At 35.9% G+C, this 430,296-nt stretch overlaps 1 protein-coding gene and 1 long non-coding RNA gene across 9 annotated transcripts; one reads left to right on the top strand and one right to left on the bottom strand.

Annotated features, from left to right (window-relative positions):
* Positions 1-28,596: 28,596 nt before the first annotated feature.
* On the bottom strand, positions 28,597-396,734 carry GPM6A (glycoprotein M6A). 8 transcript variants are annotated; one of them, XM_057302219.2, is made up of 7 exons: positions 396,716-396,734; positions 95,588-95,780; positions 67,716-67,872; positions 45,837-45,990; positions 36,257-36,333; positions 35,633-35,698; positions 28,597-30,717 (listed from the first exon to the last, which is right to left on the bottom strand). In XM_057302219.2, exons 2-7 carry the CDS (start codon positions 95,626-95,628, stop codon positions 30,565-30,567), a joined length of 648 nt encoding a protein of 215 aa, XP_057158202.1. In that variant the 5' UTR covers positions 95,629-95,780; positions 396,716-396,734; the 3' UTR covers positions 28,597-30,564. The 8 variants fall into 8 exon arrangements, with proteins under 8 accessions (XP_057158202.1, XP_008975326.1, XP_034815342.2 ...); XM_008977078.6 differs by lacking the exon at positions 396,716-396,734 and adding an exon at positions 396,041-396,195; XM_034959451.4 differs by lacking the exon at positions 396,716-396,734 and adding an exon at positions 394,261-394,281.
* Positions 195,257-230,280, top strand: LOC129397648 (uncharacterized). Its single transcript, XR_008625273.2, has 4 exons — positions 195,257-200,849; positions 227,524-227,847; positions 229,588-229,624; positions 229,760-230,280. It is a non-coding gene; the product is annotated as an uncharacterized LOC129397648 (long non-coding RNA).
* Positions 396,735-430,296: the final 33,562 nt, after the last annotated feature.

Genomic DNA, 430,296 nt, shown 5'->3' on the forward strand with positions numbered 1-430,296 from the left:
AGGTTTTGGTATCAGGATGATGTTGGCCTCATAAAATGAGTTAGGAAGGATTCCCTCTTTTTCTATTGATTGGAATAGTTTCAGAAGGAATGGTACCAGCTCCTCTTTGTACCTCTGGTAGAATTCGACTGTGAATCCATCTGGTCCTGGACGTTTTTTGGTTGGTAGGCTCTTAATTATTGCCTCAATTTCAGAGCCTGTTATTGATCTATTTAGGGATTCAACTTCTTCCTGGTTTAGTCTTGGGAGGGTGTATGTGTCAAGGAATTTATCAATTTCTTCTAGATTTTCTAGTTTATTTGCATAGAGGTGTTTATAGTATTCTCTGATGGTAGTTTGTATTACTGTGGGATAGATGGTGATATGTCCTTTATCATTTTTTATTGCATCTATTTGATTCTTCTCTCTTTTATTCTTTATTAGTCTTGTTAGTGGTCTATCAATTTTGTTGATCTTTTCAAAAAACCAGCTCCTGGATTCATTGATTTTTTGAAGGGTTTTTTTGCGTCTCTATTTCCTTCAGTTCTGCTCTGATCTTAGTTATTTCTTGCCTTCTCCTAGCTTTTGAATGTGTTTGCTCTTGCTTCTCTAGTTCTTTTAATTGTGATGTTAGCATGTCAATTTTAGATCTTTTCTGCTTTCTCTTGTGGGCATTTAGTGCTATAAATTTCCCTCTACACACTGCTTTGAATGTGTCCCAGAGATTCTGGTATTTTGTGTCTTTGTTCTCATTGTTTTCAAAGAACATCTTTATTTCTGACTTCGTTTCGTTATGCACCCAATAGTCATTCAGGAGTGGGTTGTTCAGTTTCCATGTAGTTGTGTGGTTTTGAGTGAGTTTCTTAATCCTGAGTTCTAATTTGATGGCACTGTGGTCTGAGAGACAGTTTGTTGTGATTTCTGTTCTTTTACATTTGCTGAGGAGTGCTTTACTTCCAACTATGTGGTCAGTTTTGGAATAAGAGCGATGTGCTGCTAAGAAGAATGTATATTCTGTTGATTTGAGGTGGAGGGTTCTGTAGATGTCTATTAGGTCTGCTTGGTGCAGAGCTGAGTTCAAGTCCTGGATATCCTTGTTAACTTTCTGTCTCGTTGATCTGTCTAATGTTGACAGTGGGGTGTTAAAATCTCCCATTATTATTGTGTGGGAGTCTAAGTCTCTTTGCAGGTCTCTAAGGACTTGCTTTATGAATCTGGGTGCTCCTGTATTGGGTGCATATATATTTAGGATAGTTAGCTCTTCTTGTTGAATTGATCCCTTTACCATTATGTAATGGCCTTCTTTGTCTCTTTTGATCTTTGTTGGTTTAAAGTGTGTTTTATCAGAGACTAGGATTGCAACCCCTACATTTTTTTGCTTTCCATTTGCTTGGTAGATCTTCCTCCATCCTTTTATTTTGAGCCTATGTGTGTCACTGCACATGAGATGGGTTTCCTGAATATAGCACACTGATGGGTCTTGACTCTTTATCCAATTTGCCAGTCTGTGTCTTTTAATTGGAGCATTTAGTCCATTTACATTTAAAGTTAATATTGTTATGTGTGAATTTGATCATGTCATTATGATGTTAGCTGGTTATTTTGCTCGTTAGTTGATGCAGTTTCTTCTTAGCCTCGATGGTCTTTACATTTTGGCATGATTTTGCAGTGGCTGGTACCGGTTGTTCCTTTCCATGTTTAGTGCTTCCTTCAGGAGCTCTTTTAGGGCAGGCCTGGTGGTGACAAAATCTCTCAGCATTTGCTTGTCTGTAAAGTATTTTATTTCTCCTTCACTTATGAAGCTTAGTTTGGCTGGATACGAAATTCTGGGTTGAAAATTCTCTTCTTTAAGAATGTTGAACATTGGCCTCAACTCTCTTCTGGCTTGCAGAGTTTCTGCCGAGAGACCAACTGTTAGTCTGATGGGCTTCCCTTTGTGGGTAACCCGACCTTTCTCTCTGGCTGCCCTTAACATTTTTTCCTTCATTTCAACTTTGGTGAATCTGACAATTATGTGTCTTGGAGTTGCTCTTCTCGAGGAGTAACTTTGTGGCGTTCTCTGTAATTCCTGAATCTGAATGTTGGCCTGCCTTGCTAGATTGGGGAAGTTCTCCTGGATAATATCCTGCAGAGTGTTTTCCAACTTGGTTCCATTCTCCCCATCACTTTCAGGTACACCAGTCAGACGTAGATTTGGTCTTTTCACATAGTATCATATTTCTTGGAGGCTTTATTCATTTCTTTTTATTCTTTTTTCTCTAAACTTCCCTTCTCTCTTCATTTCATTCATTTCATCTTCCATCACTGATACCCTGTCTTCCAGTTGATCGCATCGGCTCCTGAGGCTTCTGCATTCTTCATGTAGTTCTTGAGCCTTGGCTTTCAGCTCCATCAGCTCCTTTAAGCACTTCTCTGTATTGGTTATTCTAGTTTTACATTCGTCTAAATTTTTTTCAAAGTTTTCAACTTCTTTGCCTTTGGTTTGAATTTCCTCCTGTAGCTCGGAGTTGTTTGATCGTCTGAAGACTTCTTCTCTCAACTCGTCAAAGTCATTCTCCGTCCAGCTTTGTTCCGTTGCTGGTGAGGAACTGCATTCCTTTGGAGGAGGAGAGGCGCTCTGCTTTTTAGAGTTTCGAGTTTTTCTGCTCTGTTTTTTCCCCATCTTTGTGGTTTTATCTACTTTTGGTCTTTGATGATGGTGATGTACAGATGGGTTTTTGGTGTGGATGTCCTTTCTGTTTGTTAGTTTTCCTTCTAACAGACAGGACCCTCAGCTGCAGGTCTGTTGGAGTTTACTAGAGGTCCACTCCAGACCCTGTTTGCCTGGGTATCAGCAGCGGTGTCTCAGATGGAAATGCAGAAATCATCCGTCTTCTGTTTCACTCACACTGGGAGCTGTAGACCGGAGCTGTTCCTATACGGCCATCTTGGCTCCTCCCTAAATTTCTTTAAAAACTTTTTTTTTTTTTTGGTCTATATACACATTCTACAGTTAGGTTGATTTTAATTAAAAAACAAGCATCAAATATTAGACTATTAAAAAGATGATCCCTAGAAATAGGAACATATGCATAAAAATGTTACAAACTACTTACAATCTTTTTAAAAATAAGCACTTTGAAAATTAGTGATTTTAATAATAAATTAAATTTTTAATGGCATTTATAGTTTACCACCAACTATAAGTTTTATGTCCTTGTTTAGAATTTCATATCAGACACTCTCACCTGCTTGTTCCAGAATTACCTTAATTTGACCATCAGTAAATTTAAAATTATATCTATGGGTGTTCTGGAACCAATCCCCACCTGGTAGAAATAGAGAGACAAGTATAACTAAGTTTATTATCAGCATCTATGATACTTCTACTGTTTTCTTGACTTTATTATATCTTGAATTTATCTAAAAATTTATCCAAGGGATTATAGTTCTTCCTTTGTCACGCTAATGCTGAGACGTATTCTTTTGCCTTCCAGGCATTTTGCTTTCTGAGAATCAAAGGAAAGAAGAAGAAAAAAAGTATGAGAAAATGAACTGGGGAATCTAGATAAATGAATTAAGTAGAGGGAAAAGCAATTCAAAACAGTTTATTAAAGGCATGAAAGCTCAGAGAAGACATTAAGCACTATCCCACCAGCCTCTTGTATTCTTCTAACTCCGTGTTTTGGAGTTCAGTGGCTACTGATTCTGTTTGAAGTAATGATGCCTAAAGCTGTAGAAGTTAGATTTTGGATGACTCTCACCTTTAGCACATGGAATTGCATAAATTACATTTTACTTTATTCTCTTTCTCCACCTCTTGAACTTCAGGCTTATTTCTTAATTTCTTTTTTAATAATAACTTTGCAATTTCTATTTTCAGAGAGAGCTATGTGCATACATATTCAAGGTCAGTCTAGTTACCCTGATGTTATAAAACAGCTGATATTTTAGGTTCTAGTAGAAAATAAAATCTTTTGAATTTGATTAGCAGTTGATTAGCATCTTACTCCGGTTTGGATCTTTGAACATATACAGAAAGCCTTTGGGAATTACGGTAACTGAATTTATTAGGAAAGGTCATGGTAAGAAAGAGTATTCTTGTAAAATCTGGCTTGTTATGAGGCATATATATATAATTTAATCATGGAATATATTGTTATCTGGATGGAAACTATTTCCGAGAAGTTCATCATAAAAAAGATTAACCTGGAATTTATAGAGTGATGTTTTATTGAGAAAATGATCATTCAATTTTATACACATTCTCTGAAGACAAATATTGTTTTAAGCCTCTATATTCTACACAAAAATTAATATTTTCATGGTATGTTTGTGCTACCATAACAATATACCACATACTAGGTGATTTACAATTAATAGAAATTTATTTTTCACAGTTCTGGGGGCTGAAAAGTCCAAGATCAGGGCACCAGCATTGGTGCTGAGCAGCAAGAGGGCAGAAAGTTTTTAAAAAATGCAATAGCGGCTCAGGCCATCCTCTTAAGACAACAGTTCTAGTACTCTGAACAAATAATGCCTTTGTCACTGCTGTTACTACCTCCGTCATTGAAACAGTATTGCTAGGAAGCTGGAAATGAGATCACAGAGAAAATAAAATAAACAGGATATATCCCCCACTGTGAGTGTTAGAAGATCTATTTAATTCTTCTAAAGCAAGAATGAAAGCGTTTCTCCAGGAGCATTATATCTTTCTACTCTGATGCCACTCCCAAATTTTGGGCTGCATTGAGTTGAGGCCAGAGATAATGGATGAAAAAAAATGGTAAACTCATCACTAACTCAGGGATATTTCAAATTCTCTTCTCCCTCCATAGTCAGCCTTTTAGTATTTAATTTTCAGTGTCCTCAAATCACCATTCCTTGCATTCTTTTCAGGTTTTATAGCTGCATTCATCAGGTGAGACTTGGTAGAGTGTGTTTACTCCACTTTACTCAACACTAAAGCTTTACCCTGTCTATTTAATGTTGGAGTGTCCAGGATATCAATGTTTGATCTACTTCTCTCTTTACCCTCATTCCTCTAGGGAAGCCATTCAGTCTCATTGTTTTAAATAGTACTTTTTAAATATCAATAACACCATTTTTTTTACCTTCAGTTCAGACCTGCCACATTTTATGTGCAACTGCCTATTCAAAAACTTCCATTAGATATCTAATAGGCATCTTCAATATATGTCCAGTACTGAAATCTTGATCTTCCTTCCCATAGCTATGTCTTTTGCAGCCTTTAGTACCTCATTTGATAATAACCTCATCCTTTACATTTCTCAATCCGAAGAATATGAAATCAACTTTGCCTCCTCTCTTTCTTTCTGACCTTTCTCAATTTTTCAGGAAATCCTCCTGGCTCTACCTTGACTATATATCCAAAATCTGGCCCTTTCATGTTACCCCTTATTGTTATCACAGTGGTCAGGAATATCAGCTCTTGCCTAAATTAAGGCAATAATCTGTATCCACTGCTAGAATTCAATCTACAAAAGGGCTATAATCTTAGTCTCTTTCTATAGTGATTTGAAACCACTGAAAACAGTACTTGGTACATATAAAATATTCAATAAATATTTGTGAATAAATGACTGCATAACTAACACTTTTTTGTTGTTTTCTGTTGTTTGTGAGACAAGATCTTGCTCTGCTGTCCATACTGGAGTGTAGTGGTGTGATCATGACTCACTGCAGCCTTGGCTTCCTGGGCTCAGGTGATCCTCTCACCTCAGCCTTGTGAGTAGCTGGGACTACAGGCACACACCACTGTGCCCAGGTAACTTTTGTAAAGATGGGTTTCACCATGTTGCCCAGGCTGGTATCAAACTCCTGGGCTCAAGCAATCTGCCCGCCTTAGACTTGCAAGGTGCTGGTGCTACAGGTGTGAGCCACTGTGCCCAGCCTTTAACATGTATGTATAATAGATATATAAATTTACTCCTTACTAAAACTCTGAGGTTGATACTGTCATCATTCTTATAGATGAGCAACATGGTAAACAATTTCACAATTTGTTTGCCGTATTCATCCTAGCTCATTGCTTATTCAATCAAACAAGATTGGTTAGCTGATCTCTTATAATCAGTCTCTTCATACTGACTCAATACAAACCTTAACATTATTGGTAGTCTATTCAGGGTCTCTCAGAGACTCCTGTGATTCAAGAGTTTAATTTACCTTCTATCTAGGACTGCTGTGCCCATTGGTATCATCACAGTAGAGAATAAATGCAATTATTGGGGGAAAATTTACAGAATTTTTACAGGATTATTTTACACTGCTACATGGGCAATTTCAAGATAAGATATATTGGCCCACAGTAGGAGATGCTCTCCTGTTCATAAAAATTTTCATTAACATAAAACATTAATATAGTTGAAAGTTGTAATCAAATTCATCTAATTAGAGATGTTTCCTTAAAGTAATAAAACAAAATCAAGATGTACACAACACTCAACAATATTTTGGATAGATCCCACCTCTTATCAAGCAAGCAAACTATGAACATTTAAAAGTAAAATAGGTAAGACAACATATATTCAGAAAGCTAGTAGACAAATACGCCCTCACAGCTATCATCATTGGCCAAAAGCTTTACCAAAAGGCAGACAATTCCAAATATTTCTGCTGTTATGAACCACAGACCTACTCTGTGGTTTCATGGGCAGCTTACTCTCTGCCACTTTCTTGGGCAGCTTATTTACCAATCCTGAGATAAATAAAAATGTACATCAGACCATGAATTTACCCTGGCGGCTTGACATTCTGGTTGGTTGTCATTCCTCAAGTAACTGCTGCAAAGTACACCAAAGCAAACTAAGATGCCACAGCAAGGACTCTCTCAATCACAATTTTAATTAAAAATAATGAGACAAAAGTCACACTAAAACGAAATAGCCTATTAACCTGGTACATCAGACTGGCATTTGCCAATCAGTTACAAAACTACCCTATGGCAGGTCATTTAAAGACACCGATCTCAGGTTCCTCAAAGTTATACAAAATAATAACTATGCAGAAAAGTGATGAAAATTATCTAAATACTTTAAAACTGAAAGGAGTTATAAAAGTATCAGACATGATGACAATGTAGAAACACACATATGTTATTGCACAGAGAGGTTGAACCATTGTAGTGAAATGACCAAAAGAGATCATGAGCTTTTTTCAAATAATAGAGTAGGTTTCACAAACCTACTCTGTCACTGGGTTCTAGTAGGGATTCTTTAGTGGCATCTTAAAGTATGAAGAATAGATAAGATCAAAAAAATGAACTTCCATTTAAAATTAGCTTATATTCACAATGGCAGATCACATGTTAAGTCATTTATATTTTAATTCACTCATTGCTGGAAATCTTTGTTTTAAAGTTTAAACTATACGTTTATTCTGAAAAATCTCAGATTACAAGGACATTAAGTACACAAAGGTTTTCAATCCAAGACATAAGACTTTTCCAAAGCTTTTGTGATTCTAGGAATTAAAACACAAGATGCTGTGTGGAGACCAGCTTGGTTGGGGAGACCCTAACCCAGTGGTGCTAGAGGAATTAAAGACACACACACAGAAATATAGAGGTTTGAAGTGGGAAATCAGGGGTCTCACAGCCTTCAGAGCTGAGAGCCCCAAACAGAGATTTACCCACGTATTTATTAACAGCAAGCCAGTCATTAGCATTGTTTCTATAGATATTAAATTAACTAAAAGTATCCCTTATGGGAAACAAAGGAATGGACCAAATTAAAGGAATAGGTTGGGCTAGTTATCTGCAGCAGGAGCATGTCCTTAAGGCACAGATCGCTCATGCTATTGTTTGTGGCTTAAGAATGCCTTTAAGCGGTTTTCTGCCCTGGGCGGCCAGGTGTTCCATGTCCTCATTCCGGTAAACCCACAACCTTCCAGCATGGGCTTTATGGCCATCATGAACATGTCACAGTGCTGCAGAGATTTTGTTTATGGCCAGTTTTGGGGCCACTTTATGGCCAGATTTTGGGGGGCTTGTTCCCAACAATACTATTTATAAAAAAATTAAAATATACTCTTTGGCATACAATCACTTATAAATTAATCAGCCACAATTGGTAGTTATCAGTTGTGATTATAAACTTACAGAATATTATTGTTGAAAGTACCAAATAACAAAAAAACTTTCCTTCAGTACTGAATAGTTCTATTTTTTATGTAAAAAACTCTGTCATTTTAAACATGACATTTTAAAATCACTGATTCATCGCTCCACTGCACTCCAGCCTGGGCAACAGAGCCAGACTCTGTCTCAAAAAATAAACTAAAAAGTAAAATAAAATCACTGATTTTACAAAGATTGCAATAGAAGGCCAATTATTGTGATTTTTAACATAAAAAATAGATTCCTTTTTCAGGAAAAAGATGGGAAAATAGTAAATTGCTAAAATTATCAACTGAGCAGATGATTGTGAAAATTATTAATATATGAAAAAAGCTATCATCCTTTAATATATTTATTTCTATTATGCCTTTAATTTTTTATGCCTCATGTTTTCTATGAAATATTCAGCTTACAGTCCCTATGGAAATCCCAGAAGCAAAGAAAATATAGTATGAGGTCATCCACTCCAGGGACCCGCCCAAATCATTTGAATCATAGTTTTAAAAAACTTGGCATTTGAGCTTGAGAAATAAATTAGTATAGTCTCAGATAATTGTCATGTTTCTGAATTTATTTATTCATAAATAAAAAATGAGAACATTATCTCTAAAGTTCTTTTTAATCCCCAAATCTAATAATTTTGCTGACATAATTAACTATTTCAGACATACAGTAATATAATGGTCTCACCATCTGTCAGTTACTTAAAATGGATTATCTTGCAAAACTTTTTGAAGTAGAAACTATTTTATCCCAATTTCAGTTTTACAGATATGGAAACTGACACAAACGTGATTTAAAATGCATCCAAGATTACAATGGCAGGACTAGGATATGAACCCAGAGAAACGATCTCAAAAATATGCATTTTCCTTCTATCTTTGATTTTGTTTAATCTGACTTTTAAAATTGACATATTATTATATAGAATGTACATAAAATTAAGTTTATAGACTAATGTACAGGTTCATGAGTTTTGACAACTGTATGAACTCATATAACCACTACACCAATAAAGATACAGAGTATCAGGAAGTTTTGTTAACAGTTTATGAAGAAAGGGGATGTCAATGCTCAGCCCACAGGTAACTGAATCCTGCCAACGACTGTATAAGTGCGCTACCAAGCAGATCCTTCCAATGTTACAGATATGGAGCCAGATGATCTAGATAATCTAGACTAGCTGTACTCAGATTGCTGACCAACTGAGGCTGAGATTACAAAGTAGTTTTAAGCCACTATATGTTTGGGTAATTTGGCAGGCAGCAATTGATAACGAATACCATGATAACAGGCTCGTCATAAGATTTGCAATTGATCTGGAATATTTGGGGCAAGGCCCAAAGATGCTTTTCTCTGGATTGAATGCTATCCAAAAGTGAGGGAAACTCTATGACTGGATATCTTAAAGGTGTTTATCTGAAAGGCAGAAAGGACAAGGTGGTGTTAAAAGTCAAGTGGCAAAAAATCAGTGGTCACTTAAGTTAGCAATGAGAGGGACAAAATAGACTATGGTTTGGGTGATTTTCTTGTTTCAGTTTCTGCCCATACATAATGCTGGAATGGAGTTGCTTTGGCCTTGTTCTATTAGGGTCATGTTTCTGATGTGGTGTATTTTGAAATTGTTTATATTCTGCAAGAGACAATCTCACACCACCAACCAGCTAGCTCCAAGCTGCAACAGTCAGGGGTTGCTTTCCTCTTTGCTGATACTAAATATGCTCTGGACAGTCTTGTACAGTCTTTCTTTGGACCTGCGAGCTCGTTTGTCTTGAGTAATATCTAGGAGTTAAATTGTTCTAATCTAGGATTTATGGAGCATTACCGAATTGTATTTATATTAGTAATGTATGAGAATTCCAGCTGCACCACTTCTTGGACATATCCTGCTGTCACTTTTTTAAAGTTTTAGGTATTCTAATGGTGTCAAGTAGCATCTATCATGGATTTATGTTCAATTTATCTTATAATTAATGATTTTAAGTAACTTTTCAGGTGCCTATTAGCCATTTGCACATCTTATTGGTTAAGTTTCTTTTCAACTGTATTGGATTTTCTTTTCCTTATTGATTAAAATAAATTATACATTCTGGATATATTTCCTTTGTCGTTTGTCAAATACATGTATCACAAATACTTTCTTCTAGTCTGTGTCTTTTGTTTTCATTTATTTACATTTCGATAAGCTGATAAAATCAAAATTTTAATTTTGATAAAATCCAATTCATCAGTGGCTCATTTTAGAGTTTGGGCTTTTACAACATGTCTAAAGATTTTTGCCTCTACTAAAGTATTCCACCAAGGTATTTCCTTCTAGAAGCTTAATAATTTTAGCATTGATAATTAGTTCTATGATCCATTTTACATTAATTTTTGAGCATGATGTGAGGTAGTAGAGTCAATGTTTATCCCCCTCACTCTTCCCTCAAACCCCTACAGTGGATATCTGGTTGTTTCTTAACTATTTGCTAAAAATATTTTCCATTGGGTTGCTTTGGAACCTTTGTCAATTGTCCCTTGACTGTGCATGTCTAAGTCTATTATCATATCTTTTATCCTGTTGAATTGCCATATTTGTCTGTAGCTAATCCAAAATTACGTTGCTTCCATTACTAGAGCTTTCCAATAAGTCTTAAAATAAAGTGCTGTAAATGTTCCAACTTTACTTTTTGTTTCAAGAGTGTAATGACAATTATAAGCCCAGTGCATTTCTATATATATTTTAGAACTAGTTTCAAATTTTCTGCTCAAAAATCTGCTGGAAATTTGAATGAGTTGTTTTTCAATCTATAGATCAATTTTGGGAAAATTGACTTATTAAAAACATTGACCCATCTTGTTCTTGAACATGGTATATGCCTTCATTTGTGTAGGCCTTTTTAACTTTCTCCCTACAATGTTCTGAGGTTTTACTAAAGAAATAACACATTTTATTAAATGTATTCTTAAGTATTTTATATTTTGTGATGCTAAGATATAATTATTTAAATTTTATTTCCAACATCTCTAGTAGGTATATAGAAATGCAGTAGACATTTTAACATTAACTTATGACATTGCTAAACTTGCTTATTAGTTATAGTAGGGCATTTTCATATATTTATAAGGATTTCCTATGTTAGTATGTCATATATAAATAGAACCATTTTATTCATTTTTGTGCTGATCCATGTGTGTTGTATTTCTTTTTCTTGCCATATTGCAATAAGTAAGAACCCCTAAGAGGTATGATATTTAACAGAATTCATGGGAGAATACTTTCTTAACTCATTTCCAGAATTTGATCTATCAAGGAAAATGTTCGACATGCACTTGAAATGAGTATAGTGTTGTTCAATGTGTAGTTATTATGTTTTATAAATGTCAGTTAAGTCCACTTAATTGATAGCATTGTAACCTTCCATTAGGCTCAGTGATTTATTTTCCGCTTTTTCTATTCACTACTCAGAACTGTGTGCTGTAATATTTGTCTGTGTTTGTGAATTTTTCTATTTTTCTCTTTAGTTTTATAAATATAGTTTCATCTATCTGAAGACCTGTTATTAGATGCACATACATTTACACATTGAAAATGTTCTTTTAAAAATGACATATCATTAGAAAATATTTCTCTGTGTCTCTGGTAATATTTATTGGTTTGAAGTCTACCGTTCTGATATCAATATAGTAGCATCAGCCTTCTTATGTGTGTTTTCATTTTGCATCTCTTGTAAGCAGGATAAAACTGAGTTTTGCTCTTCATTAGTGTAACAACTTCTGTTTTTAAATTGGAATTGAGAATTCCTTTCCTACTTTTTATCTTTTTTTTTTTTTTTTTTTTTTGAGACAGGGTCTTGCTCTGTCACCTAGGCTGGAGTTCAGCGGCCCAATCTCTGCTTACTGCAACCTCTGCCTCCCGGGTTCAAGCCATCCTCCCACCTCAGCTTCCTGAGTAGTTGTAACTACAGGCGCATACCACCATGTCCAGCTAATTTTTATATTTTTTGTAGAGATGGGGTTTCCACTGTGTTGCCCAGGCTGGCCTCCAAACTTCTGAGCTCCAGCAATCCGCTGCTTCAGCCTCTTAAAGTGCTGGGACTACAGGCATGAGCCACTGCACCCGGCAGGCAGAGAGTCACTTTATTTTAATGTAAATATTGATCAGCTTGGACTTAAATCTACCATCTTATTGAAGCGGCTACCTTGTCTGGGGTAAATACCTGAGGTTTGTCGTCTCATTTCAAGAAAATTTAAGACATGGACACACATAAGGAGTGTAGGAGTAGAGGCTTAATAGGCAAAGAGAGAGAAAGAAAGAAAAAGGAAGACAGCTCTCTCTTTAGTGAGAGAGAGGAAGAAAAGCCTCCCCCCGCATTGGGGGGATGTGCCAGATTTCATGGTCAGGCATAAGGAGGTGGTGTCTGATTTACACAGAGCTCAAAGATTGGTTCGATCAGGTATGACCTTTACATAGTGCCAGGAAGGCTGGCCTCCCCACGCCAATCTTATTATGCAAATGAACTTTCCCCTTGGCCGGCTGCCATCTTGTCTGTTCCTTACTGTACCCGTGGCTGACAAAGAGAAGGGAAGATGGAGCCTCATGCAACTGCCAGCATCTATGTCTGCAGTTCGATTTTACAGGCTGCTCTTTGTTAGAAAGAAAAATAATTTGGGGCTGCTTTTCAATAAAAGGAAAACCTTACTGAGGACTTCCTTACCCTAACTATCTGCCTAAGTAATTTCTTCTTAACTCCTGTATCATTATCATGTATCTATCTTCCTTTTGTCTGCTAGCTTCTTTAGACTATGCCTCTTCTTTCTATTTGAGCTTAGTATTTTTAGTAATTTCTTGTAAATTTACCTTGTTTTTTTCAGGTATTCTTTGTATTTACTTACTCTGTCAGTTAAAATACATACACTCAATGTATTACAGTCTATCTTGAGTTCACACAATACCACCTCTATGTATATTGTAAGAACCTTACAAACCTTACAAAAATATTATGTAGTTTACATTTCTTCTTGTTATATATAACAACCTACTGTTGATATACATATCTGTGTACATACACACATATATTCAGTAAACTATATTGCTATTATTTTTGCACGAACAATTTAATTTCAAATAATTTAAGAACAAAAAAGTAAATCTTTTTTTTTTGTTCACCCACATATGGACACTTTCCAGAAGAATTTAACTACAAGAGAAGATGAAATCTTTTATAGCAGATCAATGTTCTTGCTGAGAACAGACATGATAACTGCGTGAATAGCATAATCATGTTTAAAGTGACATTGGAGATCTGTGAAAGCAGTGAGGATTAGGAGAATTACAATTCTAGAGAAGGCAGAACATTCTAAATTTGACCTGAAAATCTGTAAGTGTGTTTTCACTGAAGAAATTTGCTAACTCTAAACACAGTTAAAAGGCTGAAGGCATGGCTTGGTCTAAGCAGAGGCCCATTGCTGTATAATAAATACATGTGCAAATTTTGGTTTGTTATGCAAAACTGGAGAGACAAAATTGGAGAATTGAATTCCTCATGTACAAAGCTAGATCTCCCCTCTTTTTTTAAAAAAAGTATTTCCATAGGTTTTTGGGGAGCAGGTGGTATTCGGTTACATGAGTAAGTTCTTTGGTGGTGATTTGTGAGATTTTGATGCACCCATCACCTGAGCAGTACGCACTGAAGCCAATTTGTAGTCTTTTATCCTTCACCCCGCTCTCATCCTTTCCCCTGAGTCTTCAAAGTCCATTGTATCATTCTTATGCTTTTGCATCCTCATAGCTTAGGTACCACTTATGAGTGAGAACATATGACGTTTGGTTACTAAATTCTAATGCTGAGCTCTATAGGAGACTAAAGAAACAAGTGAAAATTTTTTGAAAAAAAGAGGCTTGGTTTCTTAAAGTTGATGAACTGAAACCATCACCTGTTCAGTTGAAATCTTTACAGGCCACATTTTAGTAACATGAATCGAAAATATAAACAGATAAGAGCCTTCGAGATACATGGGACACAGTGGAAAAGTTTAATGTATAAAATTGAAGTTCTGGAAAGAGAAAAGAGGAAATAGGACTAAGAAAAATTCAAAAAGATAACTGAATTTTCCAAACTTAAGCCAGTATATGAATTTACTAATTCAGGAATCTTTGCAAACACTGATCAGACTTAAATATAATTTGGCCGGGTGCAGTGGCTGACACCTGTAATCTCAGCACTTTGGGAGGCCGAGGTGGGAGGATCACGAGGTCAGGAGTTCGAGACCAGCCTGGACAACATAGTGAAACCCCGTTTCTACTAAAAATACAAAAAAATTACCTTGGCGTGGTGGCAGGCATCTGTAATCCCAGATATTTGGGAGGCTGAGGCAGGAGTATCAATCGCTTGAACCCGGGAGGCAGAGGTTGCAGTGAGCCGAGACAGTGCCATTGCACCCCAGCCCAGGTGACAGTGTGAGACTACTTCTCAAAAAAAAAAAAAAAAAGAAAACAACAACAACAAAATATATATATAATTTAAGAACATACATAGTTATATCATAGTCAATATGCTGAAAATAAATGAGAAAAAATCTTGAACCAAACCAGCAAGAATAAACACATTTATTTCAAAGAAATGACAATGAAGACCACAAGAAAACAATGAAAGCCAGAAGAAAATGGAATAACATTTTAAAAATGACAATGTAAAATAGAGTAAGTCAATGAAAATATCCTGTAAAAAATAAAGATGTTTACAGTAAAACAATAACTGAGAGAACATTTCCTAAGCAGGTCAAAGGAAAATAAATACTCGATGTAGTTCTGTAGGAAGAAGTGAATTACATACTTGGAGATGCGGACTTATGAAGAGGAATGAAGAGCACGATTAAGACTAAAAGGTGGGAAAGCAGTAAAGGAAGCTAAAGTGTCCTTAATTTCTACTATGATTGTGAAAGGAATAAGAGTAATTTTCTTATTCGACTGTGATAATCTAGGATGCAAATTATAGTTACTAAAATAACAACGAAAAACTAGTAAAAATATGTACTTAAGAAGTTAATACCAGAAAATTTTTTAAAAAATGAATTAATCCAAGGGAAAATGACAGGGAAGTAGACAAAAAACAAAGAGCTAATAGAAAACAGTCAGTAGATTATAGATATACACCCAACTATATCACATGAAATTAAATTGATTACACATTTTTTGTAAAAGACTAAGATTGTCAGACTGGAAAAAATGTTGATTACTTTAGACACTCATCAAAACTCAAACAGAAATTTAATGGTAGGAATAGAGTATAAATAGTGCTATACTAACTTTAACCAAAAGAAAAGTGGCATAGCTGCCACAACAAAATAATTTACAATCTTTTCAAGTTCACTTGAAACGTTTACCAATATTGATTATATGTTGGGCCAAAAGAACATCTCAACATATTTCCAAAGATGAAAATCATGCAGAGTATTTTCACTGACCATGGTTAAATTAAGCTAAAAATTAATAAAATAAGTAATTATAAATGTCCCCCACTGCTTAGAAATCAAATACTGCATTTTAAAACCATTATTCAAATAAAAAATCACAATGAGTATTAAGCAACATTTTAAATGGAAAGATACAAAGATACACTACATTAAAACCGGTAGAGTGCTGCAGAAATAGTGTTCAAAGGAAAATTCATAGAAAAGAAAAGAATTGAATGTCAAAGATTTGGGTCAAAGAAACCATTTGAAGAACAGCAAATTAAACGCAAAGTGGAAGGGAGGAATGAATAAAAATAAGAGCATAAATAAATGAAATAGAAAGCAACGTGCAATAAAGGAAATCAACAAAGTCAAATACTGGATCTTTAAAAATAACTAGCATAAATGATAGATCACCAGCAAAATTAAACAAGAAAGTAAAAGAAAAGACATAACACAAATAACCAAACCAGAATGTAAAGGATTCATGTTTGTAGAACCTACAAGCAAAAAAAAAAAAAAAAAAAAAAAAAAAACCACAGGAGATATTACAAAAACATTACACAAAAATATTTGCTAATGTATATAAACTCCTCCAAAAACATACATACTAAAATGACAGAAGAAGGGATAGCAAAACATGAATTTTGGCAGTATGGAGATGTACTGCTTTGATTTCACATTAAGAAAACCCTTGCCATTTGGCAGCAAGTAATGTAGTAAGCAATCTAGCTGATAGCAACTTAAGTATCCATTTCACCTTGGAGAATGAGACCATACTCTTCTCAGGCAGCCCCAGTCAATAAGTGAGCACAACAGGGGTAGAGCCTAGACTCTTCTTCCAAATGTGGAACTCTTCTAAGAGGCAATTTTTCATTGGAGTAGCCATTAGGTTGGCTGAGACTGTCATATTTGCATCAAGACCTCAAGGCTCTCCCTCATCAATCTTGTTTCTTCTCCATTTTATGTTTCACAGGCATTAATTCCTGAATGGATTAACTCTCACATTCCTAAGTCTACATCAGAAATATCTTCTGTAGAACACAACTAACACGTAAATATATGGTTACCTTTTAAAGAAATCCCATCCATTTTTTACAACTTTTCCAGAAGACAATCCCAGGACCAGAGAGATTTATTAATGAATTATTTTGAACTTTTAAGTAAAAAATAACACAGTCCTGTACAAACTCTTCCAGAGAGTAGAAGGGGAGGCAAGGGTGTGTTTCTCAGCCCATTCATAAGGCTATCATAGCCCAACAAGAATGTCACAAGAAAAAAGAGATGGCAGGCCAATCACCACTCATCAACATGATGGAAAAATTCTAATAAACTTCTTGTAAATTAAATCTAGTTGTATATAAGGAAAGATTATATATAATACATAATCATTATTTATGTATAATGAAGTTGGGCTCATCCAAGTAGACAAAGTGGTTTAACCTTCAAAAACTCAATAAATGAAGTTCTGTTTGTGAACAAAGAAGAAAAATGCCACATGGTCATCTCCGTAGACTCTGAAAAAGCATTTGATAAACATTAACACACATTTGTGAAGAACTCTGTATGAATAGAATGGATTTCCTTAATCTGCTAAAATATGTTTACCAAAAACTACACAAAAATATGTTTATTGGTGAAATTTTGCATCTTTGTTTCTAGAAACAAAAAAGGATGGCTTCCAACCTCAATGCAATTTAGTGTTGAACTAGAGATCTTAGTAAGTGCAGTGAAGCAAAAATAAATAAGTAAATAAATAAAACTAAGGACACATGGATTATAAAGAAAGAAATAAAACTCCCAGCATTCTCAGATGATATGACTATGTACATAGAAAATCTGAGCAAGTCAACAGAATGTGAGAATCAATAAGCATATTTTTGCAAATCACTTGTCCAAGGACAATATTCAAACATCAATCATGTTTCTATAAAACATAATGCAAAATAAAATTTAAAAATATTGAGAAAAGCATTTAATATATATTAAATACCTAGGAAACATGTAATGGAACATGTTCAAGATTTTTTCAGTGAAGAATATAAAATATTGCAAATGAAAATTAAAGAAGTCCTAAATTAAGACAAGACTATACCATATTCAAGATTTAAAAACTCACTGTTTCAAACATGTCAATTCTTTCTAAAATTATCAATATATTTGACATACCTCCCCTTGAAATCCAGTGGATTTTTTCTGGTAGAAAGCAACAAGCTAATTATAAAATGTTAGTGGACATACAAAAGACCAAGAATAGTCCTGAATTCTTGAAAAGTAGAAAAAAAGATGCATTCATATTGGCATATATTAAAATTTTTATAGAGCTATAAAAAATGTGGTTTCAGAAATGTTTCTGGAACAATTGGTTGTCCTTATTTAAAAAAAGAAATTTCAAAGATTTCCAATGTGTTAATCATACATTTTCTTAAAAAGGATAATGTGTTGAGATTGATTCTAAGGACATCTGTCTATCAAAACATACCGTTAGGAAAAGTGAGGAGGCAATCCACAGAATGGGAGAAGATATTTGCAATGTATATATTCCATAAAAAACTTGTATCCACAGTGCTTAAAAATTGATTTTAAACAAGCAGAAAATCTAACGGAAAAATGTGAGTGAAAGACTAAATAGTTACTTCATAAAAGGATATTCAAACACCCAGCAAACATGTGAAGTGACCTCCATTTCATTAGTTATAATGGAGATGAAAATTAAAATTCCTTTGTGATAGCATAGCAGTACACATCCACTAGAATGGTCAAAATGACAGACAGACAACACTAAATATTGGTAAATATGTAGAATAACTAGACTATCATGAAAGTCTTGGTGCAAATGTAAATTGGTACAACCATTTTAAACAACTAGTGGGCAGTACTGCTAAAATTCAACATATCCATCATATATGACCCAACAATTTAATTCTAGATATACACTCAATAGAAATGAATATACATATATACATATATATTCATATTCTATATATTCTTATATATTCATTTCTATTGAGAGATACACATATATGTTTATCAAAAGACAACAAAAATGTTCAAAGCAGCACTATTTAGAATAGTTAAAAACTAGAAGCAACTCAAATGGAATGAATTAAATCCAAAGCAAACCAAAACAAAAAAAACTTGTAATATAAACAACAGTGGACATCTACACCTCAATGAGCAAAAAATCTACTACGAATATTTGCAACAGTATGAATGAGTCTCATAAAAATAAAGCCAGACACAAAGTGTATGTACAATTCCATTTATAGAGTCTGTGATGTAAATTTCAGGATAGTGGCTACCTTTAAGTTAATAAATGAATGGGCAAAAGAGGGGCTTCTGAGGTCCTGGGAATGTTTTGGTTCTTCATATATTAAGTTTGTGAAAAATCATGAAGTATATACTTATGACCCATGTACTTCTTTGTATATATGTTATCCTTTAATTAAAAAGTTTAAACGTATGCAAACTAGACCCCTAAAAATTATTACAGAAACTTCTTTCAATTAAGCTAGATTTTGGATTTTTTTTCCTTCCCAAAAGTTACCAGTGTGCTGAGAATTACATTAAATACAATTATTTTCATCCAAACTGCCTCTGTATAAGAGCTACAATACCAAATACAGACCACCTCCTTTACACAAGCCAATTTCATCAATTAAAGTATAATTATTTAATAAGTAGAAACTAATAAAAACGAACACATCTTTCTGTGTTTCATGAGATTTGTGATGTTACTTTAATCTGTAGATTGAACTTATCCTAAGAAAATATATTTATTTTATCTTAAACATCACAGCTCAAATTCAGTTTAATAAAACCAATATTGCTTTACCATACCACAAACTGCTCTGCATTGTTATTTATACAATTCTTCTTTCCCCAACAAATTAATCTATTCTGCAAATATTTACTGAAAAACCTGCTGTCTGACACTACAATGTGCTGGGAATAAAAGGCAGAGGATAAGATAGTGGTCTCTTCAGGCTTGCACTTTCCTGGATGGAAACAGACACAACACAATTTCCCCAAAATCACTTAATTATAATGACAATTGCTCTAAAGATGGATTACAGCATCCTGAGCACAGATGTAAGAGAATAACTGAACTGTTTCTCTGAGACCAAACAGTTCGAACTGCTATCTATAAGATCCATAGAAATGAATTGAACAAGAAGAGGAGAGGAGTATTCTAAGCAGGGACTAAGAATATCTTAAAGTCGAGTGGTTAAAAAAAGAAGGATGAATGTGAAGATCAAAAGATCCCAGTGTCTGGAGTTCTAACAGTCAGTAGATAATCAGCTGGAGCCTCAGTAGGGACAAGATCCTGCAGAGCTTTATAAAGTATGTTATTAAAATTTATTTTCCTCCTAAAAACAAGGAAAGGCACTGAATAGTTTTAAGCAGAGGAGGGACAGGATCAATTACATGTTGTTCATGTTGTAATCTCTCTGGCTGCAATGCAGACAATGGTTTGTGAGGCAAGTCACACAGCTGCATGTAGACCAAAGAAGAAGCTATTATAGAAATTCAGGAAGGGAAAATTGGTGTCTTGAAATTGATTGATTGTGTGGAGATGGCATGTAATAGATGATTTTGGGAGATATTTAGAAAATAACGTTGAATAGATACGTTTGTGTTGTAGAGAAACTGTTGAGTAAAACCCTTCCAGCTGGTACTGTGGGTATGTATTGATGCTGCTTATTAAGATAGGGAATATGGAGAAAACAGAGATGAGATTCCACATTTAGTTGCCTCAGTAACTGTGAAGCTTCCAGTGGGATGTTGAGAAGAGAGATTGAGGCCCACACTGGCTGGTTAACTGACAAATCACTGTCCCCCCCTTTTTTTTTTCTGGGAACAGAGCTACCCCCATTTCTTGGGGTTTTCTGAAGTTAGGTACAGCTATGCGGCTGAATTGTAGAATCTGGGCGGAAGCCTGGTTCATAACTGCTGCACAGTCCTGTCCCCTCTGTTTCTGGTCACTGACTGAGGAAGATGAGTGGAGGCTTGAGTGTGATGGGATAGCAGCCTGCCCTCAGTGACTGCAAGGGGCAGAGCTCCCTCTAATGATTCCTAGTGTGCTGCAAAGTAAATGAGAAACAAAAATGCACGGTAGAAGCCTAAGCCACTGAGACTTCAGGATTGTTTTCACAGCTATTAGTTTACCTTACCTAATGGAGAAATTGATACTGAAAGTGTGGTGCTTCTGAAAAAAAAGCAAAACAAAATACAAATGAACTCACATAATACTCATAAATGCATATATGTGTGTGTGTGTGTGTGTGTGTGTGTGAGAGAGAGAGAGAGAGTGTGTGTATTTGCATGTTCTTTTGCTTTTTTATAGAAGCACCACACTTTCAGTCAAAAAATAAGAAGTCACAATCTTGAGAGGTCAAAAATAAGAAAACTGTTGTAGACTTTTTAAAAATGGTGGCCTTTTGGGTACATGATTAAAATATTTGGTAAAATTATTATCTTTTGTAACCTACTAAACCTATAGCCCTAGGGAAAGAAGTTGAAAAAAACGTTAATAGTGTGTTTTGGCTCCTGTTGGCCAGGTTTGGGTAGGTATTACAAGAAATAATTGAGATTAGTAAAGATGAGTTAGTTTTCAAAGAACTAAAAAGAGAGTCTAGAAATGTGGGGTCTCACTAAGTTCAAAAAGCTGACTGTTGCCATATAGATTCCAAACAGAAAAAGTGGAGGAAGGGTTGTGCCTGATAAAATCCCTTCGATATTCAGTCTGGTGATAAAGATCCAACTATAGTTTATCTTCCACACAGTTGTTTCAGATCTTCTTAAGGTGGCTGCTGTTAGGAGTGAAAGCCGTGGAAGTGAGGAAGCATTAGAACAATATGTTAGAAGAACTTTCGATATTGTTACTAGGACACAGAGTGGAAGCCTATTGAACTCTTGTATTTGTATTGCCAAAAAAAAAAATGTGAGCTGGATTACATTTAAACAAATAATCCAAAACAAAATGTAACAACAGTACGATGAAAACCAAATAGCGTCTATTGGATGTGACAACATAGGTGCCAGTGGTGAATTATTAGTGATAGTTATTTTGGTGAATTATTAGTGATAGTTATTTTGGTCAAATGAGAGATAATGGAAGTCAGAATTTAGCTTTGATTTAGCAATTTAAGATTGGTGAAGTAAAGAACTACAGAGGGAGAACAGACAAGTCCTTTGATAATTTTGACTGTGAAAGAAAAGTGGATATATGTTGAAATGAGGTAAGGGAGAGTTTTATTTTTGCTCATGTTTTTGTTACATAAGATCAGGCAACTTGAGCAGAATCAAAAGCTGAATGGTATATTCCTATAGAGAAGCAGTTTGAAGTTATAGACTATTAAAAAGTATAAATTACTAACAAAGGCAAGAGAGCAGCTATGCAAATAGAGAAGTTCTGGTCTCAGACATAAGGAGGAACACATCCACTGCAATAACCCAGAGAAGGACATTGCAAACCATTTAGTCCTGAAGTATCTAAGTGCAGTGAATACCATATTCCCTCCTATGGGAAACGTAAGTGCTCTATATTTTAATCTTTCAGACACAGGCACTCCCCACCATTCCCAAAGAAATATGATTGAGACAATAGAGAAGCACCACATAATCTCAATTTGGTTATCAAATCATAGTATTAATACTTTGGCAGATGTATTATTTTATTAAAAATAAATACTCACCCACCATTGATTAGCATTGCTGCTATTTACAGCACCATCAATTTATATGCAATAACAATATCTCATTTAATCCTCATGCAATACAATACCTCATTTAATCCTCCTAAAAAACTCACAAGACAAACATATTTCTCACACACACTCCAAAATCTGAATTTTAAAGAACTGCCCCATTTTCTCCCAGTACACTAGTTTGATTTTTTTAATAATGGAGATTTTATGTTAAATTGAATAGATGAAATCTCACTTTCTGGATGCCTCTCTTATCTATTCACAGAGGCTATTCTGATTTCCTTATTGGTGGTGATGAAACTTTTCAGTGCCTGAAATTCAATATTTAGTGATGTTCTTTTATTATCAACCCAGAAATCTGATTCCTCTCCACTGCCCTTCTGCTGCTGCTCCTGTAATCCCTGTGCCAATAGCGTTGTGAAAAGTCTTCTGACCAGTTTAAGTTTCACCAAACTGTGGTATTGATTTTTTTCCAGAAACCTCATCTCTCACCTTAAAATAGCATTCAACAAAACAGTGTTTTGGAAAACGTAAGAAAATGTAGAAGAAAAATGTGTTCTTAATGTTTTAGTTCTAGCCAAGCCAATACCAGACAAATTCTTTGTGCCATAATTACTTCTCCTAGGACCACAGAAGGAAGAATGAATGGAAATATATTGGAGAAAAAAATGAAATTGGAAAGAAGGCTGTCTTATTATACATATCACAGATACTTCAGGTTTCAGTGCTTCAAATTTAGAAAAAGATAAATATCACTTGTTCTCTCTAAAACATGTAGAACAAAAATAATGAGTTCATGTCTGTAAGAGTGCCATAGAATAGAAAAAAATATTAGAACTCTTTTTATAATTGGTCTTTAATAAATTATCACTGCATTTTAGAAGCAAACTTACTTCAATGCTGTGGTCATGTAACTCTTTTAATTGATAACTAGTTTAGTAAACATTTATTGCTTGGTATGTGCCATGTAATAAGGAATAAATCTAAATCTCCATGGACTTACATTTTAGTGAAGGAAACTAGACAATAAAGATAAATTTGTAAATGCAGATAGTAGGTCAAATGGTAGAAAGTTCTCTATGAAAAATAGTTCACTCCTGTAATCCCAGCATTTTGGGAGGCCGAGGCGAGCGAATTGCCTGAGGTCAGGAGTTCCAGACCAGCCTGGTCAACATGGTAAAACCTCGTCTCTACTAAAAATACAAAAAAATCAGCTGAGTGCGGTGGCACACCCCTGTAGTCCCAGCTGCTCCGGGAGGTGGAGGTTGCAGTGAGCAGAGACCACCCCACTGCACTCCAGCCTGCGACAGAGCAAGACTCTGCCTAGAAAAACAGACGAAAGAAAGAGAGAGAGAAAGAGAGAGAGAGAAAGAAAGAAAGAGAAAGAAAGAAGGAAAGAAAGAAAGAAAGAAAGAAAGAAAGAAAGAAAGAAAGAAAGAAAGAAAGAAAGAAAGAAAGAAAAGAGCAGATATAAGGTATAAGCCATTCTATAGATAGGTTGTACAGGAAAACTAACTGAGACATTTCGAGCAAACAAGAAAAAGGATGAGGCTCACAGGTATTTTGAGGAAAAGCATTCCAGGAAGAGTGAATGGCAAGTGCAAAGGCCCAGAAAGGGCAGAGTTGCTGACATACACAAACAACAATGGCTGGGGCAAATTTAGAAAGGGTGAGAGGAAATGGGTTAGAAGAAGTATACGGTATTGAGTGGCAAGATAAAATTGTGTTTTGTAAGCCATAGTATAGACTTTGCATTAACTCCTGAATGTGACAGGGAGTTTTAGGAGGTTGCATACAAAACTGTGATCTGATTTCCCTTACTTTCTAAGAGGATTATTTTGGCTGTTGAGTTGAGAAAAGATGGTTGAAACAGGAGGTTTAAGAATGGAAGCAGGGGGCTGGGAGTGGTGGCTCATGCCTGTAATCCCAGCACTTTCGGCGGCCGAGGTTGGTGGATCACAAGGTCAAGAGATCGAGACCATCCTGGCCAACATGGTGAAACCCTGTCTCTACTAAAAATACAAAAATTAGCCAGTTGTGGTGGCATGTGCCTGTAGTCCCAGCTACTTGGGAGGCTGAGGCAGGAGAATCACTTTAGCCCAGGAGGCGGAGGTTGCAGTGAGCCGAGATCATGCCACTGCACTCCAGCCTGGTGACAGAGCAAGATTCCATCTCAAAAAGAAAAAAAAGAATGGAAGCAGGAACACCAGTTAGTACAGGCCTCCAGCAATCAGGATAGAAGATAATTGTGTCTCAAGGAGAGGAAATCATGAAGGACTTATTCTGGGAATATTTTTGAATATTCAAATAGCTAATAGGGGATGTGAGAAACAAAGACAATCAAGAATGATTCACATATCTGGGTCTGCGGAAGTTAAAGTATGGATTTGTTTTTTATGGAGGTGGAGAAGACTTGAAAAGAAAAAGAAAAAACTCACATTTTTGCTGTTTGGTCATTTACAGAAAAAAGATTGCCAACCCTGTTCTAGAAAAATGGAGTAGGTTTATTGGGGGTTCTGAGTGCTCACCTCAACTTAGGTGAGTCTCAGCATGCGTTTTATTCCAGCCACATTATGCTATGCAGGCTCAAGTGTGGAGGAATAGGCAGACAGCTGAATTAAATCAAGGTTGGCATCTCACCATGCTTGTTTAAGGAAAATAGAGGGTCAAAGGAGCTGAGTATTTGACAAGGAAGATTTTACAATGATGAACTTGCAGTATAAGCTAGTTACTGGGGAAATTAAGGACATAAGGGGACTGAAGGACTGTAGGAGATCAATAGATAGGTCCTCATGGAGTAAGAAAGCTGGAAACAGCAGATGGAAGATGGAAATTAGATACCTAAAAATTAGATTATGCATGGTTTGCAATTATTAGAAATTGTGAGTTTTTAGGATTTCAGTGGCTAGGGTGGGATGGGGTCAAAACCATTGGAGGAGAAGAAACAAATACCAGCCTTTGCAACTGACTTGTCAAGATATTTATATTAATAACTGAAGTCTCCTTTGGCTTACCAGAAACCTCTCTTGTTACTTCAAGCATTAATTTTACACTTATATAAATCAATAGGTATTCTATTCAGAGAAATGTGAATGGTACCTGATGATGCTTGGGTGTTAGTTAGTAGATGTTAAGAAACCAAGGGAAAAAATCTTAAGTTATTTGTGTCAACTTGTATAAACAGGATAACTTCGATGTTAAAAATGTATTTTTTTTTTTTTTTGAGCCTGTTGCCCAGGCTGGAGTGCAGTGGCACCATCTTGGCTCACTGCAACCTCCGCCTCCTGGGTTCAAACGATTCTCCTGCCTCCGGCTCCTGAGTAGCTGGGACTACAGGCGCCCGCCACCACACCTGGCTAATTTTTGTATTTTTAGTACAGACGGGATTTCACCAAGTTGGCCAGGATGGTCTCGATTTCTTGACCTCGTGATCCGCCCACCTCGGCCTCCCAAAGTGTTGGGATTACAGGCATAAGCCACCGTGCCTGGCCAAAAATGTGATTTTTCTACCATTTGCATTTATCACATTGTTAGCTCTAACCTACTTTGTGTACTACTTACAAGTTATGATCTAGCTGGCTTAGAAAACATAATTACTTTTAAGTCACGGAGGTGTCATTTGGTAAAATTATTGTCCTGTTAAGTTTCATTCTTGTGTTAAAGTAATTGGCTGAGTTATTCACACATTCCTTGAAGTGTTGTTAGTATTTCTTAAAACTCACTCCTTGTTTCTGGGAATCTTCTTTATATATCAAAAGGCTAGAATGACATCATCTTTTCTTTTGCAAAAGGTGATTAATAGATTAGTTAATAGGTGAACAGGTTTCTATAAAAAAAAAATAGACGTCAGAGTTAAATAATTTTAAAAGACCAGAAAAAAAATTTGCTAATTCTCAATGCTCATTTACTAGAAAACACAAAAGAACTTCATAGTGGATTTTTAGTGGATCATATGGGTAAGCCTTTACCGGCATGTCAACTAATATATCGGCCAAAATGGTAATGTTAATTTATTTATGACAAGTTGTATAAATATTTCAGAGAAAAGACATACCAGTATCTTTGAGACACACCAAAAAATGTGGAGAGAGAGAAAAAACAATAAATCTGGTGCTTAAAATCTGGTGCTTACACACACATAGTTAGTATCCTAAGTGATACCAAAAAAGCACCTCTGCTCCATCTTTTGGTGCAATATTTTTTGATTATTGTTCTTTCCAATATACATGAAATGGTTTGGAGAATTTGACTCACACAGTTAGATTTATCTTCGAATATTATATTTCTATTCGGATGGCTCTCAAGAGACAAAAATAATTGTTGAAAAAAGTAAAAAAGCCAACATTGCAACACTTCTCTAAAGACAAAAATAGTTCCCATGTTTAAAATCAGAGCAGCGGTGTTGGGTAGCTGGATGGGATCAGCTCCTCTGTCAGTGGGTTCCAGGTTCTCGGAGACTAAAGAGTGTTCTCTTTAGTGTTCCAACACCTGAGCAATGAATACTTGCTCAAGAACCTAGAGTGGAGGGCAAAGAACCCTGAAGAAAACAGCATATGCAGTCTCTATTTTTTGCATATTTTTTACTTAATAGGCTATTATTTCTTGGTCTAATTTGGGGTTTTTGTAGTTTTGACTTTTTAAAATTGTTCCTACATGAAATACATTGCTTCCAATAACATTGCTCTTTTCTTTCTCTCTCTTACTCAAAGAATAACAGAATTAGTTGGATTTACACTTACCGGCTCTTCTCCTTTCTATTTTTTAATTTTCCAATTGCTTGTTTATTTTTGTAAATTTTGTTTGGTATTTCCAACTATGTATAAAAGATTCCACAGATTAGCAATACAGTGGTCAAAATGATATTATTTCATTTAATATTTTATTTCATTATTCATTTAATAATGAGTTAAAGAATTGATTTCTCTCATTTTTAAGTTGTTTTCAATTTTATATTGCTAACCTGTGATGGGTTTTTGTGGTAAAGAGCCAAATAACCTAAAATGATCAGAAAGGTAAAATGTTTTTTGTAAGAAGAAACTCAAGGTCCTGGGCTTATTTAAGAAAATAAAAACACTCACATTTGAGCTAGAAGCATTTTATACAGATTTGACTCCATTGACTTAAAACAATCTTTTATCTGAAAACCTCACAGGAAACCAAAGAGAATTTCTTCAAGATATTATAGTATAATTTAAATTTCATGGTGATCATTATATTTCTGCTACCAGGTTGCCTAAATGAAATATATTTTAAAATCACCTGTTTCTATTTTGTCTAAGGCAAATAAATAAATAAAACAAAGATCTACTTGTTCTTTGAAGAAATCTGATATTTTTGTTTTAACATAAAGAATGAAACTATTTACATGCAAGTTAGAGCTGATCTACACACATCTTATTCTCAAAGTAAGTAATTTCCTTAGGCTTAATATTAACCTTAAAATTCTCAAAAGGAAATTACTTGCTTTAAGGATAAAATGCACATTTTTACAAAGAGAAATTGACTTTTCAGTTTTCAAAAATTATAATAATCTTATAATAATCCACTTTTTGTAAAGCATATATTATAAAATTGTTGTCATATTCATATTGTGTAGTATACAATTATTATGTTGCAGCTATTATAAGAATTTAATAAACACTGGAAGTAAGAATTATCATTTAATAAGATATAGGTAGAAAATAATTTTATTTTCTTAAAAATAACTTTTAAAAACATAATTAAAATCCTTTGTCTACATCTACTTATAATTATTGTAGACATTTCTAACATAAGTTCATGAGGTTTTCATGTTCCCATTCAAAGTAATATGTAAGTAGAGACTAATATAATTCCTTAAGCCTTATGAAAGTTAGTATTTTTATTGATAACTATCTTATTATTTTTAACTTGCCATAACTTCTAGTTTGGCCAGAAGAAATCAGATCTAAAACATACAAAGCCTAGAAAAAATGTAAATACATTTAAATTTCATTGCTCTCACCTTTGTATTTTGAAGCAAACCAAGAAAGCATTTTTCTTTCTGAATTGCATTAGGCTTTTTTTTCTCTGTTTGTTTGTGAAGTACTAAAGGAAACACAAAACAGTAGAGATCAGACAAGAAAATGGCAGCACTCTGAAAAAGTTATCATTTTCTAAATAAAATAACCTCCAAAGTCTTTACTCCCTCTGTCCAGCATTCTGATATTGAATATTTACACACAGAATTGTCATTGAATTTTGACGTGTTAGTTCAGCTCAGCTGAAGTAGAATCATAAGGGGATGGCACCTATTGTACTTGAAAAGAATTCACACACACAGGAAAGAGGAATAAACAAAACAACAAAGAAAAAAAACAGATACACTGCAGAAGCTAATAATAAGTACACAAAGTACACAAGTGTATTTATTACATTTTGCAAGCACTTTGTTCTACATTTCAAAAACGCCACCATCAAGCTGTTGGCACATTTATGTACAAAACAGATTAATTGTAATGCCTGCTACAAAGCACTCTGTGAAAATACAAACTCTAATACCAGAAATAAAAGCCAAAAGTGTCAACATCATTACATAAGTTGAAAAGACAGTTTTAGAAATTATCACAAACTGTTAAGACACGGAACTGAAATACTATAATATAGAATTTAAAGAAGCCCATTAATACTTTTGCTGAATATCTGTAATACTGCATATATCAGAAAAATGTTGAACCAGTAAGATAATCTAAGCATAAAGAAAAGGAAGCAAAATGAACCCCAAATTAATTAAATAATACTACGGAATGCATAATCATGCCACAGATATCCCTAGTAGTACCCCCTACCTACTACAAGAACTTGTAAAATTACTGATGATGCATGACTAGTCATTGTACAAAGATTGTTTCACTCAATAAATTTTTATTAGAAATGCAGTTACACTGAGAAAGGATTTCACAATGGTCAAATCAGTGCACAATACTACCTAGTTTTATACACTGAAAAAAATGTCTTGTCAGGCTACATCATTTTAGAAGACACTTTACAGCATTCTTGTAGCATTAGAAATAATGAAAAGAAGAGAGTCAAGGTGAAAACAAACACCAAATTTGGTCCAATAATACTGATTGCTCTTTGTTAAAATTCCTTTGATACAGGTACTTTTTATAAATGAATATGAATGAACATTCGGTTAAAATGACTTACTTGAAATAAAAACACAAATATATCACTACACTTTCAAACAATACATTCTATAGGGGCCTCTGACCACACTTTGAAAACACTACAGGTAAACCAACATAGATTGGAAGGCTGCAAGCAAAGCTATTATATTAATGGAAGCCTTTTCAAATATATCATACACATTTTAGGAATAGTTTACAGAGGTGCAATCCATTAAAACTTTTAAGGTAGGTAAAACAACTTCCGAGGGGTTAGTGTGCTTATTTGTAATAAACCACCTTCATAAAGGTAATTAATTTTCCACATTAGCATATTCAAAGTTCCAATCCAGCCACTTCTTAAATCACAAAGAGATCATTCTTCAATAGTCTACAGTAGTTATTTCCATTAAAATTGTCTCTATATACTAAACTTTAAAAGGTAAGCCTGGTGTCACAATCTTAAAAAGGCAACTAGCCATGCATTAGCATTACTGTTTCTACATGCTCACAACATAAACATGAGTAATCTGAGGGAAATACCTTTTAAGAACATCAAGGAAAAGTACAATGTTAACAAAGATAAGAAGCACTTTTTTTTTTTAAACCTACTCTTACAAATTTAGAAATTGCACCTTAGATTGATGAAAACATGAACCAGGGCCTACAGTAATATGGCCACTGATCTTCAGACAAAATTTCCATATTTCAAGAGTCATCATGATGTCATCTCTATCTATTGTTCATAATGTACAATGGTCCCTTTGAAGGTTACCTGTAGTTAAACTAGTTACCGAAATCAAAACTAAAAAGTATAAAAAGCTATTTTCTTTTCAAAACATAAGAAATAATGCAAAAGGTGTTATGTATAACACATGGGAAGTGGTTAAAAATCAAACAAATCTTTGCATTTGACAATGTTAGTATCTTTGATTTTACAGAACTAGTAAATGAGTTTGAGAAATTTCAAAAAAAAGGCTGGATAGGAGCTTGTAGAAAAGATCTGATTTACATCAATTTAATAAATTGGGAAATTTAAGTGCTAAACAACAAAGAATTGTACTCAGGTGATTCATAAGTCACCTTACATATCATTGATGAGAAGCACTTTAGTTTTGTTTTTTAAAGGTTGGATGGTTGGATGGCCCTTAGTTAAACACCAATGCATTCAAATGGTAGAAAGAACAGGAAGATGCATTTATGTGTATGCATTGAGCCGCTCTTTGGAGCGAGTAGAGTGGATGTCATGAAGCTCTTGCTCTTCCTTCGACTTGATGTCTTCATACTTCTGCATCCGGCAGGCGTCTTTCACATAGGCCCAGTTGGCAGACAGAACCATAAGGTAGTGAACCTAATCAAAGAGAAAAATAATTTATATTGGAAGTTTGTTCAGTGTCTTCATTACACCTTGCTATCTCGAAAGAAGTCTTCGAATTATGGCTCTTTATAGGAAATGTTCACATATAAAATGGAAACAAAATTTCTTTGGTAACAGAAACATAAAATATATTTTCATTCCTCCAACTATATCCCACCATATTCTTGGCACCGTTTCTTTCAGTATCTCTTTCTCCTTTTCAATTCTTGGAAGTAATCCAAAACTAATTCTTAATCTTTATAGGATGTTTCCTGCCCAATATGTCCTCATTTGCCCAAACAATAGATGATTCATGTTCATGTATCTATGTTTTATAATCCATAATCAGAAATATTTTCACATACCGTTTGTGTCTAACTGACTTGAATTAATTGGAGGTTCTATTACCCCAATTAAAGAGAGATCATGGAAACCCCCAAATATACCTGTGGATTTGATTATCAGGTTAATTTTGCATATGATGAATTTTGTAGTTTCTTTTCTGTTATAAACTACAGGAGATAAAATATTGTGTTACATGGATTTTTTATATGTATATACATTCACAAAAACTAGAATAGTGCCATGTTCAAAAAGGAAGCTCCTGGTTTGTCTTGAGTAATGAAGTTGCTGGAGAAATAAAGCTCCTTTATTTGACTTGAGTTTACCCAGCAATGAGACCGCTTATTTGTTTTTCTTTTCTTTCTTCCCTCTTGGTCCACAGGGGAGATAAAGCAGCTTTCCACATGATGAATTTTGATGAATAGGGAAGAGAAACTAAGTTGACAGTTATTTACATTCTCTGAGTTTTAAAGGGTGGGCAATATTTTAATCCAACATTCAGAAAAATTGAAAACTAAGATTTTGATAATTAGTAAACAGTACATTGAAAGAGGAGGTGGGCTGGTCCTAGAAAAGTACAGATGGATATAAAGAATGCAATGTCAATTCTAAATAATGAATATTGTGGTGTGTTCAGGTAGTCAACAAACAGCAAAAAACAAAATAATTTTGACACGGGATGTAGGGGAAAAGATGCATACTACTATAAATAACCTATTTTTAGAATTTTCTGTTTCCTCTGAAGTTTAGCATTTTGTTTAAGGAACATTGTAAGCCACCTGAAAGCAGGGGCTGTGAGTTATATTCTTGTACATTATGGCATTTACATAGTGAAAGCATAATCACTGTGTATATATATATATATATATATGGATTAAATAAGGCTTATACATGTAATGAAGTTTATGCAGTATTTTGTTGCTGTAAAATATCAAGTGCTGTGGAGAGTGCTTAGTACATAGCAGATACACAAAATATTTGCCAAATAAATGAATGTATTTTTCAATCTTCAAAAACTTTTCATAATATCTGAGAAAATGTGGCCCCCAAATTATTATTAAATATGTATAAATGAGGCCATGTGCGGTGGCTCACGCCTGTAATCCCAGCACTTTGGGAGGCCAAGGCGGGTTGATCACTTGAGGTCAGGAGTCCAAGACCAGTCTGGCCAACATAGTGAAACCCCATCTCTACTAAAAGTACAAAACATGGCTGGGTGTGGTGGCACGTGCCTGTAATCCCAGCTACTCGGGAGGATGAGGCAGGAGAATGGATTGAACCTGGGAGGCAGAGGTTGCAGTGAGCTGAGATCATGATACTCTCCTCTAGCCTGGGCAACAGAGTAGACTCTGTCTCAAAAAAATACATATATATATTTACATAATATATATTATATATAAAATATATATTTTTATATTATATATATTTTACATACATGAGGAAGCACCTGTTTCTGAATTGGAGTGATCTTGAATTTCTTTTCAGTATTTCACTCATGCATATATATATATATATATGTATTTATATATAATATATTTATATATGTAAATATATATAAGATAAAAATATATTTATATATAAAATATATATAATACAAAAATATATAATATATTTATATATAAAATATTTGTAATGTAAAAATATATAACATATAATATAATATATAATATATGTGACATATAATATATCATATATAATATATGATATATTATATGTCACATATCATATATAATATATCATATATAATATATTATATATAATATAAAATATATATAATATATTATATAATATATAATAATATAATATAGTATATATATAAAAATGTATAATTATATATATAAAAATATATAGAGAGCCCTAGAAGGACTCCCAGTAACCTCATATATATATGACCTTTATATATATATAAGACCTTTATATATATATAAAACCTTTATATATATATTTTTATATATATAAAAAAATACAATATATTATATATTATATAAAAATATATTATATATTATATAAAAATATATTATATATTATATAAAAATATATTATATATTATATAAAAATACATTATATATTATATAAAAATATATTATATATTATCTATTATATAAAAGATATAATATATAATATGAAAATATATAATCTATATATAATATATAATATAAAAATATATAATCTATTTATATATTAAAATATATAATATATAATATAAAATATATAATCTATTTATATATAATATAAAATATATAATCTATTTATATATAATATATAATATAAAAATATATAATATATTTATATATTTATATTTATATATTGTATATCTATAATATTTATATATTATAGATATATATATACATATATGCATGAATGAAATACTGAAATTCAAGGTCACTCCAATTCAGAAACAGGTGCTTCCTCATGGTTCTTACAGGCATTTCCTCTGGCCTTAAGGGGAACCCAAGCTGCAGGGCTTATTACTGTCCCTCGGTAGGTGAACAGTGATTACTGAAATCTGGTCCAATGCTAAGTTGATTTACTTTGTCAGCATGTAGGACTTCCTAACTTCTCTACAAATAATGGAGTAGAGTAGAACAGAGTAAGTTCTTAAGAAATATTATTAATAACATTACAATTTCTATTCTCAATTTTTAATATTAAGTTTTTAAGAAATATTATTAATAATAAAGTCCCTGCTTTATTATTCCTGGTACTAGCAGCATTAGTACCAGGAACAGTAGCAGTAGTTATATTTTACCTGTCTCCCAAGACCTACATCATTATCAGAGCTAATAAATTAGAAATACTTAGGTCAATCATTTAAGCTAGTATGGGGTTTTGTGATGACTCTAGACAGAGAAAATAACCCCCAAATAATGCTTAGTACTTGAAAAAATAATCTTCTAAGCTTTCTGTTTTAAATAAAATGTATGTATAGCTTTAAGTATATGCAAAGCATAGATTGCTTAAGAAATACATAATATATAAATTTCTATCATCTCAAAATCTGTTGATTTGTTTTGAGAGTAAGCATTTTCAGGGACATTTAAATAACATTTGTCTAAATAGGTGTTTTTCACTAGTGTATACCTGTATTTTTAGACAGGATTTTATATGCACATATATGTAGCAAATGCAAACAAATATTTATTATAGTCCACTTTTTAAAAGATACCTTCACAGACTTCTTGTACCTGGGTATATATTGCTTGTACATCGTGTCATTAAAGTTTTTGACAGCATAGGAATGGGTGTATGAACACAAGGGTACATATGTTTCCTCTGATATCACAACCAGCATGTTTTCTCCTAAGGACAATAATGTTTGGTATATCATTGGCCAGAACTTGCTGATTCTTCCCCAGGGCATAGTTTAGCATTAATTTTAGGTTGAGAATATAAGGCCTTTGCTTTTGTTCTATTTTGATCCCCCCAATTAAACAACCAACATGATCCTTATCAAGTGTCTCACATTCTGAAACAAAATTTCTATATAGAGGTTTATTGTCACTGTATCAAAAATGTTGAGCAACGCTAAAGTAACAAAACATCGAAAATTCATGTTAGTACTGACATAGTCAGTTTTATTGAATATATATGTAAGTCATTTTTAATAAAACAAATTAAATACAAAATATTTATGAAATCAGTAAAATAACCACTCTGACATGGCTAATTAGCACATTAGTATTTTCTCATCATTCTTATTTGTAGTCTCTGACAAGAGAAAAACTTTTTTTTATGAAAGTGTTCCTTTCACCAATACATTAGATAGATATTGGCACCATGAGGAAAATAATTAAATAAATTCCAATTCATTCACCATCTTTACATATTGACTCGGCTGTCACAGTTGTGAGGTTACTGGGAGTCCTTCTAGGGCTCTAGACTACTCATCCTCAAGGATACAAACAAAGACTGAAGATATTGGCTGCAAAAGCTATTACTGACACTCAGAGCACTTGCTCAGGGTTGATATTTGGCATTCCAGTGGGCATACTGGAACTCATGCCAAGTTAGAAAGGGGGAGACTGGCCCTGGCACGTGGTAGATCCTCCTCATTGTGTAAAAGCTTGATGTCTTAAAAGAAGATCTAAAGACTGGCTCTTAATATTTCTGAAGCAAATTAGATATAGAAGACATGACTTGAAACTACTGACATTTGTTTTTTTTAATAACCTAATTTGTTTTTCATAAATGACTCTATATGGCTTTTTAATGTTCTTAGCTAAGGAAAACAAAAGTAAATCAAGGAATTGATTAGATTACTCACAATGTCACATTGGTATGTACATATATGCTACAGAAATAATTTTTATATTTATAGTAATCTAATATCTAAAATCCTAATGAATTACTATTTTTGTTAATGTTCTCAATATGGTAATAATAATATTTCTTGGGGTTTAGCCTTGTTGTTGACTTACTTACCCATTGTTTTCCCTACTTTTTTTAATCTGATGAAATAAATGTGTTTTACATGGACTTCAAACTTTAGAGATAGTTTATCATCTCTACAAGCAAATAGCTTTGGAATTCACATTGAAAACCAAGCACCAGCGCTTTGAGGTCTTACCATAGCAATGACTGCTGCCCCAGCTCCAGCAAGTGCCACAATAAACAAGTGGAAGGTCATGTTCAGCTGCAATGGAAACCACAGAGAATCAAAAGGTGTCAGAGTTATAGGTAGAAGAGAAGTCAAGATTGCTACTGTCTTATAAACAAGACTTTGTACATCTTAAATAAAAGCGAGCCTGTGATAAATCACCCACCTGATTAAAACAGATTATTACAATATATTTTCCCCTGCAAATCATTTAAATCCTTTCAACTTCATCATTATAACATAATTTCATTATAAAGATGAGACAATGATTAATAATGATGGTTTTCATCAGTAACATTATAACAATATAAGGAGGGCTATGCTCTCTTTAAAAATAACTTCATCATGTTTTCAGCCTTCATTAAAATGAGTTTCCAGAAAATTAGAAATAGTTATTATAATTTTTATAGAAATATGCAGAGCATCTAATTCCTATTTATCCTCTACTCCTCCTGAATAACACTACTTCATATAAAATTGCCTCTGATAGAATAAAGGGAAAAGTCAATATAGATTTAGTTTTAATACATTATCCAAATAATAAAAAATGAATGCTAAAATTCTGACAAAATTAAAGGCTGTAAAAACACTCACCTCAGTAGATTCGCACATCCTCAAGAAATTCTCAGAGACAGTACAAATTTTCTTTTCCTCTCCAATTGTCACAATTCCTACAATGTGTGGAAAATGACAGTTTAGCAGTATAAATGTTTTGAAGAGCCAAGAGAGAAAAAAATGAGTTTTTGCTAATCAAATCTAAGCAAATTCCATTTTATATTATGTTATGTTACAGTGGAAAGATAATCTAGCTTTCATTGTGGATAATAACTATGCATAGAATTATGAATATAATATGCAAGACTATTTAGCCCTCAAGCAATTTAAATAATTTCAATCTGAATTCAATTGAATCTCACCACCAGAATTTCCAGACTCAATTATAGCCAGTTTATTGGTTTGGCCCATTAATGTGATAGCATAGGCATCACAATTATTTTGTTAACTATGCCCCAGACTGTGCTGAAGTCAGGATCTAAATTTGTTCAGCTGGTGCAGTGCTTCTGTTAATCTCTAAAAGCATACTGCCCAAAGGAGTACTTTTTTTTCTGCCAATATTGCAAACAATGCTATTAGTAACAGGAAATGAAAAGTTGCCATTTCACTTCTATTTACCCTTGTTCCAGTTGGTTCATAGACCAACAGCATTAGAATCACCTAGGAAATTGTCAAAAATATGTATTTTTAGACTCTAACACAAAACTGATAGATGGGAATCTATGAATATTAGGCCTAGAACACTGCATTTTTAAAACGAGCACAGAGGCAATTCACTGGCACGTCTCTTTGTCTCATCTTAGAGAGCAAAAGTAACCAAGTTCATCTGAGCATGGCTCTTTAATTTTATTTTCTGAACTCTTGAAGTGCTAAACACATACAGGCATGATAAAACATATTCAGGACATTCTAATACCTAAGATTTTAGCATTTGCTGCTCTTTAGTTGTTTTTGTTATGGTTGTTTTATTTTCATGGTTTGTTTTGTTCTGTTTGAGACGGAGTCTCACTCTGTCACCCAGGCTGGAGTATAGTGGTGCAATCTCAGCTAATTGCAACCTACGCCTCCTGGGTTCAAGTAATTCTCATGCCTCAGCCTCCAGAGTAGCTGGGATTACAGGTGCCCGCCACCACACCCAGCTAATTTTTCTGTTTTTAGTAGAGATGAGTTTCACCATGTTCACCAAACTGGTATCAGACTTCTGACCCCAAGTGATCTGCCCGCCTCAGCCTCCCAAAGTGCCAGAATTACAGGTATGAGCCACGGTGCCAGGCCTTCTTTATTTAGTTTTAATATGTATATGTATTTACATATTCTTAGCTTTATGGGGTGTCATCAACTCTCCCTCTCTTACAGAGCTGCTGCTATTAGTTTCTCCTTTGCCAATAGTTTGTGAAATCTATTTCAGTGTGAAAAATCTATTTGCAGTAAACAAACACAGAGATCCCTCTCTACAGCCTTTCCTTTCTGCCAAGATGGTTCTAAGAGTGGGTAAAAATTTAAAAGGGTTCTCTCGTGAGATTTCCTCCCTAAAAAATCACCATTGTTGAAAAAGCTTCCGGTCAAGGCTCTCTCTCTTCATAGTAATCCACTACAGACTTTATTTTGTGGAATATTTACGTTGTGCTTACATTTCCTTATTCATTTCTCAATTCACGTTTTCAGCAAAACACCTAGAAAGTGTTGCCTAAGCTCACTGCAATTCCTTTCCTTTCATTTCTACTTAAATCCTCTCAAGTCAGATTTTGCCCCAACCCCCCTCCATGGAAACTTTTCTTATAAAGATCATAATGACCTCCAAGGATTAATTCTCAGTTTTCATCTTCTTGCAAGTTGACAGTATTAAACACAGTTGATGCCCACCTTTTCCTTCATGCTCTCTTCATTTGGCTTCTAAAATCTGCAGTTTTCAGTTTCTGCCTTTCTGATCTCATTGGCTCCTTCTTCTCATATTTTTGTCTGTTGCCTCCTCTTCTCTCTGACCTCTTAAGTTGCAGCTTCCCACCCTTCACTCCTCAGCCTTTTTTCTCCCATGCATATCTCATCCAGTCCCAGATATTTAAATATTGTCAACAACTCCTAAATCTATGTGGCCATCCCATATCTCTCTTCTGAAATCAGGATTCATATATCCAATTTGTCATCTGACCATTCTATTTGGATTTCTAATAAGCATTTTAAAAAAACTTCTGCTCTTCTCCTTTGCTGGCTCCACTCCCAAGCAAACACTTCTCATAGCCTTTCCTATCTTTCTTGATAGCAAATCTTACCATTTGCTCAGTCAAAGGAAATTCCTCCTTGAATTCTCTTTTTTCCCCCCGCCAAACCCTACATGCAATCTATCAGGAAATTCTGCTGCCTCTATGTTCATAATACATCCATAATCAGACCGATTCTTCCCACCTCCCTTGCCATCTCCTCATCCAAGCCACCAAAATCTCCCACTTGGATTAATACAATCATTTGCTAACTGGCTTCCTTGCTTCTACCCTTCCTACAAACCATTCTTCAAGTAGCAGCTAGAGTAATCCTTCTATTATTAGTCAGACCATCTCCTTCCTCTGCCAAAATCTGTAATGACTCTCTACTCCCCTCAGAATAAAACCCCACACCTATAATGTTCTGTAATGCATTCATCAAGATGGTACATCATGGGAACTCATAGACTTCATCTCAGTCTTTTGTCCTACTGTCTTGTTCTACTTCAGACACATTGACTTCCCTGTTGTTTCCTGAGAAACCAGGTATCATATTGGCTTGGTAACTTAGCACCGGCTCTTCTCTCTGACAAGAATATTCCCAGAGCTGAGCTCCTCCTGTCCTTCAAATGACAACTACTCAGTGCAATTTTTCTACATCATTAAAAAAAAATACTATTGTTACAGTAGGTAGTCAGACATGAGCAGAGCAAGAGAGTCCCCCAACTCACCGCCCACCAAGGATGTCAGGCCACCATCAGGTGACAGTCAGGTAGTTGTTAACTGTCTTTCTAAAATAATAATTGGTCACAGCTGGCTCCTAATAAAGAAACACCTGTAGCTGGTGATCGGCAGCTTCTTGATCTGAACTCAGGAGTTGGAGAAGCGGGCTCAAGCCTGCATACTAAGAGGCAAAATGGCAGAGTATAACTGATATATAACCTTCCTCTAGGAACACTCAAATGCGCATGTGTGCAACTCCAGAAAACACAGTGCACATACGGTCCCTCCCAAGTGCTGGCCACCCACTGCACATGCGGACAGCCCACCTCAAGGGAAGAACCAGGTGAGAAGTATGCAAGACCCTAGAAGAAGGCCAATGTATAAAACCTCAAGTCAAAAGATCAAACAGGGTACTTGATCTCTCAAGTCTCCCGCTTGGCCCTTTTCCAACTCTACTTTCTTTCATTTCTGCTCTAAAACTTTTCCATTTGTTTGTTTGTTTGTTTGTTTGTTTTTGAGATGGAGTCTCGCTCTTTTGCCCAGGCCAGACTGCAGTGGCGCTATCTCGGCTCACTGCAAGCTCCGCTTCCCGGGTTCACGCCATTCTCCTGCCTCAGCCTGCTCTAAAACTTTTTAATAGACTTTCACTCCTGCTCTGAAACTTGCCCCGGTATCTTACTCTGCCTTATGCCCCTCAGTTGAATTCTTCCTTCTGAGGAGGCAAGAAGTGAGGTTGCTGCAGGCCCATATGGATGTACCACTGCTAACATCATTACTGAACCTCCAGTACTCCTGATGCTACATGTATATGTGTATATATACACACACACGCACACATAAAATAAAGTTTTTGTGATAAGTATACCATATATAACAAATAGATATAATATATATTAAAAATTAACTGTAGTTTAAAAATCAACATGTGAATAATATGAAGCTGTAGAAGTGAGCATGTGGAGGATGAGCTGCAGTGTAAATTTGAAAACCTGATTATTTTGATTCTTATATATCTGTCTATGAATGGCCAAATTGTTCTCACCAAAAATTAAGAACATTATTCAAATTTATATCAATTTTTCTAAATATTGAATATATATATTTATTACCTATGGAAAAGTTTTTAGCTGAAAGGTGCAGACTGATATTTTCAGTTTCTTCAAAGCAATTAGGAGAAAAGGCAAGTTATAAGCAAGAGTGGCCAGGCGCAGTGGCTCATGCCTGTAATCCCAGCACTTTAGGAGGCTGAGGCAGGCGAATCAGCTGAGGTCAGGAGTTCAAGACCAGCCTGGCCAACATGGTGAAACCCCATCTCTACTAAAAAAATACAAAAATTAGCCAGGCGTGGTGGTGGGCACCAGCTACTTGGGAGGCTAAGGCAGGAGAATCGCTTGAACCCGGGAGGTGGATGTTGCAGTGAGATGAGATCACGCCACTGCACTCCAGCCTGGGCGACAGAGTGAGATTGTCTCAAAAATAATAAAAATAATAAGCTAAAACTAGGCAAGAGAAGCATTAAGAACTGGGTGCAAAGAGAATTGGGGAGAACAGGGAGGACTTGATGCATGAAAGTTGCAGTAACGGGCTTCTTTAGTACCTTATATTTTTCATGCTAGCTAAACACAAGTAATATATTTCTGGCATTGTGAGAATTATTTGTACCTGAAATATGAACAACTTCAGAGAAAATGATGCGTAATGTGTGTACACAGTTCCTATGACTTTCATCACTAAGGCAATAAAAACCTTTGGTGCTTACTGGACAGTTGAAGTGCGACTCCTAGGGTTGTAAATTCCTCTTAAGAAAATTGTAGGCCGGGTGCGGTGGCTCACGCCTGTAATCCCAGCACTTCGAGAGGCCAAGGCAGGTGGATCATTTGAGGTCAGGAGTTCGAGACCAGCCTGGCTAACATGGTAAAACCCCGTCTCTACTAAAAAAACAAAAATTAGCCAGGCATGGTGGCACACGCCTGTAATCCCAGCTCCTCAGGAGGCTGAGGCAGGAGAATGGCTTGAACCTGGGAGGCAGAGGTTTCAGTGAACCGAGATCGCACCACTGCACTCCAGCCTGGGCGACAGAGCAAGACTCCATCTCAAAAAACAAACAAACAAACAAACAAAAATTGTAAGTGACAGTTGGAGTTAAGCAGAATGAGCAGATACTTATGACACTCTGAGGTCTGATAGCATGATAGGAATTAACTCCCTACTATGAAATATAAATGCTTAAATTTAAAAATAATTTATCATTTACGTTGCTAATTTTAAAGATGATAAAATACCAGCATGTCCTTTTGCAGATTCTAGAGACCACCCACTTCCCCTGGCTCTAGGGGGGTTTTCTTTATTTTCAAAGTCAGCAACAATGGATCTTTTCATACCCTTCCTCTATAGTCCATCTGCCTCTGAATGACTCCTCTCCTTTGGCCCTATTTTTCATTTTTAAGGATGCTTCTGATTACATTGATGCCACCTGGATAATTCAGGCTCGTTACTTTCTTAAAATCAGTTGATTAGCAACCTTAATTCCATCTGTGACTTCAATTCCCCCTTGACATGTCACCTAACATGGGAATACCAAACAGAGGCTTAGCCTACACAAGAAAAATATAACCAATATTTTACCAAATGAATTATTAAATTATTTAGCAGAAATGAATATAGTTCAGTAATTAGCAATGACACATAGCTAGACATACAAAAGAATTCCTATTAGGAGTATATGTATCTAATTTTTATGCAAACATAAAGTGTCCTTTTGAATAGCACACACTTAGGTTAAAAGCGCTATTTATTTCTAGTTTCAACTCTATCTTCTGTTACATCTTGGACAAATTATGGAATATTCCTAGGTCTCGGCTGACTTCTCTAGAGAAAGTATGATGAGCCAGGTTCATGATGTAAGTGTCAAACTTCATTTTATATTTTTGTCATGAAGATATTTTTCTTTCAAAATTGAGCAGTACTAGCACATGACACAATTTTTCCTTAAATATTTGTTGAAAATGAAACCAACCCAATTGTCCCATGGAAATGATATTTGTGGGTTTTTGAGCAAACATAGAAATTAACCCTGCTGGTCTTAAAACTTGAAATTTACATTTGTCTCATCTGAGTTCCTCCCTCAGGAAACTCACCATCAGGCAAGGGACTGAAGCTCATCAGATCACCACATCTAGACAATGAGATGCCAGACTCTCATTCATGGTTACCTCCTTATCCCCTAATTCCTGTTTTACATTCCTTATTCACTATATGACCCCACCACCAATTTTAGTGGTAGGGAGACAGATTTGAGACTGATCTCCCATCCACCTCGGCTGCAGTGCCTGAAAAAGCCTTCCTTCCTGGCAATACTTTCTGTCTCAGTGACTGGCTTTCTGTGTGGCGAGCACTGCGACCTAGATCGAATCCCTGCTTTCAGCAACAAAAATAGTGTGAGCAAATAAATGAAATGAAATCCTACTGAGAAGTGCTTTATGGAAATAAGATAAAAACAAGCTGCTCTCGCTAACATGTGTGGGTGTGCTGAATAAGAGGTAGGATTGGCTAAAAGTCTAAAAGAAGCCCCACCTACTTTCTCTCTGTGTTGGCTCTTAAGTTTTATCAAGTCTTCAGGTTGTAATGGAGGAAAGTTTTAAACCTTACATCTAGATGATGTAATCAGGATCAGTTTCAACATTTCCTCACATAAAGTTATGGGGATAAACATCTAATACATCCAATGTAATTGAATCACAGAATATAAAATTGGAGGATAACAGAAATCATAATAAAAGCATCAAAAATACAAATAAAATTATTTCATGATGCAGTTTGAAATACAGCAAATCCTAATATGATATGCTATCTATAAATCCTCCAACTATATCAAGTAATGTCTCCGTGTGCCATTAGAACTGTTCGAAATGCATAAATTTATTACATGCATGGGAATGAAGAGTGAGATGCATACCTCCACTAAGTAGGTATAATGGCCATTATAGGCTGAGAGTTCCTATTACATATTAAATACCTAGTCTCCTGTAAAATAAAAGATAGCGTCTATATACTAAGGAGACAACTCTGCAACAAGGGAAATTAAAGTATATTCTTATCTATGCAATTGTCTTTTTGATGAATATTAGTAAATTCTGAATTGATCTTAATACAATGTTTGAGGAATGGTTCTCTTCTGATGCTTCTTGATAATAATGTGGTTATATACATACATTCAGGAGTCTTATCAGGACATATAATCTGGAGGGCAAATAAATACTATGCAGCAATAGATTTTATATTAAGAGCTAAACAGAACGTCTTAATAGCTCATGTAAAGGCTGCATGACATCTAAAAAGTGCCTTCTCTTTCTTTCAAATCCATAAAAGAAAAGGTACATTTGGATAAATATTGATAAATATGTTGTAAACATTGGTAAGCTTCAAAGAATAATTTTAACCACATATTTATGCTTTACATAATATGGAAAGAAATAATATAGCACATTCTTTTTTTTTTTTTAAAGACAATCAGAGGTATGAACTAATGAGATTGAAATAAGGTTTTTGACTTTGAGTTGATGCCATAATGGGATGAAACCTTTGGAACTTGGGGTAGGTTGAATGTATCTCACACAAAGAAATGGATGGGTATCTTTGGTGGCCAGAGATAGTTAAACCTGAATTTCAGATAAAGAACAAATCATTTTAGTATAACTATATCCCATACAATATTTGGTACCATACTTGTAATAAAAAATATAGCTTGTTTATCTGAAACTCAAATTTAACTGGGTGCCCTGTATTTTAACCTGGCAACCCTATTTGAGAGGCTAATCACATATTTTCCAAATTTAACTTTTAGGATCAGCAGAATAAAAGGAAGACATTTAGGACAAGGGGCAGAGAGCAGAGCCACGGCTTTCTAAGCAGCTGTTCTGCAGTGACCTCCAGTAGCATTTGCTGTGGGCTCCTTTTCCAATATTTACAGGGGATTTGATTTTGAGAGTAAATCCTGCCCAATGTCCATATTCCCTCTTGCCAAGAACGTCACCCATAGAGCATATTATTCTGCTTTCCCCCCATACGCATGTACATATGAGTACTATTATTACGTGAGATTTTCGCCCTAACTAAAATAAAACAAAGAGGACTGCTCACTTATTTGGCACTCTTTGATTTCATTATTTTATTTATTTATTTATTTATTTTGAGATGGAGTCTCACTCTGTTGCCCAGTCTGGAATGCAGTGGCACCATCTCAGCTCACTACAACCTCTGCCTCCTGGGTTCAAGAAATTCTCCTGCCTCAGCCTCCCGCATAGCTGGGACTACAGGCATGTGCCACCATGCCTGCCTAATTTTTTAATTTTTAGTACAGACAGGATTTCACTATGTTGGCCATGCTGGTCTCGAACTCCTGACCTTAGGTGATGTGCCTGCCTTAGTCTCCCAAAGTGCTGGGATTACAGGCATGAGTCACCATGTCCCGTCTGATTTCATTATTATTAAATGCGAACTAGTGTACTGTAGTGGATCACACTACACGGGGACTGAAGGCTTCATCTTGTAGGATGGTGGGTGAGCCACTGTTCTGAACACACAGCTAGTTGGCTACCCTATAATCTACTTACAGCATAACCGTAAAGCCACAAGCCCTTCATACCCCATCTAAGTGAAATGTCTCCTACTTTTCTGAAGTATGAGGAAACCTCATTAGAGAAAAATGCTCAGTGTCCCCAGGTGTTAGTAGGTTGGCTTTTAATGTCTGTTCAGAGAAAAAATAATCCATTTGCAAATATGGATTTGCATGTCTTTTATAAATTCTGTAGCTCCCATAATGTTACACATGATAACATAGAATCTCAAATAGGCTGAGATTATACTCTACCCTTCCACTTCCAGCTCAGTACTAAGTTTTAATATGAAAGGCAGTTGACTTATGAGCAAGAACACAGCCTCTGATTCAACCTGCATTGCCCGTGTTTGAATCCTATCTCTGTCAGTTGCTAGCTGTATAAACTTGGATAAGTCACTGAACAACCCCACTGTGCCTCAGTTTTGTCATCTACAAAAGAAGAAAACAGTATGGCCTACTATATAGAGTCATGAGAAGTAAACAATGTGACACATGTGAAATACTTAAAATAGGGTCTATACATGGTAAACCCATATACATATGAGTATTATTACTACATGAGATTTTAGCCCTAAATGAAAATAACCAAAGCAGACTGCTAATTTAGTTAGCGGTTTTTTTGTTTTTATTATTATTAAATGCTAATTAAGATGCTGCCCTCCCATTTCAGAAGACAATGAACTGTGTCCTTCTTAGGTGATCTTTATTGTAGACTTGACATTTTGTGCAGTTTATCATGGGAGGATAAAAGTAGAATGCAGACATCACGTTGAGTTTGGAAAAGAGCAAAGGAATCAAGAAAAGGAAACCACACTTCTAAGCTGTCAATATCAGGTAATGTGATCTGACATCCTGGTCAATATACATGTGTATATGTTGTGATATTAACATCCATTCACCCTTGACTTTCTACTTTAAATTTAAAGAGAATAGCCTTAGCAGTAATACTCTGATAAATTTATCTCTGTGGTAGAAAAGGTACTGATAATTCCAAAGTGATCTATAATATTTTAGAGGCAGCTATGTAGGTAACACAATATGGGATGGTGTTTTACAGTTAAGAGATCCAATATCCACTTACCAAACTGACGAAGGTCCAAGCAGAGATTTGCTCCCTCCACTAATGTGGTGTTCCGGCAGATGGTCCACAGATTGAAGTACATGTAAACTGGCAGTGAGGTGAAAGCCGTGACTCCCAGCCAGGCCAACATGAAAAGATATGTCAGCATAATGAACTGCAAAAGAGAAAGAAATGGAGAAACACAAAAAAGAAGAATTTTGTGTTTAATCTGCAAAGCTCCATTATAGGAAGTTTATGGGATACAGTACATAAGTCAGTATCATAACACTGTTGATTTGCAGCACAGAAGGTTGAGAAATAGTGTGCATAATGGGTTAAGTGAATAAACCTGCTGGAAAATCATATCTTGGCAGAAGTTCTGATGTACAAAGAAAAAAATAATCCATCTGCATTATCATGCCTTTTCATCCATGTATTTAACCTTCAAATCTCACCACAGATTTTTTTTTAAACTTTAGAAAATATTCCTGGGTATTTAGAAAGTATTCACTTTGCAAAAGGAATTCAGGAGAATTAAAAGTCTGTCAATAAATTTCTGTAGGACTAAACTGTCATCATGTCATGTCACAAATATTTAAGCTATTTAATCATGTTTACCATTAACAAATATGGCAATTCTCAAATCACATTAGTATATAATATTAGTGTGTACTCTTCTTTTATAACATTTTTATAAACTTAAGTCTGTTTTGTTTTATGCATGTTAATATACATATTTTATATATAGTATATATACTTATATATATATATGGTAAAATATTATTTTAATTTTGAAAATACCCAAGCTTTAAAAATACATTTCAGAAACAATTTTTAATATTTATAAAGTGTATACAAGGTGTTCATGTATCCTAGATAGAATTGAATAAAATACTTGGTTTAAGCATGGATTTACATGAAGCTTTAGTTCACACATGGTAAATGCTGGATAAAAGGACATGTAGATGTATGAATTAGTGGATGGATGATAGACATTAGACAGAAAACTGTCTGAAATATAGCCCCTGGATGCCAAAATCTACATTTCTGTAGATATTTGGTTCTTCTGAATTTCAGAAGTACACTTTGATCAAAGACTGGAATAGATTCACTAGTGCATTCTGGCTAAACTTTTAACACCTCAAGTATTCACATTTTCAAAATAGCAGTACAGCATATAATAAATATACTGAATGAAACTAGACCTCTTATTCAACCCTATTCATCCCTTTTGTGATGAGTTATTAGCTAGATTTTACCCCACGATTTAGGTGAAATCTCAAACAAGTCAAACTTATTCAATAACCCTCATAATATATACTAAAATTAGCACTTTTGCAAAATAGTAAAATGGGAATCAATCCCATGATAGAACTTATGCACGTATATTAAAGTGATATTGCGATTAACATAGAGTTTACTGGGATTAAGGATAGCAAGGAATTTATATGACAAATATAAAGAGAGGCAGGAGATCAAACCTTTTTATTAAATAGCAGTTACTAAATGCCCCAGTACTTCAAAAACCCAGAGCATTCTCAAACACATGTTTTCTAATAATATTGTTTTATCTCATCTCAACTCTTACTTCCTTTTTGTCTCTACTATGACATGCTAATAGTTGGGGTCAACATCTGTCTCAACAATGTCCTTAAACTAAGATTTGGCGGACATATTTATACTTTATACATCTAAGATGAAACAAACCCTGCCTTAAGAATATTAGCAAATAAAATTTGCTGAATATTAATTTATTTAAGTCACCGAAGGAAGGAGAGTAACTATCATAAAAAAGGTATTCTTTTTTAAAATAATATCAAAGTTTACATTCCTTTTAGAATTATTTTAGTCTTGCTGAACAAACACTTATGAGGCAAAATATGCATAAAGATTAATGGCAGGATTTCAGTCACGTAAGGCAATAACACTTCCCCCTTATTTTACTGATTAAAAGAATAAAATAGCCCAGGTGGAAATTTAGAGAATATTTGGTCTTTAGACACACTTGACTGTATATGGTAAACATTTTACTCATCTTCCCCAGAGTGAAAGGATAATATTAATATTTTTAAGTGGTCTTTATCCTTTCTTTCTGGAACGTGGAATGAAGCATATCAATAGATGAAGCTCACAGAACAGTGGAGGGGTCAGCTCAGAATTTCTCCCCTCTCAAAGCCTTCCCTACCCTATCACATCATTGCTTAGGCACCCAGGCTAAGTGACAATGGTCAGCTAAGCCTCTGAACATGGATAAGCATACTCCAAGTGGCAATACCCATTCACCTCTAACACTAATAAACTCTATGATATAATGCAGGTCATCTTCCATCTTTTGCCATTGGATTCTAATATGCAAGAGGTAGAAACCTATCTCTCCGTTTATTTAACAATCACTGGCATACCACTTACTGTGATCCTAAACTAAATATCACGTGCATTTAGCAATAAAAGGGGGTCTTCAGGCACACTGATGAAAGGCACAGGCTTTTCAGCTGGCTTGAGTGTAGTCTGCTCTTTATACTTCTGTTTCTGCTTCTGTAAAATGGAAATAACTCTAAATTGGCTTCACATGCTTAAGTGAGCCTGAGATGAGATAATGCATGAAAAGCATTTAGCGTTGAAACTTGTTACATAAGAAGCTCTGACAAAAATATTAGCTATTTTTATCATTGAAAATATCAATGTGATTACTACTGTTGCTACATATATTTTGTATATACTATGTAATTATGTAATTCTATATAGTCTTATAGAATAAAGGAATTAGATTTCATTTCATGTTTGGATAAATTAAAAGAATGATGAGTTCTTGAGTCAGGGAAAGTTATTCAAAATGAGCTCTCTCTCTAGAAAAAAGCCTCCAGAAATTCTTGGAAACCACCCTGAAAGTGAAGAAATCTTCTTAAAAGAACACCTTTGGGGGAAAAAATCTTTTTTATTAACATTTTAATTATTTGCAATTGTAGATCTCAAGGCTAATGTATAGTCTCTAGAACAATAAACATGATATGGCAGCCTGAAGCACATTGCTTTGGAGGACTGAAAGCAACTCTGAAATCCATGGAAGAGTAATCAGCATCCTTGTGGTTGCATCCTTTCTATCTTATTTTTCATTTGTTCTACCCTTAGGGATCTTTCTAAAGCTTCTTTTGAAGATGCTGTTCACTGTAGAATGGGACTTATAATTCAATAGGTTTAGATTCAAAGTAGCTTGGAACACTTTGAAGTGTGTTGTTACTGCTACTTTACAAGGCAATAAAAGGTCTAACTTCTGAAACCACAGGACTGACTTACATCTTCTTTCTACTCTGAGCTATGTTACAGCAAATTAACAAAGCTGGATGATATAGAGTAAATCAGTGCGGTGAGAAAATATTTTCATTACTATTAATGCATAAGTTTTGTTCTAGAAAAATGCAAAAGTCTTTATTTTCTAATTTTGAATGTAAACTAGTGGCATTTCAGGGTGTAGCCGTTCACTAAAGTATTCACTGAAGTATTTAAAGAAGCTAAAATATAATTTGATCTTTCCATTTTGTGTTCTATTTCAGAATCTGATGATTACTAAAATTGAAGAATTATTCAAATTGATTATGCGTAATCCTACATAGAAAATCTTTTTATGTAATAAATAAAATATTCCATAATTATAAATTTATTTCTAACTTCACATTTTGAGGCATATCATGGATATATATATTTTGTCATCTGAATGTTAAATAAATTAATAAGCTGCTCTTACTTTTGTTAGAATAAACTCTGAGAATGTGAAAAATTTTTCTGATTTTAAAAACCATTTTTGTATATGTGTGCCTTTATTAATTTCTGTTTTTTGATTAAACACTTTCTGAAATCATCTTCATAATATCTGTTTGGGAAACATGGTGGAAAAATGAAAAAAAATGATAAAAGTACTACTGAACTTGAAATCAGATGATCTAGTCACTAGTTTGACATATCACTTAATCCCTCATAGTCACTTTCGTAATTTGCGAGCTGGAAATTATGATAATTTTCTCATAGGGCTATGATGTAAACAAGGGGAAGGTTCTATATAAAGTCACTTAGCAGGAAATGTAAGCAGTAACTCAAAGAGAGGAGATAGTCTGATTTAATAAAAATGTATTACTTTGTACTTTCAAAGGGTAGGAATGGACATAAGGAAACTATTTCTGTCCCATTTGGTGTTTATTGCTTTGAACAGACACTGAATTTTAATTTATAGTAATTCTAGGAAGGGAAGATAAGTTCTGTAGAAATTACATAAATAAAGTGGCCTCATTGGCCTTTCTCATTTTGGTCATTATTTAGGATCACTCACATATAGTAAAATGCTGACTAAATCCTCTTGACCCACAAAAAAAAATTCAGTAAAACTTCCTTAATTTGAATTAGTTAATTCATTGATCTTTGATAGTAAAATTGGTATAAAATGATAAAGATTGTGTGCTATATATTTAATTAATATCTGACATATTCCATTATCCCATAATCATTTTAGTAGCATTTCATCAGAACATGCAAATGTCTGGCAAAACAAGCATCCTCCTACTATATTTCCTGCTTGATTTTTGTTTTTACTCAATATAAATTTCTTGAGATCCTACCACATGTTAGCATTTGATTCAACAAAATTGTTATGAATTATTTCTTTATCGCTTGAAATTAAATAAAACCACATGTAATTATTGTTTTGATGTCAATCTGGATATTCTAATCACTTTTAGAAATCTGGTAGAGAAATTGAAACAGAACTACAAGAGGCAAGGTTTCATGTTCTATAGAAAAAGGCGACATATTATTGCTTCCTGATTATGTAGCCATTGAGATTGCAGTGTATTTAACTTGAAAATAACTTGTAAAATGTAATTGGTTTTTCATCTGAACTCCTATGAACTTAGACTTAATGTCTAAGAAAATCACACCCTGTTGAGGTCTAGACTTTCTGTGGCAACTTCAGCAGATGTGCACCAGTAGAGGTAAAAATAACACCTTGGAAGTCAGCAGCATTGATGAAAAGAAGCCAGCTGACTCTGATTGCACAAGTCTCTGAGTCTCTGAACTAAGTGATGAAAACATATGCCACATATTGAATGGAATGTTATGATATAATGAAGAGTTTCAGATATGAGGCACATTTAAACTTTAGTGAAATGAATAAAATGGATGTTCTGATGTATCCAAAGTCTCTTTATAACCAAAAATATTCTATCAGATTGAACTCAGGTCATTGTTTCTCACTGTTTCAAGGCACAGGATATAAAAATAGTTTGCTAAGTCTTAGCTCAGAACCTTATATTTCACAGTGATATATTCTGGTAGTATTTTCTCATCTTGGAATGAATTTAAAGAGTAGCAATCCAATCATGTTTCCCACTTTAACAACAAAGGAAGTATCTTTAAATTTTATCAAAGGCAGAAATAGTTCAGAGTTTAATAATCCCGTGATTTTAAACAAAGATTCAATAGATAGACAATAGCTGAGGGAATGCAACTTCTAATAATGGTTTTCACCATGGCCAGACGTTAGGATCATCTGGTTAACGTGAGAGAGAAAAAGAAGCTCAGGCCTCTGTCATGCTAATTGTATCTACACTTTTAAAATAACTGCAGGTGATTCTGATAGATATCCAGTGTTAAGAACTCCTTCTATATTGGAATCAAAGGAGATCTCAGGAGTACATGTGTTGTGAAGACTTATTTGATCTTCAACTTTAGACTCTGACAGGGTACTATTCCTAATGTTTAAAAAAACAATGAGATGATAAGCCAGACACACCTACTAATGTCAATAAAATAGCCAAAGGCATGAATGAGTGGGGTACCGGACATGAGCCAGATATCTAAATCTGAGTGTCTCGAATTTGTCACTACTGAACTTGAGGCCAGATCATTCTTTGTTAAGGGGACTGTCCTGTATAATATAGGACATTTAACAATATCCCTGGCCTCTAACCACTAGATGTCAGATGTCGGTTGTGCAATCAAAATGTCTCAATTTTCCTGAGGGGAAAATAGCTCTTGGCTATAAACCACAGCACTAAGGCAGGAGAACACCAAGACAAAGGGAAGAAAATGAACACCTGAACATAATATCACCACAACTGCAAAGGGAAAAAACATTACAATCAAGTAGGCTCTGGAAATTACACAGTGTATAGCTTAATGCAGAGAAAATTACTAAATCATTATGTAAATTACTCAAAAATATGCAGTCATCATCGTCATCATCGTTGTCAGCATTATAGCCCAAAACTACCTATGCTCAAGTTGTGATCGGAAAATTATTTTTAAGTGATTTGTTACACTTATAACAACTTTATTCAAAATTGCCCAAACTTGGAAGAAGCCAAAATGTCCTTCAGTAGATAAACAGATATATAAACCCCAGCACATCTAGATAAACGATGGTATATTAATCAGCACTAAAAAGAAATGAGCTATCAAGCTATGAAAAGACATGGAGAAATTTTAAATGCATAAGACTAAGTGAAAAAAAAAAACAATCTGAAAAGGTCATTCACTTACTGTGTAGTTTCAGCTCTATGACATTCTGGAAAAAGAAAAAGTATGGAGACAGTAAAAAGATCAGTGGTTGCCAAGCGTAGAGGGGGGTGAGAGGGCTGAATAGGTGGAGCACAGAGGATTTGTAGAACCGTGAAACTATTCTGTATGAAAGTATAATGGTGGATACGTGTCATTATACATTTGGCAAAACCCAAAGAATGTGCAACACCCAGAGAAAATCCTGATCTAAATTGTAGACTTTGGGCAATTGTGATGTGTCAATGTAGATAACATCAATTGCAAATGTGCCATTCTGGTGGTGGTGGGGTGTTGATAACGGGAGTCTATCCACTTGTTGGGGAGGGGGCTATGTAAGAAATCCCTGTACTTTCTCCTCAATTTTGCTGTGAAACCTAAAACGGTTCTAAAAAATAAAATCTATTTATATAACAAAAAATGATTTGAGGAATTTATTCATGAGCATATGTGAAATGCTAATATGATCTAAGTGTTCACTGTGTGGTTTGGTTCATAAAAATCACCAGTGTCACTGTGAAATGATTAAATACTTCAATCTCAATTGGCAAAGATGATTTCATCAGAATAAAATGATCCGTGAAACAGTCTGGTTTCCTACACTGAACTACAGAGATAAAGCTACAGAGAATCTTCAGGCAGTGAGTGTAAGGGCTGAAAATATGTTACCTTAGATACAGAGGAAGAAAATCTTAAATCCTGTCATATGAGATACATTGTTTTTGTTTTTGTTTTCCTTTTTTTTTTTTTTTTTTTTTTTTTTTGAGACAAAGTCTCACTCTGTGGCCCAGGCTGGAGTGCAGTTGGCATGATCTCGGCTCACTGCAACCTCCTCCTCCCGGGTTCAAGCGACTCTCTTGCCTCAGCCTCTAGAGTAGCTGGGACTACAGGTGCACGCCGCCGCACGTGGCTAATTTTTTGTGTAGTAGAGACGCGGTTTCACCATGTTGCCCAGGCTGGTCACAAACTCCTGAGCTCAGGCAATCCGCCCACCTTGGCCTCCAAAAGTTCTGGGATTACAGGAGTAAGCCACTGCACTCGGCGGAGATACCTTTTTTTAAACAGTAAAATAAAAATAGCCCATTGAAATAACAAATACAGTATTACTATGTATTGTTACTTTGCAGAAGGTAAAAGAGTATTGAAAGTATTCAATGTCCTTTTTAAAAAATAGTTAAGAGAAAAATAACATAACCAAAACTGATTATTATGTTCCATAAATTTATTTTTTAAATGGAACAGGTTTACATAATGTCTAAAGCCACAAAATGATAGTCATGAAAATTGCACTAGAAAGGCAAGCACACTCTTGATAAGTTTATCATGTCATATTATCCAGAGTTATTTTATTACCAGTTAAAATTAATAGAAATCAGAGCATGAGCTCTTGTGCTTAGATGGGGAAACATATTCAACTTTCTGTCTGTTTTACTTACTGCTTATCTCTAACGCTCAAAATAGTGCCTGGGACACAGTAGACACTCAACAAACATCTGTTGAATGAACAATGGTGTGAATGTAAGGTTTGTCTTGTGAGGAAATATATCTTACCATGTGTTTATCATTATGATTTATTGGGTTTTGATACATTAACCTGATAACTAAAAATAAAAATATGACAAATAAAAGGCAACTGTTCACAATAATACAGTATTGACAGTTAAATGTCATTTTTAAACTGACAAATCTCAAGATTTTACAAGATGATGATTCCTCATTTGTTGGAAAAGATGAGGACAAGTGAAAGATTTTGGGGGAGAGCAAAATTTAAAAAAAGTATATAGGCCGGGTGCAGTGGTTCACACCTGTAATCCCAGCAATTTGGGAGGCCGAGGCAGGTGGATCACGAGGTCAGGAGTTCAAGACCAACCTGACCAACATGTTGAAACCCCGTCTCTACTAAAAATACAAAAATTAGCCGGGCATGTAATCCCAGCTACTCAGGAGGCTGAGGCAGGAGAATCACTTGAATCTGGGAGGCAGAGGTTTCAGTGAGCAGAGATCGTGCCATTGCACTCCAGCCTGGGTGAGAGAGCAAGACTCCATCTCAAAAAAAAAAAAAAAGAAGTATATGGACATAAAAGTTGTCTACAACCAAGTGTGGCACTAATGATAAATATATGAATTCATGTGTTGAAAATTTTAATATATTATGTGAAAAAATAGAAACACTAGACATACTCTTGGCTTGTAAATATTTTCTTAGAAATATAATGCTGAATAAAGGAAATATGTTGCTAAAAAATAACAAAAATATTGCTGGAAAAAGTGTACACTAATATAATCACAATTTTTAAAAAAACACAAAAAGAAAGTGTTGCTATTACTTAATAAAACAGGGTAACCACGGGTGAGCTAAAACTACTCAAATTCCCCTGTTAACAAGGGTCTTGCTTCTTCTTCCTCAAATTAAAATTAACAAAAATTAGAATGAAGAAGCAAAAAAAATCAAGTAAACTGTCATTGAATGCATATGCTGGTCTGATTTATGTGGAAGAAAAATTCTAGCTATGGCTATATTTTCTCACTTAGGTTAACAGTGTGACACTTTTTACTACCACCCCTGCAAGTAAGTTAATTCTGCCACTGATGAACGATTATTATGGACTTTTCTACCTTGGTTATTCTAACTTTCATTTTAAAATATTTGGCTAAGTAACCAAAAAAATTAAGATATCAGATTTACAGGCAAACCCTGAATACATTTAATTGTGCAATCAGTATATACTTAGTATATACATAATAAATTTATATATAACGCTGACAAAAACACTAGAATGTTATCTTTCTAAGTCAGATGGAGAATTTAAACAACGTTGACACATTGAATATATCTCAATATCAAAGAAAAATATAATTTCATTAGAAGTGAGTGATAACCAGTATGCATTCCTTAACGGACATTTAATTTCAGATGAAATGGCGAAACCCTGTCTCTACTAAAAACATAAAAATTAGCCGGGTGTGGTAGCAGGGCTCCTGTAATTCCAGCTACTTGGGAGGCTGAGCCAAGAGAATCACTTGAACCCAGGAGGTGGAGGTTTCAGTGAGCTGAGATCACACCATTGCACTCCAGCCTGGATGACAGAGTGAGACTCTGTCTCGAAAAAAAAAAAAAAAAGTCACTGAAAGTCACTGAGGATGTTAGTTTTCATTTTTAAACTTGAAAAGGAGCAATGAAGAAGGCCATGCTAAAATGTAATTGTTGTTTTAAAGGTGTTTCCATTGTTTGAAAGCATATGATCCCTAAACCAGCATGTGAGTTTTTGCTCTTTAAATCAGCCCCTCCATTGTGACCTTCCTTCAGAAAGTTGTGCAAGACAAGAAAAAGTCTTGGAAATAAATATTGGTACATCTCTTCATATCATTGTCCTGGGATGAAGTGAGATATGTTTCAGACCATTGAGAATATGTCTGTTTTTCTACCAAATGACAACATACAGGGTATAATTTATATGTGAAATTATAACACAAAAATAGCTCTTAAAATTGATCATGTAAATGAAATTATAAGCTTTATCAAAATCCAGGAGAACACCACAGGTATCATATACGTGTGTCAATCTGCTGAGAGATTATCATTGAGTCAGAACTTCAAATATTTAAAAATGTTAAAAAAATGCTACTTGAATACTTTTTGGCGCATTCAATAGAAATAAAACAGAACTATATAGACTGAAATGATAAATTATTTTTAAAAAATTACATCCAGATTTGTGATAGGAAAAATTTTAAAGAACCACAGAAAGCAATTAAACAAAACAATGACAGGTATATTTAATATTATTATGATTCTCAGTGGAATGAGGCATACCAAAGAAAATATCTAAATATATGCCACAGTGTGATTCTACCTCCCTGTATAATATACTGGGGGTTTTGAGGGAAGGGAGTGATTACAGGAGCACACCCTCTTGCCTGCATACCAGCTCGCACACATTTTCAACTAGTGCTTTGCTTTCTTTCTCACTTAAAACCATATTTAGCTAGGCCAGGCTCGGTGGCTCACACCTGTACTCCCGGCACTTTCGGAGGCTGAGGTGGGTGGATCACCTGATGTCAGGAGTTCAAGACCAGCCTGGCCAACATGGTGAAACCCCATCTCTACTTAAAATACAAAATTAGCCAGGCATGGTGGTTTGTGTCTGTAATCCCAGCTACTAGGGAGGCTGAGGCAGGAGAATCACTTGAACCTGGGAGGCGGAGATTGCAGTGAGCCGAGATTGCACCACTGCACTCCAGCCTGGGCAACAGAAGGAGACTGTCTCAAAAAAACCCAAAAACAAAACCAAACAAAAAAAACACATTTAGCAGGCATTTAGATATTTAGGTTATTAGGTAAATATTTACACATTTACCTATCTAACAAACAGGTAGGAAGAGCAATAAACAGATATATATCTATAGATATAGATATAGATATATGGATAGATAGATAGATATGAAAAACCCAAGACGATTCTATCAGGATGATTTCTAAATGGGGCACCCAAAATAGCAGCTAGAAAACAAATCATATTAATTTAGAAATGACATGGCCAAATTAAAATGTAGAAAGTTTGAAAAAAAATCACTGCTCATACAATTGGAAGCAAACATGGCAGTGAAATAACTATATATAAAATCATTAAGTAATAAGAACATAAGTGACAGAGTAAAAAATATAAATTTTCCCTACCTCAAACATTTTTCCTCTTCAATCCAGCCTTTACTTTTAATCAGAAGAATTTTTCTAAAGCACAAAACTAATTGCAATGCAGGATCTCTCACATATTTTTGATGGGAATGCAAAATGGTACAGCAGCTTTGGCAATGCATTACAAAACTAACCATACTGTTGCCATATAACCCTGCCATCAACTCTCTGATATTTACTTGAATGAGTTGAAAACTGATGTCCACAGAAAAACCTGCACACAGACGTTTAAAGCATTTTGCTAACTGCCAAAACTTGGAAGTAACCAAGGTGTTTCTCAGTAGGTGAATGGTTACATAAACCTTGGTATATCTAGACAATGGAATGTTAGTCCATGCTAAAAAGAAATGAGCTGGAGGTGATGAGGTTTGGGGAGAGATACTGGTCAACGCACACAAGGTTTCAGTTAGAAGGAATAAGTTAAGAGGTCTATTGTACAACATGGTCACTATAGTTAATAACAGTGTGTTGTATTCTTGAAAATGGTTAAGAGAGTAGGTTTTAAGTGTTCTCAATACAAAAAACCATGTGAGGTAATGCGTTTATCAATTAGCTTGATTTAGCCTTTCCACAATGTATACATATTTCAAACCAATATGTGGTACAAAATAAATATATACAACTTTTACTTGTCAATTTAAATCAATCAATCAATCAATCGGTGAAATGTAAATTTTTTTTTTTTTTTTGAGATGGAGTCTCGCTTTGTCGCCCAGGCTGGAGTGCAGTGGCGCAGTCTCGGCTCACTGCAAGCTCCACATCCTGGGTTCACGCCATTCTCCTGCCTCAGCCACCACGCCTGGCTAATTTTTGTATTCTTAGTAGAGATGGGGTTTCACTGTGTTAGCCAGGATGGTCTCGATCTCCTGACCTTGTGATCCACCCACCTCAGCCTCCCAAAGTGCTGGGAGTACAGGCATGAGCCACCGCGCCCAGCCAAAATATAAATATTTTTAAAAAGAACAAATTGTGCCATAAAGCCATGAAATGACGTGGAAGAACCTTAAATGCATACTGCTAAGTGAAAGAAGCCAATCTGAAAAAGCTATATTCTACATGATTCCAACTATGACTTTCTGGGAAAGACAAAACTGTGGAGACAGTAAAAGAATCAGCTGTCTATAGCGGTTGGGGGTGAGGGAGGGATGAATGGGTGGAACACAGAGGATTTTCAGGGCAGTGAAACACTCTGTGTGATACTATAATGGTTGATACACAACACTATACGTTTGTCCAAACCCATAGAATGTACAACACCAAGAATAAACCCTGATTTAAACTGTGGACTTTGGGTGATGATGTGTCAATGTAGGTTTGTTGATTGTAACAAATGTACCACTCTGGTGAGGGATTTTAATAGGAGGGGAGGCTGCACATATGTAAGAAAAAGGAGTATATGTGAGCCTATGTACCTTCTGTTCAATATTGCTGCCAATCTAAAATTGCTCTAAAAAATAAAGTCAACTTTTAAAAACTAACTGCAATACTTTCCTCTTTATTATCTTGCATTGGTCTCATCCACTCAACAAATCATGTTCATATACTTCAAGATTTACATGACGCATCAGAGTTTTGCATCTACTTAACCTCTCCATCCTGATCTAGCACACGGATGACTGCAGTCCTCTATGTATTTCATTCTACTTCACACCTTCTGGGTTACTTGTAGAAGTTCGTTTTATCCTCCCAACCCAAGATCAAGAGCCCCTTTTACTCACTAATTTGTTAATAGAGTTATACATCCTTTAAAGAAGGGAATTCATTTTGAGAAATTCATCATTAGGCAATTTAGTCTTTGTATAAACATCCTAATATATACTTACACAAACCTAGATGTGTAGCCTACTGCAAACCTATGCTACATGGTATAGCCTATTGTTCTCAGGCCATAAATCTACACAGCATGTTACTATACCAAATGCTGGAGGCAACTGTAACATGATGGTAAGTATTTGTGTCTCTAAACATATCTAACCATAGAAAAAGTACAGTAAAAATATGGTATTGAAAGCCTACAGGACCACCCTCCGACACGTGGTTCAGCACTGATGAACACATTAGGGGGTGCATCACTGTAATTAAAATGTCCTGTGTGCCCACAATGTGTACTGTACTAGGCCTTAGGTGTCTACTCGTCAACACTTCTTTATCACAGACTTTAATCCCTTCTCTCCGTGCAAACACTGTAAGCTATTTGCATGTTCATCAATATGTTTAGCATGCATGTCTTCATGTACAAGTCTCCCATGTATTCTGACTATACTAGGGACTCCCCAGGAACAGGGATTCTGTTTTGTTTCTTGATGAATCCTCAGAACTCAGGATGACACATCAATCCTTGTAACAGATCCTTAAAAAAAATAAAATCGAGCCAGAGATTTTATTTTTTCAATTGAAAACAAAATTCAAATAAAGTCAAATTATATAAAAATAAAAGCATTGGACGGCCGTGGTGGTGGCTCAAGCCTGTAATCCCAGCACTTTGGGAGACTGAGGCGGGCAGATCACCTGAGGGCAGGAGGTGTTTGAGACCAGCCTGACCAACATGATGAAACCCTATGTCTACCAAAAACACAAAGGTTAGCCTGGTGTGGTGGTGCGCCTATGATCCCAGCTACTCAGGAGGCTGAAGCAGGAGAATCGTTTGAACCCAGGAGGTGGAGGTGACAGTGAGCAGAGATCATGCCACTGCACTCCAGCCTGGGCAACAAGAGCAAAACTCCATTTAAAAAAAAAAAAAGGCATCGTCTTAGTAGAATATACATTTTTTCAGCAAATATTACTGCAAAGGAAATTTCTATTTGGTGAGTACTAACAATATAATATAATTTTAATATCAGTGATACTGTAAATGTCTGAGAAATGTACTTTTTTTTTTTTTTTGAGACAGAGTCTCACTCAGTCACCCAGGCTGGAGTGCAATGGCATGATCTCGGTTCACTGCAACCTCCACCTCCCAGGTTCAAGCAAGTCTCCTGCCTTAGCTTCCCGAGTAGCTGGGATTACAGGTGCCCGCCACCACGCCTGGCTAATTTTCGTATTTTTTAGTAGAGACGGGGTTTCACCATGTTGGCCAGGCTGGTCTCGAACTCCAGCCCTTAGGTGATCCACCTGCCTCGGTCTCCCAGAATGCTGGGATTACATGCGTGAGCCACTGTGCCCGGATTGAGAAATGTACTTTTGACCCGTGTTCCCAATACAATAATGCTAGTCTTACTAATTCTTCAGTGAACATTTAACTTTAATACCCTCCAAATACTTAGTTTCCCCATAAAGCAACCTTAAAATATAAACTATAGTAGTGGTTAATCTCAAAATGAGAAACAGAGATAAAGAAATGGAGTCTCAATATGTTGTGAAGCAATATCTTTTGTAAAATGTTATTGATTGAAAGGCAGAGTCAAAAAAAAATGTAGCTCTTGAGTTTTTTCTGAAAATAATTTTTAAATATCTTTGCATAAAGATTTTTCCCAGTACAGTAGGCCTACAATTTCTGGTTGAAAAATAGAGGCACTCATCAACCTATCAATTCTTTAAAAGACCATTAATAGTCTGTGGTTATTATTTCATCCTTACTCTAGTGGTCTATTTTAATAATAACTATTACATGTTTGAAACTATTTGGCATACTGAAAGGGTATTTGAGCTGGAATTAGCCAATTTTACAACCATGTTTTCCTTGTCAAGTGTCACCTGAATGTGTAATATTGAGCTAATCACATTGACGACAACAGTTAATGTGAATGAATGTATCCAGATTGTTGCCTTGGGAGCCATCAAGTCTAAAAAGTTGAGGATGAGTATTTGCTATCCTTGAGATTAATTCCTGGCTTTATTGCAAAATTTGATTGAAAAACCTAAACCTGCAGATGCCTTCATTTAAACTATAGTATATTTGTAAGTAGAAATTAGAAATTCATACGTTATGGAGGTATTTCCCTAAACTTTTTAGAGGGCATCACATTCTACAATTTAATTTTATATTAACAAAGTTAGAAACTTCAAGGTTTTAAGTATTCTGTAAAAAGAAAATAGAGAGCCATAGAGTATTAACCTTCTATATACAGGATGTTTGTCATAAAATAAATTCTTTATGTAATTATTTTTAATAGAACTACTTTGTTTAGGAAAGCATGGGTCAGATAATGTGTCATTTCATGTGTTTAGTTTTTCTTTTTCAGTAAAAGTATTTTAGACACCCTTGATATGATGTGATGAGAAAGATACTTTATCTCTGTAACCTTCCTCCTCATAACTCAAAACCCCAATCTAATCATGAGAAAAACATCAAATTACAGCCAAAGTGCATTTACAAAATGTGTTACTCAGCTAATACTCCTTAAAACTGCCAAGGCCTTTGAAAACAATGAAAGTCTTAGAAAATGTTGTAGTTCTCAGTAGTCTAAGGAGAGACAATTAAATGTAATATGGTATCCCAAAAGGGATACTGAAACAGGAAAAGAACATTTTACAAAAACTAAGGAAATCAGAAAGAAGCATGGACTTTTAGTTAACAATAGTGTATCACTATTGGTTCATTAATTGTAGCAAATATACCATATTAAAGTAGAGTGTCAGTCACAGGGCAGACTAGGTTTGGTATATATGGAAACTGTACCGTCTTTACCTTTCTGTAAATCTAAAATTATTCCAAAATAAAATGTTTATTTAAAAATTACTTTAGGATTATAAAAATGTAGGCAATCACAAATTATATAGCATTATATCCTAGAACAATCTGATAGGAGAATATACAATTTTTTTTTAAGTTTTGGCCAAAGAGTATATATCATGACTTGAATAATCTAAAAAATCAAAAACAAACAGATATAAACAAAATAAAATGTTGAACATTTTGAGAAGTTATTTTTATTTTAATTGAATTTCAGTCACAACTTATGGTGATCTGAGAAGCATCCACATGTTGCAAACTTTTTATCAATTTTCCATTTCTGGCTGTTGTAAGTCTCTTGTATTTTAAAATCTAAACTAGATGCTTTACACGGTTTTCTATTTTATCAATGCCACCTTATGAGACTAGCAGAAAATTTCTTTCAACTTTTACATTAGACATCAGAAAAAATAAGGACTTTATTTTTTCTTATTTATTTCTTCCTACAATTTATGTACTAGCATAGTTAATATCTCAACAGTTACTCTGAGATTGGTCCACTGTCCTAGTATTTAGAGTTCAGTTCTGAAGCGATATACGAGATCTACTTCAGATACTTGCAGCAAATAAAATCCTGGCCCTTCTTCCTCAATGCCACGGTTTTTCAAACATTATTTTAAAATATCACCCCTATGTTCGAAGGAGTCTACACCTCCTACACCCCACCCCCCAAATCTTCCTTGCTGAGAAACCAGTTAAAATCTGGAAAAAAAAAATGATGTTGTCTTAAGTTTGTAGAAAGAGGCAAGGCTTTGTTCTAGGAATTCTATTTCCACAGTTTAGGATTCAAACGTTTATGTGTGTGTGTGTGTGTGTGTGTGTGTGTGTGTGTGTGTGTGTTTTATTTTAAAAGGCACTAAAGTTTAGGGATAGTCTAGAATGCAGAGTTTCTTTACAATACTTAGAAACTCATCTTAGGCCTCCTTATAGCTAGTCATCAAAAAGTATGTTAGTCACAGAAAAGCATCTTAGACTACCAAGTTCTCTCACATCCTGCAGAGCATTCTTGTATTTGTGAAAAGAGACAATTCGTGATTGTTGATAAAAGCAAAGATTAAAATGAGGACATCTCTGTAATGAAGGAGCTTTCCAATGACCAATGAATGATCTTACTAAGATGCAAAACAGAAAATGACTGCTGAGTTATAAAAGACCCTCGTAAACAGATAACCATCCTGTTAAATTAACTCAAATAAACCATAAAATGCTAGGGAAGCCCTAATCATGAGGTTAGCGGCATGGACTCTGTGCCAGATGCTTGAATTCAAATCTGGCTTCATCACCCACCATGTACCCCAGGCAAGTCAGTCATCCTCTCCAGGAGGCAGCTTCTTCATCTCTGAAATGAGGATAATTCTAGTATCTACATGACATAGTTTATCAGAGGATTCAGTGTCCTACAATTAAGTATAGTAGGTATAGTATGGACATATATAAGTGCCTAACAAATATTTCCCATTATTATTACTAAACTTAATATTAGTACTAAAATTTGATTTTAAGCTATGAAACAGAGCTGTGAGTTATACAGAATAGATTTTAAGATAATTATACAGAGTATGTCTTAAAAATACTAATCTAATATGCTGTGGCCAAATCTACAAACACCTGAGGCTAATAAGACAGATGTTTTAAACTAAACAAATAGAATAAGGGTTGAATATCCTTTGTCTGAAATGCTTAGGGCCAGAAGTGTTTTGAATTTCAAATTTTTTTTAGGTTTTGTAATATTTGCATTAACTTACCAGTGGAACATCCCAAATCCAAATACCCCAAATCTGCAATGCTCCAGTGAACATTTCCTTTGAGCATCACGTTGACGCTCAAAAAGTTTCACATTTTGGAGCATTTCAGATTTGGGATTTTCAGATTAGGATACTCAACCTTTTATGTTTCTTTATCTCTGAAAGAGGGTAACAATAGCAATTAGTTAATTTTGTTTCTTTAAAACTTATATATGGAAGAACATTACTGTTATCATAAGACTGTTATGAGTTGAATTGTGTCCTCACAAAATTCATATGATGAAATTCTACCACCAGTATCTTAGAGATTGACCTTATTGCTCTTTACTGAGTTGAAAAAGTAAAAAATTAGGTCACTAGGGTGGGCTGTATTCCCATATGACTGCTGTCCTTATAAAAAAAGGGGAAATTTGGACACAGCTTTTCAGGCAGGAAGAACATCATATGAGTGTGAAGGCAGTGATGGGTGAAACTTCTATAAACCACTGGATGCCAAAAATTACCAGCAGCCAACCAGAAGGTAGGGGAGAAACATGGAACTGGGTGTTCTTTACAGCCCTCAGGAAAAAAAAAAAAAAATCAACCCGGTGACACTTTGGTCTCAAACTTCTAGCTTCCTGAACTGTGAGACAATGAATTTCTGTTGTTTAAGCCATCCACTTCATAGTACTTTGTTGTGGTAGCCCTAGCAAACTAGTAAACACACTTCCAAAAGTTATTATTGTTTTATTTAACTCTTAGAGCAGGTAGATTTATGGAAAATACATTTATTGAAAATTCCATAGAGTTGAGTACATTTGGGAAATCTATTACTTCGAAAGTGTTGCATTTAAAAATCTAAATTTCAGAAGAAGTATAGATAAATTCTGAGATCCATAATGATGTCACAGTAGCAATTGGAAATTTGTAGAAATAAGAAAATTGGGGATGGGTGCAAAAAATATCTCAAGATTTGAAAATGTGACACACCGAAGGTCTCCTAATTTATAGCGGAATAAATATGTTTTGGCTTAAACTTTAATAAGAAAATATGGTTAAAGAAAATAAATACTTCTACATTAAACTTAATAAGGTCATGTTCACTGTAGTCAATAACATGTATTTGTACTCAATTTGGTGCCATTTAATATTTAAGGTAAATAAATTTTGTTACTTAAAATACTTTAATAACTTTTCGTACAATGTTTTAATAAAGTCGTTAATAATGATTTTCACCCCCAAAATTTAATATTGTGGTTTTACATGCCTCAAATTCTGGATTTTGAATGATAGATAGCATTAAAATATTGTAATGAACTTGAATTGGCCCTGATACTGCACGAGAGGAAACACAGAATGCAGATCAAGTTATGCTTTCAAAGGCATTCATTAAGTAAAGGGAATATTGATTATCACTCTCCATTCAGTGATACAATGCTGCTTCAATTTTTTTTTTTTTTTTTTTTGAGACGAAGTCTTGCTCCGTCACCCAGGCTGGAGTGCAGTGGTGCGATCTGGGCTCACTGCAACCTCTGCCTCCTGGGTTCAAGCGATTCTCCTGCCTCAGCCTCCCAAGTAGCTGGAATTACAGGCGCCCGCCACCACGCCCGGCTAATTTTTTTATTTTTAGTAGAGACAGGGTTGCACTATGTTGACCATGCTGGTCTACAAACTCCTAACCTCATGATCCTCCCGCCTCGGCCTCCCAAAGTGCTAGGATTACAGGTGTGAGCCACCACGCCCGGCCTGCTGCTTCAAAATTAATTGCATTTGTGCTGATGTAATTTCAATTAGTAACCATTTACTTTTTATGCAGCAGAGAGAAACAGGGATAGAATAACAAATTTCTGTTTGTTAGTATTAACTAAGGAAGATTTTTATATACTTGTTGCAAAAAAAAAAAATCCACTTTTTAGTATTATTCAGTGTTCCAACTACAGCTGCATTGATATAGTACCTTCAAAAGCACAGACTCATTCACAGCTACGGAACACAGGCCAAACAGGTTAACAGGTTCACTTTGAACATAATAAGGTAGACCGTAAGATACAATCTGCCTACCAATGAAAAAAAAAAAAAAAAAAAAAAAGCAGCATCAGTAGAGTGGAAATAAGTAGCAGGAGAGGGTGAACGATAAATCTTTCTTTTCCCCTCGATTTCATGGAGCTACAAGTCCTGCGTGATATGCAAGCTGAGGTGGGGGTGTGGAGGAATGGTTGGCAGAGGGGAAGGGAGGCAGGGTTCTGCAGCGCTGGCTGCAGCCGCCACTGTTTACTTCTCAGTCGTGGAGCTAGCCCCCTTCGTGAAGGCAGTGTTGGGACAGCCAGGGTATGGCTCAGAGCCTCACCCGCTGCTCTGCTGTCTCTGCAGAACGCAGGAGAATGCAGCCCCTACTCCTGTCTCTGCTATGCTCATTCCGGGGTGGCAGGGAGGTGTTACAGGAGTGGGCGGGGCATCTTGCTGAGCTGACACCCTGCTGCATTGCCTCTGGAGGAGCCCACGCAGCTGCTGCCACCCTTCTGGTCTGTTGGGTGGGACTGGTGACACAATTGTTACCATTATAGAAAAAGAAAGAAAAGAAAGAAAAGAAAACGTGGCTCATGTTTTGCTTCGAAAATTCCTATTTGAAATACCTTTAAGATGCTTGAATGGCAGGCAGATAACCAAGTGCATCTCTCTCTGTATATAGATATGCAATTCTTCTTTGATTGCTTTTTCTTTTTATTATGAAGTTATTTTCAAATTCTGAATGAAATAGCACAATTGACTGCACTCTTCCTGGCAGAAGATTATTACCTTATGGTAAAGACGTGCTTTCAGACCCCCTTATCTCTTTATTTTTTCGCTAGGGTTTTAGAATCACAGACTCGTTGAGCTGGAATAAGCTTTAGAAATGATCCTCATTTTGTAAATGAGGAAATTGTGATCCATAAAAGGTAAATAACTTTCCAAGGCACACCAGTGGCATTACAATGTTACTGTTCCAATTGTAATAAAAAGCCAATGACTATATAACTCAATTCACTATATTCTATTGACAGAAGGGAAATGAATCTTAAAATCGGAAGTTGCCTTTTTACTAGAGAAATTGCTTCGGCATCACTGAAAATTGGACCACGAATTAGTCATATTTTATTTTTTCATCAATCCAATATCTCTCTGTAACTAAGTTTCCCTGGATCTATAATTTGCTATTACTGATTTAAATAATTTCAATAATAAGGCACAATTTAAAGCCCCTTAGTCACATTATTGGGATTCCAGTTTTACTCCTATTCATATATTTTATCTCTTTGGGTGTTACAATAAGTTTTGTCCCAAACTAAAAACAGGTGATTCTTATAAGAAATAATTCTAGAGACCACTACAAATACCCACAACTCAGGCAAACTATCTTATCAGATTATTGTTGCTGTTGACACGAAGAAGCATAATAAATTGTGTTAGAAACAGCTTAAAATAAAAAAGGCTTGCTGGTAAACAGGTATTTTTGAACATTTCTGTGAGATTGAAGTAATTTACATCAGTCCTTATTAGAGACAGCTTACTTAACATGAATTATATGCTATAATCAGACACATGTTGTTACATAACATTAGAAAAAAGGAAAATATGTCTGTCAAGAATGGAAGCTTCAACATTGCATTCTAGAAAAATTATTCTGTATAAAAGTGCAAAAGTACTTTCAACCTTATTATTTTTCATTTTCACCACTCTTATGCATTAATAGATAGATACGCATTGTCTGTATTACAAAATTCTAGAGTAAGACTATAAGTTTGATTTGCCATTAAATATTATATAAATTAAAATTTAATGCTGAAATTAATAGAATTCTTAAGTTAATAGAAAACAGAAATCACATGATATAGCTGTCCTCAAATTTACAGTAAAATACAGAGACATATGTTTAACAGGAGACAGGCACATGTATTGCTTATAAATTGGAGATGAATTTTTGTGTGATTCTCAAGAGAATCACAGAGCCCTTTGGAAAAAAAAAAAACATACATCAATCAACAGTGTTGCTACCTCTAGAAACAAAACTAGTTGTGCTACATAGAATCTGAGTATTTGAAACTGAATTTTCACAAGGAATAATCTTAATTTCAAAAATAATGTTATCAAGATTTAAGATAGCATCACAGAAGGAAACGTTACTGTGTGAAAAAAAAAATACTTTAATTCTTGGGAGATGAATGCAAGCACCTGTGTGCTATTGAAATCAATCCACATTAAATACTGAATGTAGAGAACTAACATACCCAAGCGCTCACACATCTGCCACAAGTGGTGATTTTGAAATCCCCATAGAGATCTTTGATGGCCCCAGTTGTGAAGAAACCTTCCACCATCAGCAAAATGCCATACACAAAGAACGCAGCTGCGATGCCGTAGATCACATACTTAAAGATGTCAATCCTGAGAGAAAAGACAAAGTGATTTATTTCAATAACTTTTCATTGCTGCTGTGCAGAAATTGACTCTCACATGCTCATGATTCTTTTGGAATGAAAGTTATAGAATATTTATATTCATAATGAAGGTTGGATTTAAAAACATGTTTGCTTCATATATCTAATGTTTATATACAATTTTTTTGCTGCCACTTCCAATATTTGTTGACAAGAGATTTAGGGTTTTCATGTTTGTCAGTTTCTTCTTCTTTTCTAACTTCTCCTCTTCCCTGGTTCACATCAAAGTAAGCTGGAATAAGCAAAAAATTATACTTCTAAAGGAATTTGCTCCTTATTTTTATTTATTTATTTACTTATTTTGAGACAGAGCCTGCTCTGTTGCCCAGTCTGGAGTACAGTGGTGCGATCTTGGTTCTCTGCAACTTCTGCCTCCCGTGTTCAAGTGATTCTCCTGCCTCAGCCTCCCAAGTAGCTGGGATTACAGGCATGTGCCACCATGCCCAGATAATTTTGTCTTTTTAGAAGAGACAGGGTTTCACCATGTTGGCCAGGCTGGTTCAAACTCCTGAGCTCAGGCAATCCACCACCTTGGCTTCCAAAGTGCTAGGATTTCAGGCTGAGCCACTACTCCTGGCCTATTCATTTGTTAAGTAGGGTAATTATCATATGATTTCTCTAATTAGGACAAAATACCAAATGCAAAGATTTGTGTATGTAACACTGGTTTTTAAAACTTACGTTAAAAGGGAAGGAAGCTTTATACTTAATGATGCAGTAGTTTTACATAAAATGATACAAATTCCATATTTTTGCGTTACAGATAGTCAATTATAGTTGTATTCTATTTCGTACTCATCATACAATTTGTTAATGATAATGCGAATAATGAAAAAGATATGGTTTTACAGATAAACATTGACAATGAAGCCATTTAGGTATACTCACTAATGAATATTCAGCAGAATTTGATCTGAGCCAAGATATGGCATACTTTTATAGTGGCATGGGAAGGTCCTTTTCATTTTCTCACAATTGATTACCCAGTTTTGCTTTTTTTTTAAAAAAAGAAAAAAACACCATGTGGCTAAAATAAAACATTTATCTAGAAAATATAAAAATGTGCACAGCCAGAACTGATACATAATAACAGATGGATATATGGATAGATAGATTTAATTCTTTTCCCCAGCTCTGTAACTAGGAAATGATATTCAATAACATTAAGAAGAACAATTAGTTCATTTATGAATTAAGATCATTTGCATTCCCATGTTTTGAAAACATTCATTCCATACATATGCTCCAAATAATATCTTTTAAATCTGTAGGAATATTCATAGTCCTAGGTGTAGCTAGAGTTAAATACTCCATTAGGATTTATTTATTTTATATGTATATATGTATATATATTATATATATATATCTGCATGATCAGTGAGCTTTTATATTCAACGTAGTAAGAGTTGTAGAAACAGCCAGTTAAATGCAGATGTGGCAATAACACCAACTGAATGCTATGCAATAGTTGCTTAACCTAAAACACAGGTTATATTTAACACTGGGAATGTATTAACTATATACATTTCTTTGGATAGAGACCATGACTTTCTAATTAAAAGTTAATACAGCACCAATATATAAGTACTTGTTGATGTTAAATATTTCCTTGAGACTGCTGGGTGAATTCAGTGAGTATGAAATAAATTTACACTTTCAATAAACCCACTAATCTTCCTTTGAACTTCTAATTTCCTTCATAATTAAGATTTTTAATGATTTTTCTTAGTATGATTTCCATTTATTTATTTATTTTTCAAGACATGGTCTCCCTCTCTCACCCTGACTGGAGTGCAGTGACACGAGCATGGCTCACTGCAGCCTCAACCTCCTGGACTCAAGTGATCCTCTCGCCTCAGCCTCCCAAGTAGTAGAGACTAGAGGTGTGCACCACCATGCCCTGCAAATTTCTTTGTTTTTTTTTTTTGTAGAGACGGGGTTTTGCCATGCTGCTCAGACTGGTTTGAAGGGATCTGAACTCCTGGGCTCAAAGGGATCTGATATGGTTTGGCTGTGTCCCCACCCAAATCTCATCTTGAATTGTAGTTCCCATAATCCCCATGTGTCATGGGAGAGACCCAGCGGGAGGTAGGTGAATCATGGGGGCGGTTACCTCCATGTTGCTCTTGTGATAGTGAGTGAGTTCTCATGAGATCTGATGGTTTTCTAAGATGCTTTCCTGCTGCTTCTCACTGCACTTCTCTCTCTTGCTGCTATGTGAAAAACATGTTTGCTTCCCCTTCCACCATGGTTGTAAGTTTCCTGAGGCCTCTCCAATTGGCTGAACTGTGAGTCAATTAAACCTCTTTCTTTTATAAATTACCCAGTCTCAGGTATGTCTTTTATAGCAGCCTGAGAATGGACTAATACAGGATCTGCCAGCCTTGGCCTCCCAAAGTGCTAGGATTACATGTGTGAGCCACTACACCCAGCCTCCCTTTAATTTTTGACATCTCTACTAGAATATAAGTTTCATAAAGACAGAAGTTTTGATCATTTATATCAACTACTGTATCTTCCACTAGAATGATATCTGACAATGCTGGATAAAAGACTGAATTGGGTGGGGGCAGTGGCTCAGGCCTGCAATCCCACCACTTCGAGAGGCTGAGGTGAGAGGATCACTTGAACCATAGTTCGAAACCAGCCTGGTCAACATAGAGACACCCCATCTCTACAAAAATTTAAAAACTAGACAGTCTTGCTGGCAGAAGGCTGTAGTCCTAGCTACGTGGGAGGCTAAAGCTGGAGTATTGTTTGTGTTGAGGAGGTCAATGCTGCAATGCGCTACGATCACACCACTGCACTCCAGCCTGAGAAACAAAGTGAGAACCTATCTAAATGTAAAAAATGTGAAAGGAAAAAAAAGGAAGTAATTTAATTCTTAAATTAATGTATGTTTAATGAGTATCACAAAAGAGCTAATGAATGAGAGAAGTGTCTATCAAAAGCCTCTTAATTCTTAGCTATCATTTTCTTAGAAAATAAATTTGATTGGAATCCTCCAGATCTATTTAAATATCTATCCCATGATTTTTTTCCCAATTAAAACTGGTCACATATATATCCTTTGTGGTTCAAACTTAACTTGTCAAATTATTTAAGTAAATTTCAGTATACCAGTACCCTATTTATTTTCAACAGTAATTTTGTAGATCAACTTCAAGATTCATCGATGTAATTTTAATCGTTTCTAATTTGCTTAAATTTCATAGCTCAAAAAACTGCATTTGTTGTTGTTTTTAATAACATAGGAATATGTTATTAAATATGTACATAAGGAATGAATATTCTATAATGTGTGAAGAATGAACACATTTTTGCTATGATAAGGAATACATTTTCATTGTGTAACTAATGTTTAGGCTATAAATTTGGCCTGAAATGTTATGTTTTGGTACCATTTTGGGGAAGTGAGGGGTTTAACATCTTCCTCCCTCTTGGCAAATAGGTTTTCTCTACTTTTCTATGTGCTAACACATAAACAAAAAAGGCTAAGAGAATTTGTTGGCATAAGACAAAAACCTCTAAAGTAGGGAATGATTTTCTTTTAGAGGATTTGTTTGGTAGACAAAAGTACAAATGAATGGGGGGGGGAAGAAAAAAAGAAATTTAAGGCATAGAACTGAAAAAATTGCAAACATGCTAAATGGGAAGAATTTGGCCAAAAAAAGTGCTTTCAATAATTTTCCTAGTTTTTATATGAAATGAATTATTGAGGGAAATCCATTTTAATCTCTAAAAACTAATTATTGCTCAGAAAATCTTTTTCCGATCATTCTGATTCTAAAAATTTTCTGATGTAATTAAACAAAAGCATTACACTCTGAAAGAACTAGATAATATCTGCTGAATAAATTTTTTAGCAAAGAACTTATAAATAAAAAGCAAGAACCTATAGTAAAGAAATCCGGCTATAAGCATATCACCATATCCAAAGGTACTAGTCATGAAAAACGTGGTCACAGATTGCTAGTCCATTGAATAATTCTTTCAACACAGGAAACAATCGAGCAAAAAAGTTTTCGCCTAAGTCAGTCACATGATGGTTAGGATATAGCTATCTCTATTAAATTATTGGACCTCAACAATATTGCTTCCTTTAGCACATGTATTTTATATATATGGAAAAAACAGAGTATGCATCTTGAGTTCATCATGTGGAAGCAGTCAATTAATATTTCAAATTCCCCACTCCAGGCCATACACACGCAGAGACACACTCACACATATGACTTCACACTGATAAGGCAAAGAACATATGGAACATCTGGAGGAGAACTGTCAATGGTATTGGAGAAAAGAGAAAGAATCTTCTGGGAGTAGGAGTTTTACTGAAGGGAAGAAGGGGTCATGGTGTGTGGAGAAGTACATATATTAGCTAAAGGTCTATTTCTGCAGCCTTGATACTGTTTTATTAACAAATTGTTGTTTATTTCACATTCTCAAGCTTGAATTTATTTTCTTAATTAGAGTATGACTAGAATGGATAGGGGTGGCATTAAGTGATGGAGACATCCTGTGATTATATACAAGAGCAAAACGAGGGGATAGAAAGCTTGATTATGCTGATAGAAATCTAGAGATGCTGTGACAATATTTTTGAAAGAATGCATGAAATAGGATTTGCTGCATATAAGATGAGAGAGAGAGAGAAGAACTTGGTAATGGTAATGTCCCAGAGCAATTGTTTAGTGGCTGACTTTCACTGCCTGAAAGTCTAACTATTGCACAAATCTATTTGTCAAAGGCAATGAGGCAGATGATGTGAACTGTGTAAACCTGTCGTGCATTTGAAAGAATCTGAGGATGTCAACTTACAGATCAAATTTGACATCAAGAACACTTTAAAGAGTGTTTCATGGGCAATTCTATACAATTCTTTTGGTGAAAATGGCATGTTTTCCAAACATATTTTAATTTTTTATTTGGAAATAATTTCAAATTTACAGAAAAAGTTGAATAAAACAAGTAGTATGTGGAGCAACTTTACATCCTTTCTCTGTAACATTTTATCTCATTTACTTGATTGTTTTCTCTGGATGATATATCTGAACATAGAGAACATCTTCACAGTATATAGTTATTGACCTCAGGAAATATATCATTGACATACTTATGTCAAATCTTTATTTGTATTTCAATTTCATCAACCAACTCAATGATGAACTTTGTGGGATTTCTTTCTTGCCTGATACCGGATCCAATCTAGGGGCTACTATGGTACCCATTTGCTGTGTCTCTGGTGTTCTTTAATCTGGAACACTTCCACTGTCTTTCTGTGTCTTAATGACATTTATGTTGTTGAAGAATATACCTCTATTCTGCCCTTTTTGAACTAATGTTCCTTTTGAGTTTGTCTGATGTTTCCTCATGGTTAGATACGGGTTACTCATTCTTGGCTAGAATACTATACAAGCGATATTGTGCTCCTGTCAGGTTATCACTTCCTCACTCACACGAAGTCCTGCCCCTCAGTACTAATTTTAATTTTCATCATCTAGTTAAGATAATGTCTGATTTCTGTACTGTGAGGAGATACTTTAAGACTAAGCAAACATCTTGCTCCTGGTCAAAACTTCTCCCCAGTGTTAGCACCCCATCCAGTGATGAGTATTGCCAGACCCAATCTTCCTATCATGTTTGCAAAATGATGATTTCCTAACTCCATTACCAGCTCCACATTTGCAAATAGCACTAGGTATTCTGATTCAAGAAGCGCCCACCCTTTTCCCCCATTTATTGATTTGTCTATTTATTAATGACATGGACTAATGGTATCTGATATTTTTCTCAAGGTTTAAATGTCATTACAATAGCTCATTATTTTGGTGCTCAAGTTTTTCTAGACTTGAGCAATAGGAATCCCTTCAAGCTGGTTCTTGTATCTTTGTGACATGTGCCTAGCAATTTGTAAGAATACTCCTTGCTTTCTAACATAACAAGATGCTCCAGGCTCACCTTGCACACACCTCTTTCAACCTCAGAAACAGGCATCTCTTTGAGAAATTCTTGTCCTATTAAAGAGCAATGGTAATCGGGACCAAGATGTGGTGCTGTGTGTGCTCACTGCAAATGTTGTGTCTTTACCTTTAGGTCTTTTTATTGTATCAAGGTAAGAAACACATGTATGTATACACACACATATCTATATATGTGTACATGTATATGTGTTCATATATACATATATACATGTGCACATGTAACTGCATAACAAATATACACATATTTTAGAAATATTGTGTACACAGTGATACCTCCAAATCTAGTCTATTGCTACAGGGATTTTTATTGCTTTCCTCTGATATTTGTATGTCTTTCTTCCATAATGAAAATACTGACTCCCAAGAATATTAACACATTTATTCTTTTGTTGAATTCCATAATAAATATAAAATTATTTCAGAATTACTTATTCACCTCATTACAAAAATCATGTCTATCTAGAAAGAGTTCTTGTGGTTTGCAATCCTTCCCACACCTTGCCCAAGACTGAGACTATATAGTCAATATACTGTGTTTCTAAGTTACATGGATTAGTGTATTTTTTCTTCCCTTCATTGTGGCCATGTTAATGCAACTGTTTGTTTCAGTTTCACGTTGTCCATCTCATCCATATTGACTTAGTTTCATTTTTGGATATACAGGACATTAACATGCTTCTTAAAGTCATATCTATACAAAAGACATATCCAGAAAAGTGGCAAGACTTTTCTATCCTGTCCATCCTGTTCCTTGTAGGTAACCCATTTCATTGGATCCTTGATTATCTTTACTGTGTTTTTATGTAAAGGCAAGCGTGTGCATGTTTGTGTATGTGTCTATTTTCCCTTCTTTTTACATGAAATGTGCATACTCCATATATTCTTCATATATACTCCATATATTCATACATTTATACTTTGATCAATGAACAATAGTCTCTGAAAATTTCTCTATACAAATTCATAGAGATTGTTCTCATTCTTTTTAATTTGCATACTACTCCATGTGTATTTACACACTATCATTTATTCACAAAATCTCCAATGCTTACTTATATGGTTATTGATATCTTACAGTTAGAATATTGCAGCAATGAATAACTTTGTTCATATGTATTTTCAAATAATTGAAGATGTATCTTTAGAATTAGGATGGGAGGATTGTTGAGTTGGAAATTGAAGACATATGTAGTTTTGTTACATATTGCTGATTCCTCTCTATAGGTCTTGTACCATTTTGTGTTCCAACCAGCAGTATATTAGAATGTCTGTTTCTTCCCATCCTCTACAGAAGAAAGCATTGTTAAGCTTTTAAATTGTTGCTAATCTGATGGGTGATGAGTGGTATCCTGGTATTGCTTTATTTATCTTAGGTATTCATGAAATTCAACATCTTTTAATATGATTATGGGCACTATATATCTTTTTGTGAATTGTCTATTCATGTGTTTGCCATTTTACCATAAGATTTGTGGTCCTGTCTACACCCCATAATTTTTAAAAGATCTCTATAAATAAGGGATATTATACTTTTGTCTGTTGATAGTTTAGATATTTGTCCTTGCCTAAACTTCATGTTGATTGTAATCCACAATGCTGGAGGTGGGGCCCAGTGGAAGGTGTTTGGGTCATGAGAACATATCCCTCCTGGCTTGGTGCTGACTTAAGAGGGTGTAGCACCTCCCCTCCAACTCTCTCTTGCTCCCACTCTGGCCATGTGATGTGCCTGCTCCCCCTTCACCTTCTGCTATGATGGCAAGATTCCTGAGGCCTCCTTAGAAACCAAGCAGATGCCAGCACCATGCTTCCTGTAAAGCCTGCAGAACCATGAGCCAATTAAATCTCTTTACTAATTACCCAGTTTCAGGTATTTCTTTATAGTAATGCAAGAATGGTCTAACAGAGAAGATTGGTACTGAAGAGTGGGACATTGCTATAAAGATACATGAAAATGTGAAAGCAGGTTTGGATTGGGTAGCAGGCAGAGTTTGAGAGAGTTTGGAGTGCTCAGAAGAAAAGAGGAATATGAGGGAAACTTTGGAACTTCTTAGACACTGATTAAATGATTGTGACCAACATGCTGATAGTGACATCGACAGTGAAGTCAAGGCTGACAAGGTCTCAGATGAAAATGAGAAACTTATAGGGCACTGGAGCAAAGGTCACACATGTTATGCCTTATTGAAGAACTTGGCTGCATTTTGTCCATGTCCTAGGCCTCTGTGGAAGTTTGAACTTCAAAGTGATGATTTAGGGTATCTGGCAGAAGAAATTTCTAAGCAGCTAAGCATTTGCATGGCTGCTTCTAACAGCCAATGCTCAGATGTGGGAAGAAATAAATAACTTTAAATTTGAAATAATATTTAAACAGGAAGCATAGCATAAAAGTTTGGGGAATTTACAGCCTGGCCATGTGGCAGAGAGGAAAAAAAAAGTTTTCTGGAGAGGAATTCAAGAATTCAAGCAGGACGTGGAGCAATCTCTTGCTAGAGAAATATGCATAACTGAAAAAGAGCAAAGTACTAATATCCAAGACAATGGAGAACAGGCCTTGAAGGCCTTTCAGAGACCTTTGTGGTAGCCTCTCCCATCACAGGCCCAGAGGCCTAGAAGGAAAGAATGGTTTCAGGGGACAAGTCCAGGGCCCCACTATCCTATGCAGCCTTGGGACACTGTTCTTCACATCCCAACTGCTCATGCTCCAACCATGGCTCAAAAGGCACCAGATACAGCTTGGGCTGCTGCTTCAGAGGGTGCAAGCCATAAGCCCTGTCAGCTTCCATGGTGTGCTAAGCCAGTAGATACACAGAATGCAAGAGTGAAGAACACTTGGCAGCCCCTGCCTAGATTTCAGAGGATGTATGAAAAAGCCTGGGTGCCCGGGAGGAAGTCTGCTGCAAGAGTGGAGGCCTCACAAGAACCTCTGCTAGATGCAATTCCAAGCAGAAAAAGAGTTTGGAGCTCCTACACAGAATCCCCACCAGGGCACTGCCTAGTGGAACTGTGAGAAGTGGGTCACTGATCTCCAGACCCCAGAATAGTGGATCCACTGGTAGCTTGCACTCTGTGCCTCAAAAAGATGCAGGCACTTAAATCCTGTGAGAGCAGCCACAGGAGTTAAACCCTGCAAAGTCACAAGGGTAGAGATGCTGAAGGCCTTGAGGGCCCATCCCTTCCATCAGTGTGGCCTGGATAGTGGGACACAGAGTAAAGATTATTTTGGAGCTTTAATATTTAATGACTGCCCTGCTGTATTTTGAACTTGCATGGGGCTTATAATATCCTTTATGTCAGTCAATTTCTCCCTTTTGGAATGGGAATATTTACCTACTGTCTGTGTCTCCATTGTATCTTGGAAGGAATTAACTTGTTTTTGATTTTTCAGGCTCACAAGTAGAAGGGGTTTGGCTTGTCTAAGATGAGACTTCGGACTTTTGAGTTAATGCTGGAAAGAGTTAAGACTTTGGGTGACTGTTGGGAAGGCAGAATTATATTTTGCAACATGAGAAGGACATGAGATTTGGGAGAGTCCAGGAGTGGAGTGATATAGTTAGGATATTTGTCCCTGCTTACATCTCATGTTGAATTATAATCCCCAGTAATGAAGGTAGGGCCTGATGGGAGGCATTTGGGTCTTGGGGGTGGATCTCTCATGGCTTGGTGCTATCTTAAAAGTGTGTAAGTGTGTGGCACCTCCCCTTTAACTCTCTCCCTCTCTTGCTCCTGCTCTGGCCATGTGAGGTGCCTGCTCCCTCTTTGCCTCCCACTATGATAGGAAGATTCCTGAGGCCTGCCCAGTAACAGATGCCACTATACTTCTTCTATAGTGTGCAGAAACATAAGCCAATTAAACATATATACATATACTTTTTTTTTTTTGAGACGGAGTTTTGCTCTTGTCTTCCAGGTTGGAGTGCAGTGATGTGATCTCGGCTCACTGCAACCTCCACCTCCTGGGTTCAAGCAATTCTCCTGTCTCAGCCTCACGAGTAGCTGGGATTACAGCCGTGCACCACCACACCAGCTAATTTTTGTATTTTTAGTAAAGATGGAGTTTCACCATTTTGGCCAGGCTGGTCTCAAACTCCTGACCTCGTGTGATCCACCTGCCTCGGCCTCCCAAAATGCTGGTATTACAGGCATGAGCCACTGCACCCGGCCTTACAATTTTTAATACATATACATTATTCAGTCTTAGTTATTTCTTTATAGCAATGTAAGAGAGGGCTAAGACACAAGTGACAGATGTTACAAATATTTTCTTCTAGTTTGCCATTTGTCTTTTGGCTTTGCTTATGGCATTTTACTACGCAACTTTAAAAAAAGAAATTATATGCTGTCAATGTTATTAGTGTTTATTTTTATTACATCTCATCTGGGATTTTATCACAGTAAGAAGCCTTTACCTACGCCCAGAGGAATTCACCCATGCCTTCTTCTAGCATGTGTCCAGTTTCATTTTATTATATTTAGACATTGGATCAATTTACCATTTTTTCTTTGGGTGGCACAAGAATTGATAAAATCTAATTTTATCAAATTAGATACAATCAGATAAATTAGATAAAATTAGATAAAATCTAACGTTATCTTTTTTTCAAAATGGCTGTCCAGTTGTTCCAACATCATTTATTCAAAAGATCATCTTTGCTGCAATGATTTTTAGGTCTTCTTCTGTCATACAATGAATTTCTATACCTAGATTTATCTGTTCAGTCCTTTCCATTCTGTTCCATAAATCTGTTCATTTGTGTGCCAGTAACACATTGTTTTAATCAGAGGGGCTTTACGTATGTCTTAATATCTTGTAAGATTAGATCTCTCATAGCTCTCCCTTCTTTGTATTTTCTTAACTATTTGTGTGTGTGTGTGTTTTGTTTTGTTTTGTTTTGTTTTGTTTTATTATTATTATTTTTTGAGACGGAGTCTCGCTCTGTCGCCCAGGCTGGAGTACAGTGGTGCGATCTTGGCTCACTACAAGCTCTGCCTCCAGGTTCACGCCATTCTCCTGTCTCAGCCTCCCGAGTAGCTGGGACTACAGGGGCCCGCCACCACGCCCGGCTAATTTTTTGTATTTTTTAGTAGAGACGGGGTTTCACCACATAAGCCAGGATGGTCTCGATCTCCTGACCTCATGATCCACCTGCCTCGGCCTCCCAAAGTGCCGGGATTACAGACGTGAGCCACCGCGCCTGGCCTATGTGTGTTTATTTTTACACATGAACTTTAGGATGTTCCTCTGTAGCACTATTAAAATGTCCATTGAAGTTTTATTAGGGTATACTGAATCTATTCATTAATTTTGAGAGAATTAACATTTTGATAATCCTCAACGAGAATGAAGAATACCTTTTCATTTGTTCAAATCTACTTTTACATCTTTGAGGAGTGTTTCACAGCCAACTTCATGTAAGTTTTGAACATTTCTTGTTAAGGTCCTTAATTTACTTTTTTGGCTACTATAAATCAAGTTTACCTTTACCTTTAAAAATTCTTCTGTAGCTATACAAATGTTCCTGATTTTTACATGTAAATTTTATATCCTACTATGTTGCTGAATTCTATTATTATTGGAATTGGCTTAATCATTGGTCCTAACATTTTTCAAGTATCTCACCCTGTTACCTGGAAATAGAGGGAGTTTTATTTCTTGTTTGCCAATTATCATGTTTTCTGTTTAGAACAATGGTTTAAGCAGAGATTCAGAGAAGAGGAGGAGAATGAAAGGCAGAGATTCTAGCCTTCTTTGTTCTTGACTTTAGTGGGAGTGTCTCATTGTGTAATATTCTGGGTTTAGAGTTGTGACATTTTTATACACCCCCCCCCCACACACATATCATACATCTCTTCCTATCTTCCCAAAAGCTTATTGGCAAGCAGCATTTTTACAAACATAACTTCTAGATTGAAGTAAAAATGATCATTAAAAGTGTGTGTGTGTGTGTGTGCACGCACACACATTTGTTTTTGTTTCAGGAATGAGCTTAGAAATATGCTTTCTTTTTGTCTCGTCCACATATTCCAATGTTCCAAGATGCTGCTTATGCTCACGTGGATTCTTCCCATGGCAAAAAGCAGGAAATCAGATGTGCCTCCAGTAAAACTACACAGGCAGGCTTACTTTGTTTGTGCATTTCCAAAAGTTTCTAACATTTCAATTCTTACAAAAAGTTGTCACAGGCAGCAATTATTGCAAGAGCGAAAATGAACCTTGATTACTGTGGTCAGCTATAAAAAACCCCACTTCATACATTTATTTAGATTGGTGCAAAAGTAATTGCAGTTTTAACCATTACTTTCAATGGCAAAACCGCAATAACTTTGCACCAAATACTTCCTAATCCCTGACACCTATGAATATTACTTAACATGGCAAAGGAGTGAATATTAACTTTCATGGCATAAATTGTGATTGAAAATCTTGACAGGAGAAGCTTATTCTGCATTATTCAGGTGGGGCCTCAATGCAAGCTCATGTTTCCTTATGAGATACAGGGAGGGGGTTCAGAGAGACACACGGAAGAAAAGAAGGTAATGTGAAGACGGAGGCAGAGATTAGAGTGCTGTGGCCTCAAGCCAAGGAAGGCCCGCAACCACCAGAGTCAGGAACAAGCAAGGAGTAGAATTTCCCCTACCAATCTCCAGGAAGAGGCCACCCTTGCTGACGCTTTGACTTCAGGTGTCTGGCCTCTCCAACTATGAGAGAATACATTTCTGCTGTTTTAAGCCAACAGTTTGTGGCTATATGTTATGGCAGTCACAGTGAACTAATATGGTTGACTAATTAATTATTACATCTTTTTGTTCTGTATGTAAAGATTGCTTGAAACAAATTCTGACATTGTCTAATGCACTTGTATGTTACAAGTCATTTATTAGAACACAGTGGTTTGATACACAAGTTGCTAGAGTATGCAATATTTCTTTAGAGCTGGAAAATGGCAATTTTAAAAAGTAAGAAATGCCTGCTTCTTCCTAAGCACTGAAAACCAAACATTCCTGAGTAAAAATGAGTAGCTTTTCTAGTCTAGTGTATAGATATATTGAAGTTGATGTTTCCAGTTGCTTCTCTACCAGGCTTCAGAACAGAGTATCCGCAATTTTGCAGGCTATATTGAAGCTACTTTAGAATGTTTAGGGTTGTGATAAAGGAAAGTCATGTTTCATTATTTTTTATTGCAGTAAATAACACATAATATGGGATTTACTCTCTTAACATATTTTTAAGTGTACAATACAGCATTGTCAAGTATAAGCACAACGTTGTATAGCAGATCATTCAAACGTTTTCATCCTACAAAACTGAAACTCCACACTCATTGAACAGCCACTCCCCATATTCCCCAGGCCACAGCCCTGACAACCACCATTCTATCTTCTGCTTCTATAATTTTGACCATTTTAGATAGTTCATATAAATAAAATCGTGCAGCACTATCCTTCTGTGACTGGCTTATTTTACTTAGTGTAATGTCCTTGAACTTCTTCCATCTAGTATCATAATGACAGGATTTCCTCCTTTTTTGTGGCCAAATAAGATTACACTGTATGTGTATACTGTATTTTCTTTATGCATTCATCTATCCATGTACATTTTGTCTGTTTCCACATCTTGAATACTGTGAATTATGTTGCAGTAAACTTGAGAGTATATGTATCTCTTCAAGATCCTGATATGAACTCTTTTGTATTAATACCCGGAAATGGGATTGCTGGATCACATAGCATTGCTAATTTTAATTTTCCAAGGACCTGCCAAACTGTTTTCCATAGCGGCTGCACAATTTTACATTCTTAGCATCAGTGCACACTAGGGTTCCAATTTATTCCCATACTCACCCACACTTGTTATTTTCTGTCTTATTTTGTTGTTTGTAATGGGCATCCTAATAAGTGTGAGGTGACAGCTCATTATGGTTTTGATTTGCATTTCCCAGATGGTTAGTGATTTGGAACATCTTTTCATATACCTGTCAGCCAATTGTAAGTCTTCTTTGGAGAAATACCTATTCAAGTCCTCATTTGCCTATTTTTTAATTGAGTATTTTTGTTTTTGCTTTTTTGCTATTGAGTTGTAGGAGTTACTTATATTTTTTGGATATTAATTCCTTACCAGATAAACAGTTTGTAAATATTTTATCTCATTCTGTAGGCTGCCCTTTCACTCTGTTGACTGTTTCCTTTTCTGCACAGAAGCTTTTTAGCTCCATCTAGTCACACTTGTCTATTATTTTTGCTTTTGTGACCTATGACTTTTGTGTCATATCCAAGAAATCATCACCAAGATCAAAGGTATGAACTTTTCTCCTATGTTTTCTTCTAGCAGTTTTATAATTTTAGGTCTTACATTTAAAGTTTAATTCATTTTGAGTTTATTTTTGTGTGTGGTGTAATATAAGCATTCAATTTCATCATATTGCATATGGAGATCCAGTTTTTCCAGCATCCTTTATTGAAGAGACTACCTATTTGTCATTGTGTCTTCTTGGTGAAAATTCGGTGATGGTCTATGCTTGAGTTTATTTCTGGGTTGTCTACTGTGCTATGGTGGTTTATATGTCTGTCTTTATGTCAATACCAGACTCTAGGGTTCAAGACAGTAGAGTGACTGTAGTTCAAAATAATTTAAGTATATTTCAAGATAGCTAGAAAAGAATATTTGAAACATCTCCAGAACAAAGAAATGATAAAAATTTGAGACAATGGGTATCCTAATTACCTTGATTAGATCATTACACATTGTAAGCCTATATCAAAATACCACATGCACCCCACAAATATGTGTAATTATGTACCAATAAATACATACATACATATATACATACATATCAGACTGTTGGTTTTTGTTGTTTTCTGTTTTTTGTTTGTTGGTTTGTTTTTTAGAGACAGGGTCTCACTCTGTCACGTAGGCTGAAGTGTAGGGGTGCAATCATAGCTCACCACAGCCTCAAACCTCTGGGCTCAAGAGATCCTCCTGTCTCAGCCTCCTGAGCAGCTTGGACTACAGGCAGGCACCACCATGTCTGGCTAATTATTCTACTTTTTTTGTAGAGATAGGGTCTCACTATGTTGCCCAGGCTGGTTTCAAATTCCTGATCTCAAGTGATCTCTTCAGCCTTGGCCTCCGAACGCACTGGGATTACAGTCATGAGCCACAATGCCTGGCCAAGATTGTTTTGATTACTGTCAATTTATATTGTTTTGCAGTGAAGAAGTGTGAAGTTTCACTTTTATTCTTCTTTCTCAAGATTGTTTTGACTATTTGGAGCCCTTTGTGATTCCATATGAATTTTAGGATTTACTCTATTTCTGCAAAATATACCATTGTGATTTTGATAAATATAGCATTAATCCACAAATTGCCTTGGTTCATAAGAACATTTTAACAATATTAAGTTTTTCAGTGCATTATATGGGAAGTCTTTCCATCTATTTGTGTCTTTAATTTCTTTCAAGAATGTTTTACAATTTCCAGTGTACAAGCCTTTTACCTCCTTGGTTAAGTTTATTTCTAGGGTTTTTATTTTTATTTTTGAAGCTATTGTAAATGGAGTTGTAGAAATATAAGTTCAACCCTCTTAAATTTTTTAAGCCTTGTTTTATGAGCTGACGTGATATTTCCTGGTGAATGTTCCAGCTGCACTTGGAAAGAATATGTACTCTACTCCACTGGGTGGCATGTTCTGTACATGCTGTTATGCCATTGTTCTATGGTGTAATTCAAGTCTCTGTTACCTGTCTGGATATTCTATCCATTCTTGAAAGTGAGGTATTGAAATCTCCTACTATGATTGTGTCGTTATTAATTTCTCCCTTCGGGTCTGTCAGTGTTTGCAGAACAATGTTTGTGAGCCTTCTCCCAATTTCACTGAGATGTTCTCAGAAGCCACCAGGTGTCTACACTAGGCTAGTTCTGTCACTGCTTAGAATGAGGTGAGACAGAAACCAGTCCCTCAACCAACCCTCCAAAAAGCCAGAGCACTGGGTGTGTGTCCTACCCTTCTGGTCTCTTTTTCTCCCAGTGCTGAGGTGAGCTAGCTTGGAAGAGGGGCTGATGTGGGATAAATAAGATTGCTCTTGTCCCCTGTTTCAACATGGCTGTTACGGGCTTTGTGCTCACCTGGAGTACTGCAAACTCTTAAGGGGATTCTGGAAATCTCATAAAGGTATTGGTCTGTAAATTATTGTTGAATTAATGTTTTATGGGGGACAAGGGCTGGGACATACAAGTCCACCAACTTGCTGACATCATTTATCTCAAATTCATATTTTGTTCAATTGAAACATATGAGACTGCAAGGTGTGGCATCTATGCTAGAAGTATAATTGTAAATTATTGGTGGCAATTATAGCAAATATAAACCTTTTGATTTTATCTTTTCAAACTTTAACTCAAACACTCTGTAAAAATACCTAGCAGGAAATGCTGCAATAAATTAGCCTAAGTTATGTGTTAATTTCCTATGACTGTATTATCAAATTACCACAAACTTGGTGGCTTTTTAAAAAAGACACATTCTTATGTTCTGGAGGTCAGAAGTTTGAAATCAGTTTCACTGGGCTGACATCAAGGTATTGGCAGAGCCCTACTCCCTCTAAAGACTCGGAGAAACTTCCCTTGCACTTTCCAACTTTCAGAGTACTCCATTCTGGACTTTCCTTGGCTAGTGGCCCCTTCTCCTTCTTCAAAGCCAGCAGGTAGCATCTTGTTTTAGAAGTAACCCTGCCTTCTTCTCTGGTCAAGTGGCTCTCTGTTCCCCTCTCATAAGGACACTTGTGTTGGGATTTGGGGCCCATCCAGACAATCCAGGAGGATCTGCTCACCTCAGGATCCTGAATGTAATCACAACTTCAAAGTCTGTTTTGCCATAAAAGGTAACATATGATGTTACAAGGATTATAATATTGGGGGCCATTATCAGCCTGTCACAAGCTATAGACTTCATTGAAGTTGAATGCTAATTCCTTGACATTCAAATATTCTTAGGTAAAGTTTTTCTTCAAACAATGTGGTGATGGACATGTGCTAATGTTACATTCCAAAATCCATTTCAAAATTTTAAATCATCAAACATTTAAATTATAATAAACCTGAGGTATCTTACTGACTTAATTCTCTTCTTTGTCACAAAAGTGTCCTTTTATCAACATGCAATATATAAAGTTAATAGAATACATAACTTCAAATATTAAATTAGGAAAATTAAACTCTTACTTATCTACACGAGGATGAATTTTTGTCAGTGATATATCACAAGATGCATAAATAACCCTCTGACGAAGAAGTCACTGATTATGAAGTCACAGAAGGATGAAATAGAGAAATAGTGAAGAAGTTTTATATTCACTACTTTTGCCTTCCAAAACAACCATCCATATTATCCTACTTCTTAAGGGATTAATTCACATACTTTACCTCCTTCCTAAATGTAGACTTTCAGACTTTGTTACACAACTGTTTTACTAATTGTAAAAGCAATATATAAGCATTGTAAATTTTTTTAAAAAGCATATCAGAAAAATGCAGATTATTCACTGTTTATACTACCAGTTTTTAATTTATTTTAATTAATTCCACAAAGCTATGCTTACTATATACCACTTTGAAAACTTCCTTTTAAATCAATATATTATGAATATTTTAAACTATTATATACCTTTTTAAACAATGTTTAGAATATGACACATTCTGTCACTTGAAGATATCATGATCGATTTTACCAATTGTCTACTTTTGTTCAGTGGTAGGAAGACTGAAGGGCCCCAGTGATGCTCACATCATTATCTCCATAACCTGTAAATATGTCATCTCATATGCCAAAAAGGATTTGGAGATGTGATTAAATTAATGACATTGAGGTGAGGAGATTACCCTGGATTATCTGGGTAGCCCCGTTGTAATCACAAGAATCCTTAAAAGTAAAAGAGAGAGGCGAGAGAGACAGGGTCAAGTTCAGAGTGAGATTTGAAGATGCCACACTGCTGGCTTTGAAGATGGACAGGGACCATGAGCCAAGGGATGCAGGTGGCCTCTGGAAGCCAGGACAAGCAAGAGTACGGCTTCTCCCTGAGAGCCTCCAGATGGAGCACAGTTCTGCCAACACCTTGATTTTAGCTCATTTCAGTTAGCCCAGTAAGACCCATTTCATACTTGTGACCTCCGGGACTCTAAGACAATACATTTTGTTTTAAGTAAGCATATTTGTGGTAATTCTTTTTTGCAGCAGCAACGGTAAGTTAGAACTTGTTATTAAAAACAGCATGGCAATAATGATAATATTATGTAATATTTGTTCTCAGTCTAGATTTCTTCCCTGGGATAAATTCCTAGAAAAAAATCAATGTACATGTGGTCAAAATGGTGTCCAGAAAGTTTGTGCCAAAATGAAGACGCATTAATAAAAAGCAAAGGTCTTACTCTCTCTTTGTTCCCTAGTGCTAGGTATTATAATTTATTTTTTATGATAAATTGATAGGTTATAAATAATGGTATCATTTAAAATTACTTTTCTGAGTTTACTAGTGAGGATTAACATATGCTTATAAGCTATTAAGCTTTTGTAGTTTTTAGTATACCTGTTTTTATATTTTCCCTGTTTTTAGTGACATATTTTGCTGTAGATGTAGCAATTTTTCTTTTATAAAATTAGGAGCTCTTTTCATGTAAGCTGCAAATATTTTTCTCAGTTTTTTAAAATACATTTTAATGTTTTTATAACACTTCAATGAATACAATTTTAATTTATAGTATGTCAAATACATAAATATTTTCTTTTGTGATTTACTATATTGCTTGTATCCTTCTTACCCCATGATAAAGAAAACCCTAATTTATGTATTTGCCTAGCTTTTACAAATTAGCTTACCTTTAAATTCTAATTTTTAATGCACCTGAAAAATTTTGGTAAAATATAAAGTAGGAACATAGTTTCATGTGTATTTATGAGTACTTACATGGACTTGGGTCTCTTTTTACCTTTATATTCTGCTCCATTTTATATATTTTTCTATGTCTGTGCAAAATACCATATAGTATAATATTAATTACTGCAGCTTCTCAATTCCCTGTATTTGTTTAGCTTGATGAAACCTATAACTCAGTTAAAGTACTAGCTCTACCATTCTTTATTTGTATCTGATTAGCTGATGTGGATGGCGCTTTGCTCACATACCTTTCATATTTCAGTGCTCGAAGACAAGGAATTTGTCTTGCTCTGCTATGCATTTCTAAAGATGAGCACAGTGAGTGGCACGTAGTATCACCTAAGTTTTTTTCTGAATGAGTACATTCATTAAAAGATTAATCAGACATAAGATTAGCCTAAATATATACATATACACATATGCATACATATATACATATATATAATATACATATATATAAGTATATATATAAAATATACATATATAAGCATATATATATTTGGAAACAGGAGTATTATGGAAGTATAATAAATACAAATATTTTAAAATATATTTTCATACTTGAAATTCATGATTGCTCAATTTGTGAAATATGAACTATTACTAAGATAGCTATTCTTGAGTTAACAAGACTAAGTGACTTACAGACTGTAAGCATTTCAGAACTACAAGTTCATTACCATCCTTGCCTAAACACTTTAATTGATAAGCAAATCACCTCATTTCAAGGTAGTCTATGTATTCTTTTTTGAAAAGATTTTTGGAAAGTTCTTTATATGATGCCAAAGAAAGTATTTCTCTATAAATTGAAATACTTTGGCTTAAGTCTCTTTCTCTCTGAACCATAAAGAACAAAGCAAGTTTTCTTCTATCTGATAACTGTTCAAATATTATTTGAATGAAACTATCGTGTTCTTATTTATAGATATGTTTCCCTAAAGTTGCTATGATATGGTTTATATCTGTGTCCCCACCCAAATCTAATGTTTAATTGTAATCCCGAATGTCAGAGGTGGAGCCTGGTGGGAGGTGGTTGGATCATAGGGGCAGTTTCTCATGAATGGTTTAGCACTGTCCCCTCAGTGCTATTCTTGTGAAAGTGAGTGAGTGAGTTACGGTGAGATGTGGTTGTTGAAAGTGTGCAGCACCTCCCCCTACTCTCTCTTGCTCCTGCTCTGGCCATGTAAGATATGCCTGTTTCCCTTTTGCCTTCCACCATAATTGTGAGTTTCCTGAGGCCTCCCTAGAAGCCAAGCAGATGCCAGCATCATGCTTTATGTACAGCCTGCAGAACTGTGAGTCAATTAATCTCTTCTTTCTAAATTACCCAGTTTCAACTATTTCTTTATAGCAGTGTGAGAATGGACTAATACAGAAAACTGGTACCAAGGAGTGGGGCATTGCTATAAAGATACCTGAAAATGTGGAAACTTCTTTGGAACTGGGTAGTAGGCAGAGCCTGGAACAGTTTGCAGGGCTCAGAAGAAGGCAGGAAGATGAGGGAAAGTTTGGAACTTTCTAGACACCTGTTAAATTGTTGTGACCAAAATGCTGATAGTGATTATGTACAGTGAAGTCTAGGCTGAGGAGTTCTTAGATGGAAATAAGGAACTTACTGGGAACTGGAGCAAAGGTCACTTTTGTTATGCATTAGCAAAGAGGTTGGCCACATTATATCCCTGCTCTAGAGATCTAGATGATTTAAGGTATCTAGTGGAAGAAATTTCTAAGCATCAAAGCATTCAAGATGTGACCTGGCTGTTTCTAACAAGCTTGTGTTCATATTCACAACCAAAGAAAGGACATAAAAATGGAACTTATATTTAAAGGGGAAGCAGAGCGTACAAGTGAAACCTTCTCAGCCTAGCCATGTGGTAGAAAAGAAAAGCCCATTTTCAGTGGTGGAATTCAAGCAGGCTGCAGAAATTTACATAAGTAAAAAGAAGCCAAGTGCTAATATCCAAGACAATGGGGAATAGGCCTCAAAGGCATTTCAGAGACCTTTGCGGCAGCCCCTCCCATCACAGGCCCAGAGGTGTAGGAGGAAAGAATGGTTTCAAGGGTCTGGCCTGAGGTCCATGCTACTCTGCACAGCCTCAGGACACTGCTTCCTGCATCCCAGCTACTCCCACTCCAGCCATGGCTAAAAGACCCCCAAGTATACAACTCGGGCCACTGCTTCAGAGGGTGCAAACCATAAGCCTTGGCAGCTTTCCTTGTAGTGTTAAGCCTGCAGGGGAGCAGAGGGCAAGAGTTGAGGTTTGGAAGCCTCTGCCTAGATTTCAGAAGATGTACAGAAAAGCCTAGATGTCCAGGCATAAGCCTGCTTCAGAGTTGGAGCTCTCACAGAGAACCTCTACTAGAGCACTATGGAGGGGAAATGTGAGGTTGGAGCTCCCACACAGAGTCCCCATTGGGGTACTAGCTAGTAGAGCTGTGAAAGAGGGCTACCATCCTCCAGACCCCAGAATGGTAGATCCACCAGCAGCTTGTCTTTTGTGCCTGGAAAAGCCATAGGCATTCAACAGCAGCCCATGAGAACAGCCACAAGGACTGAACCCTGAAAAGTCACAGGGGCAAAGCTTCCCAAAGCCTTGGGAGCCCAACCTTTGCACCAGTGTGCCCAAGATGTGAGACACGAAGTCAAAGGAAATTATTATGGAGCTTTAATATTTAATGACTACCCTGCTAGATTTTGGACTTGCATGGGGGCTTATAGCCCCTTTCTTTCAGCTTTTCTCCCTTTTGAAATTGGAGTATTTACCCAATGCCTGTAACTCAATTGTATCTTGGGAGTAACTGACTTGTTTTTTATTTTATAGGCTCATAGGTGAAAGGAACTTGCCTCATCTCAGATGAGACTTTGGACTTTGGATTTTTGAATTAATACTGGAATGAATTAAGAATTTGGGGGAACTTAGGGGAAACATAATTGTATTTGGCAACTTGAGAAGGACATGAGATTTGGGAGAGGCCTAGGGCAGAATGATATGGTTTGGATCTGGTCCCCACTCAAATCTCATGTTCAATTATAATCCCTATTGTGGGGACTGGTGGGAAGTGATTGGATCATAGGGGTGGTTTCTCATGAATGGTTTAGCACCATCTCCTCAGTGCTGCTCTGGAAATTGAGTGAGTTATTGTGAGATAATTCACAATAACTGGTTGTTTAGGGTATGTTCAGGGACAAACAGACTTAAGGAAGCATGAAAGTAGGTATCAAAACTGTGAGTCAGTTTCAGAGTAGATGTCATTATTATCATAACCACTATCACCCCCACTATCACATCATAATAATAAACACTTGTATAGTGCTTACTCTGTGCCAGCCATGTTATTATTGTTTTGAAATATTGACTAATTATCAACTAATTTTATTGTCATACAACTAGAATGTAAGCAGCATTAATACATCCCTTTTACGGATGAGTTACTAAGGCAAAGAGGTTAAGTAACTTTTCCAAGGTAAGAAAGCTGGAAAGAAGCAGAGACAATATGGAACAAGCTCGGGGGAGTTTGACTCCAAAATCTTATCCACCACACTATCTTGTCTATCTAAATTCCTCATGGTTCAAGTATTTGGTTTTGTTCTTGTTGTTATTTCATATTGGTGTTTTGAGGTTTTTAAAAACACCCATTTGAGGAGTATTAACCTGGCTGAAATATTGCCTAATGAAATGCACACTATTTATTATTTCAAAAGTTAGGAATTCAGTATGGTTTTCTAACATGAGTTCTAGTTATGACTTACATTATGTTTGACTCCCCAAGACTAATCAATAATCATACATCAATACAAATTTGGCAGATCTTCAACCATTGTTGTGAGTAGAATTCTTCAGCAATTTGGTTTAATTGTCAACAACCTAGTTCAGTACAGGCAGTTTGCACAGTACTGTGATTCATGTTAGCCTCTGAAACTTTGTTTTTTCTTGCTATTAATTCACAGTTTTCCCTTCTTACACTCATCCATTAAGCTGCTAACAACTGTTTCCTACTTCATTAACTTCCAAGGAGTAAACGTAAACTACAAGCAAACTTAGAGATATAAACCCACCCAAAGTTAGTTGAGAACAAAATCTATATATCTATTTTGTCTGAGCTTACTGATTTATTTTGTTTTAGGTAAATAGGAACTATTTTATATGTGCATGCAATATTAAAGAATTCACTAGGTAGTGAACTCAGTTTTTGATGTGTTAACTTGAAATTACAGTCAATTAAAAAATTAATAAAATTTTGAAAATAAAATATTCACTCTGGAAGACCACCCAAATACAGTCTTTATCTTATAAGCTACAGGAGGGCATGCTTATGAGTAAGACTGTTCCTTGCCCAGTCCTTAGGAGAGCTATTCAAAAAGCCAAGTCACTTAGCAAAATTAGTGGTTTGGATTTCTGTATGATATCTAATTTTCTAACAGTCTCCATATTTTATTGTCCCAAAGGAATCTGCTTCACAGAAGCAAAATACCTACCCTACTTCTTACTTAGTTTGTCAAATGACTTATGAAGCACAGTAATAACACCTTTCCAAATGTCTCTCAGAAGAGAAAGTCTGAATCACAAGTATCAGAAAAAAATGTCCTCCTCATCACATAGCAGAAAGCGGCAGAGCTGTTCTGAGTGCTGAGTGGGCCTAAATGGCAATGCTAAACCAACAGAAGTTGTGATTAGAGTGTAGAAATAACTCCTAATGGATAAGAAGTTGCACACTTCTTATCAAAACAGTTTGGAACTAACAAATGACTTGGCTTTGAGAAACTAAGCTGAAAATTAAGGGATTAAAAGCTTCTGGGGAACAAAATAGACAAGAGACAGAGAGGTACTAAAAGTTATACAAATGACTATAAATGAGTTATATAAATGAGTAACAAAATCTTTGAGAAATTCTTTGAGAAATACATTCTTCTCTCTCTCTGGAGGTTGCCACACTTCAAATGTAATGGGACAAAACAGTATAATGGGTGATATCAGCTGAGAGTTTAGGAGCTCGACTTCAGGCCAGCTCCCACTGGCAGGGGCTGATAGTATTTAGGATTATATGTCTAAAATATAGATTACATAAGAATGAGGATTATTTGCAAGCTCATTTATGGTCAGTATGGTTTGCATTCTGGACAAGTGATTAGTGAAACAGAATAGTCACACGTCATTGCGTTTGCTGTTGCCTTTCATGTCTCCCTCTGGACTTGGAAATATTGATCATGTTGAGATAAGTGTATGTATTTAAGAGAAGGGAGATAGTGGAGAGAGGAAAAGAGGTGGAGAGAGGAAAAGAGAGGGAAAGAGAAATTTTGTGGTGCCTGAGATAAAGAAGTAGGTAACTCCTCAAATCCTGAGGACCACAGATGGAAGATTCAGGGCTTGGGCAACTGGAACTGGTTTTATCTTTTAGTTCACACATCCAGTAAACAAGCTTCTTTTCCAAGTATATAATGTAGGAGTGATGAATTTGGTTGAACTAAGTATGAGAACTATGGAGAAAAGAAATAGACTCTGTAAATTACTAAAATTAGGTAAGTCTTTTCTCCACAATTATGCTCTTACACATTCTTTTCCAAACCTACCTTAGTTGATTTCCAAGGAGATGTATGGCCTGCAAACGAATCATTCAGCCTCCTCTGCCTTCTGTTTGCTTATTTTACATCTTCTGTTTCCCCAGCACTTTTTCCATTCCTCTGATACCCTATAAGGCAGCCCTGCATAGAGTAATATCTACCTCCTCGAAACCTTTATGTAATCTTTAAATTTATCACTTGGCACTAATCGTATTAAGAGGTTTACAGTATATATTTTCCCTCTGTGTTTTCATGAACTATTTGTTGGTAGGGAGAGAGTCTCAAATACTTTGTTAGTTCTGCAGGGCCTGTATAAGGAATTTTAGTAATGTGAAATATGAAAACAGAGATAATTTTGACATTTACTTTTATTCCAATCAAAATGGTATTCTTCCCATTCCAAACATGCATTATTGGTTTCACATTTAATACATAATATAACAGAGCAAAGGTAAAACTACCAAATTAAGCATATAATCTCCAATCTTTCTTCTAAACTCCCCTCACCCCTACATACACTGCCTTTACAGCTTTAGTAGATCTCTACAATATATGAAAGTTTGTTGTTTAAATATCAAATGTCTTAACAAATAATTGCTGATAGATGTACATAAGCATCTATTGCCATTCATTAGGCTTATGATTTCTTACAAACTTGTAATTCTATAAGTAAATTTAGCAATTTGGATGTAGTTTACATAGAGAGAATCTGTAGATGTTAAGGACATCTGTGATGGTTTAAAATAATGCACAGTGAGAACATATTTTGTCCAGGGTAGGCTGAGATAAATCTAGAAAATGTCAGTTTTATCACATTAAAATATATCCATGCAATCATTTTCTTAAGACTCTCTAAAAGCTAACCTGCAATAATCTAGAGCATTTTAATTATATTCCAAATGATGAATATGACTTATAATCTTTAAAGGGTTGATTCATGCTATTTGAATCTAAGGCATTGATAGCTATTGAATTTTGGTTTTATACATAGGTTTGTATTTAGTTTGATGAAAATTGATAAACTGTCTACTAATGCTTAAAGGATTCAATTTAATGGATAACGTCAATTTTTCAGAACTAATTAGTAAAATAAATTTACATTGGGAAATATACTATGCAACTTTCAACTTGCTATTAATTCTTCATTCCCATTTGTCATGACCTTGGCGAAGCTCTCACTTGATACTACAGAGTTATGGACTATATTTTTATAATAATTTCACTTCTTAATTTAGTAGCTAATCAATTCCATTCTTCTAATCCTCATGTATGTGTGGGGGGTGGGGGGGGACGGGGTTTTCTCAATCTCATTTTCCTCATTTTATTTCTTATTTTCTTATCAGTCTTTCTCTAGGTTTTAAGTATCAACAGGTTTTAAATAAACAAATATTTCAGCTTTGCTTTTACTGAAAATTTTGCTATGTACTCTGTCCAGGGGTATATGTTGTCCACCCACCCCCCAAAACAGAGCATTCTTGCTCTGTTACCTGATAGAAATGTATAACTCTATTCTTATTTTTTTAAATTTTTATTTTTTGAGAGAGAGTTTCACTCTGTTGCGAAGGCTGGAGCTGCCTTCTGGGCTCAAGCGATTCTCATACCTCAGTCTCCCTAGTAGCTGGGATTACAGGCTTGTGCCACCATGCCCAGGTAATTTTTGCATTTTTAGTAGAGACGGGATTTCACCATGTTGCTCAGGCTGGTCTCGAACTCCTGGCCTCAAGTGATCTGCCTACCTCAGCCTCCCAAAGTGCTGGGATTACAGGCATGAGCCACCACACCCGGCCCACAACTCTATTCTCTTTTCATTTTCAGGGGAAATTAGTAACTTTAATAAATAAAAAAAATTTATGATATTTATAAAAAACACTTTGAAATATACTTTTATGAAAAACAATTTACGAAGATTACTTTGAAAAATACCTTGTTCAAGATAATCTGCCTAAATCTGATGGAGTATGAGAAATTTAGCAATATGATATATTCCTGATATTGTAGTTGGAGAAAAGTTGTCTTCTACCTAAAAAGTTGTCTGGGTTGACCAAGTGTTTTTTCAGAGTAGGATCTTAGGTTAAAATTATACCAGTTCAACAGGAATTGCCCTGCATAAATGAGAATTGTGATCAACCTCTCTTAGATGGAATGATAAGATTAAAAAGCAAAGCTACACTAACCATCCAGATACTCACTCAGGTTTGTAAATCTAAAAGCATCATATTAGTTAAAAATGTATATACATTAAGAATGTTTGAGTTTATTTAGAATGACAAAATAAAGGAACGTGAAGAAGATTACAAACACAGGTATCAAACAGCATGAAATAAACACAAGAAGTTATAAATATAACAAAAGCTATAAGGGCTCAGGAGACAAGTTTATTATCAGCTGGGATTACACACAAACTAATAAATTATTTTCTTTTCATGGGCATAAAAATCACTGAATAAATTATCTGAATTAGTAACTTATTTAGCAATAAACGTTTCTAGAATTCAATCCCAAACCTTTGTTCTCTATATTATGCAATAAGGAGCTGAAATTTCAACAGCAAACTTTAATTTTCAGACTGTTTAAGTTACTTTTCTAAAAAAGTTATTTGAACATAATCATAGTGATCTTAGGAGTTTTACATTTTATGAGAGAAAAGTATAATTGGTGTTTGAAAAAAAGGTTGCTTGATTTCTTATGATTTACTCTTTTACAGAAGACAATAAGAACTTTGCACAATATTTACATCATTTCTGTGAGGCAGCAACAGTAAGATACCATACCCAGGGCTGAGTTTATTTCTTTTAAAGGTGGGAGCACCCATGGAGCTTTGCTGATTTTCCTAAAATTAGTAGCAAGGGCCAGATTTGTACCTGGCACTATTCTAATAGAACAGCCTCTGTTCAAATGAGAAGAGCAAGGGAAGTCCCAGAATTCCACTTAATGGTAACCAAATTTCGAATACAACTTTACATTTAAAGCATTGGTTAAGTCCTGATTAAGTTGGCCTCTGATCCTGTGCTACGTGCCTTCTATTGACTTTAAAGGCAATCATGAATCATGATTACCCTTTTGAATCAGGTATACCCTAAAAGTGCTGTTTCGTATATATTATCACCTCATCTAACTGTAGGCCCCTAATCATTTAACACATAGAAGTGTAAATATATATATGGAAAATAACAAGAAATACTAGAGTGACTTACATGGTAAAAACATCCAGTGTGTCTCCAGCAGTTCTTGCCATCTCAAAGTAGGTTTGCAGAATGTTGACAGTTCCAGAAAGCGCTTCATGACCGCAGCCACAGAACAGGGCAACACCCGCATAGAGCAGGATGGTGGCAATCAGAGAGGCATAGGGAATGCCCCCCAGGCATTTGATACAGCATTCAAAACACCCTGTAGAAGATCACAAAGGGAGAAATTCATATTTTTGTTAACCTAATTTAATTTTTTTTTCAAACTTCAGCACTATGGGAAAGTATATTTGCACTGATAATACCAGGTCAACCATACAAATGAAGTCCTAGAGTGCATTGAAGGATACTAAGATTAAATTCCTTAATTATAAACCCATCCTCCAAAAATAAGAGAATGTTTGCTATGACTGATGTCTTCCTCATCTACCGCAAAACCTAGAGAAGCCCTTCCTTCCCAACCCAGACTTTCTATAATAATTAATCTTCACCATACATGCATGCATATCATTCCATCTTGAATTTATTGCTCTCAAATGTCACATGCTTATGGTTTTATTTCAATGGTATTTATTCTTTTGCACTCTGTATATCTGCATTTTTCTTTTTTTGTAACAGATTTTTTTATTGATGTGTCATAGTTGTACAAGTTTTGGGGATCCAGGAGATATTTTGATACATGTTTATAATGTATGAGGATAAAATCGGGGTAATTGGGATATCCACCACCTAAAATATTTATGTTTTCTTTGTGTCGGAACATTAAGATTCTTCTCTTCTAGCTATTTTGAAATATACAATAGATTATTTTAAACTATAATTTCCCTAATATGCTATCGAATACTAGAACTTATTCTTTTTACGTAAGTGTGTTTTTGTACCCATTAACCAATTTTTCAGACAGTAAGTTGAAGCCTGTTAGTACGTTGTGAAGTTAACCTAGTGAACTGTTTTTTTTCTTTATTGAGACAGAGTCTGGCTCTGTTGCCCAGGTTGGAGTGCAGTGGAACAATCTCGGCTCACTGCAATCTCTGCCTCCCAAGTTCAAGAGATTCTCCTGCCTTAGCCTCCCAAGTAGCTAGAGCTACAGGCACACACCTCCATGCCCCACTAATTTTTTTGTATTTTTAGTAGAGACAGGGTTTCACCATGTTGGTCAGGCTGGTCTCGAACTCTTGACCTCAAAACTCAGTGAACTTTGACCAGCAAATATTAAAAGTGGCAGAGACTGGAGGAGACAATATCTGAATTCATGTTATGTTGTAAGGGAAATTATTTTTGACTCTTTTGACTTCAGTACTCCTATATGATATTTGAGTGGTGACTCGTAATGAAAATCTACTTCTTGCTATCATTCATGGTTTGAAAAAATGAGAAAGACACTGGCACAGCAAATGAGAGCACATTGGACACACCAATCCCTGTGTGGTTTTTGCCAAATTTATTCTTTTGAGCTTATTATCTTTAAAAATGTGACAATAAGATAATTTCTCTCATATGGTTCTCATGAGCATTAAATGAGTTAATATAAAAAAATAGTGTTTGACATAGAGTAACTACTCACTACATGTTGTCTGTCATTATTAGATGTAACTTAACTATTATTACTTTTTTGGGGGGTGGAGGATGGAGTCTCACTCTGTCACCCAGGCTGGACTGCAGTAGTGCGATCTCGGCTCACTGCAACCTCTGCCTCCTGGGTTTAAGTGATTCTCCTGCCTCAGCCTCCCGAGTAGCTGGGACTACTGGCGCGCGTCACCACACCTGGCTAATTTTTTATTTTTAGTAGAGACAGGGTTTCGCCATGTTGGCCAGGCTGATCTCAAACCTTGACCTCAAGTGATCCATCCACCCCAGCCTCCCAAAGTGCTGGGATTACAAGCATGAGCCACCACACCCGGCCTAATTTAACTATTATTCATATGAACTATTACTGTGCTGTCATGTGGTTGTCAAAAATTCTTTGGCCATCATGGTCACTTTTGCTTTTTGAAGTCTCATCACTTTTACTTATTTAAAACACAGCTTTAAGCATTTAAACTGAGACATCAGAAAATGATGGTAAATATTCAAAATAAAGATCACAATTTCCTAGGCTGTTGCTAGATATCTTCTAAGAAATTAACTAGAAATGCTTAAGTATATCTGTTTTGCAAGAGGAAATACTGGTGAGGCACTATGTGCCAGCCACAGCTGATAAAGGAGAGTTTAGATAAGAGAGCTGACAGGCTAAGGGTACTTGCAAGGATGACCTAGGTTCCATATGTACCCACCTCTAGCCACCCCACCCCTCAGATACACACACATATCCTCATTCCAAAGATTTCCTCCTTATGAAAATCCTTGATCAAATCTGTCTTTGTAATGCTGAAGCCCCTCAGATAATGACTTCTCCTTTTTCTTCAGAAACAAATGACAAGATTTTAAAATGGATTATTATTGTGCTTAAGTCATAGGAAGATCTGTGTGCACTTTACCTAGAAGGCATAGATGCATATAGCAACATATGAAGCATGTGATAATTGCAAAGTTCCTGTGAGAACTAAGTTTATATTGAGAGATTGAGCTAGTCTGCTATTTTTAATGCTGCTCACTGAACTGGCCTTCTTGACAATTCTAGTCCATCCCATCTGCCCCAGAGGAGGTTAAAAAAAGGAGTCTGAACACCTTCCCACTTCAGTAGCTGTTGTTTGTGCAGGCAAAATTGTTTCTTGAACATTCCTCCCCCAACACACATCTCTCTCTTTCTCTCACACACACACACACGTGCACGTGTGCGCGCCCCCCCACCCCACACACACACAATGTGGGGAAGTAGAAAAGGTTAGAACAGCTTGAAATTTCATGTAATAGGAAGAGATTTCACCAGCAGATGGCTAAAAACAATGTGTGTAGTGTCTGAATGTCACTGAACACAGTTTTGGGTGGAGATTAACAGGGCAGCAGAAAAATCTTTCAACTATTCTGTCTCTTGATGTTCTACAATTTCCACCTCACTGATTATTTAAAAATAATAATCATAAAAAAATTAGTGCCAGCCCAATGTAGAGCTATCCCTATTTTTGGCAAGTATACCACATAGCCTCATGATTTTAAATCCTATTCATCTGTGATTTCTGTCTTTCACTGTTCTCGAAGGATTTGATGTGGTTGTGGGAGATTTCTACTGCAGACAATCAGAAGTATGAAAACCAGATAGATGAACATGTTTCACAAAACTGTTCAAGGTAGAATAAGTTCATATATGAAGAGTTCAAACACTGAATGCATAGGTGGGAATTGCCTTTGCTGGATCCTAGAGCCTAGAGTTAATAACTGAGCAAAGACAAAATCAGAATCAGGAGAGCTCAGGAGCAGATGAAGTGGTAAGCTCATGACTGATCACCAAAACCACTTCTGGGGACTTCTGATTAATTTAAGTATTAATTCAGGGTCGGTTTCACTTATTTCTCATTTTCTCCACTCTACTTTAAATGGACCAGTTCTAGCCTCCACACTATGCTCTACAGCTGCAAGGGGGATACTGGAGTTGCTGCATGAGATCATCAAGTATAAATTCAACTGAGTAGTGGCTTTCAAATTTAGAAAGAAAAGCCCGAGATAAATTCCAAAATTGGGTCAACCCAAATTGACAACTCTGAGATAACGTGCATTTCCAAATGAGTGTGAGGTCTTTTTACTCTATGTAAACAGTATTATTTAAATCTCTCAGAAGCATATTACCTTTATGGCAAATACAAATTCCTCTAAACTTGCACTACTGTGAAGTTAAGCTAAAATCTTTTGATTTAAGACCCGATCATCCGCGAAACTTCTATTCAAAGGAAGAAACCTTGAGTATTTCATCATACACATTTCGCACTTGTAATGGGCTAGATCCTAACTATCCCCACTCTTCCACAGAGCCTGAGTTGCCTATTCGTTTTAAAAGAAGACTCTCAGAACTCCCATCTGGGGAAGCAGCGCATTATTTCAGTATTCTCTCCAGCTGCCAGGATCCCACGTAGTTGCTGGCAGGGGAGCTTCTTTCCACCCACAGAGAGGAACAGCCTTGGCAGAGCAGCAGAGTTGTCATAGCAACCCTGCCCCTGGGCCCCGGATAGGTTCCCAACAATCACCCTTTAAGGCTGCGGATCTTGCTGCCCCCAGTACCACGTTTTCACTGAACTGCAAATGAAAAGCCACTGTATTAAATGAATATTAGTGAAGGCATACGAAGTGGAGTGCTGGTGCTGGAGAAGATATTTTTTTCTTGAGAAACTCTCTAGTAAAATGATAAAGATTACTTTGAACAGGAAACATTTTCAATACTAGATATTATAATAAAAATAGGCCCATTAATTCTCAAATAGAACAGATGGCTCAAATAGGGAATACTGAATTTACATGTTCTAGTCACTACCTATATACACAAAGAGGAATTTCTCACATCCATTTTCTGGTTATACTTTGCAAAATGAAATAATACTGTGCCTTCAGCTTTAACATGAAAACAAATATTAAAAGAATTATGAGATGTTCAACACACCCTCTGAAACATTAGCATTTGCCCAAAGATTAGTGAAGTTATAGATTGACTTGTACTAATACAAGAAATAACTTCAAAATTTCAAAGAAAATAGAAGAAATAGAAAAAGAAAATAGAAGAAATAGAAAAAGAAAATAGATGCTGTGAAGATATGTTATCTTTAAAAAAAGATACTGACATTTTTAAAAAGACATTGATTAATTTATTTCCATTTAAACATTGTGAAGTCAAATACATGCCTTTGCTTTTGCTTACTCCACAAACTGCATCAAAACAAATAAAGGGAAAAGAACCTAAACCAATAAGAAAAAGACCAGGAGAGACAGACAACAAAGAAGAGAGGCCAACAGAATTGTGGATTCTGGAAAAGTGATTGACAGGAGAGGTTGAGAAGTGAGATTTACAATAGACTGACAATTGACTCATTGATAAATTTTTCCTAATATTATTTACCAGGCAGCTGATTGCTCTTCTCCTGACCTACGTCATTTTTGTCATTATCAAGTGTCCAGAGAGGTATAGGTCTGTTTGAGGGCTGTCTATTCTGTCCCATTAGTCTATTTGTCTATCCCTGTGTCAGAGGTGTTTAAACCAAAGCAACTCCATCTTGAATAGGGGCTGGGTGAAATAAGGCTGAGACCTGCTGGGCTGCATATGCAGTGGGTTAGGTATTCTAAGTCACAGGATGAGAGAGTAGGTCAGCATAAGATACAGGTCATGAAGACCTTGCTGATAAAACAGGGTGTAGTAAAGAAGCCAGCTAAAACCCAAAAACCAAGATCGCAACAAGAGTGACCTCTGGTCATCCTCGTGGGTCATTATATGCTAATTATAATGCATTAGCATGCTATAAGGCACTCCCACCAGTGCTATGACAGTTTACAAATGCCATGGCAAAGTCATGAGGTTACCCTACATGGTCTAAAAAGGGGAGGAACCATCAGTTCCAAAAATTGCTCACCCCTTTCCCCAAAAACTCGTGAATTATCCACTCCTTGTTTAGCATATAATCAAGAAGTAACAGTAAGAATCCTTGGTAAAGCAGCTCAAGCTGCTGCTCTGTCTATGGGATAGCCATTCTTTATCCCTTTACTTTCTTAATAAACTTCCTTTCACCTTACTCTATGGGCTTGCCCTGAACTTTTTCTTGCTCAAGTTCCAAGAACCCTCTCTTGGGGTCTGGATGGGGACCCCTTTCCAGTAACAGCTGGGCCAATACCACACTGCCTTATAGTATGTTTTGATTTGTGGAGGAAATTGCCTCAACCAATGCATTTTCTTCATGAATGTCATGGCTATTCATTGCCCTTTTACTTTACCAATCAATTTTAAAAACAGTTTGTCTGATTACACAAATTAACTCATTGGGATTCTGATTGGTCTTTTTGCATTTGTATAAATTATTTATGTAATTTAGATATTAATTTTTTATCCACAAACTTTAAAATTCTTTCATTGATTCTGTGAATTATTTTGAGTTTGTGGATTATTTTAAATTTAAGTTGATAATCATACCATCTGTGAAAATTTTGGGCTTCATTTCTTTTTTTTCAATATATGTGCCTTTTAATTTATCTTCTTATTGTCTTACGCTATTGGATAAAATACAGAGAGGAAATTAAAAGTAGTGTGAAAAGGTATCTTTTGTGACCCTGATATTATCGATACTTATGCTTTTACCTGATACTTATGCTTTTACCATTAAGTTTGATGCTTGCTATTGTTTTATTGGTTAAAGATGGTCTCTTGTTTTAAATTCTATCATATGCTTCCCATCTGGTAAAATAATTTTTTTTCTTCTTTTTATCTACCATTTCAATAAATTTTTCTAATGTAAGTGAAACTTGCATTCATGAGAAAAAAAATGGTGTCACTGGGTTTTTAAAAATACATCACTAAATTTGTCATGCTAACTTTGTTCAATACTTTTGCATTTATCAATGTATCCAACAGTTATTGAGCCCTTACCAGGTGTCAGACACTATGCTAATTGCTGAGACCTTAGAAGTAAACAAAATCAATGAAAATCTCTGCTTTCATTGTAGAGGTGCAAGCAAGATTATAAACAAGATACTGAAGAAATATAGGTGAGATTGTGAAAAGTTCAAGGAAGGAAATCTAAACAAAGAGGTGGGGTAGGGAGTACTGGAATATCAGTTTCAATTTCTGATAAAGAGACCAGGGAAGGAATAACTGTGATGACATTTGTGAAATGGTCTGGAGGAGGTAAAGGGATCATCCAAGAGGCTATCTGGGAGAAGGTTTATTTTATTTATTTATTTATTTATTTGAGATGGAGTTTCACTCTTGTTGCCCAGGCTGGAGTGCAATGACGCAATCTTGGCTCACTGCAACCTCCGCCTCCTGGGTTCAAGTGATTCTCCTGCCTCAGCCTCCCTAGTAGCTGGTATTACAGCTGCCCGCCACCACACCCAGCTAATTTTTTGTACTTTTAGTAGAGATGGGGTTTCACTATGCTGTCCTGGCTAGTCTCGAACTCCTGGGAGAAGGTTTCAAACAGAGGGAAACTAAATGTCAATGCCTTGAGGCAGGTGTGTGTCTAGAGTATCTAAGGAAAATTTAAGAGACCAGTGGTGGCAAAATAGATTGAGATAGAGACAAAGGAACACAGGAGAGGTTAAAATATAATAGGTGAAGGTATAGGGACATCAATTTGTTAATGAATGTCTTTGACAACAAATTTTTGCTTTCTTGTTTTCTAGTGAAGTTTATACCAGCCTTGTAAAGTGATCCCCTTTTTCAATGCCCTGGGAGAGTCTGCATGAAGTTGTAATTACCTGCACAGTAAATATTTGGTAGAACAACCAGTAAAACTATCCAGTCCACTTGTGTACTTTATGGGAAGAATTTAAACTACTGATCTAATATGCTGATGTTTATAGAGTGATTCAAGTATTCTATTTCTTCTTAAATCTGTTTGCTAAATTCAATTTCTGTAAGCATACATAAACTTAATAAAAGATATTCATTTTCTCATTAAGTTGTATATAACATTTTAAATAATATTTTTAATGCATTCGTCATCTGAACGTATTTCCTTTGGTCTTCTCCAATGATTTTAATTCTTCCTTTTTTATCTGATTCCTTCTTTCCTTCCTCCCTCTTCTCCTCCTCTCTCCTCCTTTTTTCTTTCCCTTTTCCTCCCTCTGCCCCCTTTCTCTCTCTGTCTCTCTCTCTCTCTCTATGTGGGCCTCTCTCTCTCTCTTTCCCTCTCTCTCTCTGTCTTTCTTTTCTTCCTTTCTCTCTTCTTAAAGAGCATTGGCCAGGACAACCTATGTTTTACACTTTATGTTTGCTATTAAAATAAACAGGCTGGTCACGGTGGCTCAAGCATGTAATCCCAGAACTTTAGGAGGCCGAGGTGAGTGGATCATGAGGTCAGGCGTTCCAGACCAGCCTGGCCAACATGGTGAAACCCCATCTCTGCTAAAAATACAAAAATTAGCCGAGCGTGGTGGCGCTCACTTGTAATCCCAGCTACTCAGGAGGCTGAGGCAGGAGAATCGCTTGAACCCGGGAGGTGGAAGTTTCAGTGAGCCGAGATCGTGCCATTGCACTCCAGCCTGGGTGACAGAGCAAGACTCCATCTCAAAAAAAAAAAAAAAAAAAAAAAAATTTCAATGACTTAAAACATCACATTTTATTTTTCAATAAGTCTAGAATATTTCCTTCCCAGCTTCATATTGGGGATCTCTTCCCATTATAGCCATTCAGAAGCTCAGGTTGATAAAGGAAAACCATCTTGAACACTGCTAGTCATGATATCAGAATAAAAAACACCAGGGAAATCTCACTTTGGCAATCTAGTATTCTAGACTCTAGGTAGTACATGCCATTTCTACACCAGCCTAATGGGTAGAAAGAGTCACTTGCCTCTCCTTCAAACACAAAGACCAAAAAGTGCAACTCTGCTATGTTTCCAGAAGACAGGGAGCCACAAAACTTAGCAAACAGCACTAATGACTATCATAATAAGTAAAGCTGAAGGTTTTCCAACATTATTATTCTTTTCAAATAAACTTTTTTTGGTATGATTATTTTGTTTCATTAATTTCTATTTTTAGATTAATTTTTTTCTTTATTTTTATTTTCTTTGGGTAAATTTTCCTATATATGTTCCAATGTTTTAATGTGGAAAGATGGATGCTGAGCTCATTGCTCTTTGGACTTTTCTCCGATAAAAGCATTTAACCCTATAAAGTTACCTTCTAATTCTGATTTGAGTGAATTCCACAAGTTCTGATATGCAAACTTTTCATTGTTGTTCAGTTTTAAGTATTCTCTAAAGTTTATTGAGATCTCTTTTTGACATATAAGTCATTTTTTTCTTGGATTATTTATTTTCGTTTTCAAATATGAAAGCTTTTTAAATTTTCTGTATGTTATCTGTTTGTATATTTATTGCATTATTGTTAGGGAATATGGTCTATAGGATGCCAATCCTCTGAAATTTATAGTGACTTCCTTTAAATAAAATCCAAGACTTGAGTTTTTTGGTTTCTGAAAGTAGCAGAAATTTTCATCACCAACTCACAGGAGAGCTGGCTTGTGGTACCAAATTCTCAGGAGACATATTTTCCCCCTCAACTCACTCAAGGTATAAAAGATGTAAATTTTCCTTTCTGCCTTACACACAACTTTTGTTACTATTATTGTTCTGTAATTTTTTGCTTTGTTTAATTTTGTTTTCCTGTCTCAGCCTTTCACGGAGTCCTTTAGAGTCCTGACCCTTATGCTGTGTGTTCCAACTTGACCTCCAGTCTCAGGCTGAACTCAGCTCTGTTTCCTAACCTGTATTACCAGGACACCCAATGTGAAGCCCAAAGAGACCAGGAATATGAAAACGACCCAGGACCTGCTGCTGTCTGCAGTCCTTTCTTGCTTAGCTCCCTGAACTTCTCCTTTAACTTTATTGTTGGCCTCTGAGGGTTCTGCGTACTCTCTTGACAGTACATCAATGTGTACATACATGTGTACATATATAAGTAATTATATTTTAATTGTACCTATATTTTAAATGAGCATATTTTAAATACACAAGCATATTTGTTTCAAAACTTCAATTGTTTGGGAACAAAAAAGGTTTTCTTGCTATTTAATCTACCATACTACTGGTAATCACTCTTAATTAGAAAGAGACAACCACTAGGTATTTGAGGAATGCCTCCAACTTGGAAGACGGAAACAGAAATAAATAAGCAAAAAAGAAATTCCAAGAAATAAAAGATAAAGCAGGCAGCTGAAGAGAGTTTAAAAAGGGCACACTGGCACACCAAATATATATATATAGACACACAGACACACACACTTATATACATACATGTATATATAAATATAATATATTTATATACTTGTATATATAAATACATATATGTATGCATATATTTATATATTTATTTAGAATATTACAAAATATATTGCATTCTAAACAAAATGGATGTATTTCTTTTTACCTAAAATAGGAATTTGAGACAGCCAAGTTAAAAGGGCTCCCCAGAGAATCCCCAGCTGTCTTGTGCATTCGGAGGATGGAGTTGGGCCTGGAGAAGTTCTCGCTAGTTTGGGTGGGTGGTGGGGAGGCTGGCCTCTTCTGTCCCTGTGTAGTAACCTGGGATTCAGTTGGTGAAGTAGAGAGCCTGTTAGCAGGACTCCATCTCACTTTGCTGAGTTGTATTTCCTTTTTCCTTTTCGCTCAATGAATTCCACTCATCACCCTTATATGTGTCTGCGAGCCTAATCTTTCCTGGTCATGTGACAAGAACAGTTTTTTCCTACAATAAATAGATGCTCTAAATAGGCAACTGCAATAAAATTAAAAGCTATTATTAAATGGAAATATAGCAGAAGTTTACATTTTCACAGTTTAAAGACACACACACACACAAAGAAATCTATGACAAAGTAGAACAAAAAGATGGAAATTGGAGAGAAAAGATAAACAACTTAGAAGATCAGACAAGGAGATCAGACAAGGAAGAACAACCACCACAATTGAATATAATGAGATTCATCAATAAAGCAGTGAAAATGAAGATTAGCAAATTACCAAATAATTAATATAAAACGGTTTCCTAGAGTTAAGGGCATGAGTCTGTAGATTGGTAGGACTCACTGAGTTTGCTTCCGGGGCTGAATTCCTCCCTTCCTGTAGCTCTTACAGCCCCCACTACCTCCTGCTGCCCTGCGGCCACATTATGGCAGAACCAGGAGGCCTGATGCTGGCTCGTGGTGCCCCCAGAGGGCTCCAAATTAATAAAGAAGAGCTAGAGCAATTGGAGTCATGGACAATAAATGTCTTAGAAAAAGTCATCATCAGAGAAGGGGAACAAGAAGTACTTTCAACTAAATTTAAAGCAAATGCTTTTATTTAGAGGACTATTTCTGAAAACTTGTAACAATTCTAAGTTAGCTTTAAGACCTTTTTGTGTCTATGGAAATATTAGTGGAGTGAGGCCAACCTGACTTTCTCTTATCCTAACGTTGAGGGAAACATGTCCCTTGGGTAGAAATAAGAGAACAATTAAATCAAGACCTGACTGTAATAAGTTTATTTCACATGCTCACTCCTTTTTTCTATGCCTATGCTAGCAGCATGGGCACGGAATCACTACGTTAATCTTCAGAGAATGTTTCTTGAGCACCTGTTTCTTCTACACACTGTGTATACAGAAGTGATCAAAAAATATGGTCTCTACTCTGTTTGAGCCTATATACCAGTGAGAAATAAAATTAGAAAGTTCTGGCACCTTTTAGAAAAATTCCCAAAAACATCCTATGAAAACATCCAGTATTGTGATATCTTTAGTGTCCAGTTGGTGTAGCCAGGATTGCAGTGTTCATCAGCACATCAGCATTAGTGACCCTGGGCTTGGAGTTCAAAATTATCCAAAGAATAGTAGACTAAAAAGCTCCCTGGCATAAAGTCTAACATGCCATAAAGATGAGTAAAGATATTTCAAAATTGGGCTTCTGAGGAAGGCTTTATACTGTAAAATGTTTAGCAAACACACTCTTTAATAGTTAACCCTTTAATGAATGACATGATAATCTATTTTTATTTGTATTTTTTAAGAGGGAGTCTCACTCTGTCGCCCAGGCCAGAATGCGATGGCAGGATCTTGGCTCACTGCAACCTCTGCCTCCCGATTTCAAGCCATTCTCCTGCCTCAGCCTCCAGATTAGCTGGGACTACAGGTGCACATCACAACACCTGGCTAATTTAGTAGAGACAGGGTTTCATCATATTGGTCAGGCTGGTCTTGAACTCCTGACCTTGTGATCCGCCTGTCTCAGCCTCCCAAAGTGCTGGGATTACAGGCGTGAGCCACAGAGCCCTGCCTGATAGTCTCTATTTTTAAAGCCTTTTAGAATATAGCTCAAATAATCCTTAAATATTGTTAAATTTTTATTAACATCTTATTTAAATATGTCCTGGCCTAAAAAGAGCACAGAGTCAAAGTAAATATTTGAATCATTAAGAACACAGAGGCACTACCAAAAATAAACTCAAATGACAGGTTTTTATCTTAAACATTGTAGTCATGGCTATAATACTCTGCTTAAACAAATCAGTTACTAATTTTAAAAGAAACATCTTTAAACAGGAAAAAATTCGCAGCGTTCAAAGGCATTTTTGTATCCTCTAGTACAAAATGGAGGAGCATTTTCACTGCATTTTTTGCTGAATCTCATTATATTTGATAGCGGTTGTTGGTTTTCCTTGTCTGATCTTCTAAGTTGCTTATCTTTTCTCTCCAATTTCCATCTTTTGTCTGTTTGTTCTACTTTGTCATAGATTTTTTTTTGTCTTTTAGTCCTTCTGTGAAAATTTAAACTTCTGCTATCATATTTCTATTTAATAATATCTTTTAATTTTTTTGGTAGTTACCTATTTGTGGATGGGTATCAAAATCACCAGGGGTGCTGTCAAAAATAGATTTTTGGATGTCCTCTGTTGAGAATCTTGTGGGTTTTTATCAAGTTCTTCAGTTCATTCTGATACTACAAGATATGCAAGCCACGCAGTATTCTATAAAATCACATTAGATGCCCTGAATCCTTTAAAAGTATTTGATAAACCAGGATATGCATGTTAATACAAAGATAAGGAATTACTCTAAGAAATTTGAACGAATGATTAAACAACATATACAGTTTATAACTATATCAACAAGAATTTTTTTAACAGTTCCAAGGCATCAGAAACAATATCAAGACTTTTTTATTTTTTTGTTTTTATTTTTATATTTTAGAGGCAGGGTTTCAGTCTGTGCCCAGGCTGGAGTGCAGTGGTGTGATCGTAGCTCACTGAAGGCTTGACCTCCAGGACTCAAGGGATACTCCTGCCTCAGCCTCCCAAAGTGTTGGGATTATAGGGGAGAGCCACCATACCTGGTCACCAAGACTTTCAATGCATTGCCTGGTGTGGTTTCCACAGCTCATATGAAAGAGCTATAATTATAGTCAGGCAATTTCTCAAGTGGTTATTGACAGTAGATACTGCCAGAGTACATGAAAGCCTATTTATTATGAATTTTTCAGAAGAATGGTGACATTTTAATGTTTAAAATGCTATCATGAAAGTGTTTATTAAGATTAATATTTAATATTCAGACCGTTTTTTTAAGAAATATATTACTAATTACAGAACATTCTGTACTGGTCAACATGACTTAGCAAAACTGTTTTGATTAATTAAACTTGTTCCCTAAGGCAGAGAAGTTAATTGCTTCTATTATGAGTAGAACCATACTCTTCTGACTGTGATACATAAGCCCCTAGGGTAAGGGAACAGTCAGGTGGAGACACGTTTCTGATGTAGAAAAACAATCCCTGGAAGAAAAAAAAAAAAAAACTAGCTTGAATTCCATACACCTGTGGGGTTTTGATATCCCGTACCCTGCTTGTTCAGATAATGTCTGGAAATCCAGTTAAAACCCTCATTTTCTCTGTAATAAATGGACTAATTAACATAAATGTTCCTCCCCTAAATGTCCACATGATTTGCTCTCTCACAATCTTCAAAACTTTGCTCAAAATACTCATTCATTCATTTCTTTCATGTGTGTGTTTGCCATTTATTGCTGCCTCACAAGCCATTCCCAAGATGTACTAGCTTAAAGCAGCAATTTATTATAATTTCCCACATCTCCATGGGTTTATTGGTCTCAGCTGGGCAGCTTTCACTCGGGATTGTTCAGGCAGATGCAGCCAGAAAGTGAATAGGTCTGCGGTCATCTGAATGCTTGACTGGGCTGGATGTCCAGGATGGTTTCTTCCTTGCACGTACGGCACCTCAGCTAGCATGCCTCGAACTGCTGAGAACTTGCATAATTTTGCCACATTTTTTTATCAAAGTAATCACAGGCAGCTCAGATTCAGCTGGGAGAGGGGATGGGAGGAAGAGTTGAAGACTAAATGGGAGTGGGGTAGAATCTGCAGCCATGTTTAGTCTGACACAAGCTGATCTATTTTAAAATTGAAATTTCCACCCAAATGACTGCTTTCTTTTTTTCCATAACACTTATCACCATGCAATGTACTGTTTATCTTACTATTGACTTTTTTTTTTTTTTGAATCTCTTCACTAAACTATGAAAGCTACGAGGTCAAGAATTTGTATTTTCTGTCCGGGCATGGTGGCTCATACTGTAATCCCAGCACTTTGGGAGGCCAAGGCGGGCAGATAACCTGAGGTCAGGAGTTTGAGACCAGCCTGACCAACATGGAGAAACCCCATCTCTACTAAATATACAAAATTAGCTGGGTGTGGTGGCACATGCCTGTAATCACAGCTGCGTGGGAGGCTGAGGCAGGAGAATAGCTTGAACCTGGGAGGAGGAGGTTGCAGTGAGCTGAGATCACACCACTGCACTCCAGACTGGGCAATAAGAGCAAAACTCCATTAAAACAAAAAAGAATTTGTATTTTGTTCATTTCTATATGCCCATGCCCTAGCACAATATCTGACACGTAGTAGGTGCTCAGTTAATATTTGTTGAATAAATAATCCAGTTGAAAAATATGTCTCAACAACCAGCTAAGACAGATCCAAAAGTGGTCATTAGCTTCAAACCCTCCACCATGTCCAGCTTGCAGAGAAATATCAGAATCATGATAATTTTCTACTTTGGGATTAAGAATGAGAAATATGGGCAATGAATGGTTAGCTACCACACAATTTTGTGTTTTCCTCTTATAACTCTTTAAAAAAGTGAGCCTGTTTTTCTTTCTGAGTAACTGGTAAAGAGTGTTTATGTAGGTTTGCTGGAGAGGTAATTCAAAAGTCTTCCTGTATTATACTATAATCTTAAATTTGTAGAAGAAGAAACTGTTGTTGTGCATATCATACAATAGAATACAACAAAGTACCTGGCAAACTTGGACTTGTATTGAATGTATTCATCTCTAAACTTCTGTTTTGTTAATGACACAATGTTGAAGACTATCAGTATGACTCTCCACCAAACTCAAAATAAAAACACAAACACACAAAACAACAACAGAGAGTTACAGAAGACCTTGAGACCTTCAGAACTATTAAATTCCAAACAGGGCAAGCTGAAGACATTGCCAATAAATGTAAAAATAATCAGCCTCTTAAGCAAACTAATTCAGGAAAAGAAGATAGAGTTTTTCTTAAAGGAATTTATGATCACAAGTTATTTACTAGTATTTAATAAAATTTTCCATGATTTTGAAAATAATTTGTTAAGTATTGCTCCAAAATAATGCAATTCCTGGGATATGTGTCTTGTGGAAAGAGATTTGTCTATATTTTATCTTATCTCCCACAACATCAATTCAGCAACTGAAGGAATTATTTCAAAGTATGACCTGGAGTATGTCAGCCTCCTGCTTAAGATCTTTCCTCAACTTTCCTTTACATTAACTTACCATTATTCTTTCCACACACTCCTTCTACTCTAGGATGCTGTGTGTGATCTCGCCAGCATCATTTCCCACTGCGGCCCACTTGGCTCACTGCACACCAGCTACATTGGCCACCTTTCAATTCGTTGCAAACCAGCCTTTACGCTCTTCCTGTTTCCTCTGCCTTGATGACCTGATGCTCTTCCCATGCTAGGCTCCTTCCTGCTTACAGCTTAAATATCTCTTCCTTAGAGAGAATCCCTTTACTGTCCATGAAAGAGAATACTACTTATTTTCAATATTTAACAATGACTAGTGAAAATCTGGTATTCATTGGTGGTCATGTAGAATTCTCTTGATCATAATATCCATTCAATTCCATAATTTAATCATAGAAGCTTATTTTTTAATTATGCATTTTTCTGCCTAATCTCATCACTCACAGTGATGAGACTTCACAGATTGCCAAAATTTTTGCTGCAGTTGGAATTTTATAACATTGTATGGTAGCACTGGTATAAAATGCTATTTCCACATATAGACATAGACATGAGTAATAAAAGATAAACAGTCATTACTTAAGATTGATTCTTCTTAGATAGACAACTTTTTAAAGACAATTAAAGAAGAGAGGACCAGTTGATAAGATTGGTCCTCTAGGAAAAAGTTGGAATATGCTGCATTAGACAAAAATATCTCAAACTTATGAGAATTACACAATTTAGTCTTCATGTTTTGTTCTTGGTTAATATGATAAAGAATGTATTATAATTTTTCTAATGTCTTGTGGATATCATGGAAAAGCTGTTATAATTGCCAAGAGTTTTCAGCATAAATAAGGCATTTTGTGTTGCTAAATAAGTATTATGTGTTATTTAGTGAAGCAACATGGCATATGAAGTCACTTTTTAACTTTAAACAGTATATAAAATTTTGTAAAATTGCACCAATTCAGTATAGCATAAATGTGCCCTCATGACCAGAGCAATTTTAAGATGCTTTCATTATTATGGTTATTGAGAAATTTTCTTAAAACAAAAATAACAGCTGCAAAAATGGCAATAGCTTATGTTACGCCAGATATTCTGTAGATTTGTTTTTATAAAATTAGTGTTTATATGTATCTTTGCTTTTTATAATGAAATGAATTCATCTGGCTTTTAAAGAGAACAGAATCCCCTACACAAGAATTAACTAATCAAAAATATTTTCATTTATATCTTACTATATTGTCACTTTAAAAACAATAAAAGAACAAATAAAACTTTATAAACTAATCTAGAAAAAGAAATATTTACATTAGGCTGGGTGTGGTGGCTCACACCTGTAATCCCAGCACTTTGGGAGGCTGAGGTGGGAGGATCAGTTGAGGTCAGGAGTTGGAAACAAGCCTGGCCAACATGGTGAAACCCCGTCTCTACTAAAAATACAAAAAATAGCTGGGTGTCATGGTGGGCACCTGTAGTCTCAGCTACTTGGGAGGCTGAGGTAGGAGAATCGCTTGAGCCCGGGAGACGGCGGTTGCAGTGAGCCGAGATTGCGCCACTGCACTCCAGCTTGGGTGACAGACTAAGACTCTGTCGAAAAAAAAATATAATGAAATATTTACATTACTACAATTAAATTGGTGAATGCTTAAACCATATGACACACACACATAAACCAGGAATGTATGAAACAGGTTTGTTCAAAGCACCAGTGTAAAAAGGCAAAGATGGGATCATCTACCAGCACACTCCACTACATGATTAAATACAAATCATTTTAACAGAATTGGAGCATACTTAAAATACAGTTGAGACATTTGAAGCCATTCTTAAAAATAAAAATATAACTTTAAAACCAAGTGACTAAAATAACTATAAAATAAATACTGATTATGAATTCAAGTTGTGAAAGAAAAATTAGAAATTAAAAAAATTCAAATTCTCTTTAAAAAAGAGAACATGAATTACTTATAGACAGTTTCTTTAATTTAGTTCATAGAAACTCACTAAGACATTTGCAGATACAACCATCTTACTAAAAACATAATGATAGATTTTTAATGCAATCTGGCTTTTTAGAATTTATATATTTATTCCAAATTTAAAAAAACATTTTTTAAGAAGTACATATTTTTAAAATTCTATCTCATAGTTACTACAACATACCAAAATTGGGTATAACACAACTTTTTTTTTTTTTTTAGAAGGAGTCTCGCTCTGTCACCAGGCTGGAGTGCAGTGGCGCAATCTCGGTTCACTGCAACCTCTGCCTCCTGGGTTCAAGTGATTCTCCTGCCTCAGCCTCCCAAGTAGCTGGGACTACAGGTGCCTGCCACCATGCCTGGCTAATTTTTTGTATTTTTAGTAGAGACGGGGTTTCACCATGTTGGCCAGGATGGTCTTGATCCCTTGACCACGTATAACACAAAATTTTAAGCCATATTCTCAAATATTTCCTACATCAAAATGTTATTTCAAAATATGTATGGACTAGAGAACAAAACAAATTCTCTCCTGATAATCACAGTATGCCGTTTTGTATCATAAACATTAGCAGAATGTTCAAAATGGGTATGTAACAATTAATTTGTTACAATGTCAGAAACAAATTGCCACCGTTTGTTAAAAGGAAAACTCTTCTGGAGTCCTGAAGTGCTGTCTAGAGAGCTTGAATTGTCTAAGGTACATTTGGAAATAGAGAGACAAATGGCCGTACTTCAAAGTAGATATGTCACTTCTGCAAGCAGTATCTTTTCTCAGGCATCAGAGACTTTAAAAAGCTAAAACGTATTTTTTAAATCAAAAGAATAATATTTTCCTTCTCTCTCCCTCCCTCTCTTTCATTAAAGCAGCTACTGGCATATGCTTTGCTCCCTAAGGCCAGGGAAATATTAGTTCAAAGTCCCTCATAAATCTTTTTAAATGTTATAGAAGAAACGTCGATTTTATTTGAACCAAGCATGAGCCTGTCATTTTGTTGCTTCTATTACAATCTGCCTGAGCACCCTAATAACAAAATACGGATGCACTGTTTTTTCTTACAGCAAATTCAGTCTTGACTAATTTATCCCATCACCTAAATACTTAATGTCCTTTGCGTCTTTTGATTATATCTCATATGACTTTTAGACGGTAGAGGCTGAAAATAAAGGTTTCCAGAGAGGTTAAAAGGACTATGAACATATGATAACAGAATATGCCTTTTAGCTGTTTTTGTATTCTGCTCACCACAAGACACATCCTTAAGAGGGCTCAGCCTACATATGAAAACCTGCACTTCACATAAATCTTTTTATTTCATGTTACTAATCCCCAGAATTTTATGAATACACACAAAGCTCATTTTCAATTCCTATCAGTCACCTCTGGTGACTGTGAAGTGAAAATAAGAATACTGCAAAATAGAAGAATGTCCATGGAATATCTGAAAAGGCAGAAATGCTAAATAAAACATTAGATCTTTATTATTTCTAGAATATGCTCTACACTGAAGTACAGCACTCCTGTACTGTGGGCCACATGAGATTAATAACTAGTTCTCAAGACTAAGGAATACGTTTCATGTAGCTTTATACATCCTGCATTTCATACAGAGTTTGGCTCATGGACACAGCACTGAAGAACCCCAATGACTGATCTTCTACTTCTATTTTCTGATGTGTTTTTATTCCTTTGGTTATCTTTTGTACAAGAAGGATAAGTCAAGTTCACCCACTAAAATGTCTACCCTTCAGTTTCAATATGATGTCCAGTCAAATTATATTGGAAAAATATATACTGAATTCACAGCAAGAGAACCAAAAGATGGATCTTGAACTGAAGAAACCTTAGAAATGTATTTCACAATGTAAAGAAAGATAGTCATTTCTGCATTTGGTTGTAACTGGTCGCTGCTGAGGTGTGATGAAAAGACTATAGAGAAAGTAATATCAGAACTATGCTGTTTCTGTTTCATGGGTATTTTTCCAACAACTAGTAGTTACTTTAGCTTTTCTAGTATATATACTAGTATATATATATATTACTTTAGCTTTTCTAGTATATGTTTCTAGTATATATATATTTTCTATTTTTAAAAAGAATATATATATTCTAATATATATATATTATAATATATATATATATATTTTTCTATTTTTTAAAAGGCAAGATCTAGGCCAGGCACAGTGGCTCATGCCTGTAATCCCAGCACTCTGGGAGGCCAAAGTGGGCGGATCATCTGAGGTCAGGAGATCGAGACCAGCCTGGCCAACATGGTGAAACCCCGTCTTTACTAAAAATACAAAAATTAGCCGAGTGTGGTGGTGCGTGCCTGTAGTCCCAGCTATTCGGGAGGCTGAGGCAGGAGAATCGCTTGAACCCAGGAGGCAGAGGTTGCAGTGAGTCGAGATCACACCACTGCACTCTAGTCTGGGTGACAGAGTGAGACTCCGTCTCAAGGAAAAAAAAAAAAAGCAAGATCTAATTTAACAACTTCATTAAGAGGTGGTAAGGGGCGAAGGACTGGTTTTATTATCTGTACAGCTGCTGTACAAACTTAATAGTTTAATGTTTTCCTCAAACCACTGGAAAGCCATGGGAGCTAATTCTTAAAGACACTTCTTACTACATAAATAACATTATTTGGAATTAAAATATAGAAGACAATAAATATTCTGTATTCTCGATGAAAAACTGTTGACACTTCATGTGGCTTCAATAGGTAGATAATAGGTATTCACAAGGTATATACATTTGATGGTGAGCAAATTTAGATAATTGAAAAGATTATTTTTACCCAACATCTGATAATATTCATATTAAGACTGAACTTGGAATTGAAAGTAATTGGAGTGAAAGACATTCACAGTGGTTTTAACTAATGACAGAGAAAAATGTATTCCAGTGATCTGTAGTAACTTTCACTATTTTCCTTTTGTTCTCAAGTGTGGCCAAGTTACATGCAATAATTTATAAAATTATATTATGCGCCAGGTGCAATGTCCCACGCCCAAAATTCCAGAACTTTGAGAGGCTGAGGCAGGAGAATTGCTTGAGTCCAGGAGTTTGAGACCAGCCCGGGCAACAAAATAAGACCCCAATTTTATAAAAAGTACAAAAATTAGCCTGGTGCAGGGGTGTGCACTTGTAGTCCCAGCTACTTAGGAAGTTGAGGCAGGAGGATCCCTTGAGCCCAGGTATATTTTAAAGACTGCATGAGCTGTGATCTCACCACTGCACTCCAGCTGGGTGATGAGAGAGTGGAAGTCGTCTAGTGACCCTCAAACAGACCACCGAAGAGAAAAACTCCTTATCTGAGGAATTTAGAAGGGAATAAAGACCCCCTGGTCACATCTGGTTCCAGCCTCTTTCAACTTTTATAAGTAACTAAAGTTTTTATGCATCTCCAGAATGCCATGCTGAAACTCATTTTGCAACCTTAAGCTCCCGCAGTAAGATCCATAAATACCCCTGAGGAAAATCCACCACGGATCGCGGCTGCACCCTTTTGCAGCTTTCTTCCTTTCTAATAAGCTTTCCTTTTTCACACCTATACTGGTGTCCATAATTTACTTTTACCAACCTGTGAGTGGACCTTTTTCTGGTGTGGGGTCTCTGACACCTCACCCGGCAGGTAACAGAGTGAGACCCTGCCTCAAAAAACATTATGTTGTGCATGATGTACAATATGTATAATTTTCTTTTTACTATTAAAACCAGCAATATGTTTAAAAATTCTTTATTTGACCAGTCGTGGTGGCTCATACCTGTAATCCCAGCCCTTTGGGAGGCTAAGGCGGGTGAATCGCTTGAGCCCAGGAGTTCGAGGTCAGTCTGGCCAACATGGCAAAACTGTCTTTACAAAGAAATTAAAAAAAAAAAAAAAATGAGCTGGGCGTGGTGGTGCACACCTGTAATCCCAGCAGCTCAGAAAGCTCAAGTGGGAGGATTACTTGAGCCTGGGAGGTGGAGGCTGCAGTGAGCCATGATTGTGTCACTGCACTCCAGCCTGGGTGACAGAGACCCCGTCTAAAATATTGAGACAAAAGGTTTGTGGTAGCTCCAATGGTTTGCTCTCATAATGAGATTCTAAATACGGCCTACACTTACTGCTTTTTAGTTACAAAAGCTATATATTTTTCTAGTATTATTTTTCTTTCACTTGACAAGTCACAAGACCTGGAGTAATTTGTAATTATGACTGAATGAGCAAAATCCAGAACACAAATGTGACAGAAACAAGCTTGACCATCTCAGGACTAGGAAGCAAATGTCCCTGAGGGACTTGGATTCCATTTATCTTTGGTCCCAGAAAAAAGTTAAATAAAAGTGACCACCATTGTGTGTTAGGGTTTTCTCCCTATTTTCTCAGCATTATCTTGACTCCCATTTCAACCATTTATTTTATTTTTATTTTTATTTTTTTATTTGATTTTTAAACTCCTTAGATGTAGCTGACTAATCAAGAGGATGCCAGTTTGAAAATTCAACAGATGCTGTAATACTAAAAGGCAGGCAAAAGGGTATTTCTGGGGGAGTTTGGCTAGAATACTATATTTTCACCAAAAAGTTCCAGAAATTGAACTCATAAACTTACTGTGTTTCAATTCTTTATTACCTAAATTAAGAAACAATATGGAACGGAATGTTCATCTTATAGCCTTGTTGCATTTGAAAATTAAGAGTAATAAGGGAAGGAGCTGGTCTTATCATTTATAAAGACATATTAAGTTATACTAAATATTGAATCTTTTACCGGGCAAATAATAGATAAACTAATGGAACATTATCATCAGTTGATACATTAACCTCATAACTTTTAGGACTCTCATATTTTAAAAATTTTATTAAAAATGTATAATATATTATACATGTCATTTGTTAATGTTATTTGTTGTTTATTACAATTAAAAATAGACCTATCATATGATCCAGCAATCCCACTACTGGGTATATACTCAAAGGAAAGGAAATCAGTATACCTATGAGATTCCTTCAGTTCCATGTTCATTATAGCATTATTCACAACAACCAAGATATGGGATTAATCATCAAAGGATGAACAGATAAAAAGGATATGGTGTACATACACAATGGAATAGCATTCAGCCTTAAAAAAGAAGGAAATTCTGTCATTTGCAACGACATGGGTGAACCTCAAGGCCACTATGTTAAGGGAAATAAGCCAGGTGCAGAAAGACAAATATCTTGTGATCTTACTCATATGTGGAATGTAAAAAAGTTGAACTCAGCCAGGTGTGGTGGCTCACGCCTATAATCCCAGCACTTTGGGAGGCCAAGGCGGGCAGATCACCTGACGTCAGGAGTTCAAGACCAGCCTGGCCAACATGGTGAAACCCCATCTCGACAAAAACACAAAAATTAGCCGGGCATGATGGTGGATGCCTGTAATCCCAGCTACTCGGGAGGCTAAGGTGGGGGGAATCGCTTGAACCCAGAAGGCGGAGGTTGCAGTGAGCCGAGACTGTGCCACTGCAGTCCAGCCTGGAGGACAGAGTGAGATTCCATCTCAAAAAAAAATTTTTTTTTAACTTATAGAATCAGAGAGTAGAATGGCACTTACAGACGCTGGGGGTGGGCAGAGTAGGGAGACGCTGGTAGAAAAAATGAACTGTGCATTATATATGTTATTTGTTAATGAATAATAAATATGCATGGCAATAAAACTGAGATAGCTTGAGAGTCAGATGAGAATAGAATCAGGCCTTGAGAGAAGAGTGCTTTTCTCTAAAACCTGCAGTAGCTTCTCATTTCCTTTGGAGTAAACACAGAATCCCTACAACAGATTGCCAAGACCGTGCATGATGTTGTCCCTCGTAACTGCTCCGACCTCACCTTCTACTTCACTCTCTCTCCCTCACTCTGCCACACTCTCCTCCTTGCTGTGTCACTAACACCCAGCACACACTGGCCCTTGGGCATTCTCCCTGGCGAGGCCCTCTACTGCAAACATTCTTCCCTTACATATCTCCTGAACTAACCTCTTCATTTGCCTTCAAGATTTTGCTCAAATTGTATCCTGACTGCTCTACAAATTGCATCTTGCTCTACTCAGGTCCATAATGTAAACTCCGGATACTCATTTACCTGCTCATACATAGTTGTTGCTCAATTAATATTTTATTTTAGTGATAAAATACATGTATAGTAATTAGAAGAGGATCTTGCACATAATAAGAGCTAAACAAATATAAGCTCTTATTATTAGCCCCAAAAGGATAGAGCTATATTGTCTTTTAATGCGTTATGTTTTTTTTTGTTTGTTTGTTTGTTTGTTTGTTTTGCAACAGAGTCTTGCTCTGTCACCCAGGCTGGAGTGCAGTGGTGCCATCATGGCTCACTGCAGCCTCCACCTCTTGGGCTCAAGTGATCTTACCACTTCAGCCTCCCAAGTAGCTGGGAGTAGCAGGCATGCACCACCACACCTGGCTAAATTTTTAATTTTTTGTAGAGATGAGGTCTCACTATATTGCCCAGCCTGGTCTAGAACTCCTGCCTCAAGAGATCCTCCCATCTCAGCCACCCAAAGTGCTGAGATTACAGATGTGAGCCACCACACCTAACCCCATTTTCTTATGCCAAATGAGGAGTGTTATATTAGTGTATATTTTTGTTTCCCATCACATTTTCATTCAAACGTAAATGATCAGCCTGTATTTCAAAAACAATAAAAACAGTATCAATGAGTACAGTATAAATAAAAGGTAAATCTGTCTTCTGTCTATCATACAGGATAGTCCAATGTCTTGAATCAATATAGAAAAAATTTGTATGCTATTTTGCATTTTAATAATTTACATGAAATGAATGCTTTGCAGTTCATTGGAGTAGATGCAAACCATAAATCATAATTCAATTTGACAACATGAAAGATAAAAATAATTAACTTCTATAGCAAGATACTTCACAGACATATCAAATTTATTTTCATGTATCATACAATGTTTTCCAAATACCCTGTTTCTTTTTTTTTTTTAAGACGGAGTCTCACTGCTGCCCAGGCTGGAGTGCAGTGGCGCGATCTCGGCTCACTGCAAGCTTCGCCTCCCAGGTTCCTGCCATTCTCCTGCCTCAGCCTCCCAAGTAGCTGGGACTACAGGTGCCCACCACCACGACCAGCTAATTTTTTTTTTGTATTTTTAGTAGAGACAGGGTTTCACCGTGTTAGCCAGAATGGTCTCGATCTCCTGACCTTGTGATCCGCCTGCCTTGGCCTCCCAAAGTGCTGGGATTACCGGCGTGAGCCACCGCACCCAGCCTACCTTGTTTCTTTACTAATGCAACTAGAGTTCATTTGAATCATTTATTTATCTGAATCTATAAAAAATTCTTCTGAAAGTCTCTTAGAAAAACTCCTAAGAATTGTGTTTCCTTTACCAAAAACTGTTGTCTCCATATTGTAGAAAATACATTCTGAATAAATTCTAATGAATATTTTTGTGTTTATGTTTTTGACATTATTTCAAAAGCACATTATACATCTAAATAGCTAATCTTTCCTTAATGGAAACTATGCTGAAGCTTTATATTTTATAATCTTCACTCTATGTTCATTATCTGTATTCCAGGATTGATTAGAATTTTGTTCCCATTATGAAATTCCAAAGCATTATTATAATTATAATGCAGAGAAGCTAAAAGACACAAAAACTAAAATGCAAAAATGTTACTTTAACTTTTTATAAAAGGTTCACATCTTTAATCCCAGCATGTGGGGAGGCCGAGGCAGGAGGATCACTAGAGGTCAGGAGTTTGAGAATAGCCCAGCCAACATGGTGAAACCCCGTCTCTACTAAAAATACAAAAATTAGCCGGGTGTGTTGATGTGCACCTGTAATTCCAGCGATTCGGGAGGCTGAGGCAGTGGAATCACTTGAACCCAGGAGATGGAGGTTACGGTAAGCCAAGATCATGCCACTGCACTCCAGCCTGGGTGACAGAGTGAGACTCTGTCTCAATACATAAATAAATAAAACTTAAAATTTTCTAGAAGAGAAAGATCTCCCATGACCTTCTAAATTTTAATACCCCAAAGGAAAAAATAGTCAAATTGAAAATGGTCAAATTGCAGAAATTCTATACTACATTTCACCGAAGGAAAGGAAAATAGCACTAATTGACATTATGTCATCGGTATTACCAAAAGACAACATGTTTGAAATCTTTGAAACACACTTTCAAATAATTATGTATTTACAAAAATAGAAGCAGTACTAGGCTTCACAAAAGCAACCTAGTAGACTTGAAAACAAAGTTCTACCACGGCGGTTAGTTCACTCATATCAGAACGTGTACAGTGTAAAAGTTGAAGAATAGCAAATACTCATCTAAAGTTGCAAATGGAAAAAAATTACTAAATTTAATGGAGAATGCAACATGGGAAAAACAAATTCATCTTGTCTGTATTCATTCAATATCCTTAACTTTTAGTCACAAATCTGTTAGTGAGATAAGAAATTGGACAATTTCTGGTCTTTTTAATTAAATACTTAATTTGCCAGAGTATTGAGTAGATCCATGGGGAAAATGCTATACTAATGTGGTCTGATTTGCCATTGATTTGTGTCTCGTAGTTAACTGATTAGAAAACTCATCACCTAAATACACTGCCTGAATGTTACCAATTATCCATTCATTTATTCCACTAATGTAATTATACAATTATAAAAACTTACGGTGTGGGCTGGGCATGGTGGCTCACACCTGTAATCCCAGCACTTTGGGAGGCCTAGGTGGGTGGATCACCTGAGGTCAGGAGTTTGCGACCAGCCTGACCAACATGGTGAAACCCCATCTCTACTAAAAATACAAAAATCAGTTGGGCATGGTGGCGCATGCCTGTAGTCCCAGATACTTGGGAGGCTGAGGCAGGAGAATTGCTGGAACCTGGGAGACCAATGTTACAGTGAGCCAAGATTGTGCCACTGCACTTCAGCCTGGGTGACAGAGCGAGACTCCGTTTCAAAAAAAAAAAAAAAAAAAAACTTACCGGTGTTTCTAGAAAATATCCTTAACAATTTCAGATCATCTCACTTCTTACATACTTCTGGTAACAATGGAGCAACTGTACACTCATTTGATTAGTATTAATCATCATAAGGTTATAATATTAAATTTTAAGGAGGAACTTAGAAATATTAGAGAGAATGAAACATAAATATTTTGAACACATGCAAATGGTTTGTAGCCATTTTCCTGAAAGAATCTAAGAGAAACAATGAAGTCTTTTCCCTTAAAAACACAAACTAAAAATGATCCATCACCAAATAAAATTTAAAAATTAAAAAAACTAAATTCAAAACAAAACAAAAAGACTTCATCGAACACATCTTTGTCAGATGTTATTTTGAAAAGAACATAGAGCATCTGAAGCCGGAGTACATGATTTTGTTTTCCAACCTTTGTGTTTATTGTTTTTGTGACCTTGTATATTTACTTTCCCATCATGCCAGTTCCTTTTCTGTAGATAAAGATACAAATAATTATTTCAAGGACTATTAGAATATTCCTAGCTGTGGTGCAGAGGTCTCAGTACTGCTAAGTAATCATGTTTTCTCATATAATTGTTTCTATTTCTTCCATGCTCATAAAATTTCCTTTCAACTTCCCACCTATCCCTTGACTCTCAGATCACCTTCAGTTGCACTGTAACTTACTCTGAAACTTAGGCTGAAAGCTGTTGGTGCCCTCTCCCTGTTGCATTTCCCCTAGCCCTTCCCTAGTTATCTGATAGTTTCCTTTCAATCTGCAGCCTTTGCATTTCTTTGTCTGAAGGTGTCTTCAGCCTCACAAATACTTTTTCTGCTACTGAGGCAAGTGCAGGGAAATTAATGCCCATCTAAGAGCACCCCTCATCCAGTGACTCACAGGAGCTGAGTATAAATATCTGAGCTTCTCTCTTGGGGTGACAGAACTCTTAAGGTGTATGATCTACACTGGCTCTAAGTGGTTCCCCAGGTGGATGTGGTTCCAACTGCTCAAAGTGATACATGGCTTGTAATGTGTGCTTTACTGGTTTCCTTATTTCCCCAAATTGTATTAGCCATATTAATTTCCTACTCCCCTACTGATGTTTTCCTCATCTATCAGATCTAATACCAAAACTCAAATCTCTGTACCAGAACAGTTTCTGGGGGAATTCAACTTAAGATAGTGACCACAAGTTCCAGTTTGCTAAAACAATCCTAGCTTCATTATTAATAGTGCCTATTTTCATTCTCCAAAGTGTTCCCGTTTCAGTGACAAATTACATGGTCATCCTACTCTAGGGATTATAGAAACCATCAGATTAGAATGCCCCTCTCTCCCTGGTGGCAAGTACGCAGATCTGCCAGGAAATGCACCTTGACCCATTCAGAGTCTCCTCTATGTTCCAAGTGAAAATCCCTTCACTATTGACAAGTGGGAAGATCTCCCTGTCTATTTAAAGTCAGTTTCTCGTGGATACAAAAAAATAGTTGGAAAAAATAAATAAGAACTAGTATTTGCTAGCACAAAAGGATGACTACAGTAAAAAATAATTTCATTGTTCATTTAAAAATAACTGAAAGAGTATAAGTGGATTGTTTGGAACAAAAAGGATAAATACTTGAGGTGATGGTTACCCTACTTACCCTGATGTGATGGTTATCCATTGCATGCCTGCATCAAAATAGCTCATGTAAATAAATGTATACACTCACTATGTATCCAAACAAAATTAAAAATTAATATATAGTATATATTATCTATTATATTATTTATAATATCTTATTATATATTATATTATATATTAATATATAATAAAAATTTATGTGTATATATATATATAAAGTCAACTTCTCTCCTGATATCTAAAGATCCTTGTACAGTCAGTCATGCTGCCTTTCATGCATACCCAACTTTCTCAACTGGATTTTCACATTGGCTTCCAACTATTATTGAACCTTTTTTAAAAATTTTACAAATAAATATAAAACTCTCCTTTACTCTGCATGCCCTTCTGGCAGCTTAAGTATAAGCTGCTGTCCTGGTTTATTTCTCTTCGTAGCCAAACTGCTTCTAATTGCTGCTTGTATTTTTACATCTTTTTGTCATTTTCTTTTATTTATTTATTTATTTTTTGAGACAAAGTCCTGCTCTCTCCCCCAGGCTGGAGTGCAGTGGCGAGATCTCAGCTCCCTGCAACCTCTGCCTCCCGGGTTCAAGCGATTCGCCTGCCTCAGCCTCCCGAGTAGCTGGGACTACAGGCATGTGTCACCACGCCCAGCTAATTTTTGTATTTTTAGTATAGACGAGGTTTCACGATGTTGGCCAGGATGGTCTCGATCTCTTCTTTTTTTTTTTTCTTTTTGAGAAGGAGTCTCGCTCTGTCGCCCAGGCTGGGGTGCAGTAGCGCGATCTCGGCTCACTGCAAGCTCCGCCTCCCGGGTTCGCGCCATTCTCCTGCCCCAGCCTCCTGAGTAGGTGGGACTACAGGCGCCCGCTACCACGCGCAGCTAATTTTTTAAATATTTTTAGTAGAGACGGGGTTTCACCGTGTTAGCCAGGATGGTCTCGATCTCCTGACCTCAAGTGATTCACCCGCCTCGGCCTCCCAAAGTGCTGAGATTCCAGGTGTGAGCCACCGCGGCTGGCCGGTCTCGATCTCTTACCACACACAAACCATTCTCATGGTTTCCCATGTTCACCAAAGTACATGATTCAATTCTCATCTAAACTGCCCACTAATGACCCCTCCATTTTTCTTGACACTGCTTTTACTTGGGTCAAAAGATCCATCAGTTTTCTGGTCTCTTGGCATCTCTTCCTCTACTCCTTTGCCTCTATCTTTTTCCACCAACCTCCTGGCAGTCTGTCGGACCATCCTTTTTTTGTCGACCATTCAAAGGGAACTTAGTGGGTCTGATTGCATCTCCACTGGCCCATTTCTATCAGAAGACGTTGAATATCAATTTGTTATTTCTCCAATTTATGCTTACTTGCTAATTATAAAAAGATACCATGGCACATCTTAGATTAGTTAGAATAAAGACAAACTCTCAGCCTGGGTTTCAAAACTCTTTGTTCTGTGGCCCCTGCTTAGCTGGAGTTTCATCTCTCGCTGCAGCCGATAGACTGGAATCCTTGAGGTCCTCCCTGACGCACAGCCGGTCCGTGTACTGCAGCACCCCAGTGCCTGCAATGCGCTCCCAAACCACACCTGCGCCACACCTTCATTTTGACTTACTGAACTTCTACACTTCTGCAACAATTACTTCCTGAGACAACTTCCCCTGATCTTCCTGACAATGTCATTCCACGGAGAATCTGACCTCAATCATGTCTGATTCTTTAAGGAATGTCGCTCTCCACAAGGGTAAGGCGCAGCAGGTTTTTGCTCAGTGTCCTCTACACGGTGCCCAGCACAATATCTGGCACAGGCCAGGCTCTATAAATATTTGTGGCATGAACAGTTAAAGCATCTGAAAAGCACTCTGTAGAAAATAAATTGTTCATTATTACAACTTAGTTTTATTCTCTAGGAAGCAGCCTGAATAACTTTTTTTAAAAGTTAGATGACATCACTCCCTTTCTTAAAACACTTTGATAGACCCTAAGTATACTCAGGGCGATACCCTAGTCCTAGCTATATAAAGGCTTCACAGTTTCACCACTTGCTACCTCTCTGACCTTATCTTTGCTGAGTTCCAGCCCCGCTAGCCTTGCCGCTCCTCATGCATGACAGGGATGCTCTTGCCTCAAGATTTTTGCACTGGCTGTTCCTTGTACCTGTAATGTTCTTCCCTCAGGTAGGGAACACGACTTCTTCTTTCACTTCCTCACTTCATTTTTTTTTTTTTTTTTCGTGACAGAGTGTTGCTCTGTCACCCAGGCTGGAGTGCAGTGGCTCAATCTCAGCTTACTGCAAACTCTGCCTCCTGGGTTCAAGCGATTTGCCTGCCTCAGCCTCCCTAATAGCTGGGACTACAAGTGTGTGCCACCATGCCCAGCTAATTTTTGTATTTTTAGTAGAGACAGGATTTCACCTTGTTGGCCAGGATGGTCTCGATCTCCTGACCTCGTGATCCGCCCGCCTCGGCCTCCCACAGTGCTGAGATTACAGGCGTGAGCCATTGCACCCAGCCCACTTCCTCACTTCTTTGTTCAAGCGTTATTGCTACAGTAGCACACATTTCTCTGACCTTGTCCAAAACCCTCTGGTGTTCCCTATTCCTTGGTCTCTTTTTCTTCTATATTAATTATTGCCTTCTAGTATGCTAGTTAAATTCCAGATCTGTATAACTTTTAAAAGATGAAAGACTTTTTTCTATGAGTATGTGTGTATATGGATGTATATATACATCATGTTTTTCATTAAACTTATCTATATAATCTGGAAAAGCATGGGATTTTGGAAGACTAATATTTATTTCTGTAAGTGATACAATTATATTAAACCAGGTAACAAAGATTTCATCTTATGTCTTTAAAAATGTACAAATAATGAGAATTCTTTGAGATGAAAATATCACCTTTCTATAACTAACTCAAATACTTAATACCATAACTTAAGGCTACCTTGTAGTACGCGATACTAGAAAAGCTTATTGTAGCTTCTTATGATACTTCTTCATACATTGAAGGTTATCATCAAATTTTCATTTACCTCAGAGAAATATTATGATATAATGCTAAGATTTACATTTATATGGGGGTTTAAATTTTGAGGAGATTTAACACCTATTAAGCCAATTATTAGGTAAGAATTTCTGTGTTATTAACTGTATTTCATAATCTGAGGAAACTGAGACATAGAATATTAATTTATTTGCCTAAGTCCACACAAATTACAGTAGCAGAGTTAAGCTATAAGCCACAACCATCGAGTGTGGGGCCCAAGTTAGGGACAGACAATATAATAACGAGTGAAATGGACATGTTACTTTCCTCATGAAGTTTTTAGCCCAGTAGTGAAATGTCTTTTTACTGTACAAAATCACTTTTTTTTTAAAGACAGTCCTTCTGAAGATGCAAGACAAATAAATAAATAAACTCTGAGAAATAAGCCTAAGCAGTTCAAACTATGGTTAAAAAATAAACTCGGCAGTGTGCAGTGGCTCACGCCTGTAATCCCAGCACTTCAGGAGGCTGAGGCAGGTGGATCATGAGGTCAAGAGATGGAGACCATCCTGGCTAACACAGTGAAATCCTGTCACTACTAAAAATACAAAAAGATTATCCAGGCATGGTGGCACCGCCTATAGTCCAAGCTACTCGGGAGGCTGAGGCAGGAGAATCACTTGAACCTGGGAGACGGAAGTTGCAGTGAGCCAAGATTGCGCCACTGCACTACAGCCTAGGTGACAGAGCAAGACTCTGTCTCAAAATAAATAAATGAATAAACAAGCAAACTAAACTCAATTGCGCTTTGTTGTTGCTGTTATTTTACCTATGTGAGGAGAAATGTGTCCTTATTGGAGGTTTGACTAACTTCATAACATTCTTCCACTTAAAAAAAAAGTGTTTTTTTCCAAGTCAACATGTGCTCTTTATTTTATGTACCTGAGATCTAACTCATTCATTCTATCTCTGAGAGACCATGAAAAGAATAAAACACAAAGATAGAGGAAAACAATCCTGTTTTCAAGCTTGATTGTATGCCTGCGAGTAGTGGGCCCACAGCATAGGCGCTTAGCCCTGCTTTAAAAGCTAGCATAATCATCTCTAAAATGGTCTTTTAACGATAATTTAACAATAGCTTATTTAGAAAATTAAAATGCCATTATGAATTATCATCATATTTCTGGCATTCCTATTTAAACTTTTGTCCCAAACATGGTAACTCCTACAGAGCATGCCCAATTTAATGCTTTGTTCTACTCAAAACTTCCAAACCTGAACTTTCATCTCTTTCAATTTGACTTCCATGATCAAAGCTTGAAAAATTAAAGTGCATTTTAATTAAATCTATCTCTCTTACTGCCTATATTCAATCTGAAACCAGGTTGTTTTAATTTTTGCCATATATATATATATATATATATATATATTTTAATTTCAACATCTGATTGCCAGTGCTGCTCTTCTTACTTGCAACTCTTCAATTTGTACTTGTATTAAAGGTTCAGAACCAGATTCTGCTCCCTTGTCTTTAGCTGTTCTCTTTTCTAATTTGCACCCAAAAGGCCCTCAATTAAATTGGCTCACTACTGTCACTTGATCATTTCCCTGTAAAAAACATTCAGTAGATCTCTGTGCAATAATTATTAAGACATACTGACATTTTCTGAAGAGTTCTGCGTGATTGGCCACAATGAGTAGTGAACAAAGTAGCTTTATTTTGATGTTAGGTGGCTGACATGGTTTGAACGTTTGGTCTCAGTCTTCTTTGCTAGTTTCAAGGTTTCTCAGTTTATGTTAATTTATTTCAAATGTAATCAGTCCTTTACTTTTTTTAAAAAAATGCTATATAATAGGCTGGGTGTGGTGGCTCATGCCTGTAATCACAGCACTTTGGGAGGCTGAGGCGGGCAGATCATGAGGTCAGGAGATTAAGACCATCCTGGCTAACACTGTGAAACCCTGTCTCTACTAAAAATACAAAAAGTTAGCTGGGTGTGGTGGCAGATGCCTGTAATCCCAGCTACTCGGGAGGCGGAGGCAAGAGAATCGCTTGAACCTGGGAAGTGAAGGTTGCAGTGAGCCGAGATTGAGCCATCGCACTCCAGCCTGGGAGACAAGAAAAATAAATGCTATAATATTTACTTTACGTAACTTATTCCTTATTTGAGCCCTTTTATACCCTTGAGAATGACTTATTTATAAGAACCCTCCACACTACAAGTGTTTTCCAATAAGACAATGAACAATTATTGAATGCTTACTTTATAAATGTCATGAAACCATATTTGTCTTTGTTCAGAACAGTGCTTTATATTGTATATTTTATATGTGGCATTTGGTGCAACTTATAATAGTTTTCAAAGTACATCCTTCTTGAGTTTTCCTTACTTAGGCCTAAATTAGATCTGTGAAATACAGAGTTAATACTTTTTTCTTCTGGCAAAAAATCTCTCTCAAGCTCTAACAGGGTGAAGAATTAGTGTGGAAATTTTATAGGAAAGCTAGAAACAAATGGCCCTAGATTTTAGGAGTTTAAAATCCTGGGGTCATATAAAGAGAAAACTGATTATAGTTATATTAAGATTTGATCCTAAATTCTGCCTAATTTGGGAAGCAAGAAGGAATTGCTATTCCCAATTATTGTTATTAAGTGGTCCATTCTTAGTCTCTGAGAAGGACAAATACATTAATCAGGCTGTGAAATGTAATGAATGCATAGATGATATCACTGTAAAATTTTTTTCACAAACAAAATCATTAATCAAAAGTAGAATACAAATTATGCACCTCTATTGCAAACAACCATTAGAACTATTTATGAATCTTTTTTTTTTTTTTTTTTTTTTTGAGGCAGAGTCTTGCTCTGTCACCCAGGCTGGAGTGCAGTGGTGTGATCTCAGCTCATTGCAACCTCCAACTCCAGGGTTCAAGTGATTCTCCGGCCTCAGCCTCCTGAGTAGCTGGGATTACAGGCATGTGCCACCACGCCCGGCTAACTTTTTTGTATTTTTAGTGGAGACTGGGTTTCACCATGTTGGTCAGGCTGATCTCAAACTCCTGACCTCATGATCTGCCCTCCTCAGCCTCCCAAAGTGCTGGGCCTCCCAAAGGGCTGGAACCACTGCCCCCGGTCTATTTATGAATCTTAAAACACAAATAGATTTGGAAGATAAACGTCATATGTCTAGAGTTATTTAGAAATAGACCTACATAAAAATATAAAGGCAGTCACAAACCTTTCTAAATTCGGTTTCATCCACAAGGTCTGTGAGACTAAAACAATGCTTTCTTTTATTTTTATTTGTTTACATTTTTTAGAAACAGGATCTCACTCTATTGCCCAGGCTGGAATGCAGTGGTGCAATCATAGCTTACTGCAGTCTTGAACTTCTGGGCTCAAGGGATCCTCCAACCTCAGCCTTCCAATTAGTCACAGGCATGCACCACCATGCCTAATTTTTTCTTTATGTGTAGAGATGGCATCTTGCTATGTTTCTCAGGCTGGTCTGCAACTCCTGGCCTCGAGCAATTCTCCTACCTCATCCTTCCAAAGCACTGGGATTATAGCGCGACCCACAGCACATGGCATAAAAAAAAGTTTTCTTGTAGAAAGGATTCTTAGAAGGAGGCATGTATGAAAATGTGAATAAACTAACATAGAGTCTTGACCTCCGAGGATCCATGCCACCTGTTTTAAAGAATGACCATCTCATTACCAAGTTATTTTATCTTTGTGCACAAAATATTAACGATATCAAGGTTTTCTTTAAAAAAATTTGAAAATAATTGCAATTCTCTATAAAGAAGATAATCATTTTTGTTCTCAATAATATTGGCTTTACGTTGCTGAAACAGAAATAAATAATATCTCAAAATAGCTAAATTTACTGAGTAAAAACTTCTAGTGAAATATAGCCTTCAGATTTATTTTAACAAGGATGCTTACTGGCATATTTGTATAAAAGCTCTCTTTAAAAGATAGTTATTAATTAGTAGTAATAAAATAAAAACAAGTCTTAATATAAATGCAAATTATATTACATTGATGCAGAGCATCACCATGTTTTGGTCACCAAGAGACAGCATATATGACTGTAGATCAGTAAGATTATAATGTAGCTGAAAAAATTCTATCACGTAATGACATCATAGGCATTATAATGTCATAGCACAATGCATTAGTCACATATCTGTGCTGATGCTGGTGTAAACAAGCCTATTGGACCACCAGTAGTGTAAAAGTATATTATAAACAATTATGTACAGTGCATAACACTTGGCAATGATAATAAATGACTATGTTACTGGTTTATGTATTTACTATATTCCTGACTTTTAAAGAACTCTAGGTTAGTCATGTCAATAGTAGAATTCACTTGGGCACCCACCATTTACAGAGCACGGTGTGAAGTAAAAGATGATCTCTGCTTTTGAACACTCAAAACCCAAAGCACCTCTTGGTCACTGTATTAGTCTGTTTAGCATTGCTATAAAGGAATTCCTGAGACTGGGCAATCTATAAAGAAAAGAGGTTTATGTGGCTCATGATTCTTCAGGTCATACAACCCTGTACGCCTGTAATCCTGCACGCCTGTAATCCTGCACGCCTGTAATCCTGCATGCCTGTAATCCCAGCTACTCAGGAGGCCGAGGCAGGAGAATCGCTTGAACCTGGGAAGTGAAGGTTCCAGTGAGCCGAGATTGTGCCATTGCACTCCAGTCTGGGTGACAAGAAAAAAAATGCTGTAATATTTACTTCAGATAATTTATTCCTTATTCTGAGCTCTTTTATGCCTTTGAAAATGACTTATTTATAAGAACTTTCCACATTACATGTGTTTTCCAATAAGACAATGAACAATTATTGAATACTTACTTTGTAAATGTCATGAAACCATATTTATCTTTGTTCAGAACAAAGCATGGTACAAGCATGGTACCAGAATCTTCTTCAAGTGAGGCCTTAGGAATATCTGAGTCATGATGGAGGGCGAAGGGGAGCAGATGTATCATAAGGTAAGAGAAGGAACAAGAGAGGTACCAGGTTCTTTTTAAACAACCAGCTCTTGTATGAACTAATAGAGCAAGAATTCACCAATTACCTTGGAGAGGGCACCAAGCCATTCATGAGGGATTCACTTCCATGAGATGAGGGCATCTAAACATCTCCCACTAGGTCCCATTTTTTTTTTTTTTTTGAAGCGGAATTTCGTTCTTGTTGCCCAGGCTGGAGTGCAATGGCGCAATCTCAGCTCACTGCAACCTCCACCTCCTGGATTCAAGCGATTCTCCTGCCTCAGCCTCCCGAATAGCTGGGACCACAGGCACGTGCCACCACGCCTGGCTAAATTTTGTATTTTTAGTAGAGGTGGGGTTTTCACCCTGTTGGCCAGGCTGGTCTCGAACTCCTGCCCTTAGGTGATTTGCCTGCCTCGGCCTCCCAATGTGCTGGGATCACAGACATGAGCTACCGCGTCTGGCTGGTCCCACTTCTAACACTGGGGATTACTTTTCAACATGGAATTTGGAGGGACCAAACGTTCAAACCATGTCAGCCACCCAACATCAAAATAAAGCTACTTTGTTCACTGCTCATTGTGGCCAATCACGCAGAACTCTTCAGAAAATGTCAGTATGCCTTATGGTCAGTACTACCATTTTGCTTCTCTTGGTGGCACTGATTTGAGAAAATATTCTTAATATGTTTTCTTAAAACCATCCCAAGCAAGCTAAATACAAACACTAAATTGGCAAGCAAAGGACTCAACTCATCCACATACTTCACAGTATCTCTGGGTGAGTTAGGTAGGGAGACAGAGAAAAGGGCAGAATGGGGTCAAAATGAATGGGAAAAATAGAGGGCTCAGAAGTGAAATGTTCAGTGATTTAAGGATGAAAAAAATTTTTATAGAAATTTGAAAAATCTCTAAGCTTTGATAAACAAAATGCAAAGATAATTTTTAAAAATATAATTCTCAATTTCTAAAGGAACAATGTGTTCATACTGTAAACAATTTAATGTGCAGATAATTTGATTAAGTCCAACAAATTCCATGAGTTTTCATTTTAGCTGCATGCTGCTCTCCACCCTCCCTACACACCATCTGCTATTTGCTTGAGATATACAAAGTTATAGGTGGCGTGGATATCAGGCAGAATTTTAAAACCTCAGTTTTTAAAACTCACAGCTTAGTTTTGAAGGCTAGTAGTCTTTGCTTTCATGAAAAAAACATTTAAGTACAAAACTGACATAATTTGTGGAGGTGGTCATATCATGTTCTAAGAAACTAGCAAGCATTTGGTATAAGTCTAAAGCAAGCATTAAAGAAAACTACAGCTGTGGCTGACAAGGTGTTGAATAGAAGATACTTTATTTTAGTTTTCATCTGACAGAGTAAGTTCCTAATTGTTCTCATTAAGTTCTTTGCCTGAATTTTAAAAATTGGTATGTTTGTTATTCTATTTACCCGATTCTTCTCCCAAAATCTCATGTTAGGACATTTAGTCATCTGGCATGTGTATTTTTGCCAAAGAAATATAAATTCAATCGTCAATAATAATAAATTAGATGCATTTTGTCAAATACCTATAGATGGAAGTTGTTTCTAACAGGTTTCAGACGTGAGATCTGCCATATTTTCCACCAAAAACAAAAGTCTCTATTGCTAGAAACAAATGTTCTTTCTAAGCCTACAAATGACTAATGCCTGTAGCTTAATACTGGTAATTCCCAATTTGAGAGTTAATAATGAGCAAAAATTAAGTGTTGTTGAAAGTTACTAACTACATGCATTAGGGAAATTACCTACATATAAAATGCAAAGATTGGTAGAATGGCTAAGCTGTTTTGTAAACATAGAGACATTTTTCTTCATAAATTCCATTCATGAGTCACATTTTTATAACTAAATTATTCTATAATAGCAAACCTCAAATTCTTAAGGTTCAGGGGCAAAAGTGACGTTTTGAAAATATTTTGGTGAACCATTAGAATCCTGAGTCACTTGGCTTCTCTTAATGTGCTGAGCCACCATAATCTCTTAAGATTTTCTTCTGAAAAATGCTAATTCAGCTTTATCTATTAAGAAGTTAACGTTTAGAAATTACTAAATTATTTATGCCTTACTTTCATAAAAAATAAGAGTTTTGTCGATGATCATTTTATTCCACAAAAGTGAAAATTACATAAAAATATTCTGGAAAATAGAAAATATAAAAAACCTTCAAAAATGACTTTAAAAAAGTAAATAGTATTTGACCAATACTTTGCTAAGACAAGCGTGTAGACAATATTGTCTCTAAAACTATTTTTTAAAGCTAGCTTAGTTAAATGTTAAGGAATTATGAAGAAACATATACTAAATTTAGGCTAGCATACTATATATATTTGTCTCACTTGATTTAATTACATACTCAAAAATCATAAGCACTGAAATCATATTCTATCTGAAAATATATGTAGTCCAATATAGAAATTGTATTAAAATTACTAGCTATATGATAAAAATGAAAATGCATAGAAAGTTGACTCAAAATGTTTTCTGCCACGATATAGCAGATAACTGGATGATATTTTGGATGATAACTTGTATTTATTTAAATTTAGGAAGAATCAGCATTACATGCAAATTATGAATAAAATTTAAATAACCTAACATTATTATTTAAAACCATTAAAAGTAATTCATTTGTGGAAGCTAATGTTAAAGACCAGCAAATGTCATTGTGGACTTTTTCAGTGGAGAAAAACCTCTCATTTTCTATTTTCTTACAGTATCTTCCCACGAGTGCCTCCCAACAGAAAGAAAAATTAATTGAATATATCTTAATAGTGATACATTTTGAGCTCTGAAAATAGATTGGAGGTAGGTAAAATTTGCTTCATGTATATACATTCATCAAGTAGCGAGATGAATAGTTATTAGATTAGAAAATATTTTTGTTTCATTTTATCATAATTGAGTTTACCTCTTTTAGTTTTTAGAAGAGATTATTTCATGCTTGTGCTTCTCACAAAAAGTTGCAAAATGTAAAGAGCATCTAAGATAAACTAAAAGGGTAGCATTTTAAGTAACACTAAAGAAAATGGATGAAAGGCATTTTTCAAGCAGGGCTCTGAATGTCACCAGTAAATATATTCCATGAAGGTTTGGGTAGATCAGTGCACAAAGATCCGGCTGCTAACTTTATCCTAGTTCTGGTGTTCAGAAATGCATGTTGCATCCCTTTTCTCTGTAATCATACCCATTATCATGATTTTGAAAATTACAGGCTTATATTTTTCAAATTCCTCTGTAGTGTAGATTGTCTCCTAAGAATCGGAACTGTCTAATTGGTTCTCCAATGTATTCACAGGCACCTCAAATTCAGCATAATAAAAAATGACTTATTTTTGCATTACCTTGTAAAAGCTGATAGGGCTCAACAACCACTAAGTTTAGAAACACAATACCACACATAAGAAATATGAAATGTTTCCCTTTTCTCTCTGTATCTTTCCCATCCCTAGTTACTAGGCTCTGTTTATTTGAATTTCATGAATTACTTTTAAAACCACTGTCTATTCTGCCTCTTCATCCCTACCATCTTAATTCAGAGCATTAAGAATCTTCTGCATTTATTATAACCACAAAACTGATTGATCTCTTCCAGTCTATTTTTTTCACATTGCCACCATTCTTAGTTTTAACGTATGTATCTGAGGATATAATTGCTAATGGAAGACATCCCAAAATATCTTCATATGGAATGCACGACCCTTCATCATCAGACTGTATCTAACACCTCATCTTCTGTCAGGATCTTGTGGAATATCAAAACATAGCAAGCTCCTTAAAATTTACCAAATAAATCAGTTCTACACACTACTTTACATTTCTATCAACAAACATCACACTTACACTTGTGGGTTTGCATTGTTAATGACTAACCTAGATTCTAGACTCTTGCAACCCAGGATATATGTCTCATTTATCTACTTGTCTTCACTGCTTAGCATGGTAATTAGCATTTAGTTGGCACTATTATATTCCATAATTTCTCAATTTCATAATGCGTTTTTTCACAACTTAATGTTTCTGGGATGTCTTATAACTATTGTATAATTTAGAGCAAAATGTCTTCTTTTTTCCTTGAAAATGTTTTGGTAAATTAATGACAGATCTTGCAATTAAGGGTAACCTAGAGTCAAAGCTATGCATTTATGGAAGGAAGAGAAAAAATGAGAGTTAAAGGTAAGAATTAAATTATTCTAACTAAAATTAAATGTGTTTATGGAACCAACTGATAAAAATATTTTATATCCATTATTTTACAGAAAATAATTTAGAAAGTTTTTGAAAATAAAATATTTGGGAAAAAAATTATTAAACTTTTCCTCTTAAGTGGATGAAATTGAAAGGGTAATTATTTCCCTAAGTTAGTACCCAAATACTCATATTGCAATGTGGGACAGGAAGTCTATTCTGATTCCTAAGCTATATCATCCAAAATGTAAAATAATGCCTTCTCCTTTATGGTGGGTTGTTCTAGAGAATTCTAGAGTAGCTGTGAATTCTCTATTACATCATGGATTAGATCAGTTTGCAAAATGGCTCGCCTGCTTAAAATGTAAACTAATTACCCAGCAGCATTTATAAGACTGAGATGCCACATACAGAATAGAGCAATAATACATGGGCTTATCAGTGACTTTTCAAAATGTGCATTACCAAAACCGAATTATACTGTTTACTTTTTATTACTTTATTTCATCCTCTTTCTATTGAATTTCACTGTATTAACAAACTCTATTATTCAGAAAAGAATACAGAAGTACACATTAGAAAATGGACATTTAGAGTCATGTACATTTAAGGCTCAGTTACTGGGTTTTTCACATTCAGTACAAAAACTGTTTCTTAGAATAAATTTCCTGCAGAAAACAATTTCAGGAATTTCAAAGCTAGCTATATACTAGAACATACACAAGAGCAGAAGTGATTTCGAAGAGGAATCAACGCACACTTGACATGAGGGGCCAAGCTCCTGAAAAGAGAATCAAGGAGAGCCCTAAATATGTTGAGAATACAAACAATGAAAGTCAAAGACATGATCTCCTTAAATAATTAATTATTTAGCCAGGCATGGCGGCGCATGCCTGTAATCCCAGCACTTAGGTAGGCAGATGTGGGAGGATAACTTGAGACCAGGAATTTGAGACTTGCCTGGGCAACATTGTAAGACCCCATTCACCACAAAAAGAAAAAATTAATTAATAATAATTATTTCAAGTGTTAAAATATTTTGCAAGAACAAGAGCAGAAATAAAGACAACAAAATATTCTTTTTTTCTTTAGAAAGAAAAACATAAATAGAAAATAATGCCAGAAAGAAGGACAAGGAAGGGAAAATGAAAATCCTCAAAAGGGCTAAATCTGTGAGCAGATCTAGATTAACACTGATTAAAAAAAATAACGTACGTGGTTCAAAATATAAGTACAATTAAAATAAATGTCCATAATAGTTCATGATGAGGTAGGTAGACAGAGTTAAAGTAGTGTAGATTCCAGTATAAAGTCTGGAAATTAGCACATTTTATTTAAAGTCAACACAAATAATTTAAAAATTCATTTGTGATCTCTTGGGGAACCACTAAGAACATTTTATAAAGGAATTAATACTAACAAACTAATAAAGAGGAAATACAAAAGATACAATTAATCCAAAATAAGCTACAAGAAGAAAAAAATGAATGAAAACCATACAAGAAAAATACAAGTACAAACTAAAAAGGTAGGCATGGACCTCGATTATTATTAATTAAACTAAATATAAATGCACTAAATACTTCAATTAAAAGACAAATGTGTCTGAAATAAAAACAATTTAAAAATAACTTTTACAATTTAAAAAATGCATTAAATATAAGGACACAAAAAGATGAAAAAATAAAGCAGAAAAATGGCTTAGCATGCAAATACTAAACACTAGAAAATTCTGTAAGTATTCTGATATCAAAGTAAACATTAAGACAAAAATAATTGCCAAAAATAAAGAAGGACATTTCATTGACAGGCTTAATTCAAGAGAAAGAACACTTTTAAATTTGTAGGCACCTAATTAAACAACATCAAGTATATAATGTAATAACTATCAGAATTGAAAGGAAAATGAACAAATGTAAAGTCATAGTTGAAGAGTTTAGCAGTTGTACATCAATATCTAATAGGACAAAAAAAACAAAACAAAAGTTCAAGAAGGCTATAGAAGAGATGAACAAAAAGATTAACAAACTGACCAAATTGACATTCATTTAAAACTGCAACCACGAGTTGCAGAATATACATTCTTATCAAATGCACACAGAATATTTACCAAAATAGGCCATAGAGTAAGTAATAAACAAATGTCAAAATGTTTGAAATATACAATGTTTCCTCACCAAAGTGGAATTAAGTTACAAATAAAATTTTTAAAAGGAGGGGGAATATCCAAATACGTTCAATTTAAGCAATGTATTTACAAATCACTTATGGGTCAAAAAGAAATAAAAAAGAAAATTAGAATGTACTTTGAATTAAATAATAATAAAAAGAGGGTATAGCTCCAAACTTCTGATATGTACTAAATCTGTGTTCCAGGGAAATTCATAGTCATAAATACATAAATTTTAAAATAAGAAAGACTACAAGTTAATGATCTAAGCATCCACTTCAAGAAATTAGAAGAAAGAGAATAATAAAAATAAGATGGACAATCAATATAATATAAAAATTTAAAACTCAAAATTTAAAAATATGTAATGCTATTTTTAAAACAATTAATATTGGATTAGCTCCTTTAGATTTTTCTTTTTTAAAAAATAGCCCAATATCAATTGACTTTCTGGAGTTTGGGAAGAAAAAATAATAATACATGTAAAAGGCTTCAACAGTCCCTGGCACATACCGTGTACTCAAAAGATTTTAGTTTGTCTCCCATTCACTTTTCCCCAGCAGATAAACATTGAAACCTTCAACGTTAGCTGTCCATCAATACAAAACACTCTAGTAGAAAGAAACCTTCTTTTTCTCTGAAATTAAAATACATCTCCCACTTCTGGGTCCAATGTTCTGATATTACTTTTTAATTTGTACTGGAAGTATCAGGGAGGCTGAGAAGGAATGGATAGGAATTATGTGTATTTATTGCAGGAAATATAAATTGTTAAAAATAATAAAAAGAAAAAGGACAGGAAAGTAAGCAATTTGCCAGGTGCTCAATTCATCTTTTCAATATTCCTTTTCTCTGAAAGGAAAGGGCAAATCGTTTTCCTTTTTGTGACACTGTCTTATCTACCGCAGGAGTCATAAAGATGAAGATAAGAAAGAAATACTCTGAGAGTATCATGATAAAAAATCAGAAAAAAAAACATGAAATACCAGATTTTTTTACAGCACACACAAAATATTCATGCGCTAAATGTAAATCTGTTATCCTGACATACATTAAGTGTCTGCTTTTTAAACATGGCCTGAGACTACAGGTATTGGGTTCATTTTGGAGACCTGAGAATATTATTCAGCAGTAGCTTAACAAATTTCAGTGAAAAATTAAGCAGATGAAAGTGTTTTCTTGGGCCAGTTCCTCCATATGTGAGTTGGCTGCAGCTGCCATTGTACTTACTTTGCATGTTTAATTTGCAAATTAGCAATTGAGAAAGATAAAAAACATGAGCTTTGTTCTGTTCAGTTAAACAAACATTTGTTGCCCACCATGTGCCAAGCATTGGGCTGGATGCTAGAAGAACCCAGATGAATGAGAGCAAGTCCCTGCCTCAAAAGACCTAGTGTACTTGGCAGGGAGGCTGCCAAGTCTTCCAACCAGGATGACACAAATGTGTGGTTCACAGAAATCCTCATAACGAGAACATTATAATTATTCCTAGGATGCATAAGAATCACTCAACTATGGAAAGATAAGATTGGCAGAAAGTGCAAAATAACCAAATACACAAAATATTCAACATGCTGTGGGGAGAGAAATAACATCACCACTGATATTACCAAGGTGTACGTTGCAAAGTAAGAAAAAATGTTATCTGAGGCTGGAGAAGGAGATGGGGGTCAAGTTGGGAGGAATTCTTCATGTGAACAAGTTTGAGTTTTATTTATTCAGAGTGGCATAGTCAGATTTATATTTTAGAGAGATCACGCTGTTTATAGTGTGAATGTGGATTTAAGCTGGGACAAGGCTTGAGGCAAAGAAATAAGGTGTCACCTTTAATAGCCCAAACCAGAGATGACCAGGGTTCTCATTAGGACCTTAGAATGAGTGGCAAGAATAAATAAAAGAAAATCAATTCATCATCTGCTAAACTGAAAGTGGACATTTTGAGCACTTCCAGACAAAAAGGCTAAAATTTCTATGTAATTCATATGAACAACAGCTTTCCCCAAAAACCATACATTCCGATTCAGAAAGTATGCATTCTAGATTGCTAAAAGGGAGAGAATTAGTATGTGATGGGGGAAACATTATGAAAAACAAGAAACATGATCTAAACAGGGGCATTGTGGAATCACTTTCTGCAGCTCCTCTTGACTAGGAGTTTTGTTAATTCTGTAGTAAAAAAGTATTAAAAGTTATGATGTTAACTTCATTTTGCACATCTTGGGTTGCCAATACATTAACCTGTATATAAATGTACAAAATTATGTTCAATTACTCTGCACCAATGCTTTGTGTGTTCTTTTAAAAGACCAGATTTAAAATCTAATTTTTTTAAATTTAAAGATCAAAATCTGCAGCAAAAAATGGCATTTGGAATTCTTATAGGTAAGTTTCTGAAGTGTGTAACCCATCATAATTAGAATCAAGCTCCTCGTACCCAAAATGAGTAGATTCAAATATCTCTACCCTTTAGAGAATGGATCATTTTTGTCCAAGGACTTTGATTTTGTATTTCTAAACCTATGCCAAATCTGATTTGGTCTTAAAAAAACAAAGAGTTTCTTAGATCAACTAGATGATAAGGCTATCTTCTGAAAACCTTAAATATTAGACATAAGGAGAGTTCAGGCTTCACAAACTGATGTGTGTTTATCTCTGTGGATTATCAATATAATAACTGAACTAAAAATCGGGAAGTGAACCTTGTTGCTTTGTGTGATGATTAGCAAGTACTATAATTTGGAAAATTGTAACCCATTAAGAAGATAGTCTAAATCTCTTGTCATGCACACACTGCAATACTCAAATACATTTTTAAAGAAAGAAACCTAGGTTGGCATGGTGGCTCACGCCTGTAATCCCAGCACTTTAGGAGGCTGAGGTGGGTGGATCACAAGGTCAGGAGGTCGAGACCATCCTGGCCAACATGGTGTAACCCCGTCTCTACTAAAAATGCAAAAATTAGCTGGGCGTGGTGACATGTGCCTGTAATCCCAGCTACTTGGGAGGCTGACGCAGGAGAATCGCTTGAACCGAGGAGGCAGAAGTTGCAGTTAGCCGAGATTGTGTCACTGCACTCCAGCTTGGTGACAGAGCAAGGCTCCACCTCCAAAAAAAAAAAAAAAAAAGGAAGGAACCCTAAGACATAGTATTTTTCATTGCTGTCATAATAAGACTGAATTAAATATCACATCATTATGAGGGAGTATGAAATACAGGAATACTGCTATACATACAGTAGTATGCACTATGCTTTAAATAGCTCTAAATATCTTTCAAACATATTCCAAGATATTGTGGGTTCCATTCCAGCCCATTACAATAATGTGAATATTGTAATAAAGTGAGTCACACACATATTTTTTGAGTTCTCAGTGAATATGTTATGTTTACACTATCCTGTAGTCTATAAAATATGCAATAGCATTATGTCTAAAAAACAATGTATATACTTTAATTTAAAAATCCTTCCTAAAAACTGCTAGCGATCATCTGAGCCTTCAGCAAGTCTTAATCTTTTTGCTGGTGGAGGGGCTTGCTTAGATGTTCACGGCTGCTAACAGATCAGGGTGGTTGTTGCTGAAGGTTAGGGTGGCTGTGTCAATTTCTTAAAATAAGACAACAGTGAAGTTTGCCACATTGATTAACTATTCCTTTCACAAAAGATTTCTCTGTAGCACATGATACTGTTTGATAGCATTTTACCCATCAAACTTCTTTCAAAATTGGAGTCAATCCTCTCAAACCCTGCTGCTACTTTATCAACTAAATTTAAATAATATTCTAAATTTTTACAATATCTTTGCCAAGAATAGATTCTATCTCAAGAAAACTTTTTTCATTCATAAGAAGCAACTCTTCATCCACTCAAATTTTATCATGAGATTGTAGCAATTCAATCACATCTTCAGGCTCCATTTCTGATTCTAGTTATCTTGTTCTTTCCTCTATATCAGCAGTTACTTCTGCACTGAAGTCTTGAACCCCTCAAAGTCATCCACGAGGGTTGGAATCAACTTCTTCCAAAGTCCTGTTAATGTCGATGTTTTGATCTCCTCCCGTGAATAATGAAAATGTTCTTAATGGCACCTAGATTGGCGAATACTCTCCTGAAACTTTTTAATTGATGTTGCCCAGATATATGAGAGAAATCTCTATCTACAGCAACTACAGTCTTACAGAATGTATTTCTTAAATAATAAGGTTTGAAAGTTGAAATTACTCCTTGATCCACGGGTTTCAAAGCAGATGTTGTATTAGCAGGCATGAAAACATTAATTGCCTTGTACTTCTACCTCAGAGCACTTGGGTGACAAAGTACATTGTCAGTGAGTAGTAATATTTTAAAATACATCATTTTTTTCTGAGCAGTAGGTGTCAACAGTGGGCTTAAAATATCCAGTAAACCATGCCATAAACAGATGTGCTGTCACCCAGGCTTTGTTATTCTGTTTATAGAGCACAGACAGAGTAGATTCAGCATAGTTCTTCAGGGCCCCAAGATTTTTGGAGTGATAAATAAACATTAAAGTTACCAGCTGCATTAGTCCCTAACAAGAGAGTCAGCCTGTCCTTTGAAACTTTGAAGCCAGGCATTGACTTCTCCTCTACAGCTATGAAAGTCCTACAGGACATCTTCCAATATAAGGCAATATAAGGATGTTTTGTCTATTGAAAATCTGTTGTTTAGTGTAGCCACCTTCATCAATGTTCTTAGCTATATCTTCTGGATAACCCACTGCAGCTTCTACATTAGTACTTGTTGCTTCACCTTACAATTTTTATGGAAATGGCTTCTTTTCTTAAACCTCATAAACGAAGATCTGCTATTTCCATCTTCTCTTCTTTAACTTCCCCCCACCTCAATCAGCCTTCACAGAATTAAAGAAAGTTAGAGCCTCTCTTTGGGAGTTGGATAGGAAAATGGCTGAAGCAGTGAGAACACATACAACTTTTATTAACTATGCTGTCTTATATGAGTATAGTTTATGGCACCTTAAAATAATATAGTATTAGATTGGTGCAAAAGTAATTGCAGTTTTTGCCAAAAAAAAGTAATGGCAAAAACTGCAATAACTTTTGCATTAACCTAATAACTGCGATAATCACTGATTGCAGATCACCATAACAAATACAATAATAATGAAAAAGTGTGAAATATTGTGAGAAATACCAAATGTAATACCAAGACATGAAGTGAGCACATGTCAACAGTGAGCTGTTGGAAAAATGGTGTTAACAGACTTGCTGGACACGGTTGCCACAAACCTTCAATTTATAAAAAATGCACTATCTGCAAAGGCTATTAAGTTAAGCATAATAAAATAAGATGAAGTCTGCATGTGTAAATAAATGTAATACTTTAAAGCATACAGAAGATAGCTTTAAAATGTATAGTAATGTGTTCTTTGGTATTGTTTATATAACTTACATTTTGACATGTTTCATTTCTCTGCTCAAATATCGAACGCAGGGTATAACATTATATCTTGACCCCTATAACCACACATTTCTGTAGGACACCACTTACGAAGAATGCATATGTAAAAAGCGATGGATGTCATCAAATCACCCTTACTTTTTTATATTTACATAAAATGTCATGATAATCAGGGTGTGAGTTCCTCTTTAGACATCCTTCTGAGAACTATTTTATGACAACTTCCCCACAACTGATAGGCCAGCATGAGTTGTCAAGAGAATGGAAAAGCTGCCCCCACATCATCTATGCCTTCTGTGTCCTTTATGGTCTAACTACGTCCTCCAGGTCCTGCCATTTCACACTTGGCCTATGTGCAATGTTCCCAAAGCTTTAACCATTTCATTTTGTACATAAAGATCAGATTCCACAACTGCATTCTGTTAAAAATATCCTCTAATCTTTATTCGAAGAGAACCTATTGCTTTTTTTTTTTTGAGATGGAGTCTCACTTTGTTGCCTAGGCTGGAGGGCAGTGTAGCAATCTCGGCTCACTGCAACCTCTGCCTCCCAGGTTCAACCGATTCTCCTGCCTCAGTACTCCCAGTAGCTGGGATTACAGGCGCATGCCACCACACCCTGCTAATTTTGTATTTTTATTAGAGATGGGGTTTCACCATGCTGGCCAGGCTAGTCTGGAACTCTTGACCTCAGGTGATCCACCCGCCTTGGCCTCTTAAAGAGTTGGGATTACAGGTGTGAGCCACCGCACCTGGCCCAAAGTGAGCCTATTTCTAAACCAAAGCATGGACCTTGAGACTAATGATGGTAATGATGTCTAGGGGCCCAGACTTTAATGTGTACCAGAGCACTCTTAGATTGAAAAGTAGAGGATTTCCTGAGAAATTCTAGAGACAAAGTTAACATGGTAACATGGAGGAGGTTATAAAAGAAAGTGTATGTATATTAAGAGTTAAGAGTTGGGTTTTTCTATTTTATCTTCTTCTTTTTTGACAGGGGTCTGGCTCTGTCGCCAAGGCTAGAGTGTGGTGGACCAATCTTGGCTCACTGCAACCTCCACCTCCCGGGTTCAAGAGATTCTCCAGCCTCAGCCTCCTGAGTAGCTAGGATTATAGGCATGTGCTACCATGCCCAGCTAATTTCCTGTATTTTTAGTAGAGATATAGTTTCTCCATGTTGGCCGGGCTGGTCTCAACTCCTGACCTCAAATGATCTGCCCACCTCGGCCTCCCAAAGTATTGGGATTACAGGCATGAGTCACCACGCTGAGGCTATTTTACTACAGCCTCTTAACTAAAGCTTTTAAAATAGTTCCAGATGAAATCCAAAGCAAAGTATCATTATAATTATAATCTTCAGGGAAATTCGTTTATTCGCAGATAAAGTATATGTATTGCCTCCTCAGTAATAAACATCATAGCTTAAATTGTAATACATTGCAAATGTGAGACTTGAGATGATATGATCAGCAGAAGTGGGAAAAAAGATGTGCATAATCTTGTATACAATTTATATTCTAAATGTCTGAATACACTAACAAAAATTCAAATACAGCAAAATAAAATGCTTTAAAGAGTCATAAAAATGAATATGAGGATATGATAGCATTTAGTATCATAGAGAATGTAGAAGACATGAAATATCATAAAATATAAAATATAGACAGAAAACTGATTGCATAAAATAATTACATTTAGGACATATGAAATGAAAATCATGGAAATTACAGTCAATCAGTAAAATTATTTTCTTAAATTTCTCCTTAATACCTAGAATGGCAACTTATTTTCCCAAGGATACTGTAGAAAAAATATTCTTTTGTTTATTTTTTGTCACTAATCTTATGATAATTTAACTGTATAAACTAACCATATATTACTGTAATATTGAACATGTTTATATTCAGCAAATTTCTTAGACTCCACAGGGTTAAATGATGCTATCTATAATAAGAACACCTGTATTAACTTGGGATTTCTGGAGAGAGAGAGGAGCTTTTTCCAGCCGACTTGCCAAAAAGCCGAATCTATTCTGTGCAAACTATATGACAGATCATTCTGGAAAACTGAGAGCTAATGTAGTATTACATGTGGTTATACCATGGACAGTTGATAGAGAATGACCCGGAGTCACACGATGCACCTGTTTTTTTGTTGTTGTTGTTGTTGTTTGTTTTTTGGTTTGTTTGTTTGTTTTACAGTTCAAGGAAAATGAAATTGTATTTCATCATGGAGGGGAAAAAAGGAAAATTTTTAAACATTGGAGAAAATATAATTGAGGGAGCAAGTTAAAGTAAATGTTATCCTTACAAATAATGGCGACAGAATTTGCTCTATTTTTGAGAGCATTGTTAAAACAAAACAAACAAACAAAACAGGAGTCAATTGATGTTAGCTCGTTCTTCCCTGGCATTTTTTATCCTGGGTTCCAGTCTTGTCTAATGGTACCAGGAAGTACCTAATTGCTGAAAACTACGGAGCCTTCCTGTTTTTCTCTTTTTTCAACATTTCCACATACTAATTCAGTCTGGTCTACCTAGTAATTTTATATAATTGTGGATCATTTCTTACTTAGGAAGATCATTCCTTCTATCATCATTTCTTGCATAGAGTGTTGCCTTCTAACTAGTCCAAGATGATGGTTTGAAAGTGAAATATTTTCAAATCTCTGTCTTTGTGGAGCTCTTTAGTGTCCTTTTGGCCTTCCTGTGACTCTGATGTTATAATCTAAGCCTGTTGGTGGACAGCACACTAAACAGTTCCCTGATTTAGGAAGTGTATCTGCAAGCCCGAGCCTTTTTCCACGCTGTCCTTTCTACTTGGAACTCTCCCATGTTTGCCTAATTATTGTCTCCTGGTCTTTCAAACCAGTCACACTTGGTCCCTTCATCTTCCTCAAGCAAAATGTGGTGATCCCCCCTCTATGCTCTAAAAAAGTCAGCTCCAAGAAGGAAGAATTATGCCAAAGAAAAAGCCTACAAGAAGACATTTTCCAGAGTTTGAAGGTTGGTTTCAAGTCCTTGACTGCGAAGAATATCCACTTTTGACACATAATAAAGCAAACCAGCCTTTATTTCTATCTTCTTCTATTTGCTTATATATCTCTTACATGAAATTAAAGGACAAAGACCTCTTCCTGCCTTTTAAACTATGTTCTGGAGCATCTCCAAGTTGGTTATGCCATCTTCCTCTCTTAAAAGGGATTTGGGGCATAATCTGAATAGTGAGACAAGGCAACAGCTTACTTCATGAAGCTGTGTTAAGGCTCCATCTGCAGAGAGTGAGCCGACTCTGTCCAATGGTTCGAAAGGAAAGCGTCATGCTTGACAACGTGCGAACAACTAAAGACAGAATGTTCTCTAGTTTCAGAAAGAATCATTTAATCAATTCCATTAGTATTCCCATGCGCTAAAACATAGTGTCTACATTTCCCATATGGGACACAGAGTTAAAACCCACAGGGATGAATTCATTTCCAGAGATCTGCAACTTTATCGTTTTGTCTGTTACAATACATGAAACAATCCCAGAGATTTTCAACATCATTAATATTTGATGTTCCATGTTCTTTATACTTTAGTTATTCTTAACCAGAAAAAGAGTTTAATTTTACCATGAAACATATATCTACATAAGCTAAAAATAATACTTAGTGATGTTTCATATTTATTATGAGAAAGCTGTTCAAAATGATGAGAAAGCTGTTCAAAATGATCAGAAAGAAATTATAAAGATACTAACACAGTCAGGTTAATAAAAGTCACATATGTATAGAGAAAGCATAGGCATATTATTAACTTAGATTGCAAATAAAAATATCAAAGCAAAATGGACTGCAGATAATGACGTTTTATGGATGAAAATAGGAATGTAATTTTAAAAGGAATCCAACAAGTAAACAGTTGTAGCTGAATTGATAAACTCTGAAACAATGTGTTTTTACCTTCATAAAGTTCCCTAGTTGAGGTCCCAGTTATCACCCTCCCTTCACTACATGGGAAATTGTATTCTTTGGCATTTATATTCTAATTCTTCTTTATATTCCAGCAAATTATTTGCCCCCTTATATTTTAAACTAACAGCCTCCTTAATGGTCTTCCAAATTCTGCTTTCTTTACTTTCCAACCCAGCATGCACACAATTTTGACATATTTTTCTAGAAATCCTATTTCCATTTTTAGTGTATGAATCAACTAAAATACAAGTTACTTTGTAAGGACCTATGTTAATGTCCAACAATTTGATCATGGTGTGCCTTCTGCATCAAGCATCAGCCTTTAGGTACTCCATCATCTACTGTTCCCTTAGCAATGGTACCCCAACACATACCAACGCACCAGGTAGGTCCAATCTTCATAAAGGGAGAGAGCATTTTCTCCTCAGAGTTTTACTTATGTCAATTACTCCAACTAGAAAAATCTATGCTCCAGTCTATCAATTCACTTGTTCCTAATTCACCTATTAAAAGTATTACCAAATCACTATTTTTCAACATATCTTAATAAGTAAATATTTCAATGACTTCTTACTCCTAATCCCTTCCCACTCACTGCCAATTCCCACTAAAACACTGAGTGAACTGTGGTTGAAAATAATGACTATTGGCTAGATGCATGGGTATGTGCCTGGCTGGCTGAATCAACAGTGTCCTTGATATGCTCAAGTTAATTGGCTTAAGTGACAATAACAACAACAACAATAACAAGATCCTTGGTTTAAGGGAGAGGGATTAAGGTATTGAAAGATAGATGTTAAACACATGAAAAGTAGATCCTTTTGATCCCAAAAGTAACTTCTCAGCAAAAAAAGATAAAAGAACATCTAAGGATAAAAATATCCCAAACTTCTAACTCTCTATATACAAATGGGTTCATGTTAAATTTGTATTTCTATTTACATAATTTAAACACATTGTGTTCAATTGCAAAGGTCTAACCTAAGTAGGAATAATAATTCCAAAATGTTCAATGTTAAACTTTAGGACTACATTGTTTGTAGGTACTTTCTTTCAAAGTTCATGGTTATTTACTTCTAAGCACAATAACACTCAAACTAAAGGAGGAATGATAAGCAAGGCCAGTATCTAGAAGTACATTCACATTTGTTTTACCGACAAATAGAATGCATAATCCAGGGACACAGACAAGGCTAGTGTAGAGCTGTAAATTATTTATCTAATTAAAATAGAGATAATTCTTCTGCCTTCATCTTCTCAGCTATTTATTCCAGATGTCAGTAACCAACCATTCTATTCCAACAACAAAGTGAAATATTCATTGATTTGATATTCCTGTTGCTCTAAAGCAAATACATCTCAATTTCTGCGTCCCTTCCTTCCTTCCTCTCTCCGTCTGTCTACTCCCCCCACAACACACATGCACTCAATTACACATTTTGTAGGCACTTTTCAACTATGTCTCAAGAATTAAAGAAAAAAATCTTCAAAAAAATTTTTTGTGTAATTTGAACATTATAATATCATAAGGGAAAAATAAAACATTTAACCTTTCTTAATTCAAACACTTTCACACTTGTATCATAACAACATAAAGACCCAAGGAAATATAACTGGTTGTTGTTACAGAAGAAAAAAGAGAATAATAATAATGTAGAAACAATGTGGCATTTCTGGTTGACAATGTGATAACTGTACTAAAAGATGTCTTAAATGAAAAAAATAAACAAATATGGTATCCTTAGCTATACCTAAAATAACTTCTATTTTCTTCTCTGTAATTACATGAATGCTACAGAATTAACATTTTAAGGTTTCAAATGCAGTCAGAAAGACTAAACATAAAATTTACCTTATAGCTTTCAAGAAGCAAAAGAGATTTTTCAATTCTAAAATGAATCTTTGTAATCATGCAATCAATAATAATATTTTCAAGAATTAAGGTTCAGGGTAGCTGAAATGTTTATTTATGTTCTAACACATTAAATAGGAAATAAGAAAAACTAACTCATTTTCCTTAATGTAAAACTTCAATCTAGTGGTAAAGAAAGTATAAATTTGCTTCTATTTCAAAATTGCATAAAAAAGTTTTCTCCAATTACGTTAGTAGTACTTACTTCTCTGCAAGCCCAACAGACAATTGCCTGGGAATAGCATTCACACACAACCTGTGTTGTAGGTAATTATGTAGTGTTCCTGGATGAGTCAAATATTCATGTAATCCACCTACCTAGGTCAAATGAATGAATTTCTATTTCCATTCATCAGCATTTTACTTGATGGCTTCTGTGTGTCAGTGACTACAATGATCTCAGGAGATTTGGAAAGAGTAAGTCATAGTCATTGACATCACAAGACCTGCAGACTATGAGGAGAGAAAACTGAAGACAGAAAGGCAAACCAAAAAAGGCAAGCTTTGTATTGAGCCTTGAAAAATTAGTTGCTGTTCAGTAGGTAAGAAAGAAGAGGAGGAGAGAAGATTTCAAGGCTGATCATATCACTATAGGAGCTAAGGTCTGATGTGTTAGGAATTTCAAGTTATTTAGGTGATTAAGATCTAGCATGTTCTGGAAGGTGTTAGATGTGGTGGTGGAGGGAGTGGTAAGACTTAAGGAAAGAAGAGAGAGTAGGGTTATGTTGCAAGGTAGTAAGGAGCCACTGAAGGATCCTAAGCATAGGAGGCATATGCTCACACTTGCATTTTGGGAAGAATGCTCTGGAAGCTCTCTGAAGGATGGGTTTCTGATGGAGTGATGGAAAGAATGGTGAAAACATAGAGATTAGCAACACAGTTCCGTAAAGGAATGACAAGAGTTGAGTTACGGCTGTAGCAATGGCGAGGCAGAATATATGGCAATCTTGAAAGGTTTTAAAAGTTAGACTCCATGAAACAGTCTGGCTGGTTTCATGTTGTGTGTGAGGGAAGAAAAGAACTCCAAATTACTGACAGTACTTGGTTTATGAGACTAAGATATGGTGGAACCATTCATTGAGTTTGACAGGATAGGACATGGAGCCAGTAGAAGGAAAAGCACAGACAGACATAAATTTGAGCTGTCACTGGGACATAAAAGCAGACATATCTAATGGGCAGAATGATGTGTAATCTAGAAGAAAATCTCAGAACTAGGTATATGAACTTATAAAACACCTGTACACGGTGGAATAAACACACTAAATAATATATGCAATCATTAATAGTCATGCACTTCGAATTAGTATTAAAAATACTCTAGGTGATAAGCAATAGAAGGACAAGTAAAATCAATTGCCCCTTTGATAAAATACTGACATCTCAAAGTAAATTGAGATTGTAAGCAGACAAGGAAACTCTGGGGATAAAGAGAATATTAGTTATCTTATGGAGAAAGAGTAGCTAGGTAATGAAGGCAAATATGGGGCAATGGGTGGGTTTAAGAAGGCGAACTGGAGGCTACCTCTGGGAATGTGTAGCAGCCAGTCTCCACGATGACTCCCAGGGATGCTTGGGGTATTCATGCCCTTAGATAGTCTCCTCCAGCATTGCATTAGGTGTTATCTGTGTGACCAATTGGATGTGACAGAGGTGACAGTGTGCCCCTCCTGAGGCCAGGTTATACAGGGGAGTGCTGCTTCAGTCACCCTAGGAGAAGTCAGAGCGAAGCTATGAGGAGGCACAGGCATTCCTGTCTAAACACACACATGGAGAGAAACTGAGGACTCCCCCTGACAGCCAGCACCAGCCATGAGCAGGTGAATGAATCACCTTGGAAGTGGATGCTCCAACCCTGCCAGAACTGCCCATGACTACAGCCACCATTCACATTTTATTTCAGTCTCATTAAGGACCCCAATTCAGAACCGTCTAGCCAAGCCACTCCCAAATTCCCGGCCCACAGTAATCGTGGGATATAAAAATGTTCGTTGTTGCTTTATGTCACTAAAATATATTACGCCTGGATAAGTAACTAACAAGCACAATCATGATCAGTTACTCAAATGGGGAATATACATAGTTCCACTAGTGCTTTTAGCAAAGACTAGGTTCAAAATGAATGTTCTCAACATAAAGTGTATTTCTTAGCAAGGAATGTAACAACCCATCATTTACACAATCAGAGATTGGGTAAATTGGTTTTTAAGACAATTTTAAAGTTCAAGGAAAAAGACATGTAATGAGAAGATTATCTGAGAGAATCATATGCTCATTAGAAAGCATTACCACAAGACCAAAGAGAGGGAGCAGCCCTGTATCCAAGAAGGAAGAAGGGTAACACTTGGTTGACTGAACAAAGAACCATTCATAGAACCCAAATAAGTATAAAAATGTACAGATAATAACATGTTTGAACAGATTAGCCAAGAAATGGAATTAAAAGTAGGTTAAAAGCCTAATATCATGATAAAATAAAACTGCAGTGACATAATTGTAAATATGTTATGTAATCTAACATTTACAACCAAAGCAGAAGAATGGAGAAGTAAGTGCCATCACACAATGGAAGAAGTTCAGCTCCTGGAGTAGGAAAGGCCTCTGCCAGTTGTGGCCCTTCACTTCCCCAGGGAGTGATCCAAAGTAACCCATTGAACCTCTCCAAATCTCTGTTTCCTAAATTAACCAGAGTCATCTGTAAGAGTTACTGTAAGAATTAACATTTGTATTACTTATTTTAAAACATACAACACAGGGCTGGGACAAAAAAAATGCTTAGTAAGCAATATATTCTCTTGTTTATTCCATTTCTTTTTTAAAAATTGGAAAAAATATAAAGTGCCATAAGAAAATCAAGGTATTTTGCTTTCTCATCAGTAGCATTTTTAAGAAAATGGATAACAACTTTTAAGACGTCAATAAGGAATAGCAAGTGATATGATGAAAGTCGTAAGTTTAGCCAGATTCAATGAAATCTGTTGGCTTCACCAATTCCAAGCATATGATTATGTATGTAAAATAGCTTTCTAACTGTAATGCACTGCCTAAATGTGGAGTGTTATTTAGGAGACACTGGCAGAGAGTATCAATTGATCCACCAGTGAGTAAATAGCAAATTAAATCTAAAAATGACTGTTTTTTATAGATGCTAAAAGGAACATTGAGAAAATTTATTTAGATTTACAGAAACAAAGAATGTTTTTCCAAGATTGTTCCTGGGGTTGTAACAGTAGGAAAGTCCTAGTACATAAAAATAAATACAAGATGCTGACTACATCCCGCTGTCCTCTACTGAGGCACAGCAGGGGATACAAAATCACACACTGAACATGCAGTTTACCTCCAATGCCCAGGAGGCGGTCAGCTTTCAATTTTGTTTTTAAAAGGGATTGCAATATCAAGTTTTATTTCCAAATTCATGCTAATTTATGCAAGGCAGACAGCCTCTTCCATTTTGTGGCAAAATGAAGTCACAAAAATTGCTAGAATCTACTCTCCTTGAGATCTGAGCTGTTTGCAGTGTCTAGCATGCAGCACACAGTTATACTATTCTAAAAAACAATATTGTGCAAAATTAAATCTTTAGTTCATGCAATCAGCCATTCAAAAACTATTAAGTGTCCATTGAGTGCCAGCAAGTCAGGGTACAGATGCTCCCGAAGGCATTTCTGAGCCCGCAAATCTCACTGTTAGTGTCTGAATACAGTGTCCAGTTATTTGCTGTGTGTAGCTGTATGGGTTTTTCATAAGTGGTTATCTGCCTCATGATGATGGTTTTGTGATTTTGATAAAGGGAAACTAAACTAAACAGGGGTTTAAGGAATACAGGGGGGCAAGAGAAAATAGTGATTTCAATTATACGTAGATAATTCTTCAAGACAACTTAGCATTAAAAATCAAATATCAAGACAATAAGAGGTTAAACTGTAAAAGGCATAAAATTTTCTTTACCCTTTTTCTCCCTTTTGTACATAGCTTGCTAAGTAATTTTTGTTATGAATTTCAAGGGTCTTTTCCTTTTCCTTAAAAAAGACTTCCAAACCTATGCTGGCAATCAACCTATGCAACTCCAACAAGCAATTCAGTTTATTTAATGATAGATTATGAGTTTAAACTCATATCATGTATTTGAATTGAAAATGTAGAGGAAGATACAAATCTATGAATGATGGTTATCCCAGAAATGAACACTGGGGTTTGTGAAGGGCTAAATTGGGACTGTTAATTTGTTTTTATACCATCCCATAGCTTTTGAAATTTTACCATGATTATGTATCACTTTATAGTAAAAATTTAATCTCTAAAATATGAGGAATTATGTATTAATGAGGGGATATAGCAATTTTCTCCTTCATAAGAAAGAGATTATCTTTTATAGACTATTACCAGAAAGAATACAAGAATGTTATGTTTTAATCTAAATCTGGCTGGGTGCCGTGGCTCACACATGTAATCCTAGCACTTTGGGAAGCCGAGACAGGCAGATCACCTGAGGTCAGGATTTAGAGACCAGCCTGGCCAACATGGTGAAATCCAGTCTCTACTAAAAATACAAAAATTAGCCGGGTGTGATGGTGCATGCCTGTAATCACGGCTACTCTGGAGGCTGAGGCAAGAGAATCGCTACTGGGAGGTGGAGGTTGCAGTGAGCGGAGATCACTCCGCTATACTCCAGCCTGGGTAGCAGAGTGAGACTCTGTCTCAACAAAAATAATAATAAAATAATAAAATAAAATAAATCTAAATAAATACATCTAAAACACTTTCTCCTCCAATCGAATTGATCCATGTGTGTACTTCTAAATTTTTGACAGTTCCCAAGTGATTCCCAAGAATAGGTAGGTGTTTATGGAAATAAATATTTGTGAAATTCAAAATGAAGAAGCAGGTGTATAAGATGTATAAGAAGCAGGTGTATAAGATGTATAAGAAGGCATCTGAGAAAAGATGAGGAGACAAGCAACACAACAACCTTGGGGGACTATTTTTATCTCTTATATCTCTTCACATTATAAAACTCTAGGACATTTTATGAATATATGCTCAAAAGACTCTCATGTTGAGGAAATATGTTTTAGAGGTTTAAGATATATTCAAATGCAGATTATAAAGATTAAATCAAGATTCCAATGACGATTATAAATTACATGAAAATCATGGGAAAAGAATAAATACTCTTCATATAAACTGAAAACCATAGGGAATATTTATAAAACTAGAGCTCCATGAGTAGTGAATTATTCAGTCATTAAATGGATGCAGGTAGAGAGAGAGAGAGAGAGAGAGAAATAGATACAGAGATATACACCGAGATGTTCCTGCTTAAGGATAAAACAACAGAAAATAGGACTCTTAGAATGAGAAATGTTTGTCTGGGTACATCTGAAATATAAACAGTAATAATAGACAATCAAAAAACATCTTGATGACCACAGAATGACTGTGACATTAGAATAACAGCTAACAATTATTGAAATTGTATTTTATACTAAGCCTGCTATTAAGGCCTTTTATTTACTGTTTTATGTAATTCTCATAAAAACTTCTAAGGGAAGTGCTGTTCTTATCCCAGAGTTACTGAGGGAGAGTTATGTGTCACTTTGAGAAGCAATGACACAGTCTCAGAGTCACTAGTCAAGATCTCTACACTGAGCTAGAAGTGAGTACTTGCTTTAGCGCAAAAATTTTTGTTTTCAAGATGGATCTTGCTCTGTCTCCCAGGCTGGAGTTCACTGCAACCTCTGCCTCCTGGGTTCAAGCGATTCTCCTACCTCACACCACCATGTCTACCTGTTTTTGTATTTTTAGTAGAGACAGGGTTTCACCATGTTGGCCAGGCTGGTCTCAAACTCCTTACCTCATGATCCACCCGCCTCAGCCTCCCAAAGTGCTGGGATTACAGGCATGAGCCACCGGGCCCAGCCTAGTGCAAAAATTCTAATCGCTACACTGCTGCATACAATATGATCTCCATAAATATGTGTTGAATGATGTCACAATGTTACTATAACGTAATGCTATAAAATACAGCAGGTGTCCTTCTACCAATATTTCAAATAGACATTGACCCACAATTGTTTTTAATCTATTTTGCTGCAATTAAATAGTTAAGTAACAGATTTAAAATGTAGGATATAATTATTTGGACATCTATAATTTAATAATTAATAATATACTAAAAGGTTTTTTAAAGTAATAAAACTCACCTGAGTAATATCTCTCCATTGACAAAAAAAAAATAAAAATCATAAAATCTAAATTAATTGACCATTTCTAGTCTAGGAACATGATAAATAACACCAACAGTTTCTTACCAGCCAAATAATAAACTTTTTTTTTTTTGCGATTGAGTTTCACTCTTGTTGCCCAGGCTGGAATGCAATGGCATGATCACGGCTCACTCCAACCTTTGCCTCCCAGGTTCAAGCAATTCTCCTGCCTCAGCCTTCCAAGTAGTTACAATTACAGGCATGCACCACCAAACCTGCCTAATTTTGTATTTTTAGTAGAAATGAGGTTTCACTATATGGGTCAGGCTGGTCTCGAACTCTTGACCTCAGGTAATCCAGCCACCTCGGCTTCCCAAAGTGCTGGGATTATAGGCGAGAGCCACTGCGCTGGGCCATAATAAGCTTTCAATGTCTGAAAAGATTAGGAGTTCTTCAGATGCAAGTGTCCTCGTCTAATGTGCTTTGAATTCCCTTGGTCATTCTACGCTCACTTGACACTTAGTATGCATTTTATGACAGTTTGCTAAGTTTTTAATATAGTGCAGGGATGCCACTTAATATTATCAACAAACACAAAAGAAATTCAGCCAAGAACATCTATAATTGGTATTAATAATATATTGCTCTATTGCTCATAAAACATGTTTGCCACATTTTTATTCACTCATTTATTTATTCTTTCATTCATTCACTAAACAACATTTAGACTAGCACTAACATTCACAATACGTCAAATATTGAAGCCATGGGGGTAAATTCACTATATTTAGCATCAGCTTGCTAGTCTTTTATCGAGTATTGCTATGCTTAGTATGAAATGTATTTAAACTCTGACTGAAATCAATAAAAGACAGCAGACAAAGGATTTAAATGTCCGAATCTATGTGTTCACTTCTAGACAGACAAAATATTATTCATGAATATTATAAAAAGGCATTCGATTAAAAAAAATTATGGGAAAGTGATTCCCAGTGGGTAAACAAAACAAAACAAGAACATATGCGCATCTGTGCAATTGGCCACACGTGAAAATGCATGTCTCAAGGGCCAGTGCAGATGATTGCTTTTTCTTTCCCCACAACCCCCAGGGTGAGTCTCTAATTCAAACACTAAGAAAAACAGAAATAAGAAACAAAATGGATTAAAGTAGATGCAGCCAATCTATAGAGACAGAAAGTAGATTGACTCGTGGTTGCGCGGGACTGGGAGAGAGGGAAGGGAAATGAGGAATGACTGCTAATAGGTAGGAGGTTTTTCTCTGGAGTAATAAAAATGTTCTAAAATTAGATTGTGGTAATGGTTTCACAATGCTGCCTGTGTTCTAAAAACCACTGAATTGTAAACATTAATTGGGTGAATGTTATATGTAAAATATATATCTATAAAGTTGTTAAAAAATAGATGCTGCTAGTTTTTTCATTAACAATAACTACTTTTCAATACATTTTCAATTATTTTTATTTTTGAAAAGTATTTCAGAGCTATCTCCATTTCCAGAAATGCTTTTTTTTTTTTTTTGAAACGGAGCCTCACTCTGCTGTCGCCCAGGCTGGAGTGCAGTGGCGTGATCTCTGTTCACTGCAACCTCCGCCTGCCGGGTTCAAGTGATTCTCCTGCCTCAGCCTCCCAAGTAGCTGGGACTACAGGCGCCTGCCACCACGCCCGGCTAATTTTTATATTTTTAGTAAAGATGTAGTTTCACCATATTGGCCAGGCTGGTCTCGAACTCCTGACCTTATCATCCACCTGCCTAGGCCTCCCAAAGTGCTGGGATTACAGGCATGAGCCACTGTGCCTGGCCCAGAAATGCATCTTTAAAAGCCAATCTTTCCCTTCTGGATGAACATCAATGAACTCATAAAATTAGTTTCCATCCTGTGATTGCCATCAAGTATTTTGTCTTTTAATGGTAATATTATTTTTATGAATCAGATTCCTTTGACTAATTTACTAAAATTTTGAGGTTTTAAATAAGCATAAACCCACTTAAGGACCAATGAAAATTAATTTTATTTTCCACTTATTGATAGGTCAAATTCTTTTATGTAATAGGTCCTCATTAAATGCAGTTTATCTAGGGCAAAATGCAATGATAAAGAATAACCCCAGATTATTTAATAGTAGGCTGTTTATTTAACAATGTGGAATAGAACATTGTACGTGTCCCAGTAATAAACTGAGTAATAACAGTGATTTCTTATGGAATTAGACCTACTATCAGAAAACAGGCTTTTTTTAAAAAACAGTCTTCTATATATCCAAAGAACATAATTTAATTTAAATTTGCTTTTATTCTCCAGCGAAAAATTTTCAATGTTTTAAATCCTAAACTACTGCTGATATTAATAGAGCATAACAACATCTTTGTGAAGTTCTGCAGTTACTGTTATCAGACTTATTTTCTGAGTACTTTTTATGCAGTTATCAGAAACATGATTTTGGAAATGTTGTTTTAGTCAATAAGTAACAAGATCAAATAAAATATTTTTTGGTCCCTTTTGTACTGAGGTAAAATACACAGACATAAAGTTCACCATTTTGAAGTGTACAATTCAATATAATTGGTGCATTCATGATGTTGTATAACCGTCACCACTATCTAATTCCAGAACGTTTTCATCATCCCAAAAGAAAATTTTGTATCCATTAAGCAGTCCTGCCTCAGTTCCTGCCTCCCTAGAGCACCTACCAGTGACTCATCTGCTTTATCGCTAAGGATTTGCCTATCCCGAGTATTTTATATAAAGGGAATCATGCTACACACATGCTTTTATGCCTGACTTCTTTAATTTAGCAAAACGTTTTCAAGATTTATCCATGTTGTAGCATGTATCAGTACTTCATTCTTTCTTATGCTTGAATGTTATTCCATTGTATGGATATACCACATTTTGTTTATTCATTCATCAGGTGATGGACATTTGGTTTGTTTCTACTTTGTGGCTATGATTTTAGCAGTACATTTGGCTTGCTTTTCTAGATAACGTATGTCATGTGATAGGCTTCCTTTCCAAATAAAAATTAAGAAAATAAGAATACAAGATTTGGGGAAAACTGTCTTCATTCTAAACAGGACCAATACCTTTCCAGTATAGAACTCATCCTTCATATCCAAAGATAAAATGTATATCCTCAATGAACTATGAAACTCACTGTTTCAAAAACATAATAAAAACATCAGAATTGATAGCCAACTACCTCCTTGACATATTGATTTGGATATCTGGTATACATCTCAAAGTTAATATGTCCCAGACTGAATTATTTTATTTGCACATCCATATGAAATTTTTCTTTAACCTTCTCCAATAGCTCCATTCTAGTGACTCAACCCAAAGGCAATATTATTATTATTATTATTATTATTATTATTATTATTTTGATACAGAGTTTCACTCTTGTTGCCCAGGTTGGAGTGCAATGGTGCCATCTCAGCTCACTGCAAACTCTGCCTCCCGGGTTCAAGTGATTCTCCTGCCTCAGCCTCCTGAATAGCTGGGATTACAGGCGCACATCACCATGCCCAGCTAATTTTTGTATTTTTAGCAGAGATGTGTTTTTTCTATGTTGGCCAGGCTGGTCTCGAACTCCTGACCTCAGGTGATCCACCCACCTCGGTCCCCACAAAGTGTTGGGATTACAGACTTGAGCCACTGCACCTGGCTGCCTGGTAGCCATTCTTAGCACACTCCTTTCCTCCCTACCAATGTAAAGTCCATCTTCAAATCGTATGCAAACAGCTTGACCTCTCCCACTTTTCTTTATTATCACTGGCATTGCACTAAACCAAACCACCATTTTACTTGGACTCTTCCTTCTTGCCTTGACCATCTTAAGTTTATTCTCCACCAAAAACAGTGGAGGGAATCTCTTAAGAATTTATTTTTATTGATATATTGTAGTTGTATGTATTTTGTGGGTACGTGTGATATTTTGATATGTGGATATGACCCGTAAAGATCAAATCAAGATAATTAGGATATCCATCGCCTCAAACATTTCTCTTTTCTTTGTTTTGACAACATTACAAGTCTTCTCTTCTAAACGTTGTGAAATATGTAATAAATAATTGTTAACTATAATTTCCCTACTGTCCTATTAAATATTAGAATTTATTTCTTCAATCTAGCAGTATTTTTATACCCATATGTCACCTCTGTTTCAAATCTTTTAGAGACTTCCTGCTACTATTAAAATAAAAACCCAATCCTCACTATGACCTATTAGTCTCTGTATGATCTGATCTCAGACTTGCTCCCCAAATTCATTTCCTGGCTCTCTTTTCATATTGCCCCAGTGAAATCAACCTTTTTCACATCTTATCTGCACCACACTGTTCTAGAACCTTCTCAAATGCTGTCTTAATGTGTGTGTGTCCCCCACACACACCTAACCATTCTCCATTTAACAACGTCCTGCTCATTGTTCAGGCCTCTATTCATATGTCATATTCTCCAAATCACCTTCCAATACAAATCAGTGTGCCCCAACATTAGGGTGTCCTTTGAAATGAACTGAAATAATTTGATTCTTTATGATTCATTATTCTGCATTGTTTGGGGCTGCTTATTAGTATAACTACTCAGTCCTACATGAGACTGTAAGCCCATTGGGGGTTTTCACAGTAAGAGATAAATATTCTTCGTTTAAGTAGAAAGTTCATATGGCACTTAAGTCAATGTTATTCTTTGATCTCTAGAATAGTTCATGTAATTAAAATTTTCATAAAATACTAGAAATTAGGACTAGTAATTAAATCAACTTTATCCCTTAAGTTTTATAGATGAAGAACACAAAAGGGTTAGAAAGGTAAATGATTCTGAAATGCAGCAGCTCTAATCATGTTAGGAAAACATTCACTCAGTAAAATAAGCCTTTATCTGGAGGAAAAAACCTGAGGAAATGTCAATCCAGATTAAATGAGTGATTCCAATTAAAGCAATTTCAATTTACACTAGTCAGTTAAGTTTTGATCACTAGCTTCATTTTGCTTTTGTTTTTGTGCCTGATTGCCTTTGATATATTAACTTATAAATAAAATGGATTTAGATTGATCTAATATACCTATCATTGATGCAGTGCTCTCTGCAGAGCACATTGTCTAATGATGTGTTAGAAGATCAGTGCCTCCACTTACTCTTTTTTTTTTTTTTTTTTTGAGACAGAGTCTCACTCTGTCACCCAGGCTGGAGTGCAGTAGCATGATCTCTGCTCACTGCAACCTCCACCTCCCAGGTTCAAGCAATTCTCCTGCCTCATTCTCCCGAGTAGCTGGAATTACAGGCGACTGCCACCATGCCCGGCTAATTTTTGCATTTTTAGTAGGAACAGGGTTTCACCATTTTGGCCAGGCTGGTCTTGAACTCCTGACCTCAGATGATCTGCCTGCCTCGGCCTCCTAAAGTGCTGGGTTTGCAGGTGTAAGCCACCACGCCTGGCCTCCACTTACTCTTTACCTCTGAGTTTCCCCTCTAATCATAAACTTTTCGGCAGTTAATGAGCCAATCCTTTGTTTCAGCCATTGCCTTTCAGGACATGAAAGGGTATGCAGTAAAACGTAAGGACTACTGCTCTTTCACTTCTTCCATTTTATTATTAATGAGTCTAGCGCATTTTCCTGAAATAAAAGCTATCAGTCCTGTTTAAATATTCAGTGGGCACATCAGTTCTCCTGAAGATACATACTATTCTTTTCAAAGAAGTTAGAGAGTTTATAGAAAAGATCATGAGCCACAGATGGAATAGCTCTTGAAAGCCAAGATTCCAAATCTGCCCCATTTTTGGCAGAGTAGAGCTACATATGTTGTGAGAAGGTGACACTCCTGTGGGGGACAGGAAGATGATTTCTCTATACATGAAAACTGCTTGTAACCTGGCCAAAGAAAATGTGATTGCACTACGTACAGCAAATCTTTGCCAAATTCAGAAACCCCTGACTGGGCAGCTTTACCATTAAAACGTGGAGAAATCCTTGATGAATTCTTTGTCCATTGTTTTAACCAGAAATCCAGCATGTTTTAGAAAACAGATTTTTTTAGAGGAAAGTTTTTTCACATTTCACTTTTTTTAGGAGACTTTTAATAAAAGTAACTACACACCAATTGTGCACCATCTAATAAAATATGTGGCTGTAGTTATGGCTTCAGCCATTGGGCAGTAATGCATTTTAGGAGTTTTATAAACATTTTTTCTCCTGTCTGCATTCCATTACTAGCTAGAGAGTTTGAATTTCCTTAAATATATTCAGCAGACACAGGATTGTCACCTATGAAGTCAGAGTTATAATGCGGATGTTGAGTGGGTGGTTTCATTCTAGAACATCCCAAGGCCTCCAGGTTTCTGGCACTGGGAGAAACTATAAATTCTTTATATAGAAGATGTCTTAGATGCCACATATTACAGATACCTACACTGAAAAATCAGGTTGCCTGCTTGGGAGATTCAAGCAGATAACATATTCTTCAGAGATTTAGAGGCTGCTGCATTTAGTTTAGCATTTATCAAAACAGATAGTAGTTCACCCCTAAAACTGAGGAGAAAAGACAACGAAATTGGAACTTCTATTAAGAACAATATGGTTCATGTTTATCTAGAAAGGGGAAGAATTTGTTTTAATTACCTCTGATTTTGAATTACTACTTAATTACAACATGATGATGCTCAATTTGACAACTAAAATTCTAAGAAAAAGCTTTCACCTGATTAAGATAGGGAAATTATATGAAATGTTCCAAGGGATTTTTTTAAAACTCTAGTTTTAGACTGTCAATATTGTATAAGAGAGTGCAAAGCATTCTAAGAAGGAAATGTATCAGTTTTGTGTCACTGATTAGACAGATTATGCCATCTACATTTCTTTCACTGAAAGAATAGATTCTTTCCATAGAAGATGTCTTGGATGCCATTTATTACAAATACGGGAAAATGACGTAGCTTGTTGGAGAGATTCAAGGTGTTTCTTGGGAGCTTAGGGATTGTTAGAGCAAACAGAAAAGAGAATAAAAACTAAAAAAATAATAATAATTCAGTATAGTGACTAACTCAAGCAAGATGAGGAGAAATAGTGAAGGTTAAGTTAAAAAAAGGAAAAAATGATGCATTGCCTAGAAAGTTCATTTGCTCCTTATAAGAGTAGTTTATACATTTTTAGTTTTTATTATATAATAGGCTATACTTCACATGTATCACCAAAGTTGAATTGAAATATCTGGCACTATGTATCATTCTGAACATAAATATTTAAAGATAAATATAGACATCAATGTGTAGTGCAAGATTAGAAAATAAGGTACTATCCTGGCCGGGTACGGTGGCTCACATCTGTAATCTCAGCAGTTTGGGAGGTCGAGGTGGGTGGATCACTGGAGGTCAGAAGTTCAAGACCAGCCTGGCCAACAAGGTGAAACTCCATCTCTACAAAAATACCAAAATTAGCTGGGCGTGGTGGTGGGCGCCTGTAATCCCAGCTATTCAGGAGGCTGAGGCAGGAGAATCGCTTGAACCCGGGAGGCGGAGGTTGCAGAGAGCCGAGATTCCACCACTGCACTCCAGCCTGGGCAACAGAGTGAGACTCTGTCTCAAAATAAATAAATAAATAAATAGGTACTATCTGAAACTTAGTTTTTAGGAATATCTATTTTCACCCTCAATAATAAAATGTCAATTGAAAGGTAGTTTATTAACCACAGTTGCATATTAGTTCAAACAACCTTGGGTTTAAATCTTGACTTTTCAATGAAAGATTTCAAATGAGTAGCAATGTGAATATGGATAAACCACATAATCTTTCTAAGCCCCATTGAGAAAACAGGCCTAATTTACCTTACTCTATACTATTAAATGAAAAAAAATGCCCAGAAACAATTCTAGGATGTATAATTGATTTAAACACAAAGGCCTATCTGGGTTTGAAGTTGGGAGAAAATGAGCAATCAGATTAGCAAATACTTTGTGCAAAATATCCAGGTGAGTTCAGGGAAACAAATCAATGGACCCTTTTGCCCAGGGCCTCCCTGTGACTCCTCATGTCAGGGATACAAATCAATGGACCCTTCTGCCCAGGGCCCCCCTGTGACTCATATGCGCTCCATGGTCAATGATCCAAACACCCCCGAATGAGGTCTCTGCCAGGCCTAGGAACCCAGGGTTGTATGCCAGCCAACTTTTACACCATTAGATTGCGAGAGGAGCCAGGATGATACTCAAGAGTCTACCATCTACCAAATAAATGATATATTCCCACATCTTATTTCTTTCTGTCTATGTCTTACTACCCTTACAGTAAATGCTAAACTTGCCTGCTAACTGCTTTCATTCCATTATATATTTCTTAGCTTTTGTTCCATTGGAAAAGTTAATGTCCAGAAAATATTAAAACATGGAATAAAGTTAAGACTAATCATAGATAGTCTCAATTGATTAGCAGTCTCATCAAATGGCTAAATTCTATTCCTATGTGACATTCCACTAAAATATTCAGGAAGAAGAATAGCAAGGTGAATAATATCATTATTTTTGCATGTTTGACCTATTATAATGACTTTCAGTTACAGTATTGTAAAAGAGATACCTAGTTTTTTGTTTTGTTTTGTTTTTTGAGATGAAGTTTTCCCTCTTGTTGCCCAGGCTGGAGTGCAATCTCAGCTCACTGCAACCTCTGCCTCCCAGGTTCAAGCAATTCTCCTGCCTCAGCCTCCCAAGTAGCTGGTATTACAGGCATGTGCCACCACGCCCAGCTAGTTTTTTGTACTTAGTAGAGACAGGGTTTCACCATGTTGGCCAGGCTGGTCTCGAACTCCTGACCTCAGATGATCCACCCACCTTGGCCTCCCAAAGTGCTGGGGTTACACGCGTGAGCCACTGCACCTGGCCGATACCCAGATTCTTTTAACAGCTCTGTGGCTGCCAGTCTGGCTCACCTTTAATCTCTTAGCTCTTAATTACATCTCTTGTCAGCCAGAATGACATTTCCAAAATGCTAACTTTACCATATAATTCGTGTTAGTAATACATTTTCAGAGAGGCTTTTTATGCCTCAGAATGAATTTCAGGCTTATAACTTCCAGTTCGATCTGCCCGTTGCTTGACTGTCCAGCCTTCTTTCTCACACTTTCTTCTGTTTGTTCTACTTCAAGTTATCTTCCTTCAGCATTGCACATGTGCTATATTTGTGCAACTTTCCTTTTCAAAATTTTCCCATGTGGGTCCAGTCTCTGAAGACTGAATTCCAACGTCTGTGCCAGCCCTGATCTTGCCGCCTCATGGATGACCTCACTGTGCAATTTCCTCAGCAGCATCTCTAACATCTTTCTACTGGTTAATCGGCCATAATATCCAGATATACTTCGATGGTACCTGTGTGGACTGTTTTTACTATCTCTACACAGGCTTCCCAGAAGAGATCACTCACAACAACCTAGCCGATTTCTGCCAACGTGATTACTTCATCCTTGGTGCATCCCTTATTCACTAGTATTAATCTGAGAGTGGCTTCCTGCACCTTCTGAGAATAAAACAGATAACAAGAAAAGTACTTATTGAAAATATCAAGGTTTTTGAAGTTACCTGTCACAAATATGTAATGCCTCTTCGTTCCTCTGTATGTCTGTAGCGGGGAGAATGGGGTATTTTAGGAAATATTTTCTCTATCCTAACCTATCTCACCTTCATTATGGCCACAGTGTCCTAGCTCCTGCTTCCTTGACTTTTGCCCATTACCAACCCTGTAATATGAACATATAATCTTTGACACATTCTAATTGGATTTTGTCACTCCCACTGCTTCAGCTGTTTTAGTGCGTTCCATGCTTTCACTTTCAGTTTTAAGAATTTTCATGGCCAGGCGCGGTGGCTCTTGCCTGTAATCCCAGCACTTTGGGAGGCCGAGACAGGGGGATCATGAGGTCAAGAGATTGAGACCTTCCTGGCCAACATGGTGAAACCCCGTCTCTACTAAAAATACAAAAATTAGCCAGGCATGGTGGCACTCGCCTGTGTCCCAGCTACTGAGGAGGCTGAGGCGGGAGAATCACTTGAACCCGGGAGGCAGAGGCTGCATTGCACTCCAGCCTGGGCGACAGAGTGAGACTCTGTCTCAAAAAAGAAAAAAAAATAATAATAATTTTCATAAACGTTATATTTGATGTTTAGAAGACGTAAAACAGAATAAAAGCATAAAAAATCCAGTTAAGATCCAAATAAAATTCAGACAAAAGTAAAATGCCAATGATTACCTCACAACTAGCCAGATAGATGGCTCATTTTATTTATTCATTAATTCAGAAATGTTTATTACTGCATCAGGCATGGAGCGAGCAAATGATGTGCAATGGGTGGTGAACAAAGCAGGCAGGATCCCTGCTTTTATTCTTCTCAATCAATGGGCTGCTTTGCCTTGCCATAGTCTGATCAAATCCACTGACTAAATCTCTGTGAAAACCATACCTTCCTTGCTTTAGTATAGAATTTTATTTTGCTTGTCAGTAATCTGAATTAATTTTTCTTGATACGAGAGGCCAACAGACTTATTTCTGACCCTCGGTCCTGTCAGTTTCTCCTGTGCATTTCTAGGAATTGCCCCTTCCATCATTCTCCTGCTCAGTGCGCATTTGCTGATCCTCCCAGGTCAGTCACGAGGGGAAGGACGAGGGTATCTTAGGAATGTTTCCTACACACCTTCTTATTGTAAATAGATTTATTCTGTCCCACAAACACCTTAATATGAGGCCAGTGTATCTGTCAATCACAATTTATTATCAGTAATTTCAAATAGGATACTGCTCCTATTTTTATCCTCCAGTAAATAGCATTTTGAAATTGGAAAGAGAAGGAATCCCGAGAACATGCCACTTTGAAAGAGGCTTTGGTTAGAGTAAAAGCCTCAGGAAAGGCTGAAGTCCTAGGGGGTTAGGAGGATGAAGAGCAATGTGAGAGAAGAATGTTGCATGCTTGCAAGAGTGTATCACTGACAAAGAGCTCTGTCGCATCCAATGTTACCAGTGTTTCATCCAGAAATGTCACAAATCGATCACAGAAGAAGGAGCTTGAGACTACCCCAATTTTCACATTATCCCTTTTTAGACTGGGAAACCTTCCTTCCTGTCATTCTGCTGAGTTTTGAGCCTCAGGTCTTCCTAACTGGCTTCTATCCACTCCCTCTGGAGGAAAGAGGAAAAAAAAATTAAAAGGAAAGGCAGAGACATCACACTGAACACTCTAGTCTCACTTTCCACATTCTCTTGGGTTCAGCATCCATCTTCCTTGTCTTTATTTATTACAATCATCCATGGGCTTCCATACTTTTTCTACCTACATTTTTTACACCAAAATACAAAGAGAGACAGAGAGAGAAAGATACTCATTACAGAGTAAAAACCTTAATCATCTAGTATTTAGAAATCAAATGGAAGCAGGGCAAGTCCAATCAATATAAAGTAACATGCTTAAAACCCAAAGCATTTAAAATTTCCTCTGGACCCCCTTGGTCAATAATTCACCTTAGGTCTTGGCCAGGGCCATTGGAATAAATCAGCATACTAAAAGCCTTTTATGATTATTTAATTAACCAATCCCTTTCAATTTGTGTAATCTTCGTTTTGAAAAACCTCATCCAATGATGTTTTGGTGGTGATTCCTTCTACCCTTATAAATATCCAACATCAGTTTACATAAGTTTCCCAGCCTAATGTTTACAGGCTGCAGTGCGTATTAAAAAACAGTTGAATGGTTTTTCAGAGGAACAACTTTCTATATGTGAGGCTTCTTAATTACCAAAATCACTTTGACCTGTCATGGAGTAAGATCGGCATATTCCATTCAGGATTCAGTGGAGAAAAATCTCTATTCTTATATACTCAAAGCCTTAAACAGGTCACATGCTTAGCTCTGAAATTATTTCCAGAATTCACTGTTGCATCTTTACAGTAAAAACAGAAAATAAGAAAACCTAATTGGCATAGATTGGTTGAAATTGAAAAAGAAATAAAATCTCAACATTCAAACTTAAAGAAATATCTCAATCAGAGCTAAAAAAGGATGATTCTTAAGATAAATATTGATTTTCTATCAAACTCTTTAAAAATAATAAGAATAATGCTAAATAATACTACTTTGATACAAAATGACATGTATATATTAGCACACTTGTGAGAGAAAGTAATGAAATTTTATTTGTATTCTTTAGTAAATAACAGAAGCACAATGATATGTTAACAATTTGAATGGGGAGAGAAAAGGATTGGCTATCACTGTACATAAAACCTGTATACCTCAGAGTCCTGCACAGTTTCTATAGAAACACAGCATTAGCTAGTGAAGAAGCTATAGGCATCTCCAGACAAAAGGCTTGCCCGAGCTCTCATTTCAGTATATGCAAAGTCTTAAGAACAAAGACTGTTTTTAAAAATAGAAAGGAAAATTTTCAATACACAAACTGTCAAACCAAAATGATATACCATTTCATAAATATTAAAAAAATACATCCTTCCAAATAAATTAAATGGAAGAGTAAATAAAATTCTATTTCATTAATCAACATATCAAATTCATAAAACCCAGTTCTATCAAGTTTTTTACCCAAGACAGCTTGAGATTCATCAGGAAAATTCAAAATCCCAGTTCTCTAGTGTCCATTAAGGACAATCAAGTTTCATAGACCACTGTTCTGTTAATATCGCTGCTTTTACCTTAGATGTTTGTTCAGTAAAAGTATGAAGTGTCTATCAAGTCCAGTGAGACTTTAATGTGTATCAAGTCCAGTGAGAAGCAAATTTGTATTTGAATTTATTTTTTGTTTCTGTCTTCCGAACCTAAGGTCTCTAAAATGCTCAGTAATTAACTCTTAGATTAATAACATCATATCTAATGTAACTCATCCTGCTAATTATTTAAAAATATTAATAAGCATATTAATCTTATTTGTATAAAATCTAAACCCTTCAAATACTGTAAGTCATTAGATTCCTCTCCCCTCTAACCTTTAATACTAACGTTGAAGTATGAGGATATTAATTTAACTCAGTAAAATAATAAAACAATCAAACTCACCTCTGTTTTACGAAAAACTTCCAATATTTTATTTTGGCATAGAATCCAACAATACATACATTCTTAAGAGAAACTAAAAACAATCAGCCACTGAGTTTATTAGATAAAATAAGTCATAAGTGAATTTCACAAATATTTTATTCAATGAAGAGTCTTGTATATAATGGTAAGATCCTTGTCACAATTGAACAACAGAGCAAAGAATACATGTTAATGTCAACATTACATCATTAAACTACAATTAATCAGTTAAAAACTCAGTCATGGCTGTCTAATGAAGGACATTTTTCCTGGGAAACTTAACAAATCACTATAAAAACTTATGCAAAACAGTTATTTTCTATCTCTCAGTTCATAATACTGATGCTATATAAAAAAAATTCTTGAACATTTTGTGTGTCCATTCATTGTTTTTAAAGAATTTCCATAAAATACTTTTTGTTTCTAAATAAACCAGATGATCCCAAAATTTTGACTAAAATATTAGTCAATATGGATGTACAATAATATCAGGATATAAGGTGAACAGATGTATGTAGTGCTAACATTTTTATTTTTAGTGTGTAAAATCTACCATGGCTTAGAAGGTTCACAACCATATCAGTGTAAATTTAGGCAGAAATCTTTGGAAGTATTTATAATTGCTCTAGAATACTGCAAGGCTATATAGAAGAAGCATCTCCAAAATGTTTGCAGTTGAGAGCAATATCTCCGTATCAAATAAACAATTTTAACCTAATAAAATTTCAGAAAATTAAAAAATCTAGACTCAGTCTGGTATAAAACACAGATCTGATGAAGATCCCAGATATTTTGTAGTGCTGAAAGACACAAATGGGAAAGGACAAAGTGTTTTCTCTGTTTTGAAGATATAAAAAGAACGTTTCTATAGTGGTGTTTCTCCAAAGTCATGCCCAACAAAATGGATGTGAGGAATGTTGTTTAGCATATATATTCAGAATTTCACTAAAAACCCTAGATTTTTCCATTAACTCAAATGTTGTTTCATTCTGCTAATAATTTTTAATCCTTACCTATCCACTATTAGTTATTTTGCATTTCAAAATCAAGTAAAAAAAATGGCAAATTTGATAGAGCAGAAGGGAAAAATGGCAGCTTCCTTCCAAATGCCTTGCTTTCATATTCCCTTAAAGGACTACCTACTAATTGTCAAAACCATTAAAAGGAAGAAATCAGGAAAATTTCTGGTGGTATAAACAAGTCCACAAATTAATATAAAGCAAGTCATATAAATATACTCCAAAAATAGTCTACTCTTTTCAGATAAGCCAATTAAATGTTTATTACAGCAGAGCCATTTTTCTCTACCACCTTGAATCAACATGCTGCGGAAATCCAAGTTATAATCTATAAATCAGCCCAATGGAATGAAAGCACAAAAGGGGAGGTTGTATTTTATTCTGTGTTGACTAGAGTATGAAACAGGAAACCTTGAGAAAAAAATAAAAATTTCAAAAGACACTAAATTCTGGAAAACCTTCGATTATAAAAAGCCAAGGACACAATATACCTGACATCACTATTAATTTGTGGTGTGAGAATTTCCATAAAAATTGCAAGAACTTGAAACCAGATTTTTTTAAAGGGACAATAAAAGAGATAACACATCGATGAGCAAAGACTTTTTCAAAAAGAGATCTATGGCAAGACCCTTAATAAAACTTTCTTAGAGAAAAATTTCAATTCAATATTATACTGAGTCTATCCTAAATGTCTCCCATTTTTAACTGACTTACCCCCTGTGTTAAGTCAATTTATATGTAAATTCTATGGAAAATTAGGTTAATGTGCCTTTTTCATGTAACTGACAGTAAGAGCAAATGCATCTTGCCACTTGGCTTCCAAACAAAGGCCTAGCCACAACCTTGACATGAGGAAGGGAATCAGGAAGGAGGAACAGAAGCTCAGACTGAAAGAGCAAACTGTGCTGATTCATGATGTCAAAACTTGAGCTGCTGCCAAAAAAGTCAGGTGTGCAAGGGATCTCTGAGCATATTTTAACTTGTTCAGTCTCTAATATATTCAACCATTGATCTTGGAAGCATGACAAGGGTTAGCAACAACGAAGAAGCTGCCCCGGGAAATCAGTTTCATGAACAGGCAAAGTAAGAATCCCTACTTAAATAATATTTAGTTTCATACGTTTTTCCTAGCGAAGTTTTAATGTCCCTACTAAATGTTATTATTCAATTTCACACTTACACATTATTTATCGAACCCCCACCATGATTTTTGAAATACCCTGTTACATTTTAATATATACAAAGGAAGAGGTGTATAAAATAAGTGGAGCTCCTGAGAACAAAGGGAAAATAAATTCATATACATTGAAATGACGAAACCAATAGTGAGGTAAGTCTCCAAATCTCATAGTGTCAAGGCCTACGTATGCAAATCAAAGTCCAACAGCAAGCCCTGTATAAAGAAAATACAATCTTTGCAAAAAGCAAAGAAACAAACATTTTATACACACATGGGTGTGTGCACGTATTTTAATAACAGACATTTATAAATTCCAAATTTAATTTTAGACCACTGAAATAATTATTAAGAATGCATGTGTAAAGGAAGATTGTAGTAGGGAAGATAGTAAGTAAATGCAAGATAGTGAGGTATACTGTTGTTACGCAAACGTACATAGGCTTTGGAGGAGAATAATTTGGTGTTTGAATCCCAGTTCTGGCAATAACTAGCTATGGGACCATTGTGAGTAAGGTCCTGACATATTAACTAGAGATAATAAAGATCATAGGTTTTATTTACTGTCTTCATGAAAAATAGCACTCAGCCTTTCAGAACCTTGGCACACCTGTGTATTATTATCTATTTATTATTATTATAATACAGAGTAGACAGTAAAAAAATTACATATCTTAGTCCTTATCCTATTGTAAGGTACTCAACAAATGGTAGAATATTTTTAATATTAATTTATACTAAACATGCAGTTATCTCTTCATATAACATGTAATTGTGAGATAGAGAACATTCTCTTCTTTATTAACTTAGTAAAAAAAAGATAAAAATATTCTCTACAAGAGTCCACAAATGAATGTGTTATATCTACTTAGAAGATATGGGATTAGCCTTTATATTTTATAATTAGTAATGCAGTCGATTTTTAACTAGAAAATATCAAAACACACCAAATCTTAAACATAATTAATTTACTAACAGGATATTAAATTAGCATAAATGAATTTGAGAAACTATAATTTTCAAACTTCTCTTCAATGTTATTAGAAATCAACAATGTGCCCAATATGTTATCTATAGGTTATGAAGACCATAGTAATTTATTCAATTGTAAAAAATAACTAATAAAAATTTTTTTTACTCCCTCAGATTATATGATAGGAATTATTTTTCCTTGATAACATTTACATATCAAACCATAAAGAACAGTTTGACATTTAAAGTAATATTTTTAATTAGTCCACTTGCTATTCATAGAGCGGAAACTCTGCAAACTACTTTTTTTAGAATTTATCACTCATTTATTTCACAGCATAATGGAGCACAGATTTGCATGTAATCTGCTTACCTTTCACCATTTCCCAACTCCGACTCTCTACAATGCTTATTAAAAAATATCAGAGTAGAACTTGAAGACTACTAGGTTGGGCCCACCAGAATTCTGTTTTCTTATGGGATTAATGTTTTCTGTGGGAAAAATTATCCTAAGGAAGGCTGAAGCATTTAGATCTAGGCTACAAATATTAGACTGATATTAATAGAGTTGGGTACTACTATTTAAAATTCAAGTTTGGTTTCTGTCACTGGCATTCATCTAATAGCCCAGGTCCATGATGACAAAGAAAACTCTGTAGGGGACCTGGGTGCGGTGGCTCATGCCTCCCACTTTGGGAGGCTGAGGCAGGCAGATCACAAGGTCAAGAGATTGAAACCATCCTGGCCAACAAGGTGAAGCCCCGTCTCTACTAAAAATACAAAAATTAGCTGGGCGTGGTGGCGTGCACCTGTAGTCCCAGCTACTTGGGAGGCTGAGGCAGGAGAATCGCTTGAACCTGGGAGGTGGAGGTTGCAGTGAGGGGAGATCGCAGCACTGCACTCCAGCCTGGCAACAGAGCAAGACTCTGTATCCAACAAAAAGAAAAAGAAAAAGAAAACTCTGTAGGATAGAAGAAAACTCAAACAACATAGTTTTTTCCTTATTAAAGATACCTCAAATTTTTCTACTGCCTATGACATAGATGACTATAATTACCTAATGACTTTATCTCCTTAATAACATGTATATCTACTAAATATATAAAATAACATAATTACTATATACAATAAAACATTACATATTATGTAATTGTAATATATGGATATATCAATAATATAATCACATATTGATAGCTTGTGAATTACTATATAATTATACATATAAGTATAATACATAAGCATATATATCAATTATACAGTTGGAATAAAATTTACTAATTTTTTACAAATTTATTGTATAACATTTGTTGGTAATTGAGGTAAAATATATATTACAAAATGATATTCCGGAAAAAAAAGAATAATTGCTAGTAAGCTATCCAGTTCCCAGAAATGCTTATGGAAATGATGAGAGAGTGGCTCCATGCTTTCTTTATTCTGCCTCACCCACTCTTGTTCTTTATCTATCCTGTGAGCACTGCAGTTTCTCACCATAGTGCCTGTTTAAATCTCACCCTGCTTGATGCAATCATCGTTACCCATTTGATGTGGAAGTCTTTATGAATATCATCTGACCAATAAAAATATTTTAAAACTCTCATGCATGTCTAGAGCAATTTCCATTTTGTTTCAGCTTTATAATGTATACTAGACATCCTCCTCAATCAACGCAGATTTACGTCATTCTTTTCCAAAGCACGTTATATTTCACAGAAGAACTTAGGCTATACTGTCAATATTGAATAGTGAGTGTAATGAATAGCATTCACGTGGTTTCCAGTTCAGTCAGCGGGTTTCGTATGGGGCAACATGAACATGTGTTTGCCTTCTTGGTACTGTTCTACCACAGCTTTTCAGGTTTCATGGCTCTGAAGAATATGCTCTACTATCACCAAGCAAAATTAGGGACAGTCTGCTCCACGCATCTCTAGAGGCAAACACTGAAGGTCAGTTAACAAATTAAAAATAATAATAACAAAAAGCTTTTCTATGAAGCACAATAAAAATTAACATATCTGCACTTAGTTTTTCCCTTTGGCAACAGATACGCCCACCTGTTGGTAGCGTGATTGTTACCTAAAAGGTTAGCACTACGTATATCCTGAGTAAGGAAATATGAGGGTAAAATATTAAAAGGAGATAAGAGAATAATAACTATAAGTTCAAAATTAATGTGCTTTATGAAAAGAATGACTTTGTCCAGAGAAGATAATACACATGTATTCATTTTGAAAAGGGTAATATAACTATAATAATTTACAGTAACTCGGAGGTAGCAGTATGCTCAGTGAAAAAAAAATAGTTTAAAGTCAGAAAAAATTAGTATTTTAATTCATGTGTTAACTTTTTTTTTTTTGAAATGGAGTCTTGCTCTGTTGCCCAGGCTGGACTGAAGTGGCATGGCGTGATCTCGGCTCACTGCAACCTCCACCTCCCAGGTTCAAGGGATTCTCTTGCCTCAGCCTCCCAAGTAGCTGGGATTACAGGTGCCTGCCCCCACGCCCAGCTGATTTTTGTATTTTTAGTTCAGATGGGGTTTTTCCATATTGGCCAGGCTGGTCTGGAACTCCTGACCTCAGGTGATCCACCTGCCTCAGCCTCTCAAAGTGCTGGGATTGGAGGCATGAGCCACTATGCCGGGCCCAGGCATTAACTTTTAATAAATCACTTGCATGAGTTTCTGATTTCTTGCTCCGCAAAAGGAAGTGCATATGTACAAGAGCACAGTTTTCTGTCTCTTTTGTTCATCCCAAGTGCTTGGCACAGAGTAGACACTCAACAAATATCTGTGGAATTCATGAACGGCTATCATGCAGTTATGGAGACACTTAAATAGCATAACACAGTGCGTCACGTTTAACACATGCATATTCAAACCTATATTTACCTATTTTATAGTTTTCGCTTAATGATTTCATGTGTCTCAATAACCATGTAACTTATTTTAAAATGTATCTTAATGTTTATGACAATTTGAATTTCCACTACACAAATTAGCCAGTGTTTTCTGAATAATACCTAAAATATCTGGACACTACAGTGCTTTAGAGAAGCAAGAAAACTAATTTAACAATCAGTCCCCAGTGTGTTCTCTATCTCCAAAATAAGTGAATTTGTGATCACCCATCTATAATAATATTATATTTTATTGGATGAATATAGAAACTTCCTAATGGTAGGATTAAGCCAAATCCTGAATTCTGTCTACTCAGATTATTCAGGTTAAATGATAAAAGGTGTAGAAAAGATAAACTTGTGGTGGAGGAATTTAGGAGCCTTAGAAAGTATATGATCCATCAATTAGAAGGGCAAGGTATCAGGAGAGGCAGGAAATGAAATACATAGTTCATCACCAACAAGACCAAATAACTCAGAGATGAATAAAAGCAGCCTATAAATGAAGCAAAGGGCCTCAGGCACAGTAATAAAAAAAAAATAGAACAAAAAAGATAACGTTCACATTAATTTCTTTGGTTTTAATAACACGACTCAAACAACACCCACCATGCGAAAATAAGATCATACAAGCACACAAATGCTTCTATCAGAGGCCCAGGCGGACTGAGGAATCCCAAGTGGTCTGTTTGGATGCCCTGAAGAAATGAAGGGAAGGGGGTGTCAGGGAGGGGTGCCCAGAGCTCTTCTGTTGTAGCATTGACCAAAAAAGATGCAGCCAGAGAAGGAAACAGATTTCATATATCATTAATGACATCCCTACTTCTGGATCTGAAATTACTTCCCTCTCAACTTCAACCATGTCAAGCTTCCTAAAACCCCTTCCTTTTTGAACTTCTACTTCACAGCACCAAGTGACCTTCCATACAGTTCTCTGATACTTTTGATCTTTTCCTTCCTTTGCCTTCTAACTATGGGCATTCACTTCATTCGGTCATTACCTCAATGATTTCTTTTTGCCTCTGATTTCCTGCACTTGAAAGCTTTAACTAGTGTCTCTATGCAGATTATTCACATTTTAAAAGTTCACAATCTTGATCATTCATTTGAGATTTATTTCACATTTCTAAAGGCTGTGGAACTTTGGGCATGCTATATAACATGGCCATTGGGATGACTCTCCTGTGCCAAAGTCCTCTGCAAATGTCCTGTCTAAAAGTTTACCTTTGAATGTATACTCATGAGACCTTCATTATAATATTCAATTACCACAAATATTTCCTCCAGTATACATTTCTGGATCCCTTTTTAAAGCGCGGTTTTATAATATAACACATTTTCATAAAGATTCAAAGGTCGTCTAGCACAGTGATCATGAGCAGAAAGGGTGAGTCCTAAAATATCTTGAAACCTCAGGTTTCTCAACCATAAAATGTAAAAATAATAATGGTGTCTATCTCATTGGATTCTTGCAAGACTGAATCATGGTAAGGCTCTATAAGTGTTGGCTATAATAATCACAGCATTGTTATTATTATCAATTTTCTGCTAAACTCTAAAAAGTTTAGGCTAAAATTTTCCCATTATCTAACCCCAATTTTATTTCACAGACCATTCTTCCATATACTCTAGGATAAACAAGGAGAATATCTCTGTGTTTCTCAACGATTTTTTTCCCTCACCCACCTAGGCTTTTGCTGGGGCTATTTTTCATTATGGAATATCACATCATCTACTTTCACCCTTCAAAATCTTAATCATCCTTGAAGGTTCCTACAAAAAAGTCACCTTTATGCAGAATCTCTCTAAAATCTCAACTGAAAGAATACAAAGGAAATTATACTCAGCCCTGTAAAGTAAAGGTGCTACGTCATGTCTTCCTCCCCTTACATATCTCTAATATGTTTTTCAAAGATGGAAATAATGCTTTGTTCATCATTGTTTTCTTGATGGTCCTTTTTAATACAATGCAGCAAATTAATAAAACTCAAATGCAGCTATACTCTCCAGTTTATGTCAGTTTATTACATCCGATTAACTAGTAGAAAGACAAGTCATGGAAATTATAGATAAGTTGTTACTACCTTATACATTTAAACTACTTACATTCCATAAGTAGTATAAATTACATTATTTATTGGACATAGCTTAATAAATAGATCTTATTAATAAATAAATGTCAAAATTAAGTAGTGAAAATAATTATTCTCATTTCTTTCTTTAATATACGATGTTACCGTTTGAACTACTAAAATACTCTTTATATACCATCATTTTAAAATAAATATTTAAGATTATTTTGTTGTCAATACACTGAGTAAAATTAACACAGACATGGTAATATCTATATCTGTACTAGAAATCTGAAAAAAATTTATTGTCATAAGTTATTAGCAACGATGGAGCAAAACTCATAAAGTAATGCTATTAAATTATTTTCAAAATGTTCCAGTTTAATGATAGTTTATTTAATTTGCTTCTGACCTTGTTTTGTTTATCAAAATGAGAAATGTTTTGAATTAACTTTTTTAAAAAAGTAATTTAAAAAATTTTTTGCCTTTGTCATAATAGTAAGGATTCTAAACATAAACATAAATTATTAAATAATCGGGCACTGCCTTGTCACCCTATTTTCATCTACATAAGAAACTTAACTCTAATAGAATTTGTTTCCTATTAAGTCACATTAATTTTGCCAATAATTTTTTAAAAAGTAATGGATAAAGGAATAGAACAATTGTGAATTATTCATGATGTTATATTTTTCTCCATTTTCATCAGAAATTCTTTTAATCCTTTTGACTTCAATATTTCATAAATTAAATTAGTGAGGAAATTCAGTATTTGTGGAATACCAAGTTAAATAGTATGAAAGGAGCTTAACATACAACTTAAAACGATGCAAAATTTTCAAAGCATAATATTAAAGCCTATTATTTATTTGTGCCAAATTATATGCTTTGATATAATTAAATAAAATGAATGCATACTTTGATTCAATTCCTTAAGGCAGAGCTAGTAAATGGAATAAATGAATTGTCTCATTTAAATGTTTTATACTTTAATTGGGAAACGGATTGTATTTGAATTTATATAGATTGATAAGAATTATTGGCAATATTTTATGGATTTCCATTTTGTCACATTATATCACAATATTTACAGACAAAAAAAGAAAAATAAATTTTGTAACAAAAACTTCAAATCAGAGGAGAAAAATAAAGACTCAAATTCATTTTATGAGAATCATTCTATTTGCATAGCCTCAGAGTATCTCTCTGAAATATCTACCAATTACAATGGTAGTATTAACATATGTCCACAAATTTTTTGATATCCCTTCTTCTAGGAAGTGGAGCTTATCACCTCCTTTAAAAGTGTAGTATAGACAGAATGTTTCACTTTTTTAACATACATAGTTTGAAACGGGAAAAATAGTAACTTCATAGTGAAGTAACCTAGTAGACAACACCTTAGCCAAGTGATCAATATTAATATTCCCAGTAATAAATAAGGTGGATAATATGTGCTTCTGGATATGAAGTGATGAGAGAGGCACATCACTTTTGTCCTAGTCTTCCCCCAAATCTATAATCCCATTCTAATCATGAGAGAATATCAGACAAACACAAACTGAGGGCAATTCTACAAAATACATGACTAGTATTCTTCAAAAGTGTCAGATCATGTAAAACAAAGAAATATGGAAACACTGTCACAGCTTGTAGGAAACTAATGCAACAGTAGTTTCTTGGATTGTATCCTAGAACATTAAGTGACATTAGCAGATAATTAGTAGGTAACATTAGCAAATCCAAGTAAAGTCTGTAGTTAATTGGAGATTATTATATCTATGTTAATGTATTAATTTTGATTAATGTATGATGGTTATGTAAACATTAGAGGAAGCTGGTTTAAGTGTACAATCCAAGTTTCTGTACTATCTTTGCAATGCTTTTGTAAATGTAAAATTATTTCAAAATTAAACAATTGAAGGAGAAATTCATCTCATGAGTAAATAAAATAATGAATGTGAATTCTAATGAACTCGTCAAAAACAAATTATGATGATTATAGTCAATATCATCATTAGCATCATGACCTCTAAATATGCTAAGTGTGTGTGTATGTGTGTGTGTGTGTTTGTGTAATCATATATGAGAATGAACAGTATTGCTAGAGGCTGAGGCAATACTTGGTTGTGATTAAAGACACAAACTCTTGGGAGCAAATTCTCTAAGTACTAATACTGGCCATTGCACTTATCCACTATCAAATTAAGTTACTAGCCTCTCTGTAAATCAATTGCCTCAATCCTAGTAAGAAAAGTAATAGTACCTACATTTGGTAATAGTCAAAGATCTCAATTCATCCCCTTTCTGTATATGCATGCTGCCTATTACATGGAAACATAGAATCTAATTCCCCCTCCTTGAAGCTGGGCTAGCTTGAGTGACTTGGCTTTGCAAGTACAATGTAACAGAAGTGAATTTCTCCCATTTCCGAAGCTAGATCATAAGAAACTTTGTGACTGTTGCCTTAATCTCTAAGATCACTTGCTCTGGGGATGTCCCCTGACCAAGTCCAATCGCCATGCTATGAAAAGTTCAAATTCCATGCAGAGGCCACACCTGGGAATTCTGGCGCGGAGTCTCAGCTAAGCTCACAGCCATCACCCAGCATCAACTGAGCCCTCTTAGACATTCCAGCCCAATCAAGCTCTGAGGAGACTGCAGATGGCCCAGCATCTTGCAGCCAGCATCACATAGAACAGAAGAATGAATCAGACAACCCACATAACTGTGAAAAATAATAAATGACTGTCTTAAGCTACTAACTTTGCGGTATTTGGTTACGCATCATGCCTCCTACAGCTGTTGGGAGAATAGAATTAGTAACCACATTATATTAACATTAACTATTGTTATAGTTATTATTCTCATCTCCTCTAAATCACCCTTAACAGTTACCCAAACTGATTATTCTTTTAAACCCTTTCCCCTCTTAGGCAGAACTAAAGAAGAAACCCCCTTTTAGCATTTGCATTCATACTACTCATATGTTGTCAACACATTTCACATAGATCATTAGAATAATTCTACTAAAAGAAATATGCCAGAAAATAATTTAGGATTTGAAAAATAGATGCAGATAAATCAGCACTGTATATAAAGACAAATAAGATTACTCCCCTCATAACTGGAATTAATTCAACAGCTAGTTACAGAACACATGCCACAAGCCAATCGCCATGGCTGGGCAAGGCAGATTCAATGAGGAACAAGATGGAAATGGTTCTTTCCTTGTGTAGTTTGCAGACTCAGTCCAATCAGAAAGACAGATAATTACAGAAGCAATTATAATAGAGTGCCATAAACACTTCAATAGAGAAAAAAGAAAAAAAAATATGAGAGAGCATCGCATAAACCTATAGTTTCCAAGCTGTGACCCAAGGCATCTCACAGAGCGGCAGCAAACTCACAGGATATTGCTGGATATTTTAAACTTTCAACAGAAAACACAGTGACATCCATTAACTTAAAAGTGCTAGGTGTTTCTTTTGACTTGGAGACACCACGAGGAGAAATTACTGGGACACTACAAACACCACGAATTGAGAATGTTTAAAATCTCAGGTAGAGACACTTACAAATAACACCATCTTTTTTGAAGGTCAGGAAAGGTTTTTTTTTTTTTTGAAAAATGAATAGCAGGTATTCAGTTAGCAGGTAGCATTTGATCCAAATTACCCTTCTTCTCTCCCTTTTTCTGACTCTCCTCCCTCCAATTACATCAATTTGGGCATCTACAAAGCTCCCGTGCTGAACCTTTGCCCTCTCTACTTATTTCAGTCCCTCACTTCTGATTGTCTATTTTCATCCCCATATGGTGTCTTAGTGTCACTTCAAACTCAAAATGTCTAAAATAAGACATTTTTTCCTTTACCCAGCACCTTCTCCTGCCGTTCCTGTTTCTCTATTCTCTTTATCACTCAAGCACATGAAAGCACCTTGAGTCTAGACGTTCCCTTCTCCCTCAGAACTAATATGATATGTGTGCCTTATCAGTTCTTCTTGTCCATGTTCCCTTGAGTCAGTTGCACCCTTTCATTCTGTGGCTTTTCCCTTGGTCTGGCCTCTATCATCATCCACCTCCAGTCTCACTCTCTAATCCATTCTGCACAAAACCTCCAGACTAATTTCACCACAATTCTTTCTCCAACAGAAGTGTAAAACCGAGCACATACAAAATGAGACTTACCCAAACTTTCTTTCTTTGAGTTCGAGGAACAAGGCTAAACTCTATTCTTTAAAGAGAAAGAAAAATATCTGTGGTCTTCTTTGAAAGTGTTTATTAACCTTTCCAGCCACTTGCTGGACGGCATTCCCTCCCCCAATTGACCTCCCTCTGTGAGTTTTCCTTTAGCCTATAATCTCGGTGTTTGTTTGTTTGTTTTCCTTTGTTTTTCTATTTCTCCCTCTGTTCTTTTTGTTGTTGTTGTTTTTGTTTTTTACTCTTGATACATATGACTGTTCAAATCCTTATGAAAGATCAAACAACACAAAAAACTAGCATCCTTTTCATTGGATGTGACATGCCAATTAATAAAATTCATCTTAAAGCTTTAATAATGTATTTAATGAGGCATGCACTACAGAGAATAAAGCAGAAATGATTTTCTCAATAGTTTCACTGATAATACTGCCACCAAAGTCACCCTTGACGTTACCTTCCAGGTCTGTCATAAAAGTGTGACACTGCCGGCCACTGGCTCCTGTGAACTCTATTTTCCCTTGATTCAAGGGCATAAGCTCTCTCCTGTGACAATTTAACATTCTGTTTCGTGTTCTGAGATTTTTTCTAAATTGTTTTTTTAAGTCACTATTTTTGGTCCTTTTTGTTCCACCTTTAGGTTGATTTCATCAGTATCAACATCACCAATGATTGCATACTTGTTGATGATTTACAAGTACAGATTTCTAATTCAGCTTTTTTCCCCAAATCACAACCCCTGTATCTAATTGCTTTACTGACATAACTCTTCCTAGTCAGACAAATTTAATATATGCAAGACATAATTTTCTTTGAAAAATCTGTTCCTTTTGCTCTCACTTCTGAAACAAGAATATTCACAAGCAATATAAAGCACCATTTTAAAATGACAGCTTTACCTACCAGAATATAGGCTCCATGAAGGCTGGTTTTGACTTGTTAGCTTGTTTTTAATTGCTATCTTCCCAGCAATTTGATTACAGCTGGCCCACACTGGGTGCTTGTTATATATTTATTAAATGTTGAATGAATGAACAAATCAATCTCATGAAGATGAAAAAAGTCATACATATATACTCTGAAGTTTTAAGTTATGAAAATTACACTTTTCCATTGTTTCATCTTTTCTTCCCCATTTTTTCCATTTTTTCCATCTACACTCTTCTCATCCTTTATTTCAGATTTGATTTTGCTAGCACCTCGCTTCTCCATCTCACCCTGCTCCTCCAGCCTCTTTTTGTCCCTTTGTGGATATTCATTAATATGTGTTAGTCTAGTCAAAGCAAATGGAAAGGGGAGAGAGAGGATGTGTCTGAATAGGGAAGAGCAAGACAGAGAAGAGACCAAACAACAGAAAGGAAAAGGAGAAACGTCTGAAAATAGATTTAAAGAATAAACAAAGGAGGATGAAAGCAAAGATTTTTAACTGATATGTCAAGAAAAACAAAAGGAACAGTAAGAGATACATGTATTTTCAATCCTGAAATCAAGGAAAACAGTCAGTTGTTTCTCAAAGAAATTTCTTTAAATTGGCAAGGTATATTCAGTCTGTTTTATTAATAGAAATAAAAGTAGAAATATACAGACTACTGATTTTTTTAAATAACAGTTTTGAATCCCAATACTTGAAAAGCTTTAATCAAAGCAATCAAAGCATCATACAGGTGCAAATACAACACAGACAAAACCCTTATCCCCAAACCTAGAAAATTTAATGTAAGAGACAGTTATAAACTAAACTGAAACTAGATTTTATTACTGTTAATTATTTGCATAGCAGAAAATCAAAATTTTACAGAATCATGCATCTATAATGTTACAGGGGAATTTCAGAAGTGGATTTTGTTTCAGAAGTAAATTTTAAAATACCAGCCAATGATGGGCAAATACTTAAACCTATCCACCCCTTAATAGTTCTTAATGAACAAATCAGACATATAAATAGAATGAAGACATTAATAAGGCTATCTAAAAATTTAAGCAAACAAAAACTGGTTCATAATGTAATAAATTAGAGCCATAGCTCCATACAAGGAACTATGATAAAGAAAGAAAATGAGGAATATGAAAATGAAACACTGTTGGTTTCATTTACACTAAATGAACATCTCCTGGAAGGAGGAAGTTAACGTGTTTTGACCACAGTGTGCTTGGTAGTGGGATTAGAAGGCACCACGGTGCTGTAACAAGAGTCTGCATTTGAATGAGGCCAGCAGGGTTTTAGGCCCAGTTCTATCACTAATTAGTTCCTAATCTTACACAGTTAATTTACTTTTGCAGAACAAAGATGATCTTTAATACGTCTTCTTTTTAAAAGTGCTATAATGAATAATGATTTTTAAAATTTATTTCAACAATAGACTTTTGGAATAAATGTGTTCTATTTAAAATATTTATTTTTATAGTTGATATCCATATTCAGCTTCTTGATTAATCAAAACATCCATATTTGAATTTTAATACCAGCATACTAATAAGAAATAATAAAATTAAAACATGTCCCCTTCATTGATCTCACATACTGATTGTCTTGGCAACTAAACTCATTGCAGAAGCTGTAAATCCATTATGTTCAATTTATCTTGTTTTTATTATTTTATTATCCTGATAAAAGCAGGCTGACTTTAAAAAATAATACTTCCTAGAAAGTCAATTCCTTCTCCTAGGCTAAATGTCTTCTGAGGTATGAGAAATCAGGGAACATGAATAACAAAAAAAACATGAATTGTGTCCTAGGACATGATAACTTGCTTTAATTTTCTATCTCCAAATTTTGTCTTTATGTTAACAGTTATCTACCAGCCAAAGGAAGGGAGTTAAAATATAGAAGAAAAAAGATATTAGTAAGTCATACCATCAAACCAACTCTCTATTTCTCTCCTTAATGATTTGTCATTTTACCATCTTCCTGCTCCCTAAATTTGGCTATGGCAGAACTGGCCAGCAAAGGCTGTTCCTGTGTGCCAATGTGCCTTTGTATGCCATCTGTGGATATCATCTGCCAGGCACCTCACAAAATCATTTACAAGGAGAAAGAGCTAAATAGAAATTGCCATTGATAGCAAATATATTTGTTCTGAGTAATATCAGAATTATCTCCAATAACATCCTTAATACTGTAAGGCTGTTTCAACCTTTTCTTATTAAAATACACATCAAATCAAAACTGTATTTTGTAAACATCTAAGTGAATTTTTAAATATCTAGCTTTTTACACATATATTTATCTTGTTAGCACTACATAAATAAATGTGTAATAGCACATTCAAGGCAATTCTTAGAAATTTCTGCCCAATTTGCCATTATCTACACAGTTTTTTATTCCCCATCTAGTTAACAGCTTCTGAGAAGCCCAGGTTCCCAATTTCTGAGCATGTTTAATCGACCACTATGGTTGTCATGCCAACCAACACAGAGAATTCTGAGCTTACATGGGGCATTTCAATACAGTGACCCAATTACTTTCTGTCAACAAATTCACCAGCAAAATAAAGGGGCTAACACATTAATGAGATTTCCTGAGACTGCCATGTAGAGATGCTTGCAGTAAGATCACCATCAGTTTTTAAAATAACTGAAATGCTATTAAGTATCACAAGTATGATTCTTTTTATCCTCTGCCTTAGTTACTGTTATCTTTATGAGTGTATTTTCTATCAAAAATGCCTGAAGTCAATATATTTTAGCTTCTCTTTCACTACAAAAGCAAATGACACTGTGGTGTACATGATATAAGGATACCATATTCTCCAAAATGGAAGTCACTCTATCTCAACACGATTTTAATTTTATATTGTACAATGGAAATTTATGAAGGCATAGGGAAAGTTGTATATCCTTTTGGTTATTGTTTTAAAAAGTCTTCATTTGAAAACCAAGAACCACAAATGCCATGAATTAAAGGACTTTGCAACATGATGAAATTATATATTCATTGCCTAAAAAATATTTTGTTCATTCTTTTAGGGAGGAAAAAAAGAGAGCATAAATGTTAGCACTAGGTTGAAACAAATATTTAAACTAATCCTTTAGATATATAACATACAAAATGTTTTAGCTTCACTTGGGTATTTACTATATTTACAATTAAAGTTTGCTTTAATGGGGAGTCGTTGTGTGTATGAGAGAGAGAGAATAAAGAAAAAAAGAAATAATAAATACAATATGAATGTACCTATTTTCTGGCCAATCCTTTTCCTATGTCTTTTGGACTAGAGTTCCATTTTTTTCACAATTTATAATCATGTTATGCATAGGCTCTATCTATTAGGTAAAATAAAATTGATTCTCAGATGAGTTTATTTAATAAATAAATCAGATGGCAGATGGGCTTTATTAAAACAAGTAGAGATAAATAAAATGTATAGATAGAAAAGATATTCTTGTTCTAGCAAGATGACAAGAATTTAATAATGTTTTTACATTACTCTTGAAAATATCAGTTTTAAGAAATGCATCTAAAATTAGTAGAAGCATAGACATGGAACTCTAGCACCACTCCTTAGCATTGCAAATAGGAAAATTAAGGTCTCAGAGGTTAAGTGACTTGCCATATGCCACCCAGTCAACTGGTGGCAGTCACACAATTTGGAGCTTGCTTCATTATTTGACATTAATTTGTAGACTGTTGGATGTATTGTTATAAATGTCCCTATATGTAAAGTAAGAGCAATTTATAAAAGGTTAAATTTGCATATTTAAAATTAAACTCAGAAATTGATTGCAGTCACCATCTTCATCCACATAACAGAGAAGAGATTCAATTTTCTCTTACTTAATAGATGGAGACTACTAACAAAATGATTGTATCAGAATGAAAGCACTCATCTAAAACATACAGAAGCAATATTTATTACAAAATAGAGACATTCATATTTTACCCGTTTATTCACACACACACACACACACACACAGTCACACACTTTCCTGTAACAAGAGCAAACTAGTTTCCAAATATTTTGTGGCTTTTATGCCTTCTGAAAATTGACATATTGTCCTTCTACACTCCCAGAAATACTTCCATATATTAAAATATTTATGGGGAGCCTATTTTTTAAATCAAATTGGTGCTTTGATACCATAACCTGTGGTCATATTTAGTTATTAATCATATAACCTGAGGAGTCCTCATAAGCCCTAAACAGTCATAAGTAAAATTAGCATTGACATAAAATAATTTATAAAGCTACAAATAAGTGATTGTATTTGTTTATAGTATAACAGTTATTGACTCTGGTTTAAGTAATTTGATCTTATTATAAAAATACATTTCAGTCTCTTTAATTTCCAACTCATATGTGCTAAAAAATTTTAAGCTCATATGTTTAATCCCTCTGTTTACTGCTAGTAACATATTGTGTTTATTTCTTCTGGTTATGCATTGGATTGAAATTGCCATGCCAATAAAAAGTTAAGTCAAATGTGTAGAAAGTAATAAGCTCACAGTGTGGGTTATACCATTTTTATTTTATTCTAAAGTTTTACACTGGATATTTGGTGTCTACTCTTTCAAGTACTTTCAAAAGTAAAAAATAAAACTAGAAAATAATTAAATGAAGAAAATAGCCAAAAAGAAGAGGCAATCCTATATTTTTTTTACTGCCCTGGGAATACATTTATTTTTAATGGACTTGGGAAATGCATGCTTTCTTGTAAAGATACTCTATAAAATTGAGAATGGCATTATTTTTCAAAATAACAACTAAGTTTACTTAGAATACATCCACTGATAATTATAATTGATGAATTTTAGTAAAATTTGAGATGTTAAATTCCATTTTGACTAATAAGTTTATATTTTAAAATACAATGTAAAACTCTTTATTTTGGAATTTAACTTATAATTCTTTGACATCTGATCAGAAAGTTTATTTGCCAATTTCCAAGGAAATATTGAAATTAAAGACAGAAATACATATGGGATTCTCATGTTATTGTATTCATAATGCCTTTACTTTTAAATATTTATATTAAGAAATCTTTCAAACATAAAACAAATAATATAACAAGCAATGATAAAGTTGACAATGTGGCCGACCATGGTGACGCATGCCTGTAATCCCAGCACTTTAGGAGGCTGAGGCGGGCAGATCACTTAAGGCCAGGAGTTTCAGACCACCCTGGCCAACATGGTGAAACCCCATTTCTATAAAAAATACAAAAATCAGCCAGGCATGGTGGTCTGTGCTTGTGGTCCCAGGTTTTTCATTTACCATTATATCTTAAAAAGTTATCCATGCTAATACATTCTTTAGCTAGTACAGATGAGCCTACTATTATGGACTATATTATGTATTTTTGATAGAACTCCTCCAAAAAATTAATAATAACTGCCCTTCTGAAAGATGTTCTATGGCTTCATACAATATGAATGCTCTTCCTCTGAGCTATCCAGGACCCTGTTGGTGGAGGTTGCCTGGATACCCACCATCCCTATCTCACAGCAATTAAGAACATTCTGGAATAGTCTGTAAGAGATCCATGTATTCTATTCTATCCTATTCTATTCTATTCTATTCTATTCTATTCTATTCTATTCTATTATTCTATTATTTATTTAGAGATGGTGTTTCGCTCTGTCCCTCAGGCTGGAGTGCAGTGGCGCCATCTCGGCTCACTGCAACCTCTGCCTCCCAGGTTCAAGTGATTCTCCTGCCTTGGCCTCCTGAGTAGCTGGGAATATAGGCATGCACCACCACATCCAGCTAATTTTGTATTTCTATTAGAGAAAGGGTTTCGCTATGTTGGCCAGGCTGGTCTCAAACTCCTGACCTCAGTTGATTCGCCTGCCTTGGCCTCCCAAATTGCTGGGATTACAAGTGTGAACCACTGTACCCGGCCAAGATCCATGAATTATTCTGCACATCAGACACTACTTATACTTTTTACTTGGATCATCTGATGTCTTGACTTCCAGAAATGCATTTCCCATTGTTTATGATAATAGGAGTTCTTTTCCTCTTTAAACTCTGGTAAGCTGCCAAAATTCTTCCTGGTATTTAGAGGGAAAATATTTTAAAATACTTTTTTATGATATTGTAAATTCTGATCCTCTTGGTTCACAAATATAATTTCATCCATTTATCCTAATTAGTCTTTTGACTTTTAGTCTTTGCTCATTTTACTTTTTAACCTTTGTCAATTTATGTCATCTTGATTTGGATTCATTTTACTTTTTAACCTTTGTCAATTTATGACATCTTGATTTGGATGCATCTTTGGAAACCATTTTCCTTCTAGAGTAATACAGAGTATCTGGATCTACATTGACAGGCCTAAGAAGCAACTTCACCACTTACTATACTGAGTGACCTTGGAAAAATTATCAAAAATCTCTGGGTCTTAGCATCTTCATCCATAAAATAAGAGTAATAAAAGTATCTTATTTGTATAGTTATTGTGAGGATTATGTAAATTAATAAATATAATGCACTTGAAACAGTGCTTAGCAAATGATGTTATCTCAACAAGTGTTAAATATTCATATAATTTCTTTAGATTTACATATGTGAGTCCTTAATAGAAACCATAATCAAATGTTTACTTGTTCATAGCCCTTCTTTGGATCTTCTGTAGTTTAAATATTTCCTTTCAAAGATACAGTGCAATTACACACAATAACTTAAACAAGGAATTGTTTATTCACTCAGTATTTATTGTCAATCACTATACTATTCTGTTCACAACTTTGAATTCAAGATTAATATTGCTCGGAAGTTATTCTAAAAGCATAGCATAGAAATAGAAAAAATGAAGCTGATAATTCAAGGAGCTGCATGACATTATAGAAATGTACTGGAACCTGGGGAATTGAATGACTTATGATGAATATGGAAGCCTGGAAAAAGCTTCCTAATGAAGCACTGATTGAGGCATGGTTGGTAAGAAAGAAGATGGAAAATAAATCAGGATGGGCCTGTACACATCACGTGAGGGCATGCCGAGAGACTATTTCAATGCTGAATGATAAGATTGGGTAGTAGGCCTAGAAACTGTGCTTTGGGCCATATTATAAAGGGCTTGATATGCCAAAATAAAGCTAATGGATTTAATTTTATAGGCAGTAGAAACAATGGAAGCCTTTACGCAACAGAATCCATGAATATATTTTGTTTGAGAGAAATTATTCTAATTAAAGTGAATAGAAATTGGATGAAGAGAAGCATAATAAAGACAACCTCAGCTTAAGGAAATAGTCGATTACATTACTGAGTACCTGAAGATGAGAATCTGGAATTAGGAGACATTTCTGAAGTGAAAGCATTTGATAACCCATTAAATATAGAGGAAAGTGTGAAAGGCATTAGTAATGACCTGTAAACTTCTAGCTTGGGACACAGTGTACATAAATGATGACAGATGTGATGGAAGTCAAGAACCAAGGATGTAGAATTGATTCAACAGTCAGTTGATAAATTCCATTTTGGACATATTGCATTTGAGGTACCTATGGCTATCTGAGGCAGGCAGCCTCTTTGAGGGCACTCAATAATCCCTTTCTAGTAGTATTCATGTCTTTCTGAAATCTGCTCCACCTGAGTAAGGGCTGCACTTTTTGACTTGCTTCTAATGAATAGAATATGGCAGAAGCAAGGAAATGTTCCTTCCAAGATTACATTATAAAAGCACTGTGGGCTGGGCATGGTGGTTCATGCCTATAATCTCAACATTTTAGGTGGCCAAGGAGGGAGGATTGCTTGAGACCAGGAGTTTGAGAACAGTCTGCACAACATACTGAGACCCTATCTCTACAAAAACTTTTTAAAAGTTAGCTGGGCATGGTGGGAGACACCTGTGGTCCCAGCTGGGAGGAGGCAGAGGTGGGAGGATCACTTGAGCCCAGGAGTTTGAGGCTGCAGTGAGTCATAATCGTTACTTTACTCCAGCTTGAGAGACAGAGCAAGACCCTGTCTCAAAATAAAATGAAATATGATAAAATAAAATAAGTAAAAGTACCGTGGCTTCCAACTTACATGGAATCTCTCTCCCCATCTACCTTAGATCCTTTGCTCTGGAGAAGCCAGGCACCATGGCATGAGGCAGCCCTGTGGAGAGGTTCATGTGGTACAGGACCAGGCCTGCAGCATCACTTGAGTGAGCCACTAAGCAGATTACTCCCCCCACCCCAACTGAACCTTCATATGAGACTGCAGCTGTAACTAACAGCTTAATTGCAATCTTGTCACTTTCTAACAGGCCACCCTGTTTTTCTCAAACTGTATCACTGATATTTTCTCAAATATCTATTTATCTATGTTTGGATGCTGTTTTAGTTGCTCTCTGTCTCCACCACTTCTACATCAAAAGCTTTATAATGTAGTCTGCCTTGCACAGTGACACTTAGAAGAATGGCTAGCAACTAGTCACTCTAAACTTATTATCTACTTATCTTTTATCAATAAGAGTTATATTTGTGTTACATATAATCACAAACATTGGAAGTAAATGGCTTTTAGCATGGACAAGGAGGCGATATAACATGATGAATGAAGATAATAATATAATCTCAAAGATGAATAAAAATCTGTTTTTATCATCTCTAATTTACCAATCAGTGCATTCAATGATTTCTAAATATCTCAACAATTCCAACATATAGATACTTTTCTTCCTACTTCATGGATGAGAAAATTAAGTCTCTTGATCAGAAGTTAAGTCACCTGCCTAAAAACACAACCAGTATATAGCAGAGTTAGAATATACAGTTATGTTTGAATGCTTCTGTTTATTTACACTACCTTCCCTCTGGTACTTTAGTGTTTTTCATTATAAGTATGTAAAAGCTAAAATACAAACCACTCACCCTATTTGATTGCATTCACAATACTTTTATGTTGTTTTACCAAATTTGGATTATAATTTAGGAGTGATATTTACATCTGGGAATTCTGGAAGAAGTTGTGAAGTTTAATTCCTATGGGAACTCATTATATATTCATTAGTTCAAAAACAAAGAAGCAAACAGCATGCACCAATGAAGGAGCTTGAAGACTACCTTCCTCTCAGTGCTACCCCCAGGAATTAAACCTCACAATTTCTTTCCTGCATGTCTGAACATGCTTTTAAAATTGTTCTGACCCAAAACAGTATTTTCAGACGTTTCTGATAAGTCCTGAATTGTTTTTTTTTTCTGTGTGTTAATCCTATGCCATTCTTTGTTGTTTTTAGTAAGTACTCAATTGTCTCAGATTACTAAGGATTCTCTTCTCTAAAAAAATACTGGCAAATTTAATATCATATTCCATACCAATGTATGAAAAGCTGCTAGTCATTTTAGTTCTCCTAGATAACTAACACATGTAAAATTGAACCAAATAATGCCGGAAACCAAATACATAATTCAACAGCACATGGTAATAGCTGGGATACCGATAGTTACACTTTTTACTTTCATTTTATTCATTTTATTTGTGGATGAAAGATGTTCTATGATCTTAGTCACAATATTGATAACCAACTATTTTAACTATTAATATTAAGAGTTAGTGTTCATTGGGCCTTTCGTAATCTTGTTCATAAAATTTATTTATTAATGATGTTTGGGTAGGTAGCTGTTGAGATTGACAATAGTATTAATACCAGCAATGATGTGTGATGTGATATCAATGTTTGTATCCCCGCCCTCAAATAATTGAGCTCCCATGTATATGGAATACATGGTAACTGTTCTATTGTTACATGCATTAGCATTTTCAATAACCGTAGGCTATCTCAATCAATTTCCCCCATCATCCCATGATTGCAATTTTCTTCTATGCCTATTGAATAATCCAGATTAAAGACTATATATCATTTAACTCCCGACCTCAAGTGATCTGCCCACCACATCCTCCCAATCATTTTGCAATACTTTTTGAAGTAGTCAAGGGCTTATGTACATGATTGTAGGCTTCGAAGTTCTTTTTATTTTCAAAGGCAAAATTATACAGGTGTTGTCCAGAACACCCTTAAAGTTCTCATTTTAAATGATCGCAATCTCTGAATGTTATTTCCTCTCAAATTTTGGGATTTCAAATCCATAATATCTTTATCTTGATATATAAATTATGAACCACAATTCGGAAAGCTACCAGGGTTTTTAACCAATAATCTACAAGACTCTAAGTGTGGTTCCAGGATCCACAAAAATAGAATTACCTGAGAAAGTACTAGAAATGCAGATTCCTGGGCCCCACTCCTTACTCACCGAATCAGAAACTTGAGTTGGGGAAATGAAGTGCTGTAATCATCAAAAATAGGTGATGCTTGCTAAAGCAAACTAATGTTGAAGAGCTACTCAGAATATGGTACCGTTACACTTGTGTAACTTACAAAGACAAATAAACCTCAAATCACAAACATAACATGTTCATTGCAAAGTCAAGTTAATAGTCACTCTTCTAAGTTATTCATTTATAACGATCTAACGCATAATCACTCCACCTTTCACAAAGGTTGCTGTTACATCATTTAATAACTTTTAATGAAGCTGAGTTATTTAAACTTGACGTTAAGATTACCATGTACCCAGATTATCCTAAAAGCACTCAATTCACCTATTTAAGGCTAAGAAAACTCTGTTTATGACACTTACAATCCAGTTATTCAAGACAAATAAATATTTCCTTTACATAATTGCCTCATTTAAAGAGCAAAACTGAAAAGCTAGGTTACGGAATGAGGAAAATTTGAGACACTTAACTTAGATTTAACAATGAGCAATGTGGTAAATTTATGTTGCATGTCTTGCATATTTACCAGAATCACATTATCAAAAATACACATACAAACTTTGTACTAACTTTCTAATTATTATATTTCTTGGTGGCGGAAGGAGAGGCAACATAACTCTTTTACTGACTATCACAGATAGGTAAGTTTTGAATGTTACCACTGTTCTCAAATATGTCTTTTCTGTTAGTCTCTTAATCCTGAGTCGATTCTTTTTCAGAACAAATGTAACCCACAATTGAAATGTAAAGATATTTATTTCTTAGTGTCCCATTTTCTCCGTAGAATACGGTGGATTTCCTCAGGAAAGCAATTTTACCAAGGGAAATGTAAAATGCATTTTTTATATTGCACCAAAAGAGGTATTCAGTTTTTGTCTGGCATGTCCTCTGCTGTATTGCACATGAAAGCAAAAGGAAGGCAATTGGAAATCCTTGCCAGAGGCTAGTTATGAGCAATGAGTTCAAAGATTTCAGTGGCTTGATACGTAGTGCTTAAAATATACGAGTCTACCCTCTCCTTTCCTTTTTTCCTTTTTTCATTTTGCAAAATGGGAAACAACATTGTTCTTTCCCAACGTGGCTTTAAATAGCTCTTCCAATCTTGTTTTCCTGCCCCAGGATGTCTTAGGCAGCACTCACAGTCTCCCTTTGCTCATCTGTCTTAGGGAGCTCCAGTCAGCTGCCTTTCCTAGAGTATCACAGGCATCAACCCTTTCTATAATATACATCATTTCCTTTTTGGCCAAAAAATACATGCAGTTCTTTAATTTTTGACTCTGGACCACTCATTTTGACTCACTGTGGGGCAGTAGCATTCAATGACCTCTTCCAAAACAAGAGGCACTGAGCTCATAGTCTTTAATGTTCCCCTCTCACACTAAGAACTGCTTGAATCTAAGTATCTAGGAATCTAAGAGTCAATTGAAGAACAGTTTTGCTAACTTAACTTATAAGAATAGAGATTGATATTAGTGCAAGAAAGTAAAAGCATATGAGGCACAGAAGTAGTATTGCTATTTTTATGTACAAAAGTAAAAATGGAAATATTGGAGTCAAGGAGAAGACTGAGGTATAACAGACAACTCCAAATGACTACATTTGTCACCCTAAAAGTAGCAAGTGTTTTCAAAAACAAACAGAATATCCTTGAGCAAGAGGCTTAATATAAAACACTATTGATAAGGATACAATTCAGATATTTTTTGAAGTTTATCTCTTTTTTTCATTCAACTTCTTGTGGACCCTTAAATGGGATTTTTAATACTGAATTATAAAGATGCTTCAAAATTGTAACTTCAAATAGAATGATCCTGAGAGTACAATATTTTTAAAAAGTATATGGATTCCAAAGTGGTTAGGAAGTCAATAAATAATTCCAATAACTGTATAATTTGTGGTTGAGGGCTTTATGTTGTGGTTGAGGGCTAAACTGAAGAGCAATCTTATTTAAGAATGTGCAAAGTAAAAATAAATAGCTTAAAAGAATATACAAAATATAAAAAAACCAAAATTATGTAGCATATACCCAATTCTAGGTAGAGGTATAGATTGTTTTACTTAATCAATGTATGCTAACTCTGTGTATATAAGTCCATTTTAGATAATATCATTTTAATTTCACTGAATGCAAATTATCCAAGCCAAAGAAAAGACCCTGCAACCTCTAGGCCAAATCATGTCTAAAACAATTTAATCTGTCCTATAGTAAGATCGGGCGCATCAAATTCTTTCCCAGCCATCCCCACTTGTTTCCCATACCAACACTTAATAAATAATAGCTAAAATTATATACCTACATAATACTGCATTATTGTCCACTCTGAGGCCTAAATCATGGCTTCATCATATTTCTAAAACACAGATCATAAAACCCATTCAATGAAGGCTTCTGTTTCTTGCAAAATAAAACTTCAAAATTACCAGAGAGGTAATAATGGTCAGGTTAATGCCTGGGTTACATTCAATACTGAAATAGTATATAACTCATTTTCCCTTAAGGACCACAAAACAGCCTTGTAAACTCATCCTAGAGGATCTAAAAGAGAACCCCCTCATAACAGAATGGCATTCCCAGCTTGCGGGCTCTGAGACTCCATTGAGTCATGCCACATGTATGGAAAATGATTTTTGGAGTGTTATTCTATCTAAGGAAAAACAAAGCAAATTTTCCACTTTCAAGATTAAAGGACATTCTGTCTACATTAAGACAAGCAGGGTAAGTCTTAAACACTTGTTAATCTTAGCACTATGTTTAACAAGCCTCCCAAGTATTGAACTCAAGAAACCTAAGAAATGAGATCAATGTTAGCTTTTTCATGAAATTTAAATGTGTCAAACAATAAAGTCTTCAAATAGTTTGCCATTTTTTGCTAACAGGGAAAATTAAGCAGTGAGTTAATGACCTCACAAGGATTTTGGAGAATGCTGGGTAAGTTTACTACACTCCACATAAGTATAATATGCAGATCCTAATCATTTCACATCATATATTTCTATTTTGTACATTGAAATCAGGATCACATTAAAAACTTTTATAAATGTAGCACATTAATATTATAGGTATATTAATATTATAGGTATTAATTAATAGGTATTAATATTATAGGTATATTGAATAGCCATTTTGTAGATAAAAAGTGTTTAATATTGGTAATTTGATGTGGTTCAAACTAATACATCTATAATATAGACAAATAAGTAATAGACCACTCAGTAGACTTTAAGAAATAAATCTATTAATACCCAAAGGCTGAAGCAAAATACATTTGTCAGTTAATAGGAGAGAATTTTCCAGGAATTTGATAGAGATGGAATGAAATGACCAGTGGATATGATACATTTTTAAAAAATTGAGCGTGTCAGATAAATAAATACACTAAGTTTTTTAATACTTTAAAGACTATGGAATGCCTGGGGGGACACAGGCATGGGTAATACAGTTGCCTGAAAAGACCTCATCATCATTAGGTTACAGTGGTGTTGCTTTTGCATTACTGCAGAATTTAAAAGAAGATAGAGTAGCAGAGTTAAGGCCAAATATTGCAATGATTATATAACTGTAAGTATGACACAAAGTTTCCTTCCAATTTAGCAGAAACAATGGGCAAAAATATTTTTGATATTTATGTAAAATAGTGGTCGCTCTTGATACACAGATGATATGAAAGAACCACATGTATCATAAATCAGTAGCTCCTTTTAGACCTTTGGTAAGCATACTACACTCCGCATAAGTATAATAAGCAGATCCCAATCATTTGGGAGGGGGCTCAAAGTTGCTAAACAGTGTTGTAGAGATCAATCATGGAAATACGTGCTTGCTGTCTCTTTGTGAATTAAATTTTCGTGCAGTGTTGCAAAAAAAAGTTACTATGTAAAAGTAACACATAAATAAATAAGCTTATCTTCAAGATTATACTTTTCAGCCTGGCTATACAACTGGCCTATAAAACATGAAGTTATTTCAGTTGTTTAACAAGAATTCATTCTCAATTCCACCAAATAATGGTATCACAAGTTCATCTCAAAACACAAATTAGTGATTAATACATCAAAAAACTTAGTACACCAAAATTGTGGAGAGAATATGATGAGCATTGAAAGGTTAGATGGGAATACTCTTCCGATACCATTGACCAGAGCTCAAATGCCCTGTTTTCAGACACTGTCTTGATCCCATCTAAAATATAAGCCAATTGTGTGAGACTATATACCAATTAAAATACAAAAACTAAAATAAAGCGTAAAAGAAGGCAAAAGAAAATTGATTACTCATTGCATGCTATTTTTTAAATTCATTACCTTGAACATTACTAAACATATCCTAGAAAAGGTCTTATCTTATCAAACTGTCCTCAATGATTTCAAACTGTTATTTCTTATGTAATTTTGTTTTCTTTGATCAATACTTACGAATGAACACAGTAAGCCTAGTGTCAGCAAATTTGTAAACTACTTTGTTAAATTTTAACAGCGTATTATAAAATATTATAAGACATAATTTTCCAAGTTTCAGTAACCATTTGCTGAATCTGACAGTTTAATGTATTTGACTTCATTGCCAGAATCACAATGCTAAAAATATGTGTGGGCTCTTTAATAATAAAAAAAGAAAATCTATTCATTTTCAAGAAAGCTGCTACCAAACTACTGAATATATTTCAGGTCAAAGAATAAAAGAATTATTTTTAATTCAAATGTAATGACATAAAATGGAGTCCTTGCTGCATTCTCCCAAGCCAGGTTTAGCTGCTCTGTTAGATCTGTCTCTATTTAGGGGAAAAATTGTGTTTTATTCTTTCTTTAGTCTGCACAAAAATTGTGTTTTATTCTTTCTTCTTCCTTTTTATCCTCTTCTTTTTCTTCCCCTCCCCTCTTCCTTCTCTTTCTCCTCCTGTTCTCGTTTCATCATCATTATCATCATCATCATCATCATCATTATCATCATCATCATCAGCTATGAATGGGTTTGTATTCGGAGCACTTTGCAGGTTGGGTTCATGAACAAACGATAAAATCTTTACCCTTCAGGAATTTGTACTTTGAGAAGGGAGCTACAGCATAACACACACATAAGAAAAAACAGTAAGATATGCCATATAGTAAGTGACAAACATTTAAGAAATAACTGTTACAACAATTCGAAAAAGTTATTAGTCCTTTAATTCTGACTCTCTGACCCAAGGAAAATTGCTTGGTCACCTTTTTAAATGGGCACAGTGTGTTAAGATGAGAGGAAAGGAAACATGGAGAAGGAATCTGCATTTACTCAACTCCTACTATGTTCCAGGAATTGTAATAGGCGCTTTTACCTAGTCATTATTACATCTAACTCACATTAAACAGACCTAAACCCAAAGATAATGGTAGATAAAATTAATTCTCAAAATGGAGATTTTGAAAAAAATACGGTTGAATAACACAGATTAAGTTACAGAGAAAATGAAGGTGGAGAAAAGGAGCCAGGGCTTTAACACAAGTCATCTGATTGGGAAACCAAAAGTCAATTGGCCACTCATTATGATGGTCAATTGAAAAACTCCTGGCCCTTATACATATTTAAAATTCATGGAGACAATCTGAGTGGGTGGTTTCTGAATTCTAGATCTTATGACTCAATTACAACTTTCTACTGTGAATGGTTGAGCAGAGATTTAAAATGCTTTAAGTTCAATTATTCTGACTAACATTCAAAGCATTCTTTTCACTGTAAAATGGTTTTTTTTTTAACTTGATGAAAAACGAAAATAACGTCTCTGAGACAATAAACCACTAAATGAATCTGGCTTTGGTAATACATTGGTACTATTTAAAACAGAGATTCTCAAAGCCTATGGTTGGTTTTAAATTGACAAACCACATTCAGTGTCATATCTAAGAGTTCCATTGTTCAAACATTGCTCAATCCTTATTTTAATAATGAATTCTATTATTGAATATTGAAATATTGAAAGGTGTTTGAAGAAAAATAAATATAATTCCTTACTGCCACTCAAATGTACAGTCTGTGGTTCCAAAAATTTGAATTTAAATGCCCTTATTATGGGAAAAATAAATTTTTAACTAGAAAAATGGAGATATCATTTGGCTCATTCTCCCTTCTGCCCACCTCATAATCTTTCTTGGAACTGAAATGGAAGACTACCTCATTTTGTTACATGACAATTCTTTTTTTCTCTGGATGTTTGTGTGAGGTTTTCTCTTAGTTTCCTGTAGAGTTTGAACCCAATGGCCCTTGACTAAATAGTGTGACCGTAAAGTCAAAGAACATTTGATATTTATTAAAAAACTGTAATCAATATTTATTAACTAGTGTTAAGATATATTGACATTAGACACTGCATATGAAATGCTTAGAACAGTGCCTGGATTATTAAATATTAGCTATTATTATTAATATTTTCCTTGACAAATCATGCTAGTAAAAGTACTTAATTATGTTTCTGATGTTCAATAACGAAACTGAACAGAAAAACTGATATGGTATAGGCTGTTAAAAATGAAAGTGGGCCGGGCTCGGTGGCTCACGCCTGTAATCCCAGCACTTTGGGAGGCAGAGGCGGGCGGATCACGAGGTCAGGAGATCGAGACCATCCTGGCTAACACAGTGAAACGCTGTCTCTACTAAAAATACAAAAAATTAGCTGGGTGTGGTGACGGGCGCCTGTAGTCCCAGCTATTCGGGAGGCTGAGGCAGGAGAATAGCGTGAACCCGGGAGGCGGAGCTTGCAGTGAGCCGAGATAGCCCACTGCACTCCAGCCTGGGCGATGAGCGAGACTCCGTCTCAAAAAAACAAAAACAAAACAAAACAAAAACAAAATGAAAGTTGGTATCCACCAACACAGGAAATGTGTAGAAGAATCTCAAAAAAATTTTTTTTCAAAAAAAAAAAGCTGTCAAGTTTTGGGGGGAAGGTAATTTGGCCGTGTACTAGTTCTTTATTTGAATTATTTACTAAACTTTGTTGCATAAAACAACAATCGGAATAAATACAGGTGTAAAGTTTTTCTCCCGTATTTTATTTTTGTTAAGAAAGAATAGGTAATTCACCATTCAAATAACCATTCTAATGGGGAATATTAATTGCAACCATAAAAATGTAGAAAATAGTTTCCCAGACATTGAAAGTTCTATTATAAATCAATGAAGAATGCTAATTAGCAAAATACTTTAATTGCCTCACTTTTACTTGATAACCAAGAAAAAGCATGACCATCCCCCTTTAGGAGACAATATGAACAATCTCTTTTATGTTTCTAGCATCATTCTCAGGGATAGATTTCACCCAATTCCTCTCTTTGATGGAGGTAAGTAAAGTAAAACTCATCATTTCTCATATGATAAAAATTTAAGTCCAAAAACATTAAACAATTTAAACAATGTGAGAAAGTGTCTTTCTTTCTTTGGGAAATCAATCTGGATATATACAGCAGTTAATGTTCTAACATGTTGACATCTCTTAATACACATCATTTAAAAGCCAACAGTCATTCTTCCTTTTTTCTCTGACCTCAGATTTCCTCATATTATAACTTAATTCCCTAGTAAACTCTATAAACAGACTCCAATAAGAACTGACTCTCATCTTTGACCAAAGTTATATTTCCCACTCACAATTTGAAAAAAAAATCAGTTATCTTCTGTTTTTCTTTCTTTATGTTGTTCACAGTACAAAGAAGTAAGTTACTGTTGGATTAAGAATATCCAAGACAATGGTCACAACTTGAAAGCACATGGAAAAACATGAATTATTTTTATAATGTCAGCTAATCCACAGCTGTGCCACCTGTTAGTATGGATGCTATCCAAAAGGATTTTTGAAAGTAAGCCAGGCAGTCTGCCTTCTATGTATGAAAAAGAAAACTGTCAAACATTTTGAATGGTGGGGAGGGGTTTTTGCTTGGGGGAAAATGGAGTTCGCAATGGACAAACTAGAAGTTATCTCCTGTATCCTATGAATCTCTCATGAGCCATTGTCTTCTGATGAATTAAGGAATAATTAATTTCTAAAAATCATGTCTTAGAAGTCATCACTCCAAGGATACTATCAATATCTATCTATCTGTCACGCTGTACTTCTCATTTAGTCTCTTTAAATATTTAAACTTTAATTCAAGGAATTAATGAAGTAACTATATCAAGCACTTTCATTTGAAAAGGTGAATTCACTCATTTTAATGACATTGTGAAAAATCTATTCATCTCCTTCATCCGAACAAGATGTTAGAAATGTGTTATTGATATTTTGGACCTCTGAGATAAACAGTACCACAGACACTAAAAGAAACCATAATTAGCAACTGATCCAAGGAAAATATAAAATGACAAAATTCTAAAATGTTATATCTAAACCACAGCAGACATAATAACCACAACAATGCAGAAGTTCTATGAATATCTATTGAACTTTATTAAAAATATAACTAATTTTCCCTACTGACAGATGTTGTAGAACTATATTTGAAAATACCAAGGGGTAAAAGTAATTTCTTATGCCCAGGAGGACACTTCAGGTTAAGCACAATGCTAGTAAAAGCACAGCTGTGAAATCTTAGGACAGATTTTTCCTATATGCTTTATAAAATCTGATTCTCTATGTTTCTTTTAGCCTTGTTATCCAAATGCAGAAATGGCAGCTGAAGAGATGATTTGTGACAGTATTTGCTGAGACGAAGTCTGTCCACTAGATGGATAAAACCAGTTCCCTTTTCATAGGTCTGTAAGTAGCCAACAGCTAAGAAGCAAATTATTAATTCTTACACTTAAATGACTGCTTAAAGATTTTTGATGTTGTTTTTATTATTTTCTTAGCCACTAGTCTACAGACTTCAATGACATATTAAGGATTATAAATCTATTAATAAACCAGACACATTCTGTCTCTTTAATTTCTTTGCAATAGTTCTCCAAATATTATACTACCAATACTTACTGGTAGGCAATGATTTAGGGACGAATTTATTTAAATTGTAAAAAATCAAAGATCAGTGAGGGAAAAAAATCAAAATCATCAAGAATACACTAAAGAGTGGTGTCAAAGTTGAAATTTAATACATTAAATATACAGTTGATTCAGCTTCGACTCACCAGGTTAAACTCAGGGAAAATTTCTTAGCACTAAGCCTCTTTATGTAAGACTCCTAAAAGGATCTGAAGATTTGTTTTATTTAGAGGTCTTTCGATTGCAAAGAATAGAGATTCACCCAGAGTAGCTGAAAGATGGGGCAGCATAGTTATTATTAAAATTTGCCATGGGATAAAGAGATCCTCAGAGCATACTGAGAGTCATCTTTTCCCCGTTCTCAAGAAAGAAGGCCAATTGAACCAATTCATCTTTTTGGATTCAATTCACGACTTACAAGTCGTAGATTGCTAGTGCACTTACAGATTGGCTGCCTTTGAAAAAGTTTTCATATCTGGCAAAGAAAAGAAGCCAGAGTTGGTGGTAAGGAACACAACCATAAATTCCAGATCATAGCTGATGACTGCAATGGAAGCATGTGGGGGAGGCAGTCCTTCGAAGGAGTGTGGCTGCCAGGCAGGCAGCTGTGGACATCTAGTGTAGAGAGTGGGGTCGAAAGTTCAGAACCTGGACTCATTCTGATTGCATTGAGCCCAGCTCTACTATTTACTATGATGTGACTTTGGTCTAGTCAATTAATCTATTTGATATTTATTTTCCTCAACATTAGTACCACTTAAGGTTATTGTGAAGAGCCAATGAGTTCATTTAGGTAAAGTCCTTAGGCCAGTGTCTGGCACTGAAATCACCGGGCAGTATAGGTTGGCCAATATTTCCTAGTCTCCTACAGCCAAAGCTGCCTCTTTTTTTCGTTGATTATAGTGGTGCCTCTTCTTCAGGGATGATGTCTGCTTAAGGAAAGGTGAGGTTCTAGAGTCATCTTTCAAGATAAAAATAATCTTACACACACACAAAATGTCTGAAGAGACTTTTAGTCAGCCTATAAGCTGTACTGTATATTAAATATACTTTATATTAAGTACAATATACAGTTTATCCTTGTGTGCATAGATTCCTTTATAGTAATATGTGTGTATAAATGTATAAAGTATATGATGAAGGGGTCTCTTGTCAACAATAATTGTACAGTATTTTAAATAATGAGATAGATCAACATTAACATTGATATGAAAAACAAAGAAAATAAACCTGTACCCTCTCCTTTCATTTATGTATTCTTGTTGGTTTTAATAAATTAAAGATATGCTGAAATGACAAATAGGTTAGTGCTATTGAGCTAAGGATGAACAATGACCATTGAACTTTGGCTGTATATTGCTGTTTGAAATGATGGAACTGGTCATTGGATCACATTCAGCTTGATCATCTACATCTGCTAGTGACCCAGTCCCTGAGAGTCACCAAGAATTGATTCCACTGAGGCGATGGCAGGTGGGGCTTTGGTGTTGGAAAAGTCAGTGGTTGATATTGACAGCACAGACTCACATAAGCTGCTGGTTTATTACACTAGAAAAATATGGTGAGTGACACTGTGGCTGTTATCTTTTGTGCTGATCAAAACTTTCTGGTATACTCCATGTAATTTTGAGACCTGTTTCATAAAATGTTCATGTTCAGAAATTAAAGCCATCAGGGTTTTGGCTGTTTGGAACAGTTCAGCCAATTTATGAAGACTCCAACCTGCTGGCTCTTTCTGTCCATTGCTGTTTTCTTTTTATCTCTATACAGTTTTGTTGCTCCCTTTACTTATTGATTCATCAGCCTTCCTCTGTAAACCCCTCCTAATTCAGCAAGGCCTGGCTGTCCATGAAGAGATGGTCACCCACTTGTCTGGCCACCCGAATGTGTATTCATCAATTCACTCCTAATTAGAAACCCAAAAATCATTTACGTATTTTCTCGTAAGATTTGGCAAAATGTTCTAGAAACAGTTGCATGGCTACAAGTCATAAATGCGTACCTGTTAAATCTTCATCAAAATATCTTTATTCACTTTGCTCAACCCCTCTGTAGTAATTGGGGTCCTTGTTGCCATGATTTTGTGACAATGGCTCTTGATTTTGGTGACAGATGATGCTAGGTTTATTATGGCCATAGTAAAGACCAAATTCAAAACACTCTTTTCTTTTTTTCCTTTTTTTTTTTTTCTATACTAGAATATCATTGTTTTGGCTGCACACAAGATGAAGTAAGTGGCTTTCATTTAGAGGCCATGTTTTACCAAAAAAATATGTTTCTTAAAATACTAGACTCCCCTCAGCATAATGAGATACTCACCTTTGGGGAGGGTGTCAGAAATTGCTGGAGCAACAGATTAATGATCCCCATTTCAGTTTCACATCAGGCATGGGCTCATTGAACACAATGGCTGGTGGGTGAAGTCCCCCATACTGTTAAATTATCCTCTCTCTCTGACTGAACGCATATGCTTAAATTAGGATAAAAGTTAGGACTATTCTCAATTGTCTTTTAAAGCTTGAGAGGGGAGTGGGCTCTCACTATGAAGAAAAATATATTTCTAACGGATGATCTTTTTAAGTGCTTAAACACCAAGTATATATATTTTCGAACATATCAAATTGCAATTAATGAATGAATCCACTGAATTTTACATTCTAGTTGAATTTGCAAGGTCATATGAGTAAACACTGATGTGAATTTTAAGTCTTGGTGACATGTAACAGGAAAGACAAGCTCTAAATTTTAAGAAAAGACTGAAAAGCCACTTACTTCTTGCAAATGGAAGAAAACTCTGTGCTGTCTGAATTATTGTTTAAGAAAATCCTATGCAGTTTATGAAAAACAGGATAAGAACTATCACAAAATGCTGCTTTTCTTTAGACAGATCATTAAGTCACTCCACCTAAACTCTTGAAAAATCTGTAACGATTTTGTCTGCTTGTCAAATTGCTCCTCCAGTAATTTCACAGTTACAACCCACGCACATATCGACAGAGCATTTCGATTCAAATGTAACTTTCTAACAACAAACTTACATAGAAAAGGTGTCATAGGCGTAATTGAGAGGAACAGAAGATCAAGAGTGAAGAAAATTAAATCTTCTTTTCTCAATTAAGAAAAAAACCTAAATCATAAATATTGTATTCATATACATTTACAAACTGATAGACCACTAAACATTTTTTCTGATTTAAAACTGCTTTCCACCACTGCTGCTGGTGCATATATTAATGAGGAAAAACCCACTGTGACAGAAATCTTCCCCTCACGGCATAGCCACCTCCACCCCCATAAAAGAAAGCTTTTCAGTGTTACCTGAGAAAAAAACATCACAACTAATTACATCATTTTTCTTGGTTCCTGCATCTACCAAGGCTTGCTCAGACACATTCAACCTGTTACCACAATCCATGATTTAACTCAAGGTTTTATTTAGTGTAATGAATATCATTCCTCTATTTAAAATGCTGTTTATCTTTCCTTAAGCAAATTGATCGGCCAATAAATATCATTATTAGGTATTACAAAAAAGATGTTGTCAAAAGGTATTTTATTCTAAGTTAAAATAGTCCACTGAGATGCCTTGTAAGAACAGAAATTACCATTAAAATGTCCCATTTACAATCACTGATGAAAACTTGGGCTATTTGTGCATATAATAAAGGGAGCTGAGGTTTTTTAATTTAAAAATAGATCACATGCTATTAATGTAGATTTTTGTGTTTCTATTACAGATTATCATTAATAAGGGTACTAAGGACTAAAATTGGGAAATCAACTTATCTATTATCTCTTGCTTATATAAAACCTTCGTATATTTAATACCGATGGTCCTTTATTACGTGTGTGTGTGTGTGTGTGTGTGTATGCACCATATATGCCTCAAAGTATGTGTGTGTACATTAAGAGAAGAAACCCAGCATAGCTAAATGGCTAAAAATATGGTAACTATACTGTGCTTCCACCCTATATATTTTATCACATAAAATACAGTTTTTTATGATAAGTGCCTTTATATACATTTGAAATTAACTTTGACAGCTGAATCTTTTTCAACACTACTCTTGAATATTACCTTTATGTAGTATTACCTGTGTTACTGCTTCAGTACTAAGAAAATGAGACCATTTTCTCTGACATTACATAAGCCCGACAGCAGACGAAAGAAACGCTGCCTATCTGGGGTGAAAGCTAGCTCCCTCTGAAGCTACCATTTGACACATTAAAACAATTCTCGAGTTGATTGAATCATTCCAAATTACCAATATTTGACCATTTCAACCTTCAAAAATGGCAATTTCACTTTAACTCATACAGCCAGATATACCTAGACAAGCTTTAAAAACACATAAAAAAATTTCCTTTAGCGTTATTACTCAGAAGTTGATTACAGTCAACTATATAGAAAGGAAAATCTTAACGCTTCCATACACCCTGAAAATTTATGAACTTTTGCTCCATCTGCTTAAACCTATATTGCATCCTCGTTTTTAGTTTTTATTTTTTAAAGATTGTTTTAAAAAGGTGCACCAATCAAAAGATAATTAATGGTCTTGGTCTTTGTTCTATCAGATGTCCATGCAAAGATATGGATAATGGTTCCATCACCAAATTTTTAACTAACTCCAAATATTGTATTTGTGGCTCACACTAGGCATCCCTTGACCCAGCTCGGCAAGTGTGAAATCACGAAATAAATGAAGGTTAACAAAGACTGGTCTAAGGAATAGTTCACTACAATACCGCAATGCTCTTCTCACTAATACTCGACTCTGCATTTCGGTACTTATATCTGAAAGATTTGCAAATAATGACAACATTCGTGCCAGACATTACTGCAAGTGAGGAACAGACTAAAGGAGAGGAAGGAACAAAATGCCTTCCAAGAGAGAAACATTCATTAGCCTTACTGGCAAGTGTCTAAAGCAAACAAGGAAACTGCAAAATAATTACTTAGTTACAAATAAACGCTTTTAGTACAGTACCTTTTTGTGTCTGTCCCTCTTCCATATTCTCTTCCATGGCTACCTTTCTTCAGTAGAATCTGGTACACGGAATTAATCAAAAGCTCAATTAGATGTTGGAAAAACTGGTGTGTTTTTTTTTTTTTTTTTTCCTGGGAAGCTCCAACAGCAGTGGCTTGGGCAAGTCCTCAGAGCTTAGCTCAGGCTCCCTCGTTCCTCTTGTTTGCTTGGAGACGGGCTGTCAAGTGTAATTTCATTCAAATTACTCTTCCGTGAAGATTATCAATTTTTCTTCTCAAAGCTGCCCATTGTGTACCACTGTAAGCAGGTATTCAAACAAATAGCCTGAGAATTTTGGGGGGAAATTTGGTCTGAATCCCAGGAGCAGAGACACTATGATTCACAAGTCTTGCTTTGCATTTAAAATGGGGAAAAGAAATTGAGGTTTGTATTGAAATCTGGGCTTTAAATTGGAAACAGGCTGAGCTGTGAACAGAGGGAGGGGTGTCCTCCTAACATGAAGCCGACCACCAACCCATAATTCCCCCCTTCGCTTCCAGAGTGGGAAAGCCCAGATTCCCGTCGGTTCTTTATGCTGCAGCAGTGGCTTCTCACCCAGTCAGATACGTTGAAAAAAACTGTGTTTTCCTTTTCTCTCCTCACTAAGTATTTAGTTAATTTGATTTAAGGTGCCAAGAAAGGATGCAGTTATACTATCTCAGGGCTTATCTGCAAAAGTTTATTACTAAGACAGGACTTGTAATCCCACACCTTTGAGATTTAAAAAGAAATAGAAGCGTGGCTGTCAAAGGAGTGAGTATAAAGCTCTAAGCCTGAGAGATACATGTTTTAAGTAATTATTTTACTTAGTGCCATATGACTCTTAAGTAAAAGGGAGAAAACCACTGGAAGGAAAAACCCTATTGATGTCTTTGTTATTTATTGTTATGATTATAGCCCACGAAAGCTGCTGATTTCCAATGAGAATCTCTGGAAAGGGAATTTCTTTAAAGGTCAGTGTTAGGGAATGAGAAGAGTGATGTAAGGGAGGAACAAATTTTAGATAAGAAACAAGAGGATAGCAATTTATAATGGGAATCTGCAAGCTGATTTGGAATGCAAATCACAATGCTGCAGTCTGGCGATAATTAGCATTTGTACTTCAGCCTACTGAGTGACAGGGCACAGTCCAAGAGTCTCAATACTTCACAAAAGGTATAGCAAGAAAATAAACAGTATCTCTTTCAAGGAGCATAAACCTTTCCTAGAGTAGAAAGAAAGGATCCTTGCCTCTGTCTTCATCTCCAAATCAGCCAGCACACACACACACAGGGACAGAAACACACACAGAGGGACAGAAAGACACACACAAGCACACACACAGAGAGGCACACACACACACAAGGACACACACACAGACATAACTGTAACTCTCTGCCTTTAATGAAAAATAGCTCACATCCTCATTATCCATAGCATACGTTTCTTGCATTATAGCTTGTATTTCACATGCATTCTTTAAAGCAGGCCAGTAGCATGCTGCACATCACCCTCTAAATATTACAAAAGCAGCTATTTAGAGGAAACACAATTACTGCATTCCAGTTTATTTCTCATAAATGAATGTTTAGTCCTCTTACTTGTATAATCATTTGTTATTATTTTCTCTTTTCAAATGAATTTTGTCCAAAAATAACTGGAGTTCAAATAACTCAAAACCTATCTCTTTGGAATATATATCAATGTGTATTCAAGGGTTTTTGAGAGAGCTGCTTGCTCAGTGCACAGATTGAGAGAGAGAAACCATAAGGGAAATCAAAAAGCCAAATTGTAGCAGCCTCTCTGCTTCAACTCATCCCTAGGCTGACATAACCTGGCATATAATCAACACAGAACGGAGCAACGCTCCTCATTTAGATCCTTCATTCGTTTTATACCATGGAAATCATTAGTGAAAGCAATTGTTTATTGTAGTGCCAGTAGATACAATAATGCCACCTTAAATTTTTAGAACACTTTACAATCTATAAAACATGATTACATACATTAACCCATTGTAAGTCAAATGGGAAAAGCATAATTTTCCCCACTTTATGATGAAAAAAAAAAAACAAAAAACACGGATGCTCAGGGACACCTAGAGACTGGGCTAATAAATGACCAAGTAAGTCTTAGAACCCATGTCTGTTGATTTCTTGCCTAATGTTCTGATCTTAGAAGCTAATTTTCCTTCCTACTCTGTTCCTTTATGAGTATCTTCAGCATCTTCAGAAATCAGCCTCAGTTCATAGCTTTCTTTTTCACCACACATATAAAGCAAAAGAGGGAAATGAGAGGGAAAGGAAATTTTTAAAATATTCATGATTTCTTTTTCTTCTGGAAATTTTGCAGCAGAATACACTCATATAACCGTTCACTTTTTGTCTAAAACAGGCTTTTTCATGTGACAATTGTTACCAACATAAGTCAATATCAACTTGTACCAATTTTTAAAATATACAAAAAAGTCCTCAGAGCCAGTCCAAATGGACTCGTCAAATGAATTAAGAGAGATGCATACACATACATAGCCCCCTCACAGCAATCACCTGTCAGTAGGCTTTCAGTATTTATTGGGGTAAAATATACAAGAAAAATTTGCCATTTTGATCATTTTTAAATCTGTAGTTCAGTGGCATTAGGTACATTCACATCATTCTGTAACCATGGCCACCAGCTATCTCCAGGACTTTTTCATCTCCACAAACTGAAACTCTGTGCCCACTAAAAACACACTGCTCCTTTCCCCTTCCTCCTGTTTGATGGCAGTTGAGTTGTTGATGATTTTCTCTTTTTTTTTGAGATGGAGTCTCGTTCTTTTGCTCAGGCCAGAGTGCAGTGGCATGATCTCAGCTCACTGCAACTTCTGCCTCCAGGGTTTGAGCAATTCTCCTGCCTCAGCCTCCCGAGTAGCTGGGATTTCAGGCATGCACCACCACACCCAGTTAGTTTTTGTATTTTTAGTGGAGACCGGGTTGGTTTCACCATGTTGGCCAGGCTGGTGTCGAATTCCTGACCTCAGGTGATCCACCCACCTCGGCCTCCCAGAGTGCTGGGATTACAGGCGTGAGCCACCAAGCCCAGCCAAGTTGTTGTTACTAATGGTGGTTTTAAGATTATTTTTTTAAATTTGGATCTCATTGGAAGTAAAAATATTTTTAACCTCCAGTATCTTAAACTAGTTAGAAAAGAAAATCGTTTCACATTATAGTAGATTTGCTTCATTAATTATAAAATATACTATATAAAGTTTAATAACTAGCAATGATGTGTCCTTATGGGGACTGAAATGCCTCATCTAATACTCTTTCCATTGTATCGTATTGTATTTGCCCCACTCTACTCTTAGTCATTTATTTAAAATATATGGGCTGTAGGCAGTGGCTCATGCCTGTAATCCAAACACATTTTGAGGCCAGGAGTTTGAGACCAGCCTAGGCAACATAGACAGTCCTCATCACTACAAATATTTTCTACTCTTTTTCTTTCTTTCTTTTTTTTGAGATGGAGTTTTGCTCTTGTTGACCAGGCTGGAGTGCAATGGCATGATCTCAGCTCACTAGAACCTCTGCCTCCCGGATTCAAGCGATTCTCCTGCCTCAGCCTCCCAAGTATCGAGGATTACAGGCATGTGTCACCATGCCCAGTTAATTTTGTATTTTTAGCAGAGACGGGGTTTCTCCATGTTGGTCAGGCTGGTCTCGAACTCCCAACCTCAGGTGATCCGCCCACCTCGGCCTCCCAAAGTGCTGGGATTACAGGCGTGAGCCACCACACCTGGCCATTACGGACACTTTAAAAAAACAAATTATCCAGCCATGGTGGTGCACACCTATAGTCCCAGCTACTGGGGAGGCTGAGGCAGGGGAATCACGGGAGCCCGGGAGGTTGAGGCTGCAGTGAGCTATGCTCACATCACCGCACTGCAGCCTGGGCCACAGGGTAGGACCCTGCCTCTAAAAAATCAAATAAAACAAACATAACGTAACTAGGTGGTTAAAAATATGATTATATTTTTATCAAGTCAGATTTCCCTTTCAAATACTGTCTAAGAAATGTTTATAATGTATATTACTTTTTTCTTATGTGGGCTCACTCAATCCAAAACCATTATAATTCTCTTTCATTTTTCTTAATCTTAATTTGGAGCTTCCTTTAACACTTCATCTTGTCTTTATGGATAAACACATTATTATATACAATAAGTAAATATCGACATATTCCTCTATTATGTAATGCAGTCATCTTTGTGATACAATGTTCATAATATAGACAAGTAAGGAGAGTTAACAGATTAAAGAAGTTGTGGTTCCAAATATCGCATTAACTATAAAAAGTGAGGGGGGGAAATGTTCGCAGTACCTGGGTCAGAGAACAGAGAGGAGATGTGGAAAAGCAGATCATGAAAACCTAGCCCAGTGCATAGGACTAACAGGCAGGAACACGGTTTAGAAACTGCCTTTTATTCTACGTCAAATGTTTCAGACACAGAATTAACATTATCTCTAGAATGAAATGTCTTAGTTGGGATCTTCTTATATTTTGACAGAGAAAAAGGACCCCTTTGTCTGCTGCTTTAAGCTGCAGGTCAGAAACTGACTTTCATAACATTTTCTTTTCTTTTTTTTTTTGAGACGGAGTCTCGCTCTAAGCCCAGGCTGGAGTGCAGTGGCGCGGTCTCGGCTCACTGCAAGCTCCGCCTCCTGGGTTCACGCCATTCTCCTGCCTCAGCCTCCCGAGTAGCTGGGACTACACCCCGCCACCACGCCCGGCTATTTTTTTTTTTTTTTGTATTTGTAGTAGAGATGCGGTTTCACCGTGTTAGCCAGGATGGTCTCGATCTCCTGACTTCGTGATCCGCCCGCCTCGGCCTCCCAAAGTGCTGGGATTACAGGCGTGAGCCACCGCTCCGCGGCCAACATTTTCTTAAAGAAAGTCAAAACCACCACAAACACTGCAATGTTTTCAGTCCATTATAAAATGACCATAACATTCTTCAGAGTTATATAATCATAGAAAGCAGTCAATTCACAGAATGATCATGGTGTTCACAGTAGTATCATTACCCCATTTCCTTTTATTCTGAATTGTAAAAGTGTTTACTAAGCATTCTTACAGGAAATTGATGTAGGCAAAAGGGATAGATACTAAGGAGACAAATTCCTGCCCTAATTAGGCCTATAGCCTAGTAGCGTAGGACAGACCAAATATCACAACGCTGAATGACAAGTGCTACCAAATAAAAATAAAGATGCATTAGATGGCACATGGCCTACCTCAAGGATATCTAACCTATATTTAGTTTTGATAGTTGGAAAAGTTTTCCTGGTTTCCTAGAAGGTACAGTTTGATCTGACCTGATCAAAGCAGGTGACCTTTCACCCAAAGGAGATGAAATTAGATGGGAAAAAAGGGGGAGGCAGATTGTTGGGGAGAAAGAAAAGATATTCTGAACAGTTGAAAGAGAATACATGAAGGCCTATGGAGGGGGAGACATACTCTGCTGAGAACACGTAATAGACTAACATCTGGCTGCATGGGCAGAAACTCTCTTTTACTATTTATTAGACATTGTACCCCCAAGGTATTCAGTAGTCCCGTGCTGGAATATCCAATTCTGAGACTTGCTCCTTAGTTTTTTTAGAGTACTGAAGAAGAAGACGCTCCTAAGACCTAGCTTGTACTCCATAAGTTTGGAGCCTAAAGGTAGACAATGGCAAACCCGTTAATATTTACCCCTAAGAAATTACCTTTCGGGTATCTTAGGCTCTTTCTTAACCAAGACCTTTCCTCTCCAATCTATTAATATTGTATTTTCACATAATTACCAGGACTCTAGTCATGAGTATGTCATAGGCCTGTTTACAACTGGTGAATGCTTTTCCAGTGTTCTTAGGATAGAACTGGCTGGAAAGATTGGACATGACCTGGCAGGAGCTCACCTCTTCGGCATAACGTCCCCCTGCTGTTCATTCATTCATCTCCTAATTTCTTAAAATTGTCCATTTGTGAACGTTGTTTCTTCTTCCTAAAACACTTTTCCTTCCACCCTCAGATAGCTAGATCTACTCAGATCTCAGCTGGAAAGTGTTATCCTCAGGCAAAACTTTTTCAAGAGCATAGGCCTCTTTTAGTATTCATATCACATGCCATTACAGAGCTATTCCTCAAAGTCTGCAATATACATATAGATATAGTCTGCAATATATATATAGAGAGAGAGAGTCAGTTCTATATATATGTATCTTCCCCACTGGCCTGCGGCCTATAAGCTCCATGAGATAATGGCCTCTATCTTTCCCCCTCACACAAGACAAGCACATGGTAAGCTTTCAATAGATACTTGTTGAATGCATGCATGCACGCATGAATGAATGAATAAATGAATAATGATGTACAAATAAGTGAACGAACAAACTCAGTGGCTTACACATACCTTATCTTATGTTTATCTGCTTCCACAAAATATTTTAGAGGGTGAACATAATTTACAATAACTTGGGGAGATACATATCATGTTCATATGTAACAAATGTCATTCCCCAGCAGTTGAAGGCAAAATGATAATGAGATATTTCAAAGAGCAACCAGCAAAACAAAAAGGGAGCTGGGAAATATTAATTGTGTTTCATCTTTCCTCTGGGAAGGGAAAGGTGTATTGTCATAAATGCTGATTACAGTAAGGGGAGACAGAAAAATTCAAGGGTGACACTATTTGGGCCAAACTTACCCTTTTATAGAAAGATCCGTTCTAAGTACTTATGCATTCCTATAACCATAAAGGTGATCCAAATTTTAAAACTTCTAAACAGTTTTGTTTTCTCCAAAATGCCAGAAAGCAAGAGTAATCCAAATCTCTTTTTGGTAATTATGTTTCCCATAAAACATGGCAGAAAGCATGAGGGGTTAAAAACTATGCAATGGGTAAGCAGCAGTGGCCTCTGTTTACTCAAAATCCAAACACTACTACTAATTGAGAAAGAGATCACAAAAATTGGCCCAAGCTGATTCTCTGTGGTCACAAAAATTCTACTTTAAATTGAGCTCACCAAAGAATAAACTTCATAGCTCACTCTGTCACTCAAGTTGCATTTATTCAATGACTACTAGGTATCTGAAGCTGAGCCAGGTGAACAGGACAGATGTAGTTTCCTGCTCTAACAGAGCTAATAGCAAAGATGGAAGAGAGAGACAAACAATTGGAACAAAGTATGATAGGTGCAATTATATTAATATTAATGACAATTATACTCAGCATGTCACATGTGTGAGGCATTGTTCTAAGTTTCTAAAAAGTGTGTATCCCATTTAACCTTCACCACAACAGCCCTGTCAGGTAATTACTATTGTCCCCATTTTGATAGAGGAGGAAATCGAAACAAAAAGATTAAATTCTTTGTAGCAAGTAACAGGGTGGGGAAGATGGGATTTAAACATAGGCATTCTGACCCCAAAGCCCATTCTTGGAACCACCTGGATATCCGCCTACACTTATGTAAGTAGTAGACCCAAAGACATTTAATGTAGGAAAAGGCCCTGATTGTAAAGTCTTATTACAACATGAATATTTGTATTCATCCAAAAACAAAAACATTTAACTGCTTCCCATATGCCCCACATGTTGCCAGATGCTGTGAGAGACACATAAAAAAGTTGAAGAAATGATTCTCATACTCAAAGAACTTACGATTGAAGTTAAAAATATTAATACTCAGTTTAAACAGCAATAAATCAACAAAAGTGTGATTTCAGAGTAAAACTACTATAGGGAGTTGAAATAGAGAACGTTCTTTAAGATTTCTAATATGCTTGATAGCTTTCGTCAACAAATGCAATTATCATCTAAGCGGTTTAGCAGAAATATGGAGACTTTTACTCAGTGGACGTATCTCTGATCTTCAAACTCTATTCAATGCCATAATTTAGCCATTAGGACTTTATGCACAGTTATTATTCCTTCTTATTTTCTTTTTTTAAATTAGCTCTTCAGACCAAAATGATAGACACTTGTACTACCACCCAACATAGAAAATAAAGTATAAAGCCGATTATACGTGTTCTCTAACTGCATTCCTTTCCTTATATCTTCTTCAGCCCTACCTCCTGTTAATAATCACTCAGGACTGGAGAGTTTTTATTCCTGTATGTTGTCCTTATTTAATATGTGTGTGCGTGCATGTGTGTGTGTGTGTGTGTGTGTGTGTATACAGCTATATATACACACCATAGTTAGTATTGTTTTGTAGGTTTTCTTTTTTCTTTTTCGTTTTTTTTTTTTTTTTTTGAGATGGAGTCTTGCTCTGTTGCCCAGGCTGGAGTGCAGTGGTGCAATCTCTGCTCACTGCAACCTCCCCTTCCTGGGTTCAAGTGATTCTCCTGCCTCAGCCTCCCAAGTAGCTGGGATTACAGGCATGCGCCACCACACCCAGCTAATTTTTATATTTTCAGTAGTGACAGGGTTTCACCATGTTGGCCGTCTGGTCTCAAACTTCTGACCTCAAGTGATCCACCTACCTCAGCCTCCCAAAGTGCTGGGATTACAGGCATGAGCCACCACACCCGGCCTGTTTTGTAGGTTTTGAGTAGATATCAAGAATATCTTCTTATATGTCTCTTTTCACAACTTCTTCCTCAATCTTTTAATGATATATGCGGATCTGTTGATAAACATTTAATATTGTTTCTAATTTCTAAACAACTGTAAAAAATTACAAGAATATTTTTATATATGTTTAGTGCATACATTTAAAATTTTCCCTAGAAATCTGAGGTGTGTGTATGTGTGGAATCATTGGGTAGGAGAGTATGTGTGTCTTCAATAATACATGTGTTAAAAAGCCCTTCAAAGTGCTTGTGCCAATTTAAAAACAGACACTTCTCAAAAGAAGACATTTATGCAGCCAAAAAACACATGAAAAAATGCTCATCATCACTGGCCATCAGAGAAATGCAAATCAAAACCACTATGAGATATCATCTCACACCAGTTAGAATGGCAATCATTAAAAAGTCAGGAAACAACAGGTGCTTGAGAGGATGTGGAGAAATAGGAACACTTTTACACTGTTGGTGGGACTGTAAACTAGTTCAACCATTGTGGAAGTCAGTGTGGCGATTCCTCAGGGATCTAGAACTAGAAATACCATTTGACCCAGCCATCCCATTACTGGGTATATACCCAAATGACTATAAATCATGCTGCTATAAAGACACATGCACATGTATGTTTATTGCGGCATTATTCACAATAGCAAAGACTTGGAACCAACCCAAATGCCCAACAATGATAGACTGGATTAAGAAAATGTGGCACATATACACCATGGAATACTATGCAGCCATAAAAAATGATGAGTTCATGTCCTTTGTAGGGACATGGATGAAACTGGAAACCATCATTCTCAGTAAACTATCGCAAGAACAAAAAACCAAACACCGCATATTCTCACTCATAGGTGGGAATTGAACAATGATATCACATGGACACAGGAAGGGGAATATCACACTCTGGGGACTGTGGTGGGGAGGGGGGAGGGGGGAGGGATAGCATTGGGAGATATACCTAATGCTAGATGACGAGTTAGTGGGTGCAGCGCACCAGCATGGCACATGTATACATATGTAACTAACCTGCACAATGTGCACATGTACCCTAAAACTTAAAGTATAATAAAAAATAAAAAATAAAAATAAATAAATAAATAAATAAATAAATAAATAAATTTCCCTAAGAACTATCTGAGAATCCTACTGTCCTACGTCTTCTATACTTAGTAATTTTTAAATGTTAACAAAGATAAATCTTTTAATTTACATGAGTATTAATTATATATCTTAAAATGATTTCCTTCAGTATCTCATAAAGTAGAGAACATTTTCATGCAATTAGCCAGTGATTTTCCTGTTTTGAGAAATGTATATTCATGCCCTTCACTCATTTTCCCACAGTATCATTTGCTTTTTGGTATTATTCTATAGATGTTATTTGTAAGTTCTGAATACTAATTCCATAGCAATTAAATGTCTAACATATATATTTTTACAGTGCCTTAGTTAATCTTGATTTTTGGTCATCTATATACATTTTAGAATCAGCTTTCAAATATAATGAGGGGGAGGTGAACTTATATTTATTGAACTTAAATTAACATCATAGATTAATGAGACATAATTAACATTTTTACAAAATTGAATCTCTTTCCATGAACATGAGATCTCTTTCCATATGTTGAGAACTTTTTTTCATATATTTTAAGAATGTTTTAAAATGTTCTCCCTAGGAGGTTTGCATATTTTTTTTTGTTTTTATTCCTAAGTATTTTGATTTCTTTTAGAGGTATTTTATACTAAATCTCTCAAGCCTTTTTTTGACTGAAGCAAAGGAACACATTATTGGATTTTAAAAATTAGTCCTATAAGAAGCAAATTTGCTAAACTCTCCTATAGTTCTAATAATGCATAGGTCTTGAAATTTCTATGTAGAAATTCACATATTTGAATTAAAACAAATATGAGTCTAACTGTCCAATCTATATATTTTTATTTATTTCCTCTGTTTTACTGTGCATTCTAGGGTCCCCAACGCAGTGTTGAATTGAGCAGTGATTTTAAAAGAAATGATTCTATGGTTTCACTATTATGTGTTATTTGTAGTAGGTTTGCGTAGACATTTTTTATCTGTTTAAATAAGTTCCCTTCTAGTACACATTTCTGAGGTTCATTTATTATACAGTATTGAATCAGAAAAAATGTTTTATTCTCCATCAAGTAAGATGATTATACAAATTGCATCCATTAATATATTAAAGTAAGAATTGCATTTGTAGATTTTCTGATGTTAAACTCTGTTTGCATTCCCAAACAGAGAATTGGTCATGATATGTAATTGCTTTAATTTCAATTTAATATTTTGAAAACTTCTTTTAATTGGAAATCTTATCCTTTTCTATCTATTTTTCTCTAAACATACATAATGCTTTTTTAAAAAGCTGTCCACTTTAGGAGAATCGTTTATTAAAATTTTTGGTACATCCAAAAATGGGAATACTGTATAGCAGTTAATGATTACATAAGTTGTCTGTATTAACAATGAAAAGCTGTTCACAATAAAGTGATAGAAGTACATAACAACAGTATAAATAGTATCCTTTTGTATTTTAAAATGTTCATAAACATATGCATTGAAACAAACCTATACAGATCTATTGGAAAATGTTAAGAGTGCTTATTTCTAGAAAGTGGTATTTGAGATAATTTATTTAATTCTTTTCATGCTTTTTTTTTTTGTTTTTTTTTGAAGACATTGTACTTTAAGTTCTGGGATACATGTGCAGAACTGCAGGTTTGTTACATAGGTATACATGTGCCATGGTGATATGCTGCATCTATCAACTCATCATCTAGGCTTTAAGACCTGCATGCATTAGGTATTTGTCCTAGTGTTCTCCCTCCCCTTGCCCCCAGCCTCTGGCAGGCCCCGGTGTGTGATGTTCCCCTCCCTGTGTCCATGTGCTCTCATCTCTTTACATGCTTTTTGATACTTTTTATATAGGTACAATATTATTTTAATTATCAGAAAACTTAATAATTTTACAAAACTGACAATAATAAGTTGGTTACCACTAACTGCAGCTAAAATGTTATAGACATTGGGCTGGCGATTTTTATAATTTTTTTTCTAACATTCGTAACACCTCTGCAAGATAGCTTTCTTTCATGTGAGAAAATTGAGGCTTTCAAAGGTTAAGCAAATTTCTCAAGGCTACGCAGCTGGTGAATGAGGAACTGAGATTTGAATTTTGGTTTCCCTAATACTAAACTTATATCACTCAAAAGATAAGTCATTCAGTACTTGATTAACACAGTTGTTAGCCAACACATGTTAGCTTTTCTTCAGTTTTGAGTAAAGGCTTAGTGCTATATTAACGACAATGAACATAGGTTATAACTTATCTGAAAAGTGGATGATTTTTTTTTGCTCCATTCACTTGAACCAATATTTAACAATTAAGATACGTCAGTTAAGCCTAAACTTACATATCATATTGGATATTGCAAATGACAGTCTTGCAAAAATAAATAGATAAGTGCAAGAGAGAAAGAAAAAGACAGACAAGGGGGAGGGGTGTAAATACAACTTTATGCAAAACGAGTGGCTTGTCATAAGTCCTGAATTTTGAAACAGTGATTTTAAATTGTTGCTTTGAATCTCACTGCAGATGCAGATGGTAGGAGATATCCTCTGAAAAAGCTGATTACACTATATGGTGCATAGAGAACTGATGAGGAAAAACAAGACTCAAGTTTTCTCAGCTTTATCATAAGCGTTTTGGTATTTTTGCTTATACGTTAGATTGCAAGTCCTCTGTGGATGAAAAAAATACATTAAAGTGTACTCTTACATTTCCAGAGATCACTTTAGGTAACCTAAAAATTCTTATCTCAAAAAAGAAAACTCAGACTGACAACTTTTCTCATTCTTTAAAGTGCCTTGCCCAACACATCTGAACTAATGACTAAAAAGGCCGGGAGCCTGGGCTTCTCCCAATGGGCAATCAAGGTGAAAGGCCCTTCCTTTCTTACTTCTGAGAGAAAGGTATGATTTTACACATTGTTCCTTTTTTTGTGAGTTAGGTATCTGAAATCTTTAGAGAGTTTGTCAGTTCTGAGCAAGAGGCCTTAGATTGTGATCTACTCTCCATTAAGGAGAAAACAAATAGGCTCACATCCTGGGTGTTCCAGAAACACCCAGAAAACATTTTCTCAAGGATGTTTTATTGGCCCTGACATATGGTCTCTTTGGATAGATATTTGGCCAGACCATGGCTCCAGGAAGACTGATACACTCAAGTAATTTACATTCTAGAAGTTCCTCTGCTGCAATGTGCACACTGTTATTTTCGAATGAACCTGCAGACACCACTTGACTCCACTCTGCTTGTGCGGCAGACACACACTCCGTCCACTTACAAGTGTTCTTCACGGTTTTCAGCGATGTGCTCAAGTAAGCAGTAAGCAACCCGCTGCCATTGTCCTGGACAAAATGCAAAGCTGTTTTCGGCATTTACTATTGCAAATATTAAGGTAGATGTGATTTATTTCCTCTCTCTGACTTCCTGAATTTCAATATCATTTGTCTGTAGCTCGTATTTGCCAGATATCATACATTTTTTATTTTTAATATTTCAATATGTCTGATATCCATTTTCCCCGCCTGTCATTGTGGTCAGAAACCACAAGCTACACTTGTTTCTCCCTTACCATTCATAAAGTGAGACTGACGTTGAACCTATTGCGAGGTGCCCAGCTTTCCAGGGACTAGGTTCAGCTCTTCTTATTCAGTAATATTTAACAAATATTTGTGTGGTATCCACTGTATGCTAGGCACATATTTTTTTCTTATTATTTACAACCCTGAGAGTAAGTGGTATTTCTATTTTACAAGGTATGAGTCTGAAATTTAGACAAGCAAATGATTTTCACAAGTTCTACAACTACGAGGAAGCAAAATTTGAATACAAAAGTCTCTCAAAAGTTCACTGTTTCCAATACATTAAATGACTCAGTAAACAAAAAGTAAACAGATGTTGACTAATCAATTCCTGCAAAAGTGATGTAAATATATCTTCAAAAGATGTCTTTATTTAAGTCTTAACGCTTGTAGCTAAATGGGTAGGATGCCAGTATAAATTTCTAGATACTTTTTGAGGCATCTCTTCTTGTATATCTCTTGTAGCCCATAAAGAATCTTGAATATAAATTGAATTGTAAATTTAAAATCAATTTAAAATTTAAAAACCATTATCCTTAAAAAACAGAGTGAATGTTAAAGTCACACAAGCCAAGGTTTTACAGATAATTTTACTAGGTTACCTTGGGGTGCAGTAATCTTAACAGCAAAAGTATATTTCATGGGAGTAGTATCAGACAGAACCTATAATAATTGATTTAAGAGGAAATGCAATATGCTCAAAGAAATCCTGCCCAAGGCTAGTCTTTCAGTCATTAATTCATTGATTATATATTGAGTGTTTACCATTGCCCAGAGGTAAATCTAATTTGTAGGGCAAGTCCATGAACACATATACTGGGTCCTTGCTCCCATGGTCTTTAGATTTCAGAAGAGGAAGGTAAGAGGCCAAATAAACAAATACGTTAAGGAGCTAATGTCAGGTTCTTACATGGGCAATGATGAAAATATATCAGAATGAGGCAGTGAAGAGTGTTTTAGAGGCTCTGTTAGCTTGTGTTGTCAACCTAAAGATGATGGCAATCTTTAACATCATCCATAGCCAAAATAATAAAAATATGTCAAAATCTCTACTATGAAATGGTCATTAATAGAATTTTATTGTTCGTTAGAAAGGAAAGAAGACAATGAGCTTGAGCAATCAGCAGTGGTCATGAATGTGCTTTTTGTCCAGATGGGATCTTTTGTAATTATTTTTATGTGGTACAACACAACATTTTCAAGTTGAACATTTTCAAGTCAAGTTGAAGAGATTCGCAAACTTTTAGTTAAAAAAAAAAAAAAGTCTTGGCTGGGTGCGGTGGCTCACAAGTGTAATCTCAGAATTTTGGGAGTCCGAGGAGGGCAGATTGCTTGAGCCCAGGAGTTCAAGACCAGCCTGGACAACATAGCAAAACCCCATCTCAAAAAATTAGAGGGCATGGTGGAGTGAACCTCTGGTCCCAGTTACTTGGGGGACTGAGGCAGGAGGATGAGTTGAGTTCCAGGCTGTAGTGAGCCATGTTCATGTCAATATATTCCAGCCTGGGTACCAAAGGGAGACACCGTCTCAAAACAAACAAACAAACAAAAAACTGCCTCTTATCATTCAGTCTCAAAAACCATTGGCCACTGATCTGTACCATAAGGCTTGGAAGACCTTAACATATTACCTAATGCAGAAATTAATCTCTCTTTCTCTCTCTCTCTCTCTCTCTCCCCCCTCCTCCCCTGCTCAGTGGCGCACACGTGTGTGTGTGTGTGTATGTGTGTGTGTGTGTGTGAGTATCGTGAATTAGGGACAAGATTGAGACGCAAGTGTGTGTGACTCCAAAGCTATCACACTTTCCATTATAAAACACTGCTTTTTAAATGTAATACTATTATGTGGTCATTGCACATTTCCGAGTTGTTAATATAGTAGTTTCAACATTAGGTTGACTTTTGATTACGTTCACTAAAGGAGGTAAATATTGCTATGCATAAAATGAAAGATGGAACGGAAAACTGGGGTGGTAGAAGAGGGTGCTAATAATCAGCCTTCTCTGAGTGGTTCACAAAGAAGTGAATACAGAAACATGCAATTTGTGCAGTGAAATTTAAAACACCTTTTGTAAGTCAACAAAAACAAGTTTCTCATGGCTCAGAAAAGAGAGCTTCCTGAGTTTTTTATTAATAAACTCATGTTACAACCAGCATGCCCATGTATACCAAGTCAGGCAGCAAAAGAAAATGGAGAGATCACTAGCGTTTTAGGAAAAAAAAAAGAGTTCTAATGTTGATTTATTTCTTTATTAACAAGTAATCTGTCGGTTTACTCCACTGTGTGTGAAGATGTACCACTAACTCATTACACGACTTTAGGCGAAGATGTTTTTTATCTACTTCCTCAAATACAGAATGAATTTAACACTTGTCTCACTGACTTCACAAGGTGAAGTCACTGCACTAAATGTTTTAGATACAAGATCTCATTTTATCCCTCCAAGATGCCCATGAAGTAAGTATCATTAATTAAAGCTATTTTACAGACGAGGAAAATGGGGTTTCAGAAAAGTAGATTCTCTAATGACAGAAGATGAAAAATTTCTTTGAATAATATAAAATGCTATACAAAAATGATGTAATTATAGCCATTTTAAACAGGAAACAGTGAAGCATGTATGCTGTAGAAAAAAATGTCAACTATACTTAGTAGCTCAGTAAGACCACCCGATATAACTCATGTAATAATACAAAACGTTTAGTTAGAGCTTATATATGCCAACCACAGGTCTTAGCATTTATGTCCTCACTTTAATTCATTAATCTTCAAAATAACCCTGTGAAGTACATAGTATTATTATCCCCACTTCACAGCTAAAGAAACACAGAAACAGAACAAGTGACTTGTTCCAGGTAACAGCTAGTAAACGGCAGAGCTGGGACTAGAACCCAGAAGGTCTGGTTCTTAAACCTGCGCTCTTCATCATAACACTGCTTCTATGAAGCAGGCTGGAAAGGGTGCAAACCAATTAGCTATTTATTCAACAGGCTTAGAGAACAAATAGCTGGATTATTTCTCATTGCGCACAAGCCTTCGGGCCATTCTCTAGGCTCTGTTGGTTTGGTCCGCATGATGTTCTGTAAGGAGCAATCAGAGTTTCAAATGGCAGCTCAGCCAGCCCTGTTCATCCTCCATGACCTCTTTAAGGTTCTGTTTCCCATTCGTAAATGAGGAAAAGAATACCTATTCATCAGGGATTTAGTGAGGATCAAATGCATTCCGCACAAATTTTGGCACAGACATGGTTGGCACTCAGTAAACATTAGTCTGCTTCTTCCTCTGGCCTCAAACGTGGTGTCAGTTCAAATAATTTATTCTCCCATAAACTAGGAAAAGATAAGAGAAAGGCCTCAGGTCATGAAATACCAGGTTTTAAATCAACTGTATATTGTTCTGAGTGATGAAGTAATGTGCTTTTGTGAAAATAATGTTATCCTGAGTATTTATAAATAGGTCTTTTTCCCTGAAACATTGTATATTCATATACTGATTTCTCAGAGGTCAGTATACGCAATTTGAAAAACTAGTGGACTGATCTGGCTTGGCAATTCCTGGGTCAGTTCTATACTTGCTTATGCCACAGTTCTGCCAAAACAAATTTTATCACCAAGTAGAATTGTCTTGTAACAGTTATTAGTCAGGGTAGAAGGCAAGATACAGCCTGCTAAGAAACCACATGGAAATATTTGAAAGCATGTGAGTTTTTCAAATTGTTAATTGTTTCAAAAATTTAGCAGGGGGCATATTTTGAATTTGTTATGTGTTTGAACTTTAGATGGTTCCATGGCCTGATTTTTAAATGGTATTTTAATTGTTCCTGAAATAGAAAAAAACTAAGAAGATGACAATCTTGCTGTGTTGTTTGAAGACAATTGTTATTCTTTACAGAGTGATTCTGCTGTTTACAAACAAAATATTTATGTTTGTAAGAGTATTCATATTACAAATGCTCTTTAATCCCCTAATGCAAAGAGTTTTTAATTACGTTAATAAAATTAGCTTAATTGCTTAAAATCTTTTTACTTTTGTGGCCCTAACAGATTTCTAAATTCGAATCTGTGGATGAACATTTGAAATACAATGAGCAAAATAATAATAACAAAGGCGGTAATTATAAGTAGACTTATAGAACCCATAGATCTTATGAATTATCAAAATGATTTAGAAATTCACATTTGCAAAGTAAATTTTAATTACAATAAACTTTATCTTTTAATGATATAAAATATATTTATATAAATAGAAACACTGTAAATTTATATTGGCATTAAAAACATTTCAAATTTTAAAATTATAAATAGTGTTAATCTTTTTTTTTTTTTTTTTTTTTTTTTTTGAGACAGCGTTTGATTTCAGTTGTCCAGGCTGGAGTGCAGTGGCACCGTCTTGGCTCACTGCAACCTCCACCTCCCCAGCTAAATCAATCTTCCCACCTCAGCCTCCCAAGTAGCTGGAACTACAAGCATGTGCCAGCGTGCAGCATGTCTGGCTAATTTTTTGTATTTTTTGTAGACTGGATTTTGCCATGTTGCCCAGGCTGGTCTCGAAATCCTGAGCTCAAGCAACCCACCTGCCTTGGCCTTCCAAAGTGCTGGGAGCCACCAGGCATGAGCCACTGGGCCTGGCCAAGAATGTTAAACTTTTTATATATCTAAAATAAATAGAAAATGGACTCGATATAAGTTTAGTTATAACCATAATCATATCAAGACAGGGGGAAAGTTTCAAGTCGAAAGATTATTTAGTAATATCCGTTTAGATTAAATTATATGATTAAAAAATACAACTCTCTATTTTAATACCAACAATAATTTGTTAAAGACACTGTGTTGGGGAAATTGTAACCTATTAAGTTAAATAAAATATTAAAGTCAGTTAAACAGTGAAGTCAGTGGTATAGTTGGATGCCAAGTGAAAACGTGTTTTTCTCACTATTTTACTTGGAGAGCTGTCCGCTGGGGGTTTTTAGCAGTTTCCAGGTTTTGCATGTGGACACTTCAATAACCTTATTTCAGAAAAACTACCAAAATAAGTCATTTATGTAATATATATATATATATACATATAAAACATATATATTACATATATGTATATATATTACATATATATGTATATATAGGAAATATATAAGATATATATATAGATATATATATCTGACTCATTTTTCTTGGAGAATCTGGGAAGTTACTATAAAACTAAATGGAGGACATGACATTTTGTGACCATAAAACTAAATGCAGGTTACTAGAAAACCTAATGCAAAATCTGCCACAAATAGTTTTATGTAATACATATTAATCTCAGATTTGGATACTATAAGATCAACTTCTTATAATTGCTGTAATCTGGGCAAAAGAGGTCAAACTAAGCCCAGTGTCTAGGCATAGTAGTTGGCTCTGCATGAAGTGGACATCCATCCTCTGAGTTTAATAGATCCACTGCCACTGATTTGAGGCAGGGAACAGAGGACCAGAGAAAGGAGAGAAAGAGAATGAGACAGAAGGGAGGAAAATGCACATGAATATGGAGAGGTGGGGGCATGGGAATCAACAAAGATCTATCGTTGGGTGGTGATGTTTGAGCTGGTCATGTGAGTTTGGGGCCCATGAGCTAGCAGTGATGAAAATCACTTCGTTTTTTATTTTTATTGAGCATCATTCAGTGAGGTTGTGTTAAATGCCACAGTCTGATTGCATTAAACTTGGGCACGTTTGCTACATCACATTTTTTAGACACATAAATGCACGAATGATATTCACAGCTTTATATAATTATGTAGGCCAAAGTGTATATAAAATAATGATGATGTAATAATAGCTAATGCTTATATAAGCCATTTTTATGCACCGGACACTGCTCTTCACACATATATCATCCCATTTAATCTTCACCATACCTCTATTAGGTGGTCACTAATATTACGCCCATTGTTTTCATATAAAAACTAAGGCATAAAGGATTTAAGTGATTTTACCAAGATCATATCACTCATAAGTGGCAATAAATGGCAGAGTTGAGATTCAAAGCAAGTAGGTTTCTTCAGCGTCCATATCTTTCATCCATTTTGAATAAAGAGTGTATAAATAAAATAGAAGTTTCTTACTATATATGTCATGTATGCATGCCGCCATTCTGTACTTACTGATTTCACTCAATGTGTTTGTTCAGGTTCATTGGTAGAATCTCCATTATTTCTGTTCTTTTTCATATTGATTTGTTCGTTTATATATCCTGACTCACTTTTGCCTGTATCTCCATATATACCCCTATACTAACTGGGTTGGGGGAAAAAAAAGTAAGTGGAACAACTTTGATTTAATTGGACAATTTTTATTTATCTCCTAAACTGGAAAAGAAATCTAAATTGCTGAGTTTATTTGACTCCTTTATCTCATTTATTTGTCTATTTTTAAAAAATACAATTCCTTTTCATTGGGAGTAATATCTATTATTAGCATCTATTTCTACTTGTCTTTTATTGTCAACTAGAAATTAAAGCCAGAGTTTTATCAAAACACATGGAGTGGTAGAAATGCCCTTTATTTAATTACTGCAAATCCCTGCAGAGCTACACTCTGGATAAATTAAACTCACTGGATAAAAAAAAAAGAATTTGAATCTAATAGATTACATACTTTAGCCTGAAGACACCAAGAAAGGGCAAGGTAGAATTATTAGTCAAAATTGAGAGTACCTTTGAATGGCTGTGCTCTGCTTATTGTAACATTGACTTCTTCGGTACATTTTCTTAAATAAAAGCTCAAAACACTAAGCTTACATTTTCGAAGTCTAAATTACTTTATGCCTGACTATAGACAGTAATTTATTTTGAACAGACCAATCTCCCAATGCTTTAAACACAAATTTCCTAGCATGAAATTTAAAATACTCCATTGATGGGCCCCATGTCAAGAAAGTAACATCTTTTTCTGTTTTGCAAAACAAATCCGTGCTTAATTAGATTCATTGACAGGCTACTCCCACCCTTCTCCACCTCCTAGGAAGTCCCCTGCAATTTGATTTCCCTTCAGTTCATTTCCCCAATATTGTTTTCTCAAAGGTCACAAATAGAACTTTTTAAGGCCCATTTAGCCATCTTTTTTTTTTTTTTTTTTTTTTTGTTTTTTTTTTTTTTTTGACGGAGTTTCACTCTTGTCGCCCAGGCTGGAGTGCGCTATCTGAGCTCTTGGCTCTGCAAGCTCCTCCTCCTGGGTTCAAGTGATTCTCCTGCCTCAGCCTCCCGAGTAGCTGGGACTGCAGACATGTGCCACCACACCCGGCTAATTTTTGTATTTTTAGTAGAGACGGGATTTCACCATGTTGACCAGGTTGGTCTTGAACTCCTGACCTCAGGTGATCCACCCTCCTCGGCTTGCCAAAGTGCTGGGCTGACAGGCGTGAGCCACCATGCCTGGCCTAACCATCTTAATTCTACTTGACTTCTTAATGCTGGAAGTACCTTCCCTGATACTCCCTTATCTAGATCAGAGCCCCCTTGATCTTTCCTCGGATTGCCAACTCCCTGGCTCTTTGTTTGATTCTTAAAATTCTGGCTCTCTAACTTTCCTATTTCCTTTCTCAAAGAATTCAGGAACTCATTTAGTAACAAACAAACAAACAAATAACAAACTATTATTCTTCAGCCAGGTGACTCCAAAATTATTTTCTAATCTTGATTTTTCAAAAGTGTTTGAGATTTAAACCTCAACCTCAACTAAACAAGAAAGTAGTATTTTTTTCTTTATAAAGACAAGGAGGATAAAGCAAAATAATGTAGAATATAATGTTATGTGAAATACTTGCTATTTTAAGGATTTTTCTTTTAAGACAATATGTTATATTTATTTATATTCAAAGTTCCTGATATAGTTTTTATTATGCATCATAAATTGTGGTAGGTACTAAAATCATAGAAATGAAGTAAACGTATCTACCCACAGGAGCTTAAAGTCTGTTTAGAATCTGGCAGAAGGAATTAGTGATAGCTGGACCAACAGGAAGGAAGCATTAACTTGGGTATTATTTTATTGTCCTAGAAAATTTTCACATACTTGACAAATAGTAGAATGTTTTATGTCTTGATCTCTATTTTCTAATTCCCCCAAACCATGCAAGATTTCTATTCTATTCACATACAAGTATTATATTGATCTGTTATATTATTGAAGGCTCTTTTAATGCAAGAGAAAGAAAACCAGCTACAACCAGCTAAAATCAAATGGGGAGTTTCATGGTGCACATCCACAAAGTGGACATGTCAGGACAGGGGAACATCTGGATCACAAGAATGCCGGTTCCCAAAGACAATAAGGATGGTTTCCAGCCTCTACTATTTCTGCACTGTGAAGCCATCATCTCCATTTCAGACTTTCCCACTAAGCAGGAAATACAATTGCCAACAGCAGCTAGCTTCATACCTCAAAGCAACACCAGAAAGAAGAAGCATTTCCATCGAGGGAAGGATTGATTGTAAGGAGTATTTCCCCCAAAAGGTAAGATTGCTTTCTCAGAATATGGGAGGAGCTGAGTAGGGCATGATAAATGTCTTCTCTGGAGAGGCTCTTAACAAAAAGCAAAAATATCATCAGTAAGAAATTCTGGTGAAAATTATTAGTATGGATAAAGACTCCTGGGGGTGGGTGGGCTAAAGAAAGAAGACAGAATGATGAAAAACAGAAATCAGTGACAAAGGCAGATTTCCATAGCAAAAATTATAGAACGTGAAACAAGGTGGACCCTTTCTCCCAGCTCCTCCTCCTTACCACCTGTAGGACTCTGTAGAAGCATGCAGAGACGCAGCTGAATGCTAGTCCGTTTGTTTTGTTATGTTTTGTTTTTAAATCCCTTTACCACATCCGTAATCCAGTTCATAGAGCAATCTTCAATCCTTCATGCTTTTATATCTTCCTAGATAACAGGTAACTTTTTTGGAATAAGGCAAGGTATAAACATGAAAACAAATAAATATTTTTGGTGAAGTCTAATTCAGCTTCGTGTTGTTCCCAGTAGAGTCATTAAGATATATTATTTTCCTATTTAACTAATATGGAAATTAAAGGACAAAATGTTTAAACAGTATGCCCTGACAGTAGATGAGTCATAGCAGAAACTGTGATTCCTTGCAGTCATCTGAACTTTTCTGCCTAACCACCAGTCACAAATTATTTTGGGTCCCTGGTGGGAACCTCAAATCAGCTATACCCAGGGCATCAAACCAAGCAGCAGTTACTAGGTCTGAGAGAGAAGAGAGCAGAGAGAAAATCAGTCTGATAAGCCCTTACATGAGTCAGTAAGATTGAGACCACGATTTCTTGAATTGTAAGTGAAGAAACTGGGCTAAAAAATTCCCAAGTCCTTCCAGAGAAGTGCTGTAACGCCGTCTCTGAGCTAGTGCGTTTCAGAAAAAGTTGGTCCTATTAGGTTTTGTGTAGCTACCCTACTAGATATCAGAGAGACTGACACCTGCAGTGACTTCAGAGGAAAGGAGAGGCAGCACTGCCAAAGAGGCCGTGACTACCCAACCGAGAGAGATGTGTTACGATTTACTCAACTGTTTATTTGCCAGGCCTTTAATCTGAAAATGATGGCCTGGCTTTCATAAAACCATGCAAAAATCTGCTATAGAATGTCCCTACGCCTCAATTCTGGCTTCGAGCCTGGCAGTGGGGGAGGGCAAGTATATGCTTCCACAAAAGGACAAAAGACTCCACCATCCCTTAGAATTGTTCGGCTGCTTTTTTTAGTTTGTTTTATTCTTGGCTTGCTTGTTTGCATGGGTGGTTACAAAATCTTTAAAAAGTGAAAAAGAGTGCAGAATTTTCAGTACCCTGACTCAAGGATGCAGTCCACTAGCCTACTCACAGTTTGCATCTCTGACCTTCACAGACTGATTTTCTCTTCTTTACTCCTTTTGTATTGAATGTGTGCTGTAAACTCACATTGCTTGAGTATGTACACAATGTCTCCACTATATTTCTAATCCTGCATGGAACGGATTAAACTATCAGCATTCTCTCACCTGTGCACTTTTCCCTTACCAAGAATTTAAAAAAAAAAAACTGTTTATAAGTTTAGACTAACAAGAGCTGAGAGAGCCTGAGTCATAAAAATGATAATTATAACCAATCTTCCAAGTATTATTACCATCACTACTATTAGAAAACAAAAATACATCTCTTCTTAATTTTATTAAAGCTTTCCTTAATCTTTTGCATCTGATATCTCTCCCAAAGGAAGAGAAGAACAAAGAAGCATAAAGATTGATTACTGGTAAGTGTATTTCTTTTCATCCCTGGTATTTACATTGAGTCAAGAGCTCCCTTACCAGCCACATGGCACCTACTCTTTCTGTCCTAGAACTAACTACGCTGCCTTTATTCTTCCCTTTCTTTATCTTTTCTCCAGCTTCTCCTGCTGAGCTCACCATGAGATCTCATTGTGCATTCATGCCTTGAGAAGACAGTGCTGCCGCACTTTACCAGATTATCTTGGGCGCTTGTTAAAAATTGCCAATTATTGGGAGTTCAGAAATCCCCAATAAGACAGCATAGCCCAGGTCTTTTTACTATACCATGTTTCTCCTTTGGACCCTATCGATATATAAACAGCACATGAGAATATCATACACTAAGACTAATCTAAATGATTAGGAAACATACATTTTATCTCATAGTGGAAATTGACTTGCTTACTTTTGTTAACTTTAGTATACCATCTTTCTCAAAAAGCTTACCTCTTCAAGAATATGGCTGTCTTGGGGAACCAGACAGAGATCATCTTCTAAACCTGACTGTATATTTTGATCATCTGAGAAGATTTTAAGAAAACATAGATCCCAAAACTTACTCTATATCTAGTGAACCAGAAAATCTGGAGGATGAAATACAAAAATATATTTAAAATTAAAAACCTTCTCTGTCCTTCTCCATTTCTAACCACCACTATACTGCCAAGAGGCGCCAATATTGACTCCTGGTGTGTGTACTTCAACCCCTTTTAGCATACCCAAGTATATGTGTGTGTGAGTGTGTGTGTGTGTGTATATATATATATATATATATATATGCTTGTATATTTGTGTACAATATATAATATATACTTTATAAATATATAATATATACTTTACAGTACATATTAACTATATATAATATATACTTTACAGTACATATTAACTATATATATTATTTTTTCAAATAATTATATTTACTAACATTATATAATAAAGCATATATAATATATACTTTATAAACCTGTTATATATATTATAATACATAATTTATATATTATAAATATTTTTATATGCATGTGCTTGAAAAATAGGGGCTTGCAGAACATTTACCCAAAAGCCAGAAAGAGAAGAGCATAAAGGTGTAGAACGTGGAAAGTTTTTTGTAGGTCTGGCCTGGAAGAGATGCCCATGGTTCCACTGACATTCCATTGGCTAGATCTCCATCATGTGACTATGTCTAATTATAGGGGGCTGAGAAATGTGGTCCTCAGCCTGGCAGCCACTTCCCAGGAACAGCTCCACATTATAAAGACAGAGTAGGAATCTTTGGCGAATATCTGGCTTTCTCTACCTCTCTACCCAATTATGCTCTGTTACTGATATTCCCTGAACACTTGATTCCCTCTGTGTTTCTAATCACCATCCTCTCTCAACCTGGAGTGCACTTCTATACATACAGCAAGCCTAATTTTTCTTCTGTCTCGGTTCCATTTTCTTCTGCTCCTCAGATCCTATTCCTTTCGTAGATTCTTTCACTCAACTAATGTCTTTTGAGGTGTACCACATGTCAGAAATTTTTTTTAGGTGATGGAGAGCAAAGAGTAAACTAAAGGGACAAAATATCTGCCCTCTTGGAGATTACATTCTTGGACAAATAAACAAAATGTTTAATAAGTAAACCACATTGTATGATACATAGTGGTATGTTCTGAAGAGATAAATAAAAAACCACAGAGGAAAAGTATAAAATTTCCAGAAGTAGGGTAAAGGTTTTAGACAGGTTGGTCAAGGAAGACAACAATGAGAACATGAATTTAAGTAAAAACTTTGAAAAAGTGCAGAATAAAAAGAACCAATGCAAATTTCCTAAGGCAGGAATATGTTAGAAAATGCCCCCCAAACAGCATGAACATCAGCACAGCTTGAGCAAAAAAAAAAAAAAATAGAAGGGAAAGTAGAATATGATGTTACAATGACAATGGGGTATATTATGTCCAGCTTTGTAGATCACAGAATTTTGGCTTTTATGGAACATGAGATTAGAACTATTAGATGACTTGACACCAAGGAGTGACATGATGTTATCTGTTTTAAAATGGCTTCACCAGGCATAGCAGGGAGAATAACAACTCCCCCAGGATGTCCATGTTCTAATCCTCAGAACATGTAAATATATTACTTCACATAGCAAGAGGGATTTTGTAGATGTGATTAAGTTGAGGATCCTGATATGGGAGGATTATCTTGGGTTATCTACATGAACCCAATGTAATCATAAAGGACATCAAAAGAGAGAGGTGGATCAGAGTCAGAGAAGAACCATGTGACAAACAGAGTAAGAACAAGAGCAAGAGAGAGAGAGAGAGAGAGTGAAAGATGCTATGCTTCTGGCTTTGAAGATGAAGGAAAGGGCCAGGAGCCAAGGAATACAGGGAACCTCTAGAAAGTGGAGAAGGCAAGAGAACAGATTCTCTCCTAGAGCCTCCAGAAAGAACCAACCTGCCTACACCCTAATTTTAGCCCAGCGAGACTCCTTTCAGACCTCTGACCACTGGAACTGTAAGGCAATGCATGTGATGTTTTAAGCTAAATTGATGGTAATTTGTTACAGCAGCAATAGGAAACTAATACAGCAGGCTGCGCTGTTGAGAATAGCCGGGAGCAAGAACGGAAGCAGGGAGACCTGCTAGAGAGCTACTACAGTAACCCAGAAGGGAGAGAATGATGGATCCAACCAAAAGAGGGGCTGTGGGGTTATGAGAAATGGACAAATTTTGGCAATATTTTGAAGACCATACTGATAGAATTTCCTAAAAGCCCGCCTGTGAGGTAGGTGAGAAAGAGTTAAGGCTGGCACCAGGGTTCTAAGCCTGAGCACTGACAGAGAGTTGCTATCAGATGGGACAGGGACAACGGCAAGAGGACCTCATTTATGGAAAAAGAACCAATGATCCCTCTTCTCTGTGACATTTATAGGATTTGATTATTTTATTTGACATTTATTAGATAGTCATCCATGTCCTCATCTGCCTTTGTGGCTAGATTATAAGTTTGGAGATCTCTATTTTTTTCTGTGTTTTTCTACATTTTTAGCTTAAGAACTTTGTTAAGTACAAAATTATGCAAGAATAAAAGGGTGGCTATCCAACCTATGACCAAAACACAATAATGGTACAACTTTTGAATAAAATCTGCTTTTAACAAAAGGAATATCTGCAGTCAGAGAAAACACCAAATTTCTATGTTCTTTAGTTCTCCAAAGCACCTACCACAGCTCCTAATAAAGAATAGCCGTTCAGTAGGCCTTGGTTAAAACACACACACACACACACACACACACACACACACACACACACACACGCACCCCTGTAATAATGACTTACATCATCAGTTCTGCTTGAGTTTTCCAAGAAAAGGGATTGAGAGAAAGAAAGTAAAGCACTTCTTGATCTATTCATGAGAATTTTACCATTTAATTTGAGATTTTCTCTTACCCTCATGGAAAAATAGAAATAAACATCACCCTATCATCCAAGTGTCAGACAGTAAAACTGTTTGAACTTGAAACTCATGATGCATTTCAAGTTCAAACAGTTTTACTGTCTGAAGCTTGGATGATAGGGTGATGTATATATCTATTTCTACCCTAAATAAGGAAAGCTGCAACTTTTTTTCTGTCTACTGCACTAAATGCTAGTTCCCTGCAACAAAGTCAGTAGTCTACTCCAATAAAGCAGTACTGAATATAAACAAATATAAGTGTTGTTACTACATCCCCATTCACATTTAATCTGTTACCCCTTCCTGGCCATTAGGAAAACTTTATGTGAACAAAGGATATGGTGGTTTCTAGCAGTGAATTTTTTTTTTTTTTTTTTTTTTTTTGAGACAGGGTCTTGTTCTATCACCCAGGCTAGAGTGCTGTGGTGCAATTTCGGCTCACCAGAACCTTTACCTCCTGATTCAGGCGATTCTCGTGCCTCAGCCTCCCGAGTACCTGGGACTGCAGGCCCACAACACCACACCCGGCTAATTTTTTATATTTTCAGTAAAGATGGGGTTTCACCATGCTGGCCAGGCTGGTTTCGAATTCCTGACCTCAGGTGATCCTGACCTCAGGCCCACCTCAGCCTCCCAAAGTGCTGGGATTACTGGTGTGAGCCACCGTGCCCAACTGAAAATTTTAATCTATATATGATAATGGATCTGACTTCAGGAATAATCAAAATAAACACCTATTTGAGGAGATATTCTCTGCTATTACTTTGGTCTTAATATTGCTAGTGTCTTTTCATTTAAGATTATCCAATATAAAGTAAGCATTAATAGCCTATTTAAAAAGCCAGACTTAAATAAATGGTATTGGTTCAAGACAGCCATTTTGAAAAAGAAGAATTTGACTCAACACTTCAAATTATACACTAGAATAAACTCCTGATGAACCAGAAGAAAACAAATAAATAGAATCAAACAAGTGCTAAAGAAAACATGAACGAATTCCTTTGTCAACTGGATAAAGGGAAAAACATTTCTAACTAAGACTAACATTCCACAGGCAATAACGAAGAGGATTAAAATATTCTACTACATTAAAATTTTTAAAAACCCTTTGCATAAAAATTAAGCAAAACGAAATACAAATGGAAACCTGGAAGAAATAGTTTGGACTTCACCAAAAGTAAAATATTCTCTTTTTGAAAGAAATAGTTTGGACTTCACCAAAAGTAAAACATTCTCTTTTTGAAAGACACTTCAAGAAAATCTAAAGTCAAGCCATGACAGACTGAGAGCAGTACTTATATTATTTGATAATGAACTTGCATGTTGAATATATAATAAACCCAATTCAAAAATAAAAAACACTTTTTTTTTAAAATGAGAAAATATAATTTGAACAGAAACAGACATTTTACCAACGTAGTAGGTACCACCTAAACATTTTCACTGTGGGAATAGACTAGTCTTGAACACTAGATTTCAAGAAAAATACTTTATAATTGAAGTTATTAATCATTGTTAATTCCCATTTAGCTTGTTCATATATTATAATTCCAAAGAGTTTCTTGATGTCTTTATTGCCATCAAAAGATACACAAACTTATCAAAAGAATTTATAGGAGATCCTAGCTAATAATATTACTCTACCATGACATCTTTAGAGATTAATGTATAATTAAAATTAGGAATTTAAAATTGAAAATTATAATTCCTGAAGTGAGAGAGACCAATGTAACTTACGTCTAAAGTAGAGCCATCCCAATTAAATTCTTCAGTAATGAGATTGTTAAAACCAATTAATCAAGAACAAACAGCTATTTCCAATATGACTGGGAGAAAAATAATTTCGTTAGTTTTATTGATAGACATTAGAAGACAGCTATGGCTACAACTGACCATAGAATAGAAAAGAGTTTCTCATAATTAGTGTAAAACCTAACCCATCATAATTTTTTCAGGACATAGGAAAGTGCCTCATTTGAAAATCTGGGGGTGATTTCAATCTTTAAAGTATTTACTTAGTGAGTTAGAAAAAAGGGGAAATGTCTATGCCAATTTAAAGAAATTTTCTCCATTATTCATTACATTAATAAGTGCATATTGAATCTCTTTGCATGTGGAAGAATAGAGAGTAAACGAGTAATAAAATCAATGCAGTCCGGGTGCGGTGGCTCACGCCTGTAATCCCAGCACTTTGGGAGACCGAGGCGGACGGATCACCTGAGGTCAGGAGTTTGAGACCAGCCTGGCTAACATGGCGAAACATCTTTTCTACTAAAAATACAAAAAAGTAGCCTTGTGGCGCACGCCTGTAATCCCAGCTACTCGGGAGGCTGAGGCAGGAGAATCGCTTGAACCCAGGAGGCGGAGGTTTCAGTGAGCCAAGATCGTGCCATTGCACTCCAGCTGGAGGCAACAAGAGCGAAACTCCATCTCAAAAATAAATAAATAAATACAGAATTTCCAAGTGTTATAGAGGCAAGGAAGTGAAGAATCCAGCATGAAAGAGCAAAATGTTAATGATAATTCAATGATATATCCAAAGGGCTAAGTCATAAGGCAGCAAAAGTTTTAATGCACTTGAAGAATGAACAGGAGAACGGTAGAAAATAGTGAAAGACAATAATAGCAAAACATTGGCAAATATAACATTAATTGAGTTCCCGTTGGGCTCAAATTACTTTTTTAAGTCCTTAACATATAGTAACACATGTAATTGTCACAATAACTCTGCTTATTACTTACTTATTATCCCCATTTTACAGAGAAGGATATTGAAAAAGATATAGTTGAACTAATTTGTCAAAGTCACACAACTAATTAGTAGCAAACAGATCCTAACCTAATCTGTCTCTCTATAAAAATGAATTCTAAAGATAAGTGGCTGCTAAATTATGAAGGAATATGTAGGCCAAGGTTGCATTTAGATAAGCAACATGAGTAAGTTACATGATTCTGTTCATGTTACAAAATATTTGCATATATAAATTGTATTTATATAATTAACAGTAATTTGAGAGTAACATACATTTTATAAGCTTAAAATTGGAAATGGATTCTGGAATTCTTTGTCATCATAACAATTTTTTTTTAAATCTTTGTTTTTAGAACCAGGAGCTGAACATTCATATTTAATGTACGCGCCTGGAAATTCGAACGTCCCCCACCCTCCAGGATCTTGAGAAATCCTACTGGGAAAAATATTAAGAAATATGGTAAAATAAAGATTAGTGTTTTTATTTGAAGGATAAGGATGCTTGTCTAAAACCAACTTAAAATGATAGGAAGTCTATAAAAAGCAAAGCCCAGCAGATAAACCTACTTGAAAATCTTATTTCCATGACAACAGAAACAGAGCATTAAAGGGCCAGCACACTTCTGCAATGTGTTGTTGTTGAAACATTCAGTCAAATAAAACATTTTCAATAAAAGGAATAACCTTTCATATCCATGCTAAATTATAACTACATATTAACATAGGAAAAAATGTTAGCCTGTTATATAACATAACATTTTTATAAATGGAGGGATTATAAGGCTGATTTTTAAAATTATCATGAAGAGATTTAACATCTTTTCTACTGATTCTGAAAAATGGAGAAGTAAAATATAAGATATGATCTGTCATTGCTTACAGAAAATGAGTTTTCTAGTTTCCATAGCTGTCATTCCATTTATTGTTTTAGAAACATCCAGTTCATCATATTATTTTAAGATAATATAGGGTGCTCCTTCATGAATATACATGTAGCCAAAATAATTTTTTCATTTAAAAGAATCACTATTATTTAATGATGTGAGATAGATTTACATTCATAATTCTGGGTATTAAAATTTAGTTCTTTTTGGTGTTGCATAGATAAAACATTTAAAAATATTTTGAAAAAGATAGCTTTTTTAATTTCCCTATGGTAACAGCAATTTTTTTGTACAGAATTCCTTCTTCCTATTATGTTTTTAAGGCTTCCTAAATTTAAATGATTCTCCAAAAGCAAATTTAGCATTAACGTATGTAAAATAATTTTGACTCTGCTATTTTAAACAATATATATATTACAGATTTTAAAGGTGTTACTATGTAAATGACTTTGGCCCTCATAACAATCCTGTGTAGTGAGGAAAGGGCAGATACTGTTATCAGTTTTTTTTAACAAGTGAGGTATTTGATGCTCACACACATTACATGGTAAGTGGCCATAGGAAAAATAAACAGGCTGGCCATGTTGGTTCACACTTGTGATCCCAACACTGAGGCGGGAGACCTGCTTGAGTCCAGGAGTTTGAGACCAGCCTGGGCAACATAGGGATATCTTGTCTCTACAAAAAATAAAAATCAGCTGAACATGGTGACACACACCTCCAGCCACCCTGAAGGCTGAGCCTAGGAGTTCAATGCTTCAGTGAGCCTTGACCTTCATGCTACTGTGCTCCAGCGTGAGTGATTGAGTGAGATCCTGTGTCTAAAAAAATTTTAAAAACAGAGAGAATAAACATAGTTCTTTACATTTCCATGGCCATCTTTTTTCTGCTCTATGATGCTATATACCACAGTTAATTTAGAAGATTAAATATTGACCTTATAGGTCAATTTAGTTATACTTTAATATGAATTGGATTAATGGCTCTATGGAGAAAAGAAAAAAGAAAGCATTATTAATCCCAATCCTTGCTTACCTAATTACAAAAATGATAATTCCTTATTAATAATTGATGCACAATTTTTCTTTAATTTTATATATGTAAAATATATAAATTACATATATATTTTCTGTATAAACACATTACATATTTTATATGTATATATATGTATGTAGGTAGTTAGGTAGATATATCAAACTTCAAGCAGGAAATCTTTCAGGGATATACCCAATCTCTGAATTTCTAAACTAAAGAGGTCTATTGATCTATACCCATGAGCACAAGGAAAATATTTGCTTGCCAAAAAGAAGAAGCAGGATTTCCTAGATGAAGAGCATGTAAGAAAATACAGAATATAAAGACTAATTTCACCTAAAATAGGGAGGAATTTACAAACAATATCATTAACTTTGGTTTCTCCAATATAAATGTCTTTCCTTTTACATTCATTTTTTTCTTGACAGGAACATGCTTAAGCTAAATGTAAATCTACTGAACAGAGGCCCCTGCCTTCAGAGCACAAAACAATGAGGAGACAAGTTCACTGCCTCTGACCATCTCATTTGTAATCCTAGTTCCATGACTGAAATGCCGAGTGACCCTCACGAAGTTATTTAAACCTACTGGGTTTCTGTTTCAACACATTTATTCAGGTCTTTGGCAGATATGTGAGCCATAAATCCTACTCTGAAGGAGTTTGGGACCCAGGCCAGCTTCATAGTCAGGCAACTTGTGGAGCTGAACTAGGTGCTATGCTTGGAAGAAACCACCACTTGATTTGATGTTCTGCTGTCCTCGTCTTGAAAATCTTAATTTTTGTACAAGGGTTCCACATTTTCATTTTATACTGAGGCCAAAATTATGTAGCCACTTCTTGAGATAATCGCTTAGAAGCAATTTCCCTTGTAAAATAAGGTGACTGGATACAGTCATGACTAATGACGACTCCCTTCTTGATAAAAATTTAGACAGGCTTCTCTGGGCCCTCCTTTTGAGGATGCCTCATCCTTGTGCTCCGTTCTCAATCTGGTTAGCCTAGTTTTAGCAGGCATCTTGATAAATCAGTCCGGAGAGAATCCACCCCACCTTTGCTATCTGCAAGTTCCTCATCCCCCACCTTTGATACATAAGTCCTTAGCTACAATTAGCAGCTACCCTTAATGTCTCTTCTTGGTAATTTCTCATCCACTGACCACATCACTCTGCTCCTTGGCTGTAAATCCCAAGTTCTCTTTGTTGTATCCAGAGTTGAGCCTAATCTCTCTTCACTATGGCAATAGTCTTGATCCTCATTGCAAAAGCTTTTAATAAAACCTTCAATGCCATTTTAACAAATGTCAAAATAATTTGTCTTTAACATGAGAAATATAAAATTGTGAGTTTATGTTCTTTTTTCTGAACAAAACCCTCACCTCAAACACAGATGTCATGAGATCTCCAATGTTAGTTGAGAAGACAAGGCAGTCTTTCCAATTCCTTCTGCCACAAGACTGAATTATCTCAAACCTGCTTTACTCTCTGTCAACAATACATTTATTCCAACGGTGACATGGTTCCTTGTCACTGTATGAAACCAAGGATATGAAATATCCTCCTAGGTCTTCTTTTGATATTGGTTTTCTGTTGATTTGTTCATTTTGGGTTTCAATAATAGAACAGTGTTGTTCTCTCTATGCAGATTATAGATGCCTATTCTCACACATAAAACTATTGCATGTTTGCTTTTCTTTCATTCTTTAAAATCCAATATTATTAGAGCTCAGGAAGACCTTAGTGATCACTGTCCAACTTTCTGACTCTACAAATGATGAAAAGAAGGTTAAAGAAGTCTTGTAGCTCAAACAAAAACCAAGTTTTCTAAAATTAATTAAGAATTCCTCCAGTGCCTCTTAGCTTTCTTTTAAATAATTATGTCAGATTTCCTTATCACTGTCAAGATTTTATAAGTATCTCTTGGGTTCCAGGTATTGAATTTATTTTCTTTAAAACTCTGTTTAGACAATTGCTACTTCCTAAGGAGAGGGATGAAGAGGGGCGTAGGTGATAAATATGTTAAGCACTTTTTTCAGCTATAATGGCTAGAGAAAGGAGCTGTATTATATTTTGCATAATATTTGCATTTGTTTTTGATCTATACCAGCTTAATTCAGCCCTCTTCTTTTTCTAAAGTCAGCTAACACCTTTAATAATTCCATTGTCTTGACTTACTGCTTTAAAATTGACTACAAAAAAAAGAGAAACATATTTTTATTTTGTGACAGTAGTCAATTAAAAATATTTTATTAGTTAATTACAAAAACTGTGTGATTTCCTAAAATTTTCTTTCCTAGTGGTGGATCTATGTAAATGAGATATAGGATTTTGTTTCCAACAGCTTCTCAGCATAGAGTTTATAATTACGATAAATACACACAAGTTGCCATAGTAGACAATGGTGTGACCCACGTTATTAACTTGGAATGTAAATTTTTTACTTACAGGGATAACATGAGGTTCCTAGCATTGATTTCGACGTTTCCCTAACAGACATGGAACCCACCATTATATTATTTCACATTCTTGAGTAAAGGATACGTTGGATTAGTAACTTCTCATTCTTCCTAAATGTTCACCTAACAATGTAGGCATCTATGCATATATAGAGTTACCATTGTGCTTATGAGCTCATTTATTCCCTTAGTGAGTATAACTACATTTAAATCTTCTTGAAACAAGGAACAGAACTAAATATGCAGGTTCCAGTTCAGATTTATCTTTCCCCTTTCCTCATCAAGAAAATTTCTCATCTTGAAATTTCTGCAATAATTTGTATCTTTCTATTTTCACAATTTCTACTTTTAGTAATCCTTATCTGGATCATTACAATCAGATACCAATTAATTTTGATAATTCAAGAGCTCTCCTTTTTAGTATTGTCAAGACAATCACCATAAGCAGGTATTTTTTAATCACGTTGTTCCCATGCTAAAAAACGTTGACTGTCTCTCCATTATTTGAATGATAGAATATATGAATCTGCCTCCAAGCTGCCTTCAAATGTAAGTTGTACTACACCTTTTGTCATACTTAAAAGTAGATTAAAAAATGCTGTCCCCAAAGTACTGACCATGTGTTTTCACTCACTGCCATTTCCTCTATTTCACTTTTCCAAATATTAGTCACCCTCAAGTTCATAACACCCTCCACCCCTATAAGAATTGTTCTTTTCAAGCCCTAATGTGTCATAACATCGTGTCTCTACTCTCAATTTTGCCCTTAGTTCATTATTCCAGTTTGCCTTATATTGAAAACAAGAGAAAGAAACTATTATTTCAATAATGCTCATTTTTTGTACATATAGGCTTATTTGATAATCTGATAAAAGCTTTACACCTTCTATTCTATCACCCGACAAATGAATATTTGAAAACTTACCAAATTTTGTACACGTTTTTGCTGTTTTATGAGGCTCAACATGAAATCCTATTTTAAGATCCTAAAACTTCAGTTTATAAACCTCTTGAATATTGAAAAGAAACTTCAAATATTGATTCTTCCCTGAAGAAGTTTATAGAGAGAAGTCCCCAGAGTCACTGGCTCATTTATCTTTGTAGCCCCAGGCCAATATTCCCTTTGCCCAGGTTGTAAAGCCTTTAACGTGAGAGGCACTCTGGATTAATTAGATACCAAGTGAGTGATTATAATTTCACTTTCAAAAGAATATTATATGGTGCAAATTTGGTTACATCTGTATAACTTTTAATATGTGGAAAAATATGATTTTTTCTTAGCAATTAAAGAAATGTCTATACCGAAGAATAAGGTCTCCTACGCTATTTCACTGATTCTGCCAATTTTCATAAACGTGCAAAAGCTCTTATAATAGGATTTTACTCCAAATATCAAGAAATTGAGATATAGAATGTAGCAATTATATTAAGTACTTTAATAAAAATATACAGATCTTGTTCCTGCTTATTCAATCTTCGTTAACTGTGAGATGTGTATCTCAATGTGACTTAGTCAGAATGAAATAATGAAGATGAGCTGTTTAATGCATTTGTCTTACATGGCCTCATTTTGAGGTCAAAAACAAATAAGAATTTTAGAATATTTTTGTTGTCAACATGTGCTGTATAAGTAAGAGCCAAGAATCAATGAATCTCCCTTTTTAGCTCAAACAATACTAAAACATATAGAAAAAGAAGTAATGCAGAAAGTTACCAAGCCAAAAAAGTAACTCAGGCTAGAAGTAGAAAGCAGTTTGGTGTAATAAAGGAAAACATAGAATATGCCATTCAACACATCTTTGAAACTACCCACTGGATGGTCCTCCTTTCTTTCAGTCTAGAAACAAAGTTTCTACTTGTTCACATGCCCATTGAAGCAAATTCCTTTCCTTAAGATGCTCAGAGTACAGTAATTTCACTTATATGCATTATTGCTTTCTGCTCTTTCTGTGACCCAGGGTCAACCGCAGTCCAAAAATATTAAATGGAAAATTCCAGAAACACACAATTCATAAGTTTTAAATCGTGCTGTGTTCTGAGTAGTGTAATGAAATCTTGCACCTTCTTATTCCATTCTGCCTAGGACGTGCCTCCCCCTTTGATCAGCCTCTCCATGCTGTGGATGCTACCCACCACTCAGTCACTTAGTAGCCTTCCTGGTTATCAGATCTATTGTCACAGTATCAGTGCTTGTGTTCAAGTCACCCTTATTTTACTTAATAATGGCCCAAAGCACAATAGTAGTGATGCTGGCAATTTGGATATGCCAAAGAGAAGCCATAAAATACTTCCTTTAAGTGAAAAGATGGAAGTTCTTTATTTAATTTAAAAAAGACAAAAATTATAGTTGAGGTTAAGATCTATGATAAGGAGACATCTTCTATCCATGAAATTGTGAAGAAGGAAAAAAAAATTTATGCTAGTTTTGCTTATCTCACTTCAAACTGCAAAAGTTACAGCTGTAGCACGTGATAAATGCTTTAAGATGTAAAAGCCATTAAATTTGTGGATGGAAGATGTGAACAGAAACGTGCTCTGATCAACGTCAACCAGGTATGGCACTATCATCCACTGGAGGGTCTTGGAATGTATCCCCACGAATCAGGGGGAACTGCTATAGTTTCCTAACAAAGGACAATGTTCTGCAAAAGATATCAAATTCTTTAATTCTCTCCCAAGTTCATATCTTCATTTCTCTTTGCCTACCCTTAGCCCCTAGCTCTTTTCCATTGTTAATTGGCAAAAAGCTCAGAGTTCCCTTTCTTGACTAGTTGTCAAAACACCAAGGCTATAATCTAGTGACTCTCCGCATTCTAGCGCTCAAGCTTTTTTCTTGAACATTTGCAATAATGTATAATTTTAAATGACAGCATATTTTGTAGCTGTCTTGTCTTCCTAGTTTTGAGAATAGCAGCCCCTAATGAAAAGCCTTTTCCAACATAACTATCTTTCCATTTACCTCTGAAAGTCAATGAAATAAAACTATTTCATTCCTTCTGGGACTCATCAGATGACAGAGTTCTTAAATGGGAGGCCCTAGAGTTTCCTTTTTATTTTATACCTACATTTGAAAAATATCCAACTGTCTTACAGTGTTTAAAATCAATACATTACCGAAAATTCTGGAGGTAAAGAGCCAAACTTAGTTGTAATAGATGCCTTTAGTAATTTACCTGAAAACAGATTATAATTTAGAGACTAGAGTTACACATAATGAAGATCAAATTCTGGCTTTACCTTGCACTAACTGGTAATTTTGGAAAATTATAATTCCATTTTGGTTTCAATCCTGTACACGTAAAATGAGAATATTAACAATTTGCCTACAACCGAGCAATGATGTTCTGAAATTTCAAGAGATAATGTATACATCATTCTTGACACGTTTTTAGTACACAATAATAAATACTGTTATTTTTAACTAACAAACATAAATGTCTAATAAATACTATTATTGATGCCATAAAGCAAATGAGCTATTACAATTTTGGAATTTTTAAAAATCTCTGTGTGCAAATAAAAGGAAGAGTAAGAAAACAGATATATACAATTTAGATTCATATGAGGAAAAGTGATAAATTTTAATTTTAGATTTTGTTGTTGACTGATTCTTTAACAAGGAAATGGTATTGAACTGCCTGAAATTTCATTGCTTGATATTTATTTCTGCATGTGAAATGTATTAATTTCAAAATATGTAATTCATTTTATAAATTTGTATAGATTTAAGAGTGTAAAAATGTTTCTTATCCAGACATATAAGGTATGTTTCCTCTCCAAAGGTAAGTACAGTACTAATTAATCTGGTAGAGAAGTGTAATAAAGACATTGTACCAAATATTCAATTATTCAATATCCATGTACTTCCCAATTCTCCCAGCCCCCTTTTAGTTGGATGGGGCCTTGTGACTAATTCTGGCCAATGGATTAACAACAGAGTACATGTGTGTCACTTCTAAGCAAAAGCCTGGATGATAGATATGAGAACGTGGATGCTCATCTACCTTTGGCAAATGCAGTATCGTAGAGGTTTAGCCAACGTAGCCAACGTAGAGGTTGACCCAGTGCCTTGAATAGCAATGGAGGGCAGAGTTCATTTGATGATCCACACTGGACATGTAGCACCACCAAAAATAATCCATGGACATGTTAAGTCACAAAGATATGGGAGTTAATTTGTTACTGCAGCATAATCTAGACTGCCCAGATTAACATGGAAACGGTTTCATTGACAAAAAGATGAAAAGAGTTGTACTATACTAATAATCATTTCTTTATAATTGCCTTTATTTTTAATATTTGCCAATCTTATAACTTTTATTTGATAAATATATATTGGAACTTATTGTGTTGAAGCACTTTCCTCCCCAAAGTAAGTCATTGTCTGATATGAAAGAGAAGACAGAAATATTTATAGTAAAACATAGAGTGTTAAATTAATTCTGAGGAAAGGAATATTGGTCCTACTAGATTTCTGGGAAGAGATATTATCTCATTTGAGTCTGGAAGAATTGGATGTATTAGACATGTGAGGATGAGCAAGACATGGTAATGAAATAATGGGGAGTATTCTGGGAGAGAGACTAGCATGAGCAAAATCATAAATAGAGAATAGTGACTTGTTGAGTATGGACGGAGTAAAGGCTGTAACTAAACAACACAGAGTTGACATCCACCCTCATGTGCTTCTATAAAAAATAAGAGTACCTTCAAGAAAGTTATTAAAGGAAAGATCTGAAGAGACATGGAAGCTTTACTCAGCACGAAAGAAGACAACCTTCTTTCATTCTTTCCAAATTCCTTAGAGATATCAGGAGAAAAACATGATTCTAAACTCTACTTTAGAACCCTAAGCTATAAAGAGAGGGAACAGAGACATGCCTATTAGAAGTTTATTACAATCACCACCATGGGATTTAATAAGAAAAGAAATTAGTGTGACAAGGGAGTAACAATGGAAATGCAAGACAGAGGAAAAAATGGAACATTTTGTGAGTGCAGACACAAGAAGTTTAGGAAAACAAAATCGTGGATGTGAGGGCAACGGGAAGAGAGGAGATAGAAACCAGGATGATTAAAGGATGACGTTAGGAAAAACAAAAATAAGACCACAAACAGGGGTGGGGTGAGGCAATTTGATTTTGGACTTGTTGGCTTTGACATACTGATACACCATGTGGGAAGAAGATAAAAGTAGGTTTGGAATTCAGGAAACAGTCTGGGTGACACATGCCTGACAGCAAAAATAGTCTGAACTATTTCACCATAAATAATCTCAGGTGGAATTTTCTTAGACCCCAATACCTGTTTATCTGATGCATTGCAAGAAATATATATATTTGTAAAATAAATAAGTATGTAAATATATATGAAACATATATGTAGGAAGGGCACCTACAGAATGGGGATATTCATTTTACATATATATTGCATATATAAAATTGTATGTATTTACATTTTTCATATGTATTATATAAATACAATATTATATATGTTTATATATAATTTCACATATGATACTATATATTTATTTGTAACATAAAATATGCATATCTATATTATATATGTTAAAAACTGATTTCCCTATCATGCATGTGTTCTTCCTACTTTCAACAATTTTTCTTACTAGAAATATTCTTCCTAGGATACAGCATATCACTGCAGCCCATTCTCTCCTTTTGCCTGACACTTTGTTTTCTGAAGACTGTAGCCTCCAGCTGGGCATGGTGGCTCATGCCTGTAATCCCAGCACTTTGGGGGACCGAGGTGGGCAGATCACAAGGTCAGGAGTTTGAGACCAGCCTGGCCAACATGGTGAAACCCCGTCTCTACTAAAAATACAAAAATTAGCTGAGCATGGTGGTGGGCGCCAGTAATCCCAGCTACTCTGGAGGCTGAGGGAGGAGAATCATTTGAACTCAGGAGGCAGAGGTTGCAGTGGGCCGAGATCGTGCCATTGCACTCCAGCCCGGGTGACAGGGTGAGACTCCGTCTCAAAAAAAAAAAAAAAAGACTGTAGTCTCCAAATGAGTGTCCAAACACTCTTAATGTTCAATGAGAGGGAATAATATTCAGGTTACATTGAAGAGGGAAGAGTACCTAGTTCTCTAGTGTAAAATGGGGATCGTGGAAACAGCAACTTTGGAGTAAGGAGGAGAAAGCCTGTCAATCTATTTCCCTTCAGACCCACACAGTTTGCTGCACCAACAGGTGGCACAATATGCAAATCAGTTGTGATTGGCAAGTCCAGTTCACGCATTATGAAAATATAATTTGCATTCCGTGTTTTGTTTGGTTTGCAGTTTAATAATGAATTTAAATAATTTTCTATTCTGTATTGCACTATTATCATCCTACATTATCACTTAGTTTGCAGTAAAACCTGTTTTATGCAACAGACACATGTCGGTGGTGCCTTAAGAAACAAAAAAAAGAGGACAGTGGCCACACACTGGGTGAAGCAATATGGAAAGAAGATGTTAGCCCCAGGAAGTGACTGGATATTAAAAGATCAGTCAGAGCAGGAATTCAGAGTCAGAGACAAACACAAGAAAATAAGCTCCCAGGGGAGGGTATTGAACTCCCCATAATACTTGGAATTGGGGCTTTGGCCATCTTACTAGCTGTGAAATAAAAGGATGAGACCAGAAAGTGAAATCTTTTCATTTTTAGCATTTGGCATTATTCCTAGGATGTAACAGATACTCCATCAGTTTGGAATGAATAAATAAATAAGTGGAAATGTGTGAGAACCTGGGGGAGAAAATATTGAGAGTAAAGAGAATAAGAAAAAAAAGGAAATTTTGGAAGGCTTACATTTTTAAAAAGGAGTAATGAGAAAATGAACTGATAAGAACCAATGGATACTTATGGAGATAAATGAATCGCCAGAGACCAAATAAAGATTGGCTTTAAAAATTTAAGTCTTCTTTCAGAGCAAAGACCTATCTTCATTCTTGTTTCATTCTTCATTCTAGTGAAAATTCTAATACATTTCCACTTTATTGGAGAGGGCAAAGAAAAAGTGAACTAGCCCTTTATTGTGTCATGTTTGATCTGCATTCCAAGCCTTTTCAGTCTGGAGGCTCTTAGAGCTTATATTAGTAATAAGTATTTACACTCCCAAATTTGAAAATGTATTTGGCCTTATTTTTAAAAACAAAAGGAATGGGGTTTGGAAAATAATTTCAGGGTACCAATAGATAGCACTTAATTTCCCTCCTTTGTTTAATACTCTGCTGCCTTTAAAATATAAAGAGGAAAGTCCTTTTCCATCTGCTGTCAGGGAAACAGGAAGGAAAAAAAAATCTTGAAACTTCAATGAAAATGTCAAAATGCTAATAAAATAAAACATTTCACACATCCTTACAGCAATATGTAAATCAGAAAATATATATCACCTTGTTCAAAGCAACGAATAGATTATGTAATGTCCAGCAAAATGTCTCAATCGATGCGCAATAAATATATTTTTTTCATTAATATTGTACCCCAAATGGGTCATCCAGTTATTGCCAATATCATGCTTCTTCTTAGATCTAACGTCCTCTCCTTTAGGGAACTTGAATCCCACAAAAACCTGATTATATAGAACTACAGAACACTATTGAATGTTACAATTGATTGCCTCATTTTTTCTCCTATTATTTATAATTTAAAGAAAAAATTTCAAACCATTTTGGTTCAAAGAGATTAAAATACTTTATGAATAATTTGCTGCTTCTATCCTTAATAACTAATACATATTTAGAGTGATTATTTCAATTCAACTCAAAAATATTATTGAAATAAGGCTTTTTGGCATGATATCAAAAAAGATTATTTAATAAAATACTCTAGAGCTAAGTTTACAGGAAAGTACTAACAAAACACGCTTTAGGTTTTCTTTTATTCCTTTTTACCTTAACTAAAATCTTGGCTAAAATCTTGAGTTGAAGCTTATCACAATATTAAGGAAGTATTAAATATTAGTGCAACACAAATCAGACAATAATTGGGAATTCAAACAAGTTCTTTTTTTTTTTTTAGCTTTGCAAAGCCACAGAAACAATGAGATCAAGAAGTAAGAAAATCAGGAAATCTTCATTACTCTTTACAAAGAATTAATAAGATTACCAGTGGAGTCGTTCTATGCTTTTATGTAAGGGGTTATGTTCCAAGGAATTCAAAACAAAAAAGGAAAGGAAAATACCCAACAAATAAGAGTTGTGGCAACTTGAGAACTCACATGACTCTGAGGTTTTATTTCTAAGTAGTACTTTTGTGTGAAGATATTATGATATTAATATCACTCAGTTACCAAAAATAAAACCTTTAAGCCTTCTTAGCAAGTTCAAACAATTGTTGTAAGCCTAAACACTCTTAACTATTTCACTATCAAAGAGTATTTATACAATATGTTTTATAATTGTTCCACATTAATTTGAACTATAGATACCCACTTTACCTTGAAACTAAATGCAGGCTGCCAGTTGACTTAAATATCTCACAAGGTTAAAACAAAGGGACTCCTATAAAAGGAGAAATAGGAAAAAGCACAAGGAAAGCACATTTCTGACTTGGGCAGGTAAACTGAAATTTTTGAAAATTCTGAGGATATAGTTTTGATTTTAGCAGAGGCACTTTGGAAATAAATACGTGTCAGCACAAGATAGCAGAAGATAAGCATATCTAGAATAAAGATACTGACACCATCAATTTCTTAGGAAAAGAATAAAAGGCAAACAATAAGAAGAAACAGTAAGAAAGTAAGGATATAAGGACAGAGTAGAGGTGTCTCATCCAGAAATTACATGAAGGCTTGAACTAAAAGAGGAATAAAGTCAGAGTCTGTTTCATCAAGAACTGTTTTTATCTGATAGCAATGAAAGCTTAGAAAGGTGAAAATCCTAGGACTCAAGAGAAAAAAATAATCTAATGAATGACTGGTGGATGGACTATTACTTCAGGCCAAGATTGAATAACTAGGACTGGATTTACCTTTACACCTGAAACAACAAAAGATTGAACAAAATGTATGAAACAATTGTTTCCAAGACAAAGGGCAGTATGTAATAAAATACAAAGATCTCTGAAAGAGGGAATACAAATGAAATGAGCCCTATAATTGCCTTGTTACTGCCCTGAAGGAATTTCCAGGCAGTGGTGCAAAAAAGAAAAACCCAGGCAGAGTGCTGAACTCCGTGAGTTGAAAGATTGAACGGAGAATACGGAGAGACCTAGACGGCAGCAGTTAAAAGAACAGAGTAGCCGAGGGAATAGAGCTGCACAAAGAGAGAAGTGTGGAGATCCACAGAGGGTTTGCCTTCAGTATTTAGCAGAGGACTGATTCACAAATGCACATAAAGAAACCTCAAGAAAGAACCACCTGAAAGGATGAAAAGGAATAGCACCAGTTGCTCACACAGAGCTAGAAATAGTAGTGTTTGTTTCTACCAGTAAGGGTAGAACATCTCATAATTCTCAAGTCACAGGGTAGACATTGAGAAGAGTTTTGCCTCAGTAGTTAAAATAATTTGACAAAACACTGCTCTGGTCCCAACCAACAAACTTAAAAGGAATCTTTGAAAAGATTACATTATATCCAAGTAATTAACTGCATCCTGGAACATAGTTCCACAGTATTTTTTCTAAAAAAGAAAAATTTCAAAATTTCTAGCAGGCAATCAAAAATTACTATGCATACAATGAAGTAGGAAAATATACTCTCAAAAAGAAAGAAAATAATCTCTCTAAACAGAACCAGATCTCAACTAAATATGATAGTTAGCAGGCAATAATATTAAAAGAGTTATTACAACTATAGTCCAAATGTTCAAAAGTTCAGTTTGCATTTGCAAAACTTATAAAACTTGATGACACAAACAGTACAACAAATGTATGCAAATAATATATTAGGACAGAGGATCCCAGGAAAGAATGCAGACTGTTACAAGAGCATCTAACTGTATTACAAATGTATGAAAAAAACTTAAGAGGTTGAGAGTAAGGTGCTGAACGAAATAACTGTGGAAATGAATGGTGTCTATGAGACATAAGGCAAAAGGAACTGAACATAAGCACTCTATTCTAGTCAACAAAATTGTTTTCTACTGGGGTAGAGGATAACAATTCTAATAGTACTAGATTAATGTACTGGAATTGAACAATTAAGTAAATAGATGACAGATGATGCAATTGAGGCTTCTCACTATTGGAGTGGAAATTTATAAATCAGCAAGGGAAGGAGGCTAGAATGATCCATTTGGTAATGGATTAGAGTTGAAGATTTAAGAACTTATGTTAATATAATACTGATGATTACACATGGAAATATTTGTAAATATGTACATATTATAGGTTAATATACACATATATATTTCTTTTCTCTCTCAACTGAGAGGAAGCAATGACACTCCGGCAACAATGAAAACACCTAACTAGCAAACAGGAGCACGTAAGAGCCTAGCGCTCACTCTTGCTTTTTAATACCACTCACCAACAGAAGGAAACAGAGATCATTGGACAAATGACTGATTCTAGGACTGGGATGAGATATAAACAAGATAAATCTGGAACATCTTTTAGTTCAAGAAAAAAAGGAATTATTCAAAAAAGGAAAAATATATTGATAAATTAATGTTTATGTGGTTTTCCTGGGTAAAAGGGATTTTTTAAGGTAAAAAACTAAGAAAAATCACTGGGTAAAAAACTAAGACAGTCAGAGTAAAATATGCAGTTTGATTAAAAACAAAGTATTACTTCATTAATTATAACAAATATACCATACTGAGATGGGAGAGTTCCCTTGATTCCTTTGTGGGACTTGCAACAGGGTGTGACTCCTTTACTCAGCCCCTGGCTCATTTGCTCAAACTGCTTGTGGGAGGGGGAGCATATAGGTGAGTGGGTGCAGGAGCCAGGGCAAGTGCTTTTGGGCACCAGCAGGAAAGAACCCCATACCAGTGCGCAGCAGCATCTAGGGGTTGCCCACGACCTCTGGAGCCCCAGAGGGCATGTGTTACAAACAGTTTTTGCTTTGCTGTCTGCTGATGGCTTAAGTGTCAAACAGCTCAGTGAAGAGTCAGTATGATAGCCTTTTTGGGTTCCTGCACACAGTGCATCCCAAATTCTTGTCCAGCATCCAGGAAGAATCAGGTTACATGAACAGATTGAAGGGTGGTGTATGCAGAGGATTTTTATTGAGCGATGGAAGCAGGATGGGGACTTGGAAAGGGGATGGAGTGGGAAGATAATCTTCGCCTGGAGTTCGGCCATTCCCAGTTGAACTCCTCTCAACATTCAGATGCTTCTTCTCTTCTCTCCTCTGCTGTACCGCTCTGCTCCTCTGCCAGTGGAACTTGGGGTTTTTATGGGTACAGAGTTGGGGGCATGGGAGGTCAGAGTGGTTTTGGAGGAGGCATGGCAGGCCAGGGTTGTTTTGTAGAAGGTAGCATTCGGGCAGGAAAACAGGAATGCATATTCTTATTTAGGGCCTGAGGTCCAGGCTTGTGGGTGGAGCCCTCACCCAGGACCCTGCCCTCTTCTACCCAGTATTTCCCTGCTTCCTGTCTGTATCAATACTTATGTAAGATGCTAATAATAGGGGAAACTATGTGCAAATAGTATGGCAATTCTCTGTACTATCTTCTCAATTTTTCTATAAACTTAAAGCTGTTGTAAAGATTAACATAAATATTTTAAAATGTAATTGATTCAATAAACAAATATAAGCACAAGCAATTATATCACAAGCAATATATAGCATGTGATATACAAATATGCGAAAAGTAAAATGTATGAGTACAGAATATTTCAGTACAATACATTTCAGTACTGACTGAGAGGAGAGAAATGAAGCAAAGAATTACAAGATTCTTACAATATATGTGAAGAAGTACAAAACCACTTGAAGGTAGATTCTGATAAGTTAAAATATATAAACATTAAAATATCCACGACAATAACAAAGTAGTTATAGCTAACAAGCATAGAAAAGATATAAAATGCAAGCATAAAAATCAATTAAAAACAGGAAGTGAAAATGGAACAAAGAAGAAATAAACACAAAATTAAAATAGCAAAATGACAGATGTAAACCTAACCATATCAGTAATAACATTAGATGCACGTGGTCTGAATTCCGTAATACTTTCAGGGAAAGCCATTTGAGGGAATGCAATATCCATTGTTGTTTTTAGAAACTCTCTGCAAATTAGGAATAAAAAGAAACTCTCTCAAGCTGATAAAGATTTTCTGAAAAAAAAAAGAAAAAAAGCTAAATCGAACACCATACTTAATGATAAAACACTGATTGTTTTCCACCTAAGATCAGAAACAAAACAAGGATGTTTGCCTTTACCACGTATATTCATGAATATACTAGAGGTTCTAAATAGTGGAAGAAAGATTAAAAAAATAGCAACCTATGTTTTTGCAGATGCCAATTAGAAATAATTAGAAATTGAAATTTTAAAAATACCATTTATAATAGCATCAAAAAACTTAAAATATGTAGGGATAAATCTGAAAAAAATGGTCTAGAACCACACACTTGAAAACTACAAACTATTGCCGAGAGAAATTAAAGACTTAGATCACTGGAGAGGTAGGCTATGTAAATAGGTCGGTCAAAGATTTAAGCAAACATTTCACCAAATAAATATATGGATGGTAAATGAGCATATAAATAGAGCTCAACATTATAAGTTATTAAGGAAATGAATATTAAAATCACAATGTGACATCGCTACACACTTATTAGAAAAGCTAAAAAGGGTTGGATGCTGCAGCTCTTGCCTGTAATCCCAGCACTTTGAGAGGCCGAGGTGAGCAGATCGCCTGAGGTCAGGAGTTTGACACCAGCTTGGCCAACACAAAGAAACCCCGTCTCTACTAAAAATACAAAAATTAGCTGGGTGTGGTGGTGGGTGCCTATAATCTCAGCTACTCGGGAGGCTGAGGCAGGATAATCGCTTGAACCCAGGAGGAGGAGGTTGCAGTGATCTGAGACCATGCTGTTGCACTCCAGCCTGGGCGACTGAGAGAGAAACTCTGTTTCAAAAAAAAAAAAAAAAAAGAAAAGCTAAAGAAAGGTGAACATAACCAAGTGCTGGTGAGGATATGAAGGAAGTGGAACTTTCAAACACTGCTGGTGGAAATGCAAAATGGTAAAAGAAACTTTGGAAAACATTTAGGAAATTTATTGAAACTTAAAAATATATCAACCATGTGATCGATCCACTCCACATCTAGGTGTATACCCAAGAGAAACGAAGGTGTGTGTCCATATTATGACTCTTATAAGAATGTTTATAACAGCTTTATTTGTAAGAGTTAAAGACTAAAAGAAACTCAAATGTCTATGAACGAGTGAACAAATAAACAAATCTAATATATGCATGAAAGGGAATTCTATTTGATAGTAAAATGGAAGAAATTCTTGAAACACACTACAATATGATGACTCTTAAAATAATTATGCTGCATGAAAGAAGCAAAAAAGGGTACATACTGTATGATTTCATTTATCTGAGATTCTAGAAAATGCAAACTAATCTATGGTGATAGAAGGAAGATTAGTGATTGCCTGGGGATGGAAGGAGGAGATGGGGTTGTTCAGGTAGAAAGAATTCCCAAGAGGCATGAAGAAAGCTGAGGAAGGATGTATACATGTTAAATGTCTTAACTGTGGTTATGGTTTCATGGATGTATAAATATGTTGAAATGTCAAATTATACATGTTTAATATGTGTAGTTGTTGTATGTCAATCATCTTTCAATAAAGCTGTTAAAAATATGACTAGTCACAAAGAAATATACTAAAAAAGAAATCCAAAGAAATTTAACTTAAACCTGCAAAAACTTCAGAGGCTGGAGCCTTAAAGTCTGGGAATCAATGGTGTGTCTGTCCATTTAAGCGACAAAGAACAAAAGGTAGAGGCAATGTAATCTTCCAAATTAGTGCCAAACTAGTTAAGCAACACGAAACTCAGTTTGTGTCGTTCACTTTTAATTCAGTATAATTTGTTCCATGAAATTCCTGTCCTGGAGAAAATATATCCATACGCTTCTATGAAGTCTATGTTTACTGTGTAGCAGAAGTACAGAAAGGTGAATGTCCTTCCGTGCTATAGAAGAAAGAGCCAAATGAACCCAGAGAAATAATATCTAGACAAGATTCTCTCCCCACTCCCCACTCACTTGATTCCTACTTTTGTTAGATTCCTGACACCAAGACAGATGTGACAAGAATACAGATGAAGTGCCCTGGGGTTTTCCTAAATAATATCCTATATCATGAAACTTCAAACAGCTAGGAACTAGATGCCCCCAAAACAAAACCATCCATGCTGTGTCTCCAGGAATTTAAAATAACCATGAGTAATATGTCAAGGGCTCTAATGTAAAAAGTAGACAACACAAAATAGCTGCTAAATACCAAATATTTAAAAAATAATCTATACATTTCTAAAGGACACATGGGTCAAAAATGACATTTTGAGACCATTTTAAACTATTTTGACATAAATAAAAGTGAATATACAACTTATTGAAATTTATGGAATGCAGGGATAGGAGTGCTTAGAGGGAAATTTCTAACTTTAAATTCATATATTAAAAAATAAGAAAGATCTAAAATAAATAAACTAAGCTGCTGTCTTGAGACACCAGAAAAAGAAGAGCCAATTAAGCCCAACACAAGCAGAAGCAAGAAGATAACAATACAAGTAAAAGTAAATGAAATTGAAAAGAGTGAAACAATAGAGAAAAATCAATGAAACTGAAAGCTGAGTCTTTGAAAAAAAAATCGATAAAATTAACAAACTTTAGGCAGTCTGATTAAGAATAAAAGAAGGAAAATACACAAATTACCAATATTAGAAATTAAGGAGGGATCATCACTACTTAGGCTATGAACATTAAAAGAATATACTAGATTCTATGAACAATTCTATGCCCGCAAAGTTGATAACTTAGATAAAATGGACCAATTCCATGAAAGACACAAATTACCAAAATTCACTCAAGGAGACATAGGCAATCTGAATAGCACTATATTTGTTAGAGAAATTGAATCCATAATTTAAAATATTCCAAAAGCAAAGATGAGAGGGAAGCGTAGCACAGAATGATAATATCTCTAGAAGCCAAATATTATGGTCTATGCTGTCAATTTATACTGACCATTTTCCTATTAGTTACTTCGGTGAGAAGCAAGCAGAATCCCCAGCTTAAACACCAACAGTAAAGATCACTCATCACTTCATGGCCTCTTCCTCCCATGCAGTGCCTCTAGGAGTAGAACCAGGAAAATCTTTCCTTAATGGTCAGCTACTATGTTTAAGCAGATGGCTATTTTTTGGCCATGAGTATTTCAATCCTTTTGAGAGGAAAGTTAAGTGAATGTTAAGGCTACTCTTTATGTGTAAAGCATATGGTGAATTCTAGGAAAAATACCTCATTTCCTAGAAATTTCCTCACATAAATATCTCATCCATGTGAAAAGGCCTGTAACAAAAAAAAAAAACACTAGGCCAGAGAACAGCACCAACTTTCTTCATCAATCTGTATCATCCTAAATGAATTTAGATCCATGAAAATAAGCATTTCCAAAAGTTGCTAATAACATGCATATATAAAACAGGAATATAATGGAATCCTCTAGCGTGGTCAAAGGATATTTCAAGTTTACTCTTTATAAAGAAATTAAAGGCACAAATACAATATTGGAGCTTGTATAAGGTGAGTGAAAGAGAGAAAAGACAAATACATATGAATTATAAATATATATTTAGATAAAGGATAAAAATACAAAAATGAGGATAAAAAGGGCAAATAAAGGATAAATTAAAAGGATAAAAATATAAAAATAACTTTATATATAAATTATATAGCTAAGCATCTATAACTCTAGTCCTCTCTCATTTACATGACTCAGAGAAACAAGTTCAATAATTTTAATTCAAACTAAAAAAAAAAAAAACTTTGAATCAGATATATACTGGCCAGGCACAGTGGTTCACGCCTGTAATCCAAGCAATTTCAGAAGCCGAGGCAGGCAAATCACTTGAGGTCAAGAGTTTGAGACCAGCCTGGGCAACATGGCAAAACTCCATCTCCACTAAAAATACAAAAATTAACTGTACGTGGTGGCCCACGCTGTAATCCCAGTTACTGGGGAGGCTGAGGCATGAGAATCACTTGAATCTGGAAGGCAGAGAATACAGTGAGCCAAGATGGTACCATGCACTCCAGGCTGGGTGAGAGAGAGAAAGAGACTCTGAAAAAAAAAAAAAAAAAAAAAAAGAACATGTATACATAAATCTGATTGCTAGAGGTGAGTTTAAAGACATTTTATTTTTCACTATCCCTAATATAAATTTAAGGTTGTTTTCCAAATTTATAATGTATTATATCTTCTATAAAATAGAAATAAAATAAATAACTAGATGGGGGAATAAATAAGATGAAAGTAGCATATTTTCTATAAAAAAGTATTAAATATTCACATGTTTACTCTGTTAATCTAAAATTACCATTTGTAACTGACATAGCGTGTACATTAATTCAAGGCAGAATTCACAGTTTTACATTTTTAAGTCTTCCTATCCAAAGCATAGTTTTGTATTTATGTCTAATTTATAACTTCCATAGATTAACCTTTTGGCTGAGGCTATAAGTTCCCTTAAAAACTTTTTCATAAGTATCTCATACGTAGAGAAAAGTGTGCACTTTGCAAGAGTAAAGCCCAGTGAATTTTCACAAGCTGCATATATCCATGTAAACAAAACCCAGAAGATTATTTCAGTGCCAGATGACTCTGCCAGACCCCTTGAGGTCACCCCTTTCCATCAAGGGTAACCGTCCCTGTCTTCTAACAGTATAGTAGTAGACTCCCTGTTTCTGGATTTTATAGAAACTGAATCATACACTATTAATACATTCTTTTTAATTTATTTTTGCTCAACATTATGTTTGTGAGATCTGTCCCTGTAGTTATAGGTCATTTATTCTTGCTGCTGAGCAGTGTTCTCATTGTGTTAATTTAGAACAATTTATTAATCCAATCTATTGCTGTGAACATCTATATACTTTCTGGTATTGACTATTAAAGACAGTGCTGTTTGAACTTTCTTGTACAAGTACTTTCGTAAACAATACACACATTGCTTTGGAGCACGTGGCAATGTTCAGCTTTAGTAACCAATCTAAATCCCCATCAGTATTACATTAGCATTCCATTTACTCAAAGCACAAGGTTTTATGTTTTTGTCTTTTTTTTTCTTTTCTATGAGTCTCCATTTTCATTCGAGCAATTCTGGCAGGTATATCCAGTGAATATTCCATGCAAATTTTGCACTTAAAAAATAAATTTTATGTCTCGTGTTGAAAGCTTTGGTTGCTGTTGCGAATAGGGTCATCTCAGCTTTGTGTTTTTCCAAAGTCACTGGACCAATTATACCCGCACCATGAATATCAGCATGTGAGTTTTTGCAAATACGATTTTCTGTTTGTCGTCTTTCTCTCTACACCTCATCTCCTCTCTCTCTCTTCCTTCCTTTTCTCCATTTCACTGATTCTGGTGATTGTATTGAGTAGACATTTTTGAGAGCTGTATTAAAGGTTAATTGAAATACAATAATCTGCATAAATTCAAAGTATAAAATTTCATGAGACTTCAAATATGTATGCATACATTAAAAAATCACCACACTATAGATAACATTTCCATCACACTCTTCCAAGTTTCCTCATGCCTCTTTGTGATCCATAGTTTCCTCCATATCATCCCCCGGCAGCACGAGATCTCTTCTTTGACATTATTGTTTAGTTTGCATTGTCTAGAATTTTATATAAATAAAATCCTATACTATGCATAGTTTTTGTGGATTTTTTTCACTCAGTATAATTATTTTAAAATTTATCAATGACACTGTACATATCAATAATCCATTACTTTTTATTGGTGAATAGCATTCCATTGAACTAATACGCCACAATATGTTTATCAATTCATTTATTAATGGACTTTGTTTTTTTTTAGTTTTGGGATGATACAAATAAAGAGGCTGTAAACACTTGTTTATGAGTCTTGGCGTGAGCATATGCCTTCACATTTTTCTTGAATCAATATCCAGGAGTGACATTACTGGTTTATGAAAGCACATGTTTAATTTCATAAGAAACTTCAAAATTATTTTCCAAAATTGAACAAATTTATGTTGCCACCAGCAATGTATAAAAGTTCCATTTTCTTGGCCAGGCACAGTGGCTCACATCTGTAATCCCAATACTTTGGGATGCCGAGGGGGGAGGACTCTTCGAGCCCAAGAGTTCAAGACCAGCCTGGCCAACAAAGTGAAACCCTGTCTCTAGAGAAAATAAAAAATTAGTCAGCTGTGGTGGCAGATGCCTGTAATCCCACCTACTGGGGAGGCTGAGGCGGGAGGATCCCTTGAGTCCAGGAATTCTAGGCTGCAGTGAGCTGTGGTTGCACCACTGCACTCCAGCCTGGACAACAGAGAGAGACCTTGTCTCCGAAAAAAAAGAAAAAAAAAAAATTCCATTTTATCAATACCATTGCCAACATGCTGTGCTGAGACTTTTTAAATGTTGACCTTCTAGTGGGTTTACAGAGATACTCATTGTGGTTTACATTTGCATTTCCCTAATAAAATAAAGTTGAGCAAGTTTTCATGTGCCATTTGTTTTTGTTTTTGTTGTTTGAGAAAGGGCCTGACTGTGGCCCAGGTTGTAATGAAGTGGCACGGTAATGGCTCACTGCAGCCTTGACCTTCTGGGCTTAGATGATCCTCCTATGTCAGCCTCCCAAGTAGCTGAGACTACAGGTGCATGTCACCATGCTCAGTTAATTTTTTGTATTTTTTGTAGAGACAGGGTTTCACCAGTTTGCCCAAGCTAGCCTCAAACTCCCGGACTCAAGCAATCTGCCCACATTTGCCTCCAACTTCCAAAGTGCTGGGATTACAGGCATGGGCTACCATGCCCAGCTTTTTGCTAATTTTTGAGTAGGGTTGTTTTTCTTCTCATTGATGGGTTGTAAGGGTTATTCTACTATCCTGGATACAATATTTTTTATAAATATTTACAAATATGTTTTCTATGGCTAAACTTTTCACTACTTCAAGTGTCCTTTGAACAGCAAACATTTTTAAATTTGATTAATTCCAATTCATTATATTTTGTTTTATAGTTTGTGTCTTTGTGGGTGCATACTATTCATGTAATCTTTGCCTAATTCAAGATCACTGAGATTTTCTTCTGCGTTTTCTTCTAGAAGTTTCTATTTGGTGTTCTTACTTTATAATTTTCATTTTTTTATTTCATTTTTTTCTTTTTTCTTCTTTTCTTTTTTTTCTTTCACCCAGACTGGAGTGCAGTGGTGTGATCTCAGCTCACTGCAACCTCTGCGCCTAGGCTCAAGCAATTCTCCTGCCTCAGCCTCCCCAGCAGCTGGGATTACAGGCACACCACTACCACCGGGCTAATTTTTGTATTCTTAGTAGAGGCAGGGTTTCACCATGTTGGCCAGAATGGCCTTGAACTCATGACCTCAAATGAGCCACCTGCCTCGGCCTCCCAAAGTGCTGGGATTACAGGCGTGAGTCACTGTGCCAGGTCTCATTTTTTTAATATAGTATGAGGTAATAATGAAAGAGTACTTTTTTGCATGTGGATATCGTTTTAGCACAATTGTTAAAAAGATGATCATTTCACTATTGAATTACCTTGGAAACACTGTTGAAAATCAACTGGCTGTATAGATGTGGCTCCATCCCTGGGCTCTCTAGTGTTCTCCACTGTTCTGTATTCTAACATTATGGCAATACCAAATGCCTTGATTAATGATAAGTATTGTTGTCAGATAGTGTAAATTACCTAATTATGCTCTTCTTTTTCACAATTGTTTTAGCTATTCTAGGTCATTTGGATTTTTGTGTAAATTTAAGAATTAGTTAGAATATTTCTACAAAAAATCTGAGTGGGTTCTTGATTGGTATTTCATTGAATCTATAGATCAATTTGAAGAGAATGAACATCTTAACAATATTGAGTTTTCCAATCCATGAACATGATATATTTCTTCATTTACTTAGTTCTTCTTTACTTGCTTTCATAAATCTTTTATCTTTCTACATGCACATCTTAAATATTTTTGTCAAATTTATCCATTAACATTTCATATTTTGTGATGCTATTACAATTGGTAGTTTTTGAGATTTTTTTCTTACTTTTAATTTCTGATTGTATTTGCTGGCATATAGAATATTTTTGTCTATTCTGCTGAGGAATATTTGTCTGTAGTTTTATTTCTTTGGATTTTCTTTGATTTTGTTATCAGTAGAAGAGTGATTTGATAGGAAACCACTATTAAAAGAAACAGTTTGTGTGGAACTGGCGTTACATCCTCCTTAAATATTTGGCAGAATTCACCATTGAAACCATTTGAAACTAGAATTTTCACTATGGAAAAATTTTTAATTGAAAACTCAATTTCTTTAATAGCTATAGTGCTATTACAATTTATATGTTTTCTTCAGTGAACTTTAGTAGTTTAAGTCTTTCACAGAATTTAAAATGTTATCCAAGTTATTTAATCTATTGCCATAATGTTTGCAATATTCATTTTTAACAACTATATTTTACAGTGGTTTTAAATTCCCAGGCAAATTAAAAGGAAGGTACAGAGATTTCCCCTTATGCCGACACATGCATAGCCTCCCCCACTACCAACATTTCCCACCAGAATGGCATGCTCATTACAACTGATGAGCCCACATTAACACATCATAATCATCCAAAGTCCATAGTTTGCCTTAGGGTTTGCTCTTGGTGTGGCACATGTTAAGATTTGGACAAATGTATAAAGACACATACCTATCATTAGAGTATCATACAGAGCATTTTCACTTGCCTCGGAAATCCTCTGGCTCCACCTCTCCATCCCTCAACCCCTGACAACAAAGATCTTTTTACTATCACCATTCTGCCTTTTCCAGAATGTCATATAGTTAGAATCATGGAGTATGTAGCCTTTACAAATTGGCTTCTAATACATAATTATATACATTTAAGGATTCCCCGTGTTTTTGCATGGCTTGATGGTTTATTTCTTTTTAGTAATGAATAATGTTTAATTGTCTGGATGTACCAGGTTTGTTAATCCATTCACCTACTAAGGAACATCTTGGCTGCTTTCAAATTTTGGAAATTAAGGATAAAGCTGCTATAAAGATCCATGTGCATGATTTTGTGTAGACATGTTCCCAACTTCTTTGGGAAAATATCAAGGAGTGTGACTGCTGAATCATAAGACAGAAGCATGTTTACTTTTGTAAGAAACCACCAAACTGTCTTCCAAAGAGGTTATACCATTTTGCATTCCCACCAGCAATGAATGAGTGTTTTGGATGCTCCATATCTTCATCTGCATTTGGTGTTGTCAGTATTCCAGATTTTGGACATTCTACCAGGTATGCATTGTTGTTTTAATACTCATTTCCCTGATGACATGAAGTGTAGAGCATATTTTCATATGCTTCTTTTCCATCTGCATATCTTATTTGATAAGGGGTCTGTTAAGGTCTTTGGCCTACTTTTTAACAGGGATTTTTAAATTTCTTCCTGTCGAGTTTTAAGAGTCCTTGGTGTATTTCAGGTAACAGTCATTGGATATATCATTTGCAAATATTTTCTCTCAATCTGTGTCTTGTCTTCTCTTTCTCTTGACGTTGTCTTTCACAGGGCAGAAGTTTTTAATTTTAATAAACCCCAGTTTATCATTTGTTTCTTTCATAAATTTCCAGGATTATTATAGCTTTGCATTTAACATTTAGGTCTGTGATCCAGTTTGAGTTCGTTTTTGTGAATAATGTAAGATCTGTGCCTAGACTGTTTTACCTGGGGATGTACAGTTGTTCCAGCACATTTGTTGAAAAAAAAAAATCTTTGCTCCATTATATTGCCTTTGCTCCTTTATTCAAATATAGTTGACAATATTTATGTGGGGCTATTTCTGGGCTCTCTATTCTGTTCCATTAAACTATTTGTTGCCATTGATCTATTTCTATTTCCATAGATCTACTGATCTATTCTTTAGCCAATATTGCATTGTCTTGATTAGTGTTGCATTGTAGTAAGTGTTGAAGTCAGGGGTCAGTCCTGCAGTTTTATTCTTTTCCTTCAAAGTGATGTATTGGCTATTGTGGTTGGTATTTTCCTTATCCCACATGAAAGGCTACAGCCGATTGAAGTGGGGTATTTCCCTTCCCCCAGATCAGTTAGGTTCTGATCATATCCCAGCACATTTGGTTCTGGTTAAATAGTTTCTCCTTAGGAAATATCTTGTTAAGAACAAAGTGCTCTCATGTATTTCAAAATGGTTCATTTTCCCCTCTCCCTGCCAGAAGAGCAATGGAATTTTTCTCTGATATTTACTGTGGGAACCAGGTCCATCTGGTTGAACTTGTGAAGGTGAATATTGTGCCTTGTCCCCGTGACTCAGTTTCTCTCGAGCTTTTGGTCCCCAGAGTTGTCCACATCAAGCCTCCAGCAATTTGTTCAGGTTTTCTTATCCTCATGAGTCTTTGATCTGGCAAGGCTAACTCCCTGCTTTCACCTGTCTGTCTCTCCAGTGTTGGAGGCAGCAGTTTGCCCTGTGTCATCTAGATCCAGAGTGTTGATTTTTCAATCTGTTCAGCTTGTTATTTGTTGTTAGGAAGTAATGGTGATTTCCAAACTCCTTACATGTGGAACTGGAACCCAGTCCTTTATTGTTATTTTAATGTCTGTAGTATCTGTAGTGAAACACCCTTTGTCAGTCCTGTTTTCTATGTCATTAACTTGTTTTGGACAATTCTTCCTTCACTAATTCATTATTCTCAATTTATGCACTTAATGCTATAAAGTTCCCTCTAAGTAGAGCTTTACCTGCATCTGACACATTTTGACAAATGTTTTTCTTTTCATTCAATTTCAAACTGTTTCAATTTTTTCTTGTATTTTCCTTAATTTGTTATTCAAAAATATGTTGAGATCAGTTTCCAAATGTTTGAGGATTTTCCAGTTATCTTTCTGTTACAGATTGCTAATTTAATTTTGTTTCATGCAGGAACATGTTATGTATCATTTCAATCATTTCAAATATACTGTGACTTATTTTATGGTCCAGAATATGACCTGCCTGTTATATCTCATTATTACTCAGTAACAATTTTTGTAAACGTTGAATCCTTACTTGATGAAACAATGAATGAATGATCCACTTCTCTGGAAGTTTCATTCATCCTTTTCTGTTCTCATTTGTTGCATGACTTCAGGAAAGTGTCAGTTCAGCTTGATCTTGTGCTATTGATGACTTACTATTGTACAATTGCTTGTATTATTGATGACTTGAGTTGGTCTACACTAATTCCTAGGTACCTTTCAGTTTCACATGCTGTGATTACAATTCAATAAATGCATAGTATTCTAAATGCTGATTCCAGGCATTTGACTTGACTTAGTCACTAATGGCTTACTTCGAAACACTATCATGCCTAACAAAATCACAAACAATTACATTTCACAGATTTCCAAAGCTACTCTCAATTTGTCAAAAATCTCGCTATTCAAACCCATAAATGCCAATGGCTTATTGTATTTTCATCTTACCTTTTATCTATGCATTTTTTCACAGTTGTAATCATACTTTATACAGATTATATGAAATAAAGTATATCTTGTTTATTTTCCTAATATTATGTTGATCTGCTAGCTAAATGTAAATGACTTCAAAAGTCTTTTCTTTATAATAATATGTGATTCTGTGTATAGGACACACAAAATAAAAAGGGAGCACATATACCCAGGAAGTAAGTTAATCACTTACAGATATATCACATTTATTTATTTAAAAAAAAAAAAAACTACATCTGGGCATGGTGGCTCATGTCTGTAATCCCAGCACTTTGGGAGGCCGAGGAGGGCAGATCACAAGGTCAGGAGTTCGAGACCAGCCTGACCAACATGGTTAAACCTTGTCTCTACCAACAATACAAAAATTATCTGGGCATGGTGGTGCGCGCCTGTAGTCTCAACTATTCAGGAGGCTGAGGTAGGAGAATCGCTTGAACCCAGGAGGTATAGGTTGCAGTGAGCCGAGATCATGCCACTGCACTCCAGCCTGGGTGACAGAACAAGACTCTGTCTCAAAAAAAACAGAAACAAAAACAAAAACAAAAAAAAACACTAACACAGCACTTATTTGTGCCAAGTATTTTTCTAAACAATTCACAAGTTCTAGATCTTTTACTTTTAATCTTCCTACCAAGTCTATGATGCAAGTGCAATCATTACCTCCATTTACAAGTGAGGAAATAGCATAGGCTTTAAAAAATTTCCACAAGGTCACATAGCTAATAATTTGCAGCACTGGGATTTGAACCCAAGCTATCTGGTTCCAGATTCTGTGCTCTGACTTATTCATCTCCATGATTAGGCATGTTATTTACTTTCCTTTATTCACCAATTAATTAACAAACTGAATTGCCATAGTAGTATAGTGTGATTAGTGCTATTATTCCAAATAATATACAACACTTTGATGTGTCTTGTCATTGACCTTAATTATTAGTTTCCTTGAGCCAGAGTACAGCATCTAAACTTCACTTTAAAATACAAGATCTGCTTTTTTCTTGAACCAAGTCAATTTTTTTTCAATTTTTTCAGGGCAGTAATTCAATTCCTCAAATATCAAACAACAATGTATTATTAAAAAGTCCCTGTGTAAGTAAGCTATCCTAAGCCTTTTAATTCAGCATCTTAGGCTACCTTGTTGACACTGAACATTCAACCATCAGGTTTCCTTTATTCACTCAAAATGTTATTACGTACCTACTATGTGACAGGCACTATGCCAAATACAGAGGATACAACAATAAAAATAATGTATATAAAATATTTATTTTTGCAATTAAAAGCTTCTTAAGTTTTTACTTTACATTCTAAATCTCATGGCTCTCCTTATGGACTGCTATCTAGAACCCTGAGAATTTCCTCTTTTAAATATATTCTCTTACACTACATCGCTTCTCTCCTTTAACTTCTCCTTGTTCCCACACCCTATGTCATGGTGAAAATTTGCTCATTGGGAAAACTATCTCTCTTTTCTTCTGTGTATAACTCTGTTTCCTAGGGTTCTCCTATGGTTAGACAGCTAAATTGGGAGCCTGTTTCCCTTATTAACTAGCTTTAATCCTGAACAACTACTTTGGTCTTTCAAAGCCTCTCTATAAAACAGGGATTAGAAAAAGTATCTTTTTAAAGAGATGTTGTAAGAATGAAATAAAAGCACCCATCACACAAAACATTTATGACAAACAAATAGGAAAGATTCAATAAATGTGAGTACCTATTATTATTATCTTAATCATGTTAATATCATATTTCTAGGGCATCTTTAGAACCATTCATCTTCTTAATCCCATGCCTCCTGCTTGGTTTATTTGTATGCTAGAGTATTCTGGTGCTTCTCCAGTCTTTCCTTATTTATCTTTCTCACTTTACCTTGAGCAAACAGTTCGAACCAAAATTTTGGAATTTTTGTCTTCAAAAGAATTCAGTCTGCCAGGCGCAGTGGCTCAGGCCTGTAATCCCAGCACTCTGGGTTGCTGAGGCAGACGAATCACCTGAGGTCAGGAGCTTGAGACCAGCCTGGCCCAACATGGCGAAACCCCATCGCTACTAAAAATACAAAAATTAGCCAGATGTGGTAGTGGATGCCTGTAATTCAAGCTACTTGGAAAGCTGAGGCAGGAGAATCACTTGAACCCAGGAAGCGGAGGTTGCAGTAATCCGAGATTGTACCACTGCACTCCAGCCTGGGCGACAGAGTAAGACTCCATCTCAAAAAAAATAAAAATAAAGAAAGAATTCAATCTTACTAACAAGTAGCTGCCTTTCCTCCTGATTTCTGAATATTTTTCAGCCTTCCCTTTAACCCTGGTCACAATAGCTTTCTCTCTTTTCTACTCATTACCTTGATTAGCAAGTAATGACACTATCCCCTATATTCATTCACCAACACAACATTTTTGGCTTATTCTGACTTCTTCTATCCCAGGGTTATCTATGCTGTTACTTCTCCCGTATAGGAATATTGCCTATTTCATAGTCTTTGTGCAAAATTAATAGCATTATGACTCTTTAACCTTGGACTAATACAATCTCTAGTGACCATTTTGTATGAGAATAGCTGTGATCTGCTCGCAATTTTTGCTGCAGAAATAAAAAATTTTATTTCTTTTTTTCCTTCCAGATATTCCCAAGGAGATCATAGATCATTTTATTACTAAAGCTCAACTAACACATTATTTTTATCTCTGACATATACATTCCAGAGAAAATGTCTGACTCATTCCACTGGGAATTTACAATTATGGCTTATAAAACACAATTTCTCTATGGTTTTTTTCTTTTCTTCACCTCAGAGATTACACATATTTATTATTTTACTTCTATTGGCCTTTCCTTCTCCTCCTGGCTAATTAGCCAAGCCAGCATTTTAAATCAATACTAGAAGTAACATGTTTTTATCTCTCTCATTTTTGCACAGTTTATAGAGGTCTATATTTACCAGGGTGTGGCTCATGCCTTTCAGTTCTACACACCTCTGCAAGCTCTCTGGAACCAAATCTGCACCGTGGTGTCACCCTGAACACTTGTCTCCACCTCCTCCTTCACTACTCTACTCCAGACTTACACCCTTCTCCTCTATTTCCAGGAACTTCCTAAAATTGCTTCCAGGGCTTCTTTGATGTGTGTCTTTCTGTCTGAGGCATCAGCCATCTTGGCTTCAACCCAGGACACACTAAAATATTCCTATAATGTGGGTATGATGAGTTGCCATGCAAATTGAAGTATGCATAACTAAGGCAAAGAAAGAAATTAAGATATTTCAAAAGGTTGTATAATAAACTCTCTTTACTTGGCTTTCTTTGAGAATTAGAAGAAACATTATAAATTCCTTTGATCATAGTGAATATAATATTAATAAATAGTCCCATCTTTAAAGTTGAGTTATTATTTTGAGTACTTACAGTAAAGTTTCTCCAATGCTAGCCTAGGAACCCAAGGATTAACATGTAAACGATGCCGAAATTTATGTGACAAATAAAAGGTGCAAAGAAGTTAATGCATTTGAAGCAATAAATTAACATGTAGACAGATGGTATAACCCTCCTGTGAAAATAAAATTCTAAAATTTACACTTCTGTGAAACCAAAATGTGATCATCAGAGTTCTTTCTAACAGGTCTTATTAGGATGAATTAAACTATACCCTCTGGGTTTACAGATAAATACTAATTAACCTTCATAAAGGGATCAAAAGAAATGGAATTGTTCACTGAGCAAGTAGATACCTGCTGATTTTATTTAAGGTATTTGGGGGAAGAAGAATAAGATATTAAATAAAATAATACAATTTTATTTTTATTTATCTGGGTCTGTGTGTGTTTTAACTATGTTCAATTGATTAGATAGATAGATATGTTAATTTTCAGATGTAATGAAGGACAATGTGTGTTCTTTTCTCAGTTTAATGAAGTAACATAAGTAGGTCCTAAAAAAATCATTTACCTGGTGCTCAGATTTAAATGTCACACACAGGCATTCCTTTATTACATTAAGTACTTTGTCATTTCTAATTTTAGGTCTAGAAAATTTATCAGCAAGACTGAAAGACAAGTGCCTTGTGAAAAAAAAACACTGTAAACATTTTGTATTAAATATTATTTAAATTATAATTACAGAAAACAATCACATTTTCTTCTATGTGTGAATGTTCCAAGTGCAGATGTTCACACTTTAAAAATATGTAATCATTTATTTGCTATTCAGCTATGTTATTATATTTTCCACAAATCAATGGGAAATATATTTTGATAAAAAATATAGCCAAACTATAAATAGAGTAATTATGACAAATCAAAGATTTAAAAGACTGGCCCTGTTTTTTTCTCATAGACGACTAACAATTATTAATGAATTAATTTTACTTTTTCCAAAAAAGGCACTTAATTTCTGTTACAAAAAACTTTGTTCTCCCATTATTTTCAGGATGCGTAATTTTAAAATGAATCCCCAATATTTAAAAGAGATAACAATATGTAAAATTATCTCTTGGTCTCCTCACTATTACAGACTCTCAATATGGAAACAAATCCAAATATTTGTATTCAGGAAGCTCAGTAAATAATTGTGGTTACAGTCATAAAACTTTAGTGTGTCATAAAGTTATGCTTAATTATCTTTGTTTATATTATAGTCCATCTTTCTACAGACTTTTATTAGGGTGTCTATTTTCCCCTGTAGTAACTTATTAATTTAACAATTATTGACTGAGCACCTGTCATATATTAAACAAAGTAATAAAAGAGTCCCATAAACTCCAGAAAATTGCAACCCATAGAAAACTAGAGAAAAATACATGACTAGCTAGTGTAAAAAGAAAATGGTAACTTTCATAAAAGAGACGTGAGGCAGCACCAGGGAAACACGGAGCACCATATTCCTTACGGCAGGTGGAATCTCAGCCGCACATCTTCATGTTCCGCAGGTCAATAAAGATTGTGGAATAAAGAAATAGAAGTAATGACAAATCTAAGGATGCTATCATTGATGAGCACCCACACGTAATTTGTTAGAGAAAGAAAAAGTTCCAGGAGAAATACAGAAAACAAGAAGTCAGAGACATTTTAAAAATTGAATGTAATGCTGCAAAAGCTGAAAAAGGAACTATTTTTCAAGAAAAGACCTACAGCCAACGGGGTTCTGGACGCTCAGTGAGGCTGCGGATGGGCAGAGGACTGTTGATATTGGGAGAGTTCCCTGGGGACTTGAGAGAGCAGGTTCAGTACTGTGGTGTGGAGGGGAGGGAGGAGTAAACACTGAGGGAGCAGAGCCAAAGGGTGTGGCATATGCTTTTGAAACTTTCACAGAGAAATTGGAGACATTTAATGGTACCTTAAGGTGAGAAAAAGGTCAATGGAAGGTTTTTAATATTTGGAAATGAGAAGGCGAATAGCTTAAAGTCATGAGAAAAGAGAGGCTGTAATAATGAGACTGAAGACGAGAAAGAAAGTGTATGAGATATAGAATTTCCAGAAAGGTAGATGGCACCGAGAATGAGGGATCCTTGATGTGAAATAGATGGAAAATGGGAGAAGAGGAAAATTTATACAGTTCATTTCAATTGGCATACATCTTTTTAATTAAGCCAAGGCCGTGGCCATCTGCAGAGAAGGAAAATATAAAAGATAACTGAACAATTGTTTTCTACACTGTACCCTTTCTTACTGCTTAACACACCTCAGTTTCGTTTTGTGAAGTTACCTTAGCCCCAAGGTGTGTGTGTGTATACTGCAACAAGAAATCTATGTGCCTGCCTCCAATTACAAAAGCTGTAGAGGATAATTCGTGCTTCTCACCTCCCAGTACATCCAAGAGGCAGAAATGTGTCCTAAGCTTAGACAGAAAATTTACTCCTGGGACTTTGAACCTTGATGCAAGAATACGATAAGGATGGGAGTCTACACTGCCTAGCAGCTGTGCCCTGACAGGTTTCTGCCGAAGAATGATTCCCACAGCTCCCAGTTTCTGGCTTCTGGAGCTGGCTTTGTCTTGTCCTCTTCATGTCTGTTCTTCTATTCTTTTTGCAATGCCATGAGCTTTTAATATCAAGCCACTAAATTTTCTTTTGCTTAAATTAGTCACGAGTGATTTTATTTCTTTCACCACTCTCCCCAATTTACACACAAGCGTAACAGACAGAGTTGGAAGACTGATGGGAGAGGAAGCATTTGTAATAGTGATCATGGGATAATTAGAGTCAATTTGAGGTGATAAAGAATCACTAGTAGCACTGAGAACCCATTTAAACTTAAATGACACAAACAGTTTTATAATGGCCAAGTGTAATGAACTACATGATGACTATTTTCCACATTTTACTTTTTTATAACAAACTATGATACTTTCCAAAAGTTGGACAGTCGAGATGCTGGTTACTGGTAAAACCACTGAGCATCTCATCCCTACAAATACCATCTCATATGCCAACTAAACATGCAGACTAAATTTTCATGTTGCTTATAACATGACGTTTTTCCCGACTCAGCAACCTATAAAATACAGAAGATCATTCTGAATCCTTCCTTGGTCCCTTAAATTCTTTTAAGAACAGAAGCCTTGGAAACAAAAATATTACTTTTGTTATTAAGTGCAAACGGTATGGTGGATCACCTATCTTTGAGAGCTACGATTTCCCTTTGGTAGACTAACCCTTGATGTAAATCTTGTCTTGGTAATTAAAAAGCAAGCAAGAAGAAATCCAGAAACTGTAAAAAATAAAATAAAATAAGAAAAGTAAAAGCAAGCACTGGTTTTATTTCTAACCACTTGCTTGACTGGATAAGTCAGATAACCTTTTTTGTCACTTACTTTCTTCATCTGTAAATTGAGAATGTTAGACAAAATTTTAATGCAGCTCAAACCTTCTAGAATCTGCACTGTGATTCCTCTATGTAGTTTGATTCCCATATGGTACTCAGATCTAAAAATAGTATTACTGTGGGTAGAAACCTAAGAGGAGTGTGGTGACAATCCCATGAGTTTCAGATGAGCAGTTTCATGAAGTAGCTCATATTAGATTTCCAGAATACTGACCCCCTACCAGACTGTGCTAGAGGAGTAATAATATGACTCATGCAATGGCCATAGTCATAATTAAAATTCATTAAATGCATTAGATTTAAAGTAATAAGGAAGTTTTAAAAACCAAAATTAGACTTTGCATTTTACTAACATATACTGTACTTTTTGTCCTCAATTTCTGGAGAGAAAATATGCCACTCTATCTATTTTCAGTTTTTACTTCTGTTTGTGGAGGAGATACATTTCTTTCTGGAAGCTGTCTTTTGAGTACCATGGTAACCACATCCTTCCAGTCAAATCTGTCCTGTGGGATGCGCAATTTAAGACATTTGAAAATGCCACCTAAGAAGATCACACTAAAGAGACCTGAAAGGGTATGCTTTAACATGAAAGTGGGAAAATTTCTCAGTGTTAGTCCAAACGAAATGCCAAGAATGAGGAGGAGAAACAGGATTCAACCAATCCAGCAATTTTTGCCATTGCTCCGAACAACCCGAGTCTTTTAAAAAATTTTTTCCTGGCTACTTTCTCACCATTAAGTCACAGTCTAGTATTTGTCCCTCATCTGGTTCTCTGTATTGAGGCTAGAAAACACAAAGGCCAGAAACAACAAGATTATAGCTAAGAGATAAGAAGGGTCAAGAGACTGGTGACACTGTCGTAACAGACAGGATTCTGCATAAACAGAGTGTGCCTCAAAGTCCATGCGGTCACTTATCCCTCCTCTGGCAGAAACCAGCTCCCCAGCTTTGGAGGCTCTGGAAACATAATTGGAAGAAATATGCCTGATGATTCCCTGCCATCAGGGAAATGAAAGTCAGAGGATGTCCAGTGGTGAGGTTCAATAGGGAAGTGACATTTGTCCTGAGGTGAATGCAGACAGCAGATTCATGTGTGGGCACAGTGTGGCACAATCCTCTGCACCTGATTCCAGGGATGAAGTTTTGTCCCTGCCTCAGTGGTAGGTAAGAAGCAAGGGACAGCAAATCTGAGTCATTTTTATATGACTATCTAAATAAAAGTAATTCTAGATGTACAAGGACAGCAAGTCTGTTACAGTGTTCTAGACTCAAAGCAAGCAAAGGCAGTTAAGCATAGTATTAGTCCATTCTCACCCTGCTATGAAGAAATACCCAAGACTAGGTAATTTATAAATGAAAGAGGTTTAATTGACTCACAGTTCTTCATGGCTGGCGAGGCCTCAAGAAACTTATAATCATGGTGGAAGGCACCTCTTCACAGGGCAGCAGGAGAGAGAATTAGTCTTGAGTGAAAGGGGAAGACCCTTATAAAACCATCAAATCTTGTGAGAACTCATTCACACATCAGAACAGCACGGGGGAAACCATCTCCATGATTCAGTTATCTCCACCTGGTCCCACCCTTGACACATGGAGATTATTACAATTCAAGGTGAGATTTGGGTGGGGACACAGAGCCAAACCATATCATTCTGCCCCGGCCCCTCCCAAATCTTATGTCCTCACATTTCAAAACACAACCATGCCCTTCCAATAATCCCCTAAATTGTTAACTCATTCCAGAATTAACTCAAAAGTCAAAATTCAAAGTCTCCTCTACGACAAGGCAAGTCCCTTCCACCTATGAGCCTGTAAAATCAAAGCAAGTTAGTTACTTCCTATATACAATGGGGTAAAGGCACTGGTAAAAACACTCACTCGAAATGGGAGAAATTGGCCAAAAAAGGGGGCTACAGGCCCCAGCAAGTCCAAAATCCAACAGAGCAGTCAAATATTAAAGCTCTGAAATGATCTCCTTTGACTCCATGTCTCCCATCCACATCACACTGGTGCAAGAGGTGGGCTCCCACAACCTTGGCAGCTCTGCCCCTGTAGTTTTGCAGGGTACAGCCTCCCTCCTGGCTGTTTTCATGGCCTGGTATTGAATGTCTACAGCTTTTCCAGGTACATGGTACAAGCCGTCAGTGGATCTACCATTCTGGGGTCTGGAGGATAGTGGCCCTCTTCTCACAGATCCACTAGTCAGTGCCCCAGTGGAGACTCCATGTTGGGGCTCTGATCCCACATTTCCTTTCCAAATTGCCCTAGCAGAGGTTCTCTGTGAGTACCCCACCCCTGTAGCAGACATCTGCTTAGATATCCAGACATTTCCATACATTCTCTGAAATCAAGGTGGAGGTTCCCAAACCTCAATTCTTGACTTCTATGCAACCACAGGCCCAACACCACATGTAAGCTGCCAAGGCTTGGGGCTTTCAACTTCTGAAGCAATGACCTGAGTTGTATCTTGGCCTCTTTTAGCCACAGCTGGGACAGGGCACCAAGTCCCAAGACTGCACAAAGCAACAAGGTCCTGGGCCTGGCTCAAAAATTCATTTTTTCCTCATAGGCCTCTGGGCCAATGACGGGATGGGCTGCCTTGAAGGTTTCTGACATGCCCTGGGAGCATTTTCCCCATGGTCTGGGTGGTTAACATTTGTCTCCTCATTACTTGTGCAAATTTCTGCAGCCACCTTGAATTTCTCCTCAGAAAATGGGTTTTTCTTTTCTATCATATCACCAGGCAGAAAATTTTCCAAACTTTTATGCTTTGCTTTCCTTTTAAACATAAGTTTCAATTCCAAACCATATCTTTGTGATTACAAAAAGCTGAATGCTTTTAACAGCACCCAAGTCACCCCTTAAATGCTTTGCTGCTTAGAAATTTCTTCTGCCAGATACTCTAAATCATCTCTCTCAAGTTCAAATTGCCATAGATCTATAGGACAGGGGCAAAATGCTGACAGTCTTTTGCTAAAGCATAGCAAGAGACACCTTTATTCCAGTTCCCAACAAATTTCTCATCTCCATCTGAGACCCCCTCAGTCTGAATTTCATTGCCCATATCATTATTAGCATTTTGGTCAAAGCCATTCACCAAGTCTCTAGGAAGTAGCAAACTTTCCCATGTCTTCCTGTTTTCTTCTGACCACTTCAAACTGTTCCAACCTCTGCCTGTTGCCCAGTTCCAAAGTTGCTTCCACATTTTCAGGTAACTTCACAGCAGCACCCCACTCCTGGTGCCAATTTACTGTATTAGTCCCTTCTCATACTGCTATGAACAAATGCCCAAGACTGTGTAATTTATAAATAACAGACATGTAATTGACTCACAGTTCCTCATGGAGGGGGAGGCCTCAGGAAACTTACAATCATGGTGGTAGCTAACTCTTCACAGGGCGGCAGGAGAGAGAATGAGTGTCAAGTGAAAGGGGAAGCACCTCATAAAAGTATCAGATCTCATGAGAACTCATTCACTATCATGAGAACAGTATGGGGGAAACTGTCCCCATAATTCAATTGTCTCCACCTGTTCCCACCCTTGACACATGAGGATTATTACAATTCAAGGTGAGATTTAATTGAGGACACAGAACCAAACCATATCAAGCACCTTTATATAGCAACATCAAAATAGTAGGCAAAATGGCCTTCTTCCCTCCACTAATTATTATGTAGTAGACATGGATATTTTTTCTAAATATTTTAGTATATTATTTGGTTAGAAAAGAATGTTATGCTATTATTGAATGTTTGAGAAAACAATAATAATAAAATAATATTGAAGAAGCCCAATTAAACACCCACCATGTTAAGCAAGAATCAACACATAATTTGCAGTCAAAAGCATTTTAAAAAACAGGGGACATGAAGTCCTTGCCCATGCCTATGTCCTGAGTGGTATTGCCTAGGTTTTCTTCTAGGGATTTTATGGTTTTAGGTCTAATATTTAAGTCTTTAATCCATCTTGAATTAATTTTTGTATAAGGTATAAGGAAGGGATCCAGTTTCAGCTTTCTACATATGGCTAGCCAGTTTTCCCAGCACAATTTGTTAAATAGGGAATCCTTTCCTCATTTCTTATTTTTGTCAGGTTTGTCAAAGATCAGGTAGTTGTAGATGTGTGGTATTATTTCTGAGGGCTCTGTTCTGTTCCATTGGTCTATATCTCTGTTTTGGTATCAGTACTATGCTGTTTTGGTTACTGTAGCCTTGTAGTATAGTTTGAAGTCAGGTAGTGTGATGCCTCCAGCTTTGTTCTTTTGGCTTAGGATTGACTTGGCAATGTGGGCTATTTTTTGGTTCCATATGAACTTTAAAGTAGTTTTTTCCAATTCTGTGAAGAAAGTCATTGTTAGCTTGATGGGGATGGCATTGAATCTATAAATTACCTTGGGCAGTATGGCCATTTTCATGATATTGATTCTTCCTATCCATGAGCATAGAATGTTCTTCCATTTGTTTGTGTCCTCTTTTATTTTGTTGAGTAGTGGTTTGCAGTTCTCCTGGAAGAGGGCCTTCACATCCCTTGCAAGTTGGATTCCTAAGTATTTTATTGTCTTTGAAGCAATTGTGAATGGGAGTTCACTCATGATTTGGCTCTCTGTTTGTCTGTTATTGGTGTATAAGACTGCTTGTGATTTTTGCACATTGATTTTGTATCCTGAGACTGCTGAAGTTGCTTATCAGCTTAAGGAGATTTTGGGCTGAGACGATGGGGTTTTCTAGATATACAATCATGTCTTCTGCAAACAGGGACAATTTGACTTCCTCTTTTCCTAATTGAATACCCTTTATTTCTTTCTCTTGTCTGATTGCCCTGGCCAGAACGTCCAACACTATGTTGAATAGGAGTGGTGACAGAGGGCATCCCTGTCTTGTGCCAGTGGCAACAAAAGCCAAAACTGACAAATGGGATCTAATTAAACTAAAGAGCTCCTGCACAGCAAAAGAAACTACCATCAGAGTGAACAGGCAACCTACAGAATGGGAGAAAATTTTTGCAATCTACTCATCTGACAAAGAGCTAATATCCAGAATCTACAAATAACTTAAACAAATTTACAAGAAAAAAACAAACAACCCCACCAAAAAGTGGATGAAGGATATGAAAAGACATTTCTCAAAAGAAGACATTAATGCAGCCAACAGACACATGAAAAAATGCTCATCATCACTGGCCATCAGAGAAATGCAAATCAAAACCACAGTGAGATATCATCTCACACCAGTTAGAATGGCAATCATTAAAAAGTCAGGAAACAACAGGTGCTGGAGAGGATGTGGAGAAATAGGAACACTTTTACACTGTTGGTGGGACTGTAAACTAGTTCAACCATTGTGGAAGACAGTGTAGCAATTCCTCAGGGATCTAGAACTAGAAATACCATTTGACCCAGCCATCCCATTACTGGGTATATACCCAAAGGAATATAAATCATGCTGCTATAAAGACACATGCACACATATATTTATTGCGGCACTACTCACAATAGCAAAGACTTGGAACCAACCCAAATGTCCAACAATGATAGACGGGATTAAGAAAATGTGGCACATATACACCATGGAATACTCTGCAGCCATAAAAAACGATGAGTTCATGTCCTTTTTAGGGACATGGATGAAGCTGGACACCATCATTCTCAGCAAGCTATCACAAGGACAAAAAACCAAACGCATGTTCTCACTCATAGGTGGGAATTGAACAATGAGAACACTTGGACACAGGAAGGGGAACATCACACACTGGGGCCTGTTGCAGGGTGGGAGGAGGGGGGAGGGATAGCATTAAGAGATATATCTAATGTAAATGACAAGATAATGGGTGCAGCACATCAACATGGCACATGTATACATATGTAATAAACTTGCAGGTTGTGCACATGTACCCTAGAAGTTAAAATATAATAAAAAATATAATAAATAAAAATAAATTTTAAAAAAGGGGAGAAATTGATTAGAATGATTTTCATATAATTGTTTAGATTAATTATTTGTTATGCATTTGTTTGTCCATAGTTTATTATCATTGTAATCAATTAATCAATTTTAGCTATTTCCACTGTTTCCATTTAATATAAGTCAAGAAAGACATAATTGTTTTCCATTGTGCCTGAGGTAGCGTGCCTCTAAAAATATCAATTACTATTTTTAGTCGCATAAATTTTCTTTAATATTTTCTGTAAGCTCTAATATGTACTTATTAAAATATTTAATGGTAGCTGACAGAGCTAGTAATTTAATGCACAAGTGAGCAATAAAATTATTTTATGCTGTTGGATGATTAAGAAAACTGTCAGTAAGGAATAAGTCTTCAATAATAATATATTAAATTAAAATACCTTATTTCCTACTAAATAAAAATGAAAATCATCTTTTTTGTACTATTTCAGATTTTTCACAAATAATTTATTCTTCCATTACAGCTAAGAAAATTTCTATATGGACCTGGACTACCATTTTTAAGAAATGTTTAAATGTTTAACTTTCCCTTTATTTATTTTATCCTATTTTTCAAGTCAGATGTTTTACCTTACTTTAGTTTTCGTCTTTCATACATTTAAAAAATATTCATATATATATAGTATAAACCAGGTGCTATGCCAGACATGTAAAAAACTGTAGGGAACAAGACCAAAAAGAATTTACAGGTGGTAAGAAAATAAATCTTTCAAACAAAAATATTTTGATAAAAGGTGATAAGGGGTGTGTGGAAAACACAGTGGTAATACAGATGAGGTAAGCAGTGATTAATCTTCCAGTGAGAAAACTCAAGAAAATTATTGAACAGGAACAAATAAGAATAAGGTCTTGGAAAAATTGATAGAAATTCACCAAGCAGTCAAGATGATAAAGGCATTCTAAGTAGCAGGAATAATTGATGTAAATTTTTAAAACTCATGAAATTGAATGGCATCATCAAAAATAGAAAAAAGAATTCATTTCTTTAGACACACTAAAGTACAATGGAGAGAAGAGTAGCTCACATGGCTGAAATAAGAGCCAAATATTTGACCACAGAGTCTGCAGTACCCTAAGGAATTTATCTTACTTCTTGATGGAAGTAAGCTAATGGGAAACTACTAGATTTAAACACAGGTAATTAACCCAATTTGCTTTGTAACATACTGGTTTGAGATTGCTTCTTCTGAAAATATGCACATGTAAGCTACTGCTCTAGACTATCACTGTACAATAGAAATATAATGTGAGCCATATATGTAATCTTAAATTTTCTAGTAACCACATTACAAAAACAGAAGAAATTTATTTTAATAATATACTTTAACCAAATATTCAAAACCAAATATTATCTTGCAATATCCAATCAATATAAAAAATTAAGAAGATAGTAGTTCACATAACTTTTTCCCTGAGTCTTCAAAATCCAGTAAGCATTTTATACTTATAGCACATCTCCTTTTGGATGCTAAATTTTAATCAGAAGTACTTGATCTGTATTTATACTACATATAATTTACAGTAAGAAAATAGATGCATCTTCCCAAGTTATTACAGACTTACTTGAAAGTTTCCTAATAACTGAATTGAATATCAAAAATCATCTTCCTTTAATATCCGCAATATTGACAACTCTGTTCATCTTTTTTTTAGAACAATAGATTTGGTTTTTAAGCAAGAACGTGTCAGTTTCAAAACTGTGTCTCAAAAGTACATCTGTCTCAGATAAGCAAATTCACTTTTGTGTTAACTCAATATTGACATTAAATTCACTAAGGTATTACACAAACTGAAAACAATTCTAAATTTACCAATGCAGAAATGTTATTGAAAATTTTCTTCTAGTTTTTACAACCAATTTGCATAATACAGTTGATTACAATTATAATGTCCTATACATTGATTAATATTTGAAAATGTATAAAATTGATGTTACTGATTTGTATTATGAAAAGTTTCAATTTCAAAGCCAAATCTCATATCTGCCTGGCTACCTCAAAAATAAGCTTTTCCTTTTCCTTGGAGCTTTAAATTCATGTGTAGAGCAGCGTGACTTTGCTGATAAAACATACGTCACAGGGCTATTTTTGTCCCTGGTTATTGAATATTTGTCAAGCATTACTTTTGTTTTAAAATTCTTCAATTTGGGTTAATAGAACTATAAATCTTCGTAAAACTCTTCTATGACTCAACCAACAAGCATTGACAAAGAACGCAAGATCATTAGATTCATTGTCTTCTTTTTCTTTCAACATTTTCACATACTAGTGATGATTCACATCATTTACACATATATTCTGAACAGTTTTAGCAACTATATTCATGGTTCTTTCATACAATTTCCTTTAGGAAACTAAGTACAAATAGTGTCAGACTGTTTCATACAATAGAACAAAGCAATAAGGCAAAGACCACTCTTATTTTAAAATTCCAATAAATCCAACATTTGAACTCATATTTGTAAAGCATCATTTACTGTGACCAAAATTATAATTATAATTATTATTGATATGGAGTCTCACTCTGTTGCCCAGGTTGGAGTGCATTGGTGCAATCTCAGCTCACTGCAAGCTCCACCTCCTGGGTTCAAGCAATTCTCGTGCCTCAGCCTCTCGAGTAGCTGGGACTACCAGTGCCCACCAAGAGCCTGGCTAATTTTTTTTTGTATTTTTAGTAGAGACAGGGTTTCACCATGTTGGTCAGGTTGGTCTCGAACTCCTGACCTCAGGTGATCTGCCTGCCTAGGCTTCCCAAAGTGCTGGGATTACAGGGGTTAGCCACCGTGCCAGGCCAATTATTTTTATCTCTAAATGAAATATTTCTTTGACATATTAAAAATGTTTTTAAAAATCTACTGTTTTCAAATTTCTTTGCAAATTTGGAAGTTCTTTGAGACAAAATGGTAACATGGCAGAGATAGCCAATACTAAGTGCTGGTGAGAATATAGAGCAACTGGAACTCTCATGCAAATCTTATGATTAGCAATTCCGCTCTATAGGAAGATACCTTTCAGAATGTACATATGTATGTGCATCAAAAGTGTTCAAAGTAGCACTCTTTATAGTATTCAAAATCTGAACACAACACAGCCATTAATGAGAGAATGAAAAATAAATTGTGGCATAACCATAGAGTGAAATACTATAAAATGATGATCATTACTGAACCAGAACTACCTGTAACAAAATGGATGAGTCTCACAAGGATTATGTTAAGTGATGGAAACCAGACACAGCGAGTACACACTTTACATTTATAAAAGGTTCAAAAACAGACAAAAGTAATTGATGCAGATAGGAATAGATAGTGTTTAAATTAAGGAGGATGGGCTGGGATGTCTATGAGGGACACCTCTTGCTGGATGATCTCTTGAGCCCAGGAATTGGAGACCAACTTGGATAACATAGTGAGACCCCATTTCTACAAAATATTTTAAAAATTATCCAGGTGTGGTGGAGCACACCTGTAGTCTCAGTTACTTGGGAGGCTGAGGTGGGCAGATGGCTTGAGCCTGAGAGGGCAAGGCTGCAATGATGCATGATTGCACCATTGAACTCCAGCCTAGGTGACAGAGGAACACCCTGCCTCAAAAAAGAAAAAAATTACTTAATCTAGTAATCCCACTCCTTGGTATATATCCAAAATAATTGAAAGCTGAATCTCTAAAAGACATTTGCATCACCATGTTCATTGTAGCAGTTGCTTATAAAATTCTAGTCTTAATCGGGGTGGTGGTTACATGGATGTGTTCAAATGGTGAAAACTAATTGGTCTGTAATTATTACACTTAGGATTTGCACATTTTAGATATGTATGTTTTGAGTTTTACTGTTTTTTAACAGTCTTAATAAATCTATGAAACAGCAATTTACACAGACCACATAAGAAATTTAAGGGAGTTGAAAGATCTGAGGAAATCACTCAGAATACAGCATGAAAAGATAAAACGTAAAATACAAAAACAGCATTAAGAGACATGGAGGTCAGAATAAAGAGATTCTATATATAGCTAGCAGAAGTTCCAAAATGAGAAAATGTAGAGGCTGAGTTAAGGCAATATCAAAGGGAATAAAAGCTTAGACTTTCACCTGTCTAATAAAACACACTGTCTCAGATGCAGGAAGAACAGTGTACCAATAACAGGGTGAATAAAAGGGTTTCTACAACTGTACTCGTTATAGGAAATTACTAGATATCAAAACGACCTTAAAAGCAACTAAAGAAAAATTCACAGTATCCATAAGAGCATTATAATTAGACTGAAAGAAGACTTACAAAGCAGCAATGTAATCCAACAGAAAGTGACATAATGTCTGTAAAATGTTGGGAGAAAATAACTGTCAAGCTAGAACCTTAAAGCAGGCTAAATTGCCTTTCAAGAAAGAGTGTGAAACATTTATAGACTAACCAACCCTGAAGGAGTTCCTAACTCACAGAACCTTACTGAAATAACTACACAAGTATGATGAAGTCACTGAACCAAAAGGTCCTTCTATGGTCCAGAATCAAATGGAGATATTGATTAAATTAAGACTGCGTCACATCATTTGTGCATGTTAAAAATGTAAAGGTATAAGAACTTCATATAATAAAAAGACAAAAAGAGAGTTAAAAACATTTGATCAACGAAACACAACAGAGGAAAAAAAGAGGAAAATGGTAAAGGTAAAACTCAGTAAACACACACACACACACACACACACACACACACACACCAATAAGACGACAGAAATAAAGCCAAATTCTCAGAAATCTAAATAAGTGTTATAAGATTAAACTTGCTTCTAATTGAATTTTGGAAATCTGTCTATGTCAACTTATAAGATAGAATTGTGGAAACCAAAAAAATGAAAAAATAAATTGAAAGAAATGAAACTAAATAAATGGAAAAGTATATATGCCAGGTAAATACTAATCAAGGAAAAGTTGATAGCTAATTTAATATCACTAATCAAAAATTAATATCACAACAAAATATTTCCAGACAAAAGTCATTGTTATAGAATACAAAAACAAGACAAAAAGTTTATCCAATGGACATATATGAAACCTGGTACCCAATAATTAAAGTAAATACATGGTTTATCAAATACAGTATACATAAAACATTTATAAACACCAATCAATTATCAAGCCATAAACTAAGTCACAACAGCTGCCAAAAAATTTATATAATGTTCATAATGTCACATGATCAAAATGCAGGTAAATAAGGAAAGAATGATGAAAAGGTCATTAAACACAATTTAAGTTAAAAACTTCTAAATCATGTGTGGGTTAAAGAAAAATTAATAATAAACTTGACAAAATACAACTGAACTTCAGTGAAAAAAATTATCCATCAAAATGTACAGGAATGCAGATTAAACAGTACTGGAAAATTTAGAGCCTTATATACATATTTTAGAAAGAAAAACATTCAAACAAATTCACTTATTCTCTTAAAAGAACAAAATACAAGGAAAAACACTGATCACAAGAAGCAATAAAGATGAAAAGAGTAATTAATAGAATTTTAGAAATCAAGAATACGAGAAAGAACATTTTCAAACCTGGTGTTCTAGAAGCTAATACGTTTGACAAACCACTGCAAGTGTTATCAAGAACAAAGGAGGAAAGGTAAAGTATTAGACACAATAAAAATAAAACCATGATAAAAATTTTGAAAAAAGATAAAAAACACTAAAAATAATTTCTTAAGTTTGTTGAAAATGTTGATGAAATTCATATTTTAAGTGTTTCAAAATGAAATAGCAAGCCTGAACTGCATAATAATAATTTCAATAACCAATAGTTAAAAATTTGCCCACTGATCAATAGCCAGGCCCAGATATTATTAAATAAGGGCCCCATTAAAGCTTTAAGGAGAGACAATTTCTATTTTGTACAAGTTGTTGCAGAATAGAAGGAGCACATTTTGCAACTTAATGCTATATTACTACATAAATCTTAATACCAAAGACAGGTAAGGACATCATCAAAAAAAAAAATTTAAGGTTGATTTTATTTACAAACTAAAATTTTAAAATCTAATTTAAAATGGAAAATACATAATAACCAATCACAATTCAAGGATGGTTTAACATCTGAGTACAAAGATAGCTTAAAATTAGAAAATCTTATTTTAATACATCATACAGATTTAAGGCAAAAACTTATTGAACAAGGTATTTGTGCAATAAAATAAATTGATAAATTCAGTATGCTTTCATGAAGAATAAAGGCTTTAAGCAAACCAGAAATCGATTAAAATTGTCCTAATCTCTTAATGATTATTTATTTTATAAGAAACAGCATACTACAGAGTAAATCATAAGAAGCATTTCCTTTTAATTCAGGAATAAGCTAGAGTGTTTGCTTCTGTAAATCAAAACAGAAATTAAATATACAAGAACTAGAAAAGAACAAAGCTGTCATCACTCACAAAGATAGTTAATCTATTATAGCAAATCTGAAAGAACACACATTATACATTAGCAAATGTGAGACTTCTGCAAGGTTGCTGAATATAAGATCAATATATGAAAATAAAGATAATATGTAACATATTTAATAACTATGCTTTGATCTAAGTCTAAAACAATCTGTAAGACTTTACTGAGAAAATTTTTAAATCATTGAAGAACAGAAATGTCTTAAATAAAAGAAGATAACAGACCATGTTCACTAATAAAAAATTTCAATGCTTAAAGGTAGATATTTTCCCTATAATTGTATAAACTAAATGCAACACTTATTGAATTCCCAAAAGGATTCCAAGGATAATATAGTCAACATAAAGTAATACGGTAACATAAAGAGCTACAAAAAGCTAAGTCAGCTTTGGCCAAGAAACAGAAGGAAAAAGTACAATTGAATATTATGATACTGCCATAGTGCTAAGCAAATTGAAGAATGTAATTAAATATAGAGCCTAGAAATAGATCCCTGTAATTATAAGAACTACACTTAGGAATTAGGTAACATTATAAATCAGATGGGAAAAAAGTGTTGGACAACTGACAAACTATATGGTTAAAATGGAAAAATAAATTCCTATTCAAATTATGCACACATACACAAACACATACACAAAATTAGATGAACTAAAGATCTGATGTGAAAAATAAAACTTTATAACTTTTAGAACAAAAAGAGAATAATTTTGTCATTAGAATAGAATAGTATTTTTAAGCGACAAATAATACAAACAATTTTCTTAAGACTGATAAATTTGATCACATGAAAGTTTAAAAATTCTGGGTTAGAAAATGCCATAAAACCAGACTGAGCAATATGGTGAGACCCTGCCACTACAAAAAAATTTTAAAATTAGCCAGGCATGATGGTGTGTGCCAGTAGTCCCACATACTCTGGAGGCTACGGCAGGAGGATGACTTGAGTTCAGTAGGTCACAACTGCAGTGTTTACACCACTGCACTCCAGCCTGAGTGACAGAGCAAAACCCTGTCTCCAGAAAAAAAAAAAAAAAAAAAAAGAGGCCTGGCGCAGTGGCTCGCGCCTGTAATCCCATCACTTTGGGAGGCCGAGGCGGGTGGATCACAACGTCAGGAGATTGAGGCCATTGGCTAACCCGGTGAAACCCCGTCTCTACTAAAAATACAAAAACTTAGCCGGGCGTGGTGGCGGGCGCCTGTAGTCCCAGCTACTCGGGAGGCTGAGGCAGGAGAATGGCGTGAACCCGGGAGGCGGAGCTTGCAGTGAGCCGAGATCGCGCCACTGCACTCCAGCCTGGGTGACAGAGCGAGACTCCGTCTCAAACAAAACAAAACAAAACAAAAAAGAAAGAAAGAAAGAAAAACAAGCAAAGAAAAGAAAAGAAGAGGCCATGAAAAAAGGAAAAGATAAGTCACTGACTACAATTAATAGGAACCCAAAACATGTGAAAACACACCACAAATCAACAAGCAAAACACCTACATTCAATGGAAAAATAACCAAATAATATAAACAAGCCATGCACGAAATTGGAAATACCAAATGGCCAAAAGTTATATAACAAAATAGGCAGGCTCACTAATAATTAGATAAAAGCACATGAAAATAACAATGAGACTCTACTGCATACCCAGAAGACTGAGAAAATTTGATAACAAGTACTGTTGAAAGATACAGGAAAACAAACTCTGCAACAATGCAGGACAAAGTAAAAACTTATACAATCAATTTTTGGAGACCAACTTGACAATATTTAGTAAAGTTGAAATGTCCATCCTATAGAATCTGGTAATTTCATTTTAGAATAAACACCCTAAAGAACTCCATATGTATGTATGAAAAATATATTCATAGTTATAGTTCTTGACAGCACTACCTATAATAGCAAAACAGCATAATGAAATTGAATGTCCACGTATATTTAGGAGGCTTTTTGTATAATGGAAAACCATACACACAGTCAAAAAGAAGCAAACTGAATATGTTTAGAGCAATTTTATTTTATTTTATTTTATTTTATGCTATGTTTTTATTTTATTTTATTTTATTTTATTTTATTATTTTATTGAGACAGAGTCTTGCTCTGTTGCCCAGGCTGGAGTGCAGTGGTGCAATCATGGCCCACCGCAGCCTCTAACTGCTGGGCTTAAGTGATCCCCCCAAGTAGCTAGGACTACAATTGCATGCAATCAAACCCAGCTAATCTTTATTTTTATATTGTAGAGATGGGGTCTTGCTGTGTTGCCCAGACTGGTCTCAAACCCCTGACCTCAAGTGATCCTTCCACTTTGGTCTCCCAAAGTGCTGGGATTACAGGCATGAGCCATCACACCCCTCTAAGAATGAACATTTTAAGAATCAAATTATTAGAGATCACGCATGCAGTATGATAACATTTATATACATTTAAACACAAAAAATGATACATAGCCCAAATGATATAGAGTATATGCAACTAGATGTAGATATATAAATATATGCAAAAAGCAGCCCTTGACATGTGTGAGCAAAGCTAACACTAACAACTAGGGTCTGGCCTGGAACTCACCTTTATGAGACTGATGACCTAGGCTTAATATTCTTCTACTTAACATAAGTAATTTTACATCAACATCAGACAAAGCCACCTTGTGATCATTATAGGCCAAAATAAAAACAAGTCTGAATTCATATTAAACGAAGGCAAACCAGGAATATTATCCAAACCACAAGTATGACCAAATCTCCTCTATTTATGCTTTCTTCTCTCTGAATGTCATTTCCTCTTCCCAGCTAATACGAGTGATTGTTGCTTCTCTACCGGTTACAGCTTTAGTTTTATCCTATTCTTCCCTTCTTTTAGGTAAGATTTGATAAGACATTCAATAATAGAATTACTTCTGCTCCCTAACAGTAAACATTTTGGAGCAAAGTCCCACTTCCTTGAGTCCTCCCAGACTTACCTAATGCAAGTCCAAATCTGTAATAAATCCTTTCTAACACCCTCTTACTGAGGTGCTCCACGCTTTCTTATGATGTGCATTCTCCATCATCGAAATGTACCGAACTTATTCAAATACAGATTTCCTGATGATCTTTGTTAGGAGGCATTAACCAGAATAAGTAATTAAAACAGAAACATACAGAAAAAAGTCATTCTAATTTCAGGACAGTAGTTATTCCTTGAGAAGCTGTAAGGGAGAAAAGAAGGTGGTGAGAATTTGAACTGCCTCTTAAAAACTGCATTGCTCTTTTAAGACATGTAAAGTATTGAACCAAATTTATACTTGGAATAGCAGAATCAGAGACTAGTCTGAAGCTTCAACTCATAATTTCAAAGCTCATTTAGATAATTATAGTACTAAATAAAGAATAAAATGAAAAGGCAAGGCTATGATTCATAATATTGCAAGCTGTGATGCTGCAGGATTGCCAGGAACAGAGATCAACAAGCAGTACAGCAAACTTCAATGTGGCTTTTGCCCGTTGTTATCTTGCATGTTGTATGTGTGTTGACACAGACTCAATAAAAATCAGAGGACTTGTTTGGGAAGCAGTCTAGTACTTTAAAACTACTATCAAGCATGTAACTTTGCCACCTTTTGGTAACTAAAGCGAACTACAATTTACATTCTCAAGAACAAAATTAACCAAATGGCATCTTGCTCATATGAATCCTACCTAATTGAGAGATAATATCACAGTCATTTATTATTTGAATAATTAAAATCCTTAAATAGGGACTCAAGATACCCTCTTATTTCATTCGAACTTACTTCATTAACCTTAAAAAATACATCTAGAAAAACAATCTGCTACTTATTGTTCCCTATCCCTTCCCTACTTTTTCTCACTTCTTGGTCATTATTTGTGCTTTCTTCTCTCTCAAATGTCCAATACTGTCTATCCTTCAACTTGTAATTCATGTGTCAACTATTTCATGAATTCGTAAGCAGCCCCAACTGGAGTAATGGTCACTACTGTGAAATCCTGTTGCACTCTATTTTTACTTCTTATACTTATTGTTCATTCTTTCATTCCTTTATTCAATAAATATTTTCATCCGCTTTGTAAGAGAGAGTGAATGACTAAATTTTCCACTACGGCTTTCATTTGCTTGATCCCTGCAGCTGTCTCTTCCTCCCATCCCCTCTGGCACATGACCTTCACCCAATTGCCCCTTCTCACCCTGTTGACATAATCCAAATTCCTCAAACAATGGCAGTGAATATACAAGAATCATCTTTGAGCAACTATTCCCCTAACTAGGTGAACTTCAACTACTTCCTCTTGCTAAACTCAATAAAAGCTCCATCTTCCAGATTTTTACCTATATTGTTCTGACTGATTTTCTTCCAGGGTTTCAATGTCAAGACTCAGATCAGGACTGTGTTTTCGGGTGCTTGGCATTTCATCATGCCAGACACTCTGTTGATGTCTCCTCTCTTTGGAGTCCCAGTGACTGGACAGTTGGGCTGGTCCTGCTCCTGACCACTGTTCTGCTCCCTTTGCTTGAAAGCACTATCTAAGCTTTTATTCTTCCATCTTAATTGTCCTTGGTGTAAGCTTTTTCATTTGCACTGTTTCGCTACTTAATGGGTCTCCCCCATGGGTAAGACAGGCATTGGAGACAGTGATGGTAAACCTACGAGCCTGATGCTCAGGTTCTCTTATTTTGAATCAATGTACTTGTGGGCTGCTATCCAGCTTCTTAAACTGTGGCAGGCTTTTATTAAGAACAACTTTGAACTTTATTGATGATACTAGAAAAACTTGGAATATGAAGAAAACAATCCTTTGTGATATGCCGTAGGAAAGAAGTTTCAAAATTTCAACTATTCAATGATCAGCGTTTTTTGAAGTAGCCTCTACAACTTAAGAAATTTCTAAAACTGATTCCCTTAAGAACTCCTTAGAAGAGGTAATAAAAGCATGGAGTACCTAAAATCCTAAGTTAAACACTTCTCCCTTTCTCCTGACCTTACTCTGATCAGCCTCCCTCCTGGCCTCCCTTAAGCTGACTGCCTTTTTCCTCTTGGTCTATTCTTCCTCCTGATCCTCCAGCACCTTCATGGGGTCCTCCTCTCTTTCCTTGGCCAGTTTTTCTTAAACTACCCCCCTGAATAGATAATATTCCTTCTTAATGTCTTATAAGACAGGTGGGGATGATAACTAACCTCATTAGTTTTATATCTTCAAATCTTTGTTCAGATCAGATTTGCATAATCTAGTTACGTTTCCTAACCTTCCTAAGTAAAAACAGAAGTTCACTGAAGAATATAAGTTTATTCTAGGAATGTGTAGTCTAAGATAACCTGATATCTATCAACTCATCTCCTTGTAGGACATGAAGATGCTAAAACTCGGTAAGAAACAGCAATATAAATTAATTAACAAAATGATATAAAATATAATGATCCACATTTGAGAGAGCTGCACACCTCACATTATATCTCTGAGATCATTCCTGTTGAAATGGATTGGTCAAAAATCCAATCCTTAAAAAAGACAGAGATTAAAAATAAATTAATCTCTTATTTCAGAGACCCCTTAACTCCTACCTCTGAGAATACTGTTGTCTCGGTGTGGCTGATAATTTCACAAGTGCTTTATCCACCTTCTTTGTTGATCTTAAAACTGAGATGGCAGATATAATTGGAAAACAGAAGATAAGATAGCAGACCGTCCTCATGTTAGAATTACATTTTTTTTTAGTTCTTTGAAGATACTTTTGCTCAGAAAAAAAAGGAAAAGTGATAGACCAAATTAAGTGTTCTCAGCAACTACTAAGTCCAAGTGGGAAATCATCTATATCTAATCTATATGAAGATACTTCTGTATATAGCGAAAAAGCGAGGAAGGGGTGCTAAAGAACAATTGCTCTGCCTTAGCTCGAAAGACGGAGTCACAAAATATAAAAGACTAACTCTGTCTGATAGAGTGACTCCCCTCTGAGGAAATAGCTGCTCCATTCTGCCCACAATTGCTTTTCATGAAAAGAAAGAGATTTTTATGCATGCAAAAAGAGTGTGTTCCATGGTTAATAATGTCTTCCAGTTAATAATGAGACTACATTTTCTACCCTTCTACCTTTCATCATTCCTAATCCAGAGTAACCTGCACAAACAACCAGAATACAAGGATTTTAATGTTAGTAGTATATATTTTTAATAGTAAAACAACAGAAACTCCTCAAAAATCTGTCAAAAGGGGAGTGGTTAAATCATTTTAGCTAATTAATTTCAAACACACTCTAGTATCATTTAGGAGGAAAATTCATACACAAAATATTATACAAAGAATACATGACCCCATTTTCTTATATAAGGGTCTTCGAAGTTCAAAAAGAGATTAAGTATCACATCATGCATCTACTAAGTGGCAGGTCCAAGTTTTAAACCCATTCTCTGTTTCTAAAAGTCAAAACACTATTACTGTAACACACTGCTTCCCAAATCAGCATACAGTATTGATAAGACATGTTACAACTGGTGTCTTACCATCCCTTTTTTTACTGTGTTACTTTGTGTTTCAGGGGACCCAGAATGCGATAGAGTGAGAAACCATGAATCAGTGAACTTTAAAGCAAACTCAAATACTTAAAGGCAAAACAAAATCTTCTTTGATCTTTAGAACGAAATCATCTTGTGATTCAGTATGCCAGTGAATGACTTGAGATGCCACCAGTGTAGCCAACTTGCTTTTAAATATGTGACCCATTTTGCTCTGTTTGGTAAGCTTCTATAAGGGCTGGAATAAACTAAATGACTCCATTTGGTTGCTATAAAGAATACGTGATTCAAAATCCTATTTATATTTTTCTCAGAATAAATTTAGGTTAATTTCAATTAAAGTAATACTGATATAAACAATGCATCCTATCTTTTCAAAAAAAAATGGTGAATAAGTTAACTTTTCTTATTGCCAATTGGAAAAAAACTAAGAACTTGGAAGGTAACTAACATTTCAAAAGTGTTACATGTTCTTTGCAGAAAATTTTGAAAACACAGATGAGGAAAAATAATATCTACAGGTATGTATATCACCAAGAGATATATAGTTACTAATAAATTTAAACAGATGACATGTTATGAACAAGTTAAAATTCCAAATCAACCTATTAATATAGTAACAGTAGGATATTGGTAAAGTCTCAACTGTAGAAGATACAATTAATCAATGTCACAAGTACTTAATAACATAGAAATTGTTGAAAATGGAATATTTATTTGGTTTGCAATATTTTCCAAATTCTGTATTAAGTATACTGTATATGATGTATGGGTATAATAGTGCATTTTTTATAATTACCTCAAGTTAAAATATTTCCTAACAGCTTCTTTAGTAACTCTTCATAATCATACCTTGGCATAAACCCTGAAATATTTGATCTACTTTGCTTTTTATTTTATTATGTTTTCTATTACATTGGCTTTTATTAATCCTGAATCTCTCCATCTGTGGCCTTTTCCTATGACCTTTACTAAGCAAAGTTGCTGTTAACATCTGGTTGTTAAAATATAATTTGTAGTAGCTTTGTAAATAAAAAAGCATGAACCACATATTATTACTTTTTCAAAGGATTTATAAATATGAGTCAGTAAACTCACTAGTTTCCATCCTGGAAGAGTGGCAGGAAATAAGACTTTTATCTTTTGGGGAAGCTTTACATTTCAGGATGATGAAGTCTCAGGGGGTTTTGGGGGACTCAAGGTAGATGGTAAGATCCCACATCGGTCTGCTTTGGTGACCACAGACACTTAGCCCAATCCATATAGTTCCTCAGGCCACAAAGTTCTGGGGTCTCTATGATAAACTTTTTAGGGTCACAGGTACCTAGCATCCTGCCTCCCTAAATGCACCAGAAAATTATCCTCTGAGATCATTCAACCTGCTCGGGGAGGTGCCTGGGATTCTGATGTGAGTTCAGCTATTCCTGAGATCCAGAGATCTCTGCCCCCTTTGAAGCCTTAAGCCTTGATCTAACTCTTCAAAAGCCTTATTACTTCGAATTCTGTCTTCACTCTACCCCAGTTATGGACCCAACACTATTTCTTTAAAGAGTTTAAGAAAATTCAAAAAGCCTTTAACTCCAAAAGGCTTCTGTTTCTGTTTTCTGCTTCTGTTTCTGTCTTCTGCTTCTGTTTTCTGCCTTGCAAAAATCTCCCCATTAGATAGGCACCACAGGCCCTGTCTATCTTCTTGGGGTGGGGGCAGGAGACAGGGTAGAATCTGGGGAGAAATACATAAAATAATATCTTGGTAAAGCAACTTGCCATCACATTTGTTATTCAAGGCCATATTCTGTATTAGTCAATGAAAAGACATTGATGTTTGACAGGACTTTTGGTTCATTTGTTTGTTTCAAATCACCCAGAAATCCTCTTCTTTGAGGTGGCATCTTTCATTTGAATAGTGTATCAGGGAAAATGATTATATTCACTGAAAATGTTTAATTCAAGATGATTAACTCAAGCACTTAAAGATCTCGCTTGCCTCATGAATCAGTCAGGGCCCAACATAGAAAACAAAAAGCATTCTAAGCATTTAAATAAAAAAAGTTAATACAGGGAATAAGATGAATAGGGGACAGAAGAGCCAAGAAGCCACACAGAAGACAGGGAGACATCCTCGGGATTAGGAAATGTAGGAAGCTGGTGTCCCGCCTGGGCTGGAGGGAGGAGGTGATGCTTGTGGTGTCCAGGGTCAGTGCAAGTGGCTGAAACCAGGATGGGCTTACATTGGAAGCTAGAGCCTCAGAGGAGCTGCATTTGAGAGGTGCCACTGAAGTCAGAGAACAAGGATAATAAATACCCTGGCTTCTCCTTACTTCCCACTCTCCAGTCTCACTCCAGTGCCTCCCACTGATGGAATCCAGCTGAAAGGAAGCCAGCTGACAGGAAAGCCTGTGAAATGCGGTCTGCAGAGGTCAGGTCTCTTGTATATTGAGAAGGGGAGAGGTGAGGAATGGACCTTCCTGCATGCAGTCCAGAGACCAGCATATTTAAGAATTCTCAATACAACATAGGACAGGATTCTACTCATTTATTGCACAATGTTTCTACTACCCCTGGATTCCTTTAGTGAGTTTATTTCTTGCTTAAACTGTAAAAACGTTAGAGACGCATTCTTTGGAATATAAAATATTTAAGATTAGGGAGGCATGCACTTGAGAACTTAAGAAAGAAGAGTTTAGTACTAGACTCTACATTTCTTTTTATTCTAAAATCTCTCCCAGAAATTTTAAAATGTGGCTAGAAATGCATTGTTAATTGGGTCAATTGAGCTACTTTGGTTAAAGAATAAAATCAGCCTAGATTTCAGAACTGAAGAATCAGGTCCTCTGTACAAGCTAGTGATTCTAAACATTGACTTTACTTAAATTAGAATCCCTCTTCTCTTGGCAACATTAATGATACCTGTTATATTTTACTAAAGTTGGCAAGTAACACAACACTAAGCCTCTCTTCTCAATTTCAAATTGTAAATAATGAGAGACAGGCAAGATAACAATACCTTAAATCAGAATTATACCATGGTAGTTTGGTATTATAAGCTAATTTTGATAAATAAAAGCTATCACTCTGAGAGAAACCTTCTAGCTGCCTTAATCATTTACCCCTTAAACCAGTGCAACTGATTTCTCCATACCAATCCTGTCTTCTTTCATCTATCACATAAATTTTAAAATGATCTATATAAAATGTAAATTTGATTATGTCATTCCTCTGCCTATATCACTTCAGTGGTTCATCACTGAACGGATAAAACTCAAACATTTCCATATATAATTACAAGTTCCCCGAGACCTGACACCCAACTACCTCTGACCTACTTCTGTTTTTGACCTTGAACCTCTATGAATTCCAAGCTGCTTCTTACTTACTATATTCACTGGGTCTCAGAGGGTTTGTTTATGGTACATCTTTTATGGAAACATTTGTCTGATTTCCCTCTTCTGGTTGATACCCATGTAGATTCAGCCCCAGTAAGGGATTCTAATGCCCAAGAATGACCTTGCAAACACAGGCCCTCGGGGAATATGTTCACCATTGTAATGCTTGCACTGTGATGTGACTGTCTGTTTCTATTTCTACCTCTCAAACATTCTGAGAACCCCTTGGGAGCAGGATTCACACCTTATTCTTCCTTGGTAAAACTACCAATTATGTGAGGCACACAATGGCCCTCAAACAATATGTGCTAAATGAAAGACTAAATACTACCAAAATATTCCAAACTGACTTCTATTCTCTCCCTTCTGACATTAATTATACAAATAGCCATCAAAGTTATGCTTCAAAATAAATAAATAAGATCATGTCATTTCTCTCTAGTAACATTGCTGATGCTGTCCATGAACCTATAGGTCACAAGGATTCGATTATTCATTCTTCAACACTATTTGTCCAACACCTAAGAGTTTGCCAGGTACCGTTCTCAGTACTAGAGTCTAAATAATGAATAAACAGACAGGTTTCCATGCTCATGGAACTGACTTTCTATGCTGTTTCACACCTTTCCTTCCTTAGATACTGTACTGCTTCTTTTGTTAAGCAAAACCTTAGTCACTTTTCAGTCCATGTTTAGATGCCACATATTCTTCCACACCCACAGATGAATTATTTGCTTCTTCCTCTCCCTTCTATTGCGCAGAATTCATGTTTCTACTAAACAACTTAAAACTGTATTATGTAATTTTGTATTTATTTGCTTTTCCTGTAGTATTCTCCTAGTCCCATTAAGGCAGAGATAAAGAACTTGCATAAAGACAATATAAAATAGTTCTACAATTAAATAGTACAAAACAATTTTTTAAATGAAAAAAGCCTTTGAAGAGGCACTTCACAAATTAAGATATATAAATAGACAATAAATACATGATAAGTGCTAAGCATCATTAGTAAGTAGGGAAATACAAATAAAATCATTTAAAAATAAGACAGTGGAGGAATAACATTAGCTAATTTCAAATTATACTACAGAGTTATGATAAACAAAACAGCATGATACTGGCATAAAAACAAACACACAGACCAATGGAACAGAGTAAAGAACACAGAAATAAATCCACACATCTATAGTGAACTCATTTTAAACAAAGGTGCCAAGAACATACACTTGGGGAAGAGAGTCTCTTTAATAAATGATGCTGGCAAAATTGGATATGCATATGCAGAAGAATGAAACCTTACTACACCCCTATCTCTCGCCATATACAAAAATCAAATCAAAATAGATTAAAGACTTAAATCTAAAACCTCCGACAATGAATCTACCACAAAAAAAAAATGGGGAAAATCTACAGGACATTGATCTCAGCAAAATTTCTTGAGCAATACCTCACAAGCACAGGCAACCAAAGCAAAAATGGACAAATGAGATCACATCAAGTTAAAAAGCTTCTGCACAGCAAAGGATCTAATCAACAAAGTGAAGAGAAAACCCACAGAATGGGAGAAGATATTTGCAAATTACCCATCTGACACAGGATTAATAACCAGAATATGGCCAGGCACAGTGACTCACACCTGTAATCCCAGCATGTTGGGAGGCCGAGGCAGGCGGATCACCTGAGATCAGGAGTTCAAGATCAGCCTGGTGAAACCCTGTCTCTAGTAAAAATACAAAAAAGTTAGTCAGGCGTGGTGGTGGGCACCTGTAATCCCAGCTACTTGGGAGGCTGAGGCAGAAGAATCTCTTGAACCCAGGAGGCGGAGGTTGCAGTGAGCCAAGATCGCACCACTGCACTCCAGTCTGGGTGACAAGAGCAAGACTCTGTCTTAAAAAAAAAAAAAAAAAAAAAAGAGAAGAAAAGAAAAGAAGGAAAGGAAAGGAAAGGAAAAAGCCAGAATATATAAGAAGCTCTATAGGAGAAAATCTAATAATCCGGTCAAAAAATGGGCAAAAAATATGAACAAACCCATCTCAAAAGAAGACATACAAATGGCAAAAAAAAAAAGCATGTGAAAAAGTGCTCAACATCATTGATCATCAGAGAAATGCAAATCAAAACTGCAATGAGATATCATCTCACCCCAGTTAAAATGGCTTTTATCCAAAAGATAGGCAATAACAAATGCTGGCAAGGATGTGGAGAAAAGGGAGCCCTTGTACACTGTTGGTGGGAATGTACACTAGTACAACCACTATGGAAAACCGTTAAGAGCTTCCTCAGAAACCTAAAAATAGAGCTGCCATATGATCCAACAATCCCACTGCTTGGTAGATACCCCAAATAAAGGAAATCAGTATATCAAAGAGATAGCTGCACTCCTATGTTTGTTGCAGCACTGTTTACAATAGCTAATATTTGGAAGCAACCTACATGTCCATCAACAGATGAATGGATAAAGAAAATGTGGTATAGATACACAATGGAGTACTATTCAGCCATAAAAAAGAATGAGATCCAGTCATTTGCAACAGCATGGATAGAGCTGGAGATTACTATGTTAAGTGAAATAAGCCAGGCACAGAAATACAAATATCATATGTCCTTACCTATCTGTGGGATCTAAAAATCAAAACAATTGAACTCATGGACATAGAGAGTGGAGAATGATTACCAGAGGCTGGGAGGGATAGTGGGGGGCTGAGGGCGAAGTTGGGGGCAGCAGAAGTGGGGGTGGTTAACAGGTACAAAAAAGCATTAGAAAGAATGAAAAAGACATAGTATTTGATAGAACCACAGAGTAACTGCAGTCAATAGTAATTTAATTGCATATTTTAAAATAACTTAAGAATGTAATTGAGTTGTTTGTAACTCAAAGGATAAATGCTCGAGAGGATGAATACCTCATTCTCCATGATGTGCTTATTTTATATTGCATGCCTGTATCAAAATATTTCATGTACCCCATAAATACATACACCTACTATGTACTCACAAATATTAAAAATAGAAAAATTAAAAATAAAATGAGATAGGATTATAACATTAGAGTAGCTACCATTAAAAAGAATAAAACACCAAAGGTTAGCTAGGATACAGAATTATCAGAACTCTCATATATTTTTTGGTGGGAGTGTAAATTTATAACTATTTTAGAAAAAGCTTTATAATTTTCTTTTTTTCTTTTTCTTTTTTTTTCTTTTTTTCTTTTTTTTTTTTTTTTTTTTTTGGACAGAGACTCACTCTGTCTCCCAGGCTGGAGTGCAGTGGTGTAATGCAACCTCCGCCTCCTGGGTTCAAGCAATTCTCCTATCTCAGCCTCCCAAGTAGCTGGGATTACAGGCACCCGCCACCACGCCCAGCTAATTTTTGTATTTTTTAGTAGAGATGAGCTTTCACCATGTTGGCCAGGCTAGTCTTGAACCCCTGACCTAAGGTGATCCACCCACCTCAGCCTCCGAAAGTGCTGAGATTACAGGTGTGAGCCACCATGCCCAGCCTATAATTTTCTTAAAAAGTTAAATTAAAGGGTAAAATATTCCTCAACCCAATAACTCCACTTTTAGGTTTTTATCCAATAGAAATGAAAATAAATGGAAACAAAAAGATGTGGACAAGAATGTGTGTAGCACCTTTTTTTGTAGTAGTCTAAAACTAGAAACAATCCAAAAGTCCATCAGCAAAAGGATGGATAAAAATTTGAAGTATTCTCATACAAGATGCTACTCTGGAATAAAAAAGAACAAATTACTGATATGGGGAACAACCTGGATGCCTTTCATAACCATTACGCTGAATGAAAAAAGCTGAACAAAAAGAATACATGGTTATGATATGGGAGCTAAAAAGAACTTATTTAGGTAGTTAGTGAGGGTAAGAGATTCATTGGTAAGGTTTCCCTTTTAATAAAAAGCAGCCTCCAAATCATTTATTTCCTAAAAAGAGCAGCCTGAAAAATTAAGCTGTAGACATAGATAAGCAAGTTGGAAGCTTGCATGGATGAATGTCAGCAGCTGTGCCAATAGGAAAAGGCTACCTGGGGGCCAGACATGTTCAACATGCAGGCTCCATCTTTCCTTTCTTTGTCACCATATGTACAGTAAGGAATAGGCAACATGGCATCGGACAGGTAGAGAACCATCTGCAAAATAAAAGATTTGGGTGGAGTGGCCAGATTCTTCCTCGCTATACAAATGGCTCACCTGGTCCAACCAATCTTGTTTGTCCTATGTAAATCAGACACCGCCTCCTCAAGCTCATCTATAAAACCCCGTGCATTTCGAGAAGGAACCAGCAACCCATTTTTCTCCGGGACCCCTCTCTCTGCAGCAGAGAGAGCTCTTCTCTTTCTTTCACCTATTAAACTTCTGCTCTTAACGTCACGCTGGTGTGTTTGCGTCCTAGTTTTCCGTGGCAATGGGAAAACGAAACTCAGCTATTACCCCAGATGAACGACACAGCTTCCGTTATGATTCCATTTTTATAAAGCTCTAGAATAACAGCTAATCTATGATAAATAAGTATAGAAATAAAGATATCTAAATATGTACATACGTTTTCTAGAGAGAGCTGAGAAGCAACAACACGCTAATAACAGTAAGTAAATCTATAACCCAGATCTTGGTTTCTGAATATTAATCTTCACTAAAAGAAACCACGGCTCCTTAGAGAAATGATTGATTCTGGGGTTGATGAAGGGAAATAATGATAAGCTGGAATCTCTTGTTGCAACAGAGAGTGACAAAAGTTTTCAAATAATGATGGAATCCTATCCAAAAGACCCAGGAGGCTCTCATTGGCCAAACTCATGTCATTTGACTATCAAAATAAATAACTCTAATAGATTGTAATTCATTGAAAAAAAAAGAATCAATGAGTAAATTAATAGATAAATAAATAGAAAAAGTCTCCCTTAAAGGGGAATGTACACTAGTAAATATAGAGGGAATGATGAAGTAAGAAAATATTGAATTACTTGAAGCTAAAGCTAATTAGGTGAATATTTGATGAGAAAAAAATTTATATATCATCTCAAAGTATCTCCCCACAAACTACTTACTAATTACAAAGGGGAAAAGGAATAACTTCACACTGGAGAAGCTTTAATCAACCAATCAACATTAACACCTGCAATTTTAGGACGAATAACAACGTGCCTCCTGATGTGATGCACTGGGAATAGCACCATGTGTTCCTGTGGTATTCCTGCAGAAAAAGCAAAACCGGAATTTAATCTTGAGGAATCAGCAAACAAACCCACACTGAGGGACATTCCATAAAATAAGTGTCCTATAATTTTTTTAAATCTCAAGATTAAAAACAATGGTTGAGAACTCTTTCAGATTGAAGTAATCTAGAGAACCATGATAACAAGTCCAGTGGAGGGTCCTGGAGTGAGTGAGGAACCAAGGAAAAAATTGGGACAGCCAGCCAAAGCGAATATGGACCATGGATAACGTGATATGTAGTATCAATATCACACGCCAAAATGGGATCATTGTACTATAGTTATGTCAGAGAATGTCCTTCTGGGGAAATACATGTGAAGAGAATATTTTTCTCAAAATAATAGAAAACAAAACTTGAAGAGATTTCTACTATATTCTATGTGGATGGAGTAAAAGAAGTAAAGTTAGAGAGTAGCACACTATTTTTTTCAATGTTTCCAATGACATTCAAAAATATAAGTAATGGGAAGATAGCCACATTTACAGTAATCTCTATTATCATTCTTAATAAAAAAAGTTTAATTATCCATGAAAGACACTATTTACAACCCATATTTATTATTCTGCCTAAGATAGCAAATGTGTTTTTCAGTTTATGACAGGCAACCGATATTATTAGAAATTATAAAGAAGACAAAGAAAAGTCAAATTTCATTTAAAATATCTGCTTTCAGTAAAGTGTCAAGCATTCTTAGACTTGAGCTAACATAAAAGATATTTGACTTTGATATTTTACGGATACATGTACACATGTGTCTACATACATATGTATACATATACACATACATATATATACACACACATACATGTTCATAAACACATACAAAATGCACACATTTAAAGTAAACATTCTATTTTTTGAGATTTTTCTAAAGAAATAAGACCTCCAGAATAGTCAAAAGTAGACTACCACCACTTGGCACTCAACACTGGTAACCCCGAAAGGATGAACGTTTGGAGATTTTTTGGTTTATTATATCTGAACGTGAAGGTATAATATCTTGAAAAAGATAATGCCCTCTCCTGACCACAAAGCTCCTACAATTTATGGAAAAAATAAATAACTAATTGCATAATTCCTGAGTGCTTTTGTCTAGTCTTGGGCTTAGTGCTGGTTGTTATTAAATATTTCCTGAATTACTCATGTAAGATACATCAAAAGTAACCAAAGAAGTTATTTTCAGCATCTTCAGAAGGTACATCAATTTTAAAATTTGCCATTTCTTAGTTCACCTTAAACCAGACGGATATTGTAAGAAAGGGAAATTTTTTCCTCTACCCTCCTAAGTTCAGTGGCTGGTGCCTTGCAAGTTAAACCTACAAAAGGGAGATTAACAGGAAAAATCATTTATCACATATGCATATGAAGTCCTTCATAGAAAAAAAGCAAAGACCCAAAAAAGCAGTTAAACCCAGGGATACACAGCATTTTAACATAGAGCAACAAACTGTGGAAGTGACAAGATGAAGGAAAACAGGATTAGGCTTTTAAGGGTGGTTAATTGTGGGAAGGTAAATCTGTAGGAGAAACTAATGAAAGATAAGGGTTGTTTAGTAAGGTCTGTTATTCAGATTCCTCTCAGGTGCTGTCTCTGGGCTGAGCCTAGGTCAAGCTTGTCCAATCCACTGCCTGTGGGCTACATGTGGCCCAGAATGGCCTTGAATGCAGCCCAACACAAATTCATAAACTTTCTTAAAAGGTTCTAAGTTTTTTTGTGATTTTTTTTTTCTCATCAGCTATTGTTAGTGTTAATGTTAGTGTATTTTATGTGTGGCCCAAGACAATTCTTCTTCTTCCACTGTGGCCCAGGGAAGCCAAAAGATTGGACACCCCTGGAGATCATCTCTGGTGATTACAAACCATTCTCCCTTTCCTGGCACAAGAGAAGGGAGCAGGTGGGGCACCTTCACGAAGGGAAATTTATGACCTGATTTTAGCCAAATACAGGAGGGTAGAAGTCTTTTCAATGTTTACTGTTTCTCAGTTGCCTTCGGCTCAAAATAATCCTTATGCCAAAGTGCTATATTTTGGGGTGGCATACTCTGATCCCTTTCAGTATATATTTTCTAATATTAAGGAATCATCTAAAAATACGGGTCTTCATATTGTCTAAGAATGCTAATTTTGGAAAACCGCCAATGTTCATGCTTTCCTTTAATTGTGAAGATGCAATGCCTTTTGTCCTTTCGTCTTTAAGAAAAAAAGAGCATTTTAGTAGACTTTTACTAAATATCAGCACTTAGTTTCTTTCTCAATTAGATTGAAACAGCTGGTGTGGACCGCATTTCCCTGTATCTTTGCTTACCAGAAGCATTTGGGAAGTCAACAGAATAACATTGCAGCAGGGACTTCTCTTGGTAATGAAAATTGCAGAATGGTTTCAATAAGAGTGAACATTTAAGGCCCATTAAGTCATCTTTCTTATTGTGCTTAACACCATCAAATTCAATGAGTGAATCAATGGCCACAGCTGGATGCAAGAAGCATTGAAATTCAAGAACGATGATGTCACTGCATCAGTGACAACAAGCTTAAGAAGTAGTGGGTGAAAGATAGAAAGTCATCACTGAATTTTGATTGTAGCTCAGCATCAGATTAGAGGATGACTTGATATCTCACAATGATTCATTAAACCTAAGATTCATGATGTCAAGGGGAGGGAAAGACAGCACAAACATTCTTGAATGTTTAGCAGTGAGCACTTAAGGAGAAATTTATAATTTGGTTTTGGCTTTTGATTTAGTCAAGATAATGCAAACCACAGGATCTTTTCATTTTTATCAGACAAATAGATAAAAACCAATTTTAGAAAACAAGCCTTCAAACTCCAGTGCTCTTATTTTTCTCTCCTCATTATTTTTTATAGACTGTAACCATGGTGATATTCAGACACACAGCTCTGTTTCTTGCATAGCTTCCAAGCTTGCATGTCTGCATGTCACCACCTCCGCACGACAGCAGCCACACTTAGACTCTTTGAAATCCAGTTTTACCTTTCTTTATTTCATTTCCTTGTAATTCTAATGAGTCCAATCCGATACTGCAAACTTGGGGCCACCACCAAGCACATCTTTCCCTTCTCAGAGCTGTGGGTGCAGATGCTGCGATTGACTTGGATGGAATTCTACCCTGATGAGAACCCAAATTAAGTTGGGAAATCTCAGCTACAGAAGTAAGGAACATTATCAGCCACTGAAATAGATGAAAGTGAAGAGCATTTATGACATCACTGAAAGCAAATTTTTTCTTTCAGATTCTGTTAATAGGTAAAATTACCTTCAGAGTCACAGCAGACCAGCCATCTGCCACAAGAACAAATGACCTGTGGCCATTCCAGTTAAAAGAGCTAGCATTTCTCCTTAAACCTCATAAGTACAACTTACCTCTTAGCCATTGCAGCTGACAAGCTCAGTGGGTACCTCAAGAATAATTTGGCTTCTCTGGTGTACCATGGTAGCTTTCTGGCTGCCTTACTACCTCTTCCTGGTCTGTCTTACAGAACACCTGCTGCCTCAGAACACTGGTTTTTCTCTCCTACATGCCATTATTCCACCTCCAATCAGATTCACGTACACATGCATACACCCAAGAGGACTACTTGTTCCCAAGAGAGTCCTCTAGTTTTAATTGTGCTCTTTTCCAATCTCAATCCCAACTAAATCCACTTTATTCCTAGACTCTCCTTGTCTCTCATTAAATTGCTGGTCTCAAAACTGCATCTGTTTGAAGTAGCAGACCTTCTAGACATAGTTCAAATGAGCTTGCATCTACATCTGTGTCCTCTGATGTTCCACGAATCCTAAGTCTATTGAATATTCATGCACAGTCAGTCCCAGCCTCTGCATCAAAAATCAAAACTGTGGATAGGAGTTGAGGACATGCTACCCCCAAATATGACACCTTGGCATTTGCGAAAACAGCAGAAGCAGGAAAGTCACTCTCACCTTCTCTTGCCCTTCTGTCCTGAAACAGGTCATAAAACCCTCCTGTGAGAAAGGAATATCCTCTTATCTGAAGGCACAGGGGCAAAGAAAGAAAACTGAACCAACAGGCTTGCTATGTTTCTTCTGGTTTATTACTATTAGATCACACTTTATATCCAATCTTTATGACTATTTACTTCTTCATCAAACCTAGCACAAAAGATAAACATGTTTATCTATTTCTTTGGGTCTTCGTTTACTTATGAAGGCTCCCATGTCACATAAAAGGTGTATTAAATAAGTTCGTATGCTTTTTCCTCCTTATTCTGTCTTTTGTTATAGGGGCCTCAGCCATAAACCTACGATGGGTAAGGGAAATATATTCTTCGTCTCCTACACTGTTGAATAGTAAAGGATTTTTAGGGTTAACAGGAAGCAGGGAAGAAGTGAATGTAAAGACTGAATGTGAGCAGAGAAAAACAGTAAATGTAGAAAAAAGAATATATTAACGAAATAACTATTTGGCCATAGTTATCATGTTATATATAATATCACTTATTACTAAGTAATTTATGAAAACGTGTCAAGTCTCCATTCGTCTAGTGATAATTTTTTAAAATGCAATCTATTTTAAACAAACTAGAGATTCTAAATAATTTGTCCACAGCAGATGCCCTATTACCACTTATACACAAATCCCAACATACTAATGATGTCATGCCTATGAATGGGGCAGTCTATTTCTAACTTATCTGACCTTGAACATGCCTAGATTCTTCAGATCCCTGTGTCTTCTATATCCTCATCTGCAAAGTGAAATTGATTAGAAGACTGCCAATATCCTACCAGTCTCTACAGGCTAGTGTTACTCATTCCCCTGGCTTTAATTTGAACACATAAACAAAAATTATCAAACATAGACTGAAAATCCTCAAGTTTTCCAAAGTTAAAAAAAAGACAGTTTAAAAGAAAAGATACCTGATCTAGGGATAAACTTTGAGGAAGAAGAAGTTTGTATCATCAAAGGGGCTTTTATAGGAAAGTTGCCTTAGCTGGTTCCAGCAAATAGAATCTTTATATTCCTACAAGGATAAAGAAGAAGATCTCAACAAAGGAAGGATATTTCAACAAAAAATTAAAGGCTATTTTTATGTAGAACTATCACTGAGGCTTTATTTCACATTAACTAAAAATACACTGTGTGAAAACAATTCAAATAAATTTGTTATGAACCATATAAGAAAAGATTGTTTTTCTCATATTGTATTGGACTTTGTCTTTGCAAGAATAATTACTAGAAAATGAGAGTGAGCTAGCTTTACTGATTTGTTCTCTTATATACCCTATCCGTAAAAGCACACAATGATTTTCTGTTTTCCCATCGCTCTTGAACCAGGATGCTCCCTGTGTTATCCTGATCACTGCATTTTGCCACTAGAGGCAGACAAAAAAAAAAAGGGCGGGGGTTGGGGGGGGTGGGCAACTAGCTCATAACCAACTTAATCAGGTCTTACTATAACTCAGAAATAGTAACTGAAAGAAAAAAAATGCTGTTAATACAGGTTCTTTTATTATCAGGAAAGATAGGTCAGAAAATATCACCAATTAGCTAGTAGTCATCAATGATTATGTGATAACAGAGAAAAGAGGTGCCTTGACTGAAAAAGGCAAATTTAGCTTTAGTCAAACACATATCAGCGGTTGCTAAGACAGTCCAAATGTTTTCAGATCCTTTCTCCAACTGGCGCATTTGGATAAGTAGTCATACTTTTCAAAATTTCACATGTATTATCAGATTTAATCATCCCGATAATCTAGGAAGGTAGAGAAATGCCAGTGTAAATATAGAGTAAGTTTACCATATTTATTCATGAGTAAACTGTTATTAATATATTTGTTTATAAATAAATTCCTTAATGGTAACTATGAACATGGAACTGACATGATAGAAGAATGAAAGAAGCCGTGATTCCTACCTTCCATCAGCATACAATATAGGTGAAGGAAGAAAACACAGAGGACAAAAACATTTTAACACCATGTGGCATATTACTTATGGTTTTACACAATGAAACACAAGTACTAAAGGAAGAGCAATAACGAGAATTCAATTTAAGCTACAGTAATCTGGAAAAGATTCAAGAAAAAGGTACAGTCCATGGTGAATCACAAAAGTTGGCAGGATTTGCATAGGGCAAACAGAGAGAGATAAACATTTCTTTGAACAAAACAGGTTAAACAACATATTTAATGAGAAATAATCATAAGTGTATTTACAGTACAGTGAGAATGACATCAAAATATAAATTAAAAAAAGAGAAACCAAGTACTACCCTTGTATTAAACATGAAGAGTTCATGGAGTGTAATAAAAAGCCCACCTATTTTCCACTGTCACTACAGTTTCAGAGTAGTCCCTGGGGCATGTTATGGTCCAGTGGTGTGCTAGTAAACTGACCCTGACTTTCTGGGGGGAAACAGTTCTGATTGGCAGCATTTACCAGTTTCTGTGGCATAAATATGTCCATGGTGGCCAATTTCAAGCTACAGATGTTCTAATCACAGGATCGCAGTGTTCCTGAATATTTAACAACCATCTCTCTCAAGCCAGTGGAATTCTGCTACAGCACACCACTGGTTTCCCTGACCCTTGAAAAAATGTGTTTCTACCATATGTCTTCTCTGGCTATTCTTAGGCTACATAAATTTCAAAGTCTCTAAGTTGCAAAACACTATCTCCTTTTAATAATAAAAATGATGAAACTCATGTAATAATAAAAGCTTTGAACCTGCTTTGAAGCTGGGCAGGGGTGCAGGTGCTCCCAGCTTATCTTCTTCGTCCCCTCCTGCTGTTACTCCTCTTCTTAGTCGGGTACATAATTCACTCTCTCAGCCTTACTGGGCTGGTGAATGGAAAGGAGAAGAAAGGGGCCCAACAAGCACTGCTTGACTGAGACTATGATGAGCTGGTGTTATAACCACAGGACATGGAATATATATAAAGCAGGTGTGCTCTTTTCATATTAACTAGGCTTCTGAAATTTCTGTCTTTAGCACCCTTCTACATGACCTCCCATAATCAGGATGATTGCTTCTCTATTCTAGATATTTTGCTTTCTCCTTTCTCTGTCCTAAGAAATCAAACAATAATTCCACACTTTTTCTGCTGAAATCTGCCTACCTCTCTAAACCAGAGTTCAACAACTTTTTCTGTACAAGGCCAGATAATAAATATTTTAGGCTTTATTGGCCAGATGGTCTCTGTAGCAACTACTCTACTCCTATAGCCCGAAGCAGCCATATGCAATCCATAAATGAATGAGCATGGCTGTGCTCCAAAATCTACAAAAAGGCAATGGGGTTTGGCCCGAGGTCTTGGCATGCCAACCTCTCCCTCAGACAGCCTTAAATAACATGTATTATGACCCTTGCTGACTCTTACACACAGTCCATTGCAAATGCTTACACATCCTATGCCCCGATAAACCAGGGTGGTGAAATAACCTCCCAAATCTTGGGCTGCCTAGGCCAGAAATCACTTAGATTTCTCAGGTGTCTTAGACACCAGTCTATCCAGCCCTCCAAATGATAGGGACATATATTAAGCTTTTCAGATGACGTTAGGATCCTTCTCTTTTGACTTGGACAAAAGGTTTATTACCAGTTTTGGGGGCAGATGAAGGGGTGAGGAGAATGAGACTCATAATACAAAATATACACTTAAAAAAATCCTCAAAACTCCTCTCTCCATCTCAAAAATATAATACGTTTCATGTCCTAAACATTGGCAAGAGGTTTTTCATCCCCTAGTTTGAAAATACTACTTAAGGCCCAGTACCACCTTGGAATATGTTAGCTATTATCCCCTGCTTTTCAGCTCAAACTTCCATTTTAGCACTCTGTGTAAAAGGTTTAATAGGAGTATTGGCATAGATCATTGACATAATAAGCCATGTATCCCAAATAAAGTGATTTTTAACTCTATTGATGGAGGAACAATAAAGTAGTTAGGGTGAAAAGTGATGAGTGACACAAGAAAACTACTCTTTAAGAAAACATAAGTTCAGTTAAGAACTGGTTGTATTGAAAATCAGGAGATATTCTGACAGCAGGGAAATTAATTAGAAGGTTCTTACAGATAATGTAATAACCCAAACTAGGATTATATGTATGAAGATGGTGACAAAAGTGGGAATATGTAAGAGAGACCAAACATCTGAAGGTGACTGATTGCAGGAAATGAAAGAAGAGTGAGTAAACTTTTCTCCCCTTTCAAGTTTAGATGTCAAAAAAATGACAAAAATAAGCAAATCAAGAAGGGCAGGAAACGGAGTGACAAAGATGATGAATTCTATTCAGGACAGGCATAATTTGAGGTCATTTTAACACATCAAACTGATCTTTTATGCTAAGCTGTGGCTATATCTATACAGATTTTGAAAGCTAAACAAGTAGATGATACCATGCAGAAACAGGGAAGTTCACACAGCAAAGGAATACAGAAAAGAGAGAGAAGTTTGGAAATGCTCCCAGCCAGGAGTAGGAAAAAGAAATAAAAATAAACAAGTAAACAAATTGAGTTTATTTTTTATTAACTTTATATGAAATTTTGGGGAATAAGTAAAGTTTTTAATTCGATAAGGACAAAAAACTTCCTTAAAGCCAATTTTTAAACATGTTTAAATATTTGTATTCAATATACAAGGAAGATGAGAAATACTCTTTTATGTAAAGTAGTAAGATTTGATTTATATACCACTTCTGAGTATCAACTCATGGTTCAAGCATAAAGGTCTTGCTGGGCATGGTGGCTCATACCTGTAATCCCAGCACTTTGGGAGGTTGAGGCAGGTGGATCACCTGAGGTCAGGAGTTCGAGACCAGCCAGGCCAACGTGGTGAAACACTGTCTCTACTAAAAATACAAAAATTAGCTGGATGTGGTGGTGCATGCCTGTAGTCCCAGCTACTTGGGATTCTGAGGCAGGAGAATGGCTTGAACTTGGGAGGCAGAGGTTGCAGTAAGCCAAGATCACACCATTACACTCTAGCCTGGGAGACAGAGTGAGACTCCATCTCAAATACAACAACAACAAAGAATAAAGGTGTCAGTACCAGTTTGATTTCAAAAGACCATATTGTCTACCTGGAAATTCACATCAACTGTCTCAGCCTTATCTCCTCATATTCACAATGATAGTGGATACTGCACCTGCACCCTAGAATGATGGTGAGAGTTAAATGAGGTAATGCAAATAAGGCAAGAGCATAATACCTGTCACCTTGTAGGTGATAAATAAATGTTAGGTATCATTATCATGTTCATTATCAATAAAATGAGAGCAAACACACTTTTCTCTCCTTACTAAAGTACCATATAATTTTTTAATTGCATTTTTCCCTAAAATTTACTTTATATATACATACGTATATGGCAAACTGGTTCTAATGGAAACAAACTCCTAGCATTTTCTGTAGAAAATTTACTAACTCTTCTGCATGAGTAAGATTATAGACATATGTCATTGCAAATAAGTGCAAAATATATTCCTGAATTTCTTTTTATGCATTGTTCTGGTGTCATTTCAAGTTGACCATATGCTTTATAATAACAATCTGAACCTTCAAGACAAGTGTTTACTACAGGAAAATTCACATCTATAAAAAGATGATTTGTAAACAAACAGAATCACCCACTGTGTCCTCCAAGAATTTTGTCTATGCGTATATATTCATGTGTTTTAATACTTATATATGGAACAAGAATGCATCTATGTAAAGACACTGTGTTATACACATAAGGTCATGTACTTCTGTTCAGTAACTTGCTCCCTTTCCCAAAGTAGTAGCGGGTAATCCTTTAAGATGTGAACAGATTGATCATGCCTTTGCTCACAACCCTGCAAAGGTTCCCATTTCATTCAGAATGAAAGTCCAATCCTTGCACTAGCCCAAAGTGCTGAATGATTTGATACCCTTACATCATCAGCCCCATCTCCCACTACTCATCCACCTATTCAATCCGGCCACATCAGCGAACTTGCTTCTCCTAGAACAGACCAGGCCTGTTCCTGCCTCAAGATGCTTGCACGAGCTGTTGTATTTGCTTGGTGCTCTTGCCCTGCCCCATCCCTTCATCTCCTTCAAGCCTTTGCCAAAAGGTCACTTTCTCAATGAGGCCTACTCTGACCACTATATTTAGGATTGTAAACCCACCCGGATAGCATGGAATTCTCCAACCAACTTCCTTCACCTGCTCTTCTTCCTTTCTCCATCATACCTATCACCTGGTAACAGAATATAAAACACCCTTGTTTATGAAGCATATTTTACTCTTCCCTCTCACCATTGACATCATCAATTCCACGTGACTGTAAACCAAAGAAGTGTCTGAGACAGGTCTCAATCAATTTACAGGATTATTTTGCCAAGGTTGAAGGCCTGCCTAGGAAAAAGCCACAGAGACACAAGTCACCATAGGATTTGTGCCCCACATTTTCCCTAAGAGGGTTTTTAGGGCTTCCACATTTAAGGGAGGAAAAAGTGGGCAGGAGGGGAAAGAGAAAAGGAAAAAAAACATGTGTGGGGGGGTAGGGATATGCAGTGAGGTGAGTTGCCACATTTTTGTGAGGCTTTGATTAGTGTTCACTTAATCCTGAATCCACATGTTGCATGTGGAAAGACGGGGTAAAGGAACAGTCAATCATGCATTTGTTTCATGCTCAGCAAATCAGCATTTTGTTTTGTTTTGTTTTGTTTTTGAGACAGAGTCTCACTCTATCGCCCAGGCTGGAGTGCAGTGGTGCGATCTCGGCTCACTGCAACCTCTGCCTCCCGGGTTCAAGTGATTTCTCCTGCTTCCGCCTCCTGAGTAGCTGGGACTACCGGCACATGCCACCACGACCAGTTAATTTTTGTATTTTGAGTAGAGACAGGGTTTCATCATGTTGGCCTGGCTGCTCTGGAACTCCTGATCTCAAGTGATCTGCCCGCCTTGGCCTCCCAAAGTGCTGGAATTACAGGCGTGAGCCACCGCGTCCGCCTGCAAATCTGCATTTTACATAAGATAAAGTAAACATAAGGTAAAGAAAGAAGTCAAATATGCATTTGTCTTGTCTAGTGCCAGTGAAGATAAGCAGTTAGTTTACATTGTCAGAGTGAGGGGGGGCCACTTGGGGAGATCCGTAGCCTTCTATCTTGGAGCTATCTGTTTAAGAACAAAAGGAAAGGTAGTTTTTTGTATGGCTCAGTTTTCAAGCTTAACGTTTCCCTTTGCCATAGTGTTTGCGGCCCCAACATTTTATTTTCCTTTCACAAGACACACCCCAAGCAAATAACAATCAAGAACCTAGAAAAGTGACTGGCAGCACAGCGCACATGCTCAATAAATATTTTTGCACAAATTTTAATTAATATTGATTTTAAATGTTGAAAGATATTGCCAAATTGGCCTTCTAAAGCTTTTTTGACTGTTATTTCTTTCCCAAAGAGAGAGAAAAATACACAAAATAAAACCACAATAGCACTGAGTAAAAGAAAGCTTATAATGCAAGTTATGAAAATCAAATGTTATTTAAAAAAGAAAATACTGACAAATTTAATCATATTACAATTTAAAATATTTGTCTGAAACCAAAAGGCAAATAATCAACTATGGAGAAGTATTTGGAACATCTATACCAGACAGGAGGCTATCCTTCCTTAATTAAAAAGGATTTTTTTTTTTTTTTTTTTTGACATGGAGTCTCACTCTGTCGCCCAGGCTGGAGTGCAGTGGTGTGATCTCAGCTCACTGCAACCTCTGCCTCCCGTGTTCAAGCAATTCTCCTGCCTCAGCCTCCTGAGTATCTGGGATTACAGGCACCCACCAGCACATGCGGCTAGTTTTTGTATTTTTACATAGAGATAGGGTTTTTAATAGAGATAGGGTTTCCTCATCTTGGCCAAGCTGGTCTCGAACTCCTGACCTCAAGGTGATCTGCCCCTTGGCCTCCCAAAGTGCTATAAGTCAGTAAGAAAAAGACCAATCACCCTGTAGAAAAACTGACAAACAGGCAATTTCACAGATGAAGTAATAAAAATGATCAACAAAAATATAAGGAGCTAGGCACAATTTGATAAATGCAAATCAGTACAACAATATTATTTTTCATCCACCTCACTGGCAATACCCAGGGTATGGGGAAAAAAAGGGTATGAGAAACCAGACAACGCTGTCTGGTGATATGTTAGTCTTTTTGTGTTGTCCTTGGTAGTTGCTTTGGTTATTTGGTGGTTTGTTGTTTTGCTTTGTTGTTTGTGCATCTCCAAATGTGAATGTAGCCATGTGGACCTTACATTTGTCATCCTCTGCTACTTGCGTGCACACGGGGACTGGGTCATCCATCCATCTCCCTTCTCAGATTGAATGCTGAAGGGAAGGCTGATGTGTCATGCTCACCATTATCTCTCACTCAGCCTGTTTTTATTGGATCAAAGTGTGTTATTCTCCTATCTCCACAGCCAAGTTCTCTGATAGTCTCACCATATAAAGTAGACACATGCAAAACAACAGTCTTCACAGGCCCCCGCTATGCAGGCCCCCAGGGTCCCCGATAGAAACCACATCTGTCCCTCCATTTCCCGCATGCCACTTCTTCCCTATTTGTTTTCTGTGAGTTGCAATATACAGCGGAGAGCTTGGGTTTAAGAATACCATCCATGCTATACAAATACAAAAGTCTAACTTTCTGTTTAGTGCATCCCCTGACTCTCTTAGCCAAGGGCAAAGGTGGATTAAAGGATCTAACGTATACAAGCTACTTAATTCCATCAGCTTTGGAGCTAAATCAAAATTATCCCATATTTTAGCAAAATGTGAAGTTTTGCTTTTCAGTAGTTTAGAATTTTGGTTTTTCTTTTTTTTCTGTACCTACTGTTTCAGAGGGAAGTTATGAGAACTTGTTAAAAAATGCTAACTGTAGATCATATGAATCAGAGTTCTTGAGACTAGTGCTAAATTTATATTTTATTTCCTTCATTCTGTATCACACCATGGGCATCCCTGTGAGAGAAAATAACCCAGGAGGCTGGCCTGAAGAGTGTATACATTATGGGGGGAAATATAATAATCTGAGCTAACACACACTTTCTAATTATAGAATCAGATGCAATCAATCAGAGGTCTCACATAGTTTCAAGCTTTACTAACATTTTCAAGGATAGGAGCAGTCAAGCGTTTCAGGTAACCAAGTCTAGATCCCATGACACTCCCCAAGCCCCTCCTTCCACATTAAAAACATAGTTTTCCTGGCCAAGAATAACAGGTGAGGTGCGGGAGAGGTTCTGCAGATTATTACTCACATAAAAGAGAATTTTTAAGTTATGAAACATCTTTTTATACCCCCAAAGTGTTTTGCTGTTTATGGGCATTCTCCTACCTCTTAAATCCATAGACCCAGGTTGATTTACTATAAGCATTCTTTTAGCTAAGGATATCCTGTTAAAAGGATCCTGCTGATGCGATTAAGTCCTGACAAATATCATCCGTCTATAGAAGTCCATTGAACAGGGAGGCTGGAGCAGGTCACTGGCCTTGCTACCTTTCCTCCAGCGGGTGGGGGTAGCAAGAAGGCATCACCTTGGTAGAGCAAGCGAACGGGTCCCAAGGCAGCTTCTTACACTCCTCCCTCCACACAATCACAGTTTTGTTTTGTTTTTTTTTTAATCTTTAAGCATCCTGAAATTTCAGATGCTCTCCCCATTTTAACATTCCTTATAAGAGCCATCTTCTTTCCCAAGCACTGCCCCTTGCCTGCATTGAAGGACCCTGCTACAGATGCTGCTGCTGATTTAATGTTGCAAGAAAAGGAATATTAGCAACAAATAAGCAAAACAATGAAACGAAGGGCTTGAGATAGCAAAAGAATTCCTATCAAAAAAAGGTAACATATGACCTAACAAGAACAAAGAAGGCAGAAACAGGCTGACTGGATTATACATCTGTCCATGTACGTTACCATAGTAGTGTGGGCGGCTATTAAAAATCCATCTAACAGATGATTACTCTTCATTCATCCTCCTTGATACAACATTCACCAAATGGGGAGGGGGGTGTCAAAATAATCCAGGATGGACATGTTAAAATGCGTGAGATCTGGTATGTGGGAGGAATGAGTCGGTGCAAAAAACACATAAAAAGACAATGGAAAAATAATACCAAATGGCTTAAGAAATCTCAACTTAAGGAGAAAAAAAGCTTTCTAAAGAAAACACTAGAGAGACAACAATGTTAAGTAGCCTTATAAGTGTCAATGTGTAATTTGTAAGAGATTATATACTATTATAATAATTTTTAAATAACTGAATCCTTCTTTCCCGGTTCCCTATTTAGTAAAATTTAAAACAGTTTTTAAAAAGTCTATCTCATTTCAAATAGTAACTGAAATAGCTGCTTTAGTAATAAATCCCATCAAGATAAAAGAGTAAATTACCAAAATTCTTTTCCTAACATATTATATAAATCTTGATTCCCACAATGAAAATTTCTATAGAGAGCATATTTTACACGCATAACTTAAAAACCTGAGATTGAACATGGACAGAAAAATGAAAAAAAAAGAAACTTTATAATGAAGGCATATTTCAGACAATCTTGATGATAACCATATGTGCAAGCTATGAATGTTTTTAAAAAACATTGGAGAAACTACAAAAATATATGCTAGGAATTTGTCAGATTTTAAGGATATGCAAAGTTTTGCTTAGGTAATGGAGCTGATAAAGCGGGCAGCAGCTGTTGAGTTACATGGGGAAGAGGCTTTAGGGGAAAACATAGAATTGGAAAAGAAAAATCTTTAAGTAGGGAAAAGAAATGAGGCACACAAAATAACATCGCAATAGGTTTTAAGAAAAATTAGTATTCATCAAGAAGGTGCAGATACGGTTCCTGTCCTTAACAACAACAACAAAAAAAGCTACAAATGAATTCTGGAAAATATCTTAAATTATTGTTTCCCATTTTCCTGTGGAAGACAGTTTAGCAAGACAATAGAATGCTTGGAACTAAAGATAGCATTTCCTTAGTCTAAGATCTTTGGCTGAAAAGCTGTTAATTTAGTTTGCTGGAGTTTCCTAAGAAAACTGCATATCATGTTTCTTAATTCTTTTTGTCAAAAACATGTGTTTCCAGTAGGATGTCTGAAATGCAGAAATGTATATTTAAAATTTTTTTAACAATTTGTGAAACAACAGCACATCACATGTTTTATCTTATGTCTGTGTATGTGTGTTTCTATGCTTGTGAACAGAAGGGGAAATTGTCCTTTCCAGGAAGGCAACATACAATGGAATCAGTATTAATTACTACTGATATTATTATTGCCACTGGGATCCTACATGTCTGGCAGGAATTTAGGACATAATGTTTAATTGATCCCACCTCTGCTACCAGTTGTGTTAGCCCAAACAAGTCACTTATCCTCTCTTGTGCTTAATTCTCTTACCAGTATAAAAGGGTTAATTACTTTTTTAAATGGTCTTATAAAATGACACAAAAAAATAAAGAACTGAGAACTGTTCCATGCATACAGCAAGCACTCGAAGAATGTTAGTAACTAATATCACTGGTAGTGTTAATCTAGATGATGATATCATTTGGTTATTTAGTCACTTACTGAGTTCAAACTATGTTCACAGAAACAATAGTTAAACTACTGTTCATAAGAATTATACGGCTGGGCGTGGTGGCTTATACCTGTAATACTAGCACTTTGGGAGGCCGAGGCAGGTGGATTGCCTGAACTCAGGAGTTCGAGACTAGCCTGGGCAACATGATGAAACCCCGTCTTTACTAAAAATGCAAAAAACTAGCCAGGCGCGGTGGTGCGTGCCTGTAATCCTAGCTACTCAGGCGGCTGAGGCAGGAGAATCACTTGAACTCGGGAGGCGGTGGTGGCTCACTTGTGCCACTGCACTCCAGCCTGGGCAACAGAGCGAGAATCTGTCTCAAAAAAAAAAAATATGCTTTGAATATACTCTAAAAGTCTCTGAAATATTATTACTCTTTATTGAATTATATTGACATGTGTGATCAATTATAAATATGTTCTTGCATCAGAACATTGTCAAAGCATATGCTTCTACAATAGATGAGGAAACATAACTCCACTAGTAGTAGTATATTTATAAATAAGAAAATAATTTCCACCATGAAGAAAATTAGGATTATCTTTAACCAATCTGTTTATATGTTAAATGTGATATTTCACATTACTTGGAATTTCACACTGAAATCTTTATAATGTCAACTTAATTTTAACACTGAAATCTTTATAGTGTCAACTTAATTATTAATAACTTTCAATAACAAAAGATTCAGAATCTTCCTTTTTAATATTCAGTGTGATCTATTTAAAAAAAATCATCTCCAATCTTCAATTATCTAATCTCAAAAAATAATATTCCATCTCAATCACTTAATCTCAAATTCACTTAAATGTCAAATTTGGCTTTGCTTCTTATACACTCTGTATGCACTTTTTCCAATTCATTAGAGCACTGAAAAAGACAGTGGAAAGATAATTTTGTTCATATATGGATAGAGAATTTCAGTATTTTAATCAGAGTCTTTAAGTAAATCCACGCATGATCCTGCCAAAAAAAATCATGGACCATCATTCCCAAAGAAAAAAAATGAAATATAAATAAGATTACATAATCATAACCTGCTAAATAAGATGAAATAGCAAAGGCATCAAATAATTCCTAGGAAAAAATAGAATTATGCCTTCATTTTGTTTATTCAGTATATTTAATGCATTTTGAAAATCCAGTTTTGTATGCAAGAATAGAGTGAGATGGATTTTACACCACAGAAAGTATTCAAATCCTGACCATGAGCCATCATCTTGTTTGCTGCACTAGCTTTCTTGCCTTCGTTTTTGGAGTGGAATTTTACATTTACTTATTGGAGTGTACCATATTTCCAAAAACAGCTAACAAAAATGGCAACACAAATTATATTGGCCTTATACAGCTGGTACAGGAAGTCTATATAGGATGGCTGTCCTTCTTCAGTACTTCATTTCTCTTGGGCAATAATCCAGGTCACTAGAACTAGAATGGGAGGGTAATCTGCTTCTAAGGGAGTAATAGAAGACCCAGTTTGTGTGGTAACTGAACACAAGCCTTGAAGACCAAGAGAGATGAGCTTAAATCCTGCTTGCCTACCTAATACTTACGTGATGCATAATGTGGGGTAAAATATGCTTATGTAAAATGGAGCTTCTAATACATCAGGATTAATGTGAAGGGTTAATGTGAAGATTGTAAGAGAAAAGGTAATGTGAAATACCTGACACATGTTAGACCCTCAATTCATGTTAGCTTCCTCTCCAAGCTAAAGCAGTGTTGAGGGAATTTCTATTAATACATAATGATACCCAAATGTCCTATAAGTCCCACAATGGTCTTCTTGAGTATCCTGATATCAGCAATCAGTCCACATTAATAGACTTTTACCTCCTCCACATCTTTATGCTAAAAGTTCCCTTGGACTCTTCAGCCTGATATTAGTCCAGCTCCATAATTATCTCAGAGCCCTCAAAGATCCTAAGGTATTAGTCAGGAAGTACAAATTACCTTATTCTTGTATGTAGATAGAAGCCAAACTGGAAAGGTTCCCAAAGGCTTCCAGACTTACCTCTGCTCTGAAACTCACACCAAAAAGAAGAAATCTGATATTGGAGAAATGAAAACTTTTCCAAGGTGGTATAATGAAATAAAAGGAAGAGAGCAATTCAAGAAGCCCAATTTGAACATCTCTACATAGATGAAACTAGCTCATTTGATTTCCCTTCTAGTGGAATGAAGTCAAAGTCTGGAAAAAGATGAGTTTATTTGGGGCTTACAGTAACACTTACATTATAAAACTCTGACAAACTCTAAAGCAAAAATCTCTAGCTACTGGTAATTTTAAATCTACCTAACATAAAATTTAATTGAATATGAAAAAGCTTTCAACTTTTCTTTTCCTATCTTTTCTTCATTTCATTAACTGATGAAAAGAGATACTGTATTAGCAGTTATAAACAGAAACACATCATTGCCCACTACAATTGCCCTATAATTTAATCAGTACATCTTGTAGCTCATTTTTATCTGTACTGGTAACTAAAATATAATCCACACTTGTTATTTGTCTAGGATATCATAATAACATGACTTCATACATAGATACTGTGTTATTATTCATATAAAAATTGATTTATAAATCTTTACCTAGAAAATATAAATGCCGAATCTTTGCTAAGGTATAGGTTAAACAGTTACTACAAACTTTGTCAAAGACAATCTTTATAGTCCCTGACATTTTATAACATGATTTATATATATATATATATATATACACCATACAAGTGAAAAGATTAACAACCTGAGAGTGTTTTTTCTTTAGAATAATATTTTACTGCAAAGGAAGAGAGTCATGGGAATGTGTATGAGCACACTGAATTTAGAGTTCAAGTTCTGGCTACGAGATACCTGGGAAACTAACACACATTGAATAGTGAGAGGCAAGCATACACCTGCCTCATCAGCAGATGAAGTGTAAGCAGAAGTCGGTGATGGAGGGGAAGATTCCAAGCCTCCAATACTCCATGCTCACCTTCCTGCAGTTTTGGGGGTTTTTTTGTTGCTTTGTGTTTTTTTTGTTGTTGTTGTTTGTTTTTAAGACAAGATCTGGCTCTCTTGCCCAGGCTGGAGTGCAGTGGCGTGAGCTTGGCTCACTGCAGCCTCTGCCTCCCATGCTCAAGTCATCCTCCCACTTCAGCCTCCCAAGTAGCTGAGACCACAGGCATGCACCACCATGCCCAGCTAATTTTTGTATTTTTTGTAGACACAGGGTCTCATCATGTTGCTCAGGCTGGTATCCAACTCCTGAGCTCAAGAGATCCTCCTGCCTCAGCCTCCCAAAGTGCTGGGATTACAGCTGTGAGCCATCATGCCCAATCTCATCTTTCTGCTTTTGAATCAAGTCCTCATGGCTGGCATTGCCTCAGCCATCTTGATATCATAAGACAACAAGCATGAAGACTAAAAATGGTCATCATTCCTGATTTGCCTGGGATCATCTAGGTTTGCCTAGAATAGTCCTATTCGAGTATTTGTCCTAAGTATTTCCTTTCAAATAAATAATCATTATTAATAGTTGCACTCAAATAAGCAAAGATGCATTTGGTAGCTCTCTACTTTCTACTTCCTGCTTCCTGTTTCTGACACGACCATATTAGTAGCGTGTGGGAATCTTATGCAACAATTAGAGCTCTCATTTTAACACATGCTTAAATCTAAAGGTTAGCAGTGACCTGTCTTTATTGCTGACGTTCGCCAAATGAAATATTACTCAAGTCACCTTACAGAAACAGCAGGCAGTATAATTAAAGACAAAATGAAGTACACCAGACACCAGTTTCTAGGAACAGACCAAAGCGGGAGTGGGAGAATGCTTTGATGCTCCTGCCATTCCGACCACACGTTGTAACCCCCAAAGGTGCTGTGGCCCTTGCTAAAGACTGTGAAAGGAACACAGCAGACAGGCCACTAGTCAGAGAGATAAGTAAGGAATATGGGAAAGGATAGGTGAGGTGTATATGAAAAATATGAGGGAAATCAAGGCTGAGTGCTTCTGCCTGAGAAGGAATCAAGAGAAGCCTGAGGCCAAGTGGGATGGCTCAAGCCTGTAATCCCAGTACTTTGGGAGGCCGAGGCACACGGATCACCTGAGGTCAGGGGTTCGAGACCAGCCTGGCCAAAATGGCAAAACCCCGTCTCTACTAAAAATACAAAAATTAGTCAGTCATGGTGACCCACGCCTGTAATTCCAGCTACTTGGGAGGCTGAGGCAGGAGAATCACTTGAACCTAGGAGGCAGAGTTTGCAGTGAGTGGAGATAACACTACTGCACTCCAGCCTAGGCAACAGAGTGAAAATCTGTCTCAAAAAAAAAAAAAAAAAAAAGAGGGAGAGAAGTCTGAAATACTTGTGCTACAGTGGTTTTGTCATTTATTGTGTGGTGCAAATCTACAATTATTTATACAATTTATTTTGGGAAAGCTTTTTAATTTTGTAAAGAACATTAGTTCTTAAGTTCGTGTTTAATGAAAATATTAATACCACACTTCCATTTATCATCTGAGAGAAATTAATAATGAATATGTAAGTTTTCAAAGTGTTTGTCAACCAGGGATCATAATAATTACTATACCTGATCACATGAAAATCAGAAACACACAACCGCTGAGGAAGAATCAGCAACTTTTTAAAAGTCTGGCAGTTATATTATGAAGATGGTAACGGAATACAATGATTTACAATGTGAAACTGGAAATGGGTGTTTACACATCACTCTGTGGAGTGCGACTTTGCATTTACATCAAGTGCCTGACTTCTAGATTAATTTTATGCATTATTCTATTCCAAGTTTTCTTGTGAACATACGAAGATCTATAAATTTGTTACTTCCATTTAGCAAATGATCTTCAAAAGCAGTTAAATAATCCTGTGTCATAAATGCTTCAAGTAGAAGCATAGAAATAAAAATATAAAATTAGTTAAATTTAATTCTTAAAATGATTTGAATTTTAAATCTAATTTACATATTTAAAATAAAGCTCTTACAAGCTCATTCTGCTGAAACTGAAACGTGATATAATGGTAAACACTATCGTAAATGTAGTTAAAATGTTCATCATTGACAAAAAATTATTTGCTTTTATGGTGATAATGTGAATACAAGTCTTATTGTAGTATAGCTTTGGAATAAAATCAATGTTCTTAATACATGTATTTGGAAGTGGCTAAGATGAATTAGAATTCATAACTGCATCCAAACTAGTTTCTAGTTTCAATATTGTACTAATATTGTAGTAATCAAAATACAGCTGTAGTTGTCAAAATTTACAAATGTGTATGTGTATGTATTTATACACAGATTCTCTTTTTTTTCTTTTCTTTTCTTTTTTTTTTTTCTTTGAGAGAGAGTCTCAGAGTCTTACTCTGTCATCCAGGCTGAAGTGCAGTGGCGTGAGGTCAGTTCACTGTAACCTCTGCCTTCCAGGTTCAAGCAATTCTCCTGCCCCAGCCTCCCAAGCAGCTGGAATTAAAGGTGCCTGCCACCACACCCGGCTAATGTTTATATTTGTAGAAGAGATGGAGTTTTGCCTTATTGGCCAGGCTGGTCTCAAACTCCTGACTTCAAGTGATCTGCCCGCCTTGGCCTCCCAAAGTGTTGGGATTACAGGCGTGAGCCACCGCGCCTGGCCACAAATTCTCTGTATTTTAAATTCAAACACATTTAAAACATGGAAACACTAAAAAATTAACAACATTCAAAAACACTGGCAAATGTTTATTCAAAGAATCCAATAAAAGGAATGCCAAAAAATACACTGGCTTTTACAGTTTGGGGTCAATTGCAATTACTAGGAATAGGCTAGAACAGAAAAACATGCACAAGATCAAGGAAATTGGAAGATCGAATGTGCCTCAAGATGTAATATTTAAATTCTCTGTATTTAGAAATATATTGGATTGTGGGAAGAATCTTTCAATAGGGCTTATATTTTTCATTGGATAATTTTACACTCTGTATAAGATTAAAATAACATTGAGATGACCTACAATTACATGGTGTTGAAATTTGACAAAATAATCAAGTTTTGACAAATTTAAATATGACAATTTTCTAATCTGATAATCTGAAAATTTTTGTCCAAGAAAATTACTCTGAATCAAGGCACAAAGATAGTATTTGTAAAATATTTTAGCTGAAATATTTATTATTTTCCAACCTGAAAATATTAGAAGAATATGTTCCTTTTAGCAAAATTTTCTCTAAGCTTACAGGAACCTCAACATGTAGAAAGTGATGACTGACAATTCAAAAACATTATTTTTCATAGGGAAATGCAAATTGAAAGAGTACTAATTTTGATTTTAATAACTATATAATAAAATAAACTGAACGTAGAGTCAGATCGTCAAATCAGTGCCTTAACCATTCCTGTATGCAGAAGCTTATTTAGTCACTTCGCTTTCAATTAAAAGTGTACTTACAATAGCACTTTAGTAAAACCAAATAGGTGCCCATGCTGTTAATAAAATACTATTTAAAATATTGTTCACTTTATCTAATGCTTTTCTAATTTGGTTTTTGTTATTTTTAATAATCCACATAAATGTGTATCATTTAAAATAAGTGTACACCTATTGGATATGCATGTGGAAAATGTTTTTACTCATAGAGTGCACAAAAAATTAAGTTTGGAGACCAACACGAGAAATGTATAGCTTGTCTTCTGACACTGCCTGTTAGGACGGAAGAACATGGCTTTGAGAAAATGATTCTTTCTATTAAGAAATGTCCAGTCATTTCTGAAAGCACTGAACTATTCACTGACCACAGTTCAAATACAGACAAGGAATGTGGTTTCCACAGTCACTGTGAGCTGCGTTTTCACTACAAACAGAAGTCCAAGAGTAGCTAGTACATGTTAAATACAGATTATGGCATTTTTTTAATAGCTAGAAGAGACATATGATTCCCTGAAAAAGAAAGCTGAGGCCTGTGGCCTTGCACAATGTTGTGCAGTGGCCGAGCTAGACCTACGTCTCCCAACACATATCCTCATGCTTTATCCCAAACTGTACTGGATGCCTTGTTCATAGTTAGCTCTACTTAATAGAGTGCTGGTTAAGAATGAAGGTATAATTCGGCCAGGCGCGGTGGCTCACACCTGTAATCCCAGCACTTTGGGAGGCCGTGGTGGGTGGATCACTTGAGGTCAGGCGCTCGAGACGAGCCTGGACAACATGGTGAAACACCATCTCTATAAAAAATAGAAAAATTAGCAGAGCGTGGTGGTGCACGCCTGTAATCCCAGCTACTCCGGAGGCTGCGGTGGGAGAATTGCTTGAACCTGCGAGGCAGAGGTTGCAATGAGCTGAGATCGCGCCTCTGAACTCTAGCCTGGACCATAGAGCAAGACTCTGTCTCAAAAAGAAAAAAAAGAATAAAGATATAACTCATCTCATGCTAACGAACCTTCTTTCTTTCTACTGGATTTTTTTCTAAATGTTAAAGACTCTTCTTGCCTTTAGTTTAACTGGTTTTGGAGTTAGAGGGTCATTGTTATTTAGCAAATTATTCTTATTTTTTAAGGAGGACATGAAACTGCAGTGGTTTCTAGAGAGAAAATAGATTAATAAAACAGAAGAGATTTTTATTTTTCATACACTTATACTTTCCTTTATAAAATAAGTGTCCGGAAGTGAGCATTTTTCTCTTTTATGAATCCTGAAGGCTTGAAAAGACTGACTTATTGCAAAAAAGTTTACAGAATGCCTTCTAATAATATAAACCTGCTCATTAACACGATGAGACTTAGGACAAGAATGTTGCAATAAATGGAATGAAATATTACAGTTTTAAAGGCATTAGTCTGGAAAATTTCCTATGTGGGAAAAGCTTGCTCTAGCGATACAAGCCTTTACCTGGGAAAATTATCTAGCTGTTTTCTCTTTTTCTTGTCCACACGTGGTGCCTTGGCTAAATGGTTTCATAACAAGCATTACAAGCTTATAAGACTGCAACATTACTCCCCACTTCCACTACCACTTATCCAGCCAAAAATAAGTAATGGAAATTGAAACATCATCCATAAGGGCTTGGCACAAAAGAGGAGTGTATTGCAGAGTCATTTCAGAAAGAAAATATTTACTGCCCAACGAAGTGGGCGCTGCAGTAGGCCTGGCTGGCATGTGGTGGGCAGTGCAGAGAACTGAAAATGCACCAAGAAACACAGTATGAAACTTTTGGCTATTTTGTTTTTCTGTTTAGATTATAATATGCAAAAGAGGTAGAATATAAACAGATGTCGAATCTTTGTTCATCACATTTTGCTCTACTTGGTTTTATACTATAGTTTGGCCAAAGAACTCAGGTTTATCATAGACATTTCTACTTAGTATTAAACTCTGAAAACTAAAGTAATGAAGCTCTACTGAAAAGACTTGGTTATATTCTTGATTAATTTGCATGGATAGAGTTGTCTGAGAATACATTTTAAGCACATTTCAACAATATTCATATCTTGAGGAACACTTACTTTATTAAGTGACAGATGCAAAAGAAACTCAGATGAGACTACCTCATGCTGTAAATCTAAGGTTTATGTGGAATAAATAAGTACACATTATCTTTCAATAGATTCAGAGCTGTGATGAAGTAAAAGAAAGAAACAAAGTTTTAAAAGCTCAGAAAAACCAGTGAATTTTAAGTTTACCGCCCTATGACAAGGAACAAAATAGCAGGCTTCAATTTTAGAACTCTAATTACCTTTTTCTGTATTTAAACACTTTCATAAGCAGAAAGGAACATCTTTATATGCCTGATATCACCTATCTCAGTCAAAATATTTTGAAAACTAAGCCTCATAATGAAACCTCATTAGTTCATGCTCAACGCCAGGAGTACTTTGTACTTTGGAAGTTATAGGGGCCGTTGTTACAGGTCTATTGCTCTGTTGTTACTCTCTGAAGAATACATTCCCACTGGTGGAAAGATGTGTAAAACAAAGATAAACTCAGTGATTAAAATACAAATAAAGTAATACGGTTCTGCATTTGTAAAACTGTCCTGACCCATATTGATTGGATGAGGCATGTATATGACTTGCCAGGTGTAATATTACTCCTTCCTAAATCTATCCTTGCTGCTCTCCTTCACTCCTCAAATGTTTCCCTTTGAAATAGAATGAGATCATGCTGTTATGAGTCAATGATACCCCCTCAAAAAATGTACACAGGGCTTTGGGCATATTAGTTAATCCAATAGCTGTAAATATAAACAAAACAACACTCCTAACATGTTGATGCTTTCAGTTTAGTAAGTGGGAGAAGTATATAAACTATTAAATTATAAAGCATCATGTGATAAGCCCTTCTGAGATAGAAACACACAAAGAAGGAGGATAATGAAGATATCCAACAATGGTAGAAGAAATATGATCTCTCAGTACCTGTCTTGGGACTATTTAAACCAAACAATATTTTAATATGAAGAGTTAGTTCTGTCTCATTCCTGTCTCCAAAGAACTTATATATTCCCTATAGCTAAAGGAAAAGCTAAAAATCATTAATCTTAACTTTCTTTTCTCTGGTTCTTTTTGTTCTCAACACAGTCAACCGTTGTTTTATTTTATTTGACATGCCATGCAAGCTCCAGAGATGAATAATGTTAGTCATCAAACATAGATATAACATTAAGTCGCTCTCAAACAAGGCATCTTCTTTCGTTAATAAAAACATTCTGTAAAAATTGTGCTTTTTGAAAATGCTTGGAAACAGCATTAGCAGTTTCAAAACAAAACTGCCAGGGAAGTTTATTTTATAGTCAAGATTACTTCCATGTTAATATTCTTCTTTTTAAAGAGAAAAATTTTAGCTGAGACCAGAGCAACAACGAAAAGCATAACATAAGCTTAAACTTAAAAAAAAATCTTTAGAGGCTTTTCATCTGTTTTTTTTGTTTGTTTGTTGGTTTGTTTGTTTGTTTTTAAGTTTCAACATGAACTCATCTTTCTAAGGAGCATTTTGGGTATTATACAGCTTATTTTATGCATTTCACAAGCTAAATTTAGACAATTATACTCAACTCTGAATTTCAGTTTTATAAGAACCTTTTTTTGCTTGGTGAGGTTCTTTCGAGCCTCAAAAGCTGATCCTCATTTTAATCCCTTTGAATTCTTAAGGATAAAAGCTATTCAAATAATTTGAAGACTTCTATCAAGAATCCTGGCATTTTTCCTGCAGATAAAATGAGCATTCCTTTCTTCCCACATACCAAACAGTGAAGGCGATATAATTGTTTTCTAAACACAGATTTTATTTCTTCTCAGTTAATATTACATAATTTTGGCACAATATATTATTAAATCATTGACATTTTTATAAATAACTATGTGGCACTATGTATGACATTTACACGATACCTGGCATAAACATGTACATAAATTAATTATCTATTATTTAGGATAATTATCCATTATTAGGATTTGCTAAGAAGATGGCATTTAGCTCTTCCTAGCAAAGTGCCAAATTCTTGAGACAGGAAATCATATCTAATTTTAAAAGCAACATAACAAGTGATATTAATAATCACAGTGTCTCTGTATGGTAATCATTATTACTGTCATCAACATCATAGTGAATATTAACTGGGAACTGAGATTGAGACAGACACAGTTCTAAGAACTTATTTCTCATATCTCAATCTTTGCAGTGGTCCCATGAATAATAACTATTATTGTGCCCATTTTACGCATGAAGAAACTAAGACCTAGAAAAATATTCAATAAATATTAGATAAACCCTACTAAAGTCTAAGCCACAGAAATTAAATCCTACAACCTCACATTCCCAGATGCTCTCTATATTTTACATTCACCAAAGGTTTTTCTAAAACACTTTTTGACACTTTTTGCCTTGCAGTGTAGAATTTTGGCCAGTGAGCAAACACATATTTTGAATTCTAAATATATTATAGATGATAATTCAGATGACTTGCACTTTTCTCTCTATATTTTACTATTAGTTGAATCCAAGAGAAAACAAAACATTATTTTTAAAATGTTGAAGAAATAAAAAAACTGTCAATCTCAAATGCTATGTCCAGGGAAATATATATTTAAAGAATCAAGGCAAAATAAAAACTTTTCCAGATACACAAAAGCTTAAAGAGTCCATTTCTGACAGACATGTGTTACAAAATATATATATACACACACATATATATGTATATATATAGCAGAATTATGCAATGAGAGCAGATAAACTCAAATCTGCATGTCTACATAATGGAATAAAAAGTACTAAAAATGGGCTGGACATGGTGGCTTATCCCTATAATCCCAGCATTTTGGGAGGCCAAGATGGGAGGTTCACTTGAGGCTGGGAGTTCAGGACCAGTCTGGGCAACATAACAAGACCTCAGCTACAAAAAATAATAAATAAATATTAATTATCCAGGTATGGTGGTGCATGCCTGTAGTCCTAGCTACTTTGGAAGCTCAGGCAGGAGCCCAATCACTTGAACCCAGGAATTCAAGGCTTCAGTGAGCTATGATTGTGCCACTGCACTCCAGCCTGCGAGACAGAGTGAGATCTTGCCTCTAGGAAAAAAAAAAAAAAGAAAAAAAAGGAAAGAAAAAAGTGCTAGGAATGATAAGTATGTAAGTATATCTGCTATTGTTTGGATGTGTCCCTTCCAAAATGCAGGTGTTGCCAGTGCTATAGTATTAGGAGATGGGGCCTTTAAGAAGTAATTAAACCCTGAGGACTCTTCCATCATGAAGGGGATTAAGGTTCTTATAAACAAGGCTGCACACAATGCTCTGCCCTCTTGCCTTCCATCTTCTGCCAGGCGAGGACTCAGCATTTCTTCCCTCCAGACGATGGAGCATCAAGGCGCCATCTTGGAAACAAAGGGCAGCCCTCACCAGACACCAAACCTGTGAGCGCTTTGATCTCGGACTTTCCATCCTCCGTTACCGCGAGAAAATAAATTTCCATTCTTTATAAATTGCCCAGTTCGAAATATTCTTTTATGGCTATACAAACAAGTTAAGACAATATCTTAAAGGCATTTTCTCATTTCAAAATATTTATTGATGAGATAATTGGTGATTTAAAACAAAAATAATAGCAAAATATTCTGGATTTATAACATGTATAGAAAGAAAATACATGGTAACAATTTTACAAAGAGAAGGAAGTAGAATAGAAGAACACTGTTTTATGGTTCTTATATCATACATGAAGATATATATTAAGTGAAGGTAGACTGTAATAAAATGAATATTTGGAATTCTGGAGCAACTACTAAAAAACTAAAACTAAAAATAAAATATGGTTGATAAGAAAATAAGAGAATGGTAAAAATACCTAATTAACCTAAAAGTCAGGAGATAAGTATATAATAAAGAAAAAATAGATGAGACCTACATAAAATAAACAAGAGGGAGGACTTATACTATCAATTACAGTCATATTCATTGCATGAAGACCACAAATAAAAATGTAAATTGTCAGTCTATAAAAAAGCACCACACAACTATATACTTTGTACAAGATATGTCTTTATATAAAGAAATAAATAAGAGTGAAAGATTGGAAAAGATACACCAAGCAAATACTAATCATAAAAAAACCAACAACTCCATTAAAAATGGGCAAAAGGATGGAATACTTCAAAAAAAAACTCCATTAAAAATGGGCAAAAGGATGGGATACTTCAAATGATCAATAAGCTCATAAAAAGACACTCAATATCTCCAATCTTCAGAGAAATTCAAATTAAAACCAGAGTGAGATACCACTAAACACCCTCTAAAATGATTAAAATTCAAAAGTTGACAACACTTCCTGTAAGTGAAGATATTAGAGTAACACTAAGTCTCATACACTGCTGGTGAGGATGTACAATGATACAATTTTGGAAAACAGTGCAGCAGTTTCTTAAAAAGTAAAACATAGACTTACCATATGATTAGCAATTACACTCCTCTCCTGTGTCGATAGTGAATAAAAATGAAAATTTATGACTACACAAAGACTTACACGTAATGTTCTTAGAAGTTCTTAGAAGTTTTTTATTTGTTTGTTTGTTTGTTTTTTCGCGATCTTGGCTCACTGCAAGCTCCGCCTCCCGAGTTCACGCCATTCTCCTGCCTCAGCCTCCCAAATAGCTGGGACTACAGGCGCCCGCCACCATGCCCGGCTAATTTTTTTTGTATTTTTAGTGGAGACAGGGTTTCACCGTGCTAGCCAGGATGGTCTCGCTCTCCTAACCTCGTGATCTGCCCTCCTCGGCCTCCCAAAGTGCTGGGATTACAGGCGTGAGCCACCGCGCCCGGCCAGAAGTTTTATTCATAGAAGTCACAGAACAGAAACAACTCAAATGTCCATTAACAGATGAGTGGAAAAACACACTGTGAATCCATACAATGGGATACTTTTCATCTTTTAAAAGAAATGGGCTATTAAAACGTAGAATAACATGTATGAATTTCAAAAGCTTTATGCGGAGTAAAAGAAACCACATATCAAAAGTTACCTCCATTTATATTAAATTCTACAGCAGGCAAAACCAATCTGTAGTTGAGGGTTGGGGTGGATTGACCAGCAAAGAATAAAAGGGTTTTTCTGAGGGATGATGATGATTACATGGGTTTCACATTTGTCAAAATTCATCAAACGCTATGCTTAAAATGGTTGCATTCCATTGTGGGTAAATTTTTCCTCCTTAAAGTCGACTACTTTAAATGTTAATTTTAAAACATTTACTCTCTTTTGTAAACCAGTGATTCCCCAACTTTCATCAATTAACGCTTAAGAGAAAAGGGATTATAGCCATGAATCTCAGAAACCATACATTAGCCAAATGCCTATATACCTCAAATAAATAATTTACCTACTGGTTAAAAACGAAATCATTTACTTAAGTTATTAATTTGAAGTTATAGTGACTCGAACACTCTAAAATATAACCCAAATCTGAAGAGGTAGGAAAAATTACATATTCATTTCAATAAATGTTGGCACTATAATTTTCGAGTGATAATGTTCTAACACTAAAATGTATTTTGTTCCAGGGCATGTGACAGTGTTTGTTTTTGGTTCTAAAATTTATGGGGTGTTTGAAATTAACTAGCTCAATAAAAATAAATATAAAAAAGAAATTAACTTTCTATAAATGCTTTCAGATACTCTTTCACAGAACAGGAGGGTAATAAAACAATCACATTTAATTTATTTTCCTTCCATTTATAATGCTGAAGCTCTCATTTATGCCTCCAGTCATAACAACAAATTGTATAACAAATCAATTTCTTCATACTGACTAGGTTAGCTTGAAAGTGTAGCCCCATTTTTGAAATTGCCACCTACAACTAGCTAAGCCAGCATGTATATCCTTAAAAACAATAATGATAAAATTAAATTGTTGTTCAAATCCCTACCTTATGTTCAAAGGTCACAACCAAGCACAGAATTCGAAAGTTAATATTAAGAACTGTTTGTTATTTAAGAAGGAATAATAATCTCTCAGTCTTATTTAATTCCCTATGCATATCTTGACTACTTTAATGTGGATGATATCATTACTAAAATACCCTCTACTCTAGGTATTGCACTTTAGAGTACAGTAATGTGATTTTATTCTGAGTTCCAATAGCAAAACCTGATGTTTGGACAGTGTGACTCATCAATCTGGAATTACCTGTTCTACTGCTTCAAAAGAGCCTTCACTTCACCTTCCCACCTCTCTACCTCTGAACTCTTAGGTGGCAGGTCCCTTAGACCCATTGAATTTGGTTATCTCAGCTGTCAGGAACTTCTCACTCAACTTTGAGGAAAGAGAGGCAGGACACTGTTTAAGGAAATTTACAGCAGCCAAAAGTACAGACTGTCAATGTCCAAAAAAGAAGTTACCCAAAAATAGTAAAGAAGTCCTGCCCAGCTGAATATTCTGTGCTTTCTCTACTGCCACCTCTAACCCATTAAAAGACTTAGATTTCTAAAACCACTACTGGAACAAAAGAAATACTCAGAAAAATTGGAATTTAAAAAAATCCCCATTTTCAATACCAACATACTAAAATCAAATATATTCCTTATGAAGAAAAATACAAAAGAGAAAATATATTTAATACAAGGAATAAAATGATTTGAATAAATATCATATTCCTGAATTCAAGGACTCATTAATATAAAGATATCAGTTCTCCCCTAGTTAATCTATCAATTCAATGTAACCCAATAAAAATTTTATAATTTTATAAGTTTTGTAAAACATAACAAGCAAATTTATAGTGGATGTTCAAGAGTAAGTGTTCTAGACTGCCAAAGAATAATAATCAAAAAGTGCAAGGAGAGGGGATATTGATTTAATAAAATTAAGATGTTAATTTGTTACAGCAATTGTTTGAGTTTTAAAATCAATCAACCATGAAACACTATGCAATAACTTGAATAGAATATAATGACTAAATATTTAGTAAAAAAAAATTTAAAAAATTTAAAAACGGCCGGGCACGGTGGCTCACGCCTGTAATCCCAGCACTTTGGGAGGCCGTGGGGGGTGGATCATGAGGTCAGGTGATCGAGACCATCCTGGCTAACATGGTGAAACCCCGTCTCTACTAAAAATTACAAAAAATTAGCTGGGCTTGGTGGCGGGCTCCTGTAGTTCCAGCTACTCGGGAGGCTGAGGCAGGAGAATGGCGTAAACCCGGGAGGCGGAGCTTGCAGTGAGCCAAGATCGCGCCACTGCACTCCAGCCTGGGCGACAGAGCGAGACTCTGTCTCCAAAAAAAAAAAAAAAAAAAACTATACATTCCTGTTATACAATAAAATAAAAAATTTAAAAAACTATACATTCCTGTTATATAATAAAATTAAAATAATTTCCAGGCATACCTTTCCTTCATTGCACTTTCCTCAATGTGTAACTACATGCATTAAACTGCATATGTGATGCCAGTCCTTTAGCCCACTAGAACATAGTTACCCAGAGAGCAGTTGGGATTGCTCTACATTGCATCTGACACAAATCCTAGCAGCCTGCAGGCATTCAATAGGTATTTTATGAATTCATAAATAACTAAATGTTAAAGCACATTTAAGAGATTTAGCAACATTTATAAAAGAATATTTCAGAATGTCAGGATATGTAAGTATAACCTAACAAGATATCAAACCAGAAGCAATACTTTTTAAAAATTGAAGAAAAAAACCCATAAAAATGTAAAGCATCTGTAGAGTAAAAATACCATAAAGCTAAAAGATAAGCACAAGACTCAGAGAAACTACGTGGTAAATTGTAGTGGGGGGTTCATATCCATAATATATTTAGAACTCTTAAAAATAAATAATAAAAAGGCAAGTAAGTAAATAATAAAATAAGGAAAAATATAAACAAAGAAGTCACAAAAAATAAAAATGTCCAGTAATACGTGAAAATTTTTCCTTCATCTTGACTATTGTGGAGTTTAGAGAGATGGAAGATCACATCAAAATAAAAAAAATGTAAATTATATCTTTTCCTCAGATACCTATAATTAAGATTGATGTTTTCCAGCACTGTCAAGGGTACAGACAACAGAAACCACTATTTCTTTTATTAGAATTAAAAATGGGAGTAGTTTTGGGGGATGGCAATTTATCAAAATATTAAAATTATTAATGTGCTTCTTCTTTGACTTAGAAATTTCACTTTTAGAAGTCTACTTACTCTATGGAAATACTGACATATGTGCACTCAAGGGCAAACTTTTCATTGTAGCATTCTTTGTAAATAGTAAATTAAAAGGAATCAACTCAAATGCCCCTCAATTAAATACACTAGTTTACATACATATTATGTTGTCTATGCAGTCTTTAATGCACTTTAACGCATTTAAGATGCAAATGAGTTCTATTAATATGTACCTCTATGAAAAAACTTACTGAAAATATAAATCTAAAACTAAGTTACAGAACAAGCTGCATAGTGTGACTCAATTCATGTCATAAAAGTATACAAAAGTTTCCGACATGTACAAATGGAGCTGATACTCTGCATGAAACATAGTATTTAAAATGTTTGATTAATGAATGAACAAGTCAATGAATAAATAGAATGAAACCTTAAAGTATCCAGCATGTTGAAAACAGTGATCACCTATGAGTTGGAGAGTACAATGGGAGAGGTGAAATGTTGTAAGGATATGAAGGAGACTATTCTATTTTATTTTATATATTTACTTGAATTTTTTAAACAAGTTGCATTCACAATGTTGAATTTAAAATTAATATAAATTAAAATATAAAAAAGATCTGGCTATTAGAAAAATATTAAAGTAAAAACACAAAGTTGAGAGCAAAGTTAAGCTAAATGAATAGTCCATTTTTACAATGAAAAAAATGCATCTAAATTACAAGTGCCACTTAGATCAAAAGCTGAAATAAAATAATGTAATTAGGCTAGTAAGGTGACTTTCTACCACCCTATTTAATTCTAAAGTTGATAGGACGTGACCTCAAGTGAATGGATTACATAGAGTTTGAGTGTTAACTTTCTATATCTTAGGCTTACTCTCAATATTTTTTAGATAAATAATTTATTACATTATTAAAATGATTTTGACATGGGTCAATAGGTACAAACATAAAGAAAAGAAATAAGTTCTAATGTTTGATAGCAGAATAGGGTGACTATACATAGCAATAATATTTTGTACATGTCAAAGTAACTAAAAGAGAGGATTTGAAATATTCCCAACACATAGAAATAACAAATACTCCATAATGGTATTGCTGAGTCAAATGGTATTTCTGCTTCTAGATCCTTGAGGAATTGCCACACTGTCTTCCACAATGGTTGAATTAATTACACTCCCACCAAGAGTGTAAAAGCGTTCCTATTTCTCCACAGCCTCGCCAGCATCTGTTGTTTCCTGACTTTTTAATGATCGCCATTCTAACTGGCTTCAGATGGTATCTCATTGTGGTTTTGATTTGCATTTCTCTAATGACCAGTGATGATGAGCTTTTTTTTCTGTTTGTGGGCTGCATAAATGTCTTCCTTTGAGAAGTGTCTGTTCATATCCTTCACCCACTTTTTGGTGGGGTTGTTTGTTTTTTTCTTGTAAATTTGTTTATTTCTTGTACATAATCCTTAATTATGTAAGGATACATAATAACAGATTGTAGATTCTGGATATTAGACCTTTGTCAGATACTTAAAGTAAAATAAAAATTTTTTTAAAGTAAAAAAAAAAAAAAAAGAAATGACAAATACTCAAGGTGATAGATATTCCAAGTACCCTGGCTTTACTGGCTTTATCATTACACACTCTATGCATGGAACAAACACATGTACCTCATAAATATGTAAAATATTATGTATCAATAAGAAATGGGAAAAAGACTAAAGTCAACTGTGATTTTAGAAACAAATTACATTCTAAGGTTTCACCAAACAGTGTTACAGCTTTTGCCAAAATCCATAATCAATCTTTTCCTTAATTCATTCTGTAATTTAAATGCTATCTAGTAACCAAAAGAATAATGCTAAATATAAATAAACAAAAAAGGGTGAAAAATGGTTTTGAAATATGCCATACCTAAAGATGTGAATCCTGTTTATAATTGCCAATTAAGGGTATCTGCATAGAAGTCTAAATTATATCGATCACACCTCTGGACTAGAGTTAGAATTCAGAATGAATGCAAGGAAGACCCAATATTGTTCCAGCAAATACAATAAATACTACTCAGCTGCTGCAGGGCCAAAGAGCCCTGAGGGGGTAAAACAATAGGCAAGCTCGTGTAGCAGTCTTCAAATCTTCGTCTACAGTTTCATTCCTGGAGTATTTAGAACTGTGAATAATTTAGTAATCTGTACACTTCCTGATGTAAAATCTGTTATCTGAATTAAGAGATTTTTGTATCTCTTAAAGCAGTACAGCTACATTTAATAGAATTATGCTTTCCTGGCTGATTTACATTTGCTGCCAGACAAGTTAAAACTACTAAATAAGAAGCCAATAAATACATCTTCCCCAATTAAAGAGAGGCCACTCCACCAATTTAAATGGCAATTAAATAGTTCACTAATTTTATAGCTGTTTCAGTTAACAACATAATATAACCATTATATGTGTCCATTAACTGTAATATAAGCCTACCAGATGGAAAAAGTCAGAAGAAAATTCAGCTAGAAGTTAAAATGTATTTTGTAATAAACTACATATGAATGAATGTATATGGTGACCTAGAACTAGGGCATGATGACTTTCAACAGAAGCAACAAGAAAAAGTTAAGTCCTAATAGCAGGAAATTTTTCAAGTTTTTATTTTGCATTTATCTGCTTCACTCTTAATAAGCAGAAAAAAAACCTGACATTTGGCAATCATAAGTTTTTCCATAAGCACAAATAGAACCATAGCGCCTGGTTCCAGACTACATATAATATTTCTGAGAAAATGCATACATGCCATGAAGATCTGTACCAGTTAAGGAAGAAAGAGAGAAACATAAATAGTGATTAAATAGTGATGCACTAGTTCATTTATTATTTTATAATACAAATATATTTTGTATCAGGACTGGTTTTACCAATGAAATTAAAAATGCCTGGTAGACTAGCAATAATAAAATAGGTAAGGTGACTTGGAATCAGGTGAGTCATAAAAGCATCGTACATTGATTCTTTTTGAAAATGTGTGTATCTTCTCATGTTAGCCAACGTAAATATGATTCAGATATGTTTGGGAGCAGCATCACAACAATCTACAATAAAAATTACTTTTAACAGTCTCACAGAAAACTTTTACCTATAGGTTTGGGAAGTGTTATACTGTAATTTTATGAGAAAAATAATGCATTTTTAAGTTTATTATCAAATATTTTACTTAGGCAGAAAGATAGTAAAATATATTTTATTTAAGAATAGTAATAATAGCACTATCATATTAATCAAAATGCAAAGAAAAGTTTAAAAATTTCCAATACTCTAAAAGTTCTATTGTTGATTAAAAATTTGTTGATATTTCATTTATAACAGCTGCTCTGCTATGAAATTATAGTAAAAGTGAATTGAAATACCTATAACATTTTTTATATCTTCTTTATTTCTTCCCCCACGTCCCCCCGAGATGGAGTCTCACTCTGTCACCCAGGCTGGAGAGTGCAGTGGTGCGATCTCGGCTCACTGCAACCTCCGCCTCCTAGATTCAAGCGATTCTCCTGCCTCAGCCTCCTGAGTAGATGGGATTACAGGCACATGCCACCACACCCAGCTAATTTTTGTATTCTTAGTAGAGACAGGGTTTGCCCATGTTGGCCAGGCTAGTCTCGAACTCTTGACCTTGTGATCCACCAGCCTCAGCTTCCCAAAGTGCTGGGATTACAGGTGTGAGCCACTGTGCCCAGGTATATCTTCTTTAACTACGTTGGCACAGTTAAGTTAGAAATACTGGAATAGGAGCTAAAAAGCCTGATTAAACTCTGGCTGGTCTTCCATTTCATGGCAGGATGTTGGGAGAAATTACTAGTGTCCCTGGCGTACAGGAGCTTAACAAACATTAAGAAATACTGTTTTTTACTAAGTGATATAAAAGATTCTTCAAACTTTCAACACAGGGAATTTTAATGTTTATTTTATCCATAGTTTGGAAAATGTGAGTGCTCAAATACTGGTTTCTGGCTCAACTGCTTAGTCACAGAAATCTAACAATTTTGGTTTCTAAATAATGAACATGATTTTAATAATGTTTTCGGAGAGAAAAAATTGTTAATTGCATATTAATTAATATGTTAGGGATAATACTAGAGACGTCTCATTTGTAATAAGCCTTCATCTTTTAAAATAAATTTATTAGTTATTTTAACATCAATCCACTTTAGAAGCTTATTTTCTTTCTTTTAAAAATTATACTTTAAGTTCTGTGATACATGTGTAGAACATGCAGGTTTGTCACATGGGTATACACATACCATGGTGGTTTGCTGCACCCATCAACCTGTCATCTACATTAGGTATTTCTCCAAATGCTATCCCTCCCCTAACCCCACCTCCTCCCGCAACAGGCCCCGGTGTGTGATGTTCCCCTCTGTGTGTCCATGTGTTCTCATTGTTCAATTCCCCCTTATGAGTGAGAACATGCAGTGTTTGGTTTTCTGTTCCTGTGTTAGTTTGCTGAGAATGATGGTTTCATCCATGTCCCTGCAAAGGACATGAACTCATCTTTTTTATGGCTGCATAGTATTCAATGGTGTACATGTGCCACATTTTCTTTATCCAGTCTGTCACTGATGGGCATTTGGGTTGGTTCCAAGTCTTTGCTATTGTGAACAGTGCTGCAATAAACATACGTGTGCATGTTTATAGAAGAATGATTTATAATCCTTTGGGTATATACCCAGTAATGGGATTTCTGGGTCAAACGGTATTTCTGGTTCTAGATCCTTGAGGAATCGCCACACTGTCTTCCACAACGGTTGAACTAATTTACACTCCCACCAACAATGTAAAAGTGTTTCTATTTCTCCACATCTTCTCCAGCATCTGTTGTTTCCTGACATTTTAATGATCGCCATTCTAACTGGCATGAGATGGTATCTCATTGTGGTTTTGATTTGCATTTCTCTGATGGCCAGTGACGATGAGCTTTTTTAAATATGTTTGTTGGCCACATATATGTCTTCTTTTGAGAAGTGTCTGTTCTTATCCTTTGCCCACTCTTTGATGGGGTTGTTTTTTTCTTCTAAATTTGTTTCAGTTCCTTGTAGATTCTGGATATTATCCCTTTGTCAGATGGAGAGATTGCAAAAATTTTCTCCCATTCTGTAGGTTGCCTGTTCACTCTGATGATAGTTTCTTTTGCTGTGCAGAAGCTATTTAGTTTAATTAGCTCCCATTTGCCAGTTTTGGCTTTTGTTGCCATTGCTTTTGGTGTTTTAGTCATGAAGTATTTGCCCATGCCTATGTCTTGAATGGTATTGCCTAGGTTTTCTTCTAGAGTTCTTGAGGTTTTAGGTCTTATGTTTAAGTCTTTAATCCATCTTCAGTTAATTTTTGTATAAGGTGTAAGGAAGGGGTCCAGTTTCAGTTTTCTGTGTATGGCTAGCCAGTTTTCCCAACACCATTTATTAAATAGGGAATCCACTCCCCATTGCTTGTTTTTTGTCAGGTTTTTCAAAGATCAGATGGTTGTAGAAGTATGGCATTATTTCTGAGGGCTCTGTTCTGTTCCCTTGGTCTATATATCTGTTTTGGTACCAGTACCATGCTATTTTGGTTACTGTAGCCTTGTAGTATAGTTTGAAGTCAGGTAGCGTGATGCCTCCAGCTTTGATCTTTTTGCTTAGGATTGTCTTGGCTGTACAGGTTCTTTTTTGGTACTATATGAAATTTAAAGTAGTTTTTTTTCTAATTCTGTGAAGAAAGTTAATGGTATCTTAATGGAGATAGCATTGAATCTATAGATTACTTTGGGCAGTTTGGCCATTTTCATTATATAGATTCTTCCTATCCATTAACATGGAGTGTTTTTCCATTTGTTTGTGTCCTCTCTTATTTCCTTGAGAAGTGGTTTGTAGTTCTCCTTAAAGAGCTTCTTCACATCCCTTGTAAGCTGTATTCCTAGGTATTGTATTCTCTTTGTAGCAATTGTGAATGGGAGCTCACTCATGATTTGGCTCTCTGTTTGTCTGTCATTGGTGTATATGAATGCTTGTGATTTTTGTACATTGATTTTGTATCCTGAGACTTTGCTGAAGTTGCTTATCAGCTTAAGGAGATTTGGGGCTGAGACAGTGGGGTTTTCTAAATATGCAATCATGTAATCTGCAAAGAGACAATTTGACTTCCTCTGTTCCTATTTGAATACATTTTATTTCTTTCTCTTACCTGATTGCCCTGGCCAGAACTTCCAATACTATTCTTGAATAGGAGTGGTGTGAGAGGGTATGCCTGTCTTGTGCCGGTTTTCAAAGGGAATGCTTCCAGCTTTTGCCCATTCAGAATGATATTGGCTGTGAGTTTGTCATAAGTAGCTCTTATTATTTTGAGATACATTCCATCAGTACCTAGTTTATTCAAAGATTTTAGCATGAAGAGATGTTGAATTTTATCGAAGGCCTTTTCTGCATCCATTGAGATAATCATGTGGTTTTTGTCTTTGGTTCTGTTTATGTGAAGGATGACGTGTATTGATTTGCATATGTTGAACCAGCCTTACATCCCAGGGATGAAGCCAATGTGATTGTGGTGGATGAGCTTTTTGATGTGCTGCTGGATTCGGTTTGCCAGTATTTTATTAAGGGTTTTCGCATCAATGTTCATCAGGGATATTGGCCTGAGATTTTCTTTTTTTGTTGTGTCTCTGCCAGGTTTTGGTATGAGGATGATGCCGGCCTCATAAAATGAGTTAGAGAGGAGTCCCTCTTTTTCTACTGTTTGGAACAGTTTTAGAAAGAATGGTACCAGCTCCTCTTTGCACCTCTGGTAGAATTCGGATATGAATCCATCTGGTCCTGGGCTTTTTTTGGTTGGCAGGCTATTAATTACTGCCTCAATTTCAGAACTTGTTATTGGTCTATTCATGGATTTGACTTCTTCCTGGTTTAGTCTTGAGAGGAATGTTCAGAAATTTAACCATTTCTAGAAGCTTATTTTCATTTCGATAACAAGTAGCAGACAATAATAGATTTAAAATTATGTACCAATGTCTTTTTCATTATATGTGGTAATAAAGTGCCAAAAAACAAGCTACAAGCTGTTTGTGGCCTAAGATATGCAAAGAATTAAATTTTGTGCTGGCATATACTGTAATTAGAAGTTGTTCTGTGCATCATGATTAAACCAGTAACTATGGTAACGAGAGCAGGAAAGCATGAGTGCAAAAGGAAAGAGCCCGAGTAAGTCAGGGATAAGCTGTATTTCATCTTTCTTTTTAAGTCTTTGTAATAAACAGAACTATCTATAAAATGCATACTGATTTTTATTCCAATTCTTATCACTCATTTACAATAGATTAAAATACATTATTCCTTGAACATACACACACACATACAAGACAGAACAGACACAGATTATTACCACATATGGAGAGCATACAGCTCTTAACAATATTATCAGGGGAATACCATTACAATCTATGCACAGCTCCCTCATTTTCATAGGGCTGTATGAAGAAAATGACGGAGCAGAACACTCAAGTAAGAAATCTACAGTTTCTGGCTTTTGCCTTTTGGCCACAAATTTTCAGCAAAACTGCTTGACTCTTAGTGGCATGGATGACAAATTCATATTAGCAGGCAACAGACATGAATACAAAGGAAGCCAGCGCAACACTATTCCTAATAATGTGTTTTGTAGGCTTTACCCACTGCAGTCTTCAACAGACATAAATACAGACGTCTCATTTCAGAGACCTCGAATCATTAGTCTTCATGTACATTTTTTTGTTTTTTGTTTTTTGTTTTTGGTCCCCAAACCATCAAGTGGTATGAGAAATAATTAGAGCAGTTTCAAAGGAGAAGATCAATCAAAACTGATTAAAGGTTTAAAAAGTAAGCCTTTTGAGAAAAGGGTGTTTTTTTAAAAAAAATTATTCATTGAGGCTAGAAAAGACTCTGTGATGAAGCCAAGTATGTGAGTGTGAACAGCAATTATCTCATTACGGAAAACAAAGCAAAATGAAACAATATAAATTTCAGAAAAACAACCTTAATTTCTGGAATAACTTCTTACTGTACAGATATAAGAAACTTCTCATATCACTAAATAAGCTGTATAATCTAATTGAATTTATTAAAGAAGATAAACAAGCATCATGTTCTTGTTTAGTACAAACAAATATTTAATTTAGTGTTTCTATAGTAGAGTTTCTCTATAAAGAATTGTAAAACCTTTTAAAACCCCATCTGAAACAGAAATAAATACCACATGGTATCAATTATAAGTGGGAACTAAGTAATACGCACCCATATTACTTAGTTGTAAATAATACACACCCATATTATATAGTTGTAAGTAATACGCACCCATATTACTTAGTTGTAAGTAATACGCACCCATATTACTTAGTTGTAAGTAATACACACCCATATTACTTAGTTGTAAGTAATATGCACCCATATTACTTAGTTGTAATATAACTAAAAGAAACATGTTATATAAGTTGCAAGTAATATAACTTACAAGTAATATAAGTTATCATACTTATATTACTTGTAAGTTATATTACTTATAATTAAGTAATACGGGTACATATTACTTACAAGTCAGTAATACGGGTGCATATTACTTACAACTCAGTAATACGGGTGCATATTACTTACAACTCAGTAATACGGGTGCATATTACTTATAACTAAGTAATATGGGTGCATATTACTTAGTTCCCACATATAAGTAATGGACATAGAGAGTGAAATAATAGACATTGGAGACTCAGAAGGCTAAATGTGTAATGTACGCTATTTGGATGATAGTTACATTAGAAGCCCAGACTTCACCACTATGCAGTATATCCACATAACAAAACAGTACTTGTACCCCCTAAATCTATAAAAAATCTATAAATTTATAAAAATTAAAAAAATTAAACTTCATTTGAATGTAAAGTTAATGAGGAAGTTAAATTATTTCAAAGATTACAAATTGAGTATCAACTAAGACAAGGCACCAAAAACAACTGAGTGTTTCAGGAAAATTTTTAAACAAATAACACCAATTAGTTAATGTTACTATCATCTTCCATTCATTTATTCATTGTGCCAACCAATATCAAGCACCTGCCTTGTGTGAAGCACTGTTCTAGGGTCTAGGTCACAATCATGAAAAGATGCATAAATCTCTGTGTCGTGTAGCTTCCATTCTTCTAAGGGAGACAGACAAAAACTAGTAGAAAATAAATTACACTATTTAGATGATGGTAAGAGTTCTGGAGTGAATAAATGGGTGATGTGATGAAGATGAACTGTCAAAGCCTACTTTTCTAGGTGGGTCAGGGAAGACGTTTTTGAGGCAGGTGGCCCATAGAAGCCAGCGATGTGAGGCAGAGCATGTCAAGAACAGGGAACCGCAAGCACAGCTGTGGAGTGTCCGAGGGATAAAGATGGCAGCAGCCCAAGCACTGTGGGCAAGGGCAGGGCAGGACGATGCCAGGCTACAGAGGTGGGCAGAGGACAGACAATCGGGGCCTGGTAGAGCATTCTGGGGCTTGGATTTTTAAAATGCCTTTATCCTACCATCAAATTTCAGTGTTTCTGATTTGGGGAGTGATTTGTAAGAAAGGTGCCTTTAAGAAAAACCAAAATATGCTTATTCACGCACAACTTCTGCTCAACTTCCTGAGAGGAAGCCAAAACTGGAGATTACTGCTGTACTGGAAACCAGATCAAAAAAGAAAGCAAAATCATTTAAGAGCCTGCATTTGAAAATGCTTCATTTATAGGATGAAATGAAGTGTGTGTGGCTTTCCTATTGCTTTCTTCAAGCCTAGATATATTAATCATCATCTTCATTAAAATCCATGTGATGCCATAAAAGGACCAAATAATTTTCTTTCTAATTTTCAGAAATGGAGTGCTGTTATATAATTTTAAAATCTAACTGCAGAGTCTTTAAAAAAAAAACAACACTAGCTCGAATTTCCTCAATAATTCTGGCTATTCGTTTTTCAATTCTTATGTGTTTATTTTCCATTTGAACATTTAGCATTAGAAAATCTTCATGTGATTTCCACAGCAACCACTAGAGGGAAAACTTCGACTGAAGAAAGTCATTCAAAGACACTATCTTAATAATATTTCTTAAGTACAATATTAAGTATAATATTTCTTAAGTATAATATTCTTAAGAATAATATTTAAGTCTAATATTCTTAAGAATAATATTTATTAAGTGTAATATTCTTAAGAATAATATTTCTTAAGTCTGAAGAACTCAAAAATAATGATGTCTTCAAGATAAAATATTATAAAAGCACATCATAAATCCCACATGCATTTTCAAATTATTCCTGATAATAATGAGCATTTGTGTTGTAATATGTATTCTGCAAATGTTCTTGCATTCATTACCTCATTTGTTTCTCCAGATGAATGGCTAATAGAGCAGGAACTATAATCACTCAGCTAAAATAAAAAAACACAATTAATTTAACCAAAGACACCCGACAATTTAATTGCACAATCAATATTACTACTGAGGGCTGAGTATATTTTTCAAGTACATTATGTTCTCTCCTCACTACTTTTTTCAGAGAAAATATGAAAATATTGTATTCTCAATTTTCTCATCATATTCTAGATTTTTTAGTAAAATACCTAGAACACAGTAGGCACTTGATAATTAGTGAATGTATGCGTGCATTCATATATGAATAAAGAGATGAATGAAGGAACAAAGCCCTACTCTTTTTCTATGCAACACTATATGCCAACATAGCACCTAGCAATAGCAATAGCAATAGCAGTGTGTTTTCCAAACACATCCCATTTCAGAGTTAGTAAATGCAGAGGACACCTGAAGATAATACTTGCAGCTTAATAAGTGCTACAGAGAGGACATGTTTTTGTGATTTTTGCTCCAATATTATGATACCCTCATGTTATAGACAGGATGTGTCCCCCTGAAAGTTCACATGTTGAAATCTTAACCCTCAAAGTGATGGTATTAAGAGGTGAGACCTTTGGGAGGTAATTAGGTCATGAGGGTGGAGCTCTCATAAATAGAATTAGTTTCCATAAGAAAAGACATGAGAGAAATGATTTTTCTTTCCTTCATAGAAGAATACAATGAGAAGATGGCCATCTGTGGGCCAGGAGGAGGGTCCTCGCCGAGAACCTGACCATGCTCACACCCTGATTTTGGACCCCCAGCACCCAGAACTCTGAGAAATAAAGGTTTGTTGTTTAAGCCCCACAGTCTATTGTATTGTGTTACAGCAGTCCAAACTAAGATGCCACATCTGATTCTACCTCCTTTACATTGTTTGACTTTTGAATATTTGAACTCTAAAATTATGATCAATCCATCAAACTTTATATAATTCATTATTGTAACTCAAAAACACAAATATATCATATGGGTTAATACAACCACATAAGAAATCAGAAAATGCTAACTGGAAGTGAGAAGAATTATAATTGTGATTCTGTCTTTTCCTTTTGCAGGAATCCTGAAACACTGGCCACAAAGTTATGCTATGGACTCATGCCCCTACGCAGTAAAATAACAATGTTAATACTAACTTACTATCAATTGTTACTAGATTGGGCAAAGAACAATCATTAAAATGCCATAGATCCTTGAAAACAAGCAATAATTTCCTGATAAAGATGAGATACTTTTCTTATTCTACCAACAAGGCTGCATTTGGTGGTAAGTGTGTGTGTGTGTGTTGGGGGGATGTGGTGGAGGGATGAGGTAGATTTGGGTATCTCTTTTCCCACAGTTGAATTCCCTTCCATGCAACTAAGAAATCAAAAAAAGCTCCTAAAATGAGTAGCTAACTTAAACATTCACAAAATATTTTTAAAAGAAATACTCAGAAATATCAAAAGGAGTTATCCATGGGTAGTGTGATAAAAAGTAATTTTAATGTTCTTTTTATGTTTTTATGTAATTTCTCATTTGTTTGCAATGAAAATATGTATATCCTTTTTTAACAATTGGGAAAGTTTTTTCACTGAAAGTCAAGTTTGTTTATTTTTGTTGTTGTTATTGGTGGTGGTGGTAGAGACAGGGTCTCATGGCTGTGTTGCCCAGGCTAGTCTTGAACTCCTGGCTTTGAACTCTTAACCACAAGTGATCCTCCTGCCTCAGCCTCCCAAAGTGCTAGGATTACAGACCTTAACCACAACACCTGGCCAAAAGTCAAAGTAATATAAATTTTACATTACATCTTAAAATCATCGTTAACTGTGTTTGGCACATATTTTATGTAAAACAAATATGAGTTTGTTTGATTTTTTATCTAAGAAACTAAATAATCAAGGGCTGTTAAGCTGAACCATAGCTAATACTCCTTGCATCTTCTTATCAAGAGCTAACTTTAGTAAAGATTCCTTCAAACCAGTAAATAAATGAGGTTGTCTTTGGCTGATACTTTCAGAGTCCTCAGAAGTTTGATTTTAAACTCATGAAAAAGATAAAGCTGAACCGACAGGCTTTACAGTCTTGTTCATTCTTCACATTTAGTACATTCCTTGAATAGATGGTATTGCCAACAGCTTGTTTAAAAATGGTCTGATATCTGCGCTAAGTTGTTTGGATGACAATTCATGAAACCAAATAGAAAATAAACACTGTAGCCTTATGAGTTCTCACCACATATTTTCAATAAATTTTACAAGTTCATGAGTGAAGAAAGATAAAGTTCTTAGTAATCAGACAATGTATAAACACCAATGGATCACAAACATTTTTGTAAAGAAAATAAAGTAAGGACACCCTCAAAAAATCCTAAAAGCACACAAAGTTCTCCATTAAGAAAGCAATTCATTTTGCAATGAATATAAAGGGAAACAAAATTATATACACTTTGACAAAGTTAATATATTTCTTTCTACTGTATTGTGATATTTTAAGAACTCTATGGCCCATCCAAATGCAGATGTGTAGTTACATCATTAGAAAAGAATAAATAAAACTTTATTAGCTATGGGTCTAACAGAGTCTCAATGAGACATAATAGATGTTTATTTTTATTCAATTTTTTAACATTATTTTAATGGCTTTATTAATTAAAATAATTACAAAAGTGCCATTGATTCCTAAGACAAGACATTCCAAGCACATAATATGTTCTATACAACTAGATATAATTTTGAAATGTGAAAATAAGAATATAATACTTGTGAATTATTTCCAACTTTCAACAAAATTTAAATATTCCAGGTTTAACCATGACTTTCCAGGAAAGGAATTGCAAGATGATGTCTGGTTATTGAAACGTGCTTCAAAAGTGGAAAAAAGTAGCTTTGGGGGAGTTTTTACATTTAACTTTACTCTCAAAAGAACCTAGGACAATCTGCTGCAGTCAACAGATTGGGCAGTGCTATTTTTTGCTGTGCCTGAGTGTGCTGGCAGGGGAAACGAGGGGGCAAAGTCCTCACTTACATTTAGAGAAATGTATTATTTTCATGAAAGTATTTTTAAATGACACACAATAGTTCTAAATGTCATGATATTTCTTGTCACCTTAAATGATTAATAGCAAGAATTCTATTATTCCTGCAGAAATTATCAGCCATAATTTCAACAATGTTAATTTCTGAATTATCAAAAATATTTAGTTGAGTAAGAAAGTAGAGCTCTGAAACTAAAAATACTTACAGTAGCAGAGATAATACTAAATATTAAAATATAGTATTTGTAAGACTTTTTTTTCTCTCCCATGAATATTTAGAAAGCCTTTTTGGTTATTTCAGGCTTCTGTTATACCGAATGCCACCCATTCCAAGTGACCACTAGGAAAGGGGATTTCATCTCTGCAACCTAGAAATTACTACTCTTAAATACAACACGTCAATAAATAATTGGAAAGCTTCATCTATCATCCTGCCTACTGAACTCCCCCTGGAATGAAAAATGTCACCTTCTCAAGATGCTTATCTGCCCAACTGACCCTGTAACAAGCCATTTTTCTTTATAAATAGTATTTCATGTGAAAATACTATTTTTAGTAGGAAAAATGGGTGGAAGAACCATACATTATGATTTTTTAAATCTGTGGATATAGAAGTGAAGATGGAGATAAAACAATAAAAATAGATATTGATTCCCATGATGTCCATATGATTAGGCCATGAACAGACAGAAAAGGAAAGAGAGAGGATAGAGTTGGACAAGCACTGGCCTACAAGTCCGAAATTTCTGGATTCCATCCTCATTACCTCTGACGGCCAAATAATCTCTTGAGGCTTCAGTGTCCTTAACTAAAAATGAGGGGAATACCATCTACCTTGAAAGGCTGTTGAAGCAATGAGGCTTTAGGCATTTAAAGCAACTAGAATATGCACAGTTAATAAGTAATAGCTAATAAGAAATATGAATGAATTGCAACAATTTTCTGAAAAAATATCTGGATTTATCCCAGAATTATATAGCTTTATACAAGTCAAGGCCTCTTCACATTTATATTACCTAGGTAGTTAATGGTATTGGTTAATGCGGAGCGTGTTTGTGAATGAGATAAGACTTAAATTGGTAAACTTTTCATAAGCAGATTGCCCTGCATAATGAGGTGGGCCCCATTCAATCACTTGAAGGCCTGAATAGAAAAAAAAAAAAGACCAGCCTCTCTGAACAAGAGGGAATTCTCCAGCAGTCTACCTTCCAACTTTACCTGCACCATTGGCTCTCCTGGGCTTGCAGCCTGCTGGCAGCCATGCTGCAGACTTTGGACTCACCAGCCTCCATAATCATGTGAGTCAATTCCTTATGATAAATCTCCTTCCACACAGACACACGTTCTGCTGATTCTCTTTCCCTGCAGAACCCTGACTAATACAGTGATATTACAAGGCCCAGGTGACCAAATATCTCAGAGAGAAGTAACTAAAACAAATACCTCAGAGACAAGTAACTAAACTCTCCTTTTCAAGAGTCAAAAATCTGTTTGACTCTTGAGAGTCTTTGACTTTTGAGAACATTCTTTTATGTTTGAAATATTCAAGTTAAGATACTATATTCCTTAGGAAGCTAGGAGAAGTTCGTTTCTATGTACACTTCAAAGCTAGATGTCCAAGGATTCTAGTGGAGTTCTAAGCTGCATAATGGACTTCCATGATGGATTGTAGCTTAAGGTAGTGATCTCAGAATGGATGTCCCCAAAGGAATGGAATTAACATATTATTCAGTTATTTTCCCAGTTGCCCATTGTAACAAGGAGCGGAGGCTACAGTACCTCCACCTTCTTAGGGTAAGGATTGTTGTAAGAAAAAATTTTAAATTCTTCCATTTAAGCAACATGTAACTAGGAATATTAGAAAGCATTAATCCATTCACTCATTCCAGAGATATTTTTGTGTACCTCTTTCCTGAAAATTTTTGTAACACATTTTGTCCCAGAGCCCACAAAATCATATAATAAAATAGATAATGAGCCATCCTGTCCACCAATGAGTCCAGTCCTGGTGTATTACAATGCCCAAAGAAAGCAGAAATCCGGTGGGGGCATGGGAACTTGGGCCTGTAATCTCAGCACTTTGGGAGGCTGAGATGGGAGGATCCCTTGAGCCCCGCAGATCAAGACCAGCCTGAGCAACATGGCAAAACCCCATTTCCACTAAAAATATAAAAATTTGCTAGGCATGGTGGCGCATGACTGTGGTCCTGGCTACTTGGGATTGCTTGACCCCAGTGGGTAGAGGCTGCAGTGAGCCAAGATCACACTACTGCTCTCCAGTGTGGGCGACAGAACGAGACCCTGTTTTAAAAAAAAAAAAAGGAGAGAAAAAGAAAAGAAAAACAGAAATCCCCTTGCCTTAAAAGTTAAATAATGGGAATGTTCTACTTTGATTCAAGAATAGAGCATGCATTCTACATATCTAAAATCCTAAATTTTATAAAACAAATAAAGAAATCAAAGGGCAGGGAAATTTTATTCTATATCAAACTGTTCCAAGAATTTGATAGTTTTTGAAGCTGAAAAACCTATAAATACACTGTGTTGGAACCTCGGCTGTATCATGACAATTTTCCACAGAGAAGTAGTCTAAGGGAAAGTAATTTGTGTAATAGATGTGAAAATGACTCCAGAAATAGCATTTGCAGAGACCTAAACTGTATCCATTTTAAGATATGTAGTACAAAGAATTAGGAAGAATGCACTTTCTAGCCACAAAAAGAGTAGCCAATTGCCTGTAAAGCAGTGTATGGCAGGGATTTAATTGATATTTGCATGTCATTATTTTTAGTTAATATAGTATTATTGCTTTGTTTATTATGACACATTACACAACTTTGAGTTCTGCAGGACACATGGCAGACTTATAATGTATATAAAAACTACCATGGAGGTCGGGCGTGGTGGCTCATGCCTGCAATTCCAGCACTTTGGGAGGCCGAGGTGGGCGGATCACCTAAGGTCGGGATCGAGACCAGCCTGACCAACATGGAGAAACCCCGTCTCTACTAAAAATACAAAATTAGCCAGGCATGGTGGCACATGCCTGTAGTCCCAGCTACTTCGGAGGCTGTGGCAGGAGAATTGCTTGAACCCGGGAGGTGGGGGTTGTGATGAGCCGAGATCGTGCCATTGCACTCCAGCCTGGGCAACAAGAGCAAAACTCCATATCAAAAAATAAAATAAAATAACTACCATGGGAACTATTAAAATTGAGTTAGAAATGTTAACCCAGTTGGTTTAAAAAACATCTTTTTTTTACAGTCCTGAGAAATGCTGACAGCACTCATCACTGGGTGATAGAAATTTGTTCAATTACATGTCCTTAGCTTTTCTTCCTGGCCCGCTCTATACCTTGACTTTTCCTAGAGGGCAGTATAGTCTAGGGCTGAGCTGTCTGAGAAGGTAGACACTAGTCACATGTGGCTATTTCAATTTGAATAAACTAAAATTAGATGAAATGTAAATGCCTTTGCTCAGTTGTGCTGTTCACAATCCAGGTGCTCAACAGTCACTTGTGGCTAAGGCTCTGGTATTGTACAACAGAGATTTAGAACGTTTGCATCATCTCCATGAGTTCTACTGGACAGCACAGCTCTAGTGGCTAAGGGTGTGGCCCCCGTGGCTAGGTTGTATCAGTGTGAAACCCGGCTCAAGCACTTTAGAACTGTGTAAGCTTAAATGAGTTTCCTTGTCTTTCTGTGCCCCAGTTTCCTCACCTGAAAAATGAAAACACTATTAGAGTTTTAATTAAAATGTGTAGAGTACTGAGGACAGTGGCTAGCAAATAATATATACCACACTGAGTTTTGTCTATCATTTTTCCACCCGAAGAGTCAAGCCAAAGCAAAAGTCTTAAGAGGTCTAAAGAGGAGTGAATCTGAGATGATGAGTCAGACCATCTCTGGAGAGACATGGAAGTCATCATTTCTGTTTTCCTTTCAGTGAGGTTGCACCCGTGTCTTAGCCTTTGTAGTCCAGCTACATCCCTTTCACAGGGCCTCATATCTGTCCTTTCCATGGGTCTTAAACATGATTTGGACTCGGAGTATTTTCTACATACCTAGGGCAAGAGTAGAACCTTACCCTGGCTGCCTGATGGCAAACAGCCAAACCTTGTAGTAATGGAACAAAAGAGAGATAGCCAGGGACTACAGTAAATTAACAGCAGTGCTGAGAAGGTACTACAGGCGCTGTGAGGGCCTAATAATACTTAAGTCAAAGGACCAGACAATGACCTCAAACACAGATAAAACACCCTGTGTCTACTTGAGAATCCAAAACAAATTCCATGATTTTTCGTAAGAGTCCTGAGAAGTAGAGATGAATCACCCTATTCTCCAAAACACAATACCTGGAAGAAAAGTCCCTCGGCCTTTGCCACATAGATAATCCATGGCTGGACAAAGCCTGCACTTGACCTCTGGACTTTTCAAGCCAGTGCTGGAGATGAGAAGCAATTCCATCTGTTCCAACAAGCCCACATACCACACCTGTTCCTGGGGTCCATGGGAGAAAGGAAAATCTAGTAAGTTCATTTGAAGGGGTAGCTTATTTCAATATGCGGTGTCCTTTGCTTTATTCAACAAATATTCAATAGCAAATATAGAATATGTTTACAAAAATTGAAAATGGTAGACTATGGAACCAGGAAACTCACATTTAAATCCCAGCTGCATAAGTTTCTAGCTTAAATACTCACTTCTTGGGATTTTAATAGGACTGGAACAAGCTAATACATGTAAAGCATTAAAAATAGCGTCCAGTATGTATCACATGTTCAAATACAATGTTAGCTATCATATATTTTCATCAGTACAGAGGTAAGGCAAAATCTTTTCAGGAAGATTTATTTTCAGGTTTTCAGTTTTATTTATGACTATCCAATCTATCTCTGGTTCACCTGACTGTGAAATCATTTGGCTCTATTCTTAATCAGTAATAAGGAATAACTTCATTCCAAGCAGTAACAACAGCCAAAACAAAGCTGTTTGGCTCCATCTGTTTCTACTGATGGAGCTTGCTTCAATCACTGTAATGAGTAAACGATCCATTCCTGAACATCTAGATCCAGTGTTGTATGAAGCAGGGTTTTGGAGAGCTGTGACTGGGGACATGGTAGTATGCTGGAGCTGGCTCTCATGGTCTATGGAGAGCCCATTGTGTGTATCTCTTTCCAGCTCTGCCTTCAGTGACGTTAAAATTAGCTTTTGTGGAAATAGTTACACCTTGAAAATAGACAAATACTCGGGTAAGGGCTGAACCCTCACCAGAGACCCAGTTGTAAAATACCAACATGCTTCTAGGGCAACCCCAAATAGGTCCCACAGAATTCCATGGATGGGCGCCATAGTGCACGTGCGTCGTACAAAACCGAATGCTCTACAATATACATTAGAAGAACCTCTTGAGGATATTGGTCATCAAAATTTAAAAATTCCTGTTCTAGAGGAGCCATTAGCCAAATTTCTCTTGGAGATACCAGAAAGACACATGTTCTGTCTTCATTTTATCCTATGGACAACAGACTTTCCCTCTTTTGATGAATGTTAGAGAAATTATAGATAATTTTTGAGCCATCAATAAATAAAATGTAGGGCTTAACAATACAAATTCTGTGTAAGAATCTCACCAAAGCGTCACCTAATTTTTCTACTTATATTTCCTTTGCTCGAATTCATATCACTATTTCTATTTTTAATCTCTTCTTTTTATTTGTTTATACTCAAATTTATGTTATCTCTGGTAAGTACAGTTTTACAGTAAGTTTTAAACCAATAGTTAAGCTGTTTTAATTTGGTTCTGTCAAATTCCAAATGATTTCGCACTCAAATAAAAATTTTTGAAGTACTTAGTTGAAGATTCAATGAGATAAGAAGCCATCTACCAGTTAAAAAGTACACAGAGGTGTTCAATTGATTCAGCTCAATTGGAAGGTACAAAAGAAAGTTGATTAATCCCGCCTCTAATTCTAATTTGTAAATTTTTAAGTATTCATTTCAACTGAATACTATGTCCCTGAACAATTTAATGTAATTTTAATCCCAATTGTATTTTAAGAAAGAAAAATACATTTTTAAATAGAGGTGGACAATAAGGACAATTTGGTGCAAGTAAGAATGTCAAGGCATTCATTATTCTCTAATATAAACATGAGAATAAAATAAACTATGTATTCTAGAGTACATATAGTCAGAGATTACTTCACAATATTTCAATGGGAAAGTAAACAGAAATTACTCAATATTCTCTATCAAAATACAGCCTATCAAAATATATTTAGCAATTGTTCATATAAGCATAGGGAAAAAGGCAGAAAAATATATTTTTTTACTAGAACAGCTTCCAAAAACACCCTTAGTTTTTCGGAATGTGCACCTTGGAAATGTTCAGACTGAATGCTCAGGCTTAAAAGCAGGCTGGCAAATGAAGTTACAACACATGAACAGGTGTGTTTTACCCATGATTACAGCCTCTTATCTCAGTGGGTTTCTATCAGTTCTTCTCCACCCACACCACTTACTGAACAAAAATTCTGTGCTTCACACTAAGCTAAGAGCAAAGGCAGATAAAAAAGCCATATACGACCAGGGTACCTGCTCTCAAGTCCATTAATTATTTTACATTTTAATTGAACAAATTCATAGGTAAGTCCCTACCATGTATTTATGTACCAGGCATGCAGCAAGATGATTACAGTACCATCATTCTCAGCAAACTAACACAAGGACAGAAAACCAAATGCCACATGTTCTCACTCATTAGTGGGAGTTGAACAATGAGAACACATGGACACAGGGAGGGGAACATCACACAGCAGAGTCTGTTGGGGGGTGGGTGGGTAGGGGAGTGATAGCATTAGGAGAAATACCTAATGTAGATGACCGGTTGATGGGTGCAGCAAACCACCATGGCACGTGTATATCTATGTAACAAACCTGCACGTTCTGCACATGTATCCCAGAATTTAAAGTATATATATTTAAAAAATCAATAGTAGGTTCTCATAAAAAATAAGTAAATAAAGAAAAAAAATAAAGTTATAAAAACAACATAATTTTTGTTTGTGCCTACCTTTGTAACATTAATGTAACTTGTAATCCTAACATATCACCGATATTTCACAGTTTCTGAGTAATTGCTTTGTTTTGTTTTGTTGTTTGTTTTTTGTTTTTTTGAGACGGAGTCTCACTGCAACACCCAGGCTGGAGTGCAATGGTGCAATCCTGGCTCACTGCAACCTCCACTTCCCGGGTTCAAACAATTCTCCTGCCTCAGCCTCCCGAGTAGCTGGGATTCCAGGCACCCACCACCATGCCTAGCTAATTTTTGTGTTTTCACTAGAGATGGGGTTTCACCATATTGGCCAGGCCCGTCTCGAACTCCTGACTTCAAGTGACCCGCCCACCTCAACCTCCCAAAATGTTGGGATTACAGGCATGAGCCACCATGCCCAGCCTGTTTCCAAGTAATTGTGAATGCTGGAGAGCATTGCCTATTTTGCTTTCCTGTAAAATATTAGTTGGGCCATATAAAATACTTGAATGGCATCATTCACCTTCAAAGTACGTTTTAAATGGTAGCCAATGAAAGAATAAAATCTCCACAAAGTTTAGGAAACCACCGTTGAGTCAGAGGCATGTTTACTGTTCCACTCTGTAGCATTAGGTTACAGACGTGCAAATTATGATTGTATTTGAAGTGTATTTTCAAAGCCACTACCCTTGAGAACCATAAAGCCACTTTCAACATCTGTCTCTAAATTCAATTGCTAACTGATAGGGTGACATGTAAAAATGGCTAAAACTGTATTCTAAACAAAGGTATTGGTGTTCCCCCCATTCATTGACCAGGAGGACAAGTTTCCTCAGATCTCTGGAGGTCTCTGGAGAATGCTTGCCTCTAGACACTTTGAGTGTATATTAGCAGTCCATTAAGCCTGAATCTAGATCACATCTTGAAATAAACTAGGGTGTGATCTACTCACATCTGTGTTATCTACATTGCCACAGCACTAAGGTTTCCAAAAGGAGGCATAGTTTACACTAAAAGAAACCTTTTTGGTTTCACTCAACAAAATCACAGTTTACTCTCTTACTGCTGCCTTTACAAAAAGCTACTCAGATCCATTTCCATTCCCACCAAACATAACCGGAATTTGTTGTCTTCAAATGAAGGCTGAATTTCACCTACCTGCAAATGTAAAAAATGAATGAAGAACATAATGAGTGTCTGAATATACAATAAAATTGCCTGGAATCCCAGGTTTTTTTAAAAAACAGTTTCCACTGAATCTGTCAAAAACACTTAAAAACCCTATAGTTACAATACAGGTAGGAATAGTAGACGGAAGGAAAACTAAATTATTCTACAAAATCAATTCAAGAAATAGTGACTAAAAACAGAGATTTTGCCAAGAATTTAAAGGAAACCCAAAACAATTATAAAAGTAACTATCCTCAAAATCGCTGGGTAGATGGGGCCAGGAATTCATGAGAACTCTCTATATTCACATTTTATAAACAGTCATGCCCCCATCTTCATTCTGCACAGCTTAACGTTATACACATTATGAGAGTTCAGGGAACAGCCAGCTTCACACATTATGATTCAGGTACTGCACATGATCCTTGCATGCTTGCCATCTAATAACCTCTCATGCATCTAGAAATGATCCTGAATACACACGTACACACATGCACACATGCACGCACACACACACACACACACACACACCCCACATACGCACAGTTCAGTGACTGCTGCAATTACAGAGGCTTACTTAAAATTACCTAAGAAGAAGATAACAGAAAGGATGAGAAGAGCATCAGAGCTTTAGGAGAACTGGGATGTGGGGATTGTGCTACTTCACTCACTAGAGATGTATGCACAATAAATTTTAAGACTAGGCTTTGCTACCGTGTGACAAAAGAGTCAATTATTGAAATTCATTGGACGCATTCCTGCCTCTCCACCACTGCCTGCCCCGCTCCACACACATGCAAACATATTGATATGAAATTAGTAGAGTGAAAGGAACTATTTTAGAGGTAATATAGAAATGGCCAATCATCTGTCCAGGATGGTTTTACAAAGGGTTATAAATAGAGGAGGTCTGAAAATGCAAATCCTAAGAGTCTGAGTATCTGTTCTCTTTAATTATAGTAACTAATATTAATTAGGAAATTACTGTCTGACATTGTTCTAAGCAATTTATACATTAAATGTATTTAATCCTCAAAATAACCCTATGAGAAAGAAACTATTATCCACATCCCACTTTACAAGCAAGAAAATTGAGGCACAAAGAGGTTAAGTAAATTAACCATGGTTACATCGTCACTAAGTAGCATCCTCATTGAATAGGACCAAATCATAGTCAAATATTCTACTTTGGAATTTACAAATGTCCTGACTTGTTTTCTTAAATAAGCTCCTGTTAAGTCACATCAATTGGGACCAATGTGTTTGAATTAAACTTTTTAAAATAAACTTGACATACTTGGAGTCAATTTTCAAATAATTGTTATATAAGCAAATAAAAAAATTAAACTAGGATTCTAGGCATAGAATTTAGCTGTTTTGTGGTGAGTCAGATATTGCTTTGAGATCCTTCAGAGTTTCAAGCTCATAATTCTAAATTCCACTATAGGATAATCCCCTGATGAAGTAAATAAGAACAAGATGGGCTAAATCTGTCCCATTTTTTACATTTGTATTTTATTTTATTTTAAGTTCTGGGACACGTGTAGGATGTGCAGGTTTGTTACATAGATAAACATGTGACATGGTGGTTTGCCTTACCTATCAACTCATCACGTAGGTATTAAGCGCCAGATCCGTTAGCTATTTATCCTGATGTCTCCTCCATTCCCCAACCCTGTGTGTGTTGTTCCCTTCCCTGTGTCCACATATTCTCATTGTTCAGCTAAATCTGTATTAAGACCAAGACTGATAGTCACATTTTAAGCTATCCTAATATAATTATCCCACATACTAGCTTCTGACCCTAAATAAGACACTTACCTTCTGTAGACATGATCTGTAAAATATGAAAACAAAATTACACAAGATCTCTTCAAATTCTAAAATTCTGTGATGCAATGACTAATCCCACAACATGCTACATCAGGATATACAAAATTCATGGTATTTTAAAATATGAAGTTGTTTCAATTTTGGAAGAATGATAGTTGCTTCCAAGACATAGCTACTTTTCCATTATGAATTAGGGACAAAAGCAAATAATGTAATTTGATGAGGACATACTGTTTAATGCACAAGAATGTCTATGTTACACAATAATATTCAGCATACCAATGTGCTAATTTCTGAAACTTTATTAACCGAAACTTTCTTCAAATGTAGCTGACAATACAAAACACATTTTGAGCTAATGGACTGTCAGTTGCAAACATTATTATCTGGTTATCACTCATCAGTTGCATACAAATCCCTTTATTGGAAACTTATCATCCTCTTGAAATATGCAAATTTTCAAAATGCTTACAAAACTCACCTTTAGATTACTTTTAAAGAAGAATGTTCATTCAACAAAAATCAAAATAAAACTGATTTTCTTTTTTTGGCCAGCATATAGGAGTTCAGAAGTCACTACTGCATTCTAAAAACAAATAGAAAGCTGAATAAATTAAAAATCAACAGCTCTTCTTAGGTCCATGAGAGAATTGAGGTCTTGAGACAAATGGACACCCCCCAAAAACTGGAGAGACAGATAAGCAGACACAGAAATCCAATTCCCTGGAGCAGAAATCTCTGCTGGAACTAGTACTGGAGTTGAAATCTAAAGCTGTAATTTATGAATTGCTGGAGACTCAGTTTGGACAGGTTTGAGAATTAAAATCTCCCAGTGGGGCCTTCCTAGGAGGCCCCCACACTTTTCGGAGTTCTACCTTCAGGAGCCCTACCAGGTTCTCACAGAGAAGATCAGAGAAAAATCGCCTATAGCTTCCAATGTGTGAGTGGGTGGAGAGTGAGAGAGTAGCTCTTTCGAAAAACACCAGAGCTTTCTGTTCTCAGCAAGACCTACCCTCAAGGGAAAATATTCTGCCAGTGCCTACCCAACCTCGAAGAAGAGAAAGGCTCAATTTCAGCCCACTCTAGCCTTCCTGTTTCACCTAAGCAGGGAAGGTACCTGCAAAGTTACAGCCCAAGGGCACAGGTTCAGTAAAAAACTGAGTCCTAATTACAGGACAGGACAGTGCTGCCCCTCACCCAACCTTACCACCACAGCAATAGGGCTCTTGTATATTAACAGGGGAGCACAACTGAAAATGTTCACGTCTCAGGCCTTACTTAAGAAATTTCTAGGGAACCAGATGTTGCCAATCTGGTTAAAGTCTTTGGCCCTACAATAGTAGCCCATGCTATGCACCATACGGACCCAGCGACAATGTTACAGACATCAAGCATCAACCCAAGGTGATCGAGCACCTGCTTTCTTTGCCCCTGGAGTATTGGAGTCAGTTCATGATGGTGGAGCAAGAGAACATTGACCTCCTATACGTCATTGAAAACTCAAATGCCTTTTCAACACCACAGACACCAGATGTAAAAGTGAGTTTACTGGGTCCTGTGGCCACTCCTGAACATCAGCTTCTTAAGACTCCTTCATCTAGCTCCCTGTTGCTGAGAAACCATTCCACCCTCACCAAGAACACTCCCAAGTGGGAGCAAAAGCAAGCCTGCCACCAACCTAGGACAATAAGGCAACCTTTTTTGCTTCTCCAATGCGCAAGTGAAGTCACAGCTGCCTATCACTTCCCAGCAGTGACTGACTATAAGAAAGGACATCCCTGTACTCTCTGCTCTGCAGCCTCCTGTACTCATTACTACTTTGGTTTCTAGGGAAACATGAAGACAACTGAGGTGATAGAAACACGGACACCTGAGGATATTTTAGCCTATGGCACCTACAGAAAAGGAAACTAGTAAACACGGCCTAATTCCTAGCCAGACAGACCAAAAAAACCCACACTAAAGACCTATTTACCTCATTTATTTTTACCCAGTATCTAATGTCCTACTTTCAACAAAAATTGAAAGGCATACTAAAAGATAAACAAAATTTAAGAGACAGGGCAAGCATCAGAATCAGACTCAGATATGGTTGAGATTTTAGAATTATCAGATTATGAATTTAAAACAACTATGATTAATAAGGACTCTAATGGATAAAGCAGATAGCATGTAAGAACAGATGGGTAATGTAAGCAGAAATACAGAAACTAAGAAAAAAATCTGAAGAGTGCTAGAAATCAAAAACAGTGACAGAAATGAAGTCTACCTTTGATAAGCTCATCAATAGATTGAATAGAGGCAAGCAAAAACTCAGTAAGCTTGAAAAAAAAGTCAATGGAAACATCAAAAAAGAAATTTAAAAAGAAGAAAATGAATGAAATAGAGTATCAAAGAAATGTGGGACAATTACAAAAGTTGTAACATATTTATAATGAGAATTCAAGAAGGAGGGAGAGAAAAGAACAGAAAAAAATACTTGAAGCAATAATGACTGAGAATTTCCCAAAACTAATAACAGACACCAAACCTCCAATCTAAGAATCTCGGAGAACACCAAGTAGGATAAATACAAAACAAAATAAAAAATGAAATCTAGGCAAACCATATTCAAACTGCAGAAAATCAAAAACACAGAGAAAATCTTGAAAGAAGCTGGGTTGGGGTGGAGAGTGGGTGAGCCTACCCAGAGAGAAGTAAAAATAATGATATCAGACTTCTCTCTACAACCATGCAAGCAAAATAGATACTGTAGAAAATATTTAAACTGTTAAAAGGAAAAACCCACCCACCTAGAAAAAATTGTTTTTCAAAAGTGAAGTCTTTATCAGGAAAAATGACAATTGAGGATGTTTGTGCTGGTAGACGCTTCTTTAAAAGAGGTTCTTCAGAAAGAAGGAAAATGATATAGATCAGAAACCTGGATCTACATAGAGAAATGAAGAGCTTTAAAAAAGGAATAAATAAGGGTAAAATGATATCTTTTATTTTTCTTACTTTTAATTGACATAGCAGATAGCAGCTGGTTCAAAATAATAACAACAATGTATTCGATGATTTTATCTCATGGATGAATGAAATGACTGACACCAATGTTATAAGAGATAAGAGGGAGGAATTTGGAATAATCAGTTACAAGGGACTTGTCCTATCTGTGGTAATATAGTATTGCCAAGTGGTAGAGTGTCTTCTGAAAATAAACTGAAATTAATTGAAAATATATATTTAAACTCAATGGCAACCACTCAGAAAAAGTTTTAAAAATATAATTGATATGGTAAGAGAGAAGAAAAAAAAATCACATTAAATGCTCAATTAAAACCAGAAAAGACAGAAAAACAGTAGAAGACAAAAAAAAGAGAGAGAGAGAAAGAAACAAAGAGCAGGGGCAACAAGTAGAAAACAATAGCACAGTAACAAACATGATAGATAATGATCTAACTATATCAATAATCACTTTAAATGCCAATGGTATAAATACACTCAAAAAAAAGAGAGAGACTAAGTGCATAAAACTACACCAAACTCTATGTTGTCCAAAAACAAACAAATGAACAACAACAACAACAACAACAAAACCCACCCAGCTATAGAGACAAATAGATAAAAGTAAATGAATGAAGAAAGAAATACCATTACTATACTGTATTAGTTCGCAGGGGCTATCATAACAAAGCCACATTGACTGGGTGGCTTAAACAACAGAAATTTATTTTCCCACAATTCTGGAAGTTCAAGATCAAAGTGCCAGCAGGGTTGGTTTGTTCTGAGTCCTTTCTCCTTGGCTTGAAGATGGCCACTTTCTTCTCTTTGTATCGTTACATGATCTTGCCTCTGTGTGTGCCTGTGTCCTAATTTCCTATTTTATAAAGACAACAGTCATATTGGATTAGGGCCACCCTAATGACCTCATTTTACCTTAATTACATCCTTAAAGACCCTCTCTCCAAATACAGACACATTCTGAATTTGGGGCACACAATTCAGTCCATTACGTTGTTAACACAAATCAAAAGCAGGTTGCAGTAGCTATATTAGTTTCAGACAGTACAGACATCAGAGCAAGGAAGGTTATCACGGATAAAGAGAGGCACTACATAATGATAAAGGAGTCAATTCTCAAGAAAACAAAACAATCCTTAATAAGCATGTACTTAACAATAGATTAGCAATATACGTGAGGCAAAAACTCAAAGAACTGCAAGGATAAACAGATGAATCCACTACTACAGTTGCAGACTTAAACACTGCTCAATCTGCAATTGAAAGTTATAGAGCAGGCAGAAAAGCAGTGAAGAAAAGAGCACAATCAATTGAATCTAATTGACGTTTATGGACTACTTCATCTAACAACAGCAGAATACCCATTCTTCTCAATCTCACGCAGAACATTCACCAAGATAGACCACATTTCGTGTCCTAAAACACATCTTAATAAATTTAAAAGAATAGAAAGCAAACAAAGTATGCTCTCAGACCACAATGGATACAAACTAGAAATCAAGGACAGAAAGCTATAAATCATAAAGACAGACCATTGGTACTTAGACAAAAATTTACATAATTGAATGCATATATTAGAAAAAAAGAAAGATAGAAAATTCAATCATCTAAGCTTCTACCCAAGAAAACTAGAAAAAAAAGAGCAAACTAACTCTAAAGTAAGCAGCAGAAAAAAATAATATTAATTAAAGTAGAATACAAGACATTGAAAACAGGAAATCAAAGGAGAAAAATCAATGAAACCATAGAATGGTTCTTTCAAAAGATCAATAAAACTGATACACCTCTAGTTAGGTTAACTAAGGAAAAAAGAGAAAAGAAACAAATCAGAATATCAGAAATGAAAGAGGGACTATTTCTCTCTCTCTTTTTTTTTTTTCCAAGACAGAGTTTCACCCTGTCTCCCAGGCTGGAGCGCAGTGGTGCAATCTTGGCTCACTGCAACCTCTGCCTCCCAGGTTCAAGAGATTCTCCTGCCTCAGCCTCCCTAGTAGCTGGGATTACAGGCATGTGGTACCACTCCCAGCTAATTTTTGTATTGTTAGTAGAGACGGGGTTTCACCATGTTGGCCAGGCTGGTCTCGAACTCCTGACCTTGTGATCTGCCCACCTCAGCCTCCCAAAGTGCTGGGATTACAGGCGTGAGCCACCACGCCTGGCCAAGAGGGGCTATTTCTATTGAATCCATAGACATTTAAAAGCTAACAAGGGAATATTACAAACAACTCTATCTGCCCACAAATTTGATAACCAAAATGAAATGGAACAATTCCTTAAGATACAATCCACCAAAACTTACACATAGAAAAACTAATAGTCTAAATAGACCTTTGCAATGAAATGAACATTTTTGTGCCCTTAAAATTTATATTTTCAGGCTCGTTGCAGTGGCTTATGCCTGTAATCCCAGCACTTTTGGAGGCAGAGGTGGGAGGATTGCTTGAACTCAGGAGTTCAAGCCTGGAAAATATGGTGAAGTTCTGTCTCTACTAAAAACACAAAAATTAGCCAGGCATAGTGGCATGTGCCTGTAGTCATAGCTACTCAGGAGGCTGACGTGAGAGAATCTCTTGAGCCCATGAGGTGAAGGTTGCAGTGAGCTGAGATGGAGCTTCTGCATTTCAGCCTGGGGCCACAGAGCAAGATTCTGTCTCAAATAATAACAATAATAATATAATATATATATATTTCAAAATATTATATATATATATTCAGAACCTAATCCCAGTATGAGGGTCTTTGGAGGTGTGGAGGTGGGGCCTTTGGGAACAGTTAGATTATGAAGGTGGAGTTCTCATGAATGGAATTAGTGCCCTTATAACAAGAGGCCAGAGAGCTAGGCAGCTCTCTTTCTGCAATGTGAGGACAAGCAAGAAGACCACCCTCTCTAAATGAAGAAGAGGACACTCACCAAGAACCAAACCATGCTGGCATCCTGATTTAGGATATTTAACCTCCAAAACACCAAGAAATGAATGCTTGTTGTTTAAGTCATTCAGTCTGTGGTAATTTGTGTAGTAGCCTGAACTGATTATGATATCTTACATCTATAAAAGAAATTAAATCAATAATAAATAACCTTCCAAAACAGAAAGCAGCAAATGAAGATGGGTCTACTATTGAATTCTACCAAATATTTAAGAAAGAAACCAATTCTTTAAAATCTCTTACAGAAAATAGGAGTGGAGGGAATATTTCCTAATTTATTTTACAAGTCCAGTATTACCTTAATACCAGAACCATACAAAGACAACACAAGAGAAAACTACAACAAATATCAAACCTAGATACAAAAATCTTCAATAAAATATTAGCAAATCAAATCCAACAATGTATAAAAAGAATTATACATCATGACCAAAAGTGATTTATTAGTGTATGAAAATCTAGTTAAATATTCAAAAATCAATTAATGTAATCCATCACATCACAAAGCCAAAGAATAAAAATCACGATTATGACAACAGATGCAGAAAAAACATTTGACAACCCATTAATGATAAAAACTTTCAGCAAACTAGGGATCGAGGTGAACTTTCTCAACTTGGTAAAGAATAGCTAAGAAAAATCTACACTTAATATCACACTTAATGACAATTAACTAGAAGCTTTCCTGCTATGGTGAGGAGGATGTCCCTGCTCATCACTCGTTTTCAATATTGTAATGGAAATTCCAGCTAAAGCAATAAGACAAGAAAAGGAAATAAAAGGTATTAATATTAGGAAGGAAGAAGTAAAACTTCATTTGCAGATGGCATAATTGTCTATGTGGGAAATCTCAAAGAATCAACAAATTACTAAATTAATAAAATATTATTTTCAGTCTGCAGGATACCAGGTTAATATATAATAGTCAATCACTTTCTTATATGCCAGCAATGAGCATTTGGAATTTGAAATAAAAAACAAAATGTCATTTACATTACCATTAGAGAAATGAAATACCTAGGTATAAATCTAACAAAATATACACAAGAACTATATGAAAAACTACAAAATTCTGATTAATGAAGTCAGACAAGATCTACATAAATGGAGGTACCCCATGTACATGGATAGAAAGAGTCAATATTGTCAAGATGTTGGTTCTTCCCAATTAGGTCTATAGATGCAATGTAATCCCAATCTAAATCTCAGCCAATTATTTTCAAGTTATCAATAAATTGATTCTAAATTTTATATGGAAAGAAACAGAAAAAATACAGAATAGTCAGCACGATGTTGAAGGAGAAGAACAAAGTTGGAGGACTGATATCACCTGACTTTAAGACTTACCACAAAGTTATAGCAATCAAGACAGCATAATACTGGCAAAAGAATAGACAAATAAATCAATGGAACGGAATCGAGAGCGTAGTAATAGAACTGCACAAACACAGTCAATTGATCTTTGGCAAAGGAGCAAAAGCAACTCAATGAAAAAAAAACAGCCTTTTAAACCAAAGATGCTGGAACAAGTAGACATCCATAGGCAAAAAAAGAACGAATACAGAAGGAGCTATTATAGCTTTCACAGAAATAAACACAAAGGACATCATAGACCTAAATGTAAACCACAAAACTGTAAATATCTTAGAGGATGACATAGGAGAAAAATGTAAGTGATTTTAGGTTTAGTGATGAATTTTTAGACAGATTACCAAACATATGACTCATGAAAGAAAATATTGATAAGATGGACTTCATTAAAATTAATCATTGCTGCTTGGCAAAAGATGCTGTAAAGAGAATTAAAAGACAGACCACCAGCTGGGAGAAAAATCTTTGCAAAACACATATTTGATTAATGACTGGCATCCAAAATATATCAAGATTTCTTAAATATCTACAGTAATAGAACAGATAACCCAATTAAAACATGGACAATAAATCTGACCTAACATCTCACCAAAGATGACATAGAGATTACAGATTATCATATGAAAAAACACTGCACATCATATGTCACTTAAACAACTGAAGGATAAAAGAATAAGATACGTTTACACACTTGTGAGAATGGCAAAAATCCAAAACACTGACAATATCAGATGCTGGCAAGGATGTAGAGAAATAGGAGTTCTCATTCATTGATGGGCTGGTGGAGATGCAAAATGGTACAGCCATTTTAGAAAACAGTTTGGCAGTATTTTATAAAACTAAAAATACATTTGGCATATGATTCTAGGTATTTACCTACATGAATTAAAAACTTAAGACTACACAAAAATTGTGGATATTTATGGCAGTTTCATTCATAATTGCGAATAACTTGGAAACAACCAATATATCCTTCACTAGGCGAATAGATAAATTGTAGCACTTCCATGCAATGTAATGTTTTACAACAATAAAAAGTAATGAGCTATCAAGCCATGAAAAGATAAGGAATCTTAAATACATATTATTAGGTAAAAGAAGCTAATTGAAAAGGCTACGTACTATATGACTGCAACTATATGACATTTTGGAAAAGACAAAATGTCTATAGAGACAATAAAGTGATCAGTGGTGGCTGAGGTCTAGTACAAGGAGGGAGGGAAGGCAGAGCACAGGGGATTCTTAGGGCAGTGAGACTATTCTGTATGATACTCTAATAGTAGATAGGTGTCATCATACATTTGTCAAAACTCAAAGAATGTGCAACACGATTGATTGACCCCAAATGTAAACTATGGACATTAATAGTAATATATCAGGTCAGGCAAGGTGGCTCATGCCTGTAATCCCAGCACTTTGGGAAGCTGAAGCGAGAAGATCATTTGAGGTCAGGAGTTCGAAGCCAGCCTGGCCAACATGGTGAAAGCCCCTCTCTACTGAAAAAAAGAAAAAGTTATCTGGGCATGGTGGTGGGCACTTGTAATCCCAGCTACTTGGGAGGCTGAGGCAGGAGAATCTCTTGAACCCGGGAGGCAAAGGTTGTAGTGAGCAGAGATCATGCCACTGCACTCCAGCCAGGGCAACAAAGCAAAACTCTGCTCAAATAATAATAATAATAACAACAACAATATATCAACATTGACTGATCAGTTACAACAAATGTATCGCAACAGGGCAAAATATTAGTAATACCGGAAAGTGTGTGTGGAGGGATGCAGGGTAAATAGAACTCTATGTACTTTCAATTCAATTTTCTATTAATCTAAAATGGCTCTAAAAATAATGTCTATTAATTTTCAAAAAACCACCAAAACGCATACAGTCATCTTTTGAAAATGAGTAATTATGAAGCACAAAAATAAAGCTATTTAACTACTTTTACTTTCAGGACCAATTCAGCAATTACTTTCAGATATTATTGTTCCTTAAAACACAATGACGCCGAAATATTCCACTGTGTCCTTCCTTTCTCCTTTCTAAAAACATTTTTCATCAAAGAAAACTTCTCCTACTGAAAAATATTTGGCAAATTATCTGGAAATAAAACTATTTTGCCCTTGCACTTTGCCACCTCTCAATAAACAAATTTGTTTTCACCGGAAATCTGATTTTTTGGCTTTTAAACAGAAACACACCAGACTTGTGCTTTGTAACAGAGAAGGAAACTGAGGGTTGAAGGTCAGACTCTCATTGCAGCAAACACATGAACCCCTCACAGCAGCCAAATGCCCTACAGTTTTCAGAGACACAGTAAAGTGAACTTCCATGGAAAAGAACAAAATTCAAAAAGCAGAGGAAATGAAAAAAAAGTTACTGGTAAACAATAACAATAGACTTTGTAATACAGTTTGGTTTGTTCGTGTGTGTGTGTTTTAACATATGTATTTACTGACAAACGTTTATAAAATAGAGGGCTACAAGGAATACACAGAAAGAGTTGGACAGAGTTCTTGCTGTCTTTGGAGACAAATTCTTTCTAAGCTTATTTCTTTCCTCATTCAAATTAGATTTAAAGGGTCATATGCAGGGTTGTGAAGCTTAACACAGTCACGAGTGAAAAAAGGAAAAGGGAGAAGGGAATTGAAGCAAGCTATATCTTCGAAGCCACAACAAACTTCTTATGTTGAAATAAAAGGTCACATTAAAAGGAAGGAATTGCAACTAAAAGAAAAGCAAGATTTTATTTTGCTTTGTCACCGCTTCTACTAAATTACTAAGCTGTCAGAAGAAGAAATCTTCCGATTGTTAGATCCACTGCTCTTACCAAGTGTAGGCATCACTCGATGCCGACAGACCCTTTTTTTCCCCAACTGAAGAACACAGGGTGCGGTACAGAGATGGAAGCCAGAGCCTGTGCTTGAGCAGCGCAGAGCGCTCCTGGGGAATTCAGTGAAAGTTGCAAATACAATACAGCCTCAGTTAGGAAAGTAAAGGATACAGACCCCAGAAAAGGTCCAATTCCCTGACAAAGTCTGTTTGTCTGCAGCATCAACCACCTTCAAACATTTTTTATTAACTCTATTTTAAAATACAGAACATATTTAGATTTTCTAGAGCCCTAATATCTTAGTGGTTTGGATTAAAACTGTAGGCTGCAAGGTTAACTCTGCTGCTGCTGCGCTCCTGGGAAACCTGTCATTAGTGTTCTCTTTATCTTCCGTGAAAAAAAAAAAAAAAAATTCTGAAAAGGAGCTGGTACCTGCCTTTAGGTTACTATGCATCAAGACCAACATAAAGCATATTTTCTGAGTCATATTTATTTTCACAGCTGCAATCAAACGAGGAAGTAAAGTAGGTGCTTAATATACCAAAAATATTGCGTGCACGTAATTTTCTTTAAAAACCTCATTCATCTTTTTCACGTAAAAATTAGAAAGAAACACATTCAACAGAATGACATCCAGTAACTCCTCTCCCTAAATTAGCCCCCTCCCTCTCCTTTATATCTCTCTCCAACTCTACTATATTCCCCTATTGGGAAGCGGGCGGCATCAGGGGAGCCAACTGAGCTATCAAGAAAACCAAACCAAAGGAGAGAAGGAGGTGTGCAGTGAATAGAGAGATGGTAGAAGAAACAGTGGTTTTGAACTTTCTGCTGGAGCTGTCTTTCTGTATTACAGGTTTTGAAATAAAGTATTTCATATTTTTTTTCCAGAAAAATGAAAGTACGATAGAGATGTTGAAATCACCAATAAGGAATGGCTACAGTCTGCATAATTTCTAGCTGTTTGGTTTTAGAAAGAGAAACCAGTAGAGATAAAAATCACACCTTGTGAAAGTCAGTGATGGGATCTCTTGCTTTTGGGAGGGTGGAAACAGTTATTTCCTTGGCCTGACACACGCTGTCTCACTGCTGGGGCATGCAGCTGAGTACATTGTTCTCCGCCGTTGTCTACTTGAAAAGTATTTCCAGTCAGAAGAGAGTCACGTGCAGTGTCTTTGACCTAAATTCTCCATGGTGCTACTATTCATTCTTCCCTTCCCTTCACATTATGATTCTTTGCATATACTTTATTATTCATCAGTTCACTCAAAGAACCCCCGCGTAGCTCTAAAATTTATTTTAAAAAGAAAATTTGTGTCAAAGTCAGCTACTAAAAGCAATAGAAGATTTTTTAAAAAAAATTTGTGATGTATATACATTTAAGAAGAATACAATATTCCAGTGTATCTATATAAAAATCCTAATTATTTATTTTGCTCAAAAGATTTTGTTTACATTAAAATGCAAAATCACGGATGATTGTTAAATTCATGCCAGTAATTATTTCTAAAGAGACTTATAGATAAAAACAACAAAACAATCCTGAACACGGCATTTTAAAACTGATCTTAAATGCAAGCGTTTTCACTTGCAGACTTGCTCTGCCTTTGATCAACCATACTACCTTGGACAAGCCAATTCACTTGTCTTGGCCTCAGGCTCCACACTATAAAATAAGATGTTTAAGAATAAAATCTGAAATGGTAATTTACGGTGCTAGGATCTTCATATATATAGCCTATTATTTAAAATTTAGAGAATATTCTTTGTTAACACAGAGAAAAATAAAATATAAAATATCCCATTACCTTTGTTTTGGGCTTGTTTCTTTGCATATGTGAATACCTCTGTTTGATGCATGCTTTTTAGTGGTTTGAAACACTCCTTTCTATTGTTATGCAAAGTTTCCTTTCTTGATTATGAAGGGAAAATTAGTTACTCTCTTTTCTATGCTATGACAATGTATATCTCTATTCATATTTCTCATGAGCAGTTATATCTATTATCTTTCTATATTATTAAATTCAGATCCATGGGGCAGTCAATAGTGCTGAGCATAAACTGAGTGCCCACTAAGTGTTGGTGGAAATGAATGGATGATCACATGACGATCATCTATGTCCATTGATAATCTCACGATGCTATGTCAATGAAAACAAAGTGTGTCCATAACAGTGAACACCCACCTGAAAAGAGATGATTTATGGCAAATCATAAACCAGAAGTTTAAAGAAATAGACATGAAAAGGTCCAGAGGATTTAACTTTATAGATGCAACATCTTCTAAAGTCAAACATTAGATAATATCATGAATATTGAGCCTTGAGGCATTCAGTGTCTACTCTAGGTCTTCAAACCAAAAGCAGTCCACGTCAACAGAGTTTACACAGTGAGGAAAAGTTTATTCTTAAAAACAAGCATGACCCAAGAAATTATTTAGCTTTTTATCTAATCCCAAAATGAACTTCACAAAGCTTTAGAACACGGTTTTGCTGTTTAACATATTGTTGTTTTCAGTAAGGTCCATCTTATGAAAGCTGTGATTCCTTTGAGGTGGTCAAATTAAAATTTTGCAGAAAGCTTACAAATTATCACATGCAAAGTGAGGTAATTAAAAGGGTCAACTACATAATTAACTTCACTTCCAACTCAGTCATACATGCTAATGAGATCTTGGGACAGGATGAATAAATGAAATTTTCAGTTAATCCCAAACCACATCATGACTATCGATTGCAATTTTAAAAATTACTAAGCATTCTTCAAAAACACTGTTCTGAAAGAATATTAGAAAGATCTGACTCAGCTCCCCTGGCTAGCCTCTCAGTGGAGGTGCTAATGAGCAGTGAAATGGCTAAGAAGGGTCTAGAAAGATAAAATAGCAAATGTTTTCCAACCTATTCACCCAGACTCTCATTACTGTGGTACACATCTGCGCCACCGCCGCTTGTCTTATCCGCTTTTAATAAATTATCATATGATGCTTTATGCTGACTTTTTTTCACCAGCTTTTATTGCTTCACAGTTTTTAACTCATCATTTTTGGTTTAATAATAATTTGTATTATTAAAACAGTCTGGCCTGGCACAGTGGCTCATGCCTATAATCCCAGCATTTTGGGAGGCCGAGGCAGGTAGATCACCTGAGGTCAGCAATTTGAGACCAGCCTGGTCAACATAGTGAAACCCCATCTCTACTAAAAATATAGAAAACAGCTGGGCTGTTTCTATAAAAATATAGAAACACCTGTAATCCCAACTACTTGGGAAGCTAAGGCAGAAGAATTGCTTGAACCTGTGAAGTGGAGGTTGCAGTGAGCTGAGATCATGCTACTCCACTCCAGCCTGGGAGACAGAGTGAGACTTTTTCTCTAAATAAATAAATAAATAAATAAATAAATAAATAAATAAATAAATAAATATAAAAATAAACAGCCTGTATGGTAGATCCTTTGTTCAGTTTTGTCCCTTTCAGATCCACCCTGAAAAAACCTTCCTAAATGCCTTGTTTGTTTGTTTGATCGATTGTTTGTTTTGAGACAGGGTCTAACTCTGTCACCCAGCCTAGAGGACAGTTGCCCCATGTCAGTTCGCTGCAGCCTCCACCTCCCGGGTTCAAGCGATTCTCCAGCCTCAGCCTCCTGAGTAGCTGGGATTACAGGCGTGAGCCACCATGCCCAGCCCTAAGTGACACTTAAAGGGCAATGTGACTATGTCAACTGTCTGTTTAAAATCAACAGCTCCAAGCTGCTAGGATAAAATCGAAACTATTCAACATGACCACAAGGCCATGTACATAAGAATCCTATTTATGTCCTCCAGACACCTCTCCTGGTACCTTTCCTTTATTTTATTTTATTTTTGAGACAGGATCTCACCCTGTGCCTCAGGCTGGAGTGCAGTAGCACAGTCTTGGCTCATGGCAGCCTCAACATTCCAAGGTCAAGCTATCCTCCAGCCTCAGCCTCCTGAGTAGCTAGGACTACAGGCACATGCCACCATGTCCAGCTAATTTTGGTATTTTTTGTAGAGACAGGGGCCTCCCTATATTGCCCAGGCTGGTCTCAAACTCCTGGGCTCAGGTGATCTGCCTGCCTCAGCCTCCCAAACTGCTGGGATTACAGGCATGAGCCACCACACCTGGCCTATACATCAGCCAATCTGAACTACTTTGAATTCCCTCAAGTCCATAATCTCCTACCTCTCCACTTTCAGCCTTCACACATGCATCTCTAATACAACAAGCTAGTGCCTGCCTGCATTCTCTGCTCGTCTGTGCCATACATGATTAGGGGACAGGCTCTGAGCAGCAGCCTCTCGTGCACTTTGCCTGTATACAGGTAAATCTGTCCAACTCCAAGCTGAAGCATTAATAAGCCCCCTTGGAAAGACTAACTAAAGTTCTTTTCTTCAAAACTCCTTATCAGTAAAAGCAGCTAACATTTTTAGCTCCATCTGCCAGAGTGTTTGTCTACGATCCAAACTTGGGTGAGTAACAAGATTATTTGTTGGGTCCTGTGGAATACCAATGCCTGAGTTGCAGTTGTCTACTTGCCTTTCTTCCCCATTAGCCTGTAAACATCTGTGATATAACTAACCATGTTTACCTTGATCATGATTATATTTTCAGCATCTAACAGTTTATCTGGAACATAGTAGGTATATGATGGTCATTCAATCAAAATTTATTTAGCGAGTAAATGAATGGGCACAAAACAACCAAAAAATCCAGACTTCTCAGCATTGCATTAATGCCTCTAGAATTGCATTTCTCACCAGTTCCTAACTAATTTTTAGAAATATTTAAACACTTACGCCTTATTCTAAAACATTATTAGTTCTTATTGCACTGATTTAGTATTAGATAACTTAATCTATCATAGGTTTAAATGTATCTTTGTTCAACAGAAAAGATTTATTAATCAAAGATAAAGTACTGTAAATGTAATCATAGAATCTTCAGTGTGAAAATTAGTTTATTAGTTATCTGTCAAGAAAAAGCATCCCAAAATAACACTAAATTAATTTCTCTGTAAAAGGTGCTGAGGTCATTTTAAATGATTTTCATCTGCTTATACCGTTAAAAAGATAAGATTTTTCTTTCCAAAACCATAGTAATAGTGGCTTTCAAGGCTTTTGGTATGCTAGGAATAAAAAAACTATGCTATTTGTGTTTGAAAATTCAGTGATTTAGACTGTCTTCTAATTTGGCCTTGTGTTACCCAGTTTTAATAAGTCACCTACCAGGCTTCACAGTGATGTTTTTACCAGGTTTTATTACTTCACAATTTTTAACACATTTGTGGCTTAAATATGTTGTCTTTTTTTTTTTTTTTTTTTTTTTTTTTCTTGAGACGGAGTCTTCCTGTGTCGCCCAGGCTGGAGTGCAGTGGTGCGATCTCGGCTCACTGCAAGCTCCGCCTCCCAAGTTCACGCCATTCTCCTGTCTCAGCCTCCCAAGTAGCTGGGACTGCAGGCGCCCGCTACCACGCCCGGCTAATTTTTTGTATTTTTAGTAGAGACGGGGTTTCACCATGTTAACCAGGATGGTCTCGATCTCCTGACCCTGTGATCCTCCTGCCTTGGCCTCCCAAAGTGCTGGGATTACAGGCGTGAGCCACCACGCCCGGCCAATATGTTGTCTTTCAAACCCCTTTTTTATTATTAAAACTGTCCTTTTTCCTTACCACAGGCAATTGCTAAATAAACATAATATTATAGTGTAACAATGTGGTTCAGAACCAACGGTAGGTACCATGCATTCTCATTAAGTGAAGGTCTACAACAAAGAGGGCAAAGTGCCACCAAGGCTTGACTCTGTGGAAATGGGTACACAGATGAACGGTCCTCTAATAGAAAGCTCCATTGGCCAGGCCCTGCCTTGTGTCAGGGACTAAGGCAGTCCCGTGGAGCTCTCTGCTTCTGACCATCATTGTAACGGTACAAGTGAGGTAGAACCACCCACACAGAGAAATGACAGCAGAGAACTCAAGTAAAACACACAAATTGCATAACAAGTAAGTAGAATGCCTAAATTTAAGCATAAAAGGACAGAATTGAATAAATCAAGAAAAATAAAACAAATAGAAAACCCTGCATTCCATAATGGTGTTGGATATAAGAAGTATAGGTGAATTTGCATAATTAAGCTATTGGAAACTATCCAGATCTTTTAAAATTATATAAATGTTCTACAAGCTAATATGTTAATAAACTCATTCAAATAAGGTCGAAACATTGTATTCTTAAATAAATAATTAATAGGCAAATCAAAGAAATAGAACAGTGTGAACAACTGGTCTCCAAAAGACAACATATCTGAGACAAGAATTCATCAAAGTTAGACTTTGGAATATGACATGACTGTAAAGTAGCCAGACTTATTTTTTATGTCCTAATAATGGAAATTCCTATCACAAATTGAAAGTCAGTGTTCACACCTTTAATATTCCTACAATGGATAAAACAGTCATGTACGCCCAAAGTTTAGCTGTATTTTATTTAGTACTTTCTTGTCAGCGTGCTGACAAATACTACAAAAAATGAACAACTTTTTTTTCAATATTTTGTCTTTTAGGGAAAATAAAACTCTTCTTGCTCTAATAATATCTTGAAATATGGGTTTTAATTTACATAAGCTCTTCATACCTGTTAGAAAAGCCTAGATATTCCTAGTGAATGGAAACATACTATATTCTTCCTAATATCTAAAAATAGTAATACATTATTTGATACATATCTTAAATCAAATTCTTACCAAAAATACCTTGTGATTACAAACTTGTATTCATACAAAATAATATTTATATAAAAAGTTAAAGACAATCTTAATAATTCTCTTCTTCCTTCCCATATCATTAGCCTTACAGTGAGGCTATTAACTACACATTATCAGGAAAAGTGTATAAAACCATATTCAATGTCTACGTGATGCAGTAACATTATGCTTAAATGCAAGTAGAGATTCCTGGTTCTTCTTAAGAGGTGATATTTTAGAATCAAATGGCAGAAAGAAAGTGTGACTCCCAACTGAACTCTTTTTAACCTTCTTGAATTCCTAAACACTTCTGCTCAGTAGTCTCCCTTCGCATGCGCACCACTTAACCCTCCAAATACTATGTGGTCCTACTTCAATGCTGTCAGGTTCAAAGGTTTCTCCAAATTTTCCAAACATTTAAAAGTAAATACGTATTGTTACTTTTTTCAAGATGCTAAACAAAGTTTTAAGAAATAATACCATTTTTGATGTGCTATTGTATTAGCCTGTTTTCACCCTGCTATAAAGATACTACCCAAGACTGGGTAATTTATAAAAGAAATAGGTTTAATTGACTCACAGTTCCACAGGGCTGGGGAAGCCTCAGGAAACTTACAATCATGGCAGAAGGTGAAAGGGAAGCAGGCACCTTCTTCACGAGGAGGCAGGAGAGAGAAGTAATAGAAGGGAGACTTCCAAACACTTATAAAACTATCAGATCTCGTGAGAACTCACTAACTATCATGAGAACAGCATGGGGAAAACCAATTGCCTGATCAAACACCTCCCTTCCTCGACAGGTGGGGCTAACAAAATTTGAGATGAGATTTGGGTGCGGACACAGAGCCAAACCATATAAGCTATCATTTACTATTTTCTTTTAGAGTACCCAAAAAAAGATCAGTCCCTTCCCCTCTTGCCTCCACATACCTTCTTCCCACTCAGGCCAGACTGTGACTTAAGAGAGAAATAAATTACTTGTGTGAGCCACTGAGATGTATTATTATTATTTTTTACAATGAGTCAATGCTGAAAAAGCAAATAATATGGCAATAAGCAACCATAGTGTCTAATTCAAGTACTTTCAACCAGGTATTCAGGCTTAGCTGCATATTGGATTCAAGTACTATAGGTTTTTCAAAAAATACCAATATCTGAGTTTTAATCTGAATCAACTGAAACTCTATCTCAATAGGTAAGCCAAATAGCCCTAGTTTTTAAAAGCTCTCTAAGTGAGTCTGATGCATTAGTGAGAATTAAGAACCGCTGCTAATCGTGGAGCTGCATTAACTCAATCGTAGTAAAGGTGGTATCTTTGCAGTGTTGTATCTATTTTATCAAAGCCCATGTAAAGCCTAAAACTGTCCATTTAAAGCAAAAAAAAAAAAATCCAAATTGAATTCTGGAAACTTTACTTTAAAATTCCAATAAATATTTCACAATTGCTCCATTTATTCCTCAACTTCAGGCAAATGTTAGCTTTCTCTTAATTAAAAGAAATATCTGGTCAGAATAGAAGCTCGTTTTTACCAAGAAACAACTGCCACAACAATGTAAAGACTGACTACAGTTTCATGAGGTGTAAGTTTAACAACACTGAAGACTACTTGGATTCTATTTCAATTCCATAAACTAACGACTTGTTTTTCAAGCAAACATCAATTTATATTACTGAATATTTAATCACCATACTGCCCGAAAGGTTATTTAAACACAACTTTTCCAGGTGGTATAGGATGAGCAAAAACTGTCACATCAACTGAGTCAATTATTCCGTTCTTAAGTTCAGCAGCCTATTACTAAAGCAGAGTCAAAAGTAAATATCACTCATATTAAAATTTGATATGCATATGCCAAGTGTTCCCATTGTTCAATTCCCACCTATGAGTGACAACATGTGGTGTTTGGTTTTTTGTCCTTGCGATAGTTTGCTGAGAATGATGGTTTCCAGCTTCATCCATGCAACAAATCTGCATGTTGTGCACATGTACCCTAGGACTTAAAGTATAATAAAAAAAATACATATAAAAAAACTTTATATGGAGAGCTCCTGAGTTTCTGAGATCAGGCTTATAGACCTGGAACCATGGCAAAAGTTCACAGGAAAAGACAGGAAGAAGAAAATGAATTTTCACTTAGGCTATGATGCTGAAAATATCAATTACTTATTTTCCAACCACAAATTTGTAATTGATAGCTTTATTCTATTTACCACTAAGTTAATTAAAACTAAATAATAATAGTAATAACTAGCAACAGTAGTAATGCTAATAGAGCTATTTGCTTCTTGTTTTGTGAGTTTTACATCTACTCCTCTGCAGTCAAGTATACTGATCTGGTTTACTATTTTGCCCTGACTATAATTAAGAGTATTATTTCATCCAGTAATGAAATTTATAACAGCTAATTTTGAAGATCTGCTAAGGTCTGGGTACTGTGTGAGATAGTTTACATATCTTCAATCCATACAACAAACCTTGAATTAAGTAATATTATCATTTTACAAAAGTTAAAAAAGCAGCAGTTTGGGGGGCTCAGGCAGGTGGATTGCTTGAGCCCACTAGTTGGAGACCAGCCTGGGCAACATAGCAAGACTCTACAAAAACCACAGAAAGAAATAGCTGGGCGTGGTGGCATGCATCTGCAGTCCCAGCTTCTCCAGAAGCTGAAGTGGGAGGATCGCTTGAGCCACAGGGATGGAGGTTGCAGTGAGCCCAGATCGTGCCACTGCACTCCACCCTGGGCAACAGAGCAAGACCCTGTCTCAAAAAAACAAAACAAAACAAAAACCTTGAGGCCTCACAGTAAGATCATTTAAATTTTTAAAGTTGTTTTGAATGTACTGACAACAGGATTTGAACCCTAGAAGTATGACTATTTAGCTTGCTTTCTGACACGGGCCTTATTATTAGTTTTCATATGTGTAAGATCAATGCCTACTAACTGGAATATTCTAGTAAATTTGTGAATGTTCTTCCTAAATAAATTGGGGTTCTTAAAATGAGGATTGAATTAGTTTGATGGATTATAATAATATTTGTTTCCAAATTCTGCTGGGTAGAATCAAGACAGGTTTTTGAAAGTATGTTTCTCAAATTTGAAAAAATGTATGAAATATTTATCTTGGCAATTAATAATAGTGATGTGACGACTGAAAAGATTTATGTACAGGTCACTTCTCAAGAGTTAGGAATCCTAAGGCTTCCTCTCAATCAGTACACCAGCTCAGCAGGCGTAGGGTTTGATGTTTGTTTGTTAGCATATTTTGCCATTTAAGATGCATTCAATTTTTAATATAAAATAAGTGAAACATATTATCTCATGCATAATGGTTGGCTTAATTGAATGATTTTAATCAAAAGTAGCTTACAGAAATTCTCACTTCGACTATGTCTAACACTTAAAGATTTTGTACATTGTATGAAACTGAAGGAAATGAAGGGAATAAAAGAAAGATTACAAATACAGGATTTTACGGTTTGAAGCAGGAATAGGGAAAGTGTTATCTAGAGGTACTTATTTTTAATCTTTTAAAAACTGGGGAAATAGTTTTTATTTTATTTTTATTTGGTGGAAAAAAGCATAAAAATAATATAATTAACAAAAATGACCTACCACTCAAAATCAACCAAGGGCAATGTTTAGTTATATCAGATTTCATCTAGCTTTTAAAGGGATATAACTTGTTGCACAGAAAACTCACCCTTTTTAGAATAAAATTCTAAAAATTTTGGAAAATGTATGCAGTCACATAAACATCATTGTAATTGAGATAGAACAATTTTTCATAAATTGTCTTGTCCATCTGTAGTCAACCACTTGCCTCACTTCCAACCACTCTTAAGCACTGCTTTGTTTTTTATCTTGATTGCCTTTTGAGAGTGTCACATAAATTGATTGATAACCTTTAGAGTCTGGCTTCTTTCACTGAGCATGCATTTAAAATTCATCCATGTCCTATGTTATTGAGAGTTTCTTCATTCTTTACTGCTGAATAGAATTCCATCTATGGCTGCTCCAGAGTTTGCCCATTCAGCAGCTGAAGGTCACGGATTATTCCCAATTTTTAATGACTACAGATAAAACCATTATAAACCTGCACTTAACAGATTTTTGAGTCAACATACATTTTTATTTATCTCGGGTAAATGCATAAGGGAGGGCTTGCTGGAACATTTTAAGTGTATTTTTGACTTTATAAAAAACAGCCAAGCCATTTTTCAAAGTGGTTGTACCATTTAGCAGTCCCACAACGATGTTTGAGAATTCCAGTTGTCCACTGTCAGGACTTGGTATTGTCAGGTTTTTTTTTGGTTTTCTTTGCTTGGATTTTTGTTCTGTTTTCCTTTTTTTAAAAAAACTATTCCCATAGGTGTATTGTGTTATCTCATTGTCAGTTTGATTTGCATTTCTCTACTGACTAATAATATTTTATGTATTTTTATGTCTATTTGCCACCTGTATATCTTTCTTAGTGAAGTGTCTATGTAAGTTGTTTGCCCTCTGTTTTCTTGTTAGTGGGTTTTTATTATTCTTTATATATTTAGGATATCAGTCTCTTATCAGGTATATGTTTCGCAAATGATTTCCCCCAGTATACGGTTTGTCATTTCATTTCCTTAATGTGTCACAAAATAAGACACAAAATAAGTGTCTTCCATTTTGATGGATATCAACTTTTTCTTTCAAAACGAGACTTTTTGTGTTTGTCCTAGGAAATATTTGCTTAACATAAGGTCAAAAAGATTTTCTCCTTTGCTTTCTCTTAAAAGCTTTGTAAGTTAATGTTTTACAGTTATGTTTTATATCCATTTTGAGTTAATGTCTTTATAATGTACAAGTTAGGTCAAAGTTCAAGGTTCATTTCTTTATACATGGTGTCTAATTCTTCCAGTATCATTTGTTTAAAATACTTTGCTTTTCTCCACTTAATACTCTATGTATCTTTGTCAAAAATAAACTGAAATTGTGATGTGGGTTTATCTCTAGAGTTTGTTCTCTATTCCATTAATGTATATATCTATCCTCTCACCAATGCCACACAGTTTTGATTATGATGGCTGTAGAATAAGTCTTAAAATGAATTAGCATGACTTCTCCAATTCTGTTCATTTTTAAAATTGCTTTGGCTATTCTACTTCCTTTGCCTTTCCATATGAATTTGAGAATCAACCTATAAAACTTCTTGGCGGTATTTTTATTGAGGTTGCATTGAATCTATAGATAGGTTTAGAGAGAATTGACAATTTAATATTGAGTCCTCCAATCAATTAATGTGGTGTATCTTTCTATTTAGGTCTTTGTTTTCTTTCATGGCTATTTTGTATTTTTCTGCATAAACGGCATGTACGTATTGTGTTTGGTTTATACCTATTTTATATATTTTGGTGCTATTCGTAAATGGTTTTCATTTTTTGTGGGAGTCATAGAACATAACGCAATTTTATTTTGTCAAGTGCCTTTTATTGCAAGCTGCATCCCTGGTATCAAGTTAAATAATAAATCAATATAGCACAAGGTGCCTCAAAGATGGGGAGGGGAGAATTTAAAGGACCAAAACGAAGGAGGAAAGCTATGAGGACAGATAATCTATAATCAGATTTTAAAGGACCTCCAACTCTTCATGTGGCTGTGATTATTGCATAACGTATCAGACAGATACATAGAATAGAAAGTGGCTTAACAAATATTTTAAACAATGCCTTAATTTCATGGTGATAACGCAGTTGCACTGTATTTCTCATGCTTCTTTGGAGCTCTTTATATACCATGCAGAGCTTTCTATTTTGAAGGTCCTGTCTCAGCAGACAAAATTCCATCCCCCTCTGTGATTTTTAAAATGTCCTTTATCAGGTTAAGGAAGTTTACTTCTATTCCTAGTTAAAGAAATTTATCGTGAATGGATGCTAAAACTTTGTCTAATGCTTTTTCTATGTCTATTGTGGTGATTATAAGGTTTTTCTTTTTTAATCTGTTCTTATGGTGAATTACACTAATTAAATTTCAAATGTTAAACCATTTGAAACCATTTCCTTGCTTTCTTAGAATAAAGCCCACTTGGCCTATTCATGTTACATATTGGTTTCAATTTGCTTAAAATTTCCTTGAGGAAGTTTGCATCTATGCTCCTGAGATATATTAGTCTAGAGTGTTATTTTATTTTTGTCTGCTTTTGGCATCAGGGAATGCTGGCTTCATAAAATGGGTTGGGAATGATTTTCGTTATTCTTTCTTTCTGGAAGGTTTTGTGATAGAACTGCTGCTATTATATTTTCCTTAAATGGCGGGTCAGACTCCCCAAGGAAGCATCTGGAGTTTTCTTTGTTGCAAGCTTTACAACTATTAACTCAGTTTATTTAATGCATATAGGAGGACTCCAGTTACCTATTGTGATCTCTCTCTCTGTCTCTCTCTCTCTCTCTCTCTGTCTCTCTCTCTCTCTCTCTCTCACACACACACACACACAGACATACACCTGATTTTCTCTAGTTACCAGAGATCAGAGCATTTCTTGATACATTTATTGGACATCCATGATTACTTATTCCATGAAATTATATTGTTCTATTATTTTTTATTTTTATTTATGTATTTATTGAGACGGAGTCTTGCTCTGTCACCCAAGCTAGAAGGCAGTGGCATAATCTCAGCTCACTGCAACCTCTGCCTCCCAGGTTCAAGAGATTCTCCCGCCTCAGCCTTCTGAGTAGCTGGGACTACAGGTGCTTTCCACCATGCCCGGCTAATTTTTTTGTATTTTTAGTAGAGACGAGGTTTCACCGTGTCAGCCAGGATGGTCTTGATCTCCGGACCTTGTGATCTACCCGCCTTGGCCTCCCAAAGTGCTGGGATAACAGGCATGAGCCACCGCGCCCGGCCCTCTCCTGTTCTTTTATTTGCTCATTTTCTATTGTATCATTTGTCTTTTTTCTTAGTGATATGTAAGTTATTTATATATTCTTAACACTTAAAAAAAATCCAACCTGTTTTTCAATATTTTATTGCTTCATAGAAGTGCTTTACATTTTGATATGGTAAAATTTGTCAGTATTTTTTATTACTACTTTTCCTCTAAATTTTTAAAATCCTTCCCTGCCATAGTGTAATAAAGATACTTTCCTATATTTTATTGTTTTTTACAATTAGATCTTTATTAGGTAACTCTTATCAGATGCATCCAGAATTTATTTTCATGTGTAGGGTAAGATAGGGATATGTGTGAGGCAGTAAAATAATTTATTCATTGTCTGCATAAACCTGTTGTCCCATCACCATTTTTTGAGTAGTCCTACATTGATTAGTAATTCCTCCCCTATTATATATCAAGGACACAGAAAGCTGAACTATTTTTGACCTATATTGGGTTATAGTCATCTATGTATTTATTTAGTGCTAAACCACAGTTGTAATTACTGTAGTTTAAGAATAAGTCTAGATATTTAGAAGGCTTAATTCTCCCACCTTCTTTTTCTTTTTCAGAATTATGTCAATTTATAGAACATCTCTTTTCCTTACAGAATTTTAGAATCAGTTTGTAGATTCCATGAAAACTTTTTTGAAAATGTTCTTGAAATTGCATTTGAAAATATATGTATATCTATATCTATATATGTACACACACATATTTGAAAGAGATGTGATAATGAGATTGCATATCTGCTAACCAGATCTATCTTATCATGTGTTCACATTTGCTTTCTGCCATTAAAATCTCATATATTTTTGGTAAATTTACTGCTGGGATTAGTATAAAACTCTTTGCTATTGTGAATTAGATTTTAATTACCCTGTTTTGGTATTGTTGAGATACTGAAATGCTCTTGGTAATACATGTTGATCAGCATTCCTGCTGATCTCTTATTATTTTTAATTCTTGTAGAATGTCTTTATTATATAGACAAGTGCATTGTCTTGATTAATGCCAAGTTTGCCTCCATCTTTCCAACCTTTCCACTTATATGTTTTCTTTTCTGATTGCTCTGATTAGGAAAACAAAGTCAGCGCTGAATAGCAATGGCAAGAGTGAGTGTCCTTTTCCTGTACTTGACGTTATTGGGAATGTTTCTAGTGTTTCACCATTAAATATAATGTTACTTACAGTTTTTGCAGGATGTCCCAGATCAGTTTATAACCATTCTATTCTATTCCTAATTTACTTATAATTTTTATCATAAGTTAATGTTAAATTTTATTAAATATGTTTTCTTTTATTTATTTATAATTTTTTTTTATGAGATGGAGTCTTGCTCTGTCACTAAGGCTGGAGTGCAGTGGTGCAATCTCAGCTCACTGCAACATCCATCTCCCAGTTTTAAGTGATTCTCCTGCCTCAGCCTCCCAAGTAGCTGGGATTACAGGCACATGCCACCATACCCAGCTAATTTTTGTATTCTTAGTAGAGATAGGGTTTCACCATGTTGACCAGGCTGGTCTCGAACTCTTGACCTTGCGATCTGCCCACCTCAGCCTCCCAAAGTGCAGGGTCCCAAAGGCATGAGCCACTGCACCTGGCCTACATTTTATTAAATGCGTTTTTTATGTTTACTGAGATGATCATATGGTTTTTTTCCTTCAAACATTGAAAATGAAATTTCAGCTCTTTAACCATCCCTCCATTCCAATAAGTGTTATTTGGAAAGAATTATTTTTAGGACACTTTTAGGCCAGGTGGGATGCCTCATGCTTGTAATTCCAGCACTGTGGGAGGTCAAGATGAGAGAATTGCTTGAGGCCAAAAGTTTGAGACCAGCCTGGGCAATATAGTGAGACCCTATCACTATAAAAAAAAATTTAAATAAGTTGGGTGCAGTGGCTGTGGGTATAGTCCCAGCTACCCAGGAGGCTGAGTCGGAAGGATTGCTTGAGCCCAGAAGAGTCTGCATTCTGCCCACCAGGCTACAGTGAGCTAGTATTGTGCCACTGCCACTCCAGCCTGGGCAACAGAGTGAGACTCCACCTCTACAAACAAGAAAAAGAGACTTTTAAATTTTTGCAGTACTTCATTGACGTATTTACCTCTATTCTCAAACAAAACCTTTCTTATATTTTCCTGTTGTTTATAATCTCCCATGTATCATATTTTTCATCTCCATTGCTGCTAGAATGATCGTTTTAAGTGAACAATTATGTACCTTATTTCCCCAGCAAATACCCAACAGTGCATCTACACACTTACTGCTCAAAAGGCCAACCATCTAACATGTCATGCAAGAGCCCCACCCCCTAATTGAACTCTTGTTGATCAATGCACATCTCTCACATTTCTATACTCCAGCCAACTGAGCTGCTTACAATTCATTGAATACCTCATGCTTTTTTCATTTCAATATTTTATTCATACTACTCCTCTGGCTAGAAGGCCTTTTCCTTGATTCATAAGTCAGGCAAATCATTTCAAAGTTTTATGGATTAGCTCTAGCCTGTCTCTGAATCCTTTACTGACATTTTAAGAGGAATTTCAACTACTGTCTTCTGCCCATATACACCATATAAAGTCCCACCTCAACATCTGTTATGCCATATAATTCCTACGGTTTTATTATTATACCAAGTACCATATTTTATCTTTTTTTAGAAATGTGTAGCACTAAGCATTCTGTCTAGCAAATAGCAAGTTTAAAAATTACTTGATGAATGAATTACACAGATAGACTTAGCAAGCTCTGATTTTTAGGACCATCTCTAAGTGTCTTTTGACCAACACCTGGCTCTTAATTCTAGCTTCTTCCTAACAATATCCATAAAAGCTTTAAATGATCAGCTTATTCCTAAGAAAACACATGACTACAGTGTGTATTGGTTTAGAAAAATAACCTCTCATTTGATTGAAGTTTGTCTTAAATTACAAATCTAAAGTTCTCTTTATGATAGATTTAAAAAGAAATTAAGACTTAAAACTTAGTTAAAACAAACTTACTTTCGTACTAAAGTGTGTTTGTGTGTGTGTGTGTGTGTGTGTGTGTGTGTCTTTATATTAATTGAATACTTTCTCCTGGTGACTTTGTTAAGCTATTTGACTTATTTTCCCTCATTTATTCATCTCAACAACTCCACGATTATATATTATTTTTATTAGGCCTACAAATAACATAACTAAACTTAGGGATATTAGATCCTTTCTCCAATTTAGTGGATCTAGAAGTTGAGAACAGATTGTTCTAAATCAAAAATTGCCATGAAACTGTCATGAATTTGCCAAGGAAGAATGTTTTGTTTCAGGTTGCTTAGAAATTAATTAATTGAATGATATAAAACTTTATTTCAAATGATGTATAAAGTAAAATAATATAACCTTTTTTCACCCATTAACCTGACTGAAAAAGTCTAAACTTTATAATTCCATACCACCAAAAGAGGTTTTATGTAGGCAGAAATTAAGATTAGTTGTTAGTTGTGAAAAGAGAAAAAATCCATTTGTATGTATAAATTATATAGTAGTAGAATTTAATACAAAACAAGATTATCTTCCCAAATCTACCTTTATCTAGAAAAATAAAACAACCATAGCTCTCTCCTCTCTAAACAACATTATTGACTACAAAATATCCTGAGTCATTGTTGAAAATGAACTTTTTGTAAATATTTGTTGCCACTATAGCCCACTTCAATGCACTTCTCTTTGTTATTGCTGGCCATGTTTAGCTTAGTAACCTAAGCAATGGCACCCAACAACTTGGCAATTAATCATTTTAAAATTAAAAGATTAAGTCCACTGAAAGCCTAATTATGAAAACTGGACAAAGAAAGAAAGAAAGGAGTGCAAATAATTTCAGCTTACTTGTTCAGAAATGAACATTAGACAAGAATGCTTAATCAACTCTATGAAATTGTTGTCCTATGAAAGAACATATTCATTTTCACTAGGAGATGAAACTTTTTGTAGTCATATATTCAAAGACTAAAGAACGTTATTTGAGATGCCCAAAAGATAATAAGTAGGACTTGTTGCTATGACTTCAACAACCAGCATGCAGCTAATCAGCATCCATTGCAGTCACTGAAAAGGAACTGGCTATTTCAGTCCTTAGCTTTACTTCTAAAGATGCAGTGATCAAAACTGAAATTTGACCTAGAAGCTGTCATTGGTCTAAAGATGCATGACTAAAGATTTGGCAAGTGCTAATAAGAATAGGAAAACAACAACCAACAAAGCAGTCAGATTTCTCAAACTTTCAGGATGGTAAAGTGCATCAAAACCAGCCAAGAACCTAATTGGCAAAGATTATACCCAATGTAGCGTGAGGGGCAGGCTCATTACTCTGATTTGTTGTCAATGTTAAAAAAGTAGATGTTTTTTCATACTAAACAGCTAATAAATAAACAGTGAGCTACAGCCATTGGGACAGAAGAAGAAAGCCAGGGACAAAGAAAACAGAAGGACTCAACTTGAGCAGAGCAAACAGCTACTTGTACCCCAATTCTGTAGTCCTTGGAGGAATTGGAAGATCATATTCAAGCCATGCCTACCAGTAGAGCAATACTTCTTATACACATTTGCATCTAAAAATTCATCTGCACATAGCACCACATATCAATTAAAGAAGGCTTTACTGAAAAATGAAAAGACATAATTACAAATATCCTATTAGCTTTAAAAAAATTACTATTCAGAATGCTTTGTTTTAATTATGCTGTATTTTATTTTAATTATGTTGTTTTGAATCAGTCCTTGATGTAAAAGATAAGAGAGAACTGAATGAGTCTTTCAACCCAAGGATAATAGCCTCTTTAAACATTCATCATTTGAGCTTTAAAAGCCAAGAAAAAGCAAGAAAGGGGAAAAATAGGGGGCAAAGGGGAAGACATGGAAGAGAGCCCCAGAATTATGGACTCCTACAGACAATAATGTGAAATACAAGGTATTACAAGAAAGGGATCTTTCTTCTTTGCCCTTCATCTCAATTAAGTCATACAAGTATTAAAGTATTAAAAATATGAAAATAAATTTTAATAATGCTAAATCATGTGATCTTTTTTAAAAAAAGCTGTTGGTATCCTGCCATTACCAACACTTAACTATACATTTTCTGATAGCTAAAGTTTCTAATTTTTAATTTTATAACTTAGTTTGATCATTGTAATAGTCCACTATGTTATAATCTATAGTCAAATATGTTAAATTATTTCCTTTATAGTGAATCAGATCTCTTTAGGTCTTTGGGTAAAATTTTATAAATTTCTGATTATATCATGGCAATAAGTGGGAAATAGAATCTTAAAGCCTTGTCTTGGGGTTCTGTTTAGTTAAGGAGTGAAACCAACTGAATAATCATAAATGTTTCTGTCATCTGTAAGAGTCATCCTCTTGCATAGCTTCCAACGAAGGCCATGTAGGGTAGCAAGAAGTGGTGTAACATCTATCTCTCTGGACAAGTAGATCAACAAAGCAATCCTGAATCACTGGGTTGACAGAAGTCATACCAGATCATCCTCCTACATAATAACACGGGTTTTGATATACACAGTTATTTATAATTAATTGGAAGTTACCAGAATTGTGAATACTTTTCATTTGTTTGTGCTTGTTCTTGATGACTCCTTCCTGTCTTCAGAATACCAACTTCTCCTGGTGTGTATTCAAACAAATAAAAAGATGTTTTTCCTTCTTGTTATCCCACATATTTTCTTCCTTTTTATTACATCTGTAACCAAATCTGCTTGGATCTCCATCACTCTCTGTAGGAAATGCTGCAATTGCATGATCATGCAGTAGGACGATTTTCATAATCCTTATATCAAGCCTTTCTCTGATCTATACTGCAATAACCCAGACTCATTTGGACAAAAGGCCTAGGGAGTCAAAAATATTTTCATAAGAATGGTTGGATCTCTGAACCACATAGTCTAGATTGAATAGAAAGAAATAATGATTGGTTGAAGTAGAGAGAAAGCAAGTGGGACCAGTCTCTAAGGGCCCTGTGAGGACAATGAGGTTTAGAGTTGGAGTAACAGGGTCAGGGGACTGGAAGGATAAGATGTGGGGGCTAGCAGAACCCCTATGTTGCTCACCACCAAGGCACTAGTATTCACATTGTTTCTACAATTTCTATTAGGGTGTGGCCCCGTATCCCATTCCAGAGATCATGGGGCATAAAAAGAATTCACTGTAAGACATCTGGAGGGGAAGCTGACTCCAATGGGTCCCAGAGCATGCTTGTCCTCCTCCATAGCTTTCTTCATGCTTTTCTTGGGCTATTCCCACACTGTGACTACTCCTACTTCCTGACAAAGTCACAAACCATCCAGCTGCTCGTCAAGGTACTCATTCAGAAAGCTTCTCTTGATGACTGTAGCCTCCACTGATGTCCTCCATTCCTGACCAGTGGTTTTACCAATGATTATATTTAATCTAGATCTCTGTGTCTTACAGATTTTTAAATAGTTTCCTGTGTGCAAGTTTTTATCTCCAATGAAAGCATAAGTCCTTTAGAATCAGAAATTATACTTACCCTGCATCCTTCATTATGTCATTATGTGCAGAGCAAGGGTGGGCATGGGATAGACCCTTCAGTAGACCCCTAAGAAATACTTGTTCAATCGGGTCAACACTAAAATAAATTTAAAAGGCTGCTTTTGGGAGTGAAGTAGTTTTTTTTTTTTTTTAACCAGGGAATTGTTGGTGATCCTACAAACAAAAATTCTCCCACAACAATGATCTTAAGATGATATAATGAGATATGTGAATTATCATTGGAATTTTTAAATATTTGACATTTCTTGAGTTGAGTATCCCTTTACCTGTCAGCTGATTTAAACCAGGATGTATTCATCATATGATGTAAGGGGATTTCTCTTAAGGTAACTGCTGTGAAATGAATGAAATTATTTAATAACACTAATTTTTGTAGGTATTTCTATGCCTTTTTTTACCTAAGGAACCAACTACTTACAAATCGTATACTTGTATTAATAGTTGCTCTGCCTTTTTTCTCTTTAGAGGAATTTGCTTTCTTATATACAATTAACAAATAAAATTTCATTCTTCTTTTTAAATCTTTCTTTCTTTCTTTATCTTTCTTTTTTTTTTTTTTTTTTTTTTTGACGTAATTTCACTCTTGTAGCCCAGGCTGGAGTGCAGTAGCATGATCTCACTGCAACTTCTACCTCCTGGGTTCAAACGATTCTCCTGCCTCAGCCTCCCAAGTAGCTGGGATTACAGGTGCCCGCCACCACTCCCAGCTAATTTTTTTTTTTTTTGTATACTTAGTAGAGACGGAGTTTCACCATGTTGGCCAGGCTGGTCTCGAACTCCTGACCTCAAGTGATCCATCCGCCTCGGCCTCCCAAAGTACTTGGATTACAGGCATAGCCACTGCGCCTGGCCTAAATCTTTCTTTAGATAGGAAAAAATATGTAAAATAGCGACAAAATGTATAACCTAGTCAAACATATCTCATATCTCAAGTACATCTCTATGAATATTTATCCTTTTATACTATTTAGTAAGAAAACTGAAAAAAAGAATGCAGAAAATTCCCTGAGTATCCAGTGTTGAAGTTCATTATTTGCACTTCAAATCTAGATGGAAACAGATAGTTGACTTACGTTAATAAAAACTATCTACTAAATATAATGTGTCTTCAAAATATTTTGAAAGCACAATTCCATTTCAGCACTTTTCTTTTATATATTTATGTATTTTTCTTAATAAAATAACAAACAAAAAATACTATACCCAGAAGGAATAAGCAAACACTGAGTTATATTTTATCAGATATGATCTGTTCCATGCCCTGATATTTCTTTTAAAAAAACACAATATATTTGTTTCGGATGTATAGACTAGGATTTAACCATGATGGTCATTTTTACCTGGAGATAACATTGCCAATGGAGCAAACATCATTTCTAGAACTTGTAAAATGATTCCTTTTAAATGAATCATTTCTAGGACTTGTAAAATGATTCCATCATAACAGCCACACAAAACACTATCTTGCACTCACATATATAAAAACGAAACAAATCAATCAAAATGAAAAAAAACAGGAACCCCCTACACTCAAACACACATGCACGCACGCACACACACACACACACACACACAGAGATGTAAATAGCAATCTAAAAGTTTAGAGTTGTTAGCATAAAACATATAAACTTACATGTTAAAATTTATCAACTAGTTCCCTCACTAATTAATAATATATTAATAATATATAATGAGTTACAAGTAATGTGAGTGTAGCCTAAGGAAGTCTCAGATAATTCCTGGTAATATTGTATATTTGGTATTTGTTTTGTTTCCATTTTTTTCTTATCCTCACTTAACCAAGGGAAAAAAATATCTAAAGATGTGAAGAAAGAAAAATACCCAAATCTGGTTGAAGCCTTAGGTGTCTTCTCTGTCAGAAAGTCAGGGTTGAAAACACAGAAGAATTACTAACAAGGAAAGATCTGTCAGCTTTGAGAAATGCTGCTATGGGAGCATCATCTTCATAATTTGGTGAGGATGTGGGGCTCAATATAATTGATTGATTGACTAGTTTATAGGCATCTAGAGCTGAGTGAAATCTTACAGGACCAAGGTAGCACAGATCAGTAACAGCTGAGTTTTGGGGATAAGATCAATTAACTCCTGACTCCTAGTGTAGTGATTATTTAAGCACAATATGCTTCATCTCTGTTGATTCATTTCACAGTTTGAATATAGGTCATGTATTTATCTATATATTCCTAAATACATGAAGGTATAAATAGTCTCTATAAATAAAATACAAGAAAAATGAACACAATACAGTTTTCAGAACAGATGCATTAACACCAACTTCACGAGACATACTGTATTATATCACAATTTAAAACAGTCAAGAAGCATATCTTATCATTTAAAAAACTCAAATGCCATCAAACATTCTTAGACAGTTTGTTTAACTTTAAAAGTTTTATTTAAATAATAAATGTATATCATTAGATCATTTTGTAGTAACTTGCTGAGGGATTCTGCTATTCCACGGCATTTTCAGTGTCTGCCTTTCTCTTAGATCATTCCCCTTCTGAAATCATGAAACAGTTCTTTCCTACCCAACAAAAATCTTTGCTTGACCTTGGACCCATCCAAATTTCCTCCCACCCTCCCTCCTTTCCTGTTTCCCTCCCCTCTCTCCCTCCCCTCTTTCTTCCTTACTTTTCTTCCTTTTTTTTTTTCCTAGTCCTTGTAATCTGGTCTATGAGAGCAGACTTGTATCTTCACTCCTTTATTAAAAATGCTTTGATTTCAATATCTGATATAAATGAAAAAACCCTTAAAACAAAATATATTGTATTCCTTTCTGTTCTTTCTGTTGCACTGAATACTGTAGGTCACTCACTTCTTAAAACTCTTTTTTTTTCTTTGATTCTTCTGAATGTGCACTAACTCTGTCTCATCTACTTTTCAGCTGAAAAGTCCTTCTTGCCTTAATGTTCTAGATCCTTCTTGCCTTAGTGTTTCTTTCACAACGGCCTTTGGTCTAATGTTAACTCCCTCCCACAACTGTTTTCTATACCCTGTTCTGAACAGATACACTCATTCCACAGTTTTGCCTTCTTTCCTGTCTCCTGCAATGACCAATATTAAATACATTATACTTTTTAAATTTTGTATTTTTGTATCTTTCTGAGTTAGCAAAGTAGGCAGTCATAGGCAAATAGCTTGATGATAAGAGTATTTGTTGGTTTCTTTGTCAATTATCTAAATGTTGTTGCCTTCAAAGTCTGGACATGACCCCAAATAATGAAGGAAACAATACACATTCACAAATAACTATAATGCAAGGAGGAAGCAGCTGACATACCAGACACAGAAAGACAGAAAAGAAAGGTAGACTTTCATCAGATGCAGTGTTTACTGAACTCCAGACATTTGTGCAACATACTTGTAGCTTTACCACATTTTCCTAGCAATGTGTACAAATGTAATAATATATGAAATATTTATTATATTCACATTCCTTTTCCAATATCCCTTCATTTTCTACAAACATCTTTCCAAGATAGATATTAGAGAGAAAGGAGAGTTTTGAACCTATTGAGGCTGAAGGACCAAAGGGACAGCTAGGTGAAGACAGCTGACAGGCATAGATATGCATTTGAGAGATACATAAGTATAAATGACACTGAAGCTATGAGACAGGAGGTTATTAGTAACTTTCAGGGGAGGGGTTTCAGTGAACTCTGGAGAACATCACCCAAGAAGGTTGATTAGTGACTGATGAAAAAGAGGAGACAGCAACTATAGAAACTTAGTAAGTTTAGTAGTGAAATGAAACAGAAATGTTATAGTAATTCCAAGAGGTAGCTCTTGGTAATATTAGGACCAGGATTAGAAAATAAAAATAATGCAGGCATGCCTTAGAGGTATTTGGGGTTGCATTCTAAACAACTGCAATAAAGCCAACATCACAATAAAGCAAGTCACATGAATTTTTTTATTTCCCAGTGCATATAAAAGTTATGTTTACACTATGCTAAATTCTATAAAGTGTGCAATAGCATTATGTCTAAAAAAAAACCCAATGTATATACCTTAATTTTAAAATACTTTATTGCTAGAAAAATGCTTATAATCATCTGAGCCTTCAGCAAGTCATAATCTTTTTGCTGATGGAGGGCCTTGCCTCCCTGTTGATGGCTGCTGACTGATCAGGGTGGTGGGTGCTGAAGGTGGTTGGGCAATTTCTTACAATAAGATAATGAATTGCATTTGTCTTATTTTAAGGCAATATAATTGCTGCATCAACTGACTCTTCCTTTCATGAAAGATTTCTCTGTAGCATGTGATGCTGTTGGTTAGCATTTTACTCACAGTAGAACTTTCAAAATTGGAGTAAATCCTACCGCTGCTTTATCAACTAAGTTTATGTAATACTCTAAAACCTTTGTTGTCATTTCAACAATATCACTGCATCTTTACCAGAAGTAAATTCCATTTTAAGGAATCACTTTCATTATTCATCCATAGAAAGCAACTTCTCATCCATTCAAGTTTCATCATGACATTGCAGCAATTCAGTCACATCTTCAGGCTCCACTTCTAATTCTAGTTCTCTTGCTATTTCTACCACATCTGCAGTTACTTCCTCCACTGAAGGCTTAAGCCCCTCAAGGTTATCCATGAAGACTGGAATCAATCTATTCCAAACTCCTATTAATACTGATATTTGATCTCCTCCTATGAATCGTGAATGTTCTTAAGGGCATCTAGAATGGTGAATTCTTTCCAGAAGGTTTTCAATTGACTTTGTCCGGATCCATTAGAGGAATCACTATGTATGGCAGCTATTGCCTTGTGAAATATAGTTCTTAAATAATAAGACTTGGAAGTGGAAATTGCTGCTTGATCCTTTCAGTTTGTAAAAAAAAAAAAAAAAAGCACAGTATCTACGAAGCACAATACAGTGAAGTGCAACAAGACAGGGTATGCCTGTATATTAGCGATTAGCGATACAAGTGAAGGAATAACAGCTGTAATGAGTGGCTAAGTCAGCTTGAAAGAAAGGCATTCTGGAGTCAGTTTTTCTCGTTACATGCCCCAGACTTCCTGCCTTATCATCAGTCGGATTACACGTTAAAATTGCAGGTCCAGCTCTCAAGCCCAAGCCTTCTGAATCCGAGTCTTGGGAGTTGGGACCCAGGAATCAGTATTTAATATATGCTTTAAGGTATTTTAGCTAGGCAATAAAATTAGAGGTTCTACAATAAGAAAGTTTATACAACTAGCAAGAGATATTTATTTTGTTATTACTGTATCTTATTTAAGCATACCTTATATATCTTAAAATAAATAGCGAATATCTTAAACTGAAAAAGAATTTGTTTTATCATACTGCTTTCTAGAATTAACACATTATTCTGGTTATGTCGTTCATACAGGTCAAGGCTTCATTTCTCATTGGGATGTGGTTTTGTTTGCTTGCTATAGCATGGATAATAAGCATCGAGTATACAGCTTTGCAATATTTACCCTTGTCTCCTCACCTCTTGTCAAACAGTTGAAAGTAGAATGACCTCAACTTAAATAAGCTGAAACACAATAATGAGCTAATATTTTTTAAGGCCTCTAAATTTCTAGGTTGAAACTAACTCTGTCCTGGAGTTTCAACCCATCTCATTTACCCTAATTTTTCTTTGTTTTTCAAATGTCTGGGAGAAAGGCCTCGATTTTTTGTAATCACAGAGACAGCTCTAACTTTGCCAGATAAAAGTATTAATAATAAAAGGAGATTTACATGAAGAGTTTTGTTAAGTGGAACCTTAGTTAAATACATCTCTTCAAAAGAAAAGTATGGTGAAACCCCTAGTGACACTATACCAATTCAAATTTTGTACTTTGTAAAGCTAACACATTCTTGAAAAATAAAGCAAGCTCCTAAACAGTTCACTACAAAGCATCTAGTTGATTGTGACAAGAGGATATTGAGCAAAGGATTTATGCTAATTGACCTACATTCCAATTTATGACCAACTCCATTCTAAATAAAATGAACAGTACCTTACAATAGCCTTAGAAACTTCAGACTCAAGGGAAAATAAGGAAGATTAGCTGATTTTATTTGAAACTATTTTGAGTGGAGCTTATCCCAGTATTCTACCAACACATTTCCACCCAGGCATGAATTTCCACACTCAAATGTTTTGCTGTGAAATTTTAGTGTGACTGTTTAGATTTCTTCATGTTTCTAATTAAAAATTTAGTCTTTAATCATGTTTTTCTCAGGACTCGTGCTGAGTTTTCAGTTGTAAACCCAATGTGAAGCACACTTAACAAGACAGCTCTTTTAGGAATTAGATCAATTAGTCGGCTACCCTCAATTTCTCCTTTCCTCGTATGAGCTGGCTGCTCCTCACATCAAGGAAAAGCGATGTCCTGGGATTTCTGATGCTAGATCATAAGAATCTTTGCAGCTTCTGCTTGGGTTTTTTGGAACATTCATTCTTGGGATGCTGCCTCTTGAAACCTAGCCACCATTTTGTGGAAAACCCAAGCCACTTCAGGACAGCCCGAGATAAACTCGTAGTCAACAGCTGGCATCAACTGCCAGCTATATATGTGTGAGCTCTCTTGGACGACCAGTCCAATCCTGTCTTCAGATGGCTGAATCCCCTGCTGTCATCAGGCTTCCAAGGCAGAGACTTCAAATGAGGATTGCTCAGCAGACAGTCAGCCCTCAGAACCGTGAATGAAAATAATAAATTGTTGTTTTAATCCACTAGTTTGGGAGATCATTTTATGCAGCAATAAATGCTTAGAACATGACTTTTATCTTCTTCCGCTGAGGTTGGGACTCTTATCAGACTTTGTGATTTTCTAAGGAAAATAACACACTAGAAGCCAAATGATCAAAAGTATTATCCAGTACTCTAGCATCATAAAAGTGTTCTTGATTTGCTTAATGGAAATAGCTTAATCTTATCTTCTCTACATGTTTTTTTTTTTCTCTAATAGTTACTGGATCAAGAGCTGAGCTACATAAATTTATAGAACCTTGCCCAACCTTCTCATCAAACAAATGAGGAAACAGGATCCCAGAGATTTATAGGACCCATTCAAAGACATAAGGGATTATCATCTGCTTCTCCTATTTCAAACCTTGGCTCTTGTACCTTGTTCATAACTGTCTCGAGGGTGTCATAGTTTTCCTGAAAAAAAAGGTATGAGCTCAAGACAATACTGTGTGTCATTATTTTTTGTCTAAATTTGCAAACAATTTTACAGATACTTAACCAACTCCATTGTTACTCAAATTGAGTAAGAGCAAAATATTTCCATTGGATATTTTTCTCTTGTCAAAATGTGTATACTCTTAAATCTAATGTGGAATGTTTAAGTTGTCACATTTCACTGTTCTTATGTTGGGGCATTTAGTACGTATCATGTAATTGGCGTCCTTCTTCAATCAAACAGGATTTATCCTTTCCCTCCCTGTCCCTCAACCAGTACTCCTTATACTCACACTTTCAAATAGATAATTCATTTCATGGGTTTTCCTCTCACTAAAGGTTGGTAACCCTTTCATCTTTGTTTTCCTTTTTGTTCCTGTGTTCTGATTAAATTCTCATTATGTGTTCCTAACATACTAAATATTTGTGTTTAGATGTCTTGCTATTACCTCTTTTTTTTTTCCTTTTTGTTTGAGACTGAGTCTCTCTGTTGTCCAGGCTGGAGTGTAGTGGCATGATCTCGGCTCACTGCAACCTCTGCCTCATGGGTTCAAGCGATTCTCGTGCTTCAGCTTCCCGAGTAGCTGGGATTACAGGCGTGTGCCACCACACCCGGCTACTGTTTGTAATTTTAGTAGAGACGGTCTCACTATGTTGCTCAGGTTGGTCTCAAACACCTGGCTTCAACTGATCCACCCAGCTCGTCCTGCCTCTCAAAGTGCTGAGATTACAGGCGTGAGCCACCGCACCCGGCCTTGCTATCACTTCTTAATAACATTTCAAAAATGAAATTAATTTCTTGTCCAAAATATGCAGAAAGTAAACCATTGGGTTTATCCTTTAAATATTCTATCAAGGAACCCACTGCTTCCCCAGTCTTCAAGATTTCAAATTTCTAGACAAAATCTTCTATTCATTCTCTTATTGCTCCATTTCCTAATTTTATAGATTTTTCACTTGAACTATCTCTCATCAATCTTTTGCTCTCCGGTTCCACTGGCTTAGACATGTATCATATTCTATTATTATCATATCATATATATCATATAATATTATTCCCAAACTGGTTTAGGCATATATCATATTATCCCAGGATTACTGTGACAACTGGATCTGTCTTCTCCAACTAATTCTGTTTTAAACAACATTTTCACTAATCTCATTATGTCTTCCCTGCTCAAAAACCTTCCATGACACCCTACCTCCTATCATGTAAATTCTAAATTCCTCTCATTGCTTTTAAAAGCTCTCCAAAATCAAATCCCATCCTGTCAATCCAGCTCCATGTCTTACTGTTCCCCAAACACACCTCCTTACTGCCATGAGAAGGAGCTCCTTATTCTACCTAGAACCACTTCCCTTCCAAATGTTTCACATTCCTCCAAGACAGGTTCAGTACCACTCCCATTAAACTTTTCATAATATCTGTCAAACTAAATCATATTCAACATCATTTTTAAACAAAACAGTAATCAATGGTCTCATAGTGATATACATGTAGTCTCATAGTGATATACATGTAGTCAAGTAGAACAGTAAGTGTTGTGTTCAGGAGAAAATTTAAAAATATTCCTGACCTATCTTTCCAATGGGGCCTGAAATTCCACAATTAGAGATTTGCAGGTTAAAGTTCATCTTAAAGTTAAAATGTAAATACTCTTAGCAATGTGTTAGCCCTGCAGTTTTTTTAGTATCAACTATTTTGTTGCATCCTTTCTGCAGAGTGAAATTTTGCAGTGGAGGGATAGCCCTGCTGCATACCTAGAGAAGCCGAGGACATCAATGAGGAAATCAAACAATAAAAGGAAGAGATGCCAAAATTGCAATTTGCCTACTTTGCAAATAACTTTTTTTTTACAATCAGCCTTGTGCATTATGGATATGAAGGACTATAAATTATTCAGAATGTTTGATTAACCAATTACTCTCATTCTTCCACAGTGCTAGAGTTCAGATTTCTTCTTCTAAGACAAATGAGAATTGATTGCTACATTCATCCCCAGAATACTATCTTCCTTTCTTTAAGTGATAAATTTTGGTTTTCATGATACCAGGAAAAAAACAAAAACAAAACAAAACAAAAAAACTGGATTCCATTTGTTGGCACAATCCAGCATTCTCCTACGCTGTTTTTCCCTCTTATCCTAGCCATTTGGATTCTAATGCTAAACTCCCTACCATCCCTACTACCACTAAATAGAAGAGGTTCTGAGTAGTGAAGTTTTATTTTTCATAAGTAAATTAAAAGAAAGAGGAGAGATATGGCCTTAAGTGGCCAAATGTTTTCTATTTCCCCTATGCACTTCCTTCCTGCTTTCCCCACTTTGCCCCTCTTATTGGCTCTTCCTAGTCTCTGGACTGCATACTTGAATCTCTGTCCTGAGTTCTGGCTTCATGCTGTCACTCTCCCCTGCTACAGGCCTGCTCTTTTCTCTATTTCGCTCACCTCTGGCTTCCTCACTTGCTTCCTCTACTTCCATCTAAAGAGAGTTCAGGAATATTTTTAATCTGTCCTACTAGGCCCCTGACTACATAAGTTTTTGGTGACCTCAATTACAACAGGAAAAATGTAATCCACTTCTGGCAGTAGAAGGAACAAACAAATTTTAGGTATCTGTCAGATTACAGACAGGAAAGAGAACTTCTAAGAGTTACAGACCAAGCTTTGGATCCTGACAACTCAGCTGTTAACTCCACACCATCCCCCACAACAAAATCTTCCTATAATTAGGGATGATTGATAATTATCCATGGGCACTGAAGCAAAATCCAGGACAAATTGTTTTCACTATAGTAAGGAAATGGAAATTAAAAATAATTAAGTTTGAAATTATGAATACCTTACCTTTGATATCCAGTCCTCTCGAGCTTGAGGTTACAAGGGTAAATAATGTAATTCTTTCTAGACATTTTATTATGTTGGATCCAAATGGCATTTTAATGCTTTTAATACAGCTAATGAATAGACTACATCAAGTCAATTATTTTGACTTTCCATTTCTGACAGCTTTTCTCCTGTGTGAGCATAGAAACAAGAGTTTATAGGCTCAAGTGGTCAAGTAGAACAGCAAGTGTTGTGTTTAGGAGAAAAATTTAAAATATTCCGGACCTGTCTTTCCAATGGAACACAACACTTAACAACCAAATTAAAAAAAAGAGCCTGAAATACTCTCTGCCACACTTGGGAAAATGTTTTATCTTTCTTTTTTAACCTGAAAATACTCCTTCCTTTTCAGAAAACATTTAAAGACAGTCCTTCTTAAGACCATTTCCAACACTGTTTATACAAAGGCCCTAAAAATGGGTCCTTCTAAGACACTTCCAAGGGTCAAGCAAGAAGAGACTATGAAAGTCTTGATCACAGCTAACATTCATAGGCAAAAATGTCCTCAGCTTTCTCTTTTTTCCTTTCTTCCAAGTTGGCTACTGTCTATAAACTCCAGTGATTAGTAGTCAAAGCATCCCCTAACCCTTGAGCCTGTGGGAATACAGGAATTTCAACCCGAGCACGTCAGTCCCCAAGGCCTCCTTTACTCTTGGAGAAATCCCTCACAACAAAGGACAAGGGAGAAGCAAGGGGGAGGGGCGCCCAGTGGACTTGGCTGGAAGAAGTGAGCGGGCTGGGGTTGGAAGAGTAACTCGGGCTGCGGGCTGAACGCAGTCGGCAACCGCGGAAGAGCAGCATCTCCCCCGCGCCTGTGGATACGCCAGTCCAGGGATGGCGAGTGCTTTCTCCTCCCCAGCTTCTCCCTCGCTCTCCGAGGTGACTCGTGGGACCCTGCGTCCTAGTGCTGGGTTTGAATCGGCTATTTCACACCCAGTTCTTCCTCCCCTCCGCCACACGCAGTCACATTCCTGGAGCTATTCCAAGCTGCCTCCGCTAAGCACCGAATAAGCGGACCCTGCCTGGAAACTTGAGCGAAGCTGAACTGCGCCGAACTCCACCGTCCAGTGACCCGAGCCAGTGTGGACGCCCTTTTAACCACGCTGTTTACCCAGGTGGAATTTAGGAAGAATCAGCCTTCAGCCTCAACCTCAAACCTTTTGTGCAAATGGGCACTTCGTTTGGAAAGGGACTAGAAATTGTCCCCAGTCTGGCCCTGCCCCAGCACCTTCCTCTGCTCAAACCTGTACAAAGTGGAAGTTTTAGGAAGTTTCCATTTCTCGTGCCCCGTTTCAACTTGCTCCCCAAAGAGAACATGAAAACGTGGGAACTCGGGAGGACAGAGATCTCCCTGTAATCCCCTCGCTATTCGGATCCTGGGTCTCTTAGTCTTTCTTTATTTCCCAAATACCGCCCCCAGCACGGTAGACCGGACCCCCAGGCTTGGGTCCTGGGGCCGGCGCAGAGGATCAGCGCCCAAGCGCAGCCCCCCACCCTCCCGACCCACTGTAAACAGTCGGGCACCCTCCCTCGCCTCCAGGTGCCACCCCATCGCCATCGCCTCTCTCCCAGAAAAAAAAGTCCGGAGACAAGAGGGCGGGGGGCGGGGACGCCGGGCGCGGGGGGAACAGAGCTGGGAAGGACGCAGTCTGAGGCCGAGGAACATTCATTTTCTTTCTATAATGCCCATTCCCGAGGCCGAGCCTTTGGGCGAGGTGTACGCGCCCGCCCGCGCACTCACCCATGGCCCGAGGTCCTGCTTCTCTGCAGTCCCCAGAGGAGAGCGAGTGACCAGACGCTGCGCGGGGCCAAGTTCTCCAAGCCGCGCTGAGGCTCCTCGCGCCCTGGCAAGTGACAGCCTCGCCCCTCCCAGCGGAGACAACTCGCAGGGCGCCTGGCGACTCTGCGGGCGCACAGACCCCTCCCTCTTTCCACCTGCCTCCTCTGCGAGAAGCCCGTTTTCCTCCCCTTCACTGTGGGTCTCCTCCCCAGAGGCCCCCACCCTGCCCCCTTTCACTTTCATTAGAGACACGTGCAAAGTCTCTCTCCTAAACACATTGAATGCACATTACAGACACACACGTTGTCTCAGCACCCCACAACCGACTCGGTAGCCAAGATAATGATCTCTAAGTGGAGTCTGGAAATAGATTATTCCAAAAGACAGGTTTCGTATGATAATTTTATGTTCCCTTGTCTTCTGTGTACCATTTTGTTTCTTAATGATAATAACATTAATAAAGACAAGAGGAAGAGAAAATTCTCCCTTTAATTTATCCTTTGTCATCTCCTCTTTCTTCTACATAAAATATGTTTCTGTAATTGGACAAGGTTATAAAGTTCTAAAAACCATACACTCAAACACACATGCACACACCCTGACACATACACACACATCATAATATGCAGAAATCACCTGGAAAATAAACAATTCAATCCAAGAGGCAGTTGATGAGGCTGAAAGAGCACAGGGCTTGACAGTTGAGAGGATGAGTTGTAATCCTGGCTCATTTCCTAATTTGTAAAATGAAGGATCTGGAAAAAGTGATCTCTAAGGTCTCCTCAAGCTAAAAAAAAAAAAATTATATAACTCTATGGGTTATTGACCTAGTTCTTTCAAGAGTCATACTGGAGAAGTTATTTCAGTAAGTCAGTCCCCAAGGTGTACACAGCTTTTTCATGCAAAGCACACCCAAAAATATACATATCTATGCTGTGAGCAAGTGGAAGAATAAAATAAAATGGATATGATTACTTACCTTGAGGAACATTGCTATCTAATGGGGAAAAGGTGCTATGAAAAGTAAATAACAATATTTTTAGCAGAATGCATGGATAAATGCAGAGCATATCATTCAAATGCCACATAAACATCTGCACAGCTCTTTCTCACGTAATGGAAGAGGTATACTCCTGGCAGGGGTGTTGTAAATGCACTTCAGTTACATGGGAATACAGTTATTCTTATGGGAGGGGAAAGGAAGTAGTCAATAAAAATTAAAAGTGTTCAACATATCATTCAGAAATGCATCACCCTTCTAGAAATTGACTAACAAGAACTGTGACTGTAGCAAAGCATAACACTAATACATTTGTTCAATAAATATAAGTTGCTGGCTCACACTTGTACTTCTGGCACTTACAGAGCCTGAGGCAGGTATATCCCTGAAGCTCAGGAGTTTGAGATCAGCCTGGGCAACATAGTGAGACCTCGTCTCTCCAAAAAAATAAACAAAAAATTAGCTGGGTGTGGGGGCGCACGCCTGTAGTCCCAGCTACTTGGGAGGCTGAGGTGGAAGGATCACTTTATCCTGGGAGGTTAAGGCTGCAGTGAGCCAAGACTGCATCACTGCACTTCAGCCTGGACAACAGAGTGAGACCCTGTCTCAAAAAAAAAAAAAAAAGATAAGTGATAGATTTTGGAGATTGATTCATAAGCTCACTTTTAGGATCACCACAAGCAACTTACAATCTATCTCCTGAAGACTTATTCAAAATAATATTTGAATTCTAAAAATTAGAACTATTTTTTGTTTTTTTCCCATCGGATTCTATGATAATCCTGAAATACAAAATAATAATTATAACATAAACTGAGTACAGTGTGCTAAGTGTCAGGCATTGTACTAAGGGCTTCATATTAGCTAATATAATTCTCACTAAAAAAGGAAAATACTGTTATCCCCACTTTACAGATGAGGGAATTAATCCACAAAGAGATTAAACACTTGCCCAAATTCTCATAATAAATGGGAATGCAAAATTCATACCCAGGACAAAATACTCCAGAGTTCATGATCTTAGTCAGTTAACCACATTGTTTCTCAGTATCCAACTGGTTTGCCACATGCTTGAGAAAGATGGTGATATCTTCCAACAATAAATATAATTCATAATTTTTTTTTTTTTTTGAGACAGAGTCTGGCTCAGTCACCCAGGCTAGAGTGCAATGGCGCCATCTCGGCTCACTGCAAGCTCCACCTCCTGGGTTCATGCCATTCTCCTGCCTCAGCCTCCCAAGTAGCTGGGACTACAGGTGCCCACCACCACGCCCGGCTAATTTTTTTTTTTTTTTTTTGTATTTTTAGTAGAGATGGGGTTTCACTGTGTTAGCCAGGATGGTCTCGATCTCCTGACCTTGTGACCCACCCACCTCGGCCTCCCAAAGTGCTGGGATTACAGGCGTGAGCCACCATGCCTGGCCTAATTCATAAATATTTTTAACATTCCCAGTAAAATATATGAAATTTAGAATACACTAAAGATACAAATCATCATATACTGGCTTTTAATAATCAAAATCATGATGTTTTCTTTCCTTTGCCTTATTATAAGTGAATAGATCAAAATGTTGATGTTTAATTCATTTATCTTACAGTGATGATGTAAATGGTGTCAGTATCCTAGATCTCAGGTATAGAGAGGCCATTATCTCCCCTGAAATCTAACAAGTTACATAATTTTATATGGGATTCAATAAACATATAAATTAATTCATTATCTTACTTAGTACATTTTTTTTTTACTCTAATTATCCGGTATTTCTGCTTTCTCATTCCTGTCACCTAATTGTCCATCAAGTCTTAAGGTTGTGTTTCCAAAATATTCTTCCCATTCATCCCTCATCTTCAGTTTCATTGCCTAGACCACCTTTTAGCAAGTCCTGTGGAAATATAACTAACACTTCTTTTTAAAAACGGAGATACTTACCAACCATGGGACTCAAAATTAAGGCTTTAGCTAAACTTGTAAAATTCTGAGATGAATATAAATTTTTCTTTTCTTTTCTTTTCTTTTCTTTTTTTTTTTTTGAGATGGAGTCTCGCTTTTGTTGCCCTGGCTGGAGTGCAATGGCATGATCTTGGCTGACTGCAACCTCTGCCTCCCAGGTTCAAGCGATTCTCCTGCCTCAGCCTCCTGAGTAGCTGGGATTACAGGCATTTTTTAGTAGAGACGGGGTTTCACCATGTTAGCAAGGCTGGTCTCAAACTCCTGACCTCTGGTGATCCACCCACCTCTGCCTCCCAAAGTGCTGGCATAAGCCACCGTGCCTGGCTAGAAATTTTTCATGACATAACCTTGTTGGGGCCAAGGGAAGACTTCCCCTTTACTCTCTGAAAGTTCACTGAAAATCAACTGAGCAAAGATGGATAAATAGGGGAAATGGCATACAAATGTATTAATGAGCACAGAGAACCATAGAGTGATTACCTCAACCCCCAGTGGGGTAGCGAATCTTACATATTCCATCTTGAGGTTACAGAAAGAATTGGGGCTTTTATCATGGCAAAATAGGATACGGTGGCAAGACAGCTTATGGGAGGGGGAGAAGAGGAGCCCGGGCTTGCAAAGCTGGTCTTTCTATGCAGATGAAACCTTGCAGGGCTCAGCCCACACCAAGAACACAAGGTGAATGTTTCTTTCAGACTTTTAAAGGTGTCAGACTCTCAGTTAATCTTTCCTACATCCAGACAAAGGAAGGTCTCAGAGAGGGCCTGGCTGCATCAATGCAGGTTTTCTCTACTGATGCGAATCTCCCCCCACAAAAGGCAGCTTTTCAGCTATTCTTGAATTTCCAGCTTTTCTGAATAGTTTTCTTGAAATATGTCAAGAAAATATATTTGGAGAGGAAATATTTTAGTTTCCTCTGTTCCCCTTTGGAAGTTTTTCTTTAAGAAAGTTTCACTTATTAAAGGCAAGGTTGATAACTTTGGAAAGATGTGAGTTAAAGGTTGCTATTTAGGAGGCAGGCAAAGGAGGAGAAAAACAAGTTAGGATAAGCAGAAAAGAACAAATTTAAATATGTTATCTCATATCTTCTCGAATCAGCCTCTTAGTCCTGAGAAAAGTTCAGTTGAGTTAAACAGCAGGGTCCCATTCCAGGAGGCGGCATGGCAGATGGGCTTGACCTCCATATACGGTGCAGAAAAACAGATCTTTAGTAAGAGGCATTTCTGTAGAAACATAAAAAAAACAAAGATTAATGTCTGGAGTAGTCTATAAATGAATTTTTCTAGCATCTCTGAAGCATCTTTAGATGGCAATCTGACAGATTTTTCTGGATTGTAGTTCGAATCAGGTATTCAAATGAACGTTCGGCAGAGTCCAGACATCAATAGGCATGAAGACTGTTTGTACGTAAGTTTCTCTAGTGATTTCCCTGAAAGTTTATATCATGTTATCTAGTTTTAGTTTGCAGAGCTTTAAAAAAAAACATGTTTTTAATTTCTAGTGATTTCAAGTTAGAAAAATGAGAGAAAAATTTGAAAACCTTAAAGACTTGTAGCCAGAAAATAATTCAGAATGCAGTCCAAATTGTAGGCAAATAATAAAAACTTAAAAACAGGGGACAAGGCTAAAATCCAATAACAGGCATACTATAGTTTTCTTCTGAAACATCTGTTTCTCTCTCTAGTCCCCTAGGTCTACCAAAGATAAGACATAGTAAGACCAATTTATTTGCAAAATAAGTTTTACTCCTATTGTAATTGGCCTAATTATTCGCACAAAATGCAGTAAGAACAGTGATTGGCTATATGACCTTTTTTAAAGTTGGCTTTGCTGGAACTTTTACATAAGGAATCTCACATTCGATTTTTAAAAACCTCCCAAGGCTGGGAAGCCAAACCATGGATTTGCTATGAGACTGTACCCAATACCTGTATGAACTGGGTACATTCCTCTTTTCTCAAGGATTCCAAAATATCTTGAGGTTCCTGAAGCTGCCAAATAGTGACATTCTACTTGCTGCAAAGTCAGGAACCTTGTAAGAGAACCATATAGACAAGCTTCCAGGCCAGTATTTACAAGGGGTTTTTTTTTTTTTTTTTTAATCAGCTCTAGAAAGTCAACCTCAATTCCTCAAAGTAGTAATATCTGAAAATATGTCATTCCATCCACAGCCTTGGTAAAATAGTGTCTACAATTGTGTATTATTTTGGAAGAAAACAGATTCTTATTTAATTTATGCAAATTACTATGTTGCCATAAAATAAGACTACTCACAAATAGTTTCTAAATTCTAGTGACACCAGGTAGAGAAAATGGTAAATGTTTCCACTTTGCTCACAAAAGTGTACTTTACCAATTACTGTAAGCTATAAATAGTTCAAAAGAAAAAAAGAGTTTTCTTGACTCTGGAAAACAAAACAAAAACCATCAGCTGTATTTCAAATTTTAAAAATCATAGAAAAATCATTCAGTTCTCTATCAGTTAAGTCTTACATGACTAACATTTGTTCTGCTTGATGTTGGGTTAGCAATCTTCATGAACTCATTAGTTTTTTCATTAGACTTCTGGAAGTTTTTACCTAGTCTAATGGTACGACCTCCAAAGTTCTCAGAAACCTGTATTTCTGAGAATATTTGGCAATGTCCTTTCCATGAATTTCTTTGAAAAATAAGTACATTTTGGACTGTAACCAATTAAAAATAAGCACATTTTGTACTGTAGCCAGTTGTAAACTACTTTTTGAGAAGACTCAAAATAAAACAATCATTGTCTGAGGATGACAAAAGATACAGAATAGCCATGGTTAAAGAAGCAATTGACAAGGAAATTTGGTTATTTTTGTGGCATACTGCAATTTAACATAATAATTATAATCATAACTGATATCATGTACCAAGATATATCAGAATTTTAGGAATTTCATACAATTTTGGAAGACATTAATAACACATTTATACAATTATAACTCAAAGAAGAGTTAAGCACAATTTCTTATTTGACAATATTTCTGTATGATTTTTACACATCACATAAGCCTCATATGTCTCTCTTGGACTTCCAGGGGTTCTTTATGGAATATCCAAAAGTCAGTTTGAGGTCAAAAAGACTTAATTTTAGAATTTAAAATTTGGTATTGGAAGTTTGTCAAATATCAAAGGTTTAAAACACTTTATATTAAAAAAAGAAAGTGTTAAAATATTTGATCAAAATAGGATCACAGGTCACTGTAAAAAAGTTATTCATTTAGCCAAATTCATAATTAAAAGATTTCAAAAGCAAAACACTTCACTCTTTGATAGAGAGGAGGCTCAGTTTTCCAATCAAAGTACCTAGTAAAGACAGCATGAGTCAAACTCTCCCTGCTACTTCTTATTTTTTGCAGTTTATTCAAAAGGTGAACAAAAATCTTCCATTATACTATCTCTTGCCAATACTACATGAAAATCATATTCAAAAGAGAAAACTAAAATATATCTTTGCATCAGCGTTGTTAATGTTAGAGCTAATTTAATAAAATACTATAAATAGTTCCATTTAATCTCAATCAGTTTTGACCACATAAGATTTGTATAAAACTTTTATAACAAAAATTTTTTCATTCCTTTTCTTTCCCCAACTTTCTATATCCATTTAATTTTATCTATTATTTTTTCCCTTCAATTTTAAAGAACATTTATATGGCCTCTGAACTAGACAAAAATTAATTTACCTTTTCTTTAACAAAACCACATTCTCATACCTTTGTTATAACCTTCCCCACCCAAAACACATTGAACTTTCCTTATACATTTTTCATACAGAAATGTTTCTCATATCTGGTAGTTTTAATTTTATATACTAATTACAATGTTAACTCTTAGTAACCCTAATTTTCAGGGAAAAACCTTAGAAGTTAGCAATTTTAATTGTTATATACCAGACACAGTGCCCAGGACCTTTCAAGACAATTCCTGGTGAATCCAACTTCTTTCAAGGAGGAAAGACCTTTCCAGACAATGTCTAATGAATCCAACTCCTCCCTGCATGGCCATGAGGCACAGCTGGGTCGGGTAGGATGGGGTTCAAGTGCTGTGCCCTAGCCCTCACTGTGACCAAGTGTCTAAACCCTAGAATCTAAAGACTCAAAACCAAAGAAATAAGCTCGCAGACAAATTAAGCAAGTATCAAATATATCACAGAAGAAACCATTTTTTGGCCTTAAAAACATCTAGAAGAGACAGTATAAATTTGTCTGTCCAATAGATCCAGGCAAAAATGTGTGAATTATATGTAATACCTACAATTCTGAAGACATTCTAATTGTATTTTACTAACAGTTTTTAAGCCAGTTTTATTTACCAAAGATTTCTCATGTCACATGACCTTGAAAAGCACTGGGATTTAATCTAGGCATGAGTGACTATGGGTCATTGAATGAGCATTTTATGTTCCAGCCAAATATCATTTCTACGTTGCCAATGATTTTTAATTCACTGAGGGAGAATGTTCAATAAGAGGAAAGGAACACTGACGATGGAGAATGGGAACACACAAACATTTAATAACTGTGGACAAAAGGAGTTCATGCAGAGGAGTGCAAAAAATAATCTTAGGCTAGGAAAATAATCCAGAGAAAGTCCTGTAGAGAACGTTTCAACAAGAAAGAAGTGTCAACTAGATAAAACAGAAAGAGTGAAGAAGACGAGGACTGGCAAGTTCCCTTCGGATTGGTGGTTATGAAGTCACTGGTGAAACAGTAGCAAGAGTATTATGGAAAAGTGAAGAGCAGAGAGATAAAGAATAAGGAAACGGGTGGTAGAAAAAGAGTGTGGACAACCTATTTACAGTTCACAGTGAAGGAAGGCAGAGTGGGCAATAAGTGTCAGAGAAAGTTTATTTATGAAAGAAAAAGAACTGTATGTTTCATATGTTAATGCATATATAGGTTTCAATCTTAGAGATCTACTTCTTAGAGTAGAATGAAGAGATATTATCTGGAACACAGGAGGAGGAATAAGCCAGAGAGAACAGGCAAAATTGCCTAATCCTCTGAGATAGAAAAAGAAGTAGAGAAAGTGAGTGTAAAGAAAAAAGAAGAAAGATTTTTATTTCAGTATGGAGCTTTGGAGCAGAGGGCTGATAACCTCAGGACCTCGTGGAGGCCTGATAACCTCAGTATTCCGTAGGTACGTACTAGGAAGGAGATGTGCTGAGAGAGAACAAATTGGGGCTGCAGCTCCACTTAAGAAAATTAATGAAGTTTGTTACAGCTGCTGTAGTGAAGAGGAGAGGGAGGTGACCACGGTATAATAAAGAAACATCAAGTAACATTGAAGTCCAAGCAGAGACTGAATCTAAATTTATACAGACACCAATCTATAACTTGGCTATAGGAGAGGATAAAACAGAAAGCTGAATTTAAAGAAAACTGAGAGCATTTGTGAGTGTAATGGTAGAGCGGTAGGAAGAAGAAGGAGGTAAGGCTGATGGCAAAAACTACAAAATGAGTTAATTCATCTTGGGTCTAAATTAGAACAGGAAGAAAGAAGACCCCAGGACAGTAGCTATGGACTGTGAGAGAAGAAGGGGACACAGTACTGAAAAGATAAAGGAAGTTTAAGAGCAGATTTGGCGTAAATAAAGCTTGAAAGATGGGGATAGACAAAAGTTGTTGTTCAGCTATTGCTGTATTAGACCTTAATATTTCAGAGGCTGAGAAATTTGGAGTGTAGAGAGATCCAGGGAAAGACTAAAGATTAGATTTGTAAAGTTCAGCAGAAGTGACAGTTCCTGCTATTGAGGCAAGTCTTTGAAGACAGGTGCTGGAAGAATTATTAATAGGGATACTACAGTACACCACAGTGATTATACGGATTGCAAAGAAAGAAAAAAATGTCAAAGTCCAATTTAAATAACATAACGCATTAGAAAGGCTGAAAATTTTAAACGGTTATAAAAATGTTAGCTGCAACTATGAAAATTGCTGAAGGGAATAAATGAAAACAGTCTATGTATACCATAAATATGAAGCATAAATTTTCATAATTTATATACGAGTAAGGACCAAGAGGAAACCATGGATCCTTGAGCAGGGTAACCAATGATAAAAAAGATGGGGAGATCAGGCTGATTTTCCAGGGAGTGGAGGTTCCATCTACAAGACTCAGATCTTTTTTGTGTTTGCTTTTTGTTTTGGTTTGGATTCGTTTTTGCTCATTTGTTTCAGTTTTACAAAGACTGAAGTGGTTGTTTCACAAAATATATATTGTACAGATAGGACCCTCAGGCCTTATTTTCCCAGCCAGAAACACCAACACAACAGCTTCCAAATGCAGTCTCCTTTAAAATTCATTAATTTTTGTTCTATTCCTAGGATGGCCTCACTGGGCTTTGGTTTCCCTTGAGGAAAGTGATTTTCTTTTGTGGTTTGCAGTTGAGTCACAAGAGAATTTTGAAGGGTTTTGAGCCTCCCCGTTGCAAAGCTGTAGGTAAGTGTCTTGTGACAGCTATAGCAATAAAGCAGAATGATTTTCCTTAACATTTAAATGCAATAATTAGCATATGTTGTTTTAAATTGTGTGTGTGTGTGTGTGTATGTGTGTGTGTGTGTGTGTGTTTTATGTTTACAGAACCATGTTCTCGAAGCAGTCCAGTCTCTAAAGTTTCACCAGGTGGGGCAGAGTGCCAGGCCTATGACTAGGGCCAGAGGTCTCTCCTCTTGTCTCTCTGATGAATACTGGCAGTTCCCCAGGCTTACCAGTTATTCTGGAAATAATGCTTTTGAAAGCCTCAAAGGTGCTGAATATCATCTTAATTTGAACCCCACAGAAAGAGTTTGGACACCTCCATTCTTCACTGCACAAAGCTCTCTTGACCAGGCACCTGGCTGATCTCTGGCATCTCGGTGGGCTCCACGGAGCTCATGGTCTTCATTCTCCAGGTAAAATCAGGGAGCACAGCTTGAACTCCTGACATTCTTTCTTGATTTTATCACTGCCTCTCCTGCCTCTGCTGCCCATCTTGTTATGTCTGATACGCACTGCTTTCAGCTTTATGCTGTTATGTTTCTGGCCAACTGGAAACATACATATCTGCAGATCAATGGTGAGGAACCTCCCAGTGCCCCACTACAGGGTCTGGCTGTTATCAGAAGAGGCTGGGGGTCTCATCCTCAAGCATATTTTGCTGGTTGTGCACCTTTCCGAACTGCCCAGAGTGAAGGGAGTTTCATCTGGAGGAGAGACCCTGGAGGAAATCAGTTTCAACTTGGGCTCCACCAATGCTGCCAGCATTGTGGGTAGAGAGGGAGGCCACAGGGCCATACTGGAGGGCTATGCTGTAAGGAGGTGGTCTTCATTAGGTGACCAGCAGGCACTTTCACAGAGCCACTGGCCTTCCTCTGTGACTCCTGGTTCTGCCCGGACCACTGAATTCTTGTGGCACTCTGACTACATTTTTGAAAAAATTTAATGAGTTCATGTGAATACTCAGTGATTCATGGATTGGGTAGCAGCAGATCGCAAGTGGTTCAGTGCCCCACAGAAGGGGTCATAAGGGGACTTTTAAAATAAATTCAACTTTTATTTTAGATTCAGGAGTACATGTGCAGGCGTGTTACACCGGTATATTGTGTGATGCTGAGGTTTGGGCTATGAATGATCCTGTTGTCCAGGTAGTGAGCACAGTACCCAATAGATGGTTTTCAGCCCTTTTGCCTCTAATATATGTCTACTATATATATAAACATTATACATATAAATATATAATATATATATATATTTTTTCAGCCCTTTCCCCTCTAGTACCTGTCTACTATACCCATCTTTATGTCCATGTGTACCCAATGCTTAGCTCTCACTTACAAGTGACAACATGTGATACTTGGTCTTCTGTTCCTGCATTAATTTGCCTAGTATAACGGCCTCCAGCTGTATCCATGTTGCTGCAAAGGACATGATTTCATTTTTTGCAGCTGCATAGTATTCTAGTGTATATGTAGCACATTTTATTTAACCTATTCACCACTGATGAGCATCTAGGCTGCTTCCATGTCTTTGCTATTCTTAGAGTAAGAATTAAAGGTGGGAATGGCAGGCTCATTGAAACTCTGCTGCTTTGAGGTGGCAGAGATCTCATGCTATACCTTGCAAGTGAGGAAGGAGTACAGCTGTTGGTGGGATGAGCTGAAGCCGAGGCTTGAGGATAATGGGGTAGTGCTCCATCTCAGATCTCTCGTAGCCCAGGAGCAGATGGATGGTCATTGCTTTGGCATACTTCTGACCCATTAACAAGCTCTGAATCTCTTCCCACGTATAAGCCATGGGCATTATCTCAGTCTGTCAGGGATTCTTAAAAGCAGGAAGTGGTCAATGTAAGAGTTTAGATTTCAGTTCCTCCTCGTGGTCCATGTTCATCCATGGATGCTTCATGATTTCCTCTAAAGTGCCTCTCCTGCCAGAGTTGAGGACAAGAAATTTCTTGAGCAGGTTTTCACACTCCATGGGCATATAGCAAGAAATACCAGATATTCTTCTCAATATCTACTCTGGCAACTCCTTGAAGTTCTGTCTATCACAAGGCAGCAGGGGCACACTGAGCAGCCGATAGAGGATAACTGCCAGTCTTTACTCATTCACTAGCAGCTGTTGTACTTTGGGACCTGGAAGAGCTGTGGGGCAATATAAAGAGGGCTGCCACAGAGGGCAGCTAGCTTGTTGCCAAAGGTGAATTTGTTGTGAAGCTAGCCTACAAGGTCAGCTGTGCAGACATTCTGCCCACAGGTCTCTGAGGACCATACACCTCTGGTGGTAACACTGCACAATAGGCACTTCATGGCAAAATTCGCCTTGTGCTTTTTTCTCTTTCATGCTGCCATCAGCCACCAGGTAATGGAACACCCCCTCCTCCACCAACATACTCCACAGTACTGTAGAGGATTTTCTTAATGTCAGTCACTTCAGATAATTTCACTATGGTGGGGTGATTCAAGGCCTTCTTGATTTGGTTTTTCTGGAACAGTCACAGGAGGCTGGGGGAGTTCTGCTGAGTCTTACTGATGGTCTTTGCAGCCACCTCTTTCCCAGTGAAAATGTGCCACACCAATTTCACCTTGGTGAAACCCAGCAAGCTGGGTTTCAGGGCTCAAATTAGGTCATCAGGGTTGGGTTTTCCTCTATGGGTTTTGGCTTCATTCTTCTTACTGAATTTATTCTCTGAGCGATTCTCCAATCATTATCTCCAGTTACACCGCCATCTTAGCTTCAAGTCCATTAAGGAAGAGAATGAGTCTCCTTTCTAGAACAACCATAAAAATGAACTTTATTGGCACTTATTTGACTTCGATTGGATCACGTTTTCACCCCTGAGCTCAATGACCAAGGTAATATGATGCACTGAGTGAGTTAAATCCAGGTCCCATACTTTACACTGAAGCTGGGGATGGGAGTTACCCAAAGCATATGGGCTGAGAGGGGAATAGTGTCCTGAGGAAAAATGAATGTGATTACTGAAAATGGGAGAAATGAATCTAGATTGCATACAAAAATAATGTATTTTCTTACAGATAGTTTCAATAATTAGGTGCCAACAGTTCCTCTCTTCCCTGGGTGCACATGCTACTCATCCCATCAAGAGGCGGAGTCCATTTCCCCTCCCTTTGAATAAGGCTGGCTTTGTGACTTGCTTTGCCTAATAGAATGCAGCACAGGTAGCCCAAGTGGGAGCTTTCGGGCTTATTAAGGGCTAATCCTCAAACTTCAGAGCTCTCTTAAATCCTTGAGCCTCTAGGTAAAATATCCAGGACATCCTGATAGAGGAGCTATGTGGAATTACACACCATGTAGAGAATGAAGTGACTCAGAATTAAGGCCCCAAAAGTGAGAGAGGCCTGCTTGGACCTCCCAGCTCAGTAGTTATCAACTGAGTGCAGTCATTACAGACCCCAGCCAACCCCACATGGCGAGAGGAACAACTATCCAGCCAATCAGTCCTGAGAAATAGTAAGTCACTATTATTTTAAGTCAACAAGTTTTGGGGTGGTTACACATCAAAATGCAACTGATATACTGTTTTACCCTCTGAGGGAAAACTCCACAAGATGAGGAAACACAAAACCTGTCACCTGCTAAAAGGAGAAGGAGAAAACCAGCAGCCTTAGTGCTGTTTATCAACCCACTCTACTTGTAAGCACCCTGGCCTCTGTCTCCTAATTCAGTGCTCTTACCACTATGGTTCACTGTCATCCAAAAAATTGTGCCTTAATATTCAGAAAAGCATATACACTTGCTAAGTGTGAATAGAATTGGACAAAAAGGTGCATAGGCAATTTAGATTCTGACAAAAGAATAAATTAGAGAGCTAATAGGAGACAGAAATCTTTCAAGGAAAAGAAACTGGACTGTAGTGTGACAAACATTGTAAAACTGATTTGATTATTTGTACTGGTCACAGTCAACTGCTAAAATTATATGGTGGTTTATCTTACAGCAAATAAATAAAATTAAAAGACAGTTGTGAAGTTTAAACCCCTGTTATCATCATTATTTCTCTTTTGCTTCATTAATCCTTAAATTATATGAAAAAAAGCTTCAAGCTTTACTAATGAATCACTTCAAAGAATGAGAGATGTCTTATCTGTTGGCTGTAATGATGTTAAAAATTACATTGACTAAAGAATAGCAATTAACTTATTAAATAACTTTTATATATGAAAGGCCATGTTCATTTCAGGGACAGTAATATACTAAGGCTAAGATTGTTCAGAGTTTGGAAAATGTGACTTTAAAAATAGAATATTTTGAATCCTTACACTTAAATATACTTAAGTTTTTTTGGTCAATTTTGAAAAGTTCTTGATGATTACAATAAAGTCTCAGTAGTCTACTCTGTAATTACATTCAATCTGTGAAAATTACATAATTTAAACATCCATCTCTGAAAATAAAACTGGTCCTAGTTAATCAACAGAATAAAAAAGCAACCCACAGAATAGGAGAAAATATTTGCAAATTATATATCACATAAGGGATTAATATCCTGAATATAGAGAACTCCTAAAACTCAAGAACAAAACAGACAAACAACCTGCTTCAAAAATGGGCAAAGGACATAAATAGACATTTCCCCAAAGAAGATATGCAAATACCCCAGGAGCACATGGAGAGATGCTCAATTTCACTAATCATTAGGACAATGCAAATCAAAGCAACAATAAAATAACAACTCATACCTATTGGGATGGCTACTATTTAAAAAAAAAATACAAGTGGCCGGGCGCGGTGGCTCACGCCTGTAATCCCAGCACTTTGGGAGGCCGAGGCGGGCGGATCACGAGGTCAGGAGATCCAGACCATCCTGGCTAACACGGTGAAACTCCGTCTCTACTAAAAATACAAAAAAATTAGCCGGGCGTGGTAGCGGGCGCCTGTAGTCCCAGCTACTCGGGAGGCTGAGGCAGGAGAATGGCGTGAACCCAGGAGGCGGAGCTTGCAGTGAGCCGAGATCGCGCTGCTGCACTCCAGCCTGGGCGACAGAGTGAGACTCCGTCTCAAAAAAAAAAAAAAAAAAAAACAAGTGAGCAAGGATATGGAGTCATTGGGACTCTTGTGCATTGTGAATGGGAATGAATAATGGTACAGCCACTGTGGAAAACAGTTTGGCAGTTTCTCAAATAATTAAAAATAAAATTACTATATGATCCAGCAATTCCACTTCTGGGTATATGCCCAAAAGAATTAAAAACAGGATATGGAAGAGATATTTGTATAACCGTGTTCATAGCAACATTATTAGCAATGGCTAACCACAGAAGCAACATAGGTGTCCATCGACGGATGAATGGATAGGGAAAATGTAGTATACACGTACAATGGCATATTATTCCGCCTTAAAACAGAAGGAAACTCTGACACATGCTACAACATGCATAAAACTTGAGGATATTATGCTAAGTAAAATAGGCCAGTCACAAAAAGACAAATACTGTATGATTCCACTGGTAGGAAATACTTAGAGTAGTCAAAATCATAGGGACAGCAAGTAGAATGATGGTTCCCAGATATTGCGGGGAGGATGCAATGAGGATTTATAGTTTAATGTGTATAGAGTTTCATTTTTACAAGTTTAAAAGAGTTCTGGAGATGGATGATGGCAATGGTTACACAATGTTATAAATGTATTTAAAACCGCTGAATTGCACACCTAAAAATGGGTAATATGGTAAATTTTATGTTTATCTGTATTTTACCACAATTTTATGTTATGTGTATTTTACCACAATTTTTAATAAATAGGGGAAAAACTAGTTCTAGTTAAACTACAAAAAGATCAGGTCAAGAATGGTTAGAGACTGGGAAAAAGAATGAGAATAGAGCAAATGTGGAGGTGAGAATAGATGGGATGGGGTAATTATAAAGGTTAATAAAAGATAAAGCTATAAAGCAAGGGAGAGGTGTGTATACATGATTTCTCTCTTCACAACATTATGATTTGCCCTCTTTGCTACAAATTCTGTTACTTCATTGTGGTGTCATTCAATCTCATCTTGGATAAAAACCAATGTTAACATTCTTTCAATAAACTTATTTCCTTAAGCTTTGAAAAGCAAAATAAGAAGAGACAAACAAAAAAGTAAGTTAAATTTGAATTATCAAACACCATGGAATGTATGTATATGGTATTATAAATTATCCCAGTGAGCAAATATGAAGAGCACATTTACGGTAATAACAAAGTATAGGTCCAGAACTACAACAACAAATTATAGGTCTAAAAGGACAGATAAGAAAGCATTAATCAAGCCCTCATATGGGCATTGTTTAAAGATAGAGTTAATAATAAAATCAGCACTATCCTTGATTCTCAGCAAACCATCAATAAATGCCCTTCCAGAGTTTCTCAATTTTATTTCCAATTTTATCACAAAATAAGTTTTATTTTATTATTATTATTATTATTATTATTATTATTGAGATAAGATCCCATTCTGTCACCCATGCTGGAGTACTGTGGTGTGATCACAGCTCACTGCAGGCTTGACCTCCAGGGTTCAAGCAGTCTTCCCACCTCAACCTCTTATGTAGCCGGAACTACAGGCATATGCCATCATGCTCAGTGATTTCTTTTTAGAGAGAGAGAGATAGGGTCTCACTATATTGCCCAGATTAGTCTCAAACTCCTGGACTCAAGCAATCCTCCTGCCTTGGCTTCCCAAAGTGCTGGGATTACAGGTCTGAGCCACGTGACCCAGATAATTTTTAAAATTTTTTGTATTATCATCAATATATATCATTTTTAAAAGATGAAGACCTTCTTCATTCCTTTTAACTGGGCCACTACAATTTAGCAATTAAGAAAACCCCCTAGAATACAAGTATGTTGATTTACATATCTACTCAGGCTGGTAAATTATAAAACTGCCAGTATCAAGACTACCCAATCATATAATTTTTTAATTTTTCTCACAGTAGTGTTGTCACTAAAGTGACATTTTCCTTAAGCTAAGATTCATAATGCAAAAGTTATAGAAAACTCTTCGCTGTATTGTGTAATACCAACTATATGGTGCCATATAGTTAGGAACAAAGATAAATTAAAATAAACATAATTTGTGATTTAAAAAAAAATGTCTACAGCTCCTAATCTTTGCTGCTAATATCAGGGTACTGCCAAAAAACTGACCCAGACATGGCGAATTTAAGCTTTAGTAAAGAAATCTAACCCCAAGTCAGCAAATGGAAAAACATTCATCTGTCTTAGGAATATCCCATTCCATATAAAGAAAAGAGTCACACTCTTAAAATATTCAGCACATTTAAAATTATTTTTAAATATATGACTAATGCAAATAATTGCTTACTATAAGATGGAAATGAACTATAAAATCAGTAGCTTTTTACCAAATTATCTATGCAAATTTTAGAGAACTTTTAGATAAAACTAGCAGTGGAGAAAAAAATGAGAACATAAAAATCCATTAAGAAAATAATTAAACTAGGGAAAGATAAAAACAATTATAGAATATATCTTATTTCTGATTAAAGCAGAACTATTATGAAATTATATCATTATAATTTGGCAACCATCACAGTAATAATTGATTCCAAAAGAATCATCAGCATATGCTAAAACTAACTGGATGAAAGTCAGATGAGTAATAGAATATTTATGTACTTTAGTTTCAAATGATCTCTCAGAATGCACTCATTAATTACAAAAGAAACAATACAACTTTACATGGGGACAAAGAAGGACACCAAATTAATGAAGTGATCAAAGTTAATATCACTGGCAATTGGACAATCCGACATTATGCACCTCCTGATGCGAAGCATGGGAAACACAACATGCTTCTGCAATGTTCCTGCCAAAAATCCATGAGTTGAATCTAGTCATGTTGAAGTGCCTCAGAAAGCATGTTTAAGGACGTTCTCTGAACTAGCTTGCCTACTGTATATTCTTCAAAAGTATAAAGATTATGAAAACAAACCAACAAAAAACCCTGGGGAATGTTGCATACTCTAGCAAACCAAAAAGACGTGCAACTGAGAACCACTTATGATCCAACAATTTCTTTTCCTACAAAGGACATTATTGGGACAATTGGCAAAATGGGAATGTCTTTAGATGAGATAATAATATCAATGTTATTTTCCTGATTTTGATCATTCTAATTTATTTTACTTATTTATTCATTTTTTGGAAATAGGGGTCTCACTAATGTTGCCCAGCTTGTATTGGAACCCCTGGGCTCAAAGGATGTTCCTGCCTCAGCTTCCTGAGTAGCTGTGACTCCAGGCACATACCACTGCACCTGGCTTGATAATTATACTTTAGTTCTATGACAAAATGTCTTTGATTTTAGAAAATATTCACTAAAATATTTAGGAGTAAAGGATCATCAAGTCTGCTACTTAATTTCAAAGACAAAAGAGTATGTAAAGGGAAAATTGTACTGTGTGTGTGTTATATGTATGTGTGTAATATTACATATATACATACATAAAAGAGAGAAAGAGCAGTAAAGCAAAACAAAGGCAGCAAATGTTAACATTTAGGGAATCTAGAAGGTTTGTTTCATATTCTTACCATCTTCCCATCAGTCTGAAATTATGTCAAAGTAAAAGCTGAAAAAAGAATGAAGCATGATTTTTTGTCACTTTCAAATACTATCCGTTGTTATGATCTTGCCAAATATATTTTCAGTCAAAAATCCAAAATTTTATAGGTCATTTCCATTTAATCAAAGAATATTAACAAGAAAATAGTTATTTTTGTGCAATGTTGGAAGCCTGTGATATGTATTACTCTAAATTCTGTTTGCATGTCCTCATGTCTAAGCACCTGGTAGTTTTTGAAATGGGTAAGTGGCAAATAGCTGCAATATAGAAGGATAGTATTATTAACCTATCTGAGGTAACCATGTTTTGAATAGCAAAATATATGTGCTTGTAATTTTTTAGGCTACTAAAAAGCTGTAATATTGACTTAATGTCAATGGATAAATGAGAGAAGAATATTTTACTGCCCTGAAATTATGGGGCACCTTGATTTAGAGAAGAAAAATAACAACAACAGCAAAAACTCTGTTTCATGAACACAGCTGCATTCAGAGCCCTAACAGTACAAAAAAGATGAATATTCATCTTGCTCTTAATGAACTTTCCAATTGATTGAGGTAAAATGTATGCCTGAAACATATCAAATACAAATATGTATATAAACTTTTTTAATTATGAAAAAAGAAATATTGCTTCATTTACATATCTTTATTGATACATGAGATTTTTCTTTTTAAACTGATATTCAAGGTAATTGATACTTGGTTCATCAAAATAAGTTTTAGCAATTGCTGCTTAAAATATCTCCAAAGGCATTATTTGATTTAATACCAGATGTAGGGCCATTCATGAATATTATTTCTTGTTCTCTTCAGGAACAGAGGAGGTTTAGTTCCTAGGATTTTTCTTACCTATGATGTTCAATTTATTGATTCTTTCAGCCTTCCCTTTTTCTGAGTACTTCAAATGAGCCAGAATTTGGTAATTCACATGATCGTTAGAATTGCTGACAATGAAGAATTAGTATGCTCTAAAGCTGGTCTGTAGTCCTTTGATTCAAAATAAAATTGTGCTAGTTCTAGTGCTTATAACTGCAGATGACACAGAATCATTTATAGTATTATTTTCTGATTCTTGGCTACAGTCTTAGCTGTAGATACAGTTTATGTTACTGTGATTAGCGCAGCATAAAGAAATGATAAAGTATTGATGGACTGAAAAGCAGTTTTCTATGTCACTTTAAAACTAAGTAATCAACGTAATTGGTGATGAGTAGTATAGAGAATATTCTATTAACTTTCATTCAAATGGCAAAAAATATATCTGTAGATTATGAGGTAAGAAAAACATCTAGCTAATTTTATGATGGTGTTTTGATTTTTAATAATTGAAAGATAAAAAAATACACATCGATTCCCTATTCTTTTTAAAGAAATCAGTGACAGGTAGTAAAATGATAAAGTCTGTATATCTCATAACATAACTAATACTATATTCAATTAATAAATGAAACCAATCTAGGAATCTTATAGTGTCCTGAAGTTGTTGGGGAATCATTTTTATCCCATGCTGGTCTTTGTTTATCTGGCAATTGTAAGGTAGTGGACAAAAATGGGATATAGAAACATCAGAGAAGAATGAGAATGACTAAGTTAGTGTTCCGAATGTTTAGAGTGGAGGTTTTATTTAGAAAGTGCAGTGAGGCACATACAGAATGGATTCATTTTTAACTAAAGCTCTGACATCATGAATTATACCAATCATATGTGATATTTTAATGTAACAGGACCATTTGTATGCAACAACAACAACAAAAACAAGGCTGGGCACAGTGACTCATGCCTGTAACCCCAGCACTTTGGGAGGCCAAGCCGGGGGGATTACTTGAGCCCAGGATATTGACACCAGCCTGGGCAACATAGGATAACCCCATAACTACAAAATAAAAATAAAAATAAAAAGTTTGCTGGGCTTGGTGGTGCACACCTGTGGTCCCAGCTACTTGGGGAGGCTGAGGTGGGAGGATCGCTTAGGCTTAATAGGTCGAGGCTGCAGTGAGCATTGCTTGCACCACTGCACTGCGGTCTGGGCAACAGAGCAAGAACCTGTCTCACAAAAACAAACAAACAAACAAAAACGGCAATAAAAAAAACAAACCACCGTTAACACATACTAAGTGCTTACCATGGGATGTATGACTTTACAATGGATTAAATTCTCATCTATTTATGAAGTGTAATTATGAAGCAAGAGGTAGCTTGGTCACATTAACATTGCTAATAAGTCCTTAAGCAACTTCTACTACAGAAGTGCTTCTCTAATTTGTCCAAACCAACACAGCACTTGGTATTCTGAGTAGTTTCTAATCTTCCTGACACTCACCTTATATCCTTTTTTCCTGTTTATGTCATCCAGTCAACCTGAAGATTAATGCAGCTTCTGTAGCCCTGATCTCCTGATTCCCTGTTCAACCCAATTTATATGCAGCCTGAGGCTACTCTGGAGAGATACTTTAACACATCCTCCCTCGTGCCCGGGGCCTTATACAATCATCACAACCAGCATTGCTGCTCGCTTGCCCAGGCCTGTGAATGACACATGTTATTACTACTCTATTTCTACTTCATGAAATTAGGTAACTGGGTCATTTACTTGTGAAAGGACTGTCTGTAGTGTGATTTCTTTTAACTAAAAATTTCTTTGCAAGGACTCAAGTATTGTATTTGGCTGCTCTTTGTCTTTCAGAGATTGGATATTATGGGTATTATGTTAATTTAAAAAGGACATTCATTCATTTAATAAATATGTCTTGTGCATCAATAAGTACATACTAGAAATCCAGTCCTAAATGCTGTGGATATAACAGTAAACAATATAAACAAAGTCCCTGCCTTTATATTCTAGTAGGAATAGTGAGAAATAGACAGATGAGATAGGTAGATAGATAGAAGATAGATAAATGAAAGAGAAATAGGAGAGAAATGGATGATGATAGAAAACAGATTAGATGGATGGATAGAGAGATACTAGATTGGATGGATGGATGGATGGATGCATGGATGGATGGATGGATGAATAGATAGATGATAGATAGATGGATAGATAGATAGATAATAGAAAAGAAAGGAAGAAAGAAAAAGAAAATAGATTAGGTGGATGGATAGATACAGATTAGATTTGATAGAAGGATAGTTAGCTAATAGATTAGATGGATGGGTGGGTGGATAGATAGATACAAAGATAATAGATTACATGAATGGATAGAATAATAGGTTAGATATATTGACAGATGAATAATATAGATTGGATAGATGGACAGTTAGGTAACAGATTAGATGGATGGATAGATGGGTGGGTGGATAGATAGATACAAAGATAATAGATTACATGAATGGATAGAATAATAGGTTAGATATATTGACAGATTAATAATATAGATTGGATAGATGGACAGTTAGGTAACAGATTAGATGGATGGATAGATGGGTGGGTGGATAGACACATAGATAATAGATGAGATGGATAGACAAATAACAGATTAGATGAATGGGTGGAGGAATGGATAGTTAGATGATAGATAGATAGATAGATAGATAGATAGATAGATAGATGTGATATGATAGGAAGATAGGTAAACAGATATATATCAAGTGTTGTTGACTGCTGCAAAAGAGAACTAAAACAGGATAAAAACAATAGAAAGTAGCAGGGAAAGAGTTGCTATTCCATATAGTGTGGTCAGGAACATCTCTTTGATAAGACAACATTTCATCAGAGACCTGAAGGAAGCAAAAGAAAAACACATGAGCTTCCACACAGCAAAAAAAAAAAAACTATCATCAGAGTAAACAGGCAACCTACAGAATGGGAGAAAATTTTTGCAATCTATCCATCTGACAAAGGGCTAATATCCAGAATCTACAAGTAACTTAAACAAATTTACAAGAAAAAAAAACCCATTAAAAAGTGGGTGAAGGATATGAACAGACACTTCTCAAAAGAAGACATTTATGCAGCCAACAAACATTAAAAAAAAAGCTCATCATCACTGGTCATTAGAGAAATGCAAATCAAAACCACAATGAGATACCATCTCACACCAGTTAGAATGGCAATTATTAAAAAGTCAGGAAACAACAGATGCTAGCGAGGCTGTAGAGAAATAGGAACACTTTCACACTGTTGGTGGGAGTGGGAGTGTAAATTGGTTCAACCATTGTGGAAGACAGCGTGGCGATTCCTCAAGGATCTAGAACCAGAAATACCATTTGACCCAGCAAACCCCTTTCTGAGTATATACCCAAAGGATTATAAATCATTCTACTATAAAGACACATGTACATGTATGTTTATTGCAACACTATTTATAGCAGCAAAGACTTGGACCAGCCTAAATGCTCATCAGTGATAGACTGGATAAAGAAAATGTGGTACATGTACACCATGGAATACTACGCAGCCATAAAAAAGAATGAGATCATGTCCTTTGCAGAAACATGGATGAAGCTGGAAGCCATCCTTCTCAGCAAACTAACACAAGAACAGAAAACCAAACACTGCACATTCTCACTCATAAGTGGGAGTTGAACAATGAGAACACATAGACACAGGGAGGGGAACATCACACACGGGGGCCTGTCGTGGGTTGTGGGGGTAAGGGAAGGGAGAGCATTAGGACAAATATCTAATGCATGCATGTATGTGGGGCTTAAAACCTAGATGATGGGTTGATAGGTGCAGCAAACCACCATGGCACATGTCTACCTTGGTAACAAACCTGCACGTTCTGCACATGTATCCCAGAACTTAAAGTAAAATTTAAAAAATGAAAAAGAAAAGAAAAACACACATAGAAATCTGGGAGAAAGGTATGTTAGGGGCAAGGGCACACCAAATAAGACCAGTGCTTAGAGACTAAATTTTAAATTACCTATCTTGTTATGGATTTCATGTAAAGAAGATATTCTCTAGTAATAACTAAGAAAATGTGGGTGCCTATAGCAGCAGTGGATAACATTTTTCCCACGATATGAATACCCGGTAGGCCCCACAGCATGAGAAGATACATCTACAGCGTTGCAGAGAGCCCCCTCCACATGTTTAATGCCAAAGAGAAACTTTAAGTGAAGCATATTTCATTTCTTATAGAAAATGAAGATTTAAAACCCTAAAGAAAATTCTGATTCACTTGAAGAATCTGCTCTCAAATAATAGTAGTTGAAATCACATTCCCACCAGAGGTCAGCCTAACCACAGGAATGAATTGTTAATTGGCAAAGCAAATTGGTGTTGATTTTTTACAAAATATAATGCTAATGAAATTGTGGCTTAAATCTCTTTATTTCTTTATGTTGTTTTGTAGTAACTAGCTACTTGGGTGACAAACCATCATGGTTTGAGCAGATCCTTTAAGTGAATCCGATTTTTCTTCGGGTAAATTTTCCTTTTCTATTTGTAATGAAATATACTTCACTTAAAGTTTCTCCTTTGGCATTAAACATGTGCAGGAGGCTCTCTGTAATTATGTTGTAAATGTACCTTACCACACTGTGAGGCCATGTTATGTACTCACATAGTGGAGAAAATTTTACCCACTGTTGCTATTGGCACCCACATTTTCTTAGCGGGACTGAGGGATTTCCAAGGAGCAGGGAGGTGAGCCTTTCAGTACTGGAACCAGGAAAGTCCTGAGCTAATCAGGAGCAGCTGTTCACTCTATTGGAGTGACTTAAGCGTTTGCGTTTAGTCAGATTTTTGTTTTTTAATTTAGACAACCGGGCAACACAGAGTTCCGATTCAGAAGGTATAGGAAACTGAATTTTTAACAAGCTCCTTGACAATTTGGGTACAAATAGACCTTGTTTCAAAAACACTGGTTACAAGATTTCCTATTTAAATTATCTGAAAGGGGGGATATCTTATATTAGCCTAAGAAGAGAAACACACATATTAAATACTAACTAAACAGAACAATATATTACTATAACCTTATTTTATCTTTTCCCAAAAAAATTGCTTTTACTTCATAATGAAGAAATTATTTATCCCCTATTAAACTGTTATTTATAAAAATACGTATTTTATCCACCCTTTAGAAATAAAACTCAGTTACATAAAGTGTATATTAAATTATAATCATAATAATGATTATTGATTGCCTACCATACACTAGCTGTGTCCTAGCACATTTACATCCTCTCCTAATTTAATCCTTAAAATAACTCCGTAAAATAGGTACTATTTTTCACACTTCACAAATTAGGATACTGTAGCTCAAAGAAGTTAAGTAAATTTCTTGCACCACAAGACTAGAAAGTGACAACCTGGAGCCCAAACCTATGTCTATGGCTTAAAATTCATTTTCTTTTTTCTGAAACAACCATGGCATCTCCAGACTTTACCCTTTTTACATTTTTCAGTGTGTCTCTCCCCAGGCATTTGTGGAGAAGTTAGAGAGGCCATCCTCGTTACTTACAAAGTGAATCCTTGAAATATTTTTCCCAGCAGAAATAACCAGATACAGATTCTCTACCTCTGAGCAAAAGCTTGAAGCCAAACTCTCAAACTCGCTCATTTATTGTTCTCCATTGACTTAAGTCCAAGTGCCATCACCTTTGAGATTTCAGATTTGAGTTATAAATTATCTCATTATTAGGCCTACAGGGAAAAAATTGGGTTTAAGACTGTGCTGAGTCAGATCTAAGTTAGTTTGGGGTGATAATGTGGACTATTATCCAGTTAGGATTGGCCCATGGATTGAAGGACTGCAGTCTCACCAAGAAGTGGGTCTAAACTAGGAAGGAAGTGCCAGTGGACTCCTCCTTGGAGTCTGTCTCTCATAGTTGACTACTCCATCCAAAATATCTCTTTCATTTTATAGGTCACAATTCTCCTTGCATCCTACTTTATATTATACTTAGCTGTAATACTCTCAAATTCTGATTTTAATCTACTTTCTATTTTCACTAGGTTGAGGCTCTACTCCACTCACTCTTGGACTAGAAAATTTACGTTAGTCCTGTCCAGTTACATTATGGCTCAGAGAGTCACCATATTTTACATTGTACGTGAGTTTATTTCTCTATGAAATGGAAATCTGGAAACATAATATTTTATCTGTTTTAACCATGCAACTAACCTCTGTATGTACACTGAGAGTTTTTCAAACTCTCAGAGGAGAGCTAAGGACATAATACTCTGCATTCCCCACCACCACTGGACTTTCATTTGTAAGTCACAGGCACCTGGGAAGTGTAGGCCTGTTGTCTGTGTTTCCTCCTCTTGCAGGGGTATGGGTTTTTTTTTGTAATTCTCTCTGTGGTTTTTCTTCCCACAAGCCCAGCTAGAGAGTGAGACAGAGCCTCTTCTGCCCCTCACTTTCTATGAAAATCAGCACACTAAGCTTTTGGTATTAAGGGATTTACTGCCAGTTGATTCTGTTCACAGAGCACCTAGTGTTTGAGACCTTCGATTTGAAGTGGGCACGGATTTGATGGATGCTTTTGGGAGCAGGCTGAAGAGTTGGGTTGAGAGTGGTGACAGGACAAGTCTACACAGTAGACTAGTGGTGTGTAAAGTGAGACCCACGAATTGCTGGGCTTCCAGAGATCATTTACATAACATCACATTTTTTCACATAAAAATACTAAGGCATCATTTGCCTGTGTTTTTCTCTTACTCTTTCACTATAGTTTTCTAGAGGGCTCATGTGCGTGATATCACCATAGATTGAATGCAGAGCAGATAAGAGACTTCAGCAGTGATTTTCCATTAAGCCATTCATTAGAGAGATTTCAAAAATGTTAAATAACATTGCTCTTCTCACTAATGTTTTTTATTTTGGCAAATACAGGTATTTTTCCTAGAAAACGTGTTATTTACGTTTACTTGCAATGAGTTAATTAGTGTTGTTTTTATAGAGATTTAGTAAAATTTTTAAATTATTAGTTTTAATTTCTAATGCCATAAATTTCAATATTACCCAAATAAACCCAAGCTCTTTGGGGTCCTCAATAATTTTTTAAATTGTAAATCATACCTTTTAATTATATCTGCTTTTTCATCTAATTGTTTGTTATAATATAATTCTCTTAATAATTAAATTATGTTTGCTTACACGTCTTCCCCCTCGATGGACCATAAATTTCCTGAAGAAATAGTCCATGTTGTTTCATCCATGTGTTTACTTCCCTAACAGAATCTCTATTACAATGCCTGAGGCACAGTTAACACCCAATAATAATTATTGAGTGAACAAATAAATGGGCAAATATCCCCAGCCTTAACTTCTTGCTCGAATGCTAAGCCATCTTCTATCAAGTGGATATTCTCCCTCTGAAGTTATCTGTGACTCAACATGTCCCCATCTTCTGCTCTATTCTCCGGCTTCCATAACGTGATTTAGTAACATCATCATGAATCAATCAATATCTCCGTCTCTCTATCTATCATTCTGTCTTTCTCTTCTCTCCCCATGTTCCTCACTCCCACATGCAGACACACACGTGTACACATGTCACACACATACATACAGATGCACTTATTCCTGGAACACTCTTATTTTCAGTTCAAGTCCCAGCCCAAAGTCACTTATCCATTACAACAGCATTATAATTGTACCAACATCCATTTTTATTAAATTGGTGCAAAAGTAATTGTGGTTTTTGCCATTATCTTTAATGGCAAAATTAATTAAAGATAATGGCAAAAACCACAATTACTTTTGCACCAACCTAATAGATTATTGCTCCTGTTGAATTGTGAATCCTTTAATTGTAGAGTTCTTATTTTACTCTATTTTTAAATTTTTTCTTTAAGTTCAGGGGTACATGTGCAGGTTTGTTATATAGGTAAACGTGTGTCATGAAGGTTTGTTGTACAGATTATTTTATTACCCACGTATTAAGGCTAATACCCCCTTAGTTATTTTTCCTGATTCTCTCCCTCTTCCCTCCCTCCACCCTCAAGAATGTTCCAGTGTCTGTTGTTCTCCTCTATGTGTTCATGTGTTCTTATCATTTAGCTCCCACTTATAAGTGAGAACATGTGGTAATTGGTTTTCTGTTCCTGCATTAGTTTGCTAAGGATAATGGCCTCCAGCTCCATCTATGTTCCTACAAAGGACATGATATCATTCTTTTTTTCTGGCTGCATAGTATTCCATGGTGTATATGTAATACACTTTATTTATCCAGTCTATCACTGATGGGCATTTAGGTTGAGTCCGTGTCTTTGCTATTGGGAATAGTGCTGCAATGAACATAGGGATTCATGTACTTTTATGGTTGAACAATTTATATTCTTTTGGGTATATTCCCAGTAAGGGAATTGCTGGGTTGAATGGTAGTTCTGTTTTAGGTGTTTGAGGAATTGCCGTACTGTCTTCCACAGTGGGCGAACTAATTTACACTTCCGCCAACAGTGTATATTCATTCCTTTTTCTCCACAACCTTGCCAGCACCTGTTATTTTTTGACGTTTTAGTAATAGCCATTCTGACTCATGTGAGATAGTATCTCATTGTGGTTTTAATTTGCATTTCTCTAATATTCAGTGATATTTAGCTTTTCTTCATATGACTGTTGGCCACATGTGTGTCTCTTTTTGAAAAGCGTCTGTTCATGCCTTTTGGCCACTTTTTAATGAGGTTGTTAATTTTTCTCTTGTAAATTTGTTTAAGTTTCCTATATTAATAGATGCTGGACCTTTGCCAAATGCATAGTTTGCAAAAATTTTCTCCCATTCTGTAAGTTGTCTGTTTACCCTGTTGATATTTGTTTTGTTTGTTTGTTGTGTTTTGTTGCTGTGCAGAAGCTCTTTAGTTAATTAGATCCCAGTTGTCTATTTTTGCTTTTATGGCAATTGCTGTTAGCATCTTCATCATGAAATCTTTGCCCATTCCTATGTCCACAATGGTATTGCCTAGGTTGTCTTCCAGGATGTTCACAGTTTTGGGTTTTACATGTAAGTCTTTAATCCATCATGAGTTAATTTCTTTAAATGGTGTAAAGAAGGAGTCCAATTTCAATCTTTTGCATATGGCTAGCCAGTTATCCCAGTACTACTTATTGAGTAGGGAGTCCTTTCCCCATTGCTTGTTTGTATTGACTTTGTCAAGGATCAGAGAGTTGTAAGTGTGCAGCCTTATTTATGGGCTCTCTATTCTGTTCCATTGGTCTGTATGTCTATGTGTCTGTTTTTATACAAGTACCATGCCGTTTTGGTTACTGTAGCCCTGTGATATAGTTTGAATTCAGGTGGCATGATCCTCCAGCTTTTTCTTTTTGCTTAGGCTTGCTTTGGCTATTTGAGCTCTTTGTTGGTTCCATATGAATTTTTTTTTTTGTCTAGCTTTTAGTGAACTATCATTGGTAGTTTGATAGGAATAGCATTGAATCTATAAATTTCTTTAGGCAGTATGGCCATTTTAACAATGTTTTATCTCTCTATCCATGAGCATGAAATGTTTTTCCATTTGTTTCTGTCATCTCTGATTTATTTGAGCAGTGTTTTGTAGTTCTCATTGCAGAGATATTTCACCCCCACCTGTTTAGCTGTATTCCTAGGTATTTTATCCTTTTGTGGCAATTGTAAATGGGATTGCATTCCTGATTTGGCTCTCAGCTTGACTATTCTTGGTGTATAGGAATGCTAGCAGGTTTTGTACATTAATTTTGTATCCTGAGATGTTGCTAAAGTTGTTTATCAGCTTTAAGAGCTTTTGGGCCAAGACTATGGAGTTTTCTAGATATAAGATCATGTCATCAGAAAATAGGGATAGTTTGACTTCCTCTCTTCCTATTTGGATGCCCTTTCTTTCTTTCTCTCGCCTGATTGCTCTAGCCAGGACTTACAATACTATGTTGAATAGGAGTAGTGAGAGAGGGCATCCTTGTATTGTGCTGGTTTTTAAGGGGAATGCTTCCAGCTTTTGTCCGTTCAGTATGATGTTGGCTGTGGTTTTTTCATAGATGGCTCTTATTATTTTGAAGTATGCTCCTTTAATACCTAGTTTATTGAAAATGTTTAACATGAAGGGGTGTTGAATTTCGTTGAAAGCCTTTTTTGCATCCATCGAGATAATCATGTGATTTTTTATCTTTAGTTCTGCTTATGTGATGAATCACATTTATTGATTTATGTGGAACCAAACTTACATCCCAGGGATAATATCTATTTGAGGGTGGTAGATATGCTTTTTGATGTGCTGCTGGATTGGGTTTGCCCATGTTTTGTTGAGTATTTTTGCATTGATGTTAATCCAGGATATTGGCATGACATTTTCTTTTTTGTTGTGTCTCTGCCAAGTTTTGGTATCAGGATGATGCTGGCCTCATAGAATGAGTTAAGAGGAGTCCCTTCTCCCAAATTTTTTGAAATAGCTTTAGCAGGAATTGTACCAGCTCTTTTTTGTACATCTGGTAGAATTTCAACTGTGAATCTGTCTGGTCCTGGGCTTTTTGTTGTTGTTGTTGGTAGGCTGTTTATTACTGATACAATTTTGGAGATAATTTTTATCTGTTCAGGGATTCAATTTCTTCTTGGCTCAGTATTGGAAAGAGGTATGTGTCCAGGAATTTATTCATTTCTTCTACATTTTCTAGTTTATGGGCATATAGGTGTTCATAATATTCTCTGATGGTTATTTGTATTTGTGGGGTTAATGGTAATATTACTTTTGTCATTTCTAACTGTGTTTATTTGGATCTTCAGTCTTTTCTTCTTTATTAATCTATCTATTTCACTAATTAAAAAAATAACAACTCCTGGATTCATTGCTCTTTTGAATGGTTCAGTTCTCCCTCAGTTCAACTCTGATTTTGGTTACTTCTTGTCTTCTGCTTGATTTATGGTCAATTTATTCTTGGTTCTCTAATTCTTTTAGTTGTGACACTAGGTTGTCAAATTAACATCTTTCTAACTTTTTTATGTGGCCATTTAGTGCTATAAATTTCCCTGTTAACACTGATTTAGCTGTGTCCCAGAGATTGTGGTATATTGTATCTTTGTCCCCATAAGGTTCAGAGAAATTCTTGATTTCTGCCTTACTTTCATTATTTACCAAAAAAGTAATTCAGGAATATGTTATTCAATTTCCATGTAATTGTATGGTTTTGAGCAAATTTCTTTGTCTTGATTTCTAATTTATTGTGCTCTGGTTCAAGAGAGTGGTTGCTACGATTTCAGTTATTCTGCATTTGCTGAGAAGCATTTCATATTTCATTATCTGGTCAATTTTAGAGTTACGTGCCATGTGGCAGTGAGAAGAATGTATATTATGTTGCATTTGAGTGGAGAATTCTGTAGATGTCTATCAGGTCCATTTGATCCAGTGCTGAGTTCAGGTGCTGAATATCTGTGAATTTTCTGCCTCAATGATCTAATACTGTCAGTGGGGTGTTGAAGTCTACCACTATTATTGAATGGGAGACTAAGTCTCTTTGAAGGTCTCTAAGAACTTGCTTTATGAATCCGGGTGATCCTGTGTTGGATGCATATATATATATATATATATATATATATATATATATATATATACACACACACATACACACACATACACACACACACACATATATATGTATATATATTTAGGAGAGTTAGTTCTCCTTGTTGGATTGAACCTTTTACTATTATATAATGTCCTTCTTTATCTTTTTTGATCTTTGTTGGTTTAAAATCTGTTTTTTGGAAATCAGGATTGCAACCCCTGCTTTTTTTCTGTTTTCCATTTGCTTGGAAGAGTTTTCTCCATCTCTTTATTTCAAGCCTATGTGTGTCACTGAATGTGAGATGGTTCTCTTGAAGACAGTATACCAATGGGTCTTAGTTCTTTATCCATCTTGCCACTCTGTTCCCATTAATTGGGCATTTAGGCTAAATGCCTGTTTACATTCAAGGTTAGTATTAATACATGTGGATTTGATCCTGTCGTCATGATGTTAGCTGGGTATTATGCAGACCTGTTTGTGTGGTTGCTTTCTAGTGTCACTGGTCTGTGTACTTAAGTGTGTTTTTGTAGTGGCTGATACTGGTCTTTTCTTTGCATATTTAGTGCTTCCTTTGGGAGCTCTTCAAAGCAAGTCTGGTGGTAACAAATTCCCTCAGCATTTGCCTGTCTGCAAAGGAACTTATTTTTCCTTTGCTTATGAAGCTTAGTTTGGCCAGATATGAAATTCTGTGTTGAATTTCTTTTCTTTAAAATGTTGAATATTGGCCCCCAATCATTTCTGACTTTAGGGTTTCTGCTGAGATATTCACTGTTAATCTGATGGGCTTCCCTTTGCAGGTGACCTGATTTTTCTCTCTAGCTGCCTTTAACATTTTATTAATTCTTGGAGAATCTGATGATTATATGTCTTGGAAATGATCTTGTGAAGTCTCTTACTGGGATTTTCTGAATTTCCTGAATTTAAATGTTGGTCTCTCTAGCTAGGTTAGGGAAGTTCTCATGAATGATATCTTAAAATATGTTTTCCAAGTTGCTTGTACTCTCCCCATCTCTTTCAGGGACACCAATGAATCATAGATTTAGTCTTTTTACATAATCTCATATTTCTCAAAGGTTTTGTTTATTCTTTTTCATTCTCTTTTCTCTATTCTTGTTGACTGTCTTATTTCAGAAAGCCAATCTTCAAGCTCTGAGATTCTTTCCTCAGCTTGGTGTATTCTGCGATTAATACTTGTGATTGGATTGTGAAACTCTTGTAGTGTGTTTTTCAGCTATATCAGGTCAGCTACCACTTTTTCTATACTGGCTACTTTGTCTTTCAGCTCCTATACCATTTTATTGTGATTCTTAGCTTCGTTGGATTGGGTTTCAGTGTACTCCGGCATCTCAATGATTATTGTTTCAATCCATATTCTGAATTCTATTTCTGTCATTTCAGCCATCTTGACCTGGTTCAGAACCCTTGCTGAAGAGCTGATGCAGTCATTTGGAGGAAAGAAGGAAGTCTGGCTTTTGGAGTTGTCAGAGTCCTTGCATTGTTTCTTTCTCATCTTTGTGGGCTGATGTTTCTTTAGTCTTTTAAGTTGTCACCTCTGGATTTTTTTTTACTTTATCCTATTTATTTCCTGACCTTGAAGGTTTGATTGTTGTATAAGGATTCAGCCAACTGGCTTCATTTCTGGAAGATTTTAGGGGGCCACTGCTCAGCTCCCAATTCCTGGACTGCATGCGCTATCTCTAGGGTTGAGGTGGGGGGACTTGTATCAGCCCTGACTTCGTTCTCAGGCTCCTCAAAGTTAGGACTCTATTGTGCTGGGTGGGAGGTGAGGTGATCCTGGACTGCTGGTACTAGTCACTAGACTCTGATGGGTGGTGTCAGCCAAAGCATTTCATAGTGCAATGGCAGCAGGATCTGTCCTCATTTGCACTTGTCAGCAGCAACAGTAGCTGTAGCAAGGGGTTCACACTCTCAGCTGTGGCAGGGTGCTAGCAGATGCAGAGGTGCCTGCTTCCATGCAGGTGTCCATCACAGTAGTGGAGGCAACACAGCTGGTTGGGGGGGTGCTTGCTGTTGACAGTGCACAGTCACACTGGTAGGGTGGGGCTCTGGTGGGTGCAGGTCTGCGTGTATTCTCTGTGACCGTAGACAAGGGTGGTCACTCAGGGTACAGAAGGGTTTGCTGTTCTCTGTGTCTAGTTTCACTATCATGGCAGTGCTGGTGCAAGAGCGAGGAGCTGGTGGGAGCAAGGCTGGCTGGCTCTATTACTGCCAAAGTTCTGACTTCAAAGGTAGTCCAGTGGGGGGAGAAGGGGTAGAGGGCATGCCCACTGCAGCAGTCACAGGGCAGGGTGCATGCCCACATGTGTGCTAGCAGTGCAAGGAAAACAAAACCTGTCCACTCCCACAGGTGCCAGCAAAGTGATGTGGAGGTTTGGTGTGGGCCCCAGGAAAGCTGCAGCATGGGGAAGACATGGGTAGGCTGGTGTGTGGCCATGGGGGCTGACCCGCTGGAGCTCTCTGCTGGTCAGGCACAGTCTGCCAGTGCAGGAGCTATGATGCAAGTCCCTTGGGTAACTGAGACTGCCCTGCAAGAAGATGTAGCCAGGCTGGGGCCCAGTAGACCAAGGGGTGCTCAGGTTGGACCAGCCAGGTCTGATGGGCAAGACTGCCCTGCAGAATTCAGGGCCCGCAGTTCTCTTAGGACTAACATCTCCTATGGGAGCAAATTAAGCCTAGGGAGATGGGCTTCCCTTGTTGTGCTCTGCTACAGACATTCCTGCAAACCCTCTGGGCTTCACTTCAGCTGGCATGCTGCCCCTACCACTTCTCTAAGCAGCTCTCTCTGCCTACTCGAGTTTCCATGGTGATTGAAGATTCTTCTCCTGCCAGGATTCCAGAGGAGCATGGGAACAGTGGGTTGCTCCTTGCCAGTTCAACTCACTTGTTCCCCCAGGGTCACTGGGGGCCAGGAAAAAGTCCTGGTGCATGCTAGCCCCAGGCAGGGTTCCCAGCTTCCTCTCCCTTCAGTCCAGCTTCTGTATCTTCCTTCTGTCCACTCTTCGTGCCTTCCCTCTGAAGATCTGTCAGAAGTGTGCCAATTGTCTCAGTCCCTTAGTGGCAGCTGTTCCAACTGGCTGTGTCTAGTTGGCTATCTTGGTGTCTCTCCTCAATAAATTTTAAGAATGTAAAAGGCTGTAAGAACAAGACCATGATTATATTACATATTGAGAATGAGAAAGCAGAAAAAAAAAAAAAAGAACAACGCCGTGAGAACTGCTGCTGTAGACCACTGGGTTAATGTCACTTAAAAGAGAGGAAACAGGGAAAAAGCATCAAAAATTAAGCTTACAGTCAAACAAAATATTGATGTAAGAAAGTCAGCCACAAATAAGATTAGAGTCAAAAGTCAGCAATCAAAGATAGATTGAGCTAGCAGAAAATCAAACTTCAGCTTTCCTGAAAATGGAACCATCTAGACTCAGGGACCTTGCCATAGTGTATTAGCCAGAGTTCTCTAGCGAGACACAACCACTAGGAAGGATAGATAGATAGATAGATAGATAGATAGATAGATAGATAGATAGATAGATAGATAGATGATAGACAGACAGATGAGAGGGGATTTATTAGGGGAACTGACTCACATGATTATGGAGACTATGCAGTCCCACTATAGGCCACATGCAAGCATCAGAATCAGGGATACTGGTAGTGTGGCTTGGTCCAAGCCCGAAAGCCTCAGAACTAGGGGAGCTGATAATGTAACTCTTAGTTTGAGT

This window comes from Pan paniscus, chromosome 3, assembly GCF_029289425.2.
Source record: "Pan paniscus chromosome 3, NHGRI_mPanPan1-v2.0_pri, whole genome shotgun sequence".
Lineage (NCBI taxonomy): Eukaryota > Metazoa > Chordata > Mammalia > Primates > Hominidae > Pan > Pan paniscus.

Bases quoted from the DNA above. Each gene is read 5' to 3' on its own strand.
- GPM6A (XM_003823431.5), bottom strand. From the start codon at position 206,100: ATGGAAGAGAATATGGAAGAGGGACAGACACAAAAAG. The intron at 45,991-67,715 runs GTATGTTAGTTC...TCTCTTTTGCAG, and splicing joins GCAGATGTGTGAGCGCTTGG to TTCATTATGCTGACATATCT. The intron at 36,334-45,836 runs GTAAGTGGATAT...CACACATTGTAG, and splicing joins CTTGGACCTTCGTCAGTTTG to GAATTGTGACAATTGGAGAG.